Here is a 541,679-nt window from a genome sequence, read left to right as displayed (position 1 = left end):
ACGCGCGCAGCTCGGGCAGCTCGGCCCCGGGAATGCAGGGCTGAACGCTCCCGTCCCCCCAGGGCCATCAGGAACCAGGTTGGCTCGGCAGGTGAACGCGCTGCCCTCCCCCCTATGTGGGACCTGACGCCCAGGGGTGTAAATCTCCCTGGCAACGGAGGATATGACTCCCGGGGATGAATCTGGACCCGGCACCGTGAGATTGAGAACATCTTCTTGACCAAAAGGGGGAAGAGAAATGACATGAAACAAAGCTTTAGTGGCTAAGAGATTTCAAATGAAGTTGAGAGGTTACTCTGGTGGACACTCTTATGCACTATATAGATAACACTTTTTAGCTTTTAATGTATTGGAATAGCTAGAAGTAAATACCTGAAACTGTCAAACTATCGAACTCCAACCCAGTAGCCTGGACTGTTGAAGATGACTGTATAACAATGTAGATTACAAGGGGTGACAGTGTGATTGTGAAAGACTTGTGGATCACACTCCCTTTATCCAGTGTATGGATGGATGAGAAGAAAAATAGGGACAAAACCTAAATGAAAAATAGGGTGGGATGGAGGGTTTGATTTGGGTGTTCTTTTTTATTTTTAATTCTTATTCTGATTCTTTCTGGTATAAGGAAAACGTTCAAAAACAGACTGGGGTGATGAATGCACAACTGTAAGATGCTACTGTGAACAGCTGATTGTACACCATGGATGACTGTATGGTACGTGAATATATCTCAATAAAAGTGAACAAAAAATAAAAAAAGAACCAGGTCAGCCAAAGTGTCTGCCGCTTCCCTGGGGGGCCCTGGGCTGTGCTGCGTCTGGGGTCCAGGCTGCCCCGGGGCTCAGGGGCCCCGTGGTGGTCTCCCTCATGCCGGGAGCTGGGGCAGGCGGGAGTGAGGGCCGTGGGCTTTCCCACCGTGCCAGGCTGAAGCACTCACACAGAGAATTCCACGCAAGGACTTCTGACGCTAAATTGCAAAGCCGGGCAGTCACGGAGGAATTCCTCAGAAGGCGGAACCCGGAGTTACCACCCGACCCGGCAGCTCCGCTCCCAGGTACGTGCCCCAAAGAACCGACAACAGGGACTCGAACGGGAACGCACAGACCAGCATTCACCTTGGCACGTTCACAATCGCCAAAAGGTGGAAGCAACGCCAGCGTCCCTCGATGGACGGCCAGTCACCTAAACGCGCTCCATCCGCGCGGCAGGGCAATCTCCCCCACAAGGAGGAATGTGGCTCCGACACCTGCAGCCTCGGGGTGAACCCTGGAGACATGCTGAGTGAAATAAACCAGTTGCAAAAGGAAACGTCTAGAATCAGCAAACTCATAAAGACCAGCAGACGGAGGCTGCCAGGGCCAGGGGAGGGAACTAACGGGTGCGGAGCTGCTGTCTGGGGGGTGGGGAAGTTACTGTAGCGGATGGGGAGAACAACACTGAATATAACCAACGCCGGTGAACTCCATGCTTACAAATGGCTGAAACGGAAAGTTTTGTGTTACATGTTACCACCATAAAATTTAAACGCCGACAACGGCACCCCCCTGCCAGGCCCAAGCCCCTGGGCCCACTCCTCTCCGCTCGAGGGCGGAGGGCCAGGAAGGAGGCTGCGGAGCCGGTGGCTGAGCCAGCAGAGCCGGAACCAAGCCAGGATGCCAGCCGTGCCAGGGCCCCGGGTTCCCGGGCAGCACAGGGGGTGTCGCGGCTACAGCGGCCGCCACAGGGCCGTGCCAGCATCGGAATCACGGCTCCCACGGACCAGAGTGTTCAGAGCAGGAAAAAACCACCAAGGAAACCTGCTGCTCCAGAACAGGGCACAGAAACAAACCGTGCACTGTCGGGGAAGGGACCAGTCCATGGCCGTGAGACTGCGCGCGGCGGCTCCTGGCGACGGCGCAGGTGGCCCTGACATGGAACGGGAGAGGCAAGCTGCACGATCTCCATTGTTCTGCTTAGAAACCGTCCGGGCACAGGCACGCCCTTGGCATGGGCCCAGAGTCTGCACAAGGCCCTGCTGTCTGAACTGGAGCCGCTGTCCCCTGCTCCCTCCCCTGCATCCTGCAGAGCCACCTCCTCCACCTCCTGAGCCCCGGCCCAGCCTCTGCTCCCCGCCCTCCGGCCCTCACCTGACTCGTTGCACCTGCAGGTTGCAGCTTTGACACCAGCCCTGGGTGCCACATCCCACACCCCGTACCACCCGTCACAGGGCAGAGCCTCCTTCTGCTTGGGGCCTCCTCTCGGGTGGGCCCAGAGGCAGGCTGTTGGGAAAGCGCAGGGAGGGGACGAGCTGAAGTCACATAAAGAGAAATCAGTGTCAAACGTGCCTGAGCTACCCTGCGGCCACCCAGGGAGCCGAGAGTAGGGGCGACCTTCAGACTCCGAGGGCAGCGTCTCCCAGTGGGCGCCTGGGAAGGACACCTGCAGGCACGCAGGGCTCTAAAATCCATCCCGCTACCCTCTCGAGGAAACTTTACAAGGAGGCAGTAAGACACGAACAGTAAAAGACAAAGGACCCAGAAAGCAGAGGGCTCCTCCTTCCCTACAGAGCAAGTCCCGGGTGGCACGAGGGCAGCCACAGGAAGGAGGGGAAATGACGCGGGCAGATTAACTGGCACGGCTGACGGTACCAGGGGCTCCTGAAGTTTGGTCTGAGGGTTTCGGGCTAAGTTAATGATAACACATGGAAAACCCAGCAAACGAAGCACTGAGGCAATTATTAACTCCAGGGAAAACAAAGTTGCGCAAGAAAAAAAGCAAAACAAAAACCCATGAACTATAATATGAAAAAAAAAAATCAATAGATGGAACTTCATTAAAATTAAAAACTTTTGCTCCTCAAAAGACACTGCTAAAGGCAAAGTAAACCCGATTGGAAGAAAATATTTACAAAATATGTAACTGACAAAAAGCTTCATATCAACAATTTCTCCAACTCAATATAATAGAGTCAACAACCCATATGTAAAGAATTTTTCCAAACTCAAGAATAAGACAAACGACACAATAAGAAAAGGGGCAAAGATTTGAAGGAATTTCACCCAGGAAGATAGGAGAGTGACAAGCATGTGAAAAGAGGCTCAACATCCTTAAATAGCGAAACATGAATTTGTTCTAGTCAAAAACTGGAAGCTTAAATGTCTGTCAACAGGTGAATGGAATACAACGGAATATTATTCAGCAACAGAAAGTAACAGCGTGGACAACTCTCAAAATAATCATTCTAAGTGAAAGAAACCAAACAAGGAAAAAGCACGTGCCTGTGAGTCCATTTATATAAATCTCCAGAAAACACACACGCCACATCACAGTGGCGGAAAGCAGACAAGCGGTAGCCCGGGGAAGGGTCCCCGGACGTGGGGAGGGGTCACACAGGAGCCCGGGGAGCACTGGGGGGCGACGGGTGTGGCTGACAGCCTGACCGCGGTGGTGTTTTCACGATCGGTCGGCACCTGCCGCACTGTACACCTAACGTGTGCCGCTCACTGCACTTCAACGATGCCTCAAAAAAGCCGCAAAACGACCACAGTGTACTACGGATCAATTTGTGATAATTACATTGGGCAGGGTGGTATAAAAAAGCTAAATACAGATCCATAATAGGAGTTCATCAGATAACGTCTAAAACTTAAAAACAAAACAGTATAAGCCTGTTTCTCGAACATTAGGAAGCACGTGCTAAGAAAAGGCGCAGAGAGCTGCAGGCGTTTGCTTCTGAGACGGGGACAGGGCAGTGAGGGGGCCGTGTCGTCTTCAACCTCAGCTCCCACCGTGCGATCCCCCAGTCCCACCTCACCCAAGAGCCCCGAGGACCCCTGTGCACACGAGGCAGCAGCCACCATGGATGATCGCACAGACGGGCCCCCCATGCTGGGGGACCCACTCTGCCATAACGTGCTCGCGAAACTCTGACCCGCCACTCAGGTGACCCCAAAAGCCATGTTGAGCCAAAGAAGCGAGTTCAAGACGGCAAACAGTGCACGACAGCGTTTAATGAAATGCCAGGCTACGGCCACCCAGAGGCAGAAAGGGGATGAGGCTGCCACGGGCCGGGGGAGGGAGCGGGGCGTGACCATGACAGTCATGGGGTCTCCTTAGTGGAGATGAATGTGTTCTAGAATTGACCATGATGATGGTGACAACTCTGCAAACGTACGGAAGCCACTGAAGGTGCCACTTCAAATGTGCATGTTTTATGGCATGTGGATTACAGCCCAATAAAGCTGTTAAAAAATAGACCCTGGTGCAGGGCTGGCTCTTGCGGGTCACCAATGTGGACGCGCGGTAGGCGGTCATCTCCTCTGGCTAATTCCACTCCCAGACACGCCCTGGAGGAGCTTTCAGGAGCCACTCGCAGACTGGGGCTCCGGGATTAAAACAGGAGCCCTGCGGAGCTCTCGGAGTGGACGGAGGGGTGTCGCTCCCGGAGCACCCCTCTCCCACAGCCCAGGCCCTTCCTGCACTGACTCCAGGCTCGGTGCGCTCCAGTCTCACCACCGAGTGGGCAAGCGCACTCTCCCGGGGGCCTCTGTCCTCGTGCACCCTCCCCATGGCCTGAGGAGTAAGACTGACCAGGATGAGGAAACGCCCCTGGTGCAGACACGGAGGCGCGTGTGCGAACACACCCAGGGGCTCACACAGACACTCGGCTTCCCCCCAAGGGCTTGGAACGGCTGCGCTGCCAGGGGGCCTTGTCCAAATGCCACAGACCAGAGCGGGCTCACGAGGGGCCAGTGGGAGGAGCGAGGGGACTGGACATGGTGGGGTCACATGGGAGCTGTGGCCTCATCCATCTCCCCCAGCCGGGCTTGGGTGTGCGGCTGGACCAGAGCGGGGCGCCCGGCCCCCCCTCAGACCCTCCACAGTCTCAAGGGGCCACGGCCCGCCCTGCTCGCTGTCCACAAGAGGGACAGGGTCTCCCACCCGGTCACGAGCAGTGAGGAGGGCAGTGCTGCCTTCCAGCCAGTGGACCCAGGCCCCATCCTGCGAGCTCGGGGCTGCCCTGGGAACCCAAACCCCAGCCTCGGTCCCTGCGCCCCCTGCCTCCCACAGCGTCACCCCGGCAGTGTCCACGGTGTGCCTGCTCGTCCCATGCAGACCCAGACAGCACTGGCACTGTGCGCCGGCCGGGGTTACAGCACGAACAGTGCACAGCCCAGGGGCCTGCCTGAGGGCACAGTGCCCACGGCACCCAGGACCCTGGCTGGCCACGGCCACCAACACGTGGGGCCTCTGGACCCGAAACGAGGGCACGGAGGCAGTGACCACATAGCCCTGCAGCCGCGAGCCTGCTCGCTGGCGTGGATGTTGGGGAAAGCACAGAAGGGGGTGAGCATGAAGGCAGGCTCTGCGTGAAACAGGGACCCCAAACCCTGAGACCTGCCCCCCACCCAGGCCTCGCCTGAGTCCAGGGGAGCACCTGCCACTGAAGAGTCAGCACTGCCTCCACCCACCCCAACAGGCTGCCCGAGGCACACAGACGCCCGCACGGGGACCTGCAGCCAACCCCACGGCCGCGGTCCAGGGACCCGGGGGCCTCAGTGTCACGACAGAGGGCAGGGTGGGGAAACCCAAGGCCTCCCGTGCCAGCGCCGGCCCCCATTCGGCGAAGGCCGGTCCCCCCACGACAGCCCGGCCGAGGATCACCCCCACAGCCGCAGCACCTGACCAGGGCAGCCAGCAGCCCCCCCGTGGCCCCAGCAGAGGGGACCCCAGGCCTCCCATCCCAGAGGACCAGGGGAATGTCGGCTGGACCTGCTGCTGCTGCTACAACCCTGGTCCCTGCGGGAAGTTTGCGGAAAGCAGGAAAAGCATAAAGAAAACGGAACTCTATCACGGGAGCCCCCACCCAGGGAGGACTCGGCTACACTCCGCAGCGGCCGCCTCCGTTTGCTGAGACGTGCTGTTATGGGATGGCCTTCCCCACGCAGCGTTACGCCGGAAACGTTCCCCACAGGGGTCAACAGTGGTGGAAAACGTCGTCAGCGACGACACGCCATCGCCTGAGCCTAACGTTTCACGCCCGTCTCCGGGTCAGGGACCTGCGTTTGGCAGTGGCACCAAGGAGGACCCGCCCGCCCCCGGCCGCCCAGCGGGCACTCCGAGTGGCACTCTGAGGGTGTCTCCACGGGACTCCCCAGCTCTGAGGGTTACTGTCATGTTTAAATCTTTCTGTATTCAACAGGTAAAACCTGATTCTGTATCAAAGGCCAGACCCAGGGAGGCCCAGGCCCGTCCAGGCCCGTCAGACGACTCGGGGCACTCCCGGCCGTGCGTGGGTCTCCAGGACTTACCGAGCTCTTTGGAGCCCTGGCTCTCGCTGGCCAGCTCGCCCATCTTCACCAGGGCGTCGAAGTAGCCCTTGGCGGCGTACGTCACACCTGGGAGAGAGGGAGAGGCAGCCGGTCACTCCCAGCGGAAGGGTCCCCGACAGCGAACCCAGGGCACAGCGGGCCGACCCCCGCGCCGGCCGCGCCCAGGATCCTCCGACTCGACTCCTGCCTTGGACTCAACTCGCTCCTCGTGGATGTGCTCAGCTCAGTGCGGTCACAAGGGTGCCTCTTATTTATAAGAACACAGTGTACAGCTCAGGCCAGAGCGATTCAAGTCCAGCTACCGAGCGCGGCTCCTGGCTCGGGTTATTTGGCGAGGGGGAGGGCAGTGCACGCTCTACTTCTGGGGACGCGGAATGAGAACGACAGCTGGCAGGCGTGTGGGTCACGGGCCGCCCCTGCGGGAGAGGGAGAGGGGCTTCCTGGCCTCAGGGTGAGATGTGTAGGGGCAGTAGATCGCTGCTGTCGAGGGCGGCCGAGGTCACTGCTGCGTGGTGCCTGTCAGAGCTGAGACGTGGCTGCGGAAAGCTCACTGCCCGGTGGAGTCCCGCACCCACAGCCTGGCACAGCGGAAGCACGACTGGAGGGCGGCCTCCTCCTCCGGGGCCGTGCGAGAGCCCCTCATGCTGCACGGGGTGCCTGGCTGAGCCCTTCACAAGGGGTGGGTGCGCCCCAGGAGCCGGCCGCGGGGAGCAGGAGGCAACAGTGTACTTAAAACTCCTGATTCATCCTCCACAGAACGCGGTTCGGGCCGTAACTGGGCACTCCGTGGAACCTCGTCTGTATAGTTTTCAATCAAGGACACCCAATTCGTTCTGCAGCGCGGGCTGCTGCCGGCTGCTCGCCCAGGACTGAGAGCTCCGGCTCCAGGGAAGAGTGGGCTTCTCAAATGACAGAACCCAGCCAAAGGGGGGCTCGGGACCCCGAGCACAGCGGAGATGACGACAGTGACCTGGACGGCCCAGCTCTGCCCCACAGGACAGTGAAATGGAAAATGCTCAAAACAGGAAGAGGAAGGAAACCTCCCAAGGTCCATACACAGTTCCCAGCAGAACCTAACGGCACACCAGTGGGAGGCAGAAGGGGCTGGAAGGAACCGGGCCTCGGGGGCGAGGAGCTGGGGCACACCATCGAGGCGGGTACCGAGGACCCCTGCCTTCCACGAGTCACTGGTGGGGGCGTCCCTAGTGAAGAACAGTTGGGAATGAACCCCACTCAGAGGGAGCCTCGGACAGGGGGACCCCTGAGAACTTCGGGTACTGAGAGTCCACAGACCGTGGGTGAAAAAGAGGGTCACCCTCAGGCTGCAAGACCAGGTCCCAACTGTGTGGAGCACGAGAAAAACCAGACGCAGCTGGGAAAAGGTGAGAAAGTCAGGCCACACTGAGAGGGGACGGGAACGAATATCGCTCGGAGAATCTGATCGTCACGAGACAACAGGAAACACCGGGGCCTGACACCCAAGCTCGTCTCTGAGTTAATCTCAAGGCCGAGTCTCCTCCAGCTCTGACTCAGAAGCCTCTCCCCCGTCAGTCTCCCCCGGTTGATCGAAATCCCAAGCAAGAGGCAGGATCAGCCACCATCAGAGCTCACGAGGAGCTGGGTGCAAGCCGTACGCACGACCCCCCGGGACCTCAGGCGGTGGATGCCATGGAGCTGAGGATGCAGACCAGGAGGGCGGGCAGGGGGAACCACAGACAGAGCAGCACGGGGGCACCAGCCAGGCACGAGCCCCTCTCCAGCCCACGCTGAAACCCAGGGGCTGCCCACAAGGCCGGGGCAGGGAGACACTGAGCCCAGTGAGCTGCCCTGTGGGTGGCCACTGTCGCCCGGGCAGGAAGGAAGTGCAGGGCAGAGCACTCCGCTGGCCAGGACTGACCCATGTCAGTGGCATCTCCCCAGGGCACGGGGTCCCTCTGCTCGCCCCCTGCACGGGGAGGAGGGCACAACCCCCAGGAGAGCCAACAAGGGGCCCCGAGCACGGCCCGTCCTGTCTGCCAGGGACACCTCATCTCTCGATGAAAAGAACCAGAGCTGACGAACTCGCTCGCCCCTGGGCCTCTAACCTCGTGCCCCACCTGACCAAGCCAGATGCCTGAACTGGACCACAGCCTCTGCCAGACAAACGGAGGTGATGGACCCACAGACAAGATGGAGCCCAGAGGACTGGTTGTGGCTGGCAGAGAGCACTCCTCACTTTGGAAATAGGTTTCTCCCCTACCAGGTACTTTGCATATAAAGATGCTGGTGTTAGGCTGTCGGCCCGACACCCTGCCTGGAGGCCCACGCCAGGGGTCAGCACCCCAGAGAGGAGCCGGTCAGCACCCGGGATGGAACGCAGGTGCGCCGTGGACCCGCTGTAGTCATCCCCCACCCACGGCCGTCCTCGGGAGGGAAGGGCCCGGGGGTTCTGCGACGAACCTGCCTGGCCGGACGGGGGTGGGGGCCTGGAGCCGACCGTGAGTGGAACTGCCTGGCGTTGCCACAACCGGATCTCCTGGAGCACAACTGCGGGAGATCACTCCATCCAGGGAACTGGCAGCCCAAACCCCAAGCCGCCACCGGTGCCAACCACTGAACTGAAGCCCCAACCCCTCTAGTTTCAAAACGATTTGGAAGGACAGAAGCCCAGAGCCCACCCTCCTCTGTCCTTAGGGGTCACTGACTAAAAGCAGAACCTAGAGCCGAGCCCCTCAGCCAGGCTGCAGGGAAGCTCAGCCCACAGCCAGGGGGACGCTTCAGAGCCCATGGGCCACCGAGGGGCGGCCCCTACACCTGTGTTCAGCGCTCTCAGCAGGTTTTGTTTCTGGAACCAAGTCCTCCTCCCGCTTCCAGTCAAACCCTCGGGTTGTGCCGAGGTCCATCCGCCGGCAAGCTGGGCTGGAGGCCGTGCCCAGCCCTGGGAAACCCCGTGGCTCCCAGCACGCGGCCCTGGGAGCACCAGCACTACCTGCCAGGGCTTTCTCATAGTTCTTCCCCATGGCGATGAAGTTCCGGAGGCTGGGGTTGAACTGCTCCATGATGGTCTGCAAGAGAGCAGAGAGGGGAGAGCAGGTTACTGTCACCGTAAGGCCCCACGGCGCTGGGAGTGTCCCCACCTGAACAGCAACTCCAGTGGAGGCCTCGTGTGCCGGCGGACAAGGCCCCGGGGCCGCGGACCAGGCCCCGTCCCACCTCAGCCCCTTGCTGAACATCCTGAGCGAACGGCCGGCCGGGGCCCCCGAGCTCAAGCGCGTGCAGTGGGGCGTGAGCGCGTCGGCCGTGTGGGGTTTCTGCGGATTAAACCAGCGACTCACGCACGAGGGACAGTTTGGGCATGTCCTGGCGATCACAAGCGGCACCGTGAGGGGCCCCCACCAGCCACACACAACTGCCAGGCGGCCCCCCTCCCACGGAAACCTGAACACGCCAATTACCAAACACGAGCTCTGCTGAGAGCCGCGGCCCAATCGCAAATACCACGTGACGAACAATCCAACAGGCTCCGATCTGTTTGCCTGGATGGAGTGGAGTCTGGATGCCGAATCAGCAATTCCCAGACTAAAGAAATTAGATTTCCAGCATGTAGGCCAAATAAATGTTTTAATTACAAGGCACGAAAGCAGGCACACGCCAAACAACAGCCAAACGAGAATTCCAGCGGCAGGATATGCGCTGACAGTCAACAGCGAAGCAGAAGCCGGCAGGAACCCAGGAAGGAAACTTTAAAAAGAAAACCCGTCTCCACCACCTCCGAGGTCTCCTCCGAGGTCTCGGGTAGTTTATGATAACACAAATCTGATCTTTCCTGGGGATAAGACAAGAACAAAGCACGGAGGAAGGAAACCCCCACCCCGTCGCAGACATGGGGGGGCCTCGGGACCCCTCCCTGGGCCCAGTCTGTGGCGCCCTCCCCCAGCCTCGATCTGCAGGCCCCAGCCCCCGGCAGTCCCCTCCTGTGCCCACAGCCCGTGGGACCAACACAGCAGATGAGCAGGGCTTTCAAGGAAACTGAAGACACCCCCACCGTGGGCCCCGAAAACCCGTTTGGCTTGGGCCCCCCTCCTGCCTGGGGTGAGCCCGGGAGCGCCCACTGGGAGCGGCAGCCCATGTTCCTGGTGGGGTGAGGCTCTCCGACCACAGCCCCTGGCTCGGGTCCAGCAAGGAGCCAGGCTCACTGAATCCTCCCACTTTCCAGAACACTCAGCTCAAAACCCATCCCCACCCGCTCTCCACCGTGCGGTGAACCGGGGACGGTCGGACCTCCCAGCTGCATCCACGGGCAGGTCACCCCCTCCCGGGGCAGGCAGGGTCTGGGGCATGGCTCCCGTGGACTGGCCCAGCGCTAGGAAGCAGCAGTGACCAAACCGGACAGAGTCCCCAATCTGAGAAGGGACACCCCCCATATAACACACCTGATAGTGACCAGCGTCGTGGGAAACAAGGCAGGATGGGGGTGCGGGCTCCATGGAGGTGGGGAAGGGGCCTCAGCAGAGACCTGAAGAGCTCGGAGGGCACAAGACGGTGCTGAGCAGGAGCAGCAACAGCGGGGTGGGGGGCCAGGGTTGTGTGCACCCTCCCGACGGGGTGGGCTGATGCCATGGCCCGAGGTCCACTTTAAAAGGCTCCCCCAGGGTGCGGTGGAGGTGGGATCTTACAAAGGGCCCCACCAGCCACTCAGTCATTGGGGTGAGAAGTGAGGGGAGCTTGGGCCAGAGAGGAATGGGGAGGGGGCTGGATTCCGGCATGTTCTGACAGATGGGAGTGAGGGAGGGAGAGGCCTGGCAGGGTCTGCGTTGGGGCCACGGCAGCCAGCAGGAGTGGCCTACAACATGTGACACCTAAGGAGCACCTCCAAAGTCAGTGGGCAGGGACACACAGGCAGCTGGACAAGACGGATGTGGTGTCTGGGGCGGGGGCTGAGCCAGAAACACACATCTGGACATGACTGGCGTCAAGGAGAGAGACACACGCAGCTGGGTGAGCCCACACAGTGCTCTTCTGCACCTCCGAGTCCCACGCGTGGCGGCGGGTCGCTGTTGAGAACTGGGACCTGCTTTGCCTGCTTGTCCGATGGGTGGGACAGGAGCGGGGACAGACCCTGGGAGAGCAGCTGTGGGTCTTGGTTCAGGTGACGCAGGGCGGGGAGGGGATGCGTGCACGTCCGCCTGTGTGCTGCCCTGTGCCCGTGTGTGCTTGTGCCCGGGAGTGTGTGTGCACGCGTGCACCACGCTGCAGCCTACGTCTTCCCTTCTGTGAGTAACAGACGAGGCCTGAGGGCACCGGCCTGGAGAGCAGGGAACCCTGTCACACAGCTGGGCCGGCACCTGGGCAGGAGGGAGGTTCAGCCCAAGATCACTCGAGTTTCGTAAACATTCCAGTGGCGGCAGGAACAGGCCAGGAGGCACCAACCCCGTGTGACACATGGACGCAGCCTGGGGTTTCACTTCCTTCCAGGGGCAGCCAAGCCGAGCCCAGGAATGTGGGAGCAGTTGGGAGCGGCGCCGAGTGCAGCCACAGCACCCGGGCACAGCCGCCCGGCCCACGCCTGCTCGGGAAGGGGCCGGCCCACTGGGACGCTGCCCTGGTCACCTGGGGCCACGGTGTTGGCCTGGAGGAGGCGGTGGCGGCTGCATAAATGGCACCCAGCTGACATCCTGGGAGTGGATTCACTGCCCGGCGGACAAGGCGCTTCTCCCGGACAGCTCTGCACACCAGCGCCAGCCCCGGACCAGAACACAGGCCTTCTGCAGCACCTGCCACGGGTGTTTGCAATCAACAGTCACCGACCCTCCTCCCCGTCACTCAAGGCCAAGTGCGGACACGGCTGGGAGGGAACCCACCAGCCCATGAAAAGGCCCAGCCTCTCCAGTGGGGACAGGGCCCTCTCTAGAGCCCCTGAGTCCCCCATGTGTCATGGGGCTCCCCCCAACCACATCCTGACCCAGTGCCCCGCGCCGTCTTGGTGGGACAACAAAGCCGGGCCTGCACCGACCCCAGACACCAGTGCCCCGGCCCACGCCCAGCCCAGCAGAGGGACTGAGCACCCAGACCCACCCCTGCTGGCCAGTTCCCTTGACCCGGCCACGGGTGTCCATCCAGCCTCGCCTGTTAAAACCACCCAGGCAAGACAGATAAACGTGCAGGACAGACTGCCTCCTTCAAAGGGGAGCTTGTGACGTAACAGCTGCAGCTTTCCACGTGGGCTCTTGGCTGGGATGCAGACCCCAAAGGCCCCCCGGCCGGCACTGCGGGCCTCTCCCCGCCGCAGAAAGGGTGCTGTTCCTGTCAGAGGGGGCGGGAGTTTCTTCAGGTTATCACACCCCAGGGCGCGTGAAAGCAGAAAAACAAGGAGGGCTGGGAGCAAAGACGAGGCGTCTGGGGCTGCGGCAGAGAACGCAAACTTCCCCGCGCGGCACAGCTCGGCACGTGGTCCGGCTCCCCGCGCTGGGGGCACGCCCAGGACCCGTCACGCTGTCTGGCTTCTGCATTGGGGCGTGGAGGTCCGGGGTGCCACGGGGCACCCAGAAAGCTGCCGGGCTCTACCTGACAGCACAGGCAGCTACGACACAGCAGTGGCCAGTGTCACTCCCGACTCCATACCCGGGACAGACACTTGGAAAACCGACACCTGTGCAAATCCCGCTGCTGCACCACAGCCGTCAGGGGTGTTATTCCATGGCTTTCGTGGGCCAAGGGCTACACAGCATCGGCACCTTCCTGCGTTTATTCATTTGCTCACCTGTTATTTACTATGGAACACCTTTCACGGGCCAGGTGCAGGGCTGGGGCGCTGGGGAAGCCTGCCAGGGGCTCTCAGACCCCCACAGCAGGTGCACGCTGCACACGGACCCTGAGGCTGTTCATAAGCTCAGGCAACACTGGGCTCCCCTGACCCTGTTGGGGCCTCAGCTCTGTGTCCCCAGGGCGGACGCCAGCCGTCCCTACTCTGGCCGCCCCAAACCCCTGGCTGCGGGAGGGCACAGGAGCGGCCGAGTCCACCAGCTGTACGGGGTGGCCCTGCCAGGAAGAGGGGAAGCCGCCGTGCCCTCGCGAGCCTGTCTGCCTGGCGAGCTCCCAGCTGGACGCTGCCGTCCGGCCGCACGGCCACTCTGATTTACTCCCATCCCAGGTCTGCCTGGCCAGCGAGGGCTCGGGGGGTGGACAGCCATGCCCTCCCCAACTTGGGGAACCCAGGGAGGGTGGCCAGCGTCTTTACAGGAAGGGTACCCGCCAAGGGACACTGCTCTGTCCCTGGGGGTCCGTCGTCTGCCAGCTCAGGAATCTGTTTGTTCCTCGGCTCTGATTCCTGGTTCGTGGCCCCACTCCAGCACTTTCCTGCCAGGGCTGCCACCAACAAAAAAGAAAGTTTCTCTGCTGACAGCGGGAAATGACCGTCCCCTGCTGTGTCCCCTCTGGCTGCGTAGGCAGAGCGGGGGAGGTGCAGGGCGGGCGAGACCGTGTGTGCGTGTGCGTGTTCTCCGTGTGTGCTGGACATGCCGCAGGGCGACTCAGAGAGGGGGGGGGGCCCGGTCCGGTCCCTGGGGGCCCGTCCTGACCTACAGATGGGCAGAGTGGGAGCCTGCGTGTGCCGAGGGAAAGGATAACACACAAAAGGATAGACGCTGTGTGACTCTGCTGGGATGAAACATCTAGAGCAAGTAAACCAGACACGGGAGGTGACGGGAGGTGACAAAGGCTGAGGGGAGTGGCTCCTACTTATGGGGCACAAGGTTTCTGTTTGGGGCTTTTGTAGTTAGGCCGTAACGTTGTAAGTGTGACCAACACCACTGAACCATACAGACCCAGACACCCCAGCTTGGCCCTCAATCCACGCGGACCCCAAGGTGTCCCCCCGCCAGGGGTGGCCGGGCCAAGCGAGATGCCCTTGCCATGCCGGCAACTCGCGGCTGCTTTGGGAGCTCCCCGCACCCGCTCTGGGAGGCCTGAGAAGCAGGCTAGCTCGGCACCCCAACACCTCGCTGGGGCCCAGCTCACAGGAGCCCCAAGACCGCACAGGAGCCAAATCACTCATGGGGACCAGACAAACCCCCAACAGACGGGCCGCCAAGCAGCAGAGTCTGAACACGGGACCGAGAGCCGGCACCTCCTTCCCGTCCGGGCCACATCCTGCCCGTCCCGACTTCAAAGGGCCTGGCACGAGGCCGGAGCCCAGGCACGGATGCCCCAGCAAGCAGGCAGGGGCCTCGGGCCTGGACCGGGGCGAGGGCCTTCCAGCGGCTAAGGTCAGCGGGCTGAGCTCTGCCGGGACCCACACTCCTGGCCGAGGGGCGCCTTAATGAGACCAAGCGTGCTGGTGCAGGAACCTTAGGGTGGTCGTCACCCAGGACAGGCCCACTCAACCTGGACCAGCCAGGGGCAGCCCCCTGCCCACTTCCAGCCGTGAGCTCACTGAGTGTGAGGTCTGACTTCTGTTTTACCCACTAGAACATTCCAAGGCCAACGACCCACCAGTTCCTGAGGAAACTCTGACCTGATTCCAGCAGCTCAGCCTCCCAGGTGACAGGTGGGGTCACGGCCTCAGAAAGGTCAGGGGGTCCGAGCCAGCCTGTGCCAGTTTGGATGTATTACGTCCCCCAAAACACCATTATCTTTCATGCAATTTTGTGGGGGTGACGTATTAGTGTTGATTACATTGGAATCTTTGTTTCCATAGAGATATGACTCAATCACCTGGGAAAGACCTTCGGATAGTTTCCCTGGAGGTGTTACCCCACCCATTCAGGGTGGGTCTTTATTAAATCACTGGAATCCTATAGAAAAGTTCATAGAGGAGCTCAGAGCAACTGAGTGACATTTTGGGGAGAGCCGCAGCTTACAGAGACATTTTGAAGGCAGCCGTTGAAAGCAGAGATTTGCTGATGCTTTGGAGATACTAACCCAGAGTTTGCCCCAAGAAACTAACAGACATTTTGGAGAAAGCCATTTTGAAACACAACCTGAGAACAAGCAGACGCCAGCCACGTGCCTTCCCAGCTAACAGAGATTTTCTGGGTGCCAAAGGCCTTTCTCTGGTGAAGGTGCCCTATTGTTGATGCCTTACTTTGGACATTGTATAGCCTTAAAGCTGAAATTGTGTAACCAGATAAACCCCTTTTATAAAAGCCGATCCACTTCGGGTGTTTTCCAAATGTTGGCATCAGCAAACCAGAACACAGCCCAAGGTGGGCACCACTGACAGGGACCCTGGGCCCCCTGGAAATTGCAGGCGGCAGCCAGGGCAGCCTCGGCCTGGACCCCGCAGCTCTGTACCACCAGCCTCTCTGCTCTTAGGAGAGTTTCCCGCTCTGAACCCTAATGGTGCCAGCTAATGCCCAGGCAATGCCTTTTACATGCCAGGAAACAGTCATCTCATTTAATCATTCCTGGGAAAACCGTGGCACAGATGCACCACAGCGTGTCCCAAACCCGCAGGACTCCCGGACGGAGAGCCAGAAGCAGCAGGTGCTGGAAGCCAGGGGCCCCGGAGTCAGATGCCCCGGTTTGGATCCCATATGCAGGCGCCGCTGGAGAGAGGGGAGCTCCCGGCGCCACCGTGGGGCCACGGGAGGGCAAACGAGGTCATTGGCCTGCCGGGTTACCCCAGATCACCCGCAGGACGCCCTGCCCCGGCTCCCAAAGGTGCCGTCTGCCGCGTCAACACAAACCTGCCCGAGGCACTGGCCCCCACTTCACTGCTGCTCCCAGGCAGGGCCTCTGCGGGGCCACCCGAAATCGGGGCTCCAGTCCCCCAACTCCCACCGGCCTGAGTCTCCGTGACTGCCCATCAGCCCCCGAGGGCACCAGGACAGGCCTTCCCCAGGGGCCAGGAGGGGACCAAGCAGGTGGGGCCAGCAGCCTCTTCCCCCGCCAGGGAGCCGTGCCGGGGTCTGAGATCCTTGCACCTGGGGGGGGCGGCCCAGGGTCCACGCTCTTTCCAGGTGTTTCTAACCCCCACCCCCACCCCGCTGGGAGGCAGGGGAGCACACGCAGCAGTGCCACCTCGGGCCCCCTGGGGCAGGGGACGCTCGCCTCTACCGCCATCCACCCTCCTGTCCCCTCACGTCATTTGTCACCTCTCACGGCACAAGCGTCTACAAAATCCCAAGATGCTTTACAACCCCCACATTGAGCCAGGCTGTCGCCGGCGGGGACACACGGGCACCGGCGCCCACTGGCTGAGCTGGTGCACGTCCCTCCATCCCTGGTGTCTTGGTCCTCGAGCCACTCGAGGGCCATGTGAGCAAGGAGCAGGAACCCTGCCTGGGCCTGAAATACTGCTGCTGATGCTTCCTGACAGATAAGAAAATGCCAGCAACAGGGACAGCAGGATGGCTGTCCAGCGAGTGGACAAAACCCCAGCGACGTCTTCGGGGTGAGCTCCGTCCCCGGCACCCCTGGGGGCCGAGGGGATGCCTGGGAGCCTCCCCCAACCCCAAGGCTCCCTCCCCACCTGGTCGGAGGGCTCAGGGCCCAGGGGTGGGTACCAGGTGCAATAGCCAGGCGCTGACACTCGGAGGAGCCAGGCTGAACGAGAGGCAGGTTCAGGAAAACCCTACCAACTTGTTCCACGTATACCTGATACACGATCGTTCAAAAGCCCGACCAGGTAATTCTGAAAGAACCATCCAGTAAGCATGAAGCAAACATCCCCAGTAAGGAGGCAGAGCTCTGCTTTAACAAGTGGCACTTGTCCTCCCACCGGCTTGCATCCGATGGCGTCTACAACCGAGCGTCCGTTACATTCGCTGGAAGATCCACGGAGGGCGCCAGGTACGGAACTTTCTACACCCAGTGCCCTGTGGGACGGCGGGAGAGGGGCCTCGGTATCCTCAGTCCAAGGCCCCTGCGCTCCCACCCCTGCCCCTGCTCCTCACAGCCCCAAGCGCCCCTGGGGCTTCCTGGCCGACCCCGTGCAACACCACGGCCTCTAGGGACAGCAGGACAGACGCCTCGCGCTGAGCTTGGGCCTGCCCAGGCTAGCCCTCACCCTCACCTCCGCCTGCCCGCGCGCCTCAGCGAGGCAGGACTGCGTCTGCTCGGGGACATGAGCGGCCCCCTCCGGGGAGCCCCTGGAGGGCCTGGCGGCTGCTCGCTGAACAGGAGGGAGCACGCCCAGAGAGGCCGTGAGGGGGGCCGGCGCAGGCCTCACTCACTTCCAAGTATCCAGGGCCACCCCCAGGCCCGGCCTCTGGTCCAGGAGCTGAGCACGCGGCAGGCCAGGCCCAGCGGCAGGGAGCAAAGCGGGCCCCGGACGGTCCAACTGTGGGGATGGGGGGATGGACAGACGGACAGACTTTGCATTTAAGAGACCCTCAGCTGCCCAGGCCGCCCCTCCTGGGTAGAGCCCCCTCCCCTGCCCGAGTCATCTCGCAGCTGTGCAGGTGTGAATCAGAGCTCGGGGGACGGGCTGTGTCGGTGGAAGGTGCCGGATCCATCCCGCTCTCTGTAATTACCACGGGGCGGGGGCAGCTGCTTGCAGAGGTGCTGAGGTGGCAGCCCACAGGCCGAGCCTTGATGCGGGGACCCCACTCAGGACAAGGCGGCCATGCGGGGAGGCACCTGGGCGGTGCACAGGTCCGAGGAGGCAGTCGGGGCCCCCCAGGCGGCAGCCTGAGGCCCCACCAGACCCGATGTGGCATCTGTGCCTGACAGGGAGGGCGCAGGCAATGCCGCCCAGGGCTGCCGGCGGAGACGGCAAGGCTGAGGGGACCAGCGAAGGGCATCACCCCATCCACCCACCACCCACCACTGCGCAGCTGCTCCCGAGACAGGCCCCAGTGCCCTGCCAGCCTGCCTGCCCCTGCAAGGTGACCTGTCCCAGCCCCGAGCCAGTGCCGCCCAGGCCCGGGCAGCAGTGCTCAGCCCTCGGGAGACTGAGGTGAAGTGGGGCAGCGCCAACACAGGCCCCACGGCACCAACACAAGACCTGTGGCACACACCTGCCAATCTCCCCCTCACAATGACCCCTCGGGTCACTGGCCACTGGGCAGCCCCCCAAGGCAGTGCTGAGCCCAGGCTGACCTCCCCAACAAAGGACACCTGCTGGGGTCAGGGCCCCACGGGGACACTCTCCTGACCCAGCGGAACACCTACAGGCCCGAGGCACCCCCTGGAAGTGCCTGCTCCCCTCATCTGCAAATGCCACGTGTGCAACACCCAGCTGGCCATGGTGCACCGATGGGCCTTAGGGACACATCCCAGGACGGTGCGTCAGGAGCGGCAGCCTCGGGGTTTGCAGGGGAAAGACTGCCCAGTGGCTTGGGGGGTTCCAGCTGGGAGGCCGGGACTGGAGCCACATCCTCAGGTGTGGGGAACCAACCACCCAACAGAAAAGCCCCCGTAACACGCCGGCACGGTTCTAAAGTCACGTGCAGCCAGGCGCTCAGCGCACCACGACTCTCCTCCTCAGCCAAGTGGGCACCTGCACCATCTGCTGCCCCAGCAGGTGCCCCCTTGCCAAGGAAATGCCCATCAGAAACTCCACCTCACCGTCTCCAGACAGGAGCTGCAAGCCCTGTGTGCCGCGCACGCCAGGGTGCTGATGGTGGCCGAGACGCAGTGTGGCCACCCGGCCATCTGCGGTTTCAGCAACAGAGCATGGGGGCTCCCTGAAACACTCACTGGAGAAGTGGGAGAGTGGAGAAGAGCTAGCAGGGCCTTGGCAGCCACGCCTCAATCCGCAGGTCAGGGGAGGGACACCCCCCAGCCAGAAGCCCGGGGGCACACGTCAACCTCCTGGGCAGCTGCAGCACAGCCAGGCTGGGCTCCCCATGACAGCCAGAGGGCCCCTGGTGACCCCCTGGCTGCACTTCTCCAAGGACCAAGAGCCTGAACCCCACAAACAGCCACACGGAGAACAGCCACCAAAAGGATGTGACTGGACGTCCCCTCAAGCTCTACTCCCCGTCGTGGGACCTCAGGGCAATTCCTGAGAAGATGCCGGAACACCATGAGGGTCACTAGCTTGCTCAAGAGCCCGGGCTTCTCTCCGGGTCCAAGCTTGTGAGAAAGCTCTGCTGTGACAGCCGCGGGCAACAGACGTCAGCTTCTACCGGGGCCTCGGCACCGGGGAACCAGTCTCAGGTGGGCACAATTCCCACGCAAGCCAACAGCCGTGTGAGAGAGCAGCCCTCCGTCCCCTTCCTGGGGCAGTCACCAGGCAGGACAGACAGCCCCTCCTCCTGCAGGGCCCGGCCCACTGCCTGCCCGGGGCCCCATCAAGGCTCTCGGGGTGGTTTCCGTTCCCTGCCTTCCCCTTCCCCTCCTGTGAACTTCCCCGGGGATACGACCCCCAAGGGAACCAAGCTACGGGCCAAAAAGGTGACAGTCCCAGTTACGGCCGCGGGGAGGCCACCCAGACTGCACGCTCCGTGCCGGTGTCCTCGCCAGCAGGGCTGAGGCCCCTGCCCTGCCGCTCCCTTCTGTGCCAGGCAGACGGCCCCGCAGACGGCAGCGCAAACAAGCGAGGGCCGAGGCCCGGGGAGGGCACTGAGCAGGCTGGTCCCCAGGCAACGCAGCGGCTTTCAAAACGGTGCCAAAGGTAGTACCAGGCCCGGGAGAGGCCCGGACCAGCCCGACCTGCCCAGGTGCGCACACCGGCGGCCCCGGCGCCTCCTGACAGTGCCTCTGTGTGGGCTTGCTTCTGCCGGGCCGGTGCCAAAGCTGCCCGACCTGTACCGGCACTGCAGTGACAAGAACAGAAAGGGAGCCGCCCGGGGCCTGGGAAGCTCAGCCGTGAGGCCCAAGGGTGTGAGAAGGAGCCACCTGCCTGCAAAACCCAACTGCCCCGTAAACAGCAGCAGCGCCAGCCCGTTACTGGGTCAGACGGCTCTCCAGGTGGACGGCCCTACAGACATCTACAGTGCTGGAAAATTCCACCAGCTTATTTCCACACCTTCCCCTGGGAATCCCACTCATCAGCAGGCCCAGAGAACAAAAAACACAGTGGCCCACACCCCCTGCAGCTATCTTGCGGAGGAGCTGAAAGTCCCTTCCGGGCTGACAGTCCACTTCAGGCCCCCGGATAAATCACAGCGAGCAAACCGGCACAGCCACGCTGCGGCTCGTGGGTCTTATTGAGGATGAGCATGGGACGTCTCAGCACACAGCCACTCTGCAGACCCCCCACGATCCTTGTCACAAAAGTTCCTGTTTACAGGATTCGGTGCTGAAACCAGAAAAACAGCCACTGCAAAAGCGAGCGCACCGTGGTGGCACTGATTAATAATAATTGAATAGCCCCTCTCCCCTGACGGCGTCTGCTTCCAGGGACCGGCACCAGGAAACCGGGCGCAGTCTGTTAACACCAGACCCAGAGCCCCGGGCCCCGGTCCTCCCGCTCTCCAAATTCTGTTTACCAGGGAGGGCTTGGCTGCAACATGGCTTCAAAACCGGTCTGGTCGATCCCGCCGGCTCCGGATGCCTACAGCCGACCGGGCTGAGGCTTTATCAGGGCCGACCTCGAGAACAATCTGTCCCCTTGGTCTCCAGCTGAAGTCAAAGGGCCACCTGCGAGCCTCCATCTGGCTGGCCAGCAGCACGGGAGCGAGCGGAGGGGGTTTCGCGGGCCACGGGCAGCAAGGCACAGCCATAGTTGTTTGATTCAATTAGAAACTGTTGCTCTGGGAAGTGCGTTGCAATTCCAATCAGCGGCCTTGAACCAGTAACCGCCCCGCAGACACCAGCTACTCCCACCTCTCGGCCGGCCACCTAACCTCGAGACTCAGTTTTGAAAAAAAGCCCATCTTTGTAAGCACACGGCCGGGAACAGCCCAAGGCATGGATTTTTCCTATGAGAAAATGCCTGCAAGGAACTGCAGCGGGCCCTGGAGCCATCGGGGAACCTGGGGGTGGGGGTGGGGTCTCCACGGAGAGAATGGCCACTTAAGAAAGAGAAGAGCCAAGGGTTGTATAATCCACACACAAGACACATAAATGACCTGGGGTGGGGGGTGCAAGGGAGGACCCAGGCCGCCTCTGCGGTCCTCAGAGGCGGAACTGTCATCTTACAGATGAAAGATGCGATTCTGACTCTTAACACGTCTCAGAAGCCAAGGGAGACGCGTCAGCCTCCCACACGGAGTCTTCTCCCCCACCGTTACATAAGCCCGGGGATCATCTGTCCCCCCGCCAGGCTCGCCGGCGCCCCACCTCCCACCTTGGGCCACCTCCACAGCGCCCTGCTCCCCGCCGTCAGGACTGGTGGAAGGGAAAGCCGGTTGAGGAAGAAAGTACCCACGCGCTCGGGCCCCAGCCCCCAGGACGGCCAACACGGCGCCCGCGCGCCGGCCCGGGGGCGCAGGGCGGGGGCGGCCAGGCCTCGGCACCCGGGAAGCCCCCTGGGCCCGCCGCCCCCCCTCCCCGGGCTCCCAGCTCCGATCCCCCGCGTGGGGCACGGACAAACCCCGGAGCTCCCGGGGCCAGGCACCCGAGCTCCGTCCCAGGCCAGGGCAGGCGCACGCAGGGCGCGCGGGGACGCAGAGGGGCTCCCCGGGGGAGGCGACGGGGTCGCTCGCGCCCATCTGGGGCCGGCCGGGGGCAGCGGCAGTCCAGCGGGGACTCGGGACGGCGCGGCCACCTGTGACCCGGCCGGGCCCGCTCCCGGCCAGCGCGGGGACCCGGACTCCCCCGCGGCGGGCGAGCAGCGGCGCGGCGCCGAGCTCACCTTGTAGACATTCTCCGTGAGCCGGTGCATCTCCTCCGAGCGGGACAGCGACATGGTCCTGGGTCCCGGCGGCACCACAGACCGGAGCGGGGGCGCGAGCGGCGGCGGCAGGAACGCAGCGGACGAGCAGAGGCGCGCGGAGCCGGACACGGAGCGGGCGCCCAGCCGCGCGGCCCCTCTTATAGCCGGCGAGGCCCCGCCCCCGCCGCAGGCCCCGCCCCGCCGCAGGCCCCACCCCCGTCCTGCCGCGCCGGGATCGTCGCCCCCGCCCGCCCGCCCCCGGACGGCCCCGCTGCTGCTAGGCAACCGCCCGGCCCCGCCCCCGCGCCGTCCTTCTCATTGGCGGGTTCCGGAGCGGGGGGCGGGAGCGGGATCAGGGGCGGGGCCTGGAGGCCGGCTCCGGGCCGCAATTGGCCCGCAGCGGCGTCGATCTCTGAGGGAGGAGGCGGTGGCGGGGCGTGGGCCGGGGCCCGGGGCCCGGGGAACAGCCCGAGGGGGGCCCGGGCGACAGCCGGGCCGGGGGCGGGGAGAGGGGCGGGTGGAGCAGGAAGAGGGGGGCAGAGGGCGGGGGGAGGAGCGGAGGCCGCGCTCGGCGAGGTGTGGAGTCGGCCCCCGGCGCCGCGCCCCCGGAAGGCCCCGAGGGTCCGCGGGCTGCGGGCTGACTGTGGGCACGGCGAGCGCAGCTGGTTCCGGCCCGGCCCCGACCCGCACCTGCGGAGGTGAGTCGGGGGCGCGCGGCGGCCCGGCCGGCCCTGCTGCGGGGAGCGCGGGCGCGGGCACCTGAGGGTGGGAGCCCGGGGCAGGGCCGGCGGGCGGGGAGGAGAGGGCGGGCCCTGGGGGGAGGACTCGGGGGAGGCTTCCGGAGAGGGGTGGGCCCCTGGGGGTGGGCACCCCGCTGAGGAAGATTCTGGAAAGGGGCGGATCCTGGGGGACAGCTCTGACGGGGGAGGGCCATCGGGGGGGGACGGGACCCTTGTGGGGGCAGAAGATCCCCCTGGGGGGAGCGGCTTTCTTGAGGCTGGAGGACCCCGCGGAGGCGGCCCTGGGGCGGGGAGGAGGAGGAGGAGGACGGCAGGGGATCCTCCCGGGATGGCGGGGGTCCTGACCTCCGTGGGCAGAGGGCTTCCACCTGCCACCGTTCTGAAGGCGCCTCCTCCGGGGTGGTGCCGGGGAAGCTGACCACGTTGGCCCACGGGGCGCCCGGTACAATTCCCTTGGAGAAATATTTACATAAATTAGGCTAACATAGAGGAATTATTTGCTTTACGTTGTAAAACACCAGATCCGGGTGTTTCAGCTTCACTAAGCCTGACGCTCTCTGCCAGCGCCCAGCCCTGGGCAGTCGGCGGCCGGTTGGCGCCCGGGAAGCCCGGGCCCCACGTGGGGCAGGGACGGCGCGTGGCCCGGGTGGACGGCCAGGCACTGAGGCGGGTCCAGCTGGTGCTGCCGGACTGCACCGGGCCCGGGACACGGGGAAAGCGAACTCCAGGACGAGCTGCCCCCTCGCCTCTCATGTGTCTGCTCTCCCTAACCTCGAGCCTCCTTTCACAGATGGCAGCTGGCCCGCCTCCTTCTCTTTCTCTATTCCCCCGGCATTTCCAGGTAGATCCCTGTGTGTTTATTTCCTGGGATTCTCCTGGTCGCAGGTGACAGACCCACTCAAACCAGCTTTAACTGACGTGGACATTGGGTGGCTTGTCTTCCTCCACTGCCCTGTTTCCTCCCGATGAGCTTGACTCAGTGGCTCCCGTCTTGCCGGCCTCCCACCTGCCGCCCAGTGCCCGGCTGCACTGACCTGTGCCACCCCGTCTGACCCCTGCCGGGTCGAGGCCGCCTGCCAGGTCCCTGGGCCGCTCCCACCCACCTGGGCACCTCTGCCTGCACGGGGCAGGTGGGCAGGTCGCCAAGCTGCTCGTCACACCTGGAAGTGGGGCGTGGCCCCGTCCGGAGAAGAAAGCGGGAAATTGGAGCCTGCTGTCCTCTTCTCTGAGCCCCCAGCCTTCACAGAGTACCCCACCGAGGCTGTGCCCTTCACCACCAGCTGCACTGAGGGGGGTCTGGCCCCCCAGGAGGAGACTTCCCAGTTGTTCCTGAAAGTCTTTCTCACGGGGAAGCCCCTTTACATGGCATCGGGGGCTGGGGTGGGCTGAGGAGCAGGGGTGGGGCCTTAGGGCCAGTGCCGGGGGTCCAGCCTGGTGCAGGGAGCTGGGGCCACTCTTGTTCTGGCTTCAGCTTATCTTGGGGGCATCAAAGTGCTTCCCACACATCACTCCTCCCTCCCCCCTCGGCTCCGACAGCGTGGCGGGTGGTGATGGGAGCGAGTGCAGCTGGGAAAGTGACTGCCCCGCCATGGGGTCTCCCTCCCCCCAAGAGGAGCAAAGCCCTTGTCAAGATGGGGAAGCTTTGCTCTGCCCGCCCCCTCCAGGGGGGCTCAGAGCCAGTGGCCCCCAGCCGCCCCAGGCCAGCCCACGTGGTGGGGGGCTGCATGTCCAGGCTCTGGGGGGTTGGCTGGGGGGAAGTTGGGTTCCATAAACGAGCAGCTCCTCAAGACTCGCTGAGGAAAGGCTCCATATGCCGCTGTCTGTCCCTCTGGCTTCTGTCAGTCTGTGCCCATGCGGAGCACACAGCCAAGGAGGCGTCCGGCCCAGTGACCTTCAGACGCCCCCTGCCCAGCATCCCTCACACATGGGGCAGAAGCGACTCCAGCCCGAGGGCCTGGCCCCCCGGAGCTCGGCCACAGCCCCCCAGGTCACCCGAAACTGAATGGGCCGTGGAGGCGGAAGGGGCTGGAGACGGAGAACAAGCCTGTGTCTCTCCAGCTGCTTATTTTTAGTTGCGTTATGTAAGCGGCTTCGTCTCAACGTCACGTAGGAAAGGGGGGGTCTCGGATTTAATTACAGGATGACAGCCTTTGGTTTTCCAGCAAGCTGTTCTCCTGGCAACGCAGGCCCAAGGATGTGTGATTTCTGCTCTGCAGAAGGCGCCCTTCTGAGGTGGCGGCCGGCAAAACTCAGAGCCGTGGCCGCGCCCCTCTGGCCGCTGAACCTGCTTTCGGCCGTGTGTCGCTTTAGTGTGGCGATTGGTCTCAGGTCACAGAAATTTCGTGCCTGTCAGAGGCAGCTGCTTCTCTCTCCCTCCCTCCTTCCGTGCCCACCCGTGGTTGGCAGTTCCCGCTTCTCTCTCGGCGCAGGAGCCACCCATCAGAACTCTTGCCTTGTTTTGTTCCTGGATTAAGGCACTTGAAAATGGTAACTGGCAAGTCCCAGAGGCGGAGGCTGGAGGCGCTCCTCTCTCCCCTCCTCAGGCCGCACCACCACCTTCCCGGCTTCCTCCCGCCCTCACCGGTTGCACCAGGTCACGTTGTTGCCAGAGGACCGTGTTTGGGTTCCTGGCATCGCTGGCCCCGGTGAGGTCCAGGAATGAGCTCTGTCTTGGAGGCCCGTGGCCCACACGTGGCAGTGCCACGGCCTTGGTGCGGGAGTGACGAGAGGGTGAGGGCAGCGAGCTCCGTGTGCAGGGGAGGAGGTGGGTGCAGTTGCTAGGAGCTGGGCAGTTGCACAGGATCGATGCCATGGCCTCTCCGAGCTCAGTGCAGACGCGATGCCTGCCAGCTGGGTGCCCAGGAGGAGTTGTGCCCTAGAGAGTGTGTGCACAGCTCTGAGAACCAAACCTGGTCCGGCTGAGACTCAATCTATTTTAGGTGTCATCGTCGGTGGCTGGTAGGCCGGATGTTTCTAGACAGCACCCAAAGCTCCGGGAGGCGGAGCTGAGCCCCCAGCCCTTCGGGGGGCTGCGCATGGCAACTTCCTCTGAAGGGGACAGCCCGGGGTGTGCAGGGGGGCTTTATGGAGGACAGAGCTGGCCACTCGACAGCTGTGAGCCGTGTCGACAGCATGGACCCTTGATAGATGGCACAAGAAGGAAATCCCTCTGGGGTTTCCTCCTTAAACCCATAACCAAAGACATCAGACGAATCCCAGGGGAGGGGCGTCCCGGGAAACCCCTGACACAGCCCTCGAGCCCGCCAAGGTCATCAGCACAAGAGAAGCCTGAGAATCCCACAGCCAAGGGGATGAAAGGTCACGTGGGCTCCTGGATGGGGTCAGGGAGCAGCCAAGGAACTCGGAGTAAACAGTGGCCTCTAGTTCCTACGACGTTAGTGGTAACCAGGCCCCACATGGATGTGAGGTGCCGATGGGGAGCCCGGGGTGGGGTCTTTGGGGACACGTGGTACTGTCTTCACAATCATTACATAAAACTGTTCTGAAGTAAAAAGTTTAGTAAAAAAAATGAAAAGAGCACGAGTGATCTCCGCACAAGCCTCCAGCTTGGCCACGAAGTGCCCGGCCCTGCTCTCCCGCCACCCCCTTGGGGCTCGTCCTGGGGAGCCCCGTCTGATGCTCACCCTTCTCCCCAAAACACATTTGCCCTCGACCTGTCCGTGGTCTATGCTTTTGTTCCCCAGGACCAGGATGTCCAGGCCCCACTGTGGACAGTGCCTCGGCGGGAAGCAGGGCCTGTGCGGAAGGTGCTGGCCAAATAGCCCTCCTCACGGGCAGCCAGGCGGGGCGGGGTGAGGCTCCCTGGCACCCCGACCCTTACATAATTCCTGGGCGGGTGGTGTGATTCCAGGCATGGGGGTGGCCTCGCGGGTGAGAGCAGGGGGCCCGAACGAGGCTCAAAGTCTTGCTCGGGCGTTTCTCCCCCTCTTATGTTTCAGTGTCATCTGCGTCTGCCAGCTCTGTCACCCACTTGCTCATTAGAATACATTAGCTGACAATGGCGGATTTAAACAACCCGAGCAGGTGACGCCTGTGCCCTCCGGCACCGGCCGGACGTGGGCAGTGCCCGCCGCTCTCCCTGGAAGAACGGGGAGCAGGGTCCTCAGCCCGGAGCCTGGCCCTGGGGTGGGCAGCGGAGGGCACCCTCTCCCTGATGACCTGAGCCCGAGCGGAGGGGCCGCGTCCAATCTGGCAGGGGGTGTCGGGCAGGGGTCTGGGGCCGGGCGCTGGGGTCCTCTCAGCGCAGAGCCCCGCACCCCCAGCAGCGTGGGAAACCCAGCTGAGTGCAGGCACCCCCGTGGCCTGGGGTGGGATCCTCGGTCAGTGGGAAGCACTGGACGGCGAGGAGGCTCAGGGCGCTGGCGAGGCCACCCCTTGTCAACACGAGACCCTGTGACGGATGGGGAAGCCGAGAGTGGGGGGCTTGCCTGTGGCCCCCTGGCTCCGGGCCCACGGGGCTGGATGGTCACTCGTCTGTCCAGGGGAGGCGAGCTCATCAGCAACACGCTGCGATTATTCTGCGCTCACCCTGCAGAGCATCTTGTTTCTTTATTGTCCTGCCTCTTAAATGAATTAAAGTGCCTTGGAAGTGATGTGAGGGGTGTTTTTGGAGAGGAGCAGAGGAAACCTGCACTTCGGAATCTGAAATTGGAAAAGGACCTGGACCCCGGACCCGGGCGCTCACGGAGCCTTCCAGCCCCGGCCGGGCAGCGCCCGCAGCTCCCAGCCGAGTGCGCGGCTCGCAGATGGCTCCCGGGCCCGGTGGCTGCTGCTAATTTGAGCTGCTGGAGGCGCCTTGCACTCACTCTCTTCGATTCTGTGTTTATTTAAAGCCAGATTTTGAAATGTTATCTTCAGTTCTAAAATCTGACTTTCTTCTCGCAGCTGATCCTAAACCCCATGTAGAACCACAGAGTGTGGGAGGACCTCGAGGCTCCCTCAGCTGGGCCAGGGGCAGAATTCTAGAGCCCCGTTGACAGGCGTCGCACAGATACGCGTTTGGGTGGGGGGCTTCCTCCCACAGGGGGAACGGGGGAAGGTGCCCCTGGTGTCTGGGGCTGCCGGGCTCTCCTGCGTCCGTCCTGGAGTACCCAGTGGGGTTCTGGGCTCTCCCAGCCCCGCGTCTGCTCTGGAAGCGGGGTGCAGACAGCTGCACGGCGCCCACACGCACGGCAGCACCCAGCACCCCGGGAGCCTCCCGCCCTTCCCGCACCCTCCCTCCCCTACCCCGAGACCCACGTGCTTTCCTTCTATTTGGAAGCGGAGGACACCCAGGGGTCTTTCACGTGAGACCCTAACTCCTGCTGCACCTGTGCTTATAGCACATGAGCCGGCGCTCACAGGACAAAGCTAAGCCATTGTCCAAGTGTCGGTACGGTCGACATCAGACAGCGGGGGCTCTGGAACTCTCTGTCCACGCCCCCCGCCCCCCGGCAGCGGGACCCGCAGTCCCAGCCTGGGTGGTGGGCCCTCGAGAGACCTGAGCTCCCTTCCCCTCGACTAACGGTAACTGTTCTTGCCCTCTTCCACACCCCCAGGGAATGTGCTGGAAGGACTTTGATGAAACAGGGACATGTTGGGGAACTCAACATGGAGAAAGCAAAACCAGCCCAGGGATCAGGTGGGTTCTGAAAGCTCAGGCGTGTGGGGAGGGGGCACCGCAGGAGAAGGGACGAGCCCCTGGGGCAGGTGGCAGGAGGACCCGGGGAAGGGACGCTGCAGAGAGGCTGGGGCCGGGGGAGACAGGCAAGTCCAGGGTTCCACCTGCAGTGACCCGAGACCAAGTCGCCAGGGGTGCCCGCTGCCCGGGGTGTGGGGAGGGGGCAGCTGGAGCGCTGCCAGCTGGGCCAGTCCCAGGCGGCTTGTCGGGGCTTGGGGGAGGTGGTGGGTTCCGTTTCCGCTGGGATCAGGCAGTCTGAAGAGCCGGAGAACTGACGCCAGCGCTTTATAATCTCAGGAAGTGTGGCATGAGTCGGAGTCGCTTCTCTGGCACGTTTGGTAAGAAAGCAACATGGTTTTGAGACAAGTTTACTTTAGTGTTAATCTCGAGACCATCTCTTCCTCCATCGGGCGATTCCTTCTGAGTTGGCCGGAGCAGCACGTTTGTACTGGTCAGCGGGAAGCCCGGCTGCTCCTGGCGTCCACCTGCAAAGCTGAGCCACGGACGTGGGGGCGTCTTACCCTCAGCCCAGCGAGACGCCTCCGTGCGGCCTTTGCTAGGTGGCTGCTCGGGCCGAGATCTGGGGATCTGCGCTGGTCCCTCCAGATTTCCAGATTCTCTCTGCGACTGCAGGCGCCACAGACGCCGGCACAGGGCCCCTTGCTCCGTCCTCAGAGCCTGAGCTGCGGGCAGTGGTGCCATCGTCTGTTCCTTCGCTCCTCAGCCCGATGAGTCCCCGCTGGGAAAACCGCAGGGGCCTGGACTCGGCTTTAGGGAATGGGCAGCCGAGGCCCTGCAAAGCCGGTGTGCGTGTGCGTGTGTGTGCGTGCGTGTGCAGTGTGGCTTTCCAGGCGGGTCAGTGGCTGATCTGTAGCCTCCGTCCTGGTGTCGGCCGGTCAGGGCCTAAGGGAGCGACGTGGGAGGAAAAGCCCAGGGTCTGGGGTTCTGGGCCGGTCCTGGTGGGTGGCACCGAGGGCTCAGGCCCGCCAGGTTCTGGGAACAGCTTTGCCTCTGGGAGAAGTGACCCGGCCTCAGCTCCCTCACTCCCTGGTTCCGCCGAGGGCGAGGGGTCCCCGGGTGGGTGTTCCCCCGGGAGGGGGGCAGTGGACTCACGGCGGGCAGCCATTGCCGCTACCGGGTGGACATCCCGGGGAGAGGCGCGGGGGGCCGAGGTGGGCGCCGGGAGAGGACAGCGGCGGGGTCCATGAGCCCGAACTGGGGCACACGGTTGCCATCGGCGTGGGAAGGGACCAGGGTCCTGGACTGTCCACCCCCTGCGGGGCCTTGGGAGGGCCACACACGAGTGTCCCGGCCCGTGGGGAGGCGTCGGGAGGATGCGTGGGGAGGCGCAGGGCTGCAGCCTCTGGGCCTGGGGCTGGTGACGTGTCACCTTCGCAGGCCAGGGCTCCTGCTTGAGGAACCAGGATTCTCTCTTTGGCTGCTCTCGGTCTCCTCTTGGAGGGGCAGCCCAAACTCCACCCCCCGTCTGCGGGAGGGACCCGGGACCCAGGGCGACCGCAGCTCCCTGTGGGAGCTGGGCCGTGCTGGGGGCCCCTCCGCAGAGGGCGAGGCCCGGGCCCTCGGAGATGTCTGCGGGGCCTCCGGGCCCCCCACGTCCAGTGTCCTCAGGGAAGCACTGTTCACATATGCAGGGGTGCACACGCATGGGGAGTGGGCGGACGGCCAGGGGCCGGGCCAGCCCTAACCAGTGAGTGACCCCCGGCCGCGGCCGACACCTTGTCACACTGGAAGGGAAGGGGAGGCCCAGAGGACAGGAGGCTGGGCAGGGGGAGGCTGGAGCCCTGGGAGCCCCTTCCCAGTGTGGGGTGGCTGTGCCCACCCAGTGGGCATCCAGAGTGCTGGGCGACTCGGGAACGTGCCAGGGGCCACAGCCAGCGAGGCCCGGCCCGACAACGCAATGCCGCGCCTGGCCCGGGACCCCGGGCTGCAGCTGCTGCCGCCACCCCCACACGCTCCCTGCCTTCCGGGGCCGTGTGTGGCCCTTCCTGCCCCCGAGGGGCCCGCTGCCCCCTAACCCCCATGGAGGGCCCTGACGTGGGGAGGCCACTCTGCTGACCCCGGGGCCCGTCCTTGGCCCCGCATCTCCCTCACCCCACATCACAGGGACGCATACCTCCGGTGCCCTCTGCCCGCAGAGCCCGGATCCTGCCCGAGACGTGTACCTGGCACCCGTCCTGGGCAGGTGGCGTTGCTTTCAGAACCCCCTAGAGGCCTCCCCCACCCCTTCTCTCCCAGCACCCCCACAGAGCTGCCAATGTCAGAAACCAGGTTAATTTCTCAAAACAAGCACAAGAAATTCATTTCCAGGCCAAGGTCCCTAGAGAGCCCTAAAGCGGCAGGAGCAGCGGCCAAAATGGCTGCCGTCTCAGGGCCAGGTGCCTCCCAGCTGCTCAGGGGGTCGGCTCGATGGCCACCTTGTAGTTGGGGAAACTGAGGCAGGGAAGGGGTTTGCCCGGGGTGGGGGTGGGGTGAACGCCCCAGAGGCTGGAGCCCAGAGGCCAGCCCTGACCTGCTGCAGGGGCCCTGCGAGGCCGGAGGAGCCGCCAGGTGCAGGCAGGGGCCTCCCGCACCTCCCAGCGTCTGCACTCAGGTGGAGCCCAAACGTGTTTCCCACGCAGACCTGGTCCCTAAGCTCAGAGCCCTGACTCCACTCCCCACCTGGTGTCCCCCTAACTTGCACAAGCCAGGACCCCCCCAGTTGTCCCTGACGTTTCTCTCCCTTTGTCACAGCCTTGCCACCCTCGGCCTCCTGTCCAGCCCGTCGACATCTCTCCGGCCCCACCCGCCACCTCCCCGAGTCCACACTCTCTGGCCCTCTGACCACGGCAAGGTCCCCTCCCGCCTTCTGTGGCCTCCGTGGGTCTGACCGTCTGGGGCCTGTGCAGTGGCCCTGCCCTTCTCGGACCCCACTGCCTGTGAGGGGGCCCGACACTGAGCCCCGGGTGCTGGCTGCCAGCCGGGCAGGAGGATGGTGGCCGTGGTACTGGGTGGCCGTCCCGTCCTTCACCTCCCTGGGGAGCAAGGGAGGGGCCCCTGCAACCAGCGTGGCGTCTCCTCTCCAGGCTCCTTGGGTGACAGCCCCTTGGCTGTGTGCCCCCCGACTCCAGGGCACGGCTCTCCAGGGGCAGGGGTGGCGGTCCTCCCACCGGAGCCCCCATCCCTCGTGGGGGGAGGTGAGGGGGGACAATGTCGCAGGTGCCATTTCCTCTGCTTCAACCCCCCATGCCCACCAGGTGAGCCACAACCTGGGGGCTCGTGACGCCCCCTGTGCTGAGCCGAGTGCCAGGACAGGTGAACAGGCGGCGTGGGCAGGTCACAGGCCCCATTTTGGGGGTGCTCAGCGGTGGCCAGGCAGAGGGTAAGGGGTGGTGAGGCATCCAGGAGGCCCTGTCCAAGACCGAGGGTGCGGCCTGAGTCTCCTGGGGCCACCATGACAAAGAACCCAAGTTCTGGGGGCCGAGTGTCCAAAAGTGAGGCGCTGCAGGGCTGCGTGCCCTTGAAACCTCAGGGAGAGCCCTCTCCGGCCTGCCCCCGCCACCCACTCCCCAAGGACGCTGTCGCTGGATCTTGCCCCCCACCCAGGAGCGCTTGCCCCGAGCCATCACCCCGTGGCAGCTGCAGAGACCCTTCTTCCCAGCAAGGTCTCACTCGGGGTTCCGGGGGCAGCACGTGGGCCTTTTTTGGGGCACCGTCCCCCACTGCGGGCCCAGCTCCAGGGCGGGGGGCCGCCTAGGCCCTCTTTTTCCTGAGTTTCACCCCAGCCGAGAAGGGCCCCAAGCGAGTGGGAAGGATGCCAACTGGGGGAAGGAGAGGCCGGGCCAGGCGGGCTTTGACCCTGCGGCTGGGTCGGCTCAGCCCCGTGTTCGGCCTGACCCTCTGTGGCTGGTGCCCCCAGCTCAAGTTCCAAGGCCTTTGCCACGCTGGGGGGACACATCCACGCACACGAGCCCTGGTGAGCCTGAGACGTGCACCCTCGTATGTGGGCCCCCGCCCCCCTCTCTGGGTCCAGCCCCCCGAGACACACACTCTCTCTAGCCCTCAGGGGCCCCTTTCCAGATTTCCTTTGGCCAGAAAGAAGGGGTTTCTACCGGAGTGTCAGCTGCCTGTCCTGCTGTGCAGCTGGAAACGGGGCCCACCACGGGGCAGATCAGCAAGAAAGCTGCCGGCCCCTTTGCGAGTTTGGGCTCAGCTCCACGCCTACCTGCTCCGGCTGCTTTGCAGAATCCTTGGTGCCTTCTGTCTGTCTGTCTTTTTATTTTTTTTTAATCAGATTTTCTAGCCATCACTAGCAAGAAAGGCTATAGTGGGCTTAGCCGCTGTCATGGAACTGGAGCCTCTAGAGGTGACTTGACAACAAAAGAAAATAATCTGGAAATGATGCGCTTAATCCTCAACACTCGTTTTCAAGCATTTCCGTTTTGCTCAAGAATTCATCCAGCTACATTCCACCCAAGCCCCCTTGCTCGCTGGATCGGCCCAAATGAAAGCCTGTTTGCTTTCCTTCCCCCAACGCCAGCTACCTGACGGCAGGGAGAGCGTCACCACTCACAGCCAAGGAGAAGGCACCGATCGTGGCGTCCATGTGTGGACGTTTAAGGGCTGGCGGCACAGGGACCGAGGACAAGCCACAGCAGGTCTGATAAGGGCCCCTCAGACCCTGTCTCGGGGAGAACATGGGGCCCTCCAGAGTCAGGGAGTAGGAGGTGTGTGTTCCCAGCTAAACTTAGGTCAAGTTCTACCAACCCAGAATCAATGTGGAGAAACTGGGATGGGTGTATTTATCTACCATTTATTTTTAAAATGTTTCCTAAGAAGTAAATGGTGTAAATAGGAGCTCAGGGGGATGTTCCAGTGCTGAGATGATTCCACACTGAGGAATAAACTTGCTTTTTAAATGTATCAGGAAGCCCCGGATCCAGAGATAGGGCTGCAGGGGCTCTGCCACGGGCAGCACCGGGGATCGAGCCTTCCGAGTGCGTGAGCTCTCCGGCTCGCACTTTAGAAATGCAGATCACGTGCTCCTTCCACACATGGCTCGCGATGCCCATTACCTGTGCAAGTCAGCATTCTGGAAGCCGGGGCAGCGCTGTAAACAAACCCGACAGGCCCCTACTCCTCTACCGCACCTCTCCGACTTCTTAAAGAAGATTCTGCACATAACATAAACTTTGATGATGCTCGTGTCAGTCAGTGAGGAGACGACTGCATTCCGTCATGAAGTGTCTTCTATCAAAGAAGATGGCGTTGACGTGTTCAGCAACCGCGTCGCGTGGTTGACCCGTGGAGAGCCTGTGGTCAGTCAGGAGCTTCAGATCTTCTTCCAATGTGTCAGTACCAGGCAAGGTTTTCATTGCACCCACACACCAACCTTTACTGGGCTTTGCGCCTGTTTTTGTTAAGGTACCGCTTGGCTTTGGCTATGCCCATGGCTTCTGTCACGGTTCCCTCGGCTGCCTTCCCTCCCACTTTGAATCAGGGCCCGATTACTCACCCGAATGCAAAGCCACGACAGTTGAGCTGTTACCACACATGTTTCAGGACAGAACCTCTGAGGATTCACGAAGATTGGCGCGAATCCCCCAAGTCAGAGAGATCAGTCGTCCCAGGCTGCTGGCCCTGTCCCCACCGTGCCCCAAAATGAAAGGGGACAAGAGAAAAGGAAAGAAGAAAGGAAGAAAGAGGAAGGAAAGGAAAGAAAAAGGAAGAAGAAATGGGTTGAATTTTCACGGAACGCTCTTTGTATACACTTGGCTCTTCTTATATTTAATATTTTGGGGGAGGAGCTGAATGGAAATATTGAAGCAGAGAAATCCACTTCTATTCAGCAGTGCACTGGAGGTTCTCGCCAGGGCAGTTAGGCAAAGAAATGGAATAAAGGCATCCCGAGCGTAAAGGAAGTAGAGCTGTGTCTGCAGATGACACGACCTCGTATACGGAAAATTCTGAAGAGCCCACTACAACACTACCAGATCACACAAAAAAATCAACTGACACTTGCAATAAGTTAACCAAAAATGAAACGAAGAAAACAATTTCATTCACAAATGCATCAAAAAGAATAAAATATCAAGGAATAAATTTAATAAAAGAAGTGTAAAACTTATACAAAAACTAAAATTTTGTTGAAAGAAATGAAAAAGGCCTGAATAAATGGAGACACACCCCGAGTTTATGGATCAGGAGACTCACTATTACGACGATGGCAGATGCCCCAAATTGACCTACAGATTCACCACAATCCCAATAAAAATCCCAATTGGCTTCTTTGCAGAAACTGTCAAGCTGATTCTGAATTTCCTTTGGAAATTCAAGGGACCCAGAATAGCCAAAAACAACGTGAAAGAGAACAAAGTTGGAGGACTTACGCCTCCTGACCCGGAAGTTTCACACGCCGGAGCAGTCGTGCGGTGGAAGGAGAGAGCTACAGGCGGAACCCAGAGCCCAGAGAGGAGCCCGCGTGTTTACGCTCCGTTCACATTCCACAAGGGGCCAAGATGATTCAGCAGGGAGGGGACAGTCTTGTTCACAGACGGTGGGGGGACAACTGGATCTCCACCTGCAAAAGAAAGAAGTCGGGCCCCTCTTTCAGGCCACGTACAAAAATCAACTCAAACTGAATCAAAGACCCATTTTTAAGAGCTAAAACCATAAAATTCTCAGAAGAAAACGGGCAAATCTTCATGACTTTGAATTTGACAATAGTTTCTTAGCTATGACACCAAAAGCACAAACACTAAAGAAAAATCAGATGACTTCAAAATTAAAAACTTCCATGCTGCACATGATACCACCAAGAAAGTTAAGAGACAACTTACAGAACAGGAGGAAATAATTTGCAAATTGTAAATCTTACAAGGGATTCATATCTACAATAAAGAGAACACTTACAGCTCAATAATAAAAAGACAAGTTATAAAACGGATAAAAAATCAGAATAGACATTTTTCCAAAGATGATATATGAATGGCCAACAAACACATGAAAGGATGTTCAACGGCATTAGCCATCAGGGCGATGCAAAGCAAAACCACGAGATTCCACTTCATACCCACAGGTTGCTAATTAAAAAAGGGAGGATTCCAGTGCTGGTGGGAGTGTAAAATGGTGCAGCCATGTGGAGCACAGGCTGGAATTTCCCAAACGATTCAACGTGGAGCTGCCATGTGACCCGGCAGTGCCACCCCTGGGTGTATGCTCACGAGAAGGGAAAACGTATTCATCCGAAAACTCGCGCACCAAGGTTCACAGCAGCGTTATTCACAACAGACTGAAGTTTTGAAACGTGTCACGACATGGACAAACCTTGAAGACATTGTAGTTTTAAAGAAGCCAATCACCATAAAACCACATATTGTATGATTCCATTTACATGAAAAGCCCGGAATAGGGAAATCCAGAGGGAAAACAGAGCAGCGGTCGGAGGGCCTGCGGGGAGGGGATGGGGACCGCCTGCTGAGGGGTGATGGTCGCAAACCCGGAATATACGGAAATGCACCGCACGCGGGGGCACTGCACGCACGTGCATTGTCTTATTAAGGCTGTTACAGAACGAGGCGCAGCCCGGGCTCCCGGGACGGGCAGGCCCCCCAGCGCCGACGTGTGCTCGGTTTCCCTGGGGCTCTGCACAGCCTCCGCCCCTCACCCCAACGAGCCGGGCCGGGGAGGCGGCTTGCTGCCCGCGCTGCGCCCTCTGGGGCAGGGGGGCCGGGACCCCCTCCAGACCAGTGCTCCAGCGGCAGGCGCGGACCCAGGAGGGCCCCGGCAGCCCAGCGCGCGGCGGGCGGCCCCCCGGGCCAAGGCCGAGTGACCGGAAGGCCGCGCCCCCGCCCCGGCCGCCCACCTGCAGCCCCGGGGGCGCGCGGGCTGTGCGTGCGTACGTGTGCGTACGTGTGCGTACGTGTGCGTACGTGTGCGTGCGCGCGCGGCTGTGCGTCCCTCCGCTCTTTGTCCCGCCCCCGAGATCCTGGAGCGGCTGGGCGTTTCCTGGGAAACCCGGAGCCCGGAAGCCCGCGCTTTCTCAGGGTCCCGCCTCGAGCCCCGCGACGTTGTCATGACAACGCCCCCACGCGCCGCATGACGTCGCCGCCGGGCGGAGCGGGCGCAAACGGCGCGAGGGGAGGCGACGTGGAGGCCGCCCCCGCCTCCCCCACCCCCCGTCCTCCCCGCGCCCTCCCCGGGGCCCAGGGCGCGGGTCCGCAGGAGGCGGCGGCGCGGGCTGGGGATGAGCTGGCGCCTGGTCGCCCCCCGCGCGCGGGAAGGCCGAGCAGGGGCTGCCTCGGGAGGCCCCACCCCGTCCCGCACCCCGGGTCGGGAGATGGGCGGGGCCCCGCCGGGTGATCTGCCTTTGAACGTCTTTCATGTTCTCATGTTCCTGGTTTGATACCGTGTTTGAAATTATTCGAATCACCTTCCACTTGCATTTCTCCGTTATTGGACACCGAAGTTGCTTGTCATTGATACAAGTCAGCACTTGAAAGATGCGCAAAATCATCAGCCCGTAGGGAAACGCGGTGAGGACGGCGCCGCTGCCCCTCACACCCAGGCCGAATGAGAGCCCCGGGAAGGGCAGGGGAAAGCCCTGCTTTGTGGAGTGAACCCGCCATCAGCTGCTAGGAACTTTCCCCGTAGAAATGAAAACCCTTGTCCAAATAACCCGCCCAGGAGCGTTTACAGCTCTGTTCCTAATTGCCCTGACATGGAAGTGTCACGTCCGTTGGCAGGTGACTGATGACAAACGGGTGCGTCCACAGCATGGAGCACCACTCAGGAAGACAGAGGGATGGACTTGGACAGGACAAAGCCACTCGTGGGTTGCAGGGGCCATGCCCGGCGGGAGACGCTAGTCTGCAAAGGGGCAGACTGATTCCATTTGTAAGAAGTTCTCAACTAGACATTGCCACCACGAGATGGGGGTGACTGCAAAGGGCTGGCAGGGGGAGTTTTGGGGTGAGGGTGTTCTGTATCCTGATTGTGGGGTGGTACACACATCTGCACGTGAAAAGGTTCTAGAACTGTATACCAAACCACAAAGTCCATTTTCCTGAATGACTGTTTGAGAAATCCAGAGCTGCACCTGCTGCTCCACCATCGTGGTGGCATGTAGGGGCTTTGCTGGGCTGCCGCCCACACAGCTGCTCTGGGGTTCCAGGAGCATTGCCCCCGCCGGTGGTGAGCCCGGGATGTCACGGTTCCCTTACGGAGACGTAAAATGAGGCCCGAGGCTTTCCTGGCGTTCCCCTCAGCATGGTGACTGTCTCTCCTGAGTCCGTGGGAGGACTGGGAAGAGCCAGTGGTTTCCTGGTTGGGGACAGGGGAAGAGCCCTGGAGTGGAAAGAGGCCCCAACGCCCCAAGGGCTCCCATATGAAGAAACTGAGGCAAGGGCAGTGGGGTGGTGCTGAGCCAGCTGCAGGTGGTGCCTGGACCTGAGTTTGGACCTCGGTTCCACCTGGGGCAGCTGCTTTGTGCAGGAGGGGCTGGGAGCTGGATGCCGTTTACCCATGTCCCACACAGCCACAATGGCGAAGGCACCTGGCAGCTCAGCGGTTCTGGGAACTGGCTCAGTTTTCTCCACTGCCCTGGCCTTTTCCCCTCTGGCAGCTCCTGGCCCAGCACCGGCGGCAGGAGCAGTCCCCAGGCTCGGGGCCACCAGTGCAGCCGGCTGCCCCTGTCCTCCACCTTCCTTCCATCCCTCATCTTCTTCGCCAAGGCTCCCGGACCCACCAGCTCCGCCACAAGCCATTGCACTTGGTTTTACTTGTTTGCAATTGTCATGAGTCCTACTTCCCCAAGGAGATTAGAAGGAAGTCGGGATTTGGGCACAGCGGCCAACGCCTGCTGGACTGGAGCCAGAGCTACAGGCCGGGGCAGGAGCTTGTGCACGGAGACGAGGTTGGCTGATACCGAGGCCTGATTTCCCGGAGGGCAAGAGGGGACATGGCCTGCGGGGCGCCACAGGCACCCCACCAGGCCGAAGCCCCCACTCGCCCAGGACGGGAGGACACTGCAGGCCGCAGGCTACGCCCCCACGGCCCCTCGGCTGCATCCTGGGCTCGGGCCTAAGGGGCTGTTGGCTCCAAGGACCAGGCGCCCTGCAGGCGGCTGCGCCTGGGCCGTGCCAGGCCGCCCAGGGGCCGCTGGTGCCGAGGGAACCGCTGAGGGGGCTGGGAGAGGCCCGGGGTAAGGGTGGCGCTGGGGCAGTCATGGTCTGTCCTGGGCCTGCGGGTGGAAGTGTGTCAGCAAAAACAGACGCCGGGCTTCAGAGTCAAACAGCCAGATTCATGCGCTGGAAATGCGCGTTTTCTGCAGAACCACTGGTGGGGAAGAGCCCCCTCCTGGCCAACGCGTGAACTGCAGGAAGCCTGGGGACAGCAGAATGGGTCCCGGGGCTGAATCTGGTCTGGGGGTGGCGGGGGTGGCCAGCGGCGTTGGCTCAGTGTTTTAACACAAAAAGACTTCACCTAAAATCCTAGATTCCCAGCTTCTCTCCAAAAACTAAGAACTGGTGACACTGGGCCTGCTCTCCCAATGTCGAAGGGCGAGGCCACCTGTCACTGGGGACGCGCCTGGGCTCCCTCCCACCTGCCCCCTACCCCCACGCTGACCTCAAGCCAACTGTCCTCTGTGGGGTGAGAGATCAAAGCGTCTGCTGGCCCCACAATGAGGCCCTGGCTCCTGGGGGTTCACTCTCAGCCTGCCCAGCCCCAGCTAGCAAAGCCCAGAGAAGCACAGTGTAAGGGACAGCCGAGTGGCCCTTCTGGGGGAACCCCAGCTGCCCCCAATCATCAGCTACTGGTCCAGCCCTGCCCAGGGCACACCTTCAAAGCCGCAGCATCCCCAAGCTGGCCAGTAGGCATGTGTCAGAGGACAGCACGGGGCCACTGAAAACCCACCAGCGCCAGCAGGGAGCACGTGGCCAGCCGGGGCATGCCCGGAGTGATCAGTGGACGAGGCAGCCCTGAACTGACAGCTGCCGGCCTGGGCCTGGGGACCGCGGCGCTGAAGTCCACTGAGGCAGCAGGCTGTGTGGGTGGGACCGACTTTAATACTGAGTTTATGTTTCTGGGGGAAGAAGGGGCCTAAGAAAGACGTTCCCCTTTTGTCTTCAGGCCTGAAGCGTGAGGTCCAGGGCCTCTGCTCCTGCCTGTTTCTCAGACGATGAAATCCTAGCGAGATTGTCTAACAGCAAAGCAGAAAACCTGGGACCTGGGGGCCCCTCCCACCCTCTGCAGAGCCTCCATTTTGCTGGTCACACGCTCAGGCCGGCAGGTGTGGGGCGCCCTGCTCTCCAGCCACGGGGCCTGCAGGTGCATGGCAGGGCCACACCGCTGGAGCAGGGTCCACCTCTGGGCTGTCCTGGGCTGTCCTTCCTCAGCAGGCTGAGCCACGGGGCCTGGGCCAACGGGATGGCACAGGGTGAAGGTGGAAACAGAGTGGCACGTCAGGAGGGCAGGAGAGGGGAAGGGACTTCAGATGGAGCTTCCACCAGCTAGCGCAGCAGCAAGGAGCAGTGGGAAGGACGCGTGGGGCACACTGAGGGCTGCTGGTGCCCAGCAGACGCGCTGGGGACAGGCGATGTGGACAGCACCAGAACACGCGCTTGGGCTGAGGCCACCATGGGAGCCACGGCCTTCAGAGGAGGCTGGAGGACCGGAGGACGCTGTTTAATCCGGAAATGAGAGCGGGATGGCACCACCCAAGCACGTCCAGACTTTAAACCATGAGGGGAGAATGCTCTGGAAAGTCATCCTGACATGGCCGGCGAGCTGCCCCCCCCATCAGCAGCCTCTTTTGCACGTCTGGCCCGGCCTGGCCCGTGGCCGCCCCCTGGAACCCGAGCTGGGGCTGGCTGCACCCCAGATGCCCGGGGCTGCAGAACACAGGGTGTCCCCGTGAGTCTAGCAGAGGAGGCTGAATTACGAAGCTAATACCAGCTCCGCCTGCCTGGTCCTAGTCTTGAAGGGGACTTTTTCTGTGGAGGGAAAAAAAAAAGTTTGTCACGTACTCCAAAGGCAAAAACTTCCAAAGAAGACAAGGCCAGGAGGCCAGGGCCCAGGTCCCTGGGGGCACCCTGTGATGGCACCAGGAGGCCAAGCCCCAGCTGGAGGTGAGCCACGCCCCAGGGGCTGGGGAAGGCCGGCATAAGGGGCTGGGATGGCGGGACATGGGCCTCGCCCAGCCACATGGCGGGACAGGGAAGCAAAACTCCTCCCCACGGACCCCGAGGAGGACAAGGGAACAGAAAGAAACGTCAGTGAGTTATGAAAAGACTAGTCAGGTTCCAGTGGACCATTCTGACAAGTGTGTAAATGAGACCACAGGGACTGTCGTCCCAGCACTGGGACATTTAAAAGGGGACCAGATACTGGGTTAGCCTCTGGGAAAGAGCTTGCTGAACCAGCCTTTCCCCGACTCTAACTCCTGGATCTCTCTCTTCAAAGGGCAGCCCTCTCCCCCCGAGGCTACCCACAAACCTTGGGCACCCAGGCCCCACCCCATGGGCGAGGCTCCCCTGGTCCCCTGCGCCGGGACAGCTGGGGCTGGAGCTTTGCGGAGTGTAGAGGACAAGGGACATCCTCTCAGTTCTCTTCTGGAATTCACTGTTCTGTGCGATCCAAGACGTTCGAAAAGCAAAACAAAGGTACCTGGGCTCTTCTCCGGGAGGGGCTCGGCGGGAACCTCGGGCAGCTCTAGGTGCTCCTGCAAAACCCAGATGGGAGGAGGCCGTGAGGCAGGCATAGCCCCCTGCAGCAGCCCCCGGTTGCTTTCTGGGCTGATCTCCGCTGTGCTTAAAGCAGAGCAGGACGCTCCCCCTGTTCAGAGACTCGGAGTCCTCCTCAGCTCTGGCTCCACCGGATGGAATCACCGGGAGGGAGGAGCTGCTAGAGAGGCCCATGGGGAGGCACCCGTGAGCTCGGCCAGCTCCTGGCTTCCCCCGAGGCCCCTTTCAGAGTCTGGGCTCAGCCCGGGGTCCCTGGAACACCCGTGGCTTGAGCAAACCTCAGGAGCCTTGCTGTGGTTTCTTGAGTTGGGCGGCAATGCTGGGGTCGGGGCTGTGAGGGAGAGGGGGCCAGGGAGGGAGAGGGGTGGCCAGGAGGGAGCTACAGTCTTGAGCCTGGCTTGTCCCTGCCGGCAGCCAGGGTGGGCTCCTGGGGACAAATGCTCGTCACGTTAGGACAGACATCCGGCTGCAGCCGGTGTGCTTACATGGAGCTGGGGCTGCCAGACGCTGGCAGCTGGGCCCACGACACCCTCAGGGGAGGGCTTTGGGGTCCTCACTCACCTGAGTGATGGCGTTCAGCTCCTCCAAGATGGCGTCTTCATCCTCCTGAGTGAAGCTTCCTGCCAGCAACTCATCTATTTGCTGCAAAGAGGGAACAAGGTGAGGGGCGGGGTGGGGGCTGAGATGGGGGTGGGGATGCCCGGACTCCAGGCCCTGACCCTAGCCAGGACACCTACCCGCTGGTACTCCACAGCCTCCTGGGTCTCGTCCAGGATCCTCTCCACCTCCTCGATGGACATCACCTAGAGACAGGGGTCAAGGGCGTCTGAGGCTGATACCAGGGCCCCTGCAATCAGGGCTCTGGGAATCCAGGGCATGAGGCCTCGCCTCACCACTGTCCCTGTTGAAAGGAGGCCACCAAGCAGGCACATAGCACCTTCTGGTCACTTCCGCCCAAGGCAGGCCCTGCCCGAGAGGCGGGGAAGCTGTCTGCCCAGGGGCCCAGCCAACTCTGCAGACTCTGCCAGCCCTTCCCCCACCCCTTCAGCCCTGGCTGGCGCCCCGTCCCCATAGCATCTGTGGGTCCACTCTGTGTTTCTGTGGTCAGGTCGTGTGTTCCTGAGCCGTCTGTCCTGGGCTCCCAGGCCTCCCCACACCTGCTACAAGCACCTGCTGGCTCACCATGTGGGTGCAGGTGTCCTCAGGACACCACCTGGGACAAGCCCCCCTTTTGCTCCGTGTGGGCTCGTGCCTCCTCCCTGGCCTGGCCCGGGGCTCCTACCTGGTGCATCTTGTTCAGACACTCGTTCCCGAACCGCAGCCCTTCGACCACCTTCATCTCGATCTGGGTGAACTCGATGCTCTGAACCTGCAGAGGAGCCACCAGAGGGGCTGGGGTGGGAGAACCCGCTGGGGGCCCACGAGGTGGGGGGGCCGCTGGGGTTGGGGAGCCTGCAGCGCCTGGCCCCCTCCCTCTTCTCGAGTGACGGTCCCGACGCTGACGCTGCCAGCACCCCGGCGGCTCCCCGGCGCCAGGCCCTCTCCTGAGCGCCCCCTCCTGCCCTCGCTGTTGCCCCCTCAGGGACACTGCTGGGGACCTGGCAGCGCTCAGGAGGGGCACGGGCGAACCTCAAAGCCTCGTCTGTGGCTCATTTGTGGCTCTGCTGGCAGAAAAACGAGCCCCTCGGGCCACCCGTGAGCCCTCTCAGTCCAGCTGGGCAGATCCCGGAGCAGGCCGATCCTCCAGACCAGCTCCGGTCTTTCTGCCGCAGCTCCCCCTGAAGACCCCCCTCGAGCCAGACCTGACCTGCTGCCCCCACAGTCCAGCTGCCGCCTCCAGGAGCGAGACACGTTCCTCACTCTCAACGAGGCGGTTCCGTGCGGCTGGCACAGGCCCTGGACTTCCGCAGCTGGCTGAGAAGGGATGCCCGTCCCCCACCCCACTGAGCAGACACCCTGAGCTTGGCCTACCATGGTCTCCAGGCTGGTGATCTGGTTTTCCGTCTTGTCCAGGAGCTGCTCCCGGTACCGCTTCTTCTTGAGCAGCAGCTTGGCCCGCCTGCACAGGAGAGCCCAGCGCCATCATTAGCAGCAGCGCCTGCCATCCCGGGCCGAGGGGGCTGCAGGCCCACTTCCCCTGCCCCATGGGCGGGGCTCCCAGGCCTCACTCACTCCTTCTTGCCGTCCCGAAGGAGCTGCCGGGCGACCTCCCTCTCCCTCTCCAGCTGCTGGGTGATGCGCTTCTGGTATTGCTTCAGCTTATCCCGCTGCTGCTTCAGTTGCTGCAGGGAGAAGACGCCTCACGTCAGCACCGCAGGTGGAGTCCAGGGCTGCCTGGAAAGGGGGCCTGCCGGGGTGCTGCCAGGTCACCCAGCGCCCCACCGCTGAGGCTGGTGCTGGCTGACAGGGCGTGGTGTGGACACCCACAGCCAGACCGACGGGCCCTTGAAGCAGGGGTCCTCGGCGGGGATGAGCCCGCCCCCCAGGGGACAGCCGGCAGTGTTGGGGGGACATTTTTGGTTGTCACAACTGGGAGTGTGGGGAGCTACTGGCATGTAGAGGGTAGAGGCCAGGGATGTGGCTAACATCCTACCAGCCCAGGACAGCCCAAAACGTCAGAGAATGTTCCAGCTCCCAGTGCAGCAGTGCCATGCACAAGACCCGGCTTGAATGAATCACGGCACTGAGGCACGCCGGACCCCTCAGGCCTCGACGTGGAGCCCCCCCAGATGCCATCCGAGCAGCATGGTGGCTGCGAGAACCCCAGAGGTGCAGAGACAGAATACAGGGAAGACTTGAAAAACCCACCCCAAGAGCTGCCAGCCACCATGGCCACGTTAGGCTTTGGGGAGTCCCCTTTCAGGCTTTTCTCCTTTGTGGGTTTCAGCCACCCCGAAAACGCGTCTGGCGCCCCCGCTCTTTGTGCTTAGCTTTGTATCTGAATGGACATTGGATGGAGCACGGGGGATCTACTGGTGGGGCCTCGAGTGCCTTTCAGCACCGTGAGCTGCCCCAGAGCTCACGCGGTCAGCTCCACGATGCAACCAGTCCTTCCCAATCCCAGGCCGTTGACAGTTTTTCCAAATTTCGTTATTTCAGAAAATGCTATGATGAGCACTTCATGGCAGGCAGCACTCGTCATGAGGGTTTTTCTCTATGTTACTATGCGAAAATTCAGTGAGGGGTGGGAGTATTTTTAAAACTCAAACACAACGAGAAATTGCCAGTGTAGACACTGGTGCTGCCGGAAGGGCCTGTTTCAGCGCCCCTGCCATCCGTGGTGCCGTCCCCATGGGTCGGGCGCCTCTCCTTGCCGTGATGAGGGGCACCCCCGCCCCATGGCCAGGCTCCGTGCTTGGCCCTCCCACTCTCCGAGGAAGAGCAGCTGCCTTTCCTTCTCTGGCGTGCTGGCACTGCTGCCTCCCAAAGGCCACTTTCCAAGCCAGGGGAATATAAACTCTGCATCTGGTCTCAGGAAGAGATGGGGAAGAGCCAAAGGGAAGCCGGTGTGGCCAGGCAGCAACTTGTAAAGCAAGGGGCATCGGCAGAGGGCCACGGAGCAGCACGCTGGGGCCTATAGTTTTCTTAGCTTGTGTTACGTCAGGAAGCAAAGCAAAGCTTTGTTCTGTTATGTGCTAAGTGTGCTGTTCCTGAGCCCCTAAAACTCTGTTTAAGGCAGAGGGGGGCATGGGGCCGCCTTGCCTGGGGAAGCCCCTGAAAGTGAAATCTTGGCAAGCAGCAAGCCCACCTGAACAGAAACCCAGAGGTGAGTCTTTATGGGGGGAGGACAGATTCGCCCTGGGGAGGAAGAGGCCCCCCACTCTGCTCCGGATCTGCTGAGGGGCTGATGGATGCAGAGGGTGGGGGCTGGGCACCCAGGGCAGGGCCGGGCCTCCCGTGGACACGGACCCTGGCTCCCGTGCACCCACTGCTGCGCCTGTTCTCCCTGGTGATGAGTGCACCCATCTTTTCTTCTCCATCCGGGGACTTGGGTTAAGAACCTTTTCTAAGTGATGGTTTTAGAAGGAAGACAAGAAACCACCTTTCATTTGTATTTGATTATCTTTAAGTACAAAGACAACATTTTTCATGGGGAAATTTAGAAAAGCAAGCCTCAGCAAATGTAAACCCTGCTACGTTTTGGAGTGTCTGTTTCCTGAAACATTTTTCTCTGCACAAAAATGGGATCATTCTGAGTAGACTGTGTCCCCTAAGGCATCACAGGTTTCCCTCCACGGGAGCTAACCTCCCCGTGGGGTCGCCCCTGAAGAAGGCGCTTGCCTAAGCAGGGACCACGTCCTCCTCCTCAGCGCTGCCCGGGGTCAGCTGCCCAGCAGCGGGACGGTCCCCGGTCTGGGGCAGTGGCCCACGCTCACCCACAGTCCCCCGGCGCTCGGCACCTTTCATATCAAGGTGCTTTATGGGATTAACGGGACTCGGCGGAAGAGGGCAAGGATGACGGCCGGGTGGTAGAGCCACCTGGCATCCGATTCAGACGCCCGGTGGTTCCACGGGTTGGACTCGGTTTTCTAGACCCCGAGTCCCCGGGGCAGGCGATGGGACGGGCAGCCCAAGCCAAGCGGCCAGAGTCAGGGCGCCAGGTGAGCAGTGAGGGGCAGGGCTGGGGGGCCCTCCACACCCGGGAGAACGCGCCGTAAAACCATGAAACGCGAGTCGTGGGGCTCCCCGCCCGGGACTTGCTCCCGTGACGCCCAAGCTCGCGAAACTGAAATGCAAGGGAGGGAGTGTCTGCGGGCAAGGTCCGGCCACGAGCCCGCCAGGAGGTTCCGGCAGCCTGGGGTCGGGCCCGGGTCTACCAGTCCCGCAAGCCTTCGCCGTCCGAGGACACGCGCCCCGGGAAGGAAACCTCACCGGGGGCCCACAGGCCGCTGGGCGGGTCGGCCGGGCTCCGAGGCCCCGAGTCGGAAGCCGCGAGCGAGGCCCGGGGCGCCAGGCAGGGGCGAGGGGGCAGCTGCAGAGACGCTCCGGGCAGCGCCGCCCCCGCCTGCGACCTCGGGCCCCACTCGCCGCCCTCCGCGCCTCAGTTTCCCCACTCGGGGCGCCGGCGGCCCCGCCCCCAGCCTCGCTGTCCCCAGGCGGGTCCCGGGGCCCTTCCCGCCGCGCGCTCACCAGGACGGCCTTGTCCTGCTCCGTGACGCGGCTCTGCTTCTTGCGGCCGAAAAGGTTGCCCATGGTGGCGCCGCGGCCGCCCCGCCGCGTCCCAGTCCGGGCCGAGCCCGAACCGCCGCCCCTACGGCCACCGTAGCCTGGGCCCGCCTCTCTACGGCGGCCGCGCCGGGCCAGGCGCCGCAGAACGCGAAGCCCCGGCGGGCCCGCCCCCTGGCAGAAGGCCCAGGGCCGCCGGGCCGCGGGTTCGAATCCATCATCCTTCCGGTAGAGTCCGCTTCTACCTGACAAGAATACCTGCCGAGCACCGCGCCTCATTTTTCGTGGTAAGTGCTGCGAGGTTCAGCAACGTGCCTTTGACCTTGCTACAGCCCTTTGGGCCTCCAGAAACTTCACGGAGGTGAGGGGCCCCCGAGTTTGGGGGTTTCGTCTTCCACCCCGCAGATTGCATATGTCTTACTGAGACATCTCAAGTACTTGCCACCGCCTGCTCCTCAGACCCGATGAGCATGCCACGCACGTCACAAAGCAAGGCTCTGTGGAACCCCAGCACGACCGGGCCTCTGCAGAGGAGGCGACGGCGGATGGTGGTCCTCGCCGGGCCGGGTGAAAGCTGACGGCCTCGCTCCGGCTTTGCAAACCAGACGGAGGCAGAAGCCCCGGGCAGGCCTGTGGCTGCACGCCCAGCACGGGCGCGGGCCGCTGGGGGCAGCAGGTGCCGTCGGGCCCAGCTCCTGCGCGAGTTGGCAGCCGTCCACGCTGGTTCTCCCGGGGAGATGCTGCAGGGGGCGCACCGACCTCGCCCCGCCTTACCTCTCCAGGTGGCTCCAACCCCTCCGGTTCCCCAGGGGTGCAGTGTTGCTTCCAGCTGACGCTCCTGGTGGGGAGGGGAAGTTCTAGTCGTGTCCACTGAGCGCTTCTTACCGTAATTGCCCTTATGAAAGGAAATGTGGGAATTCTGCCAGTCGCCAAGGAGGTCTCTTCCAAGTGTACGTTCCAGAGGTGAGGAGGTAGTGGCAGGGCCTGTGGACTGAGTCAGATGGCAGCTCACAGAGGTATTTTGGGTCCCCAGGAATTAGCATCAATTCAAAACCAGTATCGTGCATTTCCTGAAATGTTTGGATATTCCCTTTACTAATGCACAGTTACTCTAGTAAATGGGTGCAGGTGCCTTTGGGGAAGGCATGGAGGTAGCTTTGTGTATTATACTCAGCAATGCTTCGGGACCCTTCCTCAAGGGGGCCTGCCCCCCCCGCCCCCGGATCAGGGCTCCAGCTCTGAGTGTGACACTTGCTGTGGGTTTCTCATAAATGCCCTTTATCGTATTGAGAAAGTACCCTTGTCTTTCTACTTTTCCAAATTCTTTGTTTTTTTTTAATCATGAAAGGATATTGGATTTTGTTAAATGCCTTTCCTGCATCAATTGAGATGAGCCTGTGGTTTTTTCTTTCATTCTATTAATGTGGTGTATTACGTTGATTTTCTTATGTTGAACCATTCTTGCATTCCTATAATTAACTCCACTTGGTCATGGTGTTTACTCCTTTTAATGTTACTGTTGGATTCAGTTTGCCAGTGTTTTGTTGAGGATTTTTGCATCCATATTCTTAAGGGATGTTGGTCTTTAATTTTCTTTTTCTGTCTTTATCTGGCTTTTAATATTTATACAGTTAATCACAGTCATCCGTTCACCAGAAGATTCACTGTATTTATACATTCCCATGTTTTAATGTCCGCTTTCCTTCTGATGACATACAGTAAGGCAGCTTTATACTTAGCTTCCCGAGGAACTGCAAAACCATCTTTCACAGCAGCTGTACCATTTTGCATCCCCCCAGCAGGGAATGCGTGTTCTTACTTCTTCATATCCTTTCCAACACTTATAGTTTCCTGTTGGTTTAATAGCGGCCATTCTAGTAAGTGTGAAATGATATCTCACTGTGTTTTGACGTGCATTTCCCTAATAGCTAGTGAGGATGAGCACCTTTTAATGTGCTTTTTTTGTCTGGCTCTCTTTTGATTACCTTTTTTCCACCCTTTTACTTTCAACCTCTTTTTGTCTTTGTGTCTAAAGTGAGTCTCCTGTAGACAGCATACAGATGGATCAAGATTTTTCATCCAATCTACCAATCTCTGCTATTTAATAGAGGAGTTTAATTCATTTACATTTAAGGTAATAACTGAGAAGGAAAGATTTACTTCTGCCAGTTAGCTATTTGTTTGCTTTATGTCTTGTGTGTTTTTTGTTCCTCAATTACTCTATTACTGGCTGTGGTGGTTTGGAGCTGTATGGATCTCAGAAAAACATGTCCCTAAATCTAGTCCATTCCTGTGGGTGTGCACCCTCGTCAGTGAGACTCTGATGAGGCGCCTTCAGTGAAGCCGTGGCCCGCCGGATCAGGATGGGCTTGGCCCTATTGCTGAGGACTGCATAAAGGGGATGGATTCCAACAGGAGAGGGAGAAGAGCCACCGAGGGATCAGCTGGAAGCTGGACATCAGCGGGATCCAGAAGAGAAAGGAGAGGCCAGGAGAGGCTGCCAGTGACAGAGGAGCTCAGGGTCACTGGCAGCTGGCCCCAGAGCGCCAGTCTTCGGGAAGAAAGCATCACCTGGATGACACCGCGATTTGGCCTTTCTCTTAGCCTTAAAAGTGTGAGCTAATAAACCCCCATTGTTTAACCCAAGCCACTGCATGGTAGTTGCTTGCACAGCCTCGGAAGCCAAGAACACTGGCTTTAATAATATTTTAGTTGCTTTTTTGTACTGTACCATTTTGATTCTCTTTTTTCCTTTTCTCTATATTTTTTAGTGATTTTCTCAGTGGTTACTTTGGTAATTACAATGAACATCTTAAAGTAAACACAACGTAGTTGAACTGGGGCCAACCCCTTCTGTGGTACACGAACTCTCTCCTCCTCTGTAGCCCCTTCTCTTCTGTGTTACGTTGTTACTGTTTCCGATTGCATCTGTATACATTGTGAGCCCATTCACAGATTTAAAATGGCATTTTACACATTTGCCTGTTAAGTCACGCAGAGGGGCAGAAGCAGTTGCAAACCAAAGTGCAATGATACAGGGTTTTATGTTCACCCATGCAGACACCTTTACCAATGTTCCTTGTTTCTTCTCAGGGCTTTGAGTTACTGTCTAGTGTCCTTTTCTTTCAGCCTGAAGGATCCTCTTTTGCATTTCTTTGGGGGGGGGGGTCTCTTGGTAATGAACTCTCAGATTTTGTTTATCTCTAAATATCCTAATTTCTCCTTCATTTTTGAAAGATAATTTTGCCATATATAGAAGTCTACACAACTTTCTTTGTGTAGACCTCTTAAGACTATATTCTGCCTGGAATTCCATGAGCTTCCTGGATATGTGCATTCATGTCATTCATCACATATGAGAAGTTTTTGGTCATTATTTTTTCTATATATTTTTTCTGCTCCTTTCTTTCTGGTCCTTCTGGGACTCTGATGATGTGTTTGTGGCTACACTCCATGGTGTCCCACGGGTGCCTCAGGACCTGTTTATTTTTCTTCATTATTTTTTCTTTCTGCTCCTCACACTGGGTTATTTCAGTTTTATTGTCATCAAGCTTATTCTCCTTTCTTCTGCTCGTTTGAATCTGCTGTTGAATCTATCCATTGGGTTTTTTCACTTCAATTACTATACTTTGCAGTTGCAAAATTTCTCTTTGTTACCTTTTTATAATTTCCATCCCCTAACTTTGCTGAGACAATGTTTTCCTAATTTCCTTTATTTCTTTGTATATGGATTTCTTTAGCTGACTGAACATATTTAAGACACTTGATCTAAAGTCTGACTAATCATTCCAATGTTTGAGCTTCCTCGGAGATGGTTTCTTTTGGCATTCTTTTTTTTTTTTTTTTTTTTTTTGCCTTGTGAACGGGCCATACTTACTTTTGTGTATTTTGTAATTTTTTGTTGAGAACTAGACTCTAAGTTTTATGTCACCCTGACTGGACATGTCCTCCTGTCTCTGGGACTGCTGGAGCCGTCAGCCTGTGACTTTTCCAATTGCTTTTTGCTCCCAGACAGACAGGGAATGGAAAGCAAAAAGAGCAAACAGCAGGCGCTGCCTCTGTGAGACGCGTGTGCCGCTGTCCCGGGAGGGGTAGGACAGTGGCTGCGGTCGGCCCGGCCCCCAGGGATCTGAAGCAGCCGATCCAACGCGTGGTCGGCGACCAGAGCACTCAGCGTGGAATTGGGAGGCCTCGGGCCTGCGGCCGTCCTTGCGCCCTAAGTCGGTGGGCAGCGGTTAGAGCAGCTAGAGCCAGTGCAGGCGGCGGCCCACGAGCCTCGCGTGACCCCCTCTGGGGACTGCTGGCTCCAAGCCCAAGGTCCCATCTCGAAGGTCCGTCTCCCAGGACCGCTGCTGGTGGCAATTCTGTTTCTGTCAGGTTCCAGTCAGGAGAAACCACACGGGGAATCTCAACGGGATAATTTCATATAACGGGCTGGTACCCAGGCAAGAGGGTTTAACATCTAAAGGACACAGGACGAGCCTAAGGGGCACGGGGACAGCACAGGAGGCAGCCCCTGTTTCTAGGACAGGGAGAGGATGCAGGGGGTGTCCACCCCCAGGACAGCGGCCTTGGCTGCAGAGCTCATGGCTGCAGGGGGCCCAGGGACCCCTGAGGAGCGAGTCAGGCCAGCATCCTCGGGAGGAACCTCCACCTGTGGCCGAGGCTGTGCTGGGGGGGCCGGGGGCTGGGGGACCCTGCTTGGCCTCCACAGGCCACGAGTCAGGCCTGAGGAGTCACTACCCCTGCGCAGGTGACAGCTTCAGGTGCAGGGGTCAAGCTTCCTCGGACAGGGAAGCAGGGGACGCTCAGTGAGATTTGGGGGCATGAGTCCTGTCAATCCACTCAACTGTCTTCACCCCAACTCTTTCCCCAGCAACGCTCCAGCTGAGTGCCCTGGCGAGAACGCGCATTTAGTTTACGTTGTCATCTTACAACCCACAGGACGTGATTTCCGGGACACCCGTCCTGCAAGAAATAAGACTTTCCTTCAAAGTTGATCTACATAGTTCCTGATTTTCTGACTCTCCCCCAAACTGAGAATTTAAAGCCCTTTGTTTACCGTTTTACAATGTCATCTTTCCAGTACAGCAGGAACAGCGAGGCCACCCCACCGTCCCCGAGGCCTCATCCCCCAGCGGCCTCTGCAGCTGCCCTGAAGAGACACGTCGTCGCGGGCAGCGACGGGAGGTGCTTTGTCGCGCCCTGTGCCACCACTCTCCTGCCCTCATGGACGACGGGAGCGTCCCTCTGTACACACACTTCCAGGCTCCTGTCCTTGAGGAGCTGTTTTGTGGCACGACGTCCGGTGCCAAACGCTGAGTCCCTCGGGCTTTGGTTGGAAAACGGGACCCTCTGGCCTTTCAGGGTGGAAGTTACTTAATGCTGAGAACTGGGTGCTGTGGGCCCGTCGGGAGGCGGGAAAGATGGAGGTGGGGGCTCGTTCCTGGAGCTTTCGGGGAGTCGGGAGTTTGAAGGGAACTTTGTCACGGTCATAGCTGCCTCCAGTGCCGAGCCTGGAAACACCCACAGAGCTCGTGCCGCTGATGCCAACGCGCCTGCCTGCGGCTCCAGATGCGGCCTCGCTTCTCTTTGACCCCCCGGATCTCGAGCGAGCACTTCCTGGTGGGAATTCACCTGGGATCCGCCAGCCGGGGGTCCGGCCCATGCCGGGGAGCGAATGCGATGGGCATCGGTGACAGTTGCAATGAAGGGACCTGGGAAGGACGAGCAGACCCGGGTGGCCACAGACGGTGCAGACGCGGCCTCCCACGAGGAGCTACCTCGCCCGTGCTGTCCCCTCTGCCCCGACACCACCACCATCGTGGCCTGTGGGCCGGGCGGGGTTGTGGCTGCGTGGAGGTGACCCCAGTGTAATGGTGAGTTGCCTTTTGGGTGCCGGTGACAGAAACTGAACTTGAACCAGTGTAGGCAGAAGGGGATGGGTAGACGGAGGAGCCGGCGTGGGCAGCCCCTGGGACGCCGTCCTCCCCACAGGCCAGCGTCCGGCGTGGTCCCCGCAGGGAGGGCAGCGTGTCCTCTGGGCCCCACCCGACCCCCGAGGAGGCTGCGTCTGGCCCGGGTTGGCCCAGCTTTGCTGCCTGGACCGTGAGCAGGAAGGGGCCACGATGGGCCGGCCCGGGAGCCCTGGCCGCGTGTCCGTGTCGGTGGGAGGGGACAGTGGAGGGAACAATGCCTCCCTGGGCCCAGGTGACGCTGTCCCTGGGAAGTGCTGGGTGTGGCACGTGTGGGGCCGACAGCCCAGGCCACGCTGACCTGGGCGGAGCCGCCGTGGGCGCCCAGGAGGCCGGGGGTGCGGCCACGACCCTCCCCACGGGGACGCAGCGCGTGGAAGGTCTTCAATAGGCCCGGCCGGGGGCCCTGTCCACCGTGTGGAAGGAGTGAGGACCAGGGAGGAGTCCGTGGAGCATTCTGGAATACCTAAGAATCAAGGCGAGCTCCCGGGGTTGGGCATGAGCCCGGCGACCGTGGTGCTGGGGACCCACCTGGCCCTGGACGCCAATTTGGACACTGACCACAACAGGACGGTCACGTGAGGGACTCGGGCGCGGCTCCTGGCGTGGGGGCCAGGCAGGCCCTCGGGGACAGTGTTCTGGGGAGACCTGGGGTGTCACAGCATCGACACCCCAGCACCCCAGGTGTGTGGTCAGCACCTGCGGTCTAAACACATACGGCCGGGCACCAGGACTTGGGGCTGGCTGGTGGCCCTAGGACCCCGTGAGTGGGAAGGGTCCCCTCTTGTGGGGGCATTTTGGGGGGCCTGGGAGAGTGAGCGCAGTGGGGGGGGCGCCCCACCTTGAGCACGGCCGGCCACTTGATGGCCACTGGGTGGCGCTGCAGGACAGCCTGGGGAGCCCCGGCCTGGACCCGGCTCCCCACAGGCGACTCCAGCTGGTGGCGGCGAGACCGGCCCAGGGCGGGCGGGGGGCCCTTGTGGGGCCCCAAGGTCTGGTGGAGTCGCTCGCTCACTCACCTGTGCGTGTCCCCTACCGGGCAGGCCTGGCTCTGAGGCGGGAGGATGAGGGGACTGTGGCAGCAGGAGGGGCTGCAGGTGCTGGGCCGGTGGCCGGTGGCCGGGGAGGCTCCCCTGAGGACGTGGCACCCCCATCTCAGGTCCCAGCCGCCCGGACGGGGACAGTGAGGGTCAGGGTGCGGCCAGAGGTGTGAGGGCCTAGGGTGGGGGGTGTGAGGGGGGCCGGGGCGCTGGGGCCCTAACTGGCATAGGTTTGCCAAGATCACTGTGCTCGCTGGTGGCAGGAAGAAGGGGTGGGGGAGAAAGGAGAGGCTGCGGGGTTCCCCGTCCTGGGGGGCTGATGGGTGGGGGCGGCCGCAAGGACCAGGCTGGCCTCGGGCTGGAGCCTCTGGGAGGGCATGGCCTGGGAGGTAATCGGAGCAGATGGATACGGGCTGACTCTACACCTGTCCCCTAACCCTGCCCGGAGAAGAAACCGAGGCACAGAAGTGTGACGTCACTCGCTGCGGTGCAGCTGGGCCCGGAGCCCAGGCAGGCTGGCTTGGGGTCCCCTGCTGCTGGGGGAGAGTGGACGGGAGTGGTCAGTCCAGGGGAGGCCATGGGCAGGGGGGCTGCACTGGCTCTGGGAGGTGAGGGGGCCGGGGACAGAGGCATCCAGGAGGGATGGACAGGCTGCCCGAGGGGGCCTGAGCAGCTGCCAGCAGGAACAAGGGTCTGGGTGGCCCCGAGGTGTCAGGCTTGGGCACTCCTGGAGAGGGCAGGTTTGGAAGAAGATGTTACATCTGGTGGGGGCGGCGCACACAGAGGCCGGGGAGGAGGCCATGGTGTGCAGAGCGGGGAAGTGGGGGGCTCGGGGGACACGTGCTGGCCAGAGGCTGTGGCTCTGTGTCTCGGCCGGTGACTGCCACAGGGAGGCTTGTGCAGCTGCCGGGCCCCAGGATGCCCTTGTGTAAATCTGTCCCCCTGCACCGCACCAGGGTCCGTGTGACCAATGGGAGAGGACGGCCGTGATGGGACATCTCTCCCAGACTGGGCCAGAAAAGTCCGCGGCTTCTGCCTGGAGGAAGCCGTGAGCCCGGCAGCCCCTCGGAGAGGCCCACCTGTCCGGGGACTGAGGCCTCCTGCCCCCATGGACGTGGCTCCCCAGCCCGAGCCAGTCCTCGGTGGCAGCATCACAGGGGGCCCTGAGCTCGAGCTGCCCGGCTGAGCCACTTCCAAATTCCTGACCCTCAGGTACCGCATCAGGTCAAAACCGCTGGTTGATTTAAAGGGCTGGGCTGGGGGGTGATTTGTTACGCAGCCACGTGTAACAGACGCTGTGTGGCTGGCATCCTCACTCGCCTGTCTGAGGCTCCGCTGGCCCTGCTCCACCCCACACGGCTCCATCCTTCCAGGACCAGCTGGTGCCCGGGTCCTGTTCCCACGGCGATGGTGGAAAGAAGGAAGGCCTGCCCCGTTACCGGCCTCTGTGTCTGTCACGTCCGCTGGTGAGTCTCACAGCCGAGCCCACCCCCACGGCTGGAGAAGCAGCAGGGACGTGGGGGACCCCCGGGAGGACGCAGCAGTGGGGCCTGAAGGCTGGGCAGGGACGGGCCTCGGGCCACCAGCATTCCCTGACTCACGGGGGTCACAAGGACCATTTTGCAATAGTTGCTTTCCTGCCTTAGAAGTGTCGCACATGGACGGAATCTCCTAGAATCCAGGGTTCAGAACTGAGAGGGCAGCCCGGGGCTCCCATCCCTCTGTCCCCAGGCAGGCTGCCCCACGGGCTCCAGTGCACAGCTCCTGGCGCTGGGCATCCCGTCCCCCCTCCATGGCTCGGCCTTCTGCTTATCCAGGGGTCAGCTCAGAGCCGGGCTGTGTGTCGGCTTTGCCCTCACAGGAGGGACGTGGCGCCAGGAGGTGCTGGACACAGAGACCCAGAGGGTGAGGGTGGCAGCCAAGGTGGGAGGACTGCTGCAGGGCCATAAAGAGGGCCACGAGGCCGAGCTGGGGACTGGGAGCGAGGGCTGGAGCCCCCAGCTGAGGGCCGAGCCTTGGAGGCCACGAGGGAAGATGCGTGGCTATGCCGGGAAGGGCAGCTGGGGTGGAAGAGAGTACCCGTGCGCAGAGGCCCGAGAAGAGGGGCTGGAGGGGGCCTTCAGGGCTCAAACCCGGCTCTGTCCCCTCCGGTCAGGGGCTGGGCCCGCCACTCACCTCACAGCGCCGCCTCCATCTGCCAGTGGGCAGGGGCCTGTTTGTGGGCAAGGCCTGCAGGTGCCCCCGAGAGCGGCAGGCCCTGGGGGGTCTGGGAAGCCCCCAAGCAGGCCCTGGGTGCCGCCTCAGGCTCAGCTTCAACCGCCGTGGCCCCGGGAGGGCCCTCGTCCTCGGGGCCGGTGACCGTGGCCTCTGGATGTGGGAGGGACGCCGTGCAGGGTGGCCTCTCCCGGAGGTGGCCCCGGTTTGAAGGGGCCCATTGCTCTGTCATGTCCCCCTGCTGCCTGCGTCCCCTCACGGCACCTGCCTGGGCTGGGGGATGGGGCTGTGGGGGTGCCGGGCCTCCCCCTGCCTGGGAAGGGGAGCTGGGGTCCCCTCAGGCAGAGCTGCCCCAGCCACGACACGCTGGGGGGGGGCAGCAAACCCCGCCAGGCTCAGATCCCACGGAGGTTGGGGGTCCCGGTCCCCTCAGCGGAGAAGCCTCCATGTGGCCAGGAAGCCGCACACGCCTCCTTCACAGACATGGCGCCGGGCGGGGTTCTGGATGGTTCCACCATGGAGGCCGAGGACAGTCGTGCTCCCCGCCAGGCCCGTCAAGCCTCGGAAGGAGGATGAGGCAGCCCCGCAACCAGGTCGATTTCCGGGGATTTTTCTCTGTCGACGCTGTTGACAGGGATGGATGAATCGTGCGCGTCAGCGTCACCCGAGGCCAATGAGCTCCGGAGGCGACGACAGATCGCGGCGTGGACTTCCCCGCCAGGCAACGGCCCCGGCCCAGGCAGAGTGTTGGGGGGGCTCCCGGCCTGGCCCCCCTCGCGCTGTGCTCTGGGGGGTGGGGGTGGATGCCAAAGGCAGAGAGAGGAGAAAAGGGCAAAGAACAGGCCGGGCCGCGGGCACCGAGCTCGCTCGCCCCTGGGGCCGAGTCCCGGGTCCGGCCTGGCGTGTCCCGCTGCCCCGCCTGCTCTGCGGGCGCGGCCCAGACACCCCCAGTCGCTGACCCTACTGCCCGTGGGCTGCTCCCCCTCCCCCGCCAGTTGGGGGCGCGGGGTGGGGTGGGGGCAACGTGTGGGTCCGAGTCGTCAGCTCTACTGGCTGAGCACCCTGAGGCCGGACCCCAACAGTGCCGGGGACCCGCGAGCACACCCCGTCAGCCCCGCACGTGGGAGCCCACCTCCACGCAGTCCCACTCCGAGGGGCTCAGCTGACCGGGAGCCCGGTCCGGGGGTCCCAGAGATTCCACGGCAGCCCTGGGACCGACGAGGCCTGAGGGAGGCCCACAGCCGCCGACCTGGGTCTGGGGTCTGCACAGTGCTCCTGTCCGCTCTGGCACCCGGCACTGCCAGGAGGCTCCCGCCAGGGGCACAGCACCACACAGCTGACGCCACGGTGGCACTTTCGGAACTGCCACCCCCAATGGGAGGAGACACCTGGGGCCCCCCGGAAAACAGCCGGCTCTTGTCAGGGCGCCCCTTCCCCCGTCCTGCTCCCCAGTCCCTTCTGTCCCAACAGCTGCAGGCGCCAGCTCTTCTCTGGGTCCCACCCGGTGGCCTCCAGGGCTGCGTCCCTTCCCCACCTGCCTGGGACGGTCCCAACTTTGGTGACACGTGGACGCAGGTTGTTGGGCCGCGGAGCAGCCCAATGATGATCCCAGATGAGGAGCCATCTTGAAGGGCCAATTCACACACCCTCCCGGGGAACCTGCCCCGACGCTGGGGGAGGGTGTGGACCTGGGGCCACGGCCCCTGCCCTGCCTCGCCCCGGTGTCCCCACATCCTCACCTGCTCTGCACAGCCCTCTGCTCCAGAGGCTTTCTCCACTGTCACACTGTGCACACGCACGCCCACATATACACACACATGTGCACACATGCATACGCTCACACACACAACACACACAACTGCACACAGACACGCTCATGTACACAAATACCTGCACACGTACGTACAGTCCACACACATGTACATGCTCACACATGCGTGCCTGCACACACACGCAGACACATGCCTGCTTGCACACATATGCACAGCCTTGCACAAACATGCTAAGACCCAGCTCGTGTGTGGCACTTCTGGCTGGCTGTGGCCCCAGGCCCCTGTTGGATGCGTCGGCCAGTAGAGCCTGTTCCAGGTGTTTCCACAGAGTGCTGGCGTGGGTGGACCCCGCCAGAGCTGGCCTCTCCCAGGCTGGGCCACCAGCCCTGGACAGGAAACGGTCTCAGGCCGCCCTGAGGGGACCTGCCTGTGGCCACGAGGCCTCGCCGGGCCCTCCCCTCCTGCCCTCTCTCTGTGGCCGGCCCCAGTGTGGACAGGTGGGTAGGACCCAGGGCCTGGCTGCTCCTCGCAGTCCCCTGTGCCCGTGGGGCCGGCTCACCCCGCAGTTTGCTGAGCGCTCGATTTGTTTCGAGTCCCAGTGACAGGAAACCCGATGCTAATAGGAAAAATATCACTGACGACTGGAGGATGCCCGGCTCAGCCCACACCAATGCCGGCCACCCTTCTTGTCTAAAACAAACGGTAATTTAATACCGTGATTCCCCCGAGGAGACCCTCAGGTTTCCATGACAACTGGCCCTCCCCAGCTTTCTGGCTGGGACCCGGGTGGCCGTGGGGCAGTGGCTTCGTCTGCTGCCTCTGCTTCTGCACCTGCCCGGGGCCTGCTGGCCGTCGCTGGCCGCTCCTGCTGCCCAGTGGGCGTCACTTACCACCCGAGCCCCAACGTGCCGTCAGAGGGGGTGACCGGACCCCTGTCCCCGGCGCCCCCCCCCCCCGTGGATCTGGCTGCGTCCTGGGCCCCTGCACACCCTTCGGGCTGCTCGGCGGGTCCACAGCCTCCGGGGAGAAGCATCCCCGCCTGCCTGGAAGGGGACCAGGACACGGCCTTCCTGACCCGCGGCGCGTTCTCAGACACATCACCCGACCACAGGGCCGGGGGCTCAGGGAGACAGATGCGTGCGTCCCCTCGGGGGCCCGCCCTGGGCACCACATCCTGCGAGCCCCACCCTGCCCGGGTGCCCCGAGTGGAGGTGCGTTTGGGGTACAGTCCTCAGCACGAGGAGACACCCTTTTCTTGAAAGACGAAGCTGCCGCCAGCCACTTCTGCATTTCCTTTTTATTAACAGTTTATCGTTTGCCATTGCTTCTATTTTCACATTACAATTCCATGTTTCTTCAAAGTCTTTTTCAATTTCTATTTTGGTAAAATAAATAGAGATAAATGAACCTTTAGGTGGGGCGCTCTCTCGAGCCCTGGTTAACTTCATGATTGATTTTTCGCATCAGGCCTGTGAGGACTGGGCCCTGCCTGGATGTGCATGCACAGACCCCCCCAGACCCCCAGCGAGTGCTGGGCACGGCAGGGGAGGGGGCCCCCTGGGCCTCCACACTTTGCCAGGGGATGGTCTGTCTTAGAGCAAACAGAAAAGCACACGGTTAAAATCTTGAGTTAAACCCGTGAGTCAGCCCTGGTGGGTGAGAAGCCCCATGTGCTGTGGATGGAGCTCGGCTTCCGGAAGGGTTCAGGCCGCCACCGGGAGCACCATGGAGGGGAGCGGGCTGGCCGGCTTGGCAGCAGCAGGGTCAGGGGGTGTCGGGCTCCTGACCCCATGCAGCCACTGCCCATCTGCTCGCTGCCACCGGGACTGCACCCCTAAACCTCCACTGGCAGGAGCCACATTTCCCGAGGCAGCGGAGGCCAGCTCAGCGGCCTGCCGAGCCTGCAGCCCCCCGCCGACCCAGGCCCAGTGCCAGGTGCCGCCGTTGTATAAGGCAGACCGTCCACCCCAGGGGCTTCCCGCCGCCCTATCCTTCCTGTTCCCACTGTTATTGGCAGAATTAATTAAGCCACCCCCTCCCCATTTTCTGAATAATCTTGATTCCCAAAGAAAAATGGAAGAAGGACTTTTCAAAATATCATCATTGTGGTTGTGTCTGTTTGCAAAGCACTGTTTGTTTGCGAGTGCTCAGCCCACTCTCTGGTCCCTCCTGGGGGAGGTGCACACGGACACCCCCGCAGGCCCCAACACGTGCCAGAGCAACCACCAAGGGCTCGTGCGTTACAGACGGCAAGACGCACGCTCAGTCACGCCCGTGTGCGGGGCAAGGGCGGGAGAGGGGCTGTCCCGGAACAGGCCGTCGCTCACCCACGTGCTCTGGGGGCCCAGCCGTGCCGCTGCGTCTGCAGGCGTGTGCGGCCCAGGCGGGGAGACCACGCGCCTCGGCCCCGGCCACTGCCCGTGCTGAGGAAGGAGCTTCCGGGCTGACCCTGAGCCCTGCCTCACCCGCATGAAGCCGGCAGACCCCTCTCCTGCCACTGGGTTTGTGGTGAGAGGGGCCAAAAGTATAAAAGAGGGTCCTGCTGGCACAGGGGAAGGTGGGTCAGTGTGGGAGAAGGGGACCTCGCTCTTGGCCCAGCCCTGACCCCACAGTGCCTGGGGCCGGCGTCTGAGGGGCCTGGGAAGCCCTGGAGACCACCTCGCCCCCCCACCCGAGCAGCTCATCGAGGCCGTCTCCATCCCTCCTTCCTGCCCCCTTCCAGCCTGCCTGGAGACGCCCCCCGGCGCTGGGCTGGTGCCCCTCCCGCGCTCTTGGCTACTTGTCCACTGGGAGGCCGAGCCCTTGTGGGGTCTGGGCTTCTGCCTTGGAGCTTTTCTGTAGCGCGTGTTCAGATGAAATGGAAACTAAAACGTGTGCGTGTCCCCCTTCAACAAGGTCTCAGAAGAGAAACAGGCCGGGAAGGACGCTGCGACGAGTGCTTGGTGCCGGGAGCCGTGTTCTCGGCAGAGACGCACCCGGCAAACCCAAAACGGGACACCCGAACCCTCCCCTTCCCGGGACTTTCTAGACATTACAGCGAAGACGGAAAAAAGAAAGCGGCACCGGCCTCTCCTTCAGCAGCAGCAGCTCGACCACGGGCCGCCATGGACGGCGCAGCAGCAGCGGCCGAGCCCGCTGTCCGAGGGGCTCCTTCGCTATGTACAGGTGGTGGGTGGCGGCCTGGTGGGCGCCCCTCGGCCTGCGGGCACGCTATCTGACGCGTTTCTCCACCGAGTACACGGAGATGTAGTAGTCGTTGCTTCCAACCGCCAGGTGAGGCTGTGAGAGGAGAGAGCCAAGCGGTGAGCAGCCGGCTCAGCACACACCTGCCGGGGCGCCGGGGACGCGAGGGCAGTGGGCAGCGGGCAGCGGGCCGGCCACGCCACACACCGAGGCCCCCTCCACCCGCCCACCGGTCCCTGCACCTCCCGCGGCCAGAAAGGACGGGCCACCTGCTGCCGGCTCTGCGCAGGGGCGGTGCATCGCCACACCCAGCTCGGGCTCTGCCTCCTGCCCCAGCGCCCTGCGCTTTTCTTTGCAGGACTGGCCCACGGGCGGCCTGGGGACCTAACGCCGTGCGTTTCCGCAGCGAGCCGCACGCCAGGCTCCCGGGGAGTTGCAGGCAGCGCGAGGGCAGGCCGGCAGATCGCAATTTACCAAAACAACCCCACCCGTGGGCGGACTGTAATTAAAGGCGGCGCCAGATGCCAGGGATTTGGGGGCTGGTCCTTCCGTCAGGGAGAAGGGTGTGCCCCAAGCAGAAGCCTTCCGGAAGGGTCGTCCCCAGGTGACGGGGTTACTGCAGAGGCAAAGGAGGTGTGGAGGGGCAGGGTGGGAAGACACGGGTTCCACACACCCCCACCCCGAGGCCAGTTCTGCGGGCGCTGCTGAGCCTCACCTCCTGGCGGATCTGCTCCTCCCGGAGCAGCAAGGGGACGGAGGGAAGTGGGGGCAGCTTGGGGGCCGAGGCCCCTGGCACCCCAGGACCTCTGAGAAGACCGGACCCCTGCTGGCACCCCACCCGCCCCAGCCGGACACAGACCCAGTGCGGGTGGAAGGCCAGGCAGCTGATGGCCCCGACGCGCTGCCCCATGAAGCCATCGTAGTACTTGATGTTGTTGATCAGCTCCCCGTTGCTGCTGTAGATGGCCGTGAACTGGTTCATGGAGCCGCTGTGGGGAGACAGGCCAGGCCATGAGCTCCTTCCCCTTTTGGGGCCCCGAGCAAGAGTCTGCAGAGGGGCCTGTCCCAGGACGGGGCGGGGAGGGGCCCTCCGCTGTGCCCCTTAGTGAGGCCCATGAGGATGGGGGGCCCCACCCGGTGAGGGGCCAGGAGCCCGAGGTCTGCCTGGGAGGGAGGTGGGATGGGTGCAGCCCTTTGTTTTTAGGGCCTTGGGGTCCTGGGACCCTTGGGAAGGTTGGGGCGGGGGTCCCTGGCTTGCCCCTGCCCGGAGGGAACCTACCAGGCGATGAGGCTGGCCCGGGGGTGGATGTCGAGGGCCGTCAGCCCCCTCGCGATCTGAAGCACGTTCACCGACTCGGGCCTCCGGGGATCAAAGAAACGCACGTCCCCGTTGACGCTGCCAGAAGAGGCTCACAGTGACACGGGGCTCGGAGGACCCCCCTGGCGCTGACCGCGGTGAGGCCTGCAGGGCGGGTGTCATCCACCTGACCCCATGGGCGCTGCTCAGGCTGGGCGCACAGCCACCGCCCCACCGCAGAAGCCCAGAGGAGGAGGACGGGGCTGCCTGTCTCATTCCCAGTTGCAAGATGCAACTCGGTGCAACCAGGAAGGAGGTCGCGAGGGGAAAGAGGAGCCAGGTGGCAGCCGGCACAGGGCCAGGGGCCCTTTGGGGGCGTTGGCATCTGAGGCCCCAGCTCTCCTCCCTTCTGGAAGTCGGGCCTGTTTCTCTGTCACAGACAAGGGGAACATGCATCTCCGTGCAGGGTGATGGCCTGTGGCAGGAGATCATGTCTTGCCGCCCCCCTTGCAGGCAAATCCATACCTGCTGCTCTCAGCCCAGACAACCACGAGAGCCGCTGGGAGGGACCTGCCCAGGGATCCGGCCACAGGCCCTGCTGCCCCTTCCTCCCCTGCCACCTGCTCCCGCGCCTGGGAAGGAGGACGTGACCAGGCATAAGAGTCTCACCCGGGTCCCCAGCTCCTTCCTCCCCAGCCAGCAGGCTCTGCAATGGGCCAGGCCAAGGGTCGGCCCCCGAGTTGCCCACAAGCCAGCTCTCCAACCTGGGGAGGACCAAAGGCCCCCCACTGGCCCCCACTCCAAGCCCCCAGCCCTCTGGCCAGGCCTGGGCGGAAACTAATGATTCCCCTGAAATGCCAGCCCTGGGCTGTGATTCCCCAGCTGTCAAATCCCAGAGACGTATTTTAAATGGAGAGAAAATCATGTCTTAGAGCAGAATGTCTGGTCACCAGCCCGTGCTCCTCACCTCACGCTCATGACGTGGCCCTCGGGCTCCTTCTGCAGGTAGGCCTTCACCACCCAGGCCGTGTGCTCCCGGTACGTCACCACACGGCTGCGGGCGAGGAGGGGCTGCTCAGGGTGCTGCGGGGAGCTGGCCCCCACAACACCCCCAGGACGCCCCCAGACGCATGGGGTGGAAGGAGCCCCGAGGTCACGCAGGGTAGGGAAGTGGCCCGGCTGGTCCTTTGTTCGCCATGCTGGGGGCGGTGACTGTGCCCAAGTGGCCGGGCCTGTGCTGAGTCTGGGGTGCAGCAGGCACCCACAAACACCCTGCCCCCCACAGTGACCGCTGCAGTGGGGAGACCCTCAGGCAGGCCCTGGGCACTGTCAGGCCTGCACAGGGGGGATGGCCCCTGCCACACAGGAGGCCCCACAGGTAGCCCCTCTCCCAGGCCTGGCCTGGTCCCCCAGCCCCCACTTCCTCAGACACGAAAGCGCTCCCATCTGCACGGCTGTGAGGGTAGGAACGAGAATGCAAACTCCAACAGTTTTGAAAGGGAGGGATGCAGGGACTTCCCGGGACCCCAGACCCGAGTCCTTGGCCAGGAACAGGCCCTGCAGCAGCCAGGGCTCACCCAGGTAGGGCCTGAGGGTGACAGCTGAAAAGCCCTCAGGGCTCCACCCTGCAAAAGTGAAACGCCAACAGGGCAGAGAACATGGCAGGCCCAAGCCCTGCTTTAGGCCTCGGGTGCGGCCAGCAGGCGCCCTGCGTACCGTCACCACCCCAAGGGTGCCGGGAGATGACAGGCGGCTGTGGCACCTGCTGCATCTCCAATGTGCCCCACGACTCGGACAGCTCGGCCACCCCCCAGGACACGCTGAGGTCTGGGCGCACCCGCTGGCTGGGTGGACTTGTCTTCTGGTGCATTCCCCGTGGGACCCGGTCTCCAGGCCCAGCGGCAGTGACCCCAGGCGATGCCCAGGAGCCCCACAGAACTGCAGCAGGGGGCTGCCAAGCCGTGGGCAGCGGGGCTCCAGCTGTTCCTGCCTCCAGTGATCTGACGAGAAGAGGCCCCCAGAACCCCCGTTTCTCTCGCCTCCTGCCAGCTGGTACCAGTCCTGCTGCCCCAAAAGGAACCGTTCGGCCTGCTCCTGCCGCCCCAAACCCGAGTCGAAAGAGCCCGTGCACTGCTCCCCACCTTCCCAGTCACTCGTCTGAGCTGCAGGCACCCACCTGCCCCCCCATCTGCTGGCCACCTCCTCACCCTGCTCCCTGCAAGGCCCCCTCGGGCCGGGCCCAGGCCCCCTCCCCCGAGGACCAACTCCTCGGGACCCTGCTGGGCACGCGGACCTGCTCTGAGACCGCCCACCGGGCCGCACCTGCCCTTCCGAGTGACCCCAGGGAGGGGCCCCGCTTGGCAGCAAACTCTCTGAGGGAGCTGCCGCCTCTCTGTGCCGCGACCTCCTGCTGTGTCACGGCCTCCCCGTCCTCACTGGCCCCTCCGCTGCAGTGGCCTCATCCTCCCAGGGCCCCTCAGCTCCCCGTCACCCTCGCGCTTCCAGGCCTGCACCTCGCGCTGCCCTTGCTCCTGCGCCCGGCTCTTTCGGAAAGCGCAGCCTGGGGTCTACCATTAGGCACCCTGACCCCGGCGTGTCCAGAAACAAAATCTTCGTCTTCTCCCGCATCGGGCCAGGGCTCCCACACACCCACCCCCCAGAGCACAGCTGAGGGGTCTCCCTTGACTCCCTGTCGTTCCCGCACCACAGGGCTCACCCTCCCGGAGCCGCTGAGTGCCCCCTGCCCAGGACCAGGGAGCCCCGAGCCGGCTCTGCCCGCCCCCACTCCACCGCCCAGCCCCTCCTGCTGCCCCCGGGGCCCCCCGTCAAGCCCTCCTGGGGCCAGGACAGGTGGGGTGCAGCCAGCAGCTCCCGGGGACACGGTTCCAGCCTGCCCGGCCCTGAGCTCTGGTGGCTGCGCTGTCATCTGCTGGTCTCTGAGCCGCGACAGCATCACCCGTGCACACAGTGCGCTCACCTGTCAGTAAGTGGATCAGCGGCCACCGGGGGCCACCACGATGTGGGCGTGGCCACAAGGTGGGAGTGGCCACACGCTGGGCCAGGGTCACACGGGGGCAGGGCTCACGCCGCGCCGGCGCCACCACGTGGGGGGGCCTCCCAGAGGGGCAGGGCCCACGGCGCGCTGCTCGGTGCCCACCGCGTTCTCCTTCTCTGGTGCGAACCCCGCGCTCCAAGAGGGGGGCACCTGCCGGGACCCCACAGGTGTCCCAGGGAGCAGGTAGAGCCAGCACTTGGACTCTGCCTTCTGCGGCAGGTCTTGGAGGCCGTGGGTGGCTGAGTGGGGACCCCGGGCTTCTGGGGGGCAGGGGCGTGGAGAGCGGCCTCGGGGGTGCACCGCTGGCTCTAGGCTCTCCCTGGGGGCCCCCCACTCCTGTTTCCATGCACACCCATCGTGGGGGAGGCCGGGGCTGTTACCAGTCGCTGAGTGCCATCCTCCGGTCATACACGCGGATAGAGCCATCGCCGAGGCCGGCCACGATGAGCGAGCGGTGAGAGTCACAGGACAGGCTTGTCACGCAGCTGTCCGCGCCCGTGGGGATGTCCTAGGGCATAAGCAGGGACCCCGTGAGGACCACGCGCGTCCCAGGCACCAGCATGAGGGGTCGATTGCACGCGTGCTATTGGGGGGCTGCCCTAGTTCCCATCAGGCAGCCCTCAAAGGCCTGAGGAGCCCACAAGTGGAAGGGGCACCCCTGGGACCACCGAGGCCTGGGCGGACGGGGCGGGCCGGCTCTACACGCCCACCGGCCAGGGTCCCAGAGCCCTCCTCGGCCCCCGCCCTGCAGCCTGCAGCCACCTCGTGGCCCAATCATACTTTCCAGCAACAACTTCTTTCCCAAAAAGACAGACAAAGCACCTCTTGGCAGGAGGCGCCCTGGTCACTCGCTCTTACAGCACGAGGTTAGCTGGGGGAGGGTCCGCGTGGGGACGCCAGCCCGTGAGGCGCCTGCTCCCCCTGCAGCGGAAAGCTGGAGAAGGGCAGGAGGGACACTTGGCAGGAAAGAGCAGGAGACAAAAAAATGGGCCACGAGAGGGACAAAAATGCTTTTCTAGTCAGAAAAGACTCTGCTCCTGTCCGACCCGAGGAGGAACCCCACACGGGTGGGGCGGCCCAGGCGGGAGCACGTCCTCGGTGCCCACGGCCTGCGGACGCCGGGTGAGGCCACGTGGCCTGCGTGGCCAGGAAGCACCGCTGGCCCAGAGCAAAGATGCTTTTGGGGGGCTGGGACCGAGGCCCCAGGGCCCGCACCTGCCTTGGGGGCTTCTTGTGTGCAGAGAGGGAGGGCAGCCCCCACAGGTGCATCTCCCAGGTGGGCGCGAGAGCTCTCCCACGGGAAGGTGCTCTTAAAGCTGCCTGGTGCCACCGCAGGATGTGACCACACCACCCCGGGGGCCGGCGGCGGTGACCTCCTGCCAGAAGCTGGGGCGCGGCGGAGAGGCCAGCAAAGCACCCAGGGGCTGGTGCTTGGGGGCTGCAGGTTCCCGGGGCTGCACCCAGGGGCTGGTTGTTGCCCCCACCCTGGCAGTAAAAGTGCCACCCGCTGCCCAGAGGAAACGACGGTGAGAACGAAACCAGCCAGGGGGACGCTGCAGGTGGCCGGGAGCCGGCAGCCCTCACTGCCCGGGCTCGTCCGCCCTCCTCCCAGCCGGGTTCAGGGAGCACCAGTGCCGGGCAGGGCTCCCGCCACCTCCGATCTCGTGGAGCCGCCGGCTGGGCCGCACGCAGGGGGCGCGTCCCTCTTGTTGGCGGGGGCAGGTGGGGAGAGGCCAGGGGACAGTGTCACAGCCACCACCTCTCCCTGGAGCCCGCCCCGGGGACCGCCCCACGCTGCTCCCGCAGCACCCGCGCCTGCCTCTGCCCCGAGGGACGCCCCCGCCCGCCCGCCGGCCCGTCAGCGCTCCAGGGTATGCAGGCAGATCAGTTCACTCTCTGTTATTAAAACCAAAAAGAAAAAATGCTTTAAAAAGCACACGATCATTCTAATTTAATATGTTTCACCCTACTGATTCCTGATATGCTCTAACCACACAGATAAAACACTACTTGAAAATAACCGGGATCAGCATGGGCTTGGCTATGCGGCAGGCCGGGTCGGGGGGCAGGGGTGAGGCACCCCGAGGGGTCAGGTTCGAAAGGCCCTGGGGCCGCTCCCCAGCTCTGAGGCACCTCTCTTCCAGATCTTGCCTCCTCCCGGAAAGTAACGGCCCCCCTCACAGAGACCCCCTCCATGAACCCCGGCTCCTGGGCACAGTGGGAGGCAGGCCCTGGCTTCTGAGGCTGGGGTGGGCCCACCCAGTGGGGCCCAGGAGGCCCCAGGGGGCCAGGGCTGGTGGACCTGGGTGCACCACAGCCCTCGGGAGAGCTCCACGCGCAGGGGTGCTTGGGGGACGCTTGGGGCTGCTAGGGAGTACACAGGGGCCACTTGGGGGCACGTGGGGAGTGCTCAGGGGATGCTCGGGGTTTGCTTGGCCGTGTGTGGGGGCCGGGCGTCCTTACCTGCACCTTCGTCTCGCGGTCTGTGTCCCAGATGCGGATGAGCCGCACATCCCCAGAGCTCATGAGCAGGCCGGTCTCCTGCTCCCAGTCCACCACCATCCCGGCTCCTGGCAGAGACACACACAAGCCTTGGACCCCCCGTGGCCCCTGGGCGGGTGGCAGGCTCCACTCCAGACCACCCAGATCCACCCTGGGCCAAATCTCTGAGGTGAGCTTGGGCCGGGTGTCCAGGGCACCCTGGGGTCCAGGCTGGGGAAGCAACTCTGAGACCAGAAGCCCAAGCCCTGCTCAGAGCCCACTGAAGGCAAGCCCAGGGGCGAGCGTTTGGTCCGAGGACAGCTTGTCTGAGATGCCCTGGGCTGCTGGGATCTGTGACATCCCCAGAAAAGACCATGTTCTTTATGCAATCTTGAGGGGACAGACCTACTGTCGTGGGACCTTTTGATTTGGTTGTTTCCATGGAGATGTGACCCACCCACTCAAGGTGGGTCTTAATTAGTTTACTGGAGTCCTTAAGAGAGCTCAGGGAGAGAGGAGGGGCTCAGGGAACTGAGAAGCGCAGAGACCTTCTGGAGAAAGCCACTTTGAAACCTGAACCCAGGAGGACAAGCCAATGTCACCATGTGCCCTCCCACGCGACACCAGAAGCCCTTCCTCACGGAAGTTATCTTCCTCTTGATGTCTTGATTTGGACATTTTCATGGTCTTAGAACTGGAAATTTGTGAATTAATAAGCCCCCATTGAAAAAGCCAACCCATTACTGGTAATTTGCCTTCCGGCAGCTTTAGCAAATCGAAACACCAGTCCTCAAGGACACAGGGCACCGCTGGGGGGGCCTGGGTGACCTCAGGACGGGCGACACAGCAGGTTGTGTCTGTGCAAGGCCCCGACTCTGCTGGGCTGGACGGAGCCTCTGCAGGAAGCCCTGGGAGCAGGAAACTGCTGGGAGAGGGGGACCCAAAACGGAGTGAAACGAGGGCCCTTCTCCACGCAGGGGGACGCGAGCCAAGCAACTTCAGCATTCCCAAAGGGAATGGGCTCTCTCTGTCCCAGACACATGCTCACGGAGAAGGACACACAGCAATGCTCGGACCCCACCCGGCTCTAACGTGCACTAACATTTTGCTGTTTTGGCTGTTTGTTTTTGAAAAGTAACAGCACAGCCTGGCATGCCCCCCCCCCCCGCCCCCCAGCACAGCTGCTGGGCCCATAAATGCAAAATGCATCTTCCATGTTTCAAAAAACCGTCCTAATTTCAAAACAGAGTACCTCTTCCAGCAACCTGCTCTTTTCCTTTAATGCTATGGTCTGAGGATTTATCTGAGCCGATCCACACAGATCTGGTAATTCCTGTGAGCTCCTGGGTCCCCTTCCATTGTCCACTCAAACCATCATCTTAGCTCTTCCCGCACTTTGTAAACCACGCTGCAACTGACAGTGTCCATTGCTGTGTGTCCGCGTGTGTGGGGGAGAAGGAAGCACCTAGAAATGGAATCACGGCACGTTTCTGACTCCCGTGGCTGTGGCTGTACCGCTCTCCAAAGCGAGTGCCGATTTTATACTTGGCAGGAACATCCATGAGCTCCCCTGGCCCCTTCTCAACATCTTCTTAACTTCTGCCAGTCGGATGGGGCGAGACAGGGCGTCTCCACCAGTAAACTGTCCTTGCCCACTCACAGCAGCTGAGTCAGGCCGTGCGTTCCTTCATCTCCGAGGCCTGCTTCCTGCCAGCACTGGCCCAGGCGGCAAACCATGGACGTGCTGCTGCACAGAGCACTTTCCCGGAGTCGGCTGCTAGTCATTGGTTTGGGATTCCAGTCTCCACATCTACAGGAAAGACTGACCCTAAGGAAAGGGACCGCGTGATGCGTCATCCGGATCAGATGCTTCAACGAAAGGGAGTCCTCAAAATGCAGCCAGCTCAGGTCCCTCCTCTTAGCGGGTGGCGGCTCCGCATCACTCGGGAAGGCAAGGTCCCCTGGGCCCACCAGGCCTCCTGGGCTCCGGCTCCACCTGCCAACTCTCCCCTCCTCAGCACAGGGGACCGCGCCCCGCAGATCTTCTCCCCGGGCCCCGTGGCCCCCTCCCTCCCCGCCCAGCTTGTTGCTCAAATCTCACCTTCATGGTTCAGGGCTGCAGCCTCGCCCTGCGCCCCCTTTCCTTTATTCCTCAGGCTTCCTGGCCTTCTGCGGGCTCCACCATTTACTTGTCATGCTGAGCGCTGTGGCTCGTCTTCCCCGTCGGGATGGAGGGCCGGCGGGCAGGGAACTTTCCCTACTCAGTGACGTAGCCACGCACCGAGAACAGAGCCTGGCACCCAGGAGGAACTTAGCAAACATTTTCAAATAAAATAAAGCACTACTGTGCCTACGTCCAGGTTGTCTTTAATCCAGTCTGCAAACCTCTGACTTTTACTGGTGAGTTCCATGTGTGAACATTTACCGGGCTTCCCGACGGGTTTGGATCGTAGGCCTCGTTCTGTCCCGTCTATTCTCAGTGCCCTCTCCTGGCTCCCTCCATCCCCTGCTGCCCGACTCCCCTCGACCCATCTGGAGGTCTCCCTGTTCCCCCCTTGCAGACCCCCCGTTTCCTGGGGGCTCAGCTCCCTCAGTGCAGCCGTTCTAGGTGCTTGTCACGGGAGTCAGCGCCGTCTGCCTGCAGTTTTGCCAGGATGGAAAATACGAGATTTCCTTTCTACGCCTGCTCTTTATGTCTGGGACTTAGGCTGGTGAACCAGTTGCCTCTGCCACTTGGGAAGACCCTCAGAGGGCCTGTGTCCGCTGCTCTCCTGTCTACAGTGCAGACCCTCCACCGAGGCGGGTCCGGTTCCCGGCGGGGGGATCCCAGCACGTCAGAACGCTACTTGCGAAGGAGCCGTTTCTGCCCTGCTCCCCTGGGGGACAAACCCTGTGCTCAGTAGGGACAGCCTGTGAGACGGGCTCGTGGGGCCGGGCAGGGGGCCAGGCACCCTGCTCCTTCTTTCTAGAAGGGCCTGGAGCCTGCTGTGACCATTTAGCCGGCCGGCAGCACCCGATAGCACCCGGCAGTGCGCCATCTCGTCTCCCCTCCCCTCCTGGTCGCCCGGCGTGCACTGGCCTCCGTCAGTCCCAAAGGTGCAGCCCATGCAGGTCTGGACTTGGGCACTGCCGCCTCTAGATCGCTGAGGCAGGTGCTGCCTGAGATGTCTGACGCAGACCATTCTAGCAGCCCGGGAGGCGCCCAGAGCTCTGCAGCAGCCACACTCCTGTCTGGGGCTCGGGGCAGCGGGCTCTGCATGAAGGCCCTGGGGCTCCCCCAGGCTCCCGAGCTGTGGCGCTCCTCCCGCAGGGGGAGGCCCTGCTCGCCCTCGGCTCTGCTCTCCTGGCAGCACCGTTCCCATCCGGAGGCTGCCCCTTGGCTGGCACGACCAGGAGGGATGGCAGGTGCTGGGAAACAGGTGATGTCGCACACAGGGAAGGAAAAGGTGAAGCTGGAGAGCGCTGAGGATGTGAGAAGCAGACGTGCTGAAGCCAGAGCAGGAAGGGCTTCAATGCAGCCCAGACCGAGAGGTGGGCCGCAGGAAACGCCCAGGAGCCCGGGTCGCACGGTGGCTACAGCGTCTCCAGGCGTCAGGAACCCGACCGAGGGGACCTGCAAGTACAGACGGAGCTCGTGGCCAGCCAAGGCCGTGCTTTTAGACTCCAGGAAATTTGCCATTTAAGAAACATGAGGATGACATGCTGAGCTCTTCATTTCTAGGAAAAACCTGAAGACTAAAATTCTACTGATGTACAGCAACTTCTTATCAGGTAGAGAAAGAATAAAATGGAGAGTACAGTTTTCAGCTTTGATCCTATAACCATTAATTTAGTCTTCTGTTCCTTGAATTTAACCTTTTAGAGCAAAACACAAAACAAAACACACAAACCACCACGTGCGAACACAGCGAATGCCGCCCAGCTGTCCGGGGTCCATCAGAGGGTGTGGGGAACTCTGCGTCCTTCCTTCCGCCAGCACCAAGGCCTTGTGTTCAGAGTCGGTGAGCACTGACCACATAAGAACCAAGGAGGACGAGGCAGCGCCCGGTGGGCCCCAAGTTCCCCCGAGACTCGGGAGGTGGTGGCCGCTCACAGCGGGGCCAGGCCAGCGCCGGCCCGAGCCTCTCCTGAGTGCTGCCCTGGGCCCTCAGCGCCCAGCAGCCCTCGTGTGGCCCTCCCGCGTCCCCGGGCCGTCCTCTCACGTCCGGCTCAGGAGGCCTTCTTCCGGGGACTGTGCGAGCGGAAGGAGGCCATAGGCTGAACTCCCTCCTTGAGCCGTCCCTCTCTCCAGAAGGCCCCGGAAACGCCTGGCAGGGGGAGCCTCCGAGGGAGCCCAGCAGAGTGCAAGAAGCCAAGCGAACCTCCACTTCTCTTCGGAGGAGAGAACGGCGGCGGTTTCAGGAGCTGGGACCCAGCTCCGTCTCTCTCCCCGACTCTAATTCCCGCCCCTCCTTCCTTCCCCCGCTCCCAGCGCTGCCTGCAGAGCTCAGGGCCTCGTGTTTCCTCCACCGCCTCACCCCACAGGCCCCACACACCCTCCCCTCAAATCTCCGACAGCCATTCTCTTCTCTTCCAAGTGATTCTTGAACATTTTCCGAATGCAGCCTCCACCAAAAGGGCAGAGCGCTGGAAAGAAGAGCCGAGACCAAGCTGTGGCCTTGCCTGGCCTCCAACCCGAGGACAAGGCGTTCCTCCTGCTACGGGGGCGTTCCTCGGAGCCCCCAGGGACCCGTTCACCGCCTCCAACCACAGCCGGGGGGGCGCTTGGAAGGAGCGGGACAAGACTGTGCTGGGGGATGCACGTGAAGATGTCACCCAGGATGACGTCTCTGTCCGTCAACTTATTTACCTGGCCGCAAAAGCTGTGCCTTTTCCGAAGCAATCCTCCCTAGCACCTTAGGGTCACCAGCTGGCAGACCCCGCACGCGTGGAACGCAGAAAACGCCTTTTGACAAGTGAATATGGGCGGGTCTGGACATATTCACCCATGTGACAAAAAGGCAAATGAGGGGCTTCCAGGCAGCAGCTCTCTGGCTGACTGGGTCCAGTTTAAGGCCTGCCATCCTACACACTGGGCTTGCCGTGGCCAAAATGGCTTTCTCCAAGGACGTTCCTCTCTAGGCTGCAGTTCCTCCTGGGCTCTCTCCAGGGGAGCTGCTGGTCCCCACATTGGGCCGACAGCACTCGCCCGTCTCGGGAGCCGAGCGGACGGCTGTCGGACGCTGGGGCAGGCAGGGCCAGAAAACCAAACGCTCACACCTGTCAGCTCGTTCACAGCCGCAGGACAAGACCCCTCGCTCCACAGCAGGTGAAGGCTCCCGACAATTTCCTTTGGTTTGATCAACAAAAAGCAGTCACATGCAAGTGTGTGGGCACGCGCGCGCGCGCACACACACACACACACACACCCAGACCCTTCAGACTTCCCTGTTTGGAAGGGCTTGCGCAAGGCATGACTGCGGGTGTTCACTTTGGGGTGAGGCCCCGGCCCGTAGGGCACTGGACGCAGCCTCGAGGGGGCCGGCGAGGCAGCCGGGAACTCGCCCGGGACAGACAGATGCTCTCTTGGGGTCCCCGAGTCGGATCAGGCCCTGGATTCTCTACAGTGGTCCCAACCACACGAGATGCTGTTTCCAACACGAGGAGCTAAAAGCAGTTCTGTATGTGTAGCTGCCGTGAGGCTGCTCAACAACTAACAAACTCACAGATCAAGAAGACTTGTGGGAGAGCCTCAGATGGCGGCTAGGTGAGTGTTCCTCGTTTGCTAATGCTGCCAGAATGCAAAACACCACAGATGAATTGGCTTTTATAAAACGGGGTTTATTTGGTTACACAGTCACAGTCTTAAGGCCATAAAGTGTCCAAGGTAACACATCAGCAATCAGGTGCCTTCACTGGAGGATGGCCAATGGCTTCTGGAAAACTTCTGTTAGCTGGGAAGGCACGTGGCTGGCATCTGCTCCAAAGTTCTGGTGTCAAAATGGCTTTCTCCCAGGACGTTCCTCTCTAGGCTGCAGTTCCTCAAAAATGTCATTCTTAGTCGCAATTGGGATATTTTTCCTCTCTCAGCTTCTCTGGAGCAAGAGTCTGCTTCCAACGACCGTCTTCAAACTGTCTCTCATCTGCAGCTCCCGTGCTTTCCTCAAAGTGCCCCTCTTGGCTATAGCTCCTCTTCAAAACATCACTCACAGCTGCACTGAGTTCTTTCTGTTATGTCAGCTCATTTATATGGCTCCAGTGATCAACTTAGACCCACCCTGAATGGGCGGAGCAACACCTCCATGAAAATTATCCAATCAGAGTCATCACCCACAGCTGGGTGGGGCACATTCCAAAGAAACACTCAAAGAATTACAATCCAATCAACACTGATAGGTCTGCCCACACAAGATTACATCAAAGATAATGCGTTTTGGGGACACAATATATTCAAACTGGCATAGTGAGACAGGGCAAAAAAACACCTCAGTGAAAAATACTAGATAAAAGCCAGAAAGTGACTCAGAACACCAGTTCCAGCAATGCACCAGCCGGACAAGGTCTGCTAAATCCACAGGGACCGTGCTTTTGGTGAAACTGGGAGTCTGCATTCTGAAATGAATGAGAGAGCCGGCTCAAAGTCTGGCGGCTGTGCTGCGGTGTGGGGAAACCGTGGGTTGGTGTTTGGAGACGGACTAGTTCTTTTCAAAAAAAAAAAAAAAAAAAAAAACCCAGGAGCAGCTGTGGATACGGCAGTGAGAACCGCACATTGTGCGGCAGGAGCAGGCCTTGCGAACGCCTCAATATCCGGCGTGGAAGATAGCCCTTCCCACACCCGCTGCTAATTGTCTCGGAGCCAGGAGGGCAGAGGAGAGCCAAAAGGAGAAAGAAACCACGCCCCTTGCAGCCATCTCCCTGGAGGGCTGGGGACGCTCCTGCCCGGGGCTGAACCCACAGCCCAGAGCCGTGCCAAGAAACCCAGTGTGATGGGGAGTGTTTCCTGCAGCACTGAGCACATGCCACAATATTGGCTGTGGACAGTGGCCTTAAGTGCACCCACAGCTAATTGTCCTGGAGCTGGGAAGGCGGAGCTGTGTGAAAAGGGGGAAATTAACACGTCCCATTCAACAATCTTTACAGCAGGCCGGGAAGGCCCCTGCACAGCCCGGTGGCCCAGGGCTTCCCTGGAGGGCCGGCGCGCACTTGTGACATGGCACAACCTTCCCTCAGCAGAGGTCCTGGAAGAGCACGGCTGGGAAGAAGGACCCGCTCGGAAATCCCAGGGACCGGATGCCAATACCAAGGACTTGTGGGTTAGCGGCAGAGACAATCCGTGGCGAGACTGAAATGAAGGCTTAGACTCTTGCAACAGCCTTAAATCTCTGGGAACACCTGGGAGGTTTGATTATTAAAGCTGCTCTGCCTCCCTAACCACTCAGACACATGCCCCACATTCAGGGCGGACAACACCAACAACACACCCAAACTTGGTGCACCAATTGGACCCCACAAGAATCAGACCCCAACACACCACAAAGACAAAGTTGGGGAGAACTGACTTGAGAGGAACAGGTGACTCACGGATGCCATCTGCTGGTTAGAGAAAGTGTACACCACCAAGCTGTAGATCTGACAAATTAGAGATTGGTGTTTTTCATATCTTGAAAGAACCCTATCAAGTAAAGCAAATGCCAAGAGGCCAAAAACAACAGAAAATTTTAAAGCATATGATAAAACCAGACGATATGGATAACCCAAACCCAAACATCCAAATGAAACGATCAGAGGAGACACAGTACTTGGAGCAATTAATCAAAGATCTAAAGACAAACAAAGAGAGCATGGCACAGGATATAAAAGACATGAAGAAGACCCTAGAAGAGCATAAAGAAGAAACTGCAAGAGTAAATAAAAAAATTGAAGATCTTATGGAAATAAAAGAAACTGTTGACTAAATTAAAAAGATCCTGGATACTCATAGTACAAGATTAGAGGAAGTTGAACAATGACTCAGCATCCTCAAAGACCGCAGAACAGAAAACGAAAGAACAAAAGAAAGAATGGGGAAAAAAATAAAAAAAATCGAAATGGATCTCAGGGATACGATAGATAAAATAAAATGTCCAAATTGAAGACTCATTGGTGTCCCGGAAGGGGAAGAGAAGGGTAAAGGTCTAGAAAGAGTATTCAAAGAAATTGTTGGGGAAAACTTCCCCAACCTTCTACACAAACACACAAAGCGTAAATGCCCAGCGAACTCCAAATAGAATAAATCCAAATAAACCCACCCAAAGACATATTCTGATCAGACTGTCAAATACTGAAGAGAAGGAGCAAGTTTTGAAAGCAGCAAGAGAAAAGCAATTCATCACATACAAAGGAAACAACGTAAGACTAAGTAGTGACTACCCAGCAGCCACCATGGAGGCGAGAAGGCAGTGGCACGACATATTTAAAATTCTGAGAGAGAAAAATTTCCAACCAAGAATACTTTATCCAGCAAAACTCTCCTTCAAATTTGAGGGAGAGCTTACATTTTCCACAAACAAATGCTGAGAGATTTTGCTAATAAAAGACCTGCCCTACTTCAGATACTAAAGGGAGCCCTACCAACAGAGAAACAAAGAAAGGAGAGAGAGATATAGAGAAATTTAACAGACATATATAGAACATCACATCCCAAATCACCAGGACACACATTCTTCTCTAGAGATCACGGAATAGACCATATGCTGGGACATAAAACAAGCCTCAATAAATTTTAAAAAATTGAACTTATTCAAAGCACATTCTCTGACCACAATGGAATACAAATAGAAATCAATAACCATCAGAGACTTAGAAAATTCATGAACACCTGGAGGTTAAAAATGAGGGGGCGATGAAAACATTCCTGGATAATCAAAAGCTGAGGGACTTCATCACCAGTAGATCAGCCCTATAAGAAATGCTAAAGGCAATTGTGCAGGCTGAAAGGAAGGGACACTAAACAATTGACTGAAACCACAAGAAGAAATAAAGATTTTCAGTAAAGATCACACGGTAAATATAAATACCAATACCACTGTATTTTTGATTTGTAACTCCACTCTTTAGTTCCTACAGGATCTAAAATACAGAAACTGTAATGATAAATCGGTGGTTTTGAATTCAATGTAAAATATGTAGTTTCTGACAGAACTACATAAAGGTGGGGGAATGGAGGAGTATAGGAACATAGTCTATGTGTCCTATTGAAGTTAAGTTGGTATCAAAGAAAAACAAGATTGTTATAGATTTAAGACGTTAAATTTAAGCCCCATGGTAAACACAAAGAAAGCATCAGAGAATATGGCCATAGAGATGAAAAGTAGAGTATGGGTTACGAGAAGTGGGGGAAGGGGCAATGGGGAGTTAAGAAATGAGTGTAGGGTTTCTGTTTGGGGTGAAGGGAAATTTCTAGTAATGAATGGTGGGAAGGTGATGGCATTGCAACATTCTAAATGTGATTAATCCCACTAACGGAATGCTAGGGAGGGGTTGGAATGGGAAGATTTAGGCTATATATATGTTTCCACAATTGGAAAAAAAAAAAAAAAGACAGCCTAAATAGATAATGACAATTAAATGCCAAGGATGATCCTGGATGGGATTTGAGGAGGGAGGACAGGAGGCTCAAAGGGACACAGTTCAGACATAAGAAAAAAAAAAGGAAATATAGAATGTAAGCTTTGAATCAACGTTGAATTTCTTGGACTTCTTAGCTGCGCTTAATGTGATTGCATAAAAGAATGTTCTTGTTCATGGGAATTGCATATGTGAATTATATTGTTTGTTAAAGGATGTGTGCAGCTTGCTCTTATATGTTCAGAAGACAGAGCAATAGGTGATGGATGATAGGGAGGGAGGGAGGGAAAGAAAGAAATGGTGTGACAGGATGTTAAAGTTGGTGGATTGGGGTATCGGGGGAGGGGGTTTGGGTATGCTGGAGTTCTATGTATGGGGTTTGTATTGTTTTTGCAACTGTTCCTGTAAGTTTGAATTTATTTCCAAATAAAATTTAAAAAAAAAAAAAAAAGAGAGGAGGGGGAAAAAAAAAAGCAGGCTTGTGGCCAAACCCCTGCACCTTGGTCTGTGCTTGGGGCACAAACTGGCTGCGGTCCTTGGGGGAGCAGAGGGCCACCCACATGGTGGCCCGGCTGCCCTGGATCCTCTCTGAGGGCAGTGCCCCCAGCCTCTTCTGGGGACCCGACAACTGCATGGCTCTCTCTGTGCTTGGTGGCAGGAGCGGAGAGTGCCTGCCTGGTTCCAGGCCTCTCTTCAGAGCACCGAGCCTGTGCCGTGTCAGCCCTGCAGCCACTCCCAGGAGACAGCTGTCGGATGGCACCCGGGACAAGCCATCTTCTCAGCGCCACGCCCCAGAGGGTCACAGGACGCGAGGGGCTCGGCCACCTGAGAACACGGGCGCCTCGCCTGCCCAAAACCTGCAGGGTGGACTGCCTGGTCTGTCCCAGTGCAATGTCCCCTCGCGGCGCTGCCAGATGGGTGCCGTCCCGTGCGGGGCTGCTGCATGCCCAGCACTGGGGGAGGAGTGAGCTCAGGCACCACAGCCGGCCCGTCAGCCCTGCCCGTTGCTCAGGGCTCTGGTTGAAAACAAAATCCAAGCACAGGGCTTGGGAGCCTTCAAGGCTACTTCCTTCACTGCGTTTGCCGGCGCCCAGGGTCTCCTAGGCAGCAAGCTCCTGCCTCAGGGAGACGCGCTCAGATCAACTGGAAAACTGTTGGGGTGCAAAGGTGGGGCCCATGCAGCCCTCTTTTCATCTCAATACGTCCCTCTGGCCATACCTTTTGGGCTTAATTTCTAGATGCGGTGGGAGGAGAGATGGCCTAATCTGTAAAACACGACAAAAAAGTGACCCTCCCTCGCCAGATGTGACAAGCAGAGGAACAAACCTGGTGGCTGCGCTTTTGGTGGAGCGCGTGAGGTGGGAGTGTCAGAACATGGTGGGGAGCGGACACTCCCTGGACATGGCACACCTCCTGGCCCCGCACCCCCTGCACTGTCTTGGCCTCCGCCTGGGGCCACGTGGCTTTCGCAGGAGCAGGCCAGCTGCCTAGGACACCCCCCTGGCTGCCCCCACCCTCCCGGTCCACACTGACACCTTTGGGAAACCACAGGGCATCCTGTCCCCCTGGGTCTGCTCAGAGGCCTGCAGTGTGGCTCCCCGCTAGGCCCGGCTCTGTGCTGGGGCTGGGTGTGGGCTACGAAGGCCGAGCCGAGATCCAGCTGGGCTGACCGGAGCCCCCAGGGCACAGCACACAGCTCAGGTCCCCTTCCATGTGTGTGGGGCGATGCATCACCTGTCGCTGGGGTGAAAGGACCATCCTCCCAGGATGCCACACAAGGGGTTCGTAATCTCTGCCTAACTGTACCCTTGACACAGGTTCCATGCACATGTCCTGGCCAAACAGCTGATTTCTTGCTTAAAATATAAATAAATGGAGCAGGGATGGTTGTAGTCATGATAAGGAAACAGCCTGGCATGTCTGAAGCGAGAGTGGACAAGAAGCTGTGGCTGCCTCTGAGAGTCGGCCTCTAGCGGGCACGGCGGCCCTGGGGCTGCCTCGGAGCATCTTGCCCCTGACTGAAGCCCTGGGGGGCCCCGGCCCTGCAGCCCACTGGCCCTCAGCACCACCTGACAACACAGACTCAGCCTGGGGACGGGGGAAAAGCCACTGAGCTGCCCCGTGACGGCGGCCCCCACGCCTCCCCGGACACAGACACAGGCTTTCCTGCAGGGTCAGGTTGTGCCCTGCCGGGGCCCTGTGCACACTTTTCAGACATCCACCCATGCCGTGCGTGCGGGGGGCATTCGGCTGGCTCAGCAGAGACTCAGGTGCTGGCCGCAGAAACCTGTGCCCAAGGAAACCCCTGTCCCCAAGAAGGGAGCTCACCCGCCAGCAATGTTGCCCAGCGGCAGCGTCCTCGCCTGGAAACCAGGCTCCGAGGGAGGGAGGCAGGGAGCTGCTCGTGTTTGGGGGGCCCACCTCGCCTCCCAGCCCCACCCTCCTCGCCAGGCAGGGACCGGGGGCGCTTCTCAAGCAGGGCTGGGCCCGCAGACCCTGGTGGGAGGCCGGCTGACACCCTGGCACGGCAGGTGGGGTGCGTGGGCATGAGCCTGCAGGGAGCTGCGGGCACCCCACTCTGTCCCGACTCGCAGTGCACCCGAGCGGGAACTCCCTCGCGAGGTCCTGCTAATTTCAGGTTCTCCACCCGCCCGAGGCTCCTGGAGGGGGCAGCGCGCCCTTACCCTGCTGCGGCCCCCGCCCCTGCCCCAGCCCGAGTGCTCTGGCCCACGGGCCTCCCCGTCGCCGCCACCGCCGCCCTTCGCAGCCATCGCGCGGCTCGCATTTTTCTTTCAGTTGATGAACAGAAAAAATCAGCCAGAGGCCTAAGGTTCATGTCAGCACTGACCCGCACAGATGCCGACAGCCTTCCACTGCTCCCGGGCCGCCGGGTGGGGAGGAGGCTGCTGCGGTCCCGTCCTGGGGGCCGGGTGGCGGCGAGGGGGCCTGAAAACGGCCTGAACTGCGAGTGCCCTGCGAGCTGGGCCCAGGGGACTCCTGGCTGCCCCCCGATACCAGCGGCACCGCCCGAGTGTCCAAGGAGCGGAGACGGGGGGAGAAGGAGCCACGAGCGTCCACCTCGCCCGGCCCGGGAAAGGCGTCCTCTGGCTCCACGGCGTCCAGAGAAGGTCCCGGGGCTCTTTCTGGACCCTCTGCCGCCCGAGGAGGTGGGGCCCGTTTTCCACCTTGTTTGGCTCGTCCTCTCTAGAAGTCAGGAGGTTCATGGTCTCCTTAAGAATTGTTACCAAGGTGAAGAGAAAGTCAACCTTGAGCTTTCTCTTTTTGAACTACTTTTCTGACCATTTTTCCTTCGGTTTGGATGTTTACACATAAGAATTCTTTGCAAGACACTACATGGGAGCCCACGGGGTCCAAAGCTGCGGGCGCACACCCATCTCCACTCGGGAGCCGGCACGGGCAGCACTGTCGCACCTGACGCTGCTCGGGACACCGTCGGGTGCTGACAACGAGTGACGCAGAGGCCAGGACAAGGGCACTGGCCGTGCTCTGGAACGTGGCTTCTGGAGGCTAAAGACCAGAAAATACAGCGATCGCCTGGATCAGCAAAGTGCCACCTCTGCACAATTTACCAAAATTGCAAGATTAAGACAGAAAAAGCCCTCGTTTTGGTCATTACTTAAGCTTTTTAACCCCGTTTCAACACCGCGTATCCCAGGGCAGTTGCGATGCGCAGGCTTTGGTAACTGTCAGGTCTGTACATGGATTTTTCAGGTGGGAACAGATGCTTCGGGTGGCTTTGCCTCAAACAGCGAAAAGACGGATTCTGCTTTGGAAGTTCTGGTGGGAAACCAATCTCGACGTGAACACGTTTGCTCTGGCGACCGGTGACCTGTGCTTCCCGGGGAGGCCTGTTCTGCTGGAAGGCGTCTCCTTACTCAGCTGCTCGCAGTGGCCGGGAGCATGGCCGGCTCGCCTCCGTGCAGCGGCTGGGGTGACGTGAGCCGGGCCCACACTCGGCTGCCTCTGGAGCCGTCCCAGGAGGTCGGCCTGTACCCGAGGCTCCTCCGTGCCTCCGCGCTCCAGCCCACGGAACACCCTGCTCTGAGGCTGTGCCGCCGGCACACAAGCGTGCAGAAGAGCAGGACGGTCAGGCAAGTGTGCAGGAGGACCGGGGGAGCAGCCCCGAGAGCTCCTGCCTGTGCAGGCATCCCTCAGCATCAGGGACCCCTGGAGAATCTGACAAAAGCCGGGGCCGCACCCCAGGGGCACCCCTCTTCTCTGCAGCTGAGGCTTCGCAGGTGCAGGAGGGAAACCACAGCCGTCTGGAGCGGACAAAGCTCAAAGCGTTTGCAGAAGGAGGTGAGGGCGGCCGCGGTGCACTGTCCCTCGGGGTGAGAAGACCCAGAGGCCACGGCCTGAACTCCAGGGGTGCGCCCAAGACCCGCCGCCTCCAGACATCAGTGGGTGCCTGCGACACTGAAAGCAGCTCTCAAGGAAGCTGCTCTTTGTGCTTGTCTGGAATTCTGTCCTGCGCCTCATGATGAGGGTCCCAGCCCACAGCGCTGGCAGAGCTTGTTTTGGAGACCAGAACTGGCAGCCAAGGTGGCAGGAGGAGCCCAGTGCCGGCAGGCAGGACGGAGCGGAGGGGCCGGAACAGACTGGGCCTGCCTCCGTCGCTGCCCAGCACCTCCCGAGAGATGGACGTCCCTGGTGCAGGGTTGATGAGAGGTCGCGCCTCTGGCCTGCTCGGGCCTGCTCCATGTGGCAGAGGGGCCGAGGCAGCCCAAGTGAGGTCCCGGGGAGCCAGGGCCAGAGCGGGGGGGGGGGGGGGGGGGGGGGGGGGCAGACACTCAGGGCCACACACACAAGCCCGTCCGTTCTCTCTCGATCCTCTGGAGCAAATGGTCTCCTGGGCTTCCCCTCCCTCCTTCCAACCTCCCAGAAAGACAAGAAAAGGACCTAACTTCCTTTTTGGGAAGCCAGCAGCTCTGGCTGAAAAGCAGAGGATTTGACCAGATAAATGCCGCCTCGCAGGTGAAGCAGAGAGGACAGCGTGCCCGGCCCCAAGCTGCCATCTGCTGACCCTCGGACTCCTCACCGAGCGGCCTCTTGGGGGCTGACGCGTCTCCGCGCGCTGCCCTGCGTGGTGGGCTGTGGGCACAGAAGGGAGGAAACAAGGACTGCAAACCACAGCCTCGGTCTCCTCAGAAGTTAAATCTCAGAAGATGTTTTGAGCTACATGGTACAAGTCGTGGGGTGAGAACCACCAGGCTTCAGAGAGGAGGCAGCCCTGAGATGGCACCAACGGGCGAGAAGGATTTGGTGCGAGGGGGCCGCGTGGCAGCAGGGAAACACCTCTGCTCCAACGCGGGACACAGGCAGAACGCCAGGCTGGAGGGACGGCGCACTGACAGCCGAGGAGCCTCCAGGGCCAGGGCCCACAGATGTGCGGGCGGGGAGGTTATGGGTTATTATCTCTTCCCTAAAAAGAAACATAAAATAGACTACATCCCTCGTCGTCTGTACGAGAAGTCTGACCCCGGAGTGGGGCTGGGGGGCAGTGGGGCAGCCTGGGGGACACAACGCTGCCTCTGAGGGTCATGTCTGCCCGGGGCAGGTGCTTGGATGGGAGGGAAGACAGAAGGCGGCAAACCTGAGGGCGCGGCGTGACCCAGACAGGGCAGCAGGACAGACAGGCAGGGGGGACTGAAACCCGCCAGAGGACCCGCGGGCAGGGCAACACGTTTTATGCTGTAAGTTTCACACCTGATACAATCACCAGGAGCTTCAGGGTCACACGATTCCCAGCAGCAAGCTCCCCCGGCTGCAGGAGACCCATCGAGCTGGCTGCCAGCTGCCGCCAACGCCACCAGGACACACGAGTCATTACCTGAGAGTCAGTGACTTCCCCGCAGACACCTGGCCCCCAGCCCTGCTCCTGAAGGACCAGCAGGCAGCGCAGCTCTGACCAGGCCCGGCCTGGGTGGCGGCAGGCAAGTCAGGGCTCTTGCCCAGGCCGGGTGCTGCTGTCCCTCCCCAGGGGCTGGGGGCACAGGAGGGACGGGCAGGTGGGCCGGGGCCCTGGCCAGCACCAGCGAGGGCAGCACGGGCAACATGCAGAGCCGCGTATGGAGGGGGCAGGGGCCCCAGACCTCAGCTCCGAGGGCAGAGCCCCTCTCTCCCCGTCGAGTTTCTACCACCCAGGTACAGAGGGGGCAACCACTTGGCCATTCTGCATTGATCAACCAAAAAGGAATGAGATTTCTTTGCCTAACATGACTTGGGGCTCAAAAAGTATGTCATGGTCAAGCAATCCAGGGCTCCCAAGAGAGGCTGGCGGCCGGGAATCAGTTACGTGGAGGAGGCCGCTGGCCGCGATGCGGGGAAGACCAGGGCAGGGCCTCGGCTCTCCCGCCCCCATGGAGCTCTTGTGTCCCCGTGTCCGAGCGGCTCGCACTGGGAGAGGGAAGCCGTGGGTTTATGATTTCAGGGGGTCGGACGTGAACCAGACGCCCTGCGGAGATGGCTGTGGAGGGTGCGGCACCGCATGTGACCCCCGGTGGACCCACCTCGTGTTGTTGGCAGCATGTCGGACAGCCCCTGCCACGCGGTCACCATCTCTGGGTTCTTTTCCAAATCAGCAAAATTCTTCCAGACCCGGATGGCCCCGTCGTCTGGGGGGAGAGGAGGGAGGAGAATGAACCTGGGGCCTTGGTCTGGCCTCACGTGCTCCTTCCCTCGTGGCTTCATTGTCCTACTCTCCCCCTCCAGAGAAACCTACAAAGCCAACCTCACTAAAGGACAAACCCTTTATGGCCCCCCCTGCTGCCCCCTGCTCCACAAACGAGTTTCAGTCGTGGCTTTCAGGTGTACTCACGACCGGGGGCTCTCCAGAGTGAGAAGCCGGGGGACCCCCACTCCTGCTGTCTGAGGCTTGGAAGGGGGCAAATAGCCCCGGGCCCCCATGGAAGGATGGGGAGCTGCGTGGGCTGAGCACGGCTCCCCCACTCCTCCCAGGGCCCCGCTCTGCCTCCCGAGCCCCTTGTGCCCGCCCTCTGCAGCCGCTCGCCAGGCCTTCACCTGGGTGAGCCAGGGTGGGGTGTTGGCTGAGCTGTGGCTTGGCGTCGGCCCCTCCTGCCCGCCCTGCCCCTCGCTCTCTGCTGGGAGCTTGTCCTGCTGTGATGCGCGAGCCCCACCTGCTGCTCCACTTGAGCCCACCCTGTGAGGACCCGGGGCCCCCGCCTCCCTGCCTCCCCACCCTGACCCAGCCCGGGCACCCGGCTGAGCCCTGCTGGCTTCGGGGGCTTCTCTCCTTCACTCCCAGAGGCCCACGGGGGGGACGGCGGGCTTGGGACGTTGGCTCGATTTTACGTGGCGCTTTGGCTCTGCTGGGAGGACAGTCCCGTGGTCACGCCCGTCAGAGCGGAGCCCAGGAACGCGTGGAGGAGCAGAGAGGGGGCTGTGTTTTCAGGAACAATCAGCTCAGCTGTCTCAACAGCTCAGAGGCCTGGAGCCACGGGGCGCAGGGCGGCCGAGCCCGGACACTGACCCTGCTCCCTTCTCTCCCGCCACCTGCTCCCACCTTTCACCCGCCCCTGCCCCTTACACCCAAAAGAAGGACGGTTAGAGCGACAGTGGACGTCTCATCCGCCGGCAATGGTGGAATCGTATTTTTCAAGTGCTAAGGAGAATAACAGCCAGCTTTGGTACCTCACTTGGAAAAACTACTGTTCAAAAGGGAGAGTGAATTAAAGACATTCTCAGACCAAAACAAAGGGGAGGTGGGATTCAGCCCCGGCAGCAAGCTGAGGGGATGGAGGCGCTGCCTCCCCCCTGGGCCTGGAGACCCCCGCACCCCCCTCGGCTGCCTCCAGTGCGATGGGCCCCGGGCAGGGCCTGCTGCAGCATCTTTTTGATACTGCTTGTTCCAGTCCTGCCCCTCGTGACTCTCCGGACTCTTTAACGACAGTGAGCGGTCCCTTTGTGAGTAGGGGGGGCAACGGCTGGGTCTGGGGGCTCTGGGTGTGTCGCCGGGAGCCCCCCGCTCACCCGTGGCCGTCAGCAGGAGCGGGCGGTCCTGGCCGTTCAGGAACTCCATGGCGGTGACCCTTGTGTAGCGGGGGTTGCCGTTGTGGAAGTAATCCAGCTTCTCCCCCTTTTCCCAGTCCCAGAAACTTAGAGGAACAGAAACAGACGAGAATTACATCCACACTGTCGGCAGCAGGAACCCCTGCCCGGTCCACGGGCTCGCCCAGCTCGAGGGCTGTGCCTGGCCTGGGTCAGGCCTGGCTCTTCCCGCGGACCCAGGGGCTCACTGCTGCCGTTTCCCTCACACACGCTCCTGCCGAGGAGGTCACATGTGCGAACCCCGTTTCCCTTGCATACACGCTCCTGCCAAGAAGGTTACACGTGTGAACCGTTTCCCTTGCACACATGCTCCTGCCTGGCACACACATGGGAACCCCCAATTTCCAGTGTGCTGTCACGGCCCGTTTGGAGGGGCCCAAGGGATGCCCTTCACCCCCGTCTGCCACAGAGGGGTGGCGTTCACCTCGAGAATGGGGTGTGCCCGTCACCGCCCTGGGGCCGGCCCACCTCTGGGTCCCCTTGTTAACGGGGTGGCAGCAAAGCACTGCAGGGCCCAGGCAGGTGACGGCGTGACAGGGATGCTTCTTGGAGTGTCCTTGAGGGACCGCCCGTCTGACCAGCACCTGGGCCTCGGGGCAGAGCGCCTTCCCCCTAGAGCAGGAACGGCCTGCCTGCTGCCCTGCGGGGAGGGGGATGCTGAGGAACGGGCACGGGTTTGGGGCACCAGGGGTTAGCTGCTATGGCTGAGCGAGAGGCCCCTGTGCCCCATACACACCAGATGCTGTCTTTGTCGGCCACGGCTATGCATGGGGTGAAGGGATGGAATTTGACCACTGATGGGACACCGGGGTTCCTGTTCAGGAAAATCTGGTCATCCAGTCTCGTGATGCCTGAAAAAGAAGCATGGATGTGCTCAGCGGTGGGTCTGAGCTTACAGCACCCAGGGACGACCGCCACCAAGGCCGAACCTGACTACTTGTGCTCAGGGCTCGAAGGGGCACCCGGGACACAGGGGAGAACGGCGGCAGCCAGCGCAGCCAGCTGAGGCCATGGGACGGGCCACCTCTGGTCCCTGCCAGTGGGCCTGGGCCTTCGCACCCGGCACAGAGCTGGAAGCACAGAAGTGCCCAGCAACGCCTGTCGGCTCACACGGTATCACTTATACTTCAGCAATATGCAGATGAGGGCACATTTATCCGGGTACAATTGTATGAAAAATGTGCCAGAGATTTCGGAATACAGGATTGACACAGCTCTGAGATGTGTCACAGGCTTGGGTTTAACCATCCGGTATAGCCACCATCCACCGTCCAGCCAAAGCAGGTCCCCTCAGCCTGGGAAGATGATAACCACGAAACCAAACAACTGAAGGATCAAATCACAAACTAAACAGTGAACATGGATCTATTCACCTGGTCCCCAAATACGAGAACATAAATCCCTTATGGCTTTGAAAGAGTTTGTTTTAGAAAGAACAGCAAAGAAGTTAAAGACGCCAAGAGAGCTGAGACAGGTTTAGACACATTTCTGATAATAATTTAAGGTCTATCAAGCGTGACTAGAGATGTGTGGCTGAACAAGTCCGATCTTCTGTGGCAAAGCCAGGGAGGGAGAGGAAAGCCAGGTTTCCCCGGCACCCTTGGCCCCAGAAAACCAGGTAGACAACTGGTAGACCCAGGAGAGCCCTTCTGTGCTTCACAAACTCTCCTTTTCCCGGGGAACCCAATTCTCAGGCAGTGGTAATACAAAGGCAAACCTCCCAGCCTTCCCAAGTGCATCTCCTCTTAGTTCAGAACAGCAAGCACTGAAAACCACGGAAAAGGAGACAAAAACCATTTTCTGCTAAGGAGAATGGTTAAACTAACAAGGAAAGCAGGCCCTGAAGGGTTTAATTCTAAGAAGTAGAGACGGCTTTCTTCTTATGGCCATGTCTTGAGCATCGAGAGGCATCTTGACACTCCAATGGCACAAGGGAGGCCCAAGGAGAGGGCATAGTTGGGATCCCTGAAAGATAAAGGGAAATGCCCCAGATTCTTACGCTAGTTAATACATTTTGTGTACATCAAATATCAGTAGGCGACATCAGGCAGGCAGCTGAGGGGTGTGCCCGGGAAATGAGGAGATCAACATCAGCCTTTCTAATTCCTGCCTCCTGGTGCCAAAGCTTATGGGGCCGGTTAACCTTGCTCAAAGACCGGAGCAGATATCCTCATTTACATCTTCTCCAGGACACGGCTCTCAAATTAAAAGGAAACCTGATGCTGAATCCAAATTCTGAGCAGGGCCGGCGCCTCGAGGAGGGCACGGCCTCACGACCACCCAGGCCCTCTCAGGGTGAAGCCCGTCTGCATTCCTTTTTACCGCTCGCAGTCCCATTCGCTTATGTTTATAGCAGTTTGGTGTTTTTGACAAATCTTTTTTTCATAAAAAACTGGAAAAAAGAATCCACAAATTTGGCGTCCACAAGGATATTCTACTTTGTCTGGAGAAACCTGTTTTGCTTCCTCAGTGTCCGGTCTCATTTCACGCCCTGCTCCCTTCTGCGAGTGACCCCAGGCCAGGCCGGGGAGCCCCTCCGAGGTCAGGGTCAGAGCACCCTCACGGTTTCCTGGGTGAGCCGGGCTCGGCTCCCACGTCTGTCTCAGGACAGCCAGGAGGACTCGGGGTCCTACGGAATTTCAGCCCTCCCAGGAAAGAGCCTCTAGACGTGTACTCAGAAGGCACCTCCCGAGGAAAGCCGCAGGGCCCAGAGCTCGCCCGATGCCCACGTTTGAGTGGCAAGTGTCGGGGAAGCAGGCGCTGAATTCTAAGACACGAGGGTGCGTTAAGTCTAGCCTGCCACCCGCTCCTTCACAGGGCATGAAGAGTTAGAAACAGCCAGAGAGAGTCTGCAGCAGGCGGTGACGGTACGTGCCAGTGAAGCGTGAACCCGAGGCATTTTAAAGGGAGAGCCATGAACGCAGGTGCGGCTGTCCGCCAAAGTGGCCTCTGGAGGAGAACAACCATTTGCGTGACTCAGGGACGCTGAGGACCATGCGGGCCGGGAGCAGGGGCTGCTGAGAGCCACAGGGTGTCTGCTGGGCCCTCACGCCCACTTTAAATAATTTGATCAAAATGTTATAGGACGGGAAGGCCGATCCAAGTGATGCGTCAACAGAAGTGGTTAAGAGCCCTCGGGCACAGACTTCTGCTGGGCGCTGCTCATGTCAGGAACGTGGTGGCAGCTGATGTGGCACTCTCGGCCCCTCACAGCTCTGTACACTCACAACCACATGGCTGGGTCAGATCCCAGCAGGGGATGGAGTCTTTACCACTAACCCATGCAGGGGTGCAGGGAGAGCAAGGGGTGGGGGAGAGGGGGAGAGACAGAGACTGACTCACGCAGAGGGAGAGGGCTTCCCTTTGGTGTCCCGGGGCGGGGTCTGGACCCAGGCCTCCCCACCGTCCTGGACACACGACAGGACCCAGGCTGCCCCTCCTGGCCCCCGTGGACACCTCTGCCACACACACACTGTGCCTTCTGCTGGTCATTGCGCTTTCAACCCTGGGCAACACTCAGGACAACAGTGGCATCTGTTGGCGGGTTTGGTAGAAGGTTTGGTAAGATGTGATTTAGGACGGTGTGGGGTGACAGCTGACGAGCCTCCAGGCACACGGTGGAGGCTGCAGGGTAAAGGCAGGGCCGAGCAAAGCACCAACATCCAGCCGGGAGCTCCCCCAGGGGCCTGCGGATGGCTTGTGCCTTCGCCTCTGGAAGCGTAAAAATGAACTTGCTCCCGCCCGAGAGGCCGTTGGTCGGATGGAGCCTCTGCTGATGCCCCTGAGGGTCCCGGATGCAGGGCGGCCTCCCGGGTGCCCAGGGCCCACAGCGGGGCAGCCCTGCCCTCACGGCACGGGCGGCGCTTACCCTTCTCGATGACTTGCTGGGCCTGCCTTCGCACATGAGTGTTCCGCAGAAACCGCCACTCCCGCTCCTTGCGGATCTGACTCTCTAGATCATGTTCTTCTGGGATCTTCAACAATAAGAAACACCAAATTAAGTCCAGAAATTAAAAACAACTACCTTCCCTGATAGAGAGGTGTTGAAGAATCGGGGTGTCTTGTCTGGCCAGCGCACTAAGCCCCATGGAAGGTTGGAGAACAGTTTCTGGGGCTTGGCAGCCACACACCGAGGCTGGCCCTGGGGCCCGGGAAAGCAGGCATGGAGCTCTCGGCTGCCGGCCCGGCCTCCACCCTGTTGAGCTGTGCACCTGGCTGCCCCTCACCTCGGGGGTCCCTCTCCATGCCAGCACCGCCCCACTGCGTGAAAGCTGCCCCCAACAGCCACAGAACCCCCACCGAGGGCCAGGTGTCCTACGGGTCAGACCCAAACTTGGGAAGCTGACGCTCTGCCTGCATTTTGAGAAGGAGGCAAAGGCATCGCTTTCCAGGCAGAGAAACGCTTCTAGGGGAGGTGAGGTCCACGATGAGGACCGTGTTTTCTGCAGGAGGGGACATGATGGCAGCAAGCCGGGCAGGGACACCGCCTGCAGAGAGCCGGGCAGGGGCAGACGCTGCATCTGTTACCACGAAAACGTGAAGCACAGAATCAAACGCTGGGGCCTGTGAGACTCCCCCCTTACAAGCTTTCTCTGATGCTAAAGAAACATAAAAATTAAGCAAATAACAAGGGCAGGTGGTCCCTGCCTGGCTTCGTCCAACACTGGGGAGGGTGGGGGCCCGTGGACAGGCGCAGGGCAGGAGGGCGCAGGGAGACGCACCCGGCCGGGGACACCAGCTCCGCTGGCTCCCATGCTCTTCCCCGACCACGGACACGGCCCAGGGAGGCCGAGTCCGTCTCCTCTCGGATCACGAGACTCTGGGCCAGCAGCCTCCCCTCCCCGCCGAGTGGAGGCCCCTGGGTCCCCGGCCGTGGGTGCAGCGGCGTGGGCGAGGGCTGCCGAGGGCAACTCCCGTCCGAGAGCGCACACCTGGCAAACACCAGGGTTCAAGTCCCCTTTACTCAGAAGGATGAGCTCTGGTTTGCATAATAGAGGTGCAGCTCCTTAATCATAAGCGTCATCAGATAGGTTTGGCTGCCTCTGAGTCCTGGCCAGAAAATTAATGAGATTTGTAAAATCCCCAAATATGGAAAAAATTGGGTAAACAAAAGAAAAATGCCACTTCTTTATGGCCAGTAGCCCACAACCCGCCCTGTGGTCGGCCGTGACAACACACGGAACGAGAGAGCGCCCCGTCAGGACTTAGAGCCTTGGACTCCTGGGTAGAAAAAGCAAAGGATGCAGCACATTTAACGTGGTCAGGCCAAGTGTGGCTGAGAAGAGGAATCGTTTCAGGCCGAGAATCCCGGGCTATATTTTCGGTGGCTGTTACATGAAACATTTCAGACCATTTTCTGTCTCCCTTCTCAAACGCCTTCTGCTATATTTGATTAGAAAATGAAAGCAACCAGCCCCCCAGACCTCAGCTCTGATGCCTGCTCTCAAAGGCGGCCTGTTGGTTTGTTTTCTGGCATTTCATTGCTTTGCTCTACTCCTTTTCTTCTTAGAAATCACAAAGACACATCCAGCAAAATAGCAACAAAAAACCAAAAAGGACACCCAAACCCAGAAACAACAGTAAGAAAAGGGGCCAAATAGCTATATTCGAATATTTATGGGATTAGAAATAACTCCACATGGCAAACAGGATAGATTGTGGAGATTTAACTATGGGTTTCATTTTATGACAATTCCGAGTTTATCAGAAAAGAAATGACAAATGACTGATAATGCAGAGCAAAAGCAATAAAAATTTTAACAACACTGATAAAAAGCCTCCGCGCCACCTGGGAGCCAACGCCCTCAGGTGGCTGCGGGAAGGAGGTGGGCACCAGTACCCCAGGCGTCTCCGAGTGGGTGGCACCCTGGGGATTTGAACTTCAGGCCCCGCTCTCCCTGCAGCCCTGGGCTGGCTCCGCCGAGCTCCGCGCCGCACCCCTGCGGGAATCCCAGGGGCTGTGGGCAGACTTGGGGGCTGCAGTTTCCAGCCACAAAGAAAACGCAAGCAGGGGCTCCCTGGAAAGGAGAAGGGGAGCACGTGGACATTGTGCCCAAGTCCAGGCGATGGGTGCTGGGCAGAGGTGAGCCCGGGCAGCCGGGCAGGGACGGGACGGACCGAGGGTCCTCAGCAGACGGACGGAGGGTGGCCACCTGGGACGTTTCCACCCGGGAAAGTCCTGACCCGGCGAGCGGGGGAGCCGCAGGGCTGCCGCACTCTCCGTACCTAGTAACGGTGCGAGTTTTCAAACGCTGAGGCCCCTCGATTTCTCTCCACTAGACAAAGCACATGTTGATTTGGTGAAGTGAGAACAGGTTTGCCTCTGTGCTGGCTTGTCACCTCGATACTTGAAATTAATTTTCTCCACTGTCTGACAACCAACTACAACCGCCCTGTAAATGATGAAGCCATGGCTTCACGGTGGAGACAGGGGGTGGCTGCCCCCCTCAGGTTCACCAGCAACGGCTGATCCCGATCCCACTAGAGGAGCTGCCTGGGTGACACCAGTTGCCAAGCCAGGGGAGGGGGAAAGCTCTAACGCCAGGGTCAGAGGTCACCGAGTGCATTTATCCCTAAAAGTGGGCCACCCCCACTAGGCTTCAACGCTGGTCCCCGCTACAATCGGTGGATCACACAGCAAATCACACCCTTTCTCAGTTCTGACAAAGGCACAGCCGTGAACCAGCCCCCTCAAGATGGAGAACCATTCCGCCGCCCCTAGATCCTTCTCGTGCCCCTCTGTGGTCAGACCCTCCCTCACCCTCAGCCCCGTCCAGTCAACCACTGATCCATTTTCTGTTCCAGGGCTTTGCCTTTCCCCGAATACTATACAAATGCACTATGGTACGTAGCCTTTGAGCCCGGCTTCTTTTACCTGGTGCGATGTACTTGAGATCCGCGATCCACCCGTGTTGTCATGATTCCATGTGTATCAGGTTTTTTTTCCTTTCGTAGTATTCCAGTGTTTGCCTGTAACAATTTATCCGTTTATCAGAAGGCTTTTTGGAGTTTTGGGTAGTCATGACTAAAGCCACTGCAAACATTCACACACAAGTTTTTGAGTGAACAGAAGTCTCTCTTGGGTGAGTGTCTAGGAGTAACATTGTTAGGTTGCACGGTGTGTGTGTGACTTTATAAGAAACAAACTCCTCCAAAGCATCTGTAATCTTCTGCATTGGCACCGGCAATGCACGAGAGTGTGATCGGCTCCGCACCCTCTGCCAGCACCTGCTACCAGTCGTTTACTAGAGGTGTACAGCGTTTAGTCCAGGTAACCGGCCCTTTCTGACTGACTGCCTCCACGTCGAGCATCTGTACGTTTGCCTATTTGCCATCTGCACTTCTTTGGTGAAGTATCTGTTCTTTTGCCTATTTTCTGTTGAATTGCATTTTCCTATTACGGAATTTTGAGAGTTAAGTGTTCTGGATACAAGTCCTCTATCAGATATGTGTTCTATAGTTTTTTCCCCCATTATCTAGTTTGTCTTTTCATTTTCTTAACAGTATTTTGAAAAGCAGAAGTTTTCATCTTAAGTCCAATTTATCATTTTTTTTTCATTTATGGCTTGTGCTTTTTATATCTTATTAAAGAAGCTATGGCCTACCTGAGGTCGGATTTCCCTAAGTTTCTTCGAGAAGGTTCATGGTTTTAGGTTTCACATTTAAGTCTACGATCCATTTTGAGTTAATTGTTTCATACAAGGTAGGAGGTTTGGGTCAAGGTTTACTTTTTTTTTTTGGCATATGGATTGTTTCACAATTGTTGAAAACTGGGCTATACTTCCCCTATTGACTCAAACTGCCTTTGTGACTGTTGAAAATCAGTTGACCATATTTGTGTGTCTATTTCTGGACTCTTTTCTGTTTTATTCATGTGTTTACCTTCTGCCAATTCCACAGTCTTTATTGCTTTAACTTGACAGTCAGTCTTCGAGACTTACTCACCAGGTAGGATGAGTCTTCAACTTTGTTTTTCAATTCCAAAACTGTTTGACTATTTTACTTCTTTTGTTTTCTCATATAAATTTTAGAATAAGCTTGTCGATTTCTACGAGAAATCCCATGGGGATTTTTATTGGGATCACAATGAATCTATACATCAATGTGCATAGATCTGACATCTTAACATCATTGAGTTTACAGTCCATGAACGTGGTGTATCTCTTCATTTATTTAGGTCTTCTCTGGTTTCTTTCATCAGTTGTGTAGTTTGCAGCATACAGACCTTGCACATATATACATTTTACATTTACAACTGACTAATATATAATGACCTTGTACCCTGTGAATATAATTGTGAAAGTTAGGTGCATGTGTCAACTTGGGCAGGTGACCCAGCCATCTGGTCAAGCAAGCACTGGCCTAACAATTGCTGTGAGGACGTTTGAGGCTGGTTAATAAACCAACAGGCTGGTTTATTGGATCATCAGTCAATTGACTGCAGCTGTGACTGATGACTCACCGAAGGGCATGTCTTCCACAATGAGAGAATGCAATTGGCTGGATTTAATCCAATTAATCAGTTGAAGACTTATAAGCAAGACAGACAGAGGACCTTCACTTCTTCTTCCGCTGCCCAGTGAAGCATTTCCTGAGGAGTTCGTCAAAGTTGCTGGTTTGTCTCCTGAGGAGTTCATCGGACATCTTCCTTGGAGTTGACAGTTTGCTGACTGCTCTACAGAATTTGGACTCGTGCATACCCACAGTTGCATGAGTCACTTTTACAATTTGATAATCAGAGACATCTCTCATTGATTGTTTCCCTAGAGAACCCTAACTAATACAGTAATATACTCACTTGTAAGTTCTAGTTGCTTTTGCAGATTCTTTTGTCTTTTATGTACACAGTAATGTTGTCTGTGAATGTATGCATTTCTTATTATTGTCTTAGTAAATTGTCTAGAACCTCTGGTTGTGTTGAATAAAAAGGGTGAGAGAAGACATCCTAGCCTTGTTTCTAATTTTAGAGAAAAAACATTCAGTCTTTTACCATCGAGTATAATGTGAACAACAGATTTTTGTAGAGTGCCTTTATAAGGGTAAGGAATTTCCCTTCTATTCCTAGTTTGATGAGAGTTCTTATCACGAATGGCTGTTAAGTTCTGTCAAACGTCAAATGCTTTTTCTGCAGCTTTGGAGATAATTATATGGTTTTACTTCTATGGTTTCTTTTTCTAAAGAAGAAAACTCTCTGGTAAACATTTTTGAATTTCCAAACTGTTTTCTATACTGCACCCCTATATATTCCCAAAATGCCATGTTGAATCAACTTTGCTTTCTTGGGGCAGAAACCATTAGTCACAGTGTATTATCTTTTTTGTATATATTGCTGCATTTGATTTGCTAATTTTATCTTGAGGATTTTGTGTTATTGGTTTGTAGCTTTTTGTTCTTATAATATTGTTGCTTGCTTTTGGTATCAGAGTAATGCTGGCTTCATAAAGTTGGGCAGTGTTCATTCTTTTTTTATTTTCTGTAAGCTACTGTGCAGAATTGGTATTATTTCTTCCCTTAAATATTTGGTAGAATTTGCAAGTGAACCTGTCTGGGCCTAGAGTTTCCTTTGTTGGAAGGTTTTTAACTATACATTCATTTTCTTTAGTAGACATAGGACTAATCAGGCTTTCTACTTCTTAAGTGAGCTTTGGCAGTTCATGACTTTCCATGAGTTTGTCCATTTCATCTAAGTTGCTGAGTTCATAGGCATAAAGTAGAGATGCCTCCCTCCCACTCCTGATACTGGGAATTTGTGTCTTCTCTCTCTTTCTTCATCAGAGGTTAGAGGAGTATTAAATTTACTGATCTTTAAAAAAAAAAAAACATGCTTTGGTTTAATTACTTTTTTCTTATTGTTTTTCTGTCTTCAATTTGTTTGATTTCTTGCTTTTTATTTGCTTCCTTCTGTCTGCATTAGGTATAGTTTGCTCCTTTTTTCTTTTTCGTTTCCTATGGGAGAAGCTTAAAATCATTGAGTCCATTCTTCTTTTTCTTTTTTAAATAAGTATTTAATGCTACCAACTTCCCTCTAAGTACTGCAATAGCTGCATCCCACAAGTTTTGACATGTGGTTTCATTTTCATTCAGTTCAAAGTACTTTCTAATTTCTGTTGTGACTTTATATTTGATCCATGGGTTATTTAGAAAGGCATTGTTTGGTTTCCAAATATTGGGAGATTTTCCAGAGAGCATTCTGTTCAATTATGTGGTTCAGAGGATGTATTTTGCATGATTTCAGTTCTTTTACATTTGTAAAGCTAATTGTGGATTTGTCTATTTCTCTTTTCAGGTCTACCTGTTTTTGTGTCATGGACGTGAAACCTTATAGGTGCATATGTATATTTAGGAGTTTTAGGTCTTCTTGGTGAGTTGATCACTTTATCATTATGTAATGCCCCTATTTACCCCTTGAAGTATTTTTTGTTCTGAAGTTTACTTTGTTTGAAATTACTATAGATACTCCGGCTTTCTTTTGATTTGTATTTGCAATATACAAATTTCCCACTGTATTACTTTTAACCCATCTATGAGAAATTAAAGTAGGTTTCTTGTAGACAGCACCAAGTTGAGTCTTTAAAAAACATCCAATTTGTCAATTTCTGTCTCATAAGTGGTACTTTTAGACTATTTACATTTAATTTTTGATATTGCTGGATTAAAATCTACAATTTTGCTAGTTTTTGCTATTTGTTCCATCTGTTCTTTGCCTCCCCCCTTTTAGATTGAGTATGTTTCCTGTGCTTCCATCTACCTCCAGTTATTATTTATACCTCTTTAAAATTTTAAAAAACAGTTGCTCTGGGGTTTCCAATGTACAACTGTAATTAATGCTAGTTTTCTTCACGCTTCGTGTATAACGTAAGAGCCTCCTAGGAGCCCACTCCCCACTCCCGCCTCCTGTCTGCACTGCTGCTGGTGCACATTTCACCTTCACGTGTGCTATGAACCCACCACACACTGCTACCACTGGTGCTTGAGACAGCCAATTACTAAAAGTCTTTCACATTTACCTTCATCTTTACCATGTCTACAGTTCTTCATTTCTTTCTGTAGATCCAGGTTTCTGTCTCGCATCACATTCCTTCTGCTGGAAGAACTACCTCTAAAATTTCTTGTCATGCATGTAATGAATTTTCTCAGCTTTTATTTGCCTGAGAAAGACTTTATTTTGCTTTCATTTAAAAAACACCCTTTGTTGAGATATAACTCACATACCATAAGCCACCTTTTTAAAGTGCATGATTCAATGGTTTTAGTATATTCACAGGGTTGTGCAACCACCTTCACAATCTCAATTTAGAAAACTTTCATCAGCCCCTAAAATCACTCCCTATTTACTAGCTGTCCCATCCCTAACCCTCTCTCTCAGCCTGAGGCAACTACTGTTGACTTTCTGTCATACAGGGCTGCCTATTTGGACTTTTCATACAAATAGAATCATACAATACGTGGTCATCTGTGAATGGATCCCTTCATTCAGCGTAATGTCTCTGAGGCTCACCCATGACGTAGCGCATGTCAATATTTCATTCCTTTTCACTGCTGAATAATAATCCATTGGCTATATTGTACTTCGTTTGTCCTCTCATTAGTTGGTGGACATTTGGGTTGTTTCTAGTTTTTGGCTACTATGAGTAATGCTGCTCTAAAATTTCATTTACAAGTTTTTAGGTGGACATATGTCTTAATTTAAATCCCACCTAGAAGGGGAGTTGCTGGGTCATATAAAAACTCTATGATTAACATTTTTAAGAGGACAAACCATTTTCTAAATGGGTTGCTCCAATTTACATTTTCACAAAGCAGGAGAGTTTCAGTTTCTCCACAATTCAATTCAATTTCTCCATCCGGATGGGTGTGAAGTGGCATCTCATTGTGGTTTTGATTTGCATTTCCTTGATGGCTAATGATATTGAGCATCTTTTCAGGTGCTTAGTGGTCATTTGCATATCTTCTTGGGAGAAATGTCTATTCAAATCCTTTGTCCATATTTTAACGGGGTTATTTGTCTTTTAATTATTGAGCTGTAGAGTTCTTTGTATATTGTGGATACCAGTCCCTTATCGTATATATGAATTATATTATTTTCTCCTATTCTGTGGGTTGTTTTTTCACTTTCTTAATGGCATCACTGGCAGCATAAATGTTTTTAAATTCTCTTGTAGTCCAATTTATCTATTTTTCTTTTGTTGCTTGTGTTTTTGGTGTCATAGCTAGAAAACCATTACCCTATTTAAGGCAATGAAGATTAATTCCTATGTTTTCTTCTAAAAGTTTTTTAGGTTTAGCGCATACATTTAGGTCTATGATCCATTTTGAGTTCAGTTTTATGCATGGCATGAGGAAGGAGTCAAACTGTGTTCCTCGGCAAGCGGGACATCCCCCCGTCCCAGCATTACTGGTTAAAGACTGCCCTTTGTCCACTGAGCTGTCTTGGCGCCCCTGCTGGAAATCAGCCAGCCATCAGTGTTAGGGTTTCCATCCGAGGTCTCGTTCCTACCCCGCTGGTCCATGTGTCTGTCCCCAGGCCAGCCCCACGCTGCCCAGCTGTGGCAGCCATTCGAGGTGGCAGAGTTCTGAAGCTGCCACACCATGTGCCACTCCAGTGTGGGGGTCGGGCGGGCTTCTGCATTGTTCCGGTGGGACCTCCTTCAACCTCAAGCAGGACCCGTGTCTCGGGGCATCAGGGGCTTTCTCGGTGATCCGCTCCCCACCGGGTGTCTCCTATGGGGGCATTTCCTTGCCCCATCCAGGGGTAGCAGCTTCTTCTTTTACCCTCCTCTGGTTGCGGTGGTCTTCACACCAGCCCAGGGGCTCTGCTGCCCCCCCTCCCCCCGCCCAGTGGCTTAAGGAATTTGTTTTATAGGGGAGAGGGGTCAGGGCGGGGCGGGGGGCTGCTCCCCTCTTTAAGGCCTGCGGCACTGTGGAAGGCTTTTCTAGGCTCCTGCCCAGCGTTCCTGTGACGGCCTCGTGGAGGTCCTGGAAGGAGCCTGTGGAGCCGGAGAGCCGTTTTTGTGTGTGACTCCCGGGTGCTCTGTCCTCTCGTGCCAGCCCACACCTGGTCCTCAGCACTTCGTGGAAGTTTTAGCCGAGTTCTTCTCCCCATTTGTCTGGTGTCCTCTCCTCCGTGCTCTGCCACAGTGAGCCAGCCCTCGTGTGTTTCTCCTTGGAGACACCTGCCTTCCTTCATATTTCAGGCAATTTGTTCCCCTACAACCTCTCTGATGGGCTCATTTTATCATTTAGCTTTTCTTGTTTCTAAGATGGGACTTTCCAGCTTCCAACACACTAGGTGGAAGTGGAACCAGCTTGGGTCTTTAGCCAGACCAGTGTTCTCCTTACAAACTGGATTTGTCACCTGCACACCTAAGGCCAGAAGGAGCCGCCCCACAGGGCCTTCACCACAGAGAACCAAGCAAAACTAGGATAAAACTCTCTTAGACCACAATTTTAGAATTACTGTTGTACTTAATATAATACTGAGCAACCACAACAAGGCGTCTTTTTAAAAAAGAATTTATCCTATCTAAGCAACAGTAACTTGATTCCTGATTGTTTCACACCCAGCAATGATCTGTGAAAAGGGAACACTGGCGCTATGGCCAAGTGCGTGAGCAGACTGGCAGCGTGGCGTCTCACGGTCGCTGCTGTAGAAGGGGCCGGAGAACCCCACTGCCCAGCAAGCAGGACCCACATGGAAATGAGCCTAGAGAACGCGGGTGACGCCTCCCCCTGCCGCTGAGCCAAGTATGCCACGCAGCTCTCAGCAGACAACACACACTCGTTCTTTTCTTGCTGTCCTGGAGAAGAATCAACCTGCCAGTTTCCTTCAGATTTTCCAGAAGGAACTGGAAGCATCCATGGTTTAGCTCCCTAGGCTGCTCAAGCAAATCCCATGAAACGGCTCAGGTTAAACAATGGGAATTTACCTGCTCACGGTTTTGAGGCTAAAAGAAAGTTCATATCACGGTGTCATCAGGGCGATGCTTCCTTCTGGAAGACTGGAGCTCTGGGGCTGGCTGCCGGCGACGCTGCATTCTGGGTTTGTCACATGCAAGACGGATGGTGGCGTCTCTGGGTCTCTCCCTTCTCTTCCGGATTCCACTGACGTTCAGCTTTTGACTGTTCTCTCTGTGGCTTTCTCTCTCTCTCTGTCTGAACTCCATTTTCTTAGAATCGACTCCAGTTACAGGAGTAAGACCCCCCCGAGGGAGGTGGGCGATGACTCATCCAGAGGCCCTCCTTCAGCAGGTCCCACCCACGGCAATGGGTTAGGGGCACACACAGCCCCAGACCACCCCAATCCATTTTAGAAACTGGAAACAGTGTGGCCAGCTGGCCTTGGGACACGTGAAGACCTGCCAGTGAGCCGCGGTGAGACCGAGCAGAACCGCGGCTCTGTGCACAGGAACGTCAGAGTCACTTATCACAGGAGAAAACCAGAAACAGTCATTTTGTTTTGAAGAATATTTGATACAAGAAAATGCTCAATGCTCATACATAATCTAAGTGAGAAAGAGCAGATCACAAGCTGTGTGTATAGGATGATCCCAGGGGTTAGGGTGGGGGCATCTATGGGTGTATGTGTGTGCATGTAGTATGGGTGAGGTCCAAGTTTCTTCTTCATGTATTTTTCATTTTCTGAATCTTTAATAATGCCTTTTTAAAAACATGTTCATAAACATGCAGATTTGATAAACTGCAGAGCAAGTACTGCGTCTGCTCCCCAAGCACATGGACAAACCCTCCCAAGGATGGGTCAGAGCAAAACAAAACACGGGCCCTTTGCAGGCAGCCGTGCAGGCTTCACTGCAGCGTTAGGAGTTGTACTCAAATAAACCTAGAGCCACTCTGCATGTGTCGCAGAAAGCAACTTATCAACTCTTTCCCAAAACTCTTTTCATAATTACAATTATATTTTAATCTGTTTTAAATTGCAAAACTAGTACTGTTCTTTCTAAAAAATTCAGACAACCCAGAATTCTATAGAGAGGAAAGCCCCCTTTCCTTCACTCCAACCCCACCTTCCAAGAAGAACCACTATGGACAGTTTGACGTGTAGCCAAGCTCTTTCCTGCACTTACAGACGGATGTCTGTCTGTGCAATGTGATCACTTTACCTGCCAGGGATCAAGGGCGTTCAGCTGTCCTCACAAAGAGCTACAACTCGTCAACTCTAACAGCTGTACAGTGCTCTACTACCTGATGTGTCACTGTTATTCATTCTCCTAATGGTCATTTGTTTGTTTTCAACCTTCTGCTATAACAAATGATGTTGCAGTGACCCTCTGGACATGTGTCATTTGTATACAGATGCCAGGGATTTTGGAGTGGGGTTGCTGGTTTCCAGGGTAACACCTATTTGTAATTCTGACGGTCACTCCAAATGGCCCCCCACAAAGGTGGTATTCTACCCACCCACCAAGAGCAGCCGACAATCGACATTTCCCCACATGGGAGGAAACCAACCCTGGGAGAGGCAAGCTCTGAAATTTGCTGAGAGCAAAATATCCTACTACTTTCATAATCAGAACAAAATTCTTTCTTCTTCTTTTTTTTAAGCACTTGACAGACCATTTCTCACATTCTTTTGTGGTCCCTAAAGCAGAGCGTGAGCTCTGGAAACCAACACAGGGAGAACAGGTGGTTCCACAAAGGGAAAGCAAACCACATCCACAGGGAGGTTCTTTTTAGTCCTGAGACCTGTAAGAAATCTGACTCTAACCAATAAAAATGTTAACAAAATCTCTCTTTACAGTCGTTTTTTGGGGCACTCAATCCCACTAACCGCGATTTCCCTGATACTGAGATGTGGCATAATTTCATCATTGGTGAATATTTTGGTTCCATATACTTATGTTTGTAACTGCTCTTTTTGAGGTATAATCTTAGTCTTAGAGCTAATTTTGGTTTACACGGGAAGCAAGCTAATAAAACAAGTTCCTAATGCATTTTATCACAAAAATGTTGTTAGATGATCAGTTAAATTAATAAAAGGCTATTCTTATGAATAGCACCTGAAAAAAGGAGGTGTATCTTTTTTTTTTTTTTTTTCATTGTCAATGTCATTTTTATTATGGTTAATTTATAATTTCCATTCACCATTATAGTCAAAGCTTACTCAGAGAAATAAACTGGAATTGTAATGGCACAAGACCTTGTAATATTCCATCTCACATAATAGTCAAGACTACCTTTCAAGCCACATTCAGGAAGCTGGTGAAATAAACTCTGGCAATTTTCAAGAAATATTAGCCAACTAATTAAATCTCATTGATCCATTATATCTACTGAGCACCTCATCCTGCAGTTAACATTGTGTTAGGTGCTTAAGGACAAGTAGTGGGACTTTCAATAAGTTAAACAAAAATACATATTTAGAATTTACAATATTATTAACAGAATTCTTAGTATAGTTGTATTTTGAGGTTTCTACTGCTGAGGAATTTGAGGTTCGCGCTGTCTCTCTTTTAGTCCCAAAAGCTCCGTTCTGAGTTCTCCAAGTTTTGGTGGAATTTCAGGTATTGTCAGGTCGGGCCGGTAGTATCTGTGCACCACTTCGGCCCCCGCGCACACGCTCAGGAGGCTGGCAGCGAACATTTTCAGGTAGGTGGACCAGGGCATGCCCGCGGGCATGGTCGCAGGCTGGACGAGGACGGAAAGCGGGCAGTGTTAGAAAGGTTCACAGCTCCCGACTAAACGCCGCCGGGGCTGGGGCGCGCCAGTTAGCGCTGGAAGCAAGGCAGGCAGCAGCGGAGGAACGAGGTCAGGAACCTGGGTTCTCTCGCGTCTCCGCGTCTCGGTTTCCCCATTTACAAACCCGGGGCGCTCAGATAAAGAACGCCCCTTCCGGGTGAGACCAGCCTTCAAACGTTTATTCGTGTGAGGCACAGGGTCCTCAGAATGTCAGACGTCTCTATCTAAACAAGTACAAGTCCGGCCCCAAATCCCCGCGTCCCTCCCGCCTCCAGAGAGAGGCACCGCAGGCTGCTCTCCCTCACCCCCCACCAACGCGCCCCGCGGGAGGCTGTACCGCGTAGCGCACTCAGGTGTATCTCTTTTGATATGAACGAAATAAAAACTGTCCTGTTTTCTCTCCTAAAGTTTAGAAAAAGGTCTCCAATTAATGTAAAAGCAAAATCACTTCAGGTCCTTGAAACTACCGAAGATTTTAGTTGCCATCAAGAGCTATAAACAAAACTGCTCGTCACGTAGCTTTATTTTCAAAACTAGAGTTTCCACCTCTAACCAAGTCACGGGGCCGGGGCCAGATGCTCTGCTCACCCTAACCCTGGACGGTCCCGGCGCCTTGCGCCAGCCTCAGGACCCAGCACGGCTGCGGCCAGACCATGGCTGACTGTTTCCGCCTCCTCTGGGTGGTGATGTGGGGTTTGTCCTCCTGGGGAACCCTCCGGCATTCCACCGGGGAGACGGAACAGAAGGTTGGAGAGGGACACAAAGGGGCTGCCACGTCTGGAAAGGGAGGGGTGGCACCGGCCTGTGCTGTGCGCGTGATGAGAGAACACAGACGCACGAGGGGGCAGCCCCGAGCAAACTCAACCTGGGCTGGTGCTCAGCAAGCTTCCGGGGAGAGTCCTCCACCGATGGGCACTTCAGGAAGCCACTCTCGCTGCAGTCAGTCTAAGTAAACTGTGTTTTGGAAAGGAAAGCAAATCCTCTGGGAAAAAATCAGGTGCATGTTAGAGCTTAAGAGAAAAGAGTTTTGGATTATCTATGCCACTGCTCCTTCCACAGTGTCAGATGACTGCGAGCAGGTAGTTTTCAAGGGCTCTAAGAAAAGCCACTAATCATCATGTCAAGAAATGACCACCGTTTATAGCCACTGCTGCTTCAGCCAGAGGTGAGGCCAGGCCACCCAGGCGTCTTCACTGCTTGACGTCACCTGCCTGAAGCACGACACTGCGCCCAGGGCCCCGGACTTGCTGCTGTCAAGGCGCCCCCCACTTAACTGTGAACCAAGGCACCACGGTTCTGAAGGACAACCCACTGTCCACCCTCCCGGGCCTCATTCTCTCCCGTCCCTGGCTTGTTGGTAGAGTGGCCACTGCCCTCTCTTGACCGGCAGGGCCGCGACGGGGAGAGCGCGCTTTCCTCATGGCCCTGCGTGGAGGGGGGCCGGCAGGCTTGTCGACAACTGCTGAACCATGTGCCTCAGTGACCTCTTGGGTGTGTTTCTTTACTGTTTTTCTTTTATGACGACAAAGGTTCTTCAGTGATTAGTGTAGAAAATGTAGAAAAGACTAAAAGTGTAAGAATAAAACAAAAATTCTGTGCCACTGTCCTCACATCACATGTGCTGTGCTTTCGGGCTGGCTTCCTCCCAGCCTTTCTTCTGTGCCCCAAGTGTGTGGCACACGCAACAACGGCCTTTCGGCACGTCCAGGTTTTTTGTCCTGCTTTTTTCCCTTTTTAAAGATTTTATCATGAGTACTTCCTCACATTAGTTTTTTAAAGCTTAATTTTTTTAACAGCTTCAAAAATATCTCATCAAATGTTTCATAATTTTTACTAGCCCTATGCCCTGCTGGCCATTTAAGTTGATACCAATTTTTACCATAATAATACATAAGTCATCCATACCTCTGATTCTCTCCTGAAGTTATCTAAGCAAAGGACTTACTGAGTTAGAGGGAATGGCTTTTTAAGCCTTTTGGCATGTATCGGTGTGCCAGTTTGGATGTATTATATCCCCCAGAAAAAGCCATGTTCTATAATGTAATCTTGTGGGGGCAGACTTGTTAGTGTTGATTAGGTTGGAACCTATTGATTGTTTCCATGGAGATGTGACTCAATCAACTGCGGGCAAGACCTCTGACTGGACAATTTCTATGGAGGTGTTACCCCACCCATTCAGGGTGGGTCTGAACTAAATCACTGAATTAAAACAGCTGTCAAACAGAAGGAACTCAGAGCAACTGAGAGTGACATTCTGGAGGAACTGTAACTTACAGAGACATTTTGAAGACGGCTGTTGAAAGCAGTTTTTCTGACACTTTGAAGGTACTAGCCCAGAGTTTCCCCCAGAAAGCTGATACAGAGACTTCTGGAGAAAGCCATTTTGAAACACAACCCAGGAGCAAGCAGACGCCAGCCACGTGCATTCTCAGCTAACAGGAGTTTTCTGGACACCATTGGCCATCCTCCAGTGAAGGTACCAATTGCTGATGCCTCACCTTGGACACTTTATGGCCTTAAGACTGTAACTTTGCAACCAAACAAACCCCCTTCATAAAAGCCAATCCATTTCTGGTGTTTTGCATAATGGCAGCATAAGCAAACCAGAGCAATTGCCAAACTGCTTCCTAGGAAAGTCAGACCATTTTAGGCACTTAGGTTCGTTTAACAAATGGAAGAGAACGCTCTCTACCCTCTTCAGCAAAGGGGCTCAGTGAACTAGAACTTTACTCCTCGCTTCAGGTGCAACAATAATCCCTTTGAGTTGTTTCTGACAGACGCTGCCTCCACCATGGGGAAGAGAAGCAGCAGGAAACGGACTCCCAGTGCCCTTCAGGGCCATCGCCTGGGCAGGCAGCTTGGTCTCAGGGATCAGCTACAGCTTTCAAGGCCCTGTTGTCCTTACGTGGGGAAAGAGGCTTTCCAAGAATGTGCTTTAGACATACAAAAAGTCTGAAAACGCATTTTCAAAAGGACTCCCTGCGGAGCCTGGTGACAGATGGGCTCCGGCCCGTCCCACAGGGAGGCTGAGGGTCCACCACCTGCACCGCAGCTCGAGCCACAATACCTGAGCTGCTGCATCGTGAGGTGATAGTGCTTGAAGACACTGGGGGACAAGCCAGAACACATCGGAACCAGCCTCAGTTGACGTGTCTTTTAGGAAGCCCAGCTAGCTTGGTTTAACGGACCCCAAAGGGCAGAACCACCCCCTCGTGGCCTTCCCAGTTAAGAAAAGATTTACCCCACAAGCTCAGAAAGGCAGGCTTTTTCCTTTTCCCTTTTTCTAGAAGACAGGAAGGTAAACGAAGCTTGGTTGTTTTGTGTTTTACTCGAATGTGTGAACACCAGTGACTGCGCCACCCATTTGGGATGACCTCAGACAGCCCAGCAGAGCTGCCCCTCGCCCGACAGGAGCTGGCCCACCAGGAGGGGTGTCGGCTCAGAAGCATGCGGGAGCAGAGGGCCCCCCTGGAGCTGTGGGTACCCGGGGTGGGGCGGAGAGTGTTGAGGTGGCCCTGGGGGGCTCAGCGCTCATGGCTACCTTCATAACAGGCCGGGCAAAGTAGCGGGCGCTCCAGTCACAGAAGCCGGTCTGCGCCGTGGCCGAGACAAAGCTCTTGTGTCCCACGGGCTCATCCGCCTCGTCCGTGGTCTTCGGGTGTGTGGAAAGGAGAAGGGGAGAAGGAAAGAGACCAGTTAGTCGCGCTCTTTCCCGGGCCCCTCTGTGCACCTGAAACGGCTCCCAGCTTGGGACGGAAGCATGGAGGACAGGGCCACCTCCAGGCTCGCCTCACGTTTTCATCCCGACGCTACAAAACCCCGACCGTCTGGCCGTCTGGGGAAGGGGCTGAGGCGGCCCCCGTCGGGAAGGGCCACCCTCCTCAGCATCCTGTCCCCTGGGGGCTGCCCAGCTGGGCCTGGCTCTGTGGTGCCCGGTTGCTCTCTGCTGGGTCAGGGCCTGGGGTGGTCCTGGCAGCTCTAGTTCCGCCACCCCCCAGGGCCCCTGCTGCCTGCTCTCAAGGCAGCCCCTCCAGGACGCAGAGCCAGCGGTTCCTGCGGGTGACTTCACGCCCACCCGAGGGAGCCCCCCCAGGATACAGCTGGGCCTCTGAATACTCAGAACCTCGAGTATGTGACAGCCTTCTTAGGGATTCCCTTTAGCTTGGTTTCCAACAAGAGGACTGCAGCGGACAGGGCTGTCGCACGTGGCCTTCAAGCAAGTGTGGCAGCTCATGAGGAGTCCCTGGCCCTCTCTCTGTGGGTGCCACAGGCTGGGTGTGCCAGGAGGGCTCTCCTCGGGCGTCAGGCGCCCGGGCCGGCAGACCCGCTCACAGGGAACAGGTGGGGGCGGTGGGGACCCTCCTGCCCAGGCTGGACGGGAGCGTGGCCTCCGCCTGTGTCTAACCCACACCCGGCGCCCGTGCTGGTTGAGGAGGGCAGGTGCACTGGAGGTGTGGGGGACGGAGCGGTGGTGAGGTCGGCTCATCCCCAAACATGGCAGCTCTTGCTCCAAAGTCAACCTTCACAGGGTGCCTTTTTTTAACCCCCGGATTCCAGAGTGAACCGTGGTAGCCCCTTCTCTGCTGAGGGACCATCGGCCCTACCGTGGGCACCAAAGCAGCCAGACACCCAGCATGTCCTGAGCGACCTTCTTCAGACCCCGTGTCCCTGACAAAGTGGCCAACAGCACAGACAGGCAGCAGAGGCCCCTGAGCTCGGCAGAACCATGTCACGTGGTTCTCCTAACCCTGGCAAACGACAGCAGAAACCCCTCTCTCCTGGAATTTGTTTTTCAGCGTGGTTAAAGGCAGAGGAACCGGGCCTCCTAATGCGGTGTGGCCGACTGTTTGCAGAACCAGCCACCAACCACCCAGGAGAAACACTTCTGCCGAGCAGCTGCCGCAAACACTGTTCACCCACGGTGGGCGCAGCCGGCTCCCTCACGTTCTCACTCCGCTGCACGGAAGCGGCCAGGGCCAGCGCTCCTGGAAGGAGGGGCTGCGGGATGGGAGGGGCCCCCTGTGCCGAGAAGGGGTGCGTCAGTGTGAGGGGAGAGGGCCGGGCGGAGGCTGGGAGCCGTGCAGCCCAGAGTTGGACCTGCAGCGGGCGAGGCGATGCCCCCACCTGGCACAGGCCCAGCCTCATGTGGAGAAGCAGAGGCAGCAGTGCGGAGCTGATCGGGGCAGCGTGTGAAACTCCTGGCCTGCTCACCTGATCAGGGCCCTTGTCGAACATCTTGCGGGTCCTGGGGAACTGGTGGGAGTGCGGTGTGTACTGCGCCCCGACAGTGCCCGTGGTGCCTGGCCGGCCTGAGGGCAGCTCGCGGCTGACTGGCTGCTTGGCCACATCGTTGGTCAGGCTGGAGCTGCTGGTGCTGGACGTGGGAGGGGAGCCTCTGCCACCGAGAGAAGAGGAGACAGCGTGTGTCTCCTGGAGCCGGCAGCTCCGGGACACCAGCACTGCCCCCCGAGCCCCCACCCCCATCCCGGGTGCCGCTGACGGACCAGAGCGCATGTGGGTTCACCTTTGTCCCCCGGCACAGAGTGTCCTCATCGCCCAGCACCCCAGCGTGACCTCCCGACACCCACTGCTGATGCCAAATTCACCACCCGTTTGGCTGCCTATCTGGTGGTTCTAGAATCGTCTTTCACTGGGAGCAGATGACACGAGAGGTGGCCAGGGCAGCACTAACTGGAGTCAAAGCCAGAGCCTGGGCAGAGGGCCGGGGCACTTGGCTGCTGTAGTCGAAGTCAGTGCGCGGCAGTGCCGCTTCCGGAGGGTCAATGCAGACCCTGAGGGGAGCCCCACCCCTGCTGGCTACCTGCTTGGGGACACAGGTCTGCCTATAAGATGCTACCGGGTGTGGGGACCCCAGGCTTGGTCAGTGTCTGCTGTTGCAGCAATGCAGACGCCGGACCCCCCAAAGTAGGAAGGAACAGGAAGGGGCGCAGGTCAGACAGCTACGGGGTGTGCGTCTGCAAGAGAGAACGTGCTGGCGCCTCGGGGGCCACTCACCCGCCGGGGTGGACGTGCAGGCCCTTGTTGGTGGGGCTGGCCGGGGCCGACTGGGTGAGGGAGGACGTGTCGAGGATGCGCTGGGGCCTGGCGTTGACGGTGGCCTGGAAGAGCAAGGGACAGGCAACGGTCGGCGAGACCAAAGGACGAGGCTAAGGGTGCTTTCAGAGAGGCTTCAGGCTGCAGAAAAGGCCGCTTGGCTGAGGAAATCTCAGGCACCAACAGGAGGCCCCACTGACATCTCCCCCCAAACAAGCCTGCAAAGGAGCGAGATTCTTCTACATTCCCAGGAATGACTGGCCTGGGAGCGGGAGCTCTAGGCTCAGCCCTCTTTGAAAAGCAGCTGTGCACCCCGGGAGCGAGCGAGCCCGTGGGGTGACGGCAGGTGGAGGGTCCTGAGGGAGCCTGCGAGCCCCGGCCCCTGCCCAAAGAGCAGCTTCCCGGAGCAAACGGGGCTTTGCTTCCTCGACCAGAGGAGAGGGCCGAGCCTTCCGCCACTTGGGCTTTTTGTCTAATCTCGAAAATTTTAGCTCTCAATTCAGAAGGACGAGTTGTGCACCCTGAGAAGTGGCATCTCCTAAAAGGGTCCACCACGCACTCTTGGGGTGAGCTCTGGGCTGGGCTCTGTGGCCCCAGCACCGCCTCGCTCTGCCCCGGGGTCCTCTAAGGGTCACGGGCAGGAGGGGCTGCATTAGGCAGGTATCCGGTCAGGTCACCACGGAGCAGGGGCAGCAGGGGCAGCCCGAGGGGGTTCACTGAAGCCACAGAGGGCCCGCAGGGCGGCCGAGGGGAACTGCAGCGGAGTCGGCTTCCTCTGTGGAGGAGCAAAAGGGCCCTCTCCAGGGGCAAGGCAGGCCCCCTCAGGCTGCAACGCGGGGACCGAGAGGGACTCGTGGAAAAGCCCCCGCCACGGAGCTGCCGCCCCCAGCCCCAGCCCCCGACTGCCCCTTCCTCGCCCGCCCTCGCAGGCCAGAGCCGTGTGGATTTGAAACACTGTCTCCAGGGGAACATGACTGAGACCCTCGGGGAAGGAGGAGGGCGGGCAGGGAGGGGCAGGTGCAGCTGCACGCCTGCCGGGGGTCCCGGCCAAGACCACCAGGACAAGCAGGACGGTGTCTGGAGAGATCAGTCCTCATGGTCAAGGCTTCGTGCTTCTTTTTTCCATTTTGGGGCAGGCTCAAAACCATTCTATCAGACTTCCTTAAACACGACACGGTGGAAGAAGGCAAAACAGCAGGGTCTGTAACCTTCCTCCTATAGACATTCGCAAGGGTTTGAAATTGTACCACAGGAAAAGACTGGCACCAGCTCGAGATCTAGCTCTCGGGTGGGAGAGGGTTTCGATTTGATTTGATTCTTTAAAGTGGGAATTTTCATAGATTTGGAAATCGGAAGTCGGCAGGATAATAAATGGTGAGGAAACAATCCTGTTCGCCTGTTGGCCGAGTTGTCCACGCAACCTGGCGGGTGGGCAGGCGGGGCTGGGGACGCGGGACGGGCAGCAGTGGCCGCACTGGTCCTTACCGCCTCCAAGAGAGCAGGACGGGCGGCGTCTTCACAGCGGCCTCTGGCCCTCGCCCAGCGGACACCCCCGGGGGAGCGTGCCGGACCCTGCTGTGAAACGTCTCCACGGAGCTCACACTCCAGCGGGCCCTGCAACGGCTCCCGATCGACGATGCTCATGTTTTTGAACCATTCGCACAATCGCAGGGAGCCTGCACCTACAGCTCGGCCACACCCGAAAATTAAAGGAAATAACCGCAGTGCTCCTACTTACTTATCTACGTTGCTGACATAACTCTTCACTTCAAAATAAAAGTGGGAAGAAAATTGAACTGTAATCTTTAAAAAGTGGTTTTTACTTTCTTAAATTACAAAAGTAATCTGTATTCTTCGTGAACTTGCTTTTCATTGGCATTTAAATGACACGGCCAGCCCCGGCCTCTCCCTCCCTCCCTCCCACACGCACCCTGCAAGGCCTGAGGGCCACGGAATCCCTTAGAAAGTCTCAAGAGAGAAAAAAATTAAACTACGAAACAATAAGCTTAATATGTGCACTCTCCTGAGTTCCAGAAAATCAGCGGGAGCTGATGGGGGAGACAGAAAACTCTCAGAGTTGGATGAAGACGTCAGCAAACCCCGCGGCCTTTCCAGCCCGCGCAGAGGACACAGAGGCCCAGGCCCGGCGGGCGGGAGCTGGGGGCTCCGGGGCCCCCCAGGGTTCCCACTGCCTGTGGCCCTGTGCACCCCAGCCCTGCACCCCCAGGGAAGGGCCGCCTGGAAACCCCCGCGGGAAGGAGACTGACCAGCACTCGCCGCCCGAGGGCCCACAGCACGGCCCCACTTCGCTGTGATTTATTCCTGCGGCACCTGCAACAAACCCGGCATTTCACCGTTTTGGGAAACCCTGACGCGGTGGGCACCCAGCCCGAGGGCCTGAGGGATTTACATGAGACCAGAGCTTTCCGCACCAGGAGCACAGGCAGCTTGCTGTCGCCTGACAATTCCTATTTGTTCCGCAAACATTTGCTCAGCGTCGGCTCTGTGCCAGGTGCCGGGGCTACCAGGGGCCCTGAGCAGACCCTCCCTGAGGAGGTGCCAGGCGGTCCTGCCCCGTCCGGCAGGTCACTGTGAGGACAGAGGGGGCTCGGGAGCTGGGGCCACAAGGTGGCTTTCCCAGTGTGCTTGGGGGTGTAGGGCCTTGGCACGTGCACTGATCGCAGGGCTGGGGTCTCTGAGGGCCCCAGACTCCCGTGACAAGCCCTGATCTGCCTCGAGGACCGTCGCCCTCTGCCCGTCCCACACGCGGCCTGCGCTGACGGGACCTCCGGGAGGGTCTGAAAGGCGTCTCCTTCCCGACGAGAGTTGAGTTGGAAGATGCTGGCGAGAGTGACGAGGGCAGGGTGGCAGAGAGCACCTTTCTCCCCTTCCCAAACTTCCCCAGGGTGGTAAATGCTGCGCTGGGAATGCTGGAGCTCAGGACAGGCATTCTGTCCATCCCACAGAAACGCAAAACCACAGCGCTTGCAGGGTGGCCGGCTGCCTGCCCCTCGGAGCCCGTGCCCAGCTCCCACCCGGGACGCAGCCAAGGGAGGGTCTCGTCGGCAGGAGCCGGGGCTGGCGCATACCCACTGCCGCCCCACCCACAGCCCCCGCTGCCCCTGCAAGTCTTCAGCCAGAACGGATGCCACCGGAATGCTAGGGCAACGCTGCTGCCCAGGAAAGGGAAAGGCTCCGCAGAGACCTGGCAGGCACCGGGCAGGGATTAGGATAACAAGGCAAGTCTCCGGCTCTGCTCTCCGGGGGCAAGTGGGATATTTCAGAAACGTTCCTGTAAATTCTGTATCACGAACTTGGATTCACATACGAGAAACTTCTTAAAAACTGGTTCCCCAAAGGGTTGTCCAGGCGTCGTTTGGGGCCAAGTGCAATGTAGAGCCCACCGGTTGCTTGGTCGCGGAGAACGCAGCCTTCTATTTATTCTATTTATTTAATGTTCTGTTTCTTTCTGTAACGACGTAAACTACTTTTCCCAGATAGATAACAGCAACTTTCCTTTTGGAACTCTAGGTCCTAGAACCACCAAGGTGGCCATCACTCATTGACTGCTAGTTACTAATAAAGCGTCAGGAGCGTCTCACCCCGATCACGTGCACCCCGGGGAGGAGCCGGCGGTGGCTGAGGTGCTGAGGGAACGAGTGGGTGCAATGGAGCCCAGAGAGGCCGGTTGTCCTGGGGGACCCAGGCACACTGCAGCGCAGCAGGGCCCTCCATGCAAGCACACGGGCGCGGACTACGAGCCGAGGCGCCCGGCTGCCAAGGGCACACCCTGGGTGCAGATGGCGAGGGGCTGCGTCCTGAGGGCCAGGGTCCAGCAGCAGGGGACCCCTAAGAGAAGTGAGCGCAATGGACAGAGAAACCTAAGAGGAACCTGCAGAGGCAACTCCAGCAGTGTCACTGCTCAGCAGACGCCGGCCTGCCGACCGGAGACGTCGAGTCACCCAGGAGGGAACACGGAGCTTGAAGATGCTCCTCTGGGTTCTTCAAACTCATTTAACTGCCATCACTCAGCTGTCAGCTTATAACTGAATCATCTTGTCCTTAATGAAGCACATTAATCTTGATTTTCCAACAGATCCGGGAGGCCCGAGGCCTGCAGCAGACAAGAGTCTGTGCTGCACTGTTTTTAGGTGAGTTCATTTATTTATGCTTATTTTCTCAAAAACATTAAAATAATCTGTGTTTGTGAACACATCTGGCCCTTTAATTCGAAAACCAGTAGCTTACAGTGTCTTGCTCAACATGACCCCAAAGCCTGGAGGCCACGAGCAGGTAAATGCAGGAGTGAGACGGGTTCCTGGGGGCTCGAAATTTTCCTTAATAAAAACTCAAAGAAAACCTCCAACTCTAAGCCATGGAATGAGGATGTAAATACATGAAATGAGGCCACAGCCCTGGAGCCAGGCTCTTCCATGTAAAGCTGGCAGCAATTTCTATATTTGAATATAATATTCTCTGGGGCAAACAATAGTAATAAAGCTGGTTTTGATTATGACAATAATTTGGCTTCAGAGTTAAATACCAAAATAGTCCCATTTCTCTGTAAAATGAAATATAATTCCCCATAGTCACTAGACAGAAAGCACGAAATTTCTTGAAATTACAATGAGGGCAAGAAAGGATTTCCTTAATGTTTACACTTCCAAATCCTTCAGCAGCAACATTTACTCTTATACACACGCAGACACACACACCCTCGCACACAGATGTGCGGGGGCTGCACCGAGAGCTCGTGCGGTGTCTGGGGGCAGCTTCTCCGGGTCAGTCTCGTGGTTCCGGCCCTGTGCACGCTGGGGGGTGCATCAGCCCAGATCGGCAGAGCAGGACCCAAAAGCCAAGTGCCATCTTTACAGGGGTTCTAGGCCTCTGCTAGAAAAGGCACATCAGGCTCTTTCCAAGTTGCTGCAACTGGACAGCACAGCGTTGGATGGGGGGAGGGATCACACGATTTCCTTAAGGTGGGGTGGGGGGGGTGGGGGGGCACGCCAGTCTCCCAGTGACAGTCCTTACGTGTCATCCCGAAGGACCCAGGGCTGCGGGGGCTGCCGATGGGAAGGACCCAGGGCTGCGGGGGCTGCCAATGGAAACTACTGCAGAGCCCGGAGAAACCGCGCGGTGCCTGACAGGGACTATGGCACACCCCAAGGCCGGGGTAGAGTGACGAACCTACAGCTGCGAAATTTCAAGATGAGGTACTGAGATTATGTTTTCAAATAATTCAGGGTGATTTCTAGTAAGGTTAAATATATAAAAGCCACTGAAAAATAAACTTAAATAGGCTTAATACTCCATCATGGCCAAAATAACCACAAAACTAAATTTAATCGGAGAAAAAGGATCAAGCCGACTTAATCCACGCTGGCTTCCCACTGCGCTCTCGGGCCCGGGGCAAAGGGGTCCCAGGGCCAGGAGGCTGTCCTGTAACCTCAAGGGACAAGGAAAAGGCCACCAGATACTTTGTGTCAAGATTTCCAGACAAAAGAATTGGTCAGACTTTACTTTCTTGAAACATAAATTTCTAAAAACATAAACCATTCAAAAGTCATACACTACTTTCAAAATTATGTAAGTGAAAATGATTATTTAAACTCCTAGACTCTGAAAGTTTAAACTAAAAGTGGAAGAGGATATTTAGGGTTTGAGGGAGCAACGGGGGGCGCTAAGAGCTCACCCACCCCGTTCCGCAACAGGGGCCGTGGCCGCCCCAGCCCCCCGCGTTCTGCAGCGTCTCGGTGCGCTGCCGGAGCCTCTCCGACCTGCTGGTTAGGTTTCGGGGGGCCGTGGCGTGAGGGTGCTTGGGAGGGCTCAGCGGCCTTGCCTCTGTGTGCTCCACCCTCTTTTCCTCTTTATCTCCTTCCCCACCTATTTTACTTCCTCCCTCTCTCGGCCAGAAGCACAGTAGGTAGCAAACATGAATTTTTGAAAAAAAGTTTTATTTTACAAGGAATCCTATGAGATGAAAAAGCAGATGACGGAACTATTTCTTGGTTCTTTATTAAACACGGAAAACTTAATTTAACCGATCTGATGGGCCGTTTCCCATGGGGCAGAACCACGTGACGGCCCCTCCCTGAGGACACAGCTGCTCCGGTGGCCTCGCAGCTGACCATGCAACACAGGACGCAATCGGGCTGCGCGGCCCGGGGAGGGCAGAGGTGAGCCGCCTGCGTCGAGGCAGGGGGGGGGCTGTGCCGGGGCAGGCAGCGCAGGGACAAAACCCACACCCGGGGGTCCCTGCCGTCCCTGGGGCCACCTCACCTGAGGTTAAAAACCTCCTGGTTTTTACTTCTGCAGCTTTCTTAGTGCCTCCTTAAAGTGAGAGGGGAGATGGATTACCACGCTGTTTTAAAACTGGGTCCATGACTAGGAAATCCGTTCCTATTACTTGTGACATGACCAGGAGCAAACAATGTAACAATCTCGATTCGTCAGGAAAAAGAAATAACTGGGCCAACCAGAAATCATGGGAAGGAAAGGGACACCGGGCAAACCCGTTATCAGCAAAAGGCGGGAGGGGGCTGCAGGGATTTAAGGCCAAACGGAGGCCAATTAGGCAGCAGCAGAGAGAGCCGCAGGGCGCCCGACCCCAGGTGTCCCCCAGACGAGCCGCACAGCTGCAGGCAAGCGGCCGACCAAGGAAAAGCCCTCCCCAGGGGTCGGGACAGCGCGAGGACTGAGAGGGCCCTGGGTGAACTCTAAACACGTGACGATATTGCCCTGTACTTTTAAAAATCTTTTCTGTAAGTCTGAAATTTTATTAAAAAGTTAAAAAATAAATGAAAATGGGAGATGGGGCAAGATGGTGGCATAGAGAGGTATGGAATTTAGTTAGTCCTCTAGAGCAACTGGTAAATAGCCAGGAACAACTAGTAAATGGTCTAGAACAACTTTGGGGGACACTCGTGACTGCACACACATCGTACACCTGCCTGGAATGGGTGGAATGGCCGAGATCACAGCAGAGAACTGTGAGTAAAGCTCCCCAAACTGCGGAGCTGGCACCCCTTCTGCACCCCCATAGTAGGCTGAGCTGAAACACTTCCCTGAGGAAAAAAGCAGCCATCTACCTGCAGCGAGGGAAAGTAACTCAACCAAGCTCCAACTGTGGTTTTAACTAACAAACCTGGACCACAGAATACATGCTCTAAACGTAGATAAATCCTGAGCAAGCAGGAAAGGAACCCTGAGGTCTCTCCCAGCAGAGAGGAGGTGGGCTGATGGGAAAAAAGTAATAAGTAAATAAAAACAGAGGCTTTTGGAGATGGCTGAGCTCAGAATATTGGAAAACAGCTGTGTCCTAAGAAAAGGGGCACAGAGAACCAGGCACCAACTCTGGCAGACCAGCAAAACTGGGGGGCTGGGGACTGGCTCTGAAAAGGGGCTTGCTTTCTTTTTTTTTTTTCTCTCACTTGAAGTAGCTCATTAGAGAAAGCCTCAGGCACTTTCAATTGTCAGTGCTGACCCAGGCAAGGGTGGAGTTAACAGAGTCAGAAACAAAAAGGAGGAATTCAAGTGGAGAAGATAACTCCCTAAATGGTGTATCATCCCTAAGTAAAGGGGGGTGGGGCCCAGCTCAAGTGGCTGCTGTCCCTCAGAGAATTCAGACCCCAGAGCCTGGGGGTGGGGGGGACCAGACAACTTAAGCTCAGCTTCTGACACCCTCGGCCCCTGGCCAGGACAGGTTCTGCTGAGAATTAAAGGGACCACACCTCTTTACATGAGTCGGGAGCTGCAGGCTGACAAGCACCATCTGCTGGGCAGGACAGGAAAAGCACGGAGTCTAGAGGCCCCACAGGAAAATCTGACAACCTTCTGGGTCTCACCCTCAGGGAAATCTGATACTGAATACAGCCTCCTCCTGAGACCTGGGCCCATCTGAGAAAATCTGATTGGGGTAATCAAGGAAACCAAATGCCTAGACAACAAAAGTACGAATCACACCAGGAAAAATGAAGATACAGCCCAGTCAAAGGAACAAACTTACATTTCAACTGAAATACAGGAATTGAAACAATTAATTATTAATCAAACAAATCTCCTAAATAAATTCAAAAATCAAATCAATGAGTTGAGGGAAGATATGGCAAATGAGATGAAGGATATAAAGAAGACATTGGGCAAACATAAGGGAGAACTCGAAAGTTTGAAAAAACAGTCGGCAGAACTTATGGGAATGAAAGGCACAATACAAGAGATGAAAAACACAATGAAGACACACGACAGCAGATTTGAAGACACAGCAGAAAAGATTCATGAACTGGAGGACAGGACATTTGAAATCGTACACACAAAAGAACAGATAGGGAAAAGAATGGAAAAATATGAGCAGCGTCTCTGGGAACTGAATGACAACATGAAGCACATGAATGTATGTGTCATGGATGTCCCAGAAGGAGAAAAGGGAAAAGGGGGCAGAAACATTAATGGAGGAAATAATCACTGAAAATTTCCCACCTGTTATGAAAGACATAAAATTACAGATCCAAGAAGTGCAGTGTACCCCAAACAGAATAGAGCCAAATAGATCCATGCCAAGATACTTAGTGATAAGATTGTCCAATGTCAAAGACAAAGAGAGAATTCTGAAAGCAGCAAGAGAAAAGCGATCCATCACATATAAGGGAAGCTGATTAGGACTATGTGCGGATTTCTCAGTAGAAACCATGGAGGCAAGAAGGCAGTGGTATGATATATTTAAGATACTGAAAGAGAAAAACTGCTAACCAAGAATTCTATATCCAGCAAAAGTGTCCTTTAAAAATGAGGGAGAGTTTAAAATATTCTCAGATGAACAGACAATGAGAGAGTTTGTGAACAAGATACCTGTTCCACAGGAAATACTAAAGGAGAGCTACAGGCAGATAGGAAAAGACAGGAGAGAGAGGTTTGGAGCACAATATTGGGTGATGGTAGCACAATAATGTAAGTACACTGAACAAAGATGACTGTGAGTACGACTGAAAGAAGGTTAAGGGCATGTAGGACACCAGCAGAAAGAATACAAAGACTGGGACTGTATGACTTAGTGAAACCTAGAGTGGTCAAGGATTGTGATTAAATGTCCCAGTATGTCTTTACATGAGGGAGAACAAATGAATGTCAACTTTGTAAGGTGTTAAAAATGGGGTGGTATTGGGGAAAAATACAATCAATGCAAACTAGAGTCTATAGTTAACAGTAACATTGTAATATGCTCCCAATAATTGCAACAAAGGCAATATACCAAAGCTAAATGTCTATAAGAGGGGGATATAAGGACAGGGTTGGGATTCTTGGTGTTGGTGTTGGTGTCTGATTTTTTATGTATTGTATTTTAACTTTATGTTTTCTTTTGTGGCTTTTTAGTTGTCATTTTTTTTTCCTTTTTATTACTTTTTTCACCTCTTCCTCTTTCTTTGTGGAAGAAATGGAAATGTCCTTATATAGATAGTGGTGGTAAATGCATAACTAGGTTATTATACGGGGAACCATTGATTGTCTACTTAGGATGGAATGTATAGTGTGTGAATAAAACCATCTAAAAAATAAACAGAGGGATACAAGTGAAGGAGAAAATGTGGAGAAAGGGATGTACCTAACCACCGTTGGTGGGGAAGTAGAATGGGGCAGCCCATGTGGAGGGCAGCATGGTGGTTTACAGGAAGCTAAGCATGGAGTTGCCACATGGTCCTGAAAGCCTGTTACTGGGTATATACTTGGAAGAACTGAAAAGAGGGAGACGAATGGACATTTGCACAGTGGGGTTCATGGTGTCAGTAGTCACGATTTGCAGTGGATGGAGGTGGCCTAAGGGTACAGTGACTGATGAATGGAATGGCAACCTATGGTGTATATGCACATATAATGGAATATTGAGCTGCTACAAGGAGTGAAGTTGTGGGGTGAATGGACATTGAGGACAGTATGCTGAGTGAAATAAACCAGAAATGAAAAGGAAAATATTATAATGTCTCACTAACAGGGAATGTAACTATAATGTGCAAACTCTGAGAACTGAGTCTGAGAGCATAGGGTATCAGGGGAAGGCTTACTCTAAAGGTTCCTAGATTGTAAGCTCTTACAGCAGTCACAACTATTCCTGAGTTGCAATGGTTATTTCTAAATTAAGAGATGCTGAGCTTTTTGTGTATAAACTGGTTGGACCCTGGAACTCTGGGTAACTGTGTGACACCTGAGACTTGGAGCCAGAGCCTGACAGCTATGAATGTCAGCATTATCCCATACAGCAAATGTTAAGGAGTCTTAAAAAAGAGATCAGACTTCAATTAGAGATATGAATGAAATGGACTTGGTTAGGACTAAGGTAAATCAGACTAAAGGGTAAAGGACAATATTGATGGTGTTTTTTAAACTTCAACTTCTGTGTGAGACCAAAGGAAGAGATGTTTATTAGGTGCAAAATATATATTTATATTTAATATACTAAATAATTTAACTTGTATGGTCAGTTTATTCAACTAGCATAATTACGTGGAACGATGAACGTTGAAATCTGGTTGGTTTGTACAGGTTAGTGTGAAGCCCCAATACATCCCAGAGTAATTTGGGCAGAGAATAAAAATGCATTTGCAAAGCCCCCTTGAGACACTAGGGGAAAATGTGGAAATACTAAATTTCCTCACTTGGGGAATTAATGATAGTCTCACAAGCATTGGGGGCTACCAATTTAGAAGGCTGAGCCCTCGTCTTGAGGGCTTGCCCTTATGAAGCTTGTTACTGCAAAGGAGAGGCTAAGCCTACTTATAATTGTGCCTAAGAGTCACCCCCAGAGAACCTCTTTTGTTGCTCAGATGTGGCCTCTCTCTCTAAGCCAGCTCTGCAGTAAACTCACTGCCCTCCCCCCTACGTGGGACATGACTCCCAGGGGTATAAATCTCCCCAGCAACATAGGACATGACTTGTGCAGATGAGCTTGCTCCTGGCATCGTGGAATTGAGAAAGCCTTTTTGGACCAAAATGGGGAAGAGAAATGAAACAAATAACGTTTCAGGGGCTGAGAGATCATTCTGGAGGTTATTCTCATGCATTATATAGGTATTCCTTTTTAGTTTCTAGTGCATTGGAACAACTAGAAGGAAATACCTGAAACTGTTGAACTGCAACCCAGTAGCCTTGATTCTTGAAGATGATTGTATAACTATATAGCCTACACTGTGTGGCCATGTGATTGTGAAAACTTTGTGGCTCCCACTCCTTTGATACAGTGTTTGGACAGATGAATAGAAAAATGAGGACAAAAAAGTAAATGAATAATAGGGAGGGATGGAGGATATGGGACGTTTTGGGTGTTCTTTTACATTTTGACGTTTTATTCTTATTCTTTTTTGTGTGTGGTAATGAAAATGTTCAAAAATTGATTTTGGTGATGAACGCACAACTATATGAAGGTACTGTAAACAGCTGATTGTACACCATGGATGACTGTACGGTATGTGAATATATCTCAATAAAATTGAATTAAAAAACCATATAAATGCTATAACAAACGACTTCTGGTTCCATTCATGAAGGAAAAACTATCATGCCAATTGCCCAACTGCCATAAGCAACTAGAAAACCAGAAAAAAATACATGAAACAAGTATTTTCAGACTCTGGACTGAGGGAAATAAACAGTGGTCTGAGCTCCCTTCTCGCTGGCAGTTTCCAGTCAGTTCCAGGCCTCAGTGCTGAGAAGGGCACCCGGACAGAGCCCAGTGGCCTCAGTGCCCGGAGGAGACAGAGCTACAGGAGGTTGAGGCAGCTGGGCAGGGTCCTGGAGAAGGGTGGGCTTCCCAGGTCTGCAGACGGGGTCCCCTGAGTCCTGGACGGAGGTGAAAATCCATGGGGCTGGGCAAAGGCTCACCGGAAGGCAGTGGGCCCTGTAATTCCCAGAGCCCACAAAAAGGACTGGGAATAGATTATGGTCCCCAAAGAAGAGAGCACTCAATCAGCACTCCCACCTTAAGAAACCAGCATCAGAAGAGCAAATTAAACCCAAAGAAGGCAGAAAGAGGAAAGTAATGAAGATAAAAGCAGACATCAGTAAAGTGGGAAACGGACAGAAGGCAGAGAAAACTCAATGAGACCAGGGCTGGCTCTCTGCACGGTTGCTTCAGCCAGCACAGCCCCGCATAACAGAGGACTTGAGTCACCGACACCAAGACTGAAACGGGGCATCTCCCCAGACGGCACGGACAGGAGGAGGGGAAAACAAATGAGGCTCCTCACCTGACTACCTGGGCCCTGAGACAGGTAAGTTCAGCTCAGGTAAAGCTGCCCCATGGAAGCGACACGTAAATACGGCTCCAGGTGAACGTCAGCCTCTGGATTCAAGTGCCCGCCCCGCTCCTCTGACTGACCCGGCACGGCCCGGAGCTGCCTGTGCCTGGGCTCCCGGCTGGAGCAGCCCACGCACGCCCACGACAGCGGCCCTGGACCCACCTTGTAGGCCACGCTGTTGAGGACCTTCATGGCCAGGTCGGAGACGTCCGGGTAGGGGTCGGCAGCCAGGTGCAGCAGGACTCTCCAGATCTGAGTGTAAACGCTGTTAAACGAAACTCCTAGGAAAGAAACAGGAGATGCTTGAGTAGCAATCACTGCCGTCTTGTACTGTTTGACAGTTCCTGGGGTAGTTCCATTTTCGGAAAACTTAATGGTTTCAGGGAAGCGTTTGGGTTACAAGAAGCTTCAGGGGTTTGCTATTCTGGTGTTGGGCCCAGGGATGTGGGCACCCCAGCCAGGACAAGGCTTGTTTACTTCTATTTCCTCTCCTGGGGCTGATTTCCCCTGGAATCGGCTGCCCCGAGAGCAGCCTGTGGCCTGGATGGGGAAGGAGCAGGACAGGCTCTCCCGGCGGAGGCGGCTGCTCAGAGCACAGAGGGCTGAGCCCGGGAGATGGGGGCATGGTGGGCATCCCTGGGCACCGCCTCGTGCCAGGCTCTGTGCTGGCCACGAGCCCACACACGACTGCCTCTTTATTTTTTAGAAAGCTGAACAGGTCCTTTGTTGAAAGGTAGATGCTTGTCAGCAACAAAGAGAATAAAGGAGGATTTCAATAACCCACGAGCCCACGTCACCTGAGTAGCCGGCAGTGACCGCGCGCCCCCTGCGACCTTGTGAAGGAGCCAAGATACCAGAAGCCCTGTCGGGGCACAACGTGACGAATACAGCTGCTCGGGTAGAGCAGGCTTCAAACACGTTCAAACCAAAAGAAAGAGGCAGGATCCGCGCCACACTCGCTCCCTGGGCCCACACCCTCTGATCTGTAAACACCAGTGGCGGACACTTCACCTCCGTGGCTGCGGGCACAGCTGGCGTGTCTGCGTGAGGGTGGCTCTCCACCCACCTGCAAAGGGCGGCACGGCCTCCCTCCAAGCTAACCACGTGGAAAAGGTGTCTGATCAGTGTTCACAAAGAGCCCTCTCATTCCTTGGTAAAATTCTACTTTCTTGGAATAACTAGCTCAGCCATCACGATAAGAAGAGATGCTTCCACTTGCTGCAATTTCTAGATGATTCTGCAGAAAGAGCCGCCTGGGTGGGACCACAACGCAGAGGCCTGGCTGGGGGCCAGCACCCCTCACTGCTGCAGGGTGAGCTTTGCTACAACCAAAGCAATTTTTGTTTTTTCCTTTGGGGAAAATGCCCCAGTTGCATATCCACTCACACATCACGCATCCAGCACACATTTCCGAGTGCCTGCCACATGCTGGGCCCTGCGCCAGGAAGTCACACCCGCAAGTGTCATGGCCCCGAAGGGTCCAGAACGGTCCACTCCAGGAGGCCTGGGAGTGACGGAAAGGTGGGCCGTGGCTGGACGAGATGTGCTGTGCACAGCCTGCCCCATGCTGTTGGGGACAACCCAAATGAACACAACCACACCGCCTAGTTCCCATTCTCCCATCACTGCTTAAATTCAGAAGCAGAACAAAAATCCATCAAGTCTCGAATTCCAGGGCTCTGTGACAGCTGTCTAGGTTTACAACCAAGGTCTAAGTCCACTGTTAAGTAAAACCAGCCCAGAATCTCTGGGGAAAGTTCAGACAATGACCAGGGCTCCAGGGGACGTAAGGCCCTCTGTCCACACAAGTGCCACACTGTCACTTCCTGGGAAGAGGAGGGCGGGTGGGGGGCATGCCCTCCGAATCCGCTCTCCCGACAGGTCCCTGGTCTGTGCTATACAAGACGGGGAGGGGGCCTACCTTTATGGAGGGCCTCTCTCGGAAAGCAGAGGAGAGCAGCTCCATATAGAGAAGCTCCTGCCGAGACCGACTCATCGCAGCCGTGTGGAGTCTCCCCACTGCTCTGGGCTCTGCGCAATCTCCCCTCAGCGGAGCAGGGTGGGGACAGGTGTCACAGTGTGATTTGCGAGGAGCAGGGGGAGGTGCCACACGCCGGCGGAGGCGAGCTGCTCATGGCACTGGCCGCTGCCAGCCCGGCCTCCTGACGAGGGTCCAAGTGGCCCCTGATGAAAGCTCTCGGTGCGTGCGGGCCCGGAAGGCAGGTAGGAGCTGCGGCCCCAGAGCCAGTTCACAGGCCTCTCCCAGCAAGCAGGGGCACGTGCCGACCCTTCGAGGGGCCGAGGCGTGGGACTGTGCCGCCAAGGGGCTCTGCCTGCCCAGGAGCAGCGACCTGTGCCTGCCACCAGCATTGTTCGTTTCCAAATTTTCAAATTGTCGTGACTGTTGCTGACTTTCCTGCAGAAGATTCCGACTCTGCTCTAACGCTGTTCGTGTTTCAGGAGGGGATAACAATTCTGACTTTGGCCAGTCTGTCTGACCACAGTTCATAAAATCGTGGCATGGAATTATCTTTACTTACCCCCTTTCCTCTGGTGGGCCCGAGGCTCCCATTCTAGGAATGTCCTGCTTTTAAATCCAAGACGGACCCTCACTACCAAGGCACTGAGGCAGCAGCAGAGTCCCCATCGGGACAGAGAGCAGGAGCCCCAAGCCCTGCCCCTCGGGAGAAACGGAGCCCGGAGGCCCCTGGAGAGCCAAACCTTAGAGAGGGCTCTGGGTCCGGCAGCAGCTGAGCTCCCCACAAGCTCCAAGGACTCACTTTCATGTCTAGACTGAAAGTACTAAAAGATCATAACTAATGGTTTGAGGATTTATTTTTCGGAGCAATGGCCATGACTTTCTAAATTACACAAGACTTGGAAAATTTACCCAGGGCTTTGTGGCTAGCTCTGAGTTCCAGAAGCTCTGAGGCTGGCCGAGCAGCTGCGGGCAGGTCACCCGGGCCGTGAGGGTGAGGAGGCCTCTCACGCCCCCACCCAGGAGCTTTCGGCCCTCTCCTGCCGTCGGTGCGGAAGGACCGTGAGTTCTGCCTTTGCTCCTTCCTTCTGGTCACCCTTCCTCTCCCTGGATGCCCTCTCGTATCACATGGCTCCCGCAGATGATTCCGTGTCCCCACGGCTGCTCCGGGGCCCTGAGCCAGCCCCTCAGGGGGGTACGCTCGCCCTCCCTCCCTTCTGCCTGCTGCGGCCTGGGTGCTTTCCAGCACTGGGGGGGACTCGGCTGCTCCCAGGAAGAACGGGGTGTCTTTGGGCCATGGTGAGCCAGTGCATCTGGTACAATCTTTCAGCAACGTTTCTCAGGATCATGACAGGACACACTTAATGATGGCCTTTAATCAAGGATTTTTGCTATAAAAACATAATTAATCTTGTGGCATCGGAAAACAATGTTGTTCATTTTCTCACCACCCTTTTCCAACAAGGAGAAATCAAATTAATGAGTCATGAGACCTTCCCTTCCAAACTTGTGCAGTTCCTCTGGCAACAGCACTGCTTGTCCTTCTAGCTGCTTTCCGTCAGGTCCTCAGCTGCGAGCGAGGCAGGGGGCAGACCTGAGGGTCAGAGCCCACACGGGGCCCTGAAGGGAGGAGTGCGACTTCCTGACCTGCGGTGTCACCGTCATTGGCGTGGTCCACGTGGGGCCTGGGCACCCGGACGCCCAGGCGGAGGAGCCCGCGGCTCTGCCTGGTCTCACAGGGGTCTGAGCAGGGCCCGCGCCTTCTGACTCGGGCTCCCCCAGCCCCTCTTCTCCCAGGGGGGTGGGGGATGGGGGGGCACCGCGCCCACGACTCCAGGCTCAGCACCTGCAGTGCTCACACAGGCCCCAGGGTGAAGAGGGGCTGCCCTCCCAGGGGTGTCGGGAGAGCTGCTGGGGTGCAGCTGGCCTCAGAGGGGGCTCAGGGTCAGCCCCATCACTGCTGTTCTTCCTGGACCTGTTACCATGGTGACCATGTCAGGACTGTCTGACTCACTGCATCCCGCAGAGACACGACTCAGGCCCAGCCCTCTGCCCTCCGACCCTAGACAAGCCCTTGTGCGCATTCACAGCAACCACAGCCTCCTGCACCAAGTCTCCAGAGCAGACGATTCCAGCTGCTCCCGGAGCGCAGCTGTGAGCAGACTGACGGCGATGCACGGTGACAGGAGGGAGCGCCAAGTACCATCGCCCCACAAGGAGCTCGCACCCAGGGAACCAGGCCAGGCCAGCGCCGTGGGCCCCGGAGCCCCATGGGGCCACGCGGAGGCATGTCACGTGTGCACCCCTGCATTCAGGTAGCGTGCATCAGACCCCGCCTGAACCCTCCTTCCCTCGCTCAGCAGCCGTGAACACAGAGGCTCCGAGGGGCAGAACGAAGTGGGGACAAGCCCAGCTGTCTGCTGGACACACTAGCAAGAAACCACAACTTCACCAAAAATTGGTAATAAAATTGGCAACTCTGAGTGCTGATGTGGCCAGATGAAGAAGCTGGTTACATCAAACACCCTGCTGGGTGGGGGAAGGCGTCCCTGCGAGCACTTCTTGCTCTTGGCCTTGTGGATGGACAGGGAAGTGGGGGCTGCACTCACGGCAGGGGAGAGGTGGACGGGGCCATGGGCAGCGCAGGACAGACAGCCAGCGCCCAGGCCACACCTGCAGCCAGCCGCCAGCCTGGTGAAGCCCGGTGGGCTGCTCACAGAGGGCCCTGACTGTCAGGCCACAGCGTGGCCTCTGGAAATGCAAGTTTAATAAAGGCTTTAGCTAGCGGTGGAATGTGCAACACCGTCATGGACGAAGACTCGCTCGTGGTCTGCTGGGTGGGTTGGTCGGCAGATTTGGGCCCACGTCCAGGCGAACTGGTGTGAGGAGAGCTGGACTGGGACGGGGAGGGGCCCTGAGGAGGAAAGGACTGATCTGGGGGATTCCCGTGGACGTCAGGACGGATGACTGAGTGAGAAACAAGAGCGAGTGAGCATCAAAGAAGATTCCAGCACGTGGGGCACTATGGAGCCGGGTTCCAGGTGAGCTCTGCTGGGTGCTGTCCCGGGTGCCTGGGACTCGCCAGGAACCAAAGGAAAACAAGACCCCTTCCCTGGGGCCTCTGCTCCAAGGGGGGATGCGGGAGCACGTGGCGAAGCACATCACCCCACAGGCGAGACCACCGTGCTGAGTCGGGAACCCGGGGTGGGTGGGCACCCGGTCGTGGGGCCTGCAGGGGGCTGGTTTTGTGGGCAGAGATGAGAATAAATGGAGGCTCCAGGTTGCCAGCCATGGTTTTGAAAACCTCTTTCACAATATTCAAGGAAAGGACTAAGGGGATTACTGTTCTGTGGTTGAAATGAAAGAAAAAAACTGGTGCAGGCTGGAAGTGCTGGGGGTTGCTGAGCTACGAATTTGAAACTCTGCAAGCGCTGCTGATCCGGGTGGGCGGGTGCCAGGGACGGCGCGGGTGGGAGGCCCCTCTGGAGGATGGCTACTTCGTTTCCTTAACTCTCCTTCTTTAACTCCAGCCCATCTTGAAACTTTCTCCCCTCGAATTCTCTAAGATTTAAATGACATACAGATAAAACGGTTTTCTACAGGAGCCTGACATGTGGAGACAGAAGGCCTCGCGACGAGGAGGAAAAAGGCAGTCAGAGGAGAACCGAGCCTCATGGCCCCTCACAGTGCCAGCGCACCGCTGCGTCCAGTCCCTAACAGCTGCCGCTCTCTTCCGATTCGGTGCGGCCCTCGGACGAACGAGTGCATCTTTACCCCTCACCCGCAGAGACCGGCTTTCCCATCCAGCACCGAGTCCACAAAGGACACTCGCTCATCAAAGGCACGAGCTGACATTCCAGACAGGAGCCAGGGGCCCGCACGGCCCGCCCTCCCGGGGATGCTCCCGTTTCTCTGCCCTCTGCCAGCTCCTGAGGCTGTGGCACGTGCTTGTGCAGCTCAGACACACGGACCCCCAGCTCCAGCTTCTAGGGGAGCCACACGAAATCAAAGACAGCTGGAGGTTTGGGGATGTGCAGCAGGCAACTGGGACCTTCTGACTAAAGGTCTCAGTGGCACCACAAGGACACATAGTTTTAATACTTCTCGGCATGCAGATCCATTTTATAAACAAAAGGCGGTGTGTTTCTGCATGCTTAGAAGGCCAGGTTCAATTTTTTCCCCTTTACTCTCTTCTTGATTAGGCCAGCTACACCCCAGAACATAGGGTCACAGGAGTAACTGATAGCACATGATTGAGGACGATGCCAGCATTATGACAAGGTGCCTGTGGTGCCTTGGCACATCGCTGGACAAGTGCCAAGTGGTGCCACTTCCTTGATTTTCCTCAAAAGAGCAAGGGCACGTGCACACAGCAGCCTGAGGAAGGCCACTGCAGCAGGGGACTGGCTGGGAGGACCCCGGGATGGTGCAGTGAGGCTGGGGGACGAGGCTGGAGCAGATGCTCAGAAGGCAGTCACTGCTGCCCGCAGATGTGGGGCCCGGGAAATGAGGAGCACAGCCAACGGCTGGTGTATGGGCTGAGGGCCAAGCACCCTGGGGTTCCTCGCTGGGAGGGAGGCTGCCTTGGGCACCGTCCCTGCCTCTGTGTGCCTGGTGCTGTATGCGGGAGGCACCTGCAACCACGGCCGAGTGCACGAGTGAGCCCGGGGCTCTGAGAAGGAGCAGGCCGCAGGGGCTCCCGGGCACCAGGAGGTGCTGCAGGGCATGGGTTCCGAGCTCTGCCTCCCGCCCCACGGACAAACCACAACCTGCTCCCTGGCTTTGAGTGGCTCATGAGCCAAGAGTGGTTCCTACACTCTCAAGTGGTTGGAAAGAAATCAGAAGAAAAGACTTTGTGACATGCGGCTCTTCTATGAAAGTCAAAGCTTTGCGACAGCAGGGCCGAGGGGCTGGGATGGAGGCCGTCCTGCCTGCAGTGTCAGGGATGCTTCCTCTCCGGCCTTTTACGGGATCAGGGTGCGGACTCTGCTCCAACACATGGCGGCTGGGAGCAGCCGTTGCCCCACCGCAGAGGGAGTGAAGCGGGGCAGGCAGGGAGGGTGGGGGGCTGAGCTGGGCTAACCTGGCTGGGAATGGTGAAAATCTACTGACAAGAACCGCTGCTGGGGCTGGTAGAAAAACGTGCAGTTGAAACAATCCTTCAAATTTCTATTACTTTTTTCCATTGCTTAAAATACTATTTTCATTGTAGATCTATAAGTAGAAATAGGAATCTAGATTCATTTAGATTGATGGTTTTAAGGACTACGTGGGTCAGCCTCAGACTTTAGTCACCATAGAGAAAATGAATTACATTGGGAAAACAGGTATTCCAGTCCAAAATAAACATCTTCCAAGTGACCACTTAGGATCCATTTTATTGGAGAGCTATGAGTGCCCCTCATTCCTTCACTATTTCCTGCGCCCCTTCTAGGTACGGGGGGTGTTCAGTGAACAAGCAAACCCACCAGACCCTGGTGTTATTTCTCGGTGTAAACAGACAAGCTGGCGCCGCTGTGCTACTTCATCTGGCCCAGGTTCCTGCAGCCCCAGAGGGGCCCGGTGGTGAGCGTTAGCTCCGAGCTCCCTCCTGGTGGGACCCTGCTTTACGCCAGCCAGACTCTCCTTGCGGGAGCCCCCCTAGCAGGTGCCCTGGCGTACTCCCGGGGCCGGGGCTGGGGCCGCTCCACTGGGGCTCACACAGGCACCCCTGGAAACTCCCGCCTCTTCAGATGTCACCTACAAGTCAGAGATATCTACCACCACTAAGCGACTCAAAGAGAGAGTTTAAATTCTAAGGTTGAGGCACCAGAAAGGAAACAAGAAAGTAACTAAGAACAGTAATGACAATAGTATCCACTGAAACTTGGGGACGGATGTAGGTAAGTGGTACTGAGAGGGAAACTTACACATTTAAATGCTCACATTAGATAGGAAGAAAGACTGAATGTTAACAAGCTATTTTCATTTTTTAACTCCAGAACTGAAAAGAATAAAAGAGTACACCTAAAGGAAACAGAAGGGGATAAAAGAAAAAAAGTAATGATGCACAAGACAAAGATGAAATAATGTAGATAATCGACAAAGCCAAAAATTGGAAATTGAAAACACTAAAAAAATTAACAACAGTCTTCTTGCAAATTTAATCAAGAACAAGAAGAAAAAGCACATAAATAATAACAGGAATACAAGGGGACAGATCTACAGTCACAGCAGAGATTAAAAAATTAAAAGAATATTCTGAATAACTTCATGGCAACATAGCAATATATGTGAAAATTTAGCTGAAGTGGAGAAAATCCTAGAAAAAATGTACCTTATCAAAGCTGACCTAAGAAGAAACAGAGAACCTGAATAGCCCTATAATCATTAAAGAAATGAAATCAGGAATTATGAACTTATCCATGCAAAAATCCACTAAGCCCCAACAGTTTTAGAGAAAACTCTACCCAGATATCCAAAGAACAGCTAATCTTTGTCTTATACAAATTGTTCCAAAGACTAGAAAATGATGGTTTCCAACCAGTTTTATGAAGCTAGTTTAAACCTGATATCTAAACCGGACAAGGGCAGTACAAGAAAGAAAAATAATAGGCCAAACTTACTCATGAATTTGGGAGGAAACATTCTAAATAAAATATTGGCAAACTTCATCCAAATTACCAAGTTGGGTTTACCCAGCAATGCAAGGATGGTTTAACATCAGACAATCTAATACTGTAATTGATTTCATTAATAAACTAAAGGGGCAAAACTATGTGATCATGCCAAGAGATATGGAAAAACCATTCAGTGAAATTCAACATCCATTTTGGCAAAATAACTTGCAACCAACTAGAGTAGAAGGGAATTTCTGAAATCTGATAAAGGTTTTCTATCAAAAATCTACAGCAAACACAGTATTTAAAGGTGGAAACATTAGACAAGTTCCTTTCCTCCCAGCAATGAAACAAAGATGCCCACGTGCATTCTCCTTTGCTAGCAAGAGACAGTTTAAGAAAGAAAAAAAAAAAGTACCACTTAAAATTATAGAAACTATTAAGGTACCTGGGATTAAGTCTCAAATCCGATGTTTTCCCCCTTAATGCAGGAATTTATAAAACCGTATTGAAAGACATTAAAGAAGACAAACAAAAAGATACACCAGGTTCCCAGGTGGGGAGATGCCAGATCCCCCAAATGCATCTACAATCAGGGCAATCCCAAACACAACTCCTATCAAGTTGCTGTGGAAACAGATAAGCTGATTATAAAATTTATATAGCAAAGCAAAGGGCTAGGAATAGCCAAGACAGACATGAAGAAAGAAGCAACTGAGGACAGTGAGTCCCCTGGGGCAGAAGGGGGACCCCAGGCAGAGCCCACAGAAACCGCATCGATGGGGCGGCAATGAACGTCACAGGAGGGAGGACAGGCCCCGCAGGGCAGGGGAAAACTGGAGATCCGTACAGAAAACACGAAACTGGATCCCCACCTCACCACAGACCCAAAATCTGTTTCAAAGTTTACTTAAAAAGACACAGACACAAAATAGGAACATTTAAAACTCTCCAAAGAAATTACAGGAGAGCGTATCTTTAAAGACACAAAGGGTAGAAGTTATAAAGAAACAAGAAAAAGATTAAAATATAAAACTTCTGTGGGACAAAAGATATCATTAAAAAAAGTCACTGATTGGGAGAAACATTTTCAATGGGAAAGGCCCAACATGGATTCGTACCCAGAAATGTCATGTCCTTGTAAAAATTGTAAGAGACCAACAAGTAACACCAAGCGGACATTTGCAAGGCATTTACCAGGCCATTTACAGAAGAGGGGATGTGAAAGGCCAGCAGGCACGAGAACTCGGGGTGGGGGGCCCAGGGTCATCCAGGAAATACAAAGTAAGACCTTGACGAGGTGCAGATGCCCGCAGCAGAACTCCCACAAGACCAAGCGTTGGCTGGAACGTGGGCCAACAGGACCATAAACTCAGAAGCGAAACTGGTAAACCTCTGAGAGAGCCCACTGAGGACGCCTAGTAGAGCTGCAGCGGTTTCTCTCCCGGATGAGGCTGCGAGGACGCACACGTGCGCACTTTCATCTGTGTTCACTGAGCACCTACTAGGCCCCGGGCGCGGGCTGCGCAGGTGTGGGGGCGACATAGCATAAACTGAAGTTCCTGTGCCCGTGGTTTGTAAATTCCAGTGGAGCAAGAGAAGGAACCAAAGATTCGTAAATGCCTAAGTCTGGAGGCGAAAAGCTCCTGGGAGAAAACTAAAGCAGGAAAAGGGGAAGGGCTGGGGGGCGGGAAGGCCTCCTGGAAGGGGACACTGGGGCAGGTCCTGAAGCAGCGGAGGAGGCCGGGACGCTGAAGGAGGAGCTTCCCGGGCAGAGCGAGTGGCAGGGTGACAGGTGACGCTGAGGGCAGGCGTGGGGCGCGGTCAAGGCCCCGAGGGGCCCAGCAGGGCTGGGGTGCAGTGAGTGTGGGAGGGCCACAGAGGGGGCTCAGAGGAGGCGGGCGCGGGGCAAATCCCGAGCTTGCTTGTTAAAAAAGGAGAAGGAAACGGAGAGCCGGCTGACGGTCCACCAGGAGGAGAACGGGTGACTCAGGGCGGCAGCTCAGGCATGGAACACGCACAGCCGCCACACAGACATCACCACAGAAGCAGAGGGACGGGGGCACGTTTCGGGAGCACACGCGCCACACGCCACCGTTCCTGTGAAGTCCTGAGCCCTATGAAACGCCACGTGTGCTCCTGAGGGGCTCATGCAGAGGTGGGGGGAGGGCAACGGCACGCGGGTGGGGAGGGCGCCTGGAGGGTGTGCGGGGGGCGCGGCCCCTAACTGAAGTCAGGTGATGGACGCAAGGAGCTTTGTCACCTTAGCCTCCAAAATGGGCCAAGTCCCATTTCCTGTTTCTGGTGTCACCGATCCCAGCAGTAGAACCCACCAGGAAAATGCCATCAAGGCAGAGCAAGAGAAAAATTTGACCCTTCATTCACATTTCAATTTCTGGGCAGCTACGTGTCAAAACGCCGGAATGTGCAAAATGTGAAAGCAAAACAGGACACCTACCAGGCGAGAGCTGCCAACCACAATGTGGAGAGGGAAAGACACTGTCCTTTCTCCTCCAGCAGCTTTCTCGACCTCGGCATGACTGGCAGCCTGGGAGGGCAGCCCTCGGTGGGGGCCACGCGGCCTCCACCCTCTCAATGCCAGCCACACACCCCTGGCCCCACACACCAGGTCTCTGGACATCCCCAACGTCCTCTGGGGGACAGGAACCCCCCCACTGAGAGCCTCTGCTCTGCATCACAGGGTGTCCAGCCCCCACAAGGAAAGAGACGGAGCCTCCAGCCGCCTTTCCAGGTGACCAGGCCGACCAGCCCGGACACCCCCAGATGCGCCCGCCCGGGAGCGCCTCTGGCCACGTCTTCTCATCCCTCCTGCCATCCAGTCGACTCTTGCACCTTCTCTCCGCCACACCTCGGCCCTGGGTTACCCAGCAGTGAGGCCCCTGCTGCTCTGTGTGGAGGAGAAAGCCCTGGCCTCCAGGGGACCTACCCGGGCAGAAGGAAGCATGGCGGCCCTGCGACTCACCGATGAGCGAGTTGAGCGAGGAGTAGGAGCTGACACGCCGCATCTTGTCAACAGTCTCGAAGGACAGGATGTGCTCCTCACTCTCGGGGCTGCCCAGGGTGCTGCTGGCGCTGCTGCTGGCACTGAGGTTCCCCGGGGAGAACGCCACCGAGCCGCCGGCTGGCCCCGAGACACGAAGGGTGGAAGTCAGGGACGCTCTCAAGGCCCAATTGATGGCATATGGCCAACACGCACATTTTCTTCTAGAAACTAGCGCTCAAACACATGGGCACACACAGACACACAAGGCTCTTCCTCGGGGTCAGGCTTCTGCACAGAGCCCATGGCTACGAGGAGGATCGGGGCACGGGAAGGGCTTCCAAGAGCGACTGTCCGCCAGCTGGGACTATGTTAACTTCCGGCAAGCCTGTGAAGAAACCGCTGGCTACTCTGGGAGCCGACCTACAGCCTCTCAGGTGGTCCTGGGGCTGGAAGGGAGGATTCGGACTTGAGAAGAGCTGGCAAATCGCAACAGTGGTGGAGGGACTGCAGGACGTGTGTTTAATGGCAGAGGAGGTGGTGGTGGTGGTGAGGAGATGGCACTTGTTTAGATCAAAAGTTTCAGAAAATAAAACCCAAGAACCTCCCAACCAAAGGACCCAATTTCTAGGATCTTACATTCTTCTGTCAAGCTCAGGTTCTGCAAAGATTTGTTCAAATTCCTGGCTGTGGTGACAGCTCGAATGTTTCCATAGGAACTCACGGAACGCAGTCTGGGGGTGCACGGACTGTCTCGCACGGGGGTCAAACTCCCGCCCTCTAGTAGGAAAGAGGGAGAAAGAAACAGTTAGTCTTGGCCTCAGGGAGGAAGGACAGCGTGTTTCCTGGCGGCTGCGGAGTCAAAGGGCCTGAACTTGGGAAGTGGGACGGGCTGAGCTGCGGGTGAGCACGCGCCCACCTGTCCCGTCGGGTGTGTTACACACGGAGCAGGACGTGGAGCTGCGGCCTCTCCAGGCCCTGGACCCCGTGCTGAGGACGCCGGTTGAGGGCCCGCTCCCCAACAGTGGTCACTGAGCAGGCTCGTCCCCGTCTCCCTTCCCTGATCCTGTTGGCCTGGGGCTGCGTTGCTGCTGACCATCAGGGCAGGGGCTGGCCCAAGACAGTGAAAGGTAAACGTAACAGATGACTGTGTCCCAGTGAAAAGGACAAAGGGAGGAAAAGCTCTCCCGACATTATTCCCTGGAACTGACGATGTGCTCTAGGGACAATGAGGTCCTTCTCTGCCAGCCCCCAACACGGGATCCCATGAATGTGACTTCCAAAAAGGGGAAAAAGAGGGACAAGTCAGAGGGCCAGTGTGGCCCAGCACCTGAGCAGAGGGAATGATGGTGCCTGCTCAGAGCAGGATGTCCGAGCTCAGAACGGGCACTGGCAGTTCTGAGGAAGGGTCCCTCGGCTTCTGCGAGAGCTGGCCGGGGGCTTCGGGGCTACCCGGGGGGCTTCAAAGGGCTGCACAAACCTAGTCAAGATACCTGTGGCAGCTGGAGACGGCAGGGGGTAGTTCTTCTCCTCCTCCATGAACTGCAAGGCCACCGTGCAGAAATTGCTTTCATACTGAGCCACAAGATGACTCACCGCCACCACCAGCTCCTGCCGGAAGGAAAAGGGAAAACGACACTCACCGGCAGCTGGAAAACGATGGTGGAAAGGGGGCAGACGTCAAAGCTGTTAACGTCTAGCATTTGAGTCACCAGGAGAACACAGAAAGTTACAACAAAACGTTGCAATACGCGTGGAAAAGGGGCTGTCCCTTCCCAACGAAATGCTCCCGGAGCGTGTGGTGCGAGACCCTGTGGGCATCGCGGGCCTGGCTCGGGAAGGGCCTCCGAGGGCTGTGCGGCCGCCGGAAGCTGACGGCTGTTGCTAAGATGCGAACAGCACCGGGGAGTTTCAAAGCAGGACGTCAGCACAGGCCAGGCGGCTCCCGGTGGGGAGGGCAGAGCCACACAGCCCCGGGGCTCCGATCCTGCCACTGGGCTGGACGTGCCCCTCTGGGTCCGACCCCGCGGGAGGGAGTGGCTCTGAGCCCCGGGCATGTTAAAGCCGAGCCCGCCTGACGAGCTGCTTCCGTGAAATGCAGAACCGTCATAGACAGATGAGTTTCCAGACCCTAAACGGGAACGGGAAGGTTCTAGAAGTAAAACAGATCTTCAGGCCCAGTCTCTCGTTTCAAGGAAATTAACGCAATCTGTCTCATTTTAGGACAGTACGACACGAGCCCCTGGAGACTGGAAAGTCAGACGGAAATAGTCGGACTGTAAGTTCATAAAAATCAAAGCCACGCTATTCTTTCCACCACTGTTGCAATGGTTCAAATAACAAGATAAATCTACTTTATCTGCTTTTTCTGTTGTTTTAGAAAAATACTCAGCAGAAAGCCATGCCTGCGTGTTTGTGATTTCCCCATGGCCCCCTGTGGACCCCCAGGGCGCACCAGGCGAGGGGAGAGCTCCCTCCTCGCACCTTTTTTCCCTGCTTCAACCTCACACCCTGTTGGGTTTTATGACTCACCCCAAACCCACCCCAGCCCTGTCTCTGGCCTCTTCAGCCTCTGGCCGCCCTTCCCAGAGCTTAGGCCGTCTCCACCCAGAGCTCACGCAGACCCCGAACTCAGCCGGCCCAGCCCCTTTCCGTGCAGCCCCCGCCCAGGACTGGGCACCTTTAGCCCCGGGGACCGCGAGTCTTTGGGGTCCCAGGCCTGGAGCCCTGCAGCACCCTCGCCTCACGCCTTCCCACCCTGCCCCACTGGGCCTCAGTGCCGGACGTGTCTGCTTGTCCCCACGGCCAGCGTCCCAGCTCTGGCACTCGTCCCCACTGTCCCAGGCTCCACACGCAAAGCCCCAGCACCCAGCCCTGCCTCACCCACAGGAGGGTGTGAGATGCCTCGGAAAGGGTCCCCTACCCCCTTCGAAGTATCTGCCTCCCCCTTCGCTCGGATAGAGAGGTGGAGGAAGCCAGTGCTGCCCCAGAACATGACCCCTCCAAGGCTTATGCCCCCGACACAGGCCAGAACACGACTGAGGGGCACCACTGGGGTGCAGCTCCCCCAACCGTCTCCTGGGGGAGACAGGCGGCACACCCGGGGCCCTCCCTGGCAGCCGAGGCCATTTCTGGGTCTGAGCTTTACTCCAGCAACAGAACCCGAAGGCGCCGATGTCCCTGGGACTCAGACGCAAGCTCTTCAGGTTCAGACGTGCTTCCCATGAGCCCCCAAGCGGTTCCATCTCCCAGGTACCGAGGGGCTTGAGCCGTCGCCCGTCTGTGGTGGTCTTCTGGCCTCCTCCCTGCGGGGGCCGGGCAGCCTGACCCCAGAGGGAGGTGCTAGGCCTCCCAGACGGCAGCAGTCTTGGCCACAGGTCCATGGGCTCAAATGCCAGCTCGGTGACCCCCAGTTCCCTCACCCCGCGATGCCCAGTCAGACTCATCCACCCCCACAAGCCTGCTCACCCCGTCTTCCCCATGACCCCATCCTCCTGGTTGCAGGGACCAAAAACCTTGGAGTAACTTGAGCAAAGCTGGTGAGCTCACTGTCCAAAACACACCTGCATGAGCCCCAGAGGGCATCCAACAGCTCCCCTGGGACGGTTGCCCAGCCTCTCCCTGGACAGGCCTTACCTTCCTCCAAGCCCTCCCAGGCCGGCTCTCACACTGGTGACAGCACCAGGCCTTGCCCGCTCTCCTACAGGCCGCTCGCTCCTTGCCCTCCAACTCAGGCACGGTCCCCCGACGAGCGGGCCCCTCGCCCGGATGGCCTCCCCTGAAGGCCGGGGACTCACCCTGGCTGCATTCAGGCCTCTGCTCAAGCCCCCACCCCCCAAATCTACCAGCAGAGCCCTCTCCAGATGTTCCCTGGCTGATGAGCCACCTCCCGGCCGTGCTCGGCCCCCGTCTCCCACGTGCAGCCCCTCGAGAGGAGGCCTGGCCCTGGGTGTGCCAGCATCACAGTGCGTGGCCAGGGGGCACCTGCGGAGTGAGGGCAGCCCGATCGGCTGGGGGCTCTTCAACGAGCCTCTGACTTCTGAGGAGCTGTTGTTGCCATGAGTGGGGGGCGTCTTGCCTGCCCGGGGAAGATTCCAGCTGTGCCCCCGTCCTGGCTGCGCAGGCTCAGGCCCCACGGCGGGTGTGGCGGGTGACAAAGAGGCCGCAGTCCCCCATGTGCCCCGGGCAGCCGCCTGGCTCGAGGGCTGCCCTCCTCTCCCGCACCCAACCACTCGCGGTGGCCGCTGGCCCTCTGGTGATCCATGTCCTGTGAAACCCCACTCCTGGGACCCTGGGCAACGAGGCGGCTGGAGAGCGGAGCCCAGAGTCTGCCGGCCCCTGACCCTGACAGAGGCCCTGCAGCCTCCTCGGTCCCTGGGCACTGCCCTCGTGGGTTTTGGTTTGCGGCAAGCGCGGGCTGAGGGCGGGGTGGCTGCGTCTGCCTGGCAGGGCAGAGCATGGCCACTGGGGCTCTGGGCTCTGGGGTGCAGCTGCCTGGGGCTCCTAAACTCCGTAAATGGGAAGGAAGTGCCCGATGCCCCATCTTGCTTCCTAAGGAGCAGCTCCGCGATGTGCGGGAGGCTCTTGCTGGCTGGGCCTGGGGAGAGGACAACAGCCAGGAGGGGCTCAGCCCCGGCCCCCCAGCCTGGCCCTTCCCAGTGGGGGGCTTGCTGGCTGGGGCACCAGCGGAGCAGGGCAGATTTGTACCTCGTGGACAAGCTACAGTTCAAAATGATTCTGGAGGCTGATACAAATGTGCCGATTTTTTTTTTTTTTTTACCAAGATCCTTAAACTTGTAAACAAACAAAAACCTCTCTCCTGTCACGACTCCTTCATATGACTAAGGGCACCCCTTTAACAAGCAGGGTGGGCCTTTTTATAGCGGATACATCCACCTTTACGAAAAATCCACTCCAGTCTCCTCTGCCCCCTTGGTGCCCTGGGACCCCGCACACACTCCCCCTGCCCTCTCCCTCTCCTTGCCCGCCTCTTCTGGAAGCCTCTCCTGACCCTGAGGCAGGGCAGGCACCACCTGGAGCTCCAGGCAGTGCTTCTTCGCTTATTCCTTTCCTGGTCCGTGTGCCCCTCGAGGGCTGGGAGGGAGGAACGTGAAAGAAGGGCGGGTCTCGGGCTCCAGGGCCCTCAGGGGACCTCCTCCGGGGATGCTCTGAATCGGGGATACTCTGAATCGCAGCCCTGGGTCTGGGTTTCAGGGTACAGCGCGCACTCCCCGCGCCGCCCCGCAGGCGAACCCCCAACACTCCTGCAGAGATGCAGCAGCCCCGAGCAGTCCAGGGTGTGGGGCCTCCTTCACCACCAGTGGAGGACGCCGAGATCGGAAGGCCGGGGCCAACCTGTCCCTGGGGACACACAGCCCCAAGTCCTCGGTGACCCCGGGGCCACGCATCCGATCTGGGGCTCAGAGGGACAAGGCGGCAACATTTACATTCGCTTAACATTTTTCTTTTTTTTCAGAAAGAAGAAAATGTTCCTTTTTTAAGAAAGAATTTTAATGGACAATTAGAAAAACCACGGATTTGCTGCTTTTATCGCTGTCGTCCTCTTAGGGCCAGTGTGACACGAGCTCGAGGGAGGACTGGGCGTGGGCTCAATACTAACAGTGAGAACGTTAGCGAACTCAGAGCCACCGTGAAAGGATCGCCAGGATCTTGTTTCGCAGTTTAAAGATTTCATTAGAAAGCCCGGAGTGTGGTGATTTGGGTGGATCTAGAGGAGTGCGCGCCATTCTGCTCCTGGAGTCGGGCCCGCACCCACCCCAAACCGCGCCCCACCGTGGTAAATCCTCCCGCAGGGGCCCGTTCCCAGCCTGGGCATCTCAGAAGGCCGAGGACGCTGCCCAGGGCGCTCGAGGGGGAGCTGAAACCCCGGGGCCGCCTCCCGGACAGGCCTGCTTTCCTGCCCGTCAAGGAAACACTCGGTTCCAGGAGCAACCTTCACCTGATGTGCGGTTGCAAACCACGGCTTCTCCAGCGTCCCTCTGGGTTGGGGGCGCCCAGGATTTTATGAGGTGTGAAACCCTGGGCAGCAGTCTAGGACATGTCTACATCTACACAGACGGGTAAGAGTGCCCGACCCTGCGCTGCTCTGTCGGCCGCTGGCACGCGGCCGGGGAGGGGACTCTGCGTGTCTGGCGCCTGCCGCGCTGCTGCATCACTCTGACGTGTCACGTGCTGCTCCCAGGCAGGCAGGAGCTGCCGTCCAGGCTGCCGGGGACCGGCCCGTTGGCGCCTTTACCTGAAGCTGCCCTTTGGGAATCCTGCCTGCAGCGAGCCGCGTGCCCACCCACCTTGCGCACCATGGGGCTCCCGTCGCCGATGAGCTGGGCCAGCACCATGGCCACGTTGTGGTCGATGGTGGTCGAGTGGTCGGTCCTCTCTGCCGAGTTGCCCACAAATGTGCCCAGGGCGAAGACGGCGGCACATCGGACCTGGAAGGCAGGGAAGGGCTCAGCTGCGCCACGGCCCTCACCCACCCCGCCCAGGTCCCCTCGGCGCCCCAGCGACGACGGCTGAGCAGGGCCCGACCCCGACCTGCCCTCCTGTAGATGGAGCAGAAGTGGGGTGAGGCGCTAAAGAGGAAACTGCCAGCCCCAGCTCGAAGGGACCAAACCAGGTTGTAGAGGTGGGAATTACGTCTTTTATGGAGTTAATCAGTCAGGCACCTCATAACTCATGGATGAGCCTAAGGGGAGTCCAGGAGAGAAGGGCTGGGTGAGGGGCTGCCTGCGGGGGCTGGAGGCGGGAAAGGGAGCAGACGCTCTCCGACAGAGGCCATGAGTGGGGGCCCAGGGGGCAGGGCAGCACAACGCAGGGGCAGCCGTGGGGGCTGGTGGACCCTAGCACAGAGCGACCCTGGGGAATTATGAGCCTCACTGAGCCTGTTTCCTCATCTATAAACTCGGCAAAACAAGACGTGCTGCACAGCACTGGTTGGAAGACGGAATGAAACTGTGGGCAAAACCCCGGCACACCGCAGAACAGAATTCCAGTAACTGACAGTTATGCTTCACCCCGGGGGACAGTTCGTGAGCATGAATAGTTTGAAATGGGGGCTTGTAGCTGACACAGAATCGGTGTTTGGGACTGGGAAGGGGCCCGTGGTTCTTGCCCCCCTCCCCCAAGCTTCCGTGCAGCCCTCACTCTCCCAGGAGTCTCGACACAAACTAAAGCTCACTTCTTCAGAGAAGGCTGTTCCAGATCCACAGATGTGGCTGCCATCAGCTTCCCCTCACACAAAGCCAATCGTATTGATTATTGGTACTGCTTTCGGGTTTCTCTGATGACTTAGAAAAATTAATTCCATTTCAATTCGGGTATCCCAGTGAACACCCAGAAGCAAAGGAGAACCTGCCTGCAAAGCCCTGCTGTGTGGAGCTCGTTCTCGGACTTGGCGGGCAGGGTCAGGCCAGGGCTGGGGCTGTGGGGCACGGGGACTGCTAGGCTAGAGAACCCCCGAAGTTTACTGCCTAGAGAGAGCCAGGATCAAACGGTGCCAAGTGAGTGGCTTGGGAGCCAGCAGGCAGCACGGCTGGTGGGTGTGACAGGGCCACGGAGCAGTGGCAGAGAGGAGGGAAGTGGGAGATGGGCAGTGACAATGACTAAGACAGGAAAGCAGGAGGGTGGCGGCCATGGTGACGGAGAAGAGCCTGCTCGGGCCGGAGGTCGGGGGGGCTGGGACGGCTGTTAGCGCGCGGGCTCGGGGCGTGTGGGGTCATGTGCGGAGGTGACCTGGGGACGCTGAGCCCTCTGGGGCTGGGACGGAGAAGGCCGTGTTGACGGGTACCTGCCGAGCGCCAGGGCACACACACAGCTCACGGCTGAGGACAGGAAAGAGGCAGAGAATGTGCGACAGGAGCACAGGGTCCCAGAAGCCGAGGAAAGGCCACACCAGTGTCGTGGTCCAGAGGAAACAGCAAACGGGCACTGTGCACTCCGACTCGGAGAGCTTATTATCTTCTCCAATTTTCAGGCTGACACTACTGGTGATTTCTCCGGGCTTGAAGTGCCTGAGGTGGGCCCGAGAGCTCCTTCCTCAGGGGTAACACAGGACACGCCTTCTCCGGGGCAAGCAATGACCCCACCGTGTACCGTTCTAATTTTCACCTGTACCGAGGATCATGATTAGTCTCGCCATGCCTGCCCAAATAACCCTCCCCTCCCCTGAGGGCCCGGTGGGTTTCTCAGCTCGGGGAGTTTCCCTCACGTCCGGGGCTCAGTCTGCACAGCTGTGGGCGACGCTGTCAGGGACAGGCACTGCCTGGACACACACCTGTCCCTGCCGAGCCATGAGGGGCTGGTGGGCTTGGCCCTCCCTCCCAGCTCCTTGGGGGTCCCTGTGGAGGGTCCTGCTCAGAGCTCCTTGTGGAGGCTACATTTGTGAGGGATGGGGGGGGTAGATAAGAACCCCAATAAAAGGCCAGAGATGCCTTTTCTTCTTGACAATTTTAGACCCTCCTAAGCTGACTCTCGAGGAGAATGGAGGTCAGGGCAGGAGCCACGTGGACGCTGAAGGAGGGCGGCCGGCCCAGCGGGAGTGCTCCCTGCAGGAGGGACTCCTCCGCGCTGGGCGGGTGAGGGACGGGCAGGTGGACAGCACTCAGCGGCATGTGCAACGGGAAGTCTCAGGCCTGTGATAAGTTTGGTGGAGGGGGAAGCCAGTCAAGAGTGGGTTTGAGAGGAACTGGGGACAGTGAGCACAGCACCTCTGTGAGGATTCTGGAATAAAGGGGAGCAGAGAAATGGGTGACAGTTGGAGGGGGCAGGGCTCAAGAGGGTTTTACTTCTTAAAGATGAGTGGGAGAGCTTGCACAAACTAACTTTATCAACACACAGCACATACACTGGGGGCCTTGGCCCAGGCACACGCTGACCACTCAAGGTTTCCTCTGGAGAAGGTGGATGGCCCTGGGGGGGAGGGAAAGCCGGGCACCTTCCTGAAAGAACTTTCCCAGGGCCAGGCCTGGCCATGAACCCTCACTGTGTCACCCCGTGAGAGGGGCCCGGCGACTGTCGCCATGGTCCAGATGTGGAGACCGTGGAGCCCGGCTGCCGGACACCTGCCCGAGCGCAGAGAGCTGGGGGTGAGGCCAGTGTCTGCTGTGGGGCCCGGACCCCGGGCCCCGACCCCCTGTTCCATGCCAGGGGAGCGACACCCCCGACCCCTGACCTCCTGCTCCATTCCAGGGGAGCGACACCCCCGACCCCTGACCTCCTGCTCCATGCCAGGGGAGTGACACCCCCTGACCCCTGACCTCCTGCTCCATGCCAGGGGAGCGACACCCCCGACCCCTGACCTCCTGTTCCACTCCAGAGGAGTGACACCCCTGGAAATGCATGCCCCTCTGTGCAGCCATGGTCTGGGTAGTTAGGTGCTTCTGGAACTGTGCATCTGTGAGCATTGTTCAGTTCACGTTTGAATCGTGTAGGGAGGTCCGAGCTTTATAAATGGATCAAAACTTGGGAAGGTCAAGGGAACTGGGCTGCCAATCTAAGAAAAAGTACGGGTATTACTAGAAATAATTCTGGAGAGTACAGACTCAGATTTACATAACACAGACATCTTCCTTAAACACATAAAACCAAACAGAAAAGGCATGGAAAAGGGGAAGCAGTATTTAGCCACTGGCAGGTCTTAGAGTGTGGGGGGCTTCTCTCGGGGGGTCCGGCCTGAGCACCCTGACCACGCATCCCTCTCAGCCCGACAGGCCAGGCTGCCCCGTCACTCCACGAGCTCCCTCCTGGACAAACGGCCGACTCACGCTGTGTCGCGGAGCTCGCAGCCGGCTCTGCGGGAAAGGCTTCTTCCTGGGGCTGGTCGGCCAGGGAGGTGACACCCGACCAGGGACTGCTGGCTTAGCACACACGCTGCCTTTCCATGGGCTTACACAACTCTCCTTCGGGTGTGAAACCCAGAAGTGGACAGCTCGGGGCAGCCCCAGATGTGAAGCCACAACTAGGACGGCCACGTTCCACAATCAACGTTCATCAAATCTAATATGGTGGCCATTGTTTTTTTAGTTTGGACCCTCGGTTTACTGCCAGATAAGGTTCCCTGCACCCATCTGCATCCCAAACTCAGCCTTCTTGATGCTGAAGAGAGCCCGAGAGGCTCACAAAATGGTTTCGACTGAACTTGAGGCGAGGAGGGGCTCGGGGGACAGGGATGGGGTGGCACGCCGCGTGTCTGACCTGGAAGGGGCCCGCACAGCTCAGCCCCCAGGTACTCTCCAGACGAAACCTGCCTGTGCTCCCAGCAGATCACATCTTAACGACAGCCCTGGGATCCCGACGTCAGGATGTGACAAAAGCAACAAGGTGTTATTTACACGAAGGCAAGTTCAGGGATTCAGACAATTCGGAAGCAAGGAAACAACACAGATGACAGGACCCTGAGGACCAGGGGCCACCAGCAGGGAAAAGCCAGGAGGGTCTGTGCTCTAGAGGATCGGAACATCCCTGCTCAAATGCTCCCACGTGGCCTCTCCCATCAGGGACTCAGCAAGACAGGCCCGAGGAGCAGCGAACACCCTTCTCCTGCTTGGCGCTGCAAAGCTCCAAATCCAAGCCATCCCTCCCCCGCCCAAAGCGGACTTGGGTGCTTTCTCCGGCCTTTAGGTCAGGGTTCTCACTGCCCGTGAACACGGCGACCCTGCTCTCCCGCCCTCACCGGACGCTCCCCACTTTTCCTGTTCCTTGAGGCCTCGCCGGAACGTCCACTCAGACGCACGCTGGCCCGGGTCTGCGGCGCTGACCGTGGGCTCCCAGCGGAGGGGGCTCGGAAGCTCTGCCTTCCTGCTGCCCTTCTGTCCGACTTTCTGTCCGACTGTGTCTGCGCTTGCTTATTTCTCACAGCCTGATTTTCCCATCACTTCTCCCCTCTCTGCCCCAATTCCTTACTTTGCCAATATAATGTCATCTCTGTGTTTTGGGGTGGTGCCTTAAGCCCTTGTGAGAACAAACTGGAAACAAGCAGGTTTGCTGGGGAGCCCCTCCGCCCAGGGGTCTGCAGCCTGAGGCCCGTTGGTGGGAGCGTGGACGTGGAGCCAGGCTGCCTGCCAGATCCCAGCTCTCCCCGCAGCAGACAGCCCTGGAAGCACCGAGAGGGAGAGGGCAAGGGGTGGGTGGGGCAGGGCTGGGGGCAGACCCATCTCCCCTCCCATCCGCCTGCCCCTTGGTGCCAAGGGATGGGAGGTGGCCAGGGATGTGGCCGCATGAACCACGGGGCTCTGGGAAGTTACTGACCGCTCTGGGCCCTTCTCTGTAAAGTGGAGATAAAGCTCAGGGAGGGCCAGTGGGCAGTGAGCATGACGTGTGTGTAAGCACCTGTTTCTGGGTGCATAATGGGAGCCCTCCTGCCTGGGCCTGGCCCGCTGCACACAGCGGCTAACACTTAGCCCAAACGAGAGTGGTCTGGATGCCTTTTCTCTGCATGAGGGCTTTCTGCTCTCCTCTTGTGATTCCCGTGAAGGCCCCGAGCCCCGGGATGCCGGGCGGCAGGAGAGCTCAGTGTGACATCGGGCACTGCTTCTCTGGGGCCCTGTGGTGAACAGCGTCCGGGGTGGGACCATTTGCCCTCAGCACCCACTGGCGTCCCGACCTCACTCACCCTGGAGCCACTCTGCGTGGAAGGACTCACCTCGGGAACGGGGTCGGAGAGCAGGCTGTAAAGCTTCTCGTGCGCGCTGTCCCTCACGCCACACCACCTCGCCGAGTCAAAGTTTTGCCAGATCCTGCCCAGGCAGATGGCGACCCACTGGCGCAGCAGAGGGTGGGGGTCATTGAGCTGCTCTAGGCAGATGGCAATCAGGTTTCCCTGGAGACAGGCTTCCTGCAAGGAGGGAGAGACACACGGGGCACGTGGGGCGGCTTGGCCAGGGAGCCGATTCAACACGCCGCAGGCCAGGCTCAATGGCCCCATTTTAACTCCCGCCAGTGCAAAATGACTTGGCAAGTTTACGGCTAAGTCAGGGGCCCGGTCTCCACTGGGCAGGCTGCTGGAGTACCCCGACTGTCCCCCGCTTTTCTGAGGCTGTTTCACTGGACACACCGAACGGCAGTTGCTTCTGATCAACTACGGCAGCTCGGGGCTGCGGCCCTGCTGGTGGAGACAGCCTGCAATGAGTCCAAGCCTTCTGAGGGTGGCAGGGCCCCGTGTGCGGGGAGGGCGGTGCCGGCACCCACCTGGCCAGTGCTGTAGCTGTTGACGATCACGGCGAGGATGAAGGCCGTCATGGTCCTGTGCTCGGCCTGGAAAGACAAGCATCCCAGTTTTGCGTTTTCCCCGTGGTGGGAACTCACCATTTTCAAAGCATCACAAAGTTATCCTGTCAGAATCTTTATGATGCATAATTAAAGTAATGAGAACCAGCTTTCTTGTCGTTTGATTTCAGTCTACAAAAAGAACAGCCTTTTCAGAAGGGGCTGGTGGCTCTGGGCTAGACCCTCAGGAGGGAAAGGCTCGTCCTGAAGCACTGGTGCGGCGGGACGGGCAGAGGCCCGAGAGGGCTTTCCTGTTATAGGGCGACTGTTAATCCACACGAAGCCCCCCGAGCACGTCACCCCACCCCCTGTCCAATTCCATTTAGCCCCAGAATCCCCTAGTCGAGCTATTGGCAGTAAAATGAATGAATTTAGCCTTCTAACTTAGTTTTGTTTTTTTTTTAGTGCTTTCTGCTTTTCCATTGGGTTGATCAATTTGTATTCTTTCCCTTCCTCTGCACCTCTATTGATTTGGAAATCACATAGTCTATTTCTAATCTTTTAATGGTACCTCACATTTTTAACATACACACTGAACAAAGTCTAATCAGTCTCTGCACCCCCCTTGGATTAGCGCAAAGCTTAGAGAGCCTCAACCCCTCAGATTAGCGCTTACTATTATTCACTTGTTTTTATGGTCAACACGCATTTAGACAAGCCAACGTGTCAGCGGGTTCTTTGCTCACACTGCCCCCGCATCCCCCTTCCCTCTGGGTCCGAGGTCCTCAGGACTGAATCACATCTGCACAGAGAGCTCTGGTGGGGCTGGGGTGCGGGAACTTGCAGCCTTGTCTGGAGAGGCCCCTCTCTTCACCTGTCGTGTGAGTGACATGCCGGAGGCCGTAGGACTCATGGTGGCCACGCCGTCCTCGAGCCTTCGAAGGCCTCACAAAGCCCCTCGTCACCTGCTGCGGCCGAGGAGAAGCCCCTGTTTGCGTGACCGCTCGCTATCCCTTTGCAAACAAGCTTTCTTTCCTTTCTGGTTACTTGTAAGGATTTATCTCTTTGTCTTTGATATTCTCTACAGTCATTATGATGTGTCTGTGTGGACCTGTTTTTATTTAACCTTCTCGAGATTCACTGTGTTTTTTCAACCTGAAAACTCATTTCTTTCTTCAAATCTGGAAAATTCTAATCCATGATGTCCTCAGATATTGTTTCTCCTACTCTCTTTATTCTATCTTTCTGGAATTTCTGTTAGATAGAGTGAATTTTCTCTCTCTCCTCTTGTTTCTTAACCCCTTTCTCATATCTTCTCTTTTGCATCATTACAGGTGATTTCTTTGCCAATTCTCGTTCTTATCGGCTGTGTATATTCTGCTGTTTAATTCATCTGCTGAGCTTTTAATTCAATGACTACATCTTCCATTTTAAAAACTTCCTGTTTATTTAAAAAACCTATTTAATCAGTTTTGAAGATGTCAAAAGCACAGACTATATTGTTTTCTTTTAACAGACACAAAAGTGTTTCTGAAGGGACAGTGTTCTGGTTTGCTCTTGCTGCCATTATGCAAAATACCAGAAATGGATTGGATTTATAAAGGGGGTTTATTCGGTTACAAATTTACAGTCTGAAGGCCATGAAAATGTCCAAATTAAGGCATCAACACGAGTATACCTTCACCATAGAATGGCCGATGGCATCTAGAAACCTCTGTCAGCTGGGAAGGCACGTGGCTGGCATCTGCTGATCCCAGGTTTTGTTCCAGCTCCTCTCTCAGCTCCTGTGCATTCTTCAACACATTGCTCTTAGGGCATTTGTCCTCTCTCAGCTTCTCTCGTGCAAACTCTGGGCTAGCTTCAGTAGAAGTCTGCTTTCAATGGCCGTCTTCAAAATGTCTCTCTAAGCAGCAGCAAGCGTCTGGGCCTGCGTGGCTCTTTTTAAAGTGCTCCAGTAAATCAATCAAGACCCACCCTGAATGAGCAGGGCAACACCTCTACTGAAATTATCCAATCAAAGGTCCCACCCACAGTTGACTGAGTCACATCTCCATGGAAACAATCAAAGGGTTCCAACCTAATCAACACTAATACATCTACCCTCACAAGATTGCATCAAAGAATGTGGCATTTTGGGGGACATAATACATCCAAACTGGCACATTCAGCACAGTGATTTGTTGTTTGACAGAATAACAACAATTTGTTTTTAGTACATGTTTATATTGCTCTTAGAGTCTCTTCAGGCAACTCCATTAGTTTCGGCTCTTGGGGCGCTAAACCTCCGATTTGTGGACCCTTCTCATCCTCCTTCAGGAGGCTCGCTGGCTGTGTGCCCTTGTGCCCTGCATTGTATGCTTGTGCCAGGGTTTGTGTTTCAATGGCCAGACTGGTTTTGTGCTGATTTCCGGGCTTGTGGCCCTTACACACATGGGCAGTGAGAACCCGGACTCTAAAGCCGAGTGGCTGAGGCCTGGGGTGCCCAGGGAAGGCCTGCCTGTCCTTTCCACGCGGACATGAATGAATGTAACTTCTTGGAGGCAGGGGTGGATTCTCTGGTCGGCTTTAATGGATGGGAGGGGGGTTGGGCCCAGCAATCCCACCTGCTCGGGCATGGAGACCCCTGGGGACCCCAGGACGCTGGTGTTTGCTCATCACCAGTGTGGGCCTCTGAGTTCTCTCTTCTCTGTTTGGCACTTGGGGATTTCCTTCTCTTTCCTTCTAATTTGGCTATGTCCTTAAAATTTCAATGTGTTTATAGCTGAAGTGGGGCTCATTCGCATCCGCTTAGCCCATCATTTTGCTGCAAATCGCTCGGACAGCATCTATTTCACTCACTTGATTTGTGTTCTTACCTACCTGAAGAACAGGGATGTGATTAGATAATATAAAGTATTTGACTTTAACTGCCTCTGATGCTCAAATGCAATGCTTAAGTTAAAACACAAGGACTATTTACCTTTTATATAACAGAATTGTTTATCATATTTTCTGTTTTTTAATTGTGTATTTTAGAAAACCAAATAGAGGCTGAAATTACATACAAAAGTTCCTTCATACAACCAAAGCCACCTAAGATTATGTAAACAAGCTGTTACACTCAATTATAAAACATTTATAGGAAGGTACCATATACGCTATTTATGACAGCAATTTTTAAACAATTCAAAACAATAAAATACATTGATGTTAACTTTCAAGCCATGCCTTCCTTCATTCCTGTCCTTCCTGTTGCTTAAGCCTGACAATGTCTGGTTGTGTTTGAGGACCTCCGCTGGGCACGGGAATGTATTATTAACGTATTACAGATGGGCAAGCACCTGTAACCTCAGGCGGCCGACAGAATGCTGGGGAGACCTCACTGAAGACGGACCGACGTGCATTAAACAGAGCAAAACGACCTTTGCAGCGAGGCTCACCGTGACTTGATGGAGACAATAAGCCACGAAGCAGAGAGGACTGTCTGAAATGAGGCAGTGGCCAGAAGAAGTGTCCACACGGCCTCCCGCGCCCGGCCCCCGGCCTCCCCTCACCCCCTTTATGGGGAGAGGCGCGTGGCGCTGAGCAACCCTTTCCCGAAGGCCTTGAGGAAAAGGCAGCACGACAGTGCACGACGCGAGCAAAGGCAAACAGCACCCATCTGGAGACTGTACAAAGAGAAGGGAGGTGCGGTGCTTACGGGCATGTAAGGGTCTGCCAGGACCGACAGGAAGTACTTGTGGCCATTGTCCTTCACGAGGTCAGCTTGGCACGACTGGGAAGAAAGCAGAGAAGGAGTGAGTTCCCTGGGCGACACCTCTTTTGCTTCCTGTGACATACGAACAAATGAATGTACAATGAATATTTTATGACTTAATCATTTTCTACTCTCAAACCCCATTTTCATTTGAAAAAACAGCTCAAGTTGTTGCTCGCAGACGCTTTCCTTGGCTACGGGAAAAAGGCTGGGATCTTACGTGTGCTCAGAAGGGAAGCAGCTCCGCCATGTTCTCTGACAAAACACCTTCTGGGAACCCGCCTGGTGAGAGGGCCCTGGCTGCTGGGCCAGCTCGTTCTGGGGGTCACGTGAGCCTCTACGGCCCCCTCCCCTGCGCCTCCACCCCAGGAAACCCCAGTGGCCTTTGCTCCTGCCATCCAAGCTGGGAAGCACCCAACACTCAAAACCACCCCAAGTTTCTACAGACCCTAGTCCTGGCTAAAGCTTTTCTTGGGCTTTTGCTTGGACTCATGAACTACTGGGAAACAATCATCTGTGCTAATGCAGTAATTGGGAACTAGGTACTCGTCTTGCATCACACGGTTCTATTTTAACAGGTACTTTCTAGAGTCTCAGTTCCTCGACCTAAAGGCGGAGCTCTCGTGGCAAGAACTGCAGCGCTAAATAAGCCGGCAGGTGTGCGCCCCTTCCCAACGCTTCCTAAGGCTGCAGCTCATGCTGCCCCCGGCAATGCCGTCCTGTCTGCTTATCCCTCTGCTCCCCACACATTGCCGAGGCCCTACCACGCGCCAAGCCTGGCTCGGTCCTGGAGACACAGACACAATCTGCGCCCTGCTCCCCACTCTGGGTGAGAGGACTGAACAGACAGTCGCAGCCTGAGGGGACGGAGTCACGGAGTGCCAGGGGACCCGGGGAGGGTGGGGGCGGGTGTGCGTATCCTGGAGGAGACGTCTGAGCTGAGGACCAGGCGTCACCCAGCGGAGGGAGGCACAGATGGGGCGGGATGGAACGCGGTGAACTGGGGACGTTCTTTTGGCAAAGAGCAAGTCCTGCCAGAATGTGGGGCGAGGGAATGGGGGAAGGGGGTGACAGGAGTCCGGTCACTCAGGGCTTTGGAGGCCACACTTTTGCAGGAGGCGATGATTCAGATGCGGAGGGACAAAGCCATCAGAGGACAGGCTGGGGAGCCATCCTGGCAGCCGCCCCAGAGGATGGACCGGATGCAGCAAGACTGGAGCTGGGGGCCAGCTCCAAGGCCATGGGGCAAGGACGGGGGCCCTGAGGAGGTGCCCTGGTGCCTCCGAGCAGGAAGAAGCGGGACAAGCTGACTCCCTGGCCTAGGGCACTAGAGAGGTCGGAGGGCCCTTTTTCAAGATGGGGAGCAGAGGCGGCTGAGAGGCGGGAAAGCAGAGGAACCCAGGTCAGCAGACATGAACCTGAGGCTGTGGTGCAGCTGGAACTGAGCCTCTGGCCTGGCAGTTGTGCACGCTCAGGTGGCGGCAGGAAGCCACAGGTGGGGTGAGGAGCCTGGAGCGGGGGCACGACGGGCCCAAGTGGAAAGAAGGCAGTGTGGGGCGTGGACGTCGGGGAGGAAGGAGGCTGGGTCCAGGCTGGCTGAGGGAATTTTCAGTGGCCCTGGTCTCACACTGGCCACCCAGATCTGGGGTTCCTCAAGGCCTGTGACTCTCAGAGACTGAGGATAGTGTCTTGGGAGTGTTCAGGCCCACAGTGCTGAGGAAACGGATGAGAGGAAAAGGGCAGAGCTGGAGTCAAAGACCCAGCTCTCCAGGCCAGGCCCCCCCTTGCAAGCTGCGGGACCCCAGAAGTGTGTAGATGACGTATGCTTAACTGGCAGAATCAAAGATTACACAGATAACACATGCAAAAGCAACTAAAAATCACCGTGCGATACACAAAGTGTGGATGCCGTGGTTCACGGAGGTAAGTGACCCAGGAGGTGTAACTGGGCTTTGTGGACAGCTAGCCAGGAAAACTGATGGGCAACACGGAGGAAACATCCCAGAGGATGAGCTGGGAGATTCCATCAGCAACCAGCATGCTGGCTCCAAAGGACAGAGGCCGTTAGAGAAGAGAGAATTGTAAGAACTGATAATCAAAAAGAGAGAAGTGACATATGGCAATGCATTTCCGGCTATCCAGTGCCCCCACTGCTTGACAGCAGCTGCTACGAGCCCTTTTCTCGGAGGCAGGAGTGGTTTGCAGGTGGAGACCAAGCCCACCTCCCTTCCCCGTCCACTTCTCAGGGGGCCCCTCTACTTAGGTGCTTCTCCCTCCATCCACAGCCCGACGAGGCGAGTTCCTGGACTCGGCGTTGGTTAACTGGGAGTCAGGGAGAAGGCGAGTGAGTGGGGAGAAAGCAGTGGGAACTGGGGGCTCACAGAGCCCGAAGGAGCCACTCAAGCACACAGTTTGCCGAGTCACACCCAGAAGACAGTCCTGGCTTTAGCTGAGGATCTGACAAATGAACTAAGAGGCTTCCAGGTGATGTCCTCATGGTAAAGTTTTCGTCCAGAGGGACCGGGAGAAAGCATTCAATCCGCACCTGCGCCGCAGCCCGATTTCAGAACAGGGGCCCCGGGTTTTGTTTTTAAATTAGAGGCTGGAGACGTCAAATCAAGGCCCACACTATAACATGACGCTCCTTAAACCTGTCTCAGCAAAGAGGAACAGCGCATCACTCCTCAGGGCCCTGGTTCTGAATCTGAGGCACTTGAGTCAGAGCATCTGAAGCGGACGTCCACGCGCCTCCAGTAGTGGGTCTGGGGGTTCCTCTGCACTCACTAACAGACGTGGGCCCCATATCACCTTCATTTCCAACTTCCAGCAGGTGTTGCCTCTGCAGTGGTTGACGAAATGTTCAGACCGTTCTGGAAGTCCAGCGTCCCACCTCCCCTGCAGCCTGCCCTCCCCGCCGCCGGGGCACAGCGCCCTGCGCTCACACCGAGTCGGAGAGGCACTTTCCACCCGGCAGCCTGCACCTCCCCAGTTCAAGTGCACTTGGGCCAACTGCCTCCTTACGAGCGAGAGGAAACAAGGCCTTCGAGCTACACAGGCCCGGAAGTGCACTCGGGCTCGGTGGAAAAGTACTAGCAGGGACTCGGTTCAGACAAAGGCTTGGCACTGGCAGCCAGGGATCCTCCAAAGCAGCTGCTTTTTGAGGGCTCTGGCTAGTACAGCTTTGTTTTCCTCCACATCAGGGTAGGGGTAAGACATACTGAGGCTGGAGTGAAAAGATGGAAGATAGGGGAAAAAACGGGTATGAAACCTTTTTTTCTAGGCCAGCCTCCAATTCTCTCTCTCACACATGCACACGCACAACTTTTAAATCTCCTTATAGCCCTGATCCTTCTCTGTGCTCAAGATTTGAAGGAATTATACTTTTAAAACAGGGAAAAGGATAAATTGGATGAGAAGAAAAGCAAACAAAAAGAAGGATGAAAGCACATACTTTGTTGCTGCAGCAACTGCAGCTGGGCTTGTAAACAGCTCTAACACCGGGGCTGGTTCCACGAGGGTGAGCAGGTTTCCTGGGCCGCACACGTGCCAATGGATTCTCTTTAACACCAAATGTAAAGTGTATTTTATGGGGTGACAGGAGCTCACAAACTGAACAAAGACTAAGAGATCACCACGCGTGAGAGGCCAGGTTTCGGTACAGCCACGATGACGCGGCTCGTGAGCAATTTCACAGACGAGCCCCTGACTCATGTTCTGATGAGCACAGAAGAGTCACAGAAACGGAGACTCGTGCTTCCTGTCCACTGGGTAAAAGAATTTGTTTGTTATCAGAAAAGTATGTGGCGCTGCTACAAAGGTAAGAACATTTCCAACAAGAGATAATAGCACCGGAGTGGACCTCTGTAGACTATTAGCACAGCATCAGATGGCCACCAGGGAGGCCACTTGAAGACAGATGCAGAACGATGCAGGGTGTTTGTGTGTCCAGAGTTTTAACATCAGCAGGAGACCATGAAAGCAACAGCGCCTGGGAAAATAAGATCAGAGCGAGGAGTTCCAGTTACCAGCCACGAGAACTCACTGCTCTTCACAAAGTCAGCAGCGCACCCACTGGGCACTTACAGACACACTTCCCCCCACACTGCCTCAAATCTGCAGCACTCCCTTCCTACTTGTGAACCGTGGCACTCCTCACAAAATAGATTTTTTTTCTCTATTTTCCAATGAATGTTTTTGTTACTTTAAATATTTAAAACAGCCTTTAGCTCTTCTCACATCAGATGTTCCCGCCGCTAAGGTAAACTTCCGAATGGGAAGAGGCCATGAATGTTTAATGACTGCTAACAGTGTGGAAATCACTGGCTTATCTGAAGTGCCTGGATGCTTTGATCGGCCTTTTTGTGCATGTTCTGAAATGCGTAATATAGTCAAAGGTAGGAAAATCAAAGTGCTCTAGCGAGGCGTACATTGAGACGCCTCCTTCCCAGGCCTCTCCCCGTCCACCTTCTCCAAGGCGTCTCTATGGGAGCATAAGTAAAGAGGAATGTCCAGTGGTCGCTGCCTTCTGTTTACCCCCCGGGCCTGCCCCGCGTCCTGGAGAACCAGCCACAGCAGCTCACAGACGGCGGCCTCACTCCCGCCCCAGCGGCAGTGGACACGGCAGACCCTCCTCAGTCAGTCTCCCGCCTAAGAAACCGCCTCTAGTGATTACAAACAACCCTCAATGAATAAACTCCTACTTGAGCTATTTCATACTTAATGCAGGCAAGGCCATGGGGTAAATTCCCAGATGTGAGACTGCCAGGTCAAGGGTGAATGCATTTGTAATTTTGATAAAATTACCATTTTTTACTTTTAAAGAAGATCACGTTGTAAAAAGTTTGGATTTTTGCCAAAGGTGAAAAATGGTATTGTAGTGTGGTTTTATGGTGCACATATTGTGAGAAAAGTTGAGCATTTTTCATATTTAAGTAACATTTGTATTTCTTTTTCTAAGAACTGTTGTTTCATGTCCTTTCATTATTTTTTTTTCTCTTGGAGTTTTAGTCTTTCTCTTGATTTCTAGGAGCTCTTTATATATTCTCTGTGATAGGAGTTTCAAATACTTTCCCCAGTTTCTTGTTTGTTTTAAAACTTTGCTATAGTGTTTTTTTTCCCACCATGTATTTTTTTTCATTCGGATAAAGTCAAATTTATTAATTTTCAAAGATATCTGCATTTTGAATTATGGTTAAAAAGGCTTTCATCAATCTAAGGTTAAAAAAGAGTTTGCCTGGGCCCCAAAGAGCCACAAAAATCTTGAAGAAGAACAAAGTTGAAGGGCTTACACTTCCTGATTTCAAAACTTACTACAGAGATCCAGTAATTAAAAGAGTGTGGTACTGGCATAAGGACAGACATACAGACCAATGGGCTAGAACTGAGAGTCCAGAGATAAATCCTCACAACCATGGCCGGGTGGTTTTCAACAAGGGAGTCAAGTCCACTCGAGGGGAAAGAATCGCCTCCTCAACAAACGGTGCCGGGACACCTGGTGATTCGTGTGTGGACCCCCCTCTCACCATACATAAAAGCTAATTCAAAATGGATCAATGACCTAAATATAAGGGCTCATAATACTGAACTCTTACAAGAAAACAAAGGGAAATATCTTTAGGACCTTGTAATTTTACATCAAAAGCACAAGCATCAAAAGAAAAAACAGACAAAATGTACTTTCTCTAAATTAAAAACTTGTGCATCAAAGGGCATCATCAAGAAAGTGAAAAGACAACCTATAGAATGAAGGAGACTATTTGGAAACCATATATCTGATAAGGGGTTAATATCCAGAATATATAAAGAACTCCTACAACTCAACAATCAAAAGACAAACAACCTGATTTAAAAATGGGCCAAGAATTTGAACAGACATTTCTCTAAAGAAAATGTGCAAACGGCCAATAAGGATATGAAAAGATGCTCAACATCATTAGCCATTAGCGAAATAAAAGTAAAACTACAACGAGCTACCATATTACACCAACTAGGTTAGCTATCATTAAAGAAACTGAAAACAAGCGTTGGCGAGGGTGCATGTGGCTAGAGGGCACTAAGATGGTGCAGCCACTGTGGAAACATTTCGGAGGTTCTTCAGAAAGTGAAACACGGAATAACCATATGCTCCGGCAATTTCACTTTTAGGCGTACACCCCAAAGGACCAAAAGCAGGAACCCGGAGCAGCATCTGCACACAACAATCATCGCATTGTTCACAATGGCCCAAAGACAGAAGCCATCCAAGGGACTGTCCTCAGACGATGGATAAACAAACCGTGGTCTCTCCGCACAGCAGAAGACGGAGAAAAGAAGCGCAGTGCTGGGACATGCTGCAACATGGGCAGACTTGAAGACATCGTGGTGAGTGAAATAAGCCAGACACAACAGGGCAAATATTGTAGGATTTCTCTTACATGAAATACTCAGAAAAAGCAAATTCATAGGCAGAAAGTAGAAGAGTGGTCACCCAGGATGGGAGGAGGGGAGAAGGGGGAGTTCTTGCTAAATGAGTAGGAGTTCTGGTTTGTGATGATGAAAATAGTCTGCAAATAGATAGTGGTAAAAGTTACATGGCACTGTCAATGAATTCGATGCCAAAGCATTGTCCACTTAAAATGGTTAAAATGATTTTTATGCTATGTATGTTTTACCAAAATTAAAAATAAATAAATAATCGTTTAAAAAAAGAATTTACCTGGGTTTTCTTCTAGTGCTTTTCTGGTTTCATTCTTTTTTTTTTTTTTTTAATTAATTTATTTTTTTTTAATTCATTTTATTGAGATATATTCACATACCATGCAGTCATACAAAACAAACTGTACATTCAATTGTTCACAGTACCATTACATAGTTGCACATTCATCCCCAAAATCAATCCCTGACACCTTCATTACCTCACACACAAAAATAACAAGAATAATAATTCAAGTGAAAAAAAGCAATTAAAGTAAAAAAGAACACTGGGTGCCTTTGTTTGTTTGTTTGTTTCCTTCCCCCATTTTTCTACTCATCCATCCATAAACTAGACAAAGGGAAGTGTGGTCCATATGGCTTTCCCAATCACATTGTCATTCTTTTGTTTAATTAATCTATTTACGGTTAATCTTGGTGCCACATGCCTAGTTACCCCAAAACCTTAAGTTAAAGCCTTTCCCTACTTCACCGATCTGAGATGTCATCTTTTCATACCCTGAATCCCTCCTGAACTTAGGGCTGTTCCGACTATGTTCCAGGGCCGCCCTCTGTTTACTGAGGCTTTAACATTAATTTTGACGTCAGGCAGGATGAGCGCCCCTTGTTATGACTATTCAGAATTTTCCTGGCTACTCTTATTCACTCTCCATATGAACTTTAGAATATGCTTGTCTAGCTCCAGGAAAAAGCCTGCTGGTAATTTTATTGGGATTGTATTAAATTTATAAATTAATATAGGGAAAAATGACATTTATGATGTTGAGTCCTTTTGCAAAAGAACAAGGTATAGTTTTTATTTGTTCAAGTTGATTTGGGTGTTACCAGGAATGTTTTAAAGTTTTCATCACAGAGATTTTGCATGTCCAGGTGTAGCTTATTCACAGATTTATGATCCTATTGTAAAAGGTGTCCCCACTCCCATTTTATCTTGATTTGTTACTTTTGATTTCTGCATACTAATTGTAAATCTTTGACCTTACTGAATTCTCTGATTAGCATTTGACCAATTCTCTTAGGGTTTCTAAGCTTAGAGTCATATCATTTGCAAGGAGTGGACATTTTACCTCTACTTTTCTAACTTTTATGACTTTGGTTTCTTTCTCTTGTCTAGTTATGACAGTGACAGAAGCCCCAGGTCACGTTCCTCCTTTAACGGGAATTCTAGTGTTTCTCCATTAGGCATAATGCTGGCTTTGGGGCTGATAGGGAAATGTATTTAAAGTTAGAGGAATAGCTGTTGATGCCTCTGTTATTGAGAATTTTTCTTCCCAAAGAAAAGACCAAGGCTAGCACTTCTTTGATCTGCTAATTCATTACTTTACCTTAATTGCTTCCCTAATATTGAACCATCCTTGCATCTCTAAAAGAAAACTCATTGTCATGATGTATTACCTTTCTAATGCTTTGCGGGATGATTTCCTAATATTTTTAAGTGTTAATGTACTGCAATTTCCTTTTTTATGTACATTTTGTCAGGCTGTGGTATCAATGTTATACTTACTTCATAAATAGAATTTAGAAGTTTTTCTTCTTCTTTACGCCCTGGAACAATCAGTTGGTGTTGCCTGCCCTTAAAGAGGTGGTGGAGACAGTCAGGGCCTGCTGGGCTCCTTGCTGCCCCCTCCCCAACTCCCCAGTTTGTGGGTTTAATGCGAGAGGTGGAGGCTTTCTTTTTACACTTTTTTCTTTCAAGATTTCTTCTCAACCAATTTTCTCTATTTTGTGAAATCTGGCTTATTCAGGCTTTTATTTCTTCTGGAATCAGTTTGATAAATTACATTTTCCTAAAAATACAAGTTTTCTATATTCAAGTTTTTAATATTTTTACAGAAATGTGAAAAGTAATCTAATGATTTAAATTTTTTAAATAGTTATTGTTCCCTTGTCATTTCTAAACGTGTACTTTCCTCCCTTAATCAGTCTAGTTAATTTTGTTTCTAAAAAAAACAGCTTTTCATCTACTACTTGTTTTTTTCTGTTCTAACTCATTAGCTAGAAAAATTCCTGCTTTTATTTTTATTAAATTCCTTTCTTTTGTTTTCCCACAGTTTATTTTGCTTCACTTTCTCATACTTTAGTTGGCTGCTTAATTTGTTTATTTTTATTCTTTCTTTTATGTTGATAAGAGAATTTAAAACTATGATTTTTTTCTCTAAATAGTGCTATGGCCATATCCTGTTGGTATGATATGTATTGGTTTCATTATTGTCCAATTCGGAAACTCTACAGTTTTGTTTTATATTTTTCCTTTGACCCCAGAGTTAAGATAGATTTTTTTTTTTTTTTTTAATAAATTTCCAGCTGGAGGGTCCTTTTTGTTTTCTGATAGTGTTAGTTGTTCCTGGTTCTACTGTACACTTTCTGGAATTTCTTTAAGATTTTCTTTGTGGCCCAACATATGGTCAGGCTTCATGAATGGGTATTTATAATAAGAAGGAATAATCTTTAACTAGGACGCAGAGCTCAATATATATAGTTTCATAGTAAGTCTAATAAAAACAGCAACAACATTTTTTGAATGCTTATGCTATATTAGGTACTCTCTGGGGGCAATTTACACATATCGTACCTTTAAATATTCATATTATTCCTGAGAGCAAGTTTGCATAATTCCTGTGTAAGGAAACTAAGAATTGGAATAAATATAGTGATTTGCCCAAGATCCATTAGCGACAGAGCTGGAATCCAAAGGAAGGTCTGTCCAGATTGCGTGCCACGTTATCATTTCACGTTATCACAAAGGACTTCAAACTCAATCATCCGCTCATTTTGCAGGGACTGGGGGGTGCCCAGGCTTCCAGCTCTGTCGCCCAGCGCTGAGGACACGGGCACATCTGTTCATTCCCTGGCCCAGATTCTTCCTCCCAAACGGGCGTGAAAACATCCACCCGGCAGAGCCGGGGCGAGGAGTAGATGCGGGGGCTAAGGACAAGCGACCTCAGACTGGGAATGAATGCTGAGATGCCCCTGCCTTTGTTCCTCCTGGTTTCTCTACTGCTGCACTTTCTTTTACGTAAAAATTAATTTCAACTTCTCTCAAATTAATACCCGAGGAGAGAGAACATAAAAGGGTTCTCAACGGCATCATGGAAAAGCCGCTCTGTGGTCTCTGCGGCCCCCCGAGTCCAGCTCCCCAAAGAAGCCGACTTCAGTTCTTTTGGCCATTTTCCTGGAATTTGCCTCTAGATTTTGAAATAACGGCTCTGCCTTTATTCAGCAATTTTACGCAATATCTCCTGATGTCAGATTCTGGAAAATGAGGATTTAGCTCTCTCGTACCCCCTACTTTCTTTTCCCTCTCCCCTGACTTTACAGTTATATTTCCACTTTTGGTTAATTCGGTATTCAGTGTTCTCACAGTGACATCTGTGTCAACCTGTCTCACTGATGAAACGAGCTATGCAGTATGACCACGGTCTCTTTCCCGTGAAGCCTCTGGTCTCCCCCGCTTGCCTGCCTTTGTGCCTACGGCTAACTGCCCCCACCCACTAAGAGCCACTCTGTCCTGCTGTCCCCTGCGTACTTACGAGATGATCTACTGTCAGCCTGCATGTTTGCCGTCTGCCGGGCTCTGGCCGGAAGAACTGCCTTGCCTTTCTGCTCCACCAGGCGCCCTGCTCCTGGAGCTCAGCCGAGGTCCCTGGGACGCAACTGACCTGTCTGAGTAGCGTCCATGGCAGACCCAACACGGTCCCAGCTGTGCCCCAAACTCCCGGGACCCGGTGCTGATATGGAGGCCTTTTGCCATCTGGCGCCAATGACCCAGTGGCACAACCAACAGTGGTGCCCAGTGAACATTTCTGAAGGGGTAAATCCACCTCATTGCCCTCTTTCCCCCTTTCCCAGCACGCCGCGCTCTCAGCACACGGGCCGTGTGGGCCACCAGCCACCCTCCCGCGGGCGCTCCTTGCTCACGCTCCTGGAGGCGGCACACCCCTGCGCAGCGTCTCCAACCGGCCCCTCCTCTGCCCTCCTTTCCAGACGCACTTTGATTAAACCTGCTGAAGGCACCGTGTTCGAGTTGGCGATTCATTCTTTCCACCTGCTTTACTAGCCTTTTAGGCTGGGAGGACGAGCCCTATGTGTTATTTCTCTTTCTTTGGTCCCCAAATGCAGCCGAGGCTGGTTCACCCTGGAGGCCGCATGACTGCGGCCCAGCGACGTGATGCGCCACGCTGGTCCCGAGGAGGGACGCCCCGGTCCCTCCCGATGCCAACACACCGAGTGACTGCTTCCGATGCCAAAGGGTCAACATCTCGCAGCGTGGCACAGGTTTCTCACATCACAACTGTGTTGCTCTTTTCATGAAACTTACAAAGTTGGGGGAGGAAACATGTAAATGAGCCAGGGCTGGAACTGGGCTGGGGCAGGCAGCTCTTTGTGCTCCAGTCAGCAGAAGGCCTTCGGCCACCTCCCGCTGCAGGCATGGCCATCAAGGCTGAGCCCAGGCCGGCTTCGGGCTGAGCTGTGGGGAGGGTGCCCTGCAGCCATCACACAGGGAAGCGGGGCCAGTGGCCCTGGCGTCTGGGCCACGCCTTCCCTCCACTCTCAGGGCTGTGTCCCACAGCCGCCACTGTCCCATCCACCCTCGGCCAGCACCCCGATCCCAGCAACAAGCCAGCCCATGGCCTCCCTCCACCCCCTTCCCACTTCACTCTCAGCAACCAACAGCTATCTGGAAACAACTGCCCTCTCTTCTGCAGACACCCCATTTCCCCAGGGGGACACAGATGTTCAGACAACACACCCACTGCAACCTGCACCCTGACTTCCTCTGGGCAAACCAGGGCGCTGGGCCTGCCTCTCCCCGTCTCTCCAGGCCTGAGCAGGCAGGAGAGGCAGGCCCCACCGGGAGACCCCTCCTCTGGCTTCCTCCTTCTCAGCAATCCAGGGACAGAAGAGGGCGGGCTTGCCTCTCCCCCCAAAAGTGAGAGGCACCCTGAGGCCTTCCGAACGGCAGACCCTCATTTCACCTGGATGATGGCGCAAGAGAAGCCACTACCTACTCAGGTGTATTCACCACACGATGACCTTACATCCATCGAACAGCGCACCTGGTGGATTCTGGCTTCCGCACGACTGTCATGCAGCTAAGCCCTGGGTCTCTGCAAGCACGTGTTTCCTGCTGTCACCATTTTGTTAATCTCCTATTTACAACCTATAGTTAGAAATTGCATGGACCACCAAAACAATTAAGTTGTTCATTTTAAAATAAGAGGGCAGGAAGGAGAGCTAACAGTTTATCAAGTACCGAGTTCCTGCCTGACTCTGGGCTGGGAGCTTTCCCGGGAGGACGCACCTGAATTCTGCTTCACGTTCTCTAACTGGCAAGGCTACCCGAGGTAAGGGCGGAAACCGCGTCCATTTTATCCATTTATACAGTTAGCTGGAAGACGGGATAAGCAGGAGGGTAAGTTCAATAGGGGGTAATCTGAGAGGAGTACTAGAAAATTCCAGAAATGCAAAAGTAAGATAAAACAACTCGAACACTAAACTCTAGAAGCCTTCACAATGATGAAAACAGATGGAGAGAACTTTATCCAGATCCTAGAAAGGTCATGTAACCGACCTAAGGACACAGGGAGCCCAGTCACAAGGCGGTCACCTCACAGGGACCCAGGGCGGCAGGTGTGCCCGGCCCGGCCCCGCCCACTGCCCTGCCCGCTGCCCTGCCCGCTGCCAGCGCCCGGAGCTACTGCACCAGCAGGAAAGCTGGCTCCAGACTGCAGAGCCTCTGGCCACTGGGTCACACTCAGACCCTGGTGACAGGGTCGCCCCTGGATGGGCAGACAGCGCACTGTGCCCACGTTTTCAGTTGAGGTATTTCTGTGTATACCTGGGGAGGGGAAAGTGGGAGTGACAAGGAGGGCAGAGGCTGTCGACGTCCGAGTGAAAACACGTGACGGCGTTCTCTGCAGAGAAGAGCGGGCACTCGGAGCCTGGGGAGGAGGCAGCAGCCCAAGTCTGGCGGCACAAACAGGATCTGCTACCCTCTTCCCTGCCTTTGCTCGGAGGCACCGTCTTCCTCGGATCTGACAGCCGGTGCCCACGGGCAAAAACGCTCCGTACCCCCAATTTGCAACCACTGCATAAACACCAGCACAGAATGGCTTTCCAGATTCAGTGACCTCGTGCCCATGGGGTTCCCAGGGTGCGTAAATAAAACGTTATCAACCATAAGGTGGGAAAGTCTGCCTGAATTGCCCTGTGCCCATGAGCAAACCCTAGAGGAACTGGAACCCTGCCTACAGGAATCCTGCTGTCTCCCAGCCCTTAATCTCGCTACTTAACAGAAAGACAATCGATAAGGACTCGAGGAACTTATTAAAACAGCCACCACCTTCCCGGAATGTGCCCAGCACACAGGGTGGACCTAGCTGCACTTCCCACTCGTCCCCATGTACATGCCATGCCGCGCTGCATCTCTGAGCCCGGGACCTTAAGTACGATTTTTAAAATGCTCCGCCACATTTGCTTGGCCGTCTGTCTCCCCCTGCGTTTCTGTGCACTTCTGGAACGCAAACAACAGATATCACGAAGCCTGGCCCCAACTGTCCCGAGGGACGGGACATTCTCTCACATAACCGTAAAGCCAGCATCACTCTCAAGAAATTGAACATTGACACAATATTATTATCTAAGATTTCCCCCATTTTTTTGTCTTTCTTAAAATTGAAAGTTTAGAAGAGACCAGTATGGTTGTTCCAACTGTCCTGCAATTTGAATTTTTTAACAGCTTTTTTTTTTTTTTTTTTTTTTTTAATCATCATTTTATTGAGATATATTCACATACCACGCAGTCATACAAAACAAATTGTACTTTCGATTGTTTACAGTACCATTACATAGTTGTACATTCATCACCTAAATCAATCCCTGACACCTTCATTAGCACACACACAAAAATAACAAGAATAATAATTAGAGTGAAAAAGAGCAATTGAAGTAAAAAAGAACACTGGGTACCTTTGTCTGTTTGTTTCCTTCCCCTACTTTTCTACACATCCATCCATAAACTAGACAAAGTGGTGTTTGGTCCTTATGGCTTTCCCAATCCCATTGTCACCCCTCATAAGTTACATTTTTATACAACTGTCTTCGAGATTCATGGGTTCTGGGTTGTAGTTTGATAGTTTCAGGTATCCACCACCAGCTACCCCCAATTCTTTAGAACCTAAAAAGGGTTGTCTAAAGTGTGCATAAGAGTGCCCACCAGAGTGACCTCTCGGCTCCTTTTGGAATCTCTCTGCCACTGAAGCTTATTTCATTTCCTTTCACATCCCCCTTTTGGTCAAGAAGATTTAACAGCTTTTTAAAGAATAAGTGACATACGAGAGACTGTACATATTTAAAATACAGAATTTTCATTTTTGACATATGTAAAAACCTGTGAACTCACCTCCCCACGAGGTGTCCTCAAGGACCGTGGGAGCCCTCTCTCCCACCAGTGGACTCCCTCCCCTGGCAGCCACCGGGCTGCTTTCTGTGGCTGTGGATGCGCTCACATTTTCTCTGATTTTATCAGCATGGAACCATCTGATAGGAACCTTTCTTTCACTGTCTTCTTTCCCTCGGTGTCATTATTTTGGGATTAGTCCATTCCTTTTTACTGCCCAGTGGGATTCCACTGTGTGGATAACCCACTGTTAGCTTATTCATTCACCTGCTCACGGACACGGGGGTCTTTCCAGCATTCAGCTATTTCTTTCAAAGCTGCTATCAACATTCTTGTACAAGTCATCTAGGAACATAAGCTTTCCTTTCTCTTAGATAAATATCTAGGAGTGGAACAACTGGATCTCATATGATGAATGTGTACAGATAAGTGTGCACGTCTGACTTTACTAGAAACTGCAAAAGGATTTTCCGAAGTGGTGTGCCACCTCACATTCCCGCCAGCGGTGTGTGAGAACTCCAGTCCACTCGTGTCCCCGCCAACGCTTGACAGCATGGTTTTAACTGTCAATTGTAGGCTTTCTAATAGGTATGTCGTGCTTCATGGTTTTGCTTTTCATCCGCATTTTCCTAAGGACTGATGATGTTCAGATCTTTTCATGTGCTTATTGGCCATCCATGTATCATTTTTAGTGAAGTGTCCAAAGCTTCTGCCTATTTTAAACATTTGCATGTTTGTTTTCCTAATGAGTTTTAAGAGTAATTTATATATTCTAGCTGCAGGCTTTTATTACAGGAATGATTTGCAAATATTTGCCCGGTCTGTGGCTTGCCTTTTCATTGTCTTAAGTGTTGTTCAAAGAGCACACCTGTTTAATTTTGATGACGTCCAATTTAACAATTTGTTCTTTTATAAATTGCATGTTTGGGATTGCATCTAAGAAATCTTTGCTTAACTCAAGGTCACTAAGGTACAAAGGTTTTCTTCCGCAAGTTTTATAGTTTTAGGTTTTACATTGAGGGCCGTGATCCACTCTGAGTTAATATTCCGAGGTGACGGGAGGTATGGACCGCGGTTCCCTTTGTGCACACGGATGTCCAATTCTTCCAGCACCACCCCTTCTATCGAATTGTCTTCGCATCTTTGGTGAAAATCAGTTGTCCGTGTATGTGTGGGTCTGTGTTGACTTTCTACTCTGTTCCACTGATCTATTTGTCCATTTTGACACCGATACCACACTGTCTCGACTACTGTAGACTTACAAGGCGTCTGGAAACTAGGTAGAATGGGTCCTCCAGCTGTGTTCCTCTTCTACGAAGTGGTTTTGGTTGCTCTAGGTCTTTCGTATTCCACGTGGATTTTAGAATCAGGACCCTTAAAAAACATGGGACTCTCTCTCCATTTATTGGGGTCTTCTTTAATTTCTTTTATCAATAATTTGTAGTTTTCAGTGTATAGGCCTGCAACATCTTTTGTCAGAATTTATCCCCATTATTTCATATTTTTATGCATTGTAAATGATATTTAAAAAAGAATCAACTTCCAATAGCTCATTGCTGTGTCTATGAATAAAACTGATTTTTGTATCAATTGATTTTGTATCTGTTGATTTTTGTATCAACCAGAAACTTGACTAAATTCACTTATTAGTTCTAACTGCTTTTTTTTGGTACAGGTTCAACCAGCTTTTCTATTTAGTCATGCCATTTGAAAATAAAGTTGTTTATACTTCTCCTTTCCAAGCTGGAGGCCTTTTCCCCCTGCCTCACTGCAGGGCCAGGGCCCCCGGCACGAGGCCGAGCAGCAGTGGTGGGGCAGGGGTCCTCTCCTGGGCCCAACTGGGGGGCAGCTTTCAGTCCCTCACCACTAACTGTGACCTTGACTGTAAATTGTTTGCAGTTGCTGTTTTTCAGGTTGAGGAAGTTCCTTCCATGCTATGACTTAGTTTGCTACGACTTTTTATCAGGAACGCTGTCAAATGCTCTCTCCGTTCTACTGAAATGATCATATGATTTTTCTTTTTTAGTTTATTAATATGGTAAGTTACATTGGCTGATTTTTAATCATTAAACCAATCTTACATTCTGAAATAAACTCCACAAGGTCATGATCTATTTATCCTTTTTATATATTGTTGGATTCAATTTGGTAAAAATGTTTTAAGAATTTTGGCATATATGTTCATAAGGGATATTGGTCTTTAGTTTCCTTTACTTGCCATGTGTTTGTTTGGTTTTTAGCATCAGAGTAATGCTGTTCTCACCAAATGTTTGGTAGAATGTGCCAGTGAAGCCATCTGCATCTGGTGTTTTCTTTGTAGGAAAGTTTTTGAGTTGCAAATTTGACCTCTTTAATATACACATATAGTGCTATTCAGATCTTTTTTTCCTGTGAGTAGTTTGTGTCTTTAAGGAACTTGTTTATTTCATCAAAGTTGTCCAATTATTGGCTGGGAGTTGTCCATAATAATCACTTATCCTGCTAATGTCTCTAGAACCTTCAGTGACATCACTGCTCTCATTCCCGATACTGGGAATTTGTGTCTTCTTTTTTTCCATTGTAAGTCTGACTGCTATTAAGAGCAATTTATTGTTCTCAAACAATCAGCTTTTGGTTTAATAGATAGTCTCTATTTTCTGTTTTCTTTTGCATCGATTTCCTCTCTGATCTTTACTATTTCCTTTTTCCTACTTGGGATCAATCTGCTTTTCTTTTACTAATTCTTAGGGTGGAAGCTGAGGTCATGGATTTGAGACATAATGCTATGTCGTATTTTTGTTTTCATTCAGTTAAAGGCATTTATTTCCTTTGAGACTTCCTCTTTGACCCAGGGGTTATTTTAAAGTGTGCCGTAATGTTTCCAAGTGTTTGGAGATTTTCCTGTTGATTTTGAGTTTGATTCCCGTGTATAGACACTCCGTATGATGTCAGTTCTTTTAAATTCACTGCGGCTGTTTTATGGTCCAGGTGTGGTGTACCTTGGCATGCTCTGTGGCACCTGAAGAGTGTGTACCCTGCTGCTGAGTGGTGCGTCCTACACATGCAAATCAGATCCAGTTCGTGAGTAGTGTTGTTCAAGGCTTCTCGCTCCTTACTGACTGATTTTCTGCCTACTTGTTCCATCAACTATTGAGAAAGGAGTATTAAAATCTCCAACCATAGTTATGGATTTGTCTATTTCTCATTGCAGTGCCACCAATTTTTGCTTTTTGTATTTTGAACTTCTGTTATTAGGCGAATAAAAGTTTAGGTCGTTATATTCATTTGATGAATTGACCACTTTGTTACTTATGAAAATGGCTTTCATTATTCTTGGTAATATTCTTTGCTCTGAAATCGACTTTGTCTGAAGTTAATATAGCCACTCCAGGTGGTGATGCATCATTTCAGCTTTTGCATACCCGAAAAAATCTTTCTTTGCCATCATTTTTCAAATATATTTTCATTGGGTATAGAATTCTAGGTTGACAGTTTCTTGGGGTATTTGAAAGATGTTGTTCCACTGTCTGCTTGCTTTCATTGGTTCTGATAAGAAATCTGCTGTCATCCTTATCTTTGTCCCTATGTTCCTTTTTTATTTCCTGGCTTCTTCTAGGACTTTTTTCTCTATTATGGTTTTGTAAGTAAAATTGATTATGATGTGCCTTTGTGTGGCTTTCTTCATGTTTCTTATGGTTAGGGTTCCTTGAGCTCCTCTGATCTGTAATTTTATAATTTTCAAATTTGCCATTATTTCTTCACAGATTTTTTTCTCCCTGCCTCCTTTGGGGATGCCAAATAAATACTTATTAGGTTACTTGAAGTTGCCTCACAATTCATTCACACTCTTTCAATTTTTAAAAGATTTTCTTTCTTCCCCATACTTCATTTGGATGGTTTCTATTGCTGTGTCTGACCAACTGGTCATTGATTCCACCCAGAGTGTTTTTCATTTTACACACTGCAGTTTTTATCTCTAGAAATTTGATTTGGGTCTTCTTATATTTTCCATATCTTCTCAATTTAACTTTTTGAACAAATGGAATAGACTTCTAATAACTTGTTGTAATGTCCTTATCTGCTAATTCTAACATCTGTGTTGGTTAGGGTAGGTTTTTACGGCCTGATTTTATTTTTTCTCTTCATTATAGATTCTATTTTCTTGCTTCTTTACATGCCTAGAAAGTTTTGATTAGTAGTGGGAAGTGTGCAGTAATATGGAAAAAGGGATGATTTTGGAAGAAACTTTCTGGGATTATATTCCTTGGAGAATATCAGAGCTCTGAGACAACTAGCAAAGAGGGTTTCCTTTACATCCTGTTATTATATTACCTTGTCCTAATCAGTTTCCTCACAATGTGCAGTGCCCCCTCAAATAGCACACTGTTCTTTTCTATCCTGTTCTTCCTGGAAGCTCCCTCCTTTCTTCTGCCCAGACAAAGCCTACCTTCTCTAAGGCCAAGATAATTCCTCCCTGTTCCAGTTTGCTAAAGCTGCTGGAATGCAAAATTCCAGAAACGGATGGGCTTTTACAATGGGGGCTTGTTAGTTGACAAATTAAGAGTTCTAAGGCCATAAAAGTGTCCAAACTAAGGCATCAACAAAAAGATAACCTTCACTGAAGAAAGGCCAATGGCTCCTGGAACACCTCTGTCAGCTGGGAAGGCATGTAGCTGGTGTCTGCTGTCCTTTGCTTCCAGGTTGCCTTGCTTTCAGCTTCTGATTCCTTTGGCTTTCTCTTTACATTTCTCTGGGTTCTCACTTAGCTTCCCTGGGGAAAGCTCTGGGCTTCATCTTAAGCTCAGCATCTCCAAACATCTCTTTGTCTCCGTCTCCAAGCGTCTGGGTCTGTGTCAGCTCTTAGTTCTCTCAAGGATTCCAGTAAACTAATCAAGACCCACCCTCAATAAGCAAGGCCATACCTCCATGGAAATAATCTAATCAAAAGGTCCCACCCTCAATTGGGTGAGTCATATCTCCACGGAAACAATATAATAAAAGGTCCCACCCACAATAGATCCGCCCCCACAAGATTGCATTACAGAACATGGCTTTTTATGGGGTATATAACAGATTCAAACCTGCACACACTCTCTCTCTTAAATACTTTAGAAGACCCTTAGCACAACACATGGCTCATGGTGAGTGCTCAACATGGGCTTGTGGAATAAGAGGGATCACACACAGCCCTCGGCTGGAGGTCTACCTCTGAGCAGGGACCCCTCCTTCTCAAGTTTTCAGAGAAGTGCTCCAAGGGCCAGATGGCTTCCTGGCACAGGAGAGGCGAGTGCACTAGGGGACTGGCGAGCTTGGTCAGCACCTCTGAGCAGGTTCTTTTGTCTTAAGGTTGCGCCCTTGCCTATAAAGCAATGTGCAATGCTGACCCTCACGATGGCCAAGGAGTGGGAGCTCACTGTGGGGGACGGAGCTATGCAGGAGGCACATGTCTGGCAAGGCAGGGAAGGCCAGCTGCAGAGGACCTGCAACCTCACGAGGCTTCCGGCCAGACGTGAGGAAAGGAAGTGAAGAGCAATGTGTTGGAAAACATGTGGAAGTTCAATCTCTGGGAAATTATGAAAAGGAAGGATGAGGTAAATGAGGCTCAGTTTCAACTAGAAATATTTCAAAACTTCTCTCAGCAGAATGACTGCTTTTAAGTAAACAGGTGCAACAAGACAGCTAAGAAATTAATTCCCAGGATGGTACAAGAGGCCCACAGGCATTTACATTTACAAGAGCACTGCAGGAGAGGGCACTTCCCACTGGGCTGCAGGAAGCAAACCTTCGGCGCGGTGGTATTTTCCCAGAGCCAAGGGCAGCGTGAAGAAGCACTGCACCACTTGTGCTCGCCACCGAGCTCGAACATTTTGTGCCCTGGAACAGGCTTCTGGGAGACAAATGTGATCAGGTGGAAATTCTACCCGAGATTCCTTACACTGTAATGTGATGAGCTGTGAGAACACAACGGCAAAGGGCAGTTAACAAGGGTTGGCCACAGTCAGGAAAAGAGAAAAATCTGAAAGCAGAAACAGCCACTCCTAAAACTAAAGACACACTGTGTCCAGGCCCTGGGGGTGATATCATGTAGGGGGACCCAGCCTGGCGTGTGCATGCTCACGCAGCTGGGGCGCCCCATGCGGTGGCCACGTCCCTCTGGGTGGCACTTTCTCCGCCTGAGTCCCGCTGCCTCCTTCGTCCCGTGCTTTGCTCTGCTTTAGGCTCTGATTTCTACGTACCAGTGACCCTCACACCTGGTCCTTAATCCGTGGCCAGCATTTTTAGGTTCCAATAAATTTCTAAACCTGCTGATACAGATGACAAAGGCACCAATGTAGTAGAGAAACGGAAAGCTTCAAAAGGACTTCCTGAGGGTTGTTTACATAACTTGGCTTGTCAATGAAATTTGAAAGAGTGAAATACAAATGACTAAAAAGTGTGGCTTTCTGACCCACACAGCTAAGGACTCAGCTTAGCAAGAAAAGGTATCACGGAAGCGGAGAGAACCTGGAGGGACAGGAGGTTTATAATTTCAATCCCTGCAGGATCCTTCTATTCCGTAATTTAGAAAACGGTTTTACATGGTATGGTTTTGCTCTGCAGTCAAACCACCAGAGGCGGCCTCAGTGTTATTGCTGTTATTTTACAAAGAAGCAGATGATGGTGGAGGGAAGTGAGGATGGCTTGCTGAAGTAAATGAAGGCAATGGGATTTAGTGTTCTGATTTAAATCCAGAGGTTCGTCAATATTTTAAAGATGTCTTTGTTTATCAGAGGTTAGTTTAATGGATAGGAAGGTAAATACTTTGTTGAAACATGTAATATTCTGTTGGAGAGTTCACATTCAAAATGAGCCCATTATCATTAGAAAGTGAGCAGACAAAGCGAAAAAATGCTTGCTGAACATGGCCACATCCAGAGCCCCGGCCCAGAAGGGTCAAGCTTGAATTGGTAAAGTGGTGGAATCAATAAGGGCAAGGCTGCTGTACCAGATCAACCAACGAAGATGAGTGAGAATCTAGGACACAGGTTACCAGGAGATGGAATGAGGCTAAACAGTGGGGAGCCGCGGCTTAAGGCATGAAGAATTTAACTAGGATGGGTTTACAGGGGTGGAAACGGATAGACTTGACAGTAGCCCATTACTGAGAGTATAATTAACAGTGCTGAAGGGTGAGTGAGTGTGGTTGACGGCGGAGGCTCAGAGTCACATATGACACCAGAAGGAAAGCCAGAGGCTAAAACATGGGACTGGATAACTCAGTGAATCCTGTGTGGATGATGACTGTGATTGACAGTACAAATATAAAAAATGTCCTCCATGAACCAGAACAAATACACAAAAGTATCATAGGGAGCCAATGGCAGAGGGACAGATGGGCGAAAATGCAATACGCAGCAGACTGTGGACTGGAGTTAACACGATGTCTTACTATTCTTTCATCACCAGTAATGAACGTGCTGCATCAATGCTAGGAGTCAATGATGGGGGGATAAGGGGTACAGGATGTCTCAGGTCTTCCCTTAGTATTTCTTTTTCTTTTTTGTTTTTGCTTCCTGGAGTAATGAAAATGTTTTAAAATTGATTGTGGTGACAAATGCACAACTTTGTGATGATACTGTGAGCCACCGGTTGGACCTTGTGGATGCTTTTTTGGTGTGTGAACATGTCTCATAAAATAGCATTAAAAAAGAGAAAAGAGTGAGGACGCTGGGCATCCACAACACCCAAATGGAAGGAGGAACCGCGGACACCCTCACCGCAGGGAGACAGGCACCCAGCAAGACCCTCCACCAGGGGAGAGTGCCCCCCAACACGACCCCCTGCACGACTATAAATGAGCCCCTGCCCTGGGGGTGAGGAGGTGGGCGCCAGAGGCTGAGCCCCAGGGCCCAGGCGGAGCGGGAGGGACTGGCCAGGCTGGGGGGTGAGGGGTGGAGCAGGGCAGTAAGGTCAGGGACACGTGGACATGGGTGGCCTTGTGTTGTGGGGCTGGCGGCTGGGACTTGAGCAGAGCATGTGGAGCTGAGCAATGAGGACGGGGCTGGCCAGTACCCAAGAGAATCTGTGGGATAAAGTCCAGAGTAACTGGGCGGATGGGGAGCAGACTGTACAGGGTGCAGGCCGGGTCTGGTGACTGAGTGAGCAGGGCTGGGATGGGGCAAGGGGGGGCCAGCTCCCAGCCTGGATGCCGGGAAGGAAGGGGCGGAGAGAAAGCAGCGGGCCCTGGAGAGGGGGTGTGGAGAGAGCAGGACGCACACTTGGTTTTAAGGTTCTTTCACTCTCCTTTCACTCAGTCTTCACTCTTACAGAAGAGAAAATGGCCCTGTGCCTCTCCAAGGCCACTGACCTCTCCCACTGGCTCCTGATGTCCCCTCCTAACTGCGCGGCGCCTGCTCTTCCCGCGGTGTGGCGGTGCAGCCTCAGTGGCAGAGGCCCTGGGCCTGGCGCCATCGCATTGTGGCCACCTGCACCCAGGCACATGGCTTGGGTGAGCATTTTCTTATTTGTAAAATAATCTGCAAAATCCTGCACACTTCACGGGGCTGGGGGAAGTACTAAACTTCACGTGCATGGCTCTGCCTTGGGGCCTCACATCCACGCACCCACTCTGATGTGAACGCACACGTGAACACACCCATGCAAACGTGCACACACACACCCACATACAAGCACGCACGCACAGCAGGCTGGTACAAGTTGGATTTGAAACATGAACCTGTGTCTCCACACCTTCTTTTCTCCTCCCCAATGCAGCCCATCGGCAGTTCCTCAGGGGCCCTCTCAGGTGCGTCCTGTGGAGCATGCGACTCTCTGCCTCAGCTCCGTGGGCTCTGCCACGTCCAAGTCCCCACTGTGGGCCTGGTGGGGGCAGCACGGGTTTACCCGGCCTCAGCCTGACCTGCAGCCTCAAGTGCAGGAGGCGCCCAGCAAACGGCTGAGACTCCAGCAGGTGCTCGGAGCTGGGGGCTGAGGCCTACTGGGGAGCAGAGCCGGAGGCGCAGCGGAGCTGTGACTGCTGGCGCCTCGGGCTCCGGGCCTGGCTGAGACTGTGGCCCTGAAGCTCGGCATCCTGGGTTCACGCATTTGGGGCCAGGGAAAGAAAAAAAAGCATCAGCTGGAGAGACAGAGAGAGGATGCAGGGCTCGGGCCAGGCAGGGGAGTTTCAAGAGCATGTGTGATCTGTGTCATTTACTGCCACAGGCAAGAAGAAAAAAGAACGACCTGAGGGTCGGGTCAGGGAAAGGGTGACGATGAGCAGGAAGGAAGGTGAGTTGGGAGGGTCGCTGGCGGAGGCGGCAACCACCTCTCTTCTTTCACCCTGGAAGAGAAGGGCCGGTGAGGCGCAGAGCCTGGAGGAGCCGCAGGAAAAGAAACTCGGGAGCCACCACAGAAAGGGGCGCAGGGGGCAGCAGGACCAGTGCCAAACCCCGTCTGCACCCCAGGGGTCCTCAGCCCCGGGCCTGGCAGTCGCCGTCACTGGGGCTCAGCAGGGCAGGCCTCAAGGACACACTGGAGGCGAGGCGGCTGGGAAAGCACGGAGCACCACGTCACACGCATTGAGGGCACAAACCGAGGTTACTCACACTGTCGACAGCAAGAATTTTGGCCCATATGAAGACAAGAAGTGGCCTTAGCTCTCTGGCCGAACTCTGAAGTAGTTTTAGCACGTAAGGAAAAATGCCAACGGACAAGGCCTAAAGGGAAAGAGAAAAGACTGTGAGTCTGTGGCACACCTCCACATCCAGGATGGAGCTCGGGGACAGCTGTGCCCTGACCCCTGGCAGGTACGGGATGGAAAGGGGGTGTCCTCGTTACCGTGCGAGCTGCTTGGTGCCCGACACCCTCGCCCCCGCCCTCAGGTGGCCGGTTTGCGCCCAAGTGCGAGGCTAAGGCACTGGACTGGGATTCTGGATGGGGAGCCGTGCCTGGCCTCAGCATCACTCATTTGCACTGTTTGCTCCAAAAGTCACATGTGCCCCGGAGAAGAACCTTTAGGGAAAACACATGTCTTGGGAAAGGCCAGTTTGGAGGCTGGTTAACAGGGCAGAAGCTTCAGGTCTTCCCAATGCCTAGTTTCGGGCAGCTGATCGTCCCTGGGGGACCCCCTGCTCACAGACGCAGGGAAACAGAGGGAAGGTATCACCGTGGGCCACAACTGCTAATTCTTATCTCAAATTGGTTTGGAATCCCAAAGCTATTCCAACGGTTTCTCCCCTGCAGCGAGTGGGGTCTCCTGCCACCAGGACAGGAGAGGTGGCGTGGCCTGGGCCAAAGCCAGTGGCAGCGCTGAGCCCCCTGCTTCTCATACGGTCTGTTTAACAAGGAGTGAACATGCCACTTCTCTGGTTTGGGCTTCTGAGCCCTGGCCTAAGAGCCAAAATCTGTGTGCACACAGCCAACAGCTCATCTTCCTGCATCTGTTTATATATTGGCAAAACTTCCCACTTGCATAAGCCTAATTCCTTAAAGGGCCAAAATTAATTTTTAAAAAATTAATCATACGAGTGAAACTCTGTCTAGCCTATGTTATTGATACATGCTTCCCCATCTTGGTGAGAGTAAACCGATGTGACTCATGCTTTTCCACGATGACTGTGCAGCCGTTACTGACAACCACACACGCAAACTGGGAGCGGAGCCTCTCCCTGATGATCCCACTGGGCTGTGAGTTAGTTTTGGCCTCAGGAACTTCAGGGTGTAAGTGGTCCCAGATGATGATGCTGAATTATTTTTCCTAATTTTTAGATTTTCTCTTTTCTCCTTCATTGTTAGACTATCAAATTTGTTGACATGGTACAATGAAAAATTGTAACAACACCTAAATGTAGAGAGAATCATGAACTCCCACAAACCCAGGTTCCATGGGGTCAATTCCAACTTCATATTGTTTCATCTCATCCCCCTAGTCGTGTCCTCCCCATAATACTTTCAAGACACTTTTACATGTCACATAATTTCATCTGTAAACACTTAGCGTATGTCTCTAGGAAATCAGGTCTCTTTTATAAAAACACGACCATAAAACTGTTATCACACCAAAAAAATGAAGTTACTCTTTAATAACATCAAATACCCAGCTAAAATTTTCTTTAAGCTTCTAATTTTTATTTGCAACAGCAAGCAAATCAGGTCTACGCATTGCTATTGGCTGATGTTTCTTGGGCCTCTTGTAATCTACAGGATCCCCTCGATCTCTTTAATTTTCCTTGCAGTTTAATGGTTGGGAAAATGGTCACTTTCAAATTCTGTCTATTCTTGTCCATCTTTTGGGTTTTAAATGGCTGTTTCTACTCTTCTATCGAATGAGGAGCCAGAAAGTACTTCAGAGTTGGGCCTAGCCTAGGAGTGAATAGCCAGCAAGCGAGTGTTCAAAGGCCCCTCGTGGTATGGGGACTTGGCCACCGCCAGGCCACTCTCGGAAAAGTGACACTCTCTTTTCCACAAAGAGTAAGTCTAATAGAAGATGGGAAAAAGGGGCAAATGAAATAAAGCAAAACAACCCCCCCAAAGCCACCCACTGAAGATGACCGGGGTGTTCCAGGAAGTCCTTGCAGGGGGAACGCGCCTGGGATCGCTAGACCACGGCCCGTTCCACCTCAGACCACCACTTCCTCCTTCAGAGCCACAAGCAGCCCAGCGACTATGCCCGCCGCACACCACAGGCCTGCCCGTCCCCAGCTGGCGCAGAAAGCACGTACCAGGCTCACCGCCCAGGGACCCAAGTCCAAAAATCTCCCCAGTAAGTCCAGAGCTCTCAGCCGATGCACTTGGCTTAGCAGCACCTATGAAATGAGAAAGAAAGTCTACATCACTGCCAAGCCACCCAGATGGGAAGCCCCTGGAAGCTTCCACCATGAGGTCATTAACTGGGGAGGGTCTGAGCAGACGGGCACAGGTGTGACTGTGTGTTCATTTGCTCGTGTGCTCACCCACAGCGGTTGCTCCTTTCTGGACAGTTCATGCTTTTGGACAGGCTGAGAAAAGCCTTTATTTCCTCTATACACAGGTGAAATATGTTCACTGCAGAAAGTACTAGAACACATGCTTTTTAACTGCACACAAAAAATAACTCACTAACGACATTTCGATATGTAAAATTCCACACATTTTTCTTTATGTATATATTTCCCTTGTTTATTCTAGATTAAATCATACATTATTGCGTTTCTGGTCTCCTGCTGAGGGAAATGATCTACTGAGGCCATCATCCCGCACCACTCGGCATGCACAGCCACCGTTCCTGGGGCAGCCGGTGCTGCATTTATATTAGTGCACATAATTCGTTTAAACAAACTTCCCATTGCCAGAGACTCAGAGTATTATGAAATTTGCTGTTACAAACAGTGCTGTGATAAATATCCTAACATGTGTGTCTTTGCACATTTACATGATTATCTCCAGATAAATCCCAGAAATGAAACTACGGCTCGGAGTGTACACATGTGTTACTGAACTCCCCTCGGCTGAGCCAGAGAATGTGTCCCGTGGGAACCCGCGCCCGCACCCGCCCCGCCGGCTGCCCCGCCGTGGTTGTCCGCCCCGCCACGTGCCAGCTGGGGGACGCGGGGCAGAGCACTTCACGTCTCTGAACCTTAAATTCCTAATTCAAACAAGACACCACACTAGCGACGCACGGGCTTTATCAGAAAGAATGGCTGTAAAGCTCCTGGGCGACGCTGGCCCACGGACGCTGCTGCTGCTACGTGCCGATCTGCCGTGGGAGGCTTCCCCTCGAAGACTGGGGTGCGCTCCTCAGGCCGCTTTTCTAGGAAACGCCAGCCCTGACCTGACTGACACGGTAAAGCCCTGTGTGGATTCAGCAGCGCAAGCCTGGGTGCGTATTTGCATATTTCCTTTCCTTGGCTCTACCGACGTGCTCCCTGCATTCTGCCTGCTCCTGATGGGTTCCACGCCTGAGGTCGTGTGCACCGTGTCCACTGCTGTGTCCTGTCACCCAGCAGGTGTGTGTGTGCCGAGCCGGTGCTCGGGGGCACCGCAGACAGGAGGGGCCACCCTTCCCTCAGTATGGCATGAGTGCGTGTGCGCTGTCACCGTGAGGGGCGCCACGGACCCCACGACCCAGGAGGGCCTGACCTGGCAGGAGTCTGGGGGAGGTTTCCCCGGGAGGCCCTCGCAGGTGCAGGCAGGTGGACGGGATGTGGCTGGGCAGCCAGAGGCTGGAGGACGCAGGCTGGAGTTAGAGGCAGAGGAGGCAGGACAAGTTTGGGGTGCCTGGGGAGGGCAGGGGGAGCAGGGGCTCCCCACCAGGCTGGAGAGGTAGGAAGGGGCCAGACCCAGCAAGGCCTTCACCAGGCTGAGAATTTTAGGTTTTCTTAAAAGCAAGGAGCCACTGAAAGAGTTTGTGCAGCTGAGGGACCTGATCCGCTCTGCGTCTTGAAGAGACCCCGTGTCTGCTGCAGAGCAGGGACAGGCAGGGGGTGGAGCAGGACGGCGGTGCCCATGGAGGTGCAGGGACCCCGAGTGGTGGAACTGACAGGGCTGCTTGGCTGCCTGGGGTGAGGGCCAGGGGAAAGAAGGTGTCAGGGATGACTCCCAGTGTCTGACTGAGATGGGGAACTGGGATAAGAAAAGGTTTGGAGGGAGTTTGAGAACCTGTGAGAGGCAAGAGAAAAGTGCAGCACACCGGGTGAGTGGGGATGCGGACGTGGGGCTGCTGAACAGGGGGCCAGGGGAAGCAGAGCCTGAGAAGCTCAGAGGTGGAGCTGGGGTGAGGGGAAGGGGACGCTGCGGGAAGGGGTGGGCAGGAGGAGAGCTGGGAGGGCGTGCGGAGTCCCAGGAGCTAAGGGAAGTGAGGGCTTCCAGAACCGGACAGCAACCAATGCAGTAGAAGGAGCAGGGACTCTGAGGAGTCAGAGGGTTTGGGAGCACAGAAGTTGGTGGCATCGAGGACAGAAGCCAGCCCAGAGCCAGCTGTACCTGGGGAGGAGGAAGCAGAGCCAAGGAGCCTTTCAGGGGCGTTCCCGAGAAGGGGAGAGTGCAGGTGTGAGCTGGAGAGGGTGAGGGGTACGGGCAGGGTCCCGGGGACAGGAGGGGCAGTGGTGGGGAGGCTGGAGAGCACAGGGGCCTGAGCAGGAAGAGGGGGTACCCCCAGGTGGAGGAACGGCCCGTGACCCCGGCGTAGGAGGGCGGCCTCCAGCTGCCATGCGGAGTCCAGGGGTCAAGTACTGGGAGGGCTGAAAAGGCACCATTGGACTCAGCAACGGGAAGTTACCCTGTCTCATCTTTCACTTGTCGGGAGAACACTTCCAAATCATTGTCCCAAGATGGATGTGTGAGTGGTATGTTTTCCTTCTTCTGACTTGGGAGAGTGTCTCTGCTTAGGAAGCTGGGGAAGGTCAGGAAGGAGGCTGCTTGTGGGCACGTCTTGCACGGGAAACCGACCCCGTGCACAGACGTCACTCCTAGGCCCCCCTAGGCCTTTGCTGCCCGAGGGGTAGGTTTTGAGGGCAGAGCTAGAGCGTGGGAACATGTGGGCTTTGGGGTTAAAGTGACCTGGCGGGAGTTCCTGGCTCCATCGCCTACTAATAGTGCGGCTTAAATGTCTCACCTTCTGGAGACATCAGTTTTCTTATCAAGAAGAACAGAAAGGAGAGCACATGACCTGGGCTTACTCCTGGTGATCGAACCAAGTAAAGAGAAAGGACCTGAGGACAGGTGCACAGAGGGTGTGCAGTAAACTGCCCTCTCCGCCCTCAGCACCGTTCACGGGCGCCCCTGCCTCTCGGAGGGGTTCTGCGCGGCCCCATGGGGTGCTGTTTCCAGAGAACACCGGGCTGGCTTGGCTCTGCAGCTCCGGACAGTCCTGCCCGAGGGCCTTCTCCTCCCTGGGCTCGTGAAAGGCCTCCTCCTAGCTGCAGTCTGTCAACATCAAAGACGCCAAATACATCCAGAGCTTAAAGCCCAATTCGGTCTTTTAACTCCCTTTGTTACTGAAAACACAGTCAAGAGAAGAAAGCTCTGTTTTTTAAGGTAAATCACTGTAGAACAACTGGCAGTGGAAGGAACGGCAGCGCGGGGCCACGAGACCTAACCCGGAGCAGCTCGTGTGTTTGCTCGGCGTCCAGGCCGCCCAGGGGACAGCGGAGGTCTGCCCCGTGGCGCGTCCGTCACCCAGCACCAGCGGGGAGGAGGCAGGCACGCAGGCGCTGTGGCGGCACGGCCGAGCCTGTTCAGTGCCACGTGAGTGAGAAATCCACAGGCTGGAGACACGTGTGCCAGCGGAGGGGAGCCCACCCTGGGGGAGGGCACTCCCCAAGATCTCGAGGAGCCGGGGGTCTGCTGGAATCACCGACGTTTCATTTGAAAGTAAACTTCGTCAATAGAGTATTGGGGAAAATGGCAAGTATTTGCTTTTTCAAAAGTTACATCTTCTTTCTTATTCCTTCTGTGGATTTATATTTTTACAAAATTGAAGTTCAACACAAATTAAAATTATTTTTAGAATAATGAAGGACTGGTTTTCGGTTTATATTTGTCCTTGTGTGTGTTCCTGTTTCAGACCATTCCAGGATCGATGGAAACTGCAGCAAGAAATGAAGGTGAACTAAATAAGTTACTTGGTTTTCTTTTCATTTGTGCCAATCCAAATTAGCAGTGAATATCCAAATTAAAACAGAACTTGCTAAGGGAACCAAATCTTATCTGTCTTGAGTACAAAAAGAGACTTCTCAATAGAGCTGTAGGCCGGGTTTCCGGGTCCATCCTCCTGATTTCAAGACGATTCTGGAGCTACTGATGTTTGTGATTCTGGATTATTCTGCTGCCACCTAATAATAACCCTGGGCTTCAGTAAATAAACAATGCAATGAAAGCCAACATGGCTTTTGTGATGAAATGCCTACAGTGATTTTTAACACCCGTGTAAAGGTTCTAAGACACTACCCTCTGAAGTCCCTCTCTTTGCTCTCTTTTCAACAATGCTGACGCCCTTCATTTTTCTGCTCAGGGCTTCTTCACTCAAGGCTGCCCAAGGTGGCCGGGCCGCTCATGCCAAGGCTGGAAGCTGGGGGCACCAGGGCTGTGTGGTGTCAGGACAGCAGAGGACGCCTCGGAAAGCACCGGTGCCTGGCAAACACCGCCAATAAAGAGCACTGCGGAAAGGCCCACGTTTTACTTTTCTTTCCTCCCACCGACAATTTGCTGATGTGTATTCCAGGAAGCTGAACTCTGTGAGCTGATCCTCCGAGGTATTTGTTTTTAAAATATTTTACCCGCTTTCCTCCTCCTTCTGTTGACCGATAGTTCTAAAAGGCAAAAAAGGACATCAAGGCTGATGAGGAAAGGCCTTTCTACGAGGAACATTCCATCAGCTGGGCCTAGGGAATCTATTTTGTTTGGTGCCAAGTGGTCATCAGCTAAAGTGTCTGAGATTGTGGGTGGAGAAAACGCATTCTGGCCCATGGGAAAAGGAGCAGAGATTTCCTGTACTGAAATTTTCTTTCCCTTCAGGGACATTTTCTGACTTGCCAAAGCACTGGAGGGTAAATTACGGAGAGCGGGGTCCAGGCTTTGGTAAGAAGAAAGCACGGCGAAGTCCCCTGAGTTAACCAGCGAGGAGCTGGCACCAGGGCCACCCTCGAAGCGAGAGCTCCTCGTTTCCTCATCCGTCTGCCTCACCTCCTCGTTAGGGGACGTTCGCCCACTGATCCAGGCTGCGCAGGCCCGGGAGGTGGAACCCTCCGCCATGGCCCAGAACCTGCTGCTTACATTTGCTTCACTCTCCACACGGAAAATGCCTTCCTTCTTTTCTTTCACTGAGTGATTCTCCCTTACTTTGGCATCGGAACTTTGGCTCTCAAGGCTCTTCCCTCTCCCTGAGGGAGTGAGGATTGTAAGTGGAACACTAAAAAGAAGTCAACAGAAGGCCAGTTACAAAAGGACTGTTGGCCAGACCCGGCAGAACCGGGTTCAACATGCTTGGCTGCGTCTCCCCTCTCTTGCAGCTGAGCTAAGAGGAGGGTCAGCGGGTGTCCGGAAGGAAGCCACAGTCTCCTCTGATGGGACCCTGGTGGCCTGGGTGATCCCAGGGGGTGTGGCACAGCACATCCCACCAGAGGCCCATCTGCCTGCCATCCACCCCACCCAGCCCCTTCCCACATCCATTTAAAACAAAACAGGTGGCTTTTGCCAAATGCCCAGTTTCCTTTTGCTTTGTTGTTATTGTTGCTTTTTGTTTTGAAAATTTTGTTTTCAGTTCACCTTGCAGTCTTAAATTAAACTAATCCGAAAGCATAAAAGAGGAATGGCTGTTTTTAAGTTTGAGTCACTTACAGTATCTAAGAGTTGCTTGAGTTCTTTTATAATGTCAGAACAGGAGCACTCAGGATAGATGAAAAGCACCGAGTGTCCACAGTGAGGTGCAGGACAATGTCGAGGCTGGCCTGAGCAGGCCATGGCTGCACGGTCACGGCATGTCTGTGGACCTTATCCCTCCCTAGGCTCCTCTCCTTGCTGTCTGAGATTCGTAGGGGAACCTTGGTTTGGTGTGAGCTGGTTGTCTTCAAGGCCTGCAGATGCTAGAGTGGTGGCAGAGAGCTGACTCAACGCCAGAGAGGATGGCTGCCGCATTGCACGGGGTGACCAAGATAAACTGTCCGTCTGTGTTTTAAATGACCTTGCAGCAGTGAACATCCAGCCTCGTGGAGACCATGGTTCTGTCCGCCCCATGTGGCCGACGGCTCGGCAGTGCAGCACAGCCCCCGCTTTGGTCCTCGGGCAGGGGGAGGTGAAGCCCCTGCTCCCACGTCATCACTTTCTGGAGGAGACCCCGCCCTGCCTGCTCTCAGGATGGGACGCCTCCAGCCCGGAGGCGGACCCCGTTCTCTCCACTTCAAAATGAGAACAGTCCAACGCAGATGTGAGAACGGCGTTCCCTGCCCGACAGCTGCCCACAGCTGCTCCCCTGTGCTCACCCACCCCCACCCAGTGACAGAAAGAACCTTCCGGGTTATGGAGTTACTAGACCTTGATGTCCACACTGGCCAGAGGTTCTAGTCTTCTGATGCTGTCCCCGAGTAAGACACATTCTTTCCATCATGACCCAGGATAGCCATCTCCCACACAAATACACATTCACTACACAAAGGTGTCCTGGTGTCCGTCTAATCCCACTATCTGTGATGAATCTGATTATTTCCATCCTACCCCCTCCTACCCCATCTCATCTCATCAACCAACGTCGAGGAACCACATAGCTGATTCGCCACCCCCCTGGGGGGTCACCCTGCAGCATGGACAGCACTGATGCCCACCATGGGCACATAGTTCACACTGGGGCTCTGGGGTGCCTGGTGTACTGGGGATGCTGGGTGTGGTGTACAAACACGGTTCACCCTGGGACATCAAAGAGCTGTAAAAACCACTGGGCAATGTGGTTTTTAAAGATTCACTTTAGAATCTGTCACGGGTGGGGGTGGGTGAACCTGGGCGAGGAGCTGTGGGCAGCTGGGGGAGGGGCTGTGCCAGCAGGAGCCTGGCATCTGCAGGGCCATCTGGAAACTGTACATTTGTCACAGCACCCACTGCGGGGGCGTCCATGGAAGACAAAGGCCGCTGGCCGCCCCTCGCCAACACCTGGACCCGCCTGCCTGCGAGCCCACGTGCCCCTTCGCGTGTTTGCTCGGGGTTCCTCCTCCTCCTCCGCCTCCAGGGAGGGATTTACATCTCACATCCTCCCAAAAGAAAGAAGGCAGCAATGCCAAGGGCTGGACTGAAGTGAGGCTGGTTTGCAGCAGCATCTTCTCACTTCCTTCCTAAAGCGTAAACGTGAGAGAGGGAGGGCGGCTGACTATCCTGGGAATTTATATTTAATTGAGGGTGGAAGAGGAGAGAATCAGCGACTTTCCCAGGGAGGCACTTTAGGAATAAGGACGCCCTCTGCCGCCGGGCTTCTGAAGGACGGGGTGTGATCGGTGAGCCCAAGTGCCGTGTGGCCCTGGGCACAGCCGGCTGTGCAGTGAGGCTGGAGCCTCACACGCCCAAGCCCGCACAGACCCCGGCGGATGAGCCTGCAGGGGCTGCTTAGGTTTGGGGCTTCCTAGCCGTGGGCTGTGCTTGCCCGGTCTGGCCCAATCCCTGGAAACTCACCTGCAGAACGATGGGGAGCTGCTCGGGGGGGTTCCTGTTCTCCACGCCCATGGTGAGCCACACCTGGAACGCAGTCAGCTGCTCCGCAAAGAACGGACTGTGCTGTGGGAAAAGCACAGGGGCAGTTAGGGGGCACCCGGCCTTCTGGGACGGCCTTGCTGCTAACACCCCACCCACCCAGCAGTCATTCAACAAATCTCTGTGAACTGCCAGCTCCGTAGGACTGCAACAGTCTGGAGACGGTGGTGGGAAGTGGTCAGACTCGGCTAGCCCACCGAGGAAGAGCCAGCAGGCCCTGCAGCTAGGCCGGGTGTGGGTAAGAGAAAAGGGGGTCAGGAGGACTCGGAGGCTTTTGGCCAGAGCAGTGGGAAGGACGGGGCTGCTGTCAGCTGAGATGGAGGAGACTGTGAGAGGAGCAGGCTCAGGAGGCACATGCCAGGAACTCATCTCGGACAGGCTGAGCTTGGAGGCCTGTTAGACGTCCGAGTGGAGGGTCGGGGAGCCGCAGTGCAGGAGATGGAGGAGTCGTCCTGTGCAGGTTTTTAAGTTATGTGGGAAAGAGAAGGGACCAAGCCGGGCCCTGGGGCTCTCCGATATTTCCAGGTCAGGGAGATGAGGCAGACCAGCAAAGGGGACGGAGAAGGCAGGGCCAGTGGAGGGAGCGCAGGAGTGAGTGGCAGCCCGGAAGCAAGGGAAGGAAGTGTGTCAGGGAGGAGAGAGTGACTGACAGTGTCAAAACCCAGCGATGGGGCAAAAGCTTGACTGGTGAGGGTTCAAAACAGAAGAGAAGACGATCGGAAGGCTCCAGTATATACAGTGCTTTGAAGGAATTCGGCTGCAAAGGAGGAGGAGAGATATGGAGTAGTAGTTGGAGGGAAAGTGGGATCAAGAATTTTTTTTTTAAAGATGAGAGAATAATGGTATATGTGCAAACTAATGAGAACGATCTAGTAAACGGGGGAAGCTGATGATGGAGGAGGGGCGGAGGAAAGGCCCCCGGCTGGGCCAGCGGGGACAGGGCCTGCGCCCAGGTGGGAGGCTGGCACGGCCGGGAGTGTGGGCAGCTCGGCCTGGGAGTGGAGGGATGGCGGAGCCGACAGGCCAGTGGCAGGGCCGTGCAGGCGAGGGAGGACTTACGGGAGTTCTCAGTGAAAAGGGGAACGAGGGTCTCACCTGGGAGAGGGATGAGATGGAGGCGCTGGAGCTGGACAGAGAGAAGAGGCTGCGGGAGCTAAGGAACCGTGTCCAGCCTGATCAAGGCCCCTCGAGGGTCCTGATGGCAGACAAGTGTACGGGAGCCATGTGGCAGGGGCCTGGGCTTACCCCGGAGCAGGTGGGCTGTGAGGCTGCGAGCTCAGAGTGGACAGGGCTGGACGCGACCAGAGTGGCGACTTATTTATTCAGCTGGGAACGAGAGCTCAGAGCTGCTGTGACGCGGGAGGGCAGCGTGAAGGGGAAGGGAGCTGATGTCGCCAGCTGCCCACGAGGGGCACGTGAGGGGCTCGGCGGGTGGGGCTGCGGGTCTCGGTGCCCGTGAGCCTCAGGACTGCAGGAGTCAGAGCCACGGAGGGGACCAGCTGGGGAGCATGCAACGGGTGGGGTTGAGGTCTGGGGCTCCCTTGAATTGGAGGGGAGGCTGGCGCCGGCAGTGACGAGGACCGGGTGGTCCATGGGAAGGAGCGCTCAGGGGAGGCGGGATGGGGCGCTGGATGGTCAAGGGGAAAGGCCAAGGCAGGACTGCTGCCTTCCTGTCTCTCACAGAATCATCTTCAATTAGCATGCAGTCAACCTTCCCCGAGCCCCAAACAAAAAGAATTCAAAAATTAAAACCCTCTTCCTCCCATCCACTGCCCTCTTTCCCTTGCTTTCTTTTTATTTTTCCTTCTCAGCTTTCTGCTAACCCCCAATGGGGAAAGCAGGTGGGCTGCATTTCAGGGGTGCGTGTGTAAGGAAGGGTGGCACGCTGTCCTTTCACCTGCTCCCCCAGACGAAACCCTCCCATCAAAGGGGCTGAGACAGGGGTTCGGGCTGTGATCCCCAAGGCTCTGGAGCCTGGACACGTGCATGTCAACGACTGTGAGGTGCTGGAGCTACAGGGAGGCCACGGAACCTCAGCCGCGCTCATTTCACGCCTTCCCCCGGGGAACTTGGTGGTCACAGCCAAGGTGACCCTCCACCAACACAGCCAGGGACACGTGGGGACTCAGCAGACAGTACTTCACATGAGTGAGAAGATATAATTAAATACCTTCTCCTTTCCTTTCAAATTAGTTTTTGGGTTTTCACATGTTGCTCATTGCCGGAGTACCTGCTCTATGCAGAAAAAAAGGCAAAAATTCCTGATTTTTTCACCAAGAGAGCTAAAACTGATGAAGAGGGGAAAGCCCTTGCCGGCCTGGTGTGCTGTGACATTCGCCATGCTTTAAACTGCGGGAAAGCTGCCGGGATTGGAGCAGCCACATAACACAAGAGGGGCCAACACCTTCTACAACACTCAGCAAAGCAAATCAGAGCCGCCCCGCCCATCTCCCACGGTGAGTCACAGAGCTGATGCTTTGGGCAAAGCAGGGATCTTCCCCAAGGTCCCCTCCACAAGGGCTGGAGCCCCAAGCAAACTCCCGGGAGGAGGTGGATTCAGCAGGAGCCCACGCGGCCTCGGGCCCAGGGCCGAGTCACACAGCAGAAGCACACGTCTGGACCCTGCAGACGATCTGATGCCAGGGGCCTGCTCTGCTGTCTGTCTGTGTGTAGGTGACTTGGCGTTCTTGTTCAGGGCCTCATGGAGATGTGAAGGCAAGAGTCAAGTTTAACAGGAGGAACGAATCCATCCAGGCCGTGACAGAGAACCAGTTCTTACTTGTCTCATTAGAAAATGCTGGATGGGCCCTTCCGGACGGCAGCTTGACGCTTGCTCTTTATGAAGACCTCGCTGGTTATACACAATGCCACTTAAACAGGGGTCAGAAGACTGCCCAGTGGTCTAGAGCTTTCGAGTCAAAACCACCCGTAAGGATAATTAGCTCACAGAAGTGTTCCCTTCAAACCCCCGGGAAAGTGAGTCACCCCAAGCTTTCTACTGTATACCCCCTGTCTTCTCCTGGCCTCTCTCCTTATAGCAATAAAACCCAATTCTGGTGGAGTGCTATTTCATTGCTCTCTATAATCTGTCACATCCATTGTTGATTTTGGAAGAGTGACATATATAGCTAGGCTTTCTTTATGTGTATCTGAAAATGAGGCTTTAAGATGAACTCAGGAATACACAGGAAACAATTAGAATAAAAAATGAATTTAATAATGTTGCTATACAAAACCCCATGAAACAATATGTACCCAAATAAGGAGAAAACAGAAAATGAAATTTAAAGAAAAGATGCCACTTACAAAAGCAAAAAAAAAAAAAAAATTAAATACCTAGGAATAAATCTACCAAATCACAATTGAGAGCAATTAAAGACCTAAACAGATGGATATACATGTGTGTACATATATGTACATATTCCATGTTCATGGATTAGAGACTCAATATTGTAAAGTTGCTGAATTTCCCCAAATCAGTCTATAGAGTCATTGCAATATCATAAAAATCTCAGTAGGTTCTTTGCAGAAATTGACAGTGGGTTCTAAAATTCATATAGAAATGCAAAGGGTAATCATATGTAGAGAACCTAGAAACGGCCCCATGTATACAGCCCCCTGAACTGGTGTAAACATTGGGTAAAATGGATGTCCATATACGAAAAAATGCATCTTAGCTCTTTCCTCACACCATACCTAAAAATGAACTCCAGATGGACCACAGTTCTAAATGTGAAAGGTGAGACAATAAAGCTTTCAGAAGAAAAATAGGGAACATCTTCCAAGGGACATTTGTCTCAGAGTAGGTAAAGATTTCTTAAACAGGATACCAAAAGCTCTAACCATGAAAGAAAAAAATTGATCAATTGGACTACGTTAAAATAAGGAACTTCTGTTCATCAAGATAAGATATAAAAGTGTGAAAATGGAATCCACAAAGTAAAAAAAAAGATATCCACAATACACATATTTGAAAAAGGATTCATATTTAAAATACATAAAGAACCATTACCAATCAGTAAGAAACAGATAAATACAGGCAAAAAACTTGAACAATTTACAAAACAGGATATCCAAATGGCCAATAAAAATACAAAACAGGGCTCAACTCTATTCACCACCATGGAAATACGCAGTAAAATCTTAGTGAAACATTGAAACAGGAAGCCAAACGGACCCAAAAAGAAAAGGTGGACAGCACCAAGGGTGGATGAGGACAGAGAACAACTAAAGCTCTCCCAGGCTGCCGGAGAGGGTGTGAACTGTCTCAACTACTCTGGAAACTGTCTGACAGTATCTACAAAATCTGAACACATGCATACCCTGTGTGGGGGTCTGGAGCTACGTACCCCAGAAGAACATGCTCATTCTTGTGGGTGTGAACCACTGAAAGTAGGACCTTGTGATGAGTTGACTCCAGATAGGTTGTGGCCCACCTCAGTCAAGACGGGTCTTAATCCTGTTGCTGGAGTCAACTGTAAGCAAAGTGAATTTCAAATATACAGAGAGAAAGCCACGGGAAGCAAGAAGCTCAAATTCAATGGAACCCAGAAAAGAACGGAGATGCCAGGAGAGGCTGCCATGTGTGCTGCCCGGGACAGAGGAACCCAGGACCAAGGGTCGCCGGCACCAGCCCTGCAACGCCAGTCTCTGGGAGAAAGCATCACCTTCCTGACACTTTGATTTGCACTTCTCTCTCCTGGCCTCAAAACTGTGAGCCAATAAATCTGTGTTGTTTAAGCCAAACCAGTGCATGGTATTTGCTTTAACAACAAGGAAACGAGGACACCTGTGGCCCAGAAATCCCACACCTAGTGTTTGCACCCAACAGAAATGCACACCTGCACCCCCAAAAGATACGCCCCAAGGTGAGCAGCACCCGGCTGGCATCAGGGTGAGGTGAGTGAGTCATGTGCCTCGGGTGCAAAACTTGAAGGGATATCAGGAAACTCAGTCCTCAAGATAAATCCAGAAAGAACAAAGTTTCAGAATTTTAATAAAGACAAGATCAGTAGCCCTGATTTTTCCTTTGCTTCGGGTGCTGAGGTGATCCGGCCGGCACTGGGCAGCAGCCTTTGTGGTGGCGCCAACTGGAAACCCTAGAGCCCACCGGCCACGGAACGGACTACCACATTTTGGAGTGTTCACACGATGTATTCTGTGCTGCAATAAGAGTGAGCCGTGACCCATGCAACGACCCTGATGCCAAGCGAAAGGCATCAGACACGAAAACGACTGACTGTGACTCTATTTATCGAAGTACAAAAACAGGCAGGAAGGCGGTTAGCCTTGCAGAGAGTCGTGGCTAGAAGGAGCATAAAAGGGGCTTCCGGGTGCCACGACTACTGTGTTGTTTGATTTGGGTGCTGGTTACACAAGTGTTTTCAATTGTGAAATTCATCAAACTGTACAGTTATGACCCATGCAATTTTCCATGTATATTATGCTTCCAAAAAAGTGAAAACAGAATCAGAAAGCTGGCGGGCAGTCCACCTCACTGCTCCCTCCCCACCCACAGCACCCCAATTTGGGGAAATTATTCCCAAATGCAGAAGGTTGATCATCACAGGTTAGAAATGAAATATTAGAATGCTGGAGAAGACCTCTCAAAGAAACTTGGCATTGAAATAGTATTTATTTTAAGAGAAACATACATACAAACAGAAACGGTTATTTTATGGAGGAGCATACAGTTCTGATCTCTTAAAGAGACAAAGTAAAACTCTGCATCGAGAACACAAAGCCAAAAAGCCAGAGTTCTCAGAGGTTTGCCAGTCTCCCTGCAGCCTGAGGCCCGGCCCCCGAGAAGAGCCCTCGGTGCAGGGAGGTCAGTGCCATGTGTGGCCTCACAGGCTTCACCCTCCCCGGCTGACGACCGTGAGCAAAACCCTGGCCGTGCCCCCTGTGAGTTTCCGGTCTAGCCGGGAGGCAGGCCCTGGGTGGACAGGCCCTGCGGTCAACACCAAGCACCTTGGGCGAAGCCAACTGAAGGCCATGCCAGCCTCCAACCTCAGGGCTCACAAGTTCAAGGCAGTTTGCAATTCACTCGTAAGTGCTTGCAAAAAAAACCCCAACAAAACAACGATGGATTCATGCCTGGAGAGGGGGGTGCCGTGTGACTGAGCAAGTGCATTAAATGGTACAGTAGAACCAAGAGGTGGGTGTGTGGGTGCCCACCATAAAATCCTTCCAACTTGGCTGTAGGTTTGAGCATTTTTATAATTAAATGTTGAAAAAAAATTTGAGCAACAAAGAGGCAGGCAACATAAGATTTAAAAAGAAGAGAGGGACGGCCTCTTAAAAGACCCTTAGCCCAGTAATCCCAATCTTGGGGCATAGCAAAATCAGCTGAGGAGGGAGGAGTTTAGAGACACACACACACACACACACACACACACACACACACATACACGTGCGAGCCCAGGCCCCTGATCCAGTAAGTTCGAAGTGTGCTGATGGTTTTAATGCACATTAAGTGTCAAAAACCTTTGTAGTGAGCTTAACCTTTCCCAGACATGGGTGCCATGACCTTGGCTCAAGGGCACGAAGGGCTCGCATGGCACCAGCAGTTCTCCATGCGCAGTGGCCCTGCAGGGATGCACGAAGGGCCACGCCCCAGCCCTGTCCTGTTAACTCTTTAGCCTTTACGCTGCCTCATGAACGGATGCTGTTATAATTTCCATTTCAGAATGAGGAGATCGAGTCTCAGAGTGTCCACGTGACCTACCCACGGTTGCACAGCCAGGGCGAGGCAGCGTGGCTCTGAAGACCTACACAACTGGGGTGGGGCTGGAGGTGAAGGGAAACTGTAAAAGGCCCAGGAGTTTTGGGTCCTCAAGTCTCCACTCAACCCCTTGCCAGCGAGGCTGCACCTTCTCTTACTCTGTGCTCAGTTTCTGCGCGCTGCTTTGCACCTCCTAGCCGTTGCTTGTGCCGCCCCTCTTCCCGGAATGCCTGCTTCTTCCTGGGTCCCTGGGGCAGGGTCAGGCGGGGGCCCTGTGCTCCTACAGCCTGCACACACTCCCAGCGTGGGCTCGCCACACGGGAACGATCGAACCATGCACATGACTCTTTTCTCATGAGTTTCTCGGGCAAAGGGACCGTGTCTTATTCATTTACATCCACCCCCAGTGCCCAACACAAAGCACATACTTGACAAAGCAGCTGAAAGGGCAAGAGTGGAAGCTGCACAAGTGGGAACCCAAAAGGTGCTCCTGGTGAGATGCTGAGAGGAGCCTCCAGGTGGAGTCAGACTCACTCGCAGGAGCCGGACTACACGGAGAACCAGGCGACACCACTGCCACCCAGGAAGTGGCCACCCCAGAGCGTCCCTGTCCAGCTCAGCATCAGGCCCTCCGAGGTTTCTAGTTTCGGGTCCTTCTGTGACAAGGCTGAGTCACGAGTCTTGGGGAAAGCCCTAATTCTGTTCATTCACAGTTAAAAGGCTCGAATGTGTACCACTGGATCACTTTCTGGGAGTAGGAAGTTTGCATTAAGAAAAGCAGATTTATGACAGCAGCATTTTAAAAAAAAGATATTTCAAAAATGTAGGCCATTTCAAAACCTAATTGCAACCCCTGGTTAACCCAATTTCTTCCGCTTTTTGTAGGTGGGTGAACTGGGGCTTCCGGAGCCAGGAGCCCAGAGCCGTGGACCCCCACGCTGTGCAGCGGGGTGCCATCCCGGGGGACTCACCCTAAATGCAGTGCCTTCCTCGATGATCGTCGGCAGCTGGGAGAGGCAAATGTCAACGGCAAGGTCCCAAGCTTGCCTGGGAAGAGAACAGAGGGGAAGAGCCACAGCACATTAGTCCTCGCTGCATGGGCAGGCGCCTCAACCACGCAGGACCCCACACAGCCACGGGGCGCCCTGCTCTTGGCAGCTGAGGGCCCGGGGCAGGTTAGAAGTGTGCTGCTAGGTCTGAGGGAGGGAAGGGACACGTGAGCAGGATGATCTGCAACGCCTCGGAGCACGGTGACTTTGGCTCTCACTGCTGTGGTGACACACGCTAACCATTATGTTTGTTTACGTTTTTTTCTCCTTAAAATAAAAAGAGAAAATTGCCTGGGGAAAATAAAGGGAACCTTCCCAGCTTCTGACGTAGCTTATAAAAGAGTGCAGACATTCTCGGGTTCAAATGCTCACAGATTCCGTGCGACAGCCCGGTCTGTGCAGCGGAGCCCTGTGGGAACCGCGGTCGCTCCGGGGCGGCCAGCACCGCCCAAGGGGAGCAGCAGGAGCAGCCGCGGCCGGAGCGCGATGCTTTTATCAGGCAAGAGCAGGAGTTCGGGTCCAGAGGGAAGGGCCAGCCTGCGGCCTCCGGGTGCTCAGGCCTGGAGCTGTTGGCACGGCCACGGCCCGCTCGCAGTGGCTGGGATGCAGCCCCCGGCTGCCGGCGGCACTGCCTGGCCCCAGCGGCCACTCGGGTGCGGTGGCTGCAAATTCCACCCCGAGCGTGGGCCGGGCGGCGCCAACCTCGTGTCTGAGTGAACTCGGCCATCCTCACCGCCTCCGTCTCTGGCTCCAGGGCCTGGCTCAAGCGATTTCTTCACCTCCGGTCTTTTCATCCCAAACCCCACGTGTCTGTGCAGAGAGGAGTGCCCTCGGCAGGCCCATGGCCTCCGCCAGCCCCAAGACCCTGCGTTTGACCAATTCCGTGGCGCGGCCCAGAGACCCTGCAGGCCTCTCCAGGCTGCTCCAGAAACACGCGCTGTTGGATTCTGGGGACGGTGCGGTGGCTTCTCCACGTAGTCCAGCTGCTCCCACAAACGTCTCTTTGGCAAGCATCTACTCCTTTGGGTAACTTCTAAATGGTCCCAAAGCACAGGAGAAACCTGACATGCTTGGCTTGGGTTTGAAGCCAGACAGGTTGAAGTTCTCAGTGAGGTTCAGTATCTTCTCCTGTCTGCAATTTGGGGAGTTTTTTTTTTTTTTTAAATAAACTCCTTATTTTGAACTACTTTAGAATTACAGAAAGGTTGCAAAAATATTACAGAGTTTCCAAAAAATTCCAAAAAATGGCTTCTCCAGGCCTCAGTTTCATTATTTATATCGTGAAGAGAGCACTCCCTTCCTCAAATGACCAAGAACTTAATGAGATGTGTGTGCCAACTGCTTGGCAAGGTCAGCACTCATTAACTGCTCACTGCTGTGCTTTTTAACAGCTTGTCTTGCTCCTTTGCTAATAACTAGTCTGGTAGGTTAAAAAGTCTGGTTAGGAAAATGATTAAAGCATAGAGAATGGGTGTAATGAAGACAACAAGCATCTTCTCAGGGCCAATCCTTGAATTGTGGGCTTTCCAAGGCATCGCGTACAACCCTCAGAACCGCCCCGGGCATCACCGTTTTAGGGAAGGGCAGAGGGCAGAGGGACTGCCACGAGCACGCACTAAGTGGGGGAGTGAGAACCCAAAGCTGTGTCCTTGTCGCTGCATCTCGCCGACCCCAGAAGAACCACATTCTCCCGCCACAGCACTGTGGAGTGGTCCCCGAGGTGCACCTGGAAGCTTGTTCCTTGGCCTGAGTTTATCCATTGCTCAGGGGTCGGGAGCCTCTGACGTCCCCCCCGCCCCCCGTGAACAGGAAGTTGGCAGGCGTCACCTGCTGATCCCAGACACACCGCCAGCCCCGGGGAAGAGCCAGAGGAGACACCACCAGCCCAGTTCTTTTTTTTCTCTACTTGTTACAGTGCCACCAACCATGCTTGTTTGCCAAGAGACCCTCTAACCTCCACAATGGCGCACAATTCTCTCTTCCTTTTCCTTGGGAGCCGCAATGGGCCAGGCTCCTTTTGCACCCCCACCATGAGCCCGAGAGGCAGCCGCGCACTGCCCCTCTGGTAAGCTGCTCCGATGGAAAGCGTGCTGACCGCGCCCGTGGTCACTGACTGTGGGAGAAGGGCTGGGCAGGGCTCCAGCAAGTGGCGCCAATGACCCAGCTGGGCCACGCCAGGGACGACATGGGGTTCCCGTGTTCTCCCCCCCGGGGACTCGAGCACCAGGTTTCCATCCTGGCACTCGGCTAGGCACTTCCGGCTGGGAACGGCCGAGGGCCCTCTGTGACCCGGGCCCTGCCGACCTGCACAGCCCCGTCTCTTGCCGCAGCCTCCCTCTCCCGTCCCGTCCCCACCTGCCAATCCTGAGGCCACAGGGGTGAAGTGATGAGCACAGGAATGGGGCTCTAGGGTGTGGGCTGTGGAGGCACTGACTCCTCCTCATGAATGAGGCTGGCCCAGGTCGGGTGACTGGAGGAAGGAGGGAGCTGTGTAGGGACAAGAAGAGGGAGAGGGTGCCCCTTCTGGGCTTTCCACACGGGACCTGCTGCAACCGTCCTCTCTGGCTGCTTGTGCCTTCCCCCACATGTGGACATGCGTATCTGAGACTTTATCATCACAGCTTCCTACGTGAAGATGCAGCCGGCCATGTGGCTGTCTAAGGGGAGGGCGTTTCGGAGAGGGAAGACTCGGTGCCAAGGCTGCGTGGCAGGAGGGCACCTGGTGTGCAGGGGGCAGCGAGGAGGCCAGTGTGGCGGGTGTGGAGTGGACCGAGGGGAGAGACAGGGGGTGGCCCAGAACCTCAGGGGTCCTGCAGCCCCTAGGAGTGGCTCCACAGTGGGGGCTGCAGGGCCGAGGCAGGGGGCTCAGGGAGGGCTCTCCATTGGTGCTAAGGGCTGAGTTCTAAAGGAGGCCAAATCCGCCTGTTTGGAACCTTGGCTTATGAGTCTGCCACGATTTCTCCATCTTCCCTCCACTTGCTACCTGGCTCTGTGGTCCCCACGGCCTCCCCATGAGTCCTGCCCCAGCGCCCCGCCCCAGCGCCCCGCCGGCCAGGTCTTCGCCCACCCCCAGGGCAGCTGCCCTCAGCGAGACCCACACGGCCTCTGAGGCGCCCGCTGGGGACTTCCCACCACTCGACACCCCCCGTCCTTCCTGAGGGTTTCCCCTCTCTGGGTTCCAGGTGCTCTGCCTCCTTGTCATGGGGGCCCAGCCTCCTCCCAGCCTCCTAGCGCCAGACCACCCTGGTGTCGGTGCCGCCAGGGCTCTCGGCCCCTCGTCTCCTACACTCCTCCCGAGAGCTCCTGCTCACTCCCGGCTCCAGCCGTCCATTCACCAACATCTCCTGCTCCAGCTCTCCGAGCTCTCCGTTGAGCCCCAGCCCCAGCTCCATTGCAGGACCAGCAGGCATGCTGGAGCAGAACCGAGTGCTCCCTGCTAGTTCCCTGGAGGGCCCAGGCTCAGGGGCGGCCTCCCCACCCACCTGCTGGCCCGGGTGAGAGCTGGGAGCCTCCCGCCCCTGCCTCATGCTACTGCGGCCCTCCCTGCTGCCCGCAGGCGTGGCCAGGAGAACCCCCCGCCGGCTCCCCGCATCCACTCTCAGCCCCTCCCGGGCCATCTGCCACACTTCCCTCTGCTTTCCAGCTTGAACACGGTACCCAAGGCCTGGCAACAGCTGGCTCCTTCTGCGTCTCAAGTTTCATTTCCTACGCATCCGTGGTTGCTCCAGCACCTAGCTGCCTGGCACACATTTATGGAATGAGAGTGAAGGAAGGGGCTGCAACCACCAAGCCCACAGAGCAGCCCAGTGTGGCCTAAAAAATAGGGTGAAGGGCAAGAAAAGCACCACACAGCCAGCCACGAGGCCTGGGCTGCAGGCCCTCTGCCACGAGACAGCTGGTCATGGGGAAGGGGCTGGCCCTTTCCATCCAACTGGTCGGCCTCCTGTCCACAGACAGGCCTGGGGCTGGGCACCCGCACCCCATCCCAGCTCCGGGCTGTCCGCCTGCCATCTGTGAGATGGGGTAACGTGTGACCCCCACCTGGGGTCTTCATGAGGCCACCGAGACAGAGCCTCCTCCGCGGAGTCAGGGCGGGAATGGAGCTGGGCTGCTTCTGCCGTGAGATTCAGTCATTCTAAACTGCATTCAAATAGTCGCCTCACTTTCTCTGTGGCCACAGACTAAAAAGCATCCATTCCCATGGATGTAGGAATTCTTTCATTCTTATTTTCTCTTTCTTCTAGAAATATGTTTCTCCTGGAAACAAAATGATAATCAGTGCACTGGGTTTGGTTTCCTAGTTGGCAGCCTCTGCCTCCCACCGGGTTTCCTGAGAGACTAACGGACTCCACGGTATTTTTATCTAGACTAATGAAACTGCATGTCAGCGTGTGATGGCGCAGATTTTCAGGATATCTTCATAAAGGATCAAAATGAAAATTAAAAACTTAAAGATCCAGAAAATAAGTAATAATTCAGGATGAACTAAAGAACTTTTCCATTACTCAAATATAACGCTCATATTTCATTTCCCTCCGAGAGGACCCTGTGCACACGCACACCTTCCCCTGCCAGTATAATTAAGAGGTAATCAGGAGACGATCAAACTGCCCCCCAGCACAGGCGATGAACAGCTCCCGTCCGCTCGATAAGTGCCCGACTGCAGACAGGATGGTTGTTCAGCAGTGCTCAGGGAGATATTTGCTCTTTGTTAAGACAGAAGCAAAGTCGATTACTGCAATTGCACCCTATAAAGGTTCTGTGAATTTAATCAAATAAAAAGCTTTAATTTGAGGCGTTAGAAGGAAGATGTATACCGATCAGGGAGGGGTCTTTGGTCCACAAGGTCCAGCTCAGGCCTGGAAACCCGGGGCAGTGTGTGCCCTCGAGAGTGCTAGGGGGTGGCACCTCATCCACGCCATGAGGCAGGAAGACCCCAGCCCATCCCAAATGCCCCTGGCCACTGTGCGAGGTCCTGGTAACTGCAAGGTCCTATCAGCAGAGCTAGCCGGGGCTGGAGAGGGCCTTCCCAAGCCTTCTCAAGACCCAGGGTGGCGGCAAGGCCGGGCCGTCAGCCTTCTGAGGAGGGGCTGCAGCACCCTGGAATGTTCGTCCCCACAGGCTCGGGCTCCACCCAGATCAGCCACTTTGGGGTCTGGTCCCTGACCCAGAGGCACGTTTCAAGTCCCAGAGAGCTGCGGATGGGCGTCCCTGTGTTTGTACCTAAGGGCTCCGTGAAGAACCCTGCACAGAGCAAGTGTGCGAGGAGAAAGGGGCGGCTCTCTGCCAAGGAACAGCAACACCGCCTGACGCCACGAGTGTCCGAGGGGCCGGGGAGGACAGCAGGAGAACGGGCTTGTGAGGACACCTAAGACCTACTGAAAGCGCAGGGCAGGGTCCACTCGGCAGTGCAGACGGGCTGCAGTGGGCCCCAGGCCAGGGCTGGGCGGTGGGGCTGGGGGCTGCTGACGGCTCCACCCAAGGCAAGGCCGGGTGAGCAGGGGGCGGCCGCCTTCACTCCCACCGACCGACATGCCGGGCCTCGTCTGGTTACTTACACGAAAGGGAAGAGTCAGGTCAGATGACCTCAGAGGTCCCAGTGAACTCTAAACTGCGTGACAACCTTTTTAGTAGCAGAACATCTGGGCATGCTCTCTGTGGATCATTTTAGCTGAATAAAATCAGGCGCATTTTCCAGGATAAAGTCAGGATAAACTTGGAGTCTTAACTTGGGATTCTCAGCTGGGAAAGGGTGGGAAAGAGAGTCCTATAAAAGCATGAGGCCGCGGCAGCAGGAGCAGACGTTGGGAGGGGCCTGGCGGAGTCTGGATTGGTGCCTGGCACAGCCCGCGGCGATGCTGAGGAGAGAGTGAGCGGATGGGGGGAGCTGTGGCCAGCAGATCCGAAATCCCAGGCTTCGCCCTCGTCCAGCAGCTTGGGGCAGCAGGGCCTTCTGAGCTGGTCACTCTGCTGCAGGAAACGGGCCTGACGGCACCACCCAGGAGCGGCTGCACAGAAACCCTGCCAAGGGAGCGCGGCCGCCCCTGCACTGACCCATTAGTTGGACGCGGCGCCCTTGACGGGAATGGAAAGTGCAGGCTATTAGCGCAGAGAAATGCAGTGGGTTTCAGGACCCACTGAAATTGAGAGTGCAGGGGAACGGCTCCCCGATGGCTTTGCATCAAAAATTAAATAGGAAACAGGCACTGCATCCTTCACCATTAGTCCCCCTGCCTGAAGCAAAGTGTAAGTGTATATTACTTTATGCTTTAACCTCAATTTTTGTTAGACTTTGTTCCCTTTGTCCTCCTGCTAAAAATTCAACCTCTCCATCACCACCCAAGGAATATGATAACTAGACTTTAAATTAAATTATTTATTCCAAATGCTCTCTTCTCCCTACCTTTCCTGTGCATTCCCTGGGGATGTGCAAACTTTGGTCTGTTTATGAGGGGGAGAAGGAGCTCTAAGCACAGCTCTACAGTGCTCCACCGCTCAGATGGCACAGCACACCCCACACGCCCTGCTGCCTCCTTCGTGGAGGGGCCACACCGATGCCAAGTGAAGCAACAGCCTCACTGTGGTTGGCAAAACCCACAGAGCGCAGGGAGCTGGCTCTGAGCCTAATGCGCTCCCTCCTTCAGGAAAGGAGAGGGATTGGAGCTGGGTACCAGCCAGCCAGGATGGAGACCACATTCCCGGCCTCCCTCGATGGGGCCGGACGGACACCGACCAGTGGGCGGGGGGAAATGAGACGCGCCCCCTCCGAGTGCACCCTTGCATGACCCATGCTGCCCGTACCCCGCTCCCCCTCACCGTCTGCTGGCCGGAGCGCACCCCATGGGCAGGAGGGCCCGGCCCCTGGAACCAGCACCGCCTGCACCACACGCACTCAGGCCACCACGGGAAGGAAGAAGGAACCCCCCCAGGTAGACCATGGGACTTCTGGGTTCCCAACTAACACATCTCAGCACCTCCAGACCAGGAAGAAAAGCCATGTGACGGTCGCCGTAATGACAGACAGTGTCTTTTGACAGAGCTTGGGAAGAGCATTTTGAAAATTGTCACTCACTCATAATTTGGGGGATCTACTTAGCCCTAAAATAATTCTCTTGAATTTCCTGTATACTTTAAGGCACTTAAACAGGCCGAGAAATCCAGGTTTCTCACCTTGCTTTTCGTTGGCAGGATGAGGAGCCTGGAGAACTGGGGGCTGGGGGTGGGGACCTGCCTCCCAGCCCATGAGCCCCCGTGGGTCATGGAGAGGAGCCGGTGCCTCAGCCTCCAGGTGGGCCGCGAGGACACCGGCCTCCCTGTCCTCCCAGCAGCTGCACGGCCCCCGGGTCCTCCCGGCACTGCAGAGACGGCTGCACGGGGTGGCCCTGTTGTGCCGAGTTAATGAACACGTCACAGGGACCCACCGTCCTGGCTTCTAATCAACCAAACAACATCTCCAGCCTTTTCTTTCCTTTACTACTTAGTTCCTACGACTATGCTTCTAGAAACCTAAAGCCTGCTTCTATAGCCAATCCCCAAAGTAGGCAGATCGTATAATTTCCAGCATTTAATGGGACTGACTAATGTTTACTTTTCAGTGACAGATTCAGGCTGGCATCATTGTTAGGGAGTAAAATCCCATCCAAGGAGAACATGTGCTACATGCATGTGGTTTTCCCTCTTTGAATCAGTCGCCATGGATTTCTGTAAAAGGATCACTTGGTTTTATTTATCTGGCACCTCCCAGTGCCTATAGCCAAGAAGCCACGGCATCAGGCCCTTCAGAAGATTCCCGACTGGAGAGGCCCAGCCAGCCATCCCGAGGCCCAAGCAGGGGCCAGACTCTCCAGGGGCCCCGGACGCCTGGAGGCAGTGGGTGCTGGGCGCGAGGAGTGAACACCTTCTGCCCTCACACATTCTCGTCTGGCCCAGAGTGTGCCGGGGGCAGTCTGTGGGCGCGTCTGGTTTGGCCCTCAGAAATTTTAATACCGCGTTACCTGCCAACATTTAAAAATCAGCAAATTAGATTCAAAAATCTGAATTTTTGGCCAGTCAGGAAAAACCAGTGATTGGTCACTATGGGCTGCTGTCTGTCACCCTGGGGGGCCCGTGGCCTCGGGGCCAGAGCGACGACGGGGAAGGACCTCCTGCTGGGAGGAAGCACCTGCTGCAGGGTTTTCTCTTTGCTGGTGAATGAGGATACCCCCAAAGGTAAATGCCAGGGTACCCTGCCTCAGCGCAAGCCATCAGGCCTCTCTACACGGAGTGTCTGTTTATGGGCACCTGGCTCCTCCCGGCTCCCACTGTCTGTCTGACCCCTGTTCTGCCCCTCCTGACTAGCAAATCTGATGAGGCTGCTCCTGCCAAGAAGCTTCCAGCTCCCCCGGCCTTGAGATGTGAGCCCCACCTGGGCTGCTGCCCGGGCCCTGGCAGATCCCCGGCTCCACCCCACCTCCGGCTGCTCAGCGGGCAACATGGCTCCACTCTCCCTGCACTCAGCAACCGCGGCCTTCCTTGAGGGCACCCTGACCTTAAATTTTGCTCCGAAAGCACCCTCTCCCTCGCCCATGCCCTCCGTCTCACTCGTGGGAGCCCACCCCCTTTTAAAACACACCCCTAGCACCTGTTGCAATACACAGGACCCCTCCTCTTAGCTCAAACTATGCCTGCCTCATGGGCCCCCAGTCGGCCCACCCAGTCTCCGCTCTGAGACCTGGGACAACCCTTTGGGTGGGTGTGCTCCTCCCACGGGGTATGTGAGCAAGGAGAGGGCTGGGGCGAGAGCCCCTGCTGCCTGGAAGTCCTTTGCGGCCAGAGGTGCCTCACACCTGCCAGGGCCTTTAGGCCTCAGACCAGCCTGCACCCAGCAGCAGGCTCCAAATAAGCCACTTGTTTACACTCCACTCCTCCAAACGAGGCTGCCCCTCACGCCAGTGGCCGCTGGTGCCCACCAGGACATTGCACAGCCACCCTGGGTCTCTATCTGCTGGTGAAACAGAAGGACAACCACAGAAGGGCTCACCGTGTGCCGCGGAAGAGAAGGAGCACGCCGCCCAGCCCCTTTCTCCTAACAGCCTGGGGGACCCTCGTCCCCGCTAACCATGAGCCACCGTCATCTCACAAGAATGCAGCCTGGGCTGTGACATCACGTGCCCCCTTCTAGGCACATCGGAGGAGGTGCCAGGCGTCGGGGCCCAGAGGGCTGGGGTCGGCTCTTTGCTCACCGCATACCTTTGGACAAACCACGTCTCCTTTCCAACCCTGTTCCGCCTGTGCTGAGGGCGGGCGCGGGGTTTAGACAGCTTGTCACACGGCGGGGGAGGCGCCCGGCCCGGCTGCTCTGTCAACGGGAGCAGCTCACCCTCATCAAAATGCCAGACCCCCAGGCCTCTGCCCTCCGGCTCTCCTGGCCTCTGGCCTCGCGCCTTCGACGGCTCGCTGGACTCACCTGCAGGTTGTCCTGGACCCTCCCACCTGGCAGGTTCACGCCAGAGCCCAGTCTATCCCCTCCTGCCGGGCATACCCCACCCGCACCCCCACCGCCAACGTGCATGCTCTCAGTTTGGGCTGACGCAGCAGCAGCCCCTCGGCTCTCCAAGCCACAAACCTTGGAGGAGTCCTCTGCGCGGCCTCTCCTCACTACCTGGACAGTTAGTCCCCAAAGCCTGGCATTTTGAACAGAAGTAACACTTCTGGACTCTGATGCCTCCCATCATGTCACATGCTGCTGCCTCGGCTTGGGGGCCCACCATCTCCCCCCAAGCCAGGCCCCTGCCACCGGCTGCTCCTCACCATTTCATACTACCAACCTCACTCGGCCCTGCCCCGGGGGCCTCGCTCTCCCTGCCCCGCACACAAGGCCCCGCCTGTGTGCCCCTCCACGAGGGCAGCGACCCTGTCAGGCCCCCTCCGTGCCGCATCCCCAGGACCCAACCCCCAGGGCCGAGGCGCTGTGCACAAGGTGCAGCCGACGGCCTGCTCCAGCCACACTGGCACCCCTCCTCTTCTCCCACCGAGGGTCCTGCTGCCCGACACGGGTGCTCCCGACCCAGCACACGGTCCACCCGCACTCGCCCTCCTTGCCCCGAGAGCTGGCCTGACCTCCCTGCCGCTGGGAGCTTCCCTGACCCTTTCGAGTCACTGGATGCTCTTTCCTCTGAGCTTTACTCCGGTTGACTTGAATTTCTCAGCTGACACGCGGTGTAACAGCTCCCTTCTCTAAGCTCGGGTGTCCTTGGGGCCCGAGCCATATTTGTGGTATCTGGGATCCTCAAACCTAAAAAAAACCGACACCCTGCAGCCCTCTGCCTACCCAGCCTTCTCATGCAACAGGGCAGTCCTGGCGGGGGGAGGAGGGAAGGGGGAGCAGGCGGGGAGCACGTCCACACACACACAGCCTCTCGGGCCAGGGTGAGGGAACCTGTGAGCAGAGGGAACTGGGGAGCAGACGATGACTCCAAGGCTCGGTGTTCGAGGGGCCGCCGATGGAGAGCAAGAAAGGTAAGGTGGGACCGACACTAAGCCTGGCACACTCAACTGCACCACTGCCACCTGAACAAAGTTTGTGCACTGAAAATGCTCACATAATTTAATAAAACAGTAATTATGTTCCAATGTCCAAGCAATGCTTTTATTATGGAGGATGGGATTTATTACGGAGAAACGAACTTGTAGGGATCCTGAGGAGGTGTGCTGGGGGCTGTCACTCCTGCACGGGAGCATCTGCATCGGGGGCAACAGTGGCCCGGCGCCCACTCACCCTCTTCCCTGATCTGGACAGATGTGAAGCCGTCCTTAAGAACGGGCTGGGCAGCTCATCTCTCGCTGGGCTTCAGCTCCACGAGGGCAGCGACCCTGTCGGGCCCCCTCCGTGCTGCGTCCCCAGGACCCGACCCCCAGGGCCGAGGCGCTGTGCACACTTTAATCCCATGGCTTTTTAGGTTCTTTACAAGGTCTGACTCACCGGCGCCCTGAACATGGTGGATGTGCAGCTATTCGTGAATTTATCTGTGACATGTAACAATTCTGTTCTCGTACAGCAGCAAACACAGGACTTAGTCTAATGTATGTGAGTTAGTTTTCAACTAGGGACTTAATAAATATCAGATGAGATCAAGTCTGTGGACTAAACCTTAGCGAATTCTACTAGTTGCATTTTTTTTTTTAACATGAAGAAATGCTCACATATTTCTTGTTTGTCTCCAGTTTTGCATTTATGACAATGTTTTAAATGTAATAATTTTTAAAAATAGTTTTTACTATTTCAAAGGCTTTAAAAAAACTACATGTCTATTTTTAAATGACAGCAGCAATATCTACCAATTTTTAAAGGAGAGAGCTCACTCCAATCTCGTCCTCCTGGCATAAGCTCCACTGACACTGTGGTCAAATCCTAGTATGACTTCTTCTGTGCAAAATTAATATTTTAACATAGATGTAATTATATTAACGATACAATTTAGTATTCTCTTTTTATCATTTAACATATTTTGTATTATAATAATCAATCTTCATAAACGTTAACTTTAAGGTTACGTTCTTTCTAGAATACCCCTATTCCGTTAGGTACTGGAGTCATTCCCAGGTGTTGCTTTTATAAGTTACTTTCCAACAAGTGACTTTACTTGCCAAAGCCAGTCAGGGTGCCTGATCAGTTATGCTCGTTGGCAATTCCTCGGCTACAGGTGCAGGTGCATGCAGAAGCCAGGTCACAGCCAGCTGTGGGCCAGGGAGCCCAGGTGGGGAGGGTGAGGGAGGGGACGTGCAGGGCCAGAACGGGCAGAGAGCAGCACAGAGGACAGGCAGTGCCACCTGGGAGTGCGCGGCTGAGGCAGGACCACCTCTGGGTATGGGTGGCTGGTGAGTGGGAAACGCCACGGTGCTCTGGCCCCAGCACAGGGGGCCTGGCTGTAGGGCAGCACCCGAGGCTCCGTCCCCACAGGTGTGAGGTGGCTGTTTCAGGGCATGAGAGCGGACTGTAAGGGGTGTTGGGCGGGGCATCGCACCATCTCGCAGGACCCGCAGCTCACCTCACCACACCTTGGCCATACAGCTCTGATCAGATGGCTCCTGGCGGACACGGGAGATGACAAGGCCTCCAGCACACGAGACCACAGGCTCCTTTGCTCGAGGTCCCGTCTGCGTGGGGCCCTCTGCCCCAGGGACACGTCTAGAAGACCGTGACACACACGTGCACTCGGGTCAGCATGTACCATGGTCTGGGCCGGAATGCCTGCTTCACACCTGGCCCTGCCACGGGGGCTGCTCAGTGCCTCTCGAGCCTCAGTTTCCCCTTGGTAAGATGGGCATGAGGAGGACACAACAGTTGGACAACGATAATGGTCCCTTCCCCAGAGGCCTGTCGCCAGGACCAAACAGCTCAATGCGCAGGAAGCGTTCCCGGTGTGTCTGGCACATAGTAGGCACTTGGTGATGCCATCACCGTATGAGGACTTCTATATTTACCACCTTTCGATCACTTGTAGTGACTTGTCTGCTTTCAAAGATACCACCTATGTCTCGGCAAAGACCACAGCAGACACTTCCGGCTTTGCTGTTTTCTCCTCCTCCCCCTTCCTTCTGCACATTTTCCAAGCAGCCCCACTGCTTTCTGGCTCCTGCCTTCAGGGCGTTTAGTAGACTTTCAGGTGGGCTTTGGGACCCTTGCCAGGTGCTGCGTCCAGTGGCACCTGATGCCTGTCCCTGGGGTCTGGAACAGGTGAGGGGGTGAGATGCCCGTGATGGAGTGACTGCGAGACAGGGGAAGGGTGCTTGCTCCCTGGGTCTCCTTCTCCCTTGCTGGCTTTGGGGGACTCACAGGCAGGAATGGGGCGGTCTCCAGGAGCAAGGGTGGCCTTGCACGCTTGTGGGGCCGAGTGGGAACCCAGACTCCCGAATCTCAGAAATTGCGACAATAAGCGAGCGCTGTTTTAAGCTGTTGGATAACTAATACCCTCCTTCATGCATCTAGAGACAGCAGGATTTCTAGCTTTCACCTTGTGATGCTTAGTGGGATCTCCTATTACGAAATGTCCGTCACCAGGCCTTACGCAATTGCCTAAAGGCAGTGCGTCCTTTGGAAAAAAGGAAAACATTCCTCTTACTCTAGATTTTCTCTTTTCTTTCAGCACCTAATCTTTTTCATTTTGGCACATTTGCCCCCTGGGCTTTCAAATTCACAGTGCTATTAAGAGTCTGCGTTTACTGTGAGTTACCTATATTTAACTCTTCCTTTCTACAAGGCCAAATGACCAAGAAAATGGCTCCCTCACTTTCAGGCAAGTTGTCAGGACATATACCTAAGGTCTGATTTTTCTGTAAACCTACCACTTCTCTAATTGAAAAAACAAAAGCAAAAAGCCCAGTGCACATACCGCTCGCTGGCCACGTGCAGGTGAAAGAGAAACCCACCGCTGGCCATTCGCAGGCCCTGGGCTCAGCAAGCGCCATGGCACAGCCTTGCTCTGCAGCCGTCAGGTGGCGTATGCAACCTACCTCCCGGCAGCTTGCTTTAAATATTTCAAATGCCTTCATCAGAAATGTCTATCAAACTAGATTATGAAACAATAAAGCCCAGCAGGACGGATTCGAGGGCCTGGAGCAGGTCTCCCTTCCCTCCCCCCGGTCTGCAGGCATTGGAGGGCTCCTTGGCCAGACAACATGCCAGAAAGGGTGGGCACCCCCATGCAGCTCAGAACAATGGGAACGCCAATTTTTTCCAAGGACACACTGCACTTCTGGTGACCACCCAACGGTCTGGAAGTCCCCAGAGCTGGCTGTCTTGGGCTTTTCCCTGGGCCACAGGAAAAACGGGGTGCTGCTGACTGCTTTGTTCTTGTCTACCCCTGCAAATGCAACAGGTCTAAGCAGGGTTGGGTGACAAGCTCTGCAAAACTAAGTGGAAAGGGAATCACTTTTTTGGCTTAGGAAAGGAAACGTGTTTCTCGGAAATGGGTTGGATGGGAGCCAGAAAGAGGAACTCCTCCAGAGAGCGACGCTGTTCCCTGCTTTCTAACCCTGACAGACCCTCCCGTGGACGTGACAGTACAGACACGCGGGACACACTGGAAGAGTTGGGCAAGGGGAACACAGCCCAGCCTGCTGGGTGCCAGGAGGGCGGCTCGGCCCCTTTCGGGGCCAAGGCCTTATCCCCCCAGTGCTGGCAGCGGCTGTCCGAGCCCTTTCGGGGGAGCCTCCAGTGACTGACGGATGAGGGGATGATGGCCTGCTTCTCACCTCAGCAGAGGACAGTTCAAGGGTCAGCCCATCCCTGCAACTCCCCCTGGCCGGCTAAGGCCGCTGAGACTGCAGAGCAGCTTGACCGTTCCCTCTGCCCCTTCCTTCCTCCCACAGGAGCCAATGCAAGGGCACTTCATCATAGCACCCCGATCACTCATTGCCATCTCGGAACCCAATCTGCAAACCGGTGCTTGTCTCAAATGAAAAAGGGAGGACATGAAGTGACAAACAGCACTTTGAGGATGGTGGACCAGGAAGGCTGAATCACTAAATTATACTGAAGACCCCAGGGTACATATTAGCACAAAAGGAACCCCTGGAACACTTATAGAAGTCAGGAACAGGAAAGGAGAACCAGCACACATCTGGGGCTGTCAGAAAGCGATGGCATGTCTCTTGGAACACCAAGAGGCACCTTCTTGCTCACCTGGGCTGCTGGGGTTGCCGCGTCATCCCACATTCCTCAGGCACAGGTAAACCCAAACAGGGACTCGCTTTGTGAGAGTCACAGGGCTGAGCAATCCGGGAAGGGCCTATTCCTGCTCCCAGGCTGGCTGGAATGTATTGAAACCGAGGAGGGTGGGATTCTGATATGCTTTTGGGCGTCTAGACTTTGGGCCTCATATTAAAACACACACAAACTCCAGAGTTCAGAAATTCTAAGTGGCAAACTAGAGAAAATTATCTAGCACGATGAGAAGACATGGGTGGCATCATTTCATGGTGTCCATCACTTACCTCATTCCCCAGCGTCCCCATCCTGGGCCGTTCACCCACCCCAACTGCTCCTCTGGTTCTCTGCTCCGGCTCTGGCTTCTCTCTCTTATGATACTATATATATTTTTCACTCTTTGCAACATACAGGAAGCATTTTCACACTCGATGAAACCAACCAGACACTAAAAGGAAACATGTCTCCATGCACTTATTTCTGGGGGTAATCAGGTGCAAGGAAGAGTGGAGCAAAGCGGGGCCCCTCCTGTCAGCCACGGCGGCCGCCTTGATGCCCACCGCACTTCCTGTGCTTGCAGGAGTCGACTTGTGGACGCAGCTCCAGCTGCCCCGTGAGGCCCTTCCTACCGCCGGCCGGCATGGTGCCTGCTTCCCGCCTGGGGCCAGATGCAGCGCTGACCCCACTCAGCGTTTCTTTTTCTTTTATAATAGATTTCTTTTTCTTTTCTACAAAAGCTTGACTCTGAAGAAAAAGACAGGATTCAAGGCATTGCTCTTCTTAAGGAATAGGCTCCTCTGAAGACCTACTCTTCAAAAAACGTGGATCTCTTCATTCTAATTATTTATTTTAAGTATTATGAGGGCTTTTCACGGGACAGTCTCTTCGATTTTATTATTCATGAAGTCGTGGACTCCTGGTGATCTGCCATTGTGTTCACACGTTATGGAAACTGTTGCATAGCTGATTCTGCCATAGCGGTCTGTTCTAAACTCTGTTTCTCCGTATCAGTGTTCTCTATTTCATCCCAAAGACTCTTACACAGACCATGGATTCTATATGTTTTAACTTTTCAATGCTATGCTATGTACAAAGCATTTCGAATTATCTCATAAATAAGAGTATTTCATTCTTGATTTTCCTCAAGTGGATGATGGGTAGCAAATTTAAAACTCCTTGTTTCTCCACTTTCCCAGTGTCAGGAGGAGAATGGTCACACATATATATATAAAATTAAAACCACTAGCTGAAATGAACCTGACCATAAAAATATACCATGAAATGCTAAGGCTAAACATAACTGAATTAGTCTTTATTAATATTTGTGTCAGGGTTTCCTCCACTGACGGGCGTAACTGAGGCTCATTTTTCCTTCAGAACTTCTCCCCACTTTGCTTTTGACAGGAAAACAAGGGATCAGGAGGAAACCGATGTCTCCAGCTATGATGTCGAGATCAAACACAAACTATGTTATTATTATTGTCGCTACTGTATTATGGTGGAAGCAGCAGTGGCTCAGCAATGGGGGAAATTATAACCCACAATCAGAAAAGATTATATTCACGTGCACGTGCAGAATACACATGAGCACATTTCCTCCACCCTGGTTTCTGGAGTCCCTGCCCCTCATCGGCCTCCCGCCCACCCTGGTCCTGGGAGGTGGGAAACGGCCTCAGGGTCTCCTGCACTTCCTGTTTGCACGGATCCTCAGGGAAGGTTTTATTGAGCTTTCCTTGTTAATGTGACTTAGAGGTTGCAAGTTTGGTTTAAGTCTTCCAGTTCTGCTCAGTGTGACTCTGTCGGACATGCACTGCTGCGGGAATGGAAACAGACAGACAGACACGCTCCTGGGGGCACTGGCCGGCAGAGAGAGGGCCGTCTTACCACATCGCGTGCATGTAGGTGGGAGGAAGTCGCGGGCTGCTGACCGGGGTGCAGTTATATGACCTCATGATCCTTTCTGCCAACAAAAAATTTCGAAACAGACTAGCCACCAACAGATCCTGTCTGAAGAGCTTTTGGAAGAGATCTGAGGACAGATAAAAGACAAAAAGTGTCCTCAGTGACACACGTCCAACAGTTAAAGCCCAATAAACAAACAGACTTTCATCAAGAATTATTACAAGGAAGCTGGGACTAGTGTGTGCAGCCCCCATTGGCCACGCAGGCAGATGAACACAGGAACAACCCCAACCCAACCAGCCAACCAGTAAACAAACAGAATATACAAACCAGGCTTGTAATGGCAGCTCTGGTTTTAACATACATGGATAGTGCCAAGGACTGTGGAGAAAGGCGCCCTGAATCTGCCCAGAAAATAATTTAACAACAATCGTTTATGCACCAACAACAATTACGTATACGGAGCACACTGCACTCCGTGCCAGCCCGTTTTGTCCTCACGGAAACCCATTTAGACTCACAACTTCCCCTTCTTGTTCTCCCACTCGGGCCAGCACTCCTCACCAGCGAAGAGCTTACTTATCCCAGGCCCAGGAGCCCGGCTCCCACGGCCCCGCCCATGGCCTCACCCCGGGGGAGCACGTTCCAGGCGATGGTGTCTGTGATGGCCGTGAAGATCCAGTTCAGCTCGCCCAGGGGTGTCCTCCGGTCGTTCAGCCGCCCGGGGATCCTGCAAGACAGCATGCGCGCTCGTCAGTGCGGCGGGGCTGCCGGGGGAGTGATGGAGGAGGGGGAAGGAAGAGAAGAGGGGGGCCAGGAGGGAGGGGGCTTGCACGTGGCTGCAGGACCCCCTGCCTGGCCTGGGCCCCAGGGCTCATCCGCTCCCATCCACCCAGTTGCACTTCTCAAAAGGTCAGCCTCCATCTCCACCCTGCTCCCCCTCCCCATCTATTCAGAAGGATGTGGGGGCCGGACCCCGGAAGGGTGCACATGGCTCCTGGGGTCCTCCACATCTGCTGCAAGGGAGGCACCTTCTCCTGCACCCTCAGTGCCGCCCCTGTGGCTCTGACACTGCAGCGCTGCACGCTGAGCCCGGTGAGCCCAGGAAGGGGGTCCTGGGGGTCTTGTTCTCCAGGGTCAGCTGACTATGCAACAGGTATTTCCGAGCCCCTGCTCTGCCGTGGGGAGGCAGCGACCCTCAGTATTTACCGAGGCCTGGCGCTCGCAGACTCACGTTCTAGTGGGAGGGCAGGTGACGAGTGACAGACGCACACAGGTAACACCCCACGTGGGGGCGCAGGATGTAGGGCACGGGGATGGGCGCGATGAACGAGACCGCCGTTGAGGGTGGGGAGGGAGGGCCCCTGAGGCGGAGGCGCTGGGGCACGGCTGGGGCGCCTGCAGGATGATGGGCAGCCGAGCCCCGATCCACCGGGCGGCTGAAGTCCCTTGACCACCAGCACATGTAATTCTAGCTGACAGAATCCTCTTTTTTTCCTCCCCAAAGGAAAACGTTTGTTCACAGTAATTTGGTTTAGAGACTAAAGCACGACTCCTGCTGTTTGTAAGCCCTAACGGGTTAGTGACGCCCATCACAGGGACTGCTTGACAGTCCTGCCTCTGCGTGGACAACCCCCCCACAAGAGCTGAGCCTCAAGTCGGGGAGCTGAGCCAAGCTGACATCCTAGCGCCAAAAAGGGAACATGTCTGTTTCTGCAACACTTATACTTTTTGTTCCATTAAATGACCTGACTTTCCCTTCAGGAATATAAAACTCTACTCATTTCCTCAAGTAGGAAATGAGTATATTCATCTAAAGCAGAATTGTTGCTCAAAGAATGTCAGGAACCTTGAAAACTAGATTTCCAAATTCAAGAAAAAATGTCTACCTCAATGGGTGAAACTCAAGTCTACCCAGACAAAAGGTTTTGTAAACAGTCAAGTTATTGATCTTGCCGTGCGTGATTTAAAAATTGGGTGGGGGGTGGGGTGGGGTGCATTTGCAGAGGCTTCACACTGTCTGAGAGAAGTCAAGGCCTCCAGGTAACCCCAGCACAGGCTGAGCGGAGCCTCCACCAGGCATCTTGTCCTCAGAACCAGCTCCTTCCCTCTCAGAAGGGAGCCCCCCGTCAGGGCTCTCCGCCAGCATCAGGAGGTGGAGGGGTGACAGACTTCCGACAGCAGAGCCGGGCAGCCACCCCATCCTCGGACACCTGGGAGAGCTTGTCCCCCCAGCAGAGGGGAAGAGAGGGGTGCTGGGCTGCTTAATAAGCGGTGCAGGAAGGTGTTCGATAGGAGTTCCCACCTGGGGCCTCAAGCGCTAGTGCACCCCATCTTCCCCCACCACCTCCCACGGAAGGGCCACACCCCTAGGAAATAGGGAGCAGGTGGGGGCACTGAGAGGGAGTCACAAGGTAAGACATGGAGTCCCTGACACACGGGTGGTGCCTTGGGCTCCACATCTGGAGAGGAGAAACTCATGTACTGAAAACCCTCTTAGTAAAATGATGCTAAAGACTGTCAATAAAGGAGTCAGCACAAAGCGGGTAGGCTGGGAGCCGGGGTCCTCCCAGGGGCAACTGCTGTCTGCGGCCAGAAGCAGTGTGGGCGCAGGAGCCCTGGGAGGCACGGCTGAAACGCTGTTGTCTAGAATCAGCAAAATACAAATGGCTGAAGCATGTAAGGGATACACATTCCAGCAAAGGCTGCTCCTACGTGCCATACCTCAGGTTCTCTCTTCCTGTTAACATTAATCTCTTCCACGGGAAGCACAAACCTATCCAGGCCTGGATTCCAGGGTTCACACCTGCATGGTCCAGGCCAGAAAGTGCAAGGCCAGGGCACACCTTGTGCAAACAAGGCCACAGGAAGCATGTCCAAGGGCTGAGCGCCTCAATAAGCTCGCGGTCCTTTCCGGAAGATGCTCCAAGTGTGAGGGAAATGAGCTTTGACCTCTTTGCGTGACAAGCATATCCACGTGAAGAAAAAGCCCAAATAAGCCACTGTGGCCACTCAGACACGATGCCCGGGGCTGTGAGCAGGCACGGTCCTTCTGGAGGACGCACACACAAAGCTCAGGAAAGGGCCTGGGTGCTTCACCTCAGCCACCTCCCTGCCAGGACTCAAGGTTACACCACAGATGCCAAATGGGGACCCCGGGTGCCCTAAAGTCTCAGTGCGTGTGGATCAAACAGTTCAAGGCAGGAACGACCCAGAGACCAATGACAGAGACATGGAGAGGGAAACGATGGGCGACCACAGCGAGATACCCACAAGCCATGAAACTGCTGTCTATGAACATTTTAACAAGATGGGGAAATGCTGGTTTTGTAACATTCAGTCCAGAAGCGAGACAAATACGTTATGGTCACCATTACATGAAACCCATGCCAGGAAAGACCATCACAAGGGAAAAACCTCAGCATGTGATAGCAATGATTCTCTCTCTTGTTTTTATAAGCTTATAAGGTCAAAGTTCAGAACAATGGGAAACAACACAGCTCTGCCTCCTGGAGCTCTCTGGCGCCGGGGGAAGCTGGGGCCATGAACTCGCGGGGGCAGCACCTTTGGGTGGGAGCCCAGACACAGCGGGCTGGGCCATGACCACGCTCCGTTGGGGAACGTGCAAGGACAAGCCCAAATCAAAGACGGACTCCCTGGCCATGGTCTCCTTCCAAAACTGGACCGAACACATCACTAATGTGAGCCAGTGAATCTGAACCGGAGGGCGCCACTCGGGCTGGTTTCTCAGGGCCTGATCCCTTGTTAGAAGAAAACTGCAGTCCAGGAAACAAGATGCCGCAGCATCACTCAGCAGCAGAAAGTGGAAACAACCCAAGTGTCCATCAGGGACGAGTGTATCTATAAAAAACGTGCCGGATATTGGAATGTTATTCAGCCATAAAGACGAATGAAGTTCGGATCCACACTGCAACACAGGTGAATCTGGAGGACATAATGCTAAGTGAAGGAAGCCAGACACAAAAGGACAAATGCTGTTTGATTCCACTTGTAAGAGATATCGAGAATAAGCAAATTCAGGGTCAGAAAGTAGAGAACAGGGGCTGGGGTAGAAGAGAAATGGGGAGTTACTGCTACATGGGGATAGGGTTTCAGTTTGGAGGGATAAGAAAGCTTTCATAGCAGAAGGTGGTGATGGTAACACAACAATGGGATATAAATTGACACCACTAAATTACACACTTAACAGTGGTTAAAGTAGAAAATTTAATGTTTTATATATTTGTATATATGTTGTCATGATAAAAAATAAATATAAAAAATCGCTAAAAAAGCAATGGGGGCTGCTGCTGAGACGGTGGCAGGGTCTGGCTCTCCAGCCCTTCACTGCTGCTGCACAATGACCCACTGGAATGAACAGAGACCAATTCTCTGTCAGGTCAGTGCGCATTTGGTTGTGTTTTGAAAATCCTTATCTTGTGCAGACAGATGCAAAGCCAGGCTCCCACTATTTTACCTGAAACTAAAGTCTCCATTGATCTCCTTCATTGAGCTCATAGTGAAAACAGACAAAGCCATCAGCTAAAAGATTTCAGACAGACCTAGAAATCAACCCAACTAATCAATTAACATCCAAGACATGGCTTCCCCACTCAGCAGGCTGGTCCTACTTGGGAAGAGAAAGGTAGAATGGAGTTCAAGTTCCCTCCCTTTCTATGACATTTAGAATTAAATCACCTCAGGAATTATTTCTGATTTCTTTCCATACCAGATCCTAAAAGAATGTCAAAGCCCACCCACTGCAGAGCCCACATCAAGACCAGGTGGACTACCCATCACTGAAGCAGGACCTGTGGGAGGAACCACCCAGAAAGATCACATTTCATTCCAGAAGTCTCTCTGCACCTCCGAAGAGTTTCATTAATAAACAAGGTGGTTCTTTTAAAAGTTAAATCCAAAGTACTAATCAAGGACTAATTTTTATGAGAGAAGTATAAAAAGCTGTAGTTTGGGAAGAGATCATTGATTTGGGAGATGAGAAAACCCAAACTCTAGGCCCAGCTGTGCTGTGGTGAGAGAATCCTGGCATCTCCTTTCTCGGCTCTGAGTCACTAAGGCTAACCCTGTATGCAAAATAGGGACTAAAATAAAACGCATAGCACTTCAAAAGTAGACGCGGCAGTTATCCAGCAGATATCTTCTTGAAAAACACATGCCACCTCAAAATCCTCACCATGCTGTCTCCATTGGGATTTAGTTTTACCTTCCACAAAACGATGGGCTCATCTCCAGCTTTCAGTTTCTTTCTGGTGTTTAGCTTCCTGGACTTCAACATCTTTGTTAACAGTGAGGACCCTTCCAGAGCCCCTTGGCCCTACTACAGATTAGCCACACTTCAGCATCCAAACCCCAAGTTCTATGAGTATCTTCAAGGGCTAAGGCAAGTCCTCCTCAGACACCACGTTCTTCTCTGAGCCCGCCAACACCCCGACTACCATCTTTACAACCAGCACCATGTCCCCTATCCTAGGAACTTGTCACTTGACTTTGCCTATGGCCCCAGTCTAGTTGTCACCTTCTCGACAACTGAGACCCCTTACCTGGTAAAGAAGGCACAGGCTGCATCTAACTTGATAAGCAGGAGAGAGCCCAAAACCTTGCCGTCTGCTGAGAGGGCAGGGATACGGCCTCCACTGACCCATGGCTCCCCTCCCCTTCCACTCTTTCCAGTCTCTTCCTCCGTGTTCACTCCTAGATTTCTCTTCTGCCAAATACTTGTAGGTCCCTTGTTTTTTTCCAGGGGAAAACAAACTAAAAAATCAAAAACCTTACCCCACAAAAACAACCAAATCTGCTCTCCAGAAAACCAAACGGCATGAGTGGTACATAGAATTTGCAATCTGAACATATCCACCTTCCTTCCATTACTTGCTGTTTCTCTCCATATTTCATGTTTTACCAATATTAAACATGTCATTCTTCAAACACCAAACTAGATCAGGTCTGGTTGGCCCATCCTTCTGTCCCTCATGACCGATGGAACACCTATCAATCCTTAACACTCAGCTCAAGCTTCGCCTCCTTTGGGAAGACATTCCCACACTGCCTCTTTCTGCCCCTCCCAGGGGTCCCGCCAGGATGCTTCCACGTCCCCGTGGAACTCCGTGAGCGGCTTTGCTGTAAACGACTCCGCTGCCCAGGCCATGCCCTCAACCAGATGAGCTCTCTGCAGGCAAAGCCCACGCTCTCCAACCTGCAACCCCAGGACTTGGCCCAGGTGTCTGGTGTGTACCAGCGGCTCGAGACATGCCTGACAGGTGACGAACGACTCCCATAAACGAGACGTCGGGTGATCAACTATGGCTTCCAAGAAAATGGTACAGACCACGGACAATACTCAGCAATGAAAGGAAACAAGGATAATACACGCCCCAGAGTGCAACATCTAAGAAGCACCACAAACATTTGGGGGGCCACTCCTCCAGGCATTCTCTATGCGCAAAACTGAATAATTTTAAATGCACTGAAGTAACTCACTCCGAAAAGGGATGCGACATTTCTGTCAGGTAAAAACACAAATACATGTAGAAAAAAAGTCTGGAAGGTAACACACCCAAGTGTATAGAGTGGATTATTGATGACTTTAATTTTCTTTTTACTTATCTGTATTTAATATCTATGCTGAAAACATACTACTTACATAGTAAAGAAATATGTATTTTTTTAAGAAAAGTAAGTTTTTTTGAAAAGGGAAGATATTTTAACAATGCAATATTTTATAAGTTTAGATCATCTCACTTCCAATTCTATTAAAATAGGATACACTTTTACTTTAAATGACAATTATGAAAATGCTGGCATAGAGAACATTGGACAGGTCTGTTTACTTAATGCAAAGAATTCATTACTTTGAAATATTTCGTGACAAAGAACTATGGGAGATGAATCTAGCAATTTCTTTTAAAGGTAACTTTTGAACACCCAGGTCAGTGTGTAGCAGTTAGAGATCTGGTAAGTCAAAGGCCACAAGATGAGTGGTTCTCAGCCTGTGGGGACTGGGTTAAGGAGGAAGAGTCCACAAAGTTTGAAAGGAATCCTTACATATGTTTATATGTGTATCATCTGCACATTCATTTCCTCAATCAATAACTCCACACTGAAACTATATATACACATATATACTAAAAATATCTACACATATATTTTCTCACTGTAAAATATAATTGTTTCAAGGTGAAACTATTTGAAATGAGCACCAAGAAATACTGCACTAGATGATACATTCTTGTGAGACTGAGATTTTTTCATATGCTGACATTCTCCCAAACCAAACCAAGGCACATATCCATGATATTCTTTTCCAATCTCTCTTTATATAAAATGATGACAACTCAACAAATTTTAACATTATCTGAATTTCTTATATGGTGCCTTATATTCTAGCCATCCACAGATTTTAAGTGATTATAAAGTCCATTTTAGTGTGCATGGAAACTAGTATATCAACTATAATATAAGATATCAATGTGGATAGTTTTCAATTTTATAGCCAGAGAAGCTTTTCTCTTAACTGGGCTGCAGAGCTATGTCTGAGTGGTCAGAAGAAAAGTGAATAAGAAAACAAGCAAGAAAGCAAGGTTGGAAATCAAATCACATTTTTATAAATACAGAAAGGCCTGCAGGTTTCGAACTGCAGTTTCCCATGCTGTACCTGAAGACACTCTCCTGTACTGCAATGTTCTCTAAAGGGCTAGAGTCCCTGAGGTCCTAAATAATACATGTGAATCTTCAGGGGTGTGGCAATGGCTGAGCAGGTGACTCAGACAATTCTCCCGCTAAGAACAACAGAAATGGCTGCAGGTACATTGGGGGAAATCATGTGAGCAAGGCTGTGAGGGACTGTGGGGCCATGGCCCAGGAGAGGAGCGAAGTCCAGAGCCTCGAGCCTGCCGTATGGGGCTCTATTTCTGGAGACATCTGGTGATTCCATAAGCAGAACTGGGAGTCAAAGAAACTGAGCAGAGCAAGACAGGATCGTTGGACTGGAGAACAAAAACTGGAGTTCAGGGGCTGCCAAGGCAAAGGGGCCCTGGCAAAACTCCCAAGGGCTTTGGGTTGGGACCCTAAATGTTCTACACTAGCAGTAAGGATGAACTGGAGTGAATCCCGACCTCACAGGGTGTGAGGCCCAGCCTCAACTCATCCCAAATCCCGGAGTAGATTAAGGTAACCTGGGATCCTAAGCGTCTCTAGTCCAGCTGCTTTCTAGAAGCAAACAAAAATCTCTTCAGCAGAAGAATACATTAACAAGAGCTTCAAATTACATGTACAATTTTCGTATTCAATTTCCATCATTCAATCAAAAATTTCCAGACAATTATTAGGAAACTAGACTATATGCTCAAATACAAAACAAAACACAAGACAAAACAAACATACAAAAACCAACTGACAAGAGAAAGATATCAACAGAGGATTCAGATAATGGCAACATCAAACCTAGATTTCACAATAATGGTGTTTAGTATGTTTAAGGAAGTACAGGGTGGAAAATTTTGGCATAAAACAAGGAACTATTAAAAAATTGGAAACTGTAGAACTCCAAAAACTTAAAAATACAATGGATGGAATTAACAGCTCAGAATCAAGCAAAGAGAGACAAAATATTGGAACATAAGAAAAAGTATGTAAGAAATATAGCGGATACTGTGAAGACCTAAAGTGCACATGATGGAGTACAGAGGAGAGAAGACAGATGGAGCCGACGCGATGTTCAAAGGTACATTGTACAACGGCTGAGGTGGAGCGTGTCAAGGCACAAGTCTAAGAAATGCCGTGGACCCAAAGCAGGAAAAACACAGAGAAGCCCACAAAGGCTTTCTGCCCCAAACTACTAGAGCTGTCAAAAACCAAGATAAAGAGAAAACCTTTAAAAGAGCCAGAGGAAAAAAGACATATACCCCGCAAAGGAACGTGCATTAGCAAGGGTCGAGCCAGGAGACAAAGCCACACCACCAGATAAAACAGAAAAACTCTAATGCAGAACATGTTAGCTAGAAAACGGAGATTAACTACTAGGAGGGAAAAGGAGAACTCTAAAGATGGAAAGTAGCTATTGCCTCCAGGGCCAAGGGAGAGGACCCAAAGGGGCCCACCAGAGGGCCCATCACCAAGGCTGAGACGCAGACCCACTGGGGAGAGAGGCTGTGGCCCACGGAGTGGGGAGAAGACCACTCTCCCTCCCGAGCACAGAGGCAAAAGTCCTCAACAAAACATCAGCAACTATCAAAAGGATAGTACACCACGACCAAGTGGGGTTCATCACAGATGCAAGGCTGGTTTAATACTTGAAAGTCAACAACGTAATTCACTATATTAAGAGAATAAAGGGGAATAATCGTACAATCATCTCAAATGCAGAGGAAGCATGGCAAAATTCAATACAAATTCATGATATAAATTCTCTAAAAAGAAGGTATAGAAGGGAACTTTTTCAACCTGATACAAGGTATCTATGAAAATTTCACTGCTCACATTATACTAATAGTGTAAGAAAAGTGTTTTCCCCCTCCACTGACACTTAATTGAGACCAGGACTTGGATGACCAATTTTATCACTTCTATTTAACATTACATTGGAGGCATTATCCACTGCAATAAAGAAAGAAAAGAAATGAAAGACACTGTAATAAAGATGTAAGGAAATAAAGATTGGAAAGGAGGAAGTTAAAACTATTTATTTGCAGACAATGTAACTATGTACATAGAACTTACAGAATCTACAAAACAGCTAAAGGAACCAGTAAATGAGTTTAGCAAGGTTTGAGGATACGAGGTCATACAAAGATCAACTGCATTTCTTCATACTAGCATTAAACAATTGGAAAACTGCAATTAATTTAACAAAATATTTGCATGACCTGTACAGCTAAAACTAAAAAATGTGTGAGATAAATTTTAAAAGACAAAAAATGGAGAAAAATTACGTTCATTGGTCAGATGACTCAATGATTTGAGATGGTAAATCACCTTAAATGACCTACAGATTCAATACAATCCCAATCAAATCCCAGCAAACTATTTGGTAGAAACTGATAAGCTGATTCTAAAATTTATATGAAAATGGAAGGAGTTTGAACAACAACAACAAAAAAACCATTTTGACAAAGAACAGTCTTACAATAAATCAACAGGATCAATGTAATATAATAGAACAACAGACCTACACAAATACGGTCAAATAATTTTTGTCAATGATACTAAGATAATTCACTGGGAAAAGGATAATCTTTTCCACATATCTATATGGAAAAGAATGCACCTTGACCCTTACTGCATGCCATATGCAAAAATTAACTTGAAAAGGATCATAAACTTATAGAAAGTGCTAGAAAAAAAATTGGAGAAACTCTTCAACCCTGTAATAGGCAGATTTCTTAGATAGGACACAAAGTACAAATCACAAAAGAAAAAAATTAATCACACTTCATCAAAATGAAAAACTTTTGTTTTTCAAAAGACTTTGCTGTGAAAATGAAAATACAAGCCACAGACTGAGTAAATACAGTCACAATATATAGACATGACAAAGACTTGTATCCAGAATGTACAAAGGACTCTTGAAGACAAATAACACAATTAAAAAATTGGCAAGAGACTTGAACACACAGTATAGTAATGAATAAATAACTGGTCAATAAGCATGTCAAAAGATGCTCAGCGTCATTAGTCATTTGGCAAATAAAAATTAAAACCACAATTAAATGGCACTACATATCTATCAGAACAGCTAAAGTTAAAAACACGAAGAACAACAAGTATTGGTTTGGATATGAATCAAGAGGCACATTCGGAGACTAATATGAGACTGTAATAATAAACCAGGCTGGAAAACAGTTAGGCAGTTTCTTATAAAGTTAAACATACCTATCATATCCAAGAGAAATGAATACATGTGTCAACAGAAAGACTTGTATGCGAATAACATGGGTGAATCTCAAAGGCAATATACTGAGCAAAAGAAGCCAGACACAAAAAAGCATATACTTTACGATTCTATTTATATGAAGCTCCAGAAAAGGCAAACCCACTCTATACAAAGAAAAACTAGATCTACGGTTGCCTGTAATGGGGGGCTAAGACGGAGGGATTAACTGGAATGGGGGCACAAGGGACCTTTTTGGGATATATTCTTGATAGTGGTGGTAGTTCTATGGTAATTCTATGGGTATATAAATCAGTCGAACTCATCAAACTGTACACGTAAAATGGATATGTTTTATTGAATGTAAGCTATACCTCAATAATGTTGAGTTAAAATTGTAAAAGGAAATGAAGAAGAAATTACGGCATTTTCAACACAAAAACTCAGAGAATTTTTTATCAGCAGACCTGCACTAAAGGGAGTTCTTTAAGTTGAAGAAAAACTATCTCACAGGGAAGTTCTGAGATGCGGAGAATAATAGAAAATGCAAATATGTGGGTAAAATAAACATTTACCCCATAAAATAGCAGTAATGTTTATAGAGAAAAAATATTTAGAGAAATAAATTGACAACAATTGCATATAAGTCAGTAGGTGAGTAAATGGAGTTAAGGTGTTTTACTGTCCTTGCAATGTCCGGGACGTGGTAAAGAACTAACTTACAAGATTTTAATAAGTTTGAGATACATGTTGCAGTCTCTAAAGCAGGGGTTGCCAAAAATATGGCCCATGGGCCAACTCCAACCAGTGGTCTTTTTGTATGGCCCATGAAATAAGAGTGGTTTTTATATTCTTAAAGGAGCTTTAACAAAACAAATAAACATAGCAAAACAAAAAACAAAGGATATCCGACAGAGACTTTATGTGGCCTGCAAAGAGAAAATACAAGTAGACCATTACATTAGAGGACCCATTTAAATTGTGGTAAAAGGATATAAAACAAGCCAACAGCAGAGGATAAAGGAGTAACAAAGTCACTCCAAAATCAGTCCAGAAGATGGCAACGGAGAAGAAAAAAGGGATAGAAAAGAAGAAGAAAGCAAATAAGACGGTAGACTTAAACCCAAATATGTCAATTATGACACTAAATGTAAACAGACTACATAGTTCAATTGAAGTCAACAATTCTCAGCCTAGATTTTAAAAAATGAAACAAAACAAAAGCAAACCATATCCTGCTAAAAAGATGTATAAGGATACAGAAAGGCTGACAGGAAAAGGACGAACAAGATACACCTTGCAAATCCAACAAAAAGACGGTTGTCAGGGCCATGCTGCCATGCAAGCAAATAGATGCCAAGTCAAAAGGCATTCCTAGGAGTGGCCTTTCCCTGATGATAAAAGGTCTGCCTCACTTCACAGGAAGAAGGAGCCAGTCGTGGTTGATTTGTCTGCAGTTCTGAAGGTCAAAGCACATGGTCAGGGGGGAGGGGCTTTTCCTATAAAGCAAAATGGTAATAAGTCATCAAAATGATTTCTTCAATAAGAAGAGGAGGCAGCTGATGTATGTATCAGCAACATCTCTAATTAGAAACGGGAGGCTTTACTGGGAACCCAATATGGTATTAGGCAGGTGGCAGAGCAGGGATTCAGGACTACAAACAGGAAGCCGCTGTCTGAGTGCTAGCAGCCCTGACGACAGCTAAAGCACAGACACTCAGGGGTCGGTATGCCCAGGGACGCAAATACAGTAGAGCAAGGTCATCTAAATAAGAAGCTTTCAAAGTGTCTGGTCATGACTCCTAGCAAGAAACACATTTTACATTGTGACCTGATATACATGCATATACAATCCCATAAACATATTCAAACAACAGAGCCAAAGAATGCTCTCCCTTATGGGACAAACTGATATTTTCTTTTTTTTTTTTTTTTTTTGAATTTAACTCACTAAAAAATCATGACCTGGAGTTTAAAAAACATCGACTTAAATGAAGCTCTTGATAATTTCTCCAGGGGGATATTGGCTCAGGGTTATCAAAATGGTTTGACGGTGAACCATTTCTAATGTTAGGAATTAGAAAATTACATAATGCTATCTCTAAAAAAGCTGTTTTCACAAAACCATGCAAGCAGTCTGCTTTCTAATGATTTTTAAAACTCTGTGCTCTGTCTGTAAATTAAGTGGTTTAAATTTGCAGAGCTGCAATCCTCTCAGATCCCCTTTCTTTTTGCTTTTAATAAATGCCACTGAAGAGAATCCTGCTAATCTTTACTTGTCAAGTAAACGTAGAAAAATGTATCTTAACATTCTTGAGGAAAAGGCGTGCTATTTCCGCAGCTCTGTGGTAAGCAGGAGTCAATTTAGCACTGGAGATAATCTGCTTTTACTGACTTGATTACAGCATGATAAATTGTTGCCTCCCCCAATCAACAACAACCGCACCAGAAAAACGCAGGAGTGGAGCAGCCCCTCTGGGGGCCACAGACAGAAAATCAAAGGGAGAAATGGATCAAAGAGAAGAAAGGAGCAATTTCACATTTGCTTATTCAACATGTTTGTGGCACCATGAAAAAGATTCTTTTTTATTAAATATTGCAGATCTCGAAAACCCTGAAGAAGTGAATAATCTGAGCCTCTGTTTATTTTTGCAGCATTTCCTGAGAAGCTGCCTTTCTTTTGACTCCCCCGTGTCGAGCTTATCTTCAGGCTGAACCTTTTACTGGGAGGTTCGCGGTTGCAGGAGTCATGTGGGAAAAGTCTCCTTCAAGCAGAGCTCTTTGAGAAGCTGCTAAAAAGCGTGTCACATTTGGGAAAAGCAGCTTCTAAAATAAGGGGAAGGCAGAGAGTCCAGACGAATCCCAGGAAGCTCTTCCTCAGAGGCGTTGCCACCTTCTGGCTGCCTCTCTCCAGATGTCTGAGCACCCCCGGCAGGGAGCATCCTGGTGGAAGCCTGCTCTAAGGAAGGCTGGAGACGAGGAGGGGGTTTGGAAGCGGGATGGAGCAGGGCTGGCCTGCCTCAGCAGCACACGCCTCTGTGCCATTGCCACTGCTTCCACAAACATTTCCAGCAGCTTCCCCTGACAGTTCCGGAGCCGATCCTATTCTTTCTAGTCTATTCTGAAAAGAATTCTGATATGCCAGGTCACGCCACAGCTTGAACCGAGCACATCGGCCAATAATCTGGCTGTAAATTCTCTTTCTTCCCTGCAGAAACAGCAGTTTCCAAACACAGTCGGGTTGTGTTTGTTGTTCTTGAGGACAGTCTCCCTCTGTGGCTTTCCTGTCGGGGGCACCGGGCATCGTGTGAGCCTCCTCCTGCAGCCCCGGACCCAGCTCTGGCTGTGCTGACCCGCCCTCCGCCCCGCGTTTTGTCGTGTCCACTTCCATCTGCCCGAGCTTGTGCCACCTCCCTCCTAAACCCTTCCTTTCCTGCCCCTGAGCACCCACCCCGCAAGCCTGCAGAATGCTGTGATGCTAAATCCTTTACAGTTACAGGCAGTGCAGAGAAGGAGATGGACTTAGAGGGACCTGGCCCTGAAGACCCTAGCTATGCCACTTCCAGCTGTGTGACATGGGTAGTTACTCAGTCTCTCTGAGACTCACTTTATCGACAAAATGAATAAAATACCATCTGACCCCAAAAGAAGGTACAAGAGTAGAACACAGTAATATCTTGGTGTTAAGAGCTTGGTAAATACAGTTGTTTTCCTATTACACACCAGAAATGGATTGGCTTTTATAAACGGGGTTTATTTGGTTACACAGTTACAGTCTTAAGGCCATAAAGTGTCCAAGGTAAGGCATCAACAATAGGGTACCTTCACTGGAGGAAGGCCATTGGCATCCGGAAAACCCGTTAGCTAGGAAGGCACGTGGCTGGCATCTGTTTGCTCCCAGGTTGCATTTCAAAATGGCATTCTCCAAAATGTCTCTGTGTCAGCTTCTTGGGGCAAACTCTCGGCTAGTACCTCCAAAGCATCAGCAAAATTCTGCTTTCAACGGCCATCTTCAAAATGTCTCTGTAAGTTGCAGCAGCGAGTTTCTTCTGTCTGAGCTTATACAGTGCTCTAGTGAACTAATCAAGGCCCACGCTGAATGGGTGGGTCCACACCTCCATGGAAATTATCTAATCAGAGTTATCACCTACAGTTGGGTGGGTCACATCTCCATGGAAACAACCTAATCCAAAGGTTTAGGCTTTTTCTGGGGAACATAATACATCCAAACCGGCACACACACATACAAAAAATTGAAACAAAAAAGATTTAAAGTATGTTAAATGAGAAATGTTGTAATTCCCTCCTCAAAACTCAACTTTTCAGTTTAATATAAAGATCACAATATTTTATGAGCAATCTAAATTACAAATAGCACATTTTCATGTTTGTAACCTAGAAAGCAGCCTTAGGGCCATATAAATGAAGAAGAGCTTGTATCCAAAAATATATAAAGAACTCTTACAATGCAATAATAATAACAGACAACCCAAATGAAGAATGGATAAAAGATCTGAACATATACTTGACCTTAGAAGGAAGATATAAGATGACAAATAAGCACATGAAAAAATGCTCGACATCATTAGTTGTTAGAGAAATGCAAATCAAAACTAGCACGAGGTCCCACTTCATACCTGCTAGAAAGGCTATACACAAAAAGGCAGACGATAACAAATGTTGGCAAGAATGTGAAGAAACTGCCACCCTCCAGCATTTCTGATGGGAATGTAAAATGGTTCAGCCACTTTGCAAAATAATTTGGTAGGTTCCTAAAATTATACATAGCAATTTCACTCCTAGTTATCTATCCAAAAGAAATGAAAATATATGTCCATGCAAAGGCTTGCATGTTAAGTATTCATAACAGCATCACTCATGAGAGCCAAAAAGTGGTAACAACTCAAATGTCCATCCAGAGACATACAGATAAATAAAATGGAATACTACCCAACAAGGAACAAAATACTGATACATGATACGACATGGAAGGACCTTAAAACATTATGCAAAGTAAAATGAGCCAGACACAAAAGATCACACTGTATGATTCCATTTATATGAAATGTCTAGAAAAGACAGATCTACAGAGAAAGGAAATTAGTGGCTGTCCGAAGCTGGGAGTGGGGATCTTTTGAGGGTGACAGAAATGCTTTAAAACTGGATTGTGGTGATAATCACTGCACTGTAATCTTAAAATAGGCATGTTAAGTTATACATCAAAGTTGTCGAAACAGTGAAAACAAAAAACAGCTTTAACTGGACACACAGATGACATTCGAAAAATCCACTGTGTAAATTTCACTTTGTTTCCAAGATGGCATTTTTCCTGCATTAACCCAAAAGGAGAGGAGAGGACCATTTGCTGATCTGCTGTTGAATTCTGCTATAGCTATTTTAAAACTCTACTTTGGGGGTTAAACTGGCTTCCTTCCCATAATCCTTTCTCTCCTAATAAACCAGTAAGTTTTTCCAACTGGAAAGTCAGATGTTTCTTTCTTCCCCCGGCATCACGAACATGAAATCCCCCGGGGCTGGAGGCACCGCGGAGGCCCTGCAGGCATCTAACCTCCTGCGGCGGGAGCCGCCTCCTCCGTCCCTGCACCCTGACCCAGTGGGCACTTGCAAACCCCAGACAGACAGGCATCCTGGAGTCCAGTTTACTTCAGGGTGGTTCTGACGATTTGGAAGCTCATCACACCGAGCTCTCTTTCCCTGACACTTCCACCCGGCGGCTCCGAGGCTCACGCCTGGTACCACATGGATAGTCCACCGGCTCTGCCCCGTCCTTGACGACTGGAGCATGGTCACCATGTCATCCATGCTCTCCTCTCATTGCCAGCTCCTTAAAGGGTCTCTTGCCTGACAAGTCCGTGCCCTGTCCTGCCACACCCCCTTGAAGAACAGCTGAAAAGTCCCAATCGAGTCAGAGATGGGCCACCACATCCCTCCTCCAGGACTTTTCAGTTTTTGGTGAGATCTTTCAAAAAGCTCAAATCAAGATGACAGCCAACGAACCTCCCTGGCTTTCTGCACGGGATCTGGTGTTATACCAGATTCCCTCCATCCCATACTCGTGCCTGTGATTTTTTTGGACCACTGTGAAGCTCTACACACGTCATTCTGATAATGTACATTTAGCTACTCAGCCTATCGAGACTTATGTCCTGGTACCGGACCCATCTCAAAGTTGTCTTAACCTGGCCAAGCTCCTAGTTCGCTCTCACCGTGCTAGATAGAGGCACAGCTAGTGCTGACTCACTCTGAAGCACCGAGTCCTGAGTTTCTGAGAACGTTCTGCACTGTGCCACTCCACTCAGCGTGGTTAGTGACTAACCGAATCTCCGTTGGCGTAGCTGCTCGGTGCCACCTGCGCACCCTGCCCAGGCGAGGCGGGTGCTGGCCCCGCGGCACGAGGAGGTGGTGTTCTGCTGCAAGCACGGCAGCACAGGTAAAGCCTTTGGAGCTGCGCAGCGCACGACCTCCGGCCACACCAAATCTTTTCTGGGTTACTCTTAAACCCGTCTGCCAACAGGACTGCCTGACCATGTTTTCCAGATAAGAGCCACAGGCCTCCCCTCAGCTTTCAGGCTGTACCCACCCCTCTCTTCTCTGCTCTACCAGCTCCCACGGATGGAACGCTGCGGCAGTTGCACCCCTGCCCGACAGAACAGAGCACCTCTGTATTTCCTTCCACCCCTCTCCAAAGCCCAGCTCATGGTCTCCCCTCCAGGAAGTGGGCCCTGGGAGCTCAGGAGTCACTGTCCACTCAGTTATTTACTGCCTGCCCACTGCACGCCAGCTGGGCCCTGCGCCAGGGGGCCGGGAGACTGAACAGATGGCCCCACTTTCACGGTGCATTAGTCCAATCCCTGAACTCCAGGGACAGGGCTGCAGAGCTCCGTCCTAATTGCTGAGGGTTTTACAGATGTCGGCCCAAGTCCACTGATCTGATTTCTGAGCTCCTTGAGGAAGATACCATTTATTATGCTTTTGCTTGGATTTCTCCTATCATCATGCCATGGCACCCAGCTGGCACTCAGATACCTGCTGATTCACTACATGGAAAGGTAATTGAAAATAATTTGGCTCCATCTCCGATTTGGGCCACGCCCACACCGCTAAGTGCTTCGGCTTCCCCATTTGATGTGGTAATCAGAGGCAGACTGGGAGAACCCCTGAATTAGTTGTGTAAATTATAAACACTAACCCTGTATATGCTCTCTTTTGGGGGCGGCACTGGGAACAGAGGCCAGGCTTGCCCCTCACTCAGGGCCTTAGCGCCGGCCACTGCTGAAAGGCCATCCCGACCCCTGCCTAGCCAGCTCTCTCTGGCCTTCTGCCTCTCAGTTCATGTGCCATCCTTCAAGAGGCCCTCCTCACTGCTATTTTATGTCTCGTGATTTTATATCTTGCTTTTCTACACGCTGATGTTGTCCCTTCATAGAACATCAGTTCAATGACAGCAGGGACCTCAAATGTCTTATCACCGCCCAGAGTGGAGCAGACCCAGCACATAGTGAGTCCTTGAGAAAGAGTTGTTCAGTGCATGGATGAATCGATAAATGAGTGCATGGATGGAAGGCCCAGGAAACAGACGCATGGTACATACCTGCGTTTAAGCTTAGAAAATCAGATGTACCTCTTAGGAATTGGCGTCTCATACCTGACTTGGCTTCTGAATCAGAAGATGACATAGTCACAGGGAATGGGTGGGCTCCTTCTCTGAAAAGGCCAGAACCAGACAGCACTCCACGGAGCGGGCCCTGGGTGGAGGGCGCCGCAGAGCTGGGCAGGGCAGATGACTCGGGGCGGATGGCAGCCCGGCCTGGCATGACCTGCGTGACTCGGAGCAAGTTACGCACCTTTCTTTGAGGGGGAGAGGAGACTGTGGCTCCCTGACTGGGCTGCAGTGGGGCTAGGAGGGCGAATGCCTGCCCAGGGCTTCCCCAGGGGGGATCACCAGCCAGCCAGGCATGCACATGTGCTCGGAGCACTGCGGCGGAAGCCCTGCCTCGATGGATCTCACGGCTGGACTGCTTAACACAACCTTCTGCCAGGATCAAACAGGGCCACCACCAGACGCTGTTTGGAAGAGAATCAACACTGGAGATGGAATGTGAACAACAAACTCTCAAAGAAAGGTAAAAACCAAACAACCAACCAAGAGAAGGCAGGGTGGGCTGAGAAAGGAGGGAAAATGTTTACAACAGTGGGGCCGAGGCATTACTTGAGGGCCTTGCTCCCTGGTCACGTGACTGCTAGGAAGGCGACACTGACTGCAGGAGGCCGAAGCTGTCCCTAGAAAGGACAATCCAAGGCGACTGGCCAGGCGCACTCTCAGACTCGTGGAGGTCTTTCCCTCTCTGAGCCGCCCGAAAGCCTGCTGCGGTGAAGGAAAGCTGCTGCCACACCAACTGCCTCCCTGAACCACCGCCGGGCTGCGGTGCCCAGGAGAGACCTCCAGATGCCTGCGCTGTCTCTAGGACGCAAGAGGGCAGCAAGGGCACCAAGCCAAGAAGGAGATGAAATTGCCACAGACATTGACGTGCACTGTGCCGTGCTGCACGGCCTCTGTTGTGATGGCCAAGCCAGGATGCGGGCACCACTGTGAGGGAAATGGAAACTGTGTGGGCAGGTACCCTCGCCAAGGCCCTCGGACACTGTCCACACTCTCCCTTGGCAGCTCGTCCACAATTTGTCTCAGCAGAGCCTCCTCCTTCCGTTTGCTGGTCACAACAAGCTGTGCACGACCTTGCTGGGATGTGTCAGCACACAGGGGACCCTGAGCCCCGGCCTCCCACCTGCAGAGCCGCTCGCCTCCCGGAGGTGTGCTCCAAGGAGATGCAGACTGATGACTACTCTCGGGGTGGGCAAGGGCAGATTTGTTATTTTGTTATATTCCAGCATTTCCACATCTCTGCCAATTACTCACATTCTCTCCACTGTGCAATCTCTTGGGGTTTTGTTTTTCCCACTTCATTTCTAAATTGGCTTCTAGTGAGTCATTACTCATCTTATCAGTGACTGGCAGACATTAATGAATTACTGATCTGCCACCTTCAACCACTGATTTAATATATTTATGTTGGAGAGAAAGGTACTTTTTGAATCAAGACTGGTATCTTTGATAGTGTTCCTTTCAAACATAATGCATGGCGACGATTCCAACTTGACAGTGGAGTAAATTCTAATCACAGCTCATGAGCTTGTAGCAGCGAGCACAGGCTGCCGCACTGGCCCCAGGGCAGACCCTCTGCCTGGGCCCTTCCACAGGGGACCTCACTTCCTTTCCCCGCAGTTGTGCTGAGGGGCAGGGCGACGGCAGGGCCAGGGTCCTGGAGCAGGCTGCCGGGCAGACCATGCTCTCCCTGTCGTAGCAGTGCAATACTGGATAGGCCTCTTGCCTGCTCTGTGCCTCAGTTTCCCCATCTTTAAAGTGTGGATGACGATAGCACCTGCCTTGCAAGGGTTCTCTATGTTACTATATGTAAAACCCTTAACGCCACCCCTGGGTCATAGTAATGGCTCCACGAGGGTTTCTCTTAATACAAGCTTCCTAATTCTCAACGGAAAGAGGATACCATGTATTCTCAAGCAACATTTCTTGGCTCTTCCTACATCTTCCTCACAATTATCCCCAGGACTCAAATGAGACAGGGATTCTTAGAGATGAAAACCATAGATAAGTTAATGAGATGCTGAAGGTTTCATAGCCAAAATCAAACCGAAAGCCCAGGGCTCTCAGCTTCCAGCCTGCTGTTCTGGTACTAAACAGGGGCTATATTGCCATTTGAGCTTCTGAAAAAGCAAGACACACCAGCTCATTTTATTCAAGACACTGGATTGTTAGCTATTTAAAATATGCTGTTTACACAATAGATGCTAATTATGAATAATTTTTTGGCACACTTGGAGCCTCCAGTGATTGGAATACTAACTAGCAGCCTCGTGGAAGAGGTTCAGCATCTTTCTGATTCCCTAGAGCCCTCCAAGTACCCTAATATTTCCAGCACTGTTTAAGAGTTTCATTATTTTGTTTCAGGGCTGAAAAATGTGCCTTAATCTCCAAGCATGGATCTTATTGCCACTCTCAGAGGATTCGGAATATAAACACGTACTGTGGCAGCCACGTGCTTATGCAGTGGGCTGCTAGGTGAGTGGAGATAATTAGAAATGCAGGGAGGGGTGCTCCAGGAGGGTTCACTGTAATTTACTTCCAGACACAGCAGCTTAATTAGAAAACAAATTCCTTCCATGGCTTTAAAGACTGCTGAACAATTATAGTATACACACACTGCCGTATCATCTATAGTCTAGTGTTCAGACTCTAAAAAACGTGGTTGGCACATCTGATACAGGTGGCAAAAACTAGGAAGGGGTTAACATACTATCCCGAGAAGCCTTTATTTTGAACAGTGGCAAGGAGGTAGCTGTTTGAACAAATCACATTTTAAATAGAATTATCATGCAGCGACTCTGAAATATGAAACTTTTCAATTTCTTCAGTGATGGCAAAGAAGATGATTATGATACGACTCAGATTGATTCCTGACCATCTGTAGAGCAAGGAAAACCAGTGGCATTGAAGAGGTTTTGAAGTCGGGGCTGCAAAGCCCACAGGGTCCCCTCGGGCACAATGACGCCTCCAAGTCTGACACACCCTGTTTGGAACCTCTTGGGGAAGGTTCGCGGCCGAGACCACCGCGTGCGCCCTGCAGTGCTGGTTCCATCAGTCCACAGCCGCCCACACTGAGCCCCTCCTGTTGCTTCCCGCATGGGCCGGGTGCTCACACTGCAGGCTGCACTCCGGGGGCACCACTGCCCTGGGGCACACAGTGAGTTCTCGCAGGCCCCGCACTGGCGCCCCTCTGTCCCCTCCATTCCTCACACAGAGCCAGGGCACCAGGAAGGGAAAAGGGTGAACAGAGTCTGAGAGCTGTATTTTTAAATTTTGCCACTCATTAAACTTACAGGAAACAAAATCAAGTAACACAGGAGTGCTGTTCTCCCGGGGTCATCTACGTACCAGGATTTGCTCCACTGGCTGGGTGGGGAGTGGCAGTCAAGGCCGTGTTCACATTTACTGGGACAGAGATGTTCTGGGTGTAAGAAAATCAAAGAATAAAATTGTACATAGAACGGAATCTTCTGAATTCTCATAAAGCTAGCAAAAAATCAATAACTTATCAAGTTAAACCCAGCTAACACTACATTTATGCATTGCTAAAAATTTCCTAACATCTCATTATCCACCTAATCTCTATACCGCTCTAGACAGCACACAAATACTTTAAGTGCTTTGTATGCTGACGTGGCTCTTGGCCCCAGTCTCTAGTGTGAAGGATTCTGTTCAGACTAAAGAACTGACAAAGAATAAATGAAATGAGACCAAGGAATTGAGCAAATGAGCCAATTTCCGTAATTTTAAAAACGACTCCACCAATTAACCTGAATTCAAGATCAGTTCACCCAGCGAGCCCTGGATGCCATGTGGGTCCCAGAGCCCAGAGGCCAAGTCCACACCACACAGGAGGCAGGCTGGGAGGGACAGTGCTCAGTGCGGCACAGGAAGTCAGAACGAGAGGTGAGTCGAGGAAAGCAGAGATGTGTGGGGATGTCATCCACTGATTCCACGAGCTAGCCAAAATATCACCCACAACCACACAGCCAGCCCTGTCAATCCTGAGCAATTGTTTTAAATTGAAATCTCTCAAACTACTCAAAAATTTATATATTTGGAAATATTCTGTGGTTTCTCCAAACATCACCCACTGGTAAATTTTAAAAAGGTTCCAATTAAAAGGCACCTTTTAGTTTCACAAAAACATCCCCACTGGGGAGAGGGGCTGGATGGAAAGGCAGTGGCCCCACTCCCATCTACTTCATCACTGGGCTGGTGTTTTGGTTTGCTAAAGCTGCCAAAATGCAATATACCAAAAATGGGATGGCTTTTACAGTGGGGATTTATTAACTTACAAATTACCGTTCTTAGGCCGCAAAAATGTCCAAACCAAGGCATCAACATGAGGATACCTTCTCTGAAGAAAGGCTGCTGGCATCTGGGACTCCTCTGTCACACGGGAAGGCACATGGGGGTTTCACTGCTGCCATCTTCTGGTTCCAGTGGCTCCACTCTCAGCTTCTGTGGGTCCTCTCAGCTTCTCTGGGGCTTTTCTCTATGAGTTTCTCTCAATTTCATTTCTCTGTGTTTTATTCTCTTATGAAAGACTTCAGTAAGGGGATTAAGGCCCACCTTGAATGGGGTGGGTCACATCTCAATGGAAATAACCAAATCAAAAGTCCCACTCATAAGAGGTCTGCACCCACAGGAATGGATTAAAAGAACATGGCCTTTTCTGGGGTATAAAATAGTTCCAAACTACCACAGCTGGGAATGTGAATCTGTGCTGAGCTTATCATAAGACATAGCATTTAATACACCACCCCACCCCACCCACTCCCCCAGCCCCAGGACACCCAGCACTGCCCGGTAAACATGATGCAGGAAAACACAGGGCATCCACATCCAAAGCACAGTTTGTGAAGACTATTTCTGAATCGACCCAATGGAAGGATCCACCTGAGGCATAGAAAGGAATTATTTTTGACTCCTCTGTTCCTGGGAAGTTTTGAAAAATAAGACAAAAGAGGTCAACAGCTTTTTGCAATGCCAGGTGTCACTGGCCTCCACGTGGCTGCTGACAAGGAGACCTGGGCCATCTCCTCTCGGCTGCTTGCAGAGTTGTGAAGATAGCAGAGCACTTCCGTGCTTGGGTCCTGGAGGGACGGCACATGGCTGCATGTCCCTACTTGCACACTAGGACTTCTGGGTTTTTGTGTTGGGGACAGGGTGACTTCACCTGCCCAGCAGATCCATCCCCGGGGGCCATGTGCTGGGCACAGCACTCTGCAACGCTGGGCTCAGTGTGCACGGCCCCCGGCTGTCCCGCTGCCCCTTGAGGAGGGAGGCGTGGATGGCACAGTGGGGCCAGAGTAGCCAGAAGGCCACCGTAGAGATGTGTGGGGTCTCTCACACACTGTGTTTCTGGCTGAACCACCAAACCAGCCCGCTGCAGCTGGCGAGAGCACTGCCAGTTTGCTCCTGGGTTTGGAAATGATCATGTTCTTTGGGCTCCATTTCCCATAATTTCTCACATCTTCATGAAGGAATTCCAAGGTCTTTTGCATCTGAGTTAAAACAAAAGCCTGGATCTGGGTCTGGACTCTGCTGGTTATGAGCTGTGTGTCCACAGTGGGGACAACAGCAGAGGCTCACAGAGACTCGCCCGGTAGTGGGGAGGAGTCCATAAAAGCCTTAGGTGATACTGTGGAGAACAAAGACACAGCACACAAAATGCAGTATCCACTCAGCACCCTTTAAGGGGGATTGTTCTAGTTTGCTAATGCTGCCAGAACGCAAAACACCAGAAATGGATCGGCTTTTATAAAGGGTGTTTATTTGGTTACAAAGTTACAGTCTTGGCCGTAAAGTATCCAAGCTAACATATCAACAATTAGGTATCTTCCCTGGAGGATGGCCAGTGGTCTCCGGAAAATCTCCATTAGCTGGGAAAGCATGTGGCTCGCGTCTGCTCCAAGTACTGGTTTCAAAATGGCTTTCTCCCAGGATGTTCCTCTCTAGGCTGCAGTTCCTCAAAAATATCACTCTTAGTTGCTCTTTCCTCTCTTAGCTTCTCCAGAGCAAGAGTCTGCTTTCAACAGCCGTCTTCAAACTGTCTCTCATCTGCAGCTACTCTCTCAGCTCCTGTGCATTTCTTCCTTGGCTGTAGCAATCTCGCTACTTCTGCCTGAGCTTATATAGTGCTCCAGTAATTTAATTCAGACCCACCCTGAATGGACGGGGCAACATCTCCATGGAAATTATCCAACCAAAGTCATCACCCATAGTTGGGTGGGGCACATCTCCATGGAAACACTCAAAGAAATTACAATCTAATTAACACTGAAAGGTCCACCCACACAAGAGTACATCAAAGATAATGGTGTTTGGGGGGACATAATACATTCAGACTGGTACAGGGATTAAAGGCCAAGTACCAAAGATGGGGTAGAATTTGTGCAGAGGAAGGAAATCCAAACAGGTGAAAGACATTTTAGAAAATGGCGAATCAAAACCAGTACAATGCTGACAAACACTTCTCAATTCCCTAGAGTGCAGTAGTGTATAAATAATTGTAAACCACTGTGGATTTGAAAAATGACTTGTTTGGTTCTAAACTGTATTACATGGTGTTCTGGTTTGCTGAAGCTGCCAAAATGCAATATACCAGAAATGGATTGGCTTTTATAAAGGGGATTTATTAGGTTACAAATTTACAGTTCTGAGGCGATAAAAGTATCCAAACTAAGGCATCAACAAGAGGATACCGTCACTGAAGAAAGGCCAGTGGCAGCTGGGGTTCCTCTTTCACGTGGGAAGGCACGTGGCCAGAGTCTGCTGGGCCTCTTCCAGGATTGGCTTCTTTCTCATTTCTGTTGCTTTCCCCAAAATGTCTTTGGGCTCCTGTCTCAGCTTCTCTCTCTCAGCTCCTGTGCATCCATCCTTGTTTCTCCCAGGGTGTTTCTCTCTAAACATCTGGGGATCCTCTCTTAGCTTCTCCCGGAGGCAAACTCAGGATTTCATCTCTTAGATTCTCTCCAAAATGTCTCTCTCAGCTTCTCTTTAAGTGTATGGGTCTGTATTGGCTCTGAGCTCTCTCGCTCTCCCGGAGCTCTCTTAAGGACTCCAGTAAACCTATTAAGACCCACCCTGAATGGGCGGGGTCACATCTCCATGGAAACAATCTAATCAAAAGGTCCGACCCACAATAGGACTGCCCCCACAAGAGTGGATTAAAGGAAAATAGTCCTTTATGAGGTACATAACAGATTCAAACCAGCACATATGACAATTTTCAAGTGGATGTGACTTCACGGATACTGAAGCCAACGTTACAATGAGTTAGCACACCCCGATACTAGTCCAGTGGGGAAGGGGAGCTGGTGCCAAAGAGGTAAGTAGAAGGCCAGACTGAGATTAAACACAGCCCAGAAAGATATAAAGCAGAGAACTCACTATAACCACCTCAATGTATTTTGAGAAGAAGTCTCTGAAAACGGTAATAAAATAGATGAAAATAATGAGATATTTATTTCCATGGAGGACTCTATTAAACTTAGATATACTGCATTTTCTGCCTAGCTTTGTAACAGTAAAATAAAACTTACTTATTGAAAATTCTTCTTCTTATGAGACTGAAAGCATAACTGGAAAGAAAAATTCAAAGTTTTAAAAATACAATACGAGTATTTTCTTTTAGATGGAGGCATCTCCCAACTAAGCCACAGAGGTTAACAACCTCTCTTTCCTAAGAAGCAGGTCTAAGGGTGGTTGTATTCTGGTAACTTTTGGAGCTGTAAATCTGGATTTTTTCAAATGCTATATAATTCTAAAGATTGAAATATGTCCTAACATAAAAAAGAAAGATAATTCAACCACTCACATTTAATTTAACCTTTGCTAAGCTACAAAGGAGATCACTAATAGAAATAGTGATTTGTGTCTGTCTCGACTGAACTATACTAAAATAGGTACTTTCCCCAATTTGTATCCAGAGAACAGTGACTCAGACCCAAATCCATACTTTTAAAAAGTTACTCACACTGGAGACTTGGTTTCTAGAGTGGTTTCTTACTCTCATCTCTTCGTCACCACCACGATTCCTACCGACAGAAGTCCACCCTTGCTCCAGGGAGGACGGCGCGGCTTGCCCTGGGCATCTGGGAAGGGTCAATACTGTAGCATGCCATGATGAGTCCAGGCAACAAGCTTTTCTAAAACGCAAACTTCTCTGAAACACGAGTTCTCTCTTTTTTAATTGCATAATTTGACCTGATACCCATTTTTCCAAAATTTTCCTGATACCCATTGGGCATTTATCTGATGGTGAATGGGGTATGTGAAAGGCACGTTCCAACTCTGAAACACCCTTGCACCTGCAAAGCATATCAATAATGAAAACCACTGGGGCTTCAGGGCAAGTGGTAAGAGAGTAATAGTATTTGGGGTTCTGACTACAAATGTGAGGACCTGCCAGGAAGCATGATGCCCCTGCCACCATGGACTCCCCAGTCAGACCCGAGAGCTGCCCCATCTTCACGATGGGAACTGGTCAGCGAGGCAAAGGAAAGGGTCTGAGCGAGGGCAGTGGGGGCGTGGGAAGGCCCGACTGAGAGGCCAGCCAGGCCTGTCTGACTCCACATCTCCCTACCCCCATAGCCCCAATCCCCTCTCAAGATGCATTTTGAAAACTGCTTACTATTAATGACAAATAATTATGCTTTTCCTTTTATAGAATTAAAAAAAAGAAACATTTAGCATTTTCACATCACTTTTGCAGCATCATTTGGTACAGGAGGCGGAAGAGTACTTTAGTGCCGGGGAGGGGATGCTAATAACAGTGTTTCTGGGAAAAACATTGATGGCTGGAAACTCGAACATCATGATTTAGGAAAATAATGTACAATGGAAAAATACTAAAATCTTGGATGGAAGTGTATTTATTGCTATTTTTCAATCTTCATCAACCAGTTATAACAATGAGAGTGAAAATTTTCCCAAGAAACAACAGATGGCACCTTTCCTAAGACAAAGCCACTTTCTCTTTCAAATCCTGGCCTGAACTTCTGTCTGCTCCTAGCTTCTCCAGTCATTCCTATCGCAGCAGCGGCCACCTCTGCTTGGCATTTAGTCATGCGGCCTACTCTCTTTAGTGTTTCTCCCCCCGGCCCCATCATACCTTAATTTGATTTTTTAAGCCATCATATGGTGTTCACGTTTGCTAATGCTGCTGTTATGCAAAACACCAGAAATGGATTGACTTTTATAAGGGGATTTATTTGGTTACAAAGTTACAGTCTAAAGACCATAAAGTGTCCAAAGTAAGGCATCAACAGAGGGTAACTTCACTGGAGAAAGGCCACTGGCATCCGGAAAACTTAACAGAGCTGGGAAGACACATGGCTGGCGTCTGCTTGCTCCCAGCTTGTGTTTCAAAATGGCTTCTCCAAAGTGTTGTTCTTGGGGCATTTTGTCCTCTCTTAGCTGCAGCTGCTCTGCGTCTGTGCCTGTGTGGCTCTTTTTAAAGTACTCCAGTGATCCAATAAAGACCCACCCTGAATGGGTGGGGCAACACCTTGATGGAAATAATCCGATGAAAGGTCTTGCCCACAGTTGATTAAGTCACATCTCCATGGAAACACTGAAACAATAGGTTCCAACCTAATCAACACTAATACATCTGCCCTCATAAAACTGCATCAAAGAATATGGCTTTTTCTGGGGGACATATTATATACAAATCAGCACATTCCATCCCCTAGACCCCAGAAAATCATATTCTTTCCAAATACAAAATACTTTCATCCCATCACAATATCACAAAAACTTAAATCATTTCAGTAACAATAGGTAAGTATAAGATCTCATCAAAATCAGTCGCAGGCATGGTCTGTCCAAAAGCAAAATTTCCCTCTGGGAATTTGGCACACAGTTCTAAGAACTTTAACACGTGTGTAGATTTGTGGAACCACACTGCAATCAGGATCCAGAATATCCCATCACCCCAAAATAATATAAAGGGGTAGCCCTTTATAGTCTCATACTCTTCACACTCTGAATGCCTGGCGACCACTGATTGGCTTTCCACCCCCTCTTTACGCATCACATAAATGGAAACATCCAGAACACGACCTTTGGAGACTGGCTTCTTTCCCTCAGCATGATGCTTTTGAGAGTCCTCCAGGTTGCCATGTGTCCCAACATCACCCCTTTTTCTCTTGCTGACACCCCAGGTCATTTACGCGTGCACCCGGTGAAGGACATCTGGGCCGTTTCCAGCTTGGGGTGACGCTGAATAGAGCTGCTGTGAACGAACGTTCATGCTCAGCCTTGTTGAGACGAAAGTGTTCGCTTCTCTGGGGTAACTCCCAGGAGGAGGGCTGCCAGGTCACACGGTGAGTGTGTTTCAGTTTATGAGAAACTGCCCAACTTTGCCAGGGTGGCTGGACCACCTTACCTTCTCACCAGCAGGGCACGAGACACACCGGGGCCCGCGGGGTCAGGGTACCTGAGGGGGGACACTCGGGGGCTCATGGCTGCAGTGCGACCAGAGCTGATGGTGGAGGGAAATAAGACCTGCCCATATTCAAAGGAATCTCCGGACATATTCACAGGGAGGGAGATAAAAAGGAATCAGTAAAGTTCTTAACCAAGAACTGCTTGAATAAGCCAACAGAAGCAATCCAGCTTGAAAAATGCACCTTGTTGAAATTTTAATGGACCTCGTTTATCCAGTAAATTATATGTATATAGCCATATATGGTCTAGACGACAGAGAGGGAAATAAACCCCAAAAGACAGAATGCAGCGATGACTGGTAACTCACGCTCTCACAGGAGAGCTTTGCAAAGCTCCTTCACATCTCGTTCAGGAACCAAAGCAGACTGGGTTGACCACACAGTCATTCACTCCTTCATTTCCTTATGTTTGCAAATCTCTTTTCCACGTTAGCTTCTCAGTGATCTCACTGTCTGTTCAGTATATTAAATACTGCCTGGGCATCCTGCAGCCCAGGAAGCTGGGCTCAGAATGGAACGTGGTCAAACATGGAACCCCCTTTAAGACAAACACGTTAGGACCTATTTCCCTCACCCTTGTCGCAGCACTGACCCTGTTCACTTCCAGCACCATTGTTCTAATTCCCTAATGAGCAAGCCTTAGGAAGAAGGAAAAGCAGAGAGTAGATGGGAAGAGGAGAGTATACCATGGGGAAAACCGAATTTTTACACATGGCCAACAGCAGCCCTCTCACATCCTTCATCACCAGCACACACTACTGCTTATAATTTGTAAAGAATTTGCCAGCGGATTAGCACACGGTATGTACCCAATAAACAGCTGCTGAAAGAAGTAGACGAGTGGTTTACTGTGTGTGTTACACACTCTGCCATGCAGGGAAATGGATGATGGTGGGTGGAGACGAGCTCTAGAAAAGACCCTCTTAACCAACAACTGTGAGCATCAAGGCAAACCATGTGCATTCAACGTGATGAAACTCCAACTTGCAATCCCCACTTCTTGCTATTGCTGTCTGTGCCCGGCTGATTGATCTTAACGTTTGCTGTGATTGAAGTGTAGCACATTTAGTTCCCTGAACCCAGCTTTTCTACTGATTATCAATCACAACCTGCAAACTCCCTGCTACTTCAAATCCAGCTTGCCATCAGCCTTAATCTATCAACACACTTCAATCTTGAACCACCTGCCTTGGCAGACTTTGTCTTTCTAAAAAAGATTCTAAATCACCGTCAGCTATGAGCTGATTTTGTAATAACTAAGACTTAGTCTTGAGCAGAGGGACTGCCAAATCTTTCCACTTGCCCTGCTGGTACCGATCAATGATGTACTAATTCTAGTCTTGTCACAAGCATCCCATTTTGCTTGAGAACAAAAGCATCCTGAAGTTGAACAAATGCAGTGACCAGTCAAATGATTTTCTTAAGAAAGGACACATATTTTAAAGGAGAAAATATACTCAATGAGTCGTTTTCAGGTGTCCTAATAATATTCTGTCAATTCTTTCTTAGATTCCATAGACATTTTACATGACCATATTCATGTTTAAAAGATTAAACAGAAGGAAAAAGCCAAAGCCCATCAACGACACTGCTCGCCGCCTCCTGCCTCCAAATTCCACCTTCTTGCCCCGAGGCGAGTGAAGTACCTCACCCCTGCCTTTTTACGTACACTTACATACTCACACTCACACACAACTGTGCACTGCTTTTAAAAATCTTGGCATCCTACTGTGTGCATCGGTCTCAGTCTGCTTTGTTTCACACAATGATATATCTGGTAGGCTGTTGAATGTCAGTACAAGAGTAGCTCCACCACTGTTTATATCTGCCATACAGCAAGCACTCCACCGCATGAAAGCAAATGCATTTCACTGTTCCCCTACTGGTAAGCATTTAGGTATAATATTCTTGTATGTTTCCCCTTAAACACAAGCAAGTAACTTTTTTTTCTAGGAGAGAAACCTAGAAGTAGAGTTACTTTTCCTATCTAATTTAATTAAGCCCTGGCCTTAGCTGCCTAAACCTATGATCTTGCATATCAAGACTTGGAAGATCCAATACGCTAATTCTAGAAGTACGTTAATTCTAGAAGTACGTTAATTCTAGAAGAAAAGGGGTTCAGAGAAGAAAGGTTTAAAAATAAAAACAACTCGCCATTTTCCCACACTGTCTGAGGAATCAGGATGGGCCACGATGAGTTGAATGAACTTACACACACAGAAAAGATCAAAAGAGAGTCCTGAGATCTTACTTCAGATCCACAGAGGTTCACAAGAGACAGGCCAGGGAGCCACGTGCCCCAGAAGGACATGTCGGGCATGAGGATTCAGGGAGGACGTCTGCTGACAGAGACTGAATTTTGCTATTTCAATTTTTGAAATCAGTTTGCTCTGAGGTAGTACATAAAATGGGCAGACGGACAGGGGTGGAAAGTTAGAGAATATAAAAGGGAAACTTTAAGACAATAAGGTGCAAGCTAAATTATGATGTAGCTACTTCAGTTAGGGAAAGCAGAAAGGGTTTGTATGTTTAGCGCTCTCTCTCTCTCTCTGTTTCTCTGTGTGTACGCACACATCCACCCACTTTGGCTAAGGGTTTGGAGTAGTTTTAAACATTCAAAAGAAATTTGGCCTTTTTTTCCTTTTAACATGGCCACAAATTCTTACACTAAGCACCAATATAATGGTGACAAATACGGCCTTAATCAGAGAAGAAAAGAACATATCCAGATGAAAGGGAAACATCCTCAGACTGATAGAACAGACCTCTGAGACACAAAAGTGAAAAAAGAAAAATAATCTACTCAGATCCAGAAAGCCACAAGAGCTTACCAATCTGACTTACTTTTCTATCAAATCCAGCGTGACTCCAGGCACCAGACTGACACATTTCTGCATGCAAAACCTGGAGGGAAGGAAAAGAAAGTGAATCACACTAATGGAATTTTCAACAAGAAAATGCAATACCCAGCAGAAAGAATAAGGAGTGGGGCTGGCCATGGTTAATAAAAAAAACAAAATCTCAGATTTTTCTGAGTCTGGCAGCTTTTTGATTTGTGGAGAAAATCTCATTGCCAGCCTGTCAGGGGGCTAAGACTGCAGTGAGTTTTCAGTGGAGATAAAAGAAGCAAGTTTGCAGTCACACGAAGCCTGGACCCTGGAGCGCAGCGCCCAGATGCTCGATAGAACCTAGCTTCCAAACTAAGTAATGGAGGCGACTGGACTTGTAATTTATTTTTCTTCTTAAGAAAGTGAGCTGGGGGAAGTGAGGGAGGAACGAATGAGTAACCTTAAGGCACACGAAAGAAATACGTGGGAGAAGACAAAGAAAAGTGAATTCAATTATATCCTTTTAATTATCATAAAACCATACACGTCAGAGCTGAGAGCCTTAATATCTGCAGGCAAATCCCTCCCTGACAGCTAGTATGGAACACACAAGGCTTTATCTAATTTGTGTGCACCAGAAGAAGGTAAGAAACCATCTTTTTTCCCCATCAGGGCTATTGACACACAGCAGGACAGAATCAGTCGTAACACAGAGCAGAAAGGCAACTTCGTATTTTCAGTTAGAGAAATATAAAATGTTTAATTCACTTGCTTTTAAACTAAGAACAAAATAACCCCCAACAAAATATATAATATGCCCATGCAAATACCAACACCTACAGAATTCCTCACCTCTGTGCCGTTGGCTGGGCATGAAAAGGGCATGGAGGAGGACTGGGGACAGCAGGAGACCATGCCAGCACCGTGCTGTGTGCAGGGGGCACGGGGCAGCGAGCCATTTACAGGGGCGGGGGCCGGAGGGAGGAGGACGGAGTGGCAGGCGCGACAGACCAAGAGGACAGAGACGTGGGCCACAACGGGAAGAGGAAAGGCTCTGAAGCCCCGTGCTGGGCAAACCGCGCATCGCCTCCGCAGCCCCTGGGCCCCGGGCCCGGCCACCCCAGCCAGCGGAGGACGCCCTTTCCCGGCCATGCCCGCACAGCTGGCCTCCTCCTATTCAGAGAGCAGGGGTCACAGCATGGAGGGCGGCCCCTCCCCGACGGCACTTCTCCAGCCAGCCATGGCCACGCTGAGCAGACCCTTCTGTTGACTGCACTGTCAGGTCTCCCTGCTCACCGCGCTCCCACGCATCCCACAGCCACAGAGCCAGTGCAGACACATGCACTCCCACGGCAGTGTCCTGTTTCCAGAGAGTTCCAGGCTCTCTCGGTAGATAAACATGAACTACGGGAAACACATTATCACATCTAATTTTGTGTCCTATGCAAACCATGCCACTTTGTTACATTTGTCTTTTTATCCATAATGTTCTTATTGATTGGGACTTCCGGTTTCCAGTAATGACAAAATGATTTGTATCAGACCGACTCTTTTGTCAATAGCAATAATAAAATCTGGGCAAAATAGAAAAAACACAAAACAAAAACACAACCATTTGAAGGCAGCAGAGAGGAAGCAAATGCAGGCAGATGCTGGGATGTGGCCCTTAAAAGAGGAGACTAACTCTGGGTGGGCTGCCCCCCACCAGCTTCCCAAGGGCGTCTCTCAGTCCACAGTACATGGAGGAGAGCCCACGACTCAAAGGCAGCGGGGATCATGGACGGAAGAGTCAAAAATCAGAATTCAAGGCCACCTGGAAACTGAGGGGAAAGCTTCGGGAAGGTGGAGTCACAGAGAGGACGCCCCCAAACCTGCCTGTAAATCCTCCTCCAGCCCTGAGCTGACGCTGGAGCTGCACATGCAAAGGCCAAGACTCCAAGGATCCTCGCGGAAAAGAAGCAAAGGCCGGAACTGTGGAGTGGAGGGTTCCCACCTGCTCACCCCTGGGAAGGCAGAGGGAGCCCCAGTCCAGCCAGACTAGAGGGGTGTGAGAAACACTGTGGGCTTTCCACTACCCCCCCCCACCCCCGCCGAGGGCCACGTCCTAGTCACGAACCACACCCCAGGATTAGCGGGGATAGCTGGATAAACAGAAAAAACACTCAATGTAATTCTTTTTTTTTTTTTTAACTTTTTTTTTAAATCATCATTTTATTGAGATATATTCACATACCACGCAGGCATACAAAACAAATCGTACTTTCGATTGTTTACAGTACCATTACATAGTTGTACATTCATCACCTAAATCAATCCCTGACACCTTCATTAGCACACACACAAAAATAACAAGAATAATAATTAGAGTGAAAAAAGAGCAATTGAAGTAAAAAAGAACACTGGGTACCTTTGTCTGTTTGTTTCCTTCCCCTATTTTTCTACTCATCCATCCATAAACTAGACAAAGTGGAGTGTGGTCCTTATGGCTTTCCCAATCCCATTGTCACCCCTCATAAGCTACATTTTTATACAACTGTCTTCGAGATTCATGAGTTCTGGGTTGTAGTTTGATAGTTTCAGGTATCCACCACCAGCTACCCCAATTCTTTAGAAACTAAAAAGGGTTGTCTAAAGTGTGCGTAAGAGTGCCCTCCAGAGTGACCTCTCGGCTCGTTTTGGAATCTCTCTGCCACTGAAGCTTATTTCATTTCCTTTCACATCCCCCTTTTGGTCAAGAAGATGTTCTCCGTCCCACGATGCCGGGTCTACATTCCTCCCCGGGAGTCATATTCTACGTTGCCAGGGAGATTCACTCCCCTGGGTGTCTGATCCCACGTAGAGGGGAGGGCAGTGATTTCACCTTTCAAGTTGGCTTAGCTAGAGAGAGAGGGCCACATCTGAGCAACAAAGAGGCATTCGGGAGGAGGCTCTTAGGCACAAATATAGGGAGGCCTAGCCTCTCCTTTGCAGCAATCATCTTCCCAAGGGTAAAACTTATGGTAGAGTGCTCAACCCATCAAACCACCAGTCCCCTATGTCTGTGGTCATGTTAGCAACCATGGAGGTGGGGTAGGCGAATACCCCTGCACTCTCCACAGGCTCCTCAAGGGGGCACTACATCTTTTTTTTTTCCCTTGTTTTTCTTTCTTTTTTTTTTTTTTTAACTTTCCCTTCTTTTTTAAATCAACTGTATGAAAAAAAAAGTTAAAAAGAAAACAAACATACAATAAAAGAACATTTCAAAGAGACCATAACAAGGGAGTAAGAAAAAGACAACTAACCTAAGATAACTGCTTAACTTCCAACATGTTCCTACTTTACCCCAAGAAAGTTACATAATATAGCAACATTTCTGTGAACTTGTTCCTACTATATCCATCAGAATTTAACAGACCATAGTCATTTCTGGGCATCCCCAGAACATTAAATAGCTTATCTGTTCTTCTTGGATTATTGTTCCCCCTTCCTTAATTGCTCTCTACTGCTAGTTCCCCTACATTCTACATTATAAACCATTTGTTTTACATTTTTCAAAGTTCACATTAGTGGTAGCATATAATATTTCTCTTTTTGTGCCTGGCTTATTTCGCTCAGCATTATGTCTTCAAGGTTCATCCATGTTGTCATATGTTTCACGAGATCGTTCCTTCTTACTGCCGCGTAGTATTCCATCGTGTGTATATACCACATTTTATTTATCCACTCATCTGTTGAAGGACATTTGGGTTGTTTCCATCTCTTGGCAATTGCGAATAAGGCTGCTATGAACATTGGCGTGCAGATATCTGTTCGTGTCACTGCTTTCCAATCTTCCGGGTATATATCGAGAAGTGCAATCGCTGGATTGAACGGTAACTCTATGTCTAGTTTTCTAAGGAACTGCCAGACTGACTTCCAGAGTGGCTGAACCATTATACAGTCCCACCAACAATGAATAAGAGTTCCAATTTCTCCACATCCCCTCCAGCATTTGTAGTTTCCTGTTTGTTTAATGGCAGCCATTCTAACCGGTGTTAGATGGTATCTCATTGTGGTTTTAATTTGCATCTCTCTAATAGCTAGTGAAGCTGAACATTTTTCATGTGTTTCTTGGCCATTTGTATTTCCTCTTCAGAGAACTGTCTTTTCATATCTTTTGCCCATTTTATAATTGGGCTGTCTGTACTATTGTCATTGAGTTGTAGGATTTCTTTGTATATGCAAGATATCAGTCTTTTGTCAGATACATGGTTCTCAAAATTTTTTTCCCATTGAGTTGCTGCCTCTTTAACTTTTTGAGAAATTCCTTTGAGGTGCAGAAACTTCAAAGCTTGAGGAGTTCCCATTTATCTATTTTCTCTTTTATTGCTTGTGCTTTGGGTGTAAAGTCTAGGAAGTGGCCGCCTAATACAAGGTCTTGAAGATGTTTTCCTACATTATCTTCTAGGAGTTTTATGGTACTTTCTTTTATATTGAGATCTTTGGTCCATTTTGAGTTAATTTTTGTGTAGGGTGTGAGGTAGGGGTCCTCTTTCATTCTTTTGGATATGGATATCCAAATCTCCCAGCCCCATTTGTTGAAAAGACCATTATGACTCAGTTCAGTGACTTTGGGGGCCTTATCAAAGATCAGTCGGCCACAGATCTGAGGGTCTATCTCTGAATTCTGAATTCGATTCCATTGATCTATATGTCTATCTTTGTGCCAGTACCATGCTGTTTTGGCAACTGTGGCTTTATAATAAGCTTTAAAGTCAGGGAGTCTAAGTCCTCCCACTTCGTTTTTCTTTTTTAGAGTGTCTTTAGCAATTCGAGGCATCTTCCCTTTCCAGATAAATTTGATAACTAGCTTCTCCAAGTCTGCAAAGTAGGTTGTTGGAATTTTGATTGGGATTGCATTGAATCTGTAGATGAGTTTGGGTAGAATTGACATCTTAATGACATTTAGCCTTCCTATCCATGAACATGGAATATTTTTCCATCTTTTAAGGTCCCCTTCTATTTCTTTTAGTAGAGTTATGTAGTTTTCTTTGTATAGGTCTTTTACATCTTTGGTTAAGTTTATTCCTAGGTACTTGATTTTTTTAGTTGCTATTGAAAATGGTATCTTTTTCTTGAGTGTCTCTTCAGTTTGTTCATTTCTAGCATATAGAAACATTACTGACTTATGTGCATTAATCTTGTATTTTGCTAAATTCTTGTATTGCTAAAATCTTGTATTTTGCTAAATTGTATCTTTGCTAAATTTGTTTATTAGCTCTAGTAGCTGTATCGTCAATTTCTCAGGGTTTTCTAGATATAAGATCGTATCACCTGCAAACAATGACAGTTTTACTTCTTCTTTTCCAATTTGGATGCCTTTTATTTCTTTGTCTTGCCGGATTGCCCTGGCTAGCACTTCCAGCACAATGTTGAATAACAGTGGTGACAGCGGGCATCCTTGTCTTGTTCCTGATCTTAGAGGGAAGGCTTTCAGTCTCTCACCATTGAGTACTATGCTGGCTGTGGGTTTTTCATATATGCTCTTTATCATGTTGAGGAAGTTTCCTTCAATTCCTACCTTTTGAAGTGTTTTTATCAAAAACTGATGTTGGATTTTGTCAAATGCTTTTTCAGCATCTATTGAGATGATCAATTGATTTTTCCCTTTTGAGTTTTTAACGTGTTGTAATACATTGATTGTTTTTCTTATGTTGAACCATCCTTGCATGCCTGGAATGAACCCCACTTGGTCATGGTGTATGATTTTTTTAATGTGTCTTTGGATTCGATTTGCAAGTATTTTGTTGAGGATTTTTGCTTCTATATTCATTAGGGAGATTGGCCGGTAGTTTTCCTTTTTTGTAGCATCTTTGCCTGGTTTTGGTATTAGATTGATGTTAGCTTCATAAAATGAGTTAGGTAGTATTCCCTTTTCTTCAATGTTTTGAAAGAGTTTGAGTAAGATTGGTGTCAGTTCTTTCTGGAAAGTTTGGTAGAATTCCCCTGTGAAGCCATCTGGCCCTGGGCATTTATTTGTGGGAAGATTTTTGATGACTGATTGGATCTCTTTGCTTGTGATGGGTTGGTTGAGGTCTTCTATTTCTTCTCTGGTCAGTCTAGGTTGTTCATATGTTTCCAGGAAATTGTCCATTTCTTCTACATTGTCCAGTTTGTTGCCATACAGTTGTTCATAATATCCTCTTATAATTTTTTTAATTTCTTCAGGATCTGCAGTTATGTCACCTTTTTCATTCATTATTTTGTTTATATGGGTCTTCTCTCTTTTTGATTTTGTCAGTCTAGCTAGGGGCTTGTCAATCTTGTTGATCTTCTCAAAGAACCAACTTTTGGTGATATTTATCCTCTCTATTGTTTTTTTGTTCTCTATGTCATTTATTTCTGCTTTAATCCTTGTTATTTCTTTTCTTGTACTTGGTTTAGGATTGGTTTGCTGTTCATTTTCTAGCTTCTTCAGTTGATCCATTAGTTCTTTGATTTTGGCTCTTTCTTCCTTTTTAATATATGCGTTTAGTGCTATAAATTTCCCCCTTAGCACTGCTTTTGCTGCATCCCATAGATTTTGGTATGTTGTGTTCTCATTTTCATTTGTCTCTATATATTTAGCAATTTCTCTTGCTATTTCTTCTTTAACCCACTGATTGTTTAGGAGTGTGTTGTTTAACCTCCAGGTATTTGTGAATTTTCTAAGTCTCTGATGGTTATTGACTTCTAATTGTATTCCATTGTGGTCAGAGAATGTGCTTTGAATAATTTCAATCTTTTTAAATTTATTGAGGCTTGTTTTATGTCCCAGCATATGATCTATTCTGGAGAAAGTTCCGTGAGCACTAGAAAAGTATGTGTATCCTGGTGATTTGTGATGTAATGTCCTGTATATGTCTGTTAAATCTAATTCATTTATCAGATTGTTTAGGTTTTCAATTTCCTTATTGGTCTTCTGTCTGGTTGATCTATCTATAGGAGAGAGTGATGTGTTGAAGTCTCCCACAATTATTGTGGAGACATCCATTGCTTCCTTTAGTTTTGCCAGTGTTTCTCTCATGTATTTTGTGGCACCTTGATTGGGTGCATAGACATTTACCATTGTTATTTCTTCTTGCTGAATTGCCCCTTTTATTAGTATGTAGTGGCCTTCTTTGTCTCTCAAAACATCCCTGCATTTGAAGTCTATTTTATCTGAGATTAATATTGCTACACCTGCTTTCTTTTGGCTGTAGCTTGCATGAAATATTTTTTTCCATCCTTTCACTTTCAGTTTCTTTGTGTCCCTGTGTCTAAGATGAGTCTCTTGTATGCAACATATGATGGTTCATTTTTTTTGATCCATTCTGTGAATCTATATCTTTTAATTGGGGAGTTTAATCCATTTACATTCAACGTTATAACCGTGAAGGCATTTCTTGAATCGGCCATCTTATCCTTTGGTTTATGTTTGCCATATTTTTCCCTCTCTCTATTAATATCCTTTATTTTACCCATACCGAATCTCTTTAGTACTGAACCTTTCTCCAAGTCTCTCTGTCCTGTCTTTGTTTCTCTGTCTGTAGGGCTCCCTTTAGTATCTCCAGTAGGGCAGGTCTCTTGTTAGCAAATTCTCTCAGCATTTGTTTGTCTGTGAAAAATTTAAGCTCTCCCTCACATTTGAAGGAGAGCTTTGCTGGATAAAGTATTCTTGGCTGGAAATTTTTCTCACTCAGAATTTTAAATGTATCATGCCACTGCCTTCTTGCCTCCATGGTGGCTGCTGAGTAGTCACTACTTAGTCTTATGCTGTTTCCTTTGTATGTGGTGAATTGCTTTTCTCTTGCTGCTTTCAGAACTTGCTCCTTCTCTTCTGTGTTTGATAGTGTGATCAGTATATGTCTCAGAGTGGGTTTATTTGGATTTATTCTATTTGGAGTTCGCTGAGCATTTATGATTTGTGTATTTATGTTGTTTAGAAGATTTGGGAAGTTTTCCCCAACAATTTCTTTGAATACTCTTCCTAGACCTTTACCCTTTTCTTCCCCTTCTGGGACACCAATGAGTCTTATATTTGGACATTTCATATTATCTATCATATCCCTGAGGTCCATTTCGATTTTTTCAATTTTTTTCCCCATTCTTTCTTTTATGCTTTCATTTTCCATTCTGCCATCTTCCAGGTCACTGATTCGTTGTTCAACTTCCTCTAGTCTTGTACTATGAGTGTCCAGAGTCTTTTTAATTTGGTCAACAGTTTCTTTAATTTCCATAAGATCATCCATTTTTTTATTTAGTCTTGCAATGTCTTCTTTATGCTCTTCTAGAGTCTTCTTGATTTCCTTTATATCCCGTACTATGGTCTCATTGTTCATCTTTAGTTCTTTGAGTAGCTGCTCTAGGTGCTGTGTCTCTTCTGGTCTTTTGATTTGGGTGCTTGGGCTTGGGTTATCCATATCATCTGGTTTTTTCATATGCTTTATAATTTTCTGTTGTTTTTGGCCTCGTGGCATTTGCTGAACTTGATAGGGTTCTTTTAGGGTTTGTAGACCTATTGAAGTCCTTATCTCTAATTTATCAGATCTACAGCTTCGTGGAGTACACTTTCTCTAACTAACCAGCGGGTGGCGTCCACGAGCCACCTGTTCTCCACAAGCCAGTTCTCCCCTGCTTAGCCTTTTTGGTGAGTGGGGAAGTGAGTCTTGTGGGGCCCAATTGGTGTACCAAGCTTGCGTGTGTAGTTGGTGTTGCCTGCCCTGTATGTGGGGCGTGTTTCTGGGCAGTCGGGGAGGGGGGGGTGGCCCTAACAATCAAATCTCCCTGGTGATCCTAGAGTTTTAAAGCTGCTGCAATAGTCTAATCCTTCAGTTCAGTCCTGCCACAGTTTGTCTCTGCCACTGACCCACAAGTCCTTGGTATTGGCGTATGGCTCCTGAGACTTGCAAGTGGGCCCCTCTTCCAGGCTGTGCACCCCGGGTCCTCTGTTGAGGGATGACTGTGCTATGTCACAGGTGAGTGCCGTCCCCCCAGGGCAGTTCTGGGCTGCTGGGCTGTGTAGGGAGGCTCCCAGTCTGCTCAAATGATGGCTGAGTGGGGCTTTGTTAATTCACACTGCTCCACCTTCCCAACTCTGGGACAATCAGCTGAGGTTGCAGGGAAGGCTAATGTCCACGCCCAGTTTTGTGGTGTGTGCCTGTTATTTGAAGCACTTCCCTCACACTGGGTTGTCTGGGGCAGCTCTGGGCTATGGGGCTGGCGATGGGCAGGAGTGTTTCCTGTCCACCAGGATGGTGGCTGTGAGTGGACACCCCCCTTTTCTTGGGAAGTTGTGGTGTTTAGTGAATTTTCTCAGCCACTGGATTATTGCCTTTTGTCTCAGAGCTCTCTTAGTTCTGCTCTTGACTTGACGTGCCCAAATTGAAAGTCTTTGAAGCTTTCTGTATTGGGCTTCTTAGAGTAATTGTTTTAGAAAAAGAAAAAAGGATAAAAAAAAAAAAAAAAAAAAAGGGCCCTCCTCAGAGATCTAATGGGTTATTGAAATGCTAATAGACAAAGCAACCAGGGCCATTAAGGAAAGGTCCACAGGGCAGAGAGATCAGCTTTGCTTCGGGATTTGCATATGCGCCTCAAGGCCTGAGCTCCGCCCTTCCCCTTTCTGTGTTCACCAGAACTCCAAAAATCCTCTGCTTTTATTTTGGAGTTTTTCGTGTTGTTTTTTTTTTTCTATGCCTGTCTCCTCTCTGCTGGGCTGGCTGCTCTCAGATTCTCTGGTGTCTGGTCTCAGTCTATCTATGGTTGGAGTTTGGATCAGTAGAATGAGTTTCCGATAAGGGCTGCCACTGCAGTTCTCCCTTCTCCTTCCCGGAGCTGACAGCCCCTCCTCCCACGGGACTGAGCCTGGCAGGGAGGGGCGTGGGTCCCCTGGCTGCAAAAAGTTACAGATTTCGCTGATCTCAGCAGTTCGACATTTTCATGAGTGTTATATGAAGTATGCCCAAAGACAGATTGCTCTGTGGTGTCCAGTCCATGCAGTTCCTGGCTTTCTACCTGCTTTCCTGGAGGAGTAACTAAAACATACAGCTCACCAGTCTGCCATCTTGCCCCGCCTCCTCAATGTAATTCTTTAGCTGGAAAATATGCTTTTAGTACAGTCTTCAGTAGCAAAAAAAAAAAAAAAAAAAAAAAAAGTTTAAAAAGTTTATTATGATCACTTCACTCAAGCCGCCTTGAGTTATTCTAAGCATAAAAAGCCCTTGTTGAAACAACTTGCTGTTGCTCTCTCTAATCTCAACAACAATAGAAAACTTTCTCTCTGTTCCCAGGATCTCTCCCAGCATTGCCTGCAGGAGAATGCAAGGGATATCACCACGTGGTCTGGCAGCTTGCACCTTCCTGAAAAACAAGCCCAAATGAGGGGAGGACTTCAAGATAACAGATGTGACCAAACAGCTTTTTCTCTTCTATTTTTTTCCCTTCTGCTTTCTTCTGGATTCGGGCCATTCCTTTGTCTGTTTGGGGTTATAAAAGCCCAAACCACTCTTCTAACTCTGAACTGGTCTTGGAAAGTTTTTCTTTCCTCCAGTTCCTTGTTGATGCATCTTTAATAAGCTCACCTTCTCACCAAAGCAAAGAGACTTGTTTCTCTGTTTGATGTGGGATCAGGCAGGCCTGACTATTTAGGACCATGTTTTCTGATGGTAACAATTTGGCAACCGCAGCAGGGACAGCTCAGGGCTAAGGGCAAAGCCAAAAGAGAGCAGTCCCACAACCCACCTGCAAATGGGCAACTGGACTGCCTGCAAGAACAGAATCTAGTCTCTAGTGCCTCATCCACAATGCACAGTAAACTATGAAATCAAGAGAAAAAGCAGTTCATAGAAATAGAGTCACACTAATCACATTTTGAAATTAGCAGACAAGGACTTTAAAATAACTATTATAATAGAAAATAACTTAATCATTGAATGGCAAATAAGTATTACTATAAATTCAGTGAAAAATAAAGTTTCATATATATAGGAATTTAAAAATAGGAACATCATGTAAGAGTTAGCATGGATAAATCAGTCATGGATAATCCACAAATTTCACTTCAACCAATAATTTCAATTCCCTCTGCACCAGTTGAATTGCTAACAACTGGTTTCATTTCCCACACTATTCCTTTCTTTTCCCTGAGAGTGTTTTGGGGCAACGAAAGACCAAAGGGCAGGCAAAATGAAGCGAAAAGAAAATGGCTCCCCAAATCCACAAAACTAGATACTAATAATTATAATAGTAAACACAGCAGCTGATACTTTTTTAGCATAGCACTTACTACTCAGCAGGCATTGCTCTAAGAGTTTTAGGCAGATTGTTTTAATTCTTACAATATTCTGTGAGGTATTCTCCAATTTATAGAGCAAGAATATCAATAAATGAGATACATTATAGTGAAATTCAAGAATATCAAAGACAGATTTCTTAAAGCTTCCAAAAAGAAAGAGCAGATCAGATTAAAAAAAATAAAGGCTCAGATTCACACAGGATGCATGCAGACACTGGAGTACTGCTTTCAATCAATTAAAGGAGAACTTACAATCTAGACTTTTATAATGGCCGAACTGTCATTCAATTGCGAAAGTAACATAAAAATATTCTCAGGAATATAAGGCCTCAGAAGGTTTGCTATAAAAAGACCCAAGATGAAAACAATTTGGGATGACAAGTTTAAATCAGAGGAGAGAAAAATCTAAGAACGGGTTAAAGATATATATAAAGATGGCAAATAACCTACGTTTATTTAGAGTTTGTTACTGTCTCTTTTTTTTACGATTATATGGTCTCATTTATATGAAATACCTATAATAAGCAAACTTCATAGAGACAGACAACAGAATACAAGTTACCAGTGGCCATGGAGGCAGGAAGTGGGGGAGTGGAGAGTGTGGGGAAGAGGGAGTTACTACTTTATGGGTGCAGAGCTTCTGCTTGAGTTGATGAAAAAGTTGAGGTAATGGATGTCAGTGATGGTAGCACAATATTGCAAACAGAATTAATGCCAATGAATTGTATACTTGAAAGTGGTTAAAATGAGAAATTCTGAGTTGACTATTTGGTATAACAGGTAAAAAATATGTATATTAAAGCAAAAAAACAGTTCTATTTCCCACCTCAATTTCCCGCTTCTCTTCCCAAAAGATCACTAATGTTCCTTTTCTCTTGAGCATCTTTGGACAGAAATTTTAGACGTGAACAGGTCTCTGAATTTGTGGCCTTTCCCCATATAACTGGTAGCACATGCTACATACAGAAGATAACTCTTTGGGAGACTTCCTGAGTTAGCATACTTTCTCTCCATCCTTATTGCAATTATTCAATCCACTGTTGAAGAGTACAGGTCTGTTACTTTGTAGAATGTCACCCAATTTTGCTTGTCTGGTGTTTCCTTAAGATTAAGTTAAGCACAAGCACTTTTGGCAGTAAAACCACAGGAGGGACACTGTGTCTTAGAGGCCTCCTTTCAGAGGCCCCTCAAGTCAGTCTGTATTATTGCTGGTAAAGTGAATTGCAAGCACTTGATTAAGGTGGAGTCCATCAGGTTTCTCCATCACAAATTACCAGTTTTCATTTGTAATTAATAAGTAATCCGTGGGTCGATTATCTGAGACAATATACACCTTGTTCTTCAAAAAACATTCACTTTGAGATTTTTACATACACTGATGATTTTTGCCTGAAACTATTACTGTGATGATTATGAAACAACATATATTCATTTTATTTTCACTGTCCTCAGCTCTGCTGAACTCTGGATCTGGGCTGGGTCAGTAGCACTATGGAGAGCCTCCTGGACCTGTCTCTGCCCCCCAAATTCTTGTTTACCATTTCCAGAATGCTCAACTTGCAGTCTCCGAGGAAGGGTGCATTCCCAGGAAGACTGAGAAATACTTGGGGCTCAGGATGATGACATTAGATACACTGAACTAGTTCTGTGCCCCTCATTCTGGTTCCAGAGAAATAAAACAGTTGCTAGTGAGGCTGGTGATATTTTGTGTCACCTCCATGCTTTGAACTCTCTCATCTCAGAGATTTTGCCCCTTGTCTTGTATTCGTTATAAGATCTCTTCAGGTTCTCTTTCTCTCTGGACAAAGAATCTAGATCTTCAGTTTTGATACCAAATTTGGACTCTTGACTCTGGAACCCCAATTTCTTTAGCAAGTCATTCTCTGGAATCGATCCCAGGGTCAGGGTTGTTCTCGAAGGCCTTGATGAGAGTGCATAGCTGGAAGAGGTATAGGAGGGAAGGCACTCTCTGGCTTCTCTACCTTGAATCTCTGCAGGGGAGTCTTGCCTGTGGCTTGATTCTTAGGCCTGCTCAGGTCCTATTCTTCTCCAGAAAGAGTGTCAAGCTCTTCGATTCTGAAACCAAATCTGGATTCTAGACTCTTCGGTGTTAATTTCTAAAGTTTTCATTTGTTTGAATGCATAACCCGGGTAAGGCTTTTGGTTGCGAGTGTCAATGAGGATATTCAAATGTTCTGCTGTGAATCTGGTGTGACTGCACCTTCCATGTGTAGCAATCGTCTCGTTTGTGGAATTGTTCTGGGCCATGTTGAAAGAGATTCCTGGTTGTTCAAACATGTTTGTTGTTGTCCTTTTTTTTTTTTGATTAAACAACAAGAATTTATTGGCTCATGGTTTTGAGGCTAAAAGAAAGTCCAAATCAAGGTGTCACCAAGGCGATGCTTTCTCCCAAGACTGGCATTTTGGGGCTGGCTACTGGCGATCCTTAATCCCTCTGTCATGTGGCAAGGCAAACGGTGGCTTTTCCTGTTCTCTTTTTTCTTTTCTGGGTTCCATCTCAGCTTCTTCCTTCCTGTGGCTTTCTCTTTCTCTGAATTTCAGTCTCTTATAAAGGACTCCAGTAATAGGATTAAGACCCATCCTAATTGAGGTGAGTCACACCTTAACTGAAATAGCTTCATCAAAAGGTCCTACTTACAATGGGTTCACGCCCACAGGAATGAATTAGGTTTAAGAACTTGCTTTTCTGGGGCACATGCAGCTCCAAACCACCCTCTGGGAGGGGTGGGGGATGGGAGACGGTAGAAAGCAACCACATGGGCCTCGATTCTGCCAATGCCTACGTAATGAAACCCCATATAAACTGGGACACTTCCCTGATTATACACGCTTCGGTGTGCTAAGAGGGCGAGGACATGGCAGCTTGTGTTTAATACCCTCCCAGACCTCACTCTACGTGTCTCTTCTCTTGGCTTCTTCTCTTTTCTATCCTTTTACTATAACAAAACCATAATCCTAAGTATAGTGCTTTCAGTGGATTCTGTGAGTCATTCCAGTAAATTATCAAACTTGAGGGGGTGGGGGAACATCCAAATCCATAGCCAGTTGGTCAGAAGTATGGGTGGCCAGGGTCTCAACTTGTGATTGGTGCCTGAAGGACAAACTTGTAGAGGACTGCCCTTGATCTGCAGGGTCTGGCCTAACTTGGGGTAGCTGGAATCAGAATTGAATTGAATTTAGCTACTTTGGTATTTGCAGGTGGCATCAGAAGCTGTTGGAAGTTGCAGAAGTTTTTGCAACCTTCTATTTGGCTTTCTCTTGGCACAGGTCTGGTTGTGGCTTTGTCCAGCTCAAATACATGGGGCTTCCCCTCTTTCCAACTGGCTGACCACACCATTTTTAGAAACTGGAAATCCTCGGGGCCTAGTGGGAGCTTCAGGCTCTGTCAACATAGGGCATCAGGAATTGGACATTCTATCCAGCAGCACTCTCGCCAAAAGAGGGCTTCCCATACCAACAGGGACACAGGCAAATTCCAAGTCTTTCGTCTTCCATACCACCACTCTCACCCAACTTGGCTACAGCAGCAAAACCCGCACCCCCTAGTTGTTGTCTTTTAATGGGAGTGGTAGATGCATAAAGGATAGTATATTCACAGAGCAAAATGTCATCAACAGTTAAAAGGAATCCACCACATCTACATACAATGATATAAATGAATCCTAGCAATGTAATCCTAAGGGGAAAATGTACCAAAATATTACAATCAGCATTATAGCCTTGAATAAAGTTTAAATTTAAAAGAAAAATAATAGTCTTAATGAATACACAAAGTAGTCATGAAACTATTAAAAAGGAATAAAGAACCCAACATTCAGCATAATGGTTACCTTGGAAGGGGAAGGCATGACGTGTTAATTGAGGGTACTATATGGTTACACGGTTACATGTAGATAATTGTCAAGGTCCAGGTTTTGGTTGGGTGGTGGGTCTGAGGGTATAAAAATAACCAGTTACCTAACCAAATACAAAAAAGCAGACCAAATATGGATGAATGATTTGTGCGTCATGAAACAAGATTAATTCAATTGTATATACCCGAGGTCAAAAAAGGAGGAAAACAAAATGCTGAAATCTGAAGGCAGTGCTCTTACTCGTAGCTAGTCAGCTCTCCTGCCAGGTGTCCTATTCTCACTGGAGGCCTGGAGTTCAAGTGAATGCTGGCTACCTGAGATGTTCCACTCCACACTGCGGAGCACGGCGCTGCAACCATTGCAATTTGTTTCTTCTTTGCATTCCAGCTCATTAAAAATGTCTTTTTGTTGGGGGAGAGGTAGTGGGTATGTCTGACCTGCCACAAGTCATGAAGCTGTTGGCAGCTGAGAACTCACAACACGTTGAACTGTGTTGAGAGACTCGTCAGGAAAGCTAAGGAGCAGTCAACGTGGTCCTTCTAGGTCCTTCTTTCCTCTGCCACCTCTCCATTCACCTCTCGAAGAGGAGTAAAGCAACAGGTAGACTCACAGGACTTCACTCTAGTAAGACTCAAGGGTTTCACTAATATTTCTCATTAACCTTCATAAAAAGTCTGTGATGAAGTATTCTGGTCTGCTAATGCTGCCATTATGCAAAATACCAGAAATGGATTGGCTTTTATAAAGGAGGTCTATTTGTTTACAAAGTTACAGTCTTAAATCCAAATGAGGCATCAACACAAGTATTCCTTCAGCGAAGGAAGGCCAATGGCATCCAGAAAACCTCTGTGTGTTCCTCAGTGTCTCTCTTGGCTGCAGCTAACATCAAGGGTCCGCAACTACAAGCATGTTTAAGCATCAGCGTCAGCAAATGTCTGGGCCTGTGTGGCTCTCTTTTAAAGTACTATAGTAATTAAATCAAGAACCACCCCTCCAAGGAAATAATCCAATCAATAGCCTATAGTTGGGTGGGCCCATCTCCACAGAAATGCTCAATCAAAGGATTCCAACCTAATCAACACTAATACTTCTGTCCCCAAAAGATTGCATCAAAGAATATGGCTTTTTCTGGGGGACATAATATATACAAACCAGCATAAGCTTGGGTTTTGGAAGAGGAGCTGTTGATTTAGGGGGAGCCGCTGAGTGCCAACTATAACTGGTGGAAGAATCAAGGTGGATGAATTTATAAAAGGGCCTGTTACCTTATTATCTTCATTTTACAGAAGAAGGAAAGGACTCAAGTTTAAGGCATTTGACCAAGGAATAATATAGTCAAGGTTGGAAGTAGAAGGATAGTAGGTGCAATTTCCTAGTCTTTATACCAAACACCTTAAGTCAACTAATTACTCAAAGGTGTTATTTTCTCTCAGAAATGATAGGAGTGGAAAGATGCTCAGGAGTTAGGACACATTTGTGGGACTGGAGCCAGGAGCCAATACCCCCTACATCTCCCTTATTTCAAGGACAGTAATGGAGGGCTAGGAGTAGGACAAAGCTACCAGGAGCAGAACCGTCAATTAAATTTGCTATGCAAAGCCCAAGTCAACCTCAGGTTATTAAAAAAATTCCACAAGAACCCAACCTGTGCCTGTGCTGGTGCCTGGTTTTAGTGCTGCCCCTCCAACAGTGAAGCACTTGGATGGAATAGGAACCACGTGGTCAGAAAGCCAATACCAACTGGTCCCTTGCTGGGTATCAAGTAAAGGTAAGAGGTAGCACGGGAAGTGACTCTAACAGCAGAAACCATTTCCCTAGCTTCTTTGTTTTTTAAGTTGTTAAGAGGCCCAAGTGATAGGTCTGTCTTTCTCTAGGGAATAGAGCTGCTCCAGCATCAAGAGGTTTAGGTCACCGACAGGCCACCGGCAAAGGCTAACATGCCCTAACAGACCTGATCCCCACTGTGCCCGGAACTGCCGCTCCCTTGGTGGACCCCACTCGCCCGCCCGGTCATTCACCAGATCTCAACTGAATACGTTCCAAGTGCCACGCACTGTTCCAGCTGTTGGGGACGCAGAGGATCAAAACAGGGAAAATCCCTGCCTTTGTGGAGCTTCCCTTCTACCGATGGACAAGAAGCAACTCATAAACATGCTCAGGCCATTCTCGACCACTCTCGCACCTTTTCTGGCCAGCCTATGGACACGGCACCTCCACTCTCTACCCCTTATTCTGCTTTGTAAAAACAGCTCCTATTACTCCCCGATATTACAGATTTGTTTACTGCTTGTTTAGGAGTATAAGGACTTTCCCTGTTTTGTTCCCCACTGCGTTCCCAGTGCTTAGAATGCTGCCTAACACATACTTGGCACTCAATAAATATCAATAGTGAATATGGGGTAAGATTCACTCAGTACTGCTGATGGGTTTCTAATGTCTCACATACATTCTTTTTTCCTGTCTCTGGAAAACGAGGAGCTTCAAGATTTTGATGAAGAACAAACAACTTAGAAAAAAAAAAAAAAACTCATTTCTGTAAACTTGTAAAATATCACACAATTGCTGGATGCTGTTGTTCTAAGAATGGAAATACCTTTATTTTCCTTTAAAAACACACACACACACATACACACAAAACACCATACTTACCATAATAAAAGTACAGATAGTTTCAAGTGAAAACAACCTATAAATCCACTATCCTGAGACAAGTAATAATATTCTTATATTTACCTTCTATAAAAAATCGAATCATGCTCATTTATTTTAGGAAACCATGGCTACTGTAAAACTCCACAGGATACACATGTGTGTGAGGTCAAAACGAGAGCTTGGCCCTTCATTTCCCAGTCCCACTCGGCAGACGGGGTCCCGGTTCCAGTGCGATACATTTCTATGCGTCCAGACTTTATCTACGCAAATATTTACAACTAAGATCTACACTGAAGTCTTGTAGAGGTTTTGATTTTTACCACAGGAATATTGTGCCATGCATATTGGTTATTTTCCCCCCAGCTTTTTAATTTCTTAACATTTCTTTTCAACATTTTCAAACATTCAGCAAAGCTGAAGGACTTTTACATGAGCACTTAATGGCTGCCACCAAGCTCCCACCACTGTAATCTGACTGCATTTGCTACACCACATCTCTGTTCATCTCTCCATCCTTTAACCCTTCTCCTTTTAGATGCATTTCAAAGTAAACTGCACATATGGGACACTTACTTCCAAATTCTTTAGCATGGATATCTAGATCTCAATATTTGTGCTTTTCTTTTGATGTACAACTACATACTATGAGATGCACAAATATTCAGTGTTTATTCAACGAGTTCTGACAAATGCATACATTTGTGTAACCTAAAACCCTATCAAGAGAATATTACCAAAACCTCAAAAAGTACCACCTTGCACTTTCCTGGACAATTTCTACTCCCCTCTGTGTCCCCCTGTGACCTGCTCCCCACCCCCACCCAGAGATACTGTTCTGTTTTTTTTCCACTACTTTTATTCCATTGTTCCAAAATTTCATATAAACGGAATCCTTCTGCATGTACTTTTGTGCAAGTTTTCTTTCAGTCAGCATAACATTTTGAGATGTATATGTGTTGCTGTTTGTATCAGGAATTTATTCCTTTTTATTGCTGACTGGTATTCCACTGTATGAACATACCACAGTTTATACATGCTGTTTTGTAACTGCATCCGTTGTATATCACAGACAAAACAAAAATCAATACAGAGTACATCTTCATCTTCTTCAATATCTGAATAAACACTGTTTGAAAACTTATGTTTGCTCATTTCCCCAGCTTCCATTCTTAGACGTGGCACTGTCTGGTAAACGGATACATTCATATTGAATTACTACATATCATCAATGCTTGACAGGAAGGACCATTACATTTGTTATCCCACCAAGGATGAACATACCCATTTTTAAATTTCTTGCCAATACTGGCCTTATTAATATTTTAAAAATTTACCTCTGCCGATAATGGGAAATGATGTTTCATTTGAATTTCTTGGAGTTTTTTTTTGAGGTTAAATGCCAGCTAATAATTTTTTTTTGGTTCTTTGCAGATACGTTTATGGCCTTAGCCTTTTCCTCCTGGGGTACTCATCATCTTGTTGTTTTTAAAGATCTTTTTCTACATTAACAGAATTAACCCTTTGCCTGCCATTTGTTACAACGTTTTTAAAACGTATGTTTAGTTTATCAGTAACTTCCTTTATGGCTGAACTTTCCCAGCTGATACTATAAAAAGATTCACCATAATTTTTCCAGTACTTTTGTGAGCTCTACTTTTTACCTTTAAATCTTTAGTACATTTGGAATTTACATTTCAAACAGTTAGCTGTGAGCCCCAAATACTAGGTATTGAGTAGTACAATCTTTTCCCGAATTATAACAAATTCTGATATACAGAGAGTCTGTTTCTGGGATTTTCTATCCTGTTCCATTATTTAAATGTCTATTCCTACACCAGTTATACTTCAAGATGCATTTTTTTTTAAATTAAATTCAGTTTTACTGAAATACATTCACACACCATACAATCATCCATGGTATACCATCAACTGTCCACAGTATGATAACGTAGTTATGCGTTCATCACCACAATCTATTTCTGAATATTTTCCTTACATCAGAAAGAACCAGAACAAGAATAAAAAATAAAAGTGAAAAAAGAACAGCCAAATCATCCCCCCCATCCCACCCCATTTGTCCTTTAGTTTTTATCCCCATTTTTCTACTCACAAGATGCATTTTAATGACTGGAAGGACACGTTACCTTTACAAATCTGTTTTGTTTTGTTTTCTGTAATTTTCTTCACTATTCTAAAACATTTATTCTTCATGTTGACCTTTAAAATCATTTTGTCAAGATTATATTAAATGTATGGTTTAATTTGGGGGGAATTTTTATCCTTAATTGATTGGCTCTCACCATGCAATAATACGGTGGATTTCTCCTCTATGCACTTCCTTTCACATCTCTCAGGAAGTCGGATGGAATTTCCCCAAAGCATGCTCAACACAGTCTTAGCCAAGTCCACGACTCAGACTCACTTTCCTTCCTAGTATTTCTTTGTTGGTTATTTTAGTATAGAAGGGTAACAATTTTTAAAAAATTATTGCAAATGAAGCTCTCTATGAAGATTATGCAACACGCAGGTGGGAGTTTAAGGGACAATAAAGTAAAGTCCCTGTGGCCGCCACCCAACTAAGGAGTACATGACTGGTTCCACAGGGCCCCCTGACTTCCGCAAACTTGATTTAAACGTCTTCACAGTAAGCAGCCTCTCTGCTGAACACGCATGCTTCTGCTAAATAGTTTTCCAACAGAGTTTTTTTGAGTTTTTTCAAATATCAAAGTCAGATCATAAAAAAAATAAAGCAACTTTGCGTTCTGTGTCGCCGTTCATTTCATTTCTTATCAAATTGTCATATTACCTAGCATTTCCAGAACAAAGTGTGCTGAATGAATGGCGGTCAGCACACACCCGTCCCTTAGTTCTAACTGCGTTAACGGGGAGGCACTTAACATTTAAGCAGTGCAGCGTGAGGACGCTGCCAGTTTCGAAGAAAATTTCCCTTATGCTAAGGAAGCATTCCTCTATTTTTACTATACTAAAGTTCCCTTTAAATATTCATTTTTAATTTTATCCAATAACTTTTCTCCTTTGACCTATTAAGATGATGAATTATATAATAGATGGTCTAATGGAAAGTCATCAAATGAATCTCTGGAACGAATCTCCCTTTGTCAAAGTTTATTATCTTCTTAATATTCTGCAGGATTCTAATGGCTAATATTTTATTTTGAATTCTGGCAAGTAATTTGCTAACAATTCTAATCTGTAGTGGCTGTGTGTATGTGTGTGTGTGTGTGTGTGTGTGTGTGTATGTGTGTGTGTACTAAATATCTGAGGTTCTGGTACCCCAGTTACCGGAGCTTTGTGAAAAGGATAAGCCTGTACTGGTTGAAATACGATGTGTATTAAATACTGTTTTATACCATTTGTTTTATTCCCTACTTCAAGAATAATTTCCCGCATGTTGAATCATCATTGTTGTACTTTTCATGCTTCTCATTGCTTTTAGTTTCCTGTGGCACCTATTCTACTCCTGATTTTAATGTCATTTATACGTTGCAATTGAATTTTTTAATTTCTTAAAGTTTTTCCTTCTCTTTGCCAATTCTCTTTTCATCTTGATGCATTATTTTGTCATCTCTTTTTTTTTCCTAACAGAGACCGATTTTCTATAATTTCATTGAAGGTACAAAGCAAATGCTACCTCAAATCTTCTTTAGTTTTCTAGAATTAAGCAGGATCTTTATTCTCTCTTCTCCACTCTGTATTTATGTCCCTTTCTGAGGGAGCAAAACTTTTGTACAGGCCTCCTCTGTGTGTGTGTGTGTGTGTATTCTCTCTCTTTCTCCCTCTCTTTCTCTCTCTTCTCATCCTAGAATTCATCCAGGACTCTCTGGCTCAGTAGTGTGGTCACCTCCTCCCTGATCCTTTGTGTCTTCCCTGGCACCTTCCGGCTTCTACAGTAGGAACTCTGGCTGAAGGAAGGTGGCCTCCGCATCATGAGCGGTTGGCAGGAGCCGTGCTGAGATGGCAGGAGGGAGGGCCAACAAGTGCTGTGTGTTCCCTTCAGTGCCTCCGAGACCCCTGCCCTGGGGACAGTTCGTGGTGTCCAGTTGCCTGTCTTCTTCTGTCCATCCTGAGCAGAGTGTGGCTCCAGCTCCTGTCCCTCATGCTGGAGACTGAACTGTGCTGTCGATCTGCTGACAGGAGACCGTCCTCCCACCTGGAAATCAACATGCAGGAAGTGACCGGTGAGAATAAAACTCCCCAGACAGTCGGGAAAAGTCGTGGACATTTTCTCCTGCATAGAGGCTTCTGCTCATGCTACAAAAACGCAGAACATCGGTTTCCACCTGGCCAGCTCTGCCTCCTGACGGAACTGTTTGCCAATGGGGTGTTTCCCACCGAGGTGAGCAGGCTGCTGTCCAAACCAGGCTGAAGCAGCAAGCAGTGGTTAGAATCCCCCGCAGCCCTGCTCCTGCCGTTTCAGAAAACACTGAGGATCTGCAGGAGGCAGGGGTGGCGCCCACGGCTCCTCAGGGCTTACCCTTGTCTCCAGCCCTTCAAATCTGCACAGCTTAAAAAATGTCATCCACTTATTTCCTCTCTCACCTTCTCTCTTGGAAATGAGGGTTCTAGGTCTGAACATTGTGTCTTTTTACAATTTGTTCTAGCAAGTCCTGGATCTAGCAGAAATTCCTCAGTCTGAAGTTTACAATTGGAACTATTCTCTATTTTCAGCCCAATAAAACGCCTTCCCTATATTTTTGCCTCTCTCTGCTCATTCTGGTCGGTTTTGTAGGACTGTCTTCTCAGAAGTGGTCTAATGCTTGTCTTGACATTGCAGGGTGTCTTAGTTTGCCACAAGAAGTTTTTGGCTCAGTTTGGAGGCACAACATCAGAGTGCCGGACAGACCACGCACTTTCCTCGCCGGTAGTCCTCCGCCATGTGGCGACGCCCTTGGCTTCCCCCTGCGGCTCTCCCTGACTTCCAGCTCGGCCTCTAGTCATGTGGGGTAAGACCCACCCTGATTCAACTGGGCCGCCCCTTAATAAACAGTAACATCTTCAAAGGTCTCTTCGCCAACCGGCTCACCCCCACAGGGAGCAGATGAAGATCTGAAGATGTCTTCTGTGGGGAACACGATTCGATCCCCAGCACAGGGTTATGAGGACAGGCCCCTGAACCACAGCCACTCTAAATGTTCCACTAATTAGTCTTCTACCAGCGTGAAAGACCTGAGACGAAGGACCCAAATGGCTGTTCTCTACTGAGGAATTAAACCCAAGCGACTTCACCAGCCCCTGGCTGAGGTCTACCACCAGCTGTCAGCAGATGTGGTGATGGTCTGCTGGCCCTGGAGGCTGGAGGAGTTGATGTCCTCAATTTTTTTTTAATTCAATTTTATTGAGATATATTCACATACCATGCAGTCATACAAAGCATACATTCAATTGTTCACAGTACCATTATATAGCTGTGTGTTCATCACCAAAATTAATTTTTGAACATTTTCATTACCACACACACAAAAATAAGAAGAATAAAAATTAAAGTGAAAAAGAACAATTAAAGTAAAAAAGAACACTGGGTGCCTTTTTTTTTTTTTTTTTTGCCCCTATTTTACTACTCATTCATCCATACACTGGACAAAGGGGAGTGTGGTCCATATGGCTTTCCCAATCACGCTGTCACCCCCATAAGCTACATTCTTATACAATCGTCTTCTGGGTTGTAGTTTGATAGTTTCAGGTATTCACTGCTAGCTATCCCAATTCATTAAAACCTAAAGAGGGTGGTTAGGTTGTGCGTAAGAGTGCCCACCAGAGTGACCTCTCACCTCCTTTTGGAATCTCTCAGCCACTGTAGCTTATTTTCTTTCACATCCCCCTTTGGTCAAGAAGATGTTCTCCATCCCACGATGCCGGGTCTAGGTTCCTCCGCAGGAGTCATATTCCATGTTGTCAGGGGGATTCACTCCCCTGGGTGTCTGATCCCACGTAGTGGGGAGGGCAGTGATTTCACCTGCCAAGTTGCCTTAGCTAGAGATAGAGGGCCAATGATGTCCTCAATTTTAAGGGTGTTTGTTGTAGACACAGCTTAGTCCCTTCGGGGATCAAAAGGGCAGGGAAAGGGCGCGGGTGTCCTCAAGTCTCCTAACCACCATTCTGTTAGGATTCTAATTCTTGTCTTTCAGGCCACCAGCACGCTCCCCCTGATCATCTGAGAGGCACCTGAAGTTTTCTGGGCATCCCCTACAAGAGGAACTTTTCTGTGTGTGGTGTAATAAGTAGAGAAGATAAAAACACATAATGAAGAGATGGTTTTGGGCAATAAAAAGTGAAGAGACAAGGCAAATGCTATGTCCACTGCCCTTTGCAAGACCTCAAGGACCGGGAAACATTAGAACAGGCTTGACTGGCCAGCCCTTTTTGGTCTAATTCCTCTTACCAAGAGCCCACGGTTGCATACAAAATATCATCAATTATTTCTCTCTATAACCAACAGTGTTAAATTCAGTTTTGGAAAACCTTAGCTACCATAATATACCTTAAGCAAATACCAAAAAACTCACTCTTCCTGGTGCACAATTCTATATGTTTTGACAAACACCTAGTCATGTAACTACCACCACAATCAAGATATAGAACATGCCCATCATCCCAAAACATCATCCCTCATCCCGCCCTGTGCAGTCAAATCCTTCCCCTGCTCCTAATGCCTGGCAACCACTGACCTCTTTTCCTATAGTTTGGTCCTTTTCATGTAAATGGACTAATACAATATATAACCTTTTGAAACTGGCTTCTTTCACTCTGCACAATGCATTTGAGATATGTCCACATTGCAGTATGCACAATGGTTTGTTCCCCTTTTTATTGGGTAGCATTCCATTGTACGAACACACTTATCTGGTCACCAATTAATGGACATTTGGGTGGTTTCCTGTTTTTGGTGATTAAGAACAAAACTGCTATGAACATTTGCATACAGGTTTTGTGTAAACATAAATTTGCATTTCCCTTGGGTAAATACATGAAAGTGGGATTGCTGGGTCATAGGGTAAATGTATCAGAAACTGCCAGACTGTCTTCCAAAAATGGTATAGTTTTGCATTCCTACCAGCAATACCTGGGTGGTTCTAGCTGCTCCACAATCATGTAAACACTTGGTATTGTCAGTTTTTAAAATTTTAAGTCCTTCTTAATATTTGTGTGTGATATCTCATTGTGGTTTTAATTTGCATTTGCATTACCCTAATGACAAATAATGTTGAGCAACTTTTCACATGCTTAATTACCATCTGTGTACTTCTTTGGTGAAGTCTGTTCAAATACTTGCCCATTTTTTTATTTGTTCTGTTTTCTTCTTGTTGAATTTTGAGAGTTCTTTGTATGTGCTAGTTATGAGTCACTTATCTTGTGACTTTCCAATATTTTCTCCCAGACCGGCTTATTTTTTTATTCTCTTAAAAGTGCTTTTCAAAGCAATGGTTTTAATTGTGATAAAGACCAATTTATCACATTTTTTCTTTTTTGGGGCTTTTGGTGTCATATATAAGAGCACTTTGCTTAACCCAAAAGATTTTCCGCTTTGTATTTTTTTAAAGAAGAAAGACTATTTTTCTAAGATCTAATTGATATATTGCTGTATGTTTTACAATTAGGTCTATACTCCAGTTTGAAGTAAATTTTATATAAGGTATAACATAAAAATTATGATTCATTTTGTTGTACATGGATGTCCAATTATTCCAGAACCATTTGTTAAAAACAAACCCTTTCTCCATGGAATTGCCTTTGCACTTTTTTTTAAAAGTCCATCGGTCATACTGCTATGGATTTATCTCTGGTCTCTACTTTCTTCTGTTGACTTATGTGTTTACCCTTCACCAGTACCACACTGTCTTTATTACTATAGTTAAATAGTAATTCTTGAAATTAGATCATGGAAGCTCTCAAATTTTATCCTTCTTTAAAAGTTATTTGGATAGACTAATGCCTCTACCTTTCCATATACATTTTAAATTCACCACAAAAGCCTGTTGTGGTTTGGATTGGGATTGTGCTGGATGACTAGAACAGATGAGGAAAATTGACAGCTTAATAATAACATCTTCTAATCCATGAGTATGGAATATTTCTCCATGTATTTGGACTTTCTTTGATTTCTTTCACCAGTGTTTTGAACTTTTCAGCATATAGATCTCCGACATATTTTGTTTGGTTTATACCTAAGTATTTTGTAATTCTTATAATATTATAAATGGTCCTGTTTTCTAAATTTCAATTTCTAGTTGTTAATTTCAAGTATATGACAATATCACTGATTTTTATATGTTGAGCTTTCTATCCTATAACCTTGCTATACTCATTTGTTCTAAAATGTCTTTTGTTGATGCCGCTGGAATTTCTAAGGAGACAATTATGTCATTTGCAAATAGACTGTTTTACTTCTTCCTTTCCCACATTTATGATTTTTATTGCTTTTTCTTGCCATTTTGCAATGGCTAGGTCTTACCAGGTTTAGTAGCAATGATGAGGAGGACAGTTTTACCTTGTTTGAGATCTTAATGGTAAAGAAAGCATTCAGTTCTTTCATTGTTAAATGTGATACTGGCTGAATGTTTTTAAACAGATGTCCTTTACAAGGCTAACAAAGTTCTCTTCTCTTCCTCGTTTGTTGAGAGTTTTTAATAAAAAACACATTGAACTTGTCAAATGCTTTTATGCACCTACGGTTATAACCATGAACTTTTCTTCTTTAATATGTGTTCCAGTTTGCTAGAGCTGCCGTTATGCAAAGTACCAGAAATGGGTTGGCTTTTATAAGGGGAATTTATTAGGTTACACATTTACAGTTCTAAGGCCATAAAAGTGTCCATACTAAGGCATCAACAAGAGGATACCGTCAGTGAAGGAAGGCCAATGGCGTCCAGAACACCTCTGTCAGCTGGGAAGGCATGTGGCTATCATCTGCTGGTCCTTTGCTCCGGGGTTGCATTTCTGCTGGTCCTTTGCCCCCAGGTTGTGTTCCAAAATGTCTCTGGGCTTCTGGCTTCACTTCTCTGTCTCAGCTCGTGTGTGTCCTTGCTTCTTTCTCCCAGGGCATTTCTCTCTAAGCATCTGGGGGTCCTCTCTTAGCTTCTCTAGGGCAAAATCTGGGCTTCATCTCTTGGCTTAGCATTTCCAAACATCCTTCTGGCTGCATCTTCCAAGTGTCTCCAAGCATCAGCGTCAGCTCTTGCACTCTATTAAGTAATCCAGTGAACCAATCAAGACCTAACCTGAAAGGGTGGGGTCCACACCTCCATGGAAATAAACTAATCAATAGGTCTCCCCCACAGTTGGGTGAGTCACATCTCCATGGAAACAATCAAGTTTCCACCCTAATCAAAAGACTAATAAGTCTGCCCCCACAGGATTACATTAAAGAGCATGGCTTTTCTGGGGGACACAATATATCCAAATTGGCACAATATGTTAATATGGTAAATCTAATTAATTTATTTTTTGAATGTTAGATCAGCCTTGCATTCCGAGGTAAATCCCACTTGGTTGTGACATATCATCCATTTTACCTATTGTTGCATTTGATTGGCTAGCATTCTGTAGAGAATTTTTGCAATTAAAATCATGAGAGATATTAGTCTGCAGTTTTTTTTTTTCTTTTTGTAATGTCTTGGTCTAGCTTTGTTATAAGGGTAATGCTGGCCTCATAAAATAAGTTGGGGAGTGTTTTTTCCTCTTCTATTTTCTGCAAGAGTTTGTGTAGAATTGATATTATTTCTTCCTTAAATGTTTGATAGAATTTATCAGTGAAACCATTAGTGCCTGGTGTTTTCTTTGTTTTCTTCTAGGGATTTGATACACAGGCATTCAAAATTCAGGCTCTTTTTTCTTGTGTGAGTTTTGGCAGTTTCTGTCTATCAAAGCATTGGTCTAGTTCATCTCAACTGGAGGATTTATGGGTACAAAGTCATTCACTCTAGTTCATGATTATCCCGTAAATGTCTGGAGAGTCTGCACCAGTATTTCTTCATTCATTCCTGACAGTGGTAATCTGTGGCTTCTTCTTTGGGTTCAGAATGGATAGAGCCCTTACTGATCTACCCAGTAAATTTTTATTTTATTTTATTTTATTTTTTACTCTATGGTTTTTCTGCTTGCAATTTCATTGATTTCTGCTCTTCTAGTTATTTCTTACCATCTACTTGATTTGAGTTTAATTTGGTCTTCTTTTTCTAGTCTTTAAGATGGGAGCATAGGTGATTGATTTGAGACTATTTTCTTCGATTGTAATTATTTAATGCTATAAATTTCCCTCTAAGTACTGCCTTAGCTCTATTACACACATTTTTACATGCCGTATTTTCCTTCAGTGTAAAATATTTCCTTTGCCACAGACTTTCACTCAAGTTTTTGAGACTTGCGAGGTTGTAACAAAGAACGGGAAAAGGGGAAGGAAAAAGAAACCTTGGGGATTGTTTCAATTTGCCAAAGCTGTCAGAATGCAATATACCAGAAATGGGCAGGCCTTTTCAATGGGGATTTATTAGGTTGCAAATTTACAATTCCAAGGCCATGAAAATATCCAAATTAAGGCATCAAGAGGTAGATATCTTCTCTGAGCAAAGGCTGATGGCATCTGGGATTCCTCTGTCAAATGGGAAGGTACATGGTGACATCTGCTGGTCCTTCTCTCCTAGGTTCTGGTTTCAAAATGGCTTTCTCAGTTTCTGTGAGTCCTTCTTGCTTCTCCCGGGGCGTTTTCTTTCTCCTCTCTCCAAACTGTCTCTGCCTTTTAATCTTTTGTAGAGGACTCGAGCAAGAGGATTAAGACCCACCTTGAATGGGTGGGGCCGCATCTCCATGGAAACAACCTAATCCAATGGTCCCATTCACAATAGGTTGCCCCCACAAGACTGGATTAAAAGAACATGGGCTTTTCTGGGTTCCAAAGTAGCACAGGGATTCCTTCCATTCTCTCCAGAGGTGAAAGTCCCTTTTCCCATCCTCTGGCAAGAAAGATGTGGATTCTCCTGGACTTTTTGCTTGTCTCACCAGGGTGCAGTTCCAGGGTGTGGCCTGCACTTGGGGCAAAGCTGGGAGAGAAGGGAGAAAGAAAGAAAGAAAAAATGCAAAACTCATCCCACTAGGGTTATTATTTAAGTTTTTATTTCAGTCTGCGTTATATCTGCTGCTTACCTTTTGAGTCTCAGGTAGTTGCTTTTGGTATTTTGACCAGAGCTTTTAGTTCTGATGAGGAGAGAAGCTGTGGATGCTCACTTCACGTTGGTCGGTGCAGAGAATCTCCAGTTTACACTGAAGATGTCAGTGAAGCTTTCACAAATCAGATTATTTTTACCTAGTCATTCTAAATATAAAGCAAATTGCCACAGATGTTTGGCTTTAAATATTCCTTTTTAAAAAGGTTGCAAATTTACAATCTAAGTGGCAAAAAATAGACTCTTAGAAGTAAAAGAAGCAGAATCCTTCAACTCTCAACATTTCATTTAATCCAAAAAGTTAAAACAAAACAACAAAGAAATAAACAAGCAAAACATAACCCACATTAAACCAGTATGTCAATCATTTAATATTTGTAACTAAATTAAAAAGTATGCCATTTGATATCGGGAAAAAAACTAGATGACACATTCCTAATTTATCAACTTTAAATAGCTGCCACTTTTTAATGTACAGAACAGCTAACTCTCTTTAGGAGCTTCTAGGACAGTAATCAGGGCAAGACACAATTAAGTTCGGGATTTCATTTCGTGGTTGCCCTCTGTTCCAGGAGCCAGCTAGCTAAAAGTAAAACTAATTATTTCAGTAGCAAGAGAAACAGACCAGCATCTCATTTGCGCTTTCTGCCGCACCAATATAACCAACTGCCCTTGGCTGCTGCTATCTGCTCCACGCCAGTGCCCAGAAGGCCGTGGCAGGGAGGAAGATTCCGTCGAATAACCTGCCCAGGGGATGGACCCGGCCCAGCAACACCAAACAGCTTTGTGGGGACAGAGCTAACACTGCAAGGCTCTGTCAGTTTAATTCAGAGGAGATTAGAAAGTCAAGACAATTGTGGTTATAAGGAAAATCCATTTTTTTAAAATGAAACGCATATTTAAGTATATGGGAGTTAAACATCATAACATCTGTAATTTATTAAAAACACCATTAAAAATGATAGAACAAATAACTAAAAATTAGGTGATGAGTATACGGTCATTCATTTTATTATTCTCTCAATTTTGTTTAGAATGTTTAAAAACCATCCTAAATAAAAAATAATCAATCTCGATGAGCCAAGGTCAGGAGAACATTCAAGAAAGGAATTTAATGTTTCAACCAGAAATTCATTTGCTTCTGTTTTTGAAGAATGACAAGAAACTGAGGTAAAGAAAGCACCTGGCTTTTCCCACCTGGGCTCAGCTCGCAGGCATTTGTACCTGGTGGGGCCGAGGAAGCCACTGGCACAGATTTCTCAAAGCGGAAAACCAACAGTCTCCTAAAAAAGGCGAATCTTTCTGTAGATGGCATTTGTGACCACCAACCACAGGAAAGAGACATGCACAGTGACCACAGCAGGGTTTTGCCAAACCTTTACATGTTTGCTTTGTAGCTGAGGAGCCTGTTTACATTCCAGGCTGCCCTGTAAAGTTAAAACCCAGCTTGTCCAGGGCATCTTCAAATTCTCCAAGCTCTTCAGCATAATTCAAGTCATAAGGTGTTCTTTGCTCAATACACTAAAAGAAATACTACGTATCGACAAAGATTAGAAGTGGATAAATATAAAATTGCCCAGAGGAAGGAAGCAGCTGAGTCAGGAAGTGGGGTCACAGGGGACATCTGTCATCATATCACAGATGACGCAGACAGAGCCCTCAGCTCCTGACCCTGGTGACCCCCAGGAGCCTGGCGGCAGGGTTCTGACTTGGCTGGTCTTCAACCGCCATTCGAAATCCACCGCTGCTGCTGCTGCTGTGAAATGGCCAAGAGGCGATGGCTGAGGCTGGGCTCCCTGGGGAGCAGGGCAATGGTGTATAAGGGGAAAGTAGCGCTAAATCACCATGACAGAAGATTTTCCACTAAAAGCACCTGTTTCTTTCACACAAGGCATCTGGGCCCTCTTCTTTCCCGGACTGGAATAGTAGACAATCTTCTGGCAGACTCACAAAGCTAAGTTCATTTAAAAATAAGCGATTCTTTTAAATTACAAAGAAGCAAGCACTTGAATTACGGCACCCTGCCCCATGTATTCTTACTGAATCTCTTCCTCGCCCCCTGATTTGCTCTCTCCATGTTAAGAGCTGCCTCAGACCTCGGTCTTCCTGCCACTCAAATGCTCATTCTCGTGTCAGCTGACGTCTGTGCTCACAGGGTGGAGAGAGAGCGCAGGCCAGCAAGAGGCCAGCTGTAGACCCCACTGCATCAGCCTGAAGGACAGCAGGGGCTGCAGCAAGGCCCAATCCTCACCACTTATATTCAAGAGACAATTGAAAAGAGCTGACCCTCCTTAAAAACACAGGCTCTGCTATGCTGAGAGCAGCAGGGCTTATCAGCCACAGGGCCGACTGGAGGCATCATTCTGGAATCAGGCAGCCCCTTTTGGAGGGAACTGAAACTGATGGAGCTGCAGAACTCTGAAATCACTTCACGTCTGGTGGCCCAAAGCCAAGTCCTGACTCTCCTCCAAAATACAAGTAAAAGAAGAAAGCAGCCAAGAGGGATTTTAAAGAGGCCAAAATAAGCCCTACAGTATCCAGTTCCTTCCTCAATCAAGAGCCAGAAGCAGAAAATCCCTCCAGTGCATCTATATTTGAATAATATAGACCTTAATTTCTCTTTCCTTCCCACCAGGCCTCTCCCTACAGGTACCTTAAACCTGAGAGTTGGAGACAGAAAATTCAGTCACTGAACTTTCCCAAGTCTAGTCAGTCTACAGTCAGTCACCAGATTTCCAACTCAGGCAAGGTTTTCTCCAAATTAAAATGTCAGAGTCTTCTCAGCTGTTTCAGAACTTCCACTCCAGACAGAGCTGTAAAACTCACTCTTAAAATATGTACAAGAAGGCGCCTCCTTTTGAATAAGCTCCATGTGTTCTAAACCTGGGAAGTTCTTCCTACTAAAAAAATTGAATTCTTCCACCCAATTACTTCCAGGCACCATTGAAATTAACCCCTAATCAACCCTGTGAAGAACCACACACCAGGGCAATGAGGACAGGGATCTGCTACCCTCAGGCGGAAGCTGTGAGCTGCACTGAGGACTACGGGGCAAAAGCTGCCGCTGAAACGTATGCGGCTCCACCAGCCCAGGCTGCGGCGCCACCCCCGCCTTGGGCCACCGAGGGTGTTTCCCAGGGGCTGGCAGGGGTTTAAGATCAGCAGAGAAGTATCGTCTCCTTAGTACCCTCTGGGGCCACCAGCTTCAGGCTTCGCTGCTGCGCTTCCTACTTCACGGGGACAAAGCCGAGGGTCACAAGGCTTAGCCATGACTCCAATGGCTGAGCGTCAGGACCCTCAGCTGGACTCCAACGTCCAGGGCATCCCCCACACCCCCACCCCGCTGCTACCCCAACGTGGGCGTGGAACCGGGTAAACGTCAGTCAATTAAATCATGCACAATTCTGTACCACCAGACAATTCACAGGGCACGCTCAAAACACTGTCTCAAACTCACTTAATTAGGGAAAACAGAAAGAAAAGACAAAGTGAGAGCAGGAAAGCAAATGCCTATACAAGGAGGGACGGTGAGAGGGAACACTGTGCTGTGAGCGTGAGGGACGGCAGGGCCGGGAGCCGCAGGGCGACAGTCCCGAGGGAACTCTTCAGGCGCCTGCTGGTGACCCGAGTGAGGGATCTGCACATGTCTCCCTAAAACATAAACTACAGACAACACAAAGATTACGCACGCAGCGAGGAGATCACAATACATGTTCTCAGGTCACTGCCTGGGCTGACAGCCCCACAGGGCCCCCACCACCTTGCCAGCCCTGCCACCCGACATGGCAAGTGGGCGACAAGACTGCGCTGGGCAAGAAGCAAGCCCGACTTTCCAGCTGTCTTCTCAGGACTTCAATCCTGGTGCCTTAATGTCTAATATTTAAAACTAAACCAACAGGCCCCTCCCTTCTTTTTTTTCACCCTCCTGTAACACCTTCCTCTCCATCAATTTCTCCAGTTATCCTCAGGGAAGATAAAATGCCAGGAATATGTTTCTGACCATGAATGGGAACAACCAGCTTCTCGTGACTGAAACTTTGACCATGTAAGTAAACTGGTGAGTCCTCAATGCCTCCGCTGCTTAGGAACTGCGAGTCCTGCCCCCGACAGCGCAGATGGGTGTGCAGTACCAGGGCAGTCTGCGGGTGCTGTCGGGGAATTCAAGCCGATGGCAGGAAAGCGCCCACAAGACAGCATGGGTTCCAGAGCAGACGCAAACTACTGCAAATCCAGTCAGAAGGGGGAAAATGAATTCCCGATATTTCAACGGCTTTCCCATGTACTTACGAGGATTCAGACCACTAGGAAAAAGTTCCCAAGGGGTGGCAGGCGAGGTACTGCGCTGTGAGAAACGGAGCTAACGCTGACAAGGGAATTCATATCGATTTTTCAATTAACTTTTAAATGTAAATTGTTTCCTTAATGTGCTCAATACACAGTCTGTCTCTGCACTGCTGAAGTAAGTGGGGCACTCCGAGGCCACGGCAAGCTTCTTTACTTGGTCTGTTTCAGCTGATTTCATCTCCTTGGGTCCTCAGTCTGTTTTCGCTGAGGTTGGAGGTTTCTGGACCTTACCCCCCACCGAGATCCTCCCCAAACCTGTCCGTCAGGCTTCCAGAAGCGGATGAACCCGTGTTGGGAAGGGGCAGCCTGTGAGGCCACAGGACTTGAGGTTTCTTTGCTCAGGCCGCACAGTCCTGGCTGCATCGATGTTTTAGCCTCCTTCGTACCCAAGTGCATGTGAGCACTGGGCAAGAAGGATCCGTGCAGGAGCTGCTTCCTTCACCCAGACCTCAGACTCCCCAAGTCTCCATTCTCCCAGAAATCCGTGTACGTGCCTCTTATCACCTAAGAAAACAGGCAACCTAAGGAAACAACAGTCTCACATGACTTATCTTCACTGACTTTTGTGAACAGTTGTGGTATTTCTATGAGACGTTCATTTCCATGAATGGGAAGCCGGTTTGCTACAACACACACATGCAGATGAATTCAGCCTGTTGGGCCTGATCTTGCAAAGGCCACTCGGCATGCGGCCCAAGAAGAGCATGGGTCCAGGCCACCGGGCAGCGTGCAGACACCAGCCCGTCACGGCATCTATCTGAATTCACAGCACTGCCTACCCCCCAGGGACCACAGCAGGTAGACATTGCATGGCTTGTTTTTGTCATAAGGTGCAAGAATGCGGGTCAAGCCACTGACAATGTCCAACTCAAAGTCAGTGCACATGTGCTCGGCCCTCCCTCCGAGGCAGGCCCAGGCCTCAGAGACAGGCGACCTGATCTTCTGAGCTCAAGCCTTGTCCTTCCCTGACGACCTGTGACATAACCATCCTATCCTGACTGAACATTCTTGCAATCATGAGAGGTACGCGGAGAATGAGACGTGGAAAAAAGCACCAACAACATTAAAATGAATTAAAAGAAAGCATTTAAAAGATTATGTCTTTGTGATTTTTCTAATTGCCCCTTTCAAATCAGCTGAAGGCCTTAGAGGGCGAACTGATGATTTCAGCAGTCAGAAGGAAAAATTTCCATCTCTACTTTAGCCAGCCAGCTTCTCCTGGGAGTTCCTCAAAACTTAAATTGGAACTCCCAACTTGCAGCTTGCCCTACGGAATTCGGACTTGCCAATCCCCACAGTCACATAAGCCAATTTCTATAATAAATCTCTTAATATTTACATACACACACACATCCTGTCAGTTCTATTTCTCTACTGAACCCTAATACAAACTGTATTAAAAATAATTATCCGTGAATTTGGAAAGAACATGAAATTCATGTATATACCAATTTAGAATTACTTAATAATGTGCAAGTAGCATCTGAGAGCGATGCTGTACAAAAGGCTATTTTTTTCTACATTTCTGACTACACTGGACTCAGTTCACCCTTCTACTTTATAATCAATAACAGACTTGTGTTTACAAAGAATGTGGTCCAGATGTCCCTGTGGAAACCTGACTCTTGTGATAGATTACACCACCTTCAGAACTTGTCCTTTTAATTCTAGTTCTTTCTCACCATGCTTTAAGGGGCCCACAGTACATTTCTGTCTTTGCAAAATGCAAAATAAGAACCATTTTCTCTCTAAAAATATCATAAGGTTGTGTTGAAAGTGACACTTTCATATATGTGTGATTTCTGGCAGCATAAATTAGTTTAAGCTCTCTGTAAAGAAGTTTGGTAACAGATATCAAGAGCTGTACACTCTGACCTACCAATCAGTTCTTGGAAATGTGTTCTACTACACAGTCCAAAACAAAGAAAAGCTCTATGCAATGCACAGATGAACTGGAAAAAAACGCTGAAAAACTTTAATTTTACAATCATAGGAAATGCTTAAGTAATATTGTCCCTAAATGTGATGGAATATTAACTTTGAAAATAAAATACTGAATAGCAATATAAAGTGATCATCTTAAATTTTAAACACAGAATACAAAATATGCACGATTCCCAATTAGTAAAATTATGTGCATGGATGGATAAAATGTGAAAAGGAAAATGGAAAGACAAAAACAGTTGATTTATTAGCTGGGAAGGATGCTGGATAGTTTTTCTTTCATTTCTTAGTCTTCATTGTATACTATTATAATATTGTTTGTGCATTAAATTAAAAAAAAACGAAGGCTTACTCTAGGGAGCTTATAATGACATGTATTTCTGGGTCACTCAGTTCGAAGAACAAAACACAGGAGATTTTGCCTTTTTTCATCTCTAAACCTAGTGATTCTGCACTCTTGACAGATCAAGATATAAGCCTAACCTTTCAGAATGAAAATAAATTTGGGGGCAGGGCCTACTCTGCCCTTGTTTTTGCTGCTCTTTAGCTATTTCCCACATTCTCAAGTATCCTCTGAAGCGTCTAAGAAGAAAACAACTTGAGGAACCTAAAATCGAGGTAAAGAAAACAGAAGACTATGAACAAGCAAAAGGAAAAGCACTCCACAGGAGGAGAGAAACCAAATAGAGAAAATGGCTGAATACAAGAAAAGAAAGAGAGTAAGGCTTGAGGAAAGGCTACTGGAAAACACACCTCGCTTTAGCCCGAGGGCGGATGGACGCCCTGGGGAGGCGGGAGGGGCAGGCTCGCCCCCCCAGGTGAGGGAGGGTCCCCAGAGGCCGGTACACAGCTGCGCAGGGGCTCAGGCGGACAGACAGAGCGGGGCCCGTGAGCAAGCGTGAAGATGTGCAGGTGCTCTGACGAAAGCCCTGCTTTCTCACGCTACCGTGGAGCCCTCAATCAGAATCAGCAGGAGAATGCCTTTTTAAAACTTGAGGTGTGTCCAACAAATATGACAATTAGTGCTTCTTTCAAAGGAGAGGCAGGAAACACTGGAGTGGAATCTACACAAAAGCCTGGCACTGCCCTTGTCCCGGCAGCACCCGTCCGAGCAGGTCAAGGGGACACAGTGTGGACAGACAGACGGTGTGGGCTGGCCGGCTGTGTCCATGGCCAACAAGGCAGGGTAAGAGGCAGCACTGCCCAAAGGGCCTTCCCCTGACCACCAGGAGCGACTTGCAGGGAACTTGGAGAGAGCTCCACTGCACAGCAAAACCCAGGGCATGCTGCCGAGTTTCCTGGCAGTACCACGACACTGTGTCCCTGGCAAGGCTCACATGGTCCTGCCTATCTGCTCAGGGCACTTCCTCCTCGCAGAGGCCGTGCCAGAGGAAGCAGATCCAGACAGCATTTCACAGCCAGCCAGCCTGGAATGAGGGAAGTCACAGCCGAAGCTCTGTGCCCAAGCCAGACTCCGGGCCAGGTACTAGTTGATGGTCCCCACAAGCTCCTCAGCGTTAAAAAATGCCCACAGCGGCACACCTCGGAGCAAAGCACAGCCGCAGATCAAAATAAAGGGAGGTCCTTTCCAACAGACTGCAAGCTCAACAACTGGCAAGGGAGTGAGCAAGGATAAGAAGAACTGACCTATAAAAAGAGACATTTTAAGTGACTGCTTTTTCATGCACTCACAAACTATACTGCTTCAACAACAAATGTGGATGTTAAAGCCTACTGCCAGAAGACACCGTTTGCCGTAACATAATTCAGTTGAAACAGTGGTGCTATTACATTTTGTGAATTTCTGTGCTAACAGAAAAATCCCAAGTCACATCTCTGACAGTCCTGCAGAGGGTTTTGGTGACAAACTGCAAGTGAAGGGCCAATGTCCGGAGCAATGAGTGGCACCTGTGCCTGCCTGTCCTCCCACGTGGCCATGTGATGCGGGTCAGTCGCCCCCTGTGACGGGGGAGGCCTCTTGCGTTCGATTCAACCCCAAGCTCTGCCCCGGGAGCAGCAGGTGTGCAGCTTCTACCACCAAGAGACCACCAAAGGGGCCCCATCCTCCAAACAACCGGTTCTGAGGGCGCTCGCCTGCAGAGGTACACGGCTCCTCCTCAGAAGGTCCAAGCGTGAGGGGCTCCTGTGGCACTTAGTAGAAGGCAGAATGGTAACAAAGGGGAGAACAAGTCTCAGACTGCAAGGTCCGGGCTTCAAATCACGGCTTGGTCCTTGTGACCTGCATGACATTGGGTGAGTTACGTAACTTCTCTACGGCTAGTTTTTTCCCCACGTAAAACAGAATAAATGCACCTGCAAAATAGAGATTACTGAGATTAACAGAAACAAGAAGTCTTCATATGTACCTGCTAAATAATAAAAATTAAATAAGAATTAGCTTCTGCCTTAAGAAAACTATTTTTGCTCACTAACTTAAGACATGACCCATTGCTTGACATTTGGCTCAGGCCTAGGGCCAGGTAATAAAGACCAATAAAGCGAGGCCTTGGTCTCCAGGTGGGCATGCGCTGTGTGCTGTGCTAGTCAGATGAGGAGGCCCTGTCCTCCAGCGACACGCACTGTGCTAGTCAGACGATGAGGCCCTGTCCTCCGGGTGGACATGCACCATGCTAGTCTGACGATGAGGCCCTGTCCTCAGGTGGACGTGCACAGTGTTAGTCAGACGATGAGGACCTGTCCTCCGGGTGGATGCGCACCATGCTAGTCAGACGATGAGGCCCTGTCCTCCAGGTGGACATGCACCATGCTAGTCAGACCATGAGGCCCTGTACTCTGGGGGACACGCACCGTGCTAGTCTGACGATGAGGCCCTGTCCTCCGGGTGGACACGTACCGTGCTAGTCAGACCACGAGGCCCTGTACTCTAGGGGACACGCAACATGCTAGTCAGACGAGGAGGCCCTGTCCTCTGGGTGGATATGCACCGAGCTAAGTCAGATGGTGAGGCCCTGTCCTCTGGGGGACACACACCATGCCAGTCAGATGATGAGGCCCTGTCCTCCAGGTGTATGTGTACTGCGTGCTGCGCTAGTCACAAACTGTGAACAAGTATAGATTTGTCTTTTAAGAACATCACAGAAAGCATAATACCATGTATTCTTTTGTGTTGGCTTCTTTCTATCAATACTGTGTTTCTGAGATGCACTCATGTTGTGCTCATCAATAGCTCATCCTTCTTATTCGCAGGTAGTGATACACCGTGTGGATCCACCACAATGTGCTTATCCACTCCCCTCTGGTGGACATCTGGGTTGTTCCCGGTGTCTGCACACCATGAACAGAGTCACCACGAACGTCCTGTGCAAATTTTCGTGTGAAGGCAGGTTTGCTTCTCCTGGGTAAATGCGTAGGAGTGGCACAGTGGACCGTACGCTGTGTGTGCATCTAATTTTATCACAAACAGCTAGGCCCATCCCCTAGGGGGCTGTGTTACTGGGCATTCCTGCCGGCAGGCCGTGCCAGCAGCCCCACACCTCACCCACACAGAGCACACTGATGTGCATTCTGGCTTTTCAGAGACCTCCTTCTATAAACATCTATTCCGGTCATTTGGCCACCCGAAAACTGGGGGCTGTCATCTTATGACTGACTTCTATGTACATTCTGGACACAGATCCTTGTCAGATATATGTATTATAAACCTTTCAACCAGTCTGTGGCTTCTCTTTTTATTTTTCTCAAGACTGTATATCAAAGTAAAGTTTTCAATTTTGATGAATTTCAATTGATCGATTTTTGTGTGTGTTATGTCTAAAGAATCTTTGCCTATTTCAACATCATGCAAATTTTCTCCTACATGTTTTTCTAGAAGTTTTCTAGTTTTATCTTTGCCACATAAAGAGACCAGAAGTTAAATTTTTGGTACGGTATAAGACAGGGATGAAATTCATTTCTCTTCTGTATGGATATACAGTTGTTCCAGCACCATTCATTGAAATGACACTCCTCCCCCATCTACCCCCAAAAAAGTCTTGAAATGAACCAGTGTGACTCTTTTTCAAAATTACTCTTTTTCAAAATTATTTTGGCTATTCTAGATTTTTTCCATCATATAAATTTTTAAATCAATTTGTCAATTTCTAAAAAAAGTGCTGGGGTTTGACTGGGATGCACTGAATCTGTGGACAGGTTGGGAAGAATTAACATTTTAAAACACTGAGTCTTCTAAACCCTAAAACAGTGTAATTCACCATCTACTTAGGTCTTCTTTAACGTCTCAATAATGTTTTGAGTGCATACATACATTTGCATATATTCTGTTACACTGACTCCCAAGTATTTCAGGATTTTGATGCCGTAGTAAATGCTGGTGGTCTTTTGTTGTTGTTGTTGTTTAATTTCAATTTCCAACTGTTCATTGCTAGTATATAGAAATATAATTGATTTTTGGGTATTGATCTTATTTCCTAGAACAAGGCTAAAATAATCACTAGTTCCAGCGACATTTTGTAGACTTCTCGTGACTTTTATATGTACAGTCATGCTGCTGTGAATAAATAGTTTGACTTCTTTTCCAGTTTGTATGCCTTTTATCCTTTTCTGGCCTTATGGGACTTGTTAGGATTTCTGAAAATACCGAACAGGAATGGTGAGCGTGGCCACCCTGCCTTGTTTCCGATCATCAGAAGGAAATGTTTAGTCCTTCACCATTAGTGATGTTAACTGTACATTGTCCTAAGATGCCTTTAATGAGCTTGAGAACATTCTCTTCTCTTCGTACTTTGATGAATGGTTTTGTCATGAATAGGTACTGAATTTTGTCAAATGATTTTTCTGCATCTATTGAGATAATCATGTTGTTGTTCTCTTTTATTCTGTTAATACAATGAATTACATTTAATTGATTTTTAAATGTTAAAACTTCCATTACTGGGTTATCAACCTCACTTGATCGTAACACTATCCTTTCTATATATAATTGGATTTCATTTGTTACTATTTTAAAAATAATTTTTGTGACTGTGTTTAAGAGGAATACGGGTCTGTGGGTCTCTTGGGTTTTTTTCTTTTCTTGCAATGTCCTTGTCTGGTTTTCATTTTCAGAGTAAAGCTAGCCTCTTAGACTGAGATAGGAACTGTTCTGAAAGAGTTTGTATAAAGAGTGGTATTGTTTCTGTCTCTGTCTTAAGTGTTTGATGGAATTCACCAGTAAAGACATTTGTCCTAGAGTTTTCTTTGTGAGGTTTTAAACTAAGAATTCAATTTCTTTAAGTGGTATAACCTACCAAGAATTTTTTCTTCTTCTTGGGTCAGTTTTGGCAACTCGAGCCTTTCATAAACTTCATCCATTTCATCTAATATATAGAATTTATTGGCACAAAGTTCTTTATACTGTTTCCTTATTGGCCTTCTAACGTCTGTAGGCTTTGTAGTGATGCTCCCTCTTTCATTTCTGATTATTGATAATTTGTGTCTTCTCTCTATTCTTCTTAATCATGTGAGCTAGAGTGTTAACAATTTTATTGAACTTTTCTAAAACTATCACCTATTTGCATTAATTTTCTTGAATTTTTTATCCATTTTCTATTTTATTTTTGTTCTTATCTTTGTTTCCTTCCTTCCACTTATATTGGGTTTAATCTGCTCTTCTTAGTCTGGTCAAAGAGAACACTTACATGATAAATTTTAGACTTTTCTAATTAAATCTATAAATAACATTATGATTTTGAGATCAATTATTGTTGGTGTGTGTAAATCTAGTTCAGCAATTTTAGTTGCTGCTTACATGATATTTTATTCATGATTCCCTAATGATAAAAACTCAGATTGCTCCCAACAGTTAGTTCTTCCACAAACAGCACGGCAATTGAAAGTTATAGTACATATCTCTCAGTGGATCTTTGCAAGAGTTTCTACGCACCACTAAGGAAGAAAAAAGTGCTGCCAATTGAACAGATATGCTATTGGCTGTAAGATGGATCTCAGAAATGCTAAAATGTGAAAATGAGCAACCAAGAATCAATGACATAGGCTAGATGATCCACTCCATACCAATTTTTTCTTTATCCTGTCTGCCTGGAGGCCAGGACTTCTACAGCTGCAGCAGTGAGAGAGAGAGTCCCTGCTTACTCCCCACCTCAGGGGCAAGGTGTCTCAAGTTTCTCCACGAAAGGATGTCTGCTGGAGAGTTCTGGTGTAGCCATTACCAAGTTAAATAGTCTCCATGACTTCTACTTAATCATGACTTCTACACACATGGATCTCAACTTGCTCCAGAACACCACCAAAATGAGGGAAAAGGGATAAAACAAGGCAAAAGCACCAGGGAGGATATTACAGCAAATGAGAGAAGCCAGTTATCAAACAGAGAAACAGTATACAACAGTGGTTTGGGGGTCAAGGCATCAGATTTGAATCCTGGTTCTAGCATTTACTACCCATGCAACCTCAATTTTCTCCTCTCAAAAATGGGGCTAACGATAGTCCATACTTCACAAGGCTGCTGTAGGATTAAATGAGTTAACTACCATAATGCAGTTGGAACAGTTCCTAGCACATATGATGCTCAATAAATGCTGGCTAACTAATATTATCACAAATTTTTATTTCAACCAGATATTAGAGGATAAGAAATAGTTGAGAACAGTTGGGTAATTGATAAATGACTTAGCAGAGCAGAGAGAACTGAAACCTTAAGCATCATGGGGAAAAGGCAAAAGAAATAAGCCAACGCATAATGCAGAATTTCAGCAAGGACAAAAAAAAAAAAAAAAAAAAAAAAAAAGAAAGAAAGAAAAGAAAAGAAAAAGAAAAAGAAAAAGAAAAAAAAAGAAATTTAGGCACCATGCTCCCATGAAGGGGGAACTGAAAACAAGAGTATTAGTAGAAAAACTATATTAAAGAGTGAAGAGTGGAGGAGGTGAAGGCAAGATGGCTGCATAGAGAGGAGTGGAAGCTAAGTAGTCCCCCTGGAACAACTACAAAAAACCAGAAACAACTAGTAAATAATCCAGAATAACTGTGGGGGGGACAAACGAGACCATCCACTCATCATACACCAACCTGAATTGGGAGGAATGCCCAAGAACACAGCATAAAATCTGTAAGTAAAACCTGCGGATCCAAGTCGTGAGACCCCCTCCCCCATAGCCCGAGCTGCAAAGCCTCATGGTGCCAGAGAGAAGCTCTCTCCCAGCAAGCGAATACAGCTCAGCTGAGCTCCAACTGGGGTTTTAAGTAGCGAGTGTGAACTGCTCACTACAGGTACGCAGCCCCAAAAAAACAGACAGAGGCTTTGGGTGATGACTGACCTTGGAGAGCCGGAGGGTCGCCTTGGACTGGGTCTGAAGGGGACTATCTGTTTCTTTTTTGGCTCAGGGGAGAAAGCCCCAGTCATTTTCAGTTTCCAGGGCTGTGACTTGGGGAAGGGTGGAGACAGCACAAGCAGAGAGAGACCATTGAAATGCTAATGACCTCCACCTGAGGGGTCTGTCTTCTCTAGGAGGAAAGGGGTGGGGCCCTTTCCATTCAGAACCAGACCCCAGAGCCTGGGGGAACACGGCCACACCTCCTCACACCAGTCGAGAATTATAGGCTAACAGGCATCACCTGCTGGGCAGAAAAGCACAGTGACCTGAGGCATCAAAGGGTGGAGCAATTTTCTAAGACACACCCACAGAGAAACCAGATACTGATTATTTCTTCCCTCTGGGACCTGAGCCTGTTCTGGTTTGGGAAAACCTGATTTGGATAACCAAGGAAACCATGCCTAGACAACAGAAAATTAAAACTTACACTAAGAAAAACAAAGTTATGGCCCAGTCAAAGGAACAAACGTACACTTCAACTGAGATACAGGAATTTAAACAACTAATGCTAAATCAAATCAAAAAGTTTAGAGAAGATATTGCAAAAGAGATAGAGGCTGTAAAGGAAGCACTGGACATGTATACAGCAGAAATCAAAAGTTCAAAAAAACAACTAGTAGAATCTATGGAAATGAAAGGCACAACACAGGAGATGAAAGACACAATGGAAACATACTACAGCAGATCTCAAGAGGCAGAAGAAAACACTCAGGAACTGGAGAACAAAACACCTGAAAGCCTACACGCAAAGGAGCAGATGGAGAAAAGAATGAAAAAATACGAGCAACGTCTCCGGGAACTCAAGGATGAAACAAAGTACAATAATGTACGTATCATTGGTGTCCCAGAAGGAGAAGAGAAGGGAAAGGGGGCAGAAGCAATAACAGACGAAATAATTAATGAAGATTTCCCATCTCTTATGAAAGACATAAAATTACAGATCCAAGAAGCGCAGTGTACTCCAAACAGAAGAGATATGAATAGGCCTACGCCAAGACACTTATTAATCAGATTATCAAATGTCAAAGACAGAGAGAGAATCCTGAAAGCAGCAAGAGAAAAGCGATCCATTACATACAAAGGAAGCGTAATAAGACTATGTGCGGATCTCTCAGCAGAAACCATGGAGGCAAGAAGGAAGTGGTGTGATATATTTAAGATACTGAAAGAGAAAAACCGCCAACCAAGAATCCTATATCCAGCAAAGCTGTCCTTCAAATACGAGGGAGAGCTCAAAATATTTTCTGACAAACAGACAATGAGAAACTTTGTGAACAAGACACCTGCCCTACAGAAAATACTAAAGGGAGCACTACAGGGTGATAGAAGACAGGAGTGCATGGTTTGGAACACAATTTTGGCAGATGGTAGCACAACAATGTAAGTACACTGAACAAAGGTAACTATGAATACGGTTGAGAGAGGAAGGTGGGGAGCATGTGAGACACCACAAGAAAGGAGGAAAGATAAAGACTGGGACTGTGTAACTTGGTGAAATCTAGAGTGTTCAACAATTGTGATAAAATTGTTCTTTTAAGAGGGAGAACAAGCAAATATGTCAACCTTGCAAGGTGTTAAAAATGGGGAGGCATTGGGGGAGGGATGCAATCAGCATAAACTAGAGACTGTAACTAATAGAATCATTGTATTATGCTTTCTTTAATGTAACAAAGGTGATATACCAAGGTGAATGCAGATAAGAGGGGGGGATAGGGGAGGCATGTTAGACACTTGACATTGGTGGTATTGCCTGATTCTTTATTCTACTTTGATTTAAGGTTATTTTTCCTTTTGCTGCTTCCTAGCTGTCATTTTTTTTTCCTCTTCTTTTGCCTCTCTGCCTTCTTTGACTCTCCCTCCTGCCTTGTGGAAGAAATGTAGATGCCCTTATATAGATAGTGTGAAGGTGGTGAACACATAAATGTATGACCATGCGGAGAACCATCGATTATTTACTTGGGATGGAATGTATGGTGAGTGAACAAAACCATATTAAAAAAAAATGGGTTGATGACAAAACCTCGAGGGCAATATACTGAGTGAAATAAGCCAGACACATAAGGACAATTATTGCAGGGTCTCACTGATAGGAACTAATTATAATATGTAAACTCATAGACATGAAATATAAGGTACCAAGATATAGGACGAGGCTTAAGAATGGGGAGTGGTTGCTTAGTATGAGCAGGATGTTCAATTAGGATGAACTTAAATGTTTGGAAATGAACAGGGGTATTGGTAGCAAGATGTGAGAACAACTAACAGCGCCGAATGGTGTGTGAATGAGGTGGAAAGGGGAAGCTCAGAGTCATATATGTCACCAGAAGGAAAGTTGGAGGTCAAAAGATGGGAATGTATAAAACTGAATCCTACGGTGGGCAATGTCCATGATCAACTGTGCAAATACTAGAAATTGCTTCCATGAACCAGAAAAAATGTATGACAATACAATTAGAAGTTAATAATAGAGGGGCATATAGGGAAGAACTATATACCTATTGCAAACTATATACTACAGTTAGTAGTATTTCAACATTTTTTCATAAACAGTAACAAATGTACTATATCAATACTACAAGTCAACAATTGAGGGGGGTGGGTTAGGGATAGGGGAGGATTAGAATTTCCTTTTCTTTTTTTCTTTTTTCATCTTTCACTTTATTTCTTGTCTGGAGTAATGAAAAGTTTCTAAAAATTTGAACAAAAATTAAGTGTGATGGATGCACAGCTGTATGAGGGTACCCAGGGGCAAGTGATTGTACACTTTGGATCTTTGGATAAGTGTATGTTATCTGAACAATCTCAATAAAAATGAAAAAAAAAAAAAAAAAAAAAAAGAGTAAAGAGTGGTTAGAACCCCAAGATTCCTCTTTTCTCATTGGCAGAATCCAGGAGAAACAAAACCAGAGAGGCTCTGGCCTTTGGAAAATACGAATGCTACAAGCTGCCTTTACCATCAGTATTTTCTCTCTTCGTATATTTCTGTTTATTTATTGCATTTTTTCCTCCAGGCTCTTTAGGTTGGACATTTAAGTTTTCTTTTTATTTTTTAATCTTTTTTTTCGGATGTACGTATCCTGACTATCCTAGCCTGCTTTAGCTATATTCCATTGGTTTGAAAAATTGTGCTGTCACTACCATTCAGCTTTGAGTATTTCATAATTTTTTTTAAAAATATTTCCTCTTTAATCCAAGGATTTTCATTTTAAGAGTAAGATTTTTTAAGCTTCCAGATAAATATATTTTAAGCTAGCCTTTCATTACTGAGTTCCAACCTTACTTTGTGCTGGTCCAAGAACAATGCTTTTAGGATGATGATTTGTTCGGATTACTAAAGCTTCCTTTGTACTTGTGAATGCTTCGTATACGCTTACAAATAATGTGTATGCTGGGTGTGTTGGGTATATACTTCTATATGCCTCTATGGGATCTAGCTAGTTGATTCCATTATTAAAATCTTATCTTTTTTGCTTACTTTTTATCTATTTGGTATTTTGGGTATCTAACTAGATTCCTGATTTATCTACTTCTACCCATAGTTCTCTCAGTTCTTGTTTTACATATTTCAAGGCCATATTGTTAGATGCACATAGAGTCACAACCCGTGTATCTTCTTGAGCTCTTGCTCTTTTTTCACCACTATAAAATATTTTTCTTTATCCTTTTCAATATTTTGTTTTCTCAGATTCTGCTCTGACTCATACTAAAATTGTCACCCAGCTTTCTTCCGGTTCTGATTTCTCCTTTTCCATCCTTTGATTTTCAACCTTTCAAATAGTTTGTTTTAAAGATACATCCTGTGGATAAGAGGTTGCTGGATCATGATGATTTTCATTTAACATGAGAATCACTGCTCTTTGAGAGATAAATTCGACTCATTTACAGTTTGATGATTACTTTTATATTGAGACATTTCTGCCACCTCATTTCATATTTTCTATTTACTACGTTTTTCTTTTCTCCTTTTCTATCTTCCCTCGGTGCAAAGGAAGAAATTCTTCCTTCCTGGTATGAAAATTATTCATTCTATTTTTCAGTCTCTTGACAGGTATCTCTAACATATTAAGACCTATATTTATACTTATTTTCCACTGGCAATATCTTAGATACTCAAACTTTAATTCTATCTTTTGGACCTTCCACTTTTCTCTCATTTTTTCCATCTCTATCCTTTCTGTGGGAATTCCTCAACCCAGCTTCTCAACTTTTTAATTTGTGCTTTGCCTGTACCCAAAGTGTTGCGTTTCAACCCATCTCCTGAATTCCTTATTTCATGAATTATATTTTTCATACTCAATATATCCAACTGGTCTTTCTTCCTAACTGCCTGTTTCTTCTTCATTGTTCATATTTCCAATATTCTCCTTTATCAATTTGAGTATATGTGTTATCTTCACTTTAAAATTTCTTGCTGCCTGATACATTTACTTCTCTTTTATAGATAAAGGCTATTCCACAAGATAGATCCATCCTTCCTTCCTTCCTTCCTTCTCCCTTCCTCCCTCCCTCCTTTCCTTTCTTCCATGTCCCAGGTACAGCAAAACAAGCTGTATCCATCAAGGGCAACAGGGGAAGAGCCAAGTGCACAGAAAAGCCACCTCACAGCTGGCCCACTGTCCGTGACCTCTGGTCCTCACCCACTCTACTGTCTCTATTCTCGCCTCCCCTGCCTACCCCCAGTGGGAACCCGGCCATCCCAAGGGTTTCCCACAGTCTGTGATTTCATTGTTGCGCGAATTTACTCTAGGATCCATCAGTCCTGACATCTGACGTCCCATGGACTGGGTTCAGCGGACGGAGTCAGCAGCCTATGCCATTCTGTCTGGGTCAATTCTCTTTCTTCCCAGCATAAATCAGATTTTTGCATGTCCATTTTTTTTTAAATGAGCTCTATTACAATACATTATGGTATTCATCTTAATTGAGTGTACATCAAGAGACTAGAACAGTGAGAGCACATTGTCTCGATTAGGGGGAAAAACATTTTCCTCAGGGTGGACACATGACAACTTAACACAAGCTGAAAGACATTAGGAAACTACCTTGAAATCGTGCTCTTCCCCAGTCCTTAGGGTTTATGCAGCAAGACCACATTACAGCTAAGGCGATATTGTGAAGACCTTCAGATAAATAGCCATTTAAATAAATTCCAAATTAAGCAGTACTACAAAGTAAATTGGCAAGACAATTTTATTTGATACTATTTCTAGATTGCTTCATTTTATAGGAAGGTCACTGGACTTCTCTACTTTCCAAATATTTCCAGAATCATTACGCTCAGTTTTTAAAGGAAGCTACACACAAACCGAAAAAGACCACAACGCTTCAAGTATTGAATGGATAGGCAGAAAGTTTGTTCTCTAGCAAACAAAGAAGTTGTATTTTAGAAGACTCTACAAAGAACAAATGCTTAACCCTGTCATTGGAAAACAGCAAGAACTTGTTACCAAAGATAAATCTGATTGATTTTAGGCTGAGTCATCAAGAAAAATACGAAGCAAATGTCACAGCAAGAGGTTTGAAATGAGGCAAGCACTACAAACCATTTAGCCTGACCAGATAAAATGATGAAGAGTTTTACGTTCCACTTGTATCTTAGGATACTTGTGCGTTTGCCATCTGTTGCTCGGTAAACATGCGGGCAAAACTTGCCATGTTGACAAATATACATTAATACTATATCATTAACATTTAAAGTCCTTGAAATTCCTCAATTTAATTCTAAGGAAAGAAACAAGCTTCTTGACCTCTTTTCAGTCCAAAACAATGTCTCTCACTTTCATTAACAGACAATTCGACTGCATGCTGCCCCACGTAGAAGGCATCGATCTATTTTACAGCAAGTGCCACAGCAAATTAAGCCCCACTGAGCTATGATTTTCAGCAGTACACAAATATATACATAATAAATTTAAAATGGTTATTATACCACTCAATCAAAGAAGTAGAAAACCACTAAAGGAAAAAATATATTTGGATCTTTATACTATATTGATATACATGGCAAGTAAGGTAATTACATATATGGAGAGTAATGTAATTGCTCAGTTCAGAATTATTGAAATTATAGGTTTCTGAAAGCAAGAAATATTGAGAAGCAAAAAATGAAGTTATTAGAGGACAATGTCTTCCGATAACCACTTTATCATGCACATTTCACTTGATTAGTCTTTCATTCACAGGCTAATGATACTCAACAAAAAGTTCCGTTCAATCTAATTTCAACACCTCCATATGGCAGAAAGTGGTTAATAGTAAAAGATCCACCCACATGGGACACTGCTTAATTGTTCCAGGCAGTGGGGATTTGATGACCACAGCCCGCCAACTGTAGAATATTGATTTCAAAGTCCATGTTATAGTAACTGAATTAGTTAGATTTGAAGTTACTGCTTTCCCTACCAAATGCTTACTCTTTAGAAATTTAATTATATCCTAACTCAAAAAAGGATTTTGGGTAGCTACTGAAGTAATGTGTCACTTCATGGTCGAGAGAAAAGCAGCCCATTACCTCTTCCACTGTGAGTGAAGCTGCAGAATGCCTTCTGAGCCCAGAATGAGAATCAGAGTGCAGGGGCTTGGTTTTGTGTTACTGAGGGCCGACTGGCTTCGGGGTGAAAAGTGTGCTTCTTTAGTAGCGCAGATCCTTCTGTGGAGGGAAGCGAAGCCCTTGGGACTCGTGGAAGGACACACTGCTGGGGCTGGGTGCAGACGCAGCTGATGAGGGCCCCGAGTCTGCAGCAGGATGCTGGAGTGGTGGGGAGGGAAGGCCCCAGCAGGGAGACATCACTGCAGGTCCCACTTGTGCTCTCTGTGCCTTCTCTCGCTCCCACCCTGCCCCTCCACGCGGCTGCCTGGGCTGGGTGCAGTCTGGGAGCAGAACTGCCGTGCAGTGCCCGTGCTGGAGCTGGTGTGCACAGAGGCAGGAGGTGGGTGGGCGTGTGGCCCGTGCCCAGGAAGACACGGAGAGCAGACGCCTGAGCGCCCCTGCAGCAGCTCCTGCCCAGAGCCTCCCACCGCAGCACTACTGGACTGAGGCAGGACCTGCCTAATCACGGCCAGAGTCTCCCCACCTTTACTCGGACTATCATCACAAAACACTCTTTTCAATAAGACATTCTCCGACATAAACACTGACAAATCCTAGGAGACGAAGTCAAGGTCCTTGGCCGGCAGCATTCAAAGCAACGCACAATGAATAAGCGAATGAGTTCCTGAGTGCCTTGGACCCCAGATCTCCCTGGGATGACATCAGATGGCCACTTGTAACCCTTTACTGACTGTGAGCAAACACAGAGCATGGAAAAATTCACTCACAAACCAAATAGTGTGTGCAAAGCCCGACATTCAAACAAAGAAATGCAGAGAAAAGGGGGAGAGAGTAGCTCAGAGCCGGCATGACCTCCAGGAGGGGCCTTCGCGACGATGAGGGTCCCAAAGCTCACTCGGAGAGGCCAAGGTTGGTTTCCCCTTTCCGTCCCGTCTGGCTTGAGCCCTAATCCTCACCTTTTCTCAACTCTGGGAGCTGTACCTTTGTTACCTTCAGGTATCTTCACTTCTCCCATGTTATTTGCTGTCTTCTCGGAACTCCTCTTACCTGCGTGGTGGAACATCTGCTTCTATTCTCCACGTCTCCCAGCTTCCCTATGCATTTCCCATCTCTCTCTCCTTTCCTGCCACCTCCTGAGACCTCCCCATGTGACCCTCCCTCGCACTCCCCCAGGGCTTCAACAGTGTCTCCCTTGCTCTGCAGCCCATCTACTGTGTTCTTTACTTCAAGCATCACCGTTTTCTCACCTATATCGCTACTTGGCTCTTTCTTTATATTACTTTATATTACTAGATTTTCTTCTTACTTCTTCCTACCATCGTCTTCCCTTATCGCCTCCATTATGTGTATTATGCTTATTTTACCGTAATTTCACAGTACAATACTGCATTATTTTACAATAATTCTGCTTCACACAGTATGTTGTTTGGTTTTTTCTTTCATTTGAAGTGACTGTCCTGCTGAGGTGTTTGCAGTTTGGGCCAGTGTGTGGGTTTGCAGTGGTGCAGTGGAGAATGGCCCAAGGCCAGGCCCATCTGTGTCAGCCAGGTGAGTGGGAAGGGGATGAGCCGCAGGCGAGAAGAGGCTCATGTTATCCCCTTCGCTGCCTTCCTCCAGGCATCCCTCTCCTCACCATCCTTCATTCTTCAGGGAGAAGTGACACTAGAAGGTGGCCTCTCCCTGGGGGGCGAGCCAAACCCTGGGAGCCAGGAGGGCAGGGGTGGGGAGAGTGAAAGGCTGAGGGCAGCTGTTCCACTGGTCCCAAATCATTAACCCCTCACCCCAGGAGTTTCCAGGGTCAGCCACCATCAGAGATTTGGAATGCTGCCACAGACGTGTTAAAGGGCACGCAACGACTGCAGGGAGACAGAGCAGGGAAGCACAGGTTCCCTCCTAGCCAGGGCCTCCACACAGCCTCAGGCCACCCGGGCCCCAGGCTCTGGTCACTCACGGGAGTCTCCTCAGGGGCCCCTCACCCAGCCCTGACCCTAACCCTGCCTTAGTCCCCAGAGTCCGTACTCCTCTCGGCAGTCTCTCCAGGGTGTCTGTGGGGGAACCAGAGGCTGCACTGCCAGGCTGCTTCAGGAGAAAACCAGGGAACGCATCCCACCGAGAGTGCTGGCTTCACACTCTGTAACTGCATCATGCTCACTTGCACCTTGCTAGAGATATATTTATCTAGTAGCTGGGGACTAGCTACAATATAAGCTTTCCAACAAAACACAAAAGGAAATAGCAGCTAGTAAAGAGTGGCAGGATGGAATAGGGGAGAAAATTGGATTTGGAGGCAGGAAACCTATAAGGCCCACTGTGAGCCCTGCCAATGACGCAGGGTTCTAAAAGCAGGCTCTGTCATCTTGGAATATCACACACATTTCTTCTGTTATAGTGACAAGTGTTCTGAACTTCTAAAAAGAAGGGAGGTATTGAAAAAGCGTGATTTTTTTTTTTTAGCTGCTAAGAATAAATTGAAAGATTATACTTCAATTTCAAGCAAGGAAGTACGTGACTTTTTTCATGACAGCCTTGCTTTTTAAAAGAATGTCTGGTTTCCAGCACGACTACTCCATCACAAAGCAGCAAATGGCACACATAACGATTTTGGAGGAATAAAGCATCTTTAACGCTCGAAAAGTAAACACTCGCACATCTCCCTGGGATTTTGAGTAGCGTGAATCTGAGTAAGTGAATGTGAATAAAGCACATTCACTTCGGCAACTTGGGTTCAAAAGAGCCAGGGTAAATCCCTTAGATCCAGCTCATCAGGATGGCTGTGGTCGGAGCCACCGGTGGAGCCACTTACCAGCGCAGAGCGATTTTGATGGGGGTGGTGAGGCAGGACGTGAACAGGTCGGCCGGGAGGTCAGGGACCATGGGCAGCAGCTCGCTGGCTTCGCAGGCTGCCAGCTGGATGCAGTTCTTCATTGACGGGGGCAAGGGCATCTGGGCAAGCGGGTGGTTTGGGTTGATTGCAGCTACCTGGAGGGGAGAACATTAAGAGACAATGACTCATTCGTTCCACACAACTGGAGAGTAAATTGGAGAAGGAACACAGAAGGAAAGAATAAAACAGCGAAGGCTGAAAGCTTTGGGTTTTCACCACAAAGTCCTTTTGAGAGAGGCTCTGCTCTCTCAGTCACTCCAGGTGAGTGGCTGCATGATCAGGAAATGTGCCAATTCTGAAGGGTCTTCTGACCGTGCGAGGAGGCCTCCTCTTTGCCAAATCAGTTTTCTTTATGGTTTCCTCTTTGAAGATCCCCCCTCACCCTAAGATTATATCAATGTCCACTTCTATTTCCCTTTGGTCTTTATAGTGTCTTTACTATTTATCTTAAACGTTCCGCCTTTAACCCAACCAAACCTTATTTTGGCAAGTTTTGAGATGTGGAATGAGGCTGAGAGCGTAAGAGCTGAACACCACAACAACCGAGAGGCAGACCCCAAACCATGAGTGCAAGTGCACCTCCTGCTAGCTCGGGGAACAGAGACAGCTGAAGGTGCAGTGGGGGCTCCTCATCCAGTGGGGGGTAAACGGTGATTTTGTTTTCCTGTATTTTTATTTTCTCTGTTTTACAAATGAATGTGCACTGATTTTGTAATCAAGGAGCAAGTTGTTTTTTTGTGTGGTTGGTTTTTTCTTTTTTTAAATGCAAAGCTTAATCTCTCCTTAAAGTGGAGCTGGTCAAGCCCACCTACCTGAATGTTTACTTCAATGAGATTTCAGAAAGATAAGGGGACTGGCCATGAAACCAAGGTTTTAGAAAGACATACTTTTATTTTTGACAGAATAAAATCTACTTAAAAGTGTAAAACTTGTCTTAAAATAATGGAATGCATTTAAAAGTTCAAAAATCAACAACACAGGAATGTCTGAAAGGCTTCACTGCACTGTCATGAGTAATCAAGTGCTCTCCTGTTTTACCAAAAACACACAGCAGTACTCAACAAAACACTGGATCCTCAGACAACAAAACACAATTATCCTAGCATTATGGGTTTTGATCCTCACCCCCCACACTATATATGTTGCATTTATGTGACAATTCTGGTAATCCACAATAGGTTTTGCTGTCATATTTAGAAATAATGAGATCCAGAAGAATTCATAGCACTTTGGCCAGTAAAATTTCATCAGGATGACACTGCTCTGCCTGCTCCTGAAAATCAATGTGAAGAACAAAGTGCCAGAACTGTTTTCGCCAAATAAAGTTCTTTGGGCTGAGGGAAGCAAAGAGAGCTGCAGGAGGGGCCTGCCTCAGGGACACCAGAGACGCCAGGCCCTGGGAGTGGGCAATGCTCTGCGGAGAGGAGGGCAGTGCTGGAGCCGCCGGGGGTCCCAGCCTGGTGCTCGGAACACAGAGACAGTGAACGGACAAAATACAAAGAACACACACAGGCTACCAGCAAGAGATCCGCCCTTTCTTCGGTTTAGTTGCCCTCAATTGTGATGTTTGAACATCAACATTCAGATAATTAAAATAAAGTTGAAAAAAGAGAGACAATATCGAGCACATAGCTATACAACTTCCAGAAGCCCCTCTCACTCACTTATCTACAAATATCCATTATTTGCCCATAATGAAAATCTGTCTACCTTTGGACCCCAATTACTCCAACCCATCTGGGCTAAGGATTGGGCCTGACACAGCTAGACCTCAAGCCTTAGAGAATGAAGTCTAATGACCAAGAAAGCCAAAAGCACCTCTCTCTAATGCAGTTTGCTTATCATGCCATTCAGCAACAAGGATCTGGAGAACCATGTAACAGGATTCTTCTTGTTTGGATTCTACACCCTTGAAATTATTTTGTACTCAAGCAATTCCTTGGGTTGTAAACGCCAGTGCCCAGGACTCCGCTCTCTTTCTGCAGACCACAGAGACCTCCATAAAAGGATCGGCACTAAGTATTTTAAATAAGTGAACACTGAGGAGGCTGGAATGAATGAGTCAGGGAGGCATAATTTTTTATCACCAATGGCTACCAATTTGTTCCCTGACTTGAAAAGAATGCTGACGCACCTGCACTCCAGCCCCTTACTGACCACTGACCACTCCTTCCATCTGCATAGTCCTGAATGTTTCTAAAGCACATCCACATGCCCCGCTTCACTTCTACAACAGCCCCATCAGGGCAGACTTATCTCCATTTCTAAAGACCTTTAAGGATGAGGAAACAGAGACCCAAAGAAACGATGGAATGCCCAGGCAACTCAGCCACGGGAGGTCAGAGGGAGCCCAGGCCCCTCCTGACTCGGTCCCCCTCGCGCCACCTCCCACCCGAACTCGCGTGGACATCCTCCAGGCACCTGTAACGCCGCACGGGTGCTTGCAGGGCACTTTCTAGATGGCACTCTTAGTATTTTTTAAAGGGCTTAAACACACATGGAAATCTACACATGTTCTAACCTGTTGATGGTGCTATATGACGTGCTGGCATTTTTACTGCAGATACAACCTTGGCTTGAACACCTCAAATTCCACAGGTAAGAGGCACTGAAGGCCACACATTTTATCGATATGCTGTTCCAATACAGGAGCATCAAGCCCAGAGTACAAACAGAATTCAACAATACCAAATAATAAGCAAAAGTTGAACTTTTTAGTAAAAACTGATTTCTAGAGGAATGAGTTTTTGAAAAGCAGAGAGAAGAGAGGGAGGAAAATCGCGTCTAAAATCATCTCCGCTGCTCTAGCTCTACAAGCTAAAATAGCGTCAGGGAGAGCAACCTGCTCTGCACAGGAAATGAGTTTCCGGGGCTGCAGTGACAGCCGCGCTAAGGGGTGCGCTGTGTGTGAAGCGCGTCAGACTTGAGTCATGCAGAAGCCGTGGGTCTTCGTATGTGTCAGCACAGCCTCTCCCGGGAGAGGGAAACGGGAGGCCCTGCAGCAGCTGGGGAGAGGGTGCGTGCAGCTACCTTCGGGTGCCTGGTGGAACTGTGATCTCCAGGACCAGGGAATGGGGGCTGGGAGGGCGGGAGACAAAGGCATCTGAGCTGGTGTCAAGCTCCAGGAAAACAGGGCAGTAAAATAAAGGATGCAATCCTAAATACTGAAATCAAGTCATTTTGAAGTGTCTGTCTTGAACTAAAGGCAGATTCAAATTATTGTAGAATGCATCACTACTATTAGGCATAGAAATATAAGAATGGTTTACAGATGATTAAAAAAGAAACAATTTTAAGCAGGAAGCAATAAAGCACTTATGCAAAACCAGACTCAATATTCTTATTTTCCTTTTCAAAAGGACATGTATTTTCATAGTAGAAATATTGGTGTGGTTTACTAGCTTTAATTTTTCCTTTTATAATTTGCCTCCACTTCACGTTTTCTCTCTAAAGAGCAAGAGAGCTGAGGATTTCACAGCAGGTCCTCTCTTTATTGCCACAACCTCCAAACACTGTGCTTCTTCCACTTTTGCTATTCTTTTAGTTAAAAGAATAGTTAAAGATTTTTGTCTTTAAAAGTTAAAGATTTTTGAGAGGTGCAAGTTTTTCATACAAAGGTCCCCTTTCTACCAAGTCAGCTTTAGGGTACAGGACCATGGGGGGAAGCTGGTGGATCCACGGTGCAGAGCAACCACATCGGAAACAAAACAGGTCTTAGAGAGCTTTTTCGGGGACTAAGAAACCTGTGGCCTGCCAGCCCAGAGGCAACACCACCGTAGTGCTCCTTTGCGCAGCAAGTTCGCCTAGCACCTCTGCACTACGCCTCGCTCCACCTTGAGATCCCCTTAGCACCTGGCCCAGTGCCCCGAAAGCTCGCAGCAGGCAGGAGCCATTGTGGGAGTGGAGAAATAAGTAAATCAGACAGATATGGAGACACCTGTTCCCACCATCTCTTCCAGCTGCCTGTGTTGAAACAGGAGGCAGCATGGGCGCTAGCTGCAGATTCTTCCCAAGTCTGGTAACAAACGTGGCACCTGCCATCACCAGAGCAGCAGGAGGTACTCTGCCCACTCTAATTCCTCCCTTCCTACCACCCCATCGGGCGGGCAGAAGGTAAATGAGAGCTCTGCTTGGGGGATAATTAGAATCAGTAACTTTAAAAAAAAAATCTGACATTCAAGTTAAAGGATTCCACTGATGAATCATTTATCAAGCTTACTAACTCAGGAATACATAAATAAATAAATAAATAAAATCTATTTTAATGGGTGAGTTGTTTCCCACACACTGTTTTTGTTTTGAACTTACTTATGACATTGGTCATTTATTTGAAGTTATTCTTTGGAAAGAGCATGCATGGAAGGCTAATTGTCAAGTGATTCTAGAGCTTTTTAACAGCACCCAGGCATAAACATGGAAAATTCCGACTGGGAGCCAACGTGCTTCCTGAAGCTCTACTTGCCCTTAAAAGAGTTTCTCCTGCAGAATCTGGAGACTTGAACACCAGAAAAGTTTTCATCCTTAAAAGCTCAACAGAGTCTTCTGGAGGACTTGGGAAAAATCCAGAAAATTTTACAGATGCGCTACACAGCAGCAACCAGATCAAAAATAAGACGCACGCATGTGGATAAGTAACAGGAGTTAGTGCACTCAGGAGCTCAGCAGAGAGCCGGCCCGGCAGCACACCCAGGGCTCCTGAACCACTCGCTCCAGAAAACACTGCGGGGGTGCGGGGGGGGAGAGCACCTGCTCCACTCTTTCATAACTAAAATGTGGACATAGTGCTTCTTCCTTTCCTCTTGCAAACAAATATAAGACATCCTTATAAGGAGATGTAGACACTATTTTAAAAACCCAACAAATTCAGAATAGTCTTTAATAAACTTATGAAAACACATTGGCATATAGTAACTTTGATTTTTGATTCAATGACCCCCAACTAAAATGGACATTTTTGCAGAGTCCTAAGGGAGGCAGATCTGTAAGGATGCTGGTGTGTCACTCATCCAACTCATTTCCCTGACCTTAACGGAGCATCTTTCATGTGGCAGACACTGTGGAGAACAGCAAGGACTGATAGTAATAACAATTTGATAAATATAAATTATTAAATAAAAAGCAAATGGAACCTATTGCTGGAAACCATAAAATCTAGGCCAAGAAAGCAGAAGTCTTGTTGGATGAAGACTTCCAACGACACTGGGAAACCACCCCACACTGCCCCTCAGAGGCCAGCGAAAGGGCCCCTTGTGGCAACAGTTGGTCACAATTACATGGAGAGTGTCCCCAAATGAACCATTCATTACTTCCAAGCCATTTAGCTCATAACAACTCAACAGCTTCAAAAATGCTCTAGAACTCTCCTACAACTCATGGAAATGGTTAATTAGAAATTAAGACAAAATTCCTCTCCCCAGTTACTCTTAGATGGTCAACAACTGAAGAAAAGGAGACACACAAATCTGCAACCCTATATATCAATGCTATTAATATATATTTTTTGCTTTTTCAGTCTCACTCTGCCATTCCTCCCCCCACCAGGGGATGGAGAAGGGTCTTGCCCACCAGTGGATCCCCTGAGCAGTACCTCAGTGTAGGAATGAGGCATGTAGAGAAGTGATCCAGCACCCCAGCTTTATAAGCTGTTAGGGTATATAAGTACCAAGGGATGTGTGCATGAGGGTGTGTGTGCACACAATGCTATATCTGTAGTCCTTTCTCTACCGCTCCACGTGTGCTCTGCCTGCCCCTCTTAGACGAATGGCCCGTCCATGCTCCTCTCTTTGGCCAAGTCCATGCTCCTCTCTTTGGCCAAGTCCTCCCCTTGTGTGTCGGAGGCTGCTCGCTCCCTCTCGGCTGCCTAAGGATCACCTTCCTGCAACTCTCCTCCTCACACAAAAGATTATATTCCCAAGAGCACAAATACATGCTCCAATCAGGACCATTGGGAAGAAGAAAAAATAGACAAAACAAGTTAAGAAACGAAAACCTGCCTTGACCTACCTCTCCCTCCTACTTCCACTCTGCCTTTCTACTCTCCTCCACCATATACGTGAAAAAGTCGGCCATACTGGGTCAGTACCCACTGCCCTCCACAAAAATGCTCTTGTCAGTTCAACAGTGGCCTCTGTGCCCCTAAATCCAATAGTCCATTTCCAGCTCTCATCTGGTTTGTCCTCTCAGCAGCATAAGAATCAGTTGATTTTTCCCAGTTGTAGAAAATTTTTACTTCCACCTGACTTCCAGGGTGCCACACATGGCTGGTTTTCCCCCACCTTCCCTGGCTACCACTTCCCTGCCTTGCTGTGGGTCCTCTTCTTTTCCAGACCCCAAATGCACCTCCACACACAGGCCTCAGCCAGCCTCCAGCTCGGTGCTCTTCACACCACAGCCCAAACGTGAGTGGCACCACCATCCTCTCCACTTCTCCACTGGAAGTTCTAGCAGAAGTGGGGACTCCTGCATCCCACGCTGCCATCCCACCACCCCGGAGTCCTCCCATCTCAGTACACGCTCACAACGGCCACTCCATTCTGCCCATCACAAGGCCCAAGACGCTCAAGACATCTCGAACTCCTTTCTGTAGTGCATATCCCAAATCTAATTCATAAGCAAATCATTCATCCTGCAAAAATTACCCCAAATGTAAACACCTGTCATCCCTACCACAACTGCCACCCATCAAGCATCGTCGCCTGTCTCATGCGGACGCAGCATGCTGACACAGCCTCCTAACGCGCCTCCCCACCTCCAGCACTGCCCCACAGCCTGGTCCAGACTTCACTGCAGTGACTGGCCTTTTTGACTTCATCTTGATTTATGCAGCAAACATTAGTGAGTGGCTACCACATGCAGGCACTATTCCAGATCACATCCATCTCCCAGGCTCCAAACCCTTCGGTGCTTTCCCTCTACCCTCAGGATCTCGGAACAAAATCCAAAGATCCAGGAATTCCCACATGACAAGCCTTCTGGCCACCTTGCTAACCTCTTTCCCGGGCTCACCCTCTGGCCCCACTGGTCTCGTTTGCATTCCTAGAAGCCACAGGGGAGCCTCTGTCCATTCCGTGCCCTCATCCTAAAGTGTCCCTCCCACGTCCCCATTTGGCTAACTCTGCCAGGCCATCCAGGTGTCCCTTAGATGTCACCCCTGAGGCTTCCCTGGCCCCTTTACTCTTCATTTCCTTATGCTGCTTTATCTTTTCTTACTGCACTTATTCCTCACTGTATCTATTATAATAGGGTTTTCTTGTTCACCGTCTGCTTCCTGAACCAAAAAGAAGCTTTAAAGCAAGCAAAAACTTTCTAACTTTTTATATTGACAATTTATAATCATACAGAAAAGTTGACATAACTTAGAACATCTGATACTTTCTATTTACTTACAATAATTGTTACTATTTTACCCACATTCCCACATTTATTTTCTCTTTTCCTCTCCATATATAACCAAGTGTGCATGTATGTGTCTTTGTGTGTATACATGAATGTATTTGTTTATCTTGCTTAACTATTTAAACATAAATTCCAGGTATGACACATGAAAGAAGGATTCTATATAACTTATTCATTGCTGTAACAGCCTGTCATTATTCCTGATAAACAGTGGATGCTGAGCAAACATTTCTTGGATGGATGGACGGATGGATGGATGGAATGGACAAACGGGAGGATGGTGGGATGAGTTAATGAGTCACAGCACTGACGACAGTGTATAATTATATAATACTGTGAGGAACCCAAGTGAGGACGTCGCTGGCCTGTGTTGGAGGAGGCAAAGTGCACAGCTGAGCCTGCAGCAGTGGAGCTGGGGCGGGACCTGTCCAGAGGGGCCCCAGAACATAGCAGAAGAACCCAGGTACCACTGAGTACAATGGTAGCTGTAGATTTTTTTGTAGATGATTTTTATGACGTTGAAGAAGTTCCTCTCTATTCCTAGTTTCCTAAGAGATTTTTTTAATCATGAGTGGGTATCAGATTTTGTCAAATGCTGTTTCCACATCAATTGATATGATCATATGATTTTCTTCTTTCATCTGTTGGTGTGGTGGATTACATTAATTGATTTTTGAATAATGAAATAGACTTGCATATCTGGAACAAATCCTACTCAGTTCTGGAATATAATTCTACTGATAAATTGCTAGAATTGATTTGCTATATCTTTGGTGAGGGCTTTTGCATCTAAGTTTGTATGAGATACTGCTCCACAGCTTTCTTCCTTTCTTCTTGAAACTGTATGTCTGACTTTGGTATCAGGGTGATGCTGACGTCATAAAATGAGTTCTGAAGAATTCCCTCCTCTTCTCTTTTCTGGAAAATGTTGAGTAAAATTTGTGCTAATTCTTCTTTAAATGTTTGAAAGAATTTTCCAATGAAACCACCTGGGCCTGGAGATTGCTTTTTCAGGGCCTTTAAATTACAAATTCAAATTCTTGTAGGACTATGCTAATTATCAATTTCATGTTGGTTGAATTTGTGTAATTTCTGGTCATAGAAGTATTAGTCCATTTCTTCTAAATTGTCAAAGTTATGAACGTCAAGTTAGTCACAGCATTGCCTTACTACCCTTCTAAAGATGGCAGGATCTGCAGATAGTCCTGTTTCATTCCTGACCTGTTTCATTACTGATTCTTCTACTCTTTTATTTGTTAATCTTGCCAGAGATTAATCTTTTTTATTGATTTTTCTCTAAGAACCAGTTTTTTGATTCAGTGATTTTTCTCTATTGTTCTTCTTTTTTCACTTTCAACCACTCCTGGTTTTATATTTATTATTTCTTTTCTTCTGACTGCCTTGGGTTTATTTTCCTTCTCTTCTCTAGTTTCTATGAACTTAGACTATTAATTTGAGAACTTCTGTTTTTTTCCTTATGTAAGCATTTAGTACTATAAATATCCCTCTCACCGCTGCTCTAGCTGCATGTGATACATTTTGATATGTTGTATTTTCACTTTCATTAAATTCGATGTCCTTTTTTCATTTCCTGTGAGACTTCTGACCAAGTGTCACGTGTCATGTGTTGCTTACTTTTTTAGGGGATTTTTTCTGCTTTGTTCCTCTTAATGATTTCTAGTTCGATTCCATTACAGTCAAGGAGCATTCAATGTAAGATTTCAGCTATTTGAAACTTCTGGAAGTTTGTTTTATGGTCCAGAATATGGTCTATCTTGATGAGTATTCCATGTGCCCTGGAAAAGAATATGTATTCTGCGGATGTTGGGTGGAGTGTTCTATAGTTGTCAAATAGAAGCTTATTGACATTTCAACACAGACGATCATTTCTTCTTCAAAAGACACAGTTTACAATTTTCTTTTCCAATCTGTATGTGTTTTGTTTCTTCTCTTTCCTCACTGCACAGAACAAGACTTCCCATATATAATGTTGAAGGAGCCCAGTGAGAGTGTGCCAGTTTGGATGTATTATGTCCCCCCGAGGAGCCATCATCTTTTAACCCAATTTTGTTGCGTGGAACCTTTTGATTGAGTGTTTCCATAGAGATGTGACTCAATCAACTGTGGGTGATACTTTTGATTAGATTATTTCCATGGAGGTGTGGCCTCTCCCATTCAGGGTAGGTCTTGATTCATTTACTGGAGTATTTAAGAGAAGCTAAGAGCCAACACACACACAGATGCTTGCTTATGCTTGGAAGCTGATGCTTAGAGATGTTTGGAGATGCAGAGAGAAGGATGTTCAAGAAGCTAAGCTAAGAGATGAAGCCCAGAGTTTGCCCTGGAGAAGCTGAGAGGACCCCCAGATGCTTAGAGAGAAATGACCTGGGAGAAAGAAGCAAGGACACACAGAAGCTGAGAGAGAGGAGCTAAGACAGAAGCCCAGAGACATTTTGGAGAAAGCCATTTTCAAATGCAACCTGGGAGCAAAGGAACAGCAGACGCCAGCCATGTGCCTTCCCAGAGGTGTTCCAGACACCAGTGAAGGTATCCCCTTGTTGTGCCTTAGTTTGACAATTTTATGGCCTTAGAACTCTAAATCTGTAACCAAATAAACCCCCTTTATAAAAGCCAATCCATTTCTGGTGTTTTGCATAATGGCAGCATTAGCAAGCCAGAACAGACTTTTAACCTCTGATTAAATTATTTCCATGGGGGTGTGAACCCCACCCACTCAGGGTGGCTCTTGATTAGTTAATTGGAGTCCTTTAAAGGGAGGTTACACAGAGAGCAGAAAGATGAAACCGCTCCGGGATATGCTAAGCCAGGACACACAGACTTTAGACACTTGGAAGCCGACACAGATGCTTAGAGATGCTTGGAGAAGCAGACAGAAGGACACTTGAAGACACTAAGCTATGAGATAAAGCCCAGAGTTTGCTCCAGAGAAGCTAAGAGAGACCCAGAGACATTTTGGAGAAAGCCATCTTGAAGCACAACCCAGAGCAAAGGATGAGCAGATGCCAGTCATGTGCCTTCCCAGCTGACAGAGCTGTTTGGACGCCATCAGCCATTCTTTGGTGAAGGTGTCCTCCTGTTGATGCCTTCATGTGGACATTTTCATGGCCTTAGAACTGTAAATTTGTAATCTCATAAATCCCCTTTATAAAAGCCAATCCAGTTCTGGTATTTTGCATTCTGGCAGCATTAGCAAACCAGAAGAGACAGCAAATGTGCTTTCCATATTTCTGATCTTAGGGGAGATCTTCCTGTGAAAGCAAACAGGGACAAGCGGTGGGTCCTGTTGGGAACCACAGGTCTGGGGCTACATCCCACAGTGAGGGGGTGACCTGGAAATATTGTGAAATTGATGAATTAGGGAAAAGGGCAAAACTAGAGAACTTACTTCAGAAAAGCTCCTGGTTTTATCACAACTGCAAAGTAATGTAATACGAAGGTGGGTCAATAATATCTCCTGTCCTTTGTTTCTTTTTATATTTCGTGCAAATAAAAGATCAAATATATTCAGCGCAGCATCAACATTGCTAAAGAAGATCAATAAAGGGAGTTAATTCAAATGTATCTTTATTTATCAAGACAAATCTAAAACCATTTTCTGAACACCTACTGCATAGGAGGCATTCTTGACAGGTTTGCAGAAAAGATTTAAATTGCAGATCACAACAATAGAAGATAGTACAAGACAATATATAACTAATTCCCATATTGGTCATGTAAAAACTTATGCTTATTGGGCCAGCTGAGGGAGATCTGAAGCTGTGGGAAGTGTTTAGGAAGGAAGGAGAATTTTAGCTATCCCCTGGAAGATGAGTGTGCTAATGACACACTGTGCTTTATTCTGTAGATTTCATTTAATACCATCAGCAGGGAGGGTTCCTAAATTTTTTATGAAAGAAATCACTTTTCTTCTCCCCAAAGCCTTCAAATACAGGACTAGCAGTAGTAAAAGTTGCCAACAGAAAAGAACCTTATCTCCCCATACAAACCACAGAAAGGGATGTGCCTAGGAGCGAGGCAGTGACCAGAGGCTTCGAGATCTGCTAGGTGCGATTCTGTCACAGAAATGCAGGATGCTGGTACCCATACACTAAGGTTTGCCAGGCATTATTCTTGTCCCTGGGGTCCCCCATGCAGTGACGACACAGACCATAAGCAAGTAGGTTGGCATTAAACACTATATAATTCTAAACTGTGATGCCAGCTCTGAGGGTGGGCCACCAAGAGCGTAAGTTGGTGGGGTGGGCTCTTCAGTCAGGCCCAGCGCGGCCTTGCGGCCAAGGTGGCATTTGGGTGGTGGCCCGAGGAGGAAAGGAGTCAGCTGGGCAGAGCAGGGATGAGGTGTCAGCCAGAGGGAGCCTCAAGGGCTGGCAGGGAAAGAGCAGGCAGAGCAGCCACCGCAGCAGAGTCGCAGGGCTGGGCGTGGCAGGCAAAGCAGGGGCAGTGTGACCTCACGTCCAGGTGCAGGGTGGCCTGGCACACTCGGCTCCTCACCTCCTGCCTGCAGCTGTCCTTTCCACCCCTACGTGTTCCCCCTTCTCTCCTCAGCTCTCACGATCACCAAGGGCCCTGACCCTCCAGAGCCCTGCTCTCCTCAGCATTGCTTTCCCGTGACCCTTTTCATTTCTTGGGCACTGCAAGGGCCACCCCTCTTCCGCTAAATTATTTCCTCTAGTGGCTCTATTCTACCCAGCTAAGCATTGTGGTATAGATTTCAATTAAAAGGGTTTCTACCATGGTTGAGCTGCTGATTTACCATGCCCCTCACCAAACTCTCGGGCAAACAGCTGCAGGGCAGCAGTTCCTCCCCAATCACAAACACAGGTCTCCTCTGCTGTCTCCCCACACCTGGGGGGGTGCTTCAATGCGTAAGTGCTGTAAGGCCGGGAGGACAGACTGTGCTGCTTTTGAAAACCTTCTCCATAGGAGAAACTGCAAAGTGGACAGAGGTGCCTGGCCAGCCGTTATTAACAGGGGGGCTGGGAACTATCCAGAACATGCGCAGAGAAGGCAGGAGGGGAACGTGGTCTTCCCTGCCAGAGCCACACTGGTGCTGACTGGACGAGGGGACCACCTGGAGACCTGGCACCAGGACAGTCAGCTTCTTGCCTGCGGTCGGGTGCCACAGGGCCAGCAAGTTATCCCCGGGTCTCCCTCCTCCAACAAGGCACTCAGCAGCTTTTGCTCCCTGAAGACAGGGAGTGAAGTATCTGGGGGGAACTAGGGTAGTGAGTGAGTCACTGGCATCCCAGAATAATAATGCCCATGCCTTCTGATGTCGGGTGCCACCTCAGTGCAGCAGCCAGCTGCCCACCTGCTCTCCATAAGGCAAGGCCCCCAGTGATAATTCCCACCCATGGGCACACAGCAACAGCAGGGTTTTTCCTTCATTCTTAAATATGAGAAAAAACAGGGAACCATTAAGTATGTGGGAAAGCTTCCAGTACAAAAGAGAATAATCAAAATAACCAAAATAAAAATTATTCATACTAAAGGAAAAAGAGAATCTAGAAAAGAGGACAACGACTTTTAGAAACCCACAAATTACTATCGCTGACATGATTTTTTAAATTGAAGATGAAAATTAATAAAGTGATTATATAACAGACGGCTCATTTTTCTACAACCTAAAATTATGTTGTGGAAGAGAAAGAGTGGGGGCGGAGAAAAGAGCACAGCGACGTGGAGGCTACAGTGGGCAAGCCCTGAGCTCTCTGAGGAGGGAGCAGACCCCAGGCCGAGGCCTTGGACTCCAGCAGCAGCAGGTGGACAGAGAATACGTGCAAACTCGCACACACATTCCAATGAGAGAACTGTGATCAAGAAACACGCCTTCCTCCACAGAGCCTTAGAATTACCCCGTGGTGTCCAGAAGCCATATGCAGATGCTCTGGCCTGACAGACACTAAACTTTCTAGCACAGAGACTTGGCTTCCACTACAGAATTCCAGGCACATTAGTGCCGTGCATTCGTCCACAGCAGCAGCTAAGGAAACTTAAGATTTCAAAACACGAAATTCAGAGCTCTATGGGTCAAACATCTAACACATTTTGAAGAAACCCACAATTCCAGATGTTAGTCACAGTGATCAATACATGAGGATGATGAATTGCATATCAGTTCCAGTTCAGGATTCAAAGCAGGAAGTAGGTGGTGAAGTCCCCAAGTGTCGCAGAACCAGGCTTGTTTCTCGCCATGAACACAAGCGCCCGTCTGACAAGTGTCTGCTGCAGGAAGGGAACTGCAGTGCTAATGGCTGAACTTGACAAACACGCTCAGACAGGGCTGGGTAAAAGCAAGATTTACTTTTTCTCATGGAAGGCACCACGAGAAGAGCCTTGCAAAGCACAAAGTTGTGTTTAGAGGAAAGAGTGACGCCACCAGATTGAAGGGCTGACTTTCAACCGGAAGACAATCCTCGTGGCAGCCCCCGCGTTGGGAAGACCACCTCTGCTGGTGCCATGGTGGCCATCACAACGCGCCTGCGCTCCAGGCCTAGACCAAACGAGGACAAGCCTTCCTGGGACACAGGGAGCGCCACCTCTCTGCAAAAGAAACGGCATCGCTGCCCTCTACCGCTGGACATTAACTCACTTGCCTCCAAAGACAAGGAAAACCTTGCCTAGATTTGACTCCATGGTTTACCACCGTCTTCAGGGAAGATAAGAACTGCAATGGTCTGTGCTGATGCTCAACACTTAACAAGGACCATTTCAAAGACAATCTGTTTATTGAAGACTCAGTCTTCCTTTCTAGTTTACACAACAAAAATTTAACACCCAAGATTAAAGTTGTTGCAAAAATGTTTCCATTCTCTCTGTCTCCAATTAATTCAAAATATGTATATTATGCTTTATGACTCCTCCTCCTATGGCTTTCAGTGGAATGCAGCTGGTTGTACCTTTGGATACTTGATGACAGCTATAATGAGGCCAGCTGGCAGACTTTTCTAGTAAATCTACTCATACTCTGCAGGTAGAAAGTGTGGTAATTGTTTGGTGGAAAGAGTCGAAAATTCTATACCCAAACCATCAATAAAGTACACGGCTAGAATGAAGACATTTTACACATACAGTGCGGCTGACACACATTATCAGATAACTGAATAGCCATTCCCAATTCCATTCCCCCTGGCTCCTTCCCGCTATAGCTGAGGGAACTACCCAACCCAGCTGTAGCCAATAAGGTGAAAAGGGAAGTCTGCCTTCCTGATAAGAGAGTCCTATGTGGCCACTATCACCTTTCCTTTCCCCATTTCTTTCTGCCTCAAAGACAGATGAAATTCCTGGGCCTGTGATGGGCATATTGCAACCACAAGGATAAAATGTCAATCAGATAAGGGTGCCAGAGAGGAAAGATTTAAACAGCCTGGGTCCCTGATGACACTGCTGAATAGGTATAAATTACCATGGAGATCTTATAAGTGGACAAGACAAAATGTTATTTGCTTCAAAACAAATAATGAGATTTTTCATTATTTATAGCTGAAAGCATTCCAAATGTAAACATTTAAAGCCTGAGAAATATCATTCCCATACATCCCTTCTTGGAATGTTACTTGAGGATTTGCTCCAGCAGAACAAAGGAAAAAATCAAGAAAAAGAAAAAGGTGGGGTCCAGAAAGTAGTGAACACATCCCACTTGAGCTATAAGGGGAAATCCCAGGACTGCTGTGGAGCAGGCCTACACAAAACCGTCAACTGAGGGTGGCAGTAGAGAGCTGGGGAAGACGACGTTTCAGGAAAAAAACATATTCTGAGATTGGCTACCATCCTTGAGAATTTGAAAACTGAAGAAATGCTCAAGATACATAATTCAAGAAAAGAAGAGAAAATCTCTAAGAAAAGCAACCAAAAACTGCTTTAAAAATAGAAATCATGGTAGTCTACTTAGCCATTCAATGAACAATATTTACATGGTCATAACCAAGTAAACAAGGTTTCATATTTGTCATTTTTAAAGAATCAACCCATACACAAAGCAAAAAGAACAGAATTATGGTCAGAAAACAGAAGGTAATTATAGAAGTAAATGAGCAGGTGATAGAAGCTGGGAAAGAGAAGAGGCAAAAGAAAGTGCAAGGAAGCTAAGAGCCTTTTATAAAACAAAGACGTTATCTATTATTAATGAAACTAGGAATAAAAACATAAGGATGTGATTCAAAATTGCAATAGTTATAAAGCATAGAAAAAAAATAGTGAGACAACTAAATGGTATTGGGGAGGTGGGAGAAGATACTGACACACCTCTTTAATTTCTCTTTAGAATCCACTATTGAATTCAAACATGAAATATTAATTAAAACTATCATTTAACAGATCTCTCATTACCAGAGTTCTATATTGCTTCCCCAATTCTTTAAAGAGAAGTTACTCATGGAAGCTCTGTTTTTGGCTTGTATCATACCAGAAAACCCACAGATAATTTAAAACTGATGAATCAAGAACTAGTCATATAAGCATATTCACCACCAATATGGAGACACTCCCTAGGGGAGCTACAAGCACAGACAGTTACAGGTGGTTCTCTTTGGCAGTGGGGCTTCTTCTGGGGAGGCCTGGGGCCAGGAACTACTATTATTCATCATAAGCCCTCTGTACTATTCGATTTTTTAAAACCATAGCATAAACTAATTTTGGGAAAATAAAAATACTTATTTAAAAAAAAAATTGAAAGCAGAGAGATTTGAAAACTTTTTCTCTAAAACTCTTTCAAATAGCTTTTCCTCGATTTTCAGATTGCAAAGCAATATGACAGAATGAAAAATGTCAAGAACACTACTGAGTGACAGATGTGCACTCTTCCAGCTTTGATGGAGTCGCAACTGTGCAGTAACGCGTGCTATGCCTGGATGGAGTCACCGATGTCACCTCCAGTCGCCCTCTGGGGTAGGAGTGCACAATAAGGAGGCCTCCTGGTCCCCGGGCGAGAACTATGCTACCAGAATATGAATGCTGATAATCATCTCTGAAAATTACGTCACTCATATTTGAGTTAATGTTTATCACTTGGGGACTTTCTGGTCCAAGTGATCATTTTCTTGCATTATATTTAATCATTTTTATTTTTTTAAAAACTGTATAAGCCATTCACCTGCCAATTTCTTTTCATTCACATGTTATCATCTCCCCAATAAAATGTACTAAAATGTATTACACATTTACAAAGGACTTGGCCAACTGTAGAGAGGAAGAGAATTTTTTTAAAGAAGAAACCTAAGAGGCCATGTAGGAATGCAGATTCTACAGCGGATAGTAAAGTGATAAAATGAACATTTAGATATTAGCTGGAAGCCAATTTCATCATTTTAATTTCCTCTGTTTAAGCAAGAGACCAACTGAACAATAGCCAATAATAGTAAATGTAATGGAAAAACACAAGATTTCTCTACACTGTAATTAAAAAAAAAGGACAAAGATAAAAATCAGAGCTAATTACAAATCATATGGTATAATTTTTGCATTGCCATCTACGTGCCACTCCAAATAAATCTTTTTCATTTGATCTCCACCATGAGGAATTAAGTTAGTCAATTAAACATTTTTCCCCAAAAAAGATGTATGCAAATCTTTTTCGTTGCACTCAATGAAATGAACAGCATCTCAGGCTGATTAATCCTTGGCAACATACAGAGAACACATACTGTACAGAAACTCAAAGTGCTGAAAAGTAAACATTTAGTCTTATGCATAAGATAGAAATGCCTGTCTTCTGCCGAATGGGGAAGGGAGTTCTATATTTAACTTGTTTTCATTAATGTAGGCTGATGTATTGTCTGCCCCTTAACTACCTTAGTGCTCGTAACTCGGGTATGACAATCAAGCAGGATTTTTAGCATTTTTATTTACATATTATAAATGTAAAAATTTTTTTTGCAGGATTTATTGCTTTATCTGAGGAAAGGCAATCATCTCTTGGTGCCTGAGTTTTCTTAGTGCTCTATTAGACAATCCATTGCCTGGGTAATCCTGGATGAAATGCCAAAAAGCCAGGTAAAAATTTAATGATACAAAATTTGATCTTTCCCCTCTCTTATTACAGAATGCAAAAAAATAACTTGGGGCACAGTCTTCCATTTTCAAGGAAAAAGGACATCATTTTTATTACTCTTATGCAATCTTCAGCATAGGGACAAGTCATAAATATAAAATATTAAACAGAGAAATGTCTGTTTTAAAGTCTGCCAAAGAGAATTTCAAATTTTGTTGCTAACTATTTCAGCAATATCATCTGATAAAATGATAGAAAAAACAAACAAAACACAAAAAGACCAATACATAAAATTGAATTTATCCAATAAGGCTTGAGAAGACATGCACTCAGGACCATTTTTATTCCTGAATTAAGAATTTCCTGTACTGCAAGCAGCTGGAATTCATGAACCCCTCAAGGGTGCAGAATATTTTATTCTGACCCTCTTGTGCAGGCCACAGGATGGAGGCCTCTTAATTGAAAATGCCTCTTCAACTTCTCTTTAGAATTCATTGTTTAATTCAAACATCAAATATTAATTAAAACAACCTAGTAAAATGCCTCTTCATTATCAGGGTACTACACAGCTTTCCCAAGTCTTTTAACACAAGCTACCAATGGCAGCTGTTTTCGTTTTTTCTCTATCATTTAGCTTTGTGGGATATATTTAACACACACATACACAAACGAAATTGGAGCAATAAAAAAATGCTAACAGAAGTGAAATCTGTGTCTGGACATTGGTCCATTTCTCATAAAATAAATGTGTCTGCCTTATTTTAACATTTATTTTACAGGTAGAGACCGCCAGGGCACAAGTCAGCTCCTACTAACTATATCACTTAATTCAGGTTCAGATTTTAAAAAGGCGCTGGGTAAAATGCAATGTGAAAATAAGCCCACACGCCTGCACAGAACCTCCCCAGTTCTCTGTCATTGAATTCCCCATCCTGCCCGTGACACTTTGAGTTCGTCTCCACTCAGTGACTGGAGGAAGCACCACAGACTGTCCAGCAAGCCCCCAGCCCCAGAGAAAGCAGTGCAAGCAGTCCTGCTCTGGGGTGCCTCACCTCCAGCTCCTGCTCCCTCTGCAGGGCGAACTGCTTGAAGGACTTGACGATAAGGCCAGCATTGGAGCAGTCGTAGACGAAGATTGACGGGCTGCCCATCCAAGTCTGGAGATCATATATAGACAGAGGAATATATTGAGTGTAGTTCTAGAAAACAAAAGCAAAGGGCACATATATTACTTACACACCTCGAGACCTCTACCCGCAGTTTCTACTCCCAGACCTCTCTAAAAAGACAAACTAAATTAATTTTAAGCCTACCATTCCCTCACTAAAAACACATCATTATCTCCTATTATCAATTTTACATAAAGAAAGGTACAACACACAAGTTGCTTAAAACAGCCTGATGCCTCATATCCTACATTTACGGAGCATGTTGGTCAATGAGCAGCGGTTGTCAGTGCCAAACAGTTGACCCCAACATGGCTCTGGACGTCGTCCGGAATGGGGTCTCCCGTGTCCCACATATCTGTGAGTGCATATCCCCTTTTGCATTTTAGCTGTTTTCTTCCATTCAAACTCCTAAATTAGCATAATTTAGAGCTAAAGAATGAATTTTGTTATCAATTTAATGGGATTGATGTAATTTTTAGTATTTTATTTGGGAGCTAGTAAGTAACACATTTCATCATTCTAATCCTAATTTTCAAAAGTGAATGATGCTTTTTCCTTATCTGCGGGCTTTAAAGTGCATTTTTCTCCATGGCCCTTTCAGAGTGCCCCACTCCTTCCTAACTGGCTGCTCCGTGAGAACACTGGTCACTTCTAGTAGCCACCTTGATTTATATTCTCAGATAACGCCCACTTGCACTCACATGCCCAACAGTATTTTAACAAATACTATTTAAAATGGGGTTCGGTCCAGCATGAAAGGATATCCAAAGGGTAGTCAGTCGCTCTAATTCCAACAACTCGAATATGGTGGAAATATTTACACGTGTACATGCCTGTAACGGGAATTTTGTTATCCTGGAATTCATGCTGCTCGATTACGAATATTTGAAGGCAACGGATTTGGTCAGCTTACAACTAAGTTTACAGCTTAGCTGTTTCTCAAGATTAAAAAAGGTACAGTTACAAGGGTTGCAGGGAAGGCAGCCACAGAGATGGAAAGGGTCACACAAACAGAAAGGGCGAAGTGGCAGGGAGCCCGGGTCAAGGTCTCGGGTAGGGCTGGGGGGCACCCGTCCTGGGAGGCCTGGGGGTCAAGGGGATGTGAGTGCAGGCAGGGCAGGCTGGGCCTGGCAGCAGGGGACGGAGAGAAGAGGGAAGGGAAGGAGCACGTGGCACACCCTTCAGCTTGGGCACCACCAGCCGCCACTCTGGCCTCCTGACCCAGGTCTGTGCCGGGAACCTGGTCCCCGCCCGCCACCCAGGGGGGCACTGGAACCCCTGCAAAAAGGAAAGGATGCCCTCACAGGTCTCCCTGTCTCGAATTAACACTCCTCAGTGCCATCACACATTCAAGCCAGGGCACCACGAACAGAACCTGCTGTATCATTGGCTAAAGGCCTAAGCAAGGCCCGGCGCTGTCCCCACATGGAGGAATGTGGAGCCCCAGGTGACCAGGTAGACGAAGGTGCATGCAAGTGGAAGGCTCAGGCTGGAGACTGGGGCGGGAGAAGCCACACAGATGTCTTTTTCCAAGAGGCTTTCTCCAGAGGAGGTGGCTCCGGGTTTAAGGTTCTGTTACAGGCCAGTCCCAGAAGAGTTAGCAAATAAATGCTCACTCTTAATACAACGCTACAACTGAAGGGGGGCCTCAGACAGGGTTTGTTCAAGGCTGGCATGCAGAGTCAAAGGGCACGGCAAGAGCCGCACATCACGAGCACAGACGCTGAATACCCAGGGCACTTGCCATCAATTCCAAGTTCGTATTTCTTTAACCATGAATCACTTATCTTTCTCATTAGACTGCGCAGGGACCATGCGGGTCAAGTGGGACTTTGAGAAATTGACTCGTCTCATGGCAAAGGTAACAGAAGCCTGGCAAGGAGGGGCACTGGGTCCACGGAGGCTGCACAGTGAGAGGAGACGGGCTTCTCAACAGAGCCCCAGTCTCGAGGGGGGCTGCAGCAGCCCCTTGCTCGTTTGCTCCTCATCTTCCTCGGCAGTTAATTGTCCCGGGCATCTCTTCAGCCTCCGGACCTGACTGAGGATTCTCTGCATCTTCCGCCGCTTTTGACTTCTCCTTTCCCTCTCCCTAGCTCAGCACCCCAACCCGGGGTCAGTGCTGCCTGCTCAGGAGAACCGGACACCCTGGAGAAGGTCCCACACATCAGGCCTGGTTGTCAGAGAAACGTTCTTGGGCGATAGTAATGGCAAACTAAGATTACACACATCTACTCATATGTGTTTTACTCCAGTAGTGCCAAGGGCAGGACGTGTCAAAGCTCACGTCCCAGATCCTGGGTGTTCCGTAGCTGCCGCCGTCTCAGCGGCTCGCCGTCTCCTTATAAAGTGGGCTCGCTCCCACTGGGGGGTTCCCTCTGTGTCCCGCCAGCCGGCCTCCGCTGTCCCTGCAACCCGCGCCTCTGCCCACGGCTGCGCCTCCCGCCTGTGCTTCTCTCACAATGCGCAGCTCACCCACGAAGGAGCTGAGCTCCCTCAAGAGGTGCTGGGATTCTCCAAACGGTGCGTTTTCCCCAGGGGCCTCTCATTTCAGAGACGCCCACGGGCACTTCACCCTCTCGAGGTTTTTAAAAATCACACTTACAGGGGCCAACTGGCTTTGGCCACCTAATTTTTTCAAGTCACAGAACAATAACTTCCTACTATCACTAGCCTGCACAGTAAAACATTTTTTGGAAGAAAAAGAATGTTTTTTTGGCCACACAGAGCTGTCCAGCCTCCAGACAGTCCAGTGAGGACAAATGGAGAGAACATCCTCCTCAAACTAGAACAGGTTTAAACACTTGACTCAAAGATAACATTTTTAAGCAATTCTCCATACGCTTTCACTTACATTTTCTCGGGCACTGGGAGCATAAGTGGTGAAACTTTGGCAGAAATCCAATTCGGTGTACTTCACACTAAAAGAGCGGCGCTTCCCTAACAGCTGAGCCACAGACTCTGCCTCTGGTGCTGCCCAGAGGTTTAATTATAACTCGGCAGGGAAAAAGGACAGAAGACAAGACAACCCAGCAAGGTCAGCGAAGGCCCTAGGGAGGCCTGGCAGAGACCTCCTTGGGACACAGCCAAGTGCCTGGGTGCGAAGTGTGGCCACAGAGTAACGAGACCACCCAAGAACCGGGGTGTGTATGTGAGTGTGTGAGCATGTGAGTGTGTGTGCTCTATGTCATGGAGGAAGCTGTGCTCTCCTTGTCATCTGCTGTCTCATCTCGTTAAGCTGTCCTCACTTGCCTGGTGGTTTATCGTAAGAGACCACTGAGAAACGCTCTCTCTAAACTCCCGCTGAGGAGCCTAAAGATGTCATTTCTTCTCTAATGAATCTACAACGTCAACTCAACCCCTATCAAAATAACAGCAGGGTCTTTTTCTTTAATGGAATTTAACAAACTGATTCTAAAGTTAGTGTGGAAGAGAAATGCACAAAAATAGAAAAAAATTTAATAAAGAATTATGAGTGGGGACTCATACTACCAGACATTAAATATACTATAAATCTATGGTAATTACAGGATGGTATTAGCAAGGGAGAGATAAACAAACCAACAGCAGAGAAGTCCAGAAATAGACCCACATATATCATTGTGATGAAGGTGGCAGCTTAAATCAGTGAAGAAAGAATGAACAATTCAGTAAGTGATGCTGAAAAATCAAGCCACACTATTACTATCTTAGACTACACACACATACAAAATTTGTGATGGATAAAAAAACTAAATAAAAAAAACAGAATAAAATATTTTTATTAGCTTGGTGTAAGAAAGGGCTTCTTAGGGAAGTCACAAAACTCAAACGCCTTGAAGAAGATTGAGAGATAAATTAACATAAAAATTAAATAACTGTGATAAAAACACAAACCAGTGACAAACAATTTTGGAGAAAGAAGGTACAACACATGAGGCCAAAGATCCATACTTGGAACGTGCATGTGTGTCAGCTTCAGGTTGTTTACTAGTGAAAAGCAGGCAGCCATCCAAAGGCTGCTCTCCAAAATCTACTCTCTCCCTCCTCTTTAAAAGGAAGCTTTACCAGGCCACACCTCCCAGTTTCCCTTGCAGATCACCGTATCCTGTGACCAAATTCTGGCCAATGGGACATGAGCAGAAGTGATGTTGGAAATTATCAGTGCCCCCCTGTTCTAGTTTGCTAATGCTGCCGGAATGCAAAACACCAGAAATGGATTGGCTTTTGTAACAGGGGTTTACTTGGTTGCACAGTTACAGTCTTAAGGCCATCAAGTGTCCAAGGTAGCACATCAACAATTGGGTACCTTCACTGGAGGATGGCCAATGGCGTCTGGAAAACCTCTGTTAGCTGGGAAGGCACGTGGCTGGTGGGCGTCTGCTCCAAAGTTCTGGTTTCAAAACGGCTTTCTCCCAGGATGTTCCTCTCTAGGCCGCAGCTCCTCTTCGAAATGTTACTCTCAGTTGCTCTTGTCACTGTTGGTTGCTCTTGGGGCATTTGTCCTCTCTTAGCTTCTCTGGAGCAAGAGTCTGCTCTCCACAGCCGTCTTCAAACTGTCTCTCATCTACAGCTTCTCTCTCAACTCCTGTGCTTTCTTCAAAGTGTCCCTCTTGGCTGTGGCAAGCTTGCTCCTTCTGTCTGAGCTTATATAGTGTCCCAGTGAACTAATCAAGGCCCACGCTGAATGGGCAGGGCCACACCCCCATGGAAATTATCCAATGAAAGATCCTGCCCACAGCTGAGTGAACACACCTCCATGGAAATTAACCAGTGAACGATCCTGCCCACAGCTGAGCGATCACATCTCCATGGAAACATCCAATCAAAAGTCTCCAACCCAATCAACACCAATATGTTTCCTGCCCACACAAGACTGCATCAAAGATAATGGCATTTGGAGGGACATAATACATCCAAACCGGCACACATTCCCTTCCCCTATACTTTCCCCAGAGCTGGCACGTGAACATGTGCCACCTCCGACCTGGCCTCAGGGTAGCCTGGCAGTGCGGTGGGGGTGCCTGGGTCCCCCACGGAGGCCCGAGACAACCTACTTGGATAATCACATGGAGACAACTGATTCAATTTAAATTAAGCTTCCCCTACTGGCAACCCTGGGTCCTGGTGTGTCCAACACACAGGACTCACTAAGTAGAGCAGGGATCCCCTCTGTCCCGGGGACCCCACAGCCTCTGGAAAGGCACTGACTGGGCAGGCGTGTGAGGCTTGCTGCTGTTTTAGAAAGCGAGTGTTAGACTATCACCTACAATAACATCCCCCTGATGTGAAGAAAACAAAAGTTCTGAATGGAAAGCACATGGCCTTGGCACATGAACACTGCTTTGTACACAAGAAGAATCAATGAATGTTTGTTGAGTGAATAAACAGATCATATTGAGACTAAATCTCACTTGGCTAAAAGTTGTTTTCTTTGGCTAGTGTGGTGAAGGTGTATATATGTGTGTGTGGGGGTACCATATTTATTTCTTTTTATAAATTGAAATCTTTTTTAATCTTTTCTAATGAAAATTACTTATATTTTTAAAAGACAACAAAATGTGCACAAACTGTTGGTAGAAGGGACAAAAAGATGACCTCTTTTTACTGTTTACTGTAATATACTTCTATATTCCTTTAACATTTTATAATGAGCATATATTCCAGATAACCTATACACAATTAAAAGTAACACTGCTTCCGCAAATGCTACATTTTACAAGGCTTCCTCCAAAAACACTGGCAGGAAATCAGCAATGCGCTCCCCAGGAAGGGCCACAATGTTGCCCTTTCTCCCTGAGGGGAGAAAGAACTGCAGGCACGCCTAGTGGGCACCCTCCCCTTGGACACTGGCAACACCACGGGGGTCGATCTACCCCACAGTGCTCCCGGCTCAGCGAGGATCCCACAGCGGGTGCAGCTCCTTCCGCCTGCACGCGCGGGGACGGGCGGCAGCGCCGTCATCCTTACTGCTGTTGAAGACGAGTCGACGAGGGCCCAGAGGCGGCAAAGAGGCAGGAGGGAAAATACGGTTTCAAATACCACATCCTAAGGTCTTGCCTTTGGAGTGGAAATCTACTTTTTATACTTGACCAAATGAAAAGTCAATGTTCACATCTCTGAAGCACGAGGTTAATTAATGGCGATTCATTAAAACAACGAGGTTCTCTGTGACCCACTTAGGCACACCGTCTCCGTTCCCCAGCGCTCATCCTAGGGTGGCACAGCAAGGGCTGGGCTTCCCGAATGGGCCTCCCGCTTCAGGAGGTTTGGAAGGGTTTAATACACCCCTGTGTCTCCACAGAGAAGGCCGCAGCCGCCGGGCACTGACTTGGGTGCTGATGGCTCTGCGCTTGCCTCCCTTGGGGCTGCCTCTCAGCCTCCACACCTAAGACTTCCGGGGTTCTCTACTGGGGGGAGGCGTCCTGGGCACTGTGGGAGGTTTAGCAGACCCCCGTCCTCCACCCACTGGATGCCGGGAGCACCACCGCCCCCCACTCGGCTGCAACAACTGAAAATGTCTCCAGACATGGCCAGATACCCCCAAGGGAAAAAGCCTCCCTCTGCTGAAAACTGCTGCCTTTGAGGAATGACAATTTCATTTAAAATATTAGACATAAGTCATGCTAGTAAGACTGCACTGATTTGGAAGCCTATATTCCTTAGGGAATATAAAATCAACTCTATTAAGCCACGCTGCGGAAAATGCCCTTTGAGAACTAAACCTTCTTAGAAGACAAGATGATAATCTCATTTCCCATCGCAAAAAGACACTGGGCAGCTTGTGGAGCTCCTGTCACCTAGGGCATTCTGTGCGTTAATCCTTGCGGGTGAAACCACCTCATACGCTGCCGAACCCTGGAACTATGGCACCACATGCCTGAAAGGGTGGCCTGAAGAGCTCGCTCCTGGCTGTGGCGAGCAAGTCTGTGAGGGCAGAGCAGAGACAGAAAACCACACCCAGAGTGCAAGCATCTCCCTGTCCCAGAAAGACTCCCCTGGATCTCAGCAGAGCCCACCCATAGAAGCCGGAGGACACAAAAGCCCCCGGTGCATGATGAGGCAGCCTGCAACCCCCGAGAGCTTTTCGGGCAATGGCTTGGTTCCTCCCCCACCAAACTCCAAGTACAGAGAATCCCCAATCAAAGCATCTGCTTTTCCTTGGGGAAACACACACACACACACACACACACTCACACTCACACTCAAGGCCATTTCAAAGATACAGAAATAGGTTGTAGATCATTTATTCATGACAACCCTCCTCATCTGTCAAGCTACATTAAATATCAAAAGAGAAAAGAAAAGCCCACTTGTCTCAGACCATCCTCACAGACTCCATGAAGCCCAAAGGCAGCCAGAGCACAGGACAAGAGCTATGCAAGTCCGATCCCACAGCTTAACCCAACTGTGGACGGTCGGTAAACCTGTCATACAAGACACTTCCACATCTCATGGATTTCCAGGGAACCAAAATTGAGTAGAAATCATTGTTCAGTGGAATGTGAGAGTTTTATCCTTTGAAACCACAGAGCAAAGCAATAGGCAGAATGCAAAATTCCTCCTAAATGTGGGTTTGTCCACAGTTGCACAGCCTGTGACAAGCACAGCCAGCTTCCCAGGGGTCTCTTCCTTTCTCTTCCATCTCTCTTTCCTGATTCCTCCACTAGCTATAAACATACTCACACTACCTCCAAAAAAACCCACAAAACTCCACCCTCCCCCCTTTATCCTGCTCCTTCCTCAAATTATCACCTAATGGATAGCCACTCCTTATCACTACTTCCTTTTATTTTTAAATTACAAACATAACATTACAGAGACAATTTTATTTTAAAAAATTGTTTTCCATAACATCACCAAAATTTTTGAAAGATTAGTCTATTCTAGCCCCTAGTTTCTTTCCTCCTATTCACTCATAAAAATCTAGTTCCTATACACTGTAGATACAAAATTAAACATGAATTTGTGTGTGCATGTGTGAGTACTTATACTTCCTAGCTCTGTCCACTGAGAGGCCTAGAAGCACTGGCACTCCACTAAAAGTGAGCACACCCAGAGCCCACATCTTGGTTTCTAAGTACCACCCTCCAACGGAACCAGGATCTTGGTGATATGGTTGAATCCAGGGATGTGGCACGGAAAATATAAGATGAACCTGGAGCTTCCTGTGGTGCCAGAAAGTAAAAGAGTATTCAAGGAATGATGGGGACACATCAGAAGGACACAGAGACCAGCCTAAAGGAGCTCCCACTGGCTATATGTGGGATAACATGGACATCAAATAAATACATTAAAAAAAAGATGAAGGCATGTCAAAAGGACACCAGAGCCATGAGAAAGAGCTCCCAGTGGTCAAAGCTGGGACCATGTGAGCTGCAAAATAAATAACGATGATGTTGGATTATAACTCTTCAAATAAAAACATATTAAACATTAGCCCATGCTAATATAAGAAAAGAAGGAAAGAAATAGCAGAGGAGAAGAAATAACTCTTTCTTATAGAAGAATTCCAATTAATAAACATAGAAGGAATGGGGGAAAGAGAAAAGTACCTTAGCACACCATAGCAATAATTGCTGCAAGCAGATCTACTGAAGAACGTGAAAATAGAGGGTAAAATTTTAAGGAGAAACTGGATATTTACACAAAATTATCTCCCCCCAAATATTTAATAATTACAAAGGAGCAAACAGTAACCTTAGAGGGGAGCAGCACCATGGACAACACCTAGTGAGTGATGGAGGCTGGTATTACCAGCATACAGATCACCAAAACCTGTGTCCCAACATGGTGAGCTGGGAAGGGAAGTGGTCACCACCTCTGTGCTAATTCTTTCTGAAGATTCCTAACCTAGGTCCAATCATGAGGAAATATCAGACAAATGGAAATGGAGGGATATTCTACAGAACACCAGAGCAGCAGGTACTCTTCCAAGTGTCACGAAAATAAGTAAAGGCTGAAGAACTGGCACAGATTGGAGGAGAATAAGGAAACGTGACAACTAAATGTAACACAAGGTTCTGGGATGGTCCCTGGTATGGAAAAAGGACATCAGTGGGAAACTGTTGGAGTGGGAGTAGTCCGCAGCTGGCGGAGCTGTAATGATGAAGACTGGGCCTTGGGGCATGCAGGTTCAACATAAAGGGAAGCTGGGCGAAGGGTACACGAGTGCTCTCGGTACTATTCTGTGACTCTTCTCTAAGTCTACAATTATTTGAAAATTAGAAATTTAATCTAGTTTCTCTTCCACCCACTTGCCAGAAATTACTAAAACCCGTCAATAAATCTTCCAACGTCATATCCAATGGTGTCCTTCCCTCTCTGTCCCATTTGACGTCTGTGCAGCATTTTCCCTCAATTGTGCAGCCCCTCCCCAGGCCTCTGGCTGCCTCACCCAAGTCTTCCAAAGCCTCCTTCTGTGGGCACCCTCCCTTCCACCCTTCACCGAGAGGCCTGTTCTGTTCCTATCCCAGACAACCAAATCTAATTCCAGGACTTCAATATTACCTAAACACTGAAGTCTCGCAAAGCTTCAGCCACAACTACTACTCTCTAGAGAGGGCAGATTACCTTCACTCGAATGCCCTTTGACACCCAAAATGCAGAAATGTGACAAAGGAAAAAACAGAACTCATTGCTTTCCCCTGGTCTAAACTTGATGACAATGGTGCCAGTACTTTACAACGTACCAAGAACATGTTACGCTCTTTAAGTGGATTGCTTTGTTTGCCACAACCCCAGCACCATCCTGCTTCATAGCCGAGGGACCTGAGGATTGGAAGGTTTACACAACTTGCTCCAGGTCCCGCGGATGACAGGTGATAGGCCTGCCTGACCACTGAGTCTGCGCTCTTCAGCAGCATCCCACTCTGCCTTCCTTGTATTCCCAATTTCCATTACCGAACTTAATCAACTCCCATTGGTAAATGTTACCACACCACCTGTCTGTCTTTCTGCCCCCACATCTATCCGGTTGCCAAGTCCAAGAATCCAGACTTAGAATCCAGGCCGTCACTAGTTCTGCTACCGCCCAGGCATGGTACCAAGACGTGGGGTAAAGAGACCCTGTCGCTCAGGGGCTTACATACCAGTTGAGGAGTACAGACAAGGGGATGACAAAACAGGAGGCAAACAGCATGACCAGGATGGCAGAGGGCAAGGACCACACCCGAGAGCTGCTCTGGGCCCGATCTGGGGGAAGAAGGCGGCCAGGGGAAGGAGATAACCCTACTGAGTCTCAAGGAACAAACAGGGATCAGCGCGGAGAAAGGCGGCTGGAGTGGGTCAGGGCACCAGGCTGGAGCACAGGCTGCGGGGGGCTGGAGAGGCAGCTGGGATGTGCGGCTGACATGGAAAGCCATGCAGAAATGTTTAGTATTCAAAAAGCTGTAGGATGGCCATCCATACCCTTCGAACTATTCTACAGGGAAGACTTCCTCATGAAGAAGGATAATGGACCAGGTGACCTCCAAGGGCCCTCCCAACTCTCAGGTTCCGTGCCAGTATTACTGTTAATAATCTGGTATCATCCCTATTAGTTCCACGCTCTCTGAATTTCTGAACCGGCCAGGCAGTCCCCTCTTCATGAAGTGGTTCATGGATCACTAACCTGATGCTGACAGAAAGGAGCTCTGTTTCTTAATTGGTGACCCACTTACCAGTCCTTTTCAGTAGATCCTAAAAACAGGAACCCAGTCAGCATTTTACCTTACTGATGTTGTAAGATTACCATATGGTGGAGCAAAGGGTCATAGCAACCCAATTTCTTAATTCCTATAGGCCCTGACAACACTGAAAGAGGACAGCAGGGACATCAGCAGACACATCTGTCTTACAGTTTGGTTTCAACTGAGGAACACAAAAGGCACAAGAGTCAGGGTCCTATAACAAGTTCTAGAACAGGGGTCAATCTGTGAGAAACACAAGGGTTCTCTACCAACGGAGAGTGAAGTAAAAAGGAATGACTATTTTGTAATGTTTAATTAAATACAATTTTATTTTCCTTTTTAGTTTCCGGTGCATTAAAATAGCTAGAAGGAAATACCTGAATCTGTCGAACTGCAATCCAGTAGAATTGATTCTTGATGATGACTGTATAACTATATAACTTTTATCATGTGACCATGTGATTGTGAAAACCTTGTGACTGACACGTCCTTTAACCAGTATATGGGCAGACGAGTAGTAAAATAAAGACAAAACTATACATATATAAATACTAGGGTAGGATAAGGGGTATGGGATGTTTGGGGCGTTCTTTTTTATTTTTATTTTTTATTTTGGAGTAATGAAGATGTTCTAAAAATGATTGTGACAACAAATGCACAACCATATGATGATACTGTAAGCCACTGATTGTATACTTTGGATGGATTATACAGTGTGTGATATATCTCAACAAAATTGCATGAAAAGAACTTCACTGGAAAATTAGTGGATTGTATTTATATCTCATTGGTTCATTAAGGTCACAATATCCTGAAATGTTTCATTAACAGTGTCAATGACTATGAATAGCCTCAATACAATAAAACAAAGAGATGAATAGCTACCAGGAAAAAAATACAATTTTATTTGAAAGTGTTCTGAATTCCTAACATTTGATAAAAGGTACAAGAAACAACCATAAAAAAAAAAGAGGTGTTAGAAAAGGGCCGAAGGCTTCGAAGCGCATGTGGGCAGGCCTCCCCACTTTCCTCAGTCCTCAGCTAGTCTCCGGGCAGCTGGTTCCCCTTCCTTCTCCCACGCTCGGAAGCTTCTATGGGTGTGTCCTTTGCCCTAAGTCCTTTATGATATGCTTCTTCTCGGACCTGGGAACCACGAGGAGGCATCGATCCATTATACTAGTGAGGGAACTGTGGCCCACGGATGCATGACGAGGAGAGGGAAGCAGGATCGCGCGTAGGCCAGCCTGCCTCTGCAGCCCGACGTCCCCGTCGGCGTCCAGCGCCTCCGCAGCCATGCCGTCCTTGGGCCTCCACTGGCAAAGGACTCCGGCTCCCTGGCCTCTGTCAGCCTCCTGACCGGCACAGCCCTCCCGAACTGCAGTCACCTGTCAGATTAATCTCTTCAGGGCCCAATTTTAAACCTGTCCCTACAAACGGAGAACCCCCCAAAGCCCCCCTGCCTGGCTCGAAGCCGTCAGGTGGAACTGGGGTGGCTGAGGGCAGGGGGAGGGAGCGCCTCTCGGTGGACGGCTCCCGCACCCTGTGGGCCTGCTGTCTGGTGTCACTACAGCTGGAGGCAACAAGCACAGAGCCCAGTGAATCCCAGAAAACCAGTCCACATGGATGAGACCAGAACAAGCCTCTTTCTTGAGCTTAATGAAAAAACAAAAAAGATCCTATGTTTCTCTTTTTGATTTGACTATGAATATGAGGTTTGTAAAAGGTGTTTGGGAACTTTCAGAAAGACTGCTATATTATCCTGGCCTAAAGGGCATGCAAATGCACGGCTTTCATTCTATTTTCATGAAAAAAAGTATAGACAGTCAGTATCAGACTTCCGTTTGTCCCAAGAAAACAAGCTGAAGCCTGTCTCCTGGGTACAAATGCGCACCAGACTTTGGTCCTTCACCACTTAAACGTACACCAACAGCACGTGGCAGTAACTGATGCTTACAATTATGAGTTTAACTCACATGTAAAAGATTTTTATATAATTTACAAGTCAATTGTAAGGCTGAAAACTTTACAATTCATTTTAGAAAGTGATTATTGACAACAACCGAAAGGATACATTTTTCTTAAAAACAAATTTTGGATGTATGAAGAAAATTTCATGAACTTTAAAATGTCCTTGGTTTCACTGCTGAAATAAAAAAGGACTATGAAAAGATACTATGAACAACTAACTGTATGCCAATAAATTAAATAACCTAGATGAAATGAAAAAATTCTTAAAAATGCGCAAACTACCTACACTGACTCAAGAAGAAATGGAAGCTCTCACCAAACCAATTCCTAGTAAAGAGGTTGAATCAGTAATCAAAAACCTCCTAAGAAAGAAAAGCCCAGGACCAGATGACTTCAGAGGGGAATTCAACCAAACATTCAAGAACACTTAACTCAAATTCTGCTCAAACTCTCCCAAAGAACTGAAGGGGGGAAACACTTCCAAACTCATTCTGTGAGGCCAACATCACCCTCATATACCAAAGCCAGATAAAGATACTACAAGAAAAGAAAACCACAGACCAATTCCTCTTATGAATACAGACACAAAAATCCTGAACAAAATACTAGCAAATTGAGTCCAGCAGCATATTAAAAGAATTATTATCCCTGGTATGCAAGGTTGGTTGAACATAAGAAAATCAATTAATGTAATAAACCACATGGACAGAAAGAAGGGTGAAACCACATGATCAGTTCAATTGATGCAAAAAAGGCATATGACAAAACACTGTACCCTTTCTTGATAAAACACTTTAGTACACTAGGAATAGAAGATAACTTCCTCAATATGATAAAATGCTATGTAAAAAGCCAAGAGCTAACATTTTACTTGATGGTGAAAGACTGAAAGCTTTCTCTCTCAGATCAGGAACAAGACAAGGACGCCAAATGTCACCACTGTTATTCAACATTGTCCTGGAAGTTCTTGGCAAACCAATTAGGGAAGAAAAAGAAATCAAAGGTATCCAAATTGGAAACAAAGAAGTAAAACTTACCCTTTTTGCAGATTGTTCTAGTTTGCTAATGCTGCGGAATGCAAAACACCAGAGATGGATTGGCTTTTATAAAAAGGGTGTTTACTTGGCTACACAGTTACAGTCTTAAGGCCATAAAGTGTCCAAGGTAACACATCAGTAATCCAGTACCTTCACTGGAGGATGGCCAATGGCGTCCGGAAAACCTCTGTTAGCTGGGAAGGCACGTGGCTGGCGTCTGCTCCAAAGTTCTGGTTTCAAAATGGCTTTCTCCTAGGACGTTCCTCTCTAGCAAGCTTGCTCCTCTTCAAAACATCACTCACAGCTGCACTGAGTTCCTTCTCTTTAAGTCAGCACGTTTATATGGCTCCACTGATCAAGGCCCACCCTGAATGGGTGGGGCCACGCCTCCATGGAAATATCCCATCAGTTATCATCTACAGTTGGGTGGGGCACATCTCCATGCAAACAACCTAATCCAAACGTTCCAACTTAATCCCCACTATTATGTCTGCCCCACAAGATTGCATCAAAGAATATGGCTTTTTCTGGGGGACATAATACATTCAAACCGGCACACAGATGATATGATCCTATATTCAGAAAATCCTGAAAAATCCACAACAAAGTTCCTAGAGCTTATAAACAAATTCAGCAAAGTGGCAGGATACAACATCAACACCCCAAAATCAGTAGTGCTTCTATACACAAGCACTGAACAACTGGAAAAAGAAATTAAAAAGAAAATTCCATTCACAATAGCAACTAAAATAATCAAATATCTAGGCATAAATCTAACCAAGGATGTCAATGATTTGCAGCACGTAAAAAACTACAAAATCTTGCTAAAAGAAATTAAAGAAGGATATTCCATGTTCATGGATTGCAAGACTAAATATTGTTGAGATGTTAATACTACTCAAAGCAATTTATAGATTCAATGCAATCCCAATCAAAATTCCAACAATCTTCTTTGCAAAAATGGAAAATCCAATCATCAAATTTACATGGAAGGGTAAGGAGTCAGGAATAGCTAAAGCCATCTTGAAAAAGAAGAAAGAAGTTGGAAGACTCACACTTTCTGGTCCTTAAACTTATTACAGAGCCACAGTAATCAAAACAGCAAGGTACTGGCACAAGGACAGACAAACAGTCCAATGGAATACAACTGAGACTTCAGAAATCAACCCTGAAATTCATGGCCAAAAGATTTTTGACCAGATGGCAAATTAGGAGCGAATACTCTCTTCAACAAATGGTAATGGGAAAACTGGACCTCTGTTTGCCAAAAAAAAAAAAGAAAAAGGTGGGGAGGAGGGGAGAGGAGGAGAACCCTACCTTACACCATGTACAAAAACTTAACTCAAAATGGATCAAAGACCTTAATATAAGCTAGAACTTATATTAACTTATATTAAGTTAAGAACTCCTAGAAAAAAATGTGGGGAAGCAACTCCAGGTCCTTGTGTCAGGCAATGATTTCCTAGACTTTACACCCAAAGCACTAGCAACAAAAGAAAAAACAGATATATGTGACTTCATCAAAATTAAAATCTTTGGTTCCTCAAGGACTTTATCATGAAAGTAAAATGACAACCTACACATTGGGAGAAAATATTTGAAAACCACATATCCAATAAAGGTTTAATATCCAGAGTATTATAAAGAAATCCTTCAACTAAACAACAAGACAACCCATTTTAAAATGGGCAAAAGAGAGGAGGATCTAAGATGGCAGCATAGAGAGGAGTGGAAGCTAGTTAGTCCCCCGTATCAACTAATAAACAACCAGGAACAGCTAGTAAATAATCTGGAATAACTGCTGGGGGACAAACATGACCGTCGACTCATCATACACCAACCTGAATTGGGAGAAATGCCCGAGATGGCAGCATAAAATCTGTAAGTAAAAACTGCAAATCCAAGCCGGGAGCCCTCTCCCCCACCCCACAGCCCGAGCTACAAAGCCTCGTGGTGCTAGAGAGAAGCTCTCTCCCAGCAAGAGAATATAGCTCAGCTGAGCTCCAACTGGGGTTTTAATTAACAAGCATGGACTGCTCACTACGAGCTACAAATCCCCAACAAGCAGACAGAGAAGCTTTGGATGACGACTGACCTTGAAGAGCTGGAGGGTGGCTGCAGACCGGCCCTGAAGAGGGCTTTCTGTCCCTGTTTCGGCTCAGTGGAGAAAGCCTCAGCCATTTTCAGTTCCCAGCGCTCTGACCCAGACAAGGGTTGAGACAGCACAGGCAGAGTCTGTTCAAATGCTAATAACCTCTCCCTAGAGGAAAGAGGTGGGGCCCAACCCGTCTTCCATTCAGAACCAGATACCAGAGCCTGGGGGAAAACAACCACAGGCCACACCTCCTTACACCAGTCTGGAGTTACAGGCTGACAGGCACCAACTGCTGGGCAGAAAAGCACAGTGACCTGAGGCATCACAGGGTGTACAATCTTCTGAGACACACCTTCAGGGAAATCTGATACCGATATTTCTTCCTTCTGGGACCTGAGCCCATTCAGGTCTGGGAAAACCTCATTGGGATAACCAAGGAAACCATGCCTACACAACAGAAAACTACAACTTAGTATATACTAAGAAAAACGAAGTTATGGCCCAGTCAAAGAAACAAACTTACACTTCCACTGAGATACAGGAATTGAAAAAACTAATAATAACTCAGTTCAAAAGTTTAGGGAAGATATGGCACTTGAAAGCCTACACACAAAAGAATAGATAGAGAAAAGAATGGAAAAATATGAGCAATGTTTCCGGGAACTTTAAGGACAAAACAAAAAGCAAGAATGTACATGTCATTTGTGTCCCAGAAGGAGAAGAGAAGGGAAAAGGGGCAGAAGCAATAATAGAGGAAATGGTCAATGAAAATTTCCCATCTCTGATGAAAGACATAAAATTACGAATCCAAGAAGCACAGTGTACCCCAAACAGAATAGATCTGAATAGGCCTACACCAAGACACTTAATAATCAGATTATCAAATGTCAAAGATAAAGAGAGAATCCTGAAAGCAGCAAGAGAAAAGCGATCCATTACATACAAAGGAAGCTTGATAAGACTATGTGCGGATTTCTCAGTAGAAACCATGGAAGCAAGAAGGAAGTGGGGAGATATATTTAAGATACTGAAAGAGAAAAACCACCAACCAATAATCCTATATCCAGCAAAACTATCCTTCAAATATGAAGGAGAGCTTAAAATATTCTCTAACAGACAATGATGCAATTTGTGAACAAGATACCTGCTCTACAGGAAACACTAAAGGAAGCACTGCAGACAGAAAGGAAAAGACAGGAGTGAGAAGTTTGGAAAACAATTTTGGGAGACAGTAGCACAGGAATGTAAGTACACTGAATGAAGATGACTGTGAGTATGGTTGAAAGAGGAAGGTTAGGACCACGTGGGACAACAGAACAAAAGACAAAGGATAAAGACTGGGACCGTGTAACAGGGAAATTTAGGGTGCTCAATGATTGTAATAAAAGGTACAAATACGTTTTTACATGAGGTAGAACAAATGAATGTCAACATTGCAAGGTGTTAAAAACAGGGTGGGATTGGGGGGAAAATATAATCAATGCAAACTAGAGAGTATAATGTACGGAAACATTGTATTATGCTTCCTGTAATATAACAAAGGCAATACACCAAAGCCACCTGCATAAGGTGGGGGGCGGGGGGAACAGGGGAAGGGTATGGGACTCCTGGCACTGGTAATGTTGTCTGACTCTTTATTTTACTTTAGGTTAATGCTGTCTTTTCTTTTGTTGCTTTCTAGCTGTCAAGTTTTGTTTTGTTTTTGTTTTATTTTCTTTCTCTCTTTCTCTTTTCTTTTTCTTTTGTCTCTCTGCCTTCGACTCTTCCTCCTTGTTTGTGGAAGAAACGGAGATGTCCTTATATAGATAGTGGTGATGGTGCTGAATACATAAATATGTGACCATACAGGGAACTAATGATTGTTTACTTAGGACAGAATGTATGGTGTGTGAACAAAATCATCTTAAAAGAAATGGGTTGATGAAGAAAACCTGAGGGCACTAAATTGAGTGAAATAAGACAGACACATAAAGGCAAATATTGCAGGTTCTCACTGATATGAACTAATTATAACATGTAAACTCATAGACATGAAATATAAGTTACCAGGATATAGAATGCGGCTGAAGAATGGGGAGAATGAGCAGAATGTTCAACTAGGGTGAACTTAAATGTTTGGAAATGGACAGGGGTGATGGTAGCATGCTGTGAGAATAACTAACAGTGCTGAAAGGTGTGAAGGTGGTGGAAAGGCTAAGCTCAGAGTCACATATGTCACCAGAAGGAAAGTTGGAGGTTAAAAGATGTATAAAACAGTGAACCCTGTGGTGGGCAATGTCTGTGATTAACTAAACAAATATTAGAAATCTCTCTCACAAACTAGAACAAATGTATGACACTATAACTAGAAGTTAGTTAATAACAGAGGCATATAGGAAAAAATATATATACCTATTGCAAACTATATACTACAGTTAGTAGTATTTTAATATTCTTTCATCAACAGTAACAAATGTACTATACCTTTAAAGCTATGAATCAATAATGGAGGGGAGTGTGGTTAGGGGAACGGGAGGATTGGAATTTCCTTTTTTTGTCTTTCTTTCTTTTCTGCAGTAATGAAAATGTTCTAAAAATTGAAAAAAAATTGTGTTGATGGATGCACAGCTATATGATGGTACCATGGACAATCGATTGTATACTTTGGATCTTTGGATAGTTGTATGTTACGTGAACAATCTCAATAAAATATATATATATATTAAAAAAATGGGCAAAAGACTTGAACAGACATCTCTCCAAAGAAGATATACAAATGGCCAGAAAGCACATGAAAATATGCTCAAAATCATTAGCCATAAGGGAAAGGCAAATCAAAAACACAATGAGATTTCATTTCACATTCACTAGAATGGCTGCTATAAACAAACAAAGAAACAAACCAGAAAAGAGCAAGTGTGAAAGGATGCAGAGAAATAGAACAGTCATTCACTGCTGGTGGGAATGCAAAATAGTTCACTCTTGTAGAATATAGTTTGGCGGTTCCTCAGAAAGCTAAGTATAGAACTACTATATGACCTGGTGTTCCAGTTTGCTAATGCTGCCCTTTTGCAAAACACCAGGAAATGGATTGGCTTTTATAAATGGAGTTTAATTGGTTACAAAGTTACAATCTTAAGGCCATGAAGTGTCCAAGGTAAGGCCTCAACAACAGGGTACCATCACTGAAGGTGTCCAGAAAACCTCTGTTAGCTCAGAAGGCACGTGGCTGGCACCTGCTTCCTCCCACATTGTGTTTTAAAATGGCATTCTCCAAAATATTGCTCTTGGGGCATTTTGTCCTCTCTTAGCTGCAGCTCCTCTTCAAAATGTCACTCTCAGTTGCTCTGAGGTCCTTGTCTGTGAACTCCTTTATATAACTCCAGTGATCCAACTAACACCCACCCTGAATGGGCACAGTAACACCTCCATGGAAATTATCCAAACGTTTCACTCACAGCTGATTTAGTCACATCTCGGTGGAAACACTCAAAGAATTCCAACCTAATCAACACTAATACGTCTGCCCACACAAGACTGCATCAAAGAACACGGAGTTTTGGGGGACATAATACATCCAAACTGGCACATTTGGCAATTCCACTTCTAGGTATATACCCCAAAGAACTGAAAGCAGGGACTCCGAACAGGTATTTCACACCAATATTCACAGCAGCATTATTCAGAATTGCCAAAAGATGGAAGCAACTCAAGTGTCCATCAACCAATGAATGGGTAAACAAAATGTGGTATATACATAAATGGAATATCATTCAGCTGTAAAAAGGAATGAAGTCCTGATACACATGACAACACGGACGAACCTTGAAGACATCATGTTGTATGAAACATGCCAGACGCAAAAGGACAAATATAATATGATCTCACTATTTTCAAACAATTAGAATGAGCAAACTGATAGAGTCAGAATCTACAATATACATTACCAGGCGATGGGGTAATCTAAGGTAAATAAAGGCTTAAAATGTCCTATTTGGAATGAAGGAAATATTTTAATAATGGAGAGTGATGTTGGTAACATAACATTGTGACCGAAAATAACACCACCGAAATCTGTATCAGGATGTAATTAAAAGGGGAAATGTTAGATTGTATATATGGTAACAGAATAAAAATTTTAAAAAAAATCCATGGAACTACACAACACTACACAAACAAGTGAACCCTAAGTTAAACCATGGACTTTAATTAACAGTACAATTATAAAAATGTGCTATCATAAATTGTAACAAATGTTCCACACCAAGACAAAGTGTTGGTGGTGGGGTGGTATATGGGACTCCTGTATTTTATGCATGATTGTTCTGTAAACCCACAATTTCTCTAATTTAAGAAAATGAATATATATATATATAAATACCTTTGCCTTCAAAGCAGCATCAAACAAATCCACCAGGACCAACGTTCTAATTTGTTTCAAGCTAACATATTTTCAGGTTATACATTTGGAATCGGAGAGTCTGCTTGTTTCATATTCTCAAACACCCTGCAAATTGTTCAAGAGCACAAACAAACCTTTTGGGGGCCCTTTGAATGAAGAAAACATGCTTGGTTCCCATAAATACATGCTGCTGTCCAGCTACCCTAAAGGCACAGAAAGAACACTTTTGGTCTGTGGTGATCCCTGGGGTACCCTAATACTGTTCCCAAATTCTTTCTTCCCATCTCTTTTCTGATCCATAAGTTTTGTGCAAGTTTCTCATAGGAGTATTTTTGGTAATAGAAATTAACTAGAAACAAGTCAAATGCACAACAACAAAAGAACAGATCAAAAAACTGTGGGATATTCCCAAGTGGAATATCAATCTGGCAATGGCTTACTTAAAATAACCCACAACAATACACGCCACTTTTAGAAACATAAAAGTTGAGTAAAATAGGTTAGCTGCATAAGATTTGATCCCATTTCCATAAAACTCAAAAATAAGCAATACTGGACAATGCACCTTTTGGGGAGACATCAGTACATGGTAAAATTATTTTTAAAAAGCAAGGAAATAAAAACACAAGATTAATTATTATGGTTTTAAAACATAAGGCTTTGGCATACATTGTGGGATGGCACACAATTCCCTTCAACAGAATACACAATTTCTTAGCACTAACGGCGAGTGGCTTTCTGGGTTACCAGGTTCCGTAACTCACATATGTAACATACATCCTTTTGTACATCCTGTGTACACACACACACACACACACACACACACACACACACATGAATTGAACAAGCATACAGGGATCATCTTATAGTAGGAAGAACAGTACACCAAGCTGCACAGGCCACATCTGTTCTTGCTGTTCTTTAAACACATGTCACACCAGGCAGGCTGCAATTATTCCCAATAAACCAACAGAATAGTTAACAGTTTCTAAATGTCTTCCCTTCATTAAATAGCCACTTCCAGCTACACATACACGAATGCCACAGTAAATAATGTGGTTAATACATAATTTAAGTAAATCTATAACTAAGTAGAAATTTAAAATGAAATTAAATATATAATTAAGATATACTTAAATACCTAACTCATGAGACATCAATGCCAAATGTCAAAATGTATTTATCCACTTCTGGCTTGAGAAGTTGTAGGAAGAAGAACTTGGTGCATTAGACAGCCTGCCACCACTCGCTGCCCATCGTGAACAGGTGACATATCAGTGTATGGGTTACAGCTGAGAGCTATACTCAGAGAAATTCATATCTTAAACACTTGAAGTACTAAACAAACAAAAACTAGTAACAATAAGTGAATTAAACATGCAATTTGTGAAGTGAGGGGGCAAAAACACAAAAATGACAGACCTAAAAAAACAATAAAGAATAAAAACAAAAATGAAGCAATAGAAAACAGAAAAACCTAAATCAAAACAACTTATCCTTTGGAAAAACTAAACAGAAAACTTCTCACTGGCACAGATTGTTTTCAAAAGGGAGTGTGCATAGGCTCCATCCTTATCAGGATGGTAGAGGGAGACGCTTCAGGACTCTGTCCTCCCACAGAAGCTCTGAACAACTAGCAAGAAGTGGCAGAAACATCTTTTCAGTGCTCCAAGAATCAGAAACAACCTAACTGGTTACAACAGGGGGTTATTAAATCATTTATGGCACATCTATTACAAAGAAAACTAACCATGCAACAGTTTACAAGAATAAATACAGAAGGGTTTTCAAGTAATTAGGTTTAAAAGAGCAACCTGCAGAACACTATAGAGAGCATAATCCCATGGTGTTTAAATATATATATATCCATCCTTTCAGAAATTAATATTTGTTTAAAAAAATATTTTAAAAAGTTTGTACAGAGAGGCATGAGAAACAGCAGAGATCACCACCAGGGAATGAGAAGGGGACGTGGAGGAAGGGAAGAGGAGAACATTCATGGTTTATTTTACACTTATCTGTAAGGTTTGGAAAAACATTAATGCATTTTAAAATGAAATAGTTGAAAATTAATTAAAAGAAAATCCGTGCTAAAAGTTTCCTCATCTTCAAATACACGACACCAGAAAGTGCACTTGCAAGCTCTCCTGCTTGTGAGCCGAAGGACGGCCCCGCCGGCAGCACGAACCACCCAGGAGGAAACAGCTGCACTTTCACCCTCGGCTTAATAAAAACCGAAATACATTTAAAAACAAAAAACAAAAAAAACTAAGTTGTATAATAATGGGGATTTGTTTTTTCTCAGTTGGCAGTAACTTCGAGCAATAAATTTCCTTCTAACTATCTTAAGCCTGTAAATGACAAAGCAAAATAGGCTGCGTTCTCCATCATTCACTTTTCTAACGGATTCATCAAGATGCATCTCATGTATTCAAAAGCCTCCAAACCAAGATAGCCTCCAGGTGCCCTGGGACGTGTCCCTCAGACACAGCTGCCCCCACCCCCAGAGGTATGAAGAGCTGGGCTCTGGGGCTTGTCTCCTCCATCTCCTCCGCCCGCCTGAAGGCAGCGAGGGCAGCGCCCTGCAGAGGGGACTGATCTCGGCCTCCCGAGCAAGCGGCCGGCAGCCTTGAGGAGGAAAGCAAGGGTCCTTCTCACCTCCTTGGTGGTCCTGTGACACTTCTCAACTTCCTTCAGGCTTTGGAGGTACCCTTTCCCCACTTCAACTTATGCCATATTCAGGAGTCCTAATAACTTGCAGCTGTATGAATTGCACTACCATTTTTTTATCCTAGTAACCCCAGAATGACAGGGCCCCCAGCCCCCACATCACCCCTCCCTGCCCTTTTGTCACCAGAACCCCTGGGTTCCCTCGGGCCTCCGCTTGGCCCCTTCTTCCAGCTGAAAGCAGCCCCTCCAGCCCCTCAGAGCCTGCTCCCCACACCTGCCAGCGAGTCCTGCTGCACAGCTGGGGCTCGGCAGACGTCAGGGTCACTGGGAAGCTCTGCCTGCTTTAGGGCACGGCCACCTGCCCTTGAGACCAGGCTCCACTGCATGCTGGGCAGATGTGTGGTGCTGGGCAAGTTCCTCAACCTCCCTGTGCCTCCATTTCCTCATCTGGGGAAATGCGCTCTTGGGGGCTCAGCAGATTCACAGGTATAAAGGGTTTAGAGCAGTGTCTGGTGCATGACATAAATGTTCCCAATTATCACCACTGCCTACAATTTTCTGTATCTGCCTCCTCTCATGGATTGTTAAATTATAGATGAAGAGAGTGGGCTTGGGAAGTGTTCTTCAAAATGCATAAAAGCACACGGACCCCAGATCTGGAACCTAACTGTCCTGCTTGCATCTCACTGTCTACACAGGGGTCTCAGGAGCAGGTCCCAGACCACCAGCAGCAGCAGTTTCCTGGAATTATCAGGATATGCAAGTTCGTGAGCCTCATGCAAGACTACTGAAGCAAAGACTCTGAGGCAGAGCTCAGCAACCTGTGTTTTAACAAGCCCTTGGGGGCGATTTTGATGCCCACTCAAGTTTGAGAACTACTGATCTATAAATAAGGTTTTAAAACTTAGGAAATCAATTAAAATGTGATCTCAGAACACAGAAATGTTGGACTTCCCCACCTGTGATATTACTGATTTTCCTGGAAACATTGAGGACCGCCACGTTAGTGGGCCAAGCCCTCGATCTGGGGGCCTTCCCCTGTGAGGCTTGTTGCAAGGGAGAGGCTAAGCCCACTTACAATTGTGCCTAGGAGTCTCCCCCAGAGAGCCTCTTTGTTGCTCAAATGTGCCCCCCCGCCCTCTAAACCCACTCAGCTAGTAAAGTCACTGCCCCCCAGCCCCCCACATGGGACATAACTCCCAGGGGTGTGAATCCCCCTAGCAATGTGGAAAATGACTCCTGGAGATGAGCCTGGACCTGGCACTGCGGGAATGAGAGGATCTTCTTGACCAAAAGGGGGAAGAGAGATGAAACAAAATAAGGTTCCAGTGGCTGAGCGATTTCAAATGGAGCCGAGAGGTCCCTCTGGAGGGTATTGCTATGCGCTGTATAGGTACCACCTTTTAGTCTTTAGTGTGTTAGAATGGCTAGAGGGAAATACCCGAAGCTGTCAAACTGCAACCCAGTGACCTTGATTCTTGAAGACGATTGTGTAACTATGTAGCTTGCACAATGTGACTGTGTAACTGTGAAAACCTTGTGGCTCACACTCCCTTTATCCAGTGTACGGACAGATGAGTGGAAAAATGGGGACAAAAATCAGATGAAGAACAGGGTGGGATGGAGGAGATGGAAAGACTGAAGTATTCTTCTTTGCTTTTATTTTCATTTTGGAGTAAAGAAAGGGTTCAAAAATTGATTCTAGGGATGAAGGTACAACTCTATGCTGGTGCTGTGAACACCTGATTGAACACTGTGGATGACTATAGAGAGTGTGAATATATCTCAATTAAACTATATTTTAAAAAGTAAATGAACAATGGGGGGAGGGGAATAGGATGTTTTGGATTTTTTTTTATTTTAATCTTTTATTTTTTGGATATGAAAACGTTCACAGTTTGTGGCGATGAATGTACAACTGTATGATGATACTGTGAACAACTGATTGTACACTGTGAATGACTGTATGTTATGTGATTATATCTCAAGAAAACTGCATTAAAAAATGTGATCTCAGGCTTTAGATTGCTTAGTGCCAAGAAAATAATATTTTTAAGGAATGTAAACTCTTGTAAAGAGATAGTCCAAAATTTTTCAGCCTATTACAAAAGGAAAAAAAATTTTGCTGATGGACTTCTACTATTGCAAGCAAACACAACATGCTAGAAACTCTCAGAAAAGAAAGGTCAAGTTTACAAAAAAAATTAACAGCTTTGTGTGTGTGCGTGTACCCTGCTGCATTCTCAATATGGATAAAGTAACAATTTTTTAAATGACAAATGCAATTGTGCACAAATATTGCTTTTAAAAACGCACAAATATATTTTTCTATCTGCTAATAGTGCATTTAAGAATCCTTTGTGTCTCTCTCTTTCAACAGAAGCAATAATGAACTGAATATCATACCAGATTAAATAACAGGCATCTAATAGACAGTGACAATGTAATTTAAAAAAAACTCAAATTCTGTTAATTATTTAGAATTGTTCATAAATAAATATGTAACTGTAATAAAGGAAAGGCAGAGGAAGTATCCCAAAAATCAATACACCGTCAGCCTTAAGGATTTTAAGGGACTGCAAGTTTACTTCCGAATACCTCACCTTTCTGTGCTCTCACCTCCTGCTAGGGGTTGAGCCGTGTTCAGAGAACACAGTTTAGAGGGAAGACAAATCTTCTGCTCCTCACCTACTCTCCTATGTTCTTCTCTGTAAGATGCGAACAGGTTTACAGTGGTGGGAAAGCCACGGGTCGGGAACCCAGGGGGGAACCTCTGAGGCTGGCGCAGCCTTACGGGGCTTTGCAGGAGAGCCCATTAGGGGACACCATCTTAACAGCACTAAGAATTCTGATTCAAATTTTGAGTTCTTTGGCAGAAGATGTACTTAGAATCTTCTCGGAAATGGGAGTTGCCTCTTTAAAACTGGACTGCTTTACCTGGAAATAAAGTGCATTCTTGCTAGAGAGCCAAGCTCTTTTGAACGGTGGGTCTCATAGCTCAGTGCAATCGATTCCGGGGCTGATTATCCCGTTCTGCCCAAGGCTTTCCACCCGGGCTTCTCCCACAGGACTCCTTCCCAATTCCACTCCCCCGTCTCCTGCCCGCACCGTTTTCTGTTTCCCGCATTTCACTCTCCACCAGCTGCCTTCAGCTCCAGCAGCTGTGTCAGCTTCTTCTCAGCCTGCCCTAGAACACGGCACGCGCGGGTCCAAGAGCCCACCCTGCAAGCGCCTCCCTCCTGCCGCTCTCATTGCTTCCCTGGTCCTACTTTCCTCATCGTGACTCCTTCTCTAGGCACCGGTCCAGGTCGCAACTGCTCCCTCTCCCCCCAGCTCAGTGTGCGATCAGTCATGGCACCCAGCCGTTTTACCTCTGATATCTCTTGAATTTTACATCCCTTCTCTCCACTCCCTGCCTGAATTCAGTGCTTCATCATTTCTCTCTTGGAATGCAACAGCCTCCACCCAGTCCTTCTCAGGCTCCCTCCTCTACCCCATCCACTGTGATGGCTAATTTCATTGTGGCCTCCAGCGGTTTGGTCAAGCAAGCTCCCGCCTGACTGCTCCGTGGGCAGTCTCCTCACCCAAGGAGTGGAGGTCTTCAAGCCAGACTGCGAGTTCAGAAGTCGGAAAGAAGACTTTGTGTCTCCACGTCAGCCATCTAGCTTCTTCCGGGGAACTCAACTCCACCATCATCCAAGTTTCCAACTTACAGCCTGCCCTACGGAATTCAGACTTCCCCATACCCTCAGTCACACGAGCCAATTCCTGAAGCAAACCTCTCAGTGTGTATATACACATATGTTTATACATTTATTTATATTTATATATATTTCTCCTCTCAGTTCTGCTTCTCTGGAGAACCCAGACTAAGATATCTGAAATGAAAACTGCAAAACAACATACAATTCCAGCTTTCCATTCTGTGAATCAAGAAGAGGTGAGTGGGAGGAAGGCCCATCCCACTTGGGAAAAGGCCATCATGAGGTTTACACACACAGGGACAAGTCACGCAGCTTTGTGCCTGAGCGCACACATAAGGAATGGAAATTGTTTCTGGCCATAATGCAACTTTATAGAGCAGAGAAAAAAGATGTATTGCAAGGGGAAAATTTTCTCCTGCAAAGAAGAAGAAAAGGAAGAGAGAGTATAAAAGTTAATTGGGAGTATCCAAATAGTAGATTAATCCTTTCTGCCTGATAAATGTTCTGCTAAATGAATTCTTACAGACTAGAGCAAAACTGCCAGCCCTAAATGACAAAAACACAGGGGCTAGCAGGAGGGGACAGGGGGCTACCAGGAGGGCTGGGGTGGGGGCAGTGGGGGGGAGGTCTGATCCAAGAACCTGCTTAAATTCGGGACCTTGGATTTTTGCTGAGTCTGGGAGAAGAATCAGGAACAGAATAAATGGTAACTAAACAAAGAAAAATGTATGGCTGAACCTAGTATGTTCAAATGCCTTTAAAATTTACTTGCTTTCACACAGTAATATTTATAATAATGCTTTAATAGGTGAATTATGGCAGAAAAGGTTTAGCAGCAGGAGTGTATACAATTAATGCAGTTTCAAGATTATCTAGACCTAGAAAATACTAGCACTCCTCTGGAGGCACACTATGTAAAAATAAGAAGAAAATGTATAAAGGGATAGCATGGTTGAAGGCAGGGCAGGGACAGGACTGGAAGCTTGGCTCTGTAGATGATTTTACTATTTTATGACCTTAGCTATACAACTCAAGAAACACTGACTCACCACCCAATGTGTTGCAGGATGCTCGTTTTAGACACCAGAGATACAGCAGCTCACAACGCAGAGACTTGGCTATCACGGAGCTCACATTTTAGGGGGGGAAAAAGAGTCCATAAAATATAATATGACAGGGTGAAAATTACGGAGGAAAGTAAAGCACAGGAGGAGGATGAAGAGTGGAGAAGGAGGAGTGGTGCTATTTTATACATGGTGGCTCAGATAATATTTAAATAGAAATATCCATCCATCCATCCATACCCCCACCCATGGGTTCAACATTTATTGAGCACCTCCTACTAAGAGGACAGGCCGTGCTAGAGGCTGGGAATGAAGCCGTGAACAAAAGACATATCCCTGGGCCTCACGGCGCTGGCACGTCAAAGAGGAAAGACAGATGAAAAAGGATATGAAGAGCCTGGAGTTCTCTTTGAGAGAAGGTTGTTAACTATAAATTCAATTTCTTTGATTGCTATTCTATTTCATTCAGATTTTCTATTTCATTCTGGGTCAGTTTTGGTAAGTTGTATTTTTTAAGGCATTTGTCCTTTAAATTTAAGTTGTTGAATTTGTTGGCATAAAGCTATTCATAATATTCCCTTATCTTTGTAATATCTGTAGAATACGTATGACATCCCTTTCTTCACTTCTGATATCGAGAAACTGTCCTCTCTTTTTTTTCTTGACCTTTTTAGCTAGAAATTTGTCAATTTTACTGATCTTTTCAAAGAAAGTTATATTAACTTTGTCTATTGCCTATTCTCCATTTTGGTGATTTCCCCTTTTTATTCTTTCCTTCTACTTGCTCATCATGTTCTAGTTTCCTAATGTAGAAAACTGGGTTTTAAATTTTATCCTTTCTTCCATTCTATATAAGGAATTCAAACTATGTATTTTTATATAAGCACTGCTTTAGCTAGATAACAGAAAATTTAATGTCATTTTCATTATCATTTAATTTGAATTACTTTTTATTTTCCCTTGTGATTTCTTCTTTGGCTCATGTGTTATTTAAATTCCTAATATTTGGAGCTTTTCCAGATAGACTATGGTTTCAAATTTCATGGTCAGAGAATAAACTCTGTTTGATTTCAATCCTTCAAAATTGACTGAGATGTTCTCTGAGGCCCAGCTCGTGGCCTATATTGGTAAACATTACATGTGCTCTTGAGAACATGCGTGTGGACCCTGCAGCTGGTAGGGAGAGTGTTCTACAAAGTTAATTAAGTCAATATGGTTGGTAATAAGGTTCAGGTCTTTCACATTAGTACTGTTTTCCAATAGAAAAAAAACATAACATGCATGGACTATTCTTTGTGAATAGAACTTTAACTATAATTTTCCTATAAATCTTAATCTATCAGTTATTCAGAGAGAGTATTCAATCCCCAACTGGGACTATGGATGTCCTTCTTTCTTTAGTTCTGTCAATTTGCTTTATGTTTTCTGAAACTCTGATATTGGATGCAAACACATATAGGATGGTTTACCTCTTCCTGATGAACTGACCCATTTATCATTGTCTTTATTTCTGGCAATAAGCTTGAAGTCTATTTTGTAGGATCATCAAGGAAGCCACTCCAGTCTCTCAGGATTAGTGTTGATATCTTTTTTATTCTTTTCACTTTCAACCTTTATGTGTCCTTGTATCTAGAGTGCATCCCTTGTAGACAGCACAAAGTTTGAACTTGCTTTATATCCAGCTTGGTATCTAATCATGAACAAATAAATTAAACTAGAATGTGGAACATTCTGGGTGATAACTTGTCTGGACTCTTCAAAAAACCAATGCCATAAAAGAAAAGGAAAAAAAAAAGACAAGGGCACAAATCTATATTTGAGGACACTGAAGAAGTACGACAAACAAATGTAACAAATGCAGTGCATGAACCTTGACTGGATCCTGGGTCCAAAAAAATATCAACAAATGTAAAATGCTTATTAAAGCACATTTTGGAAAAAGTGGGGAAAATCTGAATGTAGACTCTACATTACATTATATTATAGACTTAAAATTTTTAGCAATTTAATGATATTGTAGTTATGTAGAAAAACTGTACTGGTGCTTAGTGTCATGATATCTGCAACTTACTTTCAAATGGTTCCAGGAAAATATATTCATCTATTGAGAGGTATAAACCAAATGTAGCAAAACATTAGCAACACCTAAATGTAGTATATTTAAAGTACATTTGTACTACAAAGGTATTCATTCGTTTGTTATTTTGATCTTTCTGGAGGGTAAACAAGCTCAAGTTGGTTCTTTGAAAAAGTAATAAAATGGACAGAACCCTCTGGTAAGAGGGAGCAACAAGAAAAGAGAGAAGGAATAAATAATCAGGATCAAGAATGCAAACAGGAACATCACTAACAGACACCCCAGACAGTGGTAAGTTAATAAAAGGATGTTATGGACCAGTTTATGTAACAAATTTGAAAACTTACTTAAATGGGCAAATTTCTAAAAAATAAGTTACCCAAGCTGACTCAAGAAGAAATAGAATTCCTGAAAAGTACTTTAACAATAAAGGGAACTAAAGATCTCTCCACAAACAAAATACCAGCACAGACAGCTTTATTTTTAAGTTCCATTCAGAGAACAAATACTTTAAATCTTACAAAAACCATCCCAGTGTTTATAAAAAGAAGGAATAGTCCCCAATTTATTTTCTATGGCCCTGGTTATATTGATTACCCAAATCAGACAAAGACAGCAAGAAAAGCAAAAATTCCAGGTCAATCCCACACATGAACACAGATTTTAAAATACTAAACAAAATACCAGCAAGTTGAATTAAACATCATATGAACCAGAGAATTCATAATGACAAATCATGTTATCCTAGGAATGAAAGGTATATTTAATATGAGAGAATCATATAATATCATGCAATTTGTTACCTGTTTAAAAGAGAAAAATCATCACCGATCATCCTAAAAGATACACATAAAAAAATGGCTTGAGAAAATTCTACACCTATTCATAATTTAAAAAATAAACTAAGAATTCAAGGAAACTTCGTTCATCTGATTTTAAAAATTTTTAATAAAAAGCTTATGGGAACATCAGAAATGCAGAACGTATTCCCTTTAAGATGAAGAATATGACTATGGTCTGTTAATTTCTGATGGGTATAGTAGGAACAAGTTCACAGAAATGTTGCTATATTAGGTAACTTTCTTGGGGTAAAGTAGGAACAGGTTGGAAGTAAAGCAGTTATCTCAGGTTAGTTGTCTTTTTCTTACTCCCTTGTTATGGTCTCTTTCAAATGTTCTTTTATTGTATGTTTTTTTTTTCTTTTTAATTTTTTTTCATACAGTTGATTTAAAAAAGAAAGGAAAGTTAAAAAAAAAAAAAAAGAAACACAAGGAAAAAAATATGTAGTGCCCCCTTGAGAAGCCTGTGGAGAATGCAGGGGCATTGGCCTACCCCACCTCGATGGTTGCTAACATGACCACAGACATAGGGGACTGGTGGTTTGATGGGTTGAGCCCTCTACCATAGGTTTTACCCTTGGGAAGACGGTTGCTGCAAAGGAGAGGCTAGGCCTCCCTATGGTTGTGCCTAAGAGCCTCCTCCCGAATGCCTCTTTGTTGCTCAGATGTGGCCCTCTCTCTCTAGCTAAGCCAACTTGAAAGGTGGAATCACTGCCCTCCCCCCTACGTGGGATCAGACACCCAGGGGAGTGAATCTCCCTGGCAACGTGGAATATGACTCCCAGGGAGGAATGTAGACCCGGCATCGTGGGACGAAGAACATCTTCTTGACCAAAAGGGGGATGTGAAAGGAAATGAAATAAGCTTCAGTGGCAGAGAGATTCCAAAACGAGCCGAGAGATCACTCTGGTGGGCACTCTTACGCACACTTTAGACAACCCTTTTTAGGTTCTAAAGAATTGGGGTAGCTGGTGGTGGATACCTGAAACTATCAAACTAGAACCCAGAACCCATGAATCTCGAAGACAATTGAATAAAAATGTAGCTTATGAGGGGTGACAATGGGATTGGGAAAGCCATAAGGACCACACTCCACTTTGTCTAGTTTATGGATGGATGAGTAGAAAAATAGGGGAAGGAAACAAACAAACAAACAAAGGTACCCAGTGTTCTTTTTTACTTCAATTGCTCTTTTTCACTTTAATTATTATTCTTGTTATTTTTGTGTGTGTGCTAATGAAGGTGTCAGGGATTGATTTAGGTGATGAATGTACAACTATGTAATGGTACTGTGAACAATCGAACGTACGATTTGTTTTGTATGACTGCGTGGTATGTGAATATATCTCAATAAAATGAAGATAAAAAAATTAAAAAAAAATAAAAAGCTTATGGGAACATCAGAAATGCAGAACGTATTCCCTTTAAGATGAAGAATATGACAAGGATGCCCCCAATCATCACTTCACTCTGAAGAGGTTAGATAGCCCAGTGAGACAAGAACAATAAATAGGATGTTCAAGACTAGAAAGGAAGAAATAAAATTGTCACTATGATAGTCTTGTAAGAAAACTCCAAAATATGTGCAGATAAATTATTAGAATTAATAAGAGAAGTTAGCAAGATTGGTAATATAAAATAAGTGTACAAAGCTCAACTGCCTTTCCATTTACTCCTACAAAAATAAGAAAATAATTTTTATAATAAAGGTTTCTTAGAGCATCAAAAATATAACCTACCTAGAAATAAATCTAATATATGATATCCAAAACCTTTATGAAGAAAATTATGAAAATGTACTGCTAGACATTTCAAAAGAGAATAGTTTGGAAGACTCAATATTGTAAAGATGTTGACTCTATCCCCATTAATCCTCTGATGTAAGACAATTGCAAAAGAAATTCTTGTGAATGTGATGTGATTCAATCTCTTCATGAACAATCGAAGAGCCAAGAATAGCTAAGACATATTCAATAATGGTTAATATCCAGGATCTATAAAGAAATCCTTACAACTCAATGATAAAAAGACAAACAACGCAATTAAAAATAAAAGACTTGAATAGACATTTTTCCAAAGGGGATATACGAATGGCTAAAAAGCACATGAAAAGACGTTCAACATCACTAGCTATTAGGGAAAGAGAAATCAAAACCACAATGAGATATCATCTCACTCCTACTAGAATGGCAACTGCTGAAAAAAACAGAAAACTTTAAGTGTTGGAGAGGATTTGGAGAAACAGGAACACTTATTCACTGTTAGTGGGAATGTAAGATGGTACAGCTGCTCTGGAAGAGTTTGGCAGTTCCTCAGGAAGCTGAATATAGAACTGCCATATGATCTGACAATCCCACTACTAAGTATACACTCAGAGGAACTGAAGGCAGGGACATGAACAGACATTTGCACACCGATGTTCACAGAGGCATTATTCACAATTGCCACAAGATGGAAACAGCCCAGGTGTCCATTAATCAATGAATGGATAAACAAAATGTGATACACACATATGACAGAATATTATTCAGCTGTAAGAAGAAATGAAGTCTTGACATGACAACATGGAAGAAATTTGGGGACATAATGTTGAGTGAAATATGTGAGACACAAAAGAACAATTATCATTTGACCTCACTAATATGAACTAAATATAACTAGTAAACTCATGGTGTTAATATCTAGAACATAGGTTAACAGACGGTAGAATGAGAGCAGAGAATGGGGAGATGATGCTTCATTTGTGCAGAATTTGTAATAAGGTTGACTGTAAACGTTTGGAAATGGATGGCAGTGATGTCAGCACATTACAGTGAGTGTAATCAACAGTGATACGTGCATGCTATTGTGGTTGAAAGGACAAGTTTAGGGTCATGTATGTCACCAGAAGGAAAGCCAGAGGATGAAATGTGGGACTGTATAACACAGTGAATCCTCTTGTGAGTGAAAATATTCTGGGCTTGATTATGGTTATAAAAGCACAACTCTGCAAATATACTAGAAGATGTTAATTGTACACTTTAGATGGATTGAATGGTACGTGACTTTATCTCAATAAAACTGCTTTTAAAAAAATTCTCTGAAGATCTTTGAAGCAGTGTGAAAAGGAAAGCCAATAAATAAAGAACAGGTTAAAAAAAAAAAGATAACCAAGATACCAATGAAGATGAACGAAGATTGGGGACAGGGGGGCACCACACACCTTCACAAATATCAAGAGTTACTGAAAACCTATAGTACTTAAAACAGTTTATTGGCACAGAGATACACTGTGGAAGAGAAAGAAAGTTCGCAAGCATGCCCACACAATATGGAGACTGGACTGAGTACAAAGCTGGCAATAAATGATAAAGGAACAGGTGGGTTCCATATGGAAAAAAAGGAATTTGCAACCCTACCTAACATTACATACAAAAGAAATTTATTCCTGGGTATTTTGTTCTTTCAGACGATATTGTAAACAGAATTTTCTAGATTTCATTTTCAGAATGTTTATTACTGATGTATAGAAACCTACCTGACTTTTGTGTGTTTATCTTGTATACCGCATCAGTTTTGTAGCTTTCTGGTAGATTCTGTGGGATTTTCTTTATATAGGATCATGTCATCTGTGAATCAGATAATTTGACTCCTTCCTTTCAAATTAGGATGCACTTACTTCTTTTTCTCGCCTGATAGCTCTGGCTAGAACTTCCAGTAAATGTACAATAACAGTGGCGACAGAAGGCATCTTTGCCTTGTTCCTGATCTTAGAGGGAAAGCTTTCCACTTTTCACCACTGAGTATGTGTTGTGGGTTTTTTCATAAATGCCCTTTATCTGTTGAGCAAGTTCCCTTCTATTCTTAGTTTTCTGAGCATTTATCATGAAAGGATGTTGGATTTTGTCAAGTGCCTTTTCTGCATCAATTGAGATGATTATGTGCTTTTTAACCTTCATTCTACGTATGTGACGTAGCCACACTTATTGATTTTCTTAAGTTGAACCTTCCTTGCTTTCCCAGAGTAAATCCCTCTCGGTCCTGGTATCTAATCCTTTTAATATTCTGTTGGATTTGGTTTGCCAGTATTTTGTTGAGGATTTTTGCATCTATCATCATAATGGATACTGGTTTGTAATTTTCTTTTCTTTTGCTGTCTTTATCTGGCTTTGCTATCTGGGTAATGCTGGGCTCATGGAATGAGGTAGGAAATAATCCTCTTCAATTTTTTGGAAGAGTTTGAGAAGGATTGGTGTTACCGCTTCTTTAAATGTTTGGTAGAATACAGGAGTGAAACCATCCGGTCCTGAACTTTTCTTTGTTGGGAGGTTTTTTCACTACAAATTCAATCTCTTTGTTTGTTATAGGACTGTTGAAATTTTCTATTTCTTCTTGGGCCAGTCTGGATAACTGTATGTTTCAAGGAATTTGTCCATTTCATCCAGGTTTTCTAATTTGTTGCCATAGAATTGTTCATAGTACCTTCTTACACTCCTTTTTATTTCTGAAAGGTTGGTAGTGATATCCCATTTTCATTATGAATTTTAGTTGTTTATGTCCCCTCTCTCTTTTTGTCAGTCTGGCTAAAGGTTTGTGCATTGTATTGATCTTTTCAAAAACTAACTTTTGGTTTTGTTGATTCTATTGTTTTTCTATTCTATATTTCATTTATCCCTGCTCTAATCTTTACTATTTCCTTCCTTCTGCTAACTTTGGGTTTAATTTGCTCTTCTTGTTCTCGTTTCTTAGGCGTGAAATTAGATTGTTGATTTGTGACCTTTCTTCTTTTTTCACGTAGACATTTAGAGTAATAAGCTACCCTTGGAGCATGACTTTGTTGCATATCATAAGTTTTGATAGGTTGTGTTTTTGTTTCCATTGGTCTCAAGATATTTTGATTTGTGTTGTGATTTACTCTTTGAACAACTGGTTATTTAATAGCATTTTATTTAATTTCTACACATTTGTAAATTTTCCAGTTTTCCTTGTTATTGATTTATAGTTATTCATTGTGGTCCAAGAAGATACTTCGTATGATTTCAATCATTTTAAAGTTATTAAGATTGAATTCGTGGGTTTACATATGGTCTGTCTTGGAAAAGGTTCCATGTGCACTTGAGAAAAACATGTATTCTGCTGTTGTTGGGTGGAGTGTTCTATATATGGCCATTAGGTCTAATTGTTTAATAGTTTTGGTCAAGTCCTCTATTTCCTTATTGATCTTCTGTTCAGATGTTCATTCAGTTACTGAAAGTGCTGGGTTGAAGTCTCCAATATTATTTTAAACTATTTTTCCCTTCAATTTTTGCTTCACATATTTTGGGGCTTGTACATATATACTTACAATCACCATATCTTTTTATTGAATTGAACGTTCAGTTAATATATATAATATCCTTCTTTGTCTCTTGTAATCTTTTTTTACATAAACTCTATCTTGTCTGCCAATAATTCAGCCACTCTGGCTCTCTTTTGATTACTGCTTGCATGAAATATCTCTCTCTACTCTTTTACTTTCAATCTCTTTGCATCTTTGTAGCTAAAGTGAATATCTTGTAGACCACGTAATATGATCACACTTTTCCATCCAATCTGCCAATCTCTTCCTTTTAACAGGGAGTTTAACCCATCAACATTCAAGATAATAACAGAAAAGAATTCATTGCTATCATTTAGCTATTTGTTTTCTATACGTCTCGTATGTTTTTTATTCCTCAATTCCTCAGTTACTCCATTACTCCTTTTCTTTTATTATCTACTTGCTTTTTTGTAGTGTAACAATTTGAAAACTGTCTTTTCTTTTCTCTATATTTTTAAGTTATTTTCTTATGGTTATCCTTATAATTACAACGAACAACTTAATTTAATTAGTACCAACCTAATTTCAGTAATATATAAACTCTCTGCTCCTATATATCTCCCTCCCTCCTTCTTTACATTGTTTTGTCTCAGAGTACATCTTTTCACATTGTATGTCCATTACTATAAGATTTGAAATGTCACTTTACACATTTGCCTGTTGAATCATTGAGGAAGGAAAAAAGCAATTACAAATCAAAAGCACAATAATACAGTATTTTATATTTATCCATGCAGTAACCTTAACCAATGTTCTTTATTTCTTCTCAGGGCTATGAGTTACTGTCTAGTGCCTTTTATTTAAGCATGAAGGACCCTCTTTAGCATTTCTTGTAGGGCAGGTATTCTGGTAATGAACTCTTGGCTTTTGTTTATCTGTAAATATCTTACTATCTCCTTCATTTTTGAATGATAATTTTGCCAGGTAGAGATTTCTTGGTTTACAGTTTCTTTGTTTTTTTTTCATTAAAGACTTTAAATATGCCATCCCACCATCTTCTGGCCTCCATGGTTTTGACGAGAAATCCCCTATTAATCTCATCAGGGATCCCTTGTATGTGACAAGCTGCTTCTCTCTCACTGCTTTCAAAATCCTCTCTTAGCCTTTGGATTTTGACATTCACTATAACGTGTCTTAGTGTGGATCTCTTACAGTCTATCCTGCTTGGAGGTCACTGAGTGTCCTTGATGTGTATATTCATGTCTTTCATCAGATTGGGGAAATTTTCTGCCATTATTTCTTCAAATACTTTTTCTGCCCCTTTATCTCTTGTCCTTCTGGGACTCCAATGATGAATATATTGGTATGCTTAGGGTATCCTAGAGGTCCCTCAGGCGCTGCTCATTTTTTTTCACTATTTTTTCTTTCTGCTTCTCACTCAGGAAAAATTCAATTGTCTTGTCATCAAGTTGCTGGTCCTTTCTTCTGCCTGTTCAAATGTGCTATGAATTTATCTAATGAGTTTTTTTCACTTCAAGTACTGGACTCTGCAGCTCCAAAATTTCTGTTTGGTTCCTATTTATTATTTCCATCTCTTTATTTTTTTCAGGCAACCAGTGTTTTCCTAATTTCCTTTAGTTCCTTCTATGTGGATTCCTTTAAATTACTGAACGTATTTAAGATGGTTTATTTAAAGTCTTTGACTAATAGTTCATATATGAGCTTTCTCAGGGATGGATTCTAGCAAATTCTTCTTTTCCCATTTGTGTGTGTGTGTGTGTGTGTGTGTGTGTGTCTGCATTTTGCAAGTTTTTGTAGAGAATAACATTCTGAGTAGCATGTTATTATAACTCTGGAAATCTAGTTTTTCCATTCCTTGGAGATTGCTAGACTTTGTTGTAGTTTTGAGGGCGGAAGCCTCAATTTGTGACTTACCAAAACTATTTTTGCTCCCAAACAGGGAATGGAAACGGGGAGGTGAGGGGAGGGCAGGGCAGAGAAGGGCAGGGGAAGGCAGGACAAGACGAGGCAGGACAGGACAAGACAAGACCCCTCTGCCACTTCTGCCTGACGGGGGTTGGAACAATGGCCACCCTAAGAGCCAGCCCCACTGGGACCTGAAGTAGCTGATCAAAAGCAGTGACTTCGATCACTCAGATTTTTGGAGGAGCAGGTCCTTATAGCCCACCACTTGCAACTGCACCAGGAACCTGGGCTGCAGTCCCCACTGCTGCCAGCCACATGGCTAGGGAATGGAAGGTGGTAGCTGCTGCTCTAGAGGCTGAAAGTCACCAGCATTAACTACATTTTACTAGCCTCTTCCCTGGATGCTACACAGTGTTCCACTCTACACCAAGGTTTCAAAATAGTTTATTCAGACAGTTTCTGCCAGTTCAATCGTCATCTTGGTCAAGGGACTGATTCCTGGATTTTCCTTCTCTGCCATCTTCCCACAATCCTCCAGAAGGTATCATTTTCACACCTACCAAACTCATATCCTTACAAAGGGGAATATAAATCACTTATGCCAGACTTCATGAGTCTCTAGTCATTCATTAACATATTTTGCAACAGAAACTACTCCTTGTGTCTGATTATTTTTCAACTTTTATCACTGAAGTGGAAATGATTGCAAAACTTCCCACCAGATAACTGACGGACTGTCCCAACGCAGTGCTACCACGTTTTGGTTTGTTGAAACAGATTCAACGTCAGGGGCTCAAGAGGAGCCGTAAATGAATGGGACCTTCAGTTTCAGTAGAAAAAAAAATGGGTTTGGCTCTCAGGGACCTTCGTGGCCACCTACCTTGTTGAAGACCCAGATCTCCCCATTCACTGTGGGCCTGGGCACCCCGTGGCCATTGTAGTGGAAGAGAACCCGCTCCTCCTTGGCGTTTCGGCGTAAAGATGTGCAAAGCTTCTTGACTTCATCCACAGTCGGATCAAGGCTCTGCTTGTACCGGGCCTATTGCAGGAGAAGAAATTAAGAAACTTATAATGGATTAAAACAAATACCTGGAATATGTACTGCATTGTTTATTCTGAATTGCATTTGTGTGTGACTCTGGACAAATGACCCCAAATTTCCCCACCTATAAAACTGGAAAAACAACTGCTTCATAGGGAAGTTGTGAAAATTCATTCATTCAACAAATATTTATTGAGTACTATGAAGACCAAATGAGATAAATAAGTAAAGCCTGATATATGGTAACTTTAAGTAAAAGGTAGCTGCCACTATGATATCAAAATTGTTCCTTAGAAGCACTGAATCCTTCTTTAAAAATTATCTGAAACATGGAAAAGAGATGATTTGCTTAAATAAAGGAACCTGTGATGTATAGGGCAGCGGTGGCAGAACAGATGAAGAGAAGACAAGGCTCAGTCACGCTTGCCCTGCTCACAGCCCCCTCCCACCCACTCCTCCGGGGCTATGCTGACGGGGTGGGCGGGGGAAAGTGCACAGCCCTGCTGACCAGACCCCGTTCCTAGTCATGCCAGGGAGGTTGGTGCTGCCCAGCCACCATGCTCCTTTTCCCAGGCCCATTCCCTCTCTTGCTCCTGTAGATAATTGTTTCACCATCCCTTCCTCCCTCTGCCCCTTTCCTGTCAGCTGATAATTCTGCTTCCTAGTTTACTGAAACAAAGAGAGAGCTTCTACAATCTCCCAGCACGACGCACCCCTACGAGTGCCCTGGATTCCGCTGCCATCCTGAGGACGGACGACCCACTGGTGATCCTACCAAGGCCATTGGCCACCAGGTCCCAGCTCTCTCTGTTCACGGCACCACCCCAGTTATTTGACTCTTTCTTCTTCCTCAACATCCCTCTTTACTCAACCTTTCCCATCAACACCCACACACACTGTTACTCTCCCAGCTTTAAACAACCCTCCTCTTGACCCCATTTCCCCATAAACTACCACCCCATTTCTTTGTCCAATCTGCAGTAAAACTCTTCAAATTATGCTTAAAGTCGTATATTAAATTCTCATCTGCTATTTCCCTTAAACACCCCAAACAACATTGGTCCCCACAGCACCACTTGTGAAGAACACCAGACACCCCTACATTGCTATACTCAAAGGCCAATTTTTGGTTTCAATTCATTAGACTTAAGAGCAGCATTTGAATTATCTTAAAAAAACTTTTCCCTTGAATCCCATTTCTTCATGTGGCTGCAATCTTGTGTCGCCGTCCACTTCACAGCCAGATGCCAGGAACCTGTGATGTATAGGGTGGTATAGGCCACCACCACCTCCAATTACCCACCCCCTGATCCAGAGCAAGCGGCTGCTGCCTCCAAGCAGTCAGGGCCCCTCCTTGGTGCCCAAAGCAAAGGGCACTCCCACCTCCATCTGGCTTCCTCACTTGCCAGCAGATGACCCTGCTGGCTCCTCATTTCACAGAAGTATACACTAAGCACAACAAAACTTCCCAGTATCCACTGCTCCGTCTAATGAACGTTCACAAGTGCACTCAGTCCTGAGACCACCACAACCAAGGTACGGGGCCCTCCCGAGTGTCCTCTGCAGTCTGCCCTTTCCCACCCTGGCCCTGGCCACTAGGGTTTTGCCATTTTGAGAGTTTTATGTAATGGAAGTCAGTATACAATAAAGCCAATTCAAACAATACAAAATTCAATGAATGAACATAAACTACAAGGATATAGAAATCAATAGCCTTTATGTGTACAAGCAATGAACAGAGGACATAATAATAAAGAAAACACCATTCATAAGGCAACGAAGAATATTAATTACCTGGAAATAAATATAACAAGAAATGTACAAAACCTAGATGAAGAAACTTTAAAACTCTCCTGAAAAACAGAGAAGTAGACTTGAACACATGGAAAAATGCCCTAGCTTCACAGTTCTCCACAAGCTAATTCATAAATTTAATGCATTCCCAATAAATATACCAACAAGCTATTTTATGGAGTTAGACAAATTACTATTGAAGTTCACATGGAAAAGAAAAATAAAAAAACAAACAGGCAAAAATGACCACAAAAACACTGAACAAGAAAACCACGAGGGAGGCCTCACCCCACCAGACATTCAAACCCCCTTGAAAGCCTGACTAATTGAAACAGGGGGTTCTGGTACATGGACAGTCAGACTGACCAGGCCAGTGGACAGAAATTCCAGAACTGGACTCAAATACACATTGCTTGGCTTTCTGGTACAACATGTATACACAGTTGCGCTGTTATGAAGGCTGGTTTTTATTGTACTAAAAACTGAGCTGCACTTAAGATAGTCAGAGCGTGGAATAGAGACCAAAAAGGAGATGAGTCTGGCCTTGGGACAAGGACTGGTCTGGCCACTTTTATATTTTTTTCTATTTGATTACCAAGAATTTTAATGGTAAATTCCCAACAAAAAAGAACTGAAAGAGCAGCTCTATAGCCATCCTGCATGGTGGGGTGGAAGTGATGAGCATAAATGTGCTAAAAACAGACTAGGAAGCCAATGAAAACGTACCAAGTGGACAAACTGACGAAAGGCAGCATGAACATGTTCTGTAAACGCCTGGCAGAAACTACCGGAAGAAAGAGCTAAAGGGTTTGCCTCAAGGTAGTGATTATGCTTTGATTTTCATAAAATAATGTTTATGTATATTACTTTGATAAACTTTTTCAAGTTTATTTTTAAAATGAAGCACTTGGAAAGTGAGTGGAGACAGGGCTGCGGCTGGCAGAGGCCTCTGCTCCCCGGGACCCCAGCACCTGGCTCAAGGCGGGCTGCACTAAGGTGCCCAGGAAGCGTCTGCTGATGGCGTTTACAAAGAAAGCAGAGAGGGGAGACGAGCAGGGAGGAAACAGAGACACAAGAAGGCCCGAGGATGACACGCTGCTTATGTTTAAGAAAGGTTTACTAACTTTTCCAAAGAAAACAAGAGCTTTACGAGAGGAAAAAAAAGGGAAATGTGGCCCAACCACTGGTTCCTCTACATATGATAGACAATATTTGATGTCTTCTGATTAAATATGTCTTGATAATGATATTTGTGACAATATTAAACCCTTGATAGTATTCTGTATCTTGCACTTAGAAAGTTGTCAGTGGCTGCACAGTTATAGAAGCTCAGGATGACGAAAAATATTTTTTTAAGTTTTTTCTGGTTCCCTAAAATTTGTACCTGTAAGCAAGGCCCATTAGAGAACCTTTATAAGCTTATCCAAGGAGAGTAACCCTGTTCGCTAGAACCTGCCTGGGGTAATGGGGGTTGAGTCTAGCACTGCTTTTACGTGGCCTTCCAACCCAGTGTTTCCTCCTCAAGGGCCAGAATGCTACTGGTAAAATAAAACAGTATCTCAGGAGTATCTCAAGTTAACACAGGATAAAAGACTTTCAAGTTCATTTTCTCAGTGAGGCTATGTGCACTAATTAGATGTTCACGGAGTAGCTGTTAGAACTTCCACATGGGATGTTCCAGCAGAACAGGACTGGCATTCAGGGATGTGGAATCCCCAAAGAAGCAGGAGGGGGTACCCAGGGCAGCAGATGAAAGGGGTCCCATAGAGGAAGGAGAGGGTAGTAGCTGGGGCAGCAGGTGATGGGTTCCCCATAGAAGCAGGAGGGGGTACCTGGCGCAGAAGGAGGGGGTCCCCATAGAGCAGGAAGGGGGAGCCAGGGCAGCAGGAGTTGCACAGTGTGCAAAGGGACGGCCACCACCCTGGCCATGGCTCTCACCAGCTCCCCCCAGGGGCATGGGGACCCCGGGAGGACCACTGCCTTGCTGTGCTCTGCAGGCACCTTGTTCAATGCCCAGCTCATCTGCAAAATTCCTTCTTTGACTCCTTTCTCTGAACCAACCCATGTGTTCATCATATGTTCATGTACGAGTGTCTAATTCACTTTAGACTGTCAGTCCCATGAGGCAGACACCGTCTATAACTTGGAGTGCCTCTTTCAGCACCTGGCGTTATTTTTATACCCCCCCAACAGCCTTCACAGTTACTCAGTTATTAGCAACTGGTTGCTGACTGATCATCAGATTTTTGTTGACATCAACTACAAAATGAGTAAAGAAAGAAATCAAGATGATGAAATCATATCTGACATTGAAGTGACATAAATGGATACTGACAAATATCAGAAAGTGGAATCTGTAACGATTGTTGCATCTAGGTGGTGGGTACTTATACGTTCATCAGACAAATCTTTCCACTTTGCCATTTGAAATTTTCCTAATGAAAGAGTTAAGAAAATGATGGTGAGAGATGGTTTGTTTGTGCTCTGGGGCAAGTGGAGAGCTACAGCCAGAGACCCAGGCCTGGGCACTGAGGCTTCATAGTGCTGTAAAAACCTGAATATTGGTTCACCCCAAAAGACAAGACGAGAGAAACTGATCAATGGAAATACAGTGCCGGGGGCAAAAACGGAAACATCTGACTGAGATGCCATGACCTGGAATACACTCACTCCAAAACCGCAGCCACACAAGTACATTCTGAACTTAGAAGACAAGCTTCGAGCAGAGCTAGCCAGACATTCGATCTTCACGTGGGTGAACAAAAAAAACGACAGGAACACTTGGTGGGGTCACTCTGGGGAGACGACTTCCAAAAGGGCAGAGCAACAAGCACCCCCTCTCGTGTCTTGTGCCCCCTCAACAGAAACATGTAACACAGCAGAGGACCCAGAGAAGTGCTGGGGCAGCCAAACCAGCTCGGCCTCCCAGGAGATGATCTGCAGAAACCCAGAAGTCGGACTTTCCTGTGACTCGGATCAAATTAAGCAGCAAGCCACATCACATTTTGGTGGTTATTTTTATCCAGGACTTTACATAAACTAAAATAAATGCATATGCATTTCTAATATGAGTGCTTTTGAAAATGTGCCATAGCTGGACAGGTAGAAATAACTAGTGGTACTCAGAAGAACCTTCTAGCACCATGAACGCCAGGGGCAGGGAGCCCCTTCTGCGAGCACTCACATTGCTGAGGTTCTCGCGGGGCTGGGCCGTGGCAGAGCAGCTGCGGGCGTGCAACGCATGTCACCGTGGCAGCCACAGGAGCAGCCCCGGCCCCGCCCTCCACCAGCCTGCAGGGGTCTGTGCAGGCGGGCGGGGGCGACAAGTGGCAGCGTGGGAACCACGCCCACCTCCCCTAGCACACAGCCATCAAGATACTGATTGACAGAACACACATCTTCCATAACCTCAACTCGCTGGCCGTCTTGTCAACAAGACGAAGACAACAATAAAGAAATCTTTACTCCAAATGTGTTTATTCCGCCATGAGGACTTCCTCCTTGAAATTTCCCAGTTCAGTTTGCCACCAAAAGTACTGTAGCAATTACCTGTTGCCTTCTCTGAGCACTACCTTCTTCACCACCTAGAGTCATTACCAAAATAGCAGCCATGCTCGTGGGCAGGGCGCTCCACCATTTGAAGAGCACCCTCATTATCTCGCTGAGCCTTACAGAAGGCTTAGGTCTTGTCACCTTTCAGTGTGTCACCTGCATTCACTCGAATTGTAAGTGTCTTCTGGTGCCAGCCTCTGAGCCCTTGTACAGGAACCCTCCCATCTTACAGCACTGCCTCGGCAGATGTGCGCACACCTTTTACATACACTAAATACCACTTAACTGTAATGAACATAAAATACATTTTGCAGGGTCAGAAAGACTTTGAAACCCATGAGCTGCAAAGACTAGAAAAGAACCTGTGCCAAACTCACCAGACAATGGGACAATGGGAGAGGCAAACAGAAAAGCACAAGGGATCCCAAACAATGCCCACACTGCTGGGGAGGCAGCAGACTTCCTGTCCCCACCATCTAGCTGCTTTCTTGCTCATTAGGCTTCAGAAATCCCAAAGGGAAAGTTGTGAGGAGACAAGTCACAGAACAAAGGTGCCCCAGCATCCACACCAGCCACCTGCCGAATCTGCCGGCCGCCAGGGTCACTGTGCGTAACAGATAAATGGCAATTGCTCCCTCATCCCTGTCACACCTCCTTGTTACCTCTGGAGCCCTGGTGTGCTGGACCCCATCCCCAGCTGTGGGCACCGCCAGCCAAGTCATGGCTGCACTGGGAAAGTGCCCGGGCTCCTCTGAGATCACTCATCAGGAGTGCAGCTCTCCCGAGCCACATGCAGGACGGCGGGGTCGAGATCACTTGGAGACAGCAATAAAATTAGGGATTTGTTATTTGTGACCTCGGCTCCCTCAAGGTCTTCTCCTGCAGGGTGCAAAAAAGAATGACTTAACCTCATTTTCTTCCCTATTGCCGAGAGAGGACACCTCGAAAGACTAGCAGAAAAGCAGGAAAGATATTAATAATATGCCTCCTGGGGCTTCACGGGAATTAATTAATATTTTTAAGGGCTTTGAAATGAGAAACACCAGATTAAATGTCACCACACCACATTAAGGTTTTGTCTCAGAATGAGAATGGCTGAGGCAATGGCCCCACAGGCTGAGAGAGACGACTGGCAGGGAAGCATGTGATCAGTTAGGGGGTTAAGACAATTTCAGCTGGGTGTATAAATGACAAAGCAAGTTCCTAAAATACTGCCTATTGTGCTGGGCATTGCTATTGACAGCCCAAATCACAAGATGTAATAAAATATATGCATGGAAATTTAGGAGGATTCAATAGAGGAAGAGAATAAAAGAATGAACTGAAGGAAAGAAGCAAAGAAACTCTGCCCTTGGATCAAGGAAAGACAATGCAGCTCCAAGTTTCATTTCCTCTCCAATGATGCCCCAAAAAGGCACCTGGTAATGTCACAAAATGCTGACAAAGCCTGAGAGGCGTCACTGCCCTCAGCCTCTGCGTCCCTTGGCATGTCTGTTTCTCTTCAAGAAAGGAGAGTCAGGGGGCCTCAGCAGCTGTGGGAGGGACCGGCCGGCCCCCAGGGGTCCTTCACGAAGGTCACTGAAGGAAGTAGGGAGCTGCTGAGGGGGTGAAAGGGCAAAGGCAGCGCTGAGGGGAAGGGGCTCTGAGGGCTCTTTGGAAAAAAGCCCCTGAGGAGGAGAAGGCATGGACAGGCTCAGCAGATGAGCCTGGAGCAGCAGAGCAGCAGGGCCTCGTGCTTCCTTGGAGTTTCCATAAAGCTCACTGATGTCTCACTCGACTGGGAGAACACAAGTAACGCATTTCCATCCTTCTGTCTTTTGACAGCAAAAGAGAGGTCCAAGAAATCGACATGAAGAGGAACAAGCATAATATTAGACAGCAGGCCAGTTCTGCCCCAGGTCCGGAGTCTTGCAAAAGTTTCACCCTTACCCCTCTTCCTCCCAAGCAGGAGCAAGGGCTTCCAGGGCAAGGCTGGGCTGGGAGGAGGGCTGCGCCCGCGAGGATAGCCATCCAAGACGGCGGCCCCTCGTGGGAACACAGCAGGCCCCTGGCAGTCCAGGGGCCTTGTGCCACCACCCCTCAAAGAACAGTCACTGTTGTTCAGCCCTGGTTTGCCACCTTCCTCCCGTAAGGATATTAGGATGAAAAATGAACAAGTGAAAGAAAGCCAAGGGAAAAAAACTCAAAAGAACAATGGCAAAATGCTCATTTACAGTTTATGTGAGAATAAACCATATGGTCTATGTAGGAATAAATCATATGAAAATATACCATTTGCCCTCTCCCCATGCCCTCATACCCAGTGCCACCTGATGAGACAATTAAGGTCTTCAGAACTTCACAGTATTTATTCACAGATGTGAACAGATATGATGGTGCATGACTCACTAGCCCCTGCAGGACCTCCAGCCTTGTCTCTAAACACAACCTCTGAGAGTCTACACTCCAGCCACAAGAATTATCTTTTGAGTATGGTACCTCACTGTTTCCTCACCTACCTAAAACCTCCGCACACAACTCTCTTTCTTCCTTCCTTCTACTCCCAATACCAAGTCTTGCCTGGACTCTTCCTGTACATGCTTCACGTAGCAAGACAAACTACTTCTCTAGTACTCCCCTGGAAACTGGGTTGGGAATCCATGCAGAATGTTCCACAGCACCTCCAGGTCCCCTTTCACTGCACCTATGACACCTGATGCTACTTGCTTATTTACTCATCCGTCTTCCTTCCCTCTACTTCCCTCCTGCACTGACTAAAGCCCTGTGAGGGCAGAGACCACGATTTCTCTGCTCATCGTGGCAGCCTTGGGTAAGCACAATGCCTGGCACATCACTGGCACTCAATAAATATTTGTGCATGAACGCATGAACAAATGACAAATAGATACCACCTACTGGAGTCTGCAAAATCTGATGAGCTTCTCCAAAAAGAGATGTTGGGGGGCAGGGTGTGAGATTTCTCCGAAAAATCAGTTCTGCTAGGTTGGAATGCAGCAGCGAAGGAGACCTTTCGCTGCAAGGCCCAGTTCCCTGGACAGACAATTCTCAGCCCTGACAAACCTATTTGCTGCCCACAGTGTGCAGGCTCTGGGCAGATGCTGGAGGAAATGCCAGGCCCCAGGGCTTAAACCACAGCACCCAGCAAACCTCGTGTAGTTCAAGAAAAACCAACGCTTTCTAATGAGCAGGCACCGCCGGCTTCCGCAGCACACCAGGCAGGTGACAGCACCCCAGGAGCTTCGTCATCTGTCCGATAGGAAGAAGTAACATTGCCTTCTGTGAGCAGAAGCAGAAGGAAAAGTTTTACTTTGTAACTGGCACAATATGGTTGTCTTTTGATTTATAACCACATGAAGAAAATGAAAAGACATTTTCTTTCTTTGGGACGGAGACATGGAGAGGCAGCAGAGTTCTGCCAGAACCCTGGTCCTGACTATAAGAATCTTTCTGAATGTAAAGATTAAGGAGAAAAGAAAAAAGGATGAAAATTAGATGGCGGCAGGGCCAAAGGAGGTGTGCAGGATGACGGGCTTGGGGTGTGAAGTGGCCCCTGCAGAGCAGCACTGACACTGGTTCCACTTGCCTCCTTCCCGTGGCTGGAGGACCGACAGGGACACGACTGCCAGCAGTGTCTCCCACACAGATCAGGCCCGCACTCACCAGGCTCTGGGAACCCCGGGTCCAGCAAACCCCCAAGAGGGATGCTGTCGCCTCTTCACTCTTCAGCCTCCTCAGACACGTCCCCACTGTCCCCGGATGCCACCCAGCGTGACAGCACCAGCAACTGGCACAGCCAGCACCCCCTCTGGTCTCTCCTAGGGCCCTCCCCTCCCTGGACGGCTCCAACCGCTCTCTCTCGGCTCTCACTCTGGCCCATCCTCCTCCACTGATCCTTAAATGTTGCTGCTGCTCAGGCCACCTTCTCCTCACCTTCACCACCTGCTCCTCCCACATGGCACCTGCAAGAACAAGCCTTTGGCCGCATCTCTCACCTGGCCCCAGGCCTGCCCGACCCTTCTGTGTCCCCTAGCTCGTCCCCTGGCAGCCCCAGCACTCAGTCACCCGAACTAGAAACCACAAGCCAGGTTGAGCCCCTCCCTCCCCTCCTCCACGCCCAGTGTGCCCCCAGAACGTGCTCAGCTGGCACTGATGTATCTGCAACATAGCCCTACAGCCTCTGCCCCGACAAGCCCCCTGCAGGATCCCTCCCTTCTGTCTGAGTTTTGTCTCCTAACACACACCTGTCAGGCCACTCCCCTCCTGAACACAAATCCTCTGTGGATGGCCTCTGCCTCCAAGACAGTGAGCCCATGCCTGGCAGGCGGGCACACGCCCTGCACGCAGCCATCGGGTCCTCCCAGCAGGTCCCTCTTCGTGCCCTCGCCGTGCCTCCACCAGGCCTGGGCCGGACGCCCACCCCATCTTCCTGATGGGCCTTCCTGCCCCGCACACAGAGCCCACCAGGGCTCAGGGCCTCTCACAGCTGCAGGCTCCCCTTCGCATGCATCCCATGTGCTGTGAGCTCTTCCCCACATGCCACAAGTTGTTTGAGGGAAAAACTTAAGTTTCTTTGTATCCCTGTCTCTAAACACATAAAATAACCAAAAAATGTGGGTGGCAGGAATAACTGAATGTTGGGTGAAGGGCTGTTTTTCTGAACCACACTAACTTTTATTGATATACCGTTCATCTTAAATTAACAAAAGTCATCTCCCCTATGCCCATATAATTTTTTTTGCCCCAACATCCATCCCAGAGTTACATTTTTACTAGGAAGCATGTGGGGCAAGATGCTACACAGCACAAATTCTGTACTCCTTTCCATTTCCATTTTTATTTTCTCTTTAAATACGTACATTATTTCATAGGAAGATGTTGTCCTAAGTATTTTTTTCCTTATGTTATCATTGTAAGACTGGTTTTCCCCCAAATCTAAAACAAAACAAAACAAAACAAAACAAACAAACAAAAAAACACCTATCACTTCTAAATTGAATGAAATCCTTCAGTCCTTGAAATGGAAAAAGGAGATAAGAGCCAGTGTTCCAATCTATACACCTGCCTCAAGAATCCACCTTGCCCCTAAAGGAATTCCCAGTAGTGGGCCAATCACCAGACACTGCAGTGACTGTGAGTCACACATGGAGGCAGCTGCCATTTTCATCTAAATCATAACCAGTATCCTTTGCAAACACATCACTGAAAGACAGATCTTGGACAAGATGAAATCAGTTCACCCAAATAAAGAAGCCAGCCGTGGCCCGGGCAGGAGGGAGGAGCAGGGCCTGGCCCCACAGCCCTGGCGGCCGTGCCTCTGCTGCCCAGCGCCCGTCCCCACCAACAGACATCTTCCACCCACTACAGCCCCTGTCATGGGTGAGTTTGGGGTAACATGCAGATTCCGTGAGGCCTGCAGCCTCACCCCACACCCCACTCCCTGTTCACGCCTGTGGCTGTGAGGACACACCTGGCTCTGAACGTGGCCTGCGGACCCCCAGCTCCCACCCCACCTGCCGGAGCCATTGACCTGAAGAAGAGGCTGCACGCTCCTCCCTGTCACATTCGGTCTGTAAAGAAATCTCACTCAACCTGGGTTTACAGGTTTCAACAGCCCAGGGCTTCCCTCGAGTATTAACTGGCAAACCCTGTTAGAACCCATTTTGTCTTCTACAGGAAGATCCCCTCCACACTGCAGTCCTCAAGGCTCCACGAGTTGAACACACCAAGTGCTGCACCATCACCTGCTCAGCCCACTTCACAGCCACAGGTTAGGAGCTGACAAAAATACCCAGCTATCCTGGCCCCTCCTCCTGCCAAGACGTGCCCAGGGCAGTGGCCTCTGGAACCGGCTCTGCCTGGGTTAAGATGAGGCCAACCAAATAGCTTCACTGGGTCCCAGCAGTCAATTTCCAAGGGCAGACAGCTGTAAAGGCTCCCTCTCATCTCCGGAGAAAGGTCAGGCTACAAATAAACCAGGTTTCAGGAAGCCCCTGGGAAGCCTCCCAAGGAAAGGGGTCTGGACTCCTCCGGCCATTTCCCCTCCTGTGATCCCTCTGCACGCAGACTGCAGCTCTGGCTGGGGTTCCCCACCCCTGGGCTCCAGTCTCCACGTGCCAACCCCCCAGGAGTGTGGGAGCTGAGCTGCAGAGGTGGGAGGCAGGTGCAGCCACAGGTGAGTTACCTGCCCTCCAGGAGAGGGGAAAGCATGCTGGTCAGGGTCCAACCCCAGAGCAACAGCTTACCAGCCATTCAACCTGTAAACCAAGCTGAACCTCCATTTCCTCCTCCAAAAACAACTAAAACAGTCCATCCCCTGCCCACTCACAGGCCGTGAGGACGACAAGAGAAGATGCCAGAGCACGGTGAGGACGGCGATTAGCACGTGCACTGTCCCTCAGGTGCAGCTCCTGCTCCAAGAGCTGCACCTCTAGCCACTTTCCTTTCCCTCCAAGCCCCGTAAGCGGGTACTAAGCCCTCCCTAAGGCAAAGACAGGAAGCTGGGGCCCAGAGAGGGTAATGGCTACCCCAAGTGCCCACAGTTAGCAGTGGCCAGGCAGCCTGGCTCCAGACCCACCCTTTACCACCAGGCCCCCTGCCAGCCTCAACAGAGACCCTGGAGGCGCAGGATGCACTTTCTCACTTTTCTGCCAACCAGGACCCAGCCATAGCAGGGAGCAGAAGGTCCGAAGGCACACCTCCATGGTAATCCTAACGAGCTTCTGGCCTGTGTTGCTTAAAAATGACTTGCTCTCTGTGCCTCTGAGTCTCCAGCACACTAGGAATAGGTAATTGCTTCCTCCAAGAAGGGCAAAATTTCAACACAAGTCCCTGAGGGTTTGCCTTTATTAAGCAGTAAGACCAAGACCTGCTTGAAGGATAGCGAGTCTATAATGGAGCTATGAGAATGCAACCACCTAAATCATTCACTTCTACACATTTTTGCCAAACAATTTCCAAACAATACCACATTACCTCTGAAAAGATTGCTCCCCTTTACATTCATGCTGGGCTACCTCCAACTGTGATCAATAACTACTGATTACCTGGGACCCTTACTACTTACTAACTTGCCTGGAGGGGACAGAAGGAGAACATTCGAATTTAATGAGCTGTACAGAGGGGCCAGGGGAGGGAGAGGGAGACTGGCCCCGAGCTGCCAGGAGCAGCGCCATTTCCTCGATGCACAACCTCGGGGCATTCCAAGCACACTGCCCTGCCCTGTCCAGCCCAGGACCCCAGAGGGCTTCTGCAAGTGCGGCTCGGTCCGCAGCATTAGCCCCTAGCACCAGGGACTGCACGCTCGTTAAGGCTATCCCACCTTTAACCGCCACACAATGTGTGAATGAATAAACAAACATCTAGCACAAGAATGTGGCTGAGAAGGAAATAGCTATTTGCTAAGTGGTCACCAAAGCAAGCCAGCAAAGCGCGCTGTGGGCCAGGCCCCAGAGGGGACACGCCCTCAGACCAAGCTGGAACGAGTCAGCCAAGAAACCCGGCCAGCCATGCCAGCAGGATCCACAATGAGATAACTTCCTGTTAGAACTTCCTTTTAGAACCTGAATCCATTCTGAACAAAGTCCCAGGTGAGGCTATCTCAGGGCATAGCAGCAAAAATATCAGAATACATCTTTATTTGGTCTTTGGCTGTAAATGCAAATCTTTAGCTCTCACAGAAGTATTTCTTGCTAAGTCTATTTGCTTTTAAAAGAACTTGCTAATTTCCTGTCAGGCTCCTTCTCAAGCTCATGCTGATGCTCATAGAGAATCAGAAACAGACTGGGAGATCTAACCTGTTGGCCGCTGACTCCAGAGCAGCTCCTGGGGGCTGCCGTGAGCTCTCAGAAGGTTCACAGCCTCTCTGCTGAAAGTTCCCAGGCTTGTGCTCATCGGCTCCCGAAGATGTTTTGGGAGACATCTGTTTGAAGAACTTCATGGGCCCTTGGCAAAATGCCTGGCTTCTTTCAGCCCGGCCATGGCCCAGTGGTGGGCGCAGGGCTGTCCAAGTGCTGGCTGGCACACACGCTTACGAGTAAGAAGTTACAGATGGAAATGCTGGCTGGGATTCTGGCACAGTGTACTAAATCTTTAGGCACTATACAAAGTCAAAGTAACCGATGTTCTCAACATGTCTTCCCAACAAGAGCAGTTCCTCAGGAAATCTATAAAATCAGTGCCTCTTTCCCTTCTGTATTACTGAATAACAATTCTTCTTTCCTTACCTAATTTGCAAAGAAAGCAGAAGAAAACTAGAATAGCTGTTTTCTTATTCAGGAACCACAAATAGAACCCACAGCTTCTAGATGGGGTCTGAATCCACTTCTAAAATAAAGGGGCTCTGGTGGTCTCTGCGGACCTGCACACCCGGGGACTGCTCTCAGAAGAGACGGGGCAGCCCCGAGGGGACATGTAGCAATGTCCAATGACGTGTGGTTGTCACAACTAATGGGGGTGGGGGTGGGGTGGGGTGCTACTGGCATCTGATGAGTAGAGGCTAGGGACACTGCTAAACAGCCTACAACGAACAGGACAAAGGATTATTAGGCTCAAAATGACAGCAGTGTTGACTCTGAAACACTCTGCTTTAGAGCAAAAAATGAAGTTTTGGTTCTAATCTAATAAAGTGAAAAAAAGCAAGGTGGAGAAAATACATATAATAGACCACCAGTTATCTAAGAAAGAGAGAAGCAAATGCGTGTATAAATAGACACTATTTATTTATTTGTGTGTGTGTGTGTGTGTGTGTGTGTGTGTGTATGACTGAAGTGTTTAAATAGTTACCTACTGAGGGAAGGAGGAAAAAGGGTGGAGAGGACAGAATAGAAGCCAGCTTTCTCTGAATATACCTTGATTTGTATGTTTGACTTTGGAACTATGGAATGCTTTACATAACTACAAAACAAAACTATTAAAAATTTTTTAAAAACCCATCCTTAAAAAATGAAAGTAAAACAGAACAAGGAACTTAACTGTGCATCTAGTTGGCCATATAACCACACAGAGAAGAACACTCCCATGTGACTTTTAAAACAGTAATTTGATTGACCGTCTGTGCTCCAACATTAGAAAGAACTGCCAATACCTTGTGAAGTTCTCAGTCACCGTATTTATGGTAGTGTTGGCACTGCTTTCTGAAACTGCTAAGTGTAAAGTAGGATAAAAGAAATGAGTAATTAGGTTAGTGTCAATGAAAAATCTGAATGTTCAATGTGGGTGAAGGCAGACACAGTTGAAAAATCCTTGAGATTAAGTTACAAACCTTGTGGTCCTGAAACTGCATCAGTAAGAGCTCGTATGGTATGTCATCTTTCAAACACGGGGTGAGGGGCGAGAGCACATGGCCACGAGCACCCTGGCACCCAGACTGTGCTCTCTAAACACCACTGTCCATTGGGAGGAACAGGGCTCCTTGGAGACAGGGCTGACTTCAGGCCTGGGGCAGGACACGCACAGTGAGCATGGAACATACCAGGTGGGAGAGAAGCAACTGGAGGCTCCTAGGCCCGGAGCCAAAGGACTTAGGAGCTAAGGTAAAGAGGCACCCGTTGGCCAAAGATGAAGCAGTGTGAAAACTGGTAAACAAAGGAAAGTAAGTATTTATCCTGGCTCTCCTATAGGATCCATACCTTAAACCATCCAAATAAATGCCAAGAGGCAGTTTCTTAGGGTAGCGATAAGCACAGTTAGCAAACACAAAGGAGGAAAAAGGAATTTTAACACCATCCTTTTGAAATCTCTTACGAAGTCATGGGTCTGGGCCATGGTCATCAATAGCTGCCAGCATCACAGAGAGAGAGATGACATTCCTAAAGGAAGGACACGACACCAACCAAGAAACACTCCGTCCTCTAACCCCGCTCCAACTGGCCTGGAGACTGGTTAAGCCTCTATCTAGATTTGTCTACCACTTACAGGAAATACAAGGCACAGGGAGCAAGTGAAGCTGACCACAGGGCAAAGGGGAAGTAGGAAATCGGAAAAATCCAGCCTGCAGAAAGTTCTATAGGACACCTGGTTTCTCCAACCAATAAACTGAAGGAACAGAGAGAGAGAAAAAGATATGCTGGGAGCATGAGGGCCGTGGCGGGCAGGGGATGCAGGATGACTTTCAGATTGCTCCTAGGGGTTAACAGACTGAAAATTAGATCAAACACAGTGCACTAGCCATATTTGCGTCTGATTCAAATAAACCAACTGTTACACATATTTACTCACACCTAACTTTAAAGCAGGCACACTGAAATGTTTATAGATGAAATTATGTGATATCTGGAATTCGGGAGTGGGCGGCAGCACAGACGAAAGAAGGTCCGCGTGAGCTGGTAACAATTGAAGGTGGGTGGCGGGTATATGTTGATATAGTCCATAATAAACAGTTTAAAAATAAGCAAATGAATATCAAGGCTCAGAAACAAATTTAAAAAAAAGCAAACATGCAGACAGTATTTCAAAATGTTTCCATGATTAAAAGGAACTCTCCCAGAATCACTTTTGCAGGTAACTCAATGGTAAAGTCAAAATGTGCTATTTTTTATTAGAATTTGCTTGCATGAAGCACTTTTCCAAGGCTTGAAAGACATTTTAAGGAAGTGCCCAAATAGGTAAAAATCTTAAATGTGTTTTTAGCAGAGTTATACATATCAGTAATCTGCAGAGTACCACGTGGAAAAATTGTTTCATAAATGCAACTGATACTGATTATGTTTAGAATAATCCTTTCAAGTCTTGTGTACAAAACAAAAGATAATAATGGTGGAAGATATATTCAGCATATTACAACCTGGAGCTTGTCTGCAATTGAGTGTGAGGTTTCTCATTGCCTGTCTGCAAACACTGAAGGATGCTGTGCTTTCACATTCTTGGCTAAACTCTCTGATGACATCTATGATTCACTGCAGTAAATTCTTGTGACTCTGCAACCTTCCGAGTTTACAAACACTTCTGGCTGCATGGCCTCCTTTGATGGTGTTAGAAAAGCACCAACTGTCCAGCACCTGAGGTGAGACCAGGCCCAGGGGAGCCACCACCGCCCAGACGCCGGGGAGGCCCTGGCAGTGATGTCTTCCTGGGAGCGGAGCGGGGCGGGGCCCATGCTGGGAGTGCTCCAGGCCTGCACCTCTCACCAGGGGCCTCAGGATCTGTGGGTGAATAAATGATTTATCCCACAGACCTAGAGAGGCAACAGCAACTTCTCTCAGGATAATGTTGGGGTGGGGGTGGTGGGGGATAACAGTAGATGTGTCCATCTGCTGGCTCCCCTCTGGCTGCTGGGGAGAGGGGAGGGCATGGACTGCTCGCAAGGAGTGAACCTGCTTGCCCCAGGAACGGCCCACATAAAGTCTCCAAGCCAAGAAATGATCTGACACATGTTCAAAAGCGCTGGAAGTAACATACCCAAAATCAGAAACGCCCCTTACGGTACTTAGTTATCTGACTATTCTTCACAATCGAAACAGCCCAGCTACTGTTTTGCATCAAGCACCCTTGTGTGAATTAGAGGCACGCCCTCCAGGCAGACCCAGTGCCTGCGGGCTCAGGGATGGACCTGCAGAGAGGTTGGCCGCACTTCAGCCCTCACTGGCCCCAGGCAGGTAGAAGCCCTGAGCTGGCAAAAGTCGGCAGAGGTGGTTCTTGCCACTGTCCTGGAGTTATATTTAGTCTCAATAACAGTAACAGGAAAAGTAACAGGAAGGGATTACGGTAGGGCGTAATGCTGGCTGCCTTCCCACCCCCTTATTCCGTGCAGGCAGAGCAGACCTTCTCCCTCTAGAGAGGCTGAAAATTCCCTCAAACCCAAGCCTGACCAATGAGACACAAGGGGAAGTCGGCTGGAAGGCTTCTGTGACAAAGTTTTTCTTTGCTAAGAGACGTTTCCCCTTTTCCTTCCATTGAATACAATTGTAAGGATGTGATGTTTGGAGCCACAGCAGCCATTCTGCCACAATGAGAGCAAAGACAAGAGAATAGAGAATTTCATCCAGAACACTGACAACCCTAAACCATTTAAGAAACTAATACCGGAAACATTTATCATGAGACTTCATGATAAACCTTTTATTTATTGAGCCAGTTGGGGGATGGTGGTGAATATGGTATAATGCTTGAGAGCTTGGACTTTGCAGAAGACAAAATCCTAGATTATCAGTTTTATGTCTCGGTTTTTTCATCTGTAAAACTACCTCACGGTTTTTGTAAGGACTGAACAAGCAAATACACAAAGTGTACTTAGAACAGTGCCTGGCCCATGGCAAGCACCATGTGAGGGTTTGCTGTTGTCACTGAGTGAGTGTCCTGTAACTTGTAAAAGCGCCCAACCAATCCAACCAACCGCCTCCTTGGAGCCCACAGAGGGGACTCAGCCCCCTTCTCTCCTGACAGACTTTGCCAGCAAGACCATCAATTCCTAAAGCGTCCCTATTACTTTCATGTGATGTCTCTGAAACATGGGCCACCAGCCCAGACCTCTCCAGAGTCCCAATCCTCTCTCTCTCTCCAGGCGTCTCCTGTTCATCTCCATGTGCGCCCCCCAGAACAAAGTCCACACAACTGCTGTTTCCTCCAAGTCAGGGCATCCTCCTGACTTCCCTGTCGCTTCGCATTTCTTACAGAACTGAACCCACTGTTTTGTACAGACTGAAGGGCCACTGAATAGAAAGCGTGAAAAATAAATGAACAAATGCTATTGGCTACATGGCAATAAAATTCTAAAATGTTTATCATTTTCCATAAAATTAAAACTTTCAAGTATATAATGCTTAGAACCAAAGAAGTAACAAATGAGTACATAGTGAGCTTTCATCAAGATTACTTGTCAGTTCACTGCAACCAGTATTTACTGAGCCTGGAGCTCCAAGCACTGGGCTTTGAGGTGGAAAGTGGCTACATTCTAGAGGTGAATGTGCAGAATCTGAAGACAACAGCACAGGGGGTGAAGCCACACCTTTTGAAATAAACCCACCAGGCACACACCTGGGTGTGCCACTTGCAAGGGACGATGAAGGATGAACCGAAGATAATGGAAACATCCCGTCTGAGCCTCCTGAAGTTTAGTGTCCATCTTCACTTCATCTCACTTCTTAAAGCTTAAATACTACTTTGTGGAGCTATTCCTTCCTTCCAGTGAGTGCTCCAAAACAAGTGAGGGAGCCGTCAGAAATAACCAACATCAAACAAGTACACCTTTCTCCAAACTTCACACGGTCAACGTTGATTCTGTGGTTATGTCATGGCACTGATTTTCCATGTTTCTTCACACACACACACACACACACACACACGCACACGCATACGATAGCGCAGAATTCAACACAACATGAATAAGCCTCACTAGGTGTGCAGACACAGGCTGGCATGGGGTGGGGGCACGAATTACTGAAATGAGCTCCCTGCTCTCAATGAAATGATGATAACATAGAAAATAAGAAGTGCACACAAGTAAATATAGGGCAGAATATTACACATGCTACAGAGATTCAAACAAGGAAAGTTACTTCTGGGCGAGAGTGGAGGGACAGGTTGCAGAGTGAATGGCATGCTGACAGGAAGGAGTGGAAGAGAAAAGCATTCCTTCCAGGAAGAGGAAACAGCATGGAACAAAACAAGGAAAAAGTGAGGCCATCTCAGTTATGGCCAGAATGAAGCGTGATGGCAGTGTAATCTAAGCACCAGGGCGCCCCAGCAGACGGGACTGGGAGTGGACGAGAAGGGACTGTGGGGCTCCGGGAGGACCGGGAAGGCCCTGAGGGGTGCTCAGCAAGGCGCGCTGTGAAGGAACCCAACCCCACGAGCGGTGCCAGGCCCTGCCCTTAAACAGGCAGAAGGGGCAGGAAAGCCTCAGAGAACCCAGTGCTGACACCGGACGCTGGGTTTTGAGACTGATATTGCAACTAGTAGAAGCAGGGAGGGCAAGAAAAGCAGTATGTTAGGGAAGCATGGCTTTGAGATCTACTTCAAACAAACCGAATCCACCAGCCACGTGCAAATGGTTTAAATACTTTTTTCCAAAGCTGGTTAACTTCTTCATATTTAGAGAGAAATCCCTCTCTTCCTTCTAACTGAAAATTAAAGTTTTACTGTGAAATATGTAACATCTAACTCTAAGAGAGTGCTCTACCATTCATAAAGTGAATTCCATGAAAAACAGGACAGGAAAAGAGGGAGGGGGAGGGAGAAGAAAAACCAGAGTGGCGGGGGGGGGGGGGGCGAGAAGAGAGAGGGAGCGACTCTCCTCTCCAAAATAAGACTTTTTGGCTCCTGGAAGATCACTTGAGGAAAGAAGGGTGACTTTTGGGGGTAAGAATGAGAGTGAAAGCAAGGAAATGTTTTCTGACTTCAAACATTAGTGTCTAAAACCAGGGTCTGTGATAATAGGGCATGGCAAATATCTGCTTGTATATCAATCTGTTGAATGAAAAAAACACAATTTCAGTTATAAAAGGTTTTAATGAATTGTTCTCAGGATCACTTGAAAGGAATCTAATGCAGATTATGAAGTTAAAAAACTTCTCTGAAAGTATTTCCCCAAAGAACAAACACCCTGTAGTCGGATAGAGAGACTGGAGGCCTTCACCTCTCACAAGAGAAAAGGTTCAGGTCACTTATTGTACTTTGATTCTGTCGAGTTTTAAGTTCAAATCCTGAATTATAGACACAAAATTAAAGTCTCATGTAGCTGACACACGATGCCACCTGCACGTTGGGCCACACCCTGCCCTAACCCTAACCGTGGTTGCAGTTCTGACCCAGTCGCTCAGCAGTCGCCAGGCCCACCAGTTCTCCACCCGGCCTCACTCTTTCCCGTCACCCTCAGTACAGAAGGGGACCCCCCTCCCCACCATCGTTCCCGAGAAATGCACTCAGGCCACACTCGGTGAGCAAAGCTGACCAAGTCAGACACGGCCCTGATTTCATGGAGACAGAAATTAATTGAATACTACCGCTAATATGCCATCACCATCTATGACACACCATCCCTGTCTATGGCACGCCATCCCCATCTATGACACGCCACCCCCATCTATGGCACACCCGCTGAAAGCAAAGCACCAGGAGGCCACGAGAGCACAGACAGCAGCTGGTGTCAAGGGTGGAGAAGAATCTGGGGAGTCCACACTGAAGAGGTGAAGGAAGGAAACTGGAGTTGAGACCTGAAAAGTGAACAGAGGTAAACTAAGCGGCACGCATGTGTGCACACACGCATGTGTAGCATACAGCTGTCCTAGGGTCAGCTCTGCCACTCTGTCTGCCATCCGTCAGCACATGTATCAAGTGCCTGCTGCCTGCAGGGCACTGTGCTGGATACTTGAACACAGATGGTCCAGCTATGGTGGGGTGGCCCTGCCCCCAGGGACAGGACAGAGGGGAGAGGGTGCAGAGAAGGGAGACAGGCGAGACCAGGAGGGGCCAGCAGCAAAACAGAGTGAGGGCAAAGCACAGGCCACACGCGGGAGAGGTGGCCGGGGACAGAAGGAAATGGGAAAAGGGGAACAAAGAACACATGCAGACAGGGCTGCGAGCTTCTGGAAGGAAGGCTGGAAGGTGAGAAGAACCTGAGGTGGAGCCGAGCAGGGACACAACCCTGCAGGAACGGAGCCCACCCCACAAAAGAAACGAGACCACGACACTCAGTCAGGGTGAGGCATGGGAACAGTGATCCACTGTGCTTACAGAAAACCCGGGTAAACAGATTCCACTCCTTGTCCTGACTTGAAAGAACAAGAGCTCACGATCAGCTCTAACCCAAATCGATAGATTCAGTAAGCAACCTGACTATAACCCTCAGAACCTCCACTTTTAAGACTTGCCATTAAAATAAATCTCGCTCAAGAGGTAAAATAAATGACACATAAGGGTCTTAAGGGGAAGAGCCTGATGACTCTGAACTGCAGAAGCTAAGGAATCATTGTCCCCAAACCCAAATCTGATTTTGTAAAAGCCAACCAAGCACCCCTCTGTAGCTGTCGACTGCTCTCCACACAGGCGCCTCATTAGCAGAGTCTTTCTTTCCCACCTTCCAGGATACTGACAGGTACAGGCAAATCTGGGAGATCGAAAGATGCAAGAGAGAAGTAGCGCAGGAAAAGCATCTGCAGTCAGGTTCTTTTTCTCTCCACTTTACAGTGCTTTGCAACTGGCTACAATTACAGCAGGGTACAGCTGCATTGGAAAATGAAGCATTAAAAGTCTCAGTTTCTGAAACCATCAACTGGAAACAATAATTGTGTCTGCATCCAGGGGTTGTCTGAAGACTGAACCACTGTGTATAAAATGCTGAGCCCCACCACGGGCCACTCGATAACTGTTTCTACCACAGGCCGCAGTCCACACATCCAGTTCCTCCGCTCAGGGGTACAGACTCCGAGAAACAGGCAGCATGCCAGGTCTGATGGGCCCTGCCAACGCTCAGCTCTCTCGGCCCAGGACCCCCCAGACCCCCCAGAGACCTCCCACACCATCCCCAAACAGCACTGGTGGTAGGTGCTCTGTGAGGGTAATCACCCCCTCTGCCCCCTGGTGACTCTGCTGGTTTATCTTACCTAAAATACTAGAAGGTGTTCAGCAGCCAGAGGCAGCTGGGTATAGTCAGCTTATGGAAATACAAAACATTCCATGAGAAAAATGGGCAAAAGACATGATCAGACAATTCACAGGAAAAGAAATGGAAACGGCCCTTAAATATACCAAAATGTTCAACTACACTTATAATAAAAGTAATTCAAGTAAAAACCCCACTGGATTAGCATTTCCCACCTAACAGATCAGCACGGGCTAACAAGCAGGACAAGACGCGGGCGGGTGAGGCGCTCTCATGCATTGCTGGTGGAATGGAAACAGTCCCCGGCCCTCTGCAGAAGGATTTGGCAATAAAAAAGATTAAGGAAAAAAAAAAAAAAAAAAAGCACATATACATTTGCCTTTTGACCCAGAGATATGACTGCTAGGAATCTACCTCAAGGACACACCCTTAACCACACAAAACACCCCTGAACAAGATTGTGCATGCAGTATTGTTTATAACTGCAAAATATCACAATCTCAATGGCATTCACAAGAGACTAAATTACGGTACATCCACACATTGGAATACAATGCAGCTCTTTAAAAGGAGAAAAATCTCTAGAAACTGGTAAGGAGTGACTTCCAGGATACACTATGAAGTGGAAAAAGCAAACTGCAAAGAAATATAGGTGGTATGCCAACTTTTGTGTAAAAAAAAAGAAGAGGAAATAAGACAATATACATATTTCTCTTTATTAAAAAAGAAGCAGCAGCATAAAATAAACCCAAAACTAACGTGGTTAGTTACCTACAGGAGCTGAGTGGGGATGGAAGATGACAATGCTTTGAGCATAACTTTAATAGTTGACTTGTGGAGTCACATTAAATTAAGAAAGTTACAGATAAATGAAAGCTGAAAGAGTAACTACCAGACCTTCCCTACAAAATGTGCAAAAGGGAATACTTCAGGATGAAATAAAAGGACACTGGACAGTAACTCAAAGTCATAAAAAGAAATAAAGAATATTGGTTAAAGTAACTACCTAGGTAAATATAAAATCATGTATTACTGTCCTTTGGCTTTGGGGCTCCCCCCCCCCATATGGCTTAACAGATAAATGTGTAAAATAATATTTTAAATCTATGTGAATGGGCATAAAATGTAAAAAGATGTCATCTGAAACAATAACAACATAAATGGGAAGGGACAGAGATATACAGAAGTAAACAGTTTGTGTAATACTGAAAATAGGCTGGCGCTTACCAAACTAGGTTGCTATTAGTTTAAGATGTTAATGGCAAGTACAAAGGCAACCACTAAGAAAATAGCTAAAAACACAGAGAAAAGGAAAGAAGGGAAAAACAATGGTACTATACAAGGAAGCAACTAAATACAAAAAAGGCAGTAATGAAGTAACTGAGAAACAATTTTTTCAATTTTCCAGGAGAGACCATATTTTAGGTCACATATCAAATATTAATAAACTATAAAATATTGAAATCATACAAAATATCTTTCTCAGACCACAATGGAATAAAGCCACAAATCAATAACAGAACGAAAACGAGAAAAATTACAAAGATGTGGAAACTAAACAACATACTATTAAACAACCAATGAGTCAAAGACGAAATCACAAAGGAAATTAGGACATATCATGAGACAAATGAAAACGAAAACACAACATACTATACTTAGGGATACAGCAAAGGCAGTGCTCAGAGGGAAATTTATAGCTCTACCTACCAATATCTAAGAAAGAAAGATAGCAAATCAACAACCTTACTTCTCACCTAAAGAATCTAGAACAAGAAGAGCAAATTATACCCAAAGTGAACAGAAGAAAGAAACAGTCAAGATTAGAGCAGAGATAAATAAAACAGAGAATAGGAAAACAATAGAGAAAATCTCAACAGACCTATAACAAGTAAACAGACTGAATCAGCGATTAATACTTTCCAAAAAGGAAAAGCCCAGGGCCAGATGGTTTTACTGCTGTTTTCTCCCAAATATTGAAAGCAGATTTAACACCAATCCTTCCCAAACTCTTCTAAAAAATAGAAGGGAAGGGATTACTTCCTAACTCATTCTGTGAGCACAGTATTACCTTGATACCAAAGTCAGATAAATACAGCACAAGAAAGAAAATTGCAGACCCAATATCCGATATGAATATAGATGTGAAAATCCTCAACAAAATGCTGGCAAAGCAAATCCAACAGCATATTAAAAGGATTAGACACATTGACCAAGTGGGATTTACTCTGGGGAAGCAAGGATGGTTCATCACAAGAAAACCAATCAATCTAATATACCACACATATAGAATGAAGGTTAAAAAACCACATGATCGTCCCAATTGATTAAGAAAAGACATCTGACAAAATCCAACATCCTTTCATAATAAAAACACTCAGAAAGTGGGAATAGAAGGGAACTTTCTCTCACCATATGCAAAAATTAACTCAAAACGGATCAAAGACCTCAAATTAAAGAGCTAATAGTATAAAATTCATAAAAGAAAACATAGGCAAATATCTTTAGGACCTTGCAGTAGGCAATGGATTTTTAGATTTTACACCAAAAGAAAAAATTAATAAAATAGAATTTCATCAAAATTAAAAACATTCATGCATCAAAGAGCATCGTCCAGAAAGTGAAAAGACAACCTAGAGAATGGGAGAGACTATTTGGAAACCATATATCTGATAAAAGTTTAACATCCAAAATATATTAAATACTCCTACAACTCAACAACAAAAAGTCAAACAACCCAATTTAAAAATGGACCAAGCTGATGAACACATAACTATGTTATCACACTGTGGACAGTGGATTGTATATCATGGATGATTGTATGGTGTGTGAATGTATTTCAATAAAACTGAATTTAATTAAAAAAAAAATGGACCAAGGATTTGAACAGGCATTTCTCCAAAGATATTCAAATGGCCAATATTTATATGAAGAAATGCTCAACATCATCAGCTAATAAAGAAATGCAACCTGAAACTGCAATGAGATATCACTTCACACCTACTAAGATGGCTACTATTTAAAAATTGGAAAATAAGCCTAGAGAGGATTTGGAGAAATTGGAACCCTTATACATTGTTGGTGGTAGTGTAAAATGGCGTGGCCCCTATTGAAAACAGTTTGGCGATTACTCAGAAAGTTAACCACCAAAGTACCATATGACAAGGCAACTCCAGAAAGCAGAGACTCAAGCAGATACTTGTACAACAATGTTCATCACAGAATTACTCACACTAGTCAAAAGACAGAAGCAACCCAAGCGTCCACCAACAGATGAATGTAGTATATCCTTAAAATGGAATATAGTTCAGGCATAAAAGAAGTGAAGTGCTAATACATGCTACAACATGGTTGAACCTTGAAGACATCACGTTGAGTGACATAAGTCAGACTCAATGGGACAAATATTGAATGATATCTCTTATATGAAATACTCAGAATAAGCAAATTCATAGAGACAGCAGAGGGAGAGGAGAATGGGGAGTTACTGCTAAATGAGTACGAATTTTGATTGGGAATGATGAAAATAATCTGGAAACGAATAGTGGTGAAAGTTATAAACTACCGTCAATGAAGTTAATGTCAAAGAATCATGCACCTAGAGGGGCAAGATGGCAGACTGGTGAGCTGTATGTTTTAGTTACTCCTCCAGGAAAGTAGGTAAAAAGCCAGGAACTGCGTGGACTGGACACCACAGAGCAATCTGTCTTTGGGCATACTTCATACAACACCCATGAAAACGTGGAACTGCTGAGATCAGCGAAATCTGTAAGTTTTTGCGGCCAGGGGACCCGCGCCCCTCCCTGCCAGGCTCAGTCCCGGGGGAGGAGGGGCTGTCAGCTCCAGGAAGGAGAAGGGAGAATTGCAGTGGCTGCTCTTATCGGAAACTCATTCTACTGATTCAAACTCCAACCATAGATAGACTGAGACCAGACACCAGAGACTCTGAGAGCAGCCAGCCCAGCAGAGAGGAGACAGGCATAGAAAAAAAACAACACGAAAAACTCCAAAATAAAAGCAGAGGATTTTTGGAGTTCTGGTGAACACAGAAAGGGGAAGGGCGGAGATCAGGCCTTGAGGCGCATATGCAAATCCCGAAGCAAGGCTGATCTCTCTGCCCTGTGCACCTTTCCTTAATGGCCCTGGTTGCTTTGTCTATTAGCATTTCAATAACCCATTAGATCTCTGAGGAGGGCCGTTTTTTTTTTTTTTTTTTTTTTTTTTTTAAATCCTTTTTGCTTTTTCTAAAACAATTACTCTAAGAAGCTCAATACAGAAAGCTTCAAAGAATTGAAATTTGGGCACGTCAAGTCAAGAGCAGAACTAAGAGAGCTCTGAGACAAAAGGCAATAATCCAGTGGCTGAGAAAATTCACTAAACAACACAACTTCCCAAGAAAAGGGGGGTGTCCGCTCACAGCCACCATCCTGGTGGACAGGAAACACTCCTGCCCATCGCCAGCCCCATAGCCCAGAGCTGCCCCAGACAACCCAGTGTGACGGAAGTGCTTCAAATAACAGGCACACACCACAAAACTGGGCGTGGACATTAGCCTTCCCTGCAACCTCAGCTGAATGTCCCAGAGCTGGGAAGGGGGAGCAGTGTGAATTAACAGAGCCCCATTCAGCCATCATTTGAGCAGACTGGGAGCCTCCCAACACAGCCCAGCAGCCCAGAACTGCCCTGGGGGGACGGCACTCACCTGTGACATAGCACAGTCATCCCTCAACAGAGGACCCGGGGTGCACAGCCTGGAAGAGGGGCCCACTTGCAAGTCTCAGGAGCCATACGCCAATACCAAAGACTTGTGGGTCAGTGGCAGAGACAAACTGTGGCAGGACTGAACTGAAGGATTAGACTATTGCAGTAGCTTTAAAACTCTAGGATCATCAGGGAGATTTGATTGTTAGGGCCACCCCCCCCTCCCCGACTGCCCAGAAACACGCCCCACATACAGGGCAGGCAACACCAACTACACACGCAAGCTTGGTACACCAATTGGGCCCCACAAGACTCACTCCCCCACTCACCAAAAAGGCTAAGCAGGGGAGAACTGGCTTGTGGAGAACAGGTGGCTCGTGGACGCCACCTGCTGGTTAGTTAGAGAAAGTCTACTCCACGAAGCTGTAGATCTGATAAATTAGAGATAAGGACTTCAACTAGTCTACAAACCCTAAAAGAACCCTATCAAGTTCAGCAAATGCCACGAGGCCAAAAACAACAGAAAATTATAAAGCATATGAAAAAACCAGACGATATGGATAACCCAAGCCCAAGCACCCAAATCAAAAGACCAGAAGAGACACACCTAGAGCAGCTACTCAAAGAACTAAAGATGAACAATGAGACCCTAGTACGGGATATGAAGGAAATCAAGAAGACCCTAGAAGAGCATAAAGAAGACATTGCAAGACTAAATAAAAAAATGGATGATCTTATGGAAATTAAAGAAACTGTTGACCAAATTAAAAAGATTCTGGACACTCATAGTACAAGACTAGAGGAAGTTGAACAACGAATCAGTGACCTGGAAGATGACAGAATGGAAAATGAAAGCATAAAACAAAGAATGGGGAAAAAAATTGAAAAACTCGAAATGGACCTCAGGGATATGATAGATAATATGAAACGTCCGAATATAAGACTCATTGGTGTCCCAGAAGGGGAAGAAAAGGGTAAAGGTTTAGGAAGAGTATTCAAAGAAATTGTTGGGGAAAACTTCCCAAATCTTCTAAACAACATAAATACACAAATCATAAATGCTCAGCGAACTCCAAATAGAATAAATCCAAAAAAACCCACTCCGAGACATATACTGATCACACTGTCAAACATAGAAGAGAAGGAGCAAGTTCTGAAAGCAGCAAGAGAAAAGCAATTCACCACATACAAAGGAAACAGCATAAGACTAAGTAGTGACTACTCAGCAGCCACCATGGAGGCGAGAAGGCAGTGGCACGATATATTTAAAATTCTGAGTGAGAGGAATTTCCAGCCAAGAATACTTTATCCAGCAAAGCTCTCCTTCAAATTTGAGGGAGAGCTTAAATTTTTCACAGACAAAGAAATGCTGAGAGAATTTGCTAACAAGAGACCTGCCATACTGGAGATACTAAAGGGAGCCCTACAGACAGAGAAACAAAGACAGGACAGAGAGACTTGGAGAAAGGTTCAGTACTAAAGAGATTCGGTATGGGTACAATAAAGGATATTAATAGAGAGAGGGAAAAATATGGCAAACATAATCCAAAGGATAAGATGGCCGATTCAAGAAATGCCTTCACGGTTTTTAACGTTGAATGTAAATGGATATTAAACTCCCCAATTAAAAGATATAGATTCGCAGAATGGATCAAAAAAAATGAACCATCAATATGTTGCATACAAGAGACTCATCTTAGACACAGGGACACAAAGAAACTGAAAGTGAAAGGATGGAAAAAAATATTTCATGCAAGCCACAGCCAAAAGAAAGCAGGTGTAGCAATATTAATCTCAGATAAAATAGACTTCAAATGCAGGGATGTTTTGAGAGACAAAGAAGGCCACTACATACTAATAAAAGGGGCAATTCAGCAAGAAGAAATAACAATCGTAAATGTCTATGCACCCAATCAAGGTGCCACAAAATACATGAGAGAAACATTGGCAAAACTAAAGGAAGCAATTGATGTTTCCACAATAATTGTGGGAGACTTCAACACATCACTCTCTCCTATAGATAGATCAACCAGACAGAAGACCAATAAGGAAATTGAAAACCTAAACAATCTGATAAATGAATTAGATTTAACAGACATCTACAGGACATTACACCCCAAATCACCAGGATACACATACTTTTCTAGTGCTCACGGAACTTTCTCCAGAATAGATCATATGCTGGGACATAAAACAAGCCTCAATAAATTTAAAAAGATTGAAATTATTCAAAGCACATTCTCTGACCACAATGGAATACAATTAGAAGTCAATAACCATCAGAGACTTAGAAAATTCACAAATACCTGGAGGTTAAACAACACACTCCTAAACAATCAGTGGGTTAAAGAAGAAATAGCAAGAGAAATTGCTAAATATATAGAGACGAATGAAAATGAGAACACAACATACCAAAACCTATGGGATGCAGCAAAAGCAGTGCTAAGGGGGAAATTTATAGCACTAAACGCATATATTAAAAAGGAAGAAAGAGCCAAAATCAAAGAACTAATGGATCAACTGAAGAAGCTAGAAAATGAACAGCAAACCAATCCTAAACCAAGTACAAGAAAAGAAATAACAAGGATTAAAGCAGAAATAAATGACATAGAGAACAAAAAAACAATAGAAAGGATAAATATCACCAATAGTTGGTTCTTTGAGAAGATCAACAAGATTGACAAGCCCCTAGCTAGACTGACAAAATCAAAAAGAGAGAAGATCCATATAAACAAAATAATGAATGAAAAAGGTGACATAACTGCAGATCCTGAAGAAATTAAAAAATTATAAGAGGATATTATGAACAACTGTATGGCAACAAACTGGATAATGTAGAAGAAATGGACAATTTCCTGGAAACATATGAACAACCTAGACTGACCAGAGAAGAAATAGAAGACCTCAACCAACCCATCACAAGCAAAGAGATCCAATCAGTCATCAAAAATCTTCCCACAAATAAATGCCCAGGGCCAGATGGCTTCACAGGGGAATTCTACCAAACTTTCCAGAAAGAACTGACACCAATCTTACTCAAACTCTTTCAAAACATTGAAAAAAATGGAACACTACCTAACTCATTTTATGAAGCTAACATCAATCTAATACCAAAACCAGGCAAAGATGCTACAAAAAAGGAAAACTACCGGCCAATCTCCCTAATGAATATAGATGCAAAAATCCTCAACAAAATACTTGCAAATCGAATCCAAAGACACATTAAAAAAATCATACACCATGACCAAGTGGGGTTCATTCCAGGCATGCAAGGATGGTTCAACATAAGAAAACAATCAATGTATTACAACACATTAAAAACTCGAAAGGGAAAAATCAATTGATCATCTCAATAGATGCTGAAAAAGCATTTGACAAAATCCAACATCCCTTTTTGATAAAAACACTTCAAAAGGTAGGAATTGAAGGAAACTTCCTCAACATAATAAAGAGCATATATGAAAAACCCACAGCCAGCATAGTACTCAATGGTGAGAGACTGAAAGCCTTCCCTCTAAGATCAGGAACAAGACAAGGATGCCCGCTGTCACCACTGTTATTCAACATTGTGCTGGAAGTGCTAGCCAGGGCAATCCGGCAAGACAAAGAAATAAAAGGCATCCAAATTGGAAAAGAAGAAGTAAAACTGTCATTGTTTGCAGATGATATGATCTTATATCTAGAAAACCCTGAGAAATCAACGATACACCTACTAGAGCTAATAAACAAATTTAGCAAAGTAGCGGGATACAAGATTAATGCACATAAGTCAGTAATGTTTCTATATGCTAGAAATGAACAAACTGAAGAGACACTCAAGAAAAAGATACCATTTTCAATAGCAACTAAAAAAATCAAGTACCTAGGAATAAACTTAACCAAAGATGTAAAAGACCTATACAAAGAAAACTACATAACTCTACTAAAAGAAATAGAAGGGGACCTTAAAAGATGGAAAAATATTCCATGTTCATGGATAGGAAGGCTAAATGTCATTAAGATGTCAATTCTACCCAAACTCATCTACAGATTCAATGCAATCCCAATCAAAATTCCAACAACCTACTTTGCAGACTTGGAAAAGCTAGTTATCAAATTTATTTGGAAAGGGAAGATGCCTCGAATTGCTAAAGACACTCTAAAAAAGAAAAACGAAGTGGGAGGACTTACACTCCCTGACTTTGAAGCTTATTATAAAGCCACAGTTGCCAAAACAGCATGGTACTGGCACAAAGATAGACATATAGATCAATGGAATCGAATTGAGAATTCAGAGATAGACCCTCAGATCTATGGCCGACTGATCTTTGATAAGGCCCCTAAAGTCACCGAACTGAGCCATAATGGTCTTTTCAACAAATGGGGCTGGGAGAGTTGGATATCCATATCCAAAAGAATGAAAGAGGACCCCTACCTCACCCCCTACACAAAAATTAACTCAAAATGGACCAAAGATCTCAATATAAAAGAAAGTACCATAAAACTCATAGAAGATAATGTAGGGAAACATCTTCAAGACCTTGTATTAGGAGGCCACTTCCTAGACTTTACACCCAAAGCACAAGCAACAAAAGAGAAAATAGATAAATGGGAACTCCTCAAGCTTAGAAGTTTCTGCACCTCAAAGGAATTTCTCAAAAAGGTAAAGAGGCAGCCAACTCAATGGGAAAAAATTTTTGGAAACCATGTATCTGACAAAAGACTGATATCTTGCATATACAAAGAAATCTTACAACTCAATGACAATAGTACAGACGGCCCAATTATAAAATGGGCAAAAGATATGAAAAGACAGCTCTCTGAAGAGGAAATACAAATGGCCAAGAAACACATGAAAAAATGTTCAGCTTCACTAGCTATTAGAGAGATGCAAATTAAGACCACAATGAGATACCATCTAACACCGGTTAGAATGGCTGCCATTAAACAAACAGGAAACTACAATGCTGGAGGGGATGTGGAGAAATTGGAACTCTTATTCATTGTTGGTGGGACTGTATAATGGTTCAGCCACTCTGGAAGTCAGTCTGGCAGTTCCTTAGAAAACTAGATATAGAGCTACCATTCGATCCAGCGATTGCACTTCTCGGTATATACCCGGAAGATCGGAAAGCAGTGACACGAACAGATATCTGCACGCCAATGTTCATAGCAGCATTATTCACAATTGCCAAGAGATGGAAACAACCCAAATGTCCTTCAACAGATGAGTGGATAAATAAAATGTGGTATATACACACGATGGAATACTACGCAGCAGTAAGAAGGAACGATCTGGTGAAACATATGACAACATGGATGAACCTTGAAGACATAATGCTGAGCGAAATAAGCCAGGCACAAAAAGAGAAATATTATATGCTACCACTAATGTGAACTTTGAAAAATGTAAAACAAATGGTTTATAATGTAGAATGTAGGGGAACTAGCAGTAGAGAGCAATTAAGGAAGGGGGAACAATAATCCAAGAAGAACAGATAAGCTATTTAACGTTCTGGGGATGCCCAGAAATGACTATGGTCTGTTAATTTCTGATGGATGTAGTAGGAACAAGTTCACTGAAATGTTGCTATATTATGTAACTTTCTTGGGGTAAAGTAGGAACATGTTGGAAGTTAAGCAGTTATCTTAGGTTAATTGTCTTCTTCTTACTCCCTTGCTATGGTCTCTTTGAAATGTTCTTTTATTGTATGTTTGTTTTCTTTTTAACTTTTTTTTTCATACAGTTGATTTGAAAAAAGAAGGGAAAGTTAAAAAAAAAAAAAAAGAAAAAAGACAAACAAGGAAAAAAAAAAAAAATATGTAGTGCCCCCTTGAGGAGCCTGTGGAGAATGCAGGGGTATTCGCCTACCCCACCTCCATGGTTGCTAACATGACCACAGACATAGGGGACTGGTGGTTTGATGGGTTGAGCCCTCTACCATAAGTTTTACCCTTGGGAAGACGGTTGCTGCAAAGGAGAGGCTAGGCCTCCCTGTATTTGTGCCTAAGAGTCTCCTCCTGAATGCCTCTTTGTTGCTCAGATGTGGCCCTCTCTCTCTGGCTAAGCCAACTTGAAAGGTGAAATCACTGCCCTCCCCCCTACGTGGGATCAGACACCCAGGGAAGTGAATCTCGCTGGCAACGTGGAATATGACTCCCGGGGAGGAATGTAGACCCGGCATCGTGGGATGGAGAACATCTTCTTGACCAAAAGGGGGATGTGAAAGGAAATGAAATAAGCTTCAGTGGCAGAGAGATTCCAAAACAAGCCGAGAGATCACTCTGGTGGGCACTCTTACGCACACTTTAGACAACCTTTTTTAGGTTCTAAAGAATTGGGTTAGCTGGTGGTGGATACCTGAAACTATTAAACTACAACCCAGAACCCATGAATCTCGAAGACAGTTGTATAAAAATGTAGCTTATGAGGGGTGACAGTGGGATTGGGAATGCCATAAGGACCAAACTCCACTTTGTCTAGTTTATGGATGGATGTGTAGAAAAGTAGGGGAAGCAAACAAACAGACAAAGGTACCTAGTGTTCTTTTTTACTTCAATTGCTCTTTTTCACTCTAATTATTATTCTTGTTATTTTTGTGTGTGTGCTAATGAAGGTGTCAGGGATTGATTTAGGTGATGAATGTACAACTATGTAACGGTACTGTAAACAATCGAAAGTACAATTTGTTTTGTATGACTGCGTGGTATGTGAATATATCTCAATAAAATGATGATTAAAAAAAAAAAAAAAAAGAATCATGCACCTAAAATGGTTAAAATGATTTTTGTTATGTATATTTTACCAGTTTACAATATATAAATAAATTATAATATATATATATGAAAGACCAGAAATTAAAGATTTTTAAAAAGTCTTTTTACATTCCTATAACAAAGCCATTATCAGAAAAATTATACAGAAACCTGGAACTTTTACTCTTACGAATAAGATTGGGAGTCACTTTCTCCCACCAAAGATTACTGAACAGATGTTCAAGTATTTTAATCTAAAATAAGTTACACACATAAAGTGGAAATTTTTTATTCTACATTTAGTTACATTTTCCACGTATTTACACCATTCAGCCTACCACAACATTTTCAGTGACTGATGGGATTATACCACACCAGATATGGGAAGATCTGTATCACTTACCAGTATTTTAATATACTGGCCTAGTGACATAGTTAAACAAATTCACTCTTCCTTATTATTCATAATAGGAAAAAATCATAATAACAATAATTTTTCTTTATTAATTAATTTAGCAAATAGTTAAATGAATAAAATAAATTTAGCCTCACAAAGGTATATAATAAACTTCCATAATATCGATCTTAATAACTAAAAATCTTAAAACATACTCATAAAATTGGTTTTCATCACTGCATATCATTAGCCTTCAGCCCTATTTGTGCCAGCAGTACTGTGACAGCCTGTTTTTAATTTGGATGTTGTCTAAATAAGACTAAACCACAGAGTGTTAGATTGCCTATTAATTGTTACTTGTCTGGGAATAACAGTGCAGTGTAAAGCAATTACATAAAATATATACAAACAGAAACGGAATGAAATATGCAGCTAAGCAACTTTAAACCTTAATATCTAGATAGAGAACACTGATATTTCCACAAGCACGATTATTCTGTTATTATTTCATTTAAGACAAGTCTTAAAGATGTCCTTTTCCTAAAAAGTTTTCAATCTGAGTCAAAAACAAATTAATTATGCTACTGCTGGCATTTAGAGACTATAGTTCATTGACAAATATTAACTGATACTTCAAAAAGTATTTGATAGTCACTATATAGAAGACACCAAAACAATCCCTGCCCTCCACAAGCTTCAAGTCTAGTCTCGGGTCACTTGGATCCTACCAACCCATAGTGCATCCAAGGCATCGATGTTATAGATCCCCTGTCAGGATTTAAAATGGGCCAAGGGTATTGTTTCCTCCTTTTCCTCCTCGTATTTTGCTATATCTGAAGGGGAAATTATGGCTAAAATCAAAGGACAGCTAGTTACAAGGAAACAACATTTCGATCTTCATTTGTTGAGAGCAGCTCCATCTAACTTATGCCTAGTAGGAACTGTCTACCACACGTGTGACATGGGATTTTGTACTTGGGTCTTGGGCATAAAAGACCTCTCATAGGTGAACCATATCATTACTATGTGACTAATCAACTTCTCTTGGATGTGGTATACAATGTGGAACTATTTCATTCATTCATTGATTCATCAATTCATCCAACAACTATTTATTGAGCCCCCATTATTTTACAGGTGTTATTCTGGGAACTTGAACCAAAATCGGCTTCAGAGCCAATACTGTCATCCTTTTCCATGAATTTCATGGTCATAATAGGCCAACAGCTGACTGTCAACACCTAAACAGGGCAGTCTTGTGCTAGGCAAGGCAGGGAGCTTACTGCCTCAAATACTTAGCAGGCCTCTACCTTTGATGCCATCAAGAGCTGAGGTTAGAGGACAGATAACAGGGGCACCCTCCTAAGACCCATTTAAAGGGAACTTGCTCTAAGAGAAGGGATGCCCCCCACCCAGGGAGACATGCGGTGAGTGGGGAGCCGGGGTCTGCAGCTGGCTGAAGGCAGCACTGCCAGCATGGTCATCCCTGGCATTCATCAAAAGGAGCTCCAACTGGCATAACCATGGGACTCCAAAAGATTCAAAACTGTTACTGATCAGGAAAAGGTGAGGGACCCTATGTGCAATAAAGAGCAAGAAATCAAAGATTGAGCCAGGGTAAGAATGGAAATTTAGAGGAGAGGTAGAAAGAAGGCTGAGAAACAGAGGTTGAAAGGCAAAGTCATGAACTTGATACAGAGATTCCAACACTAGACTGGGGCTTCCATGGAAGAAAGAGGATACAGAGCTTGAGGCAAGTACTGAAGTGGCCGTATTTAGTAGAAAGGCTGAACCCCAGAGCTGGAGTAGGGGTGAAATGGCCTGCCTTAAGGTGGGGCTCTGGGAGTCTACGACCTTAGGCCCTTCAAATGCATGACTTGGCCTCGGGCTTGAAGTCCTTCCGAGACTCCAGGATGACGACCACTGGGCCTCCTCCTCCTCTCTTGACCTTTGGGAAACACCACGAGCAAGCACGACAGACTGACACGAGCTTTAATCCTTAGGCTAACGTGTAACTTGAAACGTTTAATTATTTCTCTCCATATGTTGGAAGCGGTTGTTAGAGAAATAAAATGAAGAAAAATTAAGATTATATAACTGTTTCTGATGACACTTCATTACAGGTATAAACTATTTACGATTTATTTTTCATACTGTCCTTTTCAGGAAAGTATTTAAGTTATTTTAACCAAAATGAAAATTAGTAACTTGTAGGCTCAAAAATTAAGTTACGGGAAATAAACAGGGAAAAGAAATCAGAGAAACCCTTTTTTTTAAGTGCATTTGGTTCTACAAAGGCATCTTAATATTCCTGGGCTCTAAACTGATAAAAGGAAAGAAAAACTTACAATAATATAAACACTCTACCCCCAAAATCTTTTACTCAGGTAAAAAAAATATAGAGAGAGATAAGACAAGCGCATTGAGTGGCCCCTTCTTCACCCTCTCTGCATCTGGGGGCCCCTCAAAGAGGCTGGGAGTCTCCCCTCGGGGAAACAGGCCCCAGTATTCTTCCCCCAGCAGTAAACTCACAAGGAATCAAACCACCGCACAGAGAAAAGATAAGGGAAAAGGGTTGATCAATGGGAGAGACGACAAATGATCAGAAAAAGCAGCAGCCACTTCCTGTAAAATGAGAGCAAACGAGGTCACTGACGGAACAAGCACTAAACAGATAGCAGCCCGCCAGGGGAGCCTTAAACCACGACTTGTGAGGCCAGGGAAGCGGGTTCCAAGCCCTGCGGGGTGAGGCTTCATTCACCAGATGACATTCCGGGTCCACGGCGACTCAGACCTCGCCCCCTCATGCATTATTACGAACGATGCGCGCACTTGGAGTCTGAAACCCGGAGGAACAAGCGGCGACCAAGAGTCAGGCACTGCGCCAGGCACAACCGGAACAGACACGATGCCTGCCTCCTCCTTTGTTTTTTTATTTTTTTATTTTCAAACAATTTTAGACGATCAGAAAAGTTGCAAAGCAAGTACAAATAATTCCCGCAAGGCCTTCTCGCAGCATCCTCAAATGCCAGCGTCTCACATGACGTCATACAGTTGTGGACCCCGGACACGCACACTGGTACGATGCCGAGAACACATCCACAGCCACACCTGAATTTCACCAGTTCAACTCCGCAGTCCTCTCTCGGTCTGGGAGCCAACCCAGGACAGCTGCTGCACTCAGCTCTCCCATCTTCTTGGTCTCTTCTATCGGGAACAGGTCCCCAGTCTTTGATTCTCATGACCTTGACATTTGGAAGGATACTGGCCAGTTATTTTATAGACTTGTGCCAGTTTGGATATATTATGTTTCCCCAAAAACCATATTCTTTAACTCAATCTTGTGTGGACAGATTATTAGTGTTGATTAGGTTGGAATCTTTTGATTGTTTCCATAGAGATGTGACTCAATCAAATGCGGGTGGCCCGCTTGATTAAGTTATTTCCATGGAACTGTGGATCCCACCCACTCAGGGTGGGGCTTAATTTAATTGCTGGAGTCCTATTAAAGAGCTCACAAACAGAAGGCGCTCAGAGCAGCTGAGAGGGACATTCTGGAGAGACGCTAAGAGCTGACACTGATGCTGACACTTGGAGATGCTTGGAGATGCTTGGAGATGCTAGCCCACAGTTTGCTGTGAAGAATCAGTGAAATTGAAGACAAGACAATTAAAATGATTCAGGCTGAGGAACAGAAAGGAAAACGAATTATAAAAAGCAAAAAGAGCCTAAGAGAACTGTGGGACACCATCAAGCATACCAATATACGTACTATGGGAGTACCAGGAGAAGAAAGAAAGGGGCAGAAGGAATATTCAAAGAAATAATGGCAGAAAACTTCCCAAATTTAACAAAAGACATGAATATGCACATTAAAGAAGCCCAACAAAGCCCAAATAGGACAAACTCGAAGAGAACCATGCCCAGACACATAGTCGTCAGGCTGTCAAATGCCAAGGACAAGGATAGAGTTCTGAAAGCTGCAAGAGAAAAGTAATGTGTTATGTACAAGGGAGTCCCACTTAGATTAAGTGCCACTTTCTCAGCAGAAGCCATAGAGGCAAGAAGGCAGTGGGATAAAATATTTAGTGCAGAAAGAAAACAATCGCCAACCAACAATTTTGTATCTGGTAAGACTGCCAAAAATAAGGAAGAGATTAAGACATTCCTGTACACACAAAAGCTGAGAGTCCATCACCGCTAGACCTGCCCTTCAGACTGAGTGGAAAGGACATGAGACACTGAATCAAAGTGGCATAAAGAAATAAAGACCTTCAATAAAAGTAACCATATGGGGAATTATAAATGCCAGTACTAATATATTAAAATTTGGGGGATATAACTCCACATTTTACTTCTTACAGGATCTAAAATGCAGGTGCATAAAAAGTAATGATAAATCTATGGTTTCAGATGTACAATAAATAAAGATATAATTTGTAACAAGTACAACAAAAAAGTGGAGGACAAAGGGGTATAGAAACAGTGTATGTGTATGCTACTGCAGTGAAGTTGGTATCAAGTCAAATGCGATTGCTGAAGATTTACGATGTTAAATTAAAGCCCCATGGCAACCGCAAAGAAAATAATTAGAATAAACAAATTCATGGAGTCAGAAATGAAAACGGAGGTTATCAGGGGCCAGGGTGGGAGGAAGGAAATGGGAAGTTAATGCTTAGTGGGTACAGAGTTTGAAAAATTTTAATAATGGGTGGTGGTAATGGTAGTGCAAAATTGTGAACGTAATTAACACCACTGAATTATATATCTGAATGTGGTCAAAAGGAGAAATTTTGGGTTGTGTATATATTACTAGAATAAAAATTTAAAAAACAAAAACATAGGATTATACAACATAAACAATGAACTCTAATGTAAACTATGGAATACAGATAATAATACAATTACAATAATATTGTTTAATCAGTTGTAACAGAGGAACCACACTAATGCAAAGTGATGATAATAGGGAAAACTGTATGTGTGAGGGTGGGTATATGGGAACTGTATTTTCTGCATGATTTTTCTGTAAAACTACCACTCTAATAAGAAAACTTTCAGTTGTGCAAACATCCTATGTGTAAATAGAGAGGGAAAAAAACTGAAACTGCTTGGAGTGGAGGAAGCAGGTGAGCAGGCAGGGAAGCGATTTCTTAAGTGCATGGATAAACCGAGCTGGGAACCCAAGCAGGGAAGCAGAGCAAAGAAGCCACATGGCCCTGAACAGCAGCTGCCCAGCCTGTGAACGGGAGCACAGGTTTGCAGTGAGTGCCTTGAGGGCCCGTGAAATATCCCTCCAAAAAAGCGGACCTGCAGAGACCACAGACTCAGTTAAGGAAAAATATACAAGATGAACATGGACCCTCTTGTCATATCAGCAAGGAAGGTATTAAGGAACATTAGTGACGAGGACATGTCAAAAGGACTGAGGAGCCAAGCCAACCAGCAGAGCCTACTACTAGCCAAAGATGGGGGAAACTAAGCTTCAGAAATGACAGAAATTACAAGGAATTAAAACCCATGAAACGTGTAAACCTATGAATTTATAGTGACACTTAAAAATAATAGTCACCTTTGAAGGATAACGGAAACCAATTCAAAATCTTGATAACTGTTAAATAAAAGAAAGGAATCAAACATTTATCCTGACTTTCCTAAATAATTTGAAATTCTGGGTATGCACATAGTAGGTGAGGGACTGTGTCTCTTTATAGCAGTATTCCAAAGAATATATGAAAAAGAAATGACAGAATTCGGTAACCCCCAACGAATGAACAGATACAGGTATTAAACATCAACAGCTACTAATATACCATAAAAAGAGACAAGCAGACACCACGGGCTTCCTTGCAATGCAATGGAATCTGAGTCGGATCCAGTTTCCCGGTCTAGATGCACTGGCAGGAAACAGAGAGGACCATGCTGAATGCACCATGAGTGTGCAACCAACAAAACCAGGAAGGAGGGAAACTCTTGCAGGTCAAAGGTTGTGGGTTCTTTAACAGATAAATACTAAGAAAAAGAAAGGCTTGGAAGGAGAATCTAAAAGACACATCCAACATTATATACATAAATCTCCTAGACCAAATCAGTGTCTAAGAGTAAACAACACATTTGGGTGATAAAACTATTTTATACTATAAAAGCCAAAATAACGGTTGCTTACAAGAAGAGGGAGAGGACTGGGATGGCACGGGCTGGGATTCTGTGACGGGTGGCACCATTCCATAGCCTGATGGTTAGAAAGGTGTTCACCTTAGAGTAATTCATCAGGCCATATGTCTGCTGTGTGTGGTTTTTTTCATTGGGGTTTTATTTTATAATAAAAATATTTTAAAATAATATATGCTCAAAAAAAGACTGGAAGGATGGATATTACCTTAATGCTGTTCACTTCTGAGTATTGTTATGATTTGTGATTTTAAATATTATGAGGCTTTTAATTATTTCCAAATTTTACATATTAGTCAGTATTTACCATAAAAAAAAAAAGGCATTTAACTAAATTTAAAACATAATGTTGAACAAAAAGGGGGTATCATTCAGGGTAATCAGAAATTACTCTAGATATGTCATTCCAAGAGTTTTGACAAAGGCAACTATATGAGAGCACTGTAGGAAAGGGGAGGATGAAGTTTCCAAGGAACTGGAGCAAACAGCCCCCTCCCCTGGACGAGCCCATGCCCGTCAACCCCTGCCAAGAGCAATGTCAGAGCCACAGACAGAACAGATTCCCTACTGTCCTGCCTTCCAGTCTCACGCAAGGGCTTCCCCTTGGCAGACTCCAACCAGAACTCAGCCCTGGTAATGCAGGATAAAGCACAGAAGGAACTGTATTGGGAGCAAATCATAGTCAAATACCTATTATTTTAATCCATTTATATAAAGTTCCAAACAAGACAAAACTTAAGGATACATATACAGGTGGTACAGCTATAAAGACACAGAAAGGAACAACAAATGAAAAAATCCTGAGTTGTGGTTTCCTTGGAGACAGGTGGATACTACGGGCAGGAGCACACCAATTGCTTCAGATGTTCCAGTAATGGCCTAATTCTTGGCCAGAGTTGTGAGTACACCAGTGCTTTATTATTGGGCTTTAAATTGTTCAGAAATGTTTTCATTCACAATTTTTATATTTCTAATATTTCATGATAGATGGGTACAAAGATGATAGAGAAATAGAGAGAGAGACACAGTGATGGAGAGAGGTTGATTGAATTAATTTTGAGCCTTTCTACCCAAAAAGACTCCTGGAAAATGAGACCCCAGAGAAGAGAGCCCATGTAGAGGAGCACGAGGCACCAAACCAACAGGCAGCACAAGGCACAAGCATAAAACCTTCCTCCAGCTCCAGCCCAGCTATAGAATGACCTGCCAACACCACGAGGGGCAAAGCCACAAAGTGGTGAAAAACACTCAACAATTAAGCGTGGTTACTTTAAGCCACTGAGCTTTGGGGTGGTGTGTTGGGTAGCAGTAGGTAGCTGGAACAGGACGCTACCTAGAAAATCAGCGAGGAGCAGCCCCTGGAGGCTGCAGGGAGTGGGCTCTGCATCAGTATCTGCAGAGCAAAACCATCACCTGCTGTGACCATTCCATAGCCTTAGGGAATTCCCTAAGGAACCTATGGATCTGGCAAAGGAGGCTTCCAGGCAGATGGCTACAAGTGCCTTTTGGCTGCTTCATAAGAGAAAGATGAATTTATGAAGGAAATGTTCAGTTTTCAAAGCAGAACTTAAATATTTCCAAGCCAGTATTTGCTGGATATATAATAAAACTGTTTATCATTCTCAACCTCTCCATCTGGCAAAAGATTCTCAAAGTAAAAAATGGTCTCATGGCAAAGATGGAATCCAAAGAGCCGACAGTAAAATATGCCCTGAGATCAAGGTAAACATCAAAGGTGAGGCTGTGAGGCCGCAGTCTGTGACGGGAAAGTTCCACACTGGCTCTCAGCCGGCCAAAAGGGCTTCTAGGAATCTTAGGGCATGGTCCCAAACTCTCATGGCCCGAACTGAGAAGGGGCTCTCCCAAAGAGATGTGTGAGTACGGCTCCTGTCTAATGGATGAGATATATTTCAATGCATCTCCAGCCTAGACAGGAGATGGTTCAAGATGCAGAGAGGCTCTGGGCCCTCAACTATCTGTAGTGAGGAAGCAGGCTGAAAGAGTACTCAGGTACAAGCATAAACCACTGAATGGCTCGGAGCCTGGAGGACAAAGGATCGGGGAACCGTACCCGAAGAAGAGACAGCCTGAGCAAGCTGGGGGCACGGAAACTTGGGCCTGTTGGATTTCCAAGTTGCCGTGGGCCAGGAGGGGCTACACGCCTCCTGTTACCCACATTTGGAGTGGGAGCACCCATACTGGTCATCCTGTGTCTGTGTCCCCATCGCTTGTCGGATGCGTGGGGGAAGTCACTATCTTTTTAGTCCAGAGGCCCTCTATGTGAGGAGCAGGGCCAGGAGGGCCACATCTGCACCAGGACTTGCCTGCGACAATGAGAGCTGGGACATCAAGCCTGCACCTGAGGCCACTAGGAGAGTGTAGAATGTGGGGGCCCATTTGGGGGGTGGGGGGAGGTGAGTGTATTCTGAACGTGGGAGAGACATGAAGCCTTAGGAGCCCCAGGCTGGCTGGCTGAAGTCTCAGTGGAGGCTCCTGAGGAACCTGCCCTGCAGGAGGCACAGCCTCCTCAGTCCCCTCCCCACTGGCCCCGGACTTGGCCATGTGATTGCCTTTGGCCTAGGGAGAATCTGAGAATTGGTGAGCACAGGCATGTGGAAGCCTGTCCTCTTAAAGTCCCAAGCCACCAACAATAAGCAGGCTCAGCTACCTGCTGGTGAGGGTACCGGGCAGAAGTGGGGTGTCAGAGGGAGAGAAAGACACATGGCCAGTCCACGACTGTTCCAGCCATCCACACCAACACACCACACATCTAAGTGAAGTCACCTTGGGTTTCCAGACCCAGTGAAGCCTCTGATGATGCAACCACCTGGAGATCTCAGGAGAAACCAACAAAAGAACCACTCAGCTGAGCCCAGCCAGATGTCAAATGTGAGCAAATAAATGCTGATTACTTTAAGCTATGAGGTTTTGGGGTGCTCAGTTATGCAGCCATGGAAAACTGAAACAATGCCTTTGAAATTCCTTATCCGAAGACTAAAATTTGGTTATTCTTGTCATTATCTGGAGTCAAATTAGCAGAATTAGCAAATTAAAAGAATCTCCTAGCTAAACTGTCTCAGGATAATCCCTCTACTGAGGAATCTGATAATGAGGACTCTGACTCCTTCTGTCCATGCTGCTGTCATACACCATCTGATGTTTTCTGTTCTGATAGTGAAGAACCAGTTACTTCTTCTGATATAGAAGCATATTTAACAGAACTTTTACCTAAAAACACTCAAGTACAATTTCCAAATGATAAAAAGTGGAAAGGTCTTATATAATAATTGGGACAGATGATTCACATCCTTTAAGCACTATATTAAAAAATTATACTGAAGGAGAAGCCAAACAGTTTAAAAACTATGAATATTTTCAAGAAAGCAGAAAGCCCTTCTCAACCTTCTTAGATATAGATAACATGCAATCACCTGGTCTTCTGTGAAAACAGGATGGGGCTGCAGCTGTTACTTTAATCATAAATAAGTCATAAATAACGTGGCAAGATTGAATACAGTCCTAATCGAATGTATGTTTATCATTATGACATAATGGCTAAACTAATCATAGAATAAAATGAGAACACTATATTAACAAGTTAAAGACAAGTATAGTAATCTCTTTTCTAATTTTTAGACTTTATACAAGTAAAAGTACGTTATATCGCTCTTACAGAAATCATAGCTTAATTAATAAAAATATTATCAGTAAAATTTTACAGGCATTCAAGGCTAAGTCTCTGATAATGCAGATATCCTCCTTTGATCTTTGACCACTCGTGAATCAAGACACTTTGCTTTGAAAGTCATTTGTGTTCACGATGCATCATTTAGTGTAAAAATAGAATATGACTTAATTAATGGTATTCTAAATCAAGATACTGTAATTCAGACCAGGGAGAGCTCTCTAATCTCAAGTCTGGCTGTGTCTGGAGGAGCAGGGGCTCTCAGGCTTGGTAATGTATCAATTAATTTTTACACTGTAAACTTATTCTTTTTCCTTAAGAGTTACTTTAGCTAAAAAAAAAAAATGTGTTAAAGTTAAATTCTTGTCTTGAGTGCTCTTTACTTTTAAACTATTGTCTGTCCCTATAGTCTTAATTGAGTGGGAGGTTGCTTGATGAAGCCCAAACCCACTGAATCAGGACCTGATAAGGCTCAGGCCTTTTTTAACGGATATCATAGGTTTGAGGTGTAAAGAGACAAACCCGTGACAGCTGTTGAGGGAAAAGAGAATCAGAGAAAAAGGCTGGAAATGTTGTTTATTTTTGGAATTGATTATCCAAAGAATATTACTGGACTTTTCTTAGCATTTCTCTAGAGTAAAAAGTAGAGTTTTAAAGCAATGGACAGTGTCCTATAATAGTAGCCTATCTATGTACCACCTTTTAGAAACGATGCCATAAATTTGCAACCCCAGTATTTGACCAGTTCTGCAGTAAATCATATAGATAAATTATAAACTATGTATATATTAAGAGTAAATGGAAAACTAAAGATTAATTCTAAAATATTTTCCTAGGTAATTATGTCATTTCCAAGTTCTAAATAACAAAAGAAGCCCTAAACCATAAATACATACACAGTAACAAAGCAACCAGGAAAGGACCTCACAAAATAAAAATTAAAAAAAAAAAAGCCCACCTGCAGCATACATTTGGGGGGAAAGAAAATGACAATCAGGACAGAAGCAGGCTCACCCACCTTTTCCCCAAATGCAGAAAGGTGGTGTAAAACTCCTTCCTAATTGCCACCCAACTCCCTGGAACAAAAGCTGCCACCCATATATTCTCTACCCAGGACTCCTGGCAGCTCTGATGTGCTGACTGAACACCAAGCTCTGATCATGATGAGGAAGAGGTTCCTGCAAGTTCACAGTCCCTTATGCAAAACTCTCAGGGCCGGACTGTTCCAGAACTCAGAAACTTTGCATTTCAGTAAAGTAATGATTACAGCACTCTGTAATCGAGCACATAAATATTTCTGTTGACAGATGTGTAAAGTGAGGCACAACAAGGAAAGATGGACCACAAGGTCACACTGCTCCTGAGTGCAAAGCTGGCCCTGAGCCCAGGTTCAGGACCACCAGTCGGTACCGACTCCCAGGACGACAGCAGGGAAACTTTTATTCCAGGGAAGTGCTCCAGGCACTTCTCATGGGTCATTGGTGCTTTTCCAAATAACTGATATGGCCATTCATCCGAGAAAGTATGGTGCTTGAAATATTCTATCAATCTCCTAACAATCTCTTCCCATAAGAATTCTTAGAAATGCTAATAGATCACACCAAGACTAGGGTGATTTTTCCAAGTTTGCAAAATAATACAAAATGTCTATAGACATTAAGCAATCTTCCAAGGGGATAAATGAAGAAAACGTAAAAGAAAGGTCTATTCAGCAAAGACAATGCTTTAAAACCTGGTACCAATTTCAGCACAGTCCCAGGGATGAATGGGAAGCATTCGAAATCTCCCACATCTCTCACAGCCTGGTCTCCTCCTGTCCTAGAGCATGGGGTTTTGGTCCTAGTTAGGTCCCAAGTCCCTCTGGTCACTTGGTATTCTATCTCTAAGTTCCTCTGACAAATATCACCGGGATAATTCATTCTCATATTCTTTGTGTACATTTGATTATGTCCAGAGATACTTCATACTTAGAACGAATTTAGAAGGAGTGAAGGAAATGCCAAAACAAAACAACTCTCTTCTTGGCATGGTAGCAATATCTTAGCTAAGCTCTGGCAGAAAAGAAAGGATTCAGCATAAGCCAGGATGGTGTGTATGCCAGAGGCTGCTAGTTTTCCCACTATCTGTTCCTGAATAATAGAATCTCCAATTTTCATTTGGGCACAGAGCCACCCAGACAAAATTTCCTGTCTCCCAAAGTGCCATGTGTAACTCTTAAGAAATATCCTTAGAGGGAAAGAATGAGGTCTGCCTCCCTACTTCTTCCTTCCTGCAAGGTGAAATGTACACATAATGGCAGGAGCTCTAGCAGTCATACTGGACAATGAGGTGACTATAAGATTAGAATCCTTGCATAGCAAAATAAAGACAAAAGGAATCAAGGGCCCTGATATTACAGAGCACCTAACAGCCCTGGAGACCACTTCCGGATAAGGTTATTGTGAATTTTATTTATATTAGTTTGTTTTTTCCTGTAATTTTCAGCCAAATCTAATCAGAATATAGTGAGCATAATCAGATCTTAAGGAGACATCATGGAAGGAGTAACCAAGAAGATACTCTTCCCTATCAGTAACTGAATCTGAATGAAGATTTGTTAATATTGAAGCATCTGCTCAACAATCTAGTTTGTAATCTCCATCCATTTTTTAAATATAAGTCAACAAACTAACCATCACACTTAAAAAAGAAGCAATGGATTCAATGTACAATGAAAGTATCTCTTGGAACTTAGCCAAGGGCATAGTGCTATACCTGCTACCTTAAAATTAACCCTACAGATAAGTAATAAACAGAAATAATAATTGCCTCTTATAAATTCCATGGTTATCTGTACTTTCTGGCTAAAATTTAGTGCACAAAAATGTCACACAAACTACAATTCTTTTCCCCGGTTGTTTATACCTCTTTCAAAAGAGAGGAAGTAACTCCATAGCAAATGGAATGACTAATGATGAAATAAAGACAACTAATAAGCCTGAACAGAAAACTAAGACTGCAAATGGAGTACTGACAAAGTGTGCGTATGACTAAAGTATGCCTAATGTTCTCTCCAAATTATGTAACTCTTCTTCCCTTATCACTCTCTTAAGGATTTCTAAAAAATATTCCTTTATAATTTTAGAAGGCCCCTTCTCCACCCCATTTCTTAAACTTCTTTTTAAAGGAATTCTAAACCCTATTTGAAATCACTACAAACATCACTCCATTGTTGGAGTATTCTCCTCCGCACTACGGATACAGAGGGCAAACAGATGCATCAAATATAAGAGAAGGCAAAAAGAAACCAATAATTAGCAAATATTCTAATTTAACCAAGATGTCTCAGCAGGAACACACACACACACACACACACAATCGCAATTACACACTCACACATGTAAATTTGATTATCAAAAAACATTAGGAGTGTCCTGCTGTGCCAGGCCCCAGGGGGATAAAGAAGGCCGCCCCACACAGCAGGACAGGGAAGGAAAGAGGGCCTCGGGGAGTCAGGCCAGAGGGGCTGAAGCCCAAGGAAGCAGGGCCCGACCCACACTCTGACAAATGGGAGGGAAAGAAAAGAGGAGGGAATTTCGGGAGACAGCAAAGTGGAGGAGGGAATCCAGAACATGCCCCTGGCTGTCCTCGAGCCCCAAGGCCAGGTGGTCTCTGGCCTCAACACGAGCCAGCGGCACATTCGCGTGAGGATGGTGCATGTGTGTGCCCCGCTTGCCCACCCTGGAGAGCGGCAATGAGAACATAAGCATGCGCTCCTCAGTAAGCCACAGAATCTGTCCTGGTGACAGAGGGTCCCTCGGGGCTGCATGGAAGAATTTACGGGTGAGAGTAACCAAAAACGTATGAAGGAATAAAGAGGGCGAGGGCAGATTCTAGGGGTGAAAGCCAAGCTGAGGGTTCATCACATTCAACTGGGGCTCCTCTACAACCAAATCAGACAGCACTCCCTGCCCTCATGGAACTCACATGCCCTCAGGTCTGATGGGAAGAAACAGACACTAAACACAGTAAGTAAGAAACTTGTGCAGCATGTTAGAAGGATAAGTGCTACAGAAAAATGGGGAATCAAATAGAACAAGACGTAAGAAAGAGTTGTGCACTATGGTCTTTAATTAACAAAAACAAATCCAGACAGCAATATTTAGGATGGATTGAAGGTATAAAAATTTAGAAACAGGAAAAGCTAATGGACAAAAATGGCAAAAAAAAAACTGAATCTTAAGTACAAAGAGCCAGAGTTAGACTGAGGAGGAAGTGATGGGATGGAGAAGAAGGGGCAAATTCCAGGGACATTGAAAAGGAATGGAAAGGACAGGGCTTGGGGACTAAGGGAATATTGATAAAAGAAGAGGGACAATTTCAAGGAAGTCTGAAAGACAAAAAGAATGGTATATCATGGCCAGAAGTGATGCAGCTGTAACAATAATCTTACAGTGAATTAGGATCAAGATATTTGGGTTCCAAACCTGAGTCAATACACTGAACGAGTCATTTTATCTTGCTGGGTCCCACTTCTTACCTATCAGATGAGAGTAACAGCTTTAAAATATTACTTATATCCCTTCTAGATCTAAAACCAATGTCAGGATGAATTCCATCTAGACATGATGAATCTAAAGATACCAAAGTGAAGCAACATTGTAACAAGGTCAGATACAGAACTCGAGGCCGAGAGGCCTCCAGAAATCAAGCATAAATGTGATGATTAAAGACGAGAAAACAGTTAAACTCTCTGAGTATGTGTAAGGCAAAAAAAAAAAAAGTCCAGCAGGGGAGATACCAAGGAGCCACAACACTGACCTTCCAGGAGGTGGTTTGGGGGTCCCTGGGGTGCAGAGAAGAAACAGACCCAGGGCATTTTAAGAAGGAACTCCTGTATCAGACAGGGCCTGGGGCTCAGGTAGACGACAAAAGCCACCCGAGCCAGTTTATGCATCACCAGGTGTCATGTGGCTTACAAAATCCATGGAAGGGTGAGAGGGGCAAACTGCAGGCTCAGCTTCCAGGAACCAGTGAGTGCCAAGGACCAGCTGCTTCTGCTTCAATTGGGAAAGGGCATCCAGTGCTCCGGAAAGCCTCAGAAGCATGTTCCCTCAGCCTGCTCAATCTAAGCCAGCAGAACAGACTGCCTTGCACCCAGAACTCAGTTACAGACTCAGCCCACACCAGAGCATCTGATTAGCAGAACCCTAGCCGCAAGGGAGTCTGGGAAATACGGCCTTCACTTTCCGGCTTCTCCAGTAGGAGAAGGACAGCAGACAGCAGAACAGCTTTTGAGACAGAACTACAAGACTTCTGTCCTTTATCCATATTCCACCTGTCTTTTATAAAACACTGGACAGAGAATGCAATGTGACATTAAAAGAGAGAAGCTTCTCAGAGCTCATGGAAACAACGTGCTCCAGACTCTGAGCCACAAGAAGAGGCTATGTGGTTCTGACGCATCTACCACAGGCTCTACTGCCCACCAACCTTAACCACTGCTCACATAGCAGTGAAACAAAAGACTAAAAAAAAAAAAAAAAAAAGGACTTTTTCATTGTTAAGAGCTTACAACAAATAGCAGAGAATAACTTAGGAATGCAAACACAGAGGGGGGCATTCATCTTCTCTGATACTGTGTCATTGATTGCTTTTTTCTGTCTACTACTGGAAGGAAACCAGTGCAAGCTCTGTATGTAGGGGAGAAAAGACATATGAATGGAACAGGGCCTTAAGAGCCACTGCTACCTCTGAATTCTGGGAAGAATAAAAGTTTCCTTTATGAACTCAGGCAATATTTAGAAACTGGTCCTCACACCTTACAAATATGATTAAAATTTAACTCTATACTTTATAAAGGTTAATAATTAGTGGAAACAGATGGACTTGGAAAGAACCTTGGAAATTATCTGGTCCAAAGTTAGAAGCCATCCCTCTTGACAGGTTCAAATCAACAGAGCTCAATAACTGATGGAGTCTGTCCTGCAAGGAGAACCTCTTACTTCTGCCCCGCCCCAGGCCTGCTATATCAAGGGAGATGCAGTCAACTGTTCTAATAATAGTCTCTGAGAACAGACGGGTGTTAAATGCCCCACTGGAAAGTCAGATGCTCTTTCCGTGTGATTTCCAGGCCAGACACTGGCACCAAGTCTGTCTCCCGTGGGTCCAGATTCCCATGTGACAGTCATTCTGCCTCCAGTGTTTTGGGGGTTGGCAAGATGGCAGATCCCTGAGGATTTTCCTATTAAACCGAGTTCAACAAAATGTTGGCTTGCTTCACAATGCTGGGCCACTGATGGGAACTGAACAAATAAAAAGCTACCACCTAATAGGTTTTGTGTGTTCTATCACAATCACGATCATACTATTCATTCCACTAAAAAACTTTCAAATCACCTCTGTGATCTTGTGCCCAAACTACAAGCGCTGCACAGCAAATGAAGGAGTTCCCATCGTCCCATGAAACCTGAAAGAATATTAAAATTCCCTCTCATATATCAACGACTTGTTAACTTGGCCACAAAGCCAACAGGCAGATCCAAGCCGAACAATGATCAGAACAGATGATGGAGACAACTATAGATAATGAGGAGCTTACTATTAGCCATGAGCAAATTAGGTTCATAACTTTCTGATTTTCCAATATATTCATGTAACATCTTAAAAATGAGAAAATGAATTATTCAATTTTAACTATTAACTCTACATCTTTGTCAAAATAGTTAAGAGAAAGTAAACTTAGAAACTGATATGGGTAGGAAAAAAGGGCATTGTACAATGAATGTGTCAGTGAGAAGGATGATCTACTCCTTCTTCAATTAACCCAAGCAAGTACCCACTCCTCCTGCAAATAAGCAATCAATGCTGAGTTAGGGAAAAATCCTTGATGGAGCAGCAGCCCTGCCAGCGCCCCTTCAGGCCCGGGTCTCCCTGCTCCTCCCCTCGACCTCCAGGCCTCGTCCTGGGCTCCCTTCTCTCCCAGCTCAGGCATCACCAACTCCATGGCACCCTCCTGAGCCTCTTCTCGCCCTCCCTCTCTGACTGATAATCCTCCTGGCTTGGAACGGCCTGATGTTCCCTGCACACATGTGGACATCGAGCTGTGATGGAAAGATCAACCAGTGCCTGCGGTGGAGTCTGAGTAGTATCTCTCAGCAGCTCTGCTACCCTGGGAAAGGACAGGTGAAGAGGATAAGACCCACCTGCCCAGGTGACTGTGAAAATCAGTGTCCTAACTAATCACTGCCCTAACCACAGAGAAGGCATTCAACAAACAGCACCCACAGCCCCCTTCCCTGCACTGAGCACACAAACGATGGGAGGAGCCTTGGCCTTGCAGCCTCCTTTGGGCGTACAGTGGTGGGCACTGGGGAAAGGGGCGGTCGGGGGCACGCACAGCGGTATGTCTCCATGACTCTTGGTCAGGAGACCTTATTATCTGTGTTCACAGTACGTGTTTCTTTGTTTCAAGGGCACTTCTCTTGGTTTGCTTTTGCCCATTACTTAGTATGATTTTTTGCTTGATGTCTGTCTCCCCCACTAGACTCTATGATCCACAACAGCAGGGTCCATATTTGGTTTTGCTCACAGAGTCTGAAACATAGTATTTCCCAATAAACACGTGTTGAATGAATGAATGAATGAATGTCTATTTTTCTTTCTAGACTTGGAGTTCTTTGCCAGCAGGAATCATCTCTTGTTTTTATCTCCACAGCAAGTAGCAAAGTGGCGAACACTCCATAAACTTTTGTTGCAGTAAGAATAGTTTTCATACCTCCACTGTCCTGTATTTTGACCAGGGTGATAATTAGATTTGGGACATCCTCATTTACACTCACTTATCCTCACATACTAACATAAACTCACAGCAATAACCTTACGTCTTCTAACTGATCCTGAAGACTCCAGTAATTTGTCCTAGTCCCTTTCTAATCTCCATTCTTTATGACTCCAGCAGAATAAACAGAGGGAGAGGAATCAAGAGCGTTTTCAAACACATACCAGGTAAGAAGAAAAATAATTTTAAAAATCTATTTTGGCAACCAAATTTGCAGAAAAGTAATTTTTAGGTAATACTAAAATTTTAATTTTTAGTATTTCCTATTGAAAGAGAAAATACAGGTCTTCTCTAGAGAGACGCACTAAAAATAAGAAGTGCATCTTCCCCACTTCTCAGGCCCACAAGTCCTATCAATGGGAGAGGGTAAGCAGTGTTGAAACAGAGAATTCACAGATATAAACAGACTAGAAAGAAAGATAAAGAATGGCCGAGAGGGTTAACAGACAAACACGATTTCTTCCATATTTCCCATGAAGCATTTCCTAGAGTTTTTAATATTTTATATCAGTTTTGAAGGAAAAATTTCTCAAAAAGAAATGAGACCAGTGGTTGGAAGGCACCCCGGTAATTAGGCAGTGTGTTCAATTAGCTTCCCTGCCTTCCTTGTGACACCTCGGGAAGCTGCTGGGTCTTTGATGTGGAGCAGTGAGCAAGCCACTTAATTAGGGTGACAGGAAGGAAGCCCAGTAAAACCTCAGCCCATATCAGACGGCGGTGGAGGAGCCGCTGCAGTCACAGGCAACAATAGCAGAAACGCCTTTGCCTTAAACCTGCCAGTGATTTCCTTTCAAATATTTTAACTGACAGAGAAAAGGAGGAAAAAAAAGAGGGAGGAACGCAGTGAAAAATACAGGACAGACAGAGGAAAAAAGTCTAGGAGTTCTCCACAGCTCAGAAAAAATACTTTTTTGTTCCTTTTGAAGTGTAATGCAGAGTAAAAGTATATCAATATTCTGGATGTAAAATTTATAAAAGCATATTTCACCTGGTATGAAAAGTTCCAGGTCCTTCTGTAGCAAATGAACACTGTAAATTTCTCTCAGGCACCTCACAGTTAGCAACCCACCCTATTATAAGTCCCATCGTCTAATCAAACAAGCTAAGGAGAGTCCTGATTCCTTTAGAAACTGGGGTTCCTTCCTCCTCGGCTCCCATCCATCACCACTTCCTAGAACAGCCAAGGTCAAGGACTGTGAGGCAGACACGTGCTTCTTAGGAGAAGGGCTGAGTGGGGAGGAAGAGAGGAGCCCGGACAATGTCGCAGGAGAGAGGAGAAGAGGGGAAGCAGGCAGAGGGAAAAGGGGTACAGGAAAGGAGGGACAGAAAGCAGGGACGAGGTAGGGGAAAGGGGGAACGGTGTGAAGCCAGGGGGATCAGGAGAAGCAGCAGAAGCTTGGGGTGGGGGGAGGGGAGCAGAAATCCCAACCCTGAAGTAGAAACCAATACTGGGCTTAAAAATGATTTTCCCAGTGTCTGCTTCTGCTACTTAACGAAGAAGGAACAAAAATAAACACAGGTAACCACATTTGTATTTCTGGTCGTTTATCATTAAGAAAGGATATTAAGTCTTACAACCCCCCTTCCAGAAGCCAAGAAGTCTGAACCAGATAGAGTGCAGCTCTTCAGCAGTGAGACTGCAGACAAAAAAGTAGGGCCTCGAACAGGGAAGCCCAGAAACAGCAACTGTCACCACCACCGTGGGAAGCACCTGGCCTTGGCTGGTCGGGGCGACGATGCAGGTCTGGCCAGCAAGCCTAGCCCAGGTGCAGCCCAGAAGGAGCCTGGGCTTTCCGTCCTAACACGTGTGCAAGCGTCTCCCTGGCAGAGTGTCTGTGACAGTGAAAGACGGTGCAGCCACATTTCTATTCTGTTGTTATCAGGGAATGTGTAGGGCAGTGGGGGCAGAGAAGTGAGACACACAGTGCTAAGCACGCAGGTCATCAAGCACAGGCCAAGCCAACTGCAGTCTTGTTTAGGGGTAGACACTCTCACATACACACACACACACACACACACACACACACACACACACACACACACGCAGGCAGTAAAACTGCACCTCAGTCAGGACGGCGTTTCCTCTGGAGGCGGAGGGGCTGATATCTGGGAGGGGCTCAGAAGGGACTTTAAAGCCACAAGTCATGTTCTATTTCCTAAGCATGGTAATGGAGAAAAGCAATTTTTTTATTCCCTAAAGTGTACACAAGTACAAATGTAAGCATGGCCTACACTCTCTCCCAACCATCAAGGAGTGTGTACTGTGTGAGATGAAAATACCGCCCAATACCTACCCTAAGAATTCATTCAAAGAGAGGAGCCTCTGCCTCTGCTTCCCAGGTCTCTGACTCCACAACAGGGACTCGGGGAGACCCTTCACTGGCTCCCTCGGTGCCCTGACCTAGAATTCCTCTCCCCTCCTCGTCAATCCAGGTGAAGACTCCAAGATCAACAATGATTTTGAGGACAAGTCATGTCAAATTCTCCCCAACCTTAACGTAACTCCATGTCAGCTGCACCCAACCCTCCCTCGGGTCAACCCTAACCACCAACCACCTCCTCCCCTCCTGAGCTCCAGGGCCACGCTGACAGGGAAGAGAAGGAGGAAAAACTTACCAATTAAGTGGTGAGAAGTAAAACTTAGATTTAAAAAAGCAACAACAAAAAAAGCACGTGAAAGATAAGCAGAGAGAGCCAGAAAAGGAGGGATGGCAGAGGAAAGAGAGAAAAACTCCAGGGAGTGGGAGGCCAGGCGGGGTTGGGGTGGGGAGAGTTAGCTCAGGGTAGTGGCCGGGCTGGAGTTTAACTGAATCCTGTTTTCAGCCGTTTTAAGCCGGTGAGGAATAGAACCGAAGCGACCCTTTAGGGAGAGTCACAGAGAGGTGGGTTTGGGCCTGCTGGGGTTCCAGGTAAGGTGCGGGGGCTGGTGACAATGGGCTTGCAGGGAGGGCTGGAGGTGAGACAGTGCTGAGAAGGGGCTCTGGGGACGAACTAGATCCAGGATTGGGGAGCAACAGGACAATCACGTGCATCTTCCTTCCAAGAGTCGTGTATTAACAGTGTGACAAATATCAAGCAATTACTACTTCAGAGAAGGACTTGACTATGTTGCCATAGATGTATGGTGCTTGTAAGCCCCCTTGCTGGAGAAGATGAGGATATAAATAAAATGGGAATGGGGGGTGGTGGTGGCCAGAGCAGGGGTGGACAATGAGATTCTGAGACCTGCAGGAGATTTTTACTGCATTATAAACTTTTCATGGATTTCTACTCTATCTCCAAATCTGCTCCTCAAAAAGTGTGGCTATTATTTACTCTCACCCTTTAAATAAAATGTATGCTTTTTTTTTCTTCATGGAATCTAAGATGCCAAGGACTATTAGATGCATCATTATTTTATGTACCACTAAGGGGAAAAATGCTGCCAATTAAACTATGGCACAATCCTTTCTCATCAACTGGAATTTTTATTTTATACTTAGTAAAAAGAGCTACTGTGGACATACTCAGGCATGTATATCACTTATCACTCTTCTGAACCAACCCCACTTGGGGCATCGATGTCCACATCGACACCACCGGGCCTCGAGGCTGGGGGACGCAGCACCCCGTCACAGACTGCTCTACATAGTCTCCGGGCAGCCTTCGGGCCACCAAGCCTCATTCTGCAGGATGTGCTGCTGTCGTCTGTATTCAACAGTTAGGAGTCACATTCCTTCCACAAGTGGGCCTAAATGGCAGGTTAATGAAAAATAAAGGCTTGTGGTTGACCAGTCATTCCACCAGGTTAACACCACGCAAGCAATGACAACACATCAGGACTGTCATCAGCATGCAGCTCTGACTGTAAGATGCAACCCAATTTCTGAGACAGTACTGTAAAATGAAATAGGCACCTTAGAACTAAAAAGCTGATACGGTCAAGAAAACCAGTAAATAACAAGACAGAACTTTTTAGCAGAGAACTAGAATCAATAAAAAAGAATGAACAGTAATCATGGAATGTAAAAATACAATGGAGTATGTTTTAGTTACTCCTCCAGGAAAGTAGGTAGAAAGCCAGGAACTGCGTGGACTGGACACCACAGAGCAATCTGACTTTGGGCATACTTCATACAACACTCATGAAAACGTGGAACTGCTGAGATCAGTGAAATCTGTAAGTTTTTGTGGCCAAGGGACCCACGCCTCTCCCTGCCAGGCTCAGTCCCGTGGGAGGAGGGGCTGTCAGCTCCAGGAAGGAGAAGGGAGAACTGCAGTGGCGGCCCTTATCGGAAACTCATTCTACTGATCCAAACTCCAACCATAGATACACGGAGACCAGACACCAGAGAATCTGAGAACAGCCAGCCCAGCAGAGAGGAGACAGGCATAGAAAAAAAACAACACGAAAAAACTCCAAAATAAAAGTGGAGGATTTTTGGAGTTCTGGTGAACATAGAAAGGGGAAGGGCAGAGCTCAGGCCCTGAGGCTCATATGCAAACCCGGAGAAAAGCTGATCTCTCTGCCCTGTGGACCTTTTCCTTAATGGCCCTAATTGCTTTGTCAATTAGCATTTCAATAACCCATTAGATCTCTGAGGAGGGCCCTTTTTTTTTTTTTTTAATCCTTTTTTCTTTTTCTAAAACAATTACTCTAAGAAGCCCAATACAGAAAGCTTCAAAGACTTGCAATTTGGGCAGGTCAAGACAAGAGCAGAACTAAGAGAGCTCTGAGACAAAACGCAATAATCCAGTGGCTAAGAAAATTCACTAAACACCACAACTTCCCAAGAAAAGGGGGGTGTCCGCTCACAGCCATCATCCTGGTGGACAGGAAACACTCCTGCCCATCGCCAGCCACATAGCCCAGAGCTGCCCCAGACAACCCAGTGTGACTGAAGTGCTTCAAATAACAGGCACACACCACAAAACTGGGCGTGCACATTAGCCTTCCCTGCAACCTCAGCTGACTGTCCCAGAGATGGGAAGGTGGAGCAGCGTGAATTAACAAAGCCCCATTCAGCCACCATTTCAGCAGAATGGGAGCCTCCCTACACAGCCCAGCAGCCCAGAACTGCCCTGGGGGGACGGCACTCACCTGTGACATAGCACAGTCATCCCTCAACAGAGGACCAGGGGGTGCAAGGCCTGGAAGAGGAGCCCACTCACAAGTCTCAGGAGCCATACTCCAATACCAAGGGCTTGTGGGTCAGTGGCAGAGACAAACTGTGGCAGGACTGAACTGAAGGATTAGACTATTGCAGCAGCTTTAAAACTCCAGGATCACCAGGAAGATTTGATTGTTAGAGCCACCCCACCTCCCTGACTGCCCAGAAACACACCCTATATACAGGGCGGGCAACACCAACTACACACACAAGCTTGGTACACCAATTGGACCCCACAAGACTCACTCCCCCACTCACCACAAAGGCTAGGCACGGAAGAACTGGCTTGTGGAGAACAGGTGGCTCGTGGACGCCACCTGCTGGTTAGTTAGAGAAAGTGTACTCCACAAAGCTGTAGGTCTGATAAATTAGAGATAAGGACTTCAATTGGTCTACAAATCCTAAAATAACCCTATCAAGTTCAGCAAATGCCAAGAGGCCAAAACAACAGAAAATTATAAAGCATATGAAAAAAACAGACAATATGGATAACCCAAGCCCAAGCACCCAAATCAAAAGATCAGAAGACACACAGCACCTAGAGCAGCTACTCAAAGAACTAAAGATGAACAATGAGACCATAGTACGGGATACAAAGGAGATCAAGAAGACCCTAGGAGAGCATAAAGAAGACATTGCAAGACTAAATAAAAAAATAGATGATCTTATGGAAATTAAAGAAACTGTTGACCAAATTAAAAAGATTCTGGACACTCACAGTACAAGATTAGAGAAAGTTGAACAATGAATCAGTGACCTGGAAGATGACAGAATGGAAAATGAAAGCATAAAAGAAAGAATGGGGAAAAAAATTGAAAAAATCGAAATGGACCTCAGGGATATGATAGATAACATAAAACGTCCGAATATAAGACTCATTGGTGTTCCAGAAGGGGAAGAAAAGGGTAAAGGTCTAGGAAGAGTATTCAAAGAAATTGTTAAGGAAAACTTCCCAAATCTTCTAAACAACATAAATACACAAATCATAAATGCTCAGCGAACTCCAAATAGAATAAATCCAAATAAACCCACTCCGAGACATATTCTGATCACACTGTCAAACACGGAAGAGAAGGAGCAAGTTCTGAAAGCAGCAAGAGAAAAGCAATTCACCACATACAAAGGAAACAGCATAAGACTAAGTAGTGACTACTCAGCAGCCACCATGGAGGCGAGAAGGCAGTGGCACGATATATTTAAAATTCTGAGTGAGAAAAATTTCCAGCCAAGAATACTTTATCCAGCAAAGCTCTCCTTCAAATTTCAGGGAGAGCTTAAATTTTTCGCAGAGAAACAAATGCTGAGAGAATTTGCTAACAAGAGACCTGCCCTACTGGAGATACTAAAGGGAGCCCTACAGACAGAGAAACAAAGAAAGGACAGAGAGACTTGGAGAAAGGTTCAGTACTAAAGAGATTCAGTATGGGTACAATACAGGATATTAATAGAGAGAGGGGAAAAATATATATGACAAACATGAACCAAAGGATAAGATGGCTGATTCAAGAAATGCCTTCACGGTTATAACGTTGAATGTAAATGGATTAAACTCCCCAATTAAAAGATATAGATTCGCAGAATGGATCAAAAAAAATGAACCATCAATATGTTGCATACAAGAGACTCATCTTAGACACAGGGACACAAAGAAATTGAAAGTGAAAGGATGGAAAAAAATATTTCATGCAAGCTACAGCCAAAAGAAAGCAGGTGTAGCAATATTAATCTCAGATAAAATAGACTTTAAATGCAGGGATGTTTTGAGAGACAAAGAAGGCCACTACATACTAATAAAACGGGCAATTCAACAAGAAGAAATAACAATCGTAAATGTCTATGCACCCAATCAAGGTGCCACAAAATACATGAGAGAAACACTGGCAAAACTAAAGGAAGCAATTGATGTTTCCACAATAATTGTGGGAGACTTCAACACATCACTCTCTCCTATAGATAGATCAACCAGACAGAAGACCAATAAGGAAATTGAAAACCTAAACAATCTGATAAATGAATTAGATTTAACAGACATATACAGAATATTACATCCCAAATCACCAGGATACACATACTTTTCTAGTGCTCACGGAACTTTCTCTAGAATAGATCATATGCTGGGACATAAAACAAGCCTCAATAAATTTAAAAAGATTGAAATTATTCAAAGCACATTCTCTGACCACAATGGAATACAATTAGAAGTCAATAACCATCAGAGACTTAGAAAATTCACAAATACCTGGAGGTTAAACAACACACTCCTAAACAATCAGTGGGTTAAAGAAGAAATAGCAGGAGAAATTGCTAAATATACAGAGACGAATGAAAATGAGAACACAACATACCAAAACCTATGGGATGCAGCAAAAGCAGTGCTGAGGGGGAAATTTATAGCACTAAACGCATATATTAAAAAGGAAGAAAGAGCCAAAATCAAAGAACTAATGGATCAACTGAAGAAGCTAGAAAATGAACAGCAAACCAATCCTAAACCAAGTAGAAGAAAAGAAATAACAAGGATTAAAGCAGAAATAAATGACACAGAGAACAAAAAAAACAACAGAGAGGATAAATATCACCAAAAGTTGGTTCTTTGAGAAGATCAACAAGATTGACAAGCCCCTAGCTAGACTGACAAAATCAAAAAGAGAGAAGACCCATATAAACAAAATAATGAATGAAAAAGGTGACATAACTGCAGATCCTGAAGAAATTAAAAAAATTATAAGAGGATACTATGAACAACTGTATGGCAACAAACTGGATAGTGTAGAGGAAACGGACAATTTCCTGGAAACATATGAACAACCTAGACTGACCAGAGAAGAAATAGAAGACCTCAACCAACCCATCACAAGCAAAGAGATCCAATCAGTCATCAAAAATCTTCCCACAAATAAATGCCCAGGGCCAGATGGCTTCACAGGGGAATTCTACCAAACTTTCCAGAAAGAACTGACACCAATCTTACTCAAACTCTTTCAAAACATTGAAGAAAATGGAACACTACCTAACTCATTTTATGAAGCTAACATCAATCTAATACCAAAACCAAGCAAAGATGCTACAAAAAAGGAAAACTACCGGCCAATCTCCCTAGCGAATATAGAAGCAAAAATCCTCAACAAAATACTTGCAAATCGAATCCAAAGACACATTAAAAAAATCATACAACATGACCAAGTGGGGTTCATTCCAGGCATGCAAGGATGGTTCAACGTAAGAAAATCAATCAATGTATTACAACACATTAAAAATTCGAAAGGGAAAAATCAAATGATCATCTCAATAGATGCTGAAAAAGCATTTGACAAAATCCAACATCCCTTTTTGATAAAATCACTTCAAAAGGTAGGAATTGAAGGAAACTTCCTCAATATGATAAAGAGCATATATGAAAAACCCACAGCCAGCATAGTACTCAATGGTGAGAGACTGAAAGCCTTCCCTCTAAGATCAGGAACAAGACAAGGATGCCCGCTGTCACCACTGTTATTCAACATTGCGCTGGAAGTGCTAGCCAGGGCAATCTGGCAAGACAAAGAAATAAAAGGCATCCAAATTGGAAAACAAGAAGTAAAACTGTCATTGTTTGCAGATGATATGATCTTATATCTAGAAAATCCCGAGAAATCGACGATACAGCTACTAGAGCTAATAAGCAAATTTAGCAAAGTAGTGGGATACAAGATTAATGCACATAAGTCAGTAATGTTTCTATATGCTAGAAATGAAGAAACTGAAGAGACACTCAAGAAAAAGATACCATTTTCAATAGCAACTAAAAAAAATCAAGTACCTAGGAATAAACTTAACCAAAGATGTAAAAGACCTATACAAAGAAAACTACATAACTCTACTAAAAGAAATAGAAGGGGACCTCAAAAGATGGAAAAATATTCCATGTTCATGGATAGGAAGGCTAAATGTCATTAAGATGTCAATTCTACCCAAACTCATCTACAGATTCAATGCAATCCCAATCAAAATTCCAACAACCTACTTTGCAGACTTGGAAAACCTAGTTATCAAATTTATTTGGAAAGGGAAGATGCCTCGAATTGCTAAAGACATTCTAGAAAAGAAAAACCAAGTGGGAGGACTTACACTCCCTGACTTTGAAGCTTATTATAAAGCCACAGTTGTCAAAACAGCATGGTACTGGCACAAAGATAGACATATAGATCAATGGAATCGAATTGAGAATTCAGAGATAGATCCTCAGATATATGGCTGACTGATCTTTGATAAGGCCCCCAAAGTCACTGAACTGAGTCATAATGGTCTTTTCAACAAATGGGGCTGGGAAAGTTGGATATCCATATCCAAAAGAATGAAAGAGGACCCCTACCTCACACCCTACACAAAAATTAACTCAAAATGGACCAAAGATCTCAATATAAAAGAAAGTACCATAAAACTCCTAGAAGATAATGTAGGAAAACATCTTCAAGACCTTGTATTAGGCGGCCACTTCCTAGACTTTACACCCAAAGCACAAGCAACAAAAGAAAAAATAGATAAATGGGAACTCCTCAAGCTTAGAAGTTTCTGTACCTCAAAGAAATTTCTCAAAAAGGTAAAGAGGCAGCCAACTCAATGGGAAAAAATTTTTGGAAACCATGTATCTGACAAAAGACTGATATCTTGCATATATAAGGAAATCCTACAACTCAATGACAATAGCACAGACAGCCCAATTATAAAATGGGCAAAAGATATGAAAAGACAGTTCTCTGAAGAGGAAATACAAATGGCCAAGAAACACATGAAAAAATGTTCAGCTTCACTAGCTATTAGAGAGATGCAAATTAAGACCACAATGAGATACCATCTAACACCGATTAGAGTGGCTACCATTAAACAAACAGGAAACTACAAATGCTGGAGGGGATGTGGAGAAATTGGAACTCTTATTCATTGTTGGTGGGACTGTATAATGGTTCAGCCACTCTGGAAGTCAGTCTGGCAGTTCCTTAGAAAACTAGATATAGAGTTACCCTTCGATCCAGCGATTGCACTTCTCGGTATATACCCAGAAGATCGGAAAGCAGTGACATGAACAGATATCTGCACACCAATGTTCATAGCAGCATTATTCACAATTGCCAAGAGACAGAAACAACCCAAATGTCCTTCAACAGATGAGTGGATAAATAAAATGTGGTATATACACACGATGGAATACTACACGGCAGTAAGAAGGAACGATCTCGTGAAACATATGACAACATGGATGAACCTTGAAGACATAATGCTGAGCGAAATAAGCCAGGCACAAAAAGAGAAATATTATATGCTACCACTAATGTGAACTTTGAAAAATGTAAAACAAATGGTTTATAATGTAGAATGTAGGGGAACTAGCAATAGAGAGCAATTAATGAAGGGGGAACAATAATCCAAGAAGAACAGATAAGCTATTTAACGTTCTGGGGATGCCCAGGAATGACTATGGTCTCTTAATTTCTGATGGATATAGTAGGAACAAGTTCACAGAAATGTTGCTATATTAGGTAACTTTCTTGGGGTAAAGTAGGAACAGGTTGGAAGTAAAGCAGTTATCTTAGGTTAGCTGTCTTTTTCTTACTCCCTTGTTATGGTCTCTTTGAAATGTTCTTTTATTGTATGTTTTTTTTTTTTTAATTTTTTTTTCATACAGTTGATTTAAAAAAGAAAAAAATGTTAAAAAAAAAAAAAAGGAAAAAAATATGTAGTGCCCCCTTGAGGAGCCTGTGGAGAATGCAGGGGTATTGGCCTACCCCACCTCGATGGTTGCTAACATGACCACAGACATAGGGGACTGGTGGTTTGATGGGTTGATCCCTCTACCATAGGTTTTACCCTTGGGAAGACGGTTGCTGTAAAGGAGAGGCTAGGCCTCCCTATAATTGTGCCTAAGAGCCTCCTCCCGAATGCCTCTTTGTTGCTCAGATGTGGCCCTGTCTCTCTAGCTAAGCCAACTTGAAAGGTGAAATCACTGCCCTCCCCGCTACATGGGATCAGACACCCAGGGGAGTGAATCTCCCTGGCAACATGGAATGTGACTCCCGGGAAGGAATGTAGACCTGGCATCGTGGGACGGAGAACATCTTCTTGACCAAAAGGGGGATGTGAAAGGAAATGAAATAAGCTTCAGTGGCAGAGAGATTCCAAAAGGAGCCGAGAGGTCACTCTGGTGGGCACTCTCATGCACAATTTAGACAACCCTTTTTAGGTTCTAAAGAATTGGGGTAGCTGGTGGTGGATACTTGAAACTATCAAACTACAACCCAGAACCCATGAATCTCGAAGACAATTGTATAAAAATGTAGCTTATGAGGGTGACAATGGGATTGGGAAAGCCATAAAGACCACACTCCACTTTGTCTAGTTTATTGATGGATGAGTAGAAAAATAGGGGAAGGAAACAAACAAGCAAACAGACAAAGGTACCCAGTGTTCTTTTTTACTTCAATTGCTCTTTTTCACTTTAATTATTATTCTTGTTATTTTTGTGTGCTAATGAAGGTGTCAGGCATTGATTTAGGTGATGAATGTACAACTATGTAATGGTACTGTGAACAATCGAATGTACGATTTGTTTTGTATGACTGCGTGGTATGTGAATATATCTCAATATAATGAAGATTAAAAAAAAATACAATGGAAACAAAATTTAGTTGATCAGCTAAACAACAGATTGGACACTTCAGTAAAAGAGAGGATTAGTGAATTGTAAGATAGGTCAGTTGAAAAAAATAAAAAACACTGAACAGAACGTAAGAAACACATGGGACCCAGTGAAAAGGTCTAACGTACTCTAATTAGAGTCCCAGAAGGAAAGGAGGCAGAACGGGGCAGAAGCAATCTCTGACATGATGCTAACAAACACCACCCAGCACAGCAAAACCAAAACAGGATAAATACGAAGTAAACCACACCTAAGAACATCGTGGTAAAATGAGGACAACCAAAGGGGGAAAAAGTCCTTAAAGTCAGGTAGAGACAAAGACAGAGCACCTTCAAAGAATCACGGCTCACTTTTAAACAGAAAGGGCAGACGCCTGAAGACCGGGGAAACAGCTCTAAGTACTGGAAACAAAAAACTGCCATAGAATTCTACCCTCAGCAAAAATACCCTTCAAAAATGAAATGCAGGTTAAAACTTTAAAATTTTGACACAAAAACTCAATAAATTTGTTGCCAGCAAACTCATACCAAAAGAAATTTTAAAAGGAGGAAAGGAAATTTTACAAAATATTATTTTAGTGGCTAAGAAATTTCAAATCGAGTAGAGAGGCTATCCTGGAGGTTACCCTTAGGCAAATACTGCAGATTGCCACGGTATGCCAAGCCCCAACCAACAGTATTCTTGAAAACCCTAAAGAATACCCAGGGCTCTATCTAAGACTCTATAAAAATTTCACTCACTAAGTTTATTTTTCAGAAACTTAAAACCTCCAGATTGTTCCTATGCCAGATAAGCCCAGAAACCCAGAGGCACCAGTCTCTCCACTGACATCAACCAGTTGCATCTCCTTTCCCCCTAATGGTGACACCCCTTTTCAACATGAAGAAGTTAAAATGGTCATTGCCCAAATTTTCCTGAAGTTTGAGAGAATGATTAAATGAGAGGGGGGAGTTGCAACAGAGAATATAGAACTTCACAACTGATAATGATGACTGAATTGCTGAATCATTATATAGATATTTCTTTTTAGTCTCTAATGTGCTAGAACAGCTAGAAGGAAGTGCCTGAAATTGTGGCACTGTAACCCATACCATACTTGGAAATTTCCTCTATAATTATTACCTGTTAAACTGATCTTGGAAATTTATCACTTTTCTGCATATGTCATACTTCACAATAAAAAATGTTTTTTAAAAAAAGGCATTGGTAGATTTTGACAAATTGTCCATTAAAAAGATTGCACAAATTTATACTCTCACCACAAAATGATGTTGAGCATCTTTTTATATGCAAAATGGCAATTAATATTCCCTTTTCTGTGAATTGCTTGTTCACATTCTTTGCTCATTTTTCTGTTGAATTCAACCTTTTTTCTTATTGATTTGGCTGGGTTCTATAATTAAAATAAGTCTTAAAAAAATATTAAAGGGAGTTTTTCAGGCTGAGGGAAAATGATTCCAAATAGAAGGATGGAAGTGCAGGAAGGAATAAAGAGCTGAAAGGGTAAAAAAACAGATAAATTTAAATAAATATTGACTATATAAAACAACAACAATATGTTTTGTGGGGTTTAAAATATATGTAATACTAAAATACATGACAATGACAACACAAAAGCCAGAAAGGACTAAAAAGTTTTAACTTTCTAGTATCTTCTGAAAAGTGGGAGAAGTAGTAACTAACAGTTAAGTGTATGTTGTAACCTTGTGGATTACCACTAAATAAATATGAATTAATACATTCTTTAAAATGTCACTAAAAGAAGAGGGAAATGAAATAATTTTTTAAAAACCTGATTAACTCAAAAGAAGTCAAGAAAAGGGAAAAAAGAAACAGATGAAGACAAACATAAAATAAATAGTAGGGTGAGAGACTTAAACCCAAGTATATCAATAATTATATTAAATGTAAATGGACTAAATAGTCCAATTTAAAAACCTCTAACAAGTAAGCAAAAGCAGCCCCCAGAGAGACCCTATGCACTCACATCCCACACTCAGAAAGACTGGAGCCAGAGCCACCACATAACTGACCCAGCCCCAGGAGTCCCAATACACAGAGAGAGCGCGATGGGGTCATCACGGCACTGCTTACCCTTTGTGCATTCACTTGAATCTCTAACGAGTACTTTCAGACATGGAGGCAAGTCAGCTCGCTACTTTGGATACCAAAAACCTAAGACTTAGCAGACCAAGACATGATTCCAGGAGGATGAAAAAAATCAGGTCATAAGATCTCAAAACTCTGGATTCCTTCTACCCTCACCAAGCAAACATCCCTGCTGTCACCTTATTTATGCTCTTAAATTTTTATTTGCAGAGCTAGAGCCTGCTCTTTCCTGGAGTATGCTTCTTCCAACAATGCTTTCCTCAACTATAAGCCAAAGTCCAACACTCCACAACTCTCCCTTAATAAGGGGTCCAAAGGAGGCCGCCAGAATCAAACACAGTTCCTAATCAACCTCTTCCTTTTTCTCTCTCAATTTAAAAGGTAAAGGATTTATATCAGCTGAATTCATAGAAACATGTTCAGCTGCGAAAATAAAGGAACTTCTAAATCTTTGAAATAACAAAAACACAGAGAAAACTGTCTAATCCCCACTTCCTAAAGTCTATGTGTCCTGGAGAAATTAGACCCAGCACTGTCCAAAATACTCATATCCAAAAAGAAAATCTAACTTTATTCATTAATACAAACTTTTCTGTTTTTATATAGAGGGGAATAAACCTTATTTAGAATTAGAGCATTTTAGAACTGAAATGAATTTGGGAGATAATCTAGGCCAACTATAAAATTTATAAAACTTTCAAATAAGGAAACCAAATACCAGAGAAATTAAGTGATTTATCCAAAATCACAATGATTTATTGGGATTAAAACTCAGGTCTCCTGAACCCTAGACAAATGCTGCCTTAAACTATTCAGAGTCATCATTAAGCAGATCAGGTAAAGGGCAATTTTTGTAAAACAAATTTCTTTAGGGGGCCATTAAGGCATGGAGGGCCTTCTCCTTCCACTAGCCATCTCAGTCTGCTACCCTTTAAGTTCTAGGTGCTCCTGATTTAGACACTTAAAACTGTGGGGTTCACTATCATGTTTAGTATTTAAGAAGGTATGGATATCTGTTTAAACACCACTATTTAGAAAGTCATCTTGCCAAAAACAGACAAGTAAACCAAATGCCACTTCTGTTACCTGTAACTCTCTCCTTCAATGATCTGGGGTATTCACTTACCTACTTTTATATATAGGGAAACAGTGTTTTTTCACAGTGAAGAAAATACTAAAGTTATAAGCAAAACCACAGTCTTCTCTCATCTGAGCATATACTGAGAACTTAAAAGTTTATTAAAGAGGTGACATCTTTACTCTTACATTCCGTGTTAATGTGCCACGGAGGAGTCTGTGACCCCGCGGCTGGCTGGAGTCTACAATGCTGATACACACCACCAAAGCACCTGGACCACTGTGACAGGTACAAATACTGTCTAATTTTAAGAAGATCAGTCTCTTCCATTCCACGGGGCTTCTAACTTCTTACTATAGGATCCCTCACATCAACCTTGCAGGGAGCTATGCATGGCCAATATTTATTTTTCCAAGATGTTTAGTTTTTTCCTAAAAAGAGTATTTCCAGGCCCACATGGTTTCTAATTTAAATGCTATTTGAATCAAATGTTTAGACAATTCACTTTATTCTGTAAGAAATGCAACTGAACAAAAGCCCAATATATCACTTTTCCTTTTAAGATAAACTACACATTTTGTCACCGTTTGTTGTCCATTTGGGGTATAAATGCCCTTAACCATCGCTGTTTTCACGCTGTGTGCTGGCAAACTGAGTCAAAAGGAAAGGGCATCTCTCTCTGCCCATCGCTGCCCTGGGGCAGGGCTTGCCGCTGTTCGCTGTTAAGTCAATACAACTGGTCTCACACCCGGAGGGACCAGCCACCCCGAAACGTTCCCAGATGCACCTCCAGCTACAGCTTCCTGTCGATGTGAGAGGTAACTAAAGCCTCCCTCTGAGACAAAAGACTGACAGAAGGCCCCATGCCGCCTCCTTCCTGGCTCATCATGTCACACACAACGGAGAAATGGACTGAGACTGAAACAAGTAGCAGAACAAACTATATATAAACTTCACAACCCTGAAGGCAAAAAGTCACAAGTGGCTCCTTCTGCTTCACTATCCCTTTCCTACTCCAAGGTGATCGTGGGAAATGGGTATTTTAAACTAGTTGTCTATTATTAAAGTAATAAATAATCAGGATTTTTTAAATGCAAAGCTTTTGGAAGGCTGTAGGGTAAAAAGTAAAAGTTCTCTCCTGCATCTGCCCCAAATTCACCCTAACAAGTGTCCTGTGCACCATCCTGGGGCTCCCTGCGTATCCATACGTCTGTGGGACTCTTCTCTACACCTCCCAAAACATGTGGGGTCACCCTACAGTAGAATCGCATTTTATTCAAAGGTCAGGTTCTGGAGCCAGTACAGAAGCTATGGGATGGCTCTGGACACCATATACCTCCTTCAGTACTGGAACTGGCCCAGACAGGCAGCGCAGAGCCCTGGGAACTGAGAACGCCTGGGGAGGCCCCAGCCAGACTCTCCCACACACGCCACCTCTCTGGTGTCCTAGTGAGTGGAGGATGGCCAGATCCAGCCACCTGGCTACCCATCTTTGCAGCTGCGCACACACACAGAGCACACCCATGCCTACACATACGAACTTGACAAGCAGGAAGAGCTAAATTTCTATAAGTTACATGTACCCTTATTAAGAGTACTGGATGTGTTTACTTTTTTGCACCTTGCTTTTTAAATTTAACACAGTTTGGGTATCTTTGCATAACAGAATTTAAATAAACAGCCTTAGAATTCAGTGTTTCTTGAAAGTCTGAAGCCTTCTGGAGGGTGGGAGAACAGAAGAACTCTTTGATAACATTCTCAATTTCATCTATGTTTACGGATTTATTTTAATTTTCTATCTTTTTCAATTACGGTCATTCATATTTTCCTAGAAAAGTATCCACCTTACACATTTTCCAACTTATTTGCAAAATTTTGCAAAGCACTCCTTTATGATTCTTTTGAATTTCTTGGAATCTGAGTTATTTCTTCTTGATTTGTTCTGTAAAATAAAATGACCTCCCACATTATGCATTGCTGAGAACACAATAAAAAGGCCTCTTTCTGAGAAGGGCTTGTCCAGAAGATAAAAACAATTGACCTGCAGGGGGTTTTGGAGAGAAAACAGAAAATACCCTACAGAGTTGATCATAAGTAATACCCAGTGATAAAACTAGTTTGGGCCCAGTCGAGAAAGCTTATCAAAATGGAATAGCACATAATTGATGTATCTCTACTCCCCACTCTGTAAGCCCCCCTTGTGTAAACTGGAGACTTGGGAGCAGCCAGTCAGAGCATTTCCTCCTTGCTTCTGCACTGGCCCTGTGGTAGCTTCTCCTCTGCAGCACCTCAGCAGAGCTCCCTTCTGTTTCCTGAATGGGACGCTGCCCAGTTCATGAATTGCTCAATAAAGCTGTCAGATCCTAAATTGCATGAAAAGTTTTTCTTTTATCATTTCTAACTTCATATATCTGTGCTTTGTCCTTGGATTTTATTTAAATTTGGTTGAGTTTTCATTTAAAAAAAAAACGCAATTAAAAACCCTACACAGGGATGGATTTAGGTTAGGACATATTACACAGTACAGGGTCACTGGCTTGTCTACCAAGGACTCTGCTGCACACACAGCCGCTAAAACAGACCGGTACAAGTATGTCTAATCCTCCTCATTCTGCCACATGCTTTACATCCTGCCATCTAACCTCTAGCCGCAGCACAGGAGGCAGGGTGGGAATCCGACTCCTAGAGAACCAACCCGCAGTCTGGCCAGTACCACAAGAGATCACGGTAAAGAAGACTAGCAGGCCAATCACAGCCTCTCCTGAAAATACCAATCAGACAAGGCAGTGAGCAGAGAGCAGAGAGCTGAGGCTGACGAAATGCAGAGCCAGGAAGTCATGAGGTAGTTTGAGAACCCTAGGGGTGCACGCAAGACAAGGCTACAGAGACAACAAAGAAATGCCAGAGCCTGAGCTCCAGGGGAGCAGGGCTGGGCCTGTCTGGTTCACGCTGAGGGCCTCTGCCCATGCCGGCCTCACACAGAGTAGACAATCAATGAACATTTGTCAAAGAAATGAACACATCAGAAAAGAAAAAACAAAAAAGCATGCATTGACAGGTACAAAAAAGCTCTGCCCTAAAGCAAAGTAAACTGAGAGTAGAGAGGAGACAGGTAGTGGGGCGCAAGCATATCAGTGGCCGGCACTAGAGAATCTCCAGCACCACCTACAGCTGAGCTCCTGGCCCACCCGGCACCAGAGAAACTCCACCACCACCTACAGCTGAGCTCCTAGTCCACCTGGAACATCCAGACCGTACCTGGATTTTCATGGGAGTCCAATTCCCCTACTGCTCTACCCATATTGACCTTGACAGGAAGTTTCCCATATGACAGGTTGAGTGGACCACAGCTCTTTAAACCAAAATCACCCAAAGAAAGCACACAGGCTTCATGTGGAATAGTAAAAGGTTTAGTTATTCAGCATTTGTTTCAATACAGCCTAGAACCTTTTAATGATAACTTCATAAATGAATTAGGTCAAAGACTATTTTAAGAATTAAATGCTATTATAAGGCTCTCAGCATACCACATATATTATTTAGAAAGGAAACAAGTCCTCACAACAATAATATGGCTCATATTGTTTATAAGTTGATTATGTACTCTTACAACTCAACAATATAAAGACAAACAACCCAATCAAAAAATGGGCAGCAGATTTCAATAGACATTTCTCCAAATAAGATAAATCACCAACAAGCACCCAAACAGATGCTCAGCATCACTAATCATCAGGGAAATGAAAATCAAAACCAGAAGACACCACTTCACACCCCCTAGGATGGCTACAATAAAATAAATGTTTTAGGAAATGGAAAATAAGTGTTAATGAGGAGGTAGATCAACTGGAACCCTCATACACTGCTGGTGGGAATGTAAAATGGTACAGAAGCTGTGGAAAATAGTCTGGTAGTTCCTCAGGAAGTTAAACACATGACCCAGCAATTCTACTCCTAGGCATATATCTGAGAGAATTGACAATATAATGTTCAAATAAAAAAAACTTTCACACAAATGTTCACAGTAGCATTATTCACAATAGCTAAAAAGTGGAAACAACCCAAATGTCCATCAATGGACAAACGGATAAACAAAATGTGGTGTATCCACACAAAGGTAAACTATTGATCTATAAAAAGAATTCAACTATTGATACATGTTACAAGAGAACCTTGAATACAATACGATAAGTGAAAGAAGCCAGATCCAACAGGCCAAACATGATTCCATTCACATGACTTGACCAGAATACTCAAATCCAAAGACACAAAGTAGATTAGTGGTTGCCAGGAGCTGGGGGAAGGAGGGAATGGGGAATGGCTACTAATGGGTACAGGGTTTCTTTTTGGGGTGATAGAAATGTTCTGGAGTTTGAGGGTGGTGATGACTATACAACACTGTGAATCTATAAGCCCCTGAACTGTATACTTCAAAATAGTTAAAATTGTGTCTTTTCCTTGTGGATCACACCCCCTTTATCTAGTGTATGGATGAGTGGAGGAATGGGGATAAAAACTAAAGGACAAATGGGGTGGGATGGGGGGATGATTTGGGTGTTCTTTTTTCACTTTTATTTTTTATTCTTGTTCTGGTTCTTTCTGATGTAAGGAAAATGTTCAGAGATAGATTGTGGTGATGAACGTATAACTATGTTAGCATACTGTGGACAGTGGATTGTATATCACGGATGATTGTATGGTGTGTGAATGTATTTCAATAAAACTGAATTTAATAAAAAAAATTGTGTCTTTTAAGTTATGTGAATTTTATCTCAATTAAAAATATTCTCCATCATGCATTAGACCCACAAACCTTGACATCTAAGATGGGGGTGCCCAGAAGCCTTTGTGAACCCCCAAATTCATGAATACCACTAAAACATATGGTTTTACCCATAAAATGAAACCAAGAACAACAGAAACTTTGAAGAGGCCGTGGCTTTTGATCCACTACTGATTGCTCCCTGTTGGGGAGCACACTTCTCAGGGGAACACAGTGAGCACACGGTGGGCTCAGCACATTCCCTTCTTTCATGCACCCTTTCTTCTCCCTTTGACTCGAACTGGCACTTTGCAGACACCTTTAGTTCCGTCCCTAGCACTGGCCATGGGCTGCCCTTTAGAGCTGTCTACACATCGCTCTCCATCACAGGACTCCAGGTTAACTCAGGAAACCAACACTGCACATCACACCTGTGGGTGCCAGACATCTGAGCTGAGGTCTTAGTCCTCAAACTGACAGCCTTGCTCCTCATTTGCAATTTGTCACACACTCAGAGATGACTTCCTCGTTAAAGGGAACATGCAGATGAGAGAGAATAACCTTGAGAGGCTTGTTAGACTCGGAAGCTACAAGGACAGGGTCAGCCCTTACTCCTCTCTAACACTACATGCAAGGAGGCCACTTACTAGAAGGGGGCCAGGGATGGAGTCAATCCAGCCGACAGGATGACGCTGGAGATGAAAAAGCAGGATGGGGAAGGCTTGAAAGCAGAAAGACTCCCGAGCAGAATGCCCTATGAGGGTAAAAGATGTCCGTGAGGACAGCCTTCATCCTTTCAACGGGTTAGGGAACGAAAGGGATGAGAAGGAAGACTATGCTGACAAGTCTGCTCCGGCCTCATTGGGTACCAGTTCTTTCCATCAGCTTAATCTCCATATCAACCTCCATTTACGTTTATCTTTGCAAATCTTGAAAGGTTAAGAGGCACCTTGTCAAAGTTACATTCTAGGAAGTGGCAAAGCCAAAATTCAGGAAGTCCACTCTATTACCCACCGTCACCCAGGACACCAGCACAGCGTAGAAAGGAAACAGCTCCTTTCCCGCAGTGAGTTATCCCTGCCAGTAAGATGGGCACACCTACAAGGAGCAAGTCACAGAGCGAAAGAAGGTCGCATATGAATTAGGAAGGGAGCCAAAAGTCAGACGAGAAAAGATGTGCATGAGAAGGTGCCTCCATGCAAAGCAGAGGCCAGGGAGGCCTGATTAAACAATGCAGTGGCTACACTGCCTTCTAGGCAGCGCCCCATTCAAAATGGTGTGGGCTTAAATCCCAAACGGGCTCCTCCTGGGGCTCGTGGCTCTGCCTCAGGGGGCAAAAGTCCAGCCCAGCGCCAGCAGCGGGTCTCACCTCCCAGGTGGGCTCTAATGGATGGATGTCCCTAAAGAGGCCCTGAAGAGTTCTAGTTCACAACAGGCTATCTGTGCTCCAAGACAGGTTGCAAAATGATTTCTTTACTCCTCTTTTTTTTTAAATATGTTTGGTCTGTTTTTAAAGGAATTTATAGGCTGTGTCACTAAGTTCTGAGTGACAGCAGAAAGTTGACAATGACTTGATGCTCACATATGAAACACAATGGCAGGTGGGGTTAGGATAAAGGATTTGTTATAAATTGGTTTCCATTATCTAAGCTCCATTTTCAAGGAGGCTGCTCCCAAAAATGTGGCATTCGGGACAGGGAAAGACAGGAAAGAGTGTAGGAAGGGTTGAATAAAGACTTAAGGCTGAAGAGTCCAAGACAGAATTCTCACTCAACACTGTACATAGAAAAACTGTCAGGCCTGAAGTGAAAGGAAAGGGGGGGGGGGGGAGATGAAATATGGAAATATTACTAAGGCCAAAGCCAAAATGTAAATAAAATATTTGTTACAGTACATTTCTTAACATTCTGGGCAATAAGCAGTTAAGTGACACTATCAAAACACAACAGTTAACTCTAAGACAACCAGAAGATACTGTCTATAATGTCATGCAAATTTAATGAGTACAGGATGCAAAGTGCTTCGCACCAGACACTGAATTATGTAAAACTGTGAGCTATCAATCTACAACTTGGCCTTTGACTATGAGTCCTTATTTGCAGTTTGTCACAAAAACACAAACAAGGTGGCCTAAGCCCAACCTCAGGATGGACAGCAAAGAAAACCAGGTTGTTTGGAGGCAAGAAGAGGAAGAACTGGCTGGCAGGGAGCAGCCAGCAAGATGAGGAAGCAGCTATGGATGATGATGGGATAATGGCATTAGGGTGGCATGTCAGGGGGATGGTGCTGATCTCAGTTATAGGGCCATTTTCACCAGCTGAACAGCGATGTAAATTTGGGACTAATGGCATAATGTGGCTGCCCAGACCAGGAGACACAAAAAGAAACAGTTCACATTGGTCTTGGAGGCACCTCCTAAATGTGGGACACAGCATGAGATAAACTCAGTCACTTCCTTAATAAGGCACATCTGACTCTGAAAATATCAAGAAAAGGTAGAAACCACTTACTTGTGGGTGCTTACTGCATTCCTGTGTAAACTTCCTTCCAGAACATCAAGGGGCCCTTATAAGAAGAGTATCTGTAGTGATACCCACTGCTATGTCCCTCCTCCTGTCCCCAAAGCAGAGGAACATGCCCACAGCTGGTGAGTCACTGGGGTGTGCGCTCGGCCCAGAGGAAAGGACACAGCGGTCCAGCGGCATCCAGCTCACCACCAGTGCAGGGTCCTCCGGGTCCAAGCCAGCAACCTGCACTGAGAGGGCTCTTTTCCTGACACCAACAGTTTCCACGGTTTGACAGTTTTGTCAAGCATGCTGTTTTAGTTTCCCAGGCTGCTCAAAGCAGATATGGGTTGGCTTAAATAATGGAAATTTGTTAGCTTACAGTTTTGAGGCCAAAAAAATGTCCAAATCAAGGTGGTACTTTCTTCCCGAAGACTGGCTGCCAGGATCCTTGGCTCCCCTGCCACACAGCAGGGCACAAGGCGGTGTCTGCTGGGCCCTCCCTTCTCTTCTGAGTTTCACTGGTTTCAGCTTCTTGCTTCCGTGGCTTTCTCTGTCTCTCTATCTCTATCTCTCTCTCTTTCTCTTCCTCTCTCTCGCCATCCTATTTATAAAGAACACCTGTAAGAGGACTAAGACCCATCCTGAACGAGGTGGGTCACACCTTAACTGAAGGAGCCTCATCAAAAGGTTCTCCTTACAATGGGTTTACACCCACAGAAATGGATTAGATTTAACATGATTTTCTGGGGTACATACAGCTTCAAACCACCACACATGCCTGTTTAATTCTCCCTAGAGGTAGATAAGTCAAACAATTGGCACCATTTCAGAGAAGAAAGTGAGAAAGCCCAAATCCAAGCATCCCATCTTCCACCCCAGGCTAACACACGGCATTACTCCGCTGACAGCAGCCCCAACCAATGTCCTGACTGTGACCTCAGGAGAGTCCTGAGCCAGAACCACTCAGCCACACCACTCTTGAATTTCTGACCCATAGAAACCAGGTGAGATAATAAATGCTTATTGTTATTCAAAGCCCCTACCAAAAAAAAACAAAAAAAACAAAACAACAAAAAAAAAACAGCATTACACATAAACATTACATTCTGCAAAGAACACCTGTGCCCAGCAAGCAAAGAACAAGTCTGTAAATGTCCACGATATAAAAGGAATTGTCCACTATTGGTCCTCTCAACCACACTTCTCCCCAAACTCTCTCCTTCCCCATGAGCAATAATGATCAATGCCACACGGAAGGACCACTGGACTAGGAGGCAGCAGGCATTTCCACAGGCTTAAGGACCAGGCTGCAGGGGCTTTGCTTTGTTCTGTGAGAGACTCATCTCCTTCAGTATATCTGCTTGACATGAAACAGTATAAAACTTGCGTGTCTACTATTAAAACCAATTTTCACCCCTTGACCACACATCAGCTGTGACAGAGCTGAGACGCATGAAGAACTGAAGACTGGAATTTTAAATTTACCAAACAGTGATCCACAAAATATAGCTGTATATAGATAACTAAGAACTGTCACATATGAATTCATTAAGAATTGTCAGTCATCTCAAAGATGATTCCTATTTACCATTCAGCTTCCTGTAGATCCACTGTTACCAGAAAGGATCTGCCACCTTCACCACTCCTAAGCTTGGTTAAGATGATAATGAGGGTTTACAGCAGAGTGCATTAATAACCAAAGATAATTTATGTCCCCTTTCCTAGACACACACATCAATCAAAATGGATTCAGTCAGGGATCACTTCAGACACCTGCTAATAATGGAAGTTTCACCCAATTTATTCACCTACTTTAATAAATTATAAATATTTCCATACAGTTTTATTATTTACCACCAGAGAAAACTAAAATGAAGCCCAAGCAAATGTGTTGTAGAATTTTTCTTCTGATTTGGGAGCACTCTTTTTTGGGAAAGGACAACATAGCGACTAAGATGCCTCCAGTTTGCTCTTTCCCACTGACTCGGAATCCTAAATTACATCTATACTAAATTGCCAAAACCCCAATTTGTTAGAAAAATTTTTAAACGGATAAATTCTTCACTATAAACCCCCAGGCTTTGTAATCTCCTACTCCTATCCCCAATAAAATTTTCATTTGAGACTTATGATGAAATGAGTGAGGTTTATTTAACTGCAGTATTTTCAGCTGAAACAATGCTTGGCATTTTTTTCTTCAATCTCCTGCAGAACACAAATTTATGTACCTACGAGGCAATAAGGCAAAGTCTTAAATTTAATCAGAAGAAATATTTCACCAGTGACAAAATGATAAATTATTTAGAAAAGAGCTCAATCAGGCCGGCCAGGAAATATGGGCCAGAGAAGGTCTGGCAGCTCTCAGGGAAAAAATGTAATCGTCACAGTTTCTCTAAATTCCTTCTTCAACCAAAATCACCTTTATCAAAATACTTAATCTTGAACAGTCAAAGCTAGAAAAATAAGGGGAAATGGGGGGCATACATAATCATTTCAGTTCCAGAGCCTTCTTGTTGGGCTGATGGGTCATCAGCGGTCAGTCTTCGGCAGGGCCTGGACAGAGAGCCACTGTTGAGATAACGAGCATTCCCTGCTCTATTCCCACCCACTCCATGTGGAGGCTTGCAACAATTCCAGCAAACATTAATGAAAATGACCTTATTTCAAATTGCCCAACATTTGTAAGTCTTGCAATAAGACACAGAAAGCAGAAAAGCGGATCCATGGGTATTTACATCGAAGGTTTAGAAATTTAATAACGTTCCCATTGTTTTATTGCAGATGGCACATCAACCTCTCTTTATTACTGCAGAAAACTCAAGAGCGCTGTAGAGTGCAATAAAGCAATACGTGTTTGGCTTTGCAATGTTTCAAAGGACCCTGATTTACAGCTAAGAGTCAGGCACCTTGCACACGAACATCTGAGCTTGGTGATTGCCTCACATTTTGTGCAAAGCAGCATGAGGTCTGGCCACACACTGAGAACTGCTGCTCCCAGATGCCAGGCCTCCCCACTCCCCGACCCTAGCGCAGGTGAAGTGATGGGCAGCGGAGCAGCCATGCACCAAGGATGCCGCGATGATCGCCGAGCGCCAGAGCAGAGCCCCACACTGGCATCCGGCACCACCCACCTCCTTCGGCTCTTTGGGAAACAGACTAGTCCCACTGATGCTTTGTAGCAGGAAATTGTTAACCATTTTGATCATACTTAAAAAATGAATGCAATAGTCTTGGCATTCAGAAAGAAAATAATAAGTATTCTTTCTCATGGTTTTGCTTCCTGAACGCAGGCAAAAGATCCACTCTGCATGAATGGCTTGTTTGCTAGGCTGCAGCTGATCCTTTTTTCTAGATTCTGCTTTACAAACCACCCCAGATGGAATCCCACCACACTGGCACTCTAGCAACCTACCCTAAACATCCTACATTCTTGAAACACTCTCCATCTCAGCAGTCCTCTGTGCCATCTTTTGTCCAGAAAATTATTTCACAAATACGTTACTGAAATCCTACCAACTTTAACAAATTTTCCCAGGCTAAAGACCATCTACTCAGAGAACTGTTTCAGTTTATATTTTTGCTCACCACCCTAAGAGAGCCTTCCCATTACTCCATGGGAAGAGAATTTCTTAATTCTATATGTGATTCTATGCTGTCATCATTATATCAACAATTATTTACCTATACACAAATGTCACCTGACCACAACATAATGTGTCTTCCAGATGCCATGGAGATTTGCTCTTAGTCAGAAATTTAGATTAAAAATAATAGATCCTACTTTAGAAGATTCTATTTACTGTCAGATACTGTCAAATAGCTAATACCTACGAAGTTAAACTAATAAAAGCTAGAAGTACCTCAACTCTTAGCACTCAAAAAAATTATAAATCATACCAAATGAAATAAACTTTCAACATCTTGAAATACTAAATATATGTACTCAAAAAGATTGTATTTAATATGCAATAATACTTTAAAAGAAAGGAGGTAAACAAACCAGCAAAGACTCATTCTATGAACACAATTGGTAGATCTGAATTTAATTGGTCATTCTTTTTTAAACAAATATATCCAGCAAAAAGAAAAAACATGAAGTCCAACCCATGATTCATAAAGGCATTTGTTTACATCTAATTATTGTTGGTTATCAAACTCCTAGACACCAATAACACCTTGGCTTCCAGTACTGCCCATGAGCGCACCTACTGCAGGCAATGAAAGCTCTGTTCTGCGCGCCTCTCACTCAGTGCCTGTCTAGCCTTGTGGAAATTCTGGAATATCTTGAAAGTTCTCAAAGAGATATTTTCTAATGATAACACTAGGCATATCAACTATTTTTATAGGAATATGCCATCAAAATATCTCTCCAGTCCTCATCCAACACCCAAACACATTGCACTCTCAAGAAAAAGGAGACTGAAATTTTAAGAGGTAACACATTTGATAGAGAAAAGTTGAATCCTTAGTCATACATTAAAATAACCACTTAGAAACTGCCTCCTAAAGAATAAAAGTCTACTGTTAGTGACTGGATGAGTTAGAAATGCAAAGCACAAAGCTATGTCCTAAGACATAGAGCTACACCATAGCAACTGTCCCACCACTAACTTAGAAATCACCTAAGGGCATAGCTAAAGGCAGGAACAACTACGGGTCTGACTTTTCTCTTACCCTTAGAATGCAAATAATATACAAAGAAGAATTCCTAAATTCCAGACCAGGTGGATAAACTATCCACAAATCAAAATCCCAAGGAAGCAAGTGTCCACCAGGTTCTATAAATCATTTCTCTTATATCCAAAGACGAAGAGTAAATCTCCTGGAAGGCACTCAGGAGGGCTGCCTGCCTGACCTGCCTCCTTCATCTCACTCCAGCAGAAGATTCCAGAACCCATCGCACAGAGCGGAACGTGGCGGCACCTCCATAAAGACCCCAAATCTCTCATTTCCTATTAAATCCTCAAATCAGTTCACAAGAAAGACTCAAGTTAATAGGTCTTTGGGTGGTTTACAAATAACTTAAGATCTTAAAGGCAATTTGACACAATTTATCATATTCTGTGCCACTTTAAAAAAAACTGTAAAATACAAGCAACAGAAGACAGTAATTGGTAACTGACTCCCTATGAAAACCCTACCTTTGAATCAAAGAGAAAACATAATAGGTGTCATCTTCTGAATGCTTTTTTTTTCCCTGAACTGTTTGAAAACGGAAGACAGGAATAAAAGCTCTAACTAGCTGAGGCTGCAGAAAAGTTACTGAAAATACACTTCCTGGACAAAATAGAAACCATGATTTAAGAGTAACAGGAAAAGTACTTTCTGTGGCAGCCCGTGGCTTGAACAGAACAGGCCTGCGGACCGTGCGCACAGCAGTCTGCGTGACCTAGGCAGCTGATGTTTAACCTGTCATCTTTGTAAGCCAGTAAAGAGAAAAGGGGTAAATTAATCTTAAAATGTAACTTTAAAACGTGAAACAGGAAATAAGCAGGAGGTGAGAAATTCTTGGTCTCACCAAAAAGCAAGACATAAAAGTACCCCAGACCTCCCGCCGTCAAATGTTCATCTAGTCTACCTGCTTCCTGGCTCCCAAGTGTTATCATTCTTGTGGTTATTTACAAAGCCCCATCCTATAATTCTCTCCTTCCTGCTCACTCCCATGTCACAGGACCCTGTTCCCATGTCTATGCTCTCCGACCCTTACGAAAATCTTTGTCTTAAACCCTTATAACTGGCTTGCTGTCCTCTTTAATTGCGAGGTCGACTTCCCCGCAAATGCAATGCCCGCCTGCTTGCCACCCGGTATAAGAGAGCCATCATGATCTCTTCGCGACTTCTCATCCTGCTGGTAAGACCTGAATAAAAATCCATGTATCGGACAATGCTTGGTGTCTTCTTTGGCCTCTGGACTGGCAAAGCCCTCATGGGCCATGACACTTTCTTTCTAAGGATTTTGGAAAGTAATCGTAAGCCAAATCAATCCGGAGCACAGGCCCTGTCTTTATGGAGGCACTAGGAGACACCGGGGGAGAAGGAAAGCACAGCATGGAGCAGATACTCATCTATCCGCGAGGTCAAGCCTGTAAAAAACCCCTGCTTTGATTCAAAGGTTGTTTAAAACTAAGAAATTAAAGATTCCCTGAAAGAAAGAAAGGGACGAGCAAGTGAAAAAAGCTTACCCTTGGCTGCCAGTTCTCGTACTGCTTCTGCAAATTTGCACCAATGGTCTCCAGGGCTTTCTGAGGACCCATGGACAGAGGATCTATGGGAGTAATGAAAAGGAGAAAGTTCTTTATGCATGGACTTCCGCCTCTGCTAAACTTCTCTTTCAGTGTTTCCTCTTACATAATTCACTTCAAAGCCATCTTTGATTAGTCATGACACAACATGGCTTGAAGTTTACCTGTGCTCAACCAAATTTATGGGACTGCTCCTGCACTCAAATAAGGTTAAAATCCCCACAACTATTCATCTTTCTAGAAACTGCTTTTATTAAAATCACTGGCACAATGATTGTTTTTCTTACATCCCTGTTTGCTTGTATTTTAATACCTGTAGTTTTTTTCCACTCTTACTATTGCATTCCTGTTCTATTCAGGCTTTGTGTGAAAAGGCTTGGGGGTTGTTTCTATCAAGACAGAGATAGTGTGGACAAATGAGCTCTACAGTGAGAATAATACAAATTCGCTCCTCATGTGCAAACTCTAGCTTTCATGTATACAGAAACAGGAGAAAGGTATAAAAGCACAAAGCGGGGATACATTTTAAAACACTTTCTTCTATAGTCTCATACTTTTTCCATAAAAAAATCAGTTTCACAAATACACATACATGGTTCACCCATTTATTTCAGGAGTGACTTGTAAAGCAAATGACTCTAAACCAGCTGTTCTCAAACTTTTCTGATCTCAGGACCCCTTTACACTCTTTAAGGTTATTGAGAACCCCTAAGGACTTTTGTTTATATGATTGTATCCATCAGTATTTCACCATATTAAAAATTTAGCTAAGAAAAATTTTTTAATATTTGTTCATTTAAAAATAACAAACCCGAGGACAGACTCGGGCAAGATGGCGGCATAGAGAGGAGTGGAAGCTAAGTAGTCTCCCTGGAACAACTACAAAAAAACAGAAACAACTAGTAAATAATCCAGAATAACTGTGGGGGAACAAACAAGACCATCCACTCATCATACACCAATCTGAATTGGGAGGAATGCCCGAGAACACAGCATAAAATCTGTAAGTAAAACCTGCGGAACCAGGTCAGGAGACCCCCTCCCCCATAGCCTGAGCTGCAGAGCCGCGTGGTGCCAGAGAGAAGCTCTCTCCCAGCAAGCAAATACAGCTCAGCTGAGCTCCAACTGGGGTTTTAAGTAGCAAGTGTGAACTGCTCACTACAGGTACGCAGCCCCAAAAAACAGACAGAGGCTTTGGGTGACGACTGACCTGGGAGAGCCAGAGGGTCGCCTTGACTGGGTCTGAAGGGGACTATCTGTTTCTTTTTCGGCTCAGTGGAGAAAGCCCCAGTCATTTTAACTTTCCAGGGCTGTGACTCGGGGAAGGGCGGAGACACCACAAGCAGAGAGCAAGACCATTGAAATGCTAATGACCTCCACCTGGGGGGTCTGCCTTCTCTAGGAGGAAAGGGGTGGGGCCCTTTCCATTCAGAACCAGACCCCAGAGCCTGGGGGAACACCGCCACACCTCCTCACACCAGTCAAGAATTATAGGCTAACAGGCATCACCTGCTGGGCAGAAAAGCACAGTGACCCGAGGCATCAAAGGGTGGAGCAATTTTCTAAGACACACCCGCAGGGAAACCAGATACTGAATATTTCTTCCCTCTGGGACCTGAGCCTGTTCTGGTCTGGGAAAACCTGATTTGGATAACCAAGGAAACCATGCCTAGACAACAGAAAATTACAGCCTACACTAAGAAAAACAAAGTTATGGCCCACTCAAAGGAACAAACGGACACTTCAACTGAGATACAGGAATTTAAACAACTAATGCTAAATCAATTCAAAAACTTTAGAGAAGATATCGCAAAAGACATAGAGGCTGTAAAGGAAGCACTGGACATGTATACGGCAGAAATCAAAAGTTCAAAAAGCCTACCAGTAGAATCTATGGAAATGAAAGACACAACACAAGAGATGAAAGACACAATGGAAACATACAACAGCAGATCTCAAGAGGCAGAAGAAAACACCCAGGAACTGGAGAACAAAACACCTGAAAGCCTACATGCAAAGGAGCAGATGGAGAAAAGAATGAAAAAATATGAGCAACATCTCCGGAAACTCAAGGATGAAACAAAGTACAATAATGTACTTATCATTGGTGTCCCAGAAGGAGAAGAGAAGGGAAAGGGGGCAGAAGCAATAATACAGGAAATAATCAATGAAAATTTCCCATCTCTTATGAAAGACATAAAATTACAGATCCAAGAAGCGCAGCGTACTCCAAACAGAAGAGATATGAATAGGCCTACGCCAAGACACTTAATAATCAGATTATCAAATGTCAAAGACAAAGAGAGAATCCTGAAAGCAGCAAGAGAAAAGCAATCCATTACATACAAAGGAAGCGTAATAAGACTTTGTGCGGATCTCTCAGCAGAAACCATGGAGGCAAGAAGGAAGTGGTGTGATATATTTAAGATACTGAAAGAGAAAAACCACCAACCAAGAATCCTGTATCCAGCAAAGCTGTCCTTCAAATATGAGGGAGAGCTTAAAATATTTTCTGACAAACAGACAATGAGAGACTTTGTGAACGAGACACCTGCCCTACAGAAAATACTAAAGGGAGCACTACAGGGTGATAGAAGACAGGAGTGCGTGGTTTGGAACACAATTTTGGCAGATGGTAGCACAACAATGTAAGTACACTGAACAAAGGTAACTATGAATATGGTTGGGAGAGAAAGATGGGGAGCATGTGAGACACCACAAGAAAGGAGGAAAGATAACGACTGGGACTGTGTAACTTGGTGAAATCTAGCGTATTCAACAATTGTGATAAAATGTACAAATATGTTCTTTTACGAGGGAGAACAAGCAAATGTCAACCTTGCAAGGAGTTAAAAATGGGGAGGCAGTGGGGGAGGGATGCAATCAGCATAAACTAGAGACTGTAACTAATAGAATCATTGTATTATGCTTTCTTTAATGTAACAAAGGTGATATACCAAGGTGAATGCAGATAAGAGGGGGGGATAGGGGAGGCATGTTAGACACTTGACATTGGTGGTATTGTCTGATTCTTTATTCTACTTTGATTTAAGGTTATTTTTCCTTTTGCTGCTTCCTAGCTGTCATTTTTTTTTTTTTGTTTCCTCTTCCTTTTGCCTCTCTACCTTCTTTGACTCTCCCTCCTGCCTTGTGGAAGAAATGTAGATGCTCTTGCTTAGTATGAGCAGAATGTTCAATTAGGATGAACTTAAATGTTTGGAAATGAACAGGGGTGTTGGTAGCAAGATGTGAGAATAACTAACAGCGCCGAATGGTGTGTGAATGAGGTGGAAAGGGGAAGCTCAGAGTCATATATGTCACCAGAAGGAAAGTTGGAGGTCAAAAGATGGAAATGTATAAAAATGAATCCTGTGGTGGGCAATGTCCATGATCAACTGTACAAATACTAGAAATCACTTCATGAACCAGAACAAATGTATGACAATACAATTAGAAGTTAATAATAGAGGGGCATATAGGGAAGAACTATATACCTATTACAAACTATATACTACAGTTAGTAGTATTTCAACATTTTTTCATAAACAGTAACAAACGTACTGTATCAATACTAGGAGTCAACAATTGAGGGGGGTTGGTTAGGGATAGGGGAAGTTTAGAGTTTCCTTTTCTTTTTTTCTTTTTTCATCTTTCACTTTATTTCTTGTCTGGAGTAATGAAAAGTTTCTAAAAATTGAACAAAAATTAAGTGTGGTGATGGACGCACAGCTGTATGAGGGTACCCAGGGGCAAGTGATTGTACACTTTGGATCTCTGGATAATTGTATGGTATCTGAACAATCTCAATAAAAATGAAAAAAAAAAACAAAAAAAAAAACTAAAGGACAAATGGGGTGGAATGGGGGGATGATTTGGGTGTTCTTTTTTCACTTTCATTTTTTATTGTTGTTCTGGTTCTTTCTGATGTAAGGAAAATGTTCAGAGATAGATTGTGGTGATGAACGCATAAGTATGTTATCATACTGTGGACAGCTGATCGTATACCATGGATGATTGTATGGTGTGTGAATGTATCTCAATAAAACTGAATTTAATAAAAAAAAAAAAAAATCATTGTTAACAAGGCCAGTTCAGTAATCCAGGATATACAGAAATCTTCCGTGATTTAACAGAAAAACAACAACAAACCCCACAAATCCTAAATCAACAGTTTGCAGAGACCAAGAGAAAGGAGAAATAAACATTAATTGCAAGGATTTTCCTTTATATGCAATACCTGCATTTTGAAATCTCAAGGAAACAAGAAATTCTGTAGAGCCAAGTTTGTGTTTTGCATGAGTGCAAATGAATATGTATCTTCTTTTCTTATACTATTAAACTACATTTATTTTTTCATACCAGAGTACACAGTGGCAATCTATAAAATGACATCCACGTGGATGGTGACATTTTTGCACTTTCCCTGCTTAGATTTTTAAAAATTCACAGTCAAAAAGTAATTTCCTGCTCTAAACATACAGAAGAAAAAACATTAAACTTGGCCCATTTAATGGTAAAACATTTTACCTGGTCAGAAGGTGAAGCTACAGTACCAGCTTCAACACGGCGAGAAAATCCTCCACCAGTGACTGCACTGTCACTCGGAAACGAGGTTTTGCTCTTTGCTCTTCCACATCCAATGCACAGTCCAGGATGGTTTTGTTGCCCTTGTACAGGTTTAAGTGACTAGAATCTTTTTGAGTATGTTTCAAGGGATAAAGGCACTCTGATTTAAATATTCAAAAATTTTCACAAATGCTTATTCTATTTCTTTACTATTCTCTGATTCTACTAAAGGTACTCAATAATCATAAACACAAAGTAATCACAACCCATTCTTTGCTGCAATTTTTCAAACAAAAACAAAAGCCAAAAACTGAATTGCTTTAAGCTATGGTTTGTGATATGTATCTTTTTTCATGTAAAAAGAAATCTAATCTGAAGAGAGAGAGTTATAAAAAGTGTCCAGAGAGAAACTACCAAACTCCAACCCAGCAGTCTGGACTCCTGAAGACAATTATATAATAATGTAGATTACAAGGGGTGACAGTGTGATTGTGAAGACCTTGTGGATCACACCCCCTTTATCTAGTGTATGGATGAGTGGAGGAATGGGGATAAAAACTAAAGGACAAATGGGGTGGGATGGGGGGATGATTTGGGTGTTCTTTTTTCACTTTTATTTTTTATTCTTGTTCTGGTTCTTTCTGATGTAAGGAAAATGTTCAGAGATAGATTGTGGTGATGACCACATAACTATGTTATCATACTGTGGACAGTGGATTGTATATCATGGATGATTGTATGGTGTGTGAATGTATTTCAATAAAACTGAATTTAATAAAAAAAAAATAACAAACCCATCAAATGTTAACATATTTATTATGAAAAATAAATATTTTTCCAAAAATATTTAGTGAGACAAGTAGCACTATTTTGCATTTTTATAAGTATCTGATTTAATAGAAAACAAACAGTTCCTCATATCTGTTTCTGCACTCAATCTGTTGCGATTGGTGGTTTTGGTTGGAGAACATAAGGAAACTCTGGCCTCGCACAGACAGTTAGTTAGGAAAAAGAGGAGAATGTTACACAGCCTTTTTAGGTAATCGTGTCTATTCTTCTTTGATACTACACCAAAGCTCAACAAGTGGTAGTATCTTAAGGGTTATTTGCAATGTGGAATCTGAAACCTTATCAACGAACTTGTCCTACTCTATCACAGTAAAATCCAGTGGACTACTTGCACTTTGAATGAAACTTTTACCCACGGATGATTTTGTATCATCGTGCATTGGTCATTTGGAAAATACGTTCAGTGAGTTACACAGATCTGCCATATTTCATTCCATAATAGCAAAAGAAAATCTGCCCTCAATATCACCAGGATCTCATCAGAAAAGTCTTTAAGTTTGGGAAAGCTGTCATGGTCACACGAGGTAAATACAAAGTTTCCAAATTCTATTTTTTTATTTGAAATCTCAAATTTTTCACTAGCAACAAACCCTGTCAGTTGTTTTCCTTGAAGTGAGTGACAGGCTCATTTCATTCATCTTCTAGAAAATGTCTGCCAAATTCCAAGAGTCTCTCTATGGTTTCATTAAGTAAAAATAGTATTCCATGAAAAAAGCAGCTAGCTCAGCTCACAACTCAATCAACTGTACACTTGTTTTTCCTGTTACAACCAACACACTTCAGTGTTCAGCATTAGTGCTTCATGTGTATTGCCCATTTTTACCATTACATCACACAGAAATTAAAAACATGTACATTCAATGGTTGAGATTTAATAAAATTAGTAAGTTTTACTGCTTTATCAAGGACCATCTTAAGGAAATTGGATTTTTCTTTTACAAGCAAAAAACTGGCAGTGAAGGAAACAACCAGCAGTTTGGTGCCCCTGCCGTGACTCATCCTAAGGCACCAGGAGTTTCACCCACCACTGCTTTTGCACCACCAGCAGAAATGTCAACACCATGGGGATGCCAAATAATGTCTTAATATCATTATGAAAATAGTTCTAACCTTACAGATCCCTGAAAAGGTCTTGGGGACTCCCAGGGGTCCACAGACCACCATTTGAGAATGGCTGTAAGAAGTTGTTTGCAATGGAGATTCTCTGATTCCAAATCAGAAAACATTCTTTCAAAAGACCAATGGTGGTGAGAATAGTGTGTTTGTAAATGAAAATTAAGTTTAAAAAAAAAAGACTATTGGGCAAGTAGAATATTTTTATTGTTAGCTTTTATCTGCTCATTCTTCTGAGATGAATCCTTCCACTTGGTGTTCTGGATTTCAGCTCCTTCCACTTCCTCAGAAACCTGAATTTTTAATTATCCCCTCATATTCTTGTATATTAACCTCTCCCTCTTAATCAGTCTTCCCATGAGCCTTTTATAAATTCAAAGTTATGCATATATACTTAGTTTAAGAAGTCAAAAGTATTCCAAGGCTTTGTAACAAAAAACACCTGTTCCCCTATTCTCCCAACATATCTACATCGCATATTTTATTTATTTATTTATTTTTGGTACATCGCATATTTTATTTATTTATTTATTTATTTTTGGTAATGACATATGCCTCTCCAAGCTGACTCCTGAGACTGTACATTCCTGGTTTGCAAGCAAGATATTAGCATCAATTTATACAGGTAATACCTATTTTATAAAACAGCTTTTCTAGGTTTTACTCTAACTGTAGTTGATTGCTGTTATCAGATAATGTTGTGGTGATTTACAGAAAAGAGCAGAGCCCAAGCAAATTTTTTTCAGAAGCATTAGAAAAATGTTAAGAGGTCTAACTCAGAAAAGAGCTGGAAATATCAGGGATACCTGACATTTTTATTAAATAAATATTCAGTGAATAGAAATATTCAATGTCAAGCCAATTAGTGTACTATAATTACATCTTTTGTAGTGTTTTTTTCCTGGAGTTTTCCTGCAGCGTGTTTTGGTGTCTTTATTTTCCATGCCCCTACATTAATTCTGTTCCAATTCTCCCAAAGTACCCCTCTCAAATACCATTTTTCCCATGGTTAAATACATCAGCTACCTCTCCCCTTTTCACTGCAGTCTCCTTCCTGGCACCCACCTCCTGCTAACCAACTTGGCTTCTGTAAGCCCAGAGCAGAGCTCTGCAGTGAAGAACCCTCAGCCAGGTGATCAAGTTCAACATCAACAGTGATAAGGCAGGTCAACAGTATGTGCTCTTGAAATGATAAGATGAGAGGAGCACTTTACTCTGTGGCTTCCCACCAAAAACCTATAACCCCAGTGCAATCATAAGGAAAACATCAGACAAATCCCAATGAAGGGACAGTCTACAAAACACCTGACCAGCATTCTGCAAAAATGTCAAGGTCATCAAAAACAAAGTCAGAGAAACTGTCATGGCCAAGAGGAGCCTAAGGAGACACGACGACTAAATGTAAAGTGGTTTCCTGGATGGGGTCCTGAAACAGAAAAGGGACATCTGGTAAAAACTAAGGAAATTTGAATCAACTTTGGTTAATAATTATGTACCAACACTGGTTCATTAATTGTGACATATGTAACAATGAAATATTAGCATTTGGGAAAACTTTGTGTAGGATATGTGGGAACTCTCTCTAATATACTTGCAACTTTTCTGTAAATCTAAAACTATTCAAAAATAAAAAGTTCATTAAAAAATAAAAGCTCCATGTACCATCATTCTCAGGCTGCTAACATAACCACCACTCAACTGAGACCACTAAGAGTCATAGCAGCTGCAGACACTTATAATAGTACATCAGCCACAAGTCTCAGGATTTCAGGGATTTATCATAAAGATAGAGATAAAAGTGACAGGGATTAAGCTGGGTCTGAAAAGACAGTTTGGCACTGGACCTTGGCAGTTATTGCAGAGCTTTAGGAAGCACATAGGGTGAAGCTGAGGAGATCTGGTTTATTAGGCAAACTCCTTTCTGGACCTACGTTTATATGAGGGAAAGGATCATGTAGCCAATATTTTGGTCTCAGATAAGAGAAGCAAAAACAGTCAGAACCTCACCATCATCAACTGCAGAAGCTGTCAACATATGATGATTAACGGATACACAGCAGGCCATGGTCAGAGACTGCCCTTTCCAGGACTTGGGACATACAGTCGCACTCAGGGCTCAGTCACTGATGAGAAGGACAAGGCTAATGAGGAGAGGGCAAGCATTTGGAAAACCCCAAGCAGCAGATAATATCAATAAGTCTCAATAGGCAAATAGACCACAATGTTGTGAAAACCTGGCCACAGGCAGTCTACAACATCCCCGTGTCCAGACGCAAAGACATGGTCCCAAGCGCCCAAGGCAAAGAAGCGAGTCTGAGACGCAGTCCAGGATCCCAAGGGCAGGACTCAGTTTCTGGAATAACTTGCTGGGCTAGAGCCTGATGCTGGGAATGGGCACTGGATGAGGACACTGAGCCCCCACACTCTCAGTACCGTGGCCCTGAAGCCTATCTGCTTCTGCTCAGAGAGGCTACACCAGCAGGCAGGTTAGCTAAATTGGCAACTTAGGAAAGCAAAGAAGCAGGTGAGCCATTACACCTGCATCCTCCAACTGGACTCCATGAGTCATCTGGGGGGTCTGTGAAAATAAAAACTGCTGGAAATCAACCTAAAGCCAGAGAATCCACATTTCTTGGGAAAGGGGCTCAGGAATCTTTATTTAAAGAAGCCAGCCCCACCCACGCCCGCCAGGTGATTTCTTATGCACACTAAGGTTTGAGAGCTAAGTAAACGCAGAATGAAATTTCATGTGCGTACTCTGCCTCTCAGCTGCCTCTTCCTCCTGTGTTCTTCTGTGAACCTTGTCATGCTGCCCAGCGGAACCCCTTAGTGTCCCCTGAATGTGCTTTCCTGTGCCTGCTTCCACCTCTAACCCCCGACCATTCCCAAGTATTCAAATGCCACTTCCTCCAAAATGCCTTTCCTGGCCACTCCCTTGGCTTATCTTAACCATGAACATTCTATCTATAGCACTGATTTTGCATTAGGTCATAAAGACTCCAGTTAAACATGGCAGAACACATCATTTATCCCATTTCCTTCTGAAATCCCATTAAAACAACAATAATGGAATTTTTTTAAAGACACAAATCTACAAGGACAAGGACAACAGGAGAAGGGTAAGAACAAATTTTTAGAAGGCAGAGAGCAAATGGAGGGAGTAAAATGGGTTTCCAAGGGCACAGGAAGCAAAAACAGGATGCCCATGAAGGCTGTGTCTGCAGAACCCCTGTTCATCCCAGGAACTGGCAGGGGGGGTGGCTTAAACACCTGGTGCAAAAGCAGGTGGAGCCCTTCGATTCCCACGACCCTCCCTGATCCTGAACAGCCAAGTGATAGCCTTCTCCTCTCCCACACCCCAGCAGAACCAAAAGTTTCATTTTCTGGAGAAAATGAGCTGGAAGGCTCCCACCTCAGGAACAGTAGGAACGGCGGAGACCAGAGCTATACACCAGGCCAGAAAGGGGCTCAAGAGAGCAAGGCCCTCCTCTGTCTCCTGCCTCACTCCTTGAATACCAGCAGCCAGCTGTAAAATCCCACCTAGGTAGAAGAGTATACGGTTCCTCTCTGCAGAAACTGGCTGGTTTCAGAGAAAAGAGCCTCAAAGGACAATAACAAAAGGTCTAACATTTGTGTCACTGGAGACCCAGAATGAGAAAAGTAAGCGTGTAACTAAAAAAAAAAAAACTGAAAACTTCCCAAATTTGACAAAATACTTACAGATTCAAGAAGCTCAGCAAACCCCAAAGAGGATAAGCCCAAAGAAATTCACATAAAGACACATCATAAAAATCAAATTGCTAAAAACTGAAGATAAAAAAAAACCTTTAGAGAAAAATCAGACCACACACAAAGGACCAGGAATTAGAAAAGCCCTAGATTTCTCAACAAAATTGAAAGCTAGACAAATAGAACAATGCCTTTAAAACTCAGTGAAGGCCTCCCTTTCCCAATTGACAGCTTCTCCAACATCAACATTTGCAGAGAGCTGTCACATTTCTGCTATCCCCCAGAGTTCCTCCTCCTTCTGTCTCCCTCATGCTGCCCTCTCAGATTTTGAAAGCCCAGGTATGAGAAACAGCAAGTAGCTTGCAGCAAGGTAAATGAGGGGGTCCCAGAGACCCTCACTCTGAGACTATGTGAACCCTCCAAACATTGCTTTTTAATTTCCCTAGGGCTGCTTGCTCACTGCTGACTCCTGTCAGGCATTTATTCTCTGATATTGGGAGCAAGCAGGCAGGGTTAGAAGACTTCTCTCGAGGCGGGGCAAGATGGCAGACTGGTGAGCTGTAAGTTTTAGTTACTCCTCCAGGAAAGTAGGTAAAAAGCCAGGAACTGCGTGGACTGGACACCACAGAGCAATCTGACTTTGGGCATACTTCATACAACACTCATGAAAATGTCGAACTGCTAAGATCAGCGAAATCTGTAAGTTTTTGCGGCCAGGGGACCCGTGCCCCTCCCTGCCAGGCTCAGTCCCGTGGGAGGAGGGGCTGTCAGCTCCGGGAAGGAGAAGGGAGAACTGCAGTGGTAGCCCTTCTCAGAAACTCATTCTACTGATTCATACTCCAACCATAGATAGACTGAGACCAGACACCAGAGAATCAGAGAGCTGCCAGCCCAGCAGAGAGGAGACAGGCATAGAAAAAAAAAATAACGCGAAAAACTCCAATAAAAGCAGAGGATTTTTGGAGTTCTGGTGAACACAGAAAGGGGAAGGGCGGAGCTCAGGCCTTGAGGCGCATATGCAAATCCTGAAGAAAAGCTGATCTCTCTGCCCTGTGGACCTTTCCTTAATGGCCCTGGTTGCTTTGTCTATTAGCATTTCAATAACCCATTAGATCTCTGAGGAAGGCCCTTTTTTTTTTTTTTTTTTTTTTAATCCTTTTTTCTTTTTCTAAAACAATTACTCTAAGAAGCCCAATACAGAAAGCTTCAAAGAATTGCAATTTGGGCACATCAAGTCAAGAGCAGAACTAAGAGAGCTCTGAGACAAAAGGCAATAATCCAGTGACTGAGAAAATTCACTAAACACCACAACTTCCCAAGAAAAGGGGGGTGTCTGCTCACAGCCACCATCCTGGTGGACAGGAAACACTCCTGCCCATCGCCAGCCCCATAGCCCAGAGCTGCCCCAGACAACCCAGTGTGACGGAAGTGCTTCAAATAACAGGCACACACCACAAAACTGGGCGTGGACATTAGCCTTCCCTGCAACCTCAGCTGATTGTCCCAGAGCTGGGAAGGTGGAGCAGTGTGAATTAACAAAGCCCCATTCAGCCATCATTTGAGCAGACTGGGAGCCTCCCTACACAGCCCAGCAGCCCAGAACTGCCCTGGGGGGACGGCACTCACCTGTGACATAGCACAGTCATCCCTCAACAGAGGACCCGGGGTGCACAGCCTGGAAGAGGGGCCCACTTGCAAGTCTCAGGAGCCATACGCCAATACCAAAGACTTGTGGGTCAGTGGCAGAGACAAACTGTGGCAGGACTGAACTGAAGGATTAGACTATTGCAGCAGCTTTAAAACTCTAGGATCATCAGGGAGATTTGATTGTTAGGGCCACCACCCCTCCCCGACTGCCCAGAAACACGCCCCACATACAGGGCAGGCAACACCAACTACACACGCAAGCTTGGTACACCAATTGAGCCCCACAAGACTCACTCCCCCACTCACCAAAAAGGCTAAGCAGGGGAGAACTGGCTTGTGGAGAACAGGTGGCTCGTGGACGCCACCTGCTGGTTAGTTAGAGAAAGTACTCCACGAAGCTGTAGATCTGATAAATTAGAGATAAGGACTTCAATAGGTCTACAAACCCTAAAAGAACCCTATCAAGTTCAGCAAATGCCACGAGGCCAAAAACAACAGAAAATTATAAAGCATATGAAAAAACCAGACGATATGGATAACCCAAGCCCAAGCACCCAAATCAAAAGACCAGAAGAGACACAGCACCTAGAGCAGCTACTCAAAGAACTAAAGATGAACAACGAGACCATAGTACGGGATATGAAGGAAATCAAGAAGACTCTAGACGAGCATAAAGAAGACACTGCAAGACTAAATAAAAAAATGGATGATCTTATGGAAATTAAAGAAACTGTTGACCAAATTAAAAAGATTCTGGACACTCATAGTACAAGACTAGAGGAAGTTGAACAATGAATCAGTGACCTGGAAGATGACAGAATGGAAAATGAAAGCATAAAAGAAAGAATGGGGAAAAAAATTGAAAAAATCGAAATGGACCTCAGGGATATGATAGATAATATGAAACGTCCAAATATAAGACTCATTGGTGTCCCAGAAGGGGAAGAAAAGGGTAAAGGTCTAGGAAGAGTATTCAAAGAAATTGTTAAGGAAAACTTCCCAAATCTTCAAAACTACATAAATACACAAATCATAAATGCTCAGCGAACCCCAAATAGAATAAATCCAAATAAACCCACTCCGAGACATATACTGATCACACTGTCAAACACAGAAGAGAAGGAGCAAGTTCTGAAAGCAGCAAGAGAAAAGCAATTCACCACATACAAAGGAAACAGCATAAGACTAAGTAGTGACTACTCAGCAGCCACCATGGAGGCAAGAAGGCAGTGGCACGATATATTTAAAATTCTGAGTGAGAAAAATTTCCAGCCAAGAATACTTTATCCAGCAAAGCTCTCCTTCAAATCTGAGGGAGAGCTTAAATTTTTCACAGACAAACAAATGCTGAGAGAATTTGCTAACAAGAGACCTGCCCTACTGGAGATACTAAAGGGAGCCCTACAGACAGAGAAACAAAGACAGGACAGAGAGACTTGGAGAAAGGTTCAGTACTAAAGAGATTCGGTATGGGTACAATAAAGGATATTAATAGAGAGAGGGGAAAAATATGGCAAACATAAACCAAAGGATAAGATGGCCGATTCAAGAAATGCCTTCACGGTTTTAACGTTGAATGTAAATGGATTAAATTCCCCAATTAAAAGATATAGATTCGCAGAATGGATCAAAAAAAATGAACCATCAATATGTTGCATACAAGAGACTCATCTTAGACACAGGGACACAAAGAAACTGAAAGTGAAAGGATGGAAAAAAATATTTCATGCAAGCTACAGCCAAAAGAAAGCAGGTGTAGCAATATTAATCTCAGATAAAATAGACTTCAAATGCAGGGATGTTTTGAGAGACAAAGAAGGCCACTACATACTAATAAAAGGGGCAATTCAGCAAGAAGAAATAACAATCGTAAATGTCTATGCACCCAATCAAGGTGCCACAAAATACATGAGAGAAACACTGGCAAAACTAAAGGAAGCAATTGATGTTTCCACAATAATTGTGGGAGACTTCAACACATCACTCTCTCCTATAGATAGATCAACCAGACAGAAGACCAATAAGGAAATGGAAAACCTAAACAATATGATAAATGAATTAGATTTAACAGACATATACAGGACATTACATCCCAAATCACCAGGATACACATACTTTTCTAGTGCTCATGGAACTTTCTCCAGAATAGATCATATGCTGGGACATAAAACAAGCCTCAATAAATTTAAAAAGATTGAAATTATTCAAAGCACATTCTCTGACCACAATGGAATACAATTAGAAGTCAATAACCATCAGAGACTTAGAAAATTCACAAATACCTGGAGGTTAAACAACACACTCCTAAACAATCAGTGGGTTAAAGAAGAAATAGCAAGAGAAATCGCTAAATATATAGAGACGAATGAAAATGAGAACACAACATACCAAAACCTATGGGATGCAGCAAAAGCAGTGCTGAGGGGGAAATTTATAGCACTAAACGCATATATTAAAAAGGAAGAAAGAGCCAAAATCAAAGAACTAATGGATCAACTGAAGAAGCTAGAAAACGAACAGCAAACCAATCCTAAACCAAGTAGAAGAAAAGAAATAACAAGGATTCAAGCAGAAATAAATGACATCGAGAACAAAAAAACAATAGAGAGGATAAATATCACCAAAAGTTGGTTCTTTGAGAAGATCAACAAGATTGACAAGCCCCTAGCTAGACTGACAAAATCAAAAAGAGAGAAGACCCATATAAACAAAATAATGAATGAAAAAGGTGACATAACTGCAGATCCTGAAGAAATTAAAAAAATTATAAGAGGATACTATGAACAACTGTATGCCAACAAACTGGATAATGTAGAGGAAATGCACAATTTCCTGGAAACATATGAACAACCTAGACTGACCAGAGAAGAAATAGAAGACCTCAACCAACCCATCACAAGCAAAGAGATCCAATCAGTCATCAAAAATCTTCCCACAAATAAATGCCCAGGGCCAGATGGCTTCACAGGGGAATTCTACCAAACTTTCCAGAAAGAACTGACACCAGTCTTACTCAAACTCTTTCAAAACATTGAAGAAAATGGAACACTACCTAACTCATTTTATGAAGCTAACATCAATCTAATACCAAAACCAGGCAAAGATGCTACAAAAAAGGAAAACTACCGGCCAATCTCCCTAATGAATATAGATGCAAAAATCCTCAACAAAACACTTGCAAATCGAATCCAAAGACACATTAAAAAAATCATACACCATGACCAAGTGGGGTTCATTCCAGGCATGCAAGGATGGTTCAACATAAGAAAATCAATCAATGTATTACAACACATTAACAAGTCAAAAGGGAAAAATCAATTATCATCTCAATAGATGCTGAAAAAGCATTTGACAAAATCCAACATCCATTTTTGATAAAAACACTTCAAAAGGTAGGAATTGAAGGAAACTTCCTCAACATGATAAACAGCATATATGAAAAACCCACAGCCAGCATAGTACTCAATGGTGAGAGACTGAAAGCCTTCCCTCTAAGATCAGGAACAAGACAAGGATGCCCGCTGTCACCACTGTTATTCAACATTGTGCTGGAAGTGCTAGCCAGGGCAATCCGGCAAGACAAAGAAATAAAAGGCATCCAAATTGGAAAAGAAGAAGTAAAACTGTCATTGTTTGCAGATGATATGATCCTGTATCTGGAAAACCCTGAGAAATCGACGATACAGCTACTAGAGCTAATAAACAAATTTAGCAAAGTAGTGGGATACAAGATTAATGCACATAAGTCAGTAATGTTTCTATATGCTAGAAATGAACAAACTGAAGAGACACTCAAGAAAAAGATACCATTTTCAATAGCAACTAAAAAAATCAAGTACCTAGGAATAAACTTAACCAAAGATGTAAAAGACCTATACAAAGAAAACTACATAACTCTACTAAAAGAAATAGAAGGGGACCTTAAAAGATGGAAAAATATTCCATGTTCATGGATAGGAAGACTAAATGTCATTAAGATGTCAATTCTACCCAAACTCATCTACAGATTCAATGCAATCCCAATCAAAATTCCAACAACCTACTTTGCAGACTTGGAAAAGCTAGTTATCAAATTTATTTGGAAAGGGAAGATGCCTCGAATTGCTAAAGACACTCTAAAAAAGAAAAACGAAGTGGGAGGACTTACACTCCCTGACTTTGAAGCTTATTATAAAGCCACAGTTGCCAAAACAGCATGGTACTGGCACAAAGATAGACATATAGATCAATGGAATCGAATTGAGAATTCAGAGATAGACCCTCAGATCTATGGCCGACTGATCTTTGATAAGGCCCCCAAAGTCACTGAACTGAGTCATAATGGTCTTTTCAACAAATGGGGCTGGGAGAGTTGGATATCCATATCCAAAAGAATGAAAGAGGACCCCTACCTCACCCCCTACACAAAAATTAACTCAAAATGGACCAAAGATCTCAATATAAAAGAAAGTACCATAAAACTCATAGAAGATAATGTAGGAAAACATCTTCAAGACCTTGTATTAGGCGGCCACTTCCTAGACTTTACACCCAAAGCACAAGCAACAAAAGAAAAAATAGATAAATGGGAACTCCTCAAGCTTAGAAGTTTCTGCACCTCAAAGGAATTTCTCAAAAAGGTAAAGAGGCAGCCAACTCAATGGGAAAAAATTTTTGGAAACCATGTATCTGACAAAAGACTGATATCTTGCATATACAAAGAAATCCTACAACTCAATGACAATAGTACAGACAGCCCAATTATAAAATGGGCAAAAGATATGAAAAGACAGTTCTCTGAAGAGGAAATACAAATGGCCAAGAAACACATGAAAAAATGTTCAGCTTCACTAGCTATTAGAGAGATGCAAATTAAGACCACAATGAGATACCATCTAACACCGGTTAGAATGGCTGCCATTAAACAAACAGGAAACTACAAATGCTGGAGGGGATGTGGAGAAATTGGAACTCTTATTCATTGTTGGTGGGACTGTATAATGGTTCAGCCACTCTGGAAGTCAGTCTGGCAGTTCCTTAGAAAACTAGATATAGAGCTACCATTCGATCCAGCGATTGCACTTCTCGGTATATACCCGGAAGATCGGAAAGCAGTGACACGAACAGATATCTGCACGCCAATGTTCATAGCAGCATTATTCACAATTGCCAAGAGATGGAAACAACCCAAATGTCCTTCAACAGATGAGTGGATAAATAAAATGTGGTATATACACACGATGGAATACTACGCGGCAGTAAGAAGGAACGATCTGGTGAAACATATGACAACATGGATGAACCTTGAAGACATAATGCTGAGCGAAATAAGCCAGGCACAAAAAGAGAAATATTATATGCTACCACTAATGTGAACTTTGAAAAATGTAAAACAAATGGTTTATAATGTAGAATGTAGGGGAACTAGCAGTAGAGAGCAATTAAGGAAGGGGGAACAATAATCCAAGAAGAACAGATAAGCTATTTAACGTTCTGGGGATGCCCAGAAATGACTATGGTCTGTTAATTTCTGATGGATATAGTAGGAACAAGTTCACAGATATGTTGCTATATTAGGTAACTTTCTTGGGGTAAAGTAGGAACATGTTGGAAGTTAAGCAGTTATCTTAGGTTAGTTGTCTTTTTCTTACTCCCTTGTTATGGTCTCTTTGAAATGTTCTTTTATTATATGTTTGTTTTCTTTTTAACTTTTTTTTTCATACAGTTGATTTAAAAAAGAAGGGAAAGTTAAAAAAAAAAAAAAAAAGAAAAACAAAGGAAAAAAAAAAGATGTAGTGCCCCCTTGAGGAGCCTGTGGAGAATGCAGGGGTATTCACCTACCCCACCTCCATGGTTGCTAACATGACCACAGACATAGGGGACTGGTGGTTTGATGGGCTGAGCCCTCTACCATAAGTTTTACCCTTGGGAAGACGGTTGCTGCAAAGGAGAGGCTAGGCCTCCCTATATTTGTGCCTAAGAGTCTCCTCCTGAATGCCTCTTTGTTGCTCAGATGTGGCCCTCTCTCTCTGGCTAAGCCAACTTGAAAGGTGAAATCACTGCCTTCCCCCCTACGTGGGATCAGACACCCAGGGGAGTGAATCTCCCTGGCAACGTGGAATATGACTCCCGGGGAGGAATGTAGACCCGGCATCGTGGGACGGAGAACATCTTCTTGACCAAAAGGGGGATGTGAAAGGAAATGAAATAAGCTTCAGTGGCAGAGAGATTCCAAAACGAGCCGAGAGATCACTCTGGTGGGCACTCTTACGCACACTTTAGACAACCCTTTTTAGGTTCTAAAGAATTGGGGTAGCTGGTGATGGATACCTGGAACTATCAAACTACAACCCAGAACCCATGAATCTCGAAGACAGTTGTATAAAAATGTAGCTTATGAGGGGTGACAATGGGATTCGGAAAGCCATAAGGACCAAACTCCACTTTGTCTAGTTTATGGATGGATGTGTAGAAAAGTAGGGGAAGGAAACAAACAGACAAAGGTACCCAGTGTTCTTTTTTACTTCAATTGCTCTTTTTCACTCTAATTATTATTCTTGTGATTTTTGTGTGTGTGCTAATGAAGGTATCAGGGATTGATTTAGGTGATGAATGTACAATTATGTAATGGTACTGTAAACAATCGAAAGTACGATTTGTTTTGTATGTCTGCGTGGTATGTGAATATATCTCAATAAAATGATGATTAAAAAAAAAAAAAAAACTCAGTGAAAATTATTTTCAATCTGATGTCCAAGAATGAGGTAAAATAAAGGTCTTTTCAGACATTCAAACACACACAAAATTTGCTTACCAGGCTCTTTGCTCCTTTTCCTGGGAAGCACACCACAAAAATAGGCAACATACAACTCAAGAAACATGAGAGAGAAAAGGAAACTACAAGACATCTACACACCAGATCCAGAGACCAAGGAGCCCAGCTAGACCCAGAGGGTATCTAAACATAATTATGTGTATGCTACTTTGATAAAAAAAATAAATAAAAGTTAAGCATAAAATTAAGTAGCAGGATTTTAGAGGTAAAAGGGATCCTTTAACCATGGGTATATCAAAATTATCTGGAGACTTTTCAAACTAGATATGACCAGGCCCCATCTTCAGAAATTCTAATTTAATAATTTTACACAGAGCCCAGTGATCTAATGAGTACCTCTGGCTGAGGGAACCCTGCTAAAAATCAGGTGACATCAAACTTATCTGGAAGAATTACAATAAATCTGTTACAGTCGACAACTAAAGAAATTAGAAGTTAATCTTCATTTCTCTTTGTTCTGGTAGGAACAGAGTTCTAAGGTCTCAAAAATAAATAAATAATGACCCAAATCAACTCTGCCATAATCTGGAGCAATTCAGATCACTAAAACTGGAAAAAGACAGGAATGGAGTGGGGTCTGAAAAAAACAAAAATTAAGGGTCATTTAAGTAAATAAACAAGCAAAGGGAAGCAGAAGATAGCTTTTAAAACCAGAAACCATTCAAATAACTGGCCATGTGGTGTGTGCAATGATCAATGGAGTAAATGTATTGAGGGGTTTGAAAGCTTTTAATTTGTTTCTTTATAACTTACTGGGTAGCACTCATTGTTGCCAGCAGTTCATGGTTGTAACTGTGTTCTAGTTTGCTAATGCTGCTGGAATGCAAAACACCAGAGATGGATTGGCTTTTATAAAAGGGGGTTTATTTGGTTACACAGTTACAGTCTTAAGGCCATAAAGTGTCCAAGGTAACACATCAGCAATGAGGTACCTTCACTGGAGGATGGCCAATGGTGTCCAGAAAACCTCTGTTAGCTGGAAAGACACGTGGCTGGCGTCTGCTCCAAAGTTCTAGGTTCAAAATGGCTTTCTCCCAGATGTTTCTCTCTAGGCTGCAGTTCCTCAAAAATGTCACTCTCAGTTGCTCTTGGGGCATTTGTCCTCTCTTAGCGTCTCCGGAGCAAAAGTCTGCTTTCAACGGCTGTGTTCAAACTGTCTCTCATCTGCAGCTACTCTGTCAGCTTCTGTGCATTCTTCAAAGTGTCCCTCTTGGCTGTAGCTCCTCTTCAAAATGTCACTCACAGCTACACTGAGTTCCTTCTGTTTGCCACCTCATTTATATGGCTCCAGTGATTTAATTTAGACCCACCCTAAATGGGTGGGTAACACCTCCATGGAAATTATTCAATCAGAGTCATCACCCACAGTTGGGTGGGGCGCATCTCCACGAAAACACTCAGAGAATTACAATGCAATCAACACTGATACGTCTGCCCACACAAGATTACATCAAAGATAATGGCGTTTTGGGGGACATAATACATTCAAACTGGCACAAACTGGTTGGTTAAGCAAGAGAACTGAAACATTTTTCTCTGTAGAAGATAAGAGACCTGTACAGGAATCAGATTCATCAGCTCAGTTCATTGTACACAACCCCTACTCAACCAGAAAGAGAGGAGCGGCATTTCCGCAGTCTAACAGCGTGTGTCTGTGTGTGTGTGTGTTCGGGGGGGGGGGGGGGTGAAGCTACTCCTCCTCCCCGAACTTCACCTGGACAAAGAGGCAAAGAAAGCCCAAACCCTCCACTGCCCCCATCCTCTCCCCGGGATTCTCACAGGGACTCTAGGGAGAGGGACAAGGCTGCTGCCATACTTCCTGCAGATGGCTCACCACACCCAGGGGAGACCCAGGAAACCCTCACTAGGGGCACCCACTCGTCTTCCCTGGTCTTGGACCAAAAGACCCGCCCACCCACAGGAGCAGCAGAGGCGCTGCTGGCCGTTCGTCAAGGTGTGGTCATTTAAGAGGGATGTCAGGTCATCCACCGGGAATCCCTGTGATACATTAATTTTAAGATTTCTTCCCAAGAAAATGACAGTGAGAGGGAAAGGGAAGAAATGAGACGGAGAAGGGGGTGGGGAGAATGAGGACAACTAAAATGATGCATTTAACACACCAATATTAAATTCCCAGAAGGATCCTGCTGACTATCAATTTGATGCAGGGTGAAGCAGACAGAATACAAATTTAAAATTATAGTTCTGTCTTGATAAAACACTTCTCTTAGAATAACTTCTTGGGTTTCTATTTTGTTTTAAGGGGAAGCTAGGAAAGAACTAATAAAACTTCAACAATGTGTAAGTACATGAGTAAATTAATGAATAAAGTGGATGGGTGGGTGGAAAAGTGGATGGTAATTGGCATTGGTATAAAGCTTTTAGCTTCTCAAAACTTTTTCCTATCTATAAGCTTTTCAACATAACTCCCCATCTCCCCTCCCCCCCTCCATATTTCATGATGCTTAGAACATGACATTGAAATGTTCCATCTCATTATGTAGAAGAGAAAAGTGAAGTTTAAAGCAGTCAAATGACATGGTCCAAGATCACTAAAGTTACTGATGGTGCCGGCATCAGTCAACCCTAAAACCCGGAGCATCTCTTTACATCCCATTTCTTCACACATATGCAACTCAATTACCATGTCCTTCCAAAGAGCTGATCCTCCACCACCAACTCCTAACATGTCAACCCAAGGCAGCACCGCCAGCTGGCATCACTGAAAGGCCCCCACCCTCCAGCTCGATTCCCAGATCCAGTCCAGTGACTCTTAAGATGTAGGACCTAGGCTTTCCTCTCAGTCCATCCTGAACACGGCCACAGATGAACCTTCTAACGCAATGCTTCTACGACTAAACTCCTCTCCTAAAAGCCTACAGTGCTTGTCTGTATTCTTCCACTCATAAGTGCAATATAAGCCAAATGAATCTAAGCTGTTCGAAGAGGGGAGCCTCTTGGCTGGGGGAACTAGAAGGGCCAAGTTGTCGCTTCTTGATCCGGATTGCATGGGTGCAATCAGTTTGGGAAAATTCATCAAACTCTACACCTGGATTATATGCACTTAAAATAAAAAAAAAACTTCAGCCCTCACTGCTCAAAGAATCTTTATACTTCTTTGTACCTTGAATTTAGTAGACACTTAATAAATATTTGTTAATTGACTTATTAACTGAGTACAGCCGACTAGATCAAGTGTAAATTTCTTTGAATGGCTTTTAAGGACTCTGCCACTAATTAGTTATGTAACCTTGAGCAACTAATTTTTATTGAGAAAATACATAACGGCAAAAGGGGTACTTTGAAATTAAAAATGGTTTTTAATGACTCTATATTTTATTAACCATAATATCACCTCTCTATAGTTTATAATTAGTAGTGTAGCCTGTGAGACATTTCGTCCTCATGAGCTTGAGGGCAAAGCTTAGTGTGTGCACAGCCAAGCTGACCTCGGCAACAAGGCTCTGGCTGGCGGCCAGGACCCCCGGTCCTCCTGGGGCCTGCAGGTCCTTAGGAGAGGAGCTACAATTCTACAATCTAGCCCCATCCTAACCACTAAGCCACACACATCTACATACATAAATTAAGTTCCCGTGCCTTCTCTTGCTGTGTTATACAAAAACCTAGGAATGGTAGGCTTTGCAACAGGTTTGAGGGAGATGCCTGTGTCCCCTGTATTAAAATACAGGCCTCAGGGCTCTCACAAAATTCACTTTGGAAGTGGGGGGGGGGGGGCGAAGCTTCATACACTTACACAGTCCTCCTTCAGAGGGGGACAGAGATACTGTGTAACTGGATGGAGGTAACAGGGCTTAAACCAGGAGCCCCAAAGAGCAGACGTTCCGGCTCCCAACACGGAGGTGTGCGGAGTGGTGGCTGGTGGGCAGGAGAGAAGCGCATGACTACAGTCCCCAGTGCCCCGTGGCCCACGGGGGCCCAGCCAGGACTCTCCTGTGTCTGCGTGCCCATGTCCTCCCCTAGGAGCCCTTTCCTCTGGCCCTTGCTCAGAAGCTCCCACCGTTTCCTCTCCTTCCACCCCCAGGCCTCACAGAGCGCACAGGGGCTGGTCCCTTTCCCATCTCAAGGCACCACCAGACTTATCTCCTGGCCACGTTAGAAGCACCTCGAGAGCAAGGGTCACCACTCACATTTCTTCTGTATATGGCACAGGGCTTAACAGGTAAGTTTTTTCTTAACAAATATTTGCTGACAAACTGACTGTTCAATCCCAAGTTCGTCTTAAAAAGCAAATGACAAAGTCTGTGGGCGCTCTGTAAACCCAGGAGCTACACAATGGTCCATCAATACTATCCTGAGCTCACATACACGGGGTCTCTTAAGGCCCACGTGTGTGGAAGCAGGAAGAAAATCTATGCTGCTTTTCTCTAAGGAATGGGAGAAAAACAAAGTACCTCCCAAACATTTGCTTGGGATAATAGAATCTCTGTGCAACTGTCAAATCTTTAGTGTTCTTACCTCTCATGATGCACAGCCACCATTAGCTCCCACATAAAAAATATTCTGGCTCAATCAGACTCCCTTCTGCTCAGCGTTCAGCTCATCTACTCTGTGCTCTAAACCACGGGCGAGTTGCCAACAAGGTATGGGGCTTGTTTTTGCTATCACTGCTGTAGTATTAAATGGTTGGCCATAAAACAAAACATCCTCTCCCCTGCTTCTTTGAAAAGAGGCAAGTGTCATTTCTTTGAAGTAAAACAGCATCTGATTATCTCGAGGGAGGGAGAAGCAGGCATGGGGAAAGAGGTGTGGGCAGGCGGCTCACCAGTTTCCGGCCCCCTCGCCTCTCCGCTCCTTCCTGGGGGGCTCTGAAGACCTGCAAACATCTCCTCGCTCTGCTGGAATTCACACCCCAGCCTTCCTGAACCATGCATGGGACAATCAAAGAAGGGGGCACCATTCTCTGTTAGGAGGGCCACACAGTTGTTTCAAACTGGTATAGCACTTGTTCTTTATTCTGGTGACAAAATGCTTGTCGCCATAAAAAAACCTCAAGGGTCACATTACAAACACTTGCGTGTCCTCTCTCAGAGCCTCTGGAAGCAGTATTATCTTCTACATGTGTGTGTGTCTGTGTGTTTAACCAGCTAATAGATGCATAGGGACACAAAAATAGATTGAAAAGTGATATCCTATTTTTAAGTTCCCCCACCCCTCATCTTTGAGATCCAGGCAGCTCCAATCCAGCACAGACTGTTCTGAGGGTTTGGAACATGTCTACAGCCTAAAAGGTCAAAAACTCGTAATTCCCTTCCCCCACACCACGCACACAAGCAAAACTGATCCCACACTTACATGCTTAAAATAAGGCACAGGGGATTCTCTCAGATTGTTACCTGACATATTTAATATTAAATTTGTAAAAGAAAACAGGAAACCTCATGTATCCCACAATCAGACATCTGCTAGAGACGTTCAGCTCTGATTGAACAGCTGCCCTTGGCACACTTAATAACTTTGGTTAAATGAGACATGTTTATTTTATCACTCGTTTGCAGTGATCCACACAGAATAAAGCAAAAGTGGAGCAGACTCAGGGAGAGGCTCCAGGCCCCCATGCAGCACCTGGGTGGGGAGGCAGCAGGGAGTGAGGGGGTGTTGCAGGGATGCCGCACCCTTGCCGCATGCCCGGCTCTGAGTGAGCCACGCCCGTGCCCTCTGCAAGCCTCCCTCCGGCCGTGGGGCAGAAGCTGTCATTCGTTCCATTTTACAGATGAGGGAAACCAAGGCGCGAAACAGCCAAGTCACTTGCCAAAGTGCCATGGCTGGAAGGAATCACGCTGGGGTCTTGAGGGAAACTAGACTGTTTGAGTTCTGTGATATGACACAATGCCAGCCCCGGTGTGCAGAGACCGACTGGGGCCTGCTGAGCAAGGCCATCCTTTGAAGTTCTTCCGACTGCACAGATGCCTTCAAGGCCCTTCCCCGCAGGCAAGAGCACGCTCGGGTCCTTCTCATCTTCATGTCCCGCCTGGGGCCCCTGTCCCTAGCACCCTCTCTTCTTGCCTTGCCAGCCAGGCTGCCGCTCTGCCTTCACTGCCTCATCTCCCATTCTCTCTCCAAGCCCCCACGGTCCGACGTCCCCTACTTCTCACTGCAACAGCAGCAGCAGCTGTGACAACGCTGACCTCGAATCTCCTCCACTGGTTTATCCCACCCCTGCCCTCTGGCGGCTCATCTGGGTCTCTGTCACAGCACACCCCTCTCCACATGCCTTGGGGTCCTGGCTCTGCTCCCCTCCCTTTGGTCACAGACCATTCTACGCAGGTGCCCTCCCTCAAGCCCCAAATCCACAACCAGCCTCTTCTCCAGCCAGATGGAGTTGCCAGCTATCTAAACATAAGTGTCCTACTCTTGAATATCCCAAGCTTGTACAAAATGGGATTCCAGTATCCTCCCAGTTTGGCCCCAACTCTCAGTCTTGGTTACCAGTATCTTGCCTCCCCTGGGCTGGCCAAGCCTAGCAACCAAAGCCCTTGTTGGAAATGCTGAAATGCCCTCTTGAACAATTCAGTCTTAAAGCCACTAGGAGGGGCTGGGCAAGGTCGGCACCTGCTCTGGGATGAGAGCAACTGTCACGGCCAGGATGGAGCTGTCCAGTGCAACAAGGGGTCGGAGCCCTTGCAGGGTGAGGAAGGAAAATGCAACCTACTAGCAGAGGGGTGACCGGGGTGGGAGCGAGCACCCAAGCAGAGTGACAAGAGCAGACGCTTTTAGGAGAAAGGGAGAAAGGGACCGGGGCAGGTGAAGGAACCCAAGGGGGATGGTGACGGCAGGCATGAGACATCAGTTCATGGGAGGCTCCATCAAGTCAGTAAATATATGAAGAATAAAGATTCCAAGATTCTCACTGTTGAAGAGGGAGTTTCAGATACGCAAAATGAAAAAAACCTGTTGGGTTGGGTTGGGTTGGACTTGAAGGCATTAGTGTGAATGTGCAATTATTTTAATATCAGATAGTTATGGAAATACAGCCATAAATGTGTGTACACAAAGAACACATGCACATATTATAAACACACACACGCATGCCCTTCCTCTGCCCGATGGCGCATCCAACACCAGATCTCAGTTTCTAAATGTTACAGTCCACTAAAAGGAACTGGGGCTCCCTGGAGAAATGGCCGATTCCAGGAACATGGGAGGGAAAGAACAAGATGAGCCTGACACAAAGTCATGTGCCAGAAAGCAAGGAAGTGCTCAAAGAATGATGGAGGCAGGACAAAAAGATGCAGAAGCCAACTGGAGCGCACTCCCACTGGCAAAATGGGACACAATTTGAACATCAAAATAAGCAATGATGTAATGGGTTCTAATCCACTGACTGACAAAGGAAACCATGAGTTCAAGATGAATAAACTGGAAGGCTGAAGAGGAAAGGAGTATTTACACAGTCCCAGAGCACCTCTTCCCAAAACGCTTACTAACAATGAGGAAAGAGTAATTTCACAGCAGCGAAGCCGGGCAGGTACCAACCTAACCAAGTGATAAAAGAGCTGCTTCAGCAGCAGCAGGACAGGACACGGCGTGAAGAAAGCAGACCTCTGCTGGGGGCGCTCCTGCCCAAGGGGCCCGATGTAAATTTAACCCCAAGGAAACATCAGGGACATTCTACTAAATAAGGAGCCTGTCATCGTCACAAGTGTCCAGGTACAGAAAGTCAAGGAAGAACTGAGGAAAGATTTCCCAGTGAAGGAGACTAAGTTAAAGGCAAGCTGCGTTACTGCGTAGGGTCCTTTCAGACAAAAGGGTCACTGGGACAACTGACAAGACCTGGTGCACCTGAGGACGGCACAGTGGTGCATCACGTCAACTGCCTGACTCGGAGTGTTGTATTGAGATTGTGAAACAGCTACTCCTTACTTGTAGGAATCAAACACTAAAGTATTTAGAGGTAATGGAGCATCACGTGAGCAACATACACCCAAATGACTCGGGGAAAACTGCTTAATACTGTATCTGCAACTTCTGAAAATTTTTTTCAAAATAAAAAATAAAATGTGGACTGACAGACACCAGGGCAAACTTGCTGAATCAAACCTTTAGGATTTCTTTTTCTTATAACATATTGTTAAACACCACCATCACAAGGACCAGCCCTACACACTTAATTAAAGCCAAATGAATGTTTTTCAACTTAGAAAAAGCATATGCCCTTGTAGCCTCAAGCCCCATTCGAAATTATCACAAAGTAGACTACCTTCCTAGATTGCAGGGAAAAGTTTAAAACACAATATTAAAAAATCCTATTCATTTGCCGGATCTTTCACACTAAGAAGGAAGTAAGGGATTCTTTTCATTTTCATTGACACTGTCATGTAAATAATGATCAAAGAAACTGCCTGAGGAAGGATTCTTCCTTTTTTTGGGGGGGGCGGGGGGAGTTGCGGGGAGGAGGAGTTAAGGACACCTTGAGAATCTAAAAAACTAAGGATCAACTCCACGGAAAGTGCAATTTCATACTCAGACAAAAATCTCTGCCCATTCCCAGAGGTTTCATGCATCCCTTGGAGCAAACACATGGATGAGGCTAGGAAGCCTGTTCTGAAAAACTTAGCGTATGAGTAGTGACAGGGGGAGAAAACAGACGACAATGGATGAAACCCAGCTTTGACAAGGGGTAAATGAACTCTGAAAGTCAGTGATGGCTGACAAGAAGTCAGTTTCAACCAGCACAGTCACAGGGAGACAGCAATGGGCCAAGAAAGAGTCTCAGAATGCAGGCCATGGGGAAGGGTCACTCTGTCCCTGGACGCGGGAGAGAAGGGGCCTGGGGTGGGGGCTGTGAGATAAAGCCTGTGACCGTACAGCACCCTCAAACAGTGAGACAAGCAAACGATGCAGGAAAAATAGCTTTTTTTCCCTAAGCCAGATTAGAATAATTTGCAATTTTCACCCATTTAAAGTAGATAAAGGGAACTTCTGCTTTCCTTTAGGATTTAGAGAGCTGCAATAAATAAATACTAAGCTGCTCCCAACGTGAACAAGAGAAAGCTGAGCCATCAACAGCATCATGATTTTTCCTGAGTCCATCAGAGAGCTGAGATCACAAGGCAACCAAGGAACCCTAGTTCCAAAGGAACAGGGGAAAGCACAGGCAGGCGAAAGAGGGGGCTGCCATGCAGGCCACTGAAAAGGAACCTACTAAAACTGTAACAAATTCTTAAAGCCCAACTGTGGGCCAGTTTGGAACGGCCCGGGGTCCCAGAATAAGGGGAGCTCACACTCCCTTGCAAGCCCTTCTCCACGTGCCTCTGCCAGGTGCTCACGTAAAACAAAAGCAGGAGGAAGGCAGGAGAGAGGCCCTGGGTAGCACAGGTGTGCAGGCAACTGGCTGCAAAGGTAGAGGCACAGAGGTAAAAGAAAAACTTGAAAACTGTCAGAGTAAAGAAAAACAAAACATACAGAGAAACACAGATAAGAATTACAAGAGACTTCTTATCAGAAACCAGGCCAACCATGAGACAATGGAATGATAATTTAAAAGTACTGAAAGAAAAGCATCAACACAAAATTCTATACCCAGAGAAAATATCTTTTAACAATGAAGACAAAATGAAGAATTTTTCAAACAAAATCTGGGAAGATTCAATGCCAGCAGACAGCTCTACAAGAAACGTTCAAGGAAGTTCTTAAGGCAGAATGATTTAGTTTACCAGATTCAAATTTAAACATACAAAAAGAAATGAACAGTCTTGGAAATGGTAAATATGAAGGCAAATACTAAAAGGACACTTTTGTCTTATTTTTTAATCTATTCAAAAGATAACTATCTAAAAAAAACTGTAATAATGCATTTTGGGGTTGTAACACATATAAAACTTGTTAACAATAAGCAAAGACGATGGGTAAGAGAATTTAGAGGTATATTGTTACATGGTTCATACACTATATATGAAGTGATATACTATTACTCAAAGGCAGATTGTGGTAAGTTTAAAGAGCAACCAAAGGCAAATAAAAAGAATGAAATTATAATAAACTTAAGAGCAGAAATCAATGAAATAGAAAACAGAAAGGAAAAAAAAAAAAAAACAGAGAAAAATCAATGAAACTAAAAGCTGGTTCTTTGAAAAGATCAATAAAATTGATAATCCTCTGGCCAGGGAAAGAGAGAAACAGTGAGAGAGAACATATTGCAATACGAGGAATGAAAGAAGGGAGATCAATATAGATCCTAGAGCCATTAAAAGGATAGTAATAAAATATTATGAACAACACTATGAAGATACATTTGTAACTTAGATGAAACGGGCAAATTCCTTGAAAGGAAGAATTACCAAAGCTCACTCATGGAGAAATAAATCAATAATGTGAATAACCGTATATTCTATATTCCTCAATTAAAGGAACTGGACTCAGTTTTCCAAAATGGAAACTCCCAAAAAGGAAAATCAACACCAAGATGGCTTTACTGGTAAATTCTACCAAAATTTAGAGAAGAAATGGTATCCAATTCAACATGAACTCTTCCAGAAAACAGAAGAGTGGGGAATACTTCCCAACTCATTAAAGGAGGCCAGCATTATCCTGGTACCGAAACCAAACAAATATGTTACAAGAAAACTATAGACCAACATCCCTCATAATCAGAGATGCAATACTCCTTAGCAAAATATCAGCAAATCAAACTCATCAATATATAAAAAAGATAATATATCATGAAGAAGCAAGGTTTATTCCAGGAAATTAAGGTTGGTTCAACAGCTGAAAATCAATCAACATAAATCACCATATCGACAGACTAAGAAAAAAAAGCCCATGATTATCTCAATAGCTGTAGAAAAAGCATCTGGCAAAATTCAACATGGATTCTTGACAAAAACTCTCAGCAAACGAGGAATAGAAGGGAACTTCCTCAGCCTTATGAAGGGCATCTAAAAATAAAGCTTCAGCTAGTTGGTACTTAATGTTGAAGGACCAAATGATTTCTCCCTGAAGTTAGAAACAAGCAAAGTTTATGTGCACTGTCACCATTTCTATTCAACATAAGACTAACAAGATGTCAATTCTCTCAAATTGAGCTACGGATTAAACACAATTCCAACCAAATTCAAACCAGGCTATTTTGTGGAAATCCTCATGTTAATCCTAATATTTATATAGCAAAACCAAAGACCTAGAGAAACCAAAACAATTTTGAAAAAGAACCAAGTTGGAACACTAATACTACCCAGTGTCAAGACATACTATAAAGATACAGTGACAACAAAACAGTGTGATAATGGCAAAACGATAAGTCCTTGGAGAAGGATAACGAGTCCAGAAGTAAGTGGATAACACGTAAATGCTCAAATGAGTTTTGACCCAGAAGCTAAGGTGATTCAATGGAAAAGGTACAGTCTTTTCAACAAACGGTGCAGGAACAACTGGACACCCACATGTAAGCAACAGGAACCTAAACTCACACTCCGTATCATACACAAAAGCTAATTCAAAATGAATCAGAGACCTACATGTAAAACCCCAATCCATACTTCTTCTAAAAGAAAACATGAGAAAAATTTTATGACCTTGGTTTAGGAAAAGATTTCTTAGCTAAGACACAAAAAAGGCAAAACATAAAAGAAAAACTTGATAAATTGGATTTCATCAAAATAAAAAACTTGTACTATTTGAAAGACTGTTATGAGAATGAAAGCACAAGCCACAAAATCAGAGAAAATATTTGCAAAACACATCTCTGCAAAGGGACTTGTTTCTCAAATATGTAAAGAGCTCTCAAAACTCAATAAGAAAGCAAACCACCCAATTATATATATATATGTATGTATATATGTATAAGAGTTGAACAGATATTCAGCACAAAAAGAGACACAGATGGCAAATACACACATCATCAGTCATTAGGGAACTGCAAATTAAAACCGCCAGGAGAGGATGGTGGCATAGAGAGGAGTAGAAGCTAGTTAGTCCCCTGGAATAACCAATAAACAACCAGGAACAACTAGTAAATAATCTGGAATAACTGCTGGGGGACAAATGTGACTGTCCATACATCATACACCAACCTGGATTGGGAGGAATGCCTGAGATCACAGCATAAAATCTGTAAGTAAAAACTGCGGACCCAAGCCGAGAGGCCCTCCCCCACAGCAGCCCAAACTGCAAAGCCTCGCTGTGCCAGAACAAGCAAATATACCTCAGCCCAGCTCCAACCGAGTTTGAATTAACAAATGTTGACTGCTCAACACAAGCTACGAATCCCCAACAAGCAGACAGAGGCTTTTGGTGACAACTGACCTTGGAGAGCCAGAGGACCTCTCTGGGAGGGAGGGGGAGCCCAGAGGACCAGGTGCTATCTCTGGCTGATGGGTGAAACTGAGGGTGGCCACAGACTGGCCCTGAAAGTGGGCTTTCTGTTCCTCTTTTTGGCTCAGTGGAGAAAGCCTCAGCCGTTTTCAGTTCGCAGCTCTCTGACCCAGACAAGGGTGGAGACTGCAGAGTCAGAGAAACTATTCAAATGCAAATGATATCTCCCCAGGGGGTGTATCTTCCCTAAGAGGAAAAAGGTGGTGCCAAGCTCTACTACCCACCTTCCATTCAGAACCAGACCCCAGAGCCTGGGGGAAAACAGCCACAGGCCACACCTCCTTATACCACTCTAGAGTGACAGGCTGACAGGCACCACCTGCTGGGCAGGTTAGGAAAAGCACAGCAGCCTGAGGCCTCACAGGGTGTGTCAATTTTCTAAGACACACTCTCAGGGAAAACTGATACTGAATTTTGCCCCCTTCTGAGATCTGAGCCCATTCTGGTCTGTGAAAACCTAATTGGGGTAACCAAGGAAACCAGATGCCTAGACAACATTAAACTACAACCAACACTAAGAAAAAGTAAGTTATGGCCAGGTCAAAGGAAAAAACTTACACTTCAACTGAGATACAGGAATTGAAACAACTAATGCTAAATTAATTCAAAAAGTTGAGGGAAGATATGGCAAAAGAGATGAAGCGTATAATGAAAACACTGGGAGTACATAAGGTAGAAATTGAAAGTTCGAAAAAACAACTGGCAGAATCTATGGAAATGAAAGGCACAACACAAGAGTTGAAAGACACAATGGAGACATGTAACAGCAGATCTCAAGAGGCAGAAGAAAACACTCAGGAACTGGAGAACAAGACACCTGAAAGCCTACACACAAAAGAACAGATAAAGAAAAGAATGGAAAAATATAAGCAACGTCTCTGGGAATTGAATGACAACACGAAATGCAGAAATGTACATGTTATGGGTGTCCCAGAAGGAGAAGAGAAGGGAAAAGGGGCAGAAGCAATAATAGAGGAAATAATCAATGAAAATTTCCCATCTCTTACGAAAGACATAAAATTACAGATCCAAGAAGTGCAGCATACCCCAAACAGAATAGCTCTGAACAGTCCTACACCAAGACACTTAATAATCAGATTATCAAACGTTAAAGATAAAGAGATCCTGAAAGAAGCAAGAGAAAAGCAATCCATCACATACAAAGGAACCTTGATAAGACTATGTGCGGATTTCTCAATAGAAACCATAGAGGCAAGAAGGAAGTGGTGTGATATATTTAAGATACTGAAAGAGAAAAACCACCAACCAAGAATCCTGTATCTGGCAAAACTATCCTTCAATTATGAGGGAGAGCTTAAAATAGTCTCTGACAAACAGACAATGACAGTTTGTGAACAAGATACGTGCTCTACAGGAAACACTAAAGGGAGCACTACAGACAGAAAGGAAAAGACAGGAGTGAAAGGTTTGGAACACAATTTGGGGAGATAGTAGCACAGCAATGTAAGTACACTGAACAAAGATGACTGTGAGTATGGTTGCAAGAGGAAAGTTAGGACCATGTAGGACACCAGAAGGAAAGAGGAAAGATAAAGACTGGGACTGTATAACTCAGTGAAACCCAGGGTGCTCAATGATTGTGATAAGAGGTACAAATATGTTTTTACATGAGGGAGAACATATGAATGTCAACATTGCAAAGTGTTAAAAATAGGGTGGGATTGGGGGAAAAATACAATCAACGCAAACTAGAGACTATAATTAACAGAAACATTGTATTATCCTTCCTTTGATGTAACAAAGGCAGTATACCATAGCTAAATGCATACGGAGGGGACATTGGGGAGGGGTATGGGATTCTTGGCATTGGTGATGTTACCTGACTCTTCATTTTACTTTGGTTTAATGCTGTCTTTCCTTTTGTCGCTTCCTAGCTGTCATGTTTGTTTTGTTTTGTTTTGTTTTGCTCTCCTTTTTTCTTTTGTCTCTCTACCTTCTTTGACTCTTCTTCCTTCTTTGTGGAAGAAATGGAGATGTCCTTATATAGATAGTGGTGATGGTGGTAAATACATAAATACGTGACTATACAGGGAACCATCGATTGTTTACTTAGGATGGAATGTATGGTGTATGAACAAAACCATCTTAAAAAAATGGATTGATGAAGAAAACTTAAGGGCACTATTGAGTGAAATAAGACAGATACATAAGGACAAATATTGCAGGGTCTCACTGATATGGACTAGTTATAATACGTAAACTCATAGACATGAAATATAAGTTACCAGGATATAGAACAGGGCTAAAGAATGGGGAGCGGTTGCTTATTATGAGCAGAATGTTTAACTAGGGTGAACTTAAATGTTTGGAAATGGACAGAGGTGATGGTAGAGCATTGTGAGAATGACTAACAGTGCTGAATGGTGTGTGAATGTGGTGGAAAGGGTAAGCTCACAGTCATGTATGTCACCAGAAGGAAAGTTGGAGGTTAAAAGATGGGAACGTATAAAACAGTGAACCCTATGGTGGACAATGTCCTTCATTAACTGTACAAATATTAGAAATCTCTCTCATGAACTAGAGCAAGTGTATGACACTATAACTAGAAGTTAATAATAGAGGAGTATATAGGAAAAAATATATACCTATTGCAAACTATATACTACAGTTAGTAGTATCTTAATGTTCTTTCGTCAATAGTAACAAATGTACTATACCAATCATATTAATCAATAATGGAGGGAGGGTGGTTAGGGGTATGGGAGGATTTGAGTTTCCTTTTTTTTCATCTTTATTTCTTTTCTGGAGTAATGAAAATGTTCTAAAAATTGAAAAAAAATTAATTGTAGTGATGGATGCATAATTGTATGATGGTACCATGGGCAATTAATTGCACACCTTGGATCTTTCGATAACTGTATGGTATGTGAACAATCTCAATAAAAAAAAAAAAAAGGATTCATCCCATATTGAACAAGTAAAATGCGTATCTAAGAAGACGAATCAATGATGGATTATTTTAGATAATATAATTTCTTAAATACTTTTTGCTCTTTGTATATATTTGAAAAATACAGAAGAGTAGAGAAAATCATATAACAAACATCGGGTTTCCACTATCCAGCATCATAAAAATTATGCTATTTTTCAATATTTCCTTCAGATTTTATATAAGAAGATAAAAAAAATTACAGAATGAAATAAAGTCCCTCGTTTCCCCATTCCAAACCATGTTATTTTCATTCTAAGAGATCGCTAAAGTTCCTATGTTGGTACTTACCACTTCCATGTATGTTTTCTATTGTTACTACATGTGTTTATATCAACCAATTATATTATTTTGTGTTTTTCAAACTTATAAAAACTTATAAAAATAAAAACATGTTATCTATTAAAAAAAAAAAAAACCACCAGGAGAACGGCTCAGTTTTTACACACTGTCACTACCAAGTGCTAGTGAGGATGTGCAACAACAGGAACTCTTAGACATCACCAGTCACTGTGGAAACACAGTCTGGCAGTCTCCTGAAGAATTAAATATACACTTCTACAGCCCAACAATGCCACTCCTAAGTATTTACCCAAGAGAAAATATGTCCACATAAAGTCTGAATGCTCACAGCAGTTTTAGTCACAATCGCCAAAAACTAGAACAACCCGAAGCTCCATCAACTGGTAATTGGATAAACAAATTGTGGTACATCCATACAATGGAATAAAAGGAACAAACTACCAATACACGTAACATGAATGAATCTCAAATGCATCGTGCTCACAGAGAGAAGCAAAACTCAAACATCTAAACAACTCCATTTATATGAATTTCATATAAACAGAAAAAGGAAAGGTAAAAGAAAAACCTAAAGGTACAAAAATTAGATTAGTGGTAGCCAGGGGCTGGGAAAAGGGAGGGGGCTGATTACAAAGAGGCCCAAGGGAACCTTCTTGGTACGGTGGGAACTATATACCTTGACTGTGATATGTGTCACACGACCTTATAAGTTTGTCAAGATTCAAAGACATGTACACCTAAAAGGTGAATTTTACTGAATGTAAATTGTACCTCAATGAACCTGAAGCTGAAAGAAAAAAGGTAGCTCTCATGTAATGGGCTTGGGCTGCAGAGTTTCAAATCCCAGCTCTGCCACTTACTAACAGGACAGCCCTGGGCAAACACTGTCTCTGTCTCATTTTCCTCGCCTCTGAAATGGGGACTACGAATAAATCCTACCGTCGGGGGGCTGTGAAGTGCTCACAACAGTGCCTGGCACCCTGCAAGCAGTGAACAAATGCGGCCTGTCCTTGTCAGGATCTATTATATATTCTGTGTTGCTTTGCTGGGAAAGGTTCAATTTGCCTTCTCTACAAAAATACTGTATGGAGGTAGTAGTCATTCAATTTTTTAAAAGTGTTTATGGTTACTATTATGTGCCAGTTGCAGCACAAATTTAAAGATGAAAAAGACAATCCCACTAGAAATCATAGATGAATGCATCTAAAATAACTGAAAGATTATATAATTGTAAAAAGAAATAGAATCCTCAGGTTTACACATGTCAGTGGCAGGCCTCTTCTGGACAGCACATTAGAGGGCAGGCCCTGCCCCCCCCCCAGCCCCCCACTTGACCTTGCCCAATGCCCTAGGAGGACTCGCACTCACCTATCCAGCACTCCAAGCGAGCGCAGGGCGTCGTCTTCACCACATCTGGAGGATCCACACCCACATTTAGGCACAAAACTAAGGCAACACTAACAGTCTTCATCTGGAAACATAAGAGAAAACAAACACTTCAATTTGGAAACTCACTGATGCATTTTTCCAGTTTTCAAATGGACCCTGGATTACATTAGCCCCGTTCCCACCCACTCCTCCTCCTCACTGAGCCCTTTCACTGACCTGTTACTCGTGCCACCCAAAGGTTATTTCAGGAAAGTTTCTTCTTTGAAGACAGGGTTTCAGAGTAAGCTAGGGGATGGGGTTGGGGACTTAGCAGGAGAGGCTTTTCTCAGGCTTCCTTATGTTAAACTTCCAGAAACAGAATTATGTGATCAAAAGATATAAACATTTTAAGGCATTTGATGCATTCTGCCCAATTCCTTTGCAAAAAATTTGCACAAATTTATATTCCCACCTGTTTATTACTATTGTCATCATTTTAAATTGTTAAGAATTTGATGAGAGAAAAACTGTGATATTGATTTAGCTTGCCTTCTTTAGTTTTAGTAAGGCTGAATATTTTTTCAAATACTTATTCACTATATGTATCTTTCATCTTTTGTGAATTGTCTATTCCAGTCTATTGCCATTTACTTGCTGGCATTAGTGGGTTTTTTTGATTGATTTCCATGTGTTCTTTACATATTAAAGATCACATCCACAGTGTGTGATGCAAACCTTTCCCTGATTCATTTCCTGCTTCTCGGCACACCAGGGTACTGGGCCATCATCTCACATACCCTCCTCCAAACCTGGCCCTTCTCCAGAGTTCCCAAGAACAGGAAATATCAGCCCCACTGACCCAGCTGCGCCAGGCAGAAATCTGAACCTCATCCTTCATTCACTGTTCAACAGATATTTATAGAGCACCCACTTGGTAGCGATTGCTATTTTAGGTGAGGATGCGTCAGTAAATCCACATCCCACGGACCTTGGGAATCAGTCCACTCCGATGTCTCCCTAATCTGAGCCACCAGCACCCCAGGCCAGGCGCTGAGTGGCTCCTGGCACCCACTGCTGTCCCCTCCCACCCAGTCTCCAAGCTGTAGCCAGGGCCATGTTTCTTAAACTTCCCGATTTTAAATCATTCCCCAAACCTTCACGATTTAAGTCCAACCTGTATAGCCTGCTATTAAAGCCCTATAAGATCCAAGTCCTGAAAATCCCCAGTTTCACTCTGTCCTCTCTTCTGTCTCACGCCAACCACTTCATGTCTCCCAGTTTGTCAAGTTCAGGCCTTCCCTCTCCTAGACTCTCCTTCTTCCACCTTCACCTGGCTAACCCAGGCTCATTCTTCAGGCCTCGGCTTACATATCGATCACGCGGGGAGGCCTTCCCTCGCACCCCCAAGTTCCCATAGAGGGTCAGAGCCGCCTGCCAAAGGCCACTGCCGCATCCGTCCTTGCCCCTGGCAAAGCTCACCCTGTCCAGGTCCCAAAGTGGACAGTAGCCTTCGCCAAGGACTGTACTTGAGCTGTCCGAGCAATGACCAGGAGCTCAGTGACTGCTGTGAGTGAGCGAATACATGTGTTTTCTCCTTGTGGCTTTATTTTTGTTTGACATTTACTGCTTTACTCCGTCGAGAAGCTATTTTGGTATATGATACAAGATAAGGACTAATTTCTTTTGCCAAAAACTAGCCAATGGTGGCAATCCCACCTGTTAAATAATCTCTCTCAATCTCACAGGTTTGTAATGACTTCTTCAGTAAATACTAAAGAGACCAAATCCTATTTCTGGGTAATTGAATTTATCCCACTACTCGGTCAACCGGTACTTACGCTAATGCCATGCTGGTTTAAGTAATTTGCCTTTAGGACAGCTGGATAAATGATGCTTTCTCTCCCAACATCCAGGAGCCCTGTGTGCACCTCAGGAGAAAGGGAGAAAGCCCATCTTCCTGGGCTACTGCGTGGTCGGTCACTCCCCACAGGATCCTCCTGTCCGTCCCTCCAGGAAGTGCACAGCCAGGGGCTCAGTCATAGCTCCCTGTTTCCTCAGGGCTTGCTCCCTGGCAAGCGCTGTGCCAGGCTGTGCTATGGACTCCATGACAAAAAGGCAGTGGCACCCTCCATTCCACAGGGGCACCAAGAGAGTGAGCCAGCAGGCAGAGGAACCGGGATCGGAACCCAAGTCTGTGGGGACTCAGAGCTCCAATGCTGGCATAGCTGCCTTCTCCCTTTTCCTTCCTAATCTCTTTTTTGGGGGTGGGAGGCATGTGTCTATGCAGCGTTCTGGACATCGCTGGCTGCACACCTCGATTCCTTGCACTTTGGCTGCCAACAGCAAATTACTCACATTCTCTCCACTTCTACAACTGCAGCTATAAACTTAAAATAAACAGTTCTCAGTAAAATAAATTTCTAATTTAATTATAAAATTATTATCTCGGAAACCCTCTTAGTCCCTTAGACAAAAATCCTAATGGAAGCCCCATCATGGCTCTTTAGTCTTGAGAGAAGCTAATGGACTCCCCCACCCCGTCACCACAGGCACCAATCAGGGCACTCGTTCATCTTCATTGCTGAACAAATGTTACAGAACCAGTTTCTGCTTGGTTGCTCTAGAGGCAAACCATGGGAGAGCAAGGCCCTCAGAGCTGAAGTGTGAAATTAGATATGCACTGACCACTGACACATGAACTAGAAAAACGGAATTTGCCTAACATCTAGCCAACAATTTAATTCTACCATCAGGCCAAAAGCCTTGACAAGTAAATAGCCTCAAGCCAATCTTCTACAACTCCAAGGGTGCTGGCCTAATTTCAAATGTGGTGAGTTTTAAATGTGTAGCTGTTTCATAAAATGTCTTATTTCAGACTTTCATTTTCATTTCTGTAGCAACCTCATTCCAAAATTTCTAGATTAATGTGTTTCCTAATAATAATACAGTTATAGAATTTTTTTAAATGTCGGGGATATCAAATTTAATGTGCTCACAATTGTACAACACATATAAAAGAACCATTTTGGACTTTACAACATTTCTTTTCCAATGCAGTGTCATTATTAAGATGACACAGCTACATCCCCAAAGATTTTGAATTTGAAAACAGTATCATTTTGAGAAACTAAAGATATTACGTGATCCCTGAAAACGGGTGGGACCTTGAACGTGTCAGTCCATTTCCATCTCTCCCGACCGATCTCCTTCTCGAAGTGAGGGGTTGGGCGGAGGTGAACCCTTAGGCACCAAGGAGTTCCCCAGTTCCAAGTGGTGGCTCTGTGACTGCTCTCAGCAGCTGGACTGGGAGCACCCGTTAAGATCAAGCAACCCACCGCCTTATGACTCCCCCCTAAACTCAATATGAGGTGGGAGAGGCACTGGAGGAGCTGGGCAGTGGGAGACCTGGGGAGTCTCCCTTACAATCCCTTTGGGGCCAGGCGCATTTTGAAATTCAGAATTTTTCAGATTTCCAAAAGGGTAAAACAGTACATATATCATATATCATATCTCATATAACACACCCAGCAGTGTCTGGAGCAACATCTAGTAATTTAAAACTTCTAATATTTCTACAGTGAAATGCATGAATACTCACTATACCTGGAATAAATACAGACTATAAATAGCCTCCTATCAGTTCAGGTCAAATTTTTTGCCACCAAATGAGCTGTGAAAACATTTCCAGTTCTCAGAGTTTCAAGATTTCAGAACTGCAGATAAGGGCCTGCAGACACGGCTTTGCCACCCATTTAAAACCCACTGCACACCAGCCCTGTATACACAGGCACATGTCACCTCACTGACCAAAACCAGGCAATACCTGCCACCATCCAAAAGAATTCAAGCCAAATCACCAGGGATTCCTTTACTGGTTTCTTCCTACTTAACTGATTTGAAAAAAAAAAAAAAACATTTTTTTAAAAGATACAGTTGATCAAGTGGCACAACCAAACTTGAATTTAAATTAACAGGGCTGACACACCACGACATCTAAGCTGACTGCAAGATGAAGAAACCGCACGTTAAACTGGTCAATCACCGCCTCCTGCTCCCCATATTGAGAATGTGACTCACCCCTCATTCCTCCCAGCATAAGCAGCTGAGCACTATGGAAAATAGACAGCAAGCCCGGGGTTTGCTGCGTGTGTCAAAGCATTCACTATTCCCTCCTCGGTCAGAGGCAAAGCCACCCAAGTCCCAGCGTCCCAGCTGTGCTCATTAAGATTCAGAGCAGCGAGCGAGAACTTCAAGTAGCGCCAAAGCTCCACAGATGCATAATTTATAAAGAAAGTCAGAAACTAGAACATATAGCAAAGAGAGTGGATACACCATGGAAAACGGGGGAAATACAGCTGTAGAAGAGAAGGAAAATTCAGTTTGCCCCCAACTCCCATCCAAAAGCTGCCAGAAAAGAGTGAGCAATAAACCAAGCAAGAAGCACATCCAACTGAATTTTTGCAACCACACACCTGTAACATGAACAAATCAGCAGCAGCACAGCAACTGAGCTAACTCGGAAGATTCCCTATTTTTGTCCTACTTTGTTCACTTCAGTGGGAACTGGAGATGAGGGGAAAGGTTCTTGAATGTATGAGCTTAATTTGTCACCTGGAGTCAGCAGCCTGATTTAGGTTTAAGTACTCCTTCTCAGGCCAAACTCTCTATATGTCTGCGCTTTTAAAATCTATCTCCACTTCCATAAAACAACCTCATGAAAAGACGTCAAAAATTAGAAAACCTCATTCACAGCTATTTCGTCACTCCTGTGTACAGCAATTCACACTTCTTACCCTTCCTATACCAAGCAAATTGCTCAGGAGATGTCATGTGAGTTTAGTTCCAAAATCACAGACCCTTGAGAAATTCAGGTTTCCAAAAATCAAAGAACTGCAGGCATAAGAAGTTTTTTAAAAGGAGCTATTTATAGCTTACTTTAAAGGCATTGTTTTTTTTCTGGAAAAAAAAAAGAAAAAAGTTTACAGAGATCATAACTGTTTTAAAAGAACTAAAGAAATTCCCTTCTTAAAGGAACCCTACACTGAATCTTTCTGTAAGTAAATAGCTTTGTTACGAAACTAAGTCACCCCAGTGAGCCCCCTTTGCAAAGCTCTATGACTGGGGATGAGAGGTCCAGTTTCCCACCCGACTGGGTGGCGAGTGACTGAGAACAACTGCTTTGCCTTTTGCTTGTAATGCCTTGTGGGGAGAAATTTAAAAAATAAAAATCCCCAACTAATAATATATTTAGTCTCCTTACCTGGAAAGTGAAAATAAAAATGCTCATTTGTCACAAAGGGATAATATGAAGAATATATACACTTGCAAATTAACTAAATAGTTAAGACAATATAAAGTCGAAATATGGTAAACCGTATTCTATGGAAACTTAAAGATCCACCTTTAAGGACACAGTCAAATTACATTTTATATGACGGAATATTATACAGCCATTAAAAACAGATTTTTAGGGTGCACAACTCTGTAAATATACTAAATATCAGTGAATTATAAACTTCAAATGGGTGAATGTTATGGTATGTAAATTTTATCTCAATAAGGCTATTTAAAAAGCATATTTTTGAAGGACATTAAACAGCATGGGGATGTGCTGAAACACATAACTTGAGTGAAAAGAGGGTATAAAAAACCATCTCCATGATTACTATGCCAAATCTGGAAATATACATATGCAAAGAAAAGAGAATGAAGGGACAAATGCTGCGAATGGTTTTTATCTCAGATAATGGAAAATACTGATAATTTCTCATGAGCTGGGATCAGTGTTATGAAATGCAATGCAGGTGACGGCAAGCAGACTTACAGAAGTATTTCTGAGTTTCTGTTCACTCCTAAGAACTCTGCTAATCAAAACAGAATATGGCCCATAATGATCAGCAAATACTTGGTCTTGACGAAGTAAGTACAGCTAAAAACACTATTTTTTTTTCCTATTCTTTCTCAGTTTAGGACTCAAGACAAAGGCCACTGCTAGAATTTCCTTAATGGAAACACCAAGATTTTCCAATTCAATAAAGGCTTGATTTCAAGGTTGTTTAATGATTTCTTTTCTTTGATAAAAAGCTGGACCACTGTGTTAGGACTCCTAATGTCAATTAAAATTAGCAACATACTCATGGGACCCAGTCCTTCCTTCAGGACTAATTTTCTTCCCTCTTCATTATCCAGCAATGCTATCCATGGTACGGACTTCACAAACACAATTGCAAGGCAAACAAAAATACGCAATGCTCCCAAGCACCTGAATAAATAAACACTGTGGTCTCTGCCATAACCTTGATAACAGGCATTTTCATAAGGTAACATCCAAAGCCCCGAGTGTAGCTATTTTCTTCTGCTTCCGCACCAGCTTCCCGGTTGCTCCAGCATGTTTTATAAAACAGTCCTCAAAGGTCCTGAGCTCCCGAGGGAGAGGAAAGGTGGACCTGGTAACAAAAGGCCTTGAAGAGGATCTCAACAACAAAGGAGCTGGAGTGGGGCCCCCTAAAACTGTCAAAGCAGAAGACTGCTGAAACTGGCACTTTAGGGGAAGTAGCCTGATGACAACGGCTAACATTTTAGAAGGAAGGAAGAAATGGAGGAAGAGAAATGAGTTAGGAAGTTGTTTTAGTGAAATAAGAAGGCCTCAGTGGGAGAGCAGCAGGAGTGAAAGGGGCAAGAAAGAAGGGACAAAAAGGAAGAATATCTCAGAGAGAACAGGTAACATCGTCTGCTGCTCAGTGGGTACCCGAGATGGAAGACACAGGTAAATCAAAGGTGCCCACGGCTAAACGCCCGCCCCTAAGCCATTCTTTCAGTGCCTCCCTGAGGAACTACAGGAGACATGGGCTCTTTGTGGTTCCCCATTAACGCCTTCTCTCCATCTTCATAATCTCCTGCACTGTGGATCCTACCTTCCCAAGGTAAAATACAAGAAAAGTGTGTCCTCAGACTCTCTCGCAGCTAAGGTGACTGAGTGTAAGTGGGAGCTGCCGATCAGATGCACCTGCCGAGGGTTAGATTCAGACTCCAGCAACGCAAGCTGCTGTCCCCTGGGCGGGACGCTTCTGGTGAGCTGCGTGCAGAGGCATCCAGCTCTTCGGGTGGCAGTGACGGGGCTTCCAGCACTTGCCCCAGTGCCCCAGTTGCTCAGCAGCTACAGAAGTGCCCTTGGGCTACGTCCTAACTTTCTCTGGCCCTCTGGGAGATCCTTCAACAAACTCCTTTTCTGTTTAAACCAGCCAGTGTGAATTCTGGTGTTCGTAACTAAAAAACCCTAAGGATCTTTAGGGGAGAAAACATTCAGAAGCCAAAATCATGACTGGAATTCCCAGTTGCTATGGGTTAGATTTAACAGCGGAGCATCTTGCTAGCAATCACCCAAACCAGAGAGCTGACATGCACAGATTTTGCCAAGTTGCTATCATCCCAACAAGTTCCATTTTTATCTCCAGCTGAATGTGCCTAAGGGAGGGAAGAAAGAAATGAAAGAACAAAGGTGCCCACCACATCTTACTTGTCTTTGAGACCCAGTACCCTTGCTGAAGGTTCTCAATAAATGTACAAAAGAGAGAGGGAGTGTAAGGCTTTCTCAGAAACTACACAACAAAGACCCCACTCTCCTACAGCCATGTCTATGGGGAGTGCATCCACAAATAGCAGGAAGAAACTCAGTATCTCCCATAGCTCTGTGACAGGAAATTCACCTAAATGCAGTCAGCAAGGTTCACAATACCTGGGAACAGAGAAGAAAGGCGGGATGGAGATTAATAATCTTTACACAGCAATTTATACAGAACATATGCCCCAGCTTAGACTTTAGCACCATTTCAAAAATGCTTTCCACTGTTAAACCATGGAGAACTATCTGTACCCATTTTATTTCTTCTTATATGTTAAATGTAAACCTAAACAGGAAGCAGTGGCAGGGGCAATCCTGGTGGGGTCAGCCCCTTTTCCCTGGGACCCACAGATGCATCCTGTGTGCAGGCCCCGGTGTGTTGCCTGCGGGATAAAACACAATCCCCTGGTCGATAGGGGACTGCGGTACATCCCTCCCTGCTGTCCCGAGGAGCGTGTGTAACTTTCACTGGGCTTGCTTCACGACACCCAGCTCACACCCCCGTGGCATATCTGTGCCCGGAGGGGAGGGAGTGGGCCCCTTCACTGCAGCAGCACAGGAACACGAGAGGGGGTGCTGTGCCAGAAAACCTCCCACGCAGCCACACGTGGTGATCCACTGGCCATGGGAACCGACGCCTACTAGCGAAGCCAACTTGCCCTGCCTCTTCTCTATGGGAGCAAAACGTCCTTCCGTTGGAGCCTGAGAGGCGGACTTTTGCTGGCAACTCCAACGCCTGTAATGGAGCATGCTTATATCTCAGAAGTCACAGGAGCTAGACACTCCAAATGCCCATTTCAAAGGTCTCTGTGAAATGTCTGTGGCATCCCAGGTGGTGTGCTAGGCCCTGGGATTCAGTGATGAGCAAGACCCTCTCCTGCCCCTGCCAAGGAAGTACAAGGAGTCTGGGGGGAGAGACCCATGAGACTTGCTTCCAGAAATGCCCAAGGTGCCACAGGGGCTCCAAGGAGAGAACCCAGACTGGCAAAGGCTTCACAAGGAAAGGAGGCATCTGACCTGAGACAGGCAGGCACAGCCGGTGCCGCTAGCCCCTCTGAGCTCAGTGACGGCCATGGGGAGGCAGGCGGGGGCAGAAGCTGTCGGCCACGCCAGGGAGGGGCACCCCACGCCACAGGGAACAGGCACAGGCAGGGTCCCTGGCCCCAGGGCACAGTGGAAATGCTTGGGGGCTGGGAAGGTTGAGGAGCTTTTCGGCTCTTTTTTGTAAACACACACACACACAAATATTTATAATTCTCCCTTAAAATTTCCAGTGACATTATGGCATTATATCTTTGGCAGATGATTTTCAAATCAGCTTGATTTAAAAGTTCAAAGTAAAGTACTTATACCCATAATAAGACACAGACTTCAAGGAAAAAAAGTAGTCACAAAGAGGAGATGGGGAGTGAGAATAGCTTCAGATACCTCAACATTGGAGCCAAGTGAAACAGATTTCCAACCTAGAATTTAATAACTAGACAAACAATCAGTTAACTGTGATAACAGAGTAAAATTAAGATTAATATTAAAAACTGTCCTATTTTAGAACAATAGACAATTATAAGTTAAAAACTAGTCACTTCCTGGTGTAGTGTAAAGTAATCAACACTGATGAGGCATTCTTGCCAAAAAGGATTAACCTGAATCTAATCAAACATCCAGATGGAATTTCTAGATTGGAGAAAATGCAGGGGATAGAGAAACAAGGAAAACAACACCATGAGAAAATAAGCAGCAAAACCTAAATGTGGGACATTCTCCAATACAACCAGCCTGTATCCTTTAAAAAGTCGATGTCATTCTATTTTAAAGTTTTAAATTCAGAAAAAACAAAGGTGATGAGTGGATCCTGGTTTCAAAACCAGCTTAAATGATGCTATTGGAACAGCTGGGGAAATCCAAGTAGAGACTGGCCATCAGATGATACCCCGAGCGTGCTGTTAATTTTCTTAGAGGTGCTGAGGTTGGCCGGAAGACGCAAGCAGGAGCATTCAGGAGGAAAGAGACATGATGTGTGCTACTGGCTTCGAAGGGACTCAAAAACAACCATAAAATTTGAGAAAAAGAACAAATATGGCAAAAATATACCATTTTTTCAATGCTTCCGCTTGTATGAAAGACTTTCAGCATAAAGAGTTGAGAGCATACTACATAAAAAAAAAAAACTGATCACAACAAGAATTCAAGTAAAACTATATTCTATCATTTGAAACTAGTTTCCAGGCAACAAAAAGCATTTTCGTTTCCATGACAGGACACATTTTGAAGCACACTGTACTAAACAGACTGCACATGTCTCAACATCACTCTGAAAATAGGAGAAACAGCAGACGAGCTACACAAACATCAAACCCATTTCCTGCAATTCGTGCCAAGTTAGCATGTGTAGTGTGATGATACCACCAGTATACTACCCCTGTGAGACACAGAACTTTCTGGGTTTTCATGAGAAAAATTCTAAACAGTCAGTGTGCCCGCCAGGTCGCAAGGCACCCTGTCCCCCCACAGCCCCTCGGCCAGCCATTCCCACTGCAGCCCTTCTCCCCACAGAAAGCCCCGCTCACTTTAATGAGCTACAGTAATTAGCAACTATGGCAACATTAGACATTGCAGTACATGGACAAAATTCAGAAACATTTCTACCTTGTCCTCATGTTTTTAAATTAAAGCTTTTTCTGCCTGTAACCAAGAACAGGAAATGAAATGTTTTAGATTTTGCTCGGCTGACTGAAGGGGCTGGAGGAGACGACAGGAGGACAGGCCATAAAGAGGAGAGGAGAGGAGGACACAGGAGGAGAGCACCCAATAAAGGAGGGGAAAGGCAACTCGCTGGGTAAGTCCAGAAGTCACCGAGGAGCAAGCCCCACTCTGCAGGGTCCGGCTGATGGGGGTCTGCCCCCACGGCAGCCTCCAGCCTCACAGAAGGGGCCCCGGTGCTGGGAGCTCCCGCTAGGACATGAGCCCAGTGCAGACACAGAACGTGCCCTGCCACAATCATAAAGCCTTTGCCATCGGCTAAATTTCAGTTTTAAAATTACAACTTCAATTTTATCACTTAAAGTCCATTACTACAATGTAACCTATAAGCCCACTGGAAAAAAAATCAAAATTTTATACAGATAGTTCCTCAAAACAAATCAACATTTTCTGGGTTAAACTACAATAGATGCTTCGTGTGCAAGCTTCCAAACACTAGTAGTTGTAAGGCTACTCAACTCAGTGTGAAATCCATCCTTTCCCAGAAGAAAGAATCTGCTAAAGTTTAGACCATTTACTACAATTCCTGAACAGAGTATCTCATTCCCAAAATGGCCCTGATCATCTGCTCCATTCACAATAAAGAATTCTGCTTTTAAGAGAGCCCGAAACCACAGTGTCAAGCGCCAACTATCTTTCTGAAAGAAGAGTCCGCGTAGCCTACTACTCCATCTTACCAACGCGCGTTCGCTCCTCTGTCGACTGTGCTCAGGTTAACATCCCCTTCCCCAAGGTCCCTTAGCCAGCAGGTGCTCCTGGGAGGCGCTCCTGGGGCTGCCGGACGCCCAGTCACACCACCTTGGAGAACCCTGACAAGGCTGACTACTGCCTCCTCAAAATACCCTTCTCTCACAGCTCCAGTGCCTCCGTCCTCTCTGACCTCTCCTGGTCATAACCCCCACCTCCAAGCCACCCCAAATCTGCCCCACTCCCACCATCTCATGTTAGGGAAAGGCACTGCCAATCGCCTAGGGTAACATCTGGAAGCTTCACCCACTCTGATCCATCCCCAATTCCTGGCAATCTCACCTTCCACGCTGCTCCTCATCCCCACTGCCACATGAGCCGTGGCTCAGGCCCTCAGCCTGTCTCTCCCACATCTGTGCAGCAGGGTGTTAGCTGCCCCCTGCAGCCTCATCCCTTTCACACACCTCCAGATGACCCCTCAGCATGCCTTCTAACCGGTCTGACCATGTCATTCCCCACCACCCAAACAGCTCTCCTTGCAGGGGTCTAAGAAGCCCCACCGACTTGGCTTCCGCCTCCTTTATCATGCACCTTGACATTCATGTGCATTCCTACAATTCCCAAAACACCAGTGTTCCCTCATTTTCTTTGCCTTTCTTCTGCCCAGAAAGCCTTTGTTTCACCATCTGCCTAAGTGATGGAAACCTTCCTTCCACCTGTGAGTCACCTGCCTTTCGTCTGCACTTCCAAACAACAACTCTACCAGATCCCAGCACCCTGCAGAAGCCCACACTGGGTGCTACACCGGGTGGTGGCTCACGTGTTAGTGCACAGCCGGCGGATCACCTGGGCAGGGACAGGAAAGCTTTCACAAGTTACACACAATACCCACTCTCCCAAGATTAGGGTACACGTGTGCACACACACCCCCGACACATACACATACCATGAGAACCACAGCTGTAATGAGCTATTATCACTGCTGGGGGCACGCAACAGCCTGCAAAGAAAAACAGCGGGAAAGATGCCAACTAAAATGACAGCCCACCTAGTCTTCCATGGACTGATACAGAAAGATCTCCAAAATATTCTATTAAATGAAAAAAAGAAAATCACAGAACAACATATATAGAATGCTACTTTTTGCTTAAGGAAAGGAGGGAAGTGAGACTATACATTCTCATTTACTTGTACCTGAATGAAGAAAGACTGGGAGGACTCACAAAAAGCCAGAATGGCAGACTGAAGTACAATAAGTAGTCACCTTATGAGAGCTAAGTCTCCAAAGGACTGCAATCTATCCCTAGTTTCGTGGCACCAGAGGTCAAAATGACTGCCAAATTCCTCTAAAACACAAAACAAAACCAAAAGGGGGGGGGGGGGTATGCAAGAAAAAATCAATTTTAACCTTAAATATACATACATATGCAATAAAAAACATTAGGGAAGTAGCAGGCACAACATCAGGGTGGGGGAGTAGTGGGGGCTGCTCGTTTCACCTTTCCTATCATCTGGAGTAATGAGCCACACAAATCTATTACCTATTCAAAAAAAAATAGAAGTCATTGGAAAAATAAGATAGTATAACATCCTCAAAATCAAAAGAATTAAGTGACAGCAAGCAAAAAACTTAAAATACAATTCTGCTCTTTGTTCCATTGAACCCACACAGCCATTCACTATCAGCAAAGCTACATCATTTGTCACATCAAATTAATGCTGTTCATCTGGATCTTACTGGTTTTGTAGTTGGATTTATATTTAATGTGTATGTTGGTTTTGGATTTATAGCTGAAAAGAGCTATAACCATAAGGAATTTATAACTAGCTTTAGGGTTTACATATTTAAATAGCATTATGATAACTTTTTTCTTTCAACAGGGGTTTAATTAATTAAAAAAAAAAAAAAAAGAAAGCTCTTAGATGTGTGGCAGACTGGGATACAATAAGTAGTCACCTTATGAGAGCTAAGTCTCCAAAGGACTGCAATCTATCCCTAGTTTTATGGCACCAGAGGTCAAAATGACCACCAAATTCCTCTTAAAAAAAGGGGGAGGGGGTGCAATAAAAAATCAGTTTTAACCTTAAATACATGCCATAAAAAACATTCCGGAAGTAACAGGCAAAACAACAGTTTTGGAGGCAAGCATAACTGAGTTTGAATCCTGATTCGACTACTTAGTAGTGACAGATGAGAGCAGGAAAGGTTATAAAATTATAATCAACTAGTAAACTAATATGTATAGCAAATTAAAAAGGAAACCAACCTTGAAAATACTTTAATGATACAAGAGAGTAAAACCATTAAAAGATTCAGTTATTTTTTAAACATTCTCAAAACTATGATTTTAGACCCAAAAATGCCTTCAATTATAATTAAAACCTGGTACTGTCAACAGCCATAGAACAATAAAATTTTCAAATATTTTTCAATTTGTAAAAAGTTGAAGAAAATCCGAACACTGTGAGCATCTTCCCTTATTAGGCATGTACATCAGACTTGGGTGCTAATACATAATTTGTGGTCATCTTTCATTCACTTCATCATTATATAATGGGTCATTTTCCTGGTTAGATAATGAATCTTTAACCTGAGTAGCTCCCTCTAGAAATCTAGAATTGAACTGCAGTCAGTGAATGGAGCCTATTGATTACTAAGAGGAATCGCTCATAGATAGACTGGTAGTGCCATGAAACTGTGACACCCCTCCCCTAAAAAATTTTTCTAAATTAAAAAAAAGACAAATGAAAGAATGAAACCTGAAATTTGTCTCAAGCAAATAATTTCCCACGGTATCATCACTAAAACAAAATCATGCAAACACAAGCAACAAAAGGACTGCTCCAAAAGTTCAAATTAATCAATTACTTTGACTAAGAAAAAAGAGAGGGGAAAAAAACTGTCAATCACTCAATACACTGCTACACAACGGCATCCATTTTTAAAGACATTTAGAGAGCACATCACAGGAAAAATTTTAAGTAGCTAAAGGAAAGTGCCTCTTTAAACATTGTTCTGGAGAGGGATACCCATAGAAAACAACAGTACCATCTTGACTTACCACCTACTAAAACCTCAAAATTCACACAACTATTCCATCTTGAAGACTTGGATAAGGGGAGGAAATTGGATCTGGGGTGATCCCAGTCCCAGAACAGCCGAAGCACCGTCCCTCTGACTTAGAGTGACTTCCTCTTCCACGGCCAGTCTCCCGGCAGGCCTGGGCCGAAGACAGCCACACTCATCACGACCCAGCTGCCAGGCCGAGTGCTCCACGGATGAAACTTGCCACTGTCAAATAACCTGTCAAGGTAGAGGCCATCACCTCTATTTTCCACTTCAGGAAGAGAAATGCCCAAGTGGCCTGACCCAGGATTCAAAACCAGCTCTACTGAGTCTGCAGCCAGTGCTCCTCACTTGTTCCGAGTGATCGCCAGACAAGAGGCCCCATCCAGGACAGAGAGCCCTCGGCCTCGGAGGCGCCACTCCCCCTCTAGCCCTGCACCCAGGGTGACCCTGCCTGAGCTTCTCCAGCTCACAGCAGCGCATTTTCAGGTATCCCAGAGCTTGGCAAGGGCCTTACATATCACCTGGTCTAAGACTCTGTCACCCACCACCTCCCCACTTTTTCTCCCTTAATTTCAGAGACCCGAAACCCAAGAGGTTACATAACTTTCATCACAAAGCTATTATTTAGTACAGGATTAAGAACAAATCCCAAGCTGTCAGTACTTTCACTTCAAAATATTGAGTTAAAAGCACCCAGTCTTTCTTTCCTCTTTGCCTGGCTGAAAATCTAACCTTGAGATTATAGCAAAACCTGTCCTTAAACCCCCAGCCCCGGGGCCATCTGAATGTTGGTAAAGTATGGACCTACCTTAAGATATGTATAAACCTTTACTTATTAGCCATAGTTGACTCAAATCCATGAAAAAAAGAAGCCCACCAAATTCATGCCCCCCCCCCCCACCGCCCCCACCAGGAATGGACCCATCTGCCTTCGGGAATCAGACAGTGACGCCCGGCGGAGCTGGACTGAAAGAGGCTGCGTGAATGCTCCGCGGGCCGGCCTGCCCTCCCCTGCCACTTGGACAGATGTGGTGGTGCCCTGTTGGCCAGGCAGCACAACTGTGCAGATAGGTGTGACAGCGCACAGCCAACTCCTCAGGGTTTCACCCTCTGTACCAGGGGACAGCGTCCTGAGGAGTCCTGCTCGCTACTACAGCAATTTCCTGCCACTTCTCCTCTTCCATCAAAGACTAACTCATTACTTTGTTCAAAGATATTATCTGAATTCATGAAGAGTGACAAAATTACTTTAACTACTTTCGTAATGCGAGTATATTTTATAAGTACTAAATGTTTAATAACAATTCAATGATGCTCTCCCTAAAGCAACCCTCTACTCCACCAGCATTTAGTATCTGCACAGAACATAGTTTCAGAAAAGTTCCAATATTTAACATGGAATTCTAAAGAAATAAGGAAACCTTTTCTTCTCCCAACATACATGCTACTTTCGACTAAGAGTTGATTGAAAATAGTAACGTATAAGCCAGTATTCGCCTCCCACCTCCCCATGTTTACCTTTTATTCTCCCATTCTCTGTGTTTTGGAGCAAAACATTGGCCAGAAAGGAGAAGATAAATTAGTACCATATTCGGACCACCAAACAACAATTAACTGTTCTCCCTTCATTCCTTTAACCTTTCAAGGGACATACCAATCCCTACCAGTTACAAGCATTCCAAGAAAAGCAGTACTGAATGGGTAAGAAATGGATCCTTCTCCCCAGCCCTCTAAGTTTAACATACATTAGGACTTGATTACAAATTGGACCTTCAACTAGATTTTAAGCTTTCAGAAAAACAACCCTTTATGCCAAATCCTCCTCTTCTTGAACTTTCACTGCTTTAACAGTTTCTTGATAGGTTTCTCTTGACTTGACAACAGGACACGTTAGATTTAAAAGTATTTCCAATTTACTCAGCAAAGTCTACAGGTTAGATTACCTGCATACAAGTGAGATTACTCTTGCTGATAAAGATGTTTTTTCATGACAAAAAGATACAGCAATGATAGCATGATAGCAGATAGCAATTAAACCATCAAAAGTTCCTACTTTTCACCAGGCATCAGAAGAAAAAAACAAAAACAAAAACATGTTAAGTATGGAAGAGAGCAAGTTGCGATGCATCACATCCACAGTGATCATCAAATGGAACAACCCAAGAAAACCACAAGGGCCTTCACCAGTGGCAGCAGAACTGTGAACTAATTTAACTGAGTGATTTAAAGAAAACAGGAACGTATGAGACCAAAAGTTCTTGATTCTTTGTAGGGCCTCGGCAGTCATCTGCAGCGCAATAGAGGGGTGAGTGCTGTAATCTGACAGGACAGGTTCCAGTTAGAGTGGCTGCCTAACAAACCATCGCAATCTTAATGGCCTAAAACAATCATTTCATTTTTGCTCACAAATTCCATGAGGCAGAAATTCAGAAAGGGAACAAAACGGACAGCTTATCTTTGCCCCACAATGTCTGGGGCCTCAGCAGGCCACACTAAAGGCTGATGATGACAAAAGGCTGGGAGCTGGAATCACATGGAAGCTGGAATCATCTGGTAGCTTCCTCACTAATGTCTGGTATCTGATGGTGAGTGTTGGCTGAGACTGCAGCTTCTCTATCAGCCAGAACACCAACACATGCCCCCCACCACCATGTGTTCTCTCCAGCTGGGCTATTTGGACTCCATCACGGAAGGGCCATTGAGTTCCAAGAATGTATGTCCCCAAGAGAACCAGGTGGAAGCTGTACTGACATATACTGTCATTTCTACCACAGTCACAAGTCCCCGAGATCCAAAGGCAGGAAAAAGAGATTTCACTTCTCTATGGGAAGAGCATCACAGTCACACTGTAAGAGCACATGGGATGAGAGAAAGTATAGCGGTAATCTCTGGAAAATACAAGTGACCCCAGTCCACCCTCTGGCCCCCACAATTCACATCCTCCCCACATGCAGACTTCACTTGACACTTCCCCCAACACCCCAGATCTCATCCCATTACGGCAGCAGCTTGAAATCCAGGATCTTGCCAACCAGATCAGGTCCAGGGTGAGGCCGCTCAGGCATAGCTCCTCGAGAACTATTCCCTAGAGACCTGTCACCTAAAGAGACATGCACACCCAACATACAATGGGAGGACCAACACGATAACTGCTAGAGACGTCCTGCCCAAGAGGGGGGCACCTGGAAGTGGGCACATGTTGCCAGCACCCTGACTGGGGCTCTTTCCTATGCCTGGCAGCTCTTCTACAAGGGTCTGGGCTCTGCCCCCTGGGACCATGGTTCCGCCCTCTCGATTGTATTTCATTTTCCATAAAAAGTAGCCCAGGTTTGCAGCTGCACACTTTTCTCAGTCTGCTTCCTGACCACAGAAGTTTGGGGGACCAAAGTCCTCTTTTCATTCTGTATTGCCTCTGTTCCTTTCACTCCAAGTGTTCTAGTTTGCTAAAGCTGCTGGAATGCAAAACAACAGAAATGGATTGGCTTTTATAAAGGGGCTTATTTGGTTACACAGTTACAGTCTTAAGGCCATAAAGTGTCCAAGGCAATGCTCAGCAATCAGGTATCTTCACTGGAGAATGGCCAATGGTGTCCGGAAAACCTCTGTTAGCTGGGAAGGCACGTGGCTGGCGTCTGCTCCAAGTTCTGATTTCAAAATGGCTTTCTCCCAGGATGTTCCTCTCTAGGCCGCAGCTCCTCTTCAAAACGTCACTCTCAGTTTGCTCTTGGGGCGTTTGTCCTCTCTTAGCTTCTCTGAAGCAAGACTCTGCTTTCAACCACTGTCTTCAAAATGTCGTCTCAACTCCTGTGAGTTCTTCAAAGTGTCCCTCTTGGCTGTAGCAAACTTGCTACTTCTGTCTGAGTTTATATAGGGCCCCAGAGAACTAATCAAGGCCCATGTTGAATGGGCGGGGCCACACCTCTATGGAAATTGTCCAATGACAGATCTCACCCACAGTTGAGTGATCATATCTCCACGGACACACTCAAAGAATCACAATCTAATCAACACTAATACCTCTGCCCACACAAGATTGCATCAAAGATAATGGCGTTCTTTGTGGGGGACATAACACATCTAAACTGGCACACCAGGTATATAACTTCTTTAAAAACTTTGTGGGCTTTTTGTATATTAATTTATAATCCACTCCACACCCCCAAGATTCCCAGAGGCCCTAATGTTTCATGGATAGGCTCTGCAAGGTGCACCTGTAGAAGGTCCTTATTCATCTGGAAGGTTCTATGAGGCACCAATTTAGATCCTTCTAAGGTCTTAACAAAGGATCTTACACCCTCCTAGATCTGTTATCTGCCTAAAAGCAAATTCTTAATTTGAGAATTCGTTGCCTTCTGAATGAGAACACTTTATTTTTTTAACATTTTTTATTGTGAAATACAATATATATACCGAATAGTATTAACTTTCAAAGTAAGAGGACATTTTATTTTTTAACACGCCAAGTCCTAGCTCCTTTATGCTTAACAGTTTGTTCTTTAGTTTACCTCTCGCCTCTCAAAATTTATCATAGGCACCAAGCAGAAGCCAGGTGGCACTTTCAGTATTATGCCTGGAACTCTCCTTAGCTGTATTATCAAGTCCATTAAATATATTTTTGCATATTTAGTGTGTTAGTCCTTTGTTGATTGTAAATATGATCAGCCATAGGTACAAGCAACTGACCAATGGTTTAAATTCATGAAATACCCTCATAGTAACAATCAGACCAGACCTTGATTGACCAAACAATTGGACACCATCAACCAGCCAACTGGACACATGAAATTACCCATCACAAGGACTCTCTCATTCCAATAAATTTTTATGGCCTTATAGTTTTTAAACTCTGTTTTGGCTCCCAGGAAGACACAATGACCACAGAAGAATACAATATAAAAAACAGTTCAATCTACAAACTGGAATTTATTTTACCTCCCTTCATGAATTCCCTTTGAAAGTACTCAAACCATTAGTTATCCTGGACTCCCTCCTACCCCATCTAGTCTACTAAATGAGTTGTCAAAGGCTTTACTATTTTCTTTCTAACCCCCACCTTAGTGTCTTCCCCTTTATTCCCATTTCGGATCCTCTAAGAAAAAAGTCTTCACCTAATGTCTAAGTTTACTGGGGGGTTTCTGTTGATAGTATCTACTGGCTCACTTTATTCTATATACCCTAATCAAACAGCTTTCACTGCTCAAAACCATTCACTGCTACTCACTGCATTTACAAGATAAGGTCCACACCCCTCGGTCTGGCCCTGATTTGGCCACCCAAGTTACCCAGCCCTCCCCTCCAGCCATGTCGGCCCTCAAACATCCCATGAGATACTCCCACTCAGCCTCTAAATCTGTTATTAATGTCCTCCCCACATTTGGGATTCTCTTAGGCTTCTTCTTAGCCGTCTTTAAGGCCCAGATTAAGCCACACATCCTTCACAATGCCTCTCCCAACCACTGTGCGTTTTGCCTCTTGCTTAATTTCCTGGTGTTTAATGTCTATACTGCAAATTTCAATGTTTAATCACAAACTGCCTTGCATTGATAACTGTATTGAGTGTGTTAGTCCTACATTTGGTTCCAAGAGGATAAAACTATGTTTCCATCTTCTTGCAAACCTCTCCAAGTCAAACCAAGTGACAGATTAAAATTAGTACCCACCAACATCTGTTGAATGAATAGGCTTTTAAACATTACAGAAACATAAACTGTTATTATTGTACTACAGGAGGGCCACTCAAAAAGAGCCCGGAATATTAAAGACTTTGGGACCTAAAGTCAACAGCTGCAAAATGCCAGAACCTTAATCTCTATCTTTCTTTAAAGAAGGAAAATTACATTGTGCTTTGAGAACAATATTTGATAAATCTGTGATATAATGGCCAAGGCCCTTGCTGAACTCTACCACCCACAGGCCAACCTCTGTTAGGGTCCATTTATCAACAGCATCACAATTAAAATTGCATGGGGCTTTTCTCCAAAAGGCTTTCTAGGCTGGAATTCCTAAATACTAACACTCACCAAGGACAAAAGAATAAAAGAAAAGAGTTACAGAACCTAACAAACAAGTTAAATAAAATATAAACCTGGGAATCCCTCGCCTCATCACAGAGAACCACTACATGTGACTCCATAATTTGCCAGATGTATCACACATCCCCGCCTATGCCCCCAAACGCACGAGCTGACAAGAGAACCCACAAGGCAAATATTTAAAACAAAAAGGTGGAGCTTAAAAGGGCCTGCCAACCTTCGAAGAATTAAGGTAAGAATGGAGAAAGAGGAAATTCAAGAGAATTTTACAAAACATGTGTAATTAAGAAGATAAACATACTTCTCTTTGGCTTATTTCTTTAACATACTCAGAATGCTAACTAGATCAATCCTCCACTTATTGGTTCTAATCCCAACTAGGAAGAATCAAGAATAAGGACAGGGTAGGAATAAACTGCTTTCCTTAAACTAAAAGGGGAATATTAATGACAGGAAACTTAAACAAAATAGCTGCCCAAATAAACTGCCTCTGGGAACAAGTGTTTTCCAGTGTGCATTTCTTCACAGCACTTCCATATTAATAAGCAATTTCACCCTAAGCCACCATGAGCAATATTCAAAATAATCTCCTCAACCTTAAGTTTTAAGAGGTAACAAAATGAAGATTATACCAATAAGAGTTATCAAGGCTTAAACCTCAGTCCAAAAAATAAGCAAATATTTCAGTTACTACTTTAGTAAAGACCCCACCAAGGTCTCCCCCAAATACTGCACCCCAACATCAGTAAGGCAAACAGCAGGGCAGCTGATTGATGACCAGAATCCTTGTAAGAAAAATCAAAATAGCTTGGCAATACTGGTGAAAACATCAAAACCAAACTCTCTCCCCCACCCCTTATAAAACATAAGGGATGCAGATACTCATAGAAAAACACTTCTCCTGCCAGGATGATACTGACCAGCTCAGCAAATCACACAACTACCCCAGGCATAATACACCACAGGCCACTGCACTGTAATTTCTCTCTATGGACAATCACAATACTTTACTGCAGGTTTCAAGGCTACTATTTGTTGTGCTTTTCCTTTTTATTCTAATAAAACTAGACGTTTAAGAAAAAAGTTGGAGGTTGTTATTAGGGTCAATTTCCTTTTATATAATCAGAAAATATCTCTGGATTTCCCCTGTTACACTGCCATGGGACCCCAAAATCAACCCAGCTTACCGTGCAAAAAAATTCAAAAAAATAATCCTAGCATCCTTTCCCTAATATGAATAACTTATAGGTTATCATGACTTTAAAGACAAAAAGACCAAGTCCAACTTCTGTCTTATTTTACAAAAAAAAATAGACAAGCAAGAAAAGAAAGAACTCATAACTTTGAACCCTTTTGCCTATTCCCACAAAATAATTTTGAAAACAAAAAACTGGACACACTCTAAAAGGCAGGGGACCACACTGGGTGAGGGTGTGGCCTCGAGTGCTTGGACACCACACCTGGCTGCCTCACGCACCCCATCGATCGATACCAAGTGGAGAGCAAAGCGACCTCAGTGGGTGACCGATGAGTCCCCACACCAGCTGCACATTTTCCCTCTCTCCTTCTTTGACTCTCAGGCACAAACAACAGAGCCAGGCGTTCACTGAGCACTTCCTGGAGGTTTTCATGAGCTTCTATCTCTAACTTCTGAAATATACGTAAGCCAAAATAAAAGAAAGTGATATTTTCACAAGAAAAGATGTTACAGGGTTTTATCCCTAAGCGCTTCCTGGCAATTTACCATGGAACTAGAGTACAACCACTGTTTATTAACATTTGCCACACTTGAGAAATAAGGGGAGAGAAGAGCCACCCTGTGATGGATATTTTTAATTAAAACATTCAATTTTCAGTAATGGCTAGCTGCTCTCTGCTGATTTTTAAAGGCTTTATTCTTGTGTTATGTTCACATCCCTCAGAAAAGCTCTTCTATACGCAGAGAAGGCTTGTGCATTTCTGATTTAGGAAGCAGAAGGAAAATACTGCAGGGGGTGCTCCCTGGCTGGCTGCATCGGCGTACAGGGCACACCTGTGCCCAAGTGAAAGTGCTTCACGTGAAACAGGGCATTCCCAGAACAGGACGCAGGAAGGGGCATGGCCTGCACGGCAGGAAATGCCAGCATCAAATCCAGAAGCCAAAGTCCATCCCCTCACTCAAAGAACTGAAAGATCACTAAATACATCGCTTTCATTTCTGTAAATCAGCAGGTCTCAAGCTTTTCAGTCTCAGGGCTCATTTACACTCTGAAAGAGTACTGAAGGTCCCAAAGAGCTTTTGCCAGTTGTAACTACCAATACTTAGCATGTTGGAAATTTAAACTGAGGCTTTAAAAAAAATTTTTTTATTAATTCATTTAAAATTAGCAATAACAAATGTATCACATATTAACATAAAATGACATATTTTTATTAAAAATAACTATGTTTTTCCCAAACAAAAAAATTAATGAGAGGAGTGGCATTGTTTTACATTTTTGCAAATCTCTTTAAGAGATATCAGCAACATTCTCTTACCTGCTTTAGCATTCAATCGGTTGTGGTATGCTGCTTTGGTTGAAGTATATCAAGAAAACCCAGCAACACAAGACATAAAGTTGCATATCTTTATGTAGCCTTTTTAAATAATCAATATAATTTCTTAAAGGTTAGTTAGTTGCAATGTAGAATCTGAAACCATTTCAATAACCTTTTTATACTGCTACAGTAAAATTTATTAATTCTATCTTGCACTTGAAGTGGCCCCTTTACCCATACATGATTTTGTAACATCCTGCATCAGTCATCTGGAAAAGACTGGTTCGCCTAGTTCCGCAGATCTTTTGCAGATCTGCAGATGTCAATACATTTCATTCTACAACAACAAAAAATAACACTCATTAATATCAGCACCCATCTCATCAGAAAAGTCCCCAGGGACAGGGAAGCTGTCAAGCTCAGGAACACAAATAGTTTTTCAAAACTAATTTTCACTTGAAAGCTCAAATTTTACCACTGGCAACAAATACTGGCATTTATTTTCCTTGAAGTGACAGGCTTGCTTCATTCATTTTGAGAAAAGTCTGTCCCTTGTTCTTTCAAGGAAAAACAGTGTTCCGTGAAAGAAAAAAAAGAAACAAAGAAAGAAACAGCCAGGGTGGTTCACACTGCACAAGTGCCTTCGTCAGGACAACATCAGGTCTGGATGTACATCAGCAGAAGTGCTCTCTACACACTGCAAGGAATGTATTAAAGGGCCAGATTTAACGTCCTATTTTACTGCTTCAACAAGGCCATTTTTCACAGATGCTGCACCTGCAGTTACTGCCAGTGCTGACCAGGAAGACTACAGTGACCAGTATAGTTGGGGAACTGCCTTGACCCACCACTGCTCCTGCACTCTCCATGCAAATGTCAACTCAGTAAAAAGGCAGAGAGAACATCTTAGTAAGCGACCTCAGGGAAGCCTGAAAGAGTTCTGGAGGTCTCCAGGGACTGCAAATATACTTTCAGAGCTGCTGCTGTGTACAACACTGACTTCTCTGTATTTATCACAAGCATTACAGGAATATTTAAAGTAAATGTTGCTAGAGAGCTGACTGCCAAAAAAAAAAAAATTTGCATTCTGTTAGGACACTAAACAATCACGGCAGTAAATTAAAAGCTGCAATACTAAAGCTTACTAAAATCTATTGGACCACAAATGACAATTAATGGGCTGTCCAATAAAGGTTATTTTTAAACAATTCTTCCCAACAGTTGACTATTGCCCTGTCACCTCTCCCATGATGTATCTCCCAAATCTGTCCCCCCTGCCGCCTCAACACTGCCACCCCAGTGCCAGCCCACCTCACCTCCTTCCTGCATGATGTGAGCGGCTGAGTGCCCTTCTCGCCTCACCTCTGCCCCTGTGACCCACTCTCCAGTCTTATAAAGATAAAGCAGATCACAACAACTGTCCCACAGAAACCCCCCAAGGGGTCCCTGATGCACCAAACTCCCTACCCTGGTCTACAAGACCCAGCGTGATTTAGTGGCTGCCTCTCTCTCCAGCCCAATCTGTCAGTCTTGTCCTCGCTCACCAGCTCCATCCAAACTAGCCTTCTTTCTATTCCTGAAAGGGGCCACACTCCCTCCAGCCTCAGGGCCACTGTACAGAAAGCAAATGGACAGACAGAGCAAACGCAGTGGAATAAAGTAAAGAAGTCATGGGAGGGAAATGCATAACCACAAATACAAGAAAAGAAGAGAAGCTGAGAATTAATGAGTAAACGTCCATCACAAGAAGTAAGGGAAAAAGTAAGGTAAACCCAAAGAAAGGGAAAAGAAGGAAACAAAGATCAGAAACAGATGAAATAGAAAACAGAGAAAAGAGATGGACAAAGCCTCAAGTTGGTTCTCTAAGAACTACACTCTTTAGCGTAGTGTCTCTCGTTGCCTCCCAAAGAGCTGTGCCAGTTTGGATATATTATGGACCCCACAAAAGCCTTGAACTTTTAATCAATACTTGTTGGGTGAACCTTTTGATGGTTTCCAGGGAGATGTGACTCACCCAACTGTGGGTGATACTTTCGATTAGATTATTTCCATGGAGGTATGGCCCCGCCCATTAAAGGTGGGTCTTAATCAAGAACTAACCAGTTCACTGGAATATCTGAGAGAAGCTAATAGCCAACACAGACCCAGATGCTTGCTGATGCTTGCTGATGCTTAGAGATGCTTGGAAATGCGGGCAGAAGGACATTTGGAGATGCTAAGCTAAGAGATGAAGCCCAGAGTTTGCCCCAGAGAGGCTTGAGAGGACCCCCAGATGCTTAGAGAGAAATGCCCTGGAAGAAAGAAGCAAGGACACACAGGAGCTGAGAGAGAAGGGCTAAGACAAATGCCTAGAGACATTTTGGAGAAAGTCATTTTGAAACACAACCTGGGAGCAAAGGAGCAGCAGATGCCAGCCACGTGCCTTCCCAGAGGTATTCCAGACGCCATTAGCCTCTCTTCAGTGAAGGTATCCTCTTGTTGATACCTTAGTTTGGACACTTTTATGGCCTTAGAACTGTAACTTTGTAACCTAATAAATCCCCTTTATAAAACCAATCCATTTCTGGTATTTTGCATAATGGCAGCATTAGCAAACTGGAATAGGAGACTTTTTTGTTTATTAGAGAAACTGTGAGTTTAAAGAAAAATCATACAGAAAGTACACTCATAATACCCTCCTCACACACTCAGTTTTCCCTCTTATTAACATAGTCCATTAGTGTGGTATTTTTGTTAAAAATGATGAAACAGTTTTATTGTACTTAAACTATTAATGACATAATATTTTACATTCAGTTCACTGTGTTGTACAGTTCTATGGCTTTTTAAAATTTTATTTTGAAAGCATATATACAACTAAAATTTCCCATTTTAACCATTTTCAAATATACCATTCAGTGAAGTTAATTACATGCAAAACATTGTGCTCCCATCACCACCATCTGTTACTTAAACTTGTCCATAACCCCAAACAGAAACTCTGTCCCCATTAAACAATAACTGTCCATTCTCCACCTTCACCCCCACTCCCACTCCTGAAAACCTGTATGCTAATTCTGACTCTATGAATTTGAATATTCTAATATGTCATATAAGTTGAATCATACAATATTTGTCCTTTTGTTCTGGCTTATTTCACTCAACATGATATCTTCAAGGTTCATCTGTGTCATCACATGTATCAGGACTTCGTTCCTTTTTATGGCTGAATAATAATCCATTGTGTACATATACAACCTTTTATTTATCCATTCATCAGCTGATGTACACTCAGATTGCTTCCACCTTTCGGCTATTGTGAAAAATGTCACTATGAACATTGATGTGCAAATATCTTTTGAGTCCCTGCTTTCAATTCTTTGGGGTACATACTTAAAAATGGGATTGCTGGGTCATATGGCAGTTCTATACTTAACTTTCTGAGGAATCATCACCGTGTTTTCCACAGCAGCTGCACCGTTTTACATTCCCACCAACAATAAACAAGTGTTTCTATTTCTCTACATTCACTCCAACACTTGTTATTTTCCAGTTTTTTAATAATAACCATTCTAGTGGTTATGAAATAGTCTCTCACTGTGGTTTTAACTTGCATTTCCCTAATGGTTAATGACGTTGAACATCTTTTCATGTGCTTTATGGCCATTTGTATAACTTCTTTGGAGAAATGTCTATTAATGTCTTTTGCCCATGTTCTACTTGGATTGTTTGTCTTCTTGTTGTTAAGTTGTAGGTGTTCTTTATATATTCTGGATATTAAACCATTTTCAGATATGTGGTTTTCAAATATTTTCTTGCATTCTGTAGGTTATCTTTTTACTTTCATAATAAAGTCCTTTCATATACATAAGGAGCATTTTTAAACATTTTTTTCTAATCAACCTCCCCATGAAAGTTTAAAATCCCAGATATAATGTACACATACACTGTGCACTATATGTATACCTGTGCTTTATAGAATAAAATTTTTCTCACACACCCACCCCCCCTGACTCCACCCCCCAAGAACCACGTTATACCCTTTGGGGACATATTGCCTCTGTTTAAAACACAGGCCCTAGTGGAACTAATCAAGAAGAGAAAAGACACAAATAAATATTACCAAGAATGAAAAAGGGGCACTGCAGACATTGAAGAGACAAGAGGATACTTTGAACAAACTTTATGCCACTGAATTTTTAAATTTAAATGAAAAAGACAAATCCCTAGAAAAACACAACTTGTCAAAAGTGACTCAAGAAGGCACAGAAAGCATGAAAATTCCTATAACCATTTTAAAAATGAATCATAATCATAAATCCTTCCACAGAGGTAACTCTAAACTCAGCTGAGTAACTGGCAAGTTCTATAAATCTTATTGAAATACAGGATAGAAAAATAGAAAACACTCCCCAAACTCATTTTTTTGGCTAGCATAACCTTGGCATTAAAATCGAACAAAAACTATACAAGAAAAGAAACTACAGGCCACTCTCATTAAGAACAACATATAAAAGCGTAAGCAAACCAAACCTGGCAATGCATAAAAAGGATAAGAGATGATACCCAGGTTAGGTTATGACTGAGAAGCAAAACAGAGTCAACCATTTAAAAAAACAAAAACAAAAAAAACAACTGTATGTGTTTGTGTGTATGATTCACCACATTTAAAATTAAAGGAGAAAAAGTACATGATCATCTCAGATGCAGAGAAAAGTATTTAATAAAATACAAGTCATACATCATAAAAACAACTCTTATAGCAAGAAAAGGGAACTTAATCTACCAACAGCATCTCCAAAAACTCACAGCAAAAATTATATTTAAAAGTGTTCATGGTGGTTACATAAGCAAAAATCCTTAAGAGGGATGTACATGGAAGCATTTATTCAAGGAGCATGATGTACAGCACAACCTACTCTTAAATTATTAGAAAATAGATGGACAAAGAGAGGGAAGGAAGGAGGAAGGGGGGGAAAAAGGAAGGGCAGAGGTAGCAAAACATTAAAAGTCCGTGGATCTGGGTATCTGGCATGGGGGAACATATGTTGGAATTCTCTGTATAGAATCTGTATTATTTTTACAAATGTCCTGTAAGCTTGAAATTATTTCAAAACAAAAAGTTTTTTTAAAATCAACTCTAATAGAATATGTAAATAAATTATGCAAATTGATAAGTGTTCAGCAAGGCTGTTGAATGCAAAACCTGTATATAAAAATCAGCATTCCTATGTACCACAAAAAAACAATATAAAACGTCTAAGAAAATATTATCAACATAGCATTTAAAAATTCAAGTATCTGGGAATAATCTAACAAAAAGATGTGTAAGCTGGTGTTTCTGGCAGCAGTATTCACAAGTTGCAATGGATGGAGGTGGCCTAAGGGTAAATCGACTAATGAACAGAATGGTGAACTGTGCTATATGCATACAATAGAATACTGAGCAGCTGCAAATAGGAATGAAGCTGTGAAACACACAACTAGCTGAATGGATCTTAAGGACAACATTTTGAGTGAAGTGAGCTAGAAACGAAAGGACAAACTTTATAATGCCTCACTAATATTGACTAAATATAACACGGAAACTCTGAGAATTGAATCTCAGAGCACAGCTTATTAGGAGAACGCTTATTATAACGGTCCCCAGATTGTAAGTTCTTACAGCAGTCACATCTATTCCCGAGTTGTAATGGCTATCTCCAAATTCTGAGATGCTGAGCTCGTTGTGTGTAACCTGGTTGGTCTCTGAGACTTTGGGTATCTGTGTGACACCTGAAACTCAGAACAAGAGCTTGGCAGCTATGAACATCAGTATTACCTCATATAGCAACTGTTAAAAAAGCTGAAAAAGAGTTCAGACTTCCATTAGAGATATGAATGAAACAGATCTGGTTAAGACTAAGGCAAATCAGGCCAAAGGGTAAAGGCCAATATTGACTGTGTTATAAAACATCAACTTCTGTGTGAGACCAAGGGAAGAGATGTTTATTTGGTGCAGGATCTATATTTTCTGTAGCATAATAAATAATTTAACTTATATGGTCAGTTTATTCAAACACCATAATTACATGGAACTTTGAATAGGAAGTGAGATCTGTTAGGTTTGTACAGGTTAGTGTGAAATCCTGATACATCCCAAAGTAATCTGGGAGAGAATAAAAATGTATCTGCAGAGCCTCCCTGAGGAACTGGGGGAAAATGTGGAAACGCTGCACTTCCCCACCTGGGGTATTACTGATATTCTCACAAACACTGAGGACTAACAATTTAGTAGGCCGAACACTCAATCTTGGGGCTTGCCCTTATGAAGCTTCTTACAGCAAAGGAGAGGCCAAGCCTACTTATAATTGTGCCTAAGAGTCACCTCCAGAGAAGCTCCTTGGTGCTCAGATGTGGCGTCTCTCCCTCTCCAAGCCCACTTGGCAGGTGAACCCACTGCCCTCCCCACTACGTGGGACATGACTCCCAGGGATGTAAATCTCCCTATCAACGTGGGACATGACTCCTGGGGATGAGCCTGGACCTGGCATCGTGGGATTGAGAAAACCTTCTTGACCAAAAGGGGGAAGCAAAATGAAACAAAATAAAGTTTCAGTGGCTGCGAGACTTCAAATGGAGTCGAGAAGTCACTCTGGAGGATGTTCTTATGTGCTATATAGCTATCCCTTTTTAGTCTTTAGTGAAACTGTCAAACTGCAACCCAATAGCCTTGATTCTTGAAGACGATGGTATAACTATGTAGCTTACACAGTGTGACTTTGTGATTGCGAAAACCCCATGGTTCACACTCCCTTTATCCAATGTATGGAGAGATGAGTAGAAAAATGGGATCCAAAATTAAATGAAAAATAGGGTGGGATGGGGCAATGGAATGTTTTTGGTGTTCTTTTCTACTCTTATTTTTATTCTTATTTTTAACTTTTTTTGGAGCAATGAAAATGTTTAGAAATTGACTGTGGTGATGAATATACAACTATATGATGATACTGTGAACAACTGATTGTACACTGTGAATGACTATAATGGTATATGAATATATCTCAATAAAACTGAATTTTAAAAAAAAGGTTTACCAAAGCACTATTCGTAAGGTTCAAACACTGGCACAGCCCTAATGTTCAGCAACCATGGAATGATGGAATACATGGTGGTATGCACGTTCACCCAACAGCGTGCCACAGAAGGAGAATGAATGAACGACTGCTACACGTAACAGCATGGATCAAGCTCACATATTTCATGTGATACACAAGAGCATGTATACTATGACTGCATAAAATTTGAAAGCAGGTAAAACAAGGGCTACACTTAGGGGTGTACACATAGCTGGTAAAAAGGGGGGAGGGGAGTAGAGGGGAGGGAAGGGACGGAAGCGAGTGCAATTAGAATCAGGAGGCGGGTAGCGAGGCTGTGACCAGCAGGGACAGGAGAGACGTCCTAGGTGCTAGCCAGGCCCCCTGTCTTGGCCTGGACCCCAAAATCAGTTTTTTAAGTATTTTAAGTATCCGTTTTACGGTCTGTTTATGTATCTTTCTGTACATAGCACATTTTAGAAACTTACAAAGATTAACAAAAATATGTGTGAAGTGGTACGTGAGTGGATTCATGTTTTTATTCCACAACAGTTTCTGAGGAACAGTTACTCCCAAAGCAGTGTTAGGGGGAAGAGGAAGGCTTTCTCACCTCCAAGAATTTTTAAATCTAATTGAGAGAACACAAACTGTAATACAAGGCAGAAAGGGATGAAGGTCCTAAGAAACATCAAATCTAGCAAGGGTAAAATTATTTTAGATAAGAAAATGACATTTGCGCTAGGCCTTGAAGAACTGGTAGCATCTGGACACTCGTCTGCACAGCCCTTTTGGCTAAAGGAACAGGGACTCCAGTTTGCCCGTGGCGCAGTGTGTACGGGCGAGGCAGGCGTCACTGAGAACCCGCCCTTCGGTAGCGACCCAGGAGCTTGAGCCGCAGGCCCCTGAAGCCACAGGTGAGGATGGCAAGATGCTTCCCCAGACTTTTTTTACTGCTCTTCTTTTTAATTCTCTAATTCTCACTTTCTCATACAGGAAACCTAAGCGCAGAGTTTGGCTGCATAAAAAATGGAATCAGAGATGGCCACATCTTTGAAGGCAGCTCTCCTCACTATGTCATCTGTGAGCCTGAGGTGGTTACGACGTAAGGGATCACCAGGGCAGGTAGATGGCATCCAATCAGTTCAAGGAGCCTCAATTTAGCAAAAATCTATGACAACTCAATTGTGCATTTTTGTCTCACAGGCTCAATTTCAGAGAAAAATAGGCCTGAGTAAAAGCAGCATCTGTGGGAAAGCCCATGACGGCTTGAAGGTGAAGCTAACGTATGACTTCCCAGCCAAACCTAACAATCACTCTGTGCCAGCAATGGAAGACAGATGCCCTCGCAGGCTCCCGATACTCGCCTCTCGGCCCCTCCATCTTCCTCTGACAAATGCGAACCCCACTACGATGGCGGCCGTGAATGCAGTTTACATACACAGTGGAGAACTGGGGGAGACCACAAAACCATAGCCAATGCACCATACTGACAATTCTGACTAGGCAGCCTGCACACCTAGATTATAAAAGGAAACCTTCAGAATGAGCATGTTTCACAGTGCAAGTTTTGAACCTCTGGTCACTAAAGAATTTGTGTGTTTAACAGGCATTCAATCCAAAGATAACACAATTTCAAGATTAAATGAAATTCCATGTTCCTTTTCACAATTACACATTATAAAACGTCTTCTTTCCAAAACTGATGCAAACAGCCCTAAGTAGAATCCATTCAGTGACATACTGTTGTCCCTAAACCATTTAACTGGTGCGGCCCATCAGCCTGGATGCCAATAGCAGTTTGCACACTCGGGAGTGCCTACTGTGGACAATGTGGGTAGCCCCTTGCAGATGTGTAGACGGAGCCTGCCCAGAAGGGTGCTCCACCCAGAATGCTAGGGAGAGACAAAAAACAAACAACTAAAGTCTTGGAACAATAATAGGGTATTAATAAACTATTAAAACTAAAAACATTCCTATATAATTTGGTTTTTTTTAATTCATTTTATTGAGATACATTCGCATATTTTATTGAGATACATTCACATACTATGCAGTCATACAAAACAAATCGTACATTCGATTGTTCACAGTACCATTACGTAGTTGTGCATTTATCCCCAAAATCAATCCCTGACACCTTCATTACCACACACACAAAAATAACAAGAATAATAATTAAAGTGAAAAAGAGCAATTAAAGTAAAAAAATAACACTGAGTGCCTTTGTTTGTTTGTTTCTTTGTTTTCCTTTCCCCATTTTTCTACTCATCCATCCATAAACTAGACAAAGGGGAGTGTGGTCCATATGGCTTTCCCAATCACATTGTCACCCCTCATAAGCTACATTTTTATACAATCGTCTTCGAGATTCATGGGTTCTGGGTTGTAGTTTGAAAGTTTCAGGTATCTACCACCAGCTATCTCAATTCATTAGAACCTAAAAAGGGTTGTCTATACTGTGCGTAAGAGTGCCCACCAGAGTGACCTCTCGGCTCCTTTTGGAATCTCTCTGCCACTGAAGCTTATTTCATTTCCTTTCATTTCCCTCTTTTGGTCAAGTAGATGTTCTCCATCCCACGATGCTGGGTCTACATTCCTCCCCGGGAGTCATATTCCACATTGCCAGGGAGATTCACTCCCCTGGGTGTCTGATCCCACGTAGGGGGGAGTATAATTTGGTTTTAATTCAATTTCCAATAGACACCCTTCCCTAGCTTTCTATAACTATTCACGTAAAAGCAAATTCTCATTCTCGTTCTCTTTCTGAAAAGTATAAAGGAGCTGGAGAATACAAAATCCAGCTACAACCACCTCATGCTCCTTCAATATTTTATGAATCAATATGAATAATATGTGGCTCATTTTAAATGTCTGAACTCTGGTAGCATCTTGTCAGTAAATACCCAACACATCCAAGATCATTTATTTTAATAAAGTTTCATGACTCACCAGCTTTCAAACCCTTGATTTAATTCAAGCTTTAAAATATAATTCCCATTTTCTCATGATAAAGAAATTTCTAAATAAATAATCAAATAGATCAAAGTCATAACACATTGATGGTATACATACTCCATATAGACAGAGAAGGAAGAAGCTGAAGTCTCCAGTTAGCCAGTCTTCCGATGAGGGGGAAATACAAAGAAATTGAGGGAGGAACATTAAGGAAAACTGAAACAATGGAAATCAGGACTTCCCTTTGCCATTTTATTGTGACACAGTAAATACAGGAACACAGAAAGAAAAAATCACACTCTGACTGGATTCTGCACTCCATACCTCTGACGATACGGGTCTTACAGTGGTGGTCCTCTTTGTTTGTAGGAAAATTTACACAGTGTTTTTTCCCACACAAATTCCACTCATCCCGAAAGGCAGTTATTTATGTCACCTATAAAGTTTAAATTTTTATTTTTTTACATTTTTTAGCTCCCATGAGTTCAGACCTTAAAAGCTCAAAGAAAAATTTAAGCACTTCACATCCTTCCTCTGGAAATCCCAGGTGAATAGCTTTCTGCAGCTCTCCATAAAACCCCAACAAACAAAAAATAAACTTCATTCAAGTGCAATTCAGGATGCTAATTTATTCCCCTTTATGACTTAGAAAGAACATAGCATTCAGAGAAAAAAAGTTAAAGATATAAAAACACAGATCTGTCAGGCTGCTACCAGCCGAGGGTGCCTGTTCCATCTCTCCGTAGGCCTCGGGGGCGGCCTCGCCACTCCATCTACTGATCCAGAACCCCAACGAGTAAGCTGGGGCCACCTCCCAACAGGCGCAATGAGTAAACAAGAATCCAACAGCACGTCTCCCCTTCCCAGTCAGCAGGCAGTTTGGACCACGAAAGCCCGAGTGACGGGTGAAAACAAGAAGTCCTAAGAAGTGGGAAACCACTTCCTCTGGCATCTCTTCGGTAAAATGGATACATAGGCAAAGGTCTTGTTCTCTACCCAGCAAGGTCCAACTAAGAAAAAACATGTATCCTTTGTTTGCCCATTACCAATGGCAAGCTGAAAAAAGCCTGAGTCGTGGATATCAATCAGGGAAGCCCACTACGACAGTAATGTCTTGTATTTCTATTGTATAGTATCTTTCCTCCAAGGAACTCAGAGCACTTTCCAAATAGTACCTAATTATTCCTCCTGCTTCATTACCAGAATTAGGACCAATATCATCTTCCTCGTTTTCTATGTGAAGACTGAAGAAAAGAGGAGTGATGGGCCCAGAAGCACATGCCCTAAAGAATGTCACTCCCTAATAAAGACGCTTCTCTCTGGCCACTAGGCACCAAGTGTGACGAGCCTCGGAAAGAGCAGCAGACACTAACAACCAGCTATCACTTTTCAAATGCACAGTCGAGTGGTGGGGATCCTGGATATCCTGGATCCAGGAAGTCCGACTTCTCAAGGAAGGAAGGGGAGAGGAGTGTTTCCAACATGCCCAGGATTGCGCCTGGGCCTCTCTAGATTCTCCCATCGGTCATGAGGAGCAAATACGAGTACCACATTTTACGGGAAAATCATGCTCAGTATGATTGAAGAATCAATCCATCCAAGGCCACGTAACCAGAAATCAGCCAAGCAGCGCCCTGAATTCAGATACCCCTTTGTCCACACATCAAGCATCCTCCTGGCAACAAAGAAATCATACAGCATCCCTGTGAAAGGACATTCAATTCCTCCCAGAAAATTTTCAACAGTGAGCTGACAAGCTCTGCAGCTTATGCCACCAGGGTCTGTTTCCTATCTGGCCTCAGAAGCTGCAGCCCGGTCTACCCCCTTCCAACCCTAACACGGTCCTCGTGAAGGAGGAAGGGTCCCAAGTCCCTAGTTTGACATACCTAGGTCTTTCCAATTCACCCCAGGGGCCTAGCCACATCCCCCAGCCATCCTGTGTAGACTGTGAAGGCCTCTCAGAATGGAAGGTCCAGGACTACATGTAAGATGCCACATGTGCTCTCAACAGCGCCAAGTAAAGGAGGCACACACGGGCCCGTGATCGGACGGCTGTCGAGGCAGTCAAAGGCTGGGCTTCCTTATATCCCCAGGTCTTTTCACATGAACTTCTAAACATTTCTCTGTCTCTATGCAAATGATGGGAAAAACAGGAATGAAAAGAAAAGCAAAGGAGGGAGGGAAGAACAGAGGGGAGGGAAAAGAGGCAGAGAGAGAAATTAAATGCAGGACTTTAAAGGTATCCCTTTTATAGTTTACAACATCCCACGTGCATTTCATCCTTCAAAGATCAGGATAAACTGTGATTCTGTCATCTACATGATTATCCATCCTTCCTACCTTTGAATCAGCAGCAAACCTGGTAAGCACACCCGCCAAACTGTTATGCAGAGCACTGAGGAAATGTTGAACAGGACGGTGAAAACCTGAGCCCTTAGCCCCACTTCCAAAGGGCCCTCCCTCTAGGTGGTGAGAGGTCTCAGAATATAGGTAGGTGCAAATCACCTGGTGCCAATGTCCCAGAGTTCACCTCTCACTGATTTACTCACAAATGGACACAGCATAAACAATTAAGAGAGGAAGAAATAGAACTGGCCCACAGACATGTATAAAGGTTCCACACTACTAACCAAAAAGTGTAATTAAAACCACAAGATGAACAGGTATCTACTTAATTGGCAAAGATATTTTAAATGTCAAAAGTATTTGGAAAAGAAGCACTCTTGGACCTCGCTAGTGGGAATGGAAAATGGTACAACTTCTTGAAGAGCAATCTTACAAATCCTATCAAGACCCCTTAACCTGTTAAAGTCAGTTTATATCACTTCTAGAAACTTATACTAGGAAAACAGTCAAAATCTGGACAAAGATTTTTATGCAAAAATTGTCATCATAACATTATTTATAATATTGGAAAATCTGAAACAGTCTGAATGTCTAACAACAGAAAAAAGGTTAAATTATTGGGACTTACCTACCCTAGGCTACTATAAAGCCAGTAAAAATCCTATTTTTAAAGAATATGTAATGATAAGGGGAAATATTCACAAATTAATGTTAAGCAAAAAAAGCAGGATGCAAAACAGTATCAAGAATATGATCTCAACTTTTGTATTTAAAAAACAGAGAAAAGGGTATGCATGTATAATTTCAAAGAAATTCTCCTGAAACAGGAAACAAAATCAGAAAACACAGGCTGATCTTAAGGAAGCCACGTTCATACCTAGCAATCAATCCTTTCTTGTCTAAACATTTACAAGTCATTTATTTTAAAATTCTGGTTATCTTCCTAAAATGCACAGCAAAAGAGCCAATTATGGAGGCGTGATTGTGGCTCCTGTTTCCTGGCAGCACTGCATCAGGAATAACACCAGTCATAACCTGTGGCATGAAAATTATGAACAGAAATGTGGAGTCAACTATCTGAAGAACTTCAAACAGAACTGAAATGCTCTTGGTTCTAGTAAACGAGGTTTAACAATCCCACGTTCAGATTTTTTTGAAGAGCATGGCTTCTAACCCAGACTGAACAGTTTTCATTTATATGGATTACAGACCTTTTTGAAATATATTCATATTCTTTCTTATTTAAAAATAAATAGTCGTTTCTCCTCCTTTAAGCAAGGCTAACAGGCTCACCCTGAATGTAAAGGATCCGTGGTCATCAGGGAGAATGACACATTCACAAATAGGCTCTGAAGGGCACCAGCCTCCCTGACCTACCCATGGCAACCAGATGCTCCCCCAGCTTTGGCCAGGGGGTTACAGGTTGATGTGGCAAATGTCTTGCCTTAAAGATCATAAAGGAAACCACAAAGTTCTTGAAGCCCTCACATGGACAAGACTCATAACAGGCCAGTACAATTATGCAAGGTTCTACCTGTGAGTAATAACTAGCTGCAGATAACTATGCACAAAGGATGGCTGCATCTTTATAAAGCAAAACCCTAAAATCCCTGTTACTGTACTGAAGTTCAGATGTCTGTGGAGGGATGTATGGATGCTGAGTACCCAAAGGAGCAGACAGTGCCGGATACTGAGCTATTGGCCCTCAACACCAAATCCGCTGGGCTATATCTCTGCTTTGTGATGCTGCACGTAGGACTGGGCAGCTCCATTTCTTTTTTTCCAGAGAGCTTGCTCCTGGGTTCTGCTCTCAGGGATACTAGAGGGAGAATAACAGGCAGGAGAAGGGAAGAATGGACTGCTGACCCATCCTACCCCCTCCAGCTTCCTCCAGCACTCCCAAGAGGTAGAGGCAGCAGCAGGCTACACCCCTACCTCCCGAGGCCTGAGCGCCAGCTCCACCGGGCTCTTCTTCTGATATTCTAGATTTTAGGAACCCCAGCCTCTTCACTTTGGTTTCCCAGTCTTAGGGGCAGTGTCACTCTCTACATGACACCTCATTTTCTACTTTGCCTTTCAGCCCCCCACAATTCCTGCGAAACCAATTTCCGACCTACATTCCCTCTGCTGCAATACCCAGCATGCCTGTGGTTTTCCCTCCCAGATCCCAATGGACACAACTTATAATGCTGCAACTCAAGGGGAAAAGCTGTGCACCTGGGGTTAAAGCCACAAGCACCATGGATGAGCAGAAGGTGTGGAGCTGGTTGGTCCACACTGACCAGAAACTGGGGCTGGCAGGTGGCCACTCTCCTTCCCAGAGCCCCCAGCCACACTGCAGACAGGCAGACTTGAGTTCAGGGACTGTGTGTAAATTAACTCACTTCTCAAACCCTCCACTTCCTCACCTGGAAACTCAGAAGCGCTGACTGTGGACACCGATGCTGGCCTGCAGCCCCTCCCCACTCTCACAGAAATGAATATTCTCTACTCTGGGAGAAACACTCCAATGCCTCAACTCCACCTCCTCGGATGACATCGTTTTGAATCCCTTCACTGGCTCAGCTGCACACCTTGAATAAACTCCAATTTAACGTCTTATTTTTAAAGATAATGCCTATTGAAAAGACAATTCATAACCAGGAAGACTATCTCCTCCCTCATTCTGGACACTGCATTCTATTAATGCAGTTGAAAATGACATTCAGTGTTTGGTTGGGTTTAATTTCACTTGTTTTTTTGGCAGCACATCTCAATGTTAACTCATATTTTGCCTTCAATTAACTATAACATCTAAATATGTTTTCATAAGCATAAACATGACAAGTGCGCAAACGGCCTCTCATTTCATTACATGTGTGTCCCCCAGGTCATGAGTGAAACCCACTTTGCATTTCAGGTGGTCACCTCTCCCTCCCCGAAGGCCCCACATCCAGGCTCTCCCGAGAGACGTGCCACAGAAAGCCCAACTCGGGGATGCACACCGGGGCTGGAATCCTGGCTCCACCCACTAGCTGGGTGAACCCGGACAGTCATCCAACCACTACCTGCCTCATTTTCCTCATCTGTAAAATGGGTATCTACCTCACTGGGTACTGTGAGGATTACATGAGTCAATATATATAAAGCGCTTTAACAGCATCTGGCACGCAGTAAGCTTACATAAGTGTTGGTTCTTCTACTAGAAAGTTAGCTACCAATAACAAAGATGTTACCATCAGCATTTAACAAGTCTTCTCTGGCTAAACTTATGGACAAAAACATGGAAAAATACAGACTGGGTGCTGGAATGAACGCATTGGGACCCAAAGGGTTCAGGTGATAGAAAGGAGTTCCCAGATAGCATAAAGCCTTGCCCACACCCCAGAACTATATTTTTATCTATTACTTGATGGAAGGCGCAGAATGAATGCAGATTCGATTCATGAATGATGGAAGCTGGAGAGGACTGTAAGTAAGTGGACAAAAGAACTGGGAATTCAGAAAGATCTGACAAACGTCTAAATCTAACTAAGATAAAATTTTAGATTAAACCCTGGTTGTGTACCTAGCAGAAACCAACTGCCTGAGCAGGACTGCGAAAGGCACGGCTTAGCAACAGCCAGGCCCGTTGCAGCAATGCCTGTGGACATTTTTCCTAGAAAGCACAATATGAATCCACAGCAGGATGTGACCTCCAAGGCAGGCAAGTGAACTCTGGGGCTGCAGTGAGAGAAATGCCAACATCCTAAATTAAGAAGACAGTGAATTCCATCTATTCCACATGAGAAGCACCACCCCAAGGGTTGCAGTTAATTCTGACCACTATATTTTGCAAATAACTTTAAAATATTTTTTGATTATTAAAGAAAATATGGAAATAACCACAAGCAGTACATTCATATTTGTACTTTTATTTCCTCAGTATCACACAAATAGCACTAGATCCAGCACTTTCTCACTTAAGTCAAGATGTGAGCATTTTCCTATGTCATGAAAAGTAAATCAAAATCTTTCTTTCTTACACCAGGAAAAATAATCTTTACCTTTCAAACCAATCTTCTCAGCCACTGATTATAGCGATTAAGTTTCATGCCTATCTGGAGAATAAATGCAAATTAAAGAAAATATGCTTCTTTAATTCAGTGATAACATGAAGGTTTTTTGGCACTGACTGTGTTAACATAAAAATTATACTTCAATTTAAAAAAAAAACTCAAATCCTGATTAGTAAAAATTTCAAACGATACAGAGGTGTGCAAAAGTAAAAGTGAAGGCCCATCTAAGTGCCTCCTGGCAGAACATTTGGCAGGTGCCGCAGCTACTCTACTGCCTGTGCAAACAGATGCATACATATATACACAGACACATAATTTAAGCACAATTAAAATGACACTACAGAAATAGAACATCTAGACAGAGGATCAGTAAGGAAATAAAGGACTTGAGCAACACTATAAACCAATTACGCCAAGCAGACATACACAGAACACTCACACAGCAACAGAATAAAGCTTTCCCCCCAAGATCTGGCATAAAACAAGGATGCCTACTTTCAACATTGTACTGGAAGTTCCAGCCAGAGCAATTAGGCAAGAAAAAAGAAATAAAAGGCAACCAGAAGGGAAAGGAAGAAGTAAAACTATCTCAATTTGCAGGTGACATGATCCTATACATAGAAAATCCCAAAGAATCCACAAAAAAAGACACCAGAAGTAATAAATAAATTCATCACAGAGGTGGGGTACAATATCAACACACATTAATCAGTTGTGTTTCTATTATTTGATGTGTTATCTACATACCAATAATGAACAATCTGAAAAGGAAATTGAGAAAAACAATTCCCTTCACAATAGCAACTAAAAGAATAAAATACCTAGGAATAAATTTAACTGAAGATGTAAAGGATGTATACATGGAAAACAACAAAACATTGCAGAAAGAAAGACCTAAATAAATGGGAAAACATCCTGTGTTCATTGATCTGAAAACTTCACATCATTAAGATGCCAACACTACCCAAAGCAATTTACAGATTCAATACAATCCCAATCAAAATTTCAACAGCCTTCTTTGCAAAAATGGAAAAACCAATCAAATTCATACTGAAGGGCAAGGGACCATGAATAGTCAATACCATCTTGAAATAGAAGAACAAATTTAGAGGACTCACACTTACTAATTTCATAACTTATTAAAAAGCCACAATAGCCAAAACAGTGTGATATACAGACCAATGAAATAAAATTGAGAATTCAGAAATAAACCCCCACATCTATGGCCAGTTGATTTGTGACAAAGGGTACCAAGTCCACCCAAGGGAGAAAAAACTCTCTCTTCAACAAATGGTGCAGGGAAAACTGGATAGCCACATGCAAAAGAATGAAAGCGGTCATTTCCCTCCCTCTGTTTACAAAAATTAGCTCAAAATGGATCAATAACCTAAATATAATAAATAAGTACACTGTGATATATACATGTAATGGGATATTACACAAAAGTAAAAATGAATTGATTGCACATACATTCAACAACCTGGGTGAATCTTAAAAACATAAATATTGAGGAAAAAAGCGATACACAAAAAATAAATGCAGTACACAAAAAATAAACGCAGTATAGCTCGCACATAAAGGTCAAAGTAGGCAAAACTGAACTATAATTTTTAGAGATGCATGCTTAGGTAGGAAAACCATAAAGTAAGGAAATTATTATTACCAGGATAAGTAACAACAGTATTTATTTCCGGTAGGAAGGGAGATGACTGTGCACAGGGCATCAGGGTGGGACACTCTGAGGATTTGAAGGTGCTGAAAACGTCCGTTTCTTTTATAAGTACTGGTTAAGCAGCATCTAGGTGTTTTATGCATTTTTTATTTCATAATTTAAGAAAATAAAAAATCAAATCAAATAAGATGAAAAAGGACCAACCTTCTTAAATAAAATAGGTAAGTGAAGAGAGTAAATTAGACAATTCCTTACAGGGCTCTAATGATTATTAACACCAAAGGAAGGTGTCTTCATAATTAACAAAACCTTAAAGTAGCAAGACAAATCTGGTATTCTAAGACTGTGTGACAAAATGCCCAATTTAGATCTGTAATATCAAAACTGGAAAGGACTTTATTCTTAATCCTTTTACATGTTTAACAATTTCAGTTTCAACCTCCGACCTATCTGGCTTTATAAAGCCCAAATGAAACGTAAATGTTTCTATCAGAGAAAGGAGGAACTAATAATTACCTTTCTAGAAATCATGCAAACTGAACTCTTCCAGACTTCAATCTGTGCTACTAATTTGATACAATCATGTAATATTAAGCTTTAAGGCCATATTTGTTTAAGTTGGAAAGTGAAACCCCACTGGTGGAAAAAAAAGTGAGGTTCAATGAAAGAACAATGCCAAAATAGAAAAACTTACTATAAAGAATCATCTATTCTAAACTATTCAATAAAAGGTGATGTAGTCATGTATCATTAATCTCTCATTTGCTTGCTTTCAATTTGGCTCCACTTCCAGGAAAAATGAAATAACTAGTACCAAACTAGTCCTCCCACCTACACAACAAGAATACTAACCAAAGACAAAAAACACCTTTTCAGACACTGAAGAACATGTTGTGCAGGAATATGATCCCGAAGAGAAGGAAAACAAATACGGTGAGCCCCACAATCTCCCAAGCTTTCTGTGTGGAGAGAGGGGGGACCCAAGCAGAACATGGTGGGGTCACTCCGTCTAGGAGACAAATCAGACTTCACAGAAGCTGGGGCAGCTGGAATTTGCGGGCAGAGACCAAAGAGGAGAGAGGGCTGTGCGGAGAGGGGGATCCAGAAATCTATGTAGGATCCGTGGAGCCTCTGGCTGACTAGGCTAGGCATGCTCTTGGTAAAATTCCAGGTTCCAGAACAACTACTGTGAATGTGGAAGCTAAAAGAGGTGGGAAAACATTCACGCTCTAACAATTCAGAATGAAGTGACCTCACTGAACACCTAGAACATTCAGTAGAGACTTAGGGACAGGCTTCTCTGGACTAGGAGCTGCCGATTATTTCTATAGAGGACCAGACAGGAAATACTTCAGATTTTGTGGGCCACACAGTCTGAGTCTCAACTACTCAGCTTGCCATTGTAGCAAGAGAGCAACATAAACAATACCTAAACGAATGAGTGTGGCTATGTTCCAAAAAAATCACTTTTCACAAAAACAGGAAGTAGGCTGGATTTGACCTGCAGGCCATAGTTTGCCAACCCTTGATCTAGACCTGCTTTAACAAAACTGGCAAACAGACCTTGAAACAATGAAGCTGATGTACAAGTAAATTAACTTCCTACTAGAACAAAACTCAACGCTCTTAAAATGAAGACAACAAAATCCAAATGATCAACAACATAACATCCACTATGTGCGGCATCCAATCAAAAATTACTAGAGATAAGCAAAAGCAGGAAAATGTGATCCATAGCCAAAAGAAAATCAACAAAATGGGCCCAGAAATGACAATGATGGAAATAAGAGACAAGAACTTATTATAGTATTATAGGGTTTTTAGGAAAACATGAATATAAAGGAGAAATGGAACCATAAAAAAGACCTAAATGCAAACTCAAGAGAAGGAAAATATATCTCAAATGAAAAATACATTGGATGGGCTTAACAGGAGATTAGATACTGTACTATAGGTCTATATGCAGTGAATATATGCTTCAAAAATGAAGGTGAAATAAAGACATTTTCAGATAACAAAAGCTGAATAAATTTGTTGCCAGAAGACCAATACTATAAGAAACGTTAAAGAAAATTGGTCAGACTGAAGGAAAATGTTGCCAGATGGAAACTCAGAGCTACCCAAAGTAATGAAGGCTGGAAATGGAATATGTGGGTAAATGTAAGACATTTTTCTTATTTTTTAACTTCTTTAAAACATGATTGACTGAAAAAACAACAACAATGCAGTGTGGGGTTTACAGCACATAGAGGTAACATGTATGACATTAATAGCAAAAGGATGGGAAGAAAGAAACCGAAACAAGCTGTTTTAAGGTTCTTACACTATACGTTAGTGGTATCATAGTTTTTGAAGGTAGATTGAGAGTGATAAGTTAAAGATATAGATTGTAAACCATAGACCAATCACCAAGAAAAAAATTAGCCAATGAAGAATATATTGTAATAAGGGTAATTTTTTTTTTTTAAACTAATGTTAAAATAATGATACAGGTTTTAAAAATGCAGTTCAGGAAAATATAAATTTTTATAAATATAAATTCCAGCTCCCAATCCTATCCATAAGTGTGTAACTTTCCATAATTCTTTTACCTATATAAACATTTATTTTTATACATATATTTATAGCTTTTTTAAAAACACAATAGGGTCATAGTATACAGTCTGTTCTGTGCCTTGAGGTTTTTTTAATTTCATAATATATCCTGGAAACCTCCCATATCAACACAGATAGAACTACTTCACTGTCTTTACCAGCCGCATAGAAATCAACTGTATAATTCACCATTATTTAATCAATTTTCTATTGATGGATATTAAGTTATTTGCAGCATTCAATAACTATTAAATGAATGAACGAATGATTGCTGCAATGAACAATTATATGAAAAATAGGAGTAATCTTAAAATGCCAGTTTTTTTTAACATTTGATTGGATTTATTAGTCCTAGATTTAAAATAGACCTATGATTCTAAAAAGACACTTCCATAAATTCATTCCATTTGTTAAAATATTAAAATATTACTTTAAAAACATATCTCTACATAGATGTCACCAAATAAAGGAAATGTACTCTATAGAATCAACCACACCATACATAGTATAAAACTCTTCTCAAAGAGAAAAATACCATTCAGGTACAATTTGACAACTATTTCTCTAATATATCTATTTAAGCAAAAATATGTTTGATGAAGTGAAAACTAAAATTGATGTCAATAAGACAGATGATAAATTAGGATCCATTGTCTAAACTTAAATACATCGGTTGAAGACAATAATATAGTAACAGAGGATTGCGGGAAGATGGTGGGGTAGGAAGCTCCAGGAATCAGTCCCTCTACCAAAACACCTACTGAACCTGCAAGAACTGTTTGAATCAGCTATTTTGAAATTCTGGAGTCTAGTGGAAAACCGGGAGGCATCCAAAGAGCCAGAGAAAGGGGCAAGTAAATTGCGGTAAATATCAGTAAAATTCACCCTGTGTGCCGCAGCTACTGTGCTCTACCCCCAGCCACACAGCAGGCACCTAGTATGGCTTGGTGGTGCCAGGGTGGGTTATAAGGACCTAGTCCTCCAAAATATGGGGTGTAGTCTGCTCACTGCTCACTGCTTTCCATCAGCTACTTCAGATAGGGAGGGGGGGCAGTCCTGAGGGAGCCTTAAAGAGGCAGTATTTTTTTTTTCTCTTTTCTCTTTCCATTCCCCATTTGGAAGCAAAAATACTTTGAAAATGACAGTTCCAGCCCTCAATACAACAACAACAAAAGGCAAAACAAAAAAAAATCTAGCAATGCCAGAGTAGGAGAACTAGATTTCCAGAGTTATAACACCATAATGTCCAGTTCTCAACCAAAATTTACAAAACACACAAAGAAAGAGGAAATATGGCCCATTCACAGGAAAAAAGAATTTGCCAGATACCATCCCTGAGGAAGCCCATTCTTGGAACTATTAGTCAAAGACTTTAAACCAACTGCTTTAAATATATTCAATGAACTGAATATATTTATACAAAAAAAAAAAAAAAAGGAAATTAGGAAAATATTTTCTGAGCAATATAAAGAAATAGAAATTATACAATATTTGAAATAAAAAACCCTTTAGACAGATTCAACAGCAGACTTGAACAGGCAGAAGACAGGACAGCAAACTTTAAGACAATTGAGCTTATCCAATGTGAGGAGGAGAAATAAAAAATGAACAGAGATTGAGGAACCTATAGGACAACATCTAGCATACCAACACACACATCACTGGAGTCCCAAAAGAACAATAGAGAAAGGGGCAGAAAAAAGTGTTTGAAGGAAAAATTGCTGAAAACTTCCCAAATCTGATGAAAGCTGTGAATATACACATCCAGGATACACAACGAACTCCAAGCAGAACAGACTCCAAGAGATCAACACAAAGACACATTATAGTGAAATTGTCAAAAGATAAAGAGGATTCTGAAAGAAGCAAAACAGAGCAACTTGTCACATACAAGGGATCCCCAATAAGACTAAGAGCAGATTTCTCATCAGAAACCATAGAGGCCAGAAGATAGTAAGAAGGCATATTTAAAGTCCTTAAAGAAAAAGCATTATCTACCAAGAACTCTATATCCAGCAAATCATCTTTCAAAAATGAAGGAGAAATTAAGACATTTACAGAAAAATCAAATGCTGAAAGAATTCATCACCAGAAGACCTAACCCACAAGAAATGCTACAGGGAGTCCTTCAGGCTGAAATTAAAAAAAAAAAAAAAAAAAAAAAACATCAGATAGTAACTTGAAACTGTAAAAAGAAATAAAGAAGATTGGTAAAGGTAATTACATAGCTAAATATAAAACCCAGTATTATTCTATTTTGGGGTTGTGACTGTTTCCCCCCTATAGAACTTAACAGGGAAATGTGTAAAATAACATTATAAATCTATGCTAATGGATATACAAGGTATAAAGATGTGATCTGAGACAGTAACAATATAAAGGGGAGGGAAAGAGATGCATAGAAACAGAGATTGTACACTACTCAAACTAGGCTGCTACTAGTCAAACTAGACCTGAAGATAGTTCAAGATGTTAATTGTTAATTACAAAGGTAACCACTGAGGAAATAGCTAAAAAAAAAAATATCAAGGAAAGGGATGTGGAAGGGAATCAAAATAGCGCACTACAAAAAAAGCAACTATATATTTTTAAAAGCCAGTAATGGAATAATTGAGGAACAAAAAATACATGAGACATAGAGAAAACAAATAGCTAAATAACAAAAGTAAATCTTTCCTTTTGAGTTATTACCTTAATTGTCAATGGATTAAATTCCCTGTGCTGGTTTGGATATATTATGTCCCCCAAAAGCCATGTTTTTAATGCAAACTTGCAGGGGCAGATTTATTAGTCTTTTGATCAGGGTGGAAATTTTGACTGTTTCTGTAGAGATGTGACTCACCCAACTGTGGGTGATAATTTCGATTAGATTATTTCCACGGAGGTGTGGCCCCACCCATTCAGGGAGAGATTAGTTCACTGGAATATTTAAGAGAGAAGCTAAGAGTCAACACAGACTCAGATGTTTGCTGATACTTGGAGATGCTTGGAGATGTAGACAGAAGGACGTTTGGAGATGCTAAGCTAAGAGATGAATCCCAGAGTTTGCCCCAAGCAAACCAAGCAGAGAGCTGAGAGAAGCTAAGACAGATACTCAGAGACATATTAGAGAAAGCCATTTTGAAACACAACCCGGGAGCAAAGGACCAGCTGACGCTAGCCGTACGCCTTCCCAGATGACAGAGGTGTTCCAAGCACCATCAGCCATTCTTCAGTGAAGTTATCTTCTTGTTGATGTCTTAGTTTGGATACTTCCTTAGAACTGTAAATTTGTACCCAAAGAAACTCCCCCTTTATAAATGCTAATCCATTTCTGGTATTTTGCATAACAGCAGCTCTAGCAAACTGGAACACTCCCGTATAAAAAGGCAGAGAATGGTACACTGGATGAAAAAGCTTGGTCAGTGCCAGGCCCCCAACTTCTGGGTTAGTACCCATATCTCTACTCCCAATGGGGCTACCAGGAGAGCTAAAATACTTCCTACATGAAGCTCATTTCCCCTGGGACCTGGGACAGAACTAAGCCAAGGAAAGGTGGAGTATCGATGAGCCTACCTACGGGAAAGACAAAGCACAAAAGAGGCAGGAATTCTACCAGCACCCAAAGAAGAAAGCAAAGGAAGGGCTTTATTAGTGAGCACAGGTTCAGAGAAATTTTCACAGTAGCTGCTGTTATATCCATCAGCTTATCTCACAGACCAGATAATGAAGGAATAAAAAACATTTCATCTTCATAGCACCTTTAATCAGAAAGAAGAGAACAATAATGAACTATCCTTCCCACTCTGATTTGGTAAATTCCCAGAAGTGTTTTTATGAGAATATTCATTCTGAATGAAATGGATTTGATGTCTAAAGAAACATGAGCCCTATTATTGAACACTTAATACTTGCCAGGATGGCTTGCAAGCACCAATTCATTTTCCGTATAGTGTTCACAAACACTGATTTATAGAAAATGTGCCACAAAGTCTGTTTTTGATAAATCTACAACATTCATGAGAACTGCACTTCAACATACTGAGATAGAGCACAGATCTCAGGAGAGCTCAATCTATACGGGAAAGGGGATGGACTCAATACAAGGGGGAAGGAAGGGAGGAAGGAAAAGAAATTGAAGCCTGCCCAGTTTGGAATCCTACTTCAGACCGTGGTGAGCAAAACAGCTTTTGCCTCTCACCAGGTGATGAAAATTGCAGGCACAGGGTTGCTGTCTCAACAGGAGGCAGTCTCTGCCCTTCTTCCAATATTCAAAACCATCTGCAACATCTCAGCTACCACACAGAAGCAAAGGCTGGGGCTACCCAGGAGCGATGCAATAATGTGCATGTACACAAAAATACCCAAGCTGCTCTAGTTCATTCCCTGGATAATACCAGGAGCTGTCATTCACTGGACACTTAACTGTTTGGTCAAGCAGCCCCAGGTACCTTACAAATAATATCCCATTTAATCCTCAGAAATGTTCTATGAGGTAGGTAGTGTCAGACCCACTCTACAAATGAAAACACTAAGACTTAGAGAGGATAAGCAACCATCCAAGACCCAGCAGCTGGAAAACAGTGGGACAAACTTGGACCAAGATCAGGCTGACTCCAAAGTGACAGAAATCCATTCCACCTCTTTAATTCTTAGAAAATATCCATCAAGATTTTCTGACACTACATAGGACTGAGTTTAAACCAATGAGAAAACCCAACAAAGCCTGCACCATGAGAATTAATTAAGATAGAATATGGAAGCGTGGACTTTGAAGTCAAATCGCCAGGCTCCAAATTCCGGCCCTGCTCTTTCATAGCACATGAAGTAGGTAAGGTTGACTGCCCTCTCTAAACAGTCTCAGTTTACTCAACATTAACAATAGATGCCTGCAAGCGTTGTCAGGATTAGATTAATCCCTGTGAAAAATAAAATGTTTGCAAGTTGTAAGGCACTACACAGCTCAGAGCACTATACCTCCCGCTCTCTCCGCTCCCCTCCACAGATCCTGTTCCTCACCCCCCAGGGGCCCCTGCTCCTTTGCTCACCCACTTTCCATTCCCTTCAATCTTTCTTCCCTACTGGCCCTTTCACCTTGATTTGTTGAATCCTGTTGCCACCTCTAGTTACCTACTCTCAACGCCATCCCACCCACCCCTCCGAAACTCACGCAGGGCTCACCGCCCCTTCTCCTTCTCCCCAGCTGTCCCCCAGCAATCTTGCTCCTACTAAATTCCCTACTCTACTGAAACATCTCTCTCAAAAGTCACCATCAGTCCTTGCTCAAACTTCAATCAATATTTACTACACCTCTACTATGTGACAAACACTTCCTAGTATTATTTGCACAAGTCTTAGTCTCTATGAGAGTATTCGCTCCTTGAGAACAAGGACTACAGGTTTTCTTTCTGCAAAGTTTTCAGCGCATTATGTATTCCAAGTGTCAGCAAGAATGTGAAGAAACTGGAATTCTCACACACCACTGGTGGGGATGTTTATCAGAGCAACTACTTTGTAAAATAGTGTGGCAGCATCTACTCCAGCAGAATGAACTCATTCTCCACCACCCAGCAATTCCTCTATCAATACTAGGTATCTACACCCAACAGAAATTACTATTCGCCAAAAGGCATGTAAAAGAATGTTCATTGCAGGACTATTTGTCATAGCCAAAATACTGGAAATTACTCAAATGTCCACCAATAGATGAGTAAATGAATGAATAAATGAATGAATGGCGATATAATGGAATACCATATTCAGTGAGAATGAAGGAGCATAACTGCACAGAGCAACATGTAGAATCTCATAGACATTAAGTAAAAGGAACCAGAAATGAAAGAGTACAACTGCCTTAGGGCAGAAAATATATAAGATGAGTCTGATGCATCTGGTAGTGTCAGAAAGTAACAAAATGCTCAAAAAACAAACCCAAAATACCCAATATTGATGGGGGTCTGTCAAAGGAGCACAGGAGCTAACTAAAAAAGCTCCCAATGGCCAAAGGCTGGAGCAATCTAAGCAACAAAATAAAGTAGCACTGGATTCCAACCCAAAGTATAAAATAAATAGCCATAAGTCCTTACTGATAAAAATCATTGAATAAATTAACAAAAGATGGAGATGAGACAAATCTCTGGTGCAGAAGAATTTCAAATAACTTATGTAGACATTCACCTTAAGGAAGTGGAGGATAACTCACTCCTTAGATGTGAGCTGAGCATAAATAACTTCCTCTAAAGAGCACAGTATAGAAGGGGGGTGGAGGGGCAGTGGGTAACTTTACAGTGGAGAGACCTACCCATCTGAGTTTCTCAATTCCCAGCTCAGATGCTGCCAAGACCCTCCGGAAGCCTTCCTCTATCCTTTGACCCCCTTCCTGAAAGCTCTCAGTAGTACTGGCTATAGCACTCCTTTTCATGGAGTGATCTACAGTCTTGAACCATTATTTAAATATTTGTGGTTCTAAATCCTATCCCACTAAGCTCGTTTGTGAGTGTATCAATTGATTTTACAAGGCTATGGACCATCATGCTCCTTTTTCATTCCCGCAGAGGAGCTGGTACAGCAAAGGGCACTTACTAGATAGTCAATAAGTACTTAGTGAACAAATAGAGAAATAAATGACTGTATGCCTAAGAAGTCAGTATACATGTGCTCTCCTAGGTTTGGTGATCAATGCTTACATTTAAGAGACAAGGTCAAGGCACAGGACACCAAGCTCAGACCACCTGGGCTCAAATCTGAGCTCTACTACTTACTAGCTATGTGATCTTTAGCAATTTATCTAATTTTCCTGTGCCTCAGTTTCTTCATTTATAAAATGGTAATAATAACATTACCTACTTCACAGGGTTGCTATAGGAATTAACGAATTGTTAATATGTAAAGCCTGAGCAAGGCCTTGACATGCAGCATTATTTAAAATTAAGCTATTACTACTGTTATTTTTCAACAGGTAGAGAAGATTTTAGGAGCTGGTATATCCACAGCATTTGTAATGATCTAGTTCTTGAGTGTGGTGGTGGGTTTTCAAGCGTTCATTTTATTATACTTCAGATATTCTAAGTATAAGGATATCAAAAAATATATAATTCAAAATAAATTTCTAACTACATATACAGTATAATCCTGATGGGAGAAAAGGAGGGGATAGAGAATACAACAAATACATCAAAATAGTAACAGTAGAATAGTGGAATGCTAGGTTCATTTTTATTTTCCTGGCTATGCTCTTCCATACTTTTTTAACATTTTGCAATGATATGTATTATTTTTATAAGAAAAAAACACTTCAAGGAATTCAGTTATCCCAATTTTAAAAATGTTGGAATATTTTTCAAATACTAAGACCATTTTCAGTATAAAGTTTTAGTTAAACAGCAACAAAAAAAAATTTTCAGGGAAAATATTCATGCCTGTTAACAGAGTAAAAATACATTTTCAGGAACAGAGCTGAGTCTGTGAAGCAGGCGTGGGAAATGGCTCAGTGCGCAAACTCTGAAACAGACCTCAGGTCTGGCCCAGCCTGCGCTACGCGCGAGGAAGGCCACGCTGGCCTCCCAGGGCTGCACCTGGCCGTCTCCTCATCAAAACCATGCACACCGAGGCAGCCACAGGAAACATCGCCAGACGTCTGCTGCAGAAAGGAAAACAGAAGCTCCTCTTGTATCACCTAGCAGAACCTAAAAGTTTACGATTTAAGAACATTTTTAAAGCATTAACATATAAGGCCAAATATTTACTGGAATAGCATTTTCTATACATGTGATCAGACTAAAAAAAAAAAAAGATGTCAAACTTCAGCTCTAGTGAAATAAGTACTGTGGATGACCAAAGTACTTTTTTTAATGTCTTTTGAATAAAAGATAGATAGTCAAAACCCGTAGGACACCATCTATATATAATCCACATGCTATCCTATTAAAATTCTAGCTTTAGAATTCTGTGAGGTCACAATGAGGAGGAAACATTCTTATCCATTTCAGGACTCATCCACAGCAGTGTTCAAAATGGAACACAGCACCTTTTAAAAGCAGGTTTTAAAAAATCCCTAAGTAGATAGTCTTTGGCTCCTGAGCACCACATGACAGATGCTAATGAGAAGTTCATACGCTTAAAGTGCAAAGAGACGGAGAGTGACTGTCCTAGCCAGAGAGGCAATGCTTGGGCCACAAACCCCTCCAGTTCCTTCAGCTGTGCACCTGCACCCTAACCCAATCCTCTGAGTCCACCTTCTTGGCACCAGCAAGCCCTATGCCTGCTCTCTACCCCTCCCACCACTACCTGTCTCAGCCCTCATCATTCCTCACCAGGAACACCACAACACCCCAGTGCTCACCTGGGGTGAACTGAATTAGAGTCCTCCGGCCACCTTCTCCCTGCTGCACTGGATGGATTTTTCTCCACTTGCAGTAACAGAATCCTGCAGGTGAGCAGTGCTGCTCTCCCTCCAGGACCACCCATCAAAACCTGGGGCCATCGGAGGCCTGAGGACTGACGGCGGCTGACCAGGTTACACACTAGGCAATGGCCTTCACAATCACCTAAGCCCCCGACAAACACTCCCAGCCCTGACAATCTCTTACGCAGAAGAGCCTGGAGAGAGTCCAACAAATTCCTTTCAGGTCTCTTATCTAATTCCAATTCAGGACTACTGCCTGACATTTTTGGCCAATCACGGATAGCATCAAGCCCTTCTTCCTGGTTTAATTTAAGCTTGAGGCCCTCTTTCTTTAACTACACTAACAATTCTCAAACTTTTGACAGTAGGACCCGTTTACACTCTTCAAAAGTACAAAGACACAGAGAGTTTGTTTAATGTTATATTAATCAGTATTTTCCATATTAGAAATTTAAACAGAAATCTTTATATATTTCTTTGTTAACGCACATAAAATGATAATCTCATTATATGTTAAAATAAATAATATTTCTAGGAAAAATAAGTATATTTTTCAAGACAAAAAAGTTAGTAAGAAGAATGGCACTGTTTTACATCTGTGTAAATCTCTTAACATCTGGCTTAATGGAAAACAGACGGATTCTCATATTTCCTTCTGCTTTCAATTTGTTGTGATACATTGTTTCGGTTGAAGACTTTGAAGGAAATCGGGCCTTACAGATTTGTAGCTGGAAAAAGGCAAGAGTATCAAAATGTTCAGGTAATTGTAAATGTTCTTCCTTGATATTACATCAAAACTTGATAAGTGGTAGTTTCTTGAAGGACTGCTGCAATCTATCTGAATAGAATAGAATAGAAAACCGAATATCTACAATCTATCTGAAACTACATCAATCAACTTTTCATACCCGTTTACATTAAAGTCCATTGGTCTAACTTTGAATGGATCTTTTAACCATGGATGATTTTGTAATATCATGGATTGGTCATCTGGAAATTTTGGTTCACTGAATTATTCACATACTCCAAATGCTAACACAACTCACCCTTCAGAATCAAGAAAAAAACACCTTCATTCATATCACTACGATCTCATCAGAAAAATCATTAAGTATTGGGATGCTGTCAAGTTCACAGAAGCAGATATGAGTTTTCCAAGACTCTAATTTTCACTTGAAAGCTCAAATTTTATCACTGGCAACAAATACAGTCAGTTGTTTTCTTGAAATGACAGACTCACTTCATTCGTTTTCTAGAAAATGTCCACCAAAAGCCCACATCCAAGCACCAGAGTTGGCCCATCAGCCCTTCTTTCAAGTCAAGCTCAAGCTCAATGTAAACAGCAGCTAGTGCTGCCTGTGGTCCACACTGCTGTCCCTCCACCAAACCATCCTACTTCAGTTTGAAGAAGTCCTTTCTGCAAACTCCCCAGGCCATCACACCAAACATTTAAAAAGGAGTGCACTAAAGAGCAGCAATTCAATAAAACTAATTATTTCTACTGCTTCATCAAGGACATTTTCAAGTGAAATTGGATTTTTTTTTTTTACTGTCAGTATGTGGCCTGGAATAAAACAATAACTACTAGTGTAATTTGGCACCACTGTCTTGATTCACACTAAGATGCCAGCAGCTTAACTCACCATTACTTTTGTACCATCACTGCAGGTATCGTCACAGTGGAAAAGGCAAATAACGTTTTATTTGTTAAGAAAATAGTTTTGACCTTGCAGACCCCCTGAAAGGGTCTTAGGGAAGCCCAGGAGCCCACAGAGCATACTTCAAGAGCAGCTCAGCTATACCGCTGGCACTGTTTGCAATCTGTGTGACGTGAAGGTGGCCTACTGCCTATTTTTGTAAACCCCATTCCCTCCCATCTGCCTACTATAGCACTATATATTTTTTGTTTGGGATCCCAGGACCTCTCAATAAATAGCCTGAATATTTCAGCTAAGACATTGGTACAGTTTAGCTTTTTGTTTTTAACTAGGCTTTGTTTCCCAAGTTCTACTTCCTCCCACTGCTAGCCACGTAACTTGAGGCAAGAAATTTAATTGAAACCTCCGTTTCCTCATCAATACTTTAGGGATAATAATTACTAACCAATTTACAGCACTATGGGCCCCTAAGAAAGATAATCTGTGTGAAAGTCCTTGGTAAACTACTCATCTTTTCATCAGTAGACTTTATTGAATCCTGACTTTGTGCCAGGCACTGTCCTATGAACCAGTTTATTTGTAGGAAAGGGAGTGTGGAGAGAAGTGCCAGAGAAATAAGGAGTGATCTAAAGTGACTGCATAGCTGCTTTGGATCAGGTGATAGGGGTGGCCTCCCAGAGGACCCAGAAGCTGGGTGTGAAAGACAATAAGGTGCTGGGTGTGGAAAAATCCGAAGCATCATGGGCTTTGTAGACCAGGGTAAGGAGCTTGCATTTTACTCCAAGCGGTGAGGAAGCCACTGTAAGGAAGGAAGATAAGCTGAGTTACACTTCTTAAAGATCACTCTGACCAACTGCAGGCAAGAGCGGCTGCAGGAGACCAGCCAGGACACCACTGTTGCTGTCCAGATGAGAGATGCTGGTCGCCTGGACGAGGATGACAGCGGTGGAGACAGAAAGGAAACGGTCCACAGAAGACACAATCTGGAGGTAAAGTCAACAGGTTCTACTGACAAATTGGAAGGGAGACGGGGAAAGGGAAAGGAAACAACGAAGGATAAAGTCTAGATTTACAGCTTGAACCAGGTGGATGGTGATGGCATGTTACAATGGAGATCACTAAGGCAAAGGAGCAATCACAATCTCAGATGGAAGTATCGGGGGCAGGTCAGATCTGAAGATGGGGGATTTGAGAGTTGCTGGCATGTAGAAGGCGTTTCAAACCATGGGCCTGGATGAGATCAGCAAGCGAGGGGTGGACACAGAAAAGAGAAAGGCAACCAAGGTCACCTCCTTAAGCACGTCCTCAGGCAATTAGTGACCTAAGAGGAAAACCTGGAGTTTCATGAAGCAGCATGAAAGTAGCAGGTAAGGAGAGAGTTTCATGAAGGAGGGAGTGATAAATCCTGTGGAACGCTGCTGAGAGGACAAGTAAGGTGAGGACAGAGAAGTGACCTTTAGATTGAGTAAGGAATAGTGACCAGGTCAAGAGCAGTCTCAGTGGACGGAACTCTCAGTGGACTGAAGAGAAGCTAATTGTAGCAGACCGAGGAGTGAATGGAAGGAGAGGAAACTAGAAAAGTAATACGTGATAGTGTTTACCTCTGCTTAAAAAACAACCTAAACATTATCTTGTTCGTGTATCCACTCTGCTCCCTCCACAACTTATTCAAAACATGGTTACAAAGCAATGCAACTAATCTGGCACCATCATTTTATAGTTGCATCTCATACCACATATACAGTGTTTCTGTCCAACTGTTTTCTTTTAGAGCGAAAGCTCCCAAGCTTTTCTGATTCCATGCCACATATACAAAGCAAAAGATCCATCTGAGACAAATCATCCCCACCTGCCCCACTTTCCAGTGGAAAAATAAACTCTATGATAACTGTAAAATATCACAGTAAAATACAAAAGGGTAGAGGGAACATATACACATCTGTTTTAGCCATAGGTATATGAATGATTAATTTTGAGCTGTAAGTTGTATATAAATCTAATTACTAGAACATTACAAGCCTAAAATATCATTGATGTTTATGCATGTCATTCACTCCATATTGTAGAATTAACCAAACAGAAAATAAGTTGATAATAATGGCTTTAAACTACAGTAAACAATAATTAAAATGCAATGATAGCAGCATTTAAAAACCAGGACCAATTCAAGACAAAAACTGTGGGAATTCCAACTGAGAGTGGGCACGTACTGTAGCTTTGGAAGGCTGCCAAATGTTAAAAACTTCTTGGAGTCTACAGTAAACTTTGGTAAATCGTAAATTTTAGGAATCCGTAACAACTCCGCTCAATACAACACCAGTTAATTATCATAAGTATATTCACAAAATAAAAGTACATGGAATTTGCACATCAATCACAGAAAGAAATGAAGACTGAGTCTGCCTTATGGACAGTTAATGGGCCACCGGGAGAGATCTACATAGTCTCTGGAACAGTGTGACTAGGCCCGTCTGTATTGTTTTACAAGGACACTCACCATCAGAGGAACAGTTTGGGCTGGATGCTGGGGTGCCGGAGAGTCCTAGAACCAACTATAGGTGCCATAATAGAGGAAGAATCACATATGGGTAACCCACTGCCAAAATCAGTGTTCTGTTTGGCCTGCAGTGTTGGACTCTGTAGTGTTTTTGTAATATCTCATTTAGTTCCAATATTTAAAAATCAGGGAAGTGGGAAGGGAAGTGGGAAGGGAGGGGAAGGGTGGGGGAGGGAAGGAAAACCAAAAGAAAAGAAGAGAATGCCAGAGAGAGAAGAGTTCTGGCCAAGAGGAGCAGAGGGGAGGGAAAGGGAGAAGGAAAGGGGCAGGAAAGGGGGCAGGGAAAAGGAAAAAAGAAAATGCACGTGAGAGAGAGTTCTGGCCGAGGCCCAGCTACCCTCTTTAGACAGGCAAGTGCTCTCCAGAACCCACTGTTCCCACTCTCTGGAAAATCTACCAGACACTAAGCCAATGTCATCAGTGAATTTATGCCAGTATTCTTCTCACTGCTGGCATGCTTCGTTCATTTATACTGCCTTCCAACTCTAAGGATCATTTGAGTCTGCAACCTTTGTTCTGGTCCAGTGGACTGAAAGGGCCCCCTCGGGTGTTCTGACCAGAGGAAAGAGATTTCAAGGATTCTTTAAGAATGCTCACAAACTTAACTAAAATGTTTGCCGTTGATTTTCTTCATCATTCAGCAACTTGCAAAGGTCAGATACAGCAAACTTTCTCCCCTGGCAACCTCAGTAGTTATTCAGACTCATAACTTTTCTTTCCCTTAATAATTGGTCATGAGCTTATTAGAGAATGTTTTATTCACAAATCAACATTTAATTAAAAGGACAAAACTTATCCATTAATCAGTTTTAAACAGTTTGAGCATAGGCTTAAGGTAGCAAAGCAAACCACATTTCGAAAGAAAAAAAAAAATTGCCCTCCAGATAGAACGTGGGGAAAAAAAAAAGATTCAACAGAGTTGCTTTAAAATAAATTTCTTTTCCTATGAACACAATCCCAAAAGCTTTGAACTATATAAGTAGTACTAAAGATGTCTATTTGACAAACTTTATACAACCTCTCCAAATGACCTTTTACTGTACTCTTTAAACTACTTTTGGATGAAAAAAGTCCCAAAGTGATAACTGAAGCACTGGTTGATAGAGACTGACTAGGCTAGGCTAGAATTAGGATAAAAGTAATCTTTCATGTTTAACATCATATACTAAAAACCAATAATCTTCTGTAAACATATACATAAGCCTAGAACAAATCACATTGTATTGTAACATCAACTTCCCCTTTTTATACCACTGAAATTCAGTTCAAATAAATAGAGGCAGCCTTGAAGGAGAAAATAAATCACAGAAGAACAAATTACAAATGTGCATGGAAGAGATGGTCCCACCCTTTTGCTGTGAAGACCAGGAAACAGATGTGGTTGATTAACCACGCATTCAACAAAACTGGCTTTCTTCTTTGCTACCAGCAGCTTGTGAGCCAGTTCCTCCACTCCACCAGCACCATGGGGACCCACTAAAGCCTAGACCCAAATTCCAACCTCCCATACCCTAATTCCACTATTGAAGAAATTCTGGGTCCAAGTTAGGGCCACATGATACCACATAAGTCTAGATTCAAGACAAATTGTTTAGACAACTATAATGAAACTCATTGTAACTTTAAAAATTACTTTGCATTAATTTGTTACCAGCTGAACATTTCACGATAATCCTGTTTCTTAGCACACTGTATTATATTAGACTTCTGCAATTCACCCAACTTGAACCAAAAAAATAAAAAAGTAGACTAACCACGTGGTGCAAGTATTGGTTTATATCCTAAGTTGTCTTTCCTCTAAGTCTGAACAGCACTAAGTATAGCAAAGAGCATATAAATACTTGCGATACTGTATTTTCAAATCAGCTTAATTTTTACTAGCTGAATTAGAACTTCGCTTGAACCGAATTAACGCTACTTAGTGATTACTAACCAAAACAGTCTTTCCCATTTTTAACCAAAAACTGGAGTCTGGAATGCTTTTTCCTTTTTGGTTGACTTGTAACGAGTGTCCCAAGGACACTCCTCTGGCTGAACTTTCCTGGTTGGAAAAACTACCAAGATACAAAGGGATGCAGTCGGAACCCACTTACCCGGTCCTTCATCCTCCAGCTCTGAGCCAAGGATTTGGAGCCCTCGATTTTCTCACAATGCCTCTTCTTCATAAAAGCCAAAGGCAGGTTCCAGTCTGTAAGGTCGGCCTCATCTTCCTCCCCAAGTCCCAGAAGGGGCGACTGCAGCATCTCAGACTCCATCAGGGAAGGAGGGGGTGGGGATGTCCTTGGCAGCAAGCGCTCCAAAACCTCCAGCCTTTAAAATCAGCGTGTACCAGAATGGGTGAAATAAGAAATAGAAAGAAGAAAAAAAAAAGGAAAAAAAAAAAACGGGGCGGGGGAGGAGTGTAGAAAAAGAAATGAATGGAGAGTGTGCAGAGACCCTTACTCCGGCAAAAAGTCTGAGATCGTTATTTCTAACTCTGCGCGGGAAGTCGAAGGGGGTGGGGAGAACCGGTGGGAAATGGGGCAGCCCAAGGAGCTCGGCACAAACTCACACACCCTCAGATCCCAAGCCACTGGCTGCCTCTGAGAATGTACGTCCTCGGAAGGGCTGCGAGCCGAGCTGTCAAAGGCGTGAGACTTCAGGCCTCACGATGACCCTGCTCTCGGCCTCCAACGCCCCAGGAGATCCGAGGACAGGCAGGCCGCCCGCTCTTGGCGCCGGTTCGCCGACTGGTCGAGGACTACGGCCGAGGGCAATTGGTTCAGGGCGCCTCGGGTCTCCTTCAGCCACTCTCAGCCCTGCGGGTCTCCCACTCGCCTGAGCTGCTGCAACCAGAGCCAGGATCGGCCCATCGTGCTGGCCTGCGGCCGGTTCCTCAGCCCCGGGTCCGCGCGGCCTGGCCGGTCCTGGCCCTCGGCACTGTGGTTCCCTCCTGCCCGAGAACGAGTCCTAAGGAAAGGGCGACAGGGTCCCGCGGAGAAAACGGGTAATGTGGGCTTATTGGGTTTGGGGAGTTTTGCCCTCTGGTTTGGAGCTACAGTGAAACTCCTCTCATCAGCACATCAAGGAGGACGCCATGTTGCCGAGACCCAGAATGCATTACGATCTACGGCCAGCCTAGCAGGCCAAACTTCCTTAAAGCGGTCTGGCCGCAGTTCTCCAGACGCAACGAAGACGGGAAGTTCCTGCCCCGTTACCTCGGTTACCACAACTCAGCCTGTCTTTGCTTATCGCCGCATGAATTAAAGTCAATTGTAAAGAAAAAACTAGATTCAGTTAATTAAATTTGAAAAAAATTTTTTGTTATTACACGTGAAGCTACATGCTTCTGAAATTAAAGGGAACCGACTGCCTTGTATCTTCCCAGATTTTGAAAAGGAAGGCGATGTGAGTTTCAGGAAAAAAATCCATAGTATTTCAGAAGAAAGTTAGTATTTTTTGCACTTAGTTTCGTCCACAGTGCCCAGCCCAGCAGATTGTCTTTTTATTTTTTTCAGAGAAAAGCAACTGAAGAAAAAATATATGCTAAATATTTTTTATCTAAATAGATTACAATTTTTTTTTGTTTTTTCCACCATATTTCCTGAGCAGTTTATTCTTATTTTGCAAAGGAACAAAGCTATGGATTTCCATGCACTGAGAAAAGCCTCCTGTATTACTTTATTTTCTTAATTTCAATTCAGTAAACATTGTTTATTTACGATGTTCAGACAACTGTTAATAGCTGTAGCAGGTAATAGAAAACTGAATGCAGTGAGCAGTGCCTGCCTTCAGTAAACATGGTGTCTACTGGGACCGCATGTACCTTTAGCTAAAGCAGGGCTGGAGGCAGCTGGCTCACCTCTCTGCTTCCTGGATTGGAATCTCCGCTGAGTCACCTTCCATCTGTATGACCTTGGCCAAGCCCTTAACTTAGCTGTCTGTTTCCTCAACTATAAAGCTGGGATAGTAATGCCCACTTAAAAAGGGGAAATCAACTCACGGTAGTGCCTAGTATATAGTGAGCACTCAATAAAGGTTAGCAATAATCATTCTGTATCTAGAGTAAAATCTAGAAAACCCTTCCTGCTTTCTTAACCAGCAACCTCAGGTTAGGCTGTTGAGGAGAGCCTGTTTCTCACAATGTGGCTTCCTAGGACTTTGACAGAATGTGGCCGTCCATACCCAAATCCTTGTGGCATGTCCTGCTCCCTTCAACTGTGGAAGTGCAGACAAGGGCAAGTAGTGCATGCACTCCCAGATCTTTCTTACCCAGCACAGAGCAAGCATTTAAATTCTCAGACTCAATCATTATCAAACATTGGCAAAGTCAAGTGCCATGATCTATTTAGATAAAAAAATATTTAGTATTTATTTTTTCTTCAGTTGCTTTTCTCTGAAAAGAATAAAAAGACAATCTGCTGGGCTGGGCACTGTGGAGGAAACTAAGTACAATTCCTACCAAGCCCAATTCTCCCATTTAAAATCAGGGCAAATTCACTAGTACTGAGAATAGGGTTAAAACATGTTGGCAGAGAGAAAGAATATCCCCACGATCACCAGCAGGGGCTCTGAAGCTGCAGGGTCTTGGGAAGACCCTGTTGTCACCGGAAGGCAACAAAATAACACTGGCCCCTCGCCTTATCACCAGGCTGTAGACCTGAAGTGAAGGGCTGCAGATAACGCCCTTAAGCCCCAGGGTTAAACTTGTCCGTTCCTAAGGAACCCTCTTAATCTGTTTGAGACTCAGTGTCCCAACCGATAAAACGTGTGACCTTGGGATATCCACTTACCTTCTCTTGATATTTTAAGTGAACTTAAGGGATGAGCCCCTGGAGCCCAAACTTGGCAGTACATCAGAATCACCTGGGAAACTATTTAAAAATAAAGGTGCCTGGGTCCCACCTTGGACCGACTAAACCAGGGAAGGGGGGAGGGAGGAATGGGATCTTTATTTTTTAATCAGATAACCCCAATGATAGCTTAAAATCAGCCATATTTGGGAACATTAGACAATGTGCTCTCTAAGGTCCCCTTCAATGTTCAATAAATATTAGAACAAAAAAAAAAAAGGAGTACTATGAAGCAATTATACAGTCTTCCATCTGGCAAAGCAGAGCAAGACAACACTCTGAAAACTTCAGAGCAAACCACCCCCTCTGCTGCTTTACAATGTGACAGACACCAGAACCAAGGGGCCATGGGGGCTCCGTGTCCAGGCTACGGTCAAGGACACACGCGTTCTAGTCCCTAGCCCAGCACTGGGTCTTGCAGAAGTCAGCAGAGCCCCTGCCCTTCTCCACCCAAAGTCTCCACATCTGTGACATGAGAAGCTTGAAGGTGTCCTCTGGGGACTCCTCAGGTGCAAAATTCTGTTGTTCATGTGAAAACCAGGAAGGGGGCTGCTGGCAGCCCAGCCTCCAACCTACAGGTTCAAGAATGGGCTTGACTCATTTCATCGCATCGTGCCGATGAAGAAAAATCTCATTCCAGTGTGTTCTGGGTGATTCCATCCCAGTCCCAGACAGTCATTCGACTCCATGTTTCTGGAACACGGGGGTGCCTGTGGCTAACGACAGGCTGAAATTCAAGGACTAGTATTTCCCACCTGGGTGATCCCGTCACTACAGCAGGGAACAGCTTGGCCATTGGGCCTGCCTTTCCGATTTCCAATGTCTCTGATTCTTCACAAGCAGGGACATCCACCTTCCACAAAGCTTCTAGATCAGATAGGTTCAACAAGTTTTATGAGTATGAAAAAAAGCACAAACCCTGGTCTGATTCAAGCTTTGGAAACCAGGGAAGTTGTTGATGACAGCCTGCCCCATAGGGTCCCAGAACGAGTCTCTTATTTAAGGCTTGACGGTGGTGTTGGTAAAGCCAAGTGCCGTAGACACCATTCTGCCAGTGGCGGGCATCGGGCTCCACGTGGAGGGCACTGAGGAGGGGAAGGGGTCTCAAGGCTCAGCTCTGATCTGAAATAGCAGAATAGCCCTTGACCCGCCTGCTCGGAGAGGGGGGACTGGCTCTACCATGAGAAGGCAGACGGGATGATCCCTTCCAGCCCCAAAACTCAGCCTCTGCTGCTACATGAAAGGCAACCAGAAGCCAAAGACACAGCAAAGTGGGCAAGAAGACAACTAGAATAACCTGGATGTGTTGATCAAATGGAACAGAGGTCAGGGGTAAATACAGGGGTTACAGAATTGAGCAGGGAGAGGGTGGGAGTTAATGCCTAGTTTAAGAAGCACTTTGCAGAGGAAATCCAAAGGGGACTGACTGTAGTTTCACAGCTGGGAAGCTCTACCGTCAGCCCCCTCCAACCCACCTAAACTTTCCCAGAAACAGAAGACCCTTGCAGCCTAGGCAACATATGCAGGCGGCACTGGTTCTCCGTCCTCCAATATTGCAGATTCTCCACGAAATCAGTCGAGGGCATCCAATGTGCTTTGTCATCATCGAGAATCGAGAGTGAGCCCGAAGGTCAGGCAACTGCAGAAAGTCGGGTGCTTTGCTGAGCTATTGTTTTCCACAGACAGAGACCGGCCGGCTCCATCTCTTCCAGAGAAATCTGTGCTTAGCTTAAAAGAAACCAAAATAGACACAAAGTACTTTGCTGTTCTCTGAGCATCATTACTCTGTTTTTAGCAAAATCCAAGCCACCCCCCCTCTGCAGGTCAGATGCTTTGGTGACAGTGAGGTGAGAAGGGGAAGGAAAGGGAGGTAATGGGACCTGAGCATCACTTTCAGTGGGAGACACAAGGCTGCAAGAAGACAAGCCCGTCTCGCTCTCTGCGTCGTCTTCTAAAAATATGGTGGCAGATATATATGTGATCTTCACCCTCCACAGTATACTTTTCTATTTTATTTATAACTTTTTTCTTACAATGAGCAGGTATTATTTTGATGAGCAGAAACCAACAACAGTGTTATTCCCACTTTAAAAGGTGGGGGTGACCTGTGGGTCACGTGGGGATTGTGGTGAAAAGTGCCTCTTATTCAATAAACTTCACCCACTAGCCACACTTCTTATTTCGGAACTGAGAATTTTTGCACAGCCCCAGTCTTAAAGAGACAGCAACAAGGCCGAGCCGAGAAGGAAATAGGTGTGTGGCATGAAGGCTGGCAAATAGTAGAGCCTCAGCGCTGCGTACCCGAAGAACTTCCCAGGAAGAAGACAGTGAACTGGACCTTCACCCCAACCCCTCCTCCCCTCTCGTTGCCCAGGGCGACGAGGAGCCTGTTGGGAGAGCATCGAGTGTGGAGCCAGGTGAGGAGCGGAGGAGTGGGAGGGAGAAGGGGAGTGTGCCTGGGGCCTGTTCCCCATCAGGCCAGTGTGGGCACCTGACTGGTCAGTCTGGCCAGATCAGTTGGTCCATCTCCAGGTCATTCCTGGATCCGACACCACTGTCCACAACCCTTGGAAATTCTTTGTGGAGCAGGGATGAAGGCCAGTGTCCTTCTAGGTCGTGAACTCCAAGATCACTCTCCTTTCCCCCCCCCCCCCCAGGGGCCTGCAGGTGGAATCAAGAAGATGGGCAAAGGCCCACTGCAGACAGAAAAGAGAGAGGGAGGCCCTGCCCTGATCAAGATGGCAGGGTGAGATGCTTCAGGGCTCCCTCCCCACAGAGGAGCTTTGAATAGCCAGCAAGAACTGGCAGAAGCATCTCTCTCAAAGTTCCAGAAAACAATTAAAGGACCACAGAAACAAGGTGAGCACTGAATCAAGGAATAGTCTACTTGAGATTGGTGGGATCCCACATACCCTCACTGTCCCACCTCCCACCCCTCACCGGCTCAGCACAGAGCCGGCCCCTGCTCCCAGTGTGGATCCCTGGTCCCAGTTCCAGAAGGAGAAGAGTGACCCTTGTGCACATTCTGGGAGCATATTTGTCAAGCCCAGTCTGTCTGGTGGTGTCTGAAGGAGTCACTGTCCCAGAACTTGCCCTGCAGGTAGAAAGTGGCTCACCAAGCTCTCCTGTAGAACACTGTGGGCGAGCAGGCAAGTCGGCTGCCTGGGGCAGGGGACTGCTGGCTGTGGGACATGGAGTGCAGTACCCGGAACCATGAGGAAACTTTCCTAGAGAAGAGGGGACATTCAGAACCATGTAAACGGGGGATTTCCTAGGACCACACTCACATGCCCATGACAACACATGAGCAGGAAGGACCAGGGAGGCCCCTGTGCTTGGACCTCGAGCTGCTCTCTAAACTCATTGTATGGAAAATGCTGAAGGAGAGCTCTCACACAGGTCCATCTGCAAAGACTGGGAAAGGTGACTTTTCTTCCTTCATTTTTTTTATTGTTGTTGTTGTCAGCTCCTGGCATTCAAGGAAAGGTCTGTTGTAACACTAGCTGGATACAAGCTTAAGGAACAGACACCTTAAAATCTAAATTCCAATGATCATACTTTAAAATTTCAAAATGTGCAGGTTTCAAAAAAAGACTACAGAACATTCAAATAAGTAGGAGGTGGTGACCCAGAAAAAGGAGAAGATTAAAGTATTAGAAACCATCAATGAGGAGGACAATGACTTTTTAAAACTAGTCTTAAATATGATCAAAGAGCTAAAGGAAAACATGGACGAAGACCTAAAAGAAATCAGGAAAATGAGAGAAGAACACAAAAACAATGTTGATAGAGAGATGAAAACCATAGGAATAGAGATTAAAAATTCCCTAGAGGGTTCAGCAGCAGTTTGGAGCTGGCAGAAAAAAGAATCAGAGAACCTGAACATGAGACTATTGAGATCATCCAGATGAAGACCACAAAAGAAGAAAGTGTGAAGAGAAGTGAAAGAAGCCTGAGGAACCTGTGGGATGTCATCAAATGTACCAGTATATGCATTGTGGAAAACCCAGAAGGAGAAGAAAGAGAGAAAGGAGCAGAGAAAATATTCAAAGAAATGGTTTCCGAAACCTTCTCAAATTTAGGGAAAGACTTGAATATACATATCCAGGATGCTTAGTGAACTCCAAACAGGATAAACCTAAATAGACCCACACTGTGGCATGTTATAATCAAACTGTTGAATGCCAAAGATAAAAAGAGAATTCTGAAAGACACAAGAGAGAAGCAGTGTGTCACATACAAGAGAGCCTCAATAAGATTAAGTGCCAATTTCTCACTGGAAACCACAGAAGCCAGAAGGCCGTAGGATGACATATTTAAAGTGCTGAAAGCAAAAAAATTGCCAGCCAACAATTGTCTATCCATCAAAACTGTCTTTCAAAAATGAGGGAGGGATTAAGACATTCCCAGGTACACAAAAGCTGAAGGAGTTCATCACCACGAGGCCTCCCCTACTAGGGATGCGGAAGAGAGTTCTTCAGGTTGAAAAGAAAGAACACTAGGCCACAGATCAAAGCCTCATGAGGAAATAAAGATCTCTGGGGAGGATAATGATGCAGGTAAATTTAATTGCCAAAACTGTGTTGTGTTTTTGGTTTATAACTGCACTTTTTACTTCCTGCAGTATCTAAAAGGCAAATGCATAAAATGAAATGATGAATCAGTGGTTTTGGGCTCACAGTGTATAAACATGAATTTTTTTGACAAGAACTACATAAAGTTTGGGGGACTGAAGGGTGTAGGAACGTAACTGTATACACCATTGAAGTTTAGTTGGTATTAAAGCAAATTAGAGTATTATAGATTTAGGTTGTTAAATTTAAGACCCGTGGTAACTCCAAAGAAAATATCAGAGAATGTGAAAGCTCATAGAGACAGAAATTTAGAGTACAGTTTGCCAGGGGAGGGGGCAGAGGGAGTGGGGAGTTAATGCATAGTGACTGTTCTAGTTTGCTAATGCTGCCGGAATGCAAAACACCAGAGATGTACTGGCTTTTATAAAGGGGGTTTATTTGGTTACACAGTTACAATCTTAAGTCCGTAAAGTGTCCAAGGTAACACATCAGCAATTGGGTACCTTCACTGGAAGATGGCCAATGGTGCCTGGAAAACCTCTGTTAACTGGGAAGGCATGTGGCTGGTGTCTGCTCCAGAGTTCTGGTTTCAAAATGGCTTTCTCCCAGGACATTCCTCTCTAGGCTTCAGCTTCTCTCCAAAATGTCACTCTCAGTTGCTCTTGGGGCATTTGTCTTCTCTCAGATTCTCCAGAGCAAAAGTCTGCTTTCAAAGGCCATCTCCAAAATGTCTCTGTAAGCTGAAGCTCCTCTCTCAGTTCCAGTGCATTCTTCAAAGTGTCGCTTTTGGCTGTGGCAGCTTGCTCCTTCTGTCTGAGCTTATATAGCACTCCAGTAATTTAATTCAGACCCATCCCGAATGGGTGGGGTAACACCTCCACGGAAACTATGCAACCAGAGTCATCACCCACAGTTGGGTGGGTCACATCTCCATGGAAACACTCAAAGAATTACAATCTAATCAACACCAACATGTCTGCCCCACAAGATTGCATCAAAGAATATGGCTTTTTCTGGGGGACATAATACATTCAAACTAGCAGAGTGGCTGTAGGGTGTCTCTTGGGGAGGTGGCAAAGCTTTCCTAGTGCAGGGTGACAAGGGTCCCACAGCAGTGAAAGATGAGTAATTCCACTGGATAGTGTGCTTGGGATCATTGAGATGGGAAAGTGTAGGTTGTCTATGTGTTCCCATAATTAAAAAAAAAAAAAAAAGAGTGAGCAACTAAGGAGACAATAACAATTAAATGTAATACAAGATCCTGAAGTGGATCTAATAATGGAAGAGAATATACCCAAAGGAGCATTTTGGGGACATATGAAAAAACTGGAATATGGACTGTGAGCTTTATATCAATGTTAAATTTCTTGAACTTGATAACTACACTTAAGGTGTTTACATAAGTGAATTTTGTAGTTCGATGGAAATGTACCTGGCAGTAGTAAGTGTTCAAGGAGCATGATGTAAATAGCCTACACTCAGGTGTCAGAAAATAGATTTATAGATAGATAGTATACAGACAGATGGGTGGATAAATAGACGGATGGATAGATGGGTAGAACGATACAGCAAATGTGGCAAAATGTTAATGTTGGCAGACCTGGGTATCGGGAGGATAGGGGCAAGTTGGAGTTCTCTGTGTGGGTTTTGCTTTATTTGTGTAACTGTCTTATGAATTTGAAAGCATTTCAAAATAAAAGGCTTTAAAAAGAGAGAAAGAGCTTTATGATAAAGACTGTATAGAAAAAATTTTATCCAATAAAAATAGTCAAGTGGAATTTTTATAACCTTTTATTTTAGTAGTATTTCCTACTCTAAGAAAATCTTGTATTACCTTAGTAAAATACAAATATCACCAACTGCCTCTCTTTAAACGCCCCCGTTTGTTATTTTATGTACTATTTACGTAGCATCACGGACTTTTGGGGTCGCTGCTGAACGCAAGGCCCTGGGGAAGACAAGGCCGTCCCAACTGCTCTCTCTGCCTTTAATAGGGAGATTAGCAAAAGCTGCCTGTAAGTAAAATATTATAATCCTAATACTTACTATTTCCGGAGAGCTAAGCCCCTTTCACAAGAATTAGCTCACGTAATCCTGCTAATAACTCTGTGAAAAGGATCTTGTTCTCGGGACTCTTTTACCATTGAAGAAATTGAGGCATGGGGAGATGACATAACTTTCCCAAGACATAATAACTTTTTACTTTGAAATAAATTGAAACTTACGGGACAGTTGCAAAAACAATACAAACCCCATACAAGGAATTCCACCATACCCTCACCCTCACCCACACCCAGATGCCCAGATCCACCCATTGTAACATTTTGCCAACTTTGCCATATCATTCTATCTGCCTGCCTGCCTGTCTGTCTGTCTACCTATCTACCAATCTATTATCTATCATCTCTCTGTTTTCTGAATGTTTGAGAGCAAGTTGTACCCATCATACTTCTTGAACACATAACACTTCCATGTACATTTCCTACAAGCAAGTGCAGTTATCCAGCTGAAGAAATTTAGTCTTGATACAGCCCTTATATTCTATATTCCAAAATTTTTCACATCCCAGTAATGTTCTTTTGAGCCTCTTCTCCTCCTTTCTTAGATCCCACCCAGTCTCGTGTATTGCATTTACTTGTCATTATCTCTTCACTTTCTCTTCCCTTTTTTTTTTTTTTTTGTAATTGTGGGAACATATATACAACATAAATCTTCCCCTCCCAGCCCTTTCCAAGCACACCGTTGGTGCAATCAGTCACGTTCCCACCGACGTTGCACGACCGCACGACTGGCCCCCACACTGTGCAGGAGAGCTAGGCGAGCCGCCTTCTCCGTGCAGGGGACGAGGTCCCTCAGGCACCCCCAGACAGATTGGGGCAGACGCAGGAGCTCCCAGCATGTTCATGAGGTGCTCTGCTCCCCCTGGAACCGGGAGCGGGACCCACCCTGGGAGCTGAGCCCGTGAGGACTGGGAGAGGGGCCAGCCAGGGGCTGCGGGACCCCACTGCCTTTAAGTGACCTTTTCCTTGGTTCCCCAGTGGCCCTGTTACCTCAGTCCTTTAACTGGTTTCTGGACTTTCAGAAAGTGTTTCTACCAGTTCTCACTGGTTGCTCAAAGCTTCCATGGGGTCTAGAGCCCTGGAGCTCCCCACTGGGCCGTCTTGATGGGACAGGGCATGTAATCTGATTTCTAAAAAGTGAGGAAAGAGCACTGTAAGGGAGAGGAAACGGCTGAACCCAGGGGCCCTGGGGCAGTGGGCAGGGATCACCTGCCTGCCACTCAGCATTATAATCCTGGGAAATCATATGCACTTTAAACACTCACATATTCTATGATAATTTTTTTCTTTACTTTCAAATTAAAAAAATAAAAGTAATAAATGCATACTGGAGAAAACTGGAAAATGTCAAGAAGTATGAAGGACAAAATAAAAGTTTCCCATGATTCCACAGCCCAGAGAAAACCATTGTTCCCATCTTATGTGTTTTCCTTTGTGTCTTTTCTTCTTTGGCACATACCTACTGTTCCAGTTTGCTAATGCTGCCATTTTGCAAAATACCAGAAATGGATTGGTGTTTATAAAGGGGGTTTATTTGGTTACAAAGTTACAGTCTTAAGGCCATTAAGTGTCCAAAGTAAGGCATCAACAATCAGGTGCCTTCATCAAAGGAAGGCCAGTGGCGTCCAGGAAAACCTCTGTTAGCTGGGAAGGCACGTGGCTGGTGTCTGCTGATCCTGGGTTGTGTTCCAGCTCCTCTCCCAGCTTCTCTGGAGCAAAAGTCTGCTTTCAACGGCCATCTTCAAAATGTCTCTCTAAGTTGCAGCTTTCTCCGTCTGGGCCTCTGTGGCTCTTTTTAAAGGACTCCAGTGATCCAATAAAGACCCACCCTGAATGGGCGGGGCCACACCTCCATAGAAATAATCCAATGAAAGGTCTCACCCACAGTTGATTGAGTCACATCTCCATGGAAACACTGAACCAATAGGTTCCAACCTAATCAACACTAATACATCTGCCCCACAAGATTGCATTAAAGAATATGGCTTTTTCTGGGGGATATAATATATAGAAACTGGCACACCTGCTTTTTAAAAATTCTATTTTCTTTTTACATTTAAAAAAGAGCATGATACTGACCACAGTATTTTGAAAATAAAGAAAAAAAGAACACTGTGATCCCATTGACCAAAGATAAATTCTATTAATATTTTTGTGTATAGCCTTCCAGTGTATATTATAAATATACATGCTGACTTGCATAATTTTTGCATAAAAGGATCAGTCAGTTTTATATAAACAGCACTGCGGAAGAAAACGTTTTACTATGTGGCTTGCCTTTATCACTCAGTTACAGCAGGAGCGTTTTCCCGCTTCTTTATTTTCCCTGCAGGTCTCAGCACTCTCCACATCGAGACCGTCAGCGGCCCCGTGCGTCTGGCCGTGACCCCGATGCAGATAAGAAATGGAGCATGTGGAGCCATAACCCACGGAGAAGGACTTGAAAGTGTTTCAATTACGGGCACAACCCTTGGGGCTGCCACAGGAGACCATGACCTCCACTTTAATATAATTCAACAGGCCAGATGCAAAGCTAATGACCCCCCATTCATTTCCAGAAACGTTGAGGGCTCCTTCAACCAACATGCAGAGACTTTGGAAGGTGTTCACCTTCAATCCAGTACTAATTAAAGTAATAATTGTTATAATAACCCACACTTCCAGTGCACTTGCTCAATGTCAGACCCTGCTCTAAGCTTTTCACATGTAATAACTTAATACTCCCAACAAGTCTGTTATTCCCTGTTTTACAGATAAAGATGCTGAGGCACAGGGAGATGAAGTAATTTGCCCAAGATTGTGCAGCTAATAAGGGGTGAAGACGTAATTTAAACCAGCAGTATGGCTCCAGAGCAGAGGTTCCGAAACTGTCGTACCTGGGGAGCTGATGGCCAGGTGGCCCCCATGCCCATTAAATTAGAGTGTCTGAGGGTGTTAGCCTGATGCCATCCTGCAATCCCCAGAGTGATTCCAGTGCACACAAGGTCTGGGACCCACTGCACAGGAGCCTGCATTCTTATCCGTTGTGTTCATCGTGAACAGGGGGGCTTATTTCTGGTCTGTCTGTGTCTCCCAAGGACACAGTGTGGGACAGTTGCTTGTAGAGTGAGATTCAATCAAGTTTTGGAGAAACATGCTGTTGTGTAGCCTCGTGCCAGCTCTGGCTAGTGGCTGGATCCAGAGCTCGGAGGGAGCAGTTGGGGATGGCTGGTCGAGGCCAGGTTAGGTCTTCCAGCAGGTGACCTTGGTCCAGCTCCCCCGGGATAGTCCTGGTGGATGCCTACTGCTCTGACAGCCATCAACAGTGCCCCTCTATGCTCTCAAAATGTCCTGATTTGGATGATAAACGAGAGCCACCCTACCTTTTACCCCTCTCATGGCACCCTGTGCTGGTTTGGAGCTGTGTGTACCCCACAAAGGCCATGTTCTTTTAATCCATCCCTGAGGGGGCAGACCTATTGTGGGTGGGAACTTTTGGTTCAGTTGAGACATGAACCCATCCATTCAAGGTGGGTCTTAATCCTTTATTAGAGTCCTTTATGAGAGCACAGAGAGAGAAACATCCTCAGATGCTCAGAGGAAAAGCCATTGAAACCAGAACCCAGGAGAGAAGGACCAGCAGACGTCACCATGTGCCTTCCCATGTGGCAGAGGAAACCTGCATGGCAGTGGCCTTTCCTCAGAGAAGGTATCCTCCTCTTGATGCCTTAATCGGGACATGTTCATGTCTTTGGAACCATAAATTTGTTATCTAATAAATCCCCATTGAAAAAGTCAGCCCATTTCTGGTATATTGCATTCCAGCAGTTTTAGCAAACCGAAATAGACCCCATTCTTTTTGTCCATTGTATGCTTCATCACCATATTAACACTTATTTGTTGGAATGTCCTTTTCCCCAGCTGGAGAAAAGCTTCGTGAAGACGGGCACTGTTTGTCTTATTCTCCATTTTACCCCTTGTTCCAGTTTGCTAACACTTCTGGAATGCAAAATACCAGAGATGGATTGGCTTTTATAAAAGGGGATTTATTTGATTACACAATTACAGTCTTAAGGCCATAAAGTGTCAAGATAACATATCAACAATCGGGTACCTTCACTGGAGGATGGCCAATGGCGTCTGGAAAACTTCTGTTAGCTGGGAAGGCACGTGGCTGGCATCTGCTCCGGAGTTCTGGTTTCAAAATGGCTTTCTCCCAGGATGTTCCTCTCTAGGCTTCAGCTTCTCTCCAGAATGTCACTCTCAGTTGCTCTTGGAGCGTTTGTCCTCTCTTAGCTTCTCTGGATCAAAAGTCTGCTTTCAAAGGCTGTCTCCAAAATGTCTCTGTAAACTGCAGCTCCTCTCTCAGCTCCTGGGCGTTCTTCAAAGTGTCCCTCTTGGCTGTAGCAAGCTCGCTCCTTCTGTCTGAGCTTTTGTAGGGTTCCAGTGAACTAATCAAGGCCCATGCTAAGTGGGTGGGGCCACACCTCCATGGGAATTATCTAATCAGAGTTATCTCCTACAGTCGGGTGGGTCGCATCTCCATGGAAACACTCAATCAAAGAATTACAATCTAATCAACACTAATATGTCTGCCTACACAAGTTTGCATCAAAGATAATGGCGTCTGGGGGGACACGATACATTCAAACTGGCACACTCCTGCAGAGAGCGCAGAGCCTAACACAGTGAGTATTTGTTGAGTGATCCAGATTAGCTGTCCTGACCCAGGACCCCAGTGAGCCTCCAGAAGCAGAATTGCAGCCCGAATCACGCAGGCTGCCCTGGCTTTGGGGTTCCCCCATGCGTGAGATCATCAGGCACAGGCATTCTGATCACACTTTAGGACTGACCCCTTTGGATGGAGGGCTCAGGCCTGGGGAAAGTCTAAAGGAGACCCCATTCCCATCCCAGAAAAGCGGCTGCCCAAAGATGCAAAGGACAAGAGCTTGGGATCAGGCTAACTTGGATATGAAGAGAAGGTGACTTCATTCTGTACCCCCAAACATATGACATGAGACCCATTTTTTATCTAGCTCTGATTCTTTCCTTGGGATGTACATTGGTCAGTGCATTCTGAGTGCTGGAACAATAAGCCCCAATCTCAATAGAAGGTCATTTCTCTCTCACACGGCAGTTCAGCGGTGACCTCGAAGCACAGGCTGTCTCCGTCTCGGGGATCCACCATCCCTGCAGGGCCTCCCAGTCACACCAGCCAGAGGGGTACCCACCTGGGGGAGAGCTTGAGGTGTCTATCAGCCAGGCCTGTTGGTTGCGTCACTTCTGGCCACATTCTCTGGGCCAGAACCCAGGCCCGTGGCCACAGCTAAGAGCAAGGGAGACTGAGAGATGACATCTGACCATGTGTCCTGAAGGCAATGGAAATAAATTTGATGAATAAGGAGCTACAAGATTTCTCCCCAGAAATGGAAGTAAAGGGTCAAACGGAGCATGAACTTTTTAAAGGCTCTTGAGACCCTCTTCATGTTGCTTTCAAAGAGAGCATTCCAGTTTGCTTACAAACCAGCAGCACTGGAGAATTCAGGTATCACCTCCCTTACCCTGAATAGCATTTTCCGTTCCTTCCCCTGGTCCTAATATCTTGATTTTTGCAAACTTGATAAGTAAAAGATGGTATCTTGTATATGTTGTGATATGCATTTCTCAGGAAGCACAAAAAGTGTTCAGGGATCAACTCAGCCATCGCCACCAAAGATGGTTCCAGGACTGGGCATGGAGGGTCCGGTCTGAGCACCAGGCTCGGGAGACGGAACAGCTGCCAGAGGACACAACCCGGGCAGGGATTTGGGAAGATTTAACTGGCAGGAGTTAGATGCCCAGATGCTAGTCCTCCTCTGGCAGAAATCAAGCAGCGGGAGGCAAAGCAGACAAAAATTTCCATTTATCCATCTTAAATTAATGTCTACTTTCTGCAGACAGCCCAGATGCCACGGTCGTGAGAGCCTCGTCTGGTTTGCTTGTCGCAACAAGGGGTCTTGGCCCGACGGCCACAGGTGACGCGTGTGGCAGCTGAACGCGCAGATAAGCCACCCACGGAGCAGCTCCGCAGGCCGGCGGTGTCACCGCACGTCAGAACACTCCACCACCCCCCCAAATTATTCATCCCAGCCACCGTGATGATATGTGATCACATTCCAGACAGAGCCTGTCAGCAGGGGGAAGAAATGTAATTTGTACTCTCAATTTTTGTCATAGTTTAGGTCATTATTTTCCTCCCATAACTCTCCATCTTCCACCCATATTTTCCCTTCTCGAGTTTTTAATCAGAGGGATATGTCAAGAGTGGCTGTGAAGGTCCTTGCTTCCCCTCGGTACGTACTTCGTTGCGGTGAATATTGGTGAGGAGCTCAGCTGCAATCTCCGAGTTCGTGCTTTTGATACTTATTTTCATTACCTTTGGATGAAAGTGATTTCTACAGTTTATCCTTCTTAACTATAGATTTTGCTTTCATTTTTTTTTAGTATGTCTTGAACTTTTATGCATCCATGCTCCCAAAAGGGGGGAGGGGGTGCTGCAAAGGGCTGGGGAACCCACTTCTCTTCTCATCATTGCAGCACAACCGTCAAGGTTTGTCGTCTCTGACGGCATGACCTGCCTTCTCAGCACGTGTGTGGTGGAGACTCGCCCTACCCACCCCCCCGTGCCCGGGTGAGCCTGGGGGGGCTCTCCTGGGGGGTCTGAGAACCCACTCTGTAGTAAGCGCAGGGAGGTTGGGGGAACACGAGTGAAAAGGAGAAGCCCGTCACCGCCCGCGGGTTGGAGGTCTTTCGGCCGACACAGATATGAGGGGGGTCCGGGTGACTCAGGCACCGGTTTCCAGACCAGAGGCCGCACAGTGGACCTTCAATTTGCCAAGGTTGACAACATAATCAAGGCTACGTTCCCCCCAACTGGGGCCCAAGTCTGCAGCTCAAAGGGTGCACCTGTCTTCCCTCTTCCCTTTAGCTTTGCAGCAGAGCCCCAGCCCCCCATATACGTTCCCCCAAGCCCTTGGTTAGATTTCAGTGGCCATGAGGTCCAGTTAGAAGGCTGATTTCCTCACAAGCCAATGTACTTTTCAATGAGGCAAATGGACCCTCCAACCGTTCACGGTGGCCCTGATGGAGCCGTGGGTACAGGGCAGGCTGGGCCTTTGGAATCCAGCCCAGCTCCACCACGCCCCAGCTCTCTGCCCTCAAGCAAGCTCCTAAACTTCACTGAGCCTCGGTTTCCTCACTTGTAGAATAGGGAAAATAAGACTCATGTCCCAGGAGTGTGGGGACACCATGGGATAAGGCATAACGGGAATTTGCAGAGTGAATCTTTCAAAGCACACATCTGATTAGGGGCTCTCCAGGGCCCTGAGTCACCAATGGCCCCCGTCTCAGGAGAAATCCAGGATCCTTGGCATCTGCCCCGAGGTCTGGCAGGATCTGACACTTCCCCTGCACTGACCTCCGAGCTCTTTCTGGGGCTCCCTGAGTGAGCCCCACCTCCAGACCTTGGTGCCTGCTGTCCCCTCCGCCTGGAACACTCTTCTCCTGAATACCCGTGTGCTTCATTCTCTCCATGCCTTGAGGTCTTGCTCGAGTGTCCTCCCCATAAAAAGCCTTCCCAGATCCCCCACTCAACAGCCCCTCGACCCCTCCGCGCCCTGCCTCCTGCTCTCTGTCCATCGCACTCATCACCTCTGCACATTGTACATCCACCGTGGTTTTTGCCAGTGCCCCCCTTGGGAAGGAAAACTCAGGGAGGGTGGGCGTCTCCACCTGTCTTGGCCTGCTGAGGTCCTGGCACTTGTCCCAGAGCTGGCCCTCATTACATGCTTGCTATGAACCATCCCACAGAATGGAGAAGCTTCTAGAGCAAGCCCTTCTCCAGATGTTCAGGAGACAGTCAGCCTTGAGGGGCTTCATTGGGGTGCGCTGCCTCTGCGAGCAAGCCTCACCTGCTGAGCGCCTGCTGCAGGGACCCCCTCCGTGCAGAGGGGCGAGGACAGCCCAGCACCCACAGGGGACACTGTGGTGGGGGCCTCAGCTCCAGCTGGGGAGACCAGGCCTGGGCGCCTCCCCCACAGCGGGACCCCCAGGAAGGCTCGTGGGGATGTGGGGAGGAGGGAGGTGAAGGGAGGGGAAGGCATTTGGTGGATAGGGGCAGGAAAGAGAAGACCCTCAGATTGTAACCAAGGCTTTGATTTGGTGATGGGGGGTAAAGACGATGGAGGGTGGGCATCTCTCCTTCCTCTTCTTGGTTTTGGAGCTAAACCAAGCAGTCAGACAGGGCAGGTGTCGGCTGGAGGAGCTGGGGTTGGGAGCTTTGGGGCTATTCTGGGGCCTGGTGACAAAGTGTGGCATCACGTGGAGGGGGGCATTCTTTCAGAGGGCAGCTTAGGAATGTCCAGAGGAGCACCCAGCACGGACGTGGGGCCTCACTGAGGGTTACTGACAGCAGACGCTGCCCTTCAAGGGTCTTTGGGGCAGGCAGCATCAAACTGCAGCAGGCCAGTGTGGAGGGATGAGGACCCTTCCTGGTGACCACCTGGTTTGCAAGCTTTGTGAGGCTCACTGGGGACGTGGAAAGAGGGCCGGAGGTCCGGTGGGTGCTGGTAGGGCAGGAGAGGGAATTTGGGCAACTGTTCTTATATAAGTTGTGACATTTGGGTGACCCACGTGCGAAGCAGCCATCTGTCCCTCCACAGTCATAGCTACTCTTGCAATCAAGCCTTTGCCAGGTTGTAACACACACACAACCACAATCGCCAGCATATCTTAGGTCAAAGGATCCTCCGTGGGGGGATTGGGGGAGGCACCCCGTGCTCTGCAGGGAATCCTGCAGCACCCCGTCCCCATGTTGTGACAACAAAACACATCTCCAGACTTTGCCTACTCTCTGCACGCTCATTTTTCTTTTTAATACCCTGACTTGGACACATGCACACACATGTGCTTACACACTTCCCACACACACAAACAAAACCACACACTTATCACATTATTCACTGATCTATCTATCTTGCCTTTCAGAGAAGAAACCATCCATGGGCAAAACATGGATCTGAAGTTAGTATTACTTCTTTCAAAGCTTCTATGATCATCATAGTACTGTGTATTTATATAATACTTTACTGTTAAATAGCACATTCACGTTCATCCATGTAGTTTTTTTATATTCATTTTATTGTGCACACTCATTCTTGAAGACTTGCGTCTCCCCTGTGTGTACCCAAGTGCCCCAAAGGGCAACTCCTGCCTGCACAGGGGCAGGGCCATGGCGCCTGAGCAATTTATCTCAAGAGCCCAGCTGCAGCCCAGCTCCAAAATCCAATCAGAAAGTTCCAGCCACAACGCATTTCATGTCGGAATCACTTAATAGCATTGGGGCAGATTTTCACACTAGCTAGTTTTAATAAAAACTCTCTTTTCCTAAATCCACATTAAGCATATGGCAGGCCATGTGCTGGCTGGGTCGCCTCCCGCAAATCCTATGCCGGCCCCTTGTTTTTTTACCTTGCATCTGTGGGGACATAAATCCTACTTAGAGTCAGGCCTCGGGAGAAAGGCGAAGCACGTACGAGGCAGAGAGAGACAGGCCTGCATTGCCCTCAACACACAAACTGGATTTTCTTCGGTAATCCAAGCCCCTCACTAAAAAAGAGCCCAGAGCAAGAAAAAGTTACAGCACAACACACACACACACACGCACACACACACACACCCCAAAAATTCTGACAGTAGAGGCAGCTGCCAGCCACAACTTGGGCAGAATTTCAGCAGGCTGTCTTCCTCCCCCCAGACTCTGCCAACAGAGTTTGGTTTTGATCCACAAACATCTCATGCTTCAGCTCAAACCCCGTAAAGCTCTGTTAATGCCCAGCAGCCCTCAGACAGAATTCTCTTATTTCCCAGTAAGCCCAGAACAAAAAAGATGAATTTGTAGGGGCTTTAGGAAGGAAAGACTGACAGTCGAGCCCTGAGGGTTATCCTGGTAGAGAAAGAATTTGTTTCATTCCCATACAGTTCGTCAAGCATTGATTAAGAATCATAGAATTTTTGATTTGGAATCAGAGCATCTGATCATTGGAAAAAATAAATCTCCCTTCCAGGGCTAGATTGGAATGGAGGAGCAGGGTCATCCAGCATCTGTTCCAACATTTCCAAAACGGGGGCAGGTTTGCTCTGATTCTTCACCCCTCCCTGTGCCCTGCCCTCTGCCACGTGACCCTGTGGCTCCTCCCGTGGAGGCGGAAAGTGCCTGCCTCTTGCTTGACTTCTGGCCTGGCCTTGTGGCTTGCTTTGGCCAGGGAGATGATAGCAGAGCAGCAAAAGCGGGGACTTCAAAGTGTGCTGGCCTGGTTGGACTCGCCCTCATGGTCCCTGCCATTGTCTGGAGAAGCTGCCCTGGTGAGCCCACTGAGCCTTGAGGATCACTGCTGCTGTTTTAAGCCAGGAAGTTTGGGGCTGATTTGTTGCACATTGTTACTGTGACAATAGCTGATCAACACAGAAATTGGCTAAATAATGCTTACCGGTGCAGGCCCCTGAGATTTTTGTCCTTGTTTGTTATGCAGACCCAGCTGACTGAATCAAATAAGGGGTGCTCTACTTCACAAGGCAAACCGGCCGTTAATTATCGGGCTTTCCGTTGTGCCACCATTGGCCTGTCTCCCACCAGGGCGTGGGTGGCCTGATCTCCAAAACAACCCAGAATAAGGATGACCAGTTCTGGATTCGGCTGCCCGTCACTCATCAGCAACAGCTCTTGAGTCCCCCCTCTATGTCCCTGACCCCTTGGGAGGCTCGGGGAGTGTGGCAATCAAGGACATTTATAGAAAATGAGAGACGGTCAAACCAGAGCCAGGCCCCGAGAAAGGGTGACAGAGCCCTCTTCAGACTCTCTGCTCCCGGCCCCACCCTGCACCACCACCCAGGACCCCGAGATCATCACCCACCACTGCTGTGGCTTCCCACATGCCTGGTGGCTCCAGACAACCCCCCTCCCAATATTCCCTTCCCAGCCCCTCCCCAGCAGAGGTCTGTCCTCACCTGTCCCCCCTGCCCCCCTCCTTGAGGCCAGCTCCCACCAGGCTGCTGAGAGCAGAGCATCTGATAAGTCACATTACAGCCAAGGTAACAGCCCCTGTGGGGAAAGTTTGGTGCTTCCTCAAAAAGTTAAACGTAGACTCACCCTACGACCCAACAATTCCATCCTAGGGATATTCCCAAAAGAACTGAAACAGGGACTGCCACAGATATTTGCACACCCATGTTCATCGCAGCATTATTCACAGAACCCAAAAGGTAGAGGCAACACAGATGTCCACCGACAGATGGATGGATAAGCAAAATGTGGTCTCTCCACGCTGGAATATTATTCAGCCATAATAAGAAGGGAAGTGCTGGGACAGGCGGCAGCACAGATAAACCTTGACGACATCACATTGAGTAAATAAGCCAGACGCACAAGGACAGACATTGTATGAGTTCTCGTAGGTGAAATACTCAGAATGAGCAAATTTGTGGAGACAGGAAGTAGAGTAGTGGGGACCAGGGCAAGGCAGGGGGAGGTGGCGAGCTGCCCCTCAGTGAGCCTGAGTCTTGGTTTGGGATGATGGAAATAGCCTGGTAATAGACAGTGATGAAAGTTACATAGTAACTTAAACAGTGTAACAGTTTAACAGTAAGTTAAACTGTGTGCTTAACATCAAAGAATTGTCCCTTTAAAATGGTTAAAATGACCTCTATGTTATGACTATTTAAATGAGTTGATTATTAAAAAGAAAAACGCCTACAGCTAAGGTCTTCGTTGGGGGGTTGTGTGTATCTGCCCCTGCCTGCTCCCCGCTTGCAGCAGGAGCCCCCAGCTTTCTCACTGCTTTTACTCAAATGAAGTGATTGCTATCGGTAACCACCCTGGCAGAGGGGCAGGCCGGTGGGGAGACACAGGGGCAGAGAGGGTGTCCCTGGTGCTCCCCAGGTCCCCCCAGTGGCAGCAGCCCGCCCTGCTTGTGGCAGATCTGTGCGGGGCGTGTTTAGTGCACACATTCAGCAGAAGGGATGGCTCTCTCTGGTTGGGTGTCCAGCTGCAAAGTCGGGACTTGAGCAGGTAGGATTTGTTCAGATGGAAGAAGAAGGAGGGAACAGCCTGGAAAGCCAAATGAGAGAAGAAATGGAGAAAAACAGGGAGGGTTGGGCCAGGAAGCTCCTGCCAGCGACAGCGGTGCTCCTGCTCCATTCCAGCCTCGCTGCCTCGCCAAGCCTCCGACGGATGACGGGAAGACTCCGTCTCAGCACGAGCTTCGGAATCAGCAGACTTGGGCTCGTGTTCTGGCTCTGCCACTCGCTGGCTGT

General features: G+C 47.7%; 4 protein-coding genes across 9 annotated transcripts; 1 reads left to right on the top strand and 3 right to left on the bottom strand.

Annotated features, from left to right (window-relative positions):
* The first annotated feature begins 26,609 nt into the window (after positions 1-26,609).
* LOC119514841 lies at positions 26,610-36,003 on the top strand. The gene is made up of 5 exons (XM_037810553.1): positions 26,610-26,627; positions 26,739-27,518; positions 28,194-28,262; positions 28,977-29,220; positions 31,168-36,003. The coding sequence occupies exons 1-5, from the start codon at positions 26,610-26,612 to the stop codon at positions 31,797-31,799; spliced, it is 1,743 nt and encodes a 580-aa protein (XP_037666481.1). The 3' UTR covers positions 31,800-36,003.
* Positions 36,004-39,461: 3,458 nt separating this feature from the next.
* Positions 39,462-46,445, bottom strand: CHMP6 (charged multivesicular body protein 6). Its single transcript, XM_037808573.1, has 8 exons — positions 46,287-46,445; positions 43,329-43,438; positions 43,128-43,215; positions 42,439-42,525; positions 41,894-41,959; positions 41,718-41,798; positions 41,080-41,134; positions 39,462-40,406 (listed from the first exon to the last, which is right to left on the bottom strand). Exons 1-8 carry the CDS (start codon positions 46,347-46,349, stop codon positions 40,351-40,353), a joined length of 606 nt encoding a protein of 201 aa, XP_037664501.1. The 5' UTR covers positions 46,350-46,445; the 3' UTR covers positions 39,462-40,350.
* A 12,160-nt stretch (positions 46,446-58,605) lies between these two features.
* RPTOR (regulatory associated protein of MTOR complex 1) lies at positions 58,606-520,970 on the bottom strand. Of its 5 annotated transcripts, XR_005212784.1 has the most exons (36): positions 520,442-520,970; positions 519,980-520,196; positions 461,942-462,044; positions 426,213-426,295; positions 346,202-346,360; positions 307,520-307,666; positions 288,983-289,158; positions 237,057-237,116; positions 205,816-205,916; positions 205,169-205,313; positions 188,521-188,596; positions 180,748-180,849; positions 173,340-173,423; positions 171,225-171,335; positions 147,516-147,590; positions 143,819-143,884; positions 143,274-143,465; positions 137,926-138,066; positions 133,111-133,228; positions 132,257-132,397; positions 131,600-131,758; positions 120,202-120,320; positions 107,720-107,823; positions 106,916-107,099; positions 105,246-105,356; positions 88,881-88,986; positions 85,749-85,863; positions 84,935-85,059; positions 83,455-83,559; positions 67,322-67,428; positions 65,239-65,366; positions 62,771-62,857; positions 61,786-61,902; positions 61,222-61,495; positions 60,981-61,122; positions 58,606-60,602 (listed from the first exon to the last, which is right to left on the bottom strand). XR_005212784.1 is itself a non-coding variant. In XM_037810022.1 (35 exons), the coding sequence occupies exons 2-35, from the start codon at positions 520,139-520,141 to the stop codon at positions 60,534-60,536; spliced, it is 4,008 nt and encodes a 1,335-aa protein (XP_037665950.1). In that variant the 5' UTR covers positions 520,142-520,196; positions 520,442-520,970; the 3' UTR covers positions 58,606-60,533. The 5 variants fall into 5 exon arrangements, 1 of the variants encoding a protein (XP_037665950.1); XR_005212782.1 differs by having other exon boundaries at positions 60,981-61,495; XM_037810022.1 differs by lacking the exon at positions 60,981-61,122 and having other exon boundaries at positions 61,366-61,495.
* On the bottom strand, positions 101,041-102,051 carry LOC119514310 (protein BRAWNIN-like). 2 transcript variants are annotated; one of them, XM_037810023.1, is made up of 2 exons: positions 102,042-102,051; positions 101,041-101,653 (listed from the first exon to the last, which is right to left on the bottom strand). In XM_037810023.1, exon 2 carries the CDS (start codon positions 101,642-101,644, stop codon positions 101,441-101,443), a length of 204 nt encoding a protein of 67 aa, XP_037665951.1. In that variant the 5' UTR covers positions 101,645-101,653; positions 102,042-102,051; the 3' UTR covers positions 101,041-101,440. The 2 variants fall into 2 exon arrangements, with proteins under 2 accessions (XP_037665951.1, XP_037665952.1); XM_037810024.1 differs by lacking the exon at positions 102,042-102,051 and adding an exon at positions 101,783-101,966.
* Positions 520,971-541,679: the final 20,709 nt, after the last annotated feature.

Source organism: Choloepus didactylus, chromosome 18, assembly GCF_015220235.1.
Source record: "Choloepus didactylus isolate mChoDid1 chromosome 18, mChoDid1.pri, whole genome shotgun sequence".
NCBI lineage: Eukaryota > Metazoa > Chordata > Mammalia > Pilosa > Megalonychidae > Choloepus > Choloepus didactylus.
This window is presented reverse-complemented; position numbering and strand designations above follow the sequence as displayed.

Coding starts and splice junctions, on each gene's coding strand:
- LOC119514310 (XM_037810023.1), bottom strand. CDS start 101,644: ATGCCCGCGGGCATGCCCTGGTCCACCTACCTGAAAATGTTCGCTGCC.
- RPTOR (XM_037810022.1), bottom strand. CDS start 520,141: ATGGAGTCTGAGATGCTGCAGTCGCCCCTTCTGGGACTTGGGGAGGAA. Junction 426,296..461,941: donor TCGCTTGGAGTGCTGGATAG/GTGAGTGCGAGT, acceptor TTACTCCCATAG/ATCCTCTGTCCATGGGTCCT. Junction 105,357..106,915: donor TCGACAAGGGCCCTGATCAG/GTGAGCAGGCCA, acceptor ACACACCCGAAG/ACCACGGACGAGGCGGATGA.
- LOC119514841 (XM_037810553.1), top strand. Junction 27,519..28,193: donor GCAGATGGCTCCCGGGCCCG/GTGGCTGCTGCT, acceptor GCCCCCCGGCAG/CGGGACCCGCAGTCCCAGCC. Junction 28,263..28,976: donor TCCCTTCCCCTCGACTAACG/GTAACTGTTCTT, acceptor GGCCTTTGCTAG/GTGGCTGCTCGGGCCGAGAT.
- CHMP6 (XM_037808573.1), bottom strand. CDS start 46,349: ATGGGCAACCTTTTCGGCCGCAAGAAGCAGAGCCGCGTCACGGAGCAG. Junction 42,526..43,127: donor TCACCAGCCTGGAGACCATG/GTAGGCCAAGCT, acceptor GCTCCTCTGCAG/GTTCAGAGCATCGAGTTCAC. Junction 41,135..41,717: donor AGCTGAACGCCATCACTCAG/GTGAGTGAGGAC, acceptor TGGGTTTTGCAG/GAGCACCTAGAGCTGCCCGA.